The sequence below is a fragment of the Anser cygnoides genome, chromosome 19 (genome assembly GCF_040182565.1).
Source record: "Anser cygnoides isolate HZ-2024a breed goose chromosome 19, Taihu_goose_T2T_genome, whole genome shotgun sequence".
Classification (NCBI taxonomy): Eukaryota; Metazoa; Chordata; class Aves; order Anseriformes; family Anatidae; genus Anser; species Anser cygnoides.
In genome coordinates, this window is record NC_089891.1 from 4,361,503 (window position 1) to 4,922,671 (window position 561,169).

At 49.6% G+C, this 561,169-nt stretch overlaps 8 protein-coding genes, 4 long non-coding RNA genes and 1 other non-coding gene across 37 annotated transcripts; 4 read left to right on the forward strand and 9 right to left on the reverse strand.

The window, feature by feature from the left end:
• The first annotated feature begins 4,484 nt into the window (after window positions 1-4,484).
• On the forward strand, window positions 4,485-300,430 carry TNRC6C (trinucleotide repeat containing adaptor 6C). Of its 16 annotated transcripts, none has more exons than XM_066980035.1 (28): window positions 4,485-4,669; window positions 20,767-20,849; window positions 44,038-44,103; window positions 117,167-117,228; window positions 218,441-218,540; window positions 219,464-219,485; window positions 220,007-220,117; window positions 244,916-245,242; window positions 261,744-264,335; window positions 271,506-271,556; window positions 272,445-272,654; window positions 273,546-273,712; window positions 274,689-274,769; window positions 275,421-275,478; window positions 275,686-275,831; window positions 282,622-282,795; window positions 284,083-284,229; window positions 284,710-284,829; window positions 286,129-286,212; window positions 286,538-286,769; window positions 288,493-288,660; window positions 289,745-289,936; window positions 290,088-290,231; window positions 293,114-293,230; window positions 295,712-295,906; window positions 297,257-297,327; window positions 298,044-298,183; window positions 299,381-300,430. In XM_066980035.1, exons 3-28 carry the CDS (start codon window positions 44,041-44,043, stop codon window positions 299,739-299,741), a joined length of 6,135 nt encoding a protein of 2,044 aa, XP_066836136.1. In that variant the 5' UTR covers window positions 4,485-4,669; window positions 20,767-20,849; window positions 44,038-44,040; the 3' UTR covers window positions 299,742-300,430. The 16 variants fall into 16 exon arrangements, with proteins under 16 accessions (XP_066836136.1, XP_066836144.1, XP_066836138.1 ...); XM_066980037.1 differs by lacking the exon at window positions 4,485-4,669 and adding an exon at window positions 4,838-4,933; XM_066980036.1 differs by lacking the exon at window positions 4,485-4,669 and adding an exon at window positions 20,328-20,346.
• LOC125184263 (uncharacterized) lies at window positions 175,216-177,717 on the forward strand. Its single transcript, XR_007167999.2, has 2 exons — window positions 175,216-175,356; window positions 177,414-177,717. It is a non-coding gene; the product is annotated as an uncharacterized lncRNA (long non-coding RNA).
• Window positions 182,558-194,701, reverse strand: LOC136786638 (uncharacterized). The gene is made up of 3 exons (XR_010825840.1): window positions 193,531-194,701; window positions 184,442-187,581; window positions 182,558-183,290 (listed from the first exon to the last, which is right to left on the reverse strand). It is a non-coding gene; the product is annotated as an uncharacterized lncRNA (long non-coding RNA).
• Window positions 300,431-312,405: 11,975 nt separating the features above from the next.
• On the reverse strand, window positions 312,406-314,171 carry LOC106034596 (GTP-binding protein Rhes-like). Its single transcript, XM_013178824.3, has one exon. It carries the CDS (start codon window positions 313,732-313,734, stop codon window positions 313,108-313,110), a length of 627 nt encoding a protein of 208 aa, XP_013034278.1. The 5' UTR covers window positions 313,735-314,171; the 3' UTR covers window positions 312,406-313,107.
• Window positions 314,172-331,065: 16,894 nt separating this feature from the next.
• SEC14L1 (SEC14 like lipid binding 1) lies at window positions 331,066-375,158 on the reverse strand. The gene is made up of 16 exons (XM_048075965.2): window positions 375,006-375,158; window positions 373,285-373,375; window positions 350,283-350,432; window positions 350,061-350,192; window positions 347,942-348,070; window positions 347,453-347,687; window positions 346,621-346,730; window positions 345,648-345,837; window positions 342,671-342,759; window positions 341,539-341,609; window positions 339,723-339,894; window positions 339,270-339,404; window positions 336,418-336,552; window positions 335,687-335,938; window positions 334,512-334,690; window positions 331,066-333,901 (listed from the first exon to the last, which is right to left on the reverse strand). The coding sequence occupies exons 1-16, from the start codon at window positions 375,155-375,157 to the stop codon at window positions 333,796-333,798; spliced, it is 2,328 nt and encodes a 775-aa protein (XP_047931922.2). The 5' UTR covers window position 375,158; the 3' UTR covers window positions 331,066-333,795.
• Window positions 375,159-388,163: 13,005 nt separating this feature from the next.
• Window positions 388,164-391,451, reverse strand: LOC106034835 (uncharacterized). The gene is made up of 3 exons (XR_007168010.2): window positions 391,078-391,451; window positions 388,890-389,073; window positions 388,164-388,309 (listed from the first exon to the last, which is right to left on the reverse strand). It is a non-coding gene; the product is annotated as an uncharacterized lncRNA (long non-coding RNA).
• On the reverse strand, window positions 390,842-391,010 carry LOC125184270 (small Cajal body-specific RNA 16). Its single transcript, XR_007168012.2, has one exon. It is a non-coding gene; the product is annotated as a small Cajal body-specific RNA 16 (non-coding RNA).
• A 36,700-nt stretch (window positions 391,452-428,151) lies between the features above and the next one.
• LOC106034840 (uncharacterized) lies at window positions 428,152-432,175 on the reverse strand. The gene is made up of 3 exons (XR_001206349.3): window positions 431,771-432,175; window positions 429,965-430,063; window positions 428,152-428,597 (listed from the first exon to the last, which is right to left on the reverse strand). It is a non-coding gene; the product is annotated as an uncharacterized lncRNA (long non-coding RNA).
• A 3,215-nt stretch (window positions 432,176-435,390) lies between these two features.
• MGAT5B (alpha-1,6-mannosylglycoprotein 6-beta-N-acetylglucosaminyltransferase B) lies at window positions 435,391-495,714 on the reverse strand. Its single transcript, XM_048064530.2, has 17 exons — window positions 495,565-495,714; window positions 489,397-489,509; window positions 475,121-475,265; window positions 465,021-465,133; window positions 464,525-464,598; window positions 463,262-463,432; window positions 462,573-462,737; window positions 461,721-461,890; window positions 451,863-451,994; window positions 450,775-450,908; window positions 450,037-450,167; window positions 448,571-448,726; window positions 447,769-447,915; window positions 446,335-446,451; window positions 440,624-440,698; window positions 439,981-440,255; window positions 435,391-438,929 (listed from the first exon to the last, which is right to left on the reverse strand). Exons 1-17 carry the CDS (start codon window positions 495,630-495,632, stop codon window positions 438,731-438,733), a joined length of 2,385 nt encoding a protein of 794 aa, XP_047920487.1. The 5' UTR covers window positions 495,633-495,714; the 3' UTR covers window positions 435,391-438,730.
• Window positions 495,715-515,714: 20,000 nt separating this feature from the next.
• MFSD11 (major facilitator superfamily domain containing 11) lies at window positions 515,715-536,711 on the reverse strand. Of its 2 annotated transcripts, XM_048064427.2 has the most exons (15): window positions 536,536-536,711; window positions 534,140-534,295; window positions 533,766-533,956; window positions 532,263-532,318; window positions 531,156-531,263; window positions 530,640-530,719; window positions 530,445-530,541; window positions 528,190-528,248; window positions 526,109-526,250; window positions 525,480-525,520; window positions 524,451-524,516; window positions 522,370-522,495; window positions 521,253-521,427; window positions 520,125-520,260; window positions 515,715-518,830 (listed from the first exon to the last, which is right to left on the reverse strand). In XM_048064427.2, the coding sequence occupies exons 3-15, from the start codon at window positions 533,859-533,861 to the stop codon at window positions 518,666-518,668; spliced, it is 1,347 nt and encodes a 448-aa protein (XP_047920384.1). In that variant the 5' UTR covers window positions 533,862-533,956; window positions 534,140-534,295; window positions 536,536-536,711; the 3' UTR covers window positions 515,715-518,665. The 2 variants fall into 2 exon arrangements, with proteins under 2 accessions (XP_047920384.1, XP_013034625.1); XM_013179171.3 differs by lacking the exon at window positions 536,536-536,711 and having other exon boundaries at window positions 534,140-534,385.
• Window positions 536,712-536,792: 81 nt separating this feature from the next.
• Window positions 536,793-540,377, forward strand: SRSF2 (serine and arginine rich splicing factor 2). 7 transcript variants are annotated; one of them, XR_007163481.2, is made up of 5 exons: window positions 536,793-536,948; window positions 537,164-537,560; window positions 537,933-538,671; window positions 539,329-539,441; window positions 539,944-540,377. XR_007163481.2 is itself a non-coding variant. In XM_048064430.2 (4 exons), exons 2-3 carry the CDS (start codon window positions 537,199-537,201, stop codon window positions 538,234-538,236), a joined length of 666 nt encoding a protein of 221 aa, XP_047920387.1. In that variant the 5' UTR covers window positions 536,793-536,948; window positions 537,164-537,198; the 3' UTR covers window positions 538,237-538,243; window positions 538,568-540,377. The 7 variants fall into 7 exon arrangements, 2 of the variants coding, with proteins under 2 accessions (XP_047920387.1, XP_047920389.1); XR_007163480.2 differs by having other exon boundaries at window positions 537,933-538,243; window positions 538,568-538,671; window positions 539,329-540,377; XR_007163482.2 differs by having other exon boundaries at window positions 537,933-538,243.
• An 818-nt stretch (window positions 540,378-541,195) lies between these two features.
• Window positions 541,196-543,489, reverse strand: METTL23 (methyltransferase 23, arginine). 3 transcript variants are annotated; one of them, XM_066980350.1, is made up of 5 exons: window positions 543,077-543,489; window positions 542,897-543,001; window positions 542,289-542,526; window positions 541,865-541,949; window positions 541,196-541,534 (listed from the first exon to the last, which is right to left on the reverse strand). In XM_066980350.1, the coding sequence occupies exons 1-5, from the start codon at window positions 543,152-543,154 to the stop codon at window positions 541,366-541,368; spliced, it is 675 nt and encodes a 224-aa protein (XP_066836451.1). In that variant the 5' UTR covers window positions 543,155-543,489; the 3' UTR covers window positions 541,196-541,365. The 3 variants fall into 3 exon arrangements, with proteins under 3 accessions (XP_066836451.1, XP_066836452.1, XP_013034653.3); XM_066980351.1 differs by having other exon boundaries at window positions 542,289-542,543; window positions 543,077-543,270; XM_013179199.3 differs by lacking the exon at window positions 543,077-543,489 and having other exon boundaries at window positions 542,289-542,543; window positions 542,897-542,995.
• Window positions 543,490-543,621: 132 nt separating this feature from the next.
• Window positions 543,622-556,902, forward strand: JMJD6 (jumonji domain containing 6, arginine demethylase and lysine hydroxylase). Its single transcript, XM_066980348.1, has 7 exons — window positions 543,622-543,855; window positions 545,298-545,686; window positions 548,606-548,892; window positions 550,203-550,338; window positions 550,453-550,591; window positions 551,278-551,405; window positions 553,039-556,902. Exons 1-7 carry the CDS (start codon window positions 543,727-543,729, stop codon window positions 553,073-553,075), a joined length of 1,245 nt encoding a protein of 414 aa, XP_066836449.1. The 5' UTR covers window positions 543,622-543,726; the 3' UTR covers window positions 553,076-556,902.
• The last annotated feature ends 4,267 nt before the right edge of the window (window positions 556,903-561,169 follow it).

Sequence of the window (561,169 nt, forward strand, 5' to 3'; positions counted from 1 at the left end):
CTGTTTTTTGGGCTGGCACCTGGGATTCAGAGCAGAGGAAATCAGACCGTCGCGTACGGCATCCAGGCAGGTGTGCGGTACCTTGTCGGTGGGCCCCCTGTTGCCCGAGTGCTAAACTTAGCCCACGTGCTGCCCTCTTTTTATTGCCAAGTGAAGCCCTGCAGCTCGTGGTGGCTTTGGCTCAGGCTCCTCGCGGCCCCGGCTCCTCCGGGATGGGGCTGGGGAGTTCTCGCTGCCGTAACCAGAGCAAGACCCTGAGCAAAGCTCTTAGGGGGGAAAAAAATCGCCATGGGATTGTAGTGATTGCAAGCATGGGCCGGGGGCTTGGCTTCTGGACAAGTCTGCAGCAGCTGTTCCCCCCACAGCACGGCTTCCAGCAGCGGTGTCAGCTCTTTGCAGCCTTCCTCAATGCCAGTGGCTGCCCATGGCCATGGAGGGGATGAGGCAGAGGCTGCACCGGGGCGGGCGCTTCTTGGGACCGAGAAATGGTTTCTCACCGTGGCGAGGGGCAGCCGGGCAAAGGTCCCTGCTCGGCACTAGGGGCAGCTTTGTTTAGCCCAAGGGAAGGGCTCTCGGGGTCGGAGGTGGGCTTGTGGGGATGGCTCCCAGGTGCTCTGAGGCTCTGGAGCAGGGGGGAGCCCCGATGGCCCGATGGGCTGCAGGAGCAGGGGGCTGCGGGGTGCCACAGCAAAACCCCAGCCCGGGGAAGGGTTCGCCGTGGTGAAATCGCCCCCTCTCCCCAGGGGCGTCCCAGGAGGGGTGGCCGGGGAGGTTTGGGGCAGAGCAGTCAGTAAGGGGCTGTTGGCACATCCCCGGCTGTCTCGGAGGGACGTTCGCCTAACGCCGCCGCGGCTGACAGAGGGCCTTGCACTAACAGCCCATTGAGTGGCCTCGCCTCAGCAAACGAGGGGAAGGAAGATGAGTGAGGGTTTAATTACCGAGCGGAGCAGGGCTTTCTGCAGTGACGGGCACTCGCTCCCGTTCACTTTGCAGAGCGGGGGGGGACCCGAGCACGGCCGGGTGGCACCGGGGGGGACGGGGATGCGAGTATGGCCGGGTGGCACAGGGGGGGACGGGTGCCCGGCCGGGGTGCTCCTGGTCCAGCCGACCCCACGAGCATCTCATGCAGAGGCTGCCTACAGATCATACGAGTGAAAGGGGGTATAAATAATTAAAGCAGCTCGTAGCGAGTAGTCCCCAAAACGGCTGCCTGATTTAAAAACTAATTACTCGGAGGGTAATCACCTCCAGAAGCACGCGATTTACCACAGTACTGCTCTTCCCTCCTCTGCCTTGCTCTCACCTGCTCCTGACTGATCCCAGGCATCGGCACCCAGATTTATCGCTCACCTGCAGCACGCAATAACCGGTGTTGTACTCATCCATCTCCCTCATTAGTAACGTCATTGAAGACCTGTTCAGGGATGGATAAACCCTCTCTGGGTGGTAGTCCAAGGGCCAGCAGCAGCGCTCAAGATCCTTTCGGATGAGCCTTTGCTACCCAAGAGGCTGGGCACCTTCGCCCACGGCATCCCATCATCGGGATGCGTCACCCGCGCCGCCTGAGCTGCTGCCAAGGGGCTCTCCTGGACTGTAACGTCCACGCCGAGCCGTGGTGCTCATCAAAACCCCATCGCAGCGACGTGGGACCTGTCCTCATGGGAAACTCCGCCGTTTGATGTGCGAGCCAGTCTGCAGCAGGCATATGCAGAGCTGCCTTTCTCCAGCTTTAATTACCGTGAGGCTGCTGCACTGCAGCTGGGAGCCTGGGGTTTTTTATCATCTCTGCTCTGGCTGCAGTGGGAAGGATTTGTCTGTCCACCCATCCCTGCTGCCCCCTCGCACCACCCCACTGCCGCTCCTTCTCAAAGCCAGAACAGAAGGCTTTCCTCCTCGCCCCCAGCAGATCCGAGCCTGCAGCTCTCTGCTGTGCTTCGCTTTGTGTTTACCTGGCTGAGCGCTGGCTGCTCCTGCACGAATTGGTAATTCTCACCGGCAGCCTGATGGAGGAGCAGCATCGCGCCGCGCTGCTTCATTTAGGAAAACAGAGTAATTTATTTCTAACTTATGGGATTCAGGAGACTTCCACCTGCAGCCCACAATATTTTCTCATTAACACTACCCAGCTAAGCTAAGAACTGCAATTTCAGAAGTCGTGCTTCCATCAAAGGCACGTTACTTCCCAGGGACTCCAAAAGTTTACCGAAGCTTAAAGACATACCCCGCAGCACATGGTAATGTACCAAATTTCCCCTTCGTGTAACTACTGGAACCATTTTTCCTGCAGGCTTTGGTCCCCTGCAGCACCCCCATAGCCCCCAGCAGCTCCCCCCCGCACAGAAGCAGGATACGTGCCTGCAGCAAGCAGGAATCTGGTGGCTTCATTTTGTCCATCAGAGCTGGAAGCCCTCGCTAACAAAGTTGGCGGACCTTATTTTAGATGTAAAACCTGTAGCCTGGATGAACTACGTCTTGAAATAGCCTTGCTGAGGGCAAGGACAGGGGGCTCAAGGAGCCTTCATCCTCTTGTGTGCGCCTGCCCCACCGGGCACCACCTCAGCCCTTGGCCCCTCCCTGCCCTTCTCCTCTCCGCAGCAGCAGAAAGCCCGGATTCAAACCATGTTCCTAAAGCCAAATTACACACCGGAGGCTCCACGGCCCTCCTGGGAGGGTCAGGGCACTCCTCTATAAATAACTGTCTCAATATGTTTAATTTGCAGATGAAATTAAGCCTGGGAAGAAAGGGAAGCCTGCCTTTTCATGTGTGGGCTGTCCGGCTTCGCCTTGAATATCAAAGTGAGAGGAGTTACAAAGCACCGGCTCTCCCGGATTATCTGAGGAACCTTGTAGGTCCCAAGTGGCGGCGGTTACAGGATCAAAAGGTGTGGGACTTATGCGGGAAGCCAGGCAAAGCCCAGGTGGCTCCCAGGTCAGCCCCAGAGAGCCCAACCTCGGGGCAGCTCGCAGCGCTGAGAGCTCCAGCGAGACGAGGAGGTAGACGAGGAGCCAGGTTGGGGTTTCACGTGGGCTTTGGATTAAATATTAACTTGCTACGGTGGGTCACGGGGATAAACATTTTCATTAATCATGTATGTGCTCATTATGATGCTGAGAACAGGCTGCGAGAGCCCCGGCTGCGCACCCACCTCCCGGTCTCTGCGCAGCGCTCTCCGAAACCACCAGCCTCTAGGCTGCCTCCAGCTGGAAAACTTTTCCCACAAGCAATCGGCCAAGATTTTACCGGTTAGGTTTGGAAAGCACCAGCAGAAAAGCTTTCGGATGAGGCTGAAAGGACAGGAGATGTCCCCCCAAGCAGCCCAAGGCAGTGTCCCCCCTGCGCTGCGGGGGCTTTGCGTGCACCGTGCTCAGCGGTGCTGATGTGTCTGCACGGAGCAGAAACCGAGCGGGACCCTGCACCGGGCCTGCACTGCAATTCCAGCCTGTTGACATTTTTCATGGTAAAAATACTTAGCTGAAAAAAGGCCCTTTTCATCATCCATTCTGTTAGAAAACAGGATTTTTCCGTCTTTCCTCTGATTTTATTGAACCTTTCGATCACGTTAACTTTCTTCGGCTTCCCTTCCCTTCTGTTTTTAGCCGCTCCTTTCAATTATCTTGTGCTTTTCTTTTTATTCCAGTAATTTATTTTTTTAAAGACTCGAACAGAAGGAAGAGGGAAGATTGATGAAAATTTACACTAGAACAGAAAGTGGATGTACGGCAGAGAGTCTAAAAATCTTCCATTAGCAATATTTAATAAGGAAAAGAATTACTGAGAAAGCTGAGATGTCTGCAAATGACTTCTGAAGCTCTCCAAAAGGGAAGAGCAGAGGAGAAAGGCATCTGATGGATGAAGGTGCGGAGCACTGGGAAGGAGGTGGAACTGGCATCGCCGATGTTGTTCTCCCCTGCTCATGGGTGAGGGGTGCTGGGGAGCTTTCCCAGCAAGGGGGCTGCAGCTGGAGGGCAGGGATGGGTTGTGCCACAGCTGCTGGCACCTTCAGGCAGGGTCTTTATGGGCAGAAACGTGGATGTGCACCCAAACAGGGCCCCATCCTGCCACCTCCTCGCTGCTCCTTCCCCCAAACCCACAGTGAGGGCGCCTTTCCCCACCACACGTGGGATGGGTGATGGATGGTCTTTGCCTTTTCTGAGCACCTCTGCAGCGCGGGAGCAGAGGGCAGGTGCTGCCCCACGTCCCACTGCTCTGGGGGCTCTGGGCCTGCCACCAACCTGCCTCAGCGCGGCTTCTCTTTTATTTTTAGCAGGGTGCAGCACATGCTTTGTGTTCCTTGCTGCAGGAGAGAGCTGATTAAAACTGTTTGTTTGTTTGTTTTTCCCTACCACCAGCTAAGCTAGGGTGCCAGAGCACAAATGTCAGCTTTGGAGTATTTGCGATGTGACCTTTGGTAGGATGAGCGCCGCTGCGATGTCATAAAGCGCTTCGGGTCATGCAAGCGTTGCCAGAGAGACAGCACAAAGACAAGGTTTGTGCAACAGCGAGGGGTGTGGGGACAAATCCTCCGAGCCTCCTGCACCTGCAGGGCCACCACGATGCTCCCCTGCTCCTGCTGCTTGCTGGGCGCCGAGGCACTGGGTGCTGCAGCAAGTGCCAGCTGCCCACATCCTGCTGTCACCACGCGAGACCAGGGGAACTGGAGGTGACCTGGTGAGTGGCTGCACAGTTGTGCCCCCTCCTGCTGCAAAATTAGCTTCAGTTAGGAGCAGTAAGTGCTATCAGCTGCTGGTGCAGGTGCTCCACTCCTAAACTCCCCAGAGGGCTTAAAAGCAGCAGCTGTTTGTTTTTTAGAAGTGGTGGGGCCAAATGCTGGGTGGGAAGTGACGTGGTGCTGATCCAGGCTGCACGTCTGGGTCCTGCTGGCAACACCTGAGGGATCCAGAGCTGTGTTTGGGAGCTGCTGTACATGGCAAGGTGTGCTCGGTTGGTCTGTTTGGTTTAAATGCAAGTGTAACTTTCCTGGTGGTGGGCCAGCTTTGTGCCAGGGCTGGGGCTGTGCTGGTGTCTTGTTGCGTGTGCTTTACCTTGAGGAGGAGTTAAATGATTTGGGGTGTTTGGTTCTGATCATGTAAAGTGGGATATTTGGGGAGAAGAAGAAATAGGTGCTTGTTTTAAATGTAGTTGATTGCCTCTTACTTGCAGCCTGAGCTCAGACTAAGGACGAGCTCCAGAGCAGGAGCAGGGACCAGAGGGACACGGGGAGGAGGGGGCAGTGAGTGCTGATGGGTAAGGCAGATGGGATGTTTTAGCAGCCAGACCCCCCCCCCCAGCTTCAGGCCTCCATTTCTATTTAAGCACACCTTATAGACATGTATTTCCCACTGACTTCTGTGGGGGGCTGTAGACCCCGTGTCCTCCACCAAGTGGGCCAAAGCAGCAGTGTCCAGGCCCTTCCTGCTGGACAAAGAGAAGGTGGGGGCTGCAGCACTGTGTCTGGGGGCCTGCAAACCTGCGGGGTGCCTGGATAGCCTCGGCACGGATCTAGAAAATCCTACATTATAGCTGTAGGTACTGTATTGAAATTATGTGCTCAGAGGGCTCTTGTACCTCTGTTTGTTGTCACTCTTGCCTGGGGCATGTCACTGCTGGGGACAAATTGGTCACTTAATGCTCCCTGTGTCTTCAGGTAGCGTGGCCATCACCCCTGCTGCAGGGTTCCTGTGCTTCCCATCAGTTGTTTGGGGTTGGAGCTGTGGTAGTCTGTCCATATAGTCCCTGCTAGTTATTCTGGGGGTCCAGCTGCCTGCAGTGTGAATGGTTGCGCTTAAATTAAGCCTGCTGAGCAGATCCAAGCTGGGCCAGGTGAGCGGTGGGGCTGGTGGAGGGGAGCAGCACCAGATCCTCTGCAGGAACATGGCTGAGCGTCCACCAGCTGGTGGCACTGAGCACCCCTGTGTCTCTACAATGTGCTTTGGGTGGGATGGAGAGGGCGAGGGACTGTCACTTAACACGTGCCCGTCTCCTGTGGTCCTCTGCTTGTGATGAGCGATCAAACTGCAGCCGTTCGGCTTTGTAACCCCAGCCAGTGCTCAAAGAAGCATCGCTCCCTAAATATTGCAGGAAAGGTGTTCTGAGCCTTGGCTGCTTTGCCTGGGAAACAGTCTCTTCTGATTCAGCGTGTTCAAATCATCTTAACAGTTCTTAGTGAGAAAAACCCGCTGTATCCTCAAGGCAAGTATATTTGGGCAAAGCAATAAGACTTTAAGAGGTTTGGAGGTTACAGTGGGAAATAGCAGTTATTCCCAATAAGCAGTGTTAAATGAAGTGCTGCTGACAGTAGCCTGAGGCAGGTTCAAGAGTCTCAAGATTTGCAACTAAGAGATTAACCAAAATAGATGTCTTATTACAGGCAAGTTTGTATCTAAATCATTTAAAGTGCCTTTAGATGCTGTAATGTTTTTCCTCCTAAGTGCTCACAGTATATCTGCGGCTTCCTCCTGGCTCTCGTGAGTGAGTAAGGAAAGGGACCTTGATCTCAGTGAGTTGAAGTCCCTCTGATAAGAGGGTGAGGAGTGCAGTGTTGCCAGGTTCCTCTCTGACGGGAGGCTGCACTAGTGGTGCTTGCATCTTGCACAGAGAGACCCTGACCACGTCCTCCCTCCCGTTCCCTGCTGGATGCTCAGCTGCATGGCTGGATAAGGGGTACAGCCAGGGAAGATGCACTGAGCAGGGGAGTTTGCCAGAAGTCAGTTGTAAAATGCCTGTGGAAGATCAGCAGCCATGTGCCCTGAGTTTTCTCTTCTGTGCTGAGCTGGCACTGGAAGGAAGCTTGGTGTAGGGCTGGTGTTACAGGGTTACTTAGCACAAATGATCTGCTGTCAATACAGGCAGTCACTGGCATTCAGTCACGGCTCCAACTTGGGTACGGTGAAGTTTTAATTCTGACTGGGGTGAGGAATCAACAGATCACAGGGGAATTGCCTGCAGAAGATGGCCAAGCTCCACATTCCTCTAGGGAATTAAATCTGACCTGGTGATGGCGTTGTTTGCCCTGTCCTGCATGCGTGTGAGAACTCACTTCAAAGGCAGCATAATGGAAACCCAAGTTACCTTCTTCTTTTTGCCTCTCACCTTGAGGAGCTGGTGGCAGTAACTCACTGCGAGGGGGCAGGACAAGGGGGCAGAGTGGCCTCATCCTCTCCAGCACTATGGCTTGGCTGGGGGTTCTCTGTGAATTAAAACACTTGTGTGAGCTGAGGAAGGGTTGACTTTCTTGCTTTTTAACAGATGGGAGAACTGCATCTCAGAGGCACGGGGCTACCACCAGCACTCCATTTTCCCCTTCAGTAACATAGAGCAACATCGGATGTTGTGTTTGTCTCAGGGCTCCTCCGTGGTACGTGAATGACAGCTGCCTCCCTCCTCCTTTAAAAATAACCGGCAGCACCCTGCCCACACGCTTACCTTACTGTGGTAGCTGGGGTTCAGGCACACAAATAGCCGGAAAATTCCTGTCCCTGGGGCCTTTGAGCAGTGTCAGGGAGGCCGCCTCCGTCGTTGGGAGGGTGGAGCCTACCCCTCCAAAGTATTTGTTTTCTGCAAGTAACCAGTATCCCAAGCTTATAATAGCAAAATACCATAAAATTAGCTGTAAAAAGAAGTATTTGGAAACCCTATTTGTTTTCAGAGTGCTTGGAGCAGCAGGGCAGAGCCTGGCGCTGCCCTGCTGGGCCCCTCAGGGCTGCTGGCAGTGCCCCAGGCCTGGGTGCAGGGGAAATACTGGGGCTGTGGCCTGGGGGCAGGCAGGACACGAGGGATCAGCCTTGGTGAGTCCATTACAACAGACTCCGCCATCTCCTCCGGCACCGTGGAGGTATTTCAGATGCACGTGGATTGTTGTGGGTGCCAGAGGTCTGGTTTTGTGCTGGGTGTCATAGCAATCCCAAGGGAGGGTGGGCCCTGAGGTGTTGGGGTGCTGAGCAGTGAGAGCAGAACTGTGTTTTTGGGACCACCAGAGGCTGTCGTTGGCTTTCTCCAAAGGGAGCCTCAGGCATTTGGGTCATGATCCCCCTGAGAGAGATCTAGGGAGAGGCAGCTCTCGTCTCTGAAATGTTTCACAAAGTCTGTCTCTTGCTGGATTTTTTTGGCAAGAGAGACCCTGATTTAGCATGAGGTTTTAAAAGTGGGGAATGTGAAACAGCTGCTCTGGTTGTAAGCAAGCCAGGAGCTGAGAGGAGGGCAAGGCCCACGGGTGTTTCACTTGCAGACGTTGGCTAACAGGAGACTTTTCTTTTTAATTGGCATCAGGAAGATCTTTTGGGGCTTGGGATCCCAAATGCCAGCCCCGAGAGCTTGGGTCCAAAGGGTGCCTGCACTGTGAGGCCTTGAGGGTGGTGTTGAAGGAAGGGGCAGAGGAAACTGCAGGGCTTTGGGAGAGGTGTAAGAGGATGAGACTTCTATGTGTCTCTGCATGGACTTGTAGAAGGATTTAAAATACCCCAAACCCTACAGCCCACTGATTTCAAGGGGCATGTCAGCTGTATGGCTCGGTGTGCCCCAGCCTGGAGTACCCCAAGGTGTGTCCCATCCTCATGTACTACCTGGAGCAGCAGTGGGGTCAGGACACCTTGGGACTGGCACCTTACAAAGGCAATCTACCTGGGGTGAGATGAATTGCTGCCTGGAAGGGCTGGTTCTCAGCTCATCACAAAGGCAGTGAGGATGATTTGTCTCCCACTTGGATGTTGGTGCCAAGGTATAAAAGTCACTCCTATAGTCTCTCCTAGAGACCTGACCTGGACAGAGTCTTGGAGAGGGGCTCATCCAGCCCATGTTCACCTTTCTGGCCATCAGATGCTGTGGCGGAAGATACAAGAAACCTATGATCCTCCCGGAGAGGAGGCTTTTCCTGGTTAGGATGCAGAAGGTTTTATCCTTTTCATTAGATGAGTATTCAAATAATTTAACAGTGGATGTTCTCATTCTTCATATAACAGTGGAGTTGTTTTTGTGGCTCTAATGCTCTCATGACCTCAATAATATCTTCTGTGAGTGCGTTTGTCAGGTTAATTATGCATTAAGTTTGCATAAGGCTTTTCCTTTTTTAATCAGTTTTAAACCTGCTGCCTTCAGATGTGCTGGTGCTGTCAGGAGGGTTGGTAGTAGGACCGCTCCCACCTTCGTATCCTGCTGTTTCTTTTGTACCCCCTTAGTCGCCTTTATTTGTGACCTTGCTAAATAAGCAGTCCTGAGACTTCTGGCTGTTTCTCTTTTTTTCTGGAGATCTGTCTTCTTTCTCTTTGCTTACCTCCTGGTTTTATCTTTGATTTCTTAATTTCCTTTTGAGGAGGACAAGCTGTAGCTTTCCTTCTCTGCAGACTAACACACCTTGCAAGTAAGGGTTATTGTAAGGTCAAAGAAGCGAGTTGGGTAATGCTGGGTTCTTTCTTCAAGGCAAGCATTTGTTTGCAAAGTAACTTGGCAGTCTTGTGTATTTTGGATTTAGGCATCCTGGTGTATAAGCCAAAGCTAACAGGCATTAATTAGCTGGAGGACTGGGACCGTAATGAGGGCAGTCACTCATAAGTTGGCATTTTTACTTTAAATGCAAGTGGTTAAAGAAAAAGTGTGCTGAAAACGTCAGTGTTAAAAGATATTATATAAATAACATGCTCTGGGTGAGAGTTAGGGAGGCAGTCAGGAGAAGGAGTAACAGCCAGGTTGCTGGTGCAGCGGTGCCCTGTACCTCCTTTCTATAGCAGGAAAAAGTGGTTTTAAAACCACGGCATAGGGAAGGATGGTGTGAATTGGAAGACTTTTTCTGGCATATTGGGAAATGCACAGGGAAATTCTGTCCCTGGAGGATCCCAAAAAGATCGTCTGTGAAGGTAATGACTCTGGGTTGGAGAAATATCTCAAGGTCCTGAGTGTGCAGCCCAGTAGTATTTAATGGGGATCCCATAAAGCACCCCTGAGACCCTGCTGGGCTCAGGACTGAGCTCCTTCAGGTGGGGCCTGCATGGAGGAGAAGCTCTGAGCAAAGCCCCATGGGAGGTGAGGTTGAACACCAGCATGGCATAGCTGGGGCCAGGGACACTTGGACACCATGCCCCAAAACCAGAGACGAATCCATGGAGTGGATTTGGGCATTGTTGTACCTTTAGGTCACAGTCCTGGGGTGGATGTGTAAAATGGGAGGAGGAAGAAAGCAGTCAGCTCCCAGATTCGGGATACCTGGCAGGACACCCTGGTGATGCCCGGAGCATCTCTGGAGCAGGAGATTTGGGACCGGCCTGCATTTGGGAAAGCCGTGGTGCTGAGCGCTCACTGTCACACGTGGGCTCCGCTACCAGCTGAGCAAGGCCTGGCGAATCTGGGTCCCCACCGAGATCGTGTTCCAGGTCAGGGTCTGGCCGGCTGGGACTGCTGAGCATGAAGCCAAAGCTCACCTCTGAGCTGCACGGGGGTGCTGTAGCCTGTGTGTGACCTGGCAGCTTTGTGTGGAGGCTGTGCGTGGCAATTAGCACTGGCCACCACTGTCACTTGCAGGTTTTAACCATTTTTCCCCTTCTCAGAGACCAAACTGTCTGTAATGATGGCCAGGACCTTTTTCTCTGGGTGATGTGTGGTGGATGGGAGTGCAGAATGCAAACCAAACCTAAGCATCGTGCTTTGCTGCCTTCAGTTAAGAAGCTTAACATTTTAGCTAACTATGTGCAGACAACCTCCGCACACAAACCAGTCCCCCGGCGTCACTCGCTCCGAGCTCCACCACTAACCTCTCCCGAGCGAGCCCCTTCTGAGCGGCCATTTTGGGGTGTGCGGAGTCGATTTGGTATTCGGCCTCCGTGGTGAGAGAAGATGGCGACGCGGAGCTGCGGGCGCTGCTCCTGCTCCGTGTGTCCCGGCGGCCGGCCGGGTGCCGCGGTGCCTTCTGGCGAGCAAAGGCACCGAGGAACAAACGTGCGGCGGCCCCTCCTCGGGTGATGTCTGCAGCACCAGGACCCCCGCCTCCCGCCCCCTTCGTGCGTGTCTTCTCTTAATTAATTAACGCCGCATTCATCACCGCTTAATTCCTGTTTCCGTAGCACCCGGGGAGGGGGGCTGTCGGTGCAGGCGGGCGCTGAGGTGGTCCAGAGCTGCCGGCCTCGTCAAGGAGCTTAATTAGCCCCTGGGATGGTGTGGGGTTGTTTTCTGCAGCCCCGTAATGCCCAGTTTCAAACTGGTTTCCTGCCCACTAGTGCAGAGTCTGTGCTGAGAAAATGTGCCCCCGTCCCTCTGAGGCTGGTCTGTGAATGTTTGGGGAAAGGTGATCTGCGGCTGCCCGGGATAAAACATCCCGAATCGGCCATTTTTTTGTGGTGAGGGAAGGGAAGCAGAGCACAAGGTGCTGCTTCTGTGGGGTTGGTCCTGGGGTCTCGGCGCATGGGATGGTAAGGCTGCGTGCCGGGATGTAAAGGATCCAGTGCAACCTTCTCTGCTCAGAGCTGCCACTGCCGGGCTGCCCTTTCCTTTATTTTTTTCCCCTTAACCATGACCTGTAGGCGCTCCTGGTGCCTCTTTCTGACCTTGCCCCATGGCCTTGATGGGGCCTGTGGCTGCAAAGCCACCTGGGGCAGCTGCACAGCACGGCTGGGCAAAACAGGCAACAAAAGGGCAGTGAGAGCTGCCATGGTGCTTTCAGGAGGCACACGCAGAGCACCAGGCAAACAGGGCTGAATGCGATCCATGGAGTACAGAACAAATACGACTTCTGGAGCGGTCTGGAAAGGCAGCTGAAATGCTCGTCAGTATCGCTTTCTGGTGTGAATTAGATGTTAGAAGGACACCTTCCTATTTTTTGGGGGTTTCTCCCCATCTCTGAACAGATGCGTGTGCTGATGCCCGTGCAAATCCCATCCACCGGGCACCGTAAGGCGGAACTGCCCAACCCGTGCCCGGGGAGAGAAGGTGGAGGGGGAACAAAAGCTGCAAACCCACCGCGACGCCGAGCCGGGCTCGGTGCCAGGGGTTTGGGGTGCCGTGCGTCCCCCCCAGGGGCACGGGGTGGCGGGTGTCCCCCCCCCGAGGGCGCGTGCTGCCGCGGGGTGCCACGGCGCCCTGCCCACCGCCAGGCAGGACCGCGGCATCGCCGCTCCGGCAGCCCGACGCGCGCCCGTCCCGCGTGACTCGCATACGCAATGCAGCCATGCTTAACGAGCGTGAGTAATTATGCCAGGCGGAGGGTTGGGGCGTGGGGGGTGGTCGGGGTTGGGTGTGTTGTTCTGTTATTTTGCGTTTTCTCCTATTTTTTCCCCCCCCCTTTCCGTTCCTCTTCTCTCCCCCCCGCCCTTTTTTCCCACCCCCAGCCCGCGGCGTTGAACCTTGGCCACCTCCTTGGCGGTGGCTTCGGGCGGGCCGGGGCCGCGGGGGTCAGTTGGCACAGCAACTGCTGCTCGGGGACAAAAGGAGGCTTTTGCAGCGACAGTAGCAGCTGCCAGCCAGAATAGCAAATCCGCGCGACTTGGCACCACTCCAGCTTCCTTGAGGGTTGCAGAGGGATGGTATGTTGGAGGGTAAGACTAGCTAATTAATCTTCCGGCAGGGAACAATGTAATATCAGACAATTACAAAGACAGAATGAAATTACTATAGTGGGAAGGCTGGCATACGAATTTCTCAAAGGGTCCATCCCTCACCCGCTGCCGTGGTACTTTATATGCGGGAAAGGCGCCGACTGTACATGCGCTTTTCTGTTGTGTGGGGTTTTTTTGTATGAATTGAATTATATGCTTGAGGAGGGGCAAGGGGATCCGGGCTCGATTGCAGGAGCTTTTGAGGAGCAAAAGGCAGAAAGAGTCATTCCAAGCAGAAAGGTTCCCCGTCAACCTGTCGGTGCGTCGCTGGTGCTGTGGGCTTACGGGGTTGAGTTTTTTTCCTGTTCTTTTTTTAATGATCGCGCTGTGATGCCTGATGACAAGAGGTTTTGGGAGGGGGGTCTGGCTGCCAAGCAGAGGGGAGAGTCATTTCCTTCATCCTTCCAGCATGGAGAAGCCCTCGAAGAGGTTTGGGAGCTGCTGAAAGTTATTGGGGAAACACACCTACCAGCTCAGCGGTGGTAATTGCCGATAATTAGCTGTAATCACTGCTACCTACAGTTGGGATGCTGTGATGAATAGGGCAGTACAAGCCGCATGGTGCAGGCTCCCCGTCTGTTTATTTGCAGTGGGGAAAGAATTAGGAAAGTCTCATTTATTCTGGAGCACAGGAAAGCATCGGTGGGAGCTCAGCCTGCGCAGCATTAGCATAGGAAACCCCTCCTCCTCCTCCTCCTCTTCCTTGCAGGGCGTCAGGGATAAGCTAATGACTCTCCTCCCTCCGCATCCCTCTCCCAGGATGAGGCTTAATGCGGTGGGATCTGTGACTGTCATTAAAACCCAACGTGAGAACAGGATTGTTCCAATTCTCTGCAGTGCTGGGGCCAGGAGGGGGCCGGGATGGGACACGGGGACGTGGCCGTGAGCCTCTCTGAGCCAGGAGAGGGCTTGGAGCAGCTCCAGCTCGGTGGCTCTGCCTCCTAAGGAATCTGAGCGGGTTTTTGTTTGGTGCCTCCACCGATCAGATGGTGCAGAGATGGTGCTTAAGCACTGCTGCAAGCCCCCTCCTGCCCTTCTTGGCGGCTGCGCTGTCGCTGGAGCTCTCGCAAAGCTTAGGCTGAATGAGATTTTATATTTCAGGCATTGCCAGCGCCAAGTGTTGGGCTGGCAGGCTGGGACCTCTTTCCCGAGTTATAGGTTATCGGGAGCTGGATGCTGCCCGGTCCTTGTTCTGCACCCTGAACGGCATCCTGGTGGGTGCCCGTCGTGGGGGTGTGAAGGTAATACATGAACAATGATTCAGCTGGATTTAGGATTGGGTGTTGGTCCTAACGGGAAGCAGTGGTGCTTAGCCCCCATTGGGATGGCACTGGGAACCCGTGGCAGGCTGGGCTTGCCCTGTCCAGGCCCCTCGTTCAGGCCCAGCTCTGTCTCAGGCTCTGCGCACATCCGTCCCGCTCCAGCAGCGCTCTCCCGAGCAGAAGATGGCCTGAACCACTTCCTCGTCACTGACTGACACCAGAGATGTTGCTGTAAATTAATGACTGCATCTTCTTGGCTATGCTTCAAAGTTTTCGCTTTATGAATTTTTTATGGAGCTCTCTTTACGCAGGAAGTCTGTAGTACTGAATTTTTACCTTTTAAAGCCATACAACAGTAAGAACAAAGCTTTCACGTTCCGTTGACTGAATGAAGGCCACCCATTGTGGTCCTGCTCGTGTTGATGCTGTGGCACCAAGATGGCCAGCACAGGCGGGCACATGGAAACGTTTGTGCTAACGGGCACTGAGACCTGAAGCTGCGAGCCCTGGAGCTGCTGAGGCTCCCCCGTACATCAGGGTGTCTCTCGCCTCGAGTCCTGCTGAGCCTCTCCAAGTCAACCTCCGGAGTTGGGAAATTTAATTTGTAATAAATCTGCATTACAGTACAAGTAAATCTGCTCCAGTGGCTATAAAAATTAATTCCTGATCCTAAACATTATTATATAGCTTTCAAAATGAATTGACTGTGGTTGGTACCATAGTATGTGCCATTATTGGTAATTAGTGTAACAAAATAACATTGCTGTAATATTTCCTGTCTGCCCCTCCCCCAGTTGGGAGCCATTTCCTATTAGGGAATCAGAATTGCAAATGCAAGGCTTGTATGCAAACCGCTCGCTTTGATTTCTTTTTGTGTGTGTAGGGAGACGAGTAGTCTGCTAGTAGTCTGTAGTCTGCTCCTCTCTGCGTCTTGGGGCCTGGTTTTCCTGGGAGCTTTTTCTTCGGAAAAAGCTGTAGGCTGGGACAGGGCACCGCTGAAACGCGGAGCTGGAGGGTGCTGGTCCCTGCCCTGCTGCCTCTGGGGCTCCTCAGAGCTTTAGCTTGTGCTCAGTTGGTTCTGAGGCTGCTTACTGTCTCCTAGGGTCTGGCTTTTGTGTTGGCTTGCTGATGATGTGGATCTTGATGGCGAGATCCACTGTACCCCTGTTAGCTCCATCTCAAAGCTCGGATTGCCCTAGGAGATCGGTTGGGTTGGACTGTGGAGGCACCTGAGCAGCTCCGCGCCCACTGGGAGATGGGGGCCTGGCGATTTGGGTCCCTCAGCCTGGACAGAGACCTCACCCCGCAGCCTTCGGTGCTGTCATCGCCCCCCTCAGACACGGGGACGGAGCAGGGGCAGCACCAACAAGGCACAGGTCCCTGCTCAGGCCCTGCCTCGGTCCCACTGGGGCTCCTTGTTGTGCATGTGGAGGTGCTCGCTTTCCAGAACCATCCTGGCCGTGGTTGGGCCTCCTGTCAAAGCAGAAGGCAGGTTTTGGTCAGTTGTGGCCAAGGAGCAGTGGGAACAACTCGATAGGAGGTGGGATCCATCCTTCACTGTGAGCCGAGGCCTGCTCTGGGCTTCTGGGGGTGAGAGCTGAACGCAGGGCTGGGTACCGAACACCTAGCAGTGTCCTTTCGAAGAGAAATGCTCCATAAATAAGCGGCCTGAGGGGAGGTAGGTATGTTCGTTGAGGGCCTGGCTCTTCCTCCCCTTCAAAGAAGACCAAGAGCGGAAGAAGGAATGAAGAAGCTGCAAACAGAAGGGGCGGAGGCAATCAGGTTTCCTTCCCCAAGGCAAGTAATGAGCAAAGGATTTGGCTGGGCCCCTCCTTGGGGCTGCTCGAGGGCTCCTTCCTCCCTGCCCAGGAGACACCAAACCCCGGGGCTCGTCCCTGGTGTCCTGGCGGGGCCTTTTGGGGACATCGGTACTGAGCAGTGTGGTGGTGCTGACCAAAATCACTGCAGGTGCTATATTTGTAGACATTCCTAATGGATCTTTTTAACCATCCTACATTTTTCCTCCTGAATTTGAAGCTTTCAGTGTTGCCTTTCTCTGCAGCCTTGAAGGTTAGAAACTTGATTCTTACTGGGTGAAAGCTTACGTTCTCCTCTAATCTTCTGAGTCTGGATCTAGGACTTCCATATGAAATCTTCAATTCAGAAGTTAACATCTCTGCAATGAAAGCCCAGGACCAGAGAAATGGGAAGCCAAGAGGAAGGCCTGGTTCTCATGCTATCCCCAGCATGTGTGTGGTGGTATTTCTTGAGTTTTGATTACATGACAGCTTCAGAAATCTGAATATATGCCCTGGGCTTGGTCACCCCATTTATTAGAGCTGAAAAATGCAGAAACTAAGCAGTAAAACTGAGTGGTAGATATCTTTGCCAGCCTGGAAAACATTCAAGGCTTTAGCTACAGTAATAATAATAATATCAGTACTGTTCTTGGCCCAGATGAGGGTGGTAAATCATAACTCCAAATTCCAGTGAGTCACAAAGGGAACAGGCTGTGCCAGCTGAAACCTTTGATTTGGTCCAGGCTGGGTTTGGTAGCTGAGCCTGGGGTTTTGTGTTTCGATTACTGTTGTACAACTGCAGTTCGCTGAAGCCTGAGGATACAAATTCCCTCCAAGCTGAGGGGATTGTGTGTTGGAAGATGATATCCTGATGACTTCAGAGCTTTCTCCAGCAGTTTTTTTCTTATGTCAAAAGATACCGAACTGATTCAAAACAGGATTTTGCTAGGAGCGAACGGATGTGTGTGTTTTAATGTAGAAACCCCGCAGCAGCATCAGGTAGGGCCGCTGCAGTGCTTTGAAGCCTCGGTCCCCATCGCTCCTGCAGGACCAGAGCAGTGCTTTGTAGCTTCCCTGTGGCTTCCCAGTGACGGCTGCTAGGCAGGGAGCAGCCTGTCAGTACTGGCCAGGAAAAACAGGATATTTTCTTCTCTTTAGTTTCCTTATTGAAGGGTCTGTATCTCAAGCGTTTGTCTGGAATGAAACATTTTGAAGCACTTTGACCAGTTTTTCCCATCCTCTTGCTTTTGAGAAAAATGCGACTTTCCTGTGATGCCAAACATCTTTCTAGCTGGAAGTTTATTTTTTCCTTTGCTGCCCCTTCTCATGTCACTGGCAGCGAATTTTGCTGAAATCTTTGTGCATGGCTTCGGAATGCTCAGATTTTTTCATCAAAGTGGAAAGTCTCTGTTTTTCTTCGCATGCATATTTCTGCATTTCTTCTTGGTTCTTTTCCTCCAAAACCTCTGCCTTGCCACTGCTGTGCTGATTGCTCAGCTGTTTCAAAGGACCGATCAAAGTTATTCCAGCTTCCTTCTTGGTGTGAGCCTGATTCTTCTGTGTCTTTTAATGAATGGTGTAACTTTGCAGGAGAAAATTTAAGAAAACAAAAGCAGTCGCAAGTCAGTACAGTGAATGAGTTCTTAGTAAAGCTAGGCAGAAATCAGATCTGTTTGCCTGGAGAACTCTGCAATCTTTGATTTCTCAAATGAATCTAGTCTCAAAGATCAAAAAAAAATCTGAAAGTGTTTTGGGTCAAATTAAATATTTTATTTCAATAAAATCAAAGTATTTCCAACACATTTCTTTGTTCATTTAATATTTTATGAGATAAGCCTAAAATTATCCACAAAGTTGTTTCTCAGTGGAAAAAAGAGGTTGTTTTGTGTTTTTAATAAAATCTGAAAGTATTTTTCTTTTCCATTAAAAAAAAATACAGAATTTCTGTCTAAAGCTGTGTCACAGCAGCCTTTTCAAAAAGGTGTTGCCTCTGTGGGTGTCAGTCCCCTGGTGCTCCGGGGTCAAAGGTGAGCTCTTGCTGCTGCAGCATGGTCTAGAGAACTAGGTCTTCTATGTTATTTTTTCTTTTAACTCTGCTCCTGCTGCAGTAGAGCTGCATAAATAAGTAAGCCCAAGGCACAATAAGTCACTGGAGTATCTCCTGGCATTTGTGTGCAGGCCCAGTAGTTGCCCTTGGCTCTTTGAGACTTTTACTTCTTGGGGCTTGGCTGCAATTTGCTTCAGGAACATTGGCACGTGTGGCAAGGAACCTACAAATTGGTCTCGTCTTCAGTTGTGTAAATGTGGTTTTTATTCTTTGTGCTTACATGAAAAGACTTCTTATGAAATCCAGAAGGCAGCAAGGTAAGGCTGAGGGATAATGTGAGAACTTGTGGATGCTTCCAAGGGAAAAACCTCTGATCTTGGCCTGGCTTTATGTATGTGTAGATTTGTTTGCTTGAATTTTTAAAATGAGGAGATCACACTTTGTTAATATCGTTATTATGTAGAGTGCTTCCTAAAACCGTGTTTGTTTGAGGCATGGTTCCTGATCTCTTGTCCAGACTTTTGATGTGGTAACTAAAAGGCTTGGCTTTTTACAGCAATAACGGGCAATGTAGTGCAGGGCAGAGACAGCGCAGATCTGTTCTCTTTAATGTGGGTTGCTTACGCATGTGCCGGTCTGGTTGTATTTCTCCCCTGATGTTTGGCAAATGTGCTATTTATCTGTTTTCTTTGACTCTAAATCACTTTCTCTGCACTTGTCATCCACTTCTGCTGGTAGGTTTGCAGAAGGAAACCAGCCTTGTTTAACATCTCCACATCAACTTTCTGACAATATAGATAGATTGTTGCACTGGCAAAAATCACTCTGATTATATTGATTTTGTGCCCTCAAGCTTTTTCTTGTCTTGCTAGTTTTGCCCTCTGTTGATAGCTGCTAAAACGGATGCAGACCTCCCAGGGAGCCGGCTGGAGTCTGTGCAACTGCACCCATTGCAAATCCAAGCCCAGGTGCAATGGGCACACGTGGCAGAGCAGGAACATAATGCTACTGCAGACCCGTGCCTCCCTGGCACTCCAGCTGCTGCTGCAGCTGTGCTGGTGCCAACAGCACCCTAAATCTTAGGCAGAAGAAGTCATCAGGTTGAGCTTCTGTCCCCATTCAAGCCAACGGGTGACTTTGGCCAAGAGGCTTTGTGGGAGGCTGCCCGTGCTCTCAAGGCATGTGCTCAGCTTGCTGCTCGTGTGCTGTTACTGGGGCACGACCTGGCATCTCAGCCTCACCTCTGCTCGGTGGAAAGGCAGAAGCTACCAAGAGGAAGCAATTTCCCCATGCTTCAGCTGATGCAGAGCGAGGTGCTGTCTGAACGAGGGCAGGAGCAATGCAAACAATTTACTCTCCTGCTGCAAGGATGCTACAACGAGGCCCGTAAATGGCCACATAAAGGGAGTCCGGGTGGGAGCTGGGAATACACTGACAAACACAATTCTCCCTTAATTTAATAGAACGGTCCATTCAGCAGAGAATATATTGTAAAGCGCTCTCAGGTTGGATGGCCTCCTATTGTGTCTGGCCTTTGAAGTGCTGATTAGCTGGGCTGGGAACACGCTGATAAAAAGTTAATTTCTATTTGCTGTTGCTTTGTAATTGGATGAACACGAAAGCAATTAAATATTAAAACATACAAACAAATAACGAAGTCACTGTAATTAGCCAAAGTTTGATCACTGTCATATTTATTTAGAAGGAGATGATACGTCTCAGCAGGTGACATTTTAAATACCCTTGGCTGCTTTGGTGTTGTCTTCAGAGAATACTGAATAATGTACGGAGGATTTAATTAAACCCCATTGTAAATCAGCTGTGATGACAGGGAAGTGACAGCCACATGTTGAAAAGAGAATTAGGCCGCGGCAAGAGAGATTAATTAACTATTTTCCACGGAGTTCAACCTAGGTGGCGTGCCCCGAGCTTGTCCAAGGAAGGGAACTTCATTTCTGAGTTGCTCCGCTCGAGGCTGGAGCCGGTGTCACACCCAAGATGTCTCAGCTCCTCGAAAAGGTGGCTGCAGCTCTTCCTGTGTCTTGTGAGAGGGAAAGTGAGGCACGCAGTGCTGCTGGCTGGGTCCCAGCACCTTTACAGCCCCTTGGTGGGACAAGGCCAGCAGCACCGAGCCAAAACCAGCTGGGGACCTGCAGAATCCAGTCTGGCGAAGCTTTGTGTGACTGGTTTTTGATGGGCCGTGCTGTTTCAGCAGCTGCTCCCAGTGCTGCTGCTCGGTAAATGTTTTCGCAGGCCGTGGGGTGGTGAAAGCTTCCTGGGCCCAGGAGGATGTGAGAGAGAGGGTGCGGGAGCACCTGAGCTGTGCCTGGCTAACGAACAGCGTTCTCAGCTGAAGGCTGTCCAGCCTGGGGTGCTCTTAATTAATTTGGTCACTTCTCCAAACACTGCTGGCTTCTGCATGTGTGGGCTGTGGGCACAGGAGGGCGGCCCGGTGCTTGTGCAGGCTGCGGCCTGCTTCGGGGCAGGGCCTGGGAGAGCCTTTCCCCCAGGGCACCCTGAGGGGCCTGCTAGGGGAACGCCAGCTCTAGTGCCACCTCCAAGAAGGTTCTGGAGCACACCAGGCTCTTCCTGCTCTCCTCTCAGGCAGTATTTCGATAGCACGTGAGAAAGAAAATGCATTCCCAGCTATGCCTCCGTGTGTTCGGTAAATGAAAACACTTCCGCGCAGGCGGCTGCTGCTGTGCAGCTGCTGGGGGACGGGGTTTGTCCGGCACCGAGCAGTCAGAGAAGATTAAACAGACCTAAATGTTGTAGCAACACAGGAGGAAGTTGGGCTGAGGAACCTCAGTTCAGCAAAACGTGCTCTCCAAACCTGTCGGCAGCCCTGCGCTGGGTTTTACCCCGCTGCGCTGTGTGCTGGGGATGTGGTTAGGCGCCCTGCGGGCTCCAGCTGTGAGATGGAAGCTTCACAACTAGAAACGGGCTGGGCAGCGGGGCTGCTGTGAGGCAGGCTGCAGAAAGCCTTGCCGGGGAAGGTGAGCGGTGCTCACAGGATGTGGTGGCGCTGTGGGAAGGCGGGGGGTGATTTGATCTTTTATTGAGCGCTCCGTACATCTCCTGGCAGGGCCATCGCTGACCGCCGGGGACCTGGTGCGAGGATGAGCCGGGCGGGTCGGTGCAGAAGAGGCCGAGGCCCATCCTGCCCAGGTAAGACGCTGCCCGCCTGGGTTAGCAGCATGCGGGCGTAGCTTTCGCTGCTGGAGATGATGATTTGCACATATGACTTTGCATTTCAAAGCCCCTCTCTCCTCCTCTCTTACCAATGAAAACTGGGAATAATTGTACACATTGCAGGAAAAAATTCATTGTATTCCCAGAGGTGTGAATTAATTGATTCAGCCCAGGAAAAAGACCTGGGCACTGTTACAGCCAGCTCCCTGAAGGCATCTCCTCAGCGTGCGGGTCTGATCAAAAATGCAAATAAGCTCTTAAGAGGAGTAAGGGATGGGAAAGGATGGAAAGTAATGAGGAAATGTAATATTGTCACGATGCAAACGAGTAGCGCTGCCTTCTCTGAATACAACAAAAAATGAGTTCTGTAGCCTGAAAGGGTCTTGCAATTCTGCTGGGTGTGAAGAGCGGAATGAAAACAGTGATGGGGATGGAAAATTCCCCTGTCAGGGCAGAATGAATGTCTGATTTGGCAGAGCCCTGGACTGGCATGATGCACCGGTCTGGGAGAGGGATTAAAGTGCTACCCCCACCAAAAAGGCCGTGGTGATGTGAGGCAGCTGCTGGCTGTGAGCCTTTCCTGGGTGGATGCCAGGACTACAGCCCGGCGTCAGGACTGTGTGGGTAGCTGTAGGTGTCAAGAAGGGATTTATCCTTTCCCTGTCCTTGTCCCTGACTTGCTGGCTGTGCTCTGGGTTGCTTTACCTTTCTCTGAAGCTTCAGAGAGTTGCTGGGCGCCTTTGAATCAGCAAGGACTACTTATTATTTAGCAATGGCCAAACCTCAACATTCTTGTGATGCTCTTGGTCTCTCTGCCTTTGGCACGCTTTTACCACAGCTTCTGGTCATCTACTGCAAGCCTGCAGCCTGCCAGAGGTGTGTTCAGAAGTGTTTTGTGGCAGATTGTTGTGACAAAGATGATCCATAGGGAGCATGTAACTAACTGCCCCGGTTTGTCCCATCGAGGCAATTATTTAGGCTGTATGTGCAGTCTGTGGTGAGAGAATACCATCCCAGAAGGAAGCATCGCTCCTGGGGACTGTCTCTGCAGGCATTAAGGCTGCCTGCATGCTTGCAGCAGACTTGCTAGACACAATGTCAAACGCAGGAAAACTTCTTTTCAGATAAACCCCAGCACTGCAGGGTTCCCAGCCACTGTGGGAGGTGGCACTGGGCACAACTGGGAAAGCTGCAGGCTCGTAGCCGGCTGTGGAGGCTGTCAGAGCAGTGCTCTGAAGGCACCGAAAGCTTTGGTTCCCAAAGCTCTGAGAAATGGGTCCTTCGTGCATCCCAAATGGAGCACCCCACCATGCTGTGCCCGTCTGCTTTTATTGTGGCCATGCCCAAGTCCCCCGTCTGTACAAGAATAATTCCACCATTCCTCGCAGGGCTGTTGTAAGGCAAATTAATGTTTGCGAAGCACTCAGATACTATGATAATAAATGCTGTGAAAGCCCAGGAGAAAATTAATAGCTCATTATTTAGAGCAGGACTTCAATAGCATGCCATGCACAGGACATGGAGCTACATATTGAGTGATGAGGATAAAGAAAAATATTGAATAGCTGCTCATTAAGAGAGCACTATCCATCTGGTGTATGAAAGGGGGCTTTTTCGTGCAGAAAGTGGTCCCTGACCACGTCATTACAAAGCGTGTTCTGATGCATTTATGCAAGGGACTGGGCTTGTGTTGTGTGCAGTCCAGGCTCTGGCATTTTTCTACTTCCAAGTGCTTGACTGCAACCTGACTGCTCTTTTAACACTGGGGTTGGGTTTAATATATAGCAAAGAGAGAAAAATGCCAGTAGATGGCACTCAAGAATATGGAGCATCATTCTTGGGTGTGTGGGACCAATAAAATGGGTTGTGCCACAAATGGCTTCCTCTGCGCAGCTCTCTGTATCAGCTCCTTTTTACCCTTTCTGGTCTGGAAGTTTGATGATGCCCAGAGCAGAGGAAGAACAAGAATGTGAAGCAGGAGTTGTTAGGTGGTCCGTGCTCTTCCCTGATCTCAATTTTCTTTTTCCCCTTTGGTTTTAAATTACTTAGCAGTCTAAAAATCCTGGGCCATGCTCTCCTCAGCTGACCCTTTTTCTGCTTTGCTTACAGCTTGTCTGTAAAATGAGATGAGAACTTAATTTGAAAGCTGAAGTTAATTGACCTAAATAAACTAAGAGCCTTCTGTTGGCTTTATGGGGGGGAAAATGCATAGCCCCCGCTCTCCTCAAACAGCAGAAAGGCTTTCACGGTGCAGCCTCAAGCTGCTGCTGTTTACTGACGGTTACTTGTGGTGTAGTACTGACTAGAGAGCCCTGAGATGAGGAAGGTGTGCTTGGCACTGAGGCGAGGAGGCAGCACCAGCCTGGAGCAGTGGGGTTTGAGTAGGGAAGATGGGTTGGGGTTGCGAATCAAAATGATGGAAGGCTCTGGCTGCAGACCCCTGCGGCAACACAAAGTGAGCCCTGTAGCTGCAGGAAGGTCTCCCTCTGTCTGAGCTGATGCTCGAGCATCTGATCTGATGCCCTGTCAGGAGTAGACCCGCTTCCAGCTGGGGAGTGTGTTGGGAAAGCATCTAGTCCTGGTACTGCTGCCTGAGCCTGACCTTTGAGATCAGGGCTGATGGTTCTGTGACAGCACTCTGCTCTGGGAGGGCAGCCTCGGGCCAGGACTGGTGCCCAGCTCTCACCCATGTGCCGAGCTCTGCTGTGAGAAGCCCAGTTCTGCTGTGCTGACACGACTCCAGTTTCCCTGGGCGAGCCGAAGAGCAGGTGCTCTTGTACCAGCATAGCTGGATTCAGTGCTAGTCAAACCAGCTGAAAGCAGGATGAGTAGGGCCGTGTCCATACCTATGTCAGCACAGTGATTTAAAATGCTCTTTGGCTGCATTCATGGTATTTTCTAATCTAGACAAGTCCCGTGTCTAGGCTGAGGGATGCTCTTCTGGTAAGCGTGGAGGAGAGGGTGAGCAGAAGGGCCCAGTCATCCTGCGGCCCCTGGGAAAGGCTGCAGGGCTGGGCGCTGGGCAGGAGCAGCAGAACTTTCTGGTTTTACCTCAAGTCTGCTGGTAACCTGTCACGGGAGCTTGGTCAGATGGGCTAGCCACTTCCCTTCTCTGCTGCAGTCTTCTCTTCTAAAGTAGCTTTGCTGGCAGCCTGGTTCCTTTGCAAAAGCCCTTGGAGCTCTGCAAATGAGATTTCCCCGCTTTACACGTTGTTAGGCGATTGATTCCCAGTGGGAAAAAACTCAAAGCGGGACAATAACGAGCTCACAGATTTAGCTCCAAAACAGATGTTTGGGTATGACACTTCACGAACACTTCGGGTTTCAGCCAAACCTCTCCCCTTTTGGCAACTTGCAGGAGCTGGGTGGGAGGCGGCAGCGGCAGGAGCCCTCTTGCGGCAAATGCTGAGCGTGCCTGAGGTCTTGTACCGGTGGCTTGGGCGTGTGGTTAGAGAAGAGAAATTGAGTTAAATACATGTCTGTGTGTCCAGGAATAACCAACTGAACAGTGATTTTCTGTTTCTAAAGCCCCACTGCTCTAGTGTGACGCAGTAGCAGCAAATGATGTTGCTTTGCTTGTGGAAAAGCAAACACTGCTGAAGAATTGCCGGCGCACTTCAAGACTAGGTAGGAAAAGGGGTTTGAGGTGACCTTGCTGGCAGGTTAGCTCAGTGCTAACCCTCACATCTCCAAAATCCTGCTGGGGAAGGTGCTGGCACCGCAGTGCAGCAGGAGGAGAGGTCTGTTTGTCCTGGCAGCCCGGGTGTGGAGATGCCTGGCAGAGGAATTGCGTTGTGTTGGAGCAAGGGGATATTGGGAACCATCCAAATGGCCTCTGCTTCAGCTTTGGTTTGGGTGGTATACACTCTGCAAATATTTCTTTGCACAAGCAGAGTGGGAAGGGAGCAGCTAGGCTGCAGGATGCTTACCCAGGACCCTGAGGATGGCTTTCTTGCCTGGTCAGTGCTGTTCTGGTTTTACTACTCCAACATGCTGGGAAAGAGGGTGATCACAGCAGAGTTGGCCTGGGATGTACAAGTCGGCTCGTGACTTTGTTCAGATAGAGCTCTGGGCTGTTTTTCAGGTGTGGTCTGATGGCAGGAGCTCAGTTTGAGCTAGAATTTGCTTAATAACCTGTTACCTGAGTACCGGGGTGAATGCTCAGGGCTAAGGCAAATGCCCTGCGGGGGTGCAGAAAAGATCAGTTGTGCAGTGTGACCCTGAGACCTCCCGGCAGCTTCCTCCCCTTCAGGTTTACGTACTTGGAAGCCCCTTGGCTGGGGGACACGAGATCCCAGATGTGGATGCTGGCCAAGCAGCATGTTTCATTGTGCATCACCTGAATCATAACAGAAAGGCAGCCAGACACAACCCCAGGCTGTTTTGGGGGCCAACAGCCTGATGCATGCACAGGTACCACCCTGTGTCTGTGGCAGGGATGTATTGGAGCTACCTGTGAGTTTGGAGACCTCAGGGCTGCTGCCTTTTCACCAGGAGCCATCATTTCTCCCTTTCCATCATCTGCTGGGACAAGCTCTTGCTTGTGGCCCCCATTCCCTGGCTGGATTTCTTCTCCTGCTGGCTGACGATGGCTTCTCTACAAAATGGAGGCAACATCTGCATCCAGACTGTCATTTCTCCCGTTTTGTTACAAGAGTGGAATGAAAACGACCAGTGTTAGGTAACGCTGTCTGCTTGAAAAGCTGGGCCAGGACTGGTACCTGTTGCTGCAGGGACGTCTCCCTCTGACGGTAATTGGAACAATTAAAGCCCACTGTAACGAAGGCGAAATCGCTGGCCGGGGAATGTCGCATCAGATAGCAGCAGCAAACAGATGTTCCCCACTACATTTACTCTCTAAGTGGAAGTACAACAGATGCAAAACAGCATTAAAATGGTATCATGGCTGTAAATACTGCTTCTAATTACTGCACCAGGTAATGTCGATCACAACAATCCAGATTTCTCCCAAGGATGCTCTGCAAACAGGCAGGATGTACAAAGACTTTTTTTAAAAAAAAAAACTTGTTTTTTCTTCCCCCTTTAATTCAACATACATAAGCTTGCTCGCTCAGGGCAGCAGAGGAGAGTGTCACAGCCTCTCTGCCTGGCGTATCTTTGGCCCATGGTGCTGAGAATAAACAAGGAGACGGGACCAGAGCATTAAATGTGGAGATCTGGGGATGGGGAGAGGTGGGTGGAGGAGGAATGAGAGTAGTGTGAGCATGGAGGGAAAGAGGGGAGCAGAAGCGAAGAGATTATGAGAGACAGCGTGAGTGATGGGGAGAGAAAATAGCACTGCAGTATCCTCAGCTGACCCCTTAGTTATGGGACTTGTGGCGTCAGTGGTGGGATTTTGTAGCTTTGGATTTGAATTCACTGAGGCTGGGTGTTGGCTGTCAGGTGCTTGGTGTTGGCATCATCCTGCTCGGACTTGGGCTTGTGCAGGGACCTGAGCTGTGGAGCCAAGCTAAGAGACAGCTTGGTCTGGGATATCGGGAAGGACATGACACCCCTTGGAGAGGAGATGTAAGTTAGCACAGGCACACCGAGGTCTGCACCAGCAGCCTGCCTGGACTGAGCGATCGCTTTCCTAACAGAGCACCGATTGGAGACTCCTGTGTTGCTGCATCAGGCTGGGCATGTTTCGTGGGGAAAATGTGGATTAGAAAGAGCTGTTTGGAGCCTGAACATACTATACAAGAGAAATTGCATTTCCTGTTCTTTCTTCGTGCAAGTACTTTTCTACCTTTTTTGCTCTATGTGCTGTTGATGGCTGCTGTGACTAACATGTAGGTGCTGAGCTGAGGACCTTCGGGACAGCCAAATATTACATGCAGGCATGGAGATCAGTGGGTTTTACCTGTCCAGGGCTTCTCTTGGGTGACGATGTGTTAGGGATAATTTTGGAGGTGATGGTCAGCTTCTGTTCATGCTCTGGAGCCTGCTTGTCCGCTCACCTGCCCGCAGCCCTTCACACCAAGCTGAAGCAGCAGAAAGTACTGTGACCCCTTGGGGGGTGTGGGGAAGGGGGCGGCCTTTTGGTGGCAGGGGACAGGAGGAGGTAACAGGCTGGGCTTGGCTGGGGCATGCAATGGGGTGTGCAATGCTGCTGCAGCCTGGTGGGGACCAGTGAAGAGCAGGAATGGGCTTGCCACCTGCAGGTACTGGGAGAGCTGCAATACAGACACAGAAACCCTCCTCGACCCTCCCCTCCCGATCACATTAGGAGGAGAGACCAACAGAAAGCGCATTAACTAATCAAACCCTGATTTCAGATTGATTATTGCAAATTGCTAACCGTTATTCTGCTAATGGCAGTCATTTAAAAATAAAATAATAGGAAAAAAAAAAAAAACAGAGCCGCCTTCAGGCACCGTGCCACCCTGTCCTTGCAGAGAGCTGCCTGAACTTCGTGGCCTTGGTTCAGGATCTGGGCGCAGCCCCTGAGCCGGGTGCTGCAGGAGCAGCTCCGTGGCTTGCTGGTGGCACAGCGGGGCTGGTGGCAGTGGGCAGCCTTCTTGCAGGGACGGGGACGGCTCCTCGCTGGCAGGCATTTCCCCGCCCGGCTGCGGGCAGCAGCCCTGTGCACCTTCCCAGCAGTTTCCCTGGCAACCAAGTCCTCCTGCCAGCAGGCTGCAATGTCAAAAAATAAAACAAGATGACACCGCAGCGCCTCAAAAAAAAAAAAAAAGGCACCCAACAACCTGCCTCCCTGCACCCCCAGCGGTTGGTCCCTTTTTCCCTGCTCCCGTGGTGTTTCTGCAGGGTGTCTGGGCATGCTCTTGTGCAAGGAGGAGTGGGAAGTGCCGTGCTTTGAAGGCTGCTGCCACAGTCTGCTTGGCCGGGAGCTGGGGGATGGCTCCTGCGCCTGCTGGATGGTCAGGGATGTTTCCCACGCGTTTCACCCTTGGCTGCAGGGCAGTCTGGCTGTGCATTGGAAGTGCTGTGGGGCAAGGAGTCCGATGGACCCGCGGCCACCTGATTTTGGCAGAGCAGTGTTCCCCCACTGTCACAAACATGAGTGGCCATCGCTTCTTGGGCTCCCCACGCTCCTGTTGTCACAGCAATCCCCGTGGGGCTTCTCTACTGCCTGCGGTAGGGTGCACGGGCCTGAGCCCTTCTCACCAAAAGGCTTCGGATGAGGTCTGGTCCTCCGACGGAGAGCATGCTCCCCGTGTGTTTTGGGGAGTTACACGGTCTTATTTTGTGGGGGCATAATTAGGAGCACCTCTCTAGAAGATGCGTGAGCTGCATACTTGTGGGTTTTGGTGTGAAATTAACCCTGCTTATTGCCCATAACAATAGGTCTCTTTTTTTTGGAGGCCAACAGCTGATCTCATCGGCTGGATCACACACTCATCGCCCTACTTTCTCTCTCTGCTTCTGCCTTGGTGGAGTGTTTTCCTCCAAGCTTTCTGGTACAAAATCCAGAGCAGGCATTTCCCACCACATGTTTCTCTCCTGCTTTTTGATAATCCTTCCAAGGACACGAGCTCCTGCAGGTTGTGGAAAGTAACTCTGGAAGTAGCTGATAACAAAGAACTAAATCAGTTAAAGGCTCCCCTTCTGAACAGTATGCAGCTGTTTTCTTTGACTAATGCTCAGAGCCTTCCTACTTCAAGCAATGCAGAGGCAAGGCAGAAATATTTTTGGATTCATTTCATGGGCAATTAGGACTTCTCACTGATTTATTTTTTTAAAGGTTATTTTTTTAAAGGATCTAAACACATAGGGACTAAAAAGTTTAGGTAGCACTGTAGAAAGCTATAAAGTGAAATCTCTTGCTCTTTCAGGGCTGGACTCATGTGGACACTTGCAGTGATGCTTTTTAGAGGTTAATCCAAGTAGTGTTGGGCAGTCTTGTGTTTGTCAGGCCATGATATCTTTTTAAATGTATTAATATGAAGGTCTCTTAGTCTGATGACGTGGACCAGCTCTAAACTCCTTAACTGAACTAACTGCTTTGGGCAATTCCTGCAGATTTTACAAGCTATCTTGCTCATGTACCTTGTTCCCCAGTGAAGCAAATCAAGACTGTCCGCGTGTTATAAATAGTCCATGTAACTACAACTGCACTGTGTGCAAAACCTCACTTCTCACTGCTGTGAGGGTTTCCTCTGAGGCAGCTGGCCTCCCACGCTTAGCATTACACTTGCAAGAGTAGAAGCCGTAGCTTTCCCTTCTCCATGCCTGGGGTGAAAGTAGAGACCTTCAGCTGCACGTGTGGAGTAAACCTCGTGTTTGTCAACCGCTTGCCAAGCACGTTTCTCGGTTTAAAGCAGTTCTGCTATATGCCGCAACCTGCTCCTTCCAGCTTTGAGATGAAATTTGCTCAACTGGTGGAGTTGTGTTTGGGAACAGAGCTCCTGGTTTCATTTGCCACTGATGCCTCTGTTTATATCTAATCTGTTTTATTAAGCCAGGAGCTCATGACCACGAGTACTTGTGCCCATGTTGCTTGATATTCATGCTAACCCGTTGGGGTTGACTGTAATCACCTGCTCTTTTGATTACCATAAACATTTGATAACCTAGCTGTTTCCGGCTGCTGGAGAGGTCTTATCGCCGCTCTTGGGGGAATTTGTTCCTCTGGCTCAGGAATACCTGCCTAACGTGGAGGAGATAATTTCTATGGAGAGGCTTATCCTGTTTGTACAGGACAAGTCTTGGGACTATAGAGTTACCAGGTAGGTACTGTTTGTCTCTGTGCAAGCAAAGTATTTCTTAAATGGCTAATCCGCTGCTGCTGCCTTCATCTGTTTATTTGGAGGGCTCTGTCCTGTCCTTGCTTGGGGTCCGTTAGCGCTCACAGAGGCTTAAAGATCCCTCCCTTGTTGCCCTCCTCAGGCAGGAAGGAAAAAAAGCATCCCTCCAGGGAAGGCGAACGAACTGGTTTGCTGATCCACCTCTAGTTATGCACATCCAGATTCTAACCCTCACTTTGCAAAGACGAGGCGACTCTCCCAGTCGTGTCCCATCAGCGCTGTCACCGCTTGTCGCACGGCTCGTGAGCCCTGTCCTGCTCGGGCGTGCTGCCTCCTCGAGCTCGTTGGCCTCGTCAGCGAAAGAGCAAGAGGGCAGACTTGTGGTGAGCAGCTGCTCCTGGGGGAACGGCTAATGGGGTCACTGTCACTTGGTTTTCCTTTCTTGTATTTTTTTTCCTCTTCCTCTCTTATGGCTGTAGACAGAAGGGAAGAAATGAAGGAAAAGAGAAAAGATGTGGTAGGCAATCTGAACTTACAAACTTCTCTGAATGAGAGGCGAAGCATAAATAATAGAGGAAAATTTCAAAGTAGTGGTTTATTCTGCTCACAGAAAACCAAACCCGGCTTCTCCACGTCATGTGTTACTTTTTCTGTTTTTCCTACCAGCTCCATTAAAACCTCAATAATATACAGGAGTCTATTAAAGGTTTTCAAGATGAAGCCAAGTTTGGTCATTATCACTAAACGGCTCTTTGGTGGGCTGTATAAAAAGAGCGAATGGTCTCACTGCGGTTCTTAGTGGAAACATGCCCAAATTGCAAGCCCAAGATTTCTGCTAGTCTTACATCAGGACTAACAGATGCTGCTCGGGGTGGGGTTTTGACTCCATCGCTGGCTGCGCTAACACCCCATTTCCAGGACTAGCTGTGCCCCAGGTACTGAGGAGGCAGCAGCTCTGGCTCCAGAGCCCTTTCTGGAGGCAATTCTTCCAGTTTCAGCTCTGGAGCCCCTCGGGGAGCTGGCACTGTGGCTGCACTTGCTGCTCCTGTGGGGCTCTCCTGGGAGCCAGAGCCCAAAGCTTTCATCTGCACTGAAGTCAGTCTCTTACTTTGTATTTTTTTAAACCTGCACATCTCCCATGAACACAGGCTGATGAACGCAGCATTTCTGGCAGTCTTTTGTCTCTAATGCTTTTCTTAGGACTCTGTAAAATACTTCAAGAGCTAAACCTTCCTTCACGCTGGGTGCTGCCAGCAGGGCTCCTGGGTGGTGGTGGGAGGACTTACAGCGAAACCCCACCGATCCTTGGCTGCATTCACATCCACAGCAGCATGACGCAGAGCCCATTTGTCTTTCTGCTGCTTGAGGAGACCCCAAAGGAATGTAGAGGGCTGACTGACTCTCATAGAGGGGTTTTATAATGTTGCACAAGTCCAACTCCTATATCACTCTGCCCTTTAAGAAGATGGGGGAGGCAAATTTAGACCCGAGAACGAGGCTTGTCCTATGGGACAGCAGCAAAGCCAGCTCTGTCTCTTGGCAGTGAACAGCAGAGGCAGTCAAAGAAGAGATTTGCTGGGATCTGGCAGTTTATACTGTCATTTTCCTTGGTCTGTTGCCAAACAGATACAGTCTGTGCTTGGGGAAAACAAGGCGATGAGTCAGTCTTCTCTGCTCAGGTTGTTACAGGCACCTCTTGCAGGCTCTAATTTGGGCTCTGCTTAGTAAATTTGAACTCTCGGTTCCAAAATGTCCTGCTGTTGTGGGTACGGCAGGTCTTTAGCCTTAGGGTCTGGCCATCTTTATGCAGCCAAAGCAAGTCCAGTCCATTAGAGGTTTAGTGGAAGCGAGAAATTAAAATCTCCCTCAGCCAGCCTCTGGGACAACTGCCCAGCTGAGGCAAAGGCAGACAAATTCCTCACGGTGGAGGCTTTTGGTCTCGAAATGGATTTGACAGTGTATCAGCGGCAGAGGAATGTCGTGCCTGCGAGGCTCGTGCCACGCGTGGCTCCTCGTACAAGGAGCATGGGGCTGAGCCATGCGGGGTCTCCTCTGCGGGGCCGTTTGCTGGCCCGGCTGCAGCACCACAGCTCGGCTACCCAACACGCGGACGGATTCGGCCTTGTAAGCAGCTGGGGTCTCTGCAGAGCACTGAGCTGGAATCAGGCTAACGCGGTAGCTGGCCCCGCTCGGGGCCTCTCTGCATTGTTGCTGCACATTGCTTTCCCTTCTTTAGGAAAAATGCTGAGAGGGGTAAAATCCAGGAGGGATTTCTTAGGGATTTTTGTGCAAGGTTGTCATCTGCATCTAAGGCTGCCCAAGGCACAGCATCCCAGCAGAGGCACCTCGCCATGCTCAGGCCATGCTGGATGCAGCCGTTGCTCTTCTGGATCGTCACCTGGATGGGCTCTAGAGGGGCCGGGCTCGTGGTGTTTCGGAGGGGGGCAATGCCCTGGCATGCACCAAAAGCTGGCACGGTGTCTTTGATACAGCTAAGAAGGAAGTGCAGTATTTTTTTAATGCTGTGTTATGTTTTAATGGCAAGCAGCTGGTCAGATGTATAACCTGGACCTGTAAGGACGCTGGCTGCCTGCACAACCTTAGCCTGTCTGCCCATCCCTATGAGAAGCTCAGTGCGCAAATACCCTTGTAAACGTGAGGAGCACGGGTAGGTCCGTGCTTGCTGCCCACTGGGTGCTGCAGCGGCGTGTGCCTGGATCGCTTGGCTTCGTGTGTTTGCAGAAGTGCTGCTCCATGGTAAACAAGGGAGGCAAGCGTGAGGCTTGGTCTGTGTGGAAATTTCCCCGTCTTTTTAATCTATCGTTCATAAAGTTTTGATGAGCACGTTGTGAGCCAGGGAATTGCTCTTCTCTATCACGCAGCCAGGCAGCGTAATGAGAACCAAGTTCCTGAGTGGCCAACCTGCCTAAAAACTGTACCCATTTCTTTTAAGAGGCTAGTGTGCTTTCTTTGAGATCTTATTTTTTGTATATACTGTTGTGGTTGCTTATGGATGGAGATGAGAAATTCACTCATATAGTGAATAATTAATAATAAAAAAAAGCTGCATTTCTCTGTTCCCAGCAGAGAACTGGAAACTTTGTCTTGCGTATTGAGTTGCAAATAGCAAATCCAGCGGAGTTACAAAAATTATTCCGAGCTTAGTTTCTCCTAAAATGCAGGTCTGAATGCAAATTGTTCTAATTACCTAGGTGGCTTGTAATCAGTTCTGCCCTGGCAGGGCTGAAAGTGGCTAGCTCAATGTCATACTCGTGAAAATACTAGCTGGAACGTGTCTTTATAACCAGACAAAAGAATTCTCCTCAAATGAACGCTCATTTCCAAAGGTAATTTCAATGCTAAAGCTGAAAGATATTAAGATATTTTTAGATGTTTTACTCTTGTTTGGAAGCTTGTGCTGTTTAACTCTGTAACTACCTGTTTATTTGGCTGAATTAAACACTGCTGCATTCGTTAGCATTTACAAGAGCTTAGTAATACAATCAGGCACTAATGCATTCATTTTCTACTTGACTGCTCATTCATTGAGATGTTAGTACATAGGAAGAATATGATCGCGGTGACTGTGGGATGAACTAATCAATTCATAATGAATAATCTGAAAATACAGATGTCTGAGGGAGACGTCTTCAGCACGAACCGAACCCAGCAGGACTGGAGGAGGCCCCAGCAAGGTGGGGTGTTCAGCTCGGTGCTGAGATGCCACCACCTCACTTCCACTTGGGCAGAGCTTACCAGGAGCCGGTTCAAAAGCTGTAAATTGAGTACTTTTGGAGCTGTCTTCCCCCACGTACAAACCCCAGTGACCTTTGCTAAAGCTGCAGAGATCTTTATATGTGAGAGCTGAGCACTGGTGGGTGGTGGGGGAAGAGCTGCTGGGGGTTCCTCGTGACAGTCCCTCCTTGCTGTTTGCCTTCCCCCATCCCAGCCCCAGCCAGGGTTTGTTATCTTTTCTGGTTCTCAGCAGCCTCTTAGTGGTTTTATTTTAACTTCTCTCTTGGGAGTTAATTATTGCAGGTAGTCCTGCATAATCTTTCTGACGGCAAATAGGAAAGCTGAGCCGAGGTGCAGACCAAGGGCTGCAATCGCTTTCAGGTCAGAGCAGGCTTCAGAGGTGCATAAAACACTGGTGCAGTGACCCGAGCAGGTGTGCTCACAGCTGTCTCGAATGAGAACAGTGGTTTCGAAAACCACTTGTTTACTGCAGGCACAGCTCCATCCAGCTACCGGGTAGTGCTGTGGCAAGAGGGGCAATGCTCGGTTCCTTCATCACTGTGCTTCAGTAGAAAGTGTGCCATCCCGTAAGGGCTGGGTTATTTCCTGAAGGTTATCGCACGTGTGCTACATCTGGCGAAGCAGTCCCTGCTGCTGTTCCCCATGGTGCTCCCGGAGCCCAGCTGCTCCGTGTCAGACCCTGCTGTCCTCCCGGGAAGGGGGCAAGCAAGCACTGCCGTAAGGTTGCACAAATTATGTCCGCACAGACTGGCAAAGCTCAGACATCCCCTCCTCACCCAGCCTCACTGATACTGCTGCTGTGTGCTTGCTTACACTTGGACAAGGAAATGCTTTTTCTTTTCCTTTTGACACCTCTTTGGTTCCTACAGACAAGAATGTCGTCTTGATTGCTTTGATCAGTAGATGTGCGTGGAACCATTTCCGTTCGTGAGCCCTGGCACGTCCTGAATTTCTTGGGTGAAAGCGAGATCAGGGAGATCATGCTGCCTTACAGACACCTCCCATTCCCTAAAACCAGGAGCAGTGCACCCCAATCTGTTGGTTCAGGCCCAGAGAAGAGATGTGGCAGTGTGTGACCTCCTGCCTTGGTTTCAACACAAAATAAGATTCAGTCTGGGAAGGGGTCTTACGATGTCCAGGAGCCCTTCAGTGATCCCGTCATGTGCAGTGATTCCTGCTGGTGCAGATTGCTGAGTGATAGCAGGGTGATTAATGTCGTTCAGATTAACCTCAAAGCGATGTGTGTGTGCACGCAAGCACCTGAGATCTACCCTGTCCCTCTCTGTGTTGTACACACGGTGCTGTGTACATTTCAACCCCGTCAGCCCCACTTTGCTTTTCCAGAGGGCTGTGGCAGGGACTGCAAGGAAGAAGGGGCTGCGTCTGCCTTCCTATCTCAAGCTTCCTTCTCGTAAAAACTACAGTCTTGCAAATAAATTCCTAGCAGTCTTCAGTCAGAGCAGATGACTGACAGGAGAGCACCCGTCCTGCAGAGGACACATGTCCTGCTCAACGGGGAGACTTCAGGGAGATTTAGGAGGACAGGGGAAGCTCAGCCTGAGCAGCGCGTGCCTGTACGCAGCTCCCTGTGTGGGATTTTTCTTCCCCCTTCTTTCACCGCCCGGCGTTCTTTATTGTCTCTTGCAGGTAGATCACTCATTGCTATAAATTTTCTTATCTCCAGTGCTTTTCCAATTATGGATAACAACAGGAAAGCAGTCATTGGTTTCTAAAAGGTCATCAAGATATAGGGCCCGGTTGGGAAGGGGATGACTTATGGAGTTAGCTTGTGTAAATCTGGGGAAGTTTTATGCACAAGTCAGGCACGAAATGTAAGTGAGATTCATAAAAGACAGAGATTTACACTGGCTTCAGTTAGTAGAAATCAAAATGGTTATGAAAATTTCCCCTTCTCTCTACGCCTGTGTATGCAAAGAAAAAGGCTTAATTGTATTTTCCAAGTGCCTGTGGTGCTGGGGAAGGGCTGCCCGGGGCCACGGGCTGCCCTCTCTGTCCAGAGGACGTTTAGGGGGTGAGGCAGGGATAAACACGAGCTTCTCCCGCAGCCTGCTTTGCTGGCCGTGTAGGGGTGACCTCCTCCATGGACAAGAGGGCAGCTCGGTCTCAGCCGGGTGCTGGCTGGTGTGGTGAGGGCGGTGGCCGGGGCGGAGCTGCTTGTCAGGAGCCACCAGGATTCGTGCCACCGGCTCTCATCGCACCCCCAAAGTCACCACAGGTCCGTGGTGTTTCAGTCGCTGAAACGGGGAGGAGACGCGTGGCTCCCCAGCAGTGGTACAGGCCGCAGCTCCATCCCGGGGGGCTCTCGGCCTCACCTGGGTGCTGGAAACGTCCCTCGGCCTCTGCAGCGTCGCCGTCGCTGTTGTCCGTGCAGCAGGGAGGCGAGGGGACCGCTTCCCGGTGCGGGGCCTTTGTGAGCGCGCGCTGCCCTCACAGAGCAGGGCCTGGCACCGCCCTGAGCGGCACAGCCCCTCGGTCGGGGAGGGAAGGCTTCTCTCCAGGCTCGTGTCCTGGCCTGTCACAGCATCCCCGGCCACCCGGCTCCCCCACTGCTTCCCTGTGCTGCTCAAGGCAAGCGAAGAGGTACGTCTGGTTGCCCAAATTACTGACGCTGTCCTGGGGAACCATGTGCGTGTAATGGGTTTCCATCCAGCAGTCCCTTTTAGGCGTGTGGCTGAGGCACCGTAGTGATGATTGTCACCAGGTCAGCAACAGGAGGGTCAGAGGGGAGGGAGAAAGAGGAACATCTGCCCCAAAATGAGCTATTCCGCCTGGAGAGCTGGAGGTGTTCTTACCATTAGCCAGGGAGGGAGACCTGGGTGGCTGCTGTCCCACCAGTGCCAAGCCATGGGGGGGAGCTTGGGCAGCGGGGATGAGGTGGCAGGACAAGGGCCTTGGCCCCGCTGAGCATCAGCAGCTGGAGGGAAGCCCTGGGAGCGAAGCCCTGGCTCCAGGGGACAGGGCACAGCCACACGCAGCATCCCCCCACGGCTGAGACCTGCAGGCCAGGCTGCGTCCAGCCATGGCAGCTGGGATGGAGACAAGGCAGAAACTTCGGCTTGCAAGGCAGGGCTGTTCTCCAGATGCTCAGTTGCCCTCTCAAAAAAAAAAAAATCCTGTGTAGATCCAATTTCCAATATCCTTGACACGGCAAATGGCTGGGAGCACAACAAGTGGGCAGGGACGTGGGCATTTCTGACCAAGCTGCCCCTGTGTACCTGGACACGATGTACAGCATGGGGCATCGCCCCACTGAACCTGCCTCGAAGCCCGATTCAGTTGGTACAGAGGTGTCTGGCAGCAGAAAAAGTGCTGGGAGCTGCCATGAGCTACTTAACCTTCTGACTAATGCACGAAGTCACTTCTGTCACAGCTGTCTGAACAATACATTTGCCAATTAAGTTAATTCGATCAAATCCCTTGTATCCAGCAGAAAGGGCAGAGCAAATCCAGGTGAGGGAGGGAGGACAGAGCCAAACTTCTCCTCTATGTCACACACAGGCAGAACAAAGGGCGTGCGTGTGTGTATAAATATTTATGAATAATTGCACTGCGCAGCCACGCCATAATTGACGACTTGAAGTCCAGTTCCTGGGAGGTGTCCTCCCTACCTGCAGGACGACAGGGTGACTTGGGGAGCCCGCAGCTGCTGCACTCAGGGCTTCAGTGTTTTCACTGAGAACTAGTTAAAACGCTTAATTTCTAATCTGGTAAACTGATTTTCGTTCTCTGCCCCTCTGTGCACAGTGCTGGGTGTCACTGATGCAGGGTTTGTTCAAGCCCTCCAGAAGGCGTGCCTTGGCGTGAAGATGCTGTTCGGTTTCTTGACAAAAATGCAACTCCAGGTTTTCCCCACTTACATAAAGCTGTTGTGAGAGCAGGTTGCTGCCACAAAAGCGTGTGGTGTAATAAGATGACAAATGTAGTAATAAGATGACAAATGTAGCTTTCCTGATGAATGACAGGATCTCCTCCAGCCTCGTCTAGGAAGCCACGTGCTTTGAACAAGGCCTGTGACGCTTTGTGTTATCATCCAAATAACTGCAGCACAACCAAAATGCCGGAAAATGGACAAGTTTAGTGATTCTTGGTTGAAACGCAGAATGTGATGAACCAGACTCCTCTCCCTTGAGCGGTTCTACCCCACCGGGGTAGCCCAAGGGCTGCCTAGATGAGGGCATGATCCAGCCTGACAGCAGGGAAGGTCAGTCAGGGGCTGCCCAGTGGCTGATGCAGCAATGATTAAATTGTGCTTTGCTAGGTTTTGTTGTGTTGTGTTGCAATTTGGCTTGCTGCCCATCTGTCTTGCCATTTTAAATATACCCGTAGTCTTGTGGAGGTCATGGTCAAATCCAAGAGAAGCCAGATCATGTAAATTATCCTCCTCACCCCCCAGTCTCTCGAGATTGTAAGAGTGCTTGTAGCTGTAGCATCCCCTCTCTGACACGGGCACTTATATAGAGCCTGGACCTGGTAATAGCTCTCCCATCTGGGAAGGAGGTAAGAGAAAAATTCCCTTTGTCAGTTCTTTTTTTTTTTTCCTTGAGCTTTTTTTCCTCCCTCTTTAATTCGCCCTGTTGGCAGGACAAAGAATGGCAACGGCGTCGACATGCCGGTTTCCAGATTGACACCGAGTGAATGCGGCCACTCGTAATCACTGCCTGCAAGCATTTATCACTTCCCCAGATTACAACGTGGGGAGCAGGTGTCTGACCTGCGATGACAAAACCATGGAGTGGTGCTAGGGAGGAAGGAAATAGATAAGATGTCATTTTTCAGCACAATTTTTCTCTCTTTAATGTTCCCCTAGATTATGGGAAACAATCATGGGATGTGGAGCACTGATGTTTTATGGTGTCAGTAGGGTTTAAGGTTTTAGGTGCAAAAAAAAGTGATGTTGGATCTTGTATATTATGGAGTATTTATAGGACACACTAACTTTTTAAAATTTATTTACTTGAGGCAAGGAAGATAAATGGGATTCTGTATCCAAGTACTTGTATCCAGAGGAAATTAAAAGGAGCGTGTCTTGAACTTGGCCTCCACTTAGGGCAGAAAAATGACACAGAAATGACCCTTCGTGGATTAAAGAGCTGCTCACGCCTCAAAGGAGGTGGTAGAAATCAGTTGTAAAAAAAATAAAAATTTTCCTTTCACATATTACACATTTTCTGCTTCTCTGCAACTCTACATTTTTCCTACTAAAAGTACCACCAAAAAAAAAATCCCCCAACTTTTCTGTGGTATCTTCTACCCTACCCTTAAACGCTCCTCTGTGACCTATGACTGCTGCTTCAAAGCTGACTTCAGTTTTTCATCACTGAACATATTTCAGGACGGATGCTGAAAGTGGTTTTAACTTTCCTGAGCTGCAGCTTGGGGTTTAAAACCTCATCTCTCATCTTAATAATAGTAATTTTACTCTGAGCTGCTTTCATGCTTTCCGTCTGAGTAGCTGGCAAATGTCCTGCGCGTTTAAGCATCACAGCGTCCTAGGATCAATGAGTGCAAACCCCCAAAACTCAGCTCCAGTTCTTAAACATTGCACAAATCAGAGCTACTTGCGTTTGAAAGCTCTTCAGAGATCAGTTGTTGCCGTGTACAGGTGGGGAAGGAGGAGCTGAGGGGGAGCGGGATCTTACTGAGGATCCCATGATGTGACCAGGTCAAGGAGCAACTCATCCCCGCGCCTTTGGGTTCTCTGCTCTGCCTTCTAGTTAGTGCTTCACCAATTAAAGCGGCAGCCAACCACCTAGGTTCCTCTTTTAAATGTTCTGAGTGTTGAAAAAACCACGATTGCAGCTTGGAAGGGTTCTCTCCACAGCCTAGCACCCGAGCAGGGACATTTCTATGAAGGCTTTGAGAGCTGGCAGCATCTCCTGGACTGATAGGCAAGAAACGTGCGGGTATCGCAGACTCCTGGGCAGGAAGAGCTGGTTATCGAGCAGCCTGGCTGTTGGGATGCCTTGCAACAAGACGGGCTCGCTGGAGATGCTTTTGAGCATTAAGAGGCTTCTGCAGGGAGTGATTTCCTCCCGCTCCTCGTGATTTGGTTGATTGTTGCTCACTAATGATGCTAGATAAGATTTGGAACCGGGGGCTGCACGCTGTTCTCTCTCTTCTCCTTGTTAAATGGAAACAAACCAGATTTTCCTCCTCTGCAAATTTCCAAGCAGCGTACCCGTTGCACGTCCTGTCCCTTGCTCTGACAGCTGCAGGGTGCTAGGCCAGTGCCAGGATCCCCGGTGCAGCATGAGCCCTGTTCTTGCCAGCCCTGCCCCAGGCATCCTTTCTGTGCCACTGCCCATGGGGAAGGCAGTTTGTAGCTGGGAGATGGAGGAGCAGTGTCTCGGAGCTGCCGGCACTGCGAGCTTTCCCTGAGCAACACGCAAGGGTGCAGAGAAGAACCCAGTGCACCTCTGTGAGCGAGGAGAGGAAGGGGAAAGAAACCCTGCTGTGCAGGGGCTGTCTGTGCACGCACCCAGGGGCTTTCTCTCTCGTGCAAGCAGAAGCACCACGAGAGCATCAGCACAGCCCGCCTGGTGGCAGCTGCTCCTTGTGCTGTGTTGCACTTTGGTGCCACGAGGTGATCTCTGTACGTTCAGATCAGCCTCCAGAGCAGACCTCCGTGTCCCTGAAGGTCAACCCATCAGAAGTGACAAGGGGAAAAGAAGAATTTAGGAGCACGCCTCCTTTCGTCCTTGTCGGGGTGTTCTCTGATAGAAATGCTACGGGAGGGTTTTCGTGTTGTTCTACCAAAACTAAATAAAAATAAAGATAAAATTTTGGGGATGGTGGTAATAACATTAAGGACTTTGCTTGTCTCTATCTATAACGGCCTTCTGGCTAGTAATCTGAACAGAAATAATAATTTGAAAGGGAAGATAATTAAATTAAACAGGCAACCAAACTGGAGGAATAAGACTTCTGATGAAGGAGGGTGGCTGGGGAAAAAGTAGAGGAGGTGGCGGAGAAAAGCAGCACATCTCTTTAAATTGTCAATCTCTCAGGGCAAGGTTGCTGCAGACATAATGAGTGTCCTAGTGAATTATCTCCCACTTTTATTGTCTGTTGCTACCACGGAAAGATGGGGAGGTGGGGAAACTAACTTTTTTTTTTTTTTGAATTTGGACAGACTTAAAGAAGTGGCATCAAATTTGAAGGGCACCCAATCAATCTGTTGTCCTAGCTGCATGAAATTGTATTTCCCTGCCACTTCATATCTTATTTGCAGCAGCTGGGCTGTAAGTCATTGGTGATAACATTCTTTATTATGCAGCCGTGTTTATGAACTGTGCCTGGAAAGAGATGATAGAAATATGCAGCAATATGCAAAGGGGGGGATGCTGGGGGGAGGGGGAATAAATGCTAGTTGCTAGGGCAACCGTGGGGCTATTTTGGGCATCAAATTTTACAGATGATGAAAAGCATTTTCATGTGATGGTTGGTCTCTCCGGGAAGAGAAGGGGAGAGAGGGCACACAATAAACCAAGAAGATAATATTCAAGAAGGCAGTCATTTAATTTTTTCATATATGAATACGTATATAGTTTTAGCTGTACGGAAAATGTATTAAGCGCAAAGTAGTTGATACCTCCTGGAGAAGGGGAAGGAGGGGTGTTTAACTAAATGGGAAATGGCCTGTTAGTAATTTGGGAGGTTTTCCTACACCGCTTGGCACAGTCTAAATGTGACCAGTGCTCTCCGAAAGCGTTGCATGAGCCATGCCGGTGTCTGCAGCTACCCCTGTTTGCCTCCGCTCTGTCTCACCACAGGCATCCGACTGCTTTTTCCCCAAAAGGCTTCTCCATCTACATCACAGCAGCAACTGAGCCAATTAATTCACAGCCCCTTCTGCCACAGGTTGAAAAAAAAAACAAAAAACCTCAAGTTGTTGAAGACTGCTCGTGACTCCTTCAAGGATTAGGTGATACCCTACTTGACACCCATTAAAATGTTAAGACTGATTAAAAAAAAAAAAGGAATTGCTCTCAGGTCACTGCCCTCAGGCAGAGATCACCAGCATGGAGCATTTGGGGTGCTCCTGCCGTGCCACCACGCGGTGACGGAGGAAGGGGCTGGGACTCCCACACACGCAGGCTGGGGCAGGAGCTGGGGAGCCTGCACCTTGCTGCCTGCAGCTTTGCGATGTTTTGAGCTGAAGCGGGTACGGAAGAGTCGTCAGGGCCGAGGGCGCTTGTACAAACGGAGCACAGGTTTCCCCTTTTTTGCCCCGTCAGAGCAGGTCAGGAGGTGCAATCACCTGGATTAGCACTAGCTGGGACCCAGTAGGTCTGCCCCTGCTGATAGGTCCTCGGTGGAATGCAAAGGGCAGCCCCGATTTGGGGTGCCCAGCTGCACCTGCAGGCATTTTGCACCTGCAGGAGGGGCAGGAGGTGGGGGATGCTCCGGTGCTCGGTGTGAAGCAGGAGGGTGAGCACGGTAAGAGCTTGTCCGGGCCTCTCAGCCTCTGACTTCCCCGAGGGTAAAGCTTGCTTATTTTCTAGACTAGTTCTGTTGTGGCGATGCTCTTCTTAATTTGATTTTGCTGGAGCTGCCTAGGCTCTGAAGGAGAACAAGCTTATGAGTGTCGTTTGCAGCCCCTGGATGATCGCTGCTGCTCGAGCCTTTCTTAAAATCCTCGGGACTCTGAATATATCGGCACATCGAGCTGGTTAAAGTAACCAGCGCCTGGTTTTGGCATGAAATCTATTTCAAATACAATATAATGTGACTCTCTTATTGCTCTGAAGTTGTGTTTTTAATTAAGTAGTTATCGGTGGCGGTGAGATTCTTCTCGAATAATTAAATCAAGGTAGTTTAGTGAGTAATTGTAAAGCGAATTGCTAAGACCATAAGGTTGCTGTTGAGACAGCCTGTTTTCTTTCACAAAATTAATCTAAGTGATGTGTGTTGCTAAGAAAGTAGTAGAACACTTTGCTGGATAATGGCCATTTGTCTTGGTGCGCTTTGATTTTCCAGCTGCATCTTTCCAACTCCACCTTCCCGTCCTTCAGTCGTCTTTTCCAGAGACAAGCCTTTGTGCTCAGCACGTTCTCCATCCCTTAACCTGTTGTCCTTGGTAGCTCAGCACAGAAGGCTGAAAATGGAGCCTGCAGTAGCTTAGTTATTAACTAACATCAGCAGGGCCCCGTGTGAGGGGTTTTTGTGTGTGTGGGACCGGGATTTTGAGTCTGGATTTCCCAGCTTCTGGCCAAGCCGGGGCTGAGCCAGCCCTGTCTGTGTCTTACACCGCAGCATCTAATCCAGAGTTGTTGTTGTTTGCGTGCCAAGCTGGTAGTTAAGTAGCTCAGTTGGCATGTAGTAATTCTCTTGCTGCTACGGATTCCAAATAAAAGCAGGCAGCAGATTATCTGCTGTCCTATTACATTTCCTTTGCCAGGAGAGCAAAGGGAAATCCTCCCCACAAACCCCGGGTGCGCGTGGGTGCCTCCTGCTGTGGTGTGTGCAGCCTGCCTGCAGCGTCCGTGTCCATCCACGTGCGCAACAGAGGAGAAGAGCAGGTTTTTACGTAGTTAGTGCCAGGCTCGTTATTTTTGAGAGCCTGCCTCGTGTTCTCTTAGGAGCCTTCCTTGCTGTGCCTGAGGAACGCGTCCAACAAACATGACAAGTTTTAAGGAAGTTAGGCTGGCTCCAGACCACGCTTGGGGATGTTTTCAAAGGCAAAATGAAGAATTAAGTGAGGAAAGCCTGACCACCCTCCTGGAAATGCCCTCAGGCGTCAGCAACCACACAATAACTTACAGCTGATGTTTTGCTAGGGCGTTTATTCCCTAACCGCAAAGTCCACCAGGGCTGATGGGGACGCTGATATCTTGCGGATTTACTTCAGTGAAGTGGGATTTTTCTAAAGTGCCTCAATAATTTAGGAGCGCAGCTTTAGTGAAACGCGTTCGGGTACCTTTGGAAATCCCATTCATGACTCTCCGTTATGCTTTATGAGCCTGCAGCCCTCAGCGGGGACGTTATTTCATGCTCTAGGTAACAGTGTAAAACTCTGTGGTTTTTAGCACTGGCCTGGCTCTCTACCAGGAGAACAATTGACAGGGATGATGCTGTTAGGGCGGCCTCAATTCCCTGCACCTTTTCTGGAGCCTTGCTGCTGTCACCTTTGGCTTTTCCTCCAAGCTTTGAGGGTTTTCTAGCAGAGGCGCCTGGCAGGGCTCTCAGACGGGGCGGCTTTCTGCTGCGCTCGCATCTGGCTAAGGCGGGGAGGTGGGGGTGAGGCCGGGGGAGCCCTGGAGGAGTCGAGGCTGCAGAACTGCGGAGCGTTCTCAGTCATCGTCAGCCTGCCAAGTTTTGATGAAGTGTTAGAATTTGACAGTTTTTCTTAAATTAAAAAAAAAAGCAAACAACAAAATGTTCCTCTTTTTGCCACAGAAGGTGGTAGATATCTCAGTGTTTTAGGTGTTTGTGGGTTTGTTTTAAGATTTTTTTTTCATGTACTAGGCTTGATGTTTGGGTTTCCAGTAGCTTTGGAAGACTTTTGGGGACTTTAATTTCATTTCTGGTCCCTCCTGCACTTGAGCCAGCAGAAGCACTGAGCACAAAGCTGAAGCCATCTTTCTGTGTGCTGTGCAGTGCAACCCCTGTTGGTACAAACATGGGTGTAAAACATGAGAATAACACAAATTCAGTTTTTTTATGTTTTTATTTTTCAGGACATGGAAGCTTCTGACGGTGAATTTAAATCCAAAGACAGTCGAGATCTCTGTGACAGACAGAAGGTCAGTGTCTCAGTGGTTTTTTTCTTAGTCAAAAAAGTATATCGTGCTTCTTCATGCTGACTGTGTTGATGTCTTGCAAGTTGCAGAAGAAGGATATGTGCTCTGCTTTGCAAAAATTAGTCTTTGCCATTGCTGGACTGGGGCGATATTTCTGACACGAGTCCTAAACACAGAACCCAGGCCCAGATTTACTCGGAACTCAGGTTCAGGATTGCCACAAGCTCTCTGTGTAACTGTTTGGTGCGAGATAAAAAGATAGATATGTGCACATTGGTTTGTGTGAGGCTCAGGGTGTAAATCTTGCCTATGGACCTGAAGTTCTGCGCTCGTCCAGATCTCTCCTGGTCGTGTAGATGTCCCTGCTCCCTTTTTATAAGGGAACAAAGAAGAGGTGTTTCATGAAACTCTGTGTGGTCTGTGGATTCCTTCTGGAGTAGGCCAAGTATTTAAAAACAAACAAAACCCTCTTGCAAATATTTGTTTAAATGTTCCGCTTTTACTGTTTATATTCCATTTGCATGTGGGATGTGGAAAGATGCATTTTAATCCAAACAGTGTAAATGAGAATAAGAAAGAAATTGCATTTTCATGTGCCGGTTTCTATCAGACCACTTCCACATTTGGTTCTGTTTACGTACGTATGTATTGTTGATACATTTATATATGTGTGTGTATATATATACAAAATGTACGCATATGCCATTTAGAAACATGTTTTGCAGTAACCTAAAAGGTGGTCCCAAATCTGCCAGCTCTCTGGCCTGGCTCTTGGTTCCTGCCCTGGGCAGGAACTGTGTGGTTACCCCTTAGCAGATGCTTTTAGTGGTCGGTGCCAGAACCTTCAGGAGTCCCTTGAAGTTTAGGAATACTTTTTAGACTTGATGATAGATGAAGTAGAAAAATCAAACAAAGGCTATCCCTAGGCAACAGCATAGCCAGAGCAGCTGGTATTCCCTACAGCAACAAGGTGTTTAAAAAGAAAAGGCAGCAAACGTCAGAAATCATTCCTGAAATAAGGACTGCCCCAGAGGTGGCTTTTATTTATTTATTTGTTTTAAAAAGTGCTTAGATAATGTTCACTGCCCTCTGGTTGTATGAGCTCTGTACAGCTGGCAGCTCAAGCCAGGTACAGAACCATGAAGTCATGAAGGTTGGGAAGGCCTTCCAGGATCATCTGGTCCAACCACCCCCCTACCATCACCCGCTAAACCATGTCCCCAGGCACCACGTCCAACCTTTCCTTGAACACCCGCAGGGATGGTGACTCCACCACCTCCCTGGGCAACCCATTCCAATGCCTGGCTGCTCTTTTTGAGAAGAAATGTCTCCTCATTTCCAACCTGACCCTCCCCTGGTGCAACTTGAGGCCATTCCCTCTTGTCCTACAACAGTAGGTGACCCCTCTGCCATTCCTTGCTCTTGCTATCTGGGATCGAGTCAAAACCCTCTGGTCTGTTAGTGCTGCAAGCCACAAATGATGAGTTCAAGACTGCTGGTGAAGGTTTTGTCTGTGGGAAGAGCTGAGGTGTGTTGGTGCTGATAAAGAACTTTTATTAATGGGCTTGGATAGCGAAATTGTTCAGCTGTGTCCTGTGCTGATAAGGTCCTATAGGAAATTTGGGGAGTTGATGGGAAAAGCACCACAATGCTACCATTTGCAGCGAATACCCAGATCTGCAGCTTTTTTGGGGGATGTGACCCTCTGCTCTCTGTGAATCCACGTTCCCTGGAGCTGCAGCCCCCCAGTGACCCCGGGAAGACGGGAGCGATGCTGCGGCGATGCTCACAGCGCAGCCTCGCCTGCCGCCGGGCTCCATCCCGCCTGCCTGAGCAGCCTTTCCCCTCCAGACAATTCAGAATTCCCTCTCCGAGTCTGACTCCCCTCTTCAGATGTGCTGTACAATGTCTCTCCACTGGATACCCACTGAATGCCTAATTTTTAACCACTCTGTCTGTCAGATCCACAAAAGCTGTTAGTGGAGGTGTTTGCATAAAAGAGCTCCACTATAGGTATCTGAGAGCAGCTGGCGATGCTCTAGACAGTATCCAGCAGTGCTGATCGAGGCAGGATGCTTTAGTCTCCCTGGCTTAATGGTTGTGTGCATTTTCTTAATGTACCCTCCCCCTCAATTGCCTCCTAAATTAGCATTCAGGATGTGTCCAGCCTTGAAAAGAAAAAGAAGTTTGGAGCCTCTTCATTTCAGATGAGGCGAGGTTAGGTATTATTGGAAATAAAGCACGGATCTGACATAGATTGGGGCAGAGGGTGCTGGGCTGGGCTCAGCACCGCGGGGCCAGCCTGGGCTCAGCCTCGCCTCTGGGCAGAAGTGATGCCGTGATGTTTTTTTGTGGTCTGAGCCCCTGATGGGGGTCCCCAGGGTGGTGTAAGCAGCTGGGTGCTGCTGGCGGGGAGGCAGCAAGGGGCCTGGATCAAAGCACCAGGAGGTGCAAAGCCCCAGGTAACCCACGTCCCTCTGCGAGGGGCAGGGTGCGTGCTGCTTGGGCTCCGCTGGGCATCTTCGGCAGTTTCCTGGCTGTGTGAGTGTTTAAGATGCTGAATGATTTCTTCATCAAGCCTCTCTGCATAATTAATGACCGTGCTATGAAAGTGCAGCACTTGTAGCATTTGATTGGTTTTGTAGTTCTATTTTCTTAACGTCCTTTTTCTTCCTTTTGTCCTCCACCTCTCCTGCCCTTCGTCGATGCTGTGCTTTTAAATATGAAATCGGTTTGGCTTTAGGTTAAGGAAAATGTGTAATAAACGAGTAAAAGTCACTTAGGGGAGCGTGCAGTGGGCAATGGAGCCCTGATGTGCAGCTGGCACCCTTGCCTCCTCTCACCCCTTGCTCTGCTGTGCTTCCTTGGGCTGCTGGCCAGTAGCACTTGTGGCTTGTCTTTAACACAGAAGTTCTTGAAGAGCTTGTGCTTGAAGTTGCAGGTATTTAGGGCTGTTTGTGCCCTCAGGAGCAGCGTTTCCCTGGGAACGTGAGCGTGTGCGCTCAGTGCCCCGCGTTGCCTTGCTGTGGTGGCAACCTCTGGGGTAACTGGGGAATTCAAGACGAGACGTGGTAATGGCGATAGTGAAAAATGCTAAAGGATGCTTTGCCTTACTGAGAACGGATGCACGAGGAAGCAGGTACTGTTCTGCTGCTGCGGCTTACAGAAAACCAACCACATCACTAGACGTTAGTGTGTGCAGGGCTCGTGGTGCGCTCGGAGGTGCAAATAACTGATTCCAAAGTTGATATAATCAAAGAATGAGAGAAGATTGAATGTTAGAGGTTAAGTTGTTGTAAATTAAAGCAGCTCTGCTGAACTCATTGCAGTTGTCCTGGGTGTTTGCAAATGTAACTGAGAGGACTCGGCTCTGTCTTTCCAGCTGATGCTTGGCTGGAAAATGTCTGTTTTCCAGTAGGTAAGTAAAAGTGAGTAGGGCAACTTTGTCTTTGAATCACAGAATAGTTCGTGCTCAAGTCTTTCTGCGTGTACTGTAAGCCAGACGGACCTGTTGTCCTCTTACAAGCTGCAAATTACACAGGCAAATGTAATTACCCATTCCCTTTGTTATTAGTGTGCAGCTAGGAAGCTTCAAGCTATCGGCCCTTTCTTGGTATTTCAAAGCTTACTTGCAAGATGCATCCTTGATATTGAACACAATGAGATGTCCTTTTTTTTTTAAATTCAATTAAACATTTGCCTACTGTGACTCTTTATTCACTGCAAATTGTCTCTGTAAATAATCTTCATCAAAAGTCAGAACCAATCCCCATTAGTTGTTTAGATTAATTAATGAGTCCCCCTGGAGCCACCCAAATGAATTCAATTTAAACGTCAACAACTTGGCTATGGAGTTTCCCAGGTTGGCATTAAGACAATATTAAACCTGCAATAAGTCACATTTAAAATGTTAATTCAAAGAAGCTCTCCATTTAGAGCATTTAATTAAATCCTTAAATAAACTGCATGGGCTCAATACCAGATGGTTCTGCATTTTCATTGCAGCAGAGAGCCTTGAAGTCATTGAGGGAAGTAATATTGGAGGCATGGTGAAGATAACCAGGATATATAGTGTAATAAAATCTAATCTTGTTTCCAGCAGGGAGATTCAGTGTATGTACACAACCTAGGCTAAAATTGTAAGTTAATTACATTAACCCCAGTGTACTCTGGTATCTGAGCAGCCAGAGATGAAATTAGTCTTTTTCCTATCATAAGATTCTTTTCAACTTCACTATATTAATTTTTAGCCAAATACTTACTCATAAGGAAAATTGAAGTTAATGTAACCAAAGACAAAGTAATGCAGTCTTAATATTCTGAAGGGATTACGGAGGGCCGTGAAAATACACTTTGCAAATGTCACTCACTTTGAATGGATTTGTGGTGGGAAGGTGGGGGAAAAGACTTACGGCTGTGATCCACACCATGCTGGGGCTTAATGAAAGTCGTGATTTAAGAAATTGGGGCCTGAGGAAAATAAGTAAATAAAAGATCAAGACCTCTGTCTGGGGCCCCGGTTCCTTGATGAGGCTTGGTGAGTTGTCCGCTCTATCAGGTGGCAGGGGCATAGGATCTGTGAAATTGGGCTGTTCTGGAGTGAAGTATCCCAACCATGCTGTTGTTGCAGGAAATGTCCCTTCTACATTACGAGCTTAATGCTGTCTGTTTGCCTGGTAAAAGTTCTTGCAGTAAGTTAAGACTACGATCCTTTACCTTTTCAGCTAAAAACTTGGAATGCCATTGGGAAGATGGGGCTTTTTCCCTCGGTTGTGTTTGTTTAAAACTTAAAATTATGATCAGAGTCCTTGGGTACAAGATGCTGCTGGTTCAAAAGATGTTTTTCAGTTCCTGTATCGCCTCCGTCTGTCCCCTAAATACCTGTTGCTTTCCATGTGCCTTGGGTGCCTCCTCTCTGGCACCTGTAAGCTCCTCCAGCAGCCTCCTCTCACTGCGAGACCAACACCTGGAGTCTTAACTCGAGAGCTGAAAATCACAAGAAAATACAGGTTGTGTTTTACAGCTCGTGGGGAGGGAACAGACATTAATAATGTGGCTCGGTGAGAGGAACAACTTTTTTCTCTTAATATTCCAGAAACATTAATTCAGTTCCCCAAAATACGGGTTTCTTTCTGTTGGGTGATGAAGTACAGCAGGGACAGGAGTTACGGGTGGAGGTGCAGGTTTGCGCTGCTCGGATTTTGCTGCAGTGTCCGCAGGAGGACTTGAGCCCCGTCAGTGGGCACGAGCTTTGCACGTCTGACTGCATGAGGCCATCGAGCTGGTGGCAGCTGCCCCGCCTCTGCTCGTGCTGCTCGCCCAGCGCTGGGGTCAGTAGGACCCCGAAGGGCTACGTATCCTTGGAGGGGCTTTGGGATTCTTCTTGTGGCTGCCCTTACTCTCCTCGCCCCATCCCGCAGCGCTCGGGGGGGCTCTGCCCCATGCCCCCGGTCCCTTCCTGTTGTTGCAGCACCTGCACAGCACCGCCAGGATGCGGTCGCTTCTGCACAGCGGCTGCTTCCCGGGGGCCTCGTGCCGAGCGATTTGTGGTGTGCTGGGGGAGGGAAGACCCAGGTCTTGTTACTTCGGTAACTGCAAGCTCCTGAGCTGCCCCGAAACTGGAGGAGAGGCTGAAATAATCCTTCTGGCATGGATCCTGCTCTCCGCCTGCAGAGCACCGCTGTGCACATGGCGTGTCTGCCCCCCGTGCCTCTGGGAGGGACGGGAGGAGCTTGCACAGCTTCCCCCCTCCTGCTTAGAGAAGCCCCAGTTGAAACACTCTGGAAATCCCCTGAATCTGGACCCACATGAAAAATAACTCTGGTTTAAACAACCTAGTGAATTCACGGTCATTAAAACTGAGAGATTCTCCACCAAGGGAGGCATCAGAAAGCGTTGGTGAATTTACCTGTTCATTGCCTTCCCAGGTGGCTTTTGTCTAAGGGTCACCTGCATGCCCGAGAAGGCTGGAAGCACTCAGACCACCCGGGGGTCAGCTGCTTTGTGTCCTGCAGGGTATCTTGGTGATCAGCACAGAGCCTCTCTGTGAGGAGCTCCTTACAGCCTGGTGGATAGGGAGCTTTACAGGGATCAGACGGGGAGGTGGGGGAGAAATGCAAAAATCCTATTTTATTAGGCACTGCCAGCAGAGTACGTTGACAATGGCCCCACTTGCTAAGATGCAGATGCTGCTTGCTTTCTGTGCTCGTGCAGCACTGCAGTTCCCAGCCCGGGTAACTCCCTCCCCACGGAGGACTCGCACTGGGCTGTCCCCCGAGGCTTAGGTTTTGTGCCATCTTCCATAACTGAAAATAACTGCTGTGCTTTTTGCTCCTACGTCGCCCCAGGTTGCATCCACAGGAGCTCGCGCTGCATTGCTGAGATGTGTGCAGGCTCCTCTCCGTGCTGCGCCCCGGGCATCTGATTAAGTCCCATCCAAGACAGTGGGTGCCAGACTCACCCTGCTGCTTGTGCTCCCACTTCTGATGTGGTCCTTGCATCTGTAACAGCTCGTAGCATCATGATTAAACGTGAGAAGGGCGTTCAGAGCAGTGTGAACGTGCTGGTGCCTTGATAGCATGAGGCATGGGGATGGGGAGGTGCTGGGAAGGGTTCTGAAGCCCTCTCCCTTCCTTTGGGGATGGTGGAGTGGCAGGAGGACAGGGCATGGGGTGTGTTTGGTTGTAGGGAGCTGGACTTGGGAGCTGGTGATTCGGTCACTGGGGAGACTGCCTGATTTCATTTTATTGATTAATGAGGATTCATTTCATAATGTTAGGCAGCTCTCCACGTTTTAAAGATGAAAGCTTGCTGTCTCTGGGTGCCTCTAGCACCGGTGTGCATCCTGCTCTTCTTGCTCACTGTGCTGCTTGCTGCGTGTTGCCTTATCCTGTGGCTGGTGCTCTGCTGTCTGCGGCTTGATTGAGTTAGCTGATGCTATGGGGATGCAAAACCAATGAGGAGAAAAACAACAACCCCAGAATGATGCTTCCACTACCGAGTGAGCTGTTTCCCTGGCAACACCAAGTTCTCGTGATGTGACTGCTCTGGCATTGCCTTTCCCAGCCCGGAGGTACCCGCTCCGAGCTGCAGGGACACCTCGTGCTGCTCGGGGAGGATGGGGGCCACCAGTGCCAGCACAGCCCTGGGCTGGGAAGCAAAAGGATGAGGAACACCGGTGTAGCTGTTCATGGCTTCTTATTTTTTCCCCTTCTTCTGAGTCCATCTCTGCCCGGTTTCCTCTTTCCTCCTCACCAGATCTGGCATTTTGAGCCTCCTCTCCTCCACGTTTCTGTCTCTGCCACAGGATGATTGCATGAATGCATGGCAAAATGTTGTGCCAGCATGCTGGAAGAGGTACTACAAATGCCACTCTTTGTGCTGGCTTAAGTCCTAAAGAGCTGGCAAGCTCTTCATTTCCTAACACCATTTTAAAGTGTCGAAGCTGTATAAAAGCTCGTCCAGCCATGGAGTCTCAATGGCAGGGCTCCGACTAACAAGTTACTGTGCCTTTAGCTGTGCCTTTTACAGCTCTGCGTGACCTCTGCATCGGCAGCCCCTTCCCTTGGCACCTGCACGGCCGCAGCCATCGTGAGCCAGGTGCTAACCGCAGAGCCATCGCGGGCGTGCGGGGAGGTTTTTGGAGCTGCCCCTGGCTGGTATTTACCTGCAGTTTTCTCTGTTTGACTCCAGCAATTATGTTTGTCCTTTCCTCTGCTGGTCTCCGCTTGCTCTCGGTTCTGCTGCCCCCCTTTCTTTATGAAGTGGTAGGGCAGCTTATATTTAAAGCCTCTTTTATTTCTCTAGGGCTTGCTGGGCAGGGATTTATGAGTGTCTTAATTCCACAGAGCGTGGGGCAGGGGCGAGCTCGCTCACCTCTTGGTGGTCAAAATAGCTCCCGTTATTTAGACGTGCTCTTAAAATCTTCCCAGCTGCTGATATTCAGGACATTGTTTGTAGGTTTTAAGCCTTAACCGTGCAATAGGAACAATGACTTGCATGCAGCGTAGTACCCGAGCTCCCAAGTACGGAGTGCCCAGATAAACGAACACCTAAATCCGTGGATTTGCTCTGTCCCGCTCCCTGACCTGCAAACAGCGTGTTAGTATGAAGATGTTTTTAAATGAAGCCGTGACTCTGGCATCAGAACTGCCCTGGCTGAAGGGCAGGGACACTCTTGCAAAGTAAGTTCAGTCACAAAGTTCAGCCGCTGCTTCTGCTGGGTGCCCAGCTTACCGTCCGCTGTGCCTCAGTGCAGCTCCCTGGGTTTGCTCCTGCTTTTCCTTACTACTTAAAGCTCCCTGATGGAGTTGATTAAGGATTGCTAAGGGTCTGTACTAGCTGTATATGAATCTTTTTCTCATATAGGTGAGCCCCAAAGCCGTTTCAAATGCATTAAAATACATAGTAGATCTTGCCTGCTAAATACTCCCTTGCCCCCTGGTGTCTGCACTCGTATTAGAAGGGATGGCTTTTGCAAGGGCTGCCTCAGTTCTTTGCTCGGTGAAGTCGACGACAAACCTCTGCTTGCCTTCAGGGTGGCAATGCGCTGCTCTTGTGTCCAGCCGAAAATCCCACCCGCTGTGGGGAACGTCGGGATGTCTCGCTGGTGTGTTGTGCCAGTCTCCCAAACAAAGCCCATCCTGAACTATTGGTAGGAAATAAATATCTTAGCGAAGACATTTTGGTTACTTTGACTTTTTTTTTCCTCAGCTTGGCTGCATTCTACAAGGATGTAGCAGTGAAGTGGTAGAGCTTTATGCTTGTCTCGCTTTTCCTGAGCACCTCGCAAGGTGCTGTTCTGCTCAGCCCACTCGAAAAGGGGTCCCGCAACAAGTGGGGGGAGCACCGCAGGGTTGTCCGAAGGCTCACAGAAAAGTGGAAAGAATAATAAGAATAACTTGGGGGAGCGTGTTTTTTTGTTGTTTTTCTTTTTTTTCTTTTGATCACTTTATATTCTGCATGCCTAGCTTCAAATGGGAAGTAAAAACAAGATTTTCCTCACCTGCGGTCATTACACGTCTTGCGGCATTTTTCATAAGACGTGGGGATCTTCGTGGAATCCCACCTTGATTAATTATGTGCTGCTTCCCTGAAGAAGTTCCTGCAGTTGCGAATAGCTGCTGCCTTTCCCCTGCTTTCCCTGTCGTCAATTAGCGCGCCGCCTTGTTAGCTCTTTTATTATGGCTCCCTTTAAAGAGGCTCGGAGGTGGTTCTGTCAGTGCTGAAGGAAACACGCGGTAAATAGTTTGTGTACTGGCATATTGGGCTTAAGAAAGATTTTAGGAGATCTGTGGGTGAAGATTTGTGTGCTTTTTCCCCCCCTTAATGAGGGCGAGCATAGCAAATGCATCAAAGGTATCAACCGCCAGGCACCTGAGTCCACCTGTGGCTGGAAAAGCAGCCGAGGAGCTCATCTGCAAGACGTGTCGGGCTCGGTAACCTCTCAGCTCTCTTTTTGTCCTCCCGTGCTTGCATCTTCCCTTATCTGCGCGTGGCGGCAGGTAACGCCTGGCAGCAAATCTCAAAGGGGCTGGCTCGGCGGGGTGGAGGTGGCGCAGCGATGGCAGGGACTCCTGCTGGAGCCTAAAGGTTCCCATACCACTCTGCTGGGGCTCTCGGAAAAGTTGAGCGAGTAGTTCCATTAGAAGTTATTACTTTTTTTTTTTTTTTTCCATTCTTGAATGTGAAGATTAAAACTTGCATTTACTTCTGTGGTGGTCGTGAGGATGACGCGCACTTTCCCTGGCTGAGGCACCGCACAAAGGCAGCTCTGGAAGCTCCGAGACCTTCACCCCGGGGTCGGGGCCAGCTGCCCCTGCGGGGTCTGGCTCATAAAATGCTCCTGGCCGCAGCGAACAGCGAGCACAGTGCAGCAAACACCCCGTGCAGTGGCCGTTCCTCCAAACCACTACTTAAATAGAAGTTCGTGAAACACCGCAGGTCTGTGACTGCTTTCTCCCGTTCCCCTCAAATGCTTGTGGTTGCGCGCGTTGCCCCAGAACAGGCAGTCTGGGGAGAGGGGGGAGCCTTCTGCTGCATCTGTCACCACCTCTCCGACGCTGGGCTTGCTGCTCCTGCATTACGAGCTGCAGTAAAAGTGGGGCTGTTGGCTTTTCCAGAGGGAGAAAACATCTCGGAGGGCTTTGTTACGGGAACAATAAGTGCTCCTGCCCACAGGCATTAGTGCAAGTGGTGAACAAGCTAGTTAATTATATTGAAATCAATGCTATTTGCCTGGATTTAAAGCATCCTTCTCGCATTGACTCCGTCCTTCCCGTTTCAGCCTGTGCCCTGGCAGCTGCCGTGCAGGAGGCAGGCGCTGCCGGGCTGCCCTGCGGCCCTCCGCAGCCACGATGCCGCGGTGATGGGCGCGTTTGCCTGTTTCAAGCCCTGCCGGCCTGGGAAGGGGCTCAGCTCCAGGCGTGCAGCCGGAATTTTAGCCTTTAGCCTTCCTCCCAAAGGCTGCGGCGCGGGGGTGTGGGTCGAATTTGGGCACTGCGACGTTGCACGGTGGATTGGGCAGCCCTGCTCCCAGCAGCTGGGTGGTGGCAGCACCGCTCCGCGCCCCTCGGGCTCCTGGCACTGACCTGCTCGTCCCAGTGACACCGGGCAGGGGAGACTTCTTGACACAGTTGTGGCATGTCAAGCACCGCTCAGTTCTGGTAGCTTCTCCCACCTTTGACTAATTGCTGACCTGACATCTTTCTGATAGTGACCTTGTTTCAGCTAGTAATTCAAATATCTTTCAGTGTCAGAAATAATAAGTGCCACAGTGAGATGAACAAGCAGAGCTTAAGTTGAGCACAGATTAATGGGGTTTTAATATTCCTAATTTAATCACTCCTTTCTGTCTGAATGTGTGCAACATGATGTAGCAGCTAATTATTTTTTTAACCATGATGAGGATCTTTCCTAATCATTTTTATATTTAACATGAATGAAGGGAGGGCAGTGATTAATGAGGGAATAAATCTTATGAAACAGAAGCAAGCACATGATCAGTTAAAAATACAGCTGTCTGATTTTTTTTTTCCCCTGCTTTCCCTGTACTGCAAAAATACTTCAGCAGCTGCACCTTTTCAGCTCAGTAACGAGCTGTCCTCAGCCCTAAGAAAGACCTGAAACTTTGCTTATCCCTTTGGTGGTTCTGCTGGCATTTCTGTGCAAGAACATCTCTGTGATGAATGCAGCATTTATTTTTTCTTAAAAAAAAAAAAAAAAAAAAAAAGCCCCACTAGATACATTAATGGTTGGATAGATGTCTTTTCAAATATTTGTTCCTGACAGGGTGTTTGGAATTGCAGATGAGAAGCAAACCAGCTCTCAGCATCTGTCTGTTGCTACTGTACGTTTCCATTGTGTGAAGCAGAGACAAAGCCAGGCAATTCAAAGCTTAAGTGGATACTCTTGAGAGGTTTTTATTTTCCCCTCTTCCCTCCTCACATTCGGCTGCTTCTCTTCTCTCTCTAACCTCGATCTTTTCCTCCCCTCCCCAGCCCTCAGGCTTTGGTTCTGGGAGCGTGTCTTCTGCCTGCAGTTCCCTGCTCCCTCCGAGGTCCCTTTGTGCACCCTGATGGGTGATTTTAGGGTTTCTCCCGTGCTCTCAGGCTGTAGGCAACCAGGTATGGTCGGAGGTGTGGCAGTGGGCCCTTTTCCCACCCTTTGAGCGCAGCGCAGCGGTTTGTCGGTAGTATCAGCCGATTGTGTAAGTTGGATGTGTGTGGTCCGCACTTGCGGACCCGTTGTTACAGGGTGGTTGTGTGTGCCGATTATTTTGGGATGGTTCCTTCAGCAGGAGGCTGCACGCGCTGCACTGAAGTCCTTGCTAAGACGGACAGGGATGGCTCGCTGCAATCCCAGCCTCCTGCTGGGGGCCTGGGGTTTGTTCGCAGAAAGCTCCGTCGCGGAACCAAAGGTGCGCCTCTGCTAACTGCGGCCATGGATGATCTGTAATATAATCCAGGGAGGATTTGTTTTGTTGTTCTTTTATTTTTTCGGTGGGGAGATTCTGTGCAGAAGCTCCATGCCGTCACGGAGGCTACTCGATTGGTTCTCAGCAGCGTGAGGTCGTTCTGGATGTGTCTCTTCTCGCCAGCTAACAAGGAGAATTTTAATAGCTGATCAAGATGAGCGGTGCCCCAGCAGTGCTGGCAGCTCCCCTCTAACCTCGGTGTCTCCCGCAGATTGCAAAATCGATCTAATTGGCTAAAAAAAGAAAGATAGGCTTAAATACAGCTCCTGTTGCTTAACACCTTGTCATTCCTTGCTTGTTGAGCAAACAGCACCAAGCTCAGGGAGTCAGCACTTGGGGTGCTGGTGACACACGCTGATGGCTTGATGGACATTTGGGACGTCTGGGACCCCGTGGCGAGGCTCTCTGCGAGCAGGCAGGGTCCCAAGGAGCTGGGGGCTAACAGGGGGGATGGGGATACAAGGAAATAACAGCACACTGGACCGGTTCCTGAAATGAGGGCTTCTCTTCTGGCGAGGCGCTTAACTAAAGTTTTGCTCTTGTAGATCAGACCTAGTTTCTGCAGCATAAACATCATGCAATCAAAAGCGAACCCAGGGACGGTGGGTGTTTTCTGATCCGCGATAGGTGACGCCTGTTGGGAGCAGATGGAAGACGTTAGCTCGCAAGATCCTGTTTACATGAGCCCATAACTAGCAGCAAAGATCCCTTGCAAGGGGAAGGGAGAGACTCAAATCAGGAGCATGGTAGTTTCCAAATAGTTTTTTCTGTTTTTTTTACAGGAGGTTTCCTCGTCCGCTTTCTGTAGCGTTGCAAATAAATGGTAAATTGCATTTGTCTTCCAAACTGCCTTTCCTTGAGGACAAGCTCCACTTTGGCCTTGAGTCGCTTGTGTACTTTTAATCTTAAAGGCAAGTGAATGCCTAAGTATTCATTACAAAATTGTATTTTATATGGTCAACATCTCCTGTTATAATTACAGATTCCAGCTGACTGTTGTCTGTCTTCCATAATTCCAGCCCTCTTGCAGCACAGGAGTCTTACTCTCATGAAGCTTTTCCACATTCGTGTAATAAATAAATAATCACACTTATTCTGCTGTCAAAGCCGAAAGCATGCACAGCTGTTTGCCACAAGATACACTGGGACTGCAAGGTACGACGTTTCTTAATTAGACTGACCTGAGGTTGTAGAAGGTTTTTTCTTTTTTCTTTTTTTTTTTTTAGCAGCTTCATTAGCCCAGGAACTTAATTGCAAATGACTAGACAAGCTCTGCTCTTGGTTACTGGGAGAGGTTAGAGCGTTTCTCACTGGAGTTTTGATCCAGGGAGACGTTTTGCAGCTTGAGTTTTGTGACAAAGGCTTTAGGTGTGCTCAGAGCATCCGAATGCCAGGCTCAGAATTAGCGAAGTAATTAGAGGTTCAAAGCAGAGGTGGGGGCTGAGCCAAATCCCAGCCGACTTTTTTTCATCTTAGAAGCCACGTTGCAGAATCTACGTAACATCGGGAGGGCTGGGATGTGGGTGGGGAGCTCTGGAAGCGGCTCTGGGGCTGTGACGGCTTTCCGCGCTGCTGCGGGGCAGGGTGGGCTGAGCTGCCTGGTGGCCAGAAGTCACGGTGGCCTTCTGTCGCTTGGTCTGTGCCACAGAACTAGTCTGTGAGCAGTACCCCACCGGGGATGGTACCGTTATTAGCAGAATTAATAACATCAGTAACGCTTTCTGCAGGCACTGAGCTTTTCTGACCTGAGTCAGAAAGGCTGAGCCAGTGTTTCTGGCTGTTGTGTTGTGTACACGCAGAGTGCTGAGTTGCACCATTAGAGCGATCTTCTAGCTCTTCAGTTTCTGAGTCTTAAAATTATCATATACCTGTTGCTTGCAGTTCTGAAGGCGCCTGTAGGGGTTGTGAGCCTGCTCAGCGTGGGCAGTGGCTGGCCCTAGGGGTTCTGCTTTGCCCAGAGGTGCGGATGGGACTTCTCTGCCCCTGGTGCAACCCTCCCCAGGCACCTTGGGAAGATGTGATCTTGAAACGGGTCTGTTCAGGGAAATGGGGGACTCGTGGAAACGCTGTGGAAGGTTTTTGTGTAAGCAGGCAAGACAGTTACCCGTTTTTGAGAAGTCCCGAGGGGCTGTGAATTTCCCAAGAGGGTTCCTTCGTGTTGACCCAGGTGGTCTCTCTGTGCTCCGTACCTGACATTGATATAGAAATGACTCAGAGCTGGATGTTCTACGTGAAGATGTTGGCTTTTTGCAGATACAGCGTGGTAGCACAGTGCTGATGCCTGCTGACCTTCACCACCTCTACCTGCTGCCCTCGGTATCTGTATGTGAGAGCAAGGACGGTGTCAGCCTGGTGGAGCTTTGTGCTGCTCCGTGCTTGGTGGGGTGAGGCATTTGGCGTGGCCAGAGACTTTGGAGCTCGTCGCTTGGAGAAGTGCACTGGGAACAATGTAGGGAATGCAGCAAAGTGCAGCTCTGTGCCGAGCTGCTTGGCTCGGAGCAGCAGCCGCCTGTCCTGGGGCCGCCCGTGGGACAGACAGCTCGGGGCTGTTCCTGCTGCTCGCTGCCCTTTGTAGGACCTGCCAGCGAGATGCCTGCTGAGGAGCAGGATTTGGTGGCTGCGTGCAGGCAGTTGCAATGAGACCTACTCCTTCATTTCCCACCACAAAACTGTAAGCAAGCTCTAATTTCAACTGGCGAGGTATCCACGTGATTTGCCTAGAGGCAAGAGAACCTGTGACCCCGTTCCTTAGGTCCCTTAGTCTTTCAGCCCTCTGGACTGCAAGAAGTCCAAGTAATTCACGTCCCTTATTAGTCTGCCTCTAGGAAAGAGGGGTTTGAGACGCCTGTGTGCCACCCGGGTTCTGCTGCGCGGCAAATATACTCGAAAGCCTTTGTCGTATATAACCCACTTGAAGTGAGAGCATTCAGGTAAGGAAATGAAGGGCTGCAGGGCTCAGCTGTGCAAGATGGAAATAATTAGGGCATGTTTATCTCGTGCTCAGACCTACAGAGGTGAAAAGCGAGGGATGGGGAGACTGGTTCAGAGGGAGCAGGGGGCGGAGAGGGAAGGACCTGACACGGGAGTGAATTAAACCTCTCCAAAAGGTTCTGTTACTTGGATGAATCCTCCTCCCTCCCTGTTCCTGCTCTAATGGAGGATGATCTGTGCCTCGCTGCCTTTTCCTTTCAAGGTCTCAGGACCTGTTGTTTTCAAAGGTTAAAGCCCAGGAGCTATGAGGGATGGGGACACCATTTAAACGGTGCAGGGCGAGGAACACTTTTAGATTTCGAGGGGGATCAGGTGTCCTAACATAAAAGAGAAGGGGAAAAAAAAATCTTCAAAAAGTGAAATAAGCCTCTGCTCTTGTAGTTCTTTTAGCACAGCTGAGCTCTGGCTCAGAGGCTCCTATTTCTCCTCGGGTTTGATATTTTTTCACAGACCTTCCCTCCACACCACAGAGCTGAGCATGCAGGTGATTGTAGCCAGGGCGAAGCCGCGCTGTGGAGCTGTGGCTTCTGCCTCTGTCCTGCCCTGGGTTAGGTGATACAGCGCCCGTGGGGCAAAGGCGGCTGGGCAAAGCTGTGCCAGCTCTTCCTTCCCTTCTCCTGAAGGAGGGCTGTGGAGTTCGCAGCAGTTTTTGCAGATCTTCTCGAATCAAAGTGCTTGGCTCATCCCCTGCCTGCTCCGTGCTCTTTGTTCTTGAGCCTCCTGTTCTTCCCAGGTTTCAGACCTGGCTTTCACGATGTGCACAGGCACGATCAGAGCGAATGCAGCCCTTGGAGTCTGTGGGTCTGGTCCAGTGGCAGAACCCAAAAGAGAAGACCTTTATCCCAGGCTTAGCTGCAAATCTCCCAAAGCCCTGAGGAGTTTGTGGTTTCTTTTTCTCATAGGACTTGACATTCTCCTGCTGTCCCAACGTGCGTTGGTGCAGGCTGTTCCTCTGGCACGTCTCTGTGCTCCTTCTTTGGTCCCCAGAAAGGATTTTTGTAGGCTCACAGGAGGGGCAGTGAGGGGGCTGCTTGCCCGGGCAGGTGCCGGGTGGCACAGTGCTGCCCGCCCCACCAGGCTGTGCGGGGACAGCTTGGGCAAAAAGCTCGACACTGCTGAGTTTGGAAGTGTGGTTCCTGCTGTCCGTGGGTAACGGTGGCAAGGGGAAGGGGAAGATGGGATGGGATTTTCACTTAGACAGACTGTGCCCTGGCCCCAGGGACTTCTCCTTTATCTCCGCGCAGCGAGGTGCGGATTGCCGTGCAGGGCTCTGAGGCTCTGCCGCCTCCCCTGCAATAAAAACAAAACTGGGCGTCTCTTCGTTTGCACAGCTCACCTTTATTTTGGGCCAAAAAGATAATCTGCTTAATCCTACCGCATCCTCCATGAGACGCTGCTTCCTACATCAGCTCTGTGCCCCTGAGGGTAAAGAATTATTCAAGGCAGCGAGCCTGACCTGGATTTTGTGTGATGTGATCGCATCCAGAGCATGGAAATCCGTGCGATCAAATGGCAAATCTCTGAGCCTTGGCAGATATGCCTCCTGCTCTGCAGAAGCACGTTGCCATGGCTACGTCTCGGTGCGAGCATCTCTCTCCTTATCCCAACCATTTCTCCTGCCAGGGTCGCTGCCTGCGCTCGCAGCGCGCTCTGGCACAGGGCAGCCTCGGGCCGCGGCTCCGCACGAGCGCGCCGGCAGCGGGCAGCAAGCGAGCCCCTTGTTTGGAGCTGGGGGGGAGCTGTTGCCTGAGATGCCTTAGACAGAAAAACAGAGGGGGAAAAAATAAAGAAAACCCAGCAGGAGCTTGAAATACCTGTGAAAAATGCTGCCTCTGTTTATGGCTCGGGAATGGCGGAGGGGAAAGGCGAGCGGAGCACCTTGTGCTGGGAGCTGAGCTCTGTCCCGGCCCTTCCCGACGGTGACAGCGACCTGCCTCCCAGGGGCAGCTCGTGATTTATGGATGGAAGTCGCTGAAACTGCGCTTCAGGCTGGGTTGTGCTTGTTGTGAGAGCAGGCCTTCTGCCACACAGCGATAGCTGGGGGTTTGTGTCCCAAAAAATGCCTGTTTGCGGGATACGATCGAGTATTGGTCTATTGGGAGCAGAGCTCCCAAAGCAGTGGGGTGTGTTTGGGAGGATCTTACTACCAGGGTGCCTAGACTCCCTGTCAGCCCTTCACAGAAATCCTATACAAGGCCATAAGACCCATATAGTGGCATGAAAAGCCTGGGGTGGTTCCAGCTGGGAGTGACAAATGCCCCAGCTCAGGGCTGGGAGGAGGGAACGGGGCAGGCACTGCTCTGCTGGAAGCAAAACTCAGCTCCAAGACATCCTCCTGGGATGTTTGTAGCATCAGATTTATCCTTATTTAGTTGCAGGGCTCAGATTTTTCCGAGCCATCTCCATTGAACATGGGTTGTTTTGCCTGGGGATGCTGACTGGGAGTGAGCTGATGGGTTTGCTGGCCGAGGGAACTGTGCAGAGAGGAAAAACCAGGTTGTTCCAGGCCAGCCCATGCCGGCTGCATGTTGGGCTGTCCCGTGGATGTAAGGCGTGTGCCGTCACCTGCGCGTGTCCAGCTCAGCACCTGGATCCTTCTGGCTGATCTTCAGCACGTGGGCTGACTGCGTCCGGAGTGCATTGTGCTGTTCTCGTGCTCGCCCATCAACAGAGAAGGGAAGGTATTACCAGAAGGTGAAACGTTGAACAGGTTCAGCTCCCTGGTGCTGTGCCATGCGGTCCTCATCCATGCCGGATGCCACCGACTGCCTGTGTGTTGTGTTGCAGGACGTGGGGTGGAAGCCGTGTCCGCGCCGCAGGGAGCTGCCGAGCCTCTGCTGCGTTCCCTGCTTGCGCCGGTGCTGCAGGGGGGATGCGCTGGATGAAGTCTGCGTGCTCCAAGCAGCTCGGTGCGTTTATCCCTGGGAAGGTGTTTGTGGTACCGGTCTTCAGTGTCTGGAGAGCCTCATCCCGTGCAAGCAGGGACGGAGGCTGGCAGTGGAGGTGCAGAGCAGCAGCGTGGGCGCCCAGCGCTGCCACACTGCAGAGCTCCCCGTGCCTCTGGCAGCCTGTCCCAGCCCGTCCCAGCCCTCGGCACGTGGCAACAGAGAGGGTTCGGGGCAGGGGATCAGAGCTTCCAAACAGCAAGGGCATGGGAAACACAGGGGAGAGAGCTTAAGGTGGTTGGGAGGAATCTGCTTTGCTCCCCCCACCAGGTTTCTGGAATTTTTCCTAAAGGGAGATCAAGAGCATGTATTTTTTTTCTCTTCTGTTTTTAATTGTGTATTTTAATGTGAGACTGTAATGTAGGTGCTTATTAAAGTGGCCTTCTGCTGCCAGAGTCACTGTGTTTGATAGAAACGCCAGAAAATCCCCTGAGCCACAACTTGGGAATCCAATTCTTTTCAGTTGATGAGACTGTAAACACATTTCCTTGGATTTGCAAGAACCATAGCGAGACTTTCAATCATTTGAATAAAGCAAAAGAATATCTGATGGGGGAATATTCCTGCTTTGCATATTCAAAACTTGCAGCCTTATTCTTAGGCAGCATCTATTCAAAGGAACGGGCCGTAAAGAGGCAAAGAAATATTGCCCGGGGGATTTAAGCGAAGATCCTCCAAAATTAGCACAGTGGGGGGTGTTCTCTCCATCAGATTCAAATCATTTAGGTTCGATGCCGAAATTTGGAGCACAGGCGCCTGCTGTGTGCCTCTACAGACGACTTGTGCTCCCCGCTCGTTGCCCAGTGATGCTGGAAAACTTTACTTTAAAAAAAAAATTAGCCCAAAGGACCTCAGGGTGAGGGTGAGCATCCTGCCGAGGAGGTCGCTGCGTGCTCCCCGTTCCCCTGGGGCTGGCCGTGCCTGCTGCTTGTGCCGCTGGTGTGGTGGCCTCAGCAGGGAGAGGGACCTATAAATGCCTGACCCATGGTGTTTGCTCTACTGAAGAAGTCCCGGAATACCAGATACCTGGCACTGTTTCCTTTTTGTACCCTAAAAACAATTAGCAGCAGTTTGTTCTAAAAGTGAATCCCAATTTGGTGAAAAGCTCTCACTTTTCCAATCTAATTTTCCAGTCTTTTGTGTGTAAGTTTCTTTACCAGCTGGCCTACAAATCCCCTGTGAGACTAGCTGAAAAATACGGATTGTAATACTTCCCCATGCCAGTTAGGGTTGCCTTTAAAAAAGAAAAATCCACATTTTTAATAAACTCTTTGCTTAAAAATGAAGTATCTCCCAGTTTGTATCTCAATTTTTTGAACTCTTACAGAGGAAAAAAAAAAATCAGGTGTTAATTTATATGCATATTGAAATCACCATTTGCTGAAAAGGCAGAATGTTTCCCTGTTCGGGGCTGTGGGTAAGTTCTGGTGAGGGTTGCTTTTCTTCTGTGAAGGCAACGTGCTGCAGGAGCGCAGAGCAGCACGGGGAAGCCTCGCCGCGGCTGTGATAACTCCCTTCCAGCTGCAGCCCGTCTTGTATCTTGGGCTGGCACTGAAACGATGACTTCAAGGGCTGTTGGTATCTCGTCCCCTGTCCTTTGGTGTACAAACTTGTTGATGTGCACGAAATCGCCCAAATGCAAACAGGGGGCGATAGGCAGCCGGGCCGGCCCCACGTTGGTCCCCTGGCATTTTGGCTGCTTCCCGCTTCCACCGGCTCTGCCCGTGCCACTTTTCTGGAATCCGCTTGATCGGAACATCTTACAAAGCCTTAAATGGAAGATAGTAGCATTTCTGATCTCATTTTCCAGTATTTCAGCTGTGCCATAATCTATTTACCACACAATTTGTGTCACTTTGATAAGCGGCTGCTTCAAGACTGCATTTATTAAAATCAAGAGCAGGGAGAGCTTTCAAGTCTCTCAAGTGTTGTAATAAATGTTTGAAATTAGTCATTACAGTGTTTGCCATGGTTCATATCATGGAGTCTATCTAAATGACAAATGATCACAGCCTGGACATGCACTTTTTTCTTTTAGTGGTGCGTTCGCAGCGGGATGGAGGTGACATTGCGCCGGCCCGTGGCGGAGCAGGGGTGGGAAGGGAGGAGTGGGGAAGAGGGAAAGCTTCGGTGGGAACCCTTACCGGAGTCTCAGGGCAACGGCTCTGAGCAGAGAAATGCTGGCTCAGCTCTTACGTCACTGGCTAAAAGTGAAATAAATCTGAAAAACAGCCCAAAGCAGCCGCCGCGCGCTGCTTGTAACGGGGAGCAGGTGGTGGCGAGCACATCTGGGCTCTGCGGGGTTTGGCTCTCCCGCATCGAAAAGCTCCAGTTTGGGAAATTCACCTTGTTGCTCGGTTGTAGATGGCTTCTGAATGCCTGGCCACAAGTTCATGCTGACGTGGTCGTTTGAGAACAGAAGGAAAAAAACCCTGCTTACTAAACGTAGTTATGTGTATGTCTATGTATTCACACGTATACGCACATAGATGTATTAAACATATACAGCATAGAGAAGAGACAATTATTAAGACAAATATTCTGTCTCGATTCATTTGTTCTTCGTTTTCCCATCAGGAAAGTAATAGCTAAATTTATAGTGTTGAGTCTGGGCTATAAATTCCATTATTTTCAGTGACTGTATCAATTACATCCCTTGAAAGGGACCCCAAGGCAAGGGGAGAAAATTGGAGACAAAATCTTCGGAAGGGAGGACGTGGGAGGTGGAGGAGGAGAGTATTGCCGCCTCGATTTTTCCTTCCTCGTTACCACGAAGCAGCACTTTATCCCTACGTAGAGCTCAGGGGGGCTTCTTGGTGATGCAGCCGGCGTGCCGCCCGCGCACGGCGCGTCGGAGATCCCACGGAAATAATCGCGGTGCTGCAAGCAGGGGTGCAGACTGCAAAGGGGAGCAGGAAACGGTCTCGTCTGAATGTGAATTATACCTGCTTTTTTTTCTTTAAATTGAATTGTTGGGGAGGAAAACAATGAATCTGTTTGAAAAGAAGGCGAAATGAGCGAAGTACTCGTCTCTTGGCCTTGAGCTGAGAATGATTTTTATTTTTTTTTCCTTTAGAAGGCCTTTAGCACTGGGACAAGCTTGAGGAGGGGAAGCATGATAACCAAGAGCAGTGTGCTGAAATGAGAAGTTTCTCTGGAAATCCTATGATGTTTTTGTGGGATTTGCTATTTCTCCTCTCAGTGCGAGTGACTGAATAGTGCCGAGCACTCTTGGTATGGACGTGGCTGTTGAGGACACGTTGTTCCCTCCAGGGCTGGGTTTCTTCCCTGCTTCTCTCTCTGTGTTGCAGAGCTGGGCGGTGAAAGGCAGGTCAGAGAGGGAAAGCAAAGCAGGAGCCTCTCCTTGGTAATGGGAAGGGAAAGGATCCCTTGCCAGGCTTCTGAGGAGCAGGGCTGTGCTGAGCATCCAAAAAGGCTTCAAATCGTTGTCCCGGAGGCATGCCGATGTCCAGGTTCTTAATGTTTCAGAAGAAAAATCTCGTTAATGTTTCAAAATGGCACAGGCTGCTGGGCTTCTTGCCGAGTGCCCAGGGGAGCTGCTGACAGCGTCTGTGTGCAACTACTTCAGGGCCCTTCGGCGCTGGGGCTGTGCTTCACGGAAAGGTTTAGGTGGGATGGGACCTGTGCAGGTCATCTGCTCCAGGAAGGTCTGCTTAGACCTTGGTGCCTGCACGCTGGTGCGCAGCCTTTTATGTTGATGGTAACCCTTCCTCTCCCAAACATTTACTTCCTCAGGGTGTTCATAAACAGAAGTTGTTTCTTCTGTTCTCATCCCCTGCTTTAATAGGCTGCATATTTAAATCTGTTTTAATCTCCCCTTGTAAGATGGTCTTTTTGCTCCCTTTGTAGCCCTGAAGGTTGCTGTGACTTGCTTGGATGCAGGCGGGGAGACTCACTGGGATATTCCCCAAGTGCAGTGGTGCCATGCCTGATGCCTCCAGGCATCGTAGGGGTCTTCTCTGTCTTCTCTGCTGCTTCCACACGGTGAAATTAGCAGCAGAAATTGTTTTATCATTCAGGGCATCGCACCCGTGTCTGGTCTCAGCACTGGGAGAAGGGAGCGGGGTCCCTCGGGGCTGGGGAAGGGCAGCAGAGCCTCCAGCTGGGAAGGGCAGGGAGGGGAAGGCGCCTTCGGCAGGCAGCGAGCTGAGGGCAGGCAGGGCACTGCTCATGACCACAGCACATCAGATCCTGCCAGGCAGCAGGGCTGGAGCTCGTCTCTTCTGCTGCAGAGCCTTGAGCCAGCTCCGACCTCGGTCCTGAGCTCTCCCGCTTCATTCTCTGCCATTTCCAGGTCTCTGCTGCCCTGGCGAGGCTTCTGGTGTTCTTGTGCTGCGGTCAGTTCCCCCAGAACATCAGATCAGATGAGTTCTTGGGGATCTCAATCAAGCATTTCCTTCTTCCCAGTGCTGTGCCCTTCAAGCTCCTCTTGAGACTTTCACCCATGTCACAGCTTCCTAAATCCTGTCTTCTCGAGCTTAGCTAATGACAAATGCTCTGTGGAAATCTGGACGAAACCTGCTGCATCTCATTTGCCTAGAAAATCTTCTGGAAAGACAGTAGGTTGTGCTGCTTAGAAAAGAGACGGGGCGTGGATGGGGAGGTTGTCCTTGTGATAAAGATTAAACTTAATGAAGACTGCTGGTGGACACCGCTGTGTCCTGGAGTCCTTTGTTTCCCGGTGTAGGGTGGGTGGTGGTTTCCAGTAGCTCCTCCAGGCTTCACGTGCCTCCTGCTAGCAGATCATCCGCCCTGACATTCAGCCCTGCAGAAGCTGCCAATTTGTGCCAATTGCCACTTTATTCCTCCCCTGTTCCTACTTGGAGCGACCTGGTCTTGTAATTTTTTTTTCCTTTTAATGTATTAGCTTATAATTAAAGGATTTTGTATCGAGAGCATTAAGATATGACCTGCTTTACCTCCATAAATACCTTTTTTTTTTTCTTACTCTCTGGGAAGGCTTTAAAAACATCCTCTTGGAAATTCATGCAGATGATATTTAGACATGCAGATATGCACTCCTGTTTTGCATGAATGTTTGACCTTGGGCAGAGCCGTTCAATGCAGGATGGATGTGTTGTGGCTGCATTTAATCATCTGAAGCAGAGATGAAGCCTTGAAAAACCACATAGACCCAATTCCCAATTCCCAGCCTCTGGATGGTAATGAACTTCTGAGAAATAGCTAATCAATAAATTGAACAAAAGACTCAGGCAGCTAAACCACTTTGTCAGGGCCTTAATTACAATTGCAGAAATAAATCGGGCGGGGGGTGGTGGTTGGGAGCCTTTGCCAGACAAAACTAACCCTTTGTAAACTGAGCAGAGCGCGCCTGCGGGAGCGCCGTGGCTTTGTGCGTGCCCTCGGGGTGCTCTGGGCGGGCAAATGGCCCAAGCCAGGTGGCTACCGGGTGCCCAGCAAGCCCTCACGGGGTGGCACCTGGGCTGGTGGCCCTGAGCTCTGCAGCTGCTGGAGGAAATGGAGTGAGGGCGTATTTAATACGTTGGGGTCTTCCCACAGGGAAGGCGGGAGGATGATCCAAGGCAGCAGGCCATGCCAGGGCAAGGTGGGCTATTCATGACCAGAGGCAGCCAGCGGGATAAGGACATCTGGGGACAAGACTGTAGCTGGTCTTCCCCTCGCATCGCTTGGGAAAGTTTCCCAGTCGTCCCAGTAGCAGGGGTGGTGGAGGTGGGGAAGCCGTGGAGGCTGCCGGCTAAACCCTCGGAGGCTTGCTTGTTCTCGATGCAATTATAGCAGCAGGCATTTCACGTGCACGTCTCCTGGCAGCGCGTGCCGGAAAACAAAGGGATTTTTCCTTGGGGATTGTCTGGGAGCTGTGTTCTTGCCTTCAGAAGCGCTGCAGAACAACAGCGCGGCCAGGTTGATGCAAGCGTGCCGAGTCGAGATCGCGGGCACGAGGGCGCGTGGGTGCACCACGGGCTGGAACGGCACACGGGGGCCAGGATAAACAACGGTGCTGAGGGGTTTGGGGCTTTCTCAGGGGTCCCTGTGGCCTGGGCACCACACTGTCCAAGCACTAGCTCTTCAATGACCCAGAGAAGTGGTGATGCCTTGCAGGAGCATGTCCCTGAGTGTGTAAAGTATTTAAAATAGGAGAGAACAGTGCTATTTCACAGGGCAGATTTCAACCCAGAGCCAGGCGTGAGAGCTGGGTTGTTCCCTGCCTTGCTTTCAGTAGGCCTTGGGCTTTGCAGAAGAGAGGTTACTTCTGGAAAACCTCATGGTTTATATCATTGGGAATTTCCATTTTCTTAATGGTATCCCCAGTAAGACGAGATGCTCTCTAAATGGCCGTAAGCTCTGTTGCGGGTGGGTGGCTGTAGCTGCTGGGGTCCTTAGGGTTTAAAACCCAGCTCCCTCGTGCTGGAGGGCAACCACCAGCAGCAGGAGCTCAGAGGGTGCACTGGGGCTAGGGTCTCCGTGGCCAGCCCTGGGGAGGGGAGCCCCATCCACCCGGCCTGGAGACCCAGAGCCCAAGGGACATGGCATGGGGACACTGGCTGTGCCGCATGGCGGCTCCATGAGCCCTCCAGCACACCGCTTGGGGGAAAAATTGCCCCAGGGATGGGCGCAGAGGTTGTGCCTACAGGGTATGGTTAGCCCCCAAAGCGGGGTACGGGGTCGGGCTGTTGGTATTGGGTCAGCTTCTGCTCGTCTGCAGCAGCGAGACAACTGCTGGGGGGTGGGTGCTCTGAACCTTGCAGACCCGTCTGTGTGGCTGGGGGAAGTGGGAAATAACTGTCATCTCAGAGCCCTCAAAACCTGAGTATTAGGGTCTTCAAAAAAATAAAACAAAACTCCTGGCACCATAAAGCAGCCGGGGGCCACCTCGTGCCACCAAACCCCAGCCGTTTCAGCGCTGTGCTGGGTCAGGGCCCCGCTGAAGGAGCAGTGAGCACCAGCCTGGCTCTGCGCTCCTCACAGATCCGGGGACAGGCTCTGTGAGGAGGCTGGTGGCATGAAGCTGCTGGCCTAGGACAGCTCTCGGTGAGCCGCTCCGCCTCGGTGCCCAGGTCCCTGCAGAAGCGGCAGATAAATCTCCAGCCCAGCCCAGCGGCGGTGCTCGTGGAGCAGTCCCCGGGCCGTGAGTGAGTTGCTGCTGTCGGCACTGTGTTTACTGCACAGATAAAATATTTACAGCTCCAGCTTTGGTGGGAGCTGCGACTCTTCCAGTCCTCGTGAAGGTCACTGGAAAGTCAGTAAAATTTATTGATGGTTTATAGCACTTCTGTGCCGGGAAGCAAGGTTACGGTGCTGTATACCGACACATGGAGGAAGAGAGGGAAGGAGGAGAGGCTCTGTGTGCACCCTTGGCTTGGTCCCCCCCACCCGTGTAAGTTGTAATTAAATGATAAGCTTCGGCTAGCAGAGCGTGTGCAGGGCTCCGGGCAGGCTGCGGCCCCGTGTCTCGCTGGCTGAGTGAAGCGTTCGCTGTGCCAGTGTGTGCTCCTTCCAGGGAGCCGGGGCGCCTTTTGTTTTATAAACCGCGTGCCGAAGTTTGTGTAGGGAAGTCGTATCCTGCCGTGGAAAGAGCAGTCGCTCCGTGCCTGCCTCTCGCTTCTTACTAATTGTGGTTTCTGTCCATGGGTTGGTATTAAGGTTGCGCCGTACCAGGCATGGTAGGAATACTCAGCACGAGGGTGGCTCCTGCCTTGGGGAGCCAGGAGCCCTCTGGACTCACCCAGACCTTTAACTGCACGGTTAGGACCGGGTTGTGGCTTTCGTGTGAGTGATGTGGGGTGCACGGGTGTCCCGTACCTCGCTCCCAGCAGGCGTTTTGCAGAGCCCCACGGAAACGCTTTAGCAGCAGACACGGGACCCAACACCAGTTTCAGATGTCTCGCACCAGCCCACGGAAGATGGGTGTAGTGTGTCTGTCTGCAGCAGGGGAGGCAGGAGTAGCCTTGCACTCGTTGCGTCTCCGCTTGGTGTCTTCTGTCCGCCCATGGCTGGGCAGGGTACGGTGCTCCACGTGCTTTCCCTCCCAAAAAAATGGGAGAGGGATCCAACACGCCCGCCGTTGTCAAAAGCTGTCTGTGGGAGAGGGCAGGCAGCTCCAGAGCTCTCCCGCAACGGGAACAGTTCCCTGCTTTGCTCGTTGCAAAACGATTTGCATTTCAATGAGCCCCGGTAAAAACTTGATCTGTGGGGCTCTCCTCTCATCAGATTGTTCGAGATGTCAGCAGCGAGCAGAGGAGAATTCCTTGAGCTGCGGGAGCAAACTCAAAGGCTGCTCTGAATAACCGAGCAGGCGCCGGCCGGGCAAGCTCCTCGGTGAGGGCAGAGCAGCTGATGGGAGCAACAGCCACGGAAACTTGCCTTTTCCTGAGCAAAACGTGCGGTGCTCTAATGCCAAGCCTCCAAATGCCCGAGTAATTCGGTTGCATGGCGGTGGCTCTGGCCCATGCCACGGTCCTTCTCCTTTGAGGACTACGAAGTGTTTATTTCTGAACTGCAGCTTTTCATTTGACGAGGAAGGCTGGAAGTCAGATAAATGAGAAGTACAGGAAGGAGCTGGGAATTAAGTGCTGCCTGTTTCTGTCAGCTCCTGGTCCTGCTTAAAGCCTGATAATAGAAAGGCTTCTCTGTGATCTTATTGCTAAGAAGGTTTGAGTCTGAGCATGTCACAAAACGAAGCCATCCCGGCAGTTGATAACACCCATCTGCGCCGTAACGCGCTGTAGGGAAGTTGAGACTGGCCCCGAGTTCCCACTGGGACGTGAGCGTCGTGATGCAAATTCCCTCCGTCTTGTTCTGACCTCACCCTAAAAAATGATCTGCTGGAAACCGAAGGCGTCTGTCTGATCCGCTACCAGGGAAAGGAAATCTTAAGAACATTTGACAAAGAACGCCGAGTTGAAATTAAATATCGTAATGATATAAAACAGTAAGCAGATCTGCTTGACAGCCTTGACAGCTATTTGTTATAGAAAACAGCGTTTATGATGTCAGTCCTATAAGGGAATGTGTTTGAATTAAAATAATTACAGCAGATAGTACAACAAAGACTCCCTGTAGTCAATCATCCTGCACAAATACACGCCACAAAATCTTCCCAACGAGTGAGGGAAGCGCCGGGGCTGGAGCCTGGCAAATAAACACGGAGAGGAAGCTGCGTAGCAAAGTCAGGGGGCTGCTTTCAGAGTCACGAGATTTCCTACTTTTTTGAATTCTAGGTGATGCAAATCATGATTTTTATTTATTTATTTTTCATGTTTCCCCTTTCAGCTTTGACTTATTTCCAGACAGGGAATGGAGAACCCATCTGGAAAGGGTGCAAAGGGACGGGTCCGGGTTTTATTCCTTGTGTTGCTCCTTTCCTCGTGTCCATTGCCTAGTTCTGTATTCCCAAAGAGATGACGTGGATTAACTTCCTGCTAAAACTCACCTGTGAAATGCCTTGTCCTTGGTGTCTGTGCCCTGCAGGCACCGGTGTGCAGTGGGCAGATGTGGTAAGAACGAGCAGCCCTAAGGGTGTCCAGCGGCTCCGTGTCTCGTAAAGCCCTGCAGCTCTGCTTCACCTCTTATCAGATGGATGGGTTTGCTTTAGTCGTGGGAAAACGGCTCAGCTACCTCTTGGGAGACTTGGGGGGGAAAAAAAATCTCTACCCGGTGAAACAAACCAACCCACCCCAAATACTGCGGTGACCGATTTCTGTGAACGAGCCCCGTCTGCACGGCGCGGCAGAGCCCGAGCCTCACCGAGGGAGGGGACCCTCTGCGGGGATGCGCCCCGGCCTCCCCTCAGGAACCTGCTGCTGAGTGCCACTGAGAGCTTACAAAAACACAGCGAGCAAACCGAGCGGAGAAGTGCTAGCCCCGAACAGCTGAAATCGGTGGAGATTTTGCCCTTGCCAAGCGCGCTTAAGCCGTGTGTCACATTTTAATGTTGTTTTGGTGTGCGCTGAGTGCTGGTGAGGATGTGCTTGCTCCTGAGAGCGATGCGTTGGTGGCTCTTTTGCTGATAAGTCGAGTCTAGCTTTATTTGAAAGACAATACTTCTACCCTTCCAACTTTAGATTGCATGTAAATCGCTTAGCGAGTTGTATAAAAAGAGGCAGGAGAGGATTTTTATTTTTTTTTTCCTGGGAATTTCAAACGTTTTACAGGTTTGCAAGGCTGGAACGTTTGTCAGCACTTCAGAGCTCTTGCATAAAAGCAATTACCAGCGTTTCTCTCTCTCCTCCTTTCTTTTGTTCGCTCTTGGTCAGCCCTTTCCAGCAGCGTATTCATTGCAAAGACGTGCTCTTGGCTGCCCAGCTGGTGTTTTCACAGGTGTGTGATGCGGGAGCGCAGAGCTGCAGACAAAAAACCAGCAGAGTCCAAATGAAAGGAGCAGAGATAACATGTCATTGTTTGCCTCCTGCATTCTGTGCCGTTCCTGTTCTCCCCAAGAAACGCTGCCCCTGTCTCGTGGCAAATACTCCCGTTATAGCTTAATCCTGGTACGGAGATTTGACAAATGGAGACCAAAAAAAAAAAAAAAAAAGCCTTGTTTTTTTTCTGATTGTTTTAAAGTGAAAGTGGTTCAAGCAGTGGCCCAGTGATCTTCTGTGGCTCCTAAATCCCATCACAGGCCCAGTGAAAACGTGCCCTACCCTGCCTTTCACACCCCAGCAGCAATGCCGGGACCAGAAGCACCCCCGGTACTCGTGACCTAAGGCTACCCACCCGCCAGCAGAGCCTGCTCGCAGGGGCTCGCTGTCCCCACGTGTCCCCAGCCCGGCCTGCTGGAGCGTTACTGCGGTTCTTTGCTTTGCCGAGAGGTGAAAGAGCCCCGCGAGCATCCCGAGCTCCTCCTGGCCCCCTGCAGTTTGGCATCGCCTTGTCTCGGTGATGTCCTGTGCTGCGAGGTGAAGTCCTTCGGTGGGTTGGGTTGGCAGCTGGGGGAAGGTCTGTCCGTAGGGAGGCAGTGAGGGTTGTTCTTGGCCTCGGCTCCAAGACAGCTTGGAAAAGTGATTCTGGAGGTCGCTGCCTGTGCCTGGAGGTGCCGCTCCCAGCAGAGCGGAGCGGTGCTCTCCCTGCTTGCTCCACCAGCAGCTTCAGACATCCCTACAGCAGGGCTTGGGTCAGGATGTCCAAAGCCACCAACAAATTCCTACAAAATGAGCGCCCGTTTCTGTCATTCTGCTGGCTTCTGTAGCCTCCTGTGGCAGCGTTGTCCAGAAATCATGTGCCAAGGGCAAAAGTGATCCTTTAACCAAAATGAGGGAGAATGTGGGAGCTTCCAGCCTACGTGTGTGACACCTGCAATGAGTGAGTTTTATTTAATCCCCTGGAAGCCGTGAAGACAGGAAATCTGCAGAGCATCTCGGCTCTGCACCAACCAGCTCCACAACTGAGCAAGCTGTTCTGCCTGCCTTTCCATTTCTTGGCTCCAAATAGTTCCAGTGAAACCCTTGATGCTATTTGAGCACTGGGTGGGTTGAGATTTTTTTTTTCTTGGTGTGTAGTTTAATTACAGTGAGGCTGTGCGCCGACTCTCCATTAATAATACAGTGAATTTCAGCAGCAGATTAAATTTCTCTAAAGTAGTAAATTGCAGGGGAAAGTGGAGGAAAGTCATGGTCGAGGAAAATAAGTACATTATAGGTCCTTTATTAGATAGAAGCCCATGGCATCAGGCAGACGGGTTCTTACAAACACACACATATGAGAAAAACAGGGACTGCATCAATCAGCTTATCAAAATCACTTAAAAGAAATGGGCTTCTGCTGAATGTGTGCAGTGCAATAAAACATCAGTGTAACGCTGGACGTATATTAACTGGCACAGAAAGATTATGGCATGTCCATTACCGAGCTCCCTCTTACTGCTGGCTGCGGAGAGGTCCAGATTCCTGCATAATGTGTTCCTCACCCCCCCCCCCCACCCCCAAACTTTATTTTATTACCCTTGTTATAAGCAGGCACGCCATAAAATGACATTAGAGGCAGAACAGCCACATGAGAGCTGCTGAGTCTGCCCTGAACATCAAATGCACTTCATAAGGGGTATGTAAATAGGCTGCTAATCTGGGGCAATCTGAGAACACAAAAGAAATGAAAAGTGGGTGAAAGCCCCACGCGTGTGCCTCTGGTTCTGGTCCCGCAGCGCTGCCCCTCCGGTGTCACTGTGCCGCCAAGCGCCCGGTCCTGCTGGGCCTGGGCTTGGGCTAGCCTGGCTTTGGCCAACAGGTAGTGTCTAAGCGAGTGGTAACGGCCACGATGGGCGGGTGAAGGCTTTCCTCGGGAGCTGGGGGGTCTCAGTGCTTTAACGATGAAGCCAAGGTCGCAGCTCAGTGCGATATGGGCACACGCACAGAGCCAGGAGGCGATGGAGGCGCTGGGGTGCTCAAGGGACTGGAGAGCAGCTCAGGCTTTGAGCCCTGTCCCAGCACCCAGGTCTTACGTAGAGGCGGCAGTGCTTCGGGTATGAGCTATGTAGGCTTTCAAGAGTCACCCAGCAGCTTCAGGCGCTCGGGATGGTACCGAAATGGGGAGCTGCCCTGCTTGCCCTGCTGTAGCTGGATGGGCTGTGCCAGCAGGGAGATGGATGGGTGCGAGCAGCTGCAGGAGGGCTTTGAACAAGCCACACATGAACACACACGCGAGGTACCAGGGGTGTACACGGGACGTACCAGAAGACCATTTTTACAGCCACTTTTTGGGCCTAGCAACTGTGCATAAAATCAAATGAGATGAAGGAATTTTTCAGCCCAAACCGTAAGAGACCCCGGGGGGGAAGGGGGGGGACACACAGGATTATGGACACTTATAACTAATGCAAAATAAACAAGGCAAAATTATATGTAATTACTCCTAAAGTCATTTGCTTGTTTCAGTAATTGACCTGTGCATTCTTTAATCTTTAATGCTCCTTTAAAATTCAGCCTCAGGGACTCATAACATTTATTGACGTTTGTCATGGTTAGGGCTCTAGAGGAACTGGGCTTTATTAGAAGTCTTCAAAGAAATATCAATTTAGGGGTAAGCAGCATTAATATTTTGTACACAACATCATCTGCTTAGAAAGCTTTACTAGACTTTTTTTTTTTTTAGTCTTATGAAAAGCAAGTGAAGGTAAAAAAAAAAAACGGCAGTTCTGGGAGTGGCTCTGCATGAACTGCTGCTGCTTGGGGGAAATTTAGTAATCAAAATGTGAGGCTACGTTGAAAAGGGAAAAAAAAAAAGCTGATGGAGGAGACTTGATGTGTCTGTCTGTGATAGGCTGCGTGGAGCAGGAGCTGATCTCTGCACGCCCCTGCCAGCTCGTGCTCTCCCATCTGCAGGAACGCCGTCCTCTGCTCCGTAACCGGGGGCGTGAGGCTCACAGCCCAGCCCCGAGCATCTGGGATCCTCCAGGCCAGAGGCACTGCACGTGTCCAAGTGCCGACCGGAATTAATGGGAACTTTGCAAAGCTTCCATTGCTTTCATTGTTTTGTCATTGCGGAACTTTGCAAAACCAAGCAAACAAAACCCAGCCAACCAGGGAGCACAAGCTGCGTGCAACCTGGCTGTTCGGAAGGCCGTTGCCCTCTTAGAAACCTGTTTGCTTTGCCCTCTATAAAATAATAGCAAGGTACATATGTCAGGAGAGTGCAGCTCCTTGGATGTGGGAAGCTGGGAGGATGTTGCAAATGGCTCTGACACTCTGCCACTGCTCGCTGGCACAGGTGCTGCCTCCCCTGGGCACCAGAGAGCTGCTGGATGGGATGTCACTGCCTGTCCGCTGCATCACTGCCTCTGCTTGGAGAGGAATTTGCACCGCTTGGCTTCTGGCAGCCTTTTCTTCCTCTTCTCTTTTCCTGCAGCACGCGGGGTGTAGTTTGGAGGAGCGTGTGCCCACGGCGGCTTGCTGGGCTCCTAGCAGCAGCGGGCATCGGCACCTCCTGGCCTCCTCAGCGGCTGTGCTGTTGCGGTGCCCTGGGTTTCAGGCAGCCCTGGGGGAACACCAACGTCCCACCTTTCTGAAGCTTCCCCACCCGAGAGAGGCTCTTGCTACAAGGAGGGCTGTTCCTGGCCCCCACCCTGACTTTTCCCAGCCCAGCTTTCCTCCAGCCTCTGCACAGGGTGTTTCTTCTTTCCTCTTCCTTCCTACAGTGAGTCAGTCCCCCTCAGTACTTGAAGCTTCTCCCTGATTTGCTTTCTCATCTTCCTCACTCCCTGGTTCATTCAGTACCAAAGCAGTGAAATCGCCGCGGCTCCGATTACACCGGGAACTCTTACACCAAAACAGGGCTCGACAAAGGGCGTTTCTGAGGAATTTGTCCAGGTTTTCTTCCCATGTAAAAGAAACCAAGTATTTTTGGTAAAGAAATGAGGGAAACGAGTTCTTTAATGACCGGTGTAGCTCTGGAGCTATTGGAGTAATGGACTTGTGATTAAATACTAGGGCCAGGCTGGAAACCCTTGCGGCTGAGTAGTCTTTATCAGAAATATTTGGGGAGCTGCCAGCGAGTCTCCTCGTGGATGCAAGGTTTGGAGATGCAAGCAGCCTTCTTAGGAAGCTTCCGTGTGCCCTGGCTATTGCTGTCCATGCCTCTCCACCTGACGTGACAGCAGATAAGCTGCTCTCAGCTGATGATTTTGAACTGAGGCATCCTTTTTGTCCTTACTGGCTTTCCCTGCCTGCGCCTCAGCCGTGCCATGGCTGTGCCAGAGCAGGGCTTCCAGCAGAGTGGCGGAGTCGAGCTGCCTCTCGTATTAAGCACCGGAGATTTCATTAAATGGCAGAGGAGGGAGCTTGCGTGGAGGGGAGGTTCACCCCAGAGACATTACAGATTGTCTCATGCTATTTAAGTGGGCTAAAATTAGAGGGAAAGAATCTGCAGCTAATTGGACTTGTGCATTAATCATAGTCTGCTGCTGGAGTACTTCACCCATTAGAATGTGTTAATTTGGTAATTACAAGGTGGGGGGGGAGGTCTCTCTTTGTAATCCAGAGCCCTTCTTCATGCTTACTGCACATATCAGAAGCAGGTACAGCAAGAGGTTGGAGGCAGGACTACAGGGGGAGCGAGCTGCCTGCTACCACCTCCTGCCGCACACGTGAGCGCGCAGCCTCCCCGGCTCCAGACACCTATAATTAAACTGGGTTAGACATTGGGAGCAGAAGGTCCTTCGTTTTCAGTTAACAGGTAATTAATTGTGTCTCCGTTTCCATTGTAACTTTCCCCCCTCTCTTGTTAGGAGAAATAATGCAAATGTTCGGTGGCCTCCTGCGCTGGGGAGAGGAGGAATTTCTCCCTGTTCCTCTTTTTCTAAGGCACCTCTGAAGCTCGTGGCAGAAGTGCTCCTGCCGCTTGCCCAGGGCTGGTGTTCTCAGCCTGCAGGCGGCGATCCTTCGGCTGGGATGCAGTACTCCATCTCCTCCCTGTGCCATGCCTCGGGTTGCAGCTGTGCTAGCTGCTGTCGTGCTCCTGCCAGCCCTGCTCCTGGCGGGGTTTGCTGGGTTCGGAGGTGCTTCGTAACCCAGGGCGGATGGAAAAATAGGGAAGAGAGTTAACAAGATAGGCAACAGGCAGAAAACTCAGGCTGGAAAATGTAAGAGACAAAACACTGAGACAGCCAGCACAAAATATGGGTTTTCGGAGGGGTGTGAAACGCTAATGAGTAAAAACACTGTGATGGATGTGCTCTAATGAGAAGCAAATCAGAGCAGAGCTTGCGAAGCAGCACAGCCCCCGGTGCCTGCGTTCTAGCAGGCGGCTCCGTTTCCAGCTCTCCCCTTGGAGGCTGTCATTGAGAACAGGGCCTTTCATGTGAAATCTCCTTTTTTTTGCCTCTCCCTGTGATTTTGCTGGTTCACCCATGGGGTGATAACTGCTAGGGGTGGGTGATATCCGCTGCACCGGCATCTGGGCAGGTTAATGCTTCCTGGCCGGATTCTACCACCTCACCAGAGCGCTGTGCAACCCTCACCGCCGTTCCCCAGCATATTTCCTCGTACTTCCAGCTGCTCTGCGATCTTTGCCAAGGTCGCACCCCCGTGCGAGGAGGTGATGTATTTGCAGGAAGTCTCGGCCGTCGCAGGCAGCCCTCACGAACACCGCCCTGAAGTGCTGACCTCCACAAACCACATCATTTTCCACTTGGGCACCTCCAGATTGGCTCTCCGGATCTGCAGAACCAGGAGGCTAGTTTTGACTCGATTGCAATAATTTGCTGGCTCATTAGCACTAACTCTTTAAAGGGGCACCTTTAATGTTGGTAAGCCTAAAATGCAGCCGCTGTGGCCCCCCTCTGTTACATCTCCTTGCAAATTCCGGGTCGTCAGTCTGTGAGTGCTCTCATCCCATCCACACCCACCGAAGATCAGTAGTCGCGTGAGCAAAATAAGGAAGGTGCCCTGAAAGGGGGTCCAAAGCTGCATTACAGCCAGATAAAAACCTTCCCGAATGCTTGATTTACTGATGATGGAATTGGTGGTAGAGGAAGGTGAAGGTGAGCTCAGCCTTCGTCTCAGGTCTGCCTGCTCTTTAGTGTTGTGGTTTGGGGCTGTTGAAGAGCGTCTTCATCGTCTTGTGAAATAACAATAAATGGACAGCGGGTACAAGGGTGGGAAGTGTGTTTGTACAACAGAGATTTAATTTCAATTTGAACAGAATTGCAACGTTGCGGTAAGAAAGCAAAGGTGGTTAAAATAGCTCAGTCTTTCTAAAAAGTTATTTGCCGCTCCTGGAGCTCGTTAAACCAAACTGGAATTCAGAACCGAGCTTCTAGTGAGAATGATCCTTCTAGTGCCATAAAGTATGTGGGCTACAGGCTGCACCCGTCGGAATAACGCGGATACCGCCCTCGTTAAGCGGATAAGGGCCATTCCCTGAAACCTCATTCAACAAAATGGACGATTAAGGGATAATTTTGTTGGAACAAATTCACGATGCGCAGTGACTGGGTGTGAAAGGCGCTGCCTCTGCGCGAGCCACTTTGCACACCCACAGCGTGGGCTTCTGGACCTCGTCAGCAAACCCGCGCCGTGCTGGTAGGAGCCGCTCCTCGCCGGGCTTTCCATTCGCTTGCTGGCAGGTGATAATCAAGTGCTTTGAACGACGCGATGCTAGCCTTGGCCTTTGCCAGGAGCAATGACAGTGGGCTGTTTCAAAACAGCTGTGAAAAAAGTTCCTCTTCCATGGTGGCAAAAAAAAAAAACCTTAGGTACCTTCCAAGCCTTGTCACTGCTCCTGCTGAGGCTGCGGCTTTCCATCGCGCCGGAGTTGGAGCTGTTTCCAAACGTGACTCTTATCCGTGCCTTTATTTACCCGCTCACTGAAGAGAGATAATTTTTTCCCAAATACCTCAGGAAAAGTCAATTCTGAGAAATTTCTGTTTTAAACTTGAAAATGAAATTTTGGGATCGTGAATATCTGTTTGGATTGCCTGACACTTGTGTAACGTATCTCCCGTCACACCCTTCTCTTTTGTGCCGTGACAAACTGGCAGGCGTCTGTTACAGGAGGCACCACGCTTCCCGGCAGATACGATGTTTTGATCAGTGTTTAGTAGATTCCATTACTTTAAAAAAGAAAAAAAAAAGGCAAATAAAAGGTAACATTTCACCTACTATTTCTGTAGGTTAACACTAGTCACAATAGACAAAGTAATGCACAATTATCATAAATATGAGAATGCGATGCATGTTGCATTGGCATTTCAGACTGTTCTTAAACAGAAGGCTTTACAAAATGCCATCATTTCGTGGGAAATTTGTCGGGAACACTTTTCAGTGACTGTTTTCCTTATGAAAAGCCCCCGGTTTCGCTTCTCCTGCAAGCCGGGAGGCAGTGTGCCATGCAGGTGGGTTTGCGGGGCAGGGCAGAGCCGGTCACCCCTGCGTCCCAGGGGCTGGCGGATGCCGCAGGGCTGTTTGTTAGCCCTGGGTTCTGCCCTTCTGTCAGCGCACCAGCCCCGTTTATTTTTAGCAGAAGGGATGCTGAAGGCGCAGGCGAGGTTACGTGGTGGGTCGCGCTCTGCACCCCAGCGTGTCACAAACCCACCCCGCGGGCTCTGGCCCCGGCATTCCCCCAGGCCAGTCCCTGCCCTCAGCTCAGCGTCTGATTCTCTGCTTCTGTCATCTCCAGCGCCGGTGGACGTGCGGGCGGCTGCTGGCCGTGCTCACCACTTGTGCCTTCAGCACACCCGGCCGCGCCGCACCGTGGCCCTGGGGTGCCGCAGGCTCACCCCGCGTCCAGGCACCAGCTCGCCTGGAGGCGGTGTGGTTGCAGGGGTTGTTTGCCGAGCTTTTGCGGACAACCGGCGCTACGTGAGCCACGGGTTGGGGAACTCTTCTGTAACCTCTTGGGCCTGGGTGTGTCGTACCAGCGCTGCGTGGGAGGGTCTGTCGTTGGAACACGTGGAGAGCTCCTTTGGGAGGGTGTCTTTCACATGCTCTGGGGTTGAGATTTGAACAAATGCAAACAAAATTCCTTTTTTCAAGCTGGCATCAACAAGTTCTCAGTATGGAGGCTTAGTGCAAGTGTCTTGGGATAAGCTTATGGCAACACCAAGACTTGAGTTGCATTAAAAAAAAAAGGCAGCCTTGACACCAGGAGGTAATAAGAGCTCCCAGATAAATGCTTTTTTTTTTTTTTTTTTAACTACCTAACTTTGTTTAAATTCCCTATTGAAAATGCATTTCAGCACATTTTTAAATGCAGGCAGAGTGTGTGTGTTCAGGTTTGTGTGTGTGCGCTTTGGAGTGAGCTATCGCTGGTTTTAGAGCAGTGGCACAGGAAACCTGTTGTGTTTTCAGCACGTTACGCAAACGCATTGTCTCGCGCCGAATAGCATGTCATGTAGCATAAATCTGTAGGAAGCCAGCGTTTGTGTGGCTCCTCGCTTCTAATGCATCCTGATGCCAGGCAATTAGTCAGCGCTGCTTGCATCTGTTAAAGCCTTCCCGGGAAGGTTGTGGTGTTCAGGCGGTGCAGCCCTCTTTCTGTGCTTCCTGGCCCTGGCAAATTTGCCCAGAGAGCCGAGAGATGTGAAACTGGGCTGCATGTGAAGGCAGTGATGAAGGCTGAGGTCTTCGCACTCGCGTGGCAATTCTCCTGGGGGCAGGTCGGGTGATAGCAGGGGCCGTAGGAGGCAGGTGGGTGCGGGAGCATCCGGGAGGAGCACCTGTAAGGAGCACAGCTCTGGGCCAGTTCTTCCCCCTTGGTCTGTTACCTCTTTTTTTTTTTTTTTTTAAAAAAAAAAGGCGTGAAGCAGAAAAGTTATCTGCTGTGAGCGTCGCAGAAGGAGTGCTGGTGCTGGAAGCGCGCTGCCGAGCCCTGATGCCTCCTCCTTCCCTTTAATTGTGTCCGTCGAAAGCAGAGTCCTTGAGCGCTAAAAGATGATGGCAAACTGCCTTGTTAACCTATTTTAAGTAAATCTGTATTGAGTTTCCTGCTGTGCCTAAGAGCTGGAAGTCCCGGTCGAGTTTTATATTTTATCCCTGCACTAGCTTGCTCTGGACTTTAATTCCCCACTTCCTTTCTCTCCTACCCCAAAAGAAATGCAAATTTAATTTCACAGGAAGTAAGGATATACTTGAATAAGACAATTTTTTTTTGCCAATATCTCAGTGTCTCCCACTGGTTAGTAACTAATTTTGAGGGATCTAACATCTTGCCTTTCTTAAAACAAATTCTTTGCAGAAAGCAGCCTCCCACAGGCTCCTTTAGCACAGAAAGGCAAAATATTTTAGCAGGGAAAAGAATTTCATATAGAAGAAAAGACGGGCAGCGCAGGCCACCTGGAAGATATCGGTAGGCAATGAGAGAAGAGATATTGCTGATTTTTATTAATAAATTTAATTTAATCTGCTATAGCCTTCTTGTAAAAGTCCCTCACCGAATTGGCAGAGTGTATGATATATACGCTGGCTACGCTGAATTGTCGCCGTTTCTGGAGTACTTCATCTGTTCCACTGGAGACCCGGTGATGGTGTTTAATAGTTTAGGTCAGTAAGTCATTATGAAAGCCTCCACTGAAATAATACTCTTGAAATAACAGTATCGGCTGTGGACTATATTGTTAAAAATCAGCTTTTCTTCTCCTCTTTGTTAGTTTTTTTTTTCTGTTGTGATACGACACAGAGGTTGTAGCGATAGCCATCGGAGCTCCAGGGAAGAACTGAATGCACATCCAGCTTTCTCTGGGGGGGATTTAGCCTGAGAAAATGAAGAATGAGGTGGAGCGATGGTCTGCCACGAAGTGCTTAGGTTGTGTCCTTGCCAAATAAAACACCCAGAGAGATCCTTGGGGGGGGAATCTCTGTTCCTCCTCGCAGAATTTGGCGTAGACGTGTGGGCAGTGGCGGTGTTCTTCAAACAGCCGTGGGGCAAATTGTAATTTATGGCCCTGACCTGGATCGTGCGCTTGATCTGAAATAAAGCTTGTGCTGGAGCTTGCTGGGGCTTGGTTTGGAAAGCGGGTGTCAGCCCTCGGCTTTGGAGCACGGGCGAGCCCAGCCCTGCTCGGCCAAGCCCATCCTCACCGCTAGGCTTGTGCTGAATCGCTCTGCAGACTCCAGACTTGTTTTACCCCCGCATCCTGCGGCTCCCCCGTTATTTTTCGAAGGCTTTTCTCCCCGGACCTCCAACCTGGCTCATCCCAGGGCATCGGGCGAAGCCCTCCTCCCGTGGCGGGGCTGGCGGAGAGGCAGAGGCAACAGGGCACGGCTGGCAGCGGAGCCCGCAGCGCGAGAGCAGCGGCGCGGGGCGACGGGAGCGTGGCTAGGCAACGGCGAGGGGAGCGGAGGAATGATCTCTCTTTGTCAGACAGCCGAGCTGTTAGAGGTTATGAGATTCTTTTATTGCACTAATTTGCAGCGCGATGTGCTGACATTCTCTCCCTGTTGCACAGAGAATATATAAATTATGCCTGCAGGACGATTAACTGTTTGTCCAGGCTAATTGTCAGTATTAAATCTTGCTCAGTCACAGTTTTAAAGCTTAATTTAAACTCTCTATCTTTAAGGAATCTGCACTCCCACTCCCCCTCCCACCACGGGGAAAAAAATAATAAAGATTTAATGGTTTAAGTCAGTTTCCTTTGTAAGAGCTAAAGTTATAATTGGGTGTGTGGATAGTGGAAGCATCTGCACATGATGAGCCTGTGGAGTTCTCCTTTTGCTTTGGCCGATAATGTTCATTTCAAATCCCATTGTCTTTGCTACCCTGTATTAATTTCTGAATTATGTATTATTGTTCTGAGACCCTGGAGCCACAGCTATTCCCCACATCTATTACTGCATAAATCTTTGCTGTGTGCTTAAAACAGCGATGATTCATCCTGAAAGACGGAGAGGAACACAAGCGCTAATGAAACATCCCAGCCCCCGGAAAACGGGCAAAACCCAGCTCCGCAGAGCTCGTGGTGCGGCTGGGGAGCGGGGGGCAAGAGGGGTCCGGCTGGGGATGGGCCTGGCGGGGCGCCCCTGGCTGAGCCCCTGCCACGGGACACCCCTCGGATCGGGGACTGTACGGGCACACACTCTGGCTGTGCTGGCACAGATTTTCTACCTTTGATTGCTTGTGTTTAATTCTTCTTCTTGCTGTTGCTGATGTATCCCGCCGCGAAGAGAGACGGATGTATGCAGGTGGCCCATCTCCTGAAACAGGGAGGAGCAGCGCTGTGAAGTGGCTGTTTCCCAGCTCTGCTTGTCCCCAGGTTTGGTTTCCTGAAGCTCTTCACCAGGGTTAAGTTCACCGTTACCTTGTCCTTGCTGGGACAGTCAGAGGCCAGCCGTTAGCTGTCGGTACGCTGCTGCTGTGCCCAAGCACACCTCAGCACCCTAATTAGCTAATTGGGGCACAGTGCCGGCGAACAGAAGGGTGGCATCACCCCCGGACTTCAAAACTCAGTGCATTTTTCCTTGCCTGGCTCGGCTGGCAGTGACTGCCATCTGTTGGGGGCACGGCGGGGACCCCCGGGTTTGGGGACACCGTGTCCCCCCCCAGGGGCAGGTGGGGGTGGCTCGGGGGGACCGCTGAGGACACATCACCTTGGGGTGCTCCTGGCTTGGTGTGCAGCACTGGGGATGTGCTGGAGAAAACACTTGTAAGTCCTGCTCCTTCCGACACCTCGTGGAGAAACAAAAGGGCTCGCACCGTTCCCTCGCTCCGTTCGAGTTCCCTCACTTCTTTTCTGAAGTCTGCAAAATCAGGGTGAGCGGAAGGTGGGGGGAGGAGGAGAGAGCAAGTGAGTCTCGAAGAGAAATGCCTGAGAAGCGCAGACGCCTGAAGGTAGAGGAGGAAAAACAGCAGATGAGGAAGTACAAGGGGTGGTAATTAGCAGCCTTGGCTGCGTGATGGCCAAGTGCCGCCGATGTGACGAGAACGGGAGACCTCGGCCTGGCTGGCGGAGGAAAAAGGAGGCAAAGGAGGCTCTGCAGAGGCCGGGTGCGATGCAGCCGCTCGCTCCTTGCTGCTGCCGTGCCGTGGCCCAGAGAGCTGTGGGACCGCAGCACGTCTCTGCCCAGCCCCAGCACCTGGCAGGCGCCCCCAGACGGGTTCTCATTTCTTGCTTGTATCCCCCCGGCTCTCAGAGCGAACATTCCTGCTCTCCTTCAGGAATCTCCTTCCCTTTTTTTGTGGCTCAGGCCTTACGCCGGCCAGGTCTGACTGCCTGGATGCAAACACCAGAGCCGGGGCAGCAGTAGGGGCTGGCTTTCTGTCCAAGATCCGCTGCTGCCACCTCCCCGATGCCAGCCCAGGAGCGTGCGACGGGAGGGCGAGCAAGGGGAAGCCACCGCTGCTGGCTCAGCATTTCGGGTGCCTTCCCGCAGCCGCCGGCCTTTTCCTCCCCTCTGATGGGGGAGAGGAGAAGTCAGGGGACAGCCCCAGCCACCGCTGTTGGGAGCGGGCCGTAAGGTCAAGCCCTTAAAAGCACAAAAGCGGCGTGGGGAGAGGAAACAATCAAATACCTTTCCTCGGAGAAGAACAAAGGACAGGGGCTGAGCTACCTGGGGTGGGCAGCGCGAGCGAGCCGGGAGAGCGCGCAGGGGGAGGGCCGCTCGGGGAAGAGCTTCCCTTAGCATATGCTCTGCATATTTTACTGCCAGAGAAGATGTGGCGATGATTTAATATGCAAAGGTAGATATGGCATTGATATGCATCCACACTGCATAACATGTGCATACATATTTCAGAGGTGGTACGAGAGAGCGCATAGCTGAAGGCGAGCATTTATCAGGCTCGCGGTCAGACGTGTGAGACCTTCACAGCCGTAGGAGATCCTGCAGGAGGAGAAACAGCCGCCTCTTGATTATTATTAGTTGCATTTTTAGATCTAAAATTGTCAAGGTGCTGGGGAGCCAGGGGAGCAGAGGGGGCTGGAGAAATGCTGGGATGTGGCAGAGGAGCCCAGCGCGGGTAAACAAAGGCTGCAGAAAGTGGCACGGAGAGATGGAGCGAGGCACCGGGAGGAAATCCTTCACCTGCCTCCTGTGCTCTCCTCCCCGTAGCGAGCCTGTGCTCGAGCCACAGCAAACGAGACGAGCGCGTCTGAGAGCTCTGCTGTCGGGGCTGGCTTGCGTTGTTGCGGTTTTCTTGTTTTTGTTTTCTGTTGGTTTTGTCGTGTTTTATTCCGGGAGCCCAGCTCAGCTGCACAGGAAGAGGCAGGTTTGGCACGCAGCTGCGCGGAGCGAGCCAGGACGGTGCCCTGCAGCCCACGCGCCTCGCAGGGGCTGCCCGCCTGTACCATTTCCCTGCTTGGATCTTCTCTCTTTATGTAGAGAAGCCAGCGAAGGCGGCCGACACCTCTGCACGGGCCCGCAGAAGGCTGCAGCAAGCTAAAACCAGGCTGCCCCATTAGACAGCCCCGAGGAGCACCCGGATGCTCGGTGCCCCCTGAGGACCCCCAGGGGAGCGCGGTGTGGTGGGAGAGCCCGGCTGGCGCTGGGCGCAGGGCGCTGCGGGGGTGGAAGTCCTGACAGTTTGTGTTTGCTTCGCTCTGCGACAGCTCCAAAGTTCAATGGTTGATCACAGCAGGCAGGGAGGTCCTGCAGGGATTTCAAGCGATGCTCTGTGCCCGCGCATCGGCGCACAGTTTGCTTACGTTGAACGAATGCCTCTCACCTGCCTCACTGGGAAAATAAAAATGGTTTTGGCTTAATGCAAATACGGTTTGGTGCAAGCGTTAGGTCCTTACTGCTGCTGGTAGGGATCTGCCTGGTTCTGTGACATCTGTGCAGCAGGGCTCCCTGCGGGCCGCCCCACCGCTGCACCACGGCCCTGCCCTGCCGCCCGTCCCTCTGGGGGAGCTTGCATCACCCCGTGTTAGCACAATCCCGATTCCTCCTGTCCTGCCAGCGGGGTGTGGGCAGCTCAGGGTTGCACTCGTGGTTCCCGATGCCCTGAGGCCCTCCTGGAGCAGCAGTGGTTTGAGGGGAAGCCGCCGAGCTGTTTGCTGGGCACGTCTCAGGTTTGTGCCAGGTGAGATGGGTACGCGCAGTAGCTCGCATCATCACCCAAAAAGCGCTGTCTGTCTGCAGCAGGGCTGGGCTTGTGACCTTTCCCTCCTGGCTGGCATATGCAAGGTTTGAAGCGGTGACCCCTTGGTGCAGCGTGGCCCAGCCAGCTCCTCCCCGTCCTCAAATTCGGCATCGCAGCGGGGCCGGGCAGGGCTTGGGGGGGGGGCAGCGGGGCCGTGGCGCTGGGTGGCCTCTGGGGAGGACGGAGAGGGCTCCTCTGGGGAGGTGTGAGGACAGCGCCTCTGGGGAGGTGTGAGGACAGAGAGGGCTCCTCCAGCGCCTCTGGGGAGGTGTGAGGACGGAGAGGGCTCCTCCAGCACCTCTGACAGCGGGCAGCGCTCCCACCGCAGTGGAAGCTCCCGTAACTCGATGGCTCTTTAATTATCTGGAATTATAGCGCTGCTCTCACCCTTTTCATGTTCCGATGGAAGAAATCAGGACGTACATTAATTACCTAATCCGTATGTAAAGTGTCACATATAATTTTCCCAGAGCAAAAGGTTCTAGCTTTTAAGACCCGCATCATCTCTTAATAACCATCAGTGAGGGAAGAAAATAATATCCAGACATGTGATTATTACCGTGCCCAGTGCCCACGGTTGCTCCTTTTCCCACTTCTGGGGCAGTGTCTCTGTTGCGTGGGGACGTTTCCAGGGTGACCTTTAAATATCCCCAGAGCACAGCCTGCAACCTGCTGGGTCCCTTCAGAGTGCCAAGCCCGTGCCTCTTGTTGTGCAGAAGTCCAGCCCGAACCAGGAGCACCTCTGGGGCTCTTTGGTGGTGTTTTTTATTTTATTTTCCTTAATGTGTACAGGAAAGAGGGGAAGACCCCACAGCTTCCCTCTGACTAAGACGCATGGCAGCTGAAGAAGTCGATTAAGAAAATCAGTATTGCATTTATTAGCCTCCATCCATGATGCATGGTGTTATGCTAATATGCATGAATTAATTACTGTTATTAATTCAATTGAATTAATTTGATATCACTGATGTGCGCGGTGGAGGTTTGTTGAGAGGGAGCGAGAGCTGCTTTTAGGAGGTGGCGCAAACAAGGGCCGGGTGCGGGGGGGCGCAGCCCCTGCAGCAGCCCCAGCACATCTGCTGGCACCACCTGATGCAGCGGGAGCCGAGCCGTGTTTATCTCCCATCTCCTTCCCCGCCCTCCGTGCTCTGACGGTGACTTCATCCCGTTCCGCAGCTAGCGGCTGAGAGCAGGCAACAATTCCCTTGGCCTGTGCTCGTGCCCCCCCGGGGTTTGGCTGGCTGCCCCCCCAGCAGCTCCGCGTGGGGAGGTGCCCAAATGTTCCCCGCTCCTCCGGGAGGTCTGCGGGGAGCGAGGGACGGAGCCCGACCCTCGTCCCAGGCACACCGAGACACCGCGGCCCTGCAGGCGCTCAGAGAAGCGCAGGGCACGGGTGGAGAACCGGTGCCAGGCTGTGCAGCGTTTGCGTGAAGCGTTAGGGGGAAATCTGGCTAAGGCTGAGAAAGCTGCAGTGTGCAGGCTGCTCGTGAGCAGAAGTGAAACTCACTGGGCGAATTTTGCTAGAGATTTGCGCTCAGATCATAGTGCAGGAGCTGCCTGTGTTGTAAAATAGAAGGGCCCTCGATGCGTGCTCGGAAAACAGCCCTGGACGCTGTTCTCGTAATAAAACCCGGTGGTGCCAGCAGCGCTGAGAAGCCGTGGGGAATGTCCCCATAAGTTGGGGCCCTAGGGGCTGGGGCAGGGCTGTGCGAAACCCTCCCACAGTGCCTGCACCCTAAAGGGATGCTGGAGGCCCCAGGACTTCGGGAAGGAAGGTGCTTTAAGCTGCCTGGTGCCAGCCCTGCAGGCACCGCCGTGCCCGCCGCTGGCAGGGGCGGGCAGCCCGAGCATCCCTGAGCTGCGCCGCGTTCCTCGGATGGCTGTAATCGGTGTTCCCCAAGACAACGTGCCGGGCCCACAAAGGCCATCGCTCCCCCAGATCGTTCAGTCTCGTTGAGGACCTAACTTGCGATTGCTCCTGATGGAAATGCAGAGCCCGGGAGTCTCTCTGTCGGAAGGCAGAACCTGGAGTTTTCGGTGGCCCCTTCTGGGTGGCCGCGCAGCGGCTAATTGCAGCTCGGAGCTGACAGATGTCCCTGCTTCGTGCAGCACATCGGTCACATCTCTTGATAAATACGAGACCTTCTGCTGTTATATATGAGTCCCGTGCTTTAGCCATCCTCCTAATTCATTCCATTCCAGTTTTCCAATAGGTTGGCGATATTTTACAGAAATTTCCCCCCTCCCCTGAGCGCGGGTGTGTTTCTTCCATTATTTACTGTATCTTGCTCCCTATTTTAGTCACTTGCCAGCCCCTGACAGCCTTCATTTGGTCTCTGGCCCGGGAAGGAGAGCAGAGCAATCTCCCCAGAGGGACAGCTGCCGTGGCTCCATCCTGCTTGGGGCTGCAGGGCCCTCTTGGGCCACAGCAGCCTGTTCCTCTGTCCCCAGCCTGTTCCTGGCCCCCTCTTGTCCACCCAGCATCGTGCCCCGGGGCACCTGCCGGTGACCCCTTCCCATCCGTGTATCCACCCCCTCTGCCCCAGGCCGGGCTTGGTCCAGCCCTGGAGGGGTGCAGCGGTGCCTCGCCGCTTCCCCCTCACCTGGGCCAGCCCGGGGAAGGGAATCTCCCCATTGCTGCTCCGGAACAGTAGGTGGCAAGCTTCATCTCAGTGCCGTGGTCTCCGATTTAGCACAGCCTGCTACCCTTTGCTGAGTTGGGTTTGTGTTGCTGTTTGTTTTTTTTTTAATATATATTTTTTTAAAATCTGAAATAAATAAGAGGCAGCAGCAGGAGCCCAGGCTGGGATAGGGCAGAGCTCTGTGGTCAGCAGTAGCAGAAATCTGGTTCTCCAGGGATGCTCCCAGCCCCAGGAGGGGCACGTCTGTGTGACCTGCTCTAAAAACACCTACAGGGTGAGTCCCACCGCCCCCCGCACTGCTGGCTCTGGACCTGACCAGAGCCACCAGGTAGAAAGGGATTTCCTCTGTACGTACGTCTGTGTGCACATGAAGATGCATTAATTATACATTTATTAAATGTGTTGATTATCCATACTGACATTAAAGTATTTTATGTTTATTGATTACACAGATAACACCCAAGTGAAAGGACATTAGATATATCTATATATTTATTATGCAGGTGAAAATCTGGGCTATATATTTTTTTTTCCTTGATGTCATTCCCCCAAATTAAGCTGATAGCTTTGTGATACCCCTAAGGACGCTGGAAACAACCGTCTGCCGGCTTCATGGGAGCAGCCTGGATTATCCCATCCCCTCCGCATTTGCAGCCCAAACCCCGACTCTTTATCCACCTTTCATTGCAGGTGGTTGTGTCTGCCGCGACAAACATCCCTCGCTTGTTTGTGCTGCTCTTCCCTTCCCAGCCTGGTTTTCCTGCAGTTTGGTGGCTCAAGTGGAGTGTGTGAGCCCAGCCAGGGCTCCCGTAGCTGTGGGGTGATGGAAAGGTTGGAAAAGCCAAAAAAATAATAAATAAATAATAATAAAAAACCCTGGCATCCTATTCTGAGCACCCTGATGTAGAGAAGGGGATGTCCCTTGCCCGAGCCCTCCCTGCACACTGGGGCTGTGCAACTAATTTTATTTCTTTTTATTTCAAGGATGCTTGGTGTCAGGCAGTGAAGGAGCGCTTGTGGCTAACGCCTCAACCCCAGAATAGCCTGTAACAGAGGCAGGGTGCAAAAGAAGAACAAACACCTATATTTTTAGAGTAACTGACGTAGCTGGAAGAAGCAAGTGAGAGTTGAGGCATGTAAACTGCTTTTCCCAGTCTGAAATATTTCACTTGAGGGGGCCAGTTTTGCCCTAATTATTCCTTTTTTGGGGCTTCTGGAGCAGGCTTTGGTCCCAAAGGTCAAACAGCTTCGTATCCACAGCCCTCAGTGGCCAGCCCTTCAGCTCGGGAGCTGCAGCCGTGCCCTGTCCCAGATGCCCACAGAGCAGCAGCAGCACCCACATCAGGACAGCGTGCGCCCGATCCTGGCCATGCTCCTGCTGCCGCCCCCCTGGCAGAGCTGCAGACCCAGGCATAAATGAGCCCCCCGCTACCTGGCAGTAATTAACGGTGGATCTCGCCGCTTCTCTCTTTATTATTTTTTTTCTTTTCCTTTGTTCTTCTGCTGTATGACACACAGAAAACTTGTAAGACTCCGTTCCCTTTCACCTGGATTTGCTCTGCCCTTTCTGGGAGATGTGAGGGATTTGACTGTATTAACTTAATTGGCAAATGCATTGCTCAGACAGCTGTGACAGAGCTGACGGCGTGTGTTAGGCGTCAGGTTAAGTAGCTCCTGGAAGCTTTCGACACCTCTTGCGATGGCTACGAGCCTCCCCACCGGCTCGGGATCATCCAGCTTTGAAGTGGGCTTGAGAAAATGGGCCTGCTTTGGGCAAGGGTGGGAATAAACAGAAAAAGGAGGAGGCAAGGGAGCCTCCGGCTGCATGTGAGATGCATTGGTAATGGGATGTGCGGCACGGGCAATCGGGATGGAGCTGGCCACCAGGTTCCTGATTGTGTTAATGAGTATCAGCCACCAAATCCGATAAATAGATTCTTAAATCTCAGCTAATTGCCATTTTGTGCTTAGAAAAACGGACCTGAAGTGACCTTTCATAGCCCAGGTCCTCTCAGCTCGCTCGACGCTCCGTGCACACTGTGCAGAGCTCTGATCTTAGGGCTGGGTGGTCCCGAAGTTGGCAACAGAGGTGACGGATCCAGCGTTTGGGCATGGACCTGGCAACTCGGAACGCTTCCCTGCCTCTCCTGCCAGCTTTGTTTCCGCAGGTGATTGTCCTGATGCAGCCAGCCAAGTGCTCGGCTGCTCCGCCGTGGGCTCTGGCAGGAGCTGGGTCTGGGCACGGGGACGCTGCGGAAGCAGAGGTCAATGTGAGTTTCACAGCTATGAACGAGGCAGAAGTGCCTCCTTTGTGGTACCTTGGCGATGCAGGAGGCTGGAGCACGTGCAGAGGCATTGGCATCTCCTCAGAAGGAGGCAGCTTTCCAGCAGACAGCGAGCTGTGACAAGAAAAATAGCAAAATCTCTCCGACTGTATTGATGGCCTCCCAGAGAAACACTGTCAATCCGAAAACGAACCGTCCCCTTCAGTCAAACGTGTCGCTAATGAAAAATATAAACCCCCAGACTTGCTTTCAGCCTGTATTATTAATGTGACCTTTACTCAACTGCTTCCCTCTCCTTTTGATATCTGTGAATAAACGCAATTAGGAAGGTGTGTGCTTCACACGCTGCCGCCGCGTTCAGCAAGGGGCTCCGATGGCGGGGAGGCAGAGGAGACGAATCCCAATTAACGCCGGCAGTAATGCGCAGGCAGGGGCAAGCAGGGGCGTAGCCTGTGCTTAAAAAGGCCCTCGAGGAGGTGGAGAGGGTCTGGCGGTGGGGCGCGAGGAGGCATCCCCCGTTAGAGCACGTAGCGCCAACGCCGGGCTCCTTCAGGGTGGAGGAAAGCACAGCTAAAGCTTTTGGCCAGGAACACGGTGGTTGTGACGCTGTGAGGAGAAGGTAGCAGGCTCTTGTAGGGGAGAGGGATGTGATTTTGTGTTAGAAACGTGCACTTCTGGAGAGTTGCTCTGTTCAGGTGCTCTCAGACAAACTCACTGCTTGAAACTCAGCTGTGTGTTGTCTTAAAAGCTTCGGCAGCCTGAAGACGAGTGTCCCAAATGCGGGATGGAGAGAGAGTTTTAAATAGCCTGAATCCTGCTAGTAGTGAGTCTGGCTGGAAATAAAAACAGTATTAAAAGGAAAAAAAAAAAACATCAGCTTTGCCCTGTTTTACTCAACAGCTCCTGCAGCCCATCGGGGTGTGTGGGCAGCCAGGGCAGAGCTCTCCCTCGAATGCACTGAGAGGTGCCGGGACCACAGCCAGTGGGATGCAGCGGCTGCTGAGCCTCCATCTAGGGCCTCATTTGTCCTTAATCCTTCCCTGGCCTTTGCACCGTTTTCTTCCAGAAACAATTCTTTCAGCCGAGTGGGAGGAATCGGCCCTTCTTTTGCAAGTTGCTTCGCTGCAGCTTGGGCACCTCCAGCAGCCTCCGGGGTCCTTGTGCGTACTCGTAGCCAAAACATTTTGGAAAAGGCTCCTGGAATCTGGCAGGAGGCGGCTTTTGCAGAACAGCATTGGCTTTTGCTGGGCTGTTTGAAACCTTTAAAAAAAATCACAATTCCGGTGACTTGCATGAAGTCCCTTGGACAAACCTTTCCCCGGCGGTCCCCCGCTGCGTGCTGCCCTTTCCCTGGCCAGAGCTGGGCTTTGGTCTGTGGGTGAGGTGGGCAGGAGATGGCCCTCCAGCGTGTTCGCTGGCGTTCAGTGCTAACTCATACCTGGGAAAAGAAGCCCAGGTGGGTATCCCAACTCCAAAATGCTTTTCTCTCCTAAGTCTTTGCTTCCTCTTTTTTTTTTTTTAAAAAAAAAAAAAAGGCAGTATTAATATTGTCTGTTGCGGCGCATAATAAATTCATTCATGTTTCTGAGGCACTAGATGCTGCGGTTGTAGCACTGTGGGCAGGCCTGTGAAAAATGAGTAATTCTGGCTTCCAGGCAGGGCTGGTTTGTCTGAAGGCCCGAGAGCGCCCGTTAGCAGTGAGGGGAAACCAAACCACGGGTAGCTTCTCGCCCCACGAGCACCCCCCTCAGTGCAGCAGTGAGGCCGGGGTCCTGCGTGCTCCTCGGTGCCCCCTTGCCCGTATTGCAGGGCAGCCAGCCCGCAGCACCCCGAAACCTCATTCCCAAAGGCTTGCTTTGCAACCCCACGTTCGTTTGAATACTTGCAGCACCCAGGGCTAAAAGCTGCAAATAAGCACGCTGTCGGTGCTGCTGTTGGGGTACATTTGCTTGGGCCCCGTGCAGCACTTTTGGGCCGAGCTCGTGTGAGCAGAGCAGGCGGCGCTGTGCCGGGGCAGGGCGAGGAGCAGCAGCAGCAGCAGCAGCCGCCGGCCGCCCAGTGCTGGCCTTGCCATCGCCGCCTGCGTCACCGCTCCCCGGGGAGGCGAAGGGGGACGGGAGAGTTGGGAAGAGGCGGTTCCAGCACCGCCTGCTAACACACGCCGGGAGCCTGGTGGCTGTTTGCAGACGTTCTGCAAAAAGGGAAAAAAAAATCTCTCTCTATATATATGGGGGTGGAGGGAATCGTTGCATAAATTATTCACTCTAAATTATTTGCTCCGCTTTAGGACGTGTGTGTACGTGGGCATGTGTGCGCGTGGGGGGGGTTGTGCCGAAACCATCCTGCGGGCCACAACGGAGCTGTGTTTTCGAGTCCTTTACCCTGCTTGGTGTAATCCATTAGGGTATTTTTCTTGCCTTCGAGATCTAATCACAGCCAGCAATGCGGGTTGAAGCATTTCAAGTGTTTTTCCTCGTCTTATCTGGCTGCCCTTTTAACGTTGTTATTGAACGCCGGGGCTTGTGTTGATTTGCATGCCATTTTGCTTTTGATCTCCATGGCAACCGCTACCAAATGGCCTGAGAATAATAGAGGTGCTTTTTGGAGCTGTAAGCAGGCTCTGTGCAGAGCGCTGACGCCGGAGGTTTTCACAAAAATAAATAAATAAAGCGGAGATGAAGACAGCTATTGTGGCAAGCAGCCTCGTGAGCAGGGCAGCCCCGTCCCTTCTCCCCATCCCCGCGCCCCGGCTGGTTGTTACACATGACAGATGTTTTTGACAGCCACTTAAAAGAAATAAATACGCGGGGAGAGGGATGCAGGCAGGGATGAGGCGGCAGCTACCGGCGGCGGGCGGGTGAGGCTGTGCTCGTTGGTGCTTACTGCGCGGCGCGGGATGCTCGCCCCGCTGCCCCAGCGCACAGTTCGGGGTCACTTTGGTGCTGTCCTGCTCTCGGGTGCCTTTTCCCTTCTCTAGCTCACATCAGCCAGATGCGGTTTGGCAGATTGCCCTCTTTAGGGCTCGTCTTGCAGGTGAGACATTTGGGGCTGGCACATGGGACAGAGCAGCCTCGCGTGCCCGTGCTGAAGTGCCCCAGCCCACGCTGTTCCCAACCCCAAACACCGTCAGCGCTGTTGAGGCTGTTTGTCCTCCCTGGGCTGGAGCAGGCATGGGGCAGCGGGCCCAGCTGCTGGGTTTTGGGGTGCGATTCCCCTTCCTGGTCGTGGTTTCCCCCACGTTTTAAGGATGCTAATCTTGGCGCTCCCCTGTCGCGCCTCCTTCCCAGCCCTGTTAGAGGTCACTGCGCTGTGGCACACGGGGCCTTGCACCGCTCCTTCCGCTGCCTGGCCGCGAGCCCGGACAAACAAACCTCAGGGCAGCAGCTCCGCGGAGCAGGAAACCAGGGAGCTGCCTGGCTTAGTGGCTGCTTCAGATCCCTCCAGAGCATGGCTGAAATTCAGGTTTGCCATTTCCCCTTCCCACCTCCGCTGTTCGCCATCGCCTACTCCCCGCAGCCGTGGTAGGAGAACCCACGGGCACCGGGAGCAAGCGTGGACAGCCGCAAGAATGGACGTGACAAAAGTTGGAGATTTTTGCTCAAAACCTGCACCAGCCTCCTTTCCTTGCTGCTTTCAAACGGCTTGGACAGCAGAACGCGGGATGCAGGCAGCGGGGAAGCTGCTCTCTGAGGGCAGGGGCTGCTGGAGGGGAGCAGCCCCATGGGCTGGGCACTGCAGGAGGTGCCGGGGGCCCCTTCCCGTGCCAGCCGCGGTGCCCGGCGTCCCCGTGGCAGGGTGGCTGTGCCAGCAGAGCGGCACAAGAAGCCCCCCCCACGCCCTCCCTCCTCAATTAACACCACAACCACAACTTCGTTAGGCCGGGCATGAAATACGGCTAATGAATCACGTCGCTCAGGGAAGCCATGCTGGATGTGGGCCCGCCACGAGCTCGTACATCGATGTCACTCCGCCCCCTCGTTTTTTTCCTCCTTGTCACCCCCTCGGCTCCCCCCAGCCCGAGGCAGGCCGTCGCACTGTTTACCTGTCAGTCAGCGGAGGAATTTGCATGTTAGTTAAGCTGTTAGCATGAGTAATTACCGAGGGGGTCAGCGACTCCTCCCTGCAAGCCGGCCTGAAACGCTTCAGACCTCGCGCGCGACGTCTCTATCGCTGGAGGACTGGCAGCTTGCAGCCGGGGAAATGAATGCAAACGATGACTCAGGGCTAATTGCACGCTTTCACTATCGCTTGGGTGTACCCTGTGGGCTTAATTAGAAGACAGATTGGTCCCTCAAAGCGTGAATGAGAAGCGGCACGGTCGGGATGGTCAGGACAGAGTAGGCGAGGGCGAAGGGGAGCCGGCCCGTGGCGGCGGGGCCGGGGAGCTGATGGGCTGCCTCTGGCGCTGGGGTTTCCAGCGGTGAGCAGGAGCAATCCTTGCCTCCTGCCCAGGTAGGAAGCACCGTCCTTGGTGGGCCAGGAAACCCCAGCAGGTTTCAGGGTGTCCGTGTGGGGCTTTGGTCTTGCCTGCAACAGCGTATTTCCCAAATGCCACCAGTCTTACTTAAGATTTACTCTATCTCACGGCCTTCGGTGCTTTTCCTCTTCTCCACATCTCTGTGAGGAAGGGAGATGCTTGGCAGTGACTCTCAGCACCCCGGGAGGTGTGCGGGAGTGACCCTCCCAGCCACGATGCAGCTGCTGGGAGATGTTCTCCCTCGGTCAGCCCCAGACACAAGGTGTCATCGCGCGGGTGAAACTCCCACTTGTGTGGGAGCCTCCTGGACCTGCACTCGCACCTCTCGGTCTATGCCACGGCGCACCTGACTGCCAGCTGATTGAAATTGCAGATTTGCCAGGACCTCTCCTGGAGATCGGCAGCCCCCATCTCCCCAGAGTTCATATTAGCGGAGCAGGCAGGGAAACTTTGGTTCCCGACAGCCTCCTACCGCGGGTGTGCGCGGGAGGCTTCTCAGCTGCAGAATAAATTCGCAGGTCATCCCGGGATCAAAAGGAATGATAAAAACTAATTGGGAAGGAAGCTGCCCCGGGGACCGGTGGTGGAGGAGCGGCAGGCAGAAGGGGAAATGTTGTGGGGACGTTTCCTGTTGGGGGGGATTTTCCATAAGGTCACGCTATGGAGCTGGGGCAAAAGAGGCTGCGGTGGGGCTCCAGGTGGGGGCTCGGGTCCCTTTGTCCTGGGGGTGTCATGAACAGAGTCCAGTACTGGCACCAGGGCTGCGGGTAACCACGCCATGTCCTGGGGCAGCGTGCGCGCCCGAGCAGGCTGGAGGGGCTTCACACCACGGGGGCATTTTTGTTTCCTTTGTTCACAAGTTTGCATTCCTTTGGCCTACTCAGAAACCGGAGTTAAAACGTTTTTAGTTAGGAAATGGCGCTTTCAGCTTTTGGTAAACTTAATGTGCAAAAATAATATGAAACAAAACATTATTTTAGAAAATTGTGACATTTTGGGATTGTTACCTTCAAACAGAGCTGTTGAATTTATACATATATTTCTATTCATATATATGAATTTTTTATATTTGTATCATAACAGCGCACTGAACAATCTCCGAGTTATCAAGATACGGCATAGAACTAGGTGTTTTATTAATGTCATTGTTTAGTCGTTTATGGGATGCCGGTATTTAGCACTGCTTGGAATATCTGCTTCGCTAGATGAGTTTGTCAGCCGTGCTATGGGGAGTGTGGTGCATCCTTTCCTTCTCCTGAATTTTCCTGTTTTCTTTCACTCACAAGTTTTCATTGCACTATAAATGGGAATCCCTATGAATTAGATATTTTTTTCAATCAGGGCTAGGTAACAGTTGATCTGACTGACTGAGAAATAAAAATACCCCGGGGTCTCAAGTCCTACATTGGAATACGTCATTAAAACATACCGCTCGCTGCTGTTGCTTCAGTGCTACGCAATAATGTAAAATTATAACAGAAGAAGAGTAAAATATACCTTAGATAACATCATCTCAAAGTTTAAATGTCTTGAAATTTGTGTTAGACTAAGGGTTTTTCAAGGGGATGTTTTGTTGGAATTTCTCAAGTGTTGAGAACGTGTCACCAGCCCACAGATCTGATCCCAGGGTTTTTTAAACATCCGCACCTGGTGTCGAACAGCAGCCCTGTGTTTTGGCTGCCTGTGCTCGTTGACCGCGCTTACCAGAAGCCCGTGCAGCAGAGTCCATTCCTTTTACAATTCACGAAGGCTCCAGAATCAATCTCTTTAAGGTAGTGTTTGTTCTGAGAATAAATCACAGTTGTTTGGAATGCTTAAACTTTCAAAAGGACCTGCTCTAAAAGCCCAATTTTTAAACAATTGGATCGTGAGTGTAATATGAATGTAGTTAAGATGATAAATGCAGCTAATTTTCTCCCTCTATTAGCCCCTTTCACATGCTACTTACAAATGCCAGTCAAACTCGGCAATCCTTTCGTTTTATTATGCAGTGACGAGGCAGTCGGATTAAAAATACATGATGGCATTTTCTAACTCGGATTTATACGTCCCGCTACCGTATCTAATTTGGGGCTGACATTTGCTGCGTGCGGGGGACGCGGGGCTTGTTGGGGACGGCGGGGCACCGCTGCCTTCCCTGCCATGGCCTCTCCCAGCCCATGGCCCCTCTGATCGCTGCCCACGGGGCACCAAAAGCCTCTCCTGTGTGCTGTGCAGCGCAGTGTTGGCCTGAGCTGGTGGGAGTCCAGCTCAGGAGCTCGGGTATCACCCTAACCAAGCAAGAATCTGCGTTTCTTGGGCTCCTGCTCACTAATTATTTGCATCCTTAGGACAGTAGTTCCCATCCACTGCTTTAATCTCCATCTTTTTTGGCCAGTCCTGGTGATTCTTCCTGTTTGTTCTGAAGCAAGCGTTGTATGGGTTCGTGCATCCAGCTTCGCCAAGTGGTCGTGGCAGCTCCTGCCCTGCCCCAAAGCTCCAGCTGTATCACAGCCCGTCCCGACTCCACCGCCCTAACGCTGTGCTTTTCCACCTCTGTCTTGGTGCAACGTCGTTGCGTGAATGCTAACAGAGATCCCAAAAGGAGGATCTCTGGTGCATTGGTCTGCTTTTGCTTGTTATTATTATTATTTCCATGCGAGTGAGGCACTTGCTATTCTGGGTTCATCCAATTATAGTTAGGTCTGTGACTGGGGTCCCAGAGGTGAAAAGCCCTGCGTCCAGGCGATCAGCTCTCCAGATCAGCTATTGTTTCTTTAAACGAAAGGGACACTAAAGTCCAATTATTGCAATAGAATGGGCTGCTTCTTTAAACTGAAGAATTTGACTCAGCTCAAGGGATATTTGTGATTGCCTCTGGCTTCCCTGGAGCTAAAAAATTATATGCTTTCCCTCTTCACTAAATTAAAACATAGTCGGATTGGTAGTGGGACCGAAGGAAGTCCCTGCCTGAAACCCCAAGTGTCAGCCTGCTTTGCAAACTGTGCGCTAGTAATTGGTTTGGAAATACTGAGCGAATAGGTAAAAGGGCTGCTAGCCATTTGTGCTGGGTAATACAGACTGCCTGCAACGGCGGGGTTTGGCTTTCTTGCAGGGTTTTACAGCATAAGTTGTTAATTTGGGGTTCTGATATGTAAACACAATTACCATTTGTGCTCTGTAAACACTAGATATAACTCTGTTTCAACTGCACCGCGTCCTCATTTAAGTTCTCATTAAGCCGTTGCTTTGTTTCCCAAACACCAGCCCCGTGCTGCTGGTCTCCCAGCTCCCTGCCACCAACGGGCATCTGGGCTGGAACGGGGCAATTCCTGGAGAGAGGGAATAGCCAGGAGGAGCTGAAATGCTCTCAGATAACCGATCCCTGTCCGACACGAGGACGCCGAGCTGTGCCTGAGGAGGATTTCTGGCTTACTGGCAGCAGCCAGAGATGGTTCGAAAAGAGGAAAACTATCTGCGTGCCCTGCTTTGGTTGGACTCATATGAAGCCGTGGCTAAAAGGAAAGCCCTTTCCTACAAGCGGTGTTGGTACCACCTCGTCTTCCTGGGAGTGTCCGATGTGTGGCCAGTGAGGTGTTTACAGAAAAACCATAACCTGTGGGATGAACCGGAGTCGTGGGGTCTGTTTTGGGAACAGGGGAGGGACTGAAGGCAATGCCTTATCAGAAATGATGCTAAGCAGTGCTTCAGGAGTCACTTTTGGGAACGACGCAACTGCTCCTGGTGACTTAGTGAGCTTGTGAAAGTGTTTATCACTCCTGAAGAGCTTTGCTTTCTGCAAGCCCTAGCGTATGCGTGCAGAAGTGCGTGACATGGGCTGAGAGACCTGCCCTGGGTGCACTTGCTGGTTTGTGTCTGTCCGGGGGGGAACCTTCTTCTGAATTTCTGGAAGAGCGTTGCCCGTAGGCACAGGCAGGTGGGTGCTGTTGAGCTGGGGGTGGCTGGGAGGTGGCTGAGCCATCGCAGTGGATCTGAGCAAAAACCTCCCTGTCCTCCAGAAAGCTCCGCGTGCCTTCCCTCTGCTCGGGTCGAGCTCTGGCCTAGGTCGTGGGTACACCTGGCCCATGTCAGAGCGAGGAACGGGGTTGGCTCCCAGAGCCATATGATGATGTTGACGTCTCAGAAGCAGTTTTAGATACCTTCAGAATCACAAAGGAAAGCTTGAAGGCCTGCTCTGCGAGGACCCAGCACGTGAATGTTTCTCCATATCCACGTGGGGTCTGAAACTTTTAATCAGAGGCCTAAACTGCAGCACTCAGCTGAAAAAACTGCTTTTCTGGGGAGCTCCTTCCCTGCTTCTGCCTGGCTTCGACCGCGGGGCAGGGCAGCTCGTAGCAGGCTGCTCGGCGAACCTGCCGCAGGGCGGCACTGGCTGCGGGGCCGTGTCCTGCGCCGAGCCCATACGGGGGTGCTGACATAATGGCTATGCAAAATAGTGTCTCTTTTCCTTTTTTCCTTTTTTTTTTTTTTCCCTCTAGTAAGTGAAAGTAAGTCTTCTAAGCTAAGGTTAACAATATATATTTATGAGTTGTAGCCAGCTGCTTCTGTGTTTGCACATGTGTTTGTTAATGAAGAGTAACCTAAGGGTCAGGTTATTATGTAAATAACCATTGTCAAGGGTAAAGGTGAAGAACCCAGTAATGAGTTGTGTGTCTCTGTCTCTCTCACAAGCCACTAATGAATATTGGATATTGCCATTTGCAGGGCTTTTTACCCTCATTTTATCAGGGGGTGAGGGGCAGGGGTGGAAAGACAGGAAAGAGAAAGAAGTAAATTTGTAATTAAGTCGCGTTCTTTTTTCACCTCTCTCCAAACCAGCTAAAGTAAGTTATTTCCTCTGTAGGAATCATATATGTGTGCGTATGTGTTTATATACACACATATGTATATGAGGTTGTTATACTTTTATATTTTATATAAAATAAAAACTGTCATGGACTGCGTCTGGGCAAAAACTGCCTTCCGTCACTGGCTCCGGGCTGCATCGAGCCGTTTCTTTTGAGCCTCCGCAGCTCTCACTTTAGAGGATGCCCACAAATCAACAGCCTGCATCTTTGCAGATAATACTTAACTGAGGCAAAGCCAGCAAGCCATCGAACAGACTTTCCATTAGGAAGGTTAACAGCAAACCTGCCTGCGCGGGATTACTGACAGAGTGCGAACAGAAGGTGCAGTCTCATTGCATATGCTTTTAATATCGTGGCGCAGACAGGGAAGCCTTTAGCTCGCAGACACCTGACACCCCACGCTGTTGTTAGGGTAATAGTGCAAATAGGAGCCGGGAGTCTTTCTCGCTCCTGTGTGAAAGCACAGATGCCAAGGTAGCATAACGCTGATTTTATTACCTCCCGCGCAGGATATGGCCAGACAGGCTTGCGCCGGGAAGCGAAGAGCAGCCTTGCCCCAAAGCAACGTATCTCTGCAAGCCTCCGTGTCATTTTTTTTTCTTTTTTAAATTATAGATGGTCACTGCTCGCCTCTAACACGTGGAGGATTTGACCCACGTAGTTTGGGGCAGGGACCAGCGGTGCGCTGCCCGTGGGGCACCCACGGCCAGAATCTCCCAGCAGATGTGCGCGTTAGGTGCCCAGCTCCCCCCGACTGCCTTGGGATGTGGGAACCAGAGCGCTTTGCTGGCAAATCCCAGTGGCTTCCTCCCTCCTCCGTGCTCCCTTAGACTCCTGCCTACCTGTGTAAGCCTGGCCCTTGGGATCCCTTGGGCACGGGGAGGACGAGTGACGCGTCCGCGATTCAGCACAGGCACATCCCGCCGTGCCTTGTGGTGCTGCTTGCGACGAATGTCAGCAAGGCAGGACCCCGGGGGGCATCCGTCAGAAAATAAACAGTAAAAATAATAATAATAAGATGCAACGGTCAATAATTACCCGCCAGACACTGACAGCATTGCTTTTTAAACGGGGCTTTGTTCACCCTCCCTGAATGTCAAAGCCGGGAGCTGGCGGTCGTGGGGGGCACTGGGGGGCACGGTGAGATCCGTAACGCCGTGGTGCCTGCGTGAGCCTCGCTGGGTGGTTTGAGTAATGTCGTGTTGCCACTAGGGTGTCTCTGCAAACAAGATATTGCGTCTCCGAAGAGTTCCTAGCACAAATAAAAAGCTAAAGAGAAATGATGGGCTGGCTGGCTGAGCCTGGGCTTTTTACTTTAATGATTGAGAAATAGTTGTTGAAATTGTCAATAAAAATAAATAAAATTAAGCTTCTCTAGTTAGGTGAGGAAAGGCGAGCCTACCTTTCTTTGCTGACAGGCCTTTTTGTTCTGTGTTGGCTTTTATATACGTGAAAAAAACACCACTGAGAGCTTCCAGGGAGCTGCACTGGGGCGGTTATAGCCATTTTTACATCCTTTATATGAGCTTAAATCCATTTACAGATGTGCTGTAGACAGAGAGACATTTTTTACAAGTAATTGTCATGTATACAAGGGTCCTTATGTGTCACAAAAAGATCTCACTTAAGAGAAATAAATGTGCTTTTCATCTTTTGTTGGCAGGAGCCTGGTGGTTGGGAAGAGGGTAATTGGTGATCTTTTCCAGGCCGATAACCAGGACAAACAGGGGGGAGCTCGGGGCTGTGGCGTCAGGATGCCGAGCTCTGCCTCCTTGTTGCCTTTACCTGAAGGTCAGAATTTCCCTTTTGTAATAAGCCCCGAGTGGGTGTTTTTGACAGCCATTGCTCTTCTCAGGGGCTGAGATTTCGAAGACTCCATGGGGGCAGTGGGCTTTGCTTCGTGCATCGCCTGTCCCCAGCGTCCTGCAGGGCCTGGAGGGCTGCAGATGCCTCGCGCAGGGGCAGGACTGAGGGGAGCACTCGTGTTGTACGGGTGCTGGTGCTCCAGAGCAGAGGTGGGACGATCCCTGGCTTTGCACGAGGCATTCCACAATATCTGGGTGTTTTCCCCTGGAGCGCTATCCTGTGATGGTGCTCTGGAGGAAGGTAGTCGATAATGCAATCGGGCTGTGTGCAGGAAACCCTGGTGAGCACCCAGAAACCAGTTAGGGTAAGGAAGTAGTAGGTTTCAGAATGTCTTTGCTGATGGGGGGTTAAAGCAAGCCCCCCATTCAGTCCAGATAGCAAAAGGCAGATCCTTCATTTCATAGATTTACTTATAAATAGTTGCTTGGCCAATAGAAGGCAGAGGAGGAGTGGGACCCGGGGGCTGAAGTTGAGAAATGCAGGATATTTCAAATGCTATGAAATCTCCGTATGCAACATAGCAAGTTTCATTTTTCCAGTCCATAATTCCTGTTTAATGAGTGCCTTATGCAGTAGGTGCTTCACACCGTGAGCGTGGGGTTGGAGAAGTAGGACGGAGCACGGCCTTGAAATCAGGGACAGGTGAGCAGTGAGCCCTCCCTGATAAATAATGGATGCGTTGCGCTTGGTTTTGCTGATGATGTAGTGACCTTTTGGGAAGCAAGAAACAAAGCAACAGCAAATGACCAGCAATACTGATGAACAGGCTAAGTGAACCGGACACATCATTAACACCGGCGTACCAAAATAATTACATGCAACGGGGAGTCACGCGGTCAGCAAAAACAGGGAAGAGGAAAACAGTTGAGTGTAGGTTTGTGCTTTCCATCATTCAATGGCAAAGAGTTTGGGGGATACGGTTTTGTGGTGGTTGGTGAGGTCGGACTTTGGCGTTTGCCCCAGAGCAGAGATGGGCAGGGCACGGGGGGCTGCAGAAGTCCCGTAGTCCAAAGCAATCCAACAGGATGAGAGAAGCACCCACGAGAGCAGGAGCGATCCTGTACTGCAGGGAGGAATTGCCAATGCCCAGGAGAGACCAAAAAACCCAAAGCAATATGTGGCTGGTCAGTGTGTATTGTAGAAACAAGGGCGTTCGTTTTATTTTATTTATTGTATTATTGTCTCGTTTTTGTAAAGACAGCAGCTCAGCCCCAAAGTGGCCGTCTCCGTATTTCAAGCAGGCTCATAGGTGGTTTTGGTAAGAGATGAAAACTGGAGCTCGTGAACGGGCAGATGTTTGACTGGATCGGGCATCTGCTTGCTTTTTCCTATTAGAGAACATTACTGTGAAAGGGGATCTGCTGGCAAGAAAATGGAGAGAGCTGCTGCTTTCTCCACATGCTCATCTGTTTTCACACGAAAACAAGAGTACTCGTTATTGGTTATTCATTATTCTCCCATCTAATAAACTTGCTGCCAGGCAGGCAGCGAGCGGGAACTGCAGCATGCTGCCTCATGCAGCCCGTCACACATCCGGAGTAACAGATAATGAATGGGCAAATCAAACGTGTTTCCCAAAAACTCCATCTGAAAATTATTCAGCCCAGCAAATGTTCTTGAATAGCAGATATATCTGCAGAAATTAGGCTTGGTTACGGTGGACTTAAAAACAGAAGACCTGAATTTGCAGTGACTGATTGAAGTAGCTTTGCTTGGCGGTTTCACTTACGAAAAGTAATGATAATTTTCCCTTTGTTTAGCACCTTCCATCTGAAGGTCTCCTCATACAGACTCAATAGGTTGTGGTAGGACTCCTCCCCTGCTAATTTTGACAGTACGTGCACCAGTTTAATGCTGAAGCTTAGAGTAGTTTCTTACATTTGCATGCAGCAAAGCAGTGGCAGAAGTGCAGGCACAGCCCAGCTCTCCTCCTAGACGCTATTTCTTCTCTGTTGTTTGAACTGGACTGAAACTTCCTGGTAAGGTTAGCATGACAGCAAACGTGCACCTGCTAGCGCCACATGAAATCTACCAAAAAAGCATGCAAAATGATCTTCGTTATTTGTGCTAACCGGGCAAAACCGGAGGGGAAGATGTAACAACTTTAAAAAAGCAATCTCCTTTGCATGAAAGCAGCAACAATTTCAGGGTTTTTTCTCTTTGAGGTTTCCAAATTAAAAAGAAGTCAAGCAATTTCTACTGTCGGTTGAAAAAGAGCAGAAATATTTTGTGGAAAATCCACTTTGTTCTGGGTTTTCTGCTTATTTAACAGCTGTGTTCAAAACAAAACACCAGAATTAGCATATATTGCTCAGCTCTGCTCTCTGACCTGAACCAAATCTCTGGATTTGCCGGGGCTGTGTTGAGGCTGTGCCTGTTCTTGAGCTGGGATGAGTGCAGTTGGGCAACCGGCACTGGCTGCATTGCAAGAAGAGTTAATCCACTGCCATCTGTCTTTATTACGCTTCCTTTGTTGGACACCACAGCCTGGAAATCCAGCAATGAAACCCAGTTGTTCATTGCCATTCATCATAGTTATTGCTGGAGTTGTGTAATGAAGAGGGGAAGTGCTGTTTATTGCTCTACCCTCTTTAGAAACTATCCTGAGGGGTAGTTATGGATGGTTATTGAATTCAAGCGCGGGGCTCTGGGAGGTCCTCCCTTCATTCTGTTTATGCGTTGAACCACGAGGTCTAATGTGGTTTTATGTCTCCTTTTGCTTTGAGGCTGGTCTGCTGCCTGCTTTTGTTCTCAGCGGTGCAGAGTTTGGCTACCTGGCTCCTGTCATTTACAGTGCTCCTCACTGTAAAGTGAGGCTGGTTGGAGCTTTGAATGTGGCAAAAAAAGGCAGGAGGTGCGTGGCCTCCAGGGGAGGCTCCGTTCTGCCCCGCAGAAAGGCACCGACCATGGACCACAGTCAGAGTTTAAGGCATTGGCGTGGTCAGGAGCGGAGCTCACCCCTAATGGGCTGGGAGGAGGACATCATCTTCTTGGGCCAGGCACCAGCTGCGTGGGAGAGATGGCGGGGGACCAGGAGGCAGCAGGGAGGTGGGAGACCCAAACGTAGCTTTTCAGGGAGAATTGCAGCGTGTCTCACTGGGGGCTGTACGGATAAAACTTGGGAGTCATTGGAAAATAACTCTGATGAAGTCGTTCAATAAGTTGATTAGACGTCGTGCTTGCTACATAGCAGACTGAGATTTCAGAGGATTTGGGGTGAAATACGGTCCCTCTAGGTTTTGTGAAGAAGTTCCTGGAAGAGCGGATGGCTGATCCACCGGTGTAGGCTGATTCCCTGAAGCTGTAGACTTAAGGGAAGTTTCCCAAGCCTCAAAGCTGATGGGCTAGAACTGAATGAAAACGTGATTCTGTGCAACAAGAAACACATTTGGGACGTGTCTGCCCTGCAGATAGGCAATGTGGCTGAATTACCAACAATTTATTTGTGCAAGCAAGAAGGGAAGGGAGGAGGGGTCTTGGATGATAAGTTACGAAGGGAAAGAGCTGCCTGTAGAGGTGTCTGAGCCCATATTCCAGCGGTAGTTCTAGGGATGGTGTGTAATGGGTATGAGACCAGCTTCAAGGAAGGGTCTAAAGGCGTGGAAATAGTCGGAATCTCAGTTGTGCTCCCAGATAACAGATAGCCTACACCTGCCGAAGTTGCTGCTGATAAGGGGCTTCTGCAGAAAGTAATTAAAACTCAACCCCCTGCTACTTACCGAAAGGGGAAAGTGTTGGGACTTGATAGGATTTTGTTGAAAATGACCAGGAAGCTGATTCTTAACGTGCTATGGGAAAGCTCAGAGAATTCGATCTAAAGAGAGAGGCCAGGCAAGTTTCAGACTGCCTTCGCACAGCAGGAGCGCTGCAGAAGCTGTTAGGGTCTCTGCCAAAAAGTCAGGATAAGTCCAGCAAACAAAACAAAAACGCTGGTGACACAGGAAGAATTCCTTCACGGAGAAAAGTGTACGTTGACTTGGAAAGAAACCTGTGCAGTGATTTTGGACTACAGTTCTCTTTTCCCTGAGGTAGCTTTACTGGAAGACAGATAGATCTAAACAGACAGCTTTGCATATTAAGTACATTTTTGCTAGACACCGGTTGTCTGAGAAACTAATTTGTGACAATAGAGTATAGTTTAGTAGACATTATCTTAAACAGTTTGCAGTGAAGTGTGGGTTCAGCAATATAACCCTGCTGCCTGCGAAGTCTCATCTGAGGGGTGGTGGAAAATTATGCCCCAGTAATAGAGTACTTATTGATGGGGTTTGCAGACTCCAAGCCTGATATATTGCCGGCTCTTTCAATTATGGAACGGCACCAATGAAGCATGGATTGTTATCTGCTGACATCTTGTACAGCAGAAAAATGAAAAGCAGGAATTCCTATGTCAGAGCCACTCGGGACACAGAGAAGTATAAAGAAACAGATGAGGCAAAACAAAAAACTCAGCGTGGCTCGAGTCCCAGGAGCTGCCATCACTTTATCGTTTTCCAGAAAGTGGAGGCTCAGCACTGGGGAATGGCAGTTGTAAAGAGAAGGGGTGTCACGAGAAGTTTCCCACAGCCGTGTGGTCCTGTCCCCCAGGCAGGCGTAGCGAAGAGCGTGAGGTGCTGCTGCCGCCAGGAGCATCAGGGTGGGAAGAGGGAAGGCGATGGCACAAGCAGCAAGAGCAAGCGGGGCAGTCACAACGCTCGTGTCAGGAGACAGAGCCCAAAGCCCAGCAACAGCCCTGCACGCACCGAAGGCTCATCGACAGGCGTTACGGGAGTGACTTCTTTTCAAGCGCCTCTGCTGTTGAATTTCGGAACAGAAGATGTTGTTGGATCCTGTGTCTCCAAGGGCTGAACTTCCTAAGTAATGGGTGGCCGCGATGCTGTGGATCTAGCAGCGTAATCTCATTTCGGTACAGGCACTAAAGGAAGGAGCCCTCTGCCAAGAGCTCTTTAAGCACCGAGAAGCTGCTGAACTGCCTGGGAAAGGCTCCTTTGAAGGAGAGTGCCTGTGTGAAGGTGAGGCATTACAGATCCAGCTGAACTCCAAGCCAGAGAATTTTCTATTTTGTTCCTGTTTCACCCTAATAGTTTACAATTTCATTGTAAACATTGGCTTCCAGAAAAACATCCCAAGTGAATGGTCTTCCTAGTGGAAAGATTTAGGTGCACATTCATCTTCAAGTCCAAGTTAATCCTTTTAAGTTCTAAGACAAGTCATGCTTCAGGTCTTAGCAAGGCTCAGACCCTGGGCTGCTTTTCCTTTGAATCATTCTTCCACTTTACGTTGGAATTTAAAAGTCCCATGAGAGATGATTGTTTTTTAGGAAATACCCAGACAATCTGAGAACGATTTGACTATATACAGTTACTATAATTTCAGAAAGTTTATTTGAAAGAAGCCACTGGACTACAGCATCCCCTCACCGTAATTACTCGTCCAACAGATCGCTGCACATACCTGCACAACTGTTCTCAGCACTTAAAAGAAACACGCCTGGGTGGTACTGCTGGAGATGGCAGCCTGATGCCTTGATGTCTACTTGCCAAAAGAAGTTGTTTTCTGGTTAAGATGAGGATCCAGATCAGCCTTTGCAGAAGGAAGTCAGATGTAATGAACTATAGAGGATTGGGGGAAAGGCAGAGACTTTTGTGACACAGCAGAGATGGGGTCTCTGGGCCCCGCGACCTCCTTTGCCGCTGGTTAGCTTCGCCTCCATCATCCTGCTGTTTGATCTCACCTCTCCTCCGCTTATTCATCTGGAAGATTCACTTAATTATATTAGTCAACTTCACGGAGGTGTCTTGAAGCTTAATTAAGGCCTGGCAAGCCTGTCAAGAGCCGCTGGCAGAACGCCGCGAAGTGCATTTCAGACACGGACACGGGGAAGGAGAAGGCGTCGCGGTGCGGTTGGCCATATGGAGCTGTCGATCCCCTGCCACTGCGCTGGACCACGGTTTCAGGGAAATACCGAGCGTGCTGAGGAGTTACCAGTGTAAATACTCGTTTTCTTGTTCTATGGTAGGTGAGCGTGTGCTACCCTCGTGTTTCCGTACAGCTAATTTTGAGAGGGGAGTGCGTGTACCAGTGCCGCGCACGGAAATGCAACGAACACAGCTCCGCTCCTCCTGACTCCTTGCAAAACCGGCCGGTGCTGGAAAGTTCAGCCGGGCACCTGTGGCTGGCTGCTGTCAGCTCTCGTTTCACCCTCGGGAGGGTTTTCACATGACGCACCCCAAGGGGTGAATTGACATTCATCGCTCCTCCAGGGGAAGAAGCATATGGAGGCTCCGCCGGGACGGGCTCCCTGATCTGAATTGCCAATCAGTGCCTGCCTGAGCCTCAGCTGGGAACACCGTGCCGCTAACAAGCCTCCCCGCTCCCCCAGTTCCCGCTGCAATCTGTCAGCTGCTAAATACGGCTTCAGCAGCGCTCGAGCCGATGAGCAACCTCCAGCACCAGCTTATTACGGAGAGGTGGTAGCCTCTGCATATTTTAGGGGCCGCCGGTTTCTATTATAAAAACCTGCTCGGTCTTCCCCGTAACTTGGTAAAACTGTATTTGCCTTAAAAATGAATATTTAGTTGGAAAGTAAAAGAGAATGTTTCTGCTTAGCTTGAAGAATATCTCTCAGATTGTTTGTATTTAGGGCATTTAAAAATGCCACTCCCTGTAGAAGCTCGGAGTTTTGCCTACTTGTTTATGTTTCTTTCACTCCGGAAGCGGCGTGCTATTGTTTCCTTATAGTTTCCACAGAGCTTGAAATTGCTGGCTACGCAGGAGGAAATTAGTTTGTAATTAAAGCCAAGTTAATAACGATTCCCGCGGAGTCTGCTGGTCGCATTGCTCGGAGCGAGGCGCTGTGCCTTTGTCCTCGCGGCGAGCGCGGTCGGGCACCGCTGCCCAGCTCCAGGCGCGCGGGCAGGGGCCATTTCCACGCGGCGCTAACCGCACCGGCGCACACACGGGCAGGACTCGGTGTCTTTCAAGCCCTTGTGCCCCACCAATTAGGGCTGACGGCATTATATCAAAACGAGATGACGAGTAATAGCGTAGTTTTCGACCTGCAGCCAGTGGATTGTTTTGGGGAAGGTTCAGGACTGGAAGCTTTAGGCTGTGAGTCTGTGTCTCCACTGGAGATCTTTTATTTTTAAGGGGAGGTAAAAACTGAAAACTGCTTGGAAAGTCGCTCATTGCAGTGTGCTGCCCTGTTGGCGTGGACGGAGGTGGTGTGCTGCTGATGTGTGCCACCGCCACGAGGACCAAGGGGCTGCGCTCCCCTGCCGTGGGTGTCACACACCCCTGTAAGTGCACAGTGCGTTGCTTCTCCTGTTGCTCCATCCTCACGTGCCGTACATCCATGAGCACGGTGGTGCCGCAGCACCTCTGGCACCTCGAGGTGCCTTTATGCGGGGCACACCATGCCCTCCATCCCTACAGCAGCTCCATCACGAGTCCCACCGCATCAGAAAGATTTGTATAGTTGGAGAAGGTTTCGTGTAGTCGGAGACCCCCTGAGGACTTGCTTAATGGAATCCCCTGAATTCACAGCGTGGCTTGATTGCATTTTTAGGCTGATTTTGATTCCCCCTTTCCAGTTAAAGATTTTTCTGCTTTCAGATGTTGTGGATGAAGTCATGAGGGCAGCTGGAAAATGTTCTGACTTGTTTTGATTGAGCAGAGGTTCGCTGTGTTCGCAAGGAAACGAGCCTTACCCAGGCATGTCTCACGAGCGTGCCTGCCTGTTTCTCTTACGAACTTCCAAATCGGCTGGCTGTTTTCTAGACAACTTGGTAATGAGGTGGTGGACATCAAATAAATGAATTCCTTGCGTAAGGATGACCAGCAAACTGTCTTCCCAGTGCGCAGAAAACACGGACGCGGTTTCAGTACCCGAGTTTAGTGGGAGGAGGGAAGGGGTGCGTGTGTCTGAGTTCTGGACTGCAAGGAAAAAGTAAAAAATCTCAGCAGAAATCCTTATTTTCTGAGTGACCTCAGCATTTGGCCAGAATCACATGGGGCTTGGTTCCAGCTCTGATGCAAGCATTTAATCTCGTCCTGGAATTGGGGAATATTGGGCACATGAAGTAACAAAACATACTTGCGTACTTGTGCATATCTGCGCCTCAGAGCCTGTGTCTGAGCGGTGTTTGGGTTCCTGAGCATCGAGGTCAGGCTTTGAGGGTGGGATGTAGGCTGGTTTCAAGTGGGCTTAGAAATCAAATGCAAATGATTAAACTGAAGGCTTTACTCCCAGCTCCTGTCATACCCTACAAGCACCCAAAGTTGTCACCCTTGAAATTTTTCCTTTTCCGCAGAATCACAGGCTGGGTGAGGTTGGAAAGGACCCCTGGAGGTCATCTCGCTGTTTCTGGAGGTTATCTGATCTTGGCCTTTTGACCTGGCATATCTTGTGTTCTTTATTTGGAGGAAGGGAGCGTTTGAACACCCCTAAGATGAGTTTGCAGCCAGCCTGTGGGGATGGGTTTGACCCACCCTTGAGCTGGATCTCTGCCTGGATGAGCCTTTAGAGCATCAGAAGAGGCTCTGGGCTGGGCTGCAAAAGAAAACCACAAACCCTGCTCTGAAAGATTGTCTGCCAAAATGGGGAGAAAGACCAAAAGGTAGTGGACAGAAAAAACTTGGGAATTTCCCCAGGTGGTTAAAATAAACTCCATGGCCCAATAAAAAAAAAAAAAAAGTGACTCTCCTCTTGAAAGGTGGCAATTAGGTGGCTAGGATCCGTCCCAGCTGACCTGAGAGACAGCCCGCAGGTCTCGGTATCCGCACTGATCACTCAGACCTCATTTACTGTCGATGGAGAGAAATGGGCACCTCCAGCAGGCAATTGTACTCATCTGGAGGCGGCTGCCTAAAATAGGTCAGACAAATCACTCCTATTTCTCTCCACTTACGCACTTAAGAGACTAACTCAAGTACAGCCACTTGCCTTGGGGACCTCTGGCACCGGGTGAGTCCTCCTGACGTGGCAGCAGCGTAACGCCCCCTCCCAGCCCCTCCAAAACCCGTCCTCCCAAAGCAAGGAGGGGACGAGTGGGGACTTCCCAAATCCCGTGCTAATTGCATAGTGGGTCAGTCCATACAAAGCGGTGAATATTTCCCCAGAACGGCCCAGCCTGAGCTCTGACTGCTTGGAGGATTTGGGAACTTTGGAAAGGGCGATCAGGATCGATCCATTTCCCTGGGTAAATCTCTTGGAGGGCCTTAGATGTAAAACCATATTGGTTATCAGCATCCTCGTGCAACGATACGGGGTTCAGTGAGTTCTGGAAAGATTTTCCTGTGAAACAGCCTCTTTACACTTTCCCTGAGTGAGGTATTTTGCTACTCAGATTTGTGATTTAATAATCATAAATAATGGAGCCCTTAGTGCTATATTTTTAAATGACTGAATGGTGAGAATCTACTTTAAGAAATTGTATGAATGCCTATCACTTGTGTGCATATAAATGTATTCAATTAGCACTCAAATCTTGAGTTATCTCCTGATGGAAGGCAAAACCTTTTGAATTCAGTCCCATGCAAGAAATACTGTGTCATTTAACTCACAAAAGGATGCGATGCACTTAACAGATAATGACTGAAGAGGATTTTGCTGTATTGCCTGCTCAGCTGCTTGTGAGGACAAAGAAAATAATTCCCCTTTTAGGATCCGATGGGGTAATGAGGAAACCCTCTCTGCACTGATCCGGCATAACACCGAGAAGGGGAAAGGAAATAGCCCGAATGGCTGTGATTTCATTGTCGGGCTCTTCCACGTACTTTCCGTGTTTTGTCTGTGGGGCTAAGCCAGTGGCTAACCTGCTTCTGAACTTGCCACCAGCACTCGGAGATTACTCACCCTGGATACTGCACTTCAGCAAACGCAGAATTAGCCCTGGCTAAGTAATCTTGTTAGCGTGATTCAGTGTTAAATGGATCTCGATTAAATGGGCCTTTATATTGTCCCAGCTGGAGATGATAAGCCTCCACAAGGAAATGGCAGGAGACCGAAGGAAATTGCTTTACTCCAGGCTGGGACGCTTAACCCCATAAAACGCTTCCTGCTCCCCTCTGCTTCTGCTCCCTTGCCTGGGACCATTTGCTTTAGTCCTTGGTGGCCGTGGGGGGACAGCAGGGACACAGGACAAGGTCTGAGGGATCTCCTCATGCCAGCCTTTGTTGGGACAAGAATAGGGTGGCCCTGAAGGGCAAGGTAGGGATGGTCTCCTCAGTGCTTCTTTTATCATCCTAATAACTCCTTCATTAGCACATTTTTTTTTCCAAGCTCTCACTCCAGATGCTGGTGCCAGGGTGCCCGAGCATCCCGCAGTCAGTGCAACTGGTGCCACCAGTAGTTTGTTAAGCACCAAACTCCAGGAGAGGGGAATCTTGAGTCTCATCTTAAGAGAAATAGATTGCTTAAATGTGCCGCTGGGACTTCTCGGGAATGACTTGGGGTTTATCTGTGTGAGACAGAAATCAGCACGGTGCGTTGTGTATCAGAACCTGACACTTCATTTCTCCTCGCTATTAGATTTGGCAGCACGTGCGTGGTCTGGGTAAGAGGGAAATGGCATTGAAATCCCCAAAGGGATTCAAATGTGGGGGAGAATTGTGGGGCAGTGCTGTGACAGGGACAGGAGAGCTGGGACGACAGTACCAGGGGTCCGTTCCTCCTGGTGGGACGGGACTTTGCCCTCTGAGGGGGTCCTGGTCATCTGAAACAAGGACGGGCGAGATGCTGTGTTGCAGGTGAAAGCAGGCAAGATTAGGGAGGAAAAAAAAAAATCAAATAAAGAGCCTCATCTAAGGCTCCTGCTAATGGGCATTGTTAGTAAAGGTTTCCTGGGCCAGATGACAAGGCAGACACCGGACTGTCCTGCATCTCTGCTCTCGTCCTGCCCAGTGTTACCTGACGAGTGTTCTCAGCCCGTGCCTGTTGTGACTCCACAATGCAGATTCACTCCGTGGGGTGGGAGACCCTAAGAGGACACATGGGAAATCTCTGCTCTATAGCAAGTTAGATGGTCTGATATCTTTTTTCCAGACCTTTGACAGAAATAAGGTAAACATTCAATTACTTGATTTTTTCCACAAATTTTGCATTTGACGTGGCTTTACATGCTTGTGATATTTTCAAGAAGCGAATCCCAGCACTGCGAAGGCAGCCAGTTGGAGAGTGGCTGCAGAAGGGCAAGAAATTACATAATCTATTAAAGATTTCCTTCATTATCCCTCTAATCAAGGCTTCTATCAGTCTCCTTTGATGCGCTGCTGGAAAAAAAAGATCTTCAAGTAAACTGATGCTGGAGATAATTAATTAACTTGCCATCCTCCTGCCTTACAGACAGAGACAGTGAAAGAAAGAAGAAGTGTCCTTTGCAATTACTGATCTGCGGTTTTCCATCCTAGTGCTGACAGCTCGTAGGACATAGAGTGGAAAAGCATTTTACCAAACTTTCAGGCTTTGACCATCAATTCCTGCACTTGAGAATATTTTCTCCTGCTTGTATTTCTCACGCTGTTAGATAATGCTCTTGATGGTGAAAAATGGGTTTAATACTTGAACAGTTAAAGTTGCGCATAGTCTCACCTGGTAATGTTATTTTCCTTCTGCTTTCCTTACAGCAAATACCCTCACCTCTGCTATCTTCAGATTATTGTACATGAAATCCACCTTTATTAGGATAGAATAGAAAATCGAGAATAAGAACTGGGTCGGTGGAGTAACACTGATGTTGCACACAGCTATAGGCATTCGCCTAAATTCTTCCTGGGGTTTGGCAGGGGGTGAGGGGGTGACTTCCATCCCTCCCATCCCAGGAACCCAGCTTTTTCATGCAAACAGGTAGATGGTTTTCCAAATGTCTTTACTGGACTTGAGATCGCACAGATATGGTTTCTCTCTGTAATGATGTGAAAGCAGGATTTAAACTTCTCTGTCAACTCGGACCAAGGCTGGGATAGCAGGGGGAGCTTTGCCGTCCACTTTACCCAGCTGAGACTTCTCCTTTTACAATGTCCTTTTTGCTTAGGATCTTCCGTGTTTCCAGCTCTGTGAGCCCTTGAAATAACATTTCTCGTTCCAAACTAGTCTGTCTGATGTGAAACTTGCCATTTTTGGTACTGCTTGAGCAGCTAGAGCGGAGCGTGGACGGCTGGGCAGGCAGGCTGTCAGGGCTTGGAGCACGGTGCTGCTCAACCCCACAACACCCTCAGCAAAACACCGGCAGCAGCTCCTTTCCCAGAGGAAATTGCCCCAGGAATATCAAGGGTGGTAAAGGCAAGGAAAAAGTGCTTAATATAGGCAGTGCTTTTGGAAAGTTTTCTAGCAAAATGAGAGAGGTTTCACTTGTTGGTAGCCAGCAGCTTGTACACGCGGGGTGGATTTATGGCAAAGCAAAACTTCATTCATTTGGTTCGGATCTAGCAATTTGTATGTAAATCAGTATGTACTTGTATGTAAATCAGTCGGTTCTTGCAGGACATATTAAAGACCAAAGAAGCCAGGGATGGGATTGCTGCAGTAGGAGAAACTTTTACGCTTCTCTTTCTGGCAAAAGCGCCGCTATTGCTGTGATGAGGCAGCCCGGCAGTTCTCGTCTTCCCATGCACACCCGTTTGGGAAAGGGGCATCAGGAGGTACCGACACACACCACACCATTTACTCATTTGTCTTTTCCTCTTCCACGTGCCGGTGCCTGTCCTCTCCTTGTACGCTGCCGGGGTCGTGCCAACATCGGCTCGCTCTGAAAACAGCCCTGCAAGGTCAAGAAATGAATCAGCATGGGAGCAAAGGCTCGAAGAATATTTTTGAGTTGTTTGCTTAACTAGACAGATGCCTTGCCTTCTAGTCATGTTTTCGGAGCAGCAGTGGTGGGTGCTGTTGCAGAACGAGCTCGGTGGTTGTGGCCAGCACCCAGGAGTCAGCTCTCAGCAGCTGAAGGCTGCGGTGGCTGCTCGCGGGGACGTCCTCGTCACCTCCCCGCTGCTGCTGGGCCGTGGCTCTCTGGAAACAGAGACCCAAGGAGACAGAGGCTTTTTTGGTAGAAGTGGTCGCCTTTAGGAAATCGGGGACTGGCCCCTTCTTCCTGGCTTGCTGGGAATGTTTTCAGATCTGAAGCATCTGCTTGTAACCTTTAACAGTTTCAACTGGCCCCTTATAAAAGCGGCTCTCTTGCAAACCATAATTCCTTGCCTGGCCTGTAAGTACCAAAAAGCTCCTAATGAACGTCCTTTCTCACACGCTCCTTGTACACAGAACTCTCAAAAATAAATAAATAAACAACTAAATCTGCTAATTAATTTTAAGCCTCTTTGTGGCAAAGCCTAAGAACCGGATTTACCAAGATACCAGGGGGTCCATCTGGTGCAAAAAGCTCGCTCTCTTGCCAAGGTATTTGTTTTACTGAGGCCTTTGGGCCCAGAAATTTCCCACTGGCAGCAGCAGTGCCAGTCGTACTGACCTGGGAAGTTGCATAATGTGTTGATGGGATGGTGAAAAGTGTCCTTGACCACAAGCCAGAGCGGTTTCTCTCGGGCTGCTCCCACGTGTGAAACACGTGCACAATGGCTTCATGGCACCCATCGCATCGCTCCAAGTGATGGGAACAAACCTGGTGGCAATGCTCGGTTTAGAAGTGGGGGATGAGAAGCATAGTGGGAGCCTAATGAGGCTTTGGGAGTTTTATTGTCCATACTCCTTAGGATATCCTTTAAAAAAAAAAAAAGAAGATGCATTAGATCACTATAAACTCTGCGTGGCATGGCTTCATTGCACAGGCATTAACGAAAACCTCTGGCTGAGGGCACATGAAGGCAGGTTGCGATGTCTTTGCCCTTCCCTTACCAAAGCAGCTTTGGCTGGGAAGTGCAGAGGCTTGGTAACAAAACTCATGGTTTTACACTGCAGCAGGTTCAGAGGCCTTCGTGGTGGCAGAGGGCACAGGTGCCGGTCACTCTGCTCCCACAGCAAGGGCACTTATTTTTCAAACTCAGAACAGTTCGGCCACGCAGAATAACGCCTGCAACACACACCCACAGGGCCTGCCTGTGGCAGAGCGCAGTGGCACACACGTGCTCTTTGCAGCTCCCCTGTGCTGTTCTGCGCCTTTCATCATCCTGGCCACCCTTCCTCGCCATTTCTAATCCTGACACACCTTGTTCAAGGAGCATATTACAGCTTTGTTAGTGCTAACTTGTTTCGGTTCCCCAGCAGATCTGGATTGACTCTGGGTTTGGAGAGAGACGGGGAGCAACAGCTCCAACGAGGAGAGTTATTTATTTTAACTCAATCTATTCTTCTGTGCTAATTAGCAGTACATTTGCTCATGGTGAGAGAACAGTTTTGCCAAATAGAAAAATGAAATAAGCTGGGCAGGGAACATTGTGCAAGTTTTGAAGTGTGTTGAATGCAACGGAGAGTAACCAAAGTAAACACAAAATGCATCTTTTCTCCCCGTGTAGGAACACCCCATCCTTCCCAAGTGAGCTGCTGTTTGACAGTCTTTTTTCTTGTCTTTTTTTGTCTTTCAGCAAAGAATAAACCACCAGACAGGCCCTTACCAGAAAACAGCTTTTGAAGGAGTCAAGAGCAGGTAGGGATTCTTCTTTGGACGATATCCATGAGAAATGTTTGCTCGCGTGTTTGGTGCTGTGCAGCCGTGCGGGACCCGACGGGGAGGAGAGGGGCTGTCCTGGCGCCCCCGCTCAGCCAGACCCAAGCTCACGGCAGACCCCAGCCCACCGCTGGCAGGAGGGCTCGTGCTGCGTGCACGTGTCTGTGGGGTTGTGCGAGGAGCCCGGTGGGTCGTGCCCAGGGTGGGATCTGTGCCTGGCCCAGCACCGTGCCCTCCTGGCGCAGCAGGGGATGGTGAGGCCGGGGCTGCGCGTGACCTCAGGTGCTGCTCACAGCACCGGTGGGCCTGGAGAGCTGGAGATATCAGCAGTCTTGTTCAGCTGCTGGGTTTTTTCCTCTTCCCCTTTTTCTATGCTTGTAGTGAGAATATTGGGCAGGGTTATATATTCCATCCCACGTTGGTGTGCGTAAAAAGTCCTGCTGCTGTGAGCAATGTCGAGAAAATCTCTTTCTAAGTGGTAACCTTGAAGGGTTAAGCTCGAGCACCTGGATTAGGAGGACTCGAATGTTGTGCCATGTGTCGTGCAAATGGTTACTCCAAATGTTTGCAATCTTGGCAAGGCTTTCTTGCAGACAAGCTGAAGTAATTTTCCTTGCATGCACAAAACAGTCTGCAGAAGCACTGAAATTGTTAAAAAAGACCTGAGCATGCTGCTAAAATTCAAGTGATTGTGCTATATTTTCTTTGAATTTTTAATTCATCTCCTGCTAGCTTCCCTTGGTTAGTGGTCAAGTCTGACTTCACCTCCAAGTTCAGTCCTGCAAGACACAGCTTGTGGCTGATTGCATCTGATGGGAGGGAAAGGGACTTGCTCTGGCATCTTGCTTTAATCTTCAGGGATAATTTAGGATAAATTAGGGCTGTGTGGGCCAGGCAGCTGGTGATGGCTTGCCCACAATGTGATGCCGGATGATCCCCCCACCAGATAGTGCTGAGAGGGGGGAAAGGGCCTGATGGCTCCGCTGGCAAACCCTACCCGTGAGAGGGCAGCTCGTGGGAGAAGCTAGGGCATGGACATGCAAATAGGCTCAAAAAACTGAAGTCATTGGTGGCCTGGACTTCAGAGCTGGCTAAATGTTCGCTCTCTGAGCTTTTTTTCTTAGATAAAGTTATGAGAACAAAAATCAGTCATATACTGGGCTTGCTTTAGGCAGATGCTAACTTGCTCTTCTATCCTCAAAGTCATCCAGAAATGATGCAAACGTGCTTTGGGCGATGCTGAGCTAATCAGCCAGCATTTCAGCTTCAGCTCGCTGCCAGGTGATCACGTCCTGGCTGACACGGGGACAGCAGGCGTGTGTCTGCCCATGAAGCTCGGTGCAGGCAGCGCCGGACACGGGGCTGGGGGCTCCGTGGAGCAAGCACCGGCTGTGGATCCACCGCAGGGAGCATGGCTGGAGAGCAGCAGCTTGCCCCTGTGCCCCAGCATCGCATGCTGGGCTCCCCGGGGGCTTGAGTCGGGAATCTTCCTGGGCTGGGTTTTCCCATCTGCGTGTCACCGAGGGCACAGTCCGGTATTTAGCTCGCTGGAGCTTTCAGCACGGGCTGAAGTTTCGCTGCTGTCAGCGAGATGTGCATATGGGTCTTCTCCCCGGAGAAGAGCGGTTCCGTACGTGGTTGTGTTCACGCACGCCTCCCTGCCGTGCACATGTAGCAGCGGGAGCAGTGCTCGCCGCTTGTTGTAACTGAAAGGCAACGCGGGCTCCTTCTTCTTATTTTAACTCCGTGGGCTCTGCCCTCCTGGTGTCCGGTGGGTTACAGGGGCTGGTACCAGGGCTGCCAAAAAAAGCCAGAGCTGCCACCCGGCAGAGCCGTGCAGGTATTTCTTAGGGGCTGGTGGCACAGGGGCAATTGCAGAGAGAGCATCGCTGTGGAGCAAGTTTTCGAGCATGCATCTAGGGGTTGTTATCGGGGCAGACCTGGCACCGGGTCACCTGAGGGCAGCCAGATTGCCTCGGCTGTCTTTAAAGGGTTTATCCCAGGAGGCAGCTGTCCTGCTCTTGAAATCCAGCGGGCAGCCGGGTGGGATCCATCCCTCCCCTGCCATACCCCGGTGCTCCCAGCCCTGCAGCCTGCCGCAATGTTTGCGTCGGCTCTTTGGGACGTGGCTGGGATGGGATGGGCCCTGCACAGTGCCCCTGGCCGGGGTTCTCCAGCTGTACCCCAAAGGGCAGCGCTGAGCTCTCGAGAGCTCTCCCGCGAAGGATTGGAATATGCTGAACTATAAAGACGTGTCTTAATTAATGCTTTAAATAAGGTTACAGCTAGAGCTGGGGAAATAATCAATAGTGAATCATCTAGTTGGCAAATTCAGCTCTTTTCAGTTGGTGAGTTATCTGTAAACAGCCTGCAGTTTTCTGCGTTCATCCATTATTTAGAATTATTTCCCGAATAATTCCCTCGAATCGCTTTTGGCTTGCAAGCAGCATGTTGGGGGTGGCTGACGCTCACTACTCAAACTCCGATTGTCACTTTTTGGTGGGACGAGCGGGTCCCATGGCCTCGCGCCGGGTCCCTGAGAGGAGCAGCCTGGCTCTCGCTGCCCTCCTTAATGAAAGCAAATAGCTTTGGCAAACGCTCCCTGCTCGCTGCCAGCAGCCTCGTTAGCAGGGTCCTTCACCCGGAGACTCATCAGGGCAGCGGCTGCAGTGAGGATTCGGAGCCCAGCTCTTCTGGGGGTTTCCTGAACTGGTCCCCTTGTGCTCTCTTGGTGGTAGCAGTAACAGGAGCTTCAAAGTGAGCGCGTGGCAGTGGCCATCTGCTGCTCCATTTCCCCCGGTTTGGCTCTCACAGCCCCAAACAAAGCTTGCTGGTGCCCAGCTCTGCAGCAGACGGGGCTCTGCGGCCAAATGCCACCCGTCCGGAGTGGCTGTGACCCTGGAAGGGAACCCCCAGCAATCCCAGGGCTCGCGCCGTGTCCCAGGCTTGCAGCACGCCTCTCCCCGTTACAATCACCGCGCCATCGCAGCTCCGACGAGGTGCTGGCAGTTCGGATGATTAAAAGGATTTCTGCCTGATAAGAACTGGAGCGAAACTCATTTCAGGTAGCAGCCCACCAGCTGCCGGATGGTACACAGTTTCATTTACTGCTGACACGAACGGGATTGTTTTAAGCAGAGGACATAAATAGGCTCTGACATAAATCAAAGAGAACACCAGCTGCAGGTCAGCCGCGCTCCGGGGACTCGCCGCTAAGGACGTGGGCAGGAGGAGCCTGCCGCTGCTCCAGGCTGGGCACGTCGTCAGCACCAAGGGCTGGCAGGGCCCGGGCATCGCCCCTGCTGCAGGTGGTGATGTGGGGAACCTGGGGAGGTAACGGGGGGGTTTGGTGCCTACAGTGGTGTAGTCCGGAGGCAGGCGGGGATTGCTCCTGCTGTCTTCTCTCTGGAAGAAAGGCGGAGGAAGGAGGAAAGGAGTGCTGCCGAAAAATGAGCAAATCCTGCCCTCGGTGGAAGGATGAGCCCAGCACAAAAAGCCACCAGGCACCAAGCAGTGCTGTGGGCTCTCCAGCAGAGCACCCCTGCAGCCCGCAGCGGGGTCCCAGGGCTGCAAACCCGCGCTGCTGGGGGCGGCTGCCTGCATCCCTCCCCAGCCCAGACAGAATCCAAGCCTTCCCGGTGGCCAGCCCCTGCCTGCCCAGCCTCCCCTTGGCAGCTGAGCCTCGCTGCCCCAGCGCTGCACGAGCAGGGAGAGAGGGCCCTTTCTTTTTTTTTTTTTCCTTAAGTCAAAATCAATGATGATGACAGAGTTATAAGGTGAGCGATGGGAAAGGAGAAGAAAGCACCCGGTGTCAAATTTGATGCAGGAGGCAGTTAGAGGAACCTATTACTAGTTCTGTTGCCTTAGGGTATGTTGGTGGGTACATAGGAGAGTGTAATGTCAGCGAAACGGGAGAGCAGCCTCTTTCCCCTTGAACCCTTATCATTAATGTGGAAGGCATACATTGTCAGCTATTAGTCTGGAGGGGAGGGAGAATAGCACACGAGATGTCTTAGTTTGGAAATGGAGTCTGACTCGCCGTCGTCTGGCGTGTGAAAAATTAGGGTGGCTGTGACTGGTGGTGGTGGCGTGAGGGGGGAGTACAGCCTCTGGGCGGAGATGGGGCAGCGAGGGTCCTGCCGCCAGCCCCCCGCAGCTCCTGGTGGGTGAAGGCTGCGGAGAGCAGCGTGGCTGCGGTGCTGGCCCTTGCCTTGATCCTGCCACCGCTGCGCCCGACGGCAGGCACCGCCTGCCCTCCGGGGGAAGCCAGCCTTGGGGAGCTCCGTGGGGCCAGCCAGGGGTTGCCCCCTGATCCTGGGGCACAGCCTCGTGGTGCAGAGTTTGGCAACGCGCCCCAGGACAGCCTCACTCCATCCACACCTCACCTCGGCAGCAGCTTTTGTCCAAAGGCACCAAACACCTTGTGCACCCTCAAACCAAAAACCTCCAACGAGAGTTTTTCGAGGGAAATCGCGGCGGTTTCTGAGGATGCCGGCAGTGCGTCGCCCTCCCGCACCTCGGCTGCCTGTCTCTGACTTACCCACTTGATACAGTTTCCCTCATTTAGGAAATGTAAATAATTCCTAGGGCTCTGCTAATCCCCAGATTACACGAGTAATTCCTGTTTGCATTAATGGGAGGATCTCTCAAATTCTCTGCATGTGAATGAGCAGCACTCGAGCACTGAGCCCGAGCGAGTCCCCTCCTCCAGCAGCAATGGTGCTCGGATGACCTGAAATAAACACAAAATCAGCTTTTTTGCGTTAGGACTTTATTTTTTTTGGAGTCCCATTGCGAATGATGCCTGTAGTTAACTGTGACCATCGGCCCCTTCCTTCTCTGCCCGGTTTGCCCCTGCGGGTTCAGCACCGAGGTGCGCAGTTGCCCCACGGGTGCTGCTGCTGCAGCGCAGGGAGATGGAAAATGTGGTCCTGCTCCTTGAGACCGAGAAAAATGGGGTACGGGCAAGTGAGGTAAGGCCATCCCTGTTGGCTCATGCATGCTCACCAAAATCCCAGATTTTGGGTTCTTGTGGTGTCCATTTTGGGATGCTGCGTTACCCCAGCTCTTACTGCCGGCATCTCTGGATGGGAGAAAACAAGCGTAAGGGAGGCTGGGGCTGCCCTGAGCCCGTCTGCAGCTCTCCTGGTGCCCAGACCCAAAAACCAGAGGAAATGCCCTCGCTGCTGCAGCGCCGGGGTCTCGTAGCAGCCTCAGCTCGCTGCCTCACGCCTCCTCGCTGCTGCTCTTGACCACAGCTCCCGCCGCTGTTCACAGGGGGAAATAACGCATTAATCCAATTAATGAAGATAAATTGGAGTAGCGGCTCTGGAAAAATACCATCAGTCAACAGCGAGCTGCTCCCTGGGGCCAGGGGACAGCGCTGTCCTCCCACACTGCTCCCCTGTCCTCGCTGTGGCCCCGCAGGGATGCTGGCAGGGGAAAGTCACCCAGAGATCGGCACCGACCCATCCTGCGGCTGGGACGCTGGTGTGTTGGGAGGTGTGCGTGCTTAAGATTAAAAAAAAACAAGTAAAAATCCCCAAATATCCCCCCCAGATTCCCACGCATCAGTCAGTACTCCTCTATGGTCCCTTCGGCTCAGCACCGGGTCAGGTTGGTACAAATGTGGCGAGGATGCTGCCAGAGCTCCAGCCTCGGGGGCTGTCACTCAGCTCCTTCATTAGGAGGAAAAAAGAGCTCAGGAGCCGCCGCTTCCCGCAGTGATTTCATTTCAAAGCTCTCGCAAATCAGGGTGGAGGGGGGACGAGGTTCGCCTTCGCGTTGGGGTTGCCAACTGAAAATGTTCTTAATTCTGGGAATGATTTGGTAGTTTCAGGCAGTGGAAATCCAGGTGGGCGCGTGGAGATTTAGGGATGGTTTGGGAGAGAGTGAGATGGAGAAGACACAAAACCCTGTGTGCTGCAAAGCTGTGAAATCTGTGTGCCACCATCATCCTCTGCAAAGGAAAAAAAAAAAAAAAAAGAGGCTGTTAGCTGGGCTGCAAGATTGGTTTTCTTTTCTTATTCCAAAAACACTGGGCTGGTATTTATTTCATTAGTGTAAAGCTTTCTGTAGCTGGTAAATGAATTCCAAGAAGTGAGAGGAACCCCAGGATCAGGGAGTTTGCTTCATTTGGGTTTGTGTGCAGCTAATATTCTGGTTAAATAAATACATTTTACTAATTGGATTACTCAGACAGAGTAATATACTGCTGGATTTCCAACACGATGCTAATAAATTGTGTGAAGAACATAATCATGTTAGCTTCCAAAAAGCTTGTAAGAGATGAAATTAAAAAATAAGTAGAAGTTGACATCTCTTGCATTTCACAGTGTCTTCATTTCCCTCATCCTTCTTAGAGTTCTCCTTGCCGTAGCGTGGCTGATGTGGATTTTTGTTAATCTGCTGGCGATTAGGGAGGACAGAGCGTGAGAGCAGCCCCGTGGGGTGGCGGCACCCAGCTCCTCTTCGTCTCCTCTTACGCTGATTCGTATCAGGGCAGAGGGCTGAGATCTTAACTTGGTTTTTCGGAGGCAAAGGTGCTCCCGAAATTGAGGAAGGCGGATGCTGGGGCTGCGCAGTCCGTGGCCCTCAGCACGGGGGTGTCCCACAGCAGCACGGGGCAGGGCAGGTACCAAAATGGTGCAGCAGGCAGCACTGCAACCATCATTCATCGTTACCGACCCACCGCTTCCTTCGCACTGCTCCTAAATCCACCTGTGTGTCTCCACCAGGAAGAGGAAACTGAACAAATCCTTCTCTTTCCCTTTTTTTTCTTCTTTATTCTTTGATAGAAATATATGGTGAGAGAGGGAATGGCTCTCCCTCTCCAGGAATCGGTGACAAATGGCCTGTTAAAAACAGATAACTTGGAGCCCCATCAATAGAGTAGCACCACGGGTTATAGAGAGAGCTCGAGATGTATTATTTAAGCCCCAGCCAGCTGTCAATAGGGTCTGCTCTTTAGTGAGAAATAAATGCCAGGCAAAGGGAGTTTTGTGGCTTGATCTGGGGAAGCTGCTGCTGATGGATGAAGTCCGCCGCGAGCGTCGGGCGAGGACGGCAGCGCGCGGGCAGCGCTGCAGCGCCCACCGCGTTCGCCCAGGGTAGGGATGCTTGGTGCCAGCTCGAATCATTCCCCAGCACTCCCTAACGTGTTTCCTCTGTTGCATTCAGACCTGGCACCATGCTGTAAGATGTGCACTGCCCCCGGTTCACGCGTTTCCAACACCTCCATACGGTGGGAATAGTTTTGTGCGCCTGCCTTCCCAAATACCCAAACGGTTCTGCGGCACTGGGAGCTAAGGGGTTAAAGTGCCCTTCGCTTGCTGCCTGCTTGGACCCCCCTAAATTTCGTGGATGTATTTGCTGCACCGAATGGTGATAATTGTTGTATCAAAGGGGCGCGTGGGGGATTAATTTGCCTCTCTGAAGTGCTGTGAGATCTTCAGATGAAACATTCGGCTGCCGTGATCGGCACTGAAAGGAAGGGGTTGCCGGTGCTGGTGGTGGGGCTGCTTCCCCACAGGGCCGAGACGTGTCCTGGTGGGCACATCGTCACCAGAGGTCCTGCCCCGTGCAAGCACAGGCCGCCTGAGCACAGCTCCTGAATCTCAGAGCACAGCAGCAGCTCTGCTCCCGGCTCTATTTGGGAGCTCCAACCCAAAACCCCCCGAGCACACGACGTGCCTGGGAGGAACTCAGAAATCCTAAAAGCAAAGTCCAGCACCCGCAGTGGGTCTGCAGAGCGGCGCCGAGCTCGCAGCACCTCTGCGCTGCTGTGCTCCCCCTTCCCCTCCCCGTTAGATCTGTTCCTGATCAAAGTTCCCCTCGGTTTTTCATTCCCCCTTTAAAAGAAGCATTGTCTGCATGAGGCCTCGCCCTGCATTTATTTATATTTTCGCTCACAGCAGGACTTAAAAACAACAAACCAGCCCCTGAAATGGCAGCAGCTTCCCCATAACCCGAGCCTCATTGAAATACTAATAACCAGGTTTTGATGCAGCTTTGTGGGTATTAATGCAAATGTTTTTCTGACTCTCCAGGTTTAATAGCAACAGCTTATACAACTCTAATTAGCATAACAAAATTCAGTGATGAGGAGTAAAACGCTTGTCTTGTTTGATGTTTCCTGGTAATTAGCAAGAATAATGATGTGTGCAGCGTTCCCGGGTCCCAGCTCACAGGAGACGGCAGAGAGCAGCCTCAGCAGCCAGCCCGGGGCCCGGGGGCCGTGGCTGGTGGGAACACGCGTGTCCCCATGCTCCCCCAGGCCCAGGTGAGCTCACGGCGTGGTGTGTGTGAGCAGACACCCGCACACGGCTGCAGCCCAACGTCTCCAGGACGTTCCCGTGTTGGTCCGTGTGGTTAGATGCGTGCCCGGCACGTGTGCGTGCTCTCTGCGAGCCCCAAATGCCTGCGCTGCCCTTTGGGGACGGCTGGCCAGCGGGCGTGCAGAGCCAGGGCAGGGCTCTGGGTGTAGAGATTGGATCCGTGGGGCTAAATTGTCCTTTGTGCGTGCAGCTGGGGAGGTTTCCTTCTCCCGCAGCAAATCCCGGAGGCGGGGAGCCCCACAGCAGGTCTGCTGGGCAGGGAGGGGGGGTCCTGCCCCACGGCGCCCCGGCAGTGCCAGCGCTCGCACGGCGAGGAGGCGAAGCTGCTGCTGCACAGCCCGTGCCTGCTCAGCCCGGCAGCAGCGTGCGGCACGCAGCCCAAAATAAACCTTTTCTCTCTGCGTTTGGGGAGAAGTTTGACCCGAGGCTTTGTAAAACACAGCAACGTGACTCGTGCGCTCTGCTTGCGTCCAGAAGTAAAAGGTCAGGAGAGACGAGGCTGTGGCAGTGCCATTTCCCGGGCTGTGCGACCCTGCCTGCTCCCCCCCCCGTGTGCAGGCACAGGGCTTTGTGTTGCCTTTAATGCTTCTTCGTGGCTACCAACCCTTCTCCTCGGGTCCGTGGGGTGAAGCAGGCTTTGCCCAGCCAAGCAGCCTCCTTCATTCCCTGTCTCAATTTGCACAAAAGGGGAAGGATGGCGAGGCTCCGAGGTGCAGCCCCGGCGGGACCCGCAGCGCTCCATCACCCACCACGGGGCGCTGGAGGTGCTGGCCGTCCCGTGCTCCTCTCTGGGGGAAGCTGTGGTGCTCCTGCTGCTCGCCCCTGCCACGAAACGTGTCCTGAGTTATGGCCTTCCCGTCGGCCCCGCATCAGCCACAGCCCGGGATCTTTGTCTCCTGCCAGCTCCTGTGCTGCCGATCCCCCAGCGCCATCCTCGCCTTACAAAAGCTTGCATTGTGTTAGCGGCCGTAAAGCAAACCGTGCGGGGCAGTAAATTCCGAGCTGGTAAAAAGAAACCCTCCTTTCATGTGGCGTGCAGTCGGCTTTACGAAGGGCAGCACTGAAGGCGCTTATTGAGATAAATGCTCTGGCTGAGCTTTTAAAAGGACTAAATAATGTTGGCCGTTTGTGGGTATGCAAGATGACAAAATTAGGAGAGAAGTTAAACTACCTGCCGCTGAGCAGCAGATGAATTTCTGGGGCAATCTGGAAGCAATCTCTGGCCGTGCATGCAGCTTCCCGGGCAGGGACTTGGCCGGCACAGCAGAGGAGAGCCGCGGGTGTCTGAAGTGCTGGAGCTTGGCTGCAGCAGCAGACATGTCGGTAGCCTGATCCAATCCAGCAAATCCTTTGTTTCCTTGCTAAGAAAGCTAATTTTGCAAAGCAAAAGACTGAATGATGTATAATCTGTGAGCGCCTCTAGTCTGTGGCACTCCTGGGAGGGAGAAATTGTCCTCTGCGGAACAGGACAGATGCAGCCAGGGCTGCTCAGCTGTATTGCCTCCTTCCCTCCACCCTCGCAGCATTTCTGAAATGGCTCCTGCCACGAGACACCCCGAGACAAGATGCATTCATTCATGTTTATAGCATTTGAGTATTTGCATGGGTAAGGTGGCTCAGAGAGAGGCGTTCACGATGAGAAGAATAACTCGGTCCAGCCAGTCTTTGCAAACCAGCGTGGGGAAAGGCTTTATGCCCTGCCTGCAGCGGGAAGCTGCCGCCGTGCCACTCGCATCGGAGAGCACGAGCCGACCTGACACGCTGCGAGTGCCAGCCTGGAAATCTCCCTTCTCTGCAGCCCTGTGGCTTCCCGGGGCTCTTCACACCAGAGGCACCAAAAGCTGGGTCGCGTGGGGGCTCGCGGGGAGACCCGAGGTCACAGTGCTTCCTCCAGTGATGCAAAAATCCCGGGGGGGCAACCCGGGGTGCTCGGGGAGCGAGGCTCCCTGCTCAGGGAGGTGGTCGCAAGGCACTGAGCTCCCGGAGAGGAAATTCCCCCCGAGTGAGATCACGCCGCCCCAGGGAGGGCTGCGGGGAGCAGTGGGGGCAGAGACCCTGCCCGCAGAGCTGCTGCAGAGCCCGCTCCTGCAAGGCGCAACAGCATCCCTGCGCAATTCAGAGCCAGGACTCAGCAGCAGGCGGAGGAGGTGAGCGGCATCACTGCATCGCCTGCCTGCTGCTGGTTGCAGCAGGCACGGTGATTTGGTGGTTTTCATGTTTGTGCCCCACTCTAGGATAACAACACCCTTGGTGCTGCCCCCATCCTTGGACCTCTGCTCGAGGAGAGGCCTGGCAGCGGTGCTCCAAGTACAGCCTGCCCCGACAGCGCGGGCCTTGCACCGGATCTCGCTGCACAAGCGTTTGTTACGTGCAGGTTTGTTTGTTTGCTGTAGAAATAATGACATTTTAGTACGAGGCCTTGAAGATCTTGTGCTTGGCTTGGTTGTGGGGAGTGTAACTGAATTGTTGCTGGGCCTTAAATTAATCCAGAGAGCTCAGTACCGACAGGAGAAGGACCCGAGAGGCAGATGGACAGAGCAAGGTTTGGCCGAGCACTGGATACTTGTGCAAACATGGGTAGATGGGTGGCTGCATATTAAAAAAATTGCCCTTGTCACTGTGTATCAGCCAGCTTACTGAGTGCCGCTTTCTTTGGGGTTTCCAGGGGGCCATGTAACCTGCTGAGAAATGTAGTGTGGAGCTTGTTGCTCCTCCGGATTTCAGCCAAGACAGCCAAGCTTCCAGCAGCTGAGCAGGGCTGCAGTCTGGCTCCCAGCAGCAGTGTTGAAGGGTTTCAACAAGTCTGGAGGATCCTTGTGGGTCCCCTCCAACTCCGGATGTTCTATAATTCTGTGACTGTGCAACTTGTGGGTGGGTTTTTACTTGAAACAACTCACTCGGTCCCCAGAGCATCCTCTTCCATGGCCAGGGCAGGCCCTTTGGAAGGGATTTGTGTGTTTTAAATTCAGCTGTCAGAAAAGCGAATGTCTACCCTGCAGGCTCATCCAGGCTTTTCTCTGTAGACCATCTCCAAGATGTCATCCTTGAACTGGATGATGTCTGCAGGTCAACCAGCTGCCGGCTTCCCACCGCTACGGACCAGGTAGCAGAGACGAGCCCCTGGGTGTGCTGCCCCACTGGTGGGACCTACCTGTGGCCGGGGGGGCAAAATGAGCCTTTAGGGGGATTTGCAGGTACCTGGGTGTGCAGCGAGGAGCTGGCCATGGGCTAGCATGAGGTGCCAGCCTGTGTCAAGGCGGGGGGAGGAGAGCTGCTGGGGGACGTTTCCATTCCTCTCTGGTTGGGAAGGTGTGCGGGTCTCCCAGAGCCGGCGTGTGCGGGGATGCGAGCGATATAAATGTAAAACCGGCCTTCGCGGGGTCTGAAGAGCGCAGTTTGCAGCTGGAGATGGATCACCAATCTTCCAGGGAATTGTGCTCTACAAGGTTAAGCATGTTTGCAGAAGAAATATGGGTAATGCTCTTATCATGTATGACCTTTCCTATATGTGTAACATTGTCAGTGACAAAAATGCCATTTTTAAAATGGTTTTCACACTATGGTATCCAGCCATTAATCATGATGTATGTGAGTGACTCTATATTGTCTCTCTGAAATTGCAGCATTAGATTACTTTCCATCCCGGCTGCTCACATGAATTGTACCCCCTGTTACCACGAGCAAGGTTCCTGTTTTCCATGCCTAATGTCGTTCTGGCCCCACGTTTACCCAGAGGACTGGAGGGAAACTTCCACGGCACAGAGACTGCCGCTCTCCTCTCCTTCCCCAGCAGACAATTTGTGCGTACGTGCGTGTAAATGGTGCACTTACTTTGAGATGTCTCTCTAATCCAGGGGTTGATAAATGACTCCTTCAGACGCCTCTGCTGATGTTGCATTTTTAATGTAGACAAACTGTAGCTTTGGCTCCAGTCTCCGCATCCCCACTCCTGCCATCTCCACTCCTCGTGGCTTCATTTCATCTCGCCTGCTGTAACTTGGGAGGTTTTACCTCCAAAGTGTATTTTGATTTACAAAAGGTAAAAAGCACTTGGCAGGGTGCTGTTTTTTTCTTTTAGCGCACAGAGCTTTCAGGTGTGAGTGCCGTTTCCCACTGTACATTACTTACCTTTATCCTCCGTGCCCGAGTAAAGATGCCACCCAAAGGGGACGCCAGGCAGCTGCCCTTTCGTCCTGCCTGCGCCGTGGCTGTGGGGCCAGCAGTGGATCGAAGCCCAGCCGCAGCAGCACAGACCTGCTGCCGGCACGGGGCGGGGGCAGAGGCCAAAGAGAAAACGGAGCTTGCATGTGGCAGCTAAGCATGTCGCCATGATTTGTAGCCCTAACGAGCAGCCTCTGACTATTTCTGCCTTTCAGTTCATTATTGTTGGCGTTAAGGCACCCACCCGAGAGCTGGGCTGGCGTTGGCAGAGCCGCAGGTGCGGGCAGCCCCTGCCCAGCCTCGGTGCGCGCGTGCGGTGCGTTTGGAGGTGCTGTGCACACTGTGCGTGCCCACACCGTGCTGCACGGTGCACGGCAGCACGAGGGCAGTACTTCTGCTGGCAGCTGGAAGATGGCACCGTGGGCCACGTAAACGTAGCTTTGGAGGTGTATCCCTGTTGGGAAGGAGATAGCCTTGTCCAGGATGTCACTGGGGGCTCCTTGGGAGCTGAGTGCCCTTTGCTGCTGGAGCGGGAGTGAATGCAGCGAGTCAAAGGGAAGGGAAGGGAAGGCTTCCTGATGGAAACAGTGTGGACGTGCTCCGTCCGTGTGGAGCCGTGTGTATCCATGGGGGAAGAGGGATTCTCAGCATTTCACACCTGGAAATTTAACTGATCTTGCTCATTGTCATCAAACAGGAGTGAGGCCAGCGAGATCACTGGGTTCTGCACCACAAGTAGCGAATTAGGCTGTTGGGAGGAAAAATGGTTTTATGGTAACCAAAAAGGTCTGTGGTTTTGTACTCCACTGATTTTTAGGCATTTGGCTTCCTGCATGACTTCGGGTGAACCAGAGGCTCCTGTCTCAGGGGTGGACTTCTCCCATCCTCCTACCTTTTTGCAGCGCCTTTTGCTTCAGCCGCTTTGTCTCGTACCACTTGCAGATGTAATGCCTGGCACAGGTGGGGCTGATTTCCCTACTGATTTTTATTTTACACCTTCCACAAGGCTCAGTAATGCCTTTATTCTGGTTTTGTACGCAACCCTTTGATTCTGTAGGACAACGTAAGCCCAAGACACCAGGCCCCCTGGTGCAGGGTGCTGGCCCTTCCCCTGCGGGCAGCCTGTCCCCACCAGGCAGATCCCCTCCCGGCCTCCCCGGGGGAATCTGGGGAGGTGACCCCGGGGTTTGGTCGGCAGTGCCCTGGGACCACTGCCGCAGCCCCGCAGCGCTGCGCTTCCCAGCCTGAGCCTTCCCTAGCCGGCTCCCCTGCGATGGCACGGGAGCATCTTGAGATGAATAAATTATGCGTGTGTGGGAGCAAATGCAAAACAAATTGCAGATGCACACGAGATCAGGCGTGTCTCTTGTCTCTTTGTCTCCGTATCGCCGTGTGCTTTTGTTTCAAACTCTTGCTTTTCTAATGAGCTTCTGCAGGCCACGCGCGCTGAACTTTTAGGCTGGTAGCGCTGCAGGAGCTTCCCGTGGTGCCATCTAAAGACAAAACATGCCTCTGTCTGCCTGCCTCAAACATGTCTCAGACCGATCCCAAACCTTCTTTCCTCTACTTGCCGGTTCTTTTCCCTCATTGTTCTACCTGAACAATGAGCCCTGGAGGAAGGTTTGGGATCTTGACCGAGGATGGGTGCAAAGGGCATCTGGGGGCACGGAGCTCCTCCCTGCCTCCCCTCTGCAGGCTTGGCGTCGGAGGCGTTCCTCTGGCTTGTTCCACGCCACGCCGCAAGTCAAACTCTGCTAAGTAACTAAATAAAGATGTAATTTTAATGATGATTAAATTGAAGCACCTCATTAATTTCATGTGAGAGGTGGGGAAGTACACGGCGGCGCTTTCCCTAAATTCATTGTTTGTCTGGCCGCGAGACGTCCCCTCTCAACGTCTGGTTGAGTCTAATTTAAGTATGTAAATTTAATGGTTCAGTAAGTAAAATTGCCTTTATTGTTTGGAATGGTTTGCACAGTAATTTACGAGCTAGCAAGGCTCATTTGATAGGAGTGTATGATGGAGTAGGTGACTACAGTGAAGGACGTGTTTATCTTAAGGATACAGGGGAAGAGCGCGGACACGGAGCCTCCCTAACCAGGGGCCCGGGGTAACGGCACCAACAGGAGCCTCGGGCGTGCGCCAGCTCCCTGGGACGGAGGAGCCCTGAGACGAGGATGCTGAGGCAGGGCACGGTGGCATCCCTCGCCCCTCGTGGCTGCACCATGCGAGAGGTCCCAGCGCCCCGGCACCCCTAGGGCAGCCGCTCTGCGGGGGAATGCCACCCCGGTGCCCCGCAGACAGATTTTTGCTGTCAAAGCAAAGAACAGGAGGCTTTGCGGGCTGCAGGAGGGGCACGGAAATGTTTACTGCTGCATTCAAGTCGTTTTTCCCCCATGGTGTTGCTTCTTGCTGGGATGCACGGTGGCCTCAGGCAGTCTGTGTTAGGAATTGAAGCTTGCTCTGCGTTTGGGGATGGTTTTCTCTGGCAGCACCAGGAGCTCAGCCCTCACCCGAGGGTAATCCCCATGCCCCCTCTTTGCCGCCCCGCTGCTCCTAGCTGCGCATTGCTCGCTCTTCGAGGCTCCTTCATGTTATAGCCAGCTTGTTATTACGGCATTTCTTATTTAAAACAGCTTGTGCTGAGGAGCTGCAAATGCTTTTCAACTTTAATTTAGCCTCGTTGCACGCTCGTGTTCGGGGAAGCTGTCCCCTTACCCTGTGGGCTGACCGGGGAGGCGGCGCGGCTCTGCCACCGCAGGGCTGGGCAGAGCCCCAGGACGAGGGGCTGCCCCCAGCCCCCTGGGCAGCATCCTTGCCACTGAAAGCTGCTTCCCGAAGCTGTCGTTGAAGCAGACGAACGAAGGCAGCAGATGCTGGTTTGCCTGGCTGCAGTCTGCCTTCCCGAAGATCTATGTAGGGCATGCTGCAGTCATGGGAAAATGAAAGGAGGAAGTGTTGCCGCCAGCAGCTGCTCGTTGTAAGGAGCTGCGGTGACATGGGGTGGGCAGGAAAGCCTCATCCTTGGGAAGGACTCAGCGTCTGGTGGAGGAGGGGGCTGTGAGACCCCTTCTTGTCGTTACAGATAGACCCCAGAAAAGCTCAGATCTGGAGAGATGTGTGCGCACCGGGCTCTGCTGGGGGCTTCCCCCTCCTGCCAGCGGGGCGGGAGCAGAGCTTGCCTGGCACCAAAACTCTCAGGTGGGGGGCTCTGCTCTGCACCCCCTCGTGCACAACTGTGCTTCTTTGACAGCGCTGCGTTTGGGGGAACACTCACTGTGTTTTTCTCTGGCTTTCTGCAAACTTTTATCAAACCGGGTGGCAGCAGCATCTTCTCCCCACCGCGGGTGGCTGGGGAGATGCAGCCCAAGGGCAGCGTTTGCTGCAGCTGGTGGGAGCAGGGCTGGGCTTCCCACGGCTGTTGGACTCAGTGTTTGGATCAACGGTAAAAAAATTCAAGCTGTGTAAGGAATATTTTGGGTCCTGCTTTCATTCCAAGGGTGAGAAGCAAGAGGACAAACACCTCGGCATGCGTTAGCCCTTCGAGTACCCCGTAGATGGGCTCAGAGTGGAAGCAGATCGCTGCCCCCAAAGCTTTCCAGGCTGGAGACATCCTCGCTGTGCTGCCGTGCCCTGGGCACAGTCCCGCAGCCGCGAGATGCGTTTAACCCCCTGGCTGCTGCGGTGCAGCGGGGAGCATTAGCGAGCTCCAGGCATTAACGTCCCCCTGTGCTGGGAGCGCAGCCATTTATTTTGCTAAGTAGACAGTGTGTAGTGAAGAGTGTGATGAGAAAGGAGGGAGGGCTGGGCGATGTGGAGAGAGGGATAATTAAAGGAATGAAAGGAAATCTACCTAATTGCATGGGCTGTTTTAAGGGGGTTGTATTCCTGGGCTACGCAGGAGATCTCAGGGTCTTCCCTGTGGCATGTCCTGCTGCTGTGGGGGGGAGAGAGGGACGGGGCAGCTTCAGCCAGAGAAGTGGTAGCCAAGGAAGGTGGGAACTCCTGTCCTCCCGTGCTCTTTTCCTGTGCCTCGCCAGTGAGCAGGACCTGCTAACCATGGTGGTGGTGGAAAAGGAAAGAATTGTGCTTCCCCCGTGGTCTTCCATTGAAGTCAGCTGATGCTTTGCTCTCAGAGGCTTTAGAAACTGAGTTTTGGAGGTTGGTGCTTCCCATCCTCCCTCGCCTGCTGACCCACTCACCCAGAAGCCCTGCAGCCGGTCAGACTGAGCTGTGGAAGGCTTCTCCTCTGCTGAAAGGAAGGTCGGGCTCAGCTGTAGTGCTTGTTGTTGTGGTTTCCCCTTGTCTTGTTTGCTTCTGGGGTTCCTGCAGGAAGAGCACACGCCTGGCTGTTAAATGGATGATCTTTCTGTGCAGTTATTCCTCGGGTTGCTTTCTGAGGTCTCGTAGACCTCAGCGGGGAGGCGCTGCCCCAGGCGGGGAGCTGCCTGCTTGTGCCGTGTGGCAGGGGGCTGTTAGCGAGGCAGAAATGCAGGGAACAGGGATGGTGTGGTGAAGGTAACGCGTACACATTGCACTGCCAGGGCCAGAAATGCGGAACTCACACAGAAATCAGACATGTTTATTCCTAACTGACTGTTAAAAACTCTCCCTGCGCGCAGGAATGAGCAGACGGAGACGGGATCTCCTGCAGCAGGGGCAGGCGGTGGGGAAAGCAGCCACCGCTGCCGGGGTGTCCCAAAGGCCATGGAGGGACCTGATGCTGTGGCTCAGACGGAGCTCTTCGTGCCAGCAGTGCCCTTCTGCTGGCCGCAGGGTTCCCCGCTTGAGAGTTGCGCAGATTTGCAGCTAAAACCTTGTTGTCCCTGGTGTGGCTGCAGGGATGTGGAGCTGCAGCTTCCTCCTGCAGCCAAGCCCTGCTGCCCGAGCGGGTCCTCAGAAGGACGGAGGAAAAGTGCAGGCGCTGAGCACTGCACACATCGAGGGCACCGAGACCAATTAGAATATGTTAATTACCTTGCGAGCTGGCTTGCAGCTTTTTGAAATTCCAGCTTCATCCCCACCACGAACACCTTTCAGACCCTTCAAAGGGGCAGCGGTGCCGGGCAGGCTGGGGTCTCTGGCCGGGCTCGGGCTCAGTTACGGCTCTCGCACAGCTCATCGCCTCTCATCCCGAGGGCCAGGTGCCGGGCTCTGCCCTTACCCGGTCCTGGAAAGGTTGCGCAGACGAGGATGACAACCCAGAAGGAAAAAAGAAGGAAAAGGGGAACAGGAAACCGTGACATGGAAATTGTTTCTTGTGTCCGTGAAATGTTCTGCTCTGCCTGCACTTACTTAATTTATCAATTTCGAGATCAGTAAAAGTTGTACTGGCAGCGAGGAGAGGCAGTGGGTGCACCACAAAGCTTTCCCTGAGACCTGCCCGGGCCGTGGTGGGGCAGGGGATGAGCTGCCACCTCGGCACAAAGCATCTCAGTGCTGGAAATGGTAACGGCGCTTTCGGCTTTGCCTGAAGCGTGTATTTTACTCAATGAAATGGAGATTTCTGCCCAAGTTTTGAGACAGCGGCAGATATTTTCAGGTTCTTTGTTTTAAATTTAGGGAAAGGGGGAGTTGTGGATGTGGGGGGAGTTGATTTTTTTGTGGGGGGAGGCTGTTATTTATGTTACAGTAATAGGGTGCTGAGCAGCGGCTGGTAGTTTGGTTCGTTTTGTATGGAGGAGATATAAAAGTTTAATGATGGGAAGCAGATATGGAAAACAACAACAAATTATCTGCTGGAGTTGTGCTGCCTTTTCCCAAGCAAAACATGAATAAAGAAGAACAAAAATGATAATGAACTAAAATGTCAATAATTGGAGATCTGAGTCACATGGGCAGGGAAACTTTTCATTATCCAGGTCTCAGTCTTGACGTGTCTCCTCCGCAAACAGGGAGGATTTAGCTTTTTGAATCATTCCTTGATCATGCAAACAGCCATTGAAAGAAATTCATTTTTCTCCCGTGCTTTTCAGCTCTTTTCCATAGCCCTGGGATGTGGCTGTCTTTATATTAATAGGAGCTGCTGCCTGACAGCCATTAAATGTGCATTTAAGCCTTTTGCATACCCTGAACATGCTATAGCTGCTCCGTGTCGTGCCTGCTGACGAGCGGGGTCAGGCCCTTTCCTCGGTAGATATCGCTGAGCCTATTAGGCTCTAACGGGGTTAGAACAATTGATATTTACAGCCCTGCTGCAGCCAGCACAGGGGCTGCTGCGGGGACGGGGCTCGGCTCTGGTCCCACGCGGCGCACGGCGGTGGCACACGTACCGTGCACGGGGGACAGCAGGTGACGTGGCCAGGGAAACGCGTGGCGACGATCGCCACGTGCTGAAACATCCCCTGCGCTGCCTGGTCCAAGGTTTTATCCCAAACCTTGGCGGCGGTGTGGTCACAATGCAACCGATGAGCTTTGGTCGATGGATGTTTTTGGATGAGGGACAGCCAAAACATCAGACACTCGGTGTTGTGCAGGATGAGTGCTGCCCCGTGCGGTGGCCCTCTATCCGGTGGGTCGGGTGGTGGCCAGAGGCGCACGGAGGCAGTGCTGGCTGCTGCTGCCCGCGGTGCTCGCACCGTGCAGGTGGCTCCCAGCCGTGCCAGCGGCCGGAGCTTTGCGCGTCCAGGTGCCGCGGGGAAGAGCCAGGGGGACAGGCAGGGGTCGGCTCACCGGCAGGTTGTTACTTGAATTCATGGCGGGTTTTGTTTCTTCACATCCAGACAGAAGTGGAAACCAGGGCACAGCCTGACCTGGTTATGTAAGAGAAAGCGTAAAAATAACCCGGGAGTGGGAGCGGGGGACGCGCAGAGAAGTGGGCTCGTGTGACCGCTCCAGCTCCAGCAGGGACCCCAGGCGCGTCCCCAGCCTCTGCTGGAGCGCTTGTAGGGGATGAATATTGCGGCCTATGGAAGTCTGTCGTTGCAATTGAACAGGCTCACAAGGAGTGAAAACCAGAAGGGAATAGAGCAAATAGAGAAGTTAGAGCCTCTCCGTGCTGAGTGTTCGGTAAGAAATAACTCTGCTCTGAAGTGTTTGGGCCCAGAAGACGAGGCACAGGAGGGAGGTGATGGGCTTAGCCAGGAGCTGGGGCTTGGGGGGACCTGAAGAGCTGTGCAAAGTGGGGACCAGACAGGATTTTGGGGTTAGGATGAGACCCGCAGCAGCGGCAGGGGCTCAAGTCTGTCCCTGTTCCCATTTGCAGAGGTGACTTAGGGGAAGGGATGGGGCAAGTGAAGCGTTCACTGTCTGGTAAAGGGAGAGCTCCAGCGTGGAGCAGGTCGGGCCAGCAGCAAGGCGTTTCATTGGAAATCAGAAAGCAGAGCTCCAGAGTCTCGCGCTTCCCATTCATGCCGTTAAACAACACAAAATACAGAAGGAACCTGAGTAAAACTCATTCTGCCAGATAAGGGCACACGACCACTTTCCCAAGGCGGTTATTCCCCTTTATCCCCTCACTTTCACGTTCTTGGTGCTCAAGCCACGGGCTTGCTTCCTCTCATCAGGATGCAGATGTCTTTCAGGACAACGAAAATCTGAATCCCTCGGGTCACAGCACGGCAGGGTGGCCGGAGCAGTGTTCAAGGAGAGAGGGCAAAGGCTCATTTCGTGCTCCTGGTGTTAAAAAGCTGTTGAGCAGGCCCGCGGGTGTCAGTGCCAGGTGACTGCGCAGCCACCCGGGTGTGCTGCAAATCACCGGCTGCTTTTCCTTTTCCCTTTTATTCTTAAAATCGTATTTTAGGGGGAGTTGTGGGCAAGGTGGAAACGAGAAGTTGCGTTAAGAAAAAGCACCCGACCTGCGCAAGCAGTCGCCCGAGGCGAGGCGATGTGCCGTGGCTGGTGGCCCGGCCACCACTGGCGATGCCACGGGGATGAGGATGGGGCTCCCCGGCAGAGGGGGGCTCCCAGCTCAGCCCCCCGTTTCCAGCCCGGCCACGGCTCCCTGCCCGCCCCAGCCACCGGCGCCGCCTGCTTTTGTCTCCGTGCCGCGCGGGCAAGGCGCTTTGCTGAATATTAACGCCGCGGCTCCTGCCCCACCGCTCGGCCCACGGCTCCTCCAGCACCGATCCACTCCACGTCCACCAAGGGGGCGCAGATCAGCGGGCAAAATACGGGCACAGCTCGCCCGCCGCCTTTCATTTATCCCTCCCCTTTATTTATTTATTCATTCATCCCTCCCCTTTATTTATTTATTACTTTTATTTCTATTTTTCCTGCTGCTTCCATCCACCCTGGGGCAGCCTGTTCCGGCTGGGGAGGGTTTGTAAGCTGGTTGGCCGTGAGGATGGGCTCCGTTTCGCCAAATATCCCACAAAACGGTGCAGTCACCGGCCTGGCAGTCCGTGTCTGCTGCCAAGCGTTGTCACCGTGCTGCTGTGTGTCGGGGCCGCGCTGCCGGGTGCCCCCCGCCGCCGCGCAGCCCTCCACCGCCGCGCTCCCCCCGCCGCCGCGCGCCTCCTCTGCTGGCAGCATCGCTCCCCTCCGCATCCGCCGTAATTGACATTTTCCATCTGACAGGTTCTGCTTTCCCTTCCCGCAGTTGCTAAGGAAACGGGAGAGAGGGCCCGGGAGCCATTAGCTGCCGTCATCGCCTGCCCGTCCGCAGAAATGTCACTTCTGCTAACGAACGCCAGGGAAAGAAGAGAAAAAAAAAAAAAAAGTTAAAACCCGAACAAAACGCAGCGCCCAGCTGCCGTCGTGGTAAAGGAAGGGGAAGGGTGCGATGAGATCCACGTCCCGGCCACTGTGTCCCCAAGCACCGCGCTGGCAGGGCTCAGCATCCTTCGCCCAGCCCATGCCTGCGCGGTGCCTGGGGCTGTTCCCTCTTACAGAGTCTCTGGAAGCGATTTGTTTGTTGAAAAAGTCAATGGGTGCCCTTCATCGCGGTGGGGAGACGGGCTGTGACAGCCCTCCCAGCTCCCTCTCGGATAAAGTTTGCAGAAAGCAACCATCCTTTCACCCAAACGCCGTGGTTCTGCGTCGTGCTATGCAGGTTTGTACCTCGTGTGGAAAGGAAGGCTTTGCTGCCCTCCTCGTAGCGCTTCCTCCCCTTTTCTCTTGAAACTTTTATTCCCTGTGATCGTTTCTTGGTCTGCTTCCCCTCTTATTTAGAGAAATGCCAATATTCTAGTAATTAGAAAAGCAGATACAACGAGATCGAGCGGCTCGTTGGACATCACACGTGCATTTTGCGGTGGAGCTGGGGAGAAAGCTTCAAATTTCCCGCAGCCCGTCTTGGAGCATCTCCCACAGCCCCCTCGTTCTTTGTCCCTTCATCCAAACACCGAGCCGAAGCAGAGCCGGGCTCCTCGGGGAGGCTGCAGCTCCACGCACACCCCGGGTTGTCCCCTCCAACCCGCTCCAAATGAAGACAGAAATCCCTCTCTCTTGTATCAAGTCTGCGTGACCAATGCGATTACTGCAGATTCAATGAAAATTTATTTCTTTTGCTCCTGCAAGTGCTCGCATGCACCAAAACCTTCAGGGACGTTGGCTTTATTATCTGACATAACTCAGTGCACGTTTGCAGAATACGTTTCCAAGCGTTTGTCCCAACTCCGGTGTTGGTGAGGCCGTGCTATGCGACGTGCGGGACTGAGAGCTGTGTCTTTGCCAAATCTCGAGTTTTAAGAAAAAATTGCTCTCTCTGGAGGCTCCAATGACCTCTGAGAAGTTTGGGTTCCAGGAGCTGGGTGAGGATTAGTGGGCAGGCTGCGATTTTTTTGTCTCCTCCGCCTCGGCCAGGCTTCAGCTCCCCCAGGCGTTTGGGTGCTGCTGTTTGCAGATGAACGAGGAGCGAAAGCATCGCGCAGCTCCCCGGGATGGGCACGGGGCAAACTCCTTCGGGATGGGTGCAGGAGGCCAGCGAGGCCGCGTGTTGTCAGAGGGGACGGGAAGGTGCATTGGGGGATTTCTCCCTGGTTTGCCACCGCGAGCTCGCTCCTCACCAAGCCCCAGCCGTGTCATTGGGGACCCAGCCCCGTGCTGCCGCCGGCACCGTGGGGCCATCGCCTCCTGCACGTTGCCACCGCGGTCACCCCCGTGCTGCATTTCCCTGCCTTTGGGGCCAGAAACGGCCCCGGGAGGTAAAGCAAAACTCCGTGCCGAGCGGGTGAGGCCGGTGCCATCCGGCTGCGGGGCGAGGAGCAGGAGGAAGAGGAGGGACGAGCCTGGGCTGCCTGCCCCGGGGGCTCGTTGGCCACGGTTTGGGTGCTCGGTTTCTGATTTTATTTGTTTTGCTTTGCGGAGAGCGAGCGAGCCCCAAGGAGACACCTGATGTATAGAGCTTTATTCCCATCCCCTGCCTGCGTTATGGTGTTCTTCCTTACCTCTGTGGGTAAATGTTGGCTCTTTAGTGGCAATGACTGCATCTATTATGCAAGGCTGAGGAAGTGGTGAAATAACAGCATGAGAAATGTGCTCGAATGAGTATTCAAATGCGCACATAACGAGTGCAGTCAGTGTAGCGTGGAGTCCTGGGGGACGTGGGAGCTTTGGTTCGACTTTTATTTCTTTAAAAAGAAAGCCTTAACCCTCCCACCCCCTGGGTATTATTTTCAAATTAATTACTCTCATTACATTAATTGTGTGAGTGCCTGTTCCATTTTCCCCCCTTTCAGTGGGTTCGACTAGAACAGGGCTGCTAAAAATATAAAACCTAGGAATCGCACGGCAACAATTAATCCAGAAAAAGGAATGCTATTGCTGCGCATGCTGTCCTTGTTTAACAGATAATAAATAACAATTAATAAATGATCCCGTGTTGGAGCACTCCCTCCCCCCAGATGTAATGCTGATAAATTTCTCCCTCGCTTGGGGGTTAGGGAGCGCTGGCTGTTTAAAGGCAAACTACAAATCTAAAATGAAAATTGAGTTCTGCCTTGTCATATGGCTCAACTGCCCTCCCGTCTAGGCTGGGGTGGGCATTCATCGCAGCCGTGATGTATGTTTTAATTTACCTAGTATATGTTATTAGATTATAAGCCCCTTAGGGCAGGGATCTCATGTTTTATACCTCTAAAGCACTGCACACACCTATTGAACTATATAAATACCTTTTACAGAATGAATTTGTCCTCCTGCTGTGAAATCCTGCCATGCCTCCTGGTTTGCATAAATATCCGAGGTCCTATCAGTCTGCAGCTGGTTTGACATGGGGGCTCGCACAGAAATTGTGGCGGCGCCGACGTCGCAAATGCCGTGACAAATGCCGTGCCAGAGAGAGGAGAAGGGCCCGGCTGATTATTTTATTTTATTTTACTTCTCCAAAAGTCTTTGCTAGTGAATTTAATGGGGACAGTCCTGGAAGCCTGGTGAATTGGGGTGTCGAGGGAGCGTCTCATGTCTCGGCTCTGTTTCCATCTTTGTGCTGTTTCCCAGGGCTGCCCAGTTCCCCCTGTAGGTGATCCTCCCCACTTTGCCCAGCGATGGACAAATTTCACTTCTGCGTTTTCTGTTTTTTTTTTTTTTTTTTTAATTTCATCTTATCCCACTTCTTTCATTTTCTGCTCTAGTCCTGAAGCATCCCTCTCCCCCTGGGGTGCTGTAGCGCAGCAGCTCCTCGGTGCGGGTCCCAAGGGCACCTAGGGGGGGCAATGTGCCCGGGTTCAGCGGGTCGCACTGGGAGAGGAGCTCAGCCCCCCGGTATTTCTGTCTGAGCCCCAGCATCGGTCTCTGAGCTGCTGCCCGGCCACGATCCCACCTGCCCAGCCCGATCCTGAACCGGAGCACTCCATCACCGATCTCCGCGCCAAACTCGCAGCTCCTGCTGCAGTTACGAAACATCTTAATGGCAAACGCGCAGGCTGCAAACACTTCAGAATCTGCCGTATCTTGTAAGTCAATTTTAATTAAGCTTTTGGTTTTTCACGTTGATATGCATCGCTCTTCTGGTCCAAGCAATTGGGCTGCCTTTTTTTCTTCTTTTATTTATATTGAATTATTAAGAGGAACAGGCAGATTCCTGTCTCGAGACTTTCTTCTCTGGTCATTGCCGTATGCAGGCTTTCTGTCCCTGATGTAGAAATGCCAGCTCGGAAAAGATCATCAGTTCGTTCTCATCAAGACAAAATATTTATTTTTAGAGCAGAGAAAACTGGAATTAATCCCTGACTTGAGCTGAGGTGCTTGCTCTTTACACCATTTTAAATGTCGTAATCCTTACCAAGTGCTCGTGTCCCTGTGCTCTGAGCACAGCAGCGTTGTGAGAAATGATCGATCCCCCGAGCTGTTCAAAGAATACGCAGAATTTCTTACTGTGTGACAAAGCCAGAACAAAAGTTGAGCCAACAGTCAAGTGGGATTAGATGCTAAAATATTTTTGCTTGCCCTGCTTCTGCAAATATAGCTCACGTGGCTACCATGTTCTGGGAGGGCTGAGCTGCTCAGAGCAAAATCCGAGCCTGTTTTCAGCAGGCGGATCTGCGAGGAGATGACTTCATGGTTCTGGGTAACTCTGGGTTGAATACAGCCCTGCTCGTCCCCAGCGCTCAGCAGGACGCTTCCCTGCTGTCTCAGAAATGCTTCTCCAGGTGCATCCTCAAATCTCGGGGAGCCGCCGCGTGAGAACCTCTGGTCAGTAAGCTCCCGCCGTGCAATTGCATAATTAAATAATCCTTGGGATATTTTAAGAGGATTTTCACAGTAGCATTTATTATCTAAGCTCTAGGCTTCTCTTAATGGCCGCTGTCTGAAGGGGAGCAAGGGGAAGCAAGATCTTCGAATCAGCCCAGACTTTAATCGCTAGATGAGCTGTTGGGGGCTTGCAATGAAGTGGGTGAGATGAAAATCAGGCAGGTGACAGCGCTGTCCTGCAGGAAATTGGCCACAGGATTCATTCTTCACTTTCCTACCACCTCTGCACGTGGATGGCATGGGCTGTGCAAGGCCAGGGCGTATGTCACGGGAGAGAACCGTGACCCTTCCTTCCTCCTTCCCTCCCTCCCAGAACCCCAGCATCACGTTGGGAGCCAGCGGAGAGCTCAAGGCACGGGGCAGCTGTGCCAAACCCTGCGCCCTCAGCTGTGCCATACCTCTGCCCCAGCTGCTTCAGTCCTGCAGCGCTGGCAGGCAGGAAGGCCATCGGGAGAGGCCACAAGCTGAGGAGGAGGCTGAGCTCGTTCCCAGTGGTGCAGCACAGCATCCCGCCGTGCAGCGTGCAGGTTTGCCTACGAGCAAGCAGGGTGAGGTCGGCTGCTCTCATCCGCGGGACAGCCAGTTTGTCCAGCGCGCTGTGCAGCTTTGCCCAGCACCCCTCAGGAGCCTTCCTCTTCCCCAGGAACTTAACCGGGAGGCGAGCTTTGGCCAGAATTAGTCAGTAGGTTTTAATTTGGCAGTCTCCTTATTTGTGCTGCTAAGGGTGACAGAGCTGCAGATTGCTTGCAGTAGCATTGTGCAGAAGCTTCTTCCAACAGGAGTCGACCCAGGACTCTTGTGCCGTCTCCTCTGTCATAACAGTTCTGTCAGTAGTGCTCCACGGAGTATTTACAAGGTATAGCAAATGCCATAAAGTACCTGTAATCTTACACAAATACAATATCCAGGGCATTACTTCAGATGCAAGAAGCTCTATCAGAAATGTAAATTAAACCTTGGCTGAGCCTCGGGACTTAAAAGATAATGTTTAGGCTTCAGGATCGAGCAGGCATGCCAAAATCCTAGGGGGAAGCGGAAATAACAAGATTCACAGCCTGTTGTCACAGGGTGATGAAACCTGGTTAGGTCGGACAGCCACGGCCTTCGCTTGCAAGCTCAGGACTGCGTCTGCCCTCCTGGGAGCACAGGGAGATTACATGCTGCTCATAGCAGGGTGCCGTCAGAGCGCAAGCTTTCTGCAAGCCCCGTAGACTGCTTCTTCTGTTAGAAAAGTCAGGAACGGGCCCCCACAGCACTGCTTGCTCTGCGCTGGGTGCCTTGCCTGGAAACCTGCGCAGCACCAGCAGGATGCTCCGGCAGGCTGGGCGGGTGCGGAGCTCTGGGCTCTGCCTGGTGCCGTGTCACTTCCATGAACCCCGTGGAAGTGAAATCAGCACCCCAGGAACACCTGGCAAGGCCAGCCGAAGCCAGCAGAGGTCCGGCACAGGGTCCCACCTCGACGAAGGTGCCCAGGAAAGGATCTGTCCGTGGGTCTCTTGGTTTTCTGTCCCAGGTGTTTCTAAGCCTTAAATCTAAGCTAAGATTTTGTGGTCTCAGAAGAGGAAGATGAGTTGGGGGCTCTGCAGCTTTTGGCAATTTCAGAGCAAGAGCCAGGGAAGGAATTGGGAGAGGAGAACAATAGGTGCTTAAAAATCGTCATTTCTTTTGTATTGCGTGCAGACTTTCACCATTTCTCTTGTATTGCTTGCAGACTTTCGCAGGGTGACTCTCGCCCTTTTAAACTACCCAAGTTTCTTATCGGGCAATTCCCATTCCCCAAACCACAGAGGCTGCAAGTTGTGTCTGGACAGGGCTGCTGGTAGAGAGACGTATTGTACCAACGGGTTGGTTAGGTTGTTTTTTAAAGGGAGGATGTTTTCTATTAATTATCTTTTATATACTCAAACACTGTCTCCCATTACTCTTCCAAGTCAGGGACAGTGAGAGATGTGTCAGGGCTGGGGAACAACACGCAAGCAGTAAGATTAATTGACACTTAGAAATCAGATGGTGATGAATAGATCCCAGCCTCCCGAGGAGATCCATCTTCTTTAGGGTGCATTTAGGGCTCAGGCTGCCTTTAATATATGCAATGAAGCATCTTTACCTTGCATATGACACTGCTGCTAACCCCGTGGCATGACATCCCCGCCGCGTACGGCTGGCTGGTGATGGGATATTTTACAGCCTGCTGGGTAGCGGTTTCTTGCTTTTTTAGGCAATTCCATGTGAAAGGGATAAAGCACGGTGTACACGAACCCGGTGGCCAACAGCCTAAGGGCTCGAGAACCTCCGGAGGGGCCGAAGTTTTTTTTTCTCTTTTCCTTCCTGCTCTTCAAGGCAGACACATTTCATTTCGAGTGTAAGAGACGTTGTCGCCCTCGGGCGAGCTGCCCCCTCCCCAAACTGTTTTAATCAGGCTGCTTTCTGATGGGCTCGCTCTCAGCTCCCTGCTCAGAGCACCGCAGATGCTCCTGTGGCAGCGATTACGATTTCATTAGCCACACGAGCCAGGCGGGAGGAGAAGAGCTGCAGGAGGGCTTGATCCAGCCCCAGGGAGGAGGACACAGCGCAGAGCTATCGGGGGAAGACAGAAAAATCTTGCCCTGACCGTGCAAAGCCACGACGAGAAGATGCCGGTGCCAATAGGTGGCCCTGTGGGAATAAATCCCCCGCGGGAGCCAGCAGCTGGCACGCAGCCGAGGGACGTGCTGCTTGCAGGGGCTGTGGGTTTGTCTTTGGGGCTGTCCCTTCCTGAACGTAAAGCTGGGGACCAGGGGGCCGCGTCTTGCTGGTGGCACCTGCACAAGGCCCCTGCAGCCGCGCGCCTTCGCCCACCCTCTGCCTGCCTTCCGCTGCGCTCCTCGCCCCGCGTTGCTTACTCAGCTGCCTGCTTTCCTGCAGCTCCCCCTCAGAAAAATAAAGAAGAGGTTGAAAACAAACACGTTTAGCTAGCCATTTACATGGCACTTGACAAACAGATTACAGCCTGTTCCTGCCCCCAAAGGCTTTTCTGTCTGGGGAAGGCGCTGGCCGTGCAGGGGCAGGGGTGTGCTGCGCAGGCAGCGCTCGCTGCAGGACGGGGCTGCGGTGTCCCTGCGTGCATTTCCTTTTTAATAACGCCACGCTTTAAAACCCAGCGGCGACAAGAAGGGAGGAGAAGAGGATAGAGCATTTGGGCATTAACGCTGCTCTCCCGTTGGTAATAACATGCTGGTACTTTTAGGAGTATCTCGGAGCTTAAGGGGTGAGAGGTGAAGTTATCTTCCACGAGCAGCGCTAACATGACAGAGCTACTTAATGCGAGCCGGGAATAATGCAGGGCTGCCAGCTGAACCGGGCAACGTCGTACTGGGCTGGTTTCATCCCCTCTGCGATGGTTTCCCATTGAGTCGGGGGTTTAGTCCTTTCCCCCCTCCCTCCCTCAGTCGGGCAGCAGACCCAGTCGGAGCATCGCTTGCAGTGCAGCCGCGGGTCCTGCTGCTGCTCCTGCAGCCGTGGCTCGGCTCGCCCTGCGCTTCTGGCAGCCCTGCGGTGCCAGCGTGAGCTCACCGAGCACAGGGCTTGCTTTTTGTGTGTGCGCACGCTGGCACGCTAAATGGCTTCCTTTCCCAGCAAGGTGTGTGGGGTACAGGAATGCAGAGGCGATGGCTCCCACAGGGGACTCTGCACAAGAAGGAAACCCTGCAAATCCTTCTGCACTTAGCGTTTGTCCCTCATTTAATATGGCAGGATGCAAATGCTCGCGTTAGCCCTTATGCTGTGCAGGTCTCCTCGAGGCTGGGGGCTGCGAGCAGGCTCTGCCTGAGGGGCCCTGGAGAGCTGCCCTGGGCAAGGAGCTGGGGCTTCGCTCCTCTCCCTTGCTCTGGAGAATTCACCTGCATCATTCATTGGTGCCTAGCAGGCTGAGCAGATGCTTGTGTACCCAGGCTGACATTTCTGAGGGCTGGGGTTAGCCAAAACCTTGGGAATGTTTCTGTCTGCCTGCCTAGGATGTGGGCAATAGCAAAGAAGCCTGGCAATGCTGCCTCCCTCGTGCAGTACTCCTTGTTTTGGCTCTGGGCTGGGTGAGTAGGAAGTGGACGAAGTGGATGTCTGAGACAGATGAGACTTGGATGAAAAACAGGGACTTTTCAAACGTAGGACGGTGTTTAAGCCTGCAGGCTGTGGGCAGTGGAAAGCAAGCTGCTCCTTCGGGCAGGGGCTGCCGCTGGCATCGCCACGTACCCGGCTGGTGCCAGGCTGGCACGGCTGCCCCTGGGAGGTGGGGATGTCGGCACCCCTGAGAGCTCCAGCAGGGCCTCACGTCAGGCCTTTACACTTGCTTCGCTCGAGGGATCTTATTTCTGTAGTTGATTTTGTTTATTTTTAGTCTGGCTCCTAAAAATTGTGGCTTAAGTGATTGCACTCCTTGTGCTCGGCACGACTGGCTGCTAGGCCCGAACTACTGACTTCTTGCTGTGGTGGCATGCGGCCGGAGGAGTAAAATCTCAGTGATTTTAACTACACGATTCATAGAAGGTGGTGGGCAGGTGGAGGAAAGAGACTTTAAGTAAAAGACCCCCCTGAGAAGGGCTGCTGTCTGGGTTCTGGCTGTGAGACATCAGAAAGCCTGCCTGGGAGAAGAGAGCTTAAATGCAGACTAGAAATCCCATTACTTGGTGGGGTATCAGAGTATCAGGCACCAGAGAATCTGTTCCAGAATAGGGTTTCTCTAAGTGCAGTGCCTGATGTCCATATCGGGACGATCTCTGGAGCCTTTCCTGTGCTCAGGACGTTCGTGTCATCTGCCTCTGTGTCTATGAAGGGGTTGAACCCACAATCTCACTTGGTTTAAATCAGATAAAATGTCGTAGGAGTCACGAGTAGGAACTAGGAAGTGCATAGGAATAATGCACTTGAAATGGGGTATTTTTGGTCCTATTCAGAGCTACTTTCCTGTGCCAGTGGAATAATACACATTCAGTAAGTGCCCATCTCCCTGGTCCCCAGCACAGCGAGCGTTCTTCAAGCCCCCTGCCCTGCTACCCCAAAACTCCCCACACATCAGGAGGTGCCAGCCTGCAGCGCCTCCAGAGCGACTTGGCAGCGTCGGAGGGTTGAGTTTTACTGGAAAGTCGGATTTTTTACTTCTTCAAACTCTTTGTGCTAGAAAGCAGGGTGGCCAGACAAATATTTGCTCGCTGACTCCCTTCCTGCTGTGCAGCAGCAGCGCGCGGTGCCGGTTGCAGTGTGTTTTGGCCACGCGCCTTTCCCAGCCCGCGGCAAGCTGCCGGGGCCGAGAGGTGGCGAGTCGCCTTCAGCCAGCGCCGGGTGCCCGTGGGGAGAGTCCCCGGGGAGCTGCAGGGCCAGGATGCTGCTCCTGGGAGGAAGAAGCAGGGAATGGCACCTTGGAGGTGCAAAGGTTTGAGCCTCCAACTCGCCTGCTCGCTGTAGGACCGTTCCTGTCGCATGCAGCCTGGATCCTGTCCTGGGCCACGCGGTTTGTAGCGTGGCTGCTGTAACCCTGCGCACGCAGAGGCGTGCAGTGGGGCTGCTCGTCATCATCATCTTCTCTTGCCCAGGTTATACGTGTTCTCTTTTTGCCCTGTGCTAGGAGCCAGTTTTTGCTGTGATGGATAAGGAATTGGGTGCGTGGCGTTTGCTGGAATGCAGCTGGGATGAAAGTACCCTGAAGGGAGCACAAAACCCTCGTGGCGTCGACACCCCCTGGGCAGGGAGGCTCGGCCTGTCCTCCTGCAGCTCCAGTGGCCCCCTGCAAGGCCTCCTTGTGCCCTGGGGCCATCAGGGAAGCAGTAGTACCCATTCCTCACCAAACATCTTGGCCAGCGTCAGGATGCTTAGCCAGAGGCTTTTGCTCAAACTGATCCATGGCGAGAGGCAGAGCATCTGGGAGAAGGGGAATTTCAAATTCTCCAGAGCTAAACCTTTCTTTGGACTATGGGGTCTCACTGGGGCAGTAAGTGCCACCCAAAGGGAAGAGAAGTGTGCCTGGCAGAAGGCTCTGGCTGCTCTCGGGGCGATGCTGCAGGCGCAGCAGGCTGCTCGCGTCCTCATGGCGCTCCGCAGGACGGGCGGCTTTCGCGACGAGGAGGAAGAGACTTTGGCTCTGGTGCCTGATGATGCTGCGAGATAGCAGCTCCTTGCACAGCTGCGGTTTGTATAATCCCTCTGATGCTTCCTCCTACCTGCAGCTTCTCCCCACTGGCTTTTAATGAGTGAAGGAGACGGTAAACTTACGTAATGAAGGGCAAAGTCTAATTGCAGCTTGATCTTTCCTTTGCAAGGCACTTTTGTGGCCCTGCACCCCATGCCAGCGACGCCTCGCTCTGCCTCAGCTGCTCGTCCTTGCCGATGAGATGCTGCCTCAGGAGGGCCCAGCCCGGCACTTAGCAGCTTAAGGCAGATTAAGATCTTAATTCTTCAGAGAATGATCTTCTGATCTCCTTCCCTCCCTGCCAGTCAGCAGCGGCTTTGCAGCCCCGCATCTCAGCTTTCCGCCTCTAAGAGGTGATGACAGCAGAAGTGCTGGCAGGGGAGCCGAGGTATCCACGATTTGAGATGTACGTGAGGAGCGAGAGGTCGTCCTCCCCAAATCTGGAGGTCCTCCAGCGCTACGTGGTGCTGGTGACCCAGAGCTGTGGGTTGGAGGTGGAGGACGGGGCGACCTCACGGCCCTGCAGGATGCCAGCCTGGCTGAGTTACTTGCAGTAACTGCACACCCCGATTAATGTGTCCCTCACCTCCTTTTCGTGGAGGTGCCCTGCGCGTTAAGGATAAGCAGAAGGAAGCAGAAGGAAGTGAGGGGCTGGGAGGTGCCCCCCCTCCTGCGTGCTCCTCCTGCCTGGTGGCGTCTGAACCCGCAGAGCTCCACGGGGTGAAACTGCCGCGGGTGGAAAGGGAAAAGCCCTGGCATCAGGGAGACGGGAACACAGATAAATGACACGGGGACGGATGGAAAAAGGTATCACAGTGAGCAAATGCAGCATGAAATGCTATGCAGGGAGACTGTCATGCATGGCTGGGGCACTGCCGGTCCCTTCCCTGGCAGTGCGAAGCTGCGTTTGGCCAGTGGCGCTTCCCAGCGCTTCCCAGGTCTTTCCAGCTCCTGTTTTGCAGTTAGGTGCTGGTTGTAAAGGGCCTTAGCCTTATTTCAGCATCTGAGCAAGAATGAGGAGAAACAATGCAGGCAGACATACTAAGCAGGTAACACATTTCAAACGGTGCTTTCATGCTGAATTCATCACAAGAGCAGATGAAGCTTGCATGCAAACCCTGCTCTCCCCGTCCTACAAACAGCGGTTTGGGTATGGAGATCAGGAGCTTATCCCCGGGCGGTTTTTCTTCTTGTTGCTGAGCTGCAGCCCGGCATCCCGCTGTGTACATAACCCCACTGTGGGCTCCGAGGGGTTTGGGGTTGAGGGGGCAGAGGGCTGCGGTGCTATTTCAAGGTGCCCCCAGCCGCTCGGAGGACTCGGCCATCATTCTCGTGTCCTGGCAGCTTGCTCGGTCCTCGCTGTGAACCCAAAGCAAAATAAATAGGCTGCTCGCCCCATCCTTTTCCTCCTTGGATCACAACTTTTGATTTTGTCATAAAGCTGCTTGACTTGATTGAGAGTGCCATAATAATGATACTTACCGAGGGGTTTCATCCAGCGGTCGGAAATTGAGGTCCAACGATCCCCAGTAATGAGCCTTTTATTGCAGCCACCCAGCTGCTGCGCGAGCAGCGCTGCCCCCTGCTCTGCCCAGCTGCACAGGCAGCCCCCTGGACGTTCGGGTTTTCTTTTTGGCAGGGTTTTCTCTGTTTGAAGGCACCAGGCTTGTTGTGCCTCCCTTTGCAGAGCTCCTTGCAGGAGGCAGAGTCACCAGGTGGAAATTAGTCCCAGGAGTTACCAACAAGAACGCTGTGGGTGCTGCTGTGTTTGCACTCGCTGGATGCGTAAGTGCATTTGGAAAGGAAAAGGGAGAAAAAAATGTGTGGTGGCTCCTGGCAGCTTGCAGAAGTCCTCGCCCTCATTACGAGCCGGCAGAGCCTTCAGCAGCCGCAAGGCTGAGGTTTAATTCGGCTGCTGCTTTGCTGGATTTGGAGCCCCTTATAAATCTCCTGTTCTGTCAACTATCCAGGGCTTCCAAGTCTTACTGCCGCTAGTCCCCCAAGCTCCCCAAGGACTGTGCACAAGGAAAGGATGTCCTGTACAGCAAACGCGTGTTTATTCCTTTAACCCTCCCCTGCCAAGGCATTTTGGTGTGTGTCACCTCGATGGGGACAAGGGTGCCCCGGTGGCCGTGCACCCACCTGGAGCGGTTGGGGATCGCACAGGCAGGGACCAAACACAAGTGAGAGGGGCAGCGAGGCGGGTGGTGAGGGAGGTGGTGGGGCTGGCAGGGGGCACTGCTGTCGGCAGCGGAGCTAACAGACCTGGGAGGGCTGCTGAGATGAAAGGGTAAACAAAGAAAGGGGGAAAAGCAAAGGGAGGCAGGAGTAGCTTCGCTCTGCTGGCCGCGGTGTTTGGCTGCAGGCTGGGTAGGTCACGGTGATGGCTTGTGCTCCCCAGGCGCAGCAGGATGGGGCTGTGCGTTTCCCTGTTGGGCCACGGCAAATCTGGCAAGTGCTGGGCTGAATTTTGTGCTCCCTGGCAGCTGCTGGCCCCAGCTGATGTCTGCCTGTCCTATGTTCTGGGGTCATCCTTCGTCTCCCATGGGGGAAAGTTCCCATGGTGTCTGGGCAAGAGAACAGCTTTAACACTTTCACTATTTTGGGGATTTTGTTGGTTATAAGTCATTTGGGGAAAAAAAAAAAAAAAAGCTAACACAAAGGAAAACAAAACCATGCTTGTGCTCCGAGTGGTTTGCTGAGAGCAGAGAGCTCCCAGGCACTGCCGCCGCTGCCCTCCCAGCTCCCTCCCCTGCTTCTCCTGCAGCTGCTGTGCCCAAACCAAAGCTCAGTGAGGTGCTTGGGGGGGCTCCTTGCCGCTGGGCTTCCATCAGCCCTGTTACAGAGGAGGCCCGGGACCATACTGAGGTGTCACGGTGTGTCCCCACTGGCAGCCGTTGGGGTCTTGCACAGGGTCAGGCATCCAGAGCAAGCACTCTGATAAATGCATGTTTTCTCTCATGTGGTCGTGTTCATGTTCCTTCCCCTGGGCTTTCCTTGGGGGTTTGCAGGGCAAGCCCAGACTCCCACCCCCAGGAGCGGGGAGGATGCCCCGGCTGTGACGCACACGGAGCCTCCGGTTCCCCAGGGGACACAGGGCTGGAACACGCAGCATCCCTCGGATGACCGTGCTTCTGGCTGGCATCTTTGCTCAGACGTGCGGCATACCTGCCACCACGACAGCCTGACGGCCATGTGGCATTATAATAGGATTTGCTCCGTGTCTATAAACTGTTATCCTAAATATCATCCCAAATCCTTTGATGCCCAGTGACAACCTGTCTCTTTAAATCTTTTCCCCCACCCTGAATAGAGTGGCGTGCTCTCAAATCATTGGGAATTCCACGTATCCACCATATAATTGGATTATATTTTAGATGTCTCCTAAAATAATGATATACTTACATCTTATTCTAACAATGAAGCGACTCGGAGCAGAGCTGAGACTCCCCGTGCCTGTATTATAAATAATGCTGCCAAGCTGGTCGGGATTATCAGCAAAAGAACTTGTTAGCCTCTTGGAGAGCAGATGCTTAATTAGAGCTGGGTGACACAGATGGGTGCCTAATAAGGGGAAAACACCTGTTTTGGTCTTCAGAAGGAGCTGGGCCCACTTGGTATAGCTTTTCCCACCTTATAGCTGACTGTTTGCCAAACTGCTTCTCCCCTACCCTCCAGGAGGGAGCCCTAGGTCCAATTCCATCGTCTCTGGTGGCAGGAATCACGAGCAGGTAGATATTGTCGGAGACACGGGGACTCCAAGTGGGTAATAAGGCGGGTACAATTAAGGACAGGTTGGACAGGAGCGTTATTAGCTGAGTGCAGCGAGAGAACCTCCGGGCAGCATCTCCCCTTTGCTCCCCTCTTCTGTGTCCAGACCCCACCTCGACTGCTTCAGAGGAGAAAGAGGTGAGGAAACAAAAACAATTCTGCTTTTAACAAGGCCAGGTACCATCCCTGGGAGGGATGGACACCCGGCAGTCATTTACATGTTAACGAGGCCAAAAACCCATCCCTGGGAGGGATGGACTCCTTGAGGATTGTTGTCTTAGCTGGGAGAGGGGGCTTGGAAACATCACAGGCTGGCAGCTTTTAGGTGAAAAAAACATAAATGTTAATCATCGTACCGGCAAGACTTGAAGGGAGGTGGATGTCAAGCTGGGGCCAGGTTCAGGTGCTGATTTTGGGGTTCCGGAGGCTCAGTGATGTTTCAGGAGCCCCAGTGGCCAGGTTGTGTTTGGGGCAGGCTGGAAGCTGAGGGGTTTGGTGTGGCTGCAGGGGGCACCAGAGGAGGGTGCTGGTCCAGCTGCTTCGGGACCGGGTTTGGATTCGCAGGACCCGCTCTGGGACCCCTTTACACCGCCCCGCTCTGCTTGGAGGCAGAGTAAAGCTGGCTTCTCTCCTCCCCTGCAGGTGCACGGTGGATAGAAAAATTGCTGTCAGCAGTGAGGGGAGGAAAAGTTCAGAAGTGCTGAAATCCCCCAGAAGGGCTGGTGTGAGCTAGAGCCTACAGAGTCAGCATCTGGGGGAATTTTAGCCTAGGTCGTGCCTTCTGTGCCATAATTCGCCAGGCCTGCTTATCCGTGCAGGTGTCTAACTTGTCCTCGGACCTTGGCGGAGAGGTCCAGACTCCTGGCGCTCTGGTGAGCAATCTGGAAATAAAAAATAAAACCCTCAAGGCCCTTTTATCTGCGTGCGCTTCAGAACCAGGGCTTTAGGAACCACACACACACACACAAATCAAAACATGTTTTCAGGAGTTTGTAGTACAAATTACCCTATTAAAAAGTACCCTGCGTATAAAAAGGATAAAAAAAAATGGTTTTCTGAGGGAGTAAGTGTGGAAAGTATTCAGCGGTGAGTGATCTTCACAGAATACATTTTCTCTGGGCCATTGTAACTGCTGGAACTTATCAAAAGAGAGGGTTATTTTGATCATAAATGCAGTGGGTGGTATGATTTCCTTGGCATTTATTTGGCTTTAAGTTGAACAAATCTTTCCTGTAAGGAAAAAAAAAAATAAAAGAAAAAAAAAACAAGAATCAGAAAGGTAGATAATTAGTGTGCAGTAGTTAATGGGTAATTTCAAAGTAAATGAGCAGAGCCTGTAACTGCATTCTGAGTGGCGTTTGTGCTCTCTGAATATGCTTTCCCGTTTGGAAGATGAGTTTTCCTGCCTCGGCCTCCCTTTGGCGATGCAGTCTTCCCAGAGAATCCCTGGGTGGTACCTCGCCGGTCACTTGGGCTTTGCGGGGCTGTGTCAGGTCACCTTGCAGGACAGTTCCTGTATCGTTACAGAGTGGCCAGGCTGAGGTGGAAGCTCACTTTCCTCCGTGCTGATGCTCTTCCACATTCACTTGCCTTTTTCTCTTCTAACCTACCGAATAAGTTGCTTTTCCTTACGTAAATGTTAATACGAAGTTATTGCTTAGTAAAGCAGGGGCATTTTGCAAAGCTGTATTTGGCAGGTGAGTTGTGTTCCTGTGGCTAAGGCATGATAATGAGCAATTCCAGATCTTATCTCCATTGTCTTATCAGCTTCGGGCCTGGCAAGACTGTGGTTTCTTTGATGGCCTTGGGATGAGGCTTGCCTCACCTCTGTATTCAGCCCCCTCTGTTTCTCTTTCTTCGGCAAGCACCAGAGGACGGGCGATGTGTATTCACCCCCCGGCCGAAGACCTGTGCTCTGGAGCCCGTAGCTGGGGCTCCTCTCAGATTCACCCCCCAGCCTGGCTCCACACTTTGTCATGGACCTGCCTGCCGTTGGCAACACAAAGGCCGAAAAGTGCCCCTGAGCCGCCCCCTGTGCTTTGGAGAAGCCTTTTCCCCTTCCAACAGCCTCATTTCCTCCGCCCCATCGCCGCTCCCCCGCAGCATCCCCAAGGCCCAGCAGGCGCAAAATGGGGCCTGGAGGCCGGCAGGGCCCGAGGGCTGGCAGCCTGCCTGCTGTTGGCTTTCCAGGGTATAAATAGCAGAACAATCGAGCCCAAGCTATTTGTATCTATCGCCCTTAACATCACAAGGGAGTCCCTGAGAACAATAGGGCTTGGCTCCCGGGAGAAGTGGAGGATTTCGGGATTTCAGCAGCTCGCCCCGGCTGCGCTCCTTGTGTCAGGGCTGGGATGGGAAAAGGGGCACTTGGGGGCATCCGGACCTGGGGGTGTCGCCGGACGAAAGCCGTGGTTGGCACCGAAATGTCTCCTGAGGTGGCACTGCTGGGCACTAAGGAAAATATTGTCTTTTGAATGGGGATGATTAAATCTTTGCTATTTCTGTTCCCCTTCCTGTGTACCTGACGTGGAGGAAGAGAGGAATCTGTCCAGGCAACGCTGAATGCACTGCCAAATAAGACCTCCCTAGTTCCGATATTTGCTGGCACTCATGAGTGTTTAAAATGATATATTTTCCTACTGTCCAAAACCAAAATCCTGCAAATATTATCACCAAGACGCAGGAGACTGACCTGAGCCGCGTGCACCAGAACCGAGTCTGGGCCGCCCGGTTCGGGGAGCTGTGCGTGCAGCAGGACCCCTGGGCGTCCGCTGGGGAAGCTGGTTTCTGAGTCACCGAAGTGACTCTGCCACAGGACAACGCCTGCACCGGCCCCGGACCCTCCAGCCAAAACCCTCTCCTGGGAAGGAGCCCGGATAAACTGCCTCCGAAAGGAGGCAGCCGGGGCCGTCCTCCCTCTGTAATCGTTCTGTGGGCAGCTTCCTTGCCTGGGATGAGAGCCTGAGGTTTGGCTTCCACCCTGCTGGAGAGGCTGACGCCCACCTCGTGGCAGTGCCCTGCATTTTGGTGTGTTGCCGTCCTGGTGGAAAGCACGTGGACCGCCTTGAGGACAGAGAGCAGTGACCCGGGGTTGTTGTGTGTGCCCGGCAGCTCTGCGGGTACCGTCCTCTCCTGCTCGGTGAAGCCGTTTGGGATGGTCAGACAGGTTGCAGGAGGGGGTTTGTACCTTGCCTGTAGGGTGAGGAGGGAATTGAACCTCAGTCTCTGCTTTGGGGCTGGATGCTCTGTGTTAGACGCTCCCCGGGCACCGCTGGGTTGCTCTGCCCGCGATGCAGCCAGGAGGTTGCTCAGTGCCTTTGGAGGAGGGCATCGAGGAAGCAAGATCCTGGACAGGAAAGTTATGCTGGAGGGCAGGAAGCCAAGAAAACAAACCAAAATAAAAACCAAGGGAAAAGGTTTCTGCAGCCCTAGCAGGAGTGTGCCAGCAGGCGTGCCAGTTGTGATCGGAGCGATGTCCCCCGAGCAGGGCGGCTCCCGTCCCGCTCTGCCCCGGGACCCAGCTCTGGGCAGGCTCCGAAGCCGGGGCTCCGTGGGGAGCTGAGTGAGGGAAAAGCTTCCAGCAGGAAAGGTGGCTTCAGTTTGCCTGAAGTTTTTTATGTAGAATTGCACTGAGCTCAGAGCAATCTCGTCTAAAAACGGTTGGCAAAGCTTTTCTCTGCAGGGAGGAGGAACACCTGTTCTGGCGTCCTTTGCCCACTCCAAATTTGTTGTTGTTGTTTAAGATTTAAATTTTAAATATATCAAGTCTTATTTTAAAAGCTTACAACTAAAAAGGCTTTCACTGAACATATTAATTGTTCTTTGCTCTTAGTTTTAAAATTTGTTTTACACTAAAAACTGTAACGTTGGCTTTTGTATCCGTGTGGGCCTGTTGGGTGGCACAGAAAGCAGCTTCCTGAGCGACTCCAGTCTGTTTGGGCTGACAGCGGCCGAGCCTCTTTTCTTGCATGGAGCAGCCCTCGGGACGTTCAGCCAGCACTGCTGGGTTACCCGGGCTTTGCTCAGAATAAAATCTGTGCCAGCCAGATTTCCACGTATGCTTTCAAGGGCATTTTAATTTTTATCATCCCTGGGATCCACCGGCAGAACTTCTGCTGATGTTTTTGATTGCCAGGTGAGCATCGCCCTGTGCTTTCATTGCTCCCCAAGAATAACACCCTAAACCACATCATGCTGAAGCTGCTCTTCCACGGCTTCCCACATGCCACTGAGCTGGTCTTCTCTGAAGCCACTCGGTGCTGACGTGCAGCCTGGGCGCCGTCGTGCCCACGGGCCGTCCTGCCGGGCTGGGTCCCAGCTGCTGACGGGGCCGAGATCTGCCCCGATAGAGGAATCTTCCTGACGAAGCTTTTGGCCCCACGGGGTGCTCGGCTCCCTAACTCCAGGGCGAGAGGCTTGGGTGTAGGCAGACCCTGTACCCAACATGTGGCCACGGGTGGTGTCCTACAAGGGTTGAACTTGGCTCTTGGTAGCCCCCGTGTTGTCGTTCTTACCCAGCTGCTGGTTTCGGACATCCCAAATGGAGTAACTGAGGGGATATGGCTTCCCACGCTGACATTATCATGGCAGGTTTTGCAGCCACGAAGGCTGAGTGCCCCCAGACCCGAGTAGATGCTGGGGGAGCTGCGCTTTGGGGCTGGTGCGGGCAGGGTGCCCCGAGAGGGTCCTGGGTGCTGCAGTCAGCAGCTTCCCTTCCAGAGGGCTTTCTTGTGCAGAAATGCGATGACATGATTGCAAGTGTCTGCCTGGTCCTTAGGTTAAGTCGCGAGGAGTGTCCTGGCAGGGCAGAGGTCTGCAGAGATGCAAATTTAATGTGTAATCAAGCCGATGAGATCAAGCGAGCGGCGGACGCTTCCCCTTGCATCCTTCTGTGCAGTGGTTCTGAGATTTAATTACTGGCTCGAAAGCACTTCAGGACTTTCAGGTGGAAACTACTACATAGAGGAAGGGGAGAGTACAAAAGCAGCCCACGTAATTAAGTGCTGCTTGTTTAATTTGATTTTCTCCTTCATTTGATCCTCTCCTAGAATCTTGAAAGTAACAGTCTCTAACGCCAGCTGGGTCCTTCGGCAAGCGTGGTACCTCCACATGCCGATTGGAGCACCAGCAGAAAAAGGATGGTTTATTAGGGAGAGCAGCCTGACGAGCCCTTGGGAGGCTGGGTCTGTGACGTGCCATGACCATGCCACCGAGGAGATGCCCCCTCTGGTTGTGCAAGGATATCCACTTCTCAAACTGAGGCTTGCAAGGGATGCAGCTTTTTGGTTCCAAACCGGGTTTGGGGAAGGTAAGGGGAGCTTGGCTTTCATGTACCAGTGCACTAAAAGGGCTCGCCGATAGCATCCGATAAATAGTTTGCATTTGGTAATCCTGATGAGAGCTGTAAAGGGAAAAAAACAAATGGGTTAAGCTGTAAATTACTGCTGTTCCTCGCTTCCCGTTCTCCTCGCTCCCTTGGAAATCAGCCAGTTGCTCTCCAGAATTACTAATTCTTGCAAGCTGCCGGTGCCAGCCTAGCACCACAAAACCAAGGAGCAGGTTTATTTAATATTCCTTTCTTCGCTTAACGGTCCCTTCTTTCCAAACATTTTAAAATGAAAGATGCTTAGAAAAATTTCAGGAGAAAAGGATTTCTTGCGTGGCACCTCTGCAACACCCCCAAGCCCACCTGTACGGACAGACAAGAGCGTCACAGCCCCGGCTGTCACCCTGCTTGCCGCAGCCGTCCCGGTGCGAGGGGAGGGCGCTGGGGCAGCGTGCAGGTCCTTGCACACGGGCTCTGAGCGGGGTTCCCACAGCCGTGCGTTCGGGCACCAGGTAACGCACCTGGGAGCCCTCCGTGGGGCACGGAGCAGTCTGGCAGCGCGGGGGGGCCATGCTGGTTTGGGGGAGGTTTGTGTGACTTGGGTTTTGCTTTTTTAATTGTATTCAGCAGAGGTGTAGTTTTGAAAGAAGCGTGTGCTGCTGCATTGAGCAGGCATGGCTGCAAGCTGGGCTTGGCAATACTGGCCTCGAGTCTGCAGGATGGCCAAGCGCGTGAGAAACACCAGAAATTTTGAAATGTCCTGAATATGTTGTTAAACCCATTTTTGCCCGTCTCCAGGCACGGTGGGTTTTATTGGCAAAAAAAAACGAACATAACCAAGTACTGGGAGAACATCTCTTCTCTCCCTGCTGGAAGTAAAAAGATCAGAAGCCGGAGCAGGGAAGCGGTTCCAGGGGGATCTCCCTGGGCGCGAATCCTCCGGGGCTTCCTATCTCATCCCTCTGAGGGCTGGAGAGATTTGAATACATTAAAGTTATCAGGCGTTGCTTCTCAGGGGTATGAGACCATTGAAGCTGAATGCAGAGAATTAGTATTAATTAAGAGTAAAAAGAGAGAAGAATGGGCTGAAGGAAGGCAGGGAACGGGCTGGCCTTTGTGCTGCCCCGTTTGTAGCTCCCCGGTTTCCGCGGTGTCCCGTCAGCACCACGGCTCTGGGGCAGTGGGAGCACCCGGCTCCCCCTCGCCGTACAATGCCAGGCCTCTGTAGGAACGGTTGCGTTGGTGTTCTGTAAGATAAGCAAGGTTTTCTTCCACACACCGTGTTTATTTCAGGCCTTGAAGTGGGTGCAGACTCAAGGATATTGGAAGGCACTGGAACGCTTTGGATTCGGGTTTTGGGTGGCCAGAGAGAAGCCCGTGTACGTGGCAACAGGCCTCAAAATGCCCCTCGGCGTCCCAGCCCCTTCCAACCTGCCCCAAAAGCGGGTTTGGGGCTGGGGCTCCCTACCAGAGGGCTGTAGGAGGGGGAGATGGGCTCGGGGCTTCCCTGAAATGGCTCCTTGCTGGTGGCTGACAGCCCGAGGTGTAACACCACAGCCTCCCTCCTGTGCCTCCACGGGCATTCCCCCTCGGGTGGCTCCACGGCTTGTGGGGCCAAACTAGTACAGTGTGTCATGTCCCCGTGGTCGCTGCAGGGACATAAAGCGGTTTAGAGGGCGGCATTTTCCTCCTTTCTCCTCTCTTCCCTCTCTCCCCCCACCCCAGCCCCTTTAGCAGCCAAGTGCAGGTGCCCATGCGGGGCTGCCCGCCACTGCTGGCCCCATGGCCGTTTCCTCTTGCTGTCCCCTCCCATTCCCTTTTATTTCCCTGTGCTTTCTGCAAACCAAGACCCAGCGGTGAGACAATGGCTCTGCTCGCCTCCTTCCCGGTGCCGAGCCCGCTGTGGCGGTGCCACGCCGGGAGCCGGCTGCAGGCAGAGCCCAGCTCGCCGCCCTGTGATCTGCATGTCAAGGTGAACCTGCGGCAGGGTGATCACGTCGGCATCCCCAGAAGGCAGGCGGTAAAAGATACTAATTGCATTTCACTGAAGGCTTCAGAAACGCTCAGCAGCTGGAAAGCTGAGGAGAATTTTGATGCTATTCTTATAAGGGAAGATTTTTTTTTTTTTTTCTCCCTTGCACTGTTTGTAAATCTATTACAGAACATGGGGAGTAGAAGCGGGGGAAGGGAACGGATAAAACCAGTTAAAGGCTTAATGTTTCCCATTATATTTTGTGAGCTGTAGGTGGTCTGGAGCTTATAAAAATGTAGCGCATTCCCTTGTAATCAACCATAATAATTTATTATTATTATTTATTATGATTTGCTGTTATTTTGCACATAGAAAGGCCCCTGCCAAGGCACTGAGAGCTTGCACAAATAGTTAACATTTATTATGGTGGTAGTAATGTTTAAAAATATTAACTAAATAAAATAAAAACACCAGCTCTAAAGAGCCGGGGACAGCTTTGTTATTGGAAAATGTATGCAGGAAGGCAAATATCTTGCAGAATGGCTGATAGTGATTTGAATAGAAACGTGCCTGCCGAGGGGGGGCCGCGGCTTCTGTTGTTTGAAAAATGCCGAGGGTTTGGCTCTGAGACATCTCCAGTTCTGCACCCGTGGCTTCGCTCGGCAGAATCGGGGTCCCCCTTGCTGGCCAGAACAGCAGAGAGCTGTGAGAGGCGAGTCCTCTGGTCAGAAGGAGGGCTCTCCCTGAACACAGCGGGTTTAGTTAGCCCCAGATGGCTGCAATCCTATTTCCCGTCTATTTGCACCATCGTGCCTTTTTGCTGTGGTCTTTTTGTCCAGGGAAGCTGGAGCTCCAGCGTGGGGTCCCCGCTTGGTGGTTCCCAACATCTTTGCCACCCCGTGCGTTTGTCTCGACTCAAATCTTTTGTCCCAGAGCGGGTGGGGAAGGCTTCAGCCTCCGCTTCGTGGGCTGTGCGTTGGGTGGTCCCTCACCGTGACATCGGGGCGGTCGGCAGCGGGGAAATATTCCTGCCCTTTGTGCAGCCTGGGCTGAGGGGAGGATGCTGCCCTGGGCGAGGAACCATCCGAGAGGCCACGGGAGGAAAGATTTTGCTGGAGATTTGGCAGCAGGATGCTACAGGGGCGTGTATGGGACCTGGTTCTGTGCACTGCGTTTGTTAATGATTTGGGTAAAAACAGGGTGAATGGACGAATAGCAAAACTTGTAAGTGACAGAGGTTTCTTTGGTTTGGACAAGAAAAGAGGTGGAAAACCTTGTCAGGGCCAGAGGAAGCTGGAGGGCTGGGCAGTGGGTGGGAGGGCAGAGAGGTAAAAGCAGTGTGCTGGAAGGAGCAGTGGGCGCATGCTGTCGAGGTCTAAATTACCTGCAGCCACCTGGGAAGGGAAGAGCAGCATCGACGGAGCCGTCTGCATGTGAATCTCTCCTCTCCGTGCTCAGCCGCTGCCAGATAGGCAAAGAAAATTTGGGGAAGAACGGGATTAAAAATATTGCTGAGGGTATTATCATGCCAGCACGTAAATCAGGGCTGTAGTCCTGCCTGGAACAGTGTGTTCGTTTCTAGTCGATCCGTCTGAAAAAGATATAGCAGGAATAGAGGGGTCAAGAGATAGGCAACAAAAATTATTGGAGACATAGAGAGACTTCTGTGTGAGGAGAGGCTGAAGGATGAGGGGGAACATTTATTTTAAAGATGAGATAAATGTGAAGGGATATGATCCATGCACATAAAAAGTCAGCAGTAAATGGCACAGGGGAGGTAAATCAGGCTCTGGCGGTCGCCCTCCCTTGTGAGACAGGAACCAGGGAGCACCCGATGGGACCCAACGTTGAATATTGACCAAAGGGCGGGTTTGTCCGAGGTATTCACTGCTGGGACTGGCCCTGGTGATGGGGTTAATGGGATTCAGAGAGGCCTGAAAGGCGACGTGGGTACCCAGAGGGTACCCAGAGCATCCCAGCGAGGACAGCTTGGGGGTACCACCGCCTCCAGCCTGGGGCTGCTCCCGCTGCCTGCAAGATGAGGAGGGCTGCAGGGGAAGCGCAGGGCTGCACCTGATGATGGGTGGGAAGCAGGAGGCAGGGTGCAGCACCTTGCTGCAGCTCTATCTGATCTCCCCAGCTCTCTGATCTCCGTGTCACCGTGCAGCCCTTGCCCCAGGTCGCTCACGGGGTGCCCCGGGGCTGTGCCAGTGACGCAGCCGCACGCCCACGCTCCCCACCCCACCCGCTGCTCCCGAGCTTCAAAGGCCGGGCGTAAACTGGCGTGAATCAAACCGCTTGGCTGTGCCCTTCTTTCTGCGTTTGGGATTACGGCGTTTGGCCTAATTCTGCACCGTCAGGCAAGGGTCGGCTCCTGCCCAGGCGTGCAGGCGGAGCCCCGACCGATCGGCAGGGTGCTGAGCGAGCATCGCGCTCCCGGGCACCCTGAACCTCCAGCCTGTGGAGCTGGTATGACTGGGCTATGGTAACGTTTGGGGCTGCAAATAGGCTGCATTATGGCAGTGCACGTGTGTGTGCGTGCACACGTATGTACGCATACATCCCCAAATCCCACTGCGCCCACCCAGAGTCTGAGCATCCGAGCCCTGCCCGCACCGCACCGGGGCTAGCAGCACGCACTCAGGGTTTCCTCCTCTCCCCAGGGGCAGAAGCATGTGCAGTGAAGCATCTTGTTTTGGTAGGGGTAAGGTTTGTTTTGTTTTGTTTTTTTTTTTAAAAAAAAGTTTTAAATACACCAGTTGCTACGTGTGTGTGTCGGAGCGAGCCGTGTCAGGGGTGCGTGCCGAGCGCTTGAAGCAGAAGTGGTGGGTTTTGCAGGCACTCTCGGTTTCTGGTTTGCTGTAGGTTTGGCCTCCCCCAGGTCATTTCTCACACAGATGAGCTCTATTTTTAAGGTAAAGGGAAAAAAAAAAAAAAGAATCAAACCCTGGGGAGCCGCTGTCAATAAGGGCTCACCCCGTTGCTGTGCCTGGTGGCAGTGTGGGAAGAGGAGGCATAGGGAGGGCAGGGACTTCATCCCCATGTACTTCTGTACTTCATGATTACGCTGGAGGGATTCCTACCAGTGTGACTCTAAAGGGAGCCTTTCAAACCTGGGTTGAAATTAAGCACCGGACTTTTGAAGCTGATGGGATGCATCTCACCCCGCAGGTAACACCTTGTAGGTGCTTGGCCAGCGTGCAGATCACTGCAAAACCCCTACAGGAACAAGCTCGCTGGAGAACCAGGCATTGCATTCATTTTGGTAGGGTGAAATTGAGACCGTGAACTTCCAGCAAGGCTGCAAAACTTGTTTCTCCCTGAAATGCCCAGGGGCTCCTTGGCCCTCTCTCATCTGACCAAGAGTGGCCGGAGAGCTGGTGCTCCGCACCCATCCACCCTCGACTGAGCGGCCCCGTGCCAGGCTGTGTGTCCCACCAGTGTCTGGCCCCAAAATGTGCCCAGGAAAAGCCCTGCCTTGGGTTTCTGTTCCTATGCCTTGTGTGGTCAGGTTGTCAAAGGTGTTTCTTTGCCTAAAGTTGCAAAAAGCCATTTATTGAGTAAGCTTTGGTGGGATTTACTGAAGTTCCTCATCTGTCTGGTTTTGGAGGTGGCGTAATCCTGTGTAGGAACCCACTTAGAGCTTCAGGTTCCTTTGGGAATTCTCTCCTGAGCATCGAGTTGTTGTCCTAGTAAAAGCATTAAACTCTGGTTTAACAGTGGATGGTCCTCTGCGGCCTGAGTTACAGCAAATTTACTTACAGTCTTCATTACTGGGAAGTTCAGGAGAAGGCATTATCCCACCAGGGAGTGCTGTTTAATTTCTGAGGAACCATTTCCTTGTTCTGATATAAATTTGATTGTAATGACGGGTAATTGTGGCAGTGGTATAACAGTGATAAACCATTGTGGCAATAGCAGTATTTGCAGTGCAACTTTGTGAAAATCCTTCAGAATGTCAGGTAAATGAAACTAGAGACCCAGCACACGTGGACCCAGCGTTTTATGCCATGTTCGGTTCACTTTTCACTCAATAAAGAGGAGAGGCACCGATCCTGGATTGGGGCTGATCTCAGTATTTGGCCTCACGCTTCTGTTTCATTGAGGTCGTTATAATCCATGTTGAGGTTGCGTTGAGATCTAAAAGTGTCAGGAATTTCCTCTTCCCATGCACAGGAGTCCCAGAATAGGGCAGGAGAAGGTCAATGAGGGCTTGGTGCAGCAAGGCTCTGTTAGTGTGAGCCTTGCCTGTGGCTGGACCTCCGCAGAAGTGCCAGTATTGCCCCGACAGACCCCCAAAACACATTGCCACCAGGAGTATTTAAATCTCGTGTCAGTCTGTAAGGCAGAGGCTATGACCTAGCATGCAGAATTGCACAGGTACTCGTAGTTTAGAGCAGACAGCTCCCTCCTTCTCCAGGGAGACGTGGAGCTGCTCGGCACGGCCTCCACCAGGACCTCTGCAGTGCTCCTGGCCGCAGTCATGCCGCCTGCCCGTGCCATCCCATCCCGTCTCCTTTGCTGGGTTTGCCGCGGGTGGGAAAACGCGGCGTTTGCAGAACACATTGCACAGCACGGCTGCTGTCCTCTGCAAGCCTCCTCCGGTGCTGATGCAGGCACGCACGCACAAAGCCCAGCAGCTGCCTGGCTGCTCGGGCAGGGATTTCCCCGAGCACTGCTTACCGTGGCTTTTTGGGGTGGCAGCTCGCCAAGCAGGGAGAGCAGCTCAGCAGAAGTGGCAGATCAACAGCACGGACGTTGTCGGCCCGCGCAAGCCCTTGGCCAAGCCCCTCCTGCATACACCGCGCTGCGTCGCGGCAGCATCAGCGCTCCTTGGTTCAGCTCCATGCCAGCAGCCTCGGCCTCCCCGGTGTGCCTGGTCCTTCACTGCACGTCCTGTGCCAGCCTCGGGAAACGAGAGGGGAAGGCAGGGGAAACGCAGGGCACGCAAGTGGGAAATGCCGGCTTTGCGCTTAGAAAGGGAAGCTGGGAAAATGTGCGTTTCGGGAGGAGGAACGGGGTAGCCAAGGCGGGAGAAATCGGTAGGGAATTATCCGATGAACCTACTTGACGGGATTAAATAAAAAAGTGAAATATAAATGCTTTTTTTCCGTGTTTCTTTGTCACTATTGCTAAAATATTGAAGTTTAAACAAGAAGGCTTTTAATGGAGGGTTGTCTCACAGGGTGTATTGTATTCACTGGAGTTTGCTCTCTCCTTGGCTAATTATATATATTTATCCATCTTATTGAAAGCTTCTCCAGGGCAAAGAGATGCCGGTTTATTTCTTTATTTAATAAAGAGAAAGAATAGTGGAGAGAGATCTGTTAAACACAAAGGCAGCTCAGTCGCTGACACTCCAGCTCTGGGGGGGTGCAGGAGCAGAGGCTGGGACCTTCCCGTGGATGTGGGGAGTCCCCCGGACAAGGTCTGCCCCTGCAGGCTCCTCGTCCTCCCGGACCAGTTCCTGTCCGGCAGGGACTGGGAGGTGGGTCCCCGGCAGGTCCCATCACCCCGCAAACGTCCATACCTGGTGGTAGGATCCAGCCGCATCCCTGGAAACGGCAAAACGTGGGGGCTTATTTCATTTCCTTTTTTTAATCTTTTTGGTTTTTTGGAACTTGGGGAAAAATGTGTGCTCCTCCCTAGAAGCTGCTGCTAGACAGCTATGTGCTGGCTCCTTCGACTTATTTATATCCTAATGGTGCTGCTGTATTTATTTCTTTTTTTGCTTAGCTATTCGTTTGAGCACCGTATGTTTTCTTCTGCAGGAAGATGAGCTCTCAGGAGTATCCTCTGCTTTATGGCTTTGTGCCGGTTCTGCAGCTTGGCTTTGTCACCGACTGTCACTTACTCATTTGCTTTTTGATTCAAAGGGGCGCGGGTCTTGGTACCTGGAGCACGTATTTGGGGATAGCCTCTGCGGGTCAGCTGTAGGGTTGCGTTGCTCTTTGGGTTCCCGTTCTGGCAGTGCAATGTCTGTGATGTCACAGCTGGCCTTGGGACACAAGGGATGGCATCAAGATTGCCATCGCTTGTTCCCCTCTCGGCTCTCCACCTTTCCTTTTGGCCAGCCACCCTTAGGGCTAAAGCCCTTTGGCTTTACCTTCATCGAACGAGGTGTTAAAAGGTGGGTGTGTGGGCAAGAGAGCTGGGCTTCAGTGGGTGTGCGTAAGGAGAGGATGTAAAATTCTGGCTGTTGCTTCAGTGTAGAAGCAGACGCCGGCTCCAGGGCTGCAGCACCCGGAGCTGGGCTCCTCTCTCCGAACTCAGGGACTGAGCCGTGCATCCCGCTTCCCCGCAGCCGGCCGGCAGTGCCGGCACACCACCCGCCTCGTCCCGAGGTGCGTGTCAGAAAATAGGTCAGCGGGGCGGCGCTGCTCGCTTTCCGAGTGGTGCTGGCGCACACAGATGTCGATGGCGCTGCGGGGCTGCAGGAAGGGGAGGCAGCAGCTGCCCTGGAAACCCGCAGGGTCGCGGCGTGGACCTGGATGCTGATGGCCTCCTGCGGTCTCCCACCACCCTAAAGCTCCGTCCTGCCGGGTCTGGGTGGCAGCAACGAGCCCCATCCGGGGGGCCAGGCTGCTCTGCATGCTTGGTGGAGAAAATCAGCAGCAGGGCATCCACAGCGTGCTGAGCTGATGGCGTTTAGTAACAGCCACGATAACCTGTGGCCCCAGCACTCCTCGATGGCAAACTGCAGTTCGGCAAGCTGCGGAGAGCTGCTCAGGGCTAAATCCCAGGCAGGGGAGGGGAGCAGGGGAACAGCCCGGTTCTGGTGCTGAGCACCGAGCCTGAGTGTGCTTATGGCTCCTGCTGCCTCTCCCGTCCACCTCCAGCCTGGGCAAGCAAATTATTGTTTCAGTGTCTTTCAGAGTAACGTACAATGGAGCTGGAAACCTCTCCCTGCGCTCTGCTGTTCCTCTTATGAAACTCGTGCTTGTGGCAGCAGCAGAATTGCCTCCTGCAAGGGCAGGAGGAGGCAGTGCAGCCCCCCAGCCTCCTGCCTCCCCTCCCTGGGCTGTATCATGCAGGCAAGCACAGGAGAAGGGCCGGGGGATCTCTGCGAGGGGCATCGAGCATTAGATCGCAGCCAGGCTCGGTCCTGGTCCATCAGCCAGACGTGAGCTGGAAGGGGAGCGTGGGCAGCGCGCGGGGATTTGCGTGGTTTTAGGGATATTTAGAAAAGAGACTGCCGTCACGTTAGGGCAGGATCTTTTGGGACAGCAGTCATTACATCATAGTAAATAACGCTGGGAGGTGATGGTGGTGCTGGGGACTGGGTGCGGGAGGTACCGGGAGGTACCCAGGAGTCCTTCCTGCCGCCGGCAGCGTTGCGGCGGTGTCTGCCCATGCAGGCAGTCATCCAGCAGCTGCTGCGGGACGTACCAGCACCAAGTGCTGGTCATCCGTGCATCCAGCCGGACACAGTGGCCGCTGCCACAGCCCCAAGCTACCGGTGCTCTGCAGGGCAAGTTCACGGGGGAACAGAGGAGAAGGTGCAAAAAATATTTGTCCCCTCTGCTGTCCAAGGAGCCGAGCGCTTTTGCGGCGATGCGGAGGGACGTGCACGCGGTAACGCCACCCCTAACGCACACCGCTCACAACCAGAGCGTTGGAGTTTGGGGCGGGGGGGGTGAGGGGCTGACAAGTTGGGAAAGGGGGAGAAAGGAGGAGCGGGAGGGCACCAGAGCCACGTGGGAACCCGGCGGCGCCCTGACCCTGCCACCGCGGGCTGGCCTCCCCGGTCGGTGCCCTTCAGAGACGGGCAGCGCGAGCAGAGCGATGCTCCGAGCAGCGCAGGGTTACGCACGGGGCAGGCAGCTGGAGACGACAGGCTATTGTCTGCGAGAGGGAATTTATTACAGGGCACCGTGCAAAGCCCAAATTAGGCTATCCAGGAGAAGGGAAAAAACCCTTGGTGTGTGTTATATGTATGCAGAGCTTGTCATATCGAGTAATGCAGTGCAATAAGGCTGAACCAGGCAGTAATGGGGCGCGTGGCTGCTTTTTTCTGCTTCCCTCCCTGTTGTTTTGTTGTGGTGGTGGTGGTGGGACCTTAATGAGCTTCCTTAAACAGATGCTCGAAGAGTCGCACTCCAATGCCCAGCGATTAAAAAAAAAAAATAAAGAAAAAGAGAGAGGGAAAAAAAAAATGAGAGAGAGGGGAAAAAAATGTTAAAAGCACAAGATTGGCAGAAATCATTTTTCAAAAGAAAAGAGCTTGGGGGTGGGGACGAGCTGGGAGAAGACTGTCAGGCTGTGGAAAAGTTTAATAAATTCCATGTCACTCTAAAGACCGTCGTGTGCAGAGTTGCCCAAGGCCAATAAAACCCGATAAACCTCTGATAGGCTGGCTCCGCTGCACTGGCACACGTTATTGCTTTGATACTTTACACAAAAATAGGGTGCTTTTTTTTGTTGTTTTTGATATGGTAAGAGGCCTTGCAGTGTGCTGTTCTTTATAATATATATATATAAAATCCATGATAAAAACACCAAAGGATTTAAGCGTGTAGCTGTCATCAGTTACTATTTAACTGAGCGAAACATGTTAAAAGCAGCAACAATACAATCTAGCAGGGAACGCATGAGAGCTCAGGCAATCTTCCTCCCACATTTAAGCGAGAGTGCTTTTTAAAACTGTAATCGTGGTGGGATCTGCGGGGAGGGGAGCGGGAAGCCGGAGCTGCTCTGCAAAGCAGGGAGAAGCATCTCAGAGTTTTGTTTAACCTGAGCCACGTTTGCCTGGTGTCGCACACCCGGGGGCATTTCCTTGGTTTCTCTCCCAGGAACAGCCCGGCTCTGCTGGTGGGGGACCGTAGCCGCGACCTGCCCGGCTCACGCTGCACGACCTGGGGCTCACGTGCCAGTTTGTAAAGGAAATATTCATTTTCTGTGCACGTGCCAGCTTTGGGAGCACGAGCAGGCTCCTGCGCTCGTACCCCCGGCGGTTCAGCGGAGCTCCCCAAGCCGTCAGGTCCCTCCGTCGTCCTGTTCACGGCGCTGGGTCTGGGGGCATCTTGCACAGCGCACCCTTCCCAGCGCAAACATGGGGGTCTCGCATTTCAGAGGACTTGGGCTGTTGCAGTGATGGCAAATCTGTTGGTTTCTCCCTGCTAGGACTCCTGCCGGGCTTTCCTCCAGCTTTGGTGTGGGTTTAGGTCCCTGACGTGAGCCCTGAGCTTGAAGTGGGCAGGGAACTGCTGCTAAAACCTAACGCAGAGCTGCTGCTGCTCCTGATGGGGAAACCCAGCCCGTGGGGTCAGGCTGGACGCTGACCCTGGGTGGCTCAAAGCAGAGCCATCTGAGGATGGCCCCGGGGGGGGCAGCCGGGACCTCCATGCCCGTGTCGGGGTGCTGGAAGGCAGCGTCTGGCTGAGGTCTGGGTCTCCGTACGGCACTGAGTGGTTGGAACATTTGGGCAAGATCACAGCCTGGCCTTACTAAAGGCAGGAAAATAAGTCTTTCATTTATTTATTCATTTATTTGTTATTATTATTGCACAGGAATTATTTGCAGTGTTATTTTCAAAAGAAATTTGGCCTGGGAAGAGCCCTCATTGAGAAGAGCTTCCCAGTGCTCAGGAAGAAATTAGTTTTGGTTTGGCTGAGCTACGAACCTTTGGTAATGACGTGCTTAGTGTGCTCAGGACATTTCTTCATCTGAACTGCCAGCTGCTTTCTTCCCCCCTCCCCGTCCAGACACCCACTTCACAGGGGAAGGGAGAACTTCAAGAAAATCCTCCTCTTCCCCCAGAGCCGCTTGCAGGCAGGAGGATGCTTCTTTCCAGGGGTTGCAAAAATACCTCCTCATTAAATCAGTGTTTTGCCTATTTTCCACCTCTGAAAAAAATACACATTTTCTTTGATTTGGAGCAAAAGTTGCACTGTGTGAGATGTAATCCCAACAACCTGGGAGATTCAGGTTGAATCCCCTTTTATCTGGCTAAGCGTGCAAGTCACCTCAACCCTTCGTTTCTCCCCAAGGCTTTTGTCCCAGCCCTTGGTGCTTTTCCTTATTGAAACCCCAAACCCTGTGGACCAGGAGGTTGCAGACTGTCCGGTTCCTCTCTCTTTTGCGTGTTTGCAGTGCCTGTCTTGGGACAAGCCATGAGCATCCCAGCAGCATTTCAGAGAGGGGATAAAAATGTGGCTTCATCCAACATGTTGCTCCTGGTCAGAAAAACAGCGATTCCCTGGCAAAATTCCCACTTCTGTGCAGTGCCAAAAAGCTTTGCATCATCTCCCCTCTGGCTTCCTTCTGGCCACAGCTCAGCAGGCTTGGTGCGAGGAGGAGGCAGTGGGATCGTACAGGTACCTGGGGAAGGGAAAGGTAAAGAAAAGAGGCTGCGAATGTTTAATGCTGTCCACATATCAGCAGCGCTCGCTCTGTTCATCATAATCCCATTTTCTGCCTCAGACGTGTCATTACTGCCCACCGGATTTGGGGAGATAGCAGCAGGAAATGAGCTGGAAAAACATCAGACAGTTTGGGTCTTTTTTAAAAAGTCATTAGCACCTTTAAGATATTTAATGAACTGCGGGCAGCTCTCGGAGAGAAGGATAAATTTGCTGCGGGTATGGCCGTGAAGCCAGCCTCTGCAGAAAGGCAAGAGGAAAGGTGCTGGAGGGCAAGGCGAGCCGAGGGCGAATGTCCAAGTACCAAATAGAAGGGGAATTAAAAGGTGGAAACCTGGGGGGACCTCTCCCTAGGACTGCTGTGGGTGAGCAGAGATGTGCAGGGGAGCTCTCACATGTGCTCCCCAATCTCAGCAGCACTTGCAGAGCCGTGGGTCGATGGAGGGGCTGGGCAGAGCCGTGGGTCGATGGAGGGGCACCATCCCTGCTGGGCAGGCTCACCCGTCTGTCGATGCTGGTTGCCCTTCCTCTGAGCAGCCTGGAACAAGGAGGTGAAGCCGAGCTGTGATCCCAGGGGACGCTGAGCCACGTTCCTGGCTGCCTGCACCGCTCCACAGGGACATCTGTAAAACCCAACGTGCCCTAGGCGCTGAGAGGCAGGGGCAGCACACCCCAGGAGATGCGCGGGGCCCTGTGCTGGCTGCAGCCCTATCTGATTTTGACAAAGCGTTTGGGCTGTTGTTCTTCTGCTGTTGTGCACTCGCCGTACCGCCCGCGCACCTACGAGCGTATCTCATTTGCAGCGTAGCTCTCAGGTGGGAAGAGGCATTTATCCTCCTGACAGGCGCAGAGGGGCCGAGCCACTTGTCCATAGCAGGGACGAGGCAGAGCGGCTCCGCGAATTAGCAGGGGCCTGAACCCAGACCTGAGCTGGCGCCCGGACTGCTGGCGCGCACATCCTGCCTGCTGGGAACACGAGGTGGAGAGCAGACGATTTGTTTGGCAGGCTGCTGCAATTTATAAGGAGAGGCACTCTTTTTTTTGGCAATATTTTATAATTTACGATTGCCATGGATATCACGTCTCCGTGTGTGAGAAGCAGGGATGAGCCCAGGGGGGTGCACAAGATGCTGAGGGCTTTGGGGCGGTACAGAGCCGTGCGCTTGCCACCGAAACTTCCAACCCCAATTAAATCCCCAAAGGAATTTCCCAAAGCACCTAAGCAGGCTACGTGCCCAGTTCTCAGAGCCTGCTGGGACTCGGACATCTAATCTGCTTAGCTGCTTTTGCAAGTCTCGCTAGGTGCCTGCTCGAAAACTTTTGCAAGTCTGGGCTGTGACAAGCGGCCGAACTGCAGCAGGTCCCCTCTGGAGGTGGCTGCTGGGCTTCGGGCAGAGCTGGGGGAGCAGCGCCTCCACCCAGCCCTGCCGTGGGACACCGTATGCTGTCCGTCCCTAGATCATCTCACATTGTTCCACTTTTTGCAGAATTACCGTGGGAAGGCAGGAAGGCAGGGTGTTCCCGTCCCCTCCCTGCCTGCAAGAACAGTGGTTCTGTTGGATGCCGCGAGCAGCGGTTTGACTTTGAAAAGCGCCTCTTGTGCTGCGCTTTTTTGGAAATCTGGCCCATAATGACCACCGCTTTATGGGACCAGAGCTCCACATCGGAAAGAGCAAAGGAAAAACCTCTCAGCAAAGCACGGCGTTGCTGAAACGTGAAAAGAGCAGCTCTCATACAGGAGCAGCGCTTCTGTCCTCGCAGAGGTGTTCAGAATCAGAAAGCTCATTTGTAGTCGTGCAAAGCGCTGAGCACCTGGCCAGAGCCGCTGACGGAAGGAGCACGGACCTTTGGATGCTTTGGGAAATCAGGCCACGGGTTTTGATTGTGAGCCGGAGCCGTGTGTGAAAGCCGTGGCTGCAGGACACCAAGCACTGCCCCAGGCAGCTGCAGCCCCCACCAGTCCCGAGGGCATCCCCTGCTGGGATCCCAGGGCCGTTCCTTGTCCAACCCCATCCCCAGAAGCCGACCCCGTTTGCTGAGATACGATTACCAGCGCGGTAATTGCAGGCTGGAAATGAGACCCCAGCCTTCAAAGCGCGGGCTCCGAAGCGCGGCTCAGCGCTGGCAGGATGAGCTGCCCAGCCAGCCCTGCTCGGCTCCTGCCTGAAATGATGTTTGACTACAGGCCATGAAATGTCATTCATCCTTCCCCATCTCCCTCCCATCTGCTTCTATTCAGATTCAGCACCGAGCAGCAGCAGCAGCAGCAGGTATATGAAACAGATTTTCAGGTGTTCGCGTGTCTTTCTCTTCTCTTTCTTTTTCCCCCAGCTCCCCTTTTATCCGTGAGGAAGCAGCATGAAAGGCAACGCAAATGAGAATCGGAGAGAAAGTGCTGGGTTTCAGGCAATCAGTTCACACAGCGGTGTCTGAGCCGCTAACACGGGGCCGTGGGGTCCCAAAAACTGCCTCTGCCGGGGGGTGACGGCCACGGCCGGCGTGGGAAGGGTGCGCGGAGGCGGCCGGTGGGCACCGGCTCCCTTCTCCTCCCGCTCCCTGGCAGGAGCAATTTCACGGCTCTCGTCATCTGTGGACAGTCAGAGAAGGGGGAGATCAGAAATGACAAATATCTGCATTACCTTCAGAGATTAAAATGCCGCCAAATGTTCTTTTAATAGGAAACCCCCAGTGGTTCTGTGTAAGAGACAGCTTTCTTTTTTATTTATTTGAAAGGACAAAACGCACAGGAAAAAAACAGGCAAAAATGCAGAGGTAGGGGGAATTGGGAGGCTACCGTGAAAAGCAGGCTGGATGTCGGAGCTGGACATGTCCCATTTGCATGGATAATTGATAATCATCTATTTTTCCCCACCAGTCAAAAAAACAGAGTGCATTTTGAATAGACAGGACCGGCTCTTGCCATTTCCTTGTCAGCGTTATCTCATTAGGATCAATACTTCTCTTTGCCTTTCTAAAAGCCTGGGAAAATCAGGGGGATGGATTTCCTCGAACAGGATAAAACCCTTGCAGAGTACTTTGGAGAGGTGAGATAAGAAATTAACATTAGGAAACGCGATTGCTATCGCGAGCAGAGGGTTTGCATCTGAATCGCGTCGGAAACCTGCTTCCAGCACATTTACATCCTGAACCAGCAGCCGCTCGCCCCGATTTGCAGCCCCAGGGTGCAGAAGCGCCCCGGGGCGTTGCTTTGCTCAGATGTGCCCCCCCTGAGAGAGCACCCCGCTCGGAAATCCGCTGTCTGCCGTGTTTGCAGGTCGAATGTGGGCAGGGGAAAAGGGACAGGGTGGTGCGGAGGGCGTGCAGCTGGGGGTGCTTGTGCTGAGCCTGGGGTACGACCACAGGAGAGGGATTGCTGGCGGCTGGGAGGGTGAGGGGAGTGCCCGTGGAGCTGCCGTGGCCTGGGGAAATGGAAAGTGTTGGAGGAGGAGAGGGGATCGCTCCCCGGTGCGTGCGGGGAGCCCGGCTCGTGGGCCTGCTTTGGCTGCGGATGGCAAATGGAGCAAGAGGATGCTGGAGCTGGCTGATGAGGGCTGGGAGCTGACAGCTCGGGAGCAAATGAGACATGACAGGAAGGGGGGAGATAATTTAACAGGCTTGGCCTGATGTTGTCCTTCAAAGCCGTGTCTTGATTTTCTCTTGCTTTAGATTTGTCAGATCTGATTTTCCCCAGAAGACGGAGGGGGAACGCTCTGCTCTGCGCGCGCTGCACAGAGGTGCCCGCGCAGCCTCCTGTTGCTCTGCCAAGCCACGGGCGTTCACGAGTATTTGATTTTAAGGGACTGGAAGCACTTTAGTGTTGTTCTAATGACTCCTCCCTCATCAATTGCCTCCTCGAGAGCCGCTGCGCTATTTTTGCTCAGAGTTTCAAAACAATTCCCCCTGCCCAAAGCAGAAACCGAGCGCAGGAAAAGTCAGGAGCTGCCAGCTTCGCTGAGGTCACCAAAAACCGAGATTTGGAGCAAAAGCGTTTGGCAGCCTTGACTTTCTGTGTCACTGAGGGCTGGCTGGGGACAGAATTCCTCTGCCCTTGGGATCACACAGCCCCTTTTTCGGCTGGGTTCCCCCGTGGCAGGATCACTGCATACGGGTGGTGGGAAGCCTGGCAGGGTTTGGGGACGGGCTGTGCCCCCTGCTCCGAGGGGCTGGACCCCTCGAGGGCTTTTGCCGCTCACCCCAAAGGCCAGCAGCAGCCCCCTGGCCGCAGGAGGTGCATGCGGTGGAGCAGGGGTGAGGTTTATGTCTTGCACGAGTCTCAGACAGGTTCGTGAGCGCCTGCATCTCCACGCCGTGGCTCGCAGGCTCTGCTCATGCGGCAGGTGTTGGTGGCAGGGGGTTGAGGTGGAAGTGTAAAACCGAGCCCTGCTGGGCATGGGTTCGTGCTGTGCTGACACTACCCTGCCCTTATTTTGTAACAGAAGCGCCGGCATTAAATCATTTCCTAAACTTGCCTGTAGCAAATGGCTCGGAAGGACATAAAAAGCAAGCTCTTGTTTCTCCTCTCTACCCACCCCAGCTTTTTTGCGCGGCTGGTGCCTGGTGCAGCTCCTGTGCCGTGGGGTCCTAAGGATTTGAGGCTGCAGCCTCCCAAAACCCAAACCTGCCCGCAGCCAGGAGCTCCCTGGTGCAGGGGGAGGTGAGGTTAGCATCTCCATTTCCCCGTGGATGTTTGTTTAGTCTCTTTGGGCTGGGCTCTCCGGAGCCCCAGGTGAGAAATGCAGCCGGTGCCCAGGGCACTGCACAGCCGGTGAGGCACAGGCCTGCGGGAGCTCTGATGTGGGGCTCGCGCATCTGCGTGGTGATTTAAAATCCTTCCCCAAATCCCAACCTCCTGGCCAGAGCCAGGCAGGGATTAGAAGAGGTTTGCCACAAAAAAAAAAAAAAAAAACAACAAACCAAATGAATAAAACCAACCAAAGCACGTCCTGGTGGTGAATTCAGCGACGGCAGAAGCTGCTGCTTGCAGGGAGGTGGTGGCGCCCGTCCCTCGCTGCTGCCCTGGGGACACCTGCCTCCTCTGCGGGGGCTGCCCCCGTCCCAGATCCTTTGGTTTTGGGGTCAGACGATGCAACAGGAAGGCTGGGGAGCCTGGCCTGCAAAGCGGTGGCTCCTGAGACCTCTGAGCTGACCGAGAGCCAGGGCCAGCACCGTGTGTGAGGTCACAGAACCCCGGAATCGCAAAGGGAGCACGGTGACAGCGCCAACCAGAGCCAGGGCGCTCAAGGCATGGCCCAGCACTCTGCAGCCCCAGGGAGCGGCGAGCAAACCCTGCAGAGGAAGGAGGAGCAGCGCTGGGTTCTCCTAGGGCTGTGGAAATGGCAGCGGATGGAAGCTGATGTGGATGGAAGCAGCTCCCCGGCAGGGCAGCCCAGGTACGGCTCTCTTCGTTAACAGCCCGACCCAAGCTCAGTGATAATTGTGCACTCTGTGATGCCCCCTTCAGTAGGCGAGGGAGGCCGCCCGAGGGCCTGGCGCACAAGGGAGGTGAGGCCTTTGCTTGACAGGACGCTGCCCGGTGATTTTTCACAACCCTTTGAGCAGTTTTGCTGATTCTTTTATTTTTAATTGGTTCCCCTTGGAAAACCCGTGCTGCAGCCTGTCCCCTCCCGGCGTTTTGTGCCAACGCTGGTGCCAGCAGTGAGCTGGGCACTGCACAGGGCATGCGAGGAGCTGGGGTCACCTCAACCAGCCTGTCCCTAACCTAGGAGGGCATTTTGCACAGAGATTTTAGCCTGCGGCGGGTTTGGTGCTAGCAGAGGTGCCACACGTTGCGTGCTGCTGCAGGAGCCACATTGAGGAGGTTTGCTTTGTCCCCTGGAAGAGCAGGGGAAGCTTTTCCTCAGCCCTGCACCGGAGCAGCACGGTGCTGCAATGCAAAAAGCAGTCCTTTAGAAAGGGGGATTTGCAGCAAAGCCTGAACAGCATCCCTCAGCCCCGGCAGCGTGCTCCCGCCGGTCCCCGAGCAGGGACCCCCAGCCTGGGGGTGGTGTCTGGGGGGTTGCCTTGCTGGGCATCCCGCTGTGCCAAATCCCCTGGGAGGTGTCAGGGCTCTGTGCCGGATCCGGCCCTTGTTCTGGGGGGTTGGAAAAGCCCCTGCACACTCTGACCTTGTGGGGATGGAGGGAGGCCCAAAGGCTGCCCACTGCTCCTGACGCCCGTTACAATGCCCCAAGCTGGGACCCACCGCTGGCCCCACCAAATTTGTCCTTGACCACAGCTTATAGCCCCGTGGCTGTAAGGGGTTATTCGGGCCAGCAGCAGCTCTTCCAGAGGCAAACGCTGGCCTCCTGGTGCCATTTGTACACCGCCTTCGCAGGGGTGCTCTGCCCTCCGCCGCCTGTATGATTTGTTGGGTCTGATTCCTCTCTGAGCCATAGGCTCTTACCAGGGAAATCGCTCTCCCAAGTTATGCCGGACTGACTGCTGCTCTCCTTTCCCGGCAGGGTCAGAAGTAAGCGCGAGCAGCTCCTTCCGAGCGCTTGCAGGAGTGGTTTAGAGAAGGGCACTGCTAGCTGCAGTGACACCTCCAAAGGAAACCTCGGGCTCGCTCGGATGGGCTGGGTCAAACAGCTTCCCTTTGGCTTTTCAGCACCGTGAGCCTGACCTTGCCATCGCTAAAGAAGGCGAATGGTGGGACACTCTTCAGAAATTGGGAGAAAAGTGGGGTATTCGGAGAAAATTGAGGTATTGGGAGGAAATTGGGGTACTGGGAGGAAATCAGGGTCTGCTGCCTGTCCCTCGCCACACAGAAGGGACGCCTGTAATAACAGTGGGATTCATTTTAGGAAGAATGATGTGCAAAATGCCCAACTTCTTTCACTTGTGGTCGGGTGAGCTTGGATATGTGCAGCGTGGCTCTGTTGGGATTAGCACTGATTTTTCCACTGCGTGTGTAGGTGCGGCGAGGCAACACCCACCCACCCTCACTGCCACCGTCGTCCTTTTACGAAACACCCCCCTAGGAGCTGTGGTTCCCATCTCAGCATCGCCTCCGGCTGCTGCGTTCCCCTCGCGAGCAGCCCCTTGCAGCGGGGTTTGCAGCAGGGCTCGGCCCGCGGCTGCCTGGAGCCGGCACAAAGAGCAGCCGAGCAAAGGCAGCAAACAAAAAGAAATCCTTTGCACGCTTCGCTGCCTCCCCTTCCTCCCTCGCTCTCTTCTCTCCCCAGCCCCCATTTCAGTTCAGTGCTGCTGGGACCTGTTGCTGCTGTGGCTGGCTCAGGACAGAGCCCACAGCCACAAATGTCTCCGTCCCCTCTGTCCCCTCCGTCCCCCAGGCAGGCTGCCTGCCTGCTGCTGTAGACATGCTTTTAACCAGCCTTTAAAGATAATAAAAGGACCTACAAAGCCTAATATGAGTCAAAGTGTTTTCAAGAAATGTCAGCTGCCACACGTCTCTATTTAAATAGGATTTTTTCTTCTTTTTTTCCAGCCTGCGTTTGTAAAGTGAAAAAAAAAAAAAAAAAGGACAAAACTACCACACTGCTGTGCTAATTCATGAGAATGCCATGGAAAGCGGTGGTGAGAAGTAAAAAGGGAAAAGGAAAAATGACCAGGTCAGCTGCACTGCCAAGGATGAGCGAGGCACTGAAAGGCTGAACAGAAAACGTGGCGTTTGAAGAGATTTGGGGCCTGATTTAACGCCTTTCTTTGCTCTGTGGTTCCCGTGCTATTGTATTGCACGCGATGCACATGTGAGCAGACATGGCCCCTGCCTCTGTGCTCCAGCAGTGCACTTCTGTGCCTTGCAAGGAAAAAGATAGATGCAAAAAAATGTGTTTTTTTTTTTTTTAAGTGACATCTTGCTTTAAAAGCCTTTGTCTCCTGTCCCGGTGCAAGGCCTGGGTTATAATCTGGGTTTGATCTAGTTCCTGTGCAACAAATCTCCTCGTGGCCTGCTCTGCCCTGCCCTCACTCAGCGTGTTTCCTGCTGGAGAGCCCGGATGCGCAGACCTCCCTCCAGCACGAGCCCTGGATTGAGATTTCCCTTTACAGGTTAAAAAAAAAATAAAAATAATAATAATACTAAAAACGTCCTTGCCCGGGCCAGAGCTCTGCTCTGCACTTCCTTTCGCTGCCTGGGTGTAACCGCTTGGGTGAGCATCCTGGGGAGGAGGAGAGCTCTGAAAGAGCCAGCGGTTGGTGCAGTGCACGCAGGCGTTGCACCCAGCTGGCACGGAGGTGGCCTTGGGCTGGGCAAGTCCCTTGTGGCTGTAGGCACAGTACAACGCTGTCCCCAGGGGGATGTCCCCCCAGGGGTTGGCTGCAGCATCCCTGCTTCGGAGGGATTTTCATCCCCAGGGCGGCAGGGGATGACCCAGCGCTGCGTGGTGCCCCCTTTCCCTCTAATCCCGGAGCTCGGGTGCTCCTTGGAGTAACAAAACCTCCTCTTTGCATGGGAGAGGACCCGTGGTCCCAACCGGCCGAGCGCTCCTGCGTGACCAACACGCCAGCAGCCCCGGCGGCTGTCGGCACGGAGCGAGCCCATTAGCTGAGTTACCGCCGTAATTTCATAATGGGATGGGGAGCGCTCGGGAGATGATAGAAGTGTGTAATTAAACCAAGTCTATCTGAGGATCTTCCATTACAGCATGGTAATTTCTGGATCTCGACATCCTCCTTTCCTTTTTTTAGAAGTCGGAGAAAAGGTAGATGTGAGCGTGGTGCGTTGCGCTTGAAGCCTTAGGTAGTGCACCTTCATGGTCATAAATCCCTGCATATTTATGATCCAGGGCAGTTAACCTTGCAAATCAGATTACACAGATGATGATATGCCTCGCCTTTACCTGGCTGGCAGGAAGGAGAGCTGCCAGGGAGGAGAGGCACGCGTTCCAGCGGCGGAATGTGTCGTGTATAGGAATTCAGCAACATCCTTCTGAATAAATGGAGAGCTCTCCTCTGGGACTCACTGTTTTTTATTGCAGAAGCTATTAAAACTCCATCAGAGCAGCAGGGTTCAGGGCAGCAGGTTTTGTGTGTTTGCAGATGGTAGTTAACCTGGTTATTTAGAGTCCAGCTGTAGATGTTTCTCTGTACTCTTGAGCTGCAAAGAGTCAAGGCACAGCAGTTTGCAAATTCTCCTTCCATGCTCCACTTCCAAAATTTGCCATTCTCTGACCATTGCTCGGGGACCCTTTCGTGAGTCTTGCTGCAGGTTTGTGAATACCCGGTGTGACAAAATGCTGTAGGAACCAGCAAAACCTAGGAGCAGATCTTCAACGTTCCCCCTGTCTGCCTTAAGTGGGCGGGAGCCAGCGGTTTAAAGACAAAGCCAAAAGCCCAGGTTTTTCCTGAGAAAAGGCTGTGCTGGAAGACACCAGGAGACTGACAAGAGCTGACCTGCACAAAGCGGGGATGCCTGGCCCGTGGCAGTGCTTGCTGGCTGAAATGCAGCATTTTGCTCGGTGCCTGCACTGCCCCTGGCTGTCCAGGCAGCTCAGCATACAGCAGGGGCCACGAAATGCATCTGCACCCACAAAAGCGCGTGTGCAGAGCTCCAAATGCCCTCGTGCAGACCCAGCCCCGTACTCGCAGGGAATGGCAGCGTCCGCTTGGCCCTGTTCTGACTCACGCTGTTGTTGTTGGGAGGAAAGAAAGCCTACTTCATGCAGACGGGTGTTTTGTGACGGGGAGGGATCTGAGCTTGCAAAGTTTGGATTCTCATGAAAGAATGTCTCCAGGCTTGCACTGAATTTGGCCCAAGGCTCTCAGGATTACAGGGAGACAAGAAGAATGGTAGATTTGCATGACCCTTCTTTTCTTTCAGCTGAAGCTCTCGGCATTTTGATGCAAACAAGTGACCCGTGACCGTGCGGCCGATGGAGTGCCACTTGCTGAGATCCGTGCGAGTGCTCTGCATGTCCTGCTCTCTGTCGGCAGGGCCTTTTGTTATCCCATAACTCTTCCACCAACTTCCCAGGTCCTTTTCTTCTGTTGCTTTGAAAACTTCGGCTCCCCTTGCTAATTAAATACCCTTATTCCAGCACCATCATCGCCTGCTGCTCCCAGACTCGCAGCACTTGCAGGAAAGCTGCAGCACCCCGGTAGCGGAGGGGTGGGCGCCGGGGGGGGCGATCAGACAACACGGGGTGATGAGAACTGGGCAACTAGGGACTGGAATTAGAGAGGCAGCACAAAAGGCCAAGTCTGATGAAAAAAATCGAGTCTGGTGTCAGAAAGCATGACTCTGGCTTGTTAAGCAATCCATACAGGGTTTCCTTTTCTTCTCCTGTGGCTTTTCAGGTTTGTTTTTTTTGGAGATGCCTGGGTCATATTTCCCCCCTTGTTGTGGCAGCAAAGACAGGGCTGTGCCCCTCCTTCCTGCCTGCGTTTATGAATCTTTCCTTACCCGGTGAACACAACCCCTCTGGCAGGGCTGTGTCGCTGCAGGAATTGGGCTTTTTGAGCAGGTTTTGGGCACATTGGCAATTTGGGGTGAATTTCCCATGTTAAGACAAAGGTGGAGCAGGCTGAAGCGCGGTGGAGATGCAGCTGCTGGGCTCTGCCATAAGAAACAGAGCACGACTACCCAGATTTTACGGTGGGAGTCCAGGCCCCAGGAGTTGGTTTTCTATGTCCAATGAGCTCCTATTGCGACTCGCAAGCCGCTGGGATGTGGATCTGAGTAAAATCCTCTCCTCCCCATATATCTTACAATTTTGCTAATGGGAAAGAAGTAATGAGTGCAATCATCGCTGCAGCCTGCCCTCTCCATCAGGAGTATCTATTGCGTGGACTTTATTACGCTGCCCCACAGAAACGAGGTTAGGGAGAGTGGTCAAGAGGTGATGCGATCCTTTATTTCTAAATGCCCGTAGAAGTGTGTCCTGGGAAGTGGGGATCTGATTTGCAATTGCTCAAAGGACGCAGGAGAGAGAGAAATGAACAAATCAGCTATGGAAATTATACCCTTGCCTTCCCACTTAGGAAAACATTATCTGTTCACCCTGGTAGAGGTCTGGATAATGATAAATGGGTACTAATGGAACAGAGTAAGTAGACCTGCCAGTCATCGTTACGTACTTCCCATTCCTTACCCAGCCCGTGTCAGGAGCGCGGGGCTGGGGGCTGAACCTTCGTGTTCTTGCTCTCTTGTAGAAAGAACGAGAGGGGCTGCTCAGAGTTGCCTTCATTTTGCAGCAGCCCCGTGTTTGAGTTTTGCTCCCCTTCCTTAGCATGACTGCAGCGATTAGATTTGCCCCAGTATGACAATGAGAGGGCCTTTTTTTTCTTGTAATCCTTTTTGCAAATTACTCTACTTTATATACTTCACTGAAGAGTGAATTCTCTCAGCACTGATCGTCACTGTGAGCAGGGTAGGGCTGGGGCAGAAAGTTTCTGAATTTGGGTACAGTTTTGATCCAAATCTGAGCCTCACTATGGATGGCATCAGCTGAACCCATCCCTCAAACCTTCAGGGCAGGTCGTAACTCATTGAAAATCCAGAGCAGTCTCCTTTCTCCTTGCTCCTTTCTCCTTCACTAAACACGCAAACCCCATTCTTTTGACAATTAGTCTCAATCATGTTCACTCTCTTCCTATCTATTATTGCTTACCTTAGTAATCTCGTTCCATTGTATGGCACTTCTTATATCAGGCATTAATATATTTCTCTAAGGTAATCTTTAAATATCCAGGCTGGATTCGGAAAGGGGAAGATATTGTTGGTCTTTTCTAATTCATTTGTTTTAAGGGAGTCTTAGAGAAAGGGTTACATGTATTTATTATGAAAACGCAGTAGCATTTTAATAAGAAAATGCTGCGTTAAATGTATATCTCATGTATTTATTTCTGAGAAAATTCATATTGTTCAATCTTTGGGTGAAAGCCAAGCACTTGTAATAGTTACCTGACATGATGTGGCCCTGTGACAGAAAGTCTAATGAAGACTTTCTTGATAGGAATGTAATTGTAAAGAAAAAAAATGATTAAAAAATTGGTTCCAGTGCTCTGCGATCCAAGAGTTCATTTGTTTCCTCATTCATGCACTAAACAAGTCCCTAATTAATCTTGAACCTTGGAGAAAGGAGACTAGATTGGCGTCTTCTGAATATGAACGCACTTCTCATTTTGGAAAGTTTGAAGAGGCTCTTAAGCATTCTCTTTTAATGGTATTTTTGCAAGGGTTTAAAGTGGCTTCATTAGCCTGCCAAAGCCGCTAATTGCATTACCATATTTTTAAACTTCGGAGGTTCATTTTTTTCCAAAAAAAAAAAAAAAAAAAAGAAAAAAAAAAGAGATTAATTTGCTGGCTTCAAGCACCCGAAGCGCTCGGTGAATTCCGCAGTCCCCAGGCGGTGGCTGCGGTGCCTGATCCGTGCGGTGCAGGCTGTGCCCAGGGCACGGCCACGGCGACCCGAGGGTGCCTCGGGCTCACCCCTGGCAGCCTCAGCTTGAGACCACGCTGCTTTGGCTTTGCGTTAGGCACTGAGGCGCGGATCATGTGTCAGTGCTCTTCTGCATCCAGGGGAGCTTGCACAGGTCCAGAGCCCGCAGGAGCGCAGCCCCTCTGAAGGGTCAGGCTGTGCGGAGGAAAAGCGGCAGTGCTGGCTGACTCGGGTCCCTCCGTGCTTCGAGGCGGGAAGGATCAGGTAAAAGCCACAGCCAAAAAGTGGCGGACAAGTTCGGAGAGCGGTGGCGTTGGCCCAGCTGCTCTCGCTGCAGCAAATAGCCGTCTGAACTTGAACGGGGTCACTTCCTCGAGCCGTGCTTGTGTGCGGCCCCGGGCGGCTTATCTAAGGTAATATGAAGAATACGAACAAGATAAGATAAGGTTGTTAGCCCCAAACAATGCTATCAGGCTGTGATTTTAGCTGCCAACCCGCTCCGTACTGACAGCGAGGGATAAAAGAAAAACTAAAACTCCAGCCTTGGAGACTTCTAACAGCCGTGCTAAAACCCGCACGAGAGCTGCGAGAAGAAATATTATCCTGGCGGGGGGAAGGGGGTGGAGGAGAACCAAGGGCACCAAGAAGAAAATACAGCTCACGGTTGAGGGAGTCTTTTTTTTTTTTTTTTTTTCCTTTGCAAATGTGTTCTTGCTCATTTCATTGTGAGCACTGCGATATATTATCAGCTCTCACGGAAGGGAAGAGTTGTCGGGGTTTCATTAGTTATGTTTATGCCAATAGAAATAAATCTTCGCCGTCACCAGAACAGGTTTGTTCGCACTCCCAGCCCCGTCTGGGGAATTTGCCTGGCCACGTCCCTGTTGTGCTGGTGGAGCAGATACAGTTTGAGATATACTTTGGCCTTATTGATTTGAAGGCTTCTTCATTACTTCTACAGCGCTGCAGATCAATAGCTGAGCCTAGAGCAGCATAATAGATTTTTTTAGAAAATCAATTAAACAGAATATTTTTAACAGAGCCGAGTGCGAAATGGTGTTGCATTTTGATATGTGTGCCTTAAGCTCTGCTGCATTCACCTGCCAGCCCGAACGCCACGCTAAGGGACGGCAGTCTTTGTTCGGTGTCCGCGTGCTGTGGTATTCGTGCCTAACCTCCACAAGAGGAGGAAAGATTGGAGATTAGAAACGAGAACCACCCAGCTTTTCTCCTGCAAAACCCATATTCATCACCGCAGCCTTGCTGGAAAGTGAAATAATGTTTGTGGTCTTAGCTCAGTCCCCGGTGGACAATAACTCAGTAAAAATATACCCAAATCTGTCATGCTTTTTCCTTGCTCCGTGTCTCTGAACACAAGAGACACGAGCTCCTTTTAAATTAGCTTTCATGCTTGAAGGGTTTCCCGGGGCTTGCAGAGCCCCATCGTGCCCCCCTGGGGACGAGGACAGATTCCCCATTGATTTTGCTGGGGACTGGGGGCAGGCAGCAGCGTGGTCGGACAAAAAGCCAGCCGGGAGGTGGGACGGGGTCACCGCAGGGGTGCTTGACTGCAGGGTGAGGAGATGCTTGCCCAGCTGCTGGCTGCCCTCAGCTTTTGTGAGAAAATAAGCAGTGTTTGAAGGAAATGAGGTCCTTGGCCCAGAGGACGGGTCCTGAGCACCACACCGGTGGTGGCCCTGGCCCAGGGGAGGTGGCTCTGGTGGCTGGGAGGCTCCCGTGTCCCTGCCGCGAGGCACGTGGTGACAGCCCTGGGGACTTTCGCAGCAGCGTGAGGGGTTAACATGCTGTAGCAGAGGAAGGTAAATCCTCAAGGCAAGAAAAGCACCTGTTTTCCAAAAGCTTTTCCCCAGTGGAAGGACAGACCGAAGGGCCCTGGTGACCTTCTGAATGGTGATCGTGAGACCTTTCTTCAGTCACCAGGGCCCCCAGACAGGGCAGCTCTGGATCATCTTACAGGAAGCTAAACCCAAACTTTCCCTCCCTTATTCTTCTTTCTCCCCCCTTCCAACCTTCTCCGGCTCGGTGCCAGCTGCTCTGGGCTGCCTCCCAGCCACTCTCCCACCATTTCGTCACGAGAGAGAGGTTGATTTATTTCTCTGACATATTCGCATACCAAATGGCACAGGTGGGTATTTCCAGCACCTGCACGTTGAGGTCCCAGCACAGCAGCTGTAGCTGCATGGGGTTTGTTTGGTCGGGGCTTTTTTGCTTTGCAAAGCGCAAATATTTGTAGACGCGATTACAAACGCGCTTAGGCCTGCTGCCGGGCTGCAAGGATTTCTCATCGATCTGAGCTAGCTCCGCACGCGGGGTAGCTGCTGAGGGGCTCCGGCTGCGGCGCTGCTCCCGCTGTCCCACAAGCAGCAGCAGGAGAGCCCAGCTGTGGCCTTCATGGAGCAGGGGCTGAGCTGCAGGGAGGGAAGGAAACAGCCCAGGGACTGGGGAGGAGGCCTACAGACCGCTGCGGTGGCCTCACTGAAGTTGCGGGTCGCACTGGGTCACAACGGCATCACCGAGTTACAGGTCACAATGGGTTGTCCCCCGGTAGTCAGCCCATGGCCTTTGAGCCATTTGTTTGCGACGGCTCAAGGCTTGGTGGGTTTTGCCTTTTTGTGGTGTAGGGCCGAGGTGAGTCTCTGGCCTTCCCAAGGGCCATTACACACCGTGAGCCCGCAGCAACCTTCCCTGCTGCGTACCCCAAAGGTACAAACGCTCGTCGCTAGAAGGTCCCATCCAGAGCACCCCAAATCACCTTCAAGAAAGGAGCCAAGGGGTTGTTTCCTGTCCAAGCCCCCATCTAGCCTGGTGAAGGGTGATGAGAGGTGGCTGATCCCATTCCCAGGAGTGGCACTATTTCCAGCACAGGTCCTGGTGCTGGTCCTGCCCCACACATCTTCACCCAGGCAGTGCCGAGCTCCCAAGGGTGCCAGCACCGTGGGTGATCCATCAGGCTGCTGAGAAGAGGCTTCGTTATTAGGAAGCCTTTTTTCCCAGTTATTTTTCAGCTCTTTTTTTTTTCCCTGTTCTTAATTTGAGCTGTGTTCCTCAGAGCAGCTTCAGATCTGTCAGCCGCGCTGGAGAAACGCTTGTTTGTGTTTGAGTAACACGTGCTGGGGGAGGCGGCCGCGCCGTGCCTTGGAAGAGCGGGTCTGTTTGCTTTGGTGATAGCAGTGATATTTGGGAGAGACAGATGGAAGGCACTTTTTATTTTCTGCAGACACTTCATGATCCAAGCTGCTCATATTGTATAAGAGAGGCCAGATGCCTTGTTAATTCATAGACATGTTTACAGCATGGAGCTTCTAATAGGTGAATATGAATACTAAATAGTGATTAGTGCTTGTCTGACAGACGTCTCCCTCCTGACTGAAATTGGATCTAAGTTTGACCTTTGGTGAGGGAAGAAGGTATTCCGGTATATAATAAGCTTTTTTATTTATTTATTTATTTATTATCTTCTCTGCATGTAGAAAGCCAAATCCTTCTCCCTCCAGCTGAAGGATAGATCTGCCCTTCAGACGTGCGTTCCTGTCCCCGTGCCACCGTGGCTGCCTTGGGGTCCTGAAACCAAACCAGGATTAAAGGATTAAGGATGGGAGAGGCCATGGACAGGGAAAAAAAACTTAGCAGAGAGACTTAATTTAAGTGTAATCTGCAGCGCTGCTGGTGGAAGGGGCCAGCATCCCTAAGGGGATGGACCACAGAGCAGCACGGAGATGCTGGGGACTGTTTGTCCCATCCATGAGGCTCTGCATCTCCTCCCTGCAGGACCCCAGCCGTCCATGCAGGAAAAAGTCATCGAGGAGAAGCACTGAATTGATCGTTAGTTGCCCTCGATGTGATGTAGGCCCTGAAAGCAAGAAGTGACCCAGCACCGCGGGAGGAGAGCGCTGTTCAGGGCAGGGGTGAGAGGGTGGTTTGTGGAAGAGAAAGCAAGGAAACAGAAGCACGGCTCAAAAGTAGTTTTTTTGGGTGTAAACTGCTCTTTGGAGATAAGCAAGCACACACCTCTCATCAGTTCTGAAGGAGGCCCTCACACTTTGGGAATTGCAGCTTGCCTTTGGGAGGTTTGAGGGGTTTAGGGTGTGCTACAGAGCGAGGGCTGGCCCGTGCGAGGACCTCCCTGGGGAACATGACAGGTACTCTGCCGCCCTTGGCTCCATGGGAGCAGCCAAGGTTGCTCATCGTGTCTGATGAGCATCAGAGCTCATCACGGAGCTTTCCCCACAGCGGCAGGCACCCAGGACCCAGTGGCCAAACGTGAAGTGGACGGATCCTGCCTCCGCCACGCTGGCTTCGAGCCTGCAAACTGATCGTGGCAGGGTGCAGTGCTTGGCTTGACTCGCTTTCATCCTGTCCTTTGCACTTCGTCCTGAAAGTGAGTTGTTACGTTTATTCCCCAGTTAAGCCAGGACAGGATAAAATGTTTGCTCAGGGGAGGATTCTGTTTTGTTTTGTTTTTAAAAGGCTTGCTCTTGCTGTGAAGTTGTTGGGTACGGCTGGCTGCAGAGGAAATTGTGCGGTTTTCTTCCCCTGCTTGTCGTTCAGATGTGAAGGTGCCGGGGATGTCTGCGCCCGGGGCGAGCCTGGCTCGTGTGTGAGGTGGCCGCGGCCCCTGGCCTGCTCCCAGCCTACCCCCTGCAGGGACACAGCTTTGGCAAACGCACTTAAGGAGTAAACCTCTTGCTCCATGGACCAAAAGCCACATTTGCCTTCTCACTGCAGCCTCTCGGCATGGAAAAAAGCTGATAAGTGAACAAGAAGGGAGACCTGGGCTAGGCCGCAGCAGGGTGGCTCACGGGGCCTCACTCCCTCAGGTGAGAGCTGACAGGGCAGGGACCCGGCCTGGGCCCTGGGGAGGAGGAGGAAAGGGGATTGCTGCATGAAACACCACCGAGGGCCTTGCTGGGTGCAGTGCTTTGGCAGTCAGAATCAGAGCTATGTGCATCTATTGTCTATGTGTATAAATTATAGACGCTTGTTGCAGGTTCTTCAGGGGTGCCAAAACGGCTCCTCGGTTCCGCGCCCGTAATGTTTGCACAGAGGCCCCGGCTCGGCTCCGGCTCTGAAGTTTGCCAAAAAAAATGACGGTGTTTGGAGCTGAGACGTTGGCTCAGACCCATCCTGAGTAATACTGTTTCTCTTGCTGTTGAAACCATCATGCCCTGCAGTTGGTGGTGATGTCAGGTACTTGGGGACTGTAATTACTGTGTAACCCAGCAGCCTGCAGAGAGATGTCTCAGGAGGGGCAGCCTTAGGGGAAAGAAAGAAAGAAAGTTTTTTATGAAATGCAGATGTTTTTAAATAGCTGTAATTAACTGAAAGGGATGCAGAGCGTTGCAGATGTAAAAGCTAAATAGGCTTTTGTTTTTAGCCTTTTGCTGCGTGCTTCGAGGGGTCACTCGGTTGTGGTGCACGATTGCAGTCCTGCCCCCAGCATCACCCTTGAGGTTCGGGTTCAGATTTTGTCGGGTTGCTTTTCCTTCCCCATCCGAAAGCTGAAAACCACCCAAATGTTGTGTGCAGGTCTCCATCCCCCCGCACCGCGCTGCCTGGACACTGGGTTCGGGGGAAGTGGGGAACAAGGTGGGATGGAGACCATGGAAAAGAAAAACAAAACCCCCAGCGCTCGTAGCTGAATAGGAGCGAGCTCTCCAACCCCGAGTTATGAATTTTGTCAATGAAATTAGCCAACAATGTTTGGGAAAGAATAAAAATAAAGCAGCATGGGCTCAAAGGAAAGCCAGCAGAGCCGGGCAGTGAATGGGGGCTTTGTTCGGCCCCGACCCCTTCAATAGGCAGCCTGGAGCCCTGTGAGTCACTGCGAGGCGCTGGGGCTCCGCTAATGGGCCAGCGGAAAAATCTGCCTTGCTCTCGTTTGACAGGCTGGCCAGCAAAAGAATAAAGTTAATTTACTGGTAAAGTCAATTTGTTGGGTACGAGGAGGAAACCAGAGGCATGCTACTATAAATGCACTGGCAGAGGCTGCGGGCAGGAGGGGCTTTGTGAGGTGGGGGATGTCCCTTTCCCCTCTCCCGTCTTTCCTTTCTCCCCTCCCCTCTTGGAGCTCGGTGTCCCGCTACCACCCGCAGCAGGGGATGCAGGCACCCCAGGCACCACCGCAGCACCTTGCCTGGGCCAGCCCCCAGCCCCCAGCAGTGCTGTACATCTATTTTTGCAGGAGCACATCTATTTCAGCAGGAGCTGGCTCCTGCTTCAGCAGCCGAAGCGCGGTGGGGTTTGCACCACATCCCATGCCCGGCTCCCCAGCACCTCGCCAGCCTGTATTTGTGTGCGCACGTTGGGGTGCCACCGGCGTGAGGGGCTACAGCTTCGTGCACAATCACCTTTGTGCATAACGTGGGCTTTTGCACAAGCAAACAGCACTGGCGTGTTTTCGTGGGAGTATCTGCTGTTTCCAAACAAAGGACTCCTTTCTCCCAAGCAAACAGGGGTAGCTGGTGCGTGCTGAATGCAACATGCCTTCAGCCTTTGTTCTGCGGTACCTCAAGAGCCCCAGTTCCTTGGTGCTCGACATCCTGCAGATGTAGGATGGGAGGAGATGGTGCATCCCCAGGGGCTTGGCTTGCTCTGGTCAGCATCCACCCACCACGCATGAACCTGCACTAAGTCCAGCTTTGCTGCTGCCCAGAGGACATTTGGTCCCATCACCATCACGAGCCTTGTCCCATAACCCGGTCTCAGATGAAGCAGAGAGGCACCAGAACAGTTTGGGGATCACAAGTCGTTCGGGAGGAAATTTTAATAATTTGTTACAGTGGTTTAAAATCTGGGTTAAGCCCAGAAACAACAGCACGGAGGAAGCCGCGGAGGGTATGGAACAAAACTGTGACATCTCCCCTCTCTCACGTTGAGAGGCCATGTTGTGACCAAAGTAATCCTCCTTTCTGCTCACATCACCTTTCTGGATTTATCATTTTAATGTTCTCTGGGCCACCAAGCCCCACAGCTGTAAATTAATTTTTAAAGTAATACAGGTTTTAAAACTTCCATCTGCTTTAATGAGCTTGGGGGAATCCTGTTGTATTAAAAAACATGCATGCAATTATTTTTCCATCTTGGGCTTCGCCAGTTCCCAGTACCGCTCCGAGATGACATCTTCTTCCCCTCTCCAAAGTGTTTTCTTGTGATAATGTGGCATTGTATCCTGATGGTGTGTGTTTTGCCGCACATGGGCAAGGCTAGAGAGGACTCCTCTAAGGACGAGGCAGGATCATTAGCAGGTACCTCGGTGGCTTCCCCGTCACCTTTCCATTAATCCAGTTCTGCATCACAGAATTACGAAGCGGCTAATGAACAGCTCCAGCGCCGGGAGCCTGGAGGTACCATATTAACCGGACGTCTCTTTGAACTGCGTGATTTCTGGTGGGAAAACTTCATGGAAAAACGAGATGGTGTTTGTTTTCACAGCCTTCTGTGTCTGTTTTTAAATATTTTCTCACAGTAGTTCTGTTTCCTTTTTTTTTTTTATTAGCAATTAGCCTAATAAGCCACCTTTTCATTGCTCCGCATGTAGATTAACCACTTCAGAGAGTACAAAATAAACATTTTGTAATGCATGTATGTATCTTCTGGAAAAGATGAGTAACCTGCTTCCACAGAGACTACGTCCTCCTAACATTGGGGTTTTGCTCTAATCATTAGTGCCCGGGTTGATTTTTTTTTCTTTTATTTCCCCTAAGACAGCTTCTTACAGCATTCGTTAACCTGAATTTTGAAAACAATTAGTTCTTATTTAGCCAGTGCATTCAAATTGACTTTCTTCATAAGTAACAAATAAATAGCCTGGGAATGTGCAACTGCCTCACAGTACATCAACATTTTGAAGATTCATCTCTGCTGAGATCAGCCAGCGTTGAGCAACCCGAGCAGATTCCAGCAGTTGCATTAAAGGTGAGCCTACAGCAGACAGTCCTTCCCTGCCGGCACGGATGGGCATTTGGGATGGATGGAAGATCCAAAAAGAGCACGTGTGCCAGGAATCAGTATGCCGGATGGAAATCAAGCCCTGTTTAACAGCAAAGTGACAGCAGCTGAAATGCCAAAGGGCATCCCGATGGGTGACAATGGCTTGTTAAAAGAACAATATGGCTTGTTTTTTTGAGCTTTCAGGTAGTTTCAGAGTAAATTGTTCCGTAACCAGTGGGGTAAATTAAGTATTTTCTCCAAATCTGAGATAAGCCCCTATCTCTTTCCTGCTGGAAGAGCTCCAGCACCCACAGCTCCTCTGCCATCCCCAGGCAAACAGCAGTGGTGACAAGGGCAGGGCCAGCACGATGCAGAGCAGCCTGGTGCTGCCTGTCAGTCAAACGAGCAGTGGGGTCGCTCATCTGGTCTTTTTTCCTCCTACATGCAACGTCTGTAGGAACTTTGCAACTTCTGGACTTCTCTGTCAAGCGTTGTACATGCTGTTTCCCAAAACGAGTGGGGGTCAGCAGGAAGAAACGAGCAGTATGACTGCATGAGCCTGACTTCTTTGGCACATCAGGTTAAAACCAAGCGGGTTGTTTTTGCTGCTTCCATGCTGTCACAGCACGGCCACTCCTGCAGTAAAGCTGAGGTCCTGGGTGCAGCAGTCCACGTTCTCAGGTCAGCTTTTGCTGTGCAGCCTGAGCTACCTGGCACTTGCTTGGGATGTGCTGAGCACCAGCAATGCGCTGAGGCTGCAGGCGAGCTGTGCTTCCGAAAAGCAGAACCTGGGCAGCCGATGGTGAGCATCCCAAACGCCTGGAGCGGTGAAAATGCCCTGCACCGAGCCCCCGGGGATGCACACAGCAGCCCCCCCGCTGCCCGAGCACGGCCCGAGCTCTAATAAGATCAGTCCTGCAGCGTTGTTTCCTGAGCAGCCCGAACAATGGGCCTCTGTCCCATGGCCGCTGCAGGGAGAACAAGGACCAGACTGAAAAAAAAAAAGGGGGGGGGAGGAAACAAAAACGGAATAAAGGGGAGAGGAGAACGAACTTCATCTTGCAGCAGTGCTGCATTCATGTTCACCTCTTGCAACACTTGGTGCAGATGGGCAGCAAGTTACCGGTGCTGGTGAGGGACGAGGATTTTCTCCAGTGCCGGCCCCAGCTGCCCCCGGGAGCCACAGCTCTGGTGCCCACGCAGCCATTCCCAGAGCTGGTGACAAAACCACGTCACCACGGAGGAATTTCCCTTCGCCAGGGCGAGGAGAGAGGGCTCGGGCATCGCTCCCCTCCCTGCGGGGTGGCACAAAGTCCCCCTGCCACTGTGGCCGTACTGCACCCACCGCCCAGCATTGCCTCCCCTGCTCAGCAAGGGGGGCCCAGCAGACCGAATTTGGCAGATAACAGATCAGAGAAACAGAGATCAGTACGTGTTTGGACACCAGACTGCCTCAACCCCCCGATCCGCTGCTGTGTAAGCCCCTAAATGCCAGCTGCAGATTCCTGGGGAGTTTGAGCTCCATTTTCTTTGGAGAGGTTTTCAGGAGAGAAGCGCTCAGAGGAAAGTCCTCAAAGCGTGGCACAAGTCGTGCCTTCCTCTGCGTATTTTTTTTTTTTTGCCCAAAGCTTCCCCATGGGCCACGTTACCAGTTGGTGTGGCTCAGGAGCTTTGGTGGAACAGCGCGGATTTACACCCGGCGATGAGCCGCTCTGATTTCCTGGTAGAAAATCACCGCCAGGCTGTTACACTTAACCTGCACTAAACTGCGCATGAATGATTTATTGTGTACTTCTCATGCAAATGACATTAATAGACTGTCATACATAGGAAAAGATGCTAGAAGATTACTAAAAGCTGCTGCACTTAGGATGTTTCAGAAGAAAATAGCGTCTTATCTGGTATTATCTGAGGACTGTGTCTGCCTCTCTCCTTGAAGGCAGGTACATGAAAGAACAGTGTGAAGGTTGCATTGCGTCGCATTGTGCACGGAGAACCTCGAGGCTCTAACAGAAAGCTACAAGAAATGTTTAAAAGGAATACGTGTGGATAACCGGAGCTGCATTACAGGGAGGGAGAGAGCTGTACCCTCGCCGATCTCCGTCAGCGCACACCGCCATCCGGCAGCGCTCAGTGTCGGGATCAGGCTGCAGAGAAGAATCAGACCCAAACTCGCCCCGTCTAATTACCCGAACGTATTTACATGTGTAAAACTCTCCTGTAGTCCTCCTAATGACTAATGCATAATTATGCACAGACAAATCCCCACAGTAAACACAAATATTTTTGTTGGTGATTGTTTATCTGGGGAGAGCTCAGCAATTTGTCAGGGCTTTGCCGAGCTCCCCAGCTGCACCACCGCCGCTTCCAGCCTCGTGGTGCTGGAGGAGGGCAGCCTCTGGGGTTTTGCACTGAGAAACGTACATTTGGGTCAAAACAAAGTATTTTGGAAGTTTACTCCAATTTCACAGAAATATTGTGGTTTCCCCCAAGTTTGAAAAACATTCCCAATCTTCGGGAATATTATGTCCCTCTTTCTTTCGTGCTGCCTCCCATGAGCTGATGGGATGGGGCCGGGCTCCCATTGTGTCCGGGTGCTCTGAACTGCCAGGGGACCTTTCTCCACCAAGAAAAGCCATTTTCCATGGGCTCCTTCCTCGCCTGCCCGCCCTCACTTTGTATCCACACCTCCGTGGGGCAAGGAGCCTTCCCAAACCCACCAGGAGCCCCCTGGCGCCTGGGCTGCTCTCCAAGCCCTCCGTGTCATCTTAGGCCGTGGAGCCGTGCCACCCCGAGTGATAAATTCATCACTTAGTCGATGGCTTTCCTCCTAAAATCCTCTTCAGGGAACAATTCTCCGATGTCGGATGCAGTGACTAATTGATAACTTTCTTTAAGGGGACTGCACGATAACTTTCCTTAAAGCAGTATATTATCATCAGTGGGTTTTCAAAGGAGCGTACTGCTCTCTTAATTCTCACCTTCATTATTTTAATACCTCTGTAAAATGGATTTCTAATGGATCTATATTGCCATAAAACTTTAGGGATGGTGGGTGGGTGTCAATAAATTCTTTGTGATCCGAGCGACTCAGGTAAGGAGCAGTGACAGGCTCCGAGGAGGAGCCAGGTGCTGACTTTGGGCTGCGCCTTCCAGCGCCACGAACTTCCCAGGTTTGACCCCGTCCCGCTGCCTAAGAGCACCCTGCAGACCTTCGTTAAGCAGCATGACCCATGTCTGTCCCAAGCTATTCTTTCTCTCCCAGCTTCTCACCTTAGGGATAAATCACATCAGCTCTGTCAGGAACGCAGGAGCTGCCCCGGGTACAATCCTACCCAAAACCATGGTGTCTGTGCAGCGCAGTCATCAAAATAGGAGAGCATTTTCACCCAAAGATCCCCGGGTGTGCAGTGAATGTACATCGTATTGCTATCGCTGCCTTCAAATGTTCTCTGCCACCAGCAGGATGGAGGGCAGCAAATGCTGTCCGCGGTTTAATCAAAGAATGGCAGAAGTGGGTGTTCAAGTCTGCTGAAAACGTCAGGGGGTTTTGGAGACATCAGATTATGACGATTAGCCAGAACACTGGGACAAACACTTTTTCCATTGGATCCATCACTTGGTCTCATGAAAACCACTCAGGGATCTTAGTTTTGTTTCAGCCGGGTTCTTAGGCTGTAACAGCTCGTTTTTGCTCTGGACGTTGATGTAGGGGGGCCAGCAATTGCTCCAAAATGAGCTACAGGAGTAAGCGTTTGCCATTTTGCCATCCTTTTCCCTGAAGATCTGCCAGGAACGGGTGGCACTGGAGGCGATGCCTGCACCTCCAGCGTGCGTGGTGTAAGAGGCCCCCTAAAAGAAGAGCAGGATCCTGAGGGCAGGTGCGTGGGCTTGTTTCATCGCTGCCATCCGAGGTCAGAGTCATTTATGGAGTCCTGCTGCAGGCTGGTGTTCGTCCCAGCGAGGCTGTTTGGTGCCCAGGGGGGCTGTGGAGGCAGCGAGAGGGAAGGGAGCGCTCGGGTTTCTTCTTTCTGCGACCGCTGCGTTGAGAGCTGCCGGGGTGCTGGGAGATATTCCCTTCCCCACCGCTCATTTCAGGAGTATTTTTGTCCTTTGGGTTCTTTGTGCTGGTGCAGCTGTTGGAGCTATCCGTGTCAGAAAAGGTCAGGCTGGTCTACGCAGCGAGTTAACCTCGTCGTGGGCTGCCTCCAGCCCTGCTCTGCTTCGCTCAGGCTGAGACTTGCAACACCGAAGCCAGCGGGCTATCGAGCACGTCGTGAAAATAGCTCCAGTGCTTCCCGTGCCTGCATGGGGCTCCGTGTGGGGTGAAGACAGAACCTGGCAGCCTTCAGGAGACTCTGAGAAACCTTCTGGGCTTCTAGGAAAAAGTACCGCATTCCTCTGGCTTATTTTTTTCGTCCCTTTGCCTACAAATGATGGCCACGAATGCAGAAACCTGAGCAAGAGGAACCTATTCTTGGAAACACTTCTACCATCGGGAGCGCGATGGGAAACGCACGTCTCTGCCCGGTTTTCAAGCCCATAGACCCAACACAGGGAGCTGTGTTCACGTGTTACAACCACTAAAATGTTGTTTCCTCTCCTCCAGAGCGAGCTATAGGGTCAAGTCCTGGGCTCTGCCTCCTCTGTTCGGGGCACATTATGCATTTAATGTTAAACAGCTATTGATAATAAGCAGAACGTGTTATCACAGCTGCTGTGTGCCGTGGCAAGAAGGGTAGAGAGTCATGCGCTTCTTATTTGCTTTTTGGCCTCGGGACATTCGTGTTCTTGTTTATACAATAGCTCTGCTTGGAAAGCAAGAATAAAAAATACCTTGTTTTTCCCCCTTACCAGACTGCTGTTTAGCATCGTGCTACATCTCTCCCACGGGAAATACAGGTTGGAGCCTCGCAGGTTGGGGAGCGAATTGAATCCAGATGTTACATTTGCTGGGCAAGTGTTGGAAGTAATCGGTTATTGTACAGGAAGGGGGAACCAGCGCGGCCGGCCCAGGGGCGAGAGGTGGGCTTCCAGCTCCTGCCCCGCCGCTCGCTGCGCTGGGTGTGCTCGGGCCGAGTGCCTGGGCCAGAGGTGGGCCACGGAGCTGTCTGTGGGGTGCGGAGCTTTTTGTGGGGTGCGGAGCTTTTTTATGGGGTGCAGAGGTTTCTATGGGGTGCAGAGCTTTGTGTGGGGTGCGGAGCTTTCCGAGTCCCCTTGGCAGAGCCCCACGGGCGCCGTGCCATGGAGAGGACCCTTGCAGCTGGGCCCAGCTGCCCTGGGGCTGGTTGTCTCCCATCAGGGCATGGTCCCACCATGGTCCCGCTATACTTTCTGGGTGAAAATGAGGGGAGAGAAGTCTGAGTTATTAAAATCATTTTTTTTTCCACGAGCGGAAGGATCTGTAAGCTCATTTAAGCATTCGCCCTGACGATGCAGTGTGCTGGGAGGGATGAGCTGCATCCTTCCGGGGGGAAATGGACTCACTGTGTCTTGCACATCCAAAGCTCCCTTGGAAACCCGTGAAGTGTGTGCCGTGTCCCGGATCCTGCCCTCCACGTAAAGCCCAGCCTCTGAGCACCAGCTCAGTGACTGTGGGTGCTGAGGGCTCTAGGAAGTCCTGCTCGGCGCCAGAGCCCGGACTCTGCGTGGTGCAGGAGGCTGTGTTTGCGTTACAGCGTGGGGAGTGCCGGCGTTAGGCTTTGAACTGTGTTTTGTGTGCGCTCGGTAAGAAGTGCTTGGTGACTCCGTTGGCCGGCTTTGGTTGGATCGTAGGAAACCACGCGAGCAGTGCAGGGCTGACGGCGGAGGAATACTTCTCCATGCCGTGGGTCAGCACTCCCAGCACAGCCCTGAATGCGTAAAGACCTCTGAAAGTGCCGTGCCCACATGAGCACTTGGTTCCTCACCCTCACATCCTTCGGCTCAACGTGCCCAGCACCCTACGAGCATTTTAGTCCCAGCCCTTTCCCCGAGACCCGAGGAAATTGGAGGTCTGCAAGCGGCGGTGCAGGCGCAGGAATTCCTCCTCCTCTGCTAGCAGCGAGCCACTTGCATCGCACGTCCCCTTGCTTCCCTTCACACCAGACCACATCTGTTCCTACTCACGCGTGCCAACAAAAGGTTACCTGCGGGATGGGGGAAGGCGACAGCGGGCACTTGGAGCGCTGTGCAGCCCCGGGGAGCAAAGCCCGAGGAGGAGCCCGTGCCCCAGAGGGTCTGGCAGCCGTGGGGCTGGTGGGGCAGCCCCTATTTGGGGGGCCGGACGTGTCTGCGGGGTGCCAGCCACCAGCAGCTGCTGCAAAGCTCAGCCTGGGTGCGGGTCTCCAATGGGCACCACGGCCCTGGAGAGCAAAACTGGGGCAAAACGCTGCAGGGAGAGCAAAGCAGGAAAAGAATCGAGGTGATATAGCACGAAGCCCTGCATTTAATGGTAAAGAGCTCAGGTAACAAGAAGTGGTTGTTTTACTAGAGGGAATTTTTACCCGCTGCAGATAGCGTTTTAGAACCTGGTGTATCAGGAACAATGGGCGCACTGTGTCTGCGGCTGAGGTTACGTCATGCTTTTATGGTAATTTTGCCAGAGCCAAGAACACATATTAGTACACAAATCACTTTCAGGTTTATTCTGTTTTGACATTTCAGGGTCTCCAGCAACTTGGCATCACCCCGCGGAGCTGACCATTCTTGGAAGTAGCTGCGCGTAGGAAGGGTGTTTCGAATTATAAATATTTTCACATTCACAGTTTAGGGCCAAATTTGACCAGGAACGTTCCCTTGCGCAATAACTCTCAGGGCTCTGGGGCTGGGGCAGCCTCCTCGGGGCACGCTGTGACCGTGGCAAGGCGTTTCCACCGCGCTTGGCGTGCGCGCAGCAGGGAGGGCGCGTGGCTTGGCCGCGCCGCTCGCTCGGGGCCGCTGGCTCCTCAGCGAGCAGCAGCGCTGTTGAAAGCAGCGGTGTGGCAACCTCCACGCTGCGCTGGGTGGCCGCTGCGGGAAGGAGCCCGTGGGTGCTGAGCCGCATTGCACAACGCCGGCACTGGGAGCTGCGCCGAGCCCTCCCGCTGCTGGGGCTGCGCAAGCCAAGGGGCACGAGGGCGTCCGTGCTTCGTTGCGGGCTGCCACCATCGCTCCTGTGAACGGTGCCGGATTCAAAACAAGGAAAAAATCCTGGTTCTTCTTCATTTTTTTCCCCTTTCTTTGCGTTGACGAAGCAGAACGGGATTTTAGGTCTGATTCCTACAACGCTGTGCATGGCTGGAGGTCGTGGCGCGGCCTCCCCAGGACACTTTGTTCCGATGCCAACACTGCGCCGCTTCATGCGCTGCGGGTTTTGTGCTCGCGGTTGCGTTTCGGTGGCGCTGGCACAAGATGGGCTCCCTCCAGTGGTCAAGGGACAGCTGCGAGGGGGCTTCGGTGCCCGGCATGGGCGCGAGCCGAGACGCCCTGGGCTGCGCTGCTCCCCTCGGCCCCGTCCTGCAGCAGTAAGCGCCCTGCTGTCACCCCCAGCCCAGTCATACCGGCGTGGAACGGGCCGCGCAAATTAAGGATCTGGCTCCAGATTTCCTCGTGCTTCCCAAAACATTCGCTGCAGAATGGGGAAAAGGAAGCAGCAGAGGAGAGGGAACCAGGGAGGATCTGGTGCTGGACCCAGACACAACAATTCGCAGCAAAAATGACTCATTTTTGCATTCCTTTCCTCCCTGTGGTATTTTGGCAGTAGACCCCGACTCTCTTCTCGATCCCGTTGGCGTGGGGGAAACCAATCCCTCTGAAATGCCGTGTGCCCTTCCCCGGGTACAAACCCCCCGGGGGCTCAGCGGGGCCGCGGCCCCCGGCTGATGCACGGGACGGGGCCGTGGGGCCGGGCTGACCGAAGCAGCCCTGTGCACCCGGGGAGCGCTGTAGGGTGGCTGGGCCATACAGACCCATACGTACGGGCTGGGCCAGCCCTGTACACGCGTATGGGCACATACGGCACGTATGCATGGGTGCGTTTGGCATACTGGTGCACGCGTGCACCCGCGTCTGCACGCGTACAAGCAGGTGCAGCTGCTCAGAGCCAGCCACGGGGGGGGTGCATGTGTTGGGGCTGTCCCTGTTGGCACAGCGGGGGCACCCACAGCACCCCGGGGTGCAGCAGGGCCGTGCTTCACCCCCCCCTCCGTTGGCCTCCCCTGGCTGCTCTGTGCGTCCCCTCCCCCCCCCCAAGGAGCAGTTCCTCCCATGCTTTTTTTGCAGCATGGTGCTAGTTTGCAAGGGGGGGTGGGGAAATGCACTGGTGCCTGATTGCATGGGGGTGTGCGTGAGTGCACCGACGCCTGTTTGCACGGGGGGGGGGGGTGTTTAGGAATGCATCGACGCCGTTTGCACGGGGGGGTGCATGCACGGGTGCCCGTTTGCACGAGGAGAGGGGTGGTGCACGCATGAATGCGCATTTGCACGGGGAGGGGGTAAATGCACGGACACCCCTTTGCACGGGGTGGGGGTGCATACATGGACGCTTGTTTGCACGGGGTGGGGGTGCTAAGAACGTAGGAATGCCCCTTTGCACTGGGGGGGGGGGTAAATGCACGGACAGCGTTTGCGCGGGGGGGGGGGGGGTGCATGCACGGACACCCCTTTGCACGGAGGAGGGGGTTAATGCACCAACTCCCCTTTGCACGGGGGGAGGGTGCATGCACGGACTGCTGTTTGCACGGGGGCGGGCGCTGAATGCATGCACGCCCTTTTGCACGGGGGGGGGGGGGGGGCAAGGGTTAAGAATGCACGGACACCCTTCGCACGGGGGTGCGTGTGCATGCACGGGGGGGTGTGCACGCACGGACACCCTTTGCACGGGGGTTGCCCATGCACGGCCCCCCCCGCCCCGGCTGTTCCCGCCCCGCCGCCCTTAGCACGGGGGGGGGGGGGGGCCGAGCAGGGAGGGGGGTGCAGCTCCCTCCCCCTCCCACCCCGGAGTGGGCGTGGCCAGGCGCGCGCCCCGGGCGCCGTTTGGCTGCGGCCGCCGCGCTCATTTGCATGTGGCGGGGGGGGGGGGGGGGGGGGGGGGGGGGGGGGGCTCCCCTGTCACGTGGGTGCGGGGGGGGGGGCAGCGGGAGGAGCGGGGGGCGGGGCCGCCTCGTGCCCGAGGGGCGGGGCGGGGCGGGCGGCGCGCGGCGGGGCCTCCCCGCGGTCTCGCGCTGCCTGGCGGGGCTCGGGGCAGTGCGCGACAAAATGGCCGCGGCGGCAGCACCGGCGGCTACGCTGCGCCCGGGGGCGGCGGCGGCGCCCGTGTCCCTGTCCCTGCCCGTGTCCGTGTCCCTGGAGGCGGCTGCGGCGGCATCATCGCGGAGGAGCGGGGCAGCGGCCCGGCGGCGCTGAGCCCGGCCCCGCCTGCCTGCGAGAGGGGAGGACGGCGGCACCCCCACGCCGAGCGGCGGACAGAGCGAGCGACCGACAGACAGACGCCCTGCTGCTGCTGCTGCCGCTGCTGCCGCCTCGGCCTCCCCCCGGAGCCGAGGCTCTGCTGGAGGAGGCAGCGTAGAGGCTTCGCCCCGCGGCCCCTGCCGGGCCCCCCGCTGCTCCCCCTGCCGGGCCCTTCCTCCTCCTCCTCCTCCTCCTCCTCCTCCTCCTGCTGCTGCTGCCGGGGCTCCGCTGGATCCTCCTCCCCGGATCCCCCTCCCCGCGCCCGCCGCTTCCTGCGGGAGAGGCTGCGGGATCCTCCCTCCTCCTGCGAGAGGCACCGGGATCCTCCTCCGAGACAGACGGACAGACCGGCGGGCGGACGGACGGACAGAGCGCTGCGCCGGGGCTCGGAGGGACCCCGCAGCCCCATGTGAGGCTCCCGGCCTCCCTCTGGCTCTTTTATAATTTTTTTTTTTTTAATTTTTTTTCCGGAGCGGGGATCCATTTTTTTCTCCCAGAACGCCACAAAACTGTTTCCCCGAATTCTCCTATTCTTTTAATTTGCACTTTCTGCTCCCCCCCCCCCCCCCCCCCCCCCCCCCGCCCCCGATGCCCCCCCATGCGGACTGAGCCCCCCCCGCGGCTCCCGCCCCGCTCCCCGGCCTGGCGCCCCGGGGCCGTGCTGCAGCGCGCCGAGCCGGGCGCGACCCCGAGGCGCGCTCCCGCGGCCGCTTAGCCGGGGATTTCGGTGTCGCTTTCTCCGTCTCGTCGGTTCTTGGCCTCGCTGGAAATCAAAAGCTCCTTCTGGGATCGGACCTGCCTTGGCTGCGCTTCTCCGGGCTGGATAACACCGAGGCTCCTGGCGATTCCCCTTGGATAGCGTTTTCCTGTTGAGCTGTTGGGTTTTCTTCTCCTGTGTGGCAGACTTTTATTTTTATTTCATTTTTTTTGGACGGGGGGTATAAACGAACGAACGACAACAAAAAAAACTTAATTTTTTGGCCGTGTGAGATTTTTTTTCGTATTCAGATTCGTGAAATTACGGGTACACTTACAAAAACAAAAAAAAAAAAAAAAGAAAAAGCATTAAAATAAGAGAGGAACACGTCAGAAAGACCCCTACACGGTAGACAAAATACTCACTTGTTTCCTTACAGCAAGACTGAACCGAAAGCTGCCAAAGAGCCCCATAAAGAAAAGACTAAAAGGTAAGCAGGGGTAGCAGTAGCAGCCTGCGTAAGTTGGAGGCGGCAGGGGGCTGCCAAGGCAGCACCCGCTGGGGGTGCCTTTCTTACACCCCCTACTAAGTCAGCGAAGCAGCAACACCACGAAACGTTTGGACCCCCCCCCCTTATATCATCCACTTTTCTTTTTTTTTTTTTCCTAAAAACTTCTGAAAATACTTTCTGCCGTGCCAGAGTTAATTCACTGTTTTTCCATCTGCCATTTTTCTGTGCACAAAACCTCCCCCAGGGGGGCTGCCCGGGGGCACGCCGCGTCCCTTCGAGGCGAGCCCCAGAACTCCTGGGGCTGCGCTCCCCACCTTTGTCCTCGGCGGTGGCTCAACCTTGCGAGTCCCCAGCTCCAGATCCACTTCTTTTTATTTTTTCCCTCCTTTCCCCCCGCCTACTGGCACAGTGGGAGCTGCTGTCATTTCTCCTCCAGGCGTGCTGGCGTGTGCCACCCTGAGCCAAGGGGCTGGAGGGGAGGAAGAGGAGGGAGGGGAGGAAGGGGGTTGGGTGCATTTGGTTTCCCGGGGTCCCCTTTGTGCAGAGAGGTGGCGGTCCTGCTGGGGGTTATTGGGATGTACTGGGCGTGCACGTTTCATGTTTTTTTTCCCCCGTGCTTTCCATCAGCCGTAGGCGCCGCGGTCACCTCCTGCTCTGCTAAAACGGGAGTGAGGAGGTCGCTCCTGTTCACAGGGGAGCCACCTGGAAGCGAGAAATAACCGTTATTACGTCAGCCCGCTTCTGGGGTGCTTTCCCCCATTTTGGGGCCAGGGCCGGGAGTTTCCCCAGGGGCTCCTTGGGGCTCCCTGGAGCCCCTCCGCTTCCCCAGGTGCACCCCGAGGATGCAGCAGGCGCAGCCCCAAGCAGCTGCGGGTCCCTGGGCTCAGGGGGTGCTGGTGATGCACCCCTACCTTTGGCAGCGTTTCTGCTCTGTTTTGGCCCAGAATTGCTCGCAGAATGGTAAAATGGGCATGCCAGGCTTGCACCCACCAGCTGGCAGAGCTGCTGTAGCCTCTGGGGGTCTCTGCTAATGCACCACCAGTGTTTTTGGGGGATGAGCCCTGCGCTGGTCTGGGCTAACCTGGGTTCTTCTGATCCTCACCCCGAGCCCACGAAGGCAGCCGCAGTGGATGGGGTCAGTGGGAGCTTGCCCAGCGGAGCTGGCCGTGCAGGGACCAGCAGTGACCCCGCAGCACTGCGGCACATCCCCTGTCCCCAAGCGTTCCCCATCGCGGCGCCCAGCTGCAGGGTGCTGGGGGGCGAGGGGGGTCCCTGGAGCCAGCCCCACTTCTGACCCCACATTTTCTTCCTAACAATGAAAAAGCGCGGGCAGGTCGGCTTCGTAGAGCTCTCCCAGCTGGCAGTACCAAATAATTAGGCTTTATTAATGTTTCTGTTCTCTGTACACGCGGATTTGTGCATTGACAACCGTAAGTGTGTGTCTGGGACTAAAAGCTGGTCTAAGTAAGCAGTGTGCTGTCCTTTTGGGGCTGGTTTGTCCTATAGGGCTGGTTTGTCCTATAGGGCTGGTTTGCGGCTGCTGCTAGGGCTGTTGCAGCCTGGGGGTGATTTGGAGGCTGGTCTGTGTGATGCTGAGCGTTGGTTCCCCAGTGCTGTGGGGGGAAGCCCTGCTCTGTGCCACTTCTGTGCTGGCGCAGGGCTGTGGGATTTTCTCTGGGATGCTGCCCTCGAGCCTCGTTGCAGCGGTCAGAAGCGTTTGGTGACTTCGGGGTTTGCCCTCGCAGCCCAGCAGGGATGTCTTTGCAGGGACGGATGTCTTCGCGTCTTTCACAACCTGCCTCTGATCCCCCGTGAGTGGGATGAGGTTTTTACCGTGTCTGCTACTCCAGAGCCTGCTGGAGCTTGCTGGGATGAATGCAAAATCCACCTGTCTGGCTTTTTTTTTTTTTTTTCTAGTAGTTTTTCCTATTTAAGTAACAATCTATGCTTTTGGTGACTTTCGTGATCTTTTGCTTGTGTTTAAAGGAAGAAAGATAATTCTATCCTTTTTTTACTTGAAGGTGCATTTTAAGACTTTGAAAAACAATAGGGTGAAATTTCCTTAACGTGAGGAATAGAATAACTGGGCTTATGAGTACTTTCAACCTGAAAATCCTTTGTTGAAGTTCTGAAAGCTTTCAAGTTCTGCACCTTGGCAAACTGCAGTAACAATAGCACAGGGGAGGGTTAGAGGTTTTGTCAGGCAGAGGCCGTAATCTTTTTGTGTCATAAAGTAAGCTGTTGCTGAACGTTAACCGTATGGAAAGTACGCCTGTGACTTGGAAAGTACGCCTGGAAGTAAAACCTCCTATTTTTGTTTTTCATTCACTTCATTCAGAAAGGCCGGGAAATTATATTCATCATGGCAGGGATTTACTGCCTGCTGTTAACTCAGAATGACCTCAATTTTGCAGTCAATTCAGATGCAACGTAGAGACCTTTTCTCTTTAGTGGCAGGCTCCTTATTAAAAGCCGAAGAGAGGAGTTTACTTTCAGTTTTAGCTGCTACGACTTAACCAAGAGCGGTGTATGTGGGACCGGATAATATGTTAACTTACATTTATTTCCTCTAAGCAGCTGGCCTTGCCGAGATAAACATGCGCTTTTCCAAATGCTGTCATCTGGCCCCTTTCCAAAACAAGCTGAAGGAGGAGGTCAGGGGTGGAGCCATCCTTTGCTTTAGTAAAAAGAGGCTTTCATTTGGAAAGAATTGCTAGATAGTGCTGGCTACGAGAGCTGCGGGTTTAAAAATAAAATGGCCAATCCTTCCCTAAGTAAACAAAATGCTCCGTGTTTGTTACTTGTGTCCTTGCTGTGCTGCTTCTGTTTGAAGGTGTAGCAGCCTAAATGCAGAATGCACATTGCTTATGTAAAAAAAATAAATCAGTGCTTTATGTAAGACTTCGAACACGAGAGGCGATTAAAAATTTATCATCTTTGGTTACAGTAGAGATGTGCAACACAAAAGTGCTATTGTTTTAATTGTTTAAAATTCAGATTACAAGATAACGGTAATGCCATTAGAAGGTTTCCCTTTGGCCTAGAAGCTGCAGGTAGGAGCCTGTCGATCCCTTACTATTAAAGATGAATGATAAGGAAACCTCTTAAATGCCTGTGACGCTGCAGTCTAGCCAATTTAGGATCAGCTGATGCCTTCTAGTGATAATGGCTTGAGGTTTTCAGCTGTATTATGAAGATATCAGCCAGGGCAAATAGTATTTAGAGGAGAAGTATACTTTATTGAATGGGGAGATGATCCAGAAGTGACAGTAAATTGCATTACTTAATGATCTATGTGCTTTGCACAGTCTCTTCGCTGGTAAATGCTGGTGGTGGAATGAAAGATGGTTCTTCTTAATGTGTGAAAGCAGAGGAATCAAAGTAGTGTTTGATCTTGCCTTAGGAATCTGAGCTGTTTATGAAAATTGTCTACCGAAGGCATAGCTTAGTTTTACATCTTAATTACTGGATGGAGATATGCTCATTTTATCGCTGCTTAATCACGGTCAACTTCCTTGGATCCCAGCACCCAGTTCTAACTGTATTTTCCGAAACTTCCCTCGTGCAGTTTCCTGCTCTGGCACTAATATATTTTAAAATCTGCACAAGGTAAAAGCGTCTAAATCTGATCATAACAAACTGCCAGCTCTTGCCCAGAGTGGTAGCAGAGCTTTTTAAGACGATATCAAAGAAACATCGTTTGTGGAAAATGCAGCAGCAGCACTTTAAAGTACGCTGCTGATTCTTTTGTCTTTTACTGAGACGTTGACATCCCTCCATCCGAATCAAAACTGCTTCACAGAGGGGCACTGGGTCTCCCTGAAGCTCTGAAATAACTAGCAGGTCTGAGCTCTCAGCGCACCGAGCATCACAGTCTGAGTTAGTTTTGCTCTCAGCCCTGGATATGAGTCCGCGCTGTAATTTTTCAGCGCTGAAGCCCTGACTGTAGCTGCAGTTGGAGCTCATAAAACACGAGAAGCCTTGGCGGTAGTGAGGTCTGCGCTCTGGAGCTCTTCCCTGTGGGTTTGCAGCCAAGGATGGCTCGAGAGCGAGAACAGTTATCTGTGCTGCGGCAGGGATGTTTTATGGCTGGCTGCCCAGATTGCCGAGCTCTGCGCACAGCTTTATAGTTTGCCTTTGAGGGCTGTGGAGGTGGAAGTCATTTGTAATAAACAGCTATCTGCAGCTTGCTTTCCTGTGTTTTGAAATATACATCCACTTGAAAAAACCGAAAATTAGATTCGCATTTACTTAGATTTCAATCAGGAAATTTTATGTTTCGGAAGCTTGAGTATGAGAAATGTTAACAATTGCTTATTGCTTTGTCTTAAAAATAGCTGATACTTATCCCGTGGCTGTTTGTGTGTGTGATTCTGTTTCCCATTTAGCAATAAGCACTGAATTGCTAGAGAACATTTTTTTTTTTTCATTTGGGAGAAAAATTGACTTGTCAAGTCGATTGGCATCCCTTTGTGGTAATTAAGCCCCAGAGAAAAATATGTTTATAGATCTCAAAGTAGTTATCGTGCAGCTACCAGCCATAGGCTCGTTTAAGGAAGGAGAGCCCCCACCCCAAGGAAAAAAACACCCTGGGCTGTGAAGTGTTCGGTGCCTGCCCGTGGGCACCTTCCTGGTGGGCAGACCCATACTTATTTTTCCTTAGCTTCTTGTTAGTGGGGTCTGTGTGTGCCTTCCCATAATGGCTTTCTGGGGGCATAGGAGCAGTGCCTTTTGTTGTGCTCTTGGTCCAGAAAACTCCCCTGGCATGGCACGTCTGCTGCTCCTGGCCGCTGCTCTCCCTGCGTTGCCTTTCCCCTCCTGCATGCTGCTGATGAAGAAGCTCACACTTCTCTCGCCGGTGCTGCTTTTGCAAGAGGGAAGGCGAAGTAGGAGAGCTTTTTGTTTTGTCTGGGGGCTATATATAGTGCTCGCGGTGGCCTGGATGCCGTTCTGGGTGGTCAGCGTGTGCGCCCATCGATAATGAGCTCAGACTGGCTGCTGCCTGCTCTATTTCAGGCTCAGCCTGACAGCACGTCGTGCCCGGCTGTGCCCCGTCCCAGGCCTCTTCCTTCTTCGGCATTCCCAAACATTCCCGTTTGTGGCTGGTGCTAATTCCACGGCCGCTGACAATAGGGATGTTTTTAAACAGTAGCTGGCTATTGGTAAACAAAGGAGTAGGGTGCAGTGCTTTAACACGGACCCAGCCAGCGACAGGAAGCACTTCAACCTTCAGCGGCACGCCAAGAAAATCAGCCGCGGGGTGCGGGAGGTGCTGCCTGCCATTTTGCTGCGATTCCTTCCATGCTGTTAGCAGAAAACCCGAGGAGGTCTCGGGCGTTGCTTGCAGTGGTTTTGGTTGAGCTCAGTGTGTGCTCAGAAGGATAACCTTGTAGGTGGTGTTTATGTGAAAGGTGAAGTTAGTTTCCAAGCGCTGCAAGCGTAGACTACAGGAGTGCGTGTAAGTCAGGGAGGACTCTTCAGGTAGCTTGCTACTAAAAACAGTCTCTGCTTGCAGGTCTCACTTCCCTCTTAATATTTTGGTCAGTTACACAAGCGCACTTAACCTAGGAGAATTGCTTCCAACACCTGTAGTCTGAATTTTGCCCCATGTTCAGCTTTGAAATGGATGGTTCACTCGACAGCCGCTCTTCCTCCCTGGCTGCAAATGAAAGCCCTCACCTCGCTGCAGAAAGCCCTTACCTCGCTGCAGAAAGCCCTTACCTCGCTGCAGGTCTGCTTCTGCCTCGTCTCTGATGTCATGCAGACGATGTTCTACCTCGTTCTGGTTTTGTGACGCTGCAAAAACTCGCTGGTAGCTGAAAATAACCTGTTGGCATCAGAGCGCTAATCACATCTCTTTTTAATGTCCCTCTGCGTTTTCCTGCTTGTGAAGGTAGTTGGTTTCTCTTTGTAATATTAGCTGATAATGCACTATAAAGAGGTTTATCTTTTAAAGTCGTTTAAAAATAAATGAATGTGGAAAATATAGCATGTTCTTCTGGTACGATAGCCTAGTAGTGGCAGTCTAAATGGTATTTAATATTTTCTAATATGATCCTAAAATGTGGGTGTCTGGTGCAGGTGTGGAACTAAATTTGGGCTGTCACAGTAGCGGAATTGCTGCGATCGAGGAGGAGACTGCATAAATATAGCACTGTTTGCGTGAAAGATGTTCTGTGGGGCTCACGAGAGCTTTATGAATGTGTGATATTTATTACTTCTGTGATAGTTCTGCTAATCAAGCTTTTTGAAACCCGTCACTTTTAGAACAATCCAGTTAAGTCTCGTTGGGTACCAGGAACTCCTTAGTCTTGATGCTGTGCTGCTACCCTTAAGCATGATGATTGAATAAAGCAATGGCTGTGTTATCGACTGGATGCTTACATAACTATTTGCTTTAAAAAGGACCCTCGGTTGTTTTTATTGCATTGGTGAAGATAAAATGCTCTTCCCAAACTTGTAGATGAAATCGTACAGTGACAACAAGACCCTCTCCTTTTGCAGAAAATAGAATAGGTGGTGTCTGTCAGCCCGGGCTGTCTGGATGGTGCTGCGATGCTCTGATAGTCCAACTGCATCGCAGCCGTGATGTCCCTGTCCCCTCTGTCAGCATCCAGGCAAGCAAGAACTGATTTTTCTGGAATTCTGTCAGCTTCTACTGATCAGATAACACATGTAGAGACGTTTTGACTATCTTTCTGAGAATATTTGCTCCCCTGGGCATTTCATGGACTAACTGAAGGCATGAAATAGTCATTACTAGGATTGTGACTCACTATAAATTGATTTCCAAAATGGTGTTTACTGCAGCTGGTTTTCTTGTCCTGGAAGATCGTTTACGGCTGCTTCCTTTCCCCAACTCTCTCTTCACCCCCTCTCTCCTTCCCTCATGGGGAGAAGCTGTTCGTTTGCTAAGCTGAAACATGGAATCCGACAGGCCGTTCTGATCATGGGTCTGATACTGCAATATAAAATGAAAACGCTCAGTTTGGCTGTTATTTGCTAGATTTATTATTGGCAGGAATTGGTGCCCAGACACTTTAATTTCGGAAAGCGAGGTGGAGAAACAGAGAACTTTGAAACTTGATGAACTTAATGGAAATAAGGATTACCTTTTCAGCAACACAGAAATAATCTTTTAAATTCTTTGGTAGAGCTGTGGAGGAGAAGGTGCTAGCCTAGACCTTTCTGCTTTCTTAATTTTTGGCCAATAGAGTAAGCCTTGTTCTGAAATCTGTGGGTTCAGTTTCCAGCCTAAGGCTAGCTAGACAGTAATGCAAGGGTTTTTTGTCTAACTTGTGTTGTATTGCTGTAGGAGTTCTGAAAACAGCATTGCAGCTGAAGATGCACTGGAACAAAAACTAAACTGATGCAAGATGTGTTATCCTTAAGTTGAAAGAAATGTTCATGGAGGGCAATGTTTTGATTTTTGTAGTTAAACAGGAGGGATATATTAAAAAGAGCACAAACCCAGTATTTTTTTCATTTGTTTAAACTTCCATATATTTGCAGTGCACAATTTTTGAGTACAGTTTATTAGTCTGTAGTATGTTTTGTCTTCCTTTACGCAGATCACATTTGGTGTTAACCTCCTGTGGAGAATTCCAGGACCCCTGACATTTTATTGTGACTCTTGATTAGCTCACCAGGGTTCCTACTAAGAATTCTTCTTTCATTCATTTGATAAATTGAATTCCCTATTCACAGTGCCTTTAAATAGAATGGTATTTGGAAAACTTGAAGACAACAACTTGAATGCTCAATGAGCTCACCCAACACATTTAAAAATACAGGAGGAGGATGTTGAGGGTTTGTGTATTCTAAAATCTTTCAAAGGAATAAACTTTTTACAACAGCTTGCAGCTCTGTCTTCACGTTCCCATTAAACTTTCTGTCCTCCTGGCTCCTGCAAGGAATCTGCTTTCCCTTTTCCATCCCACCTCTTGCTGGTGATGCTTGTACCGTGGAGAACCATTTGGAGCTCTTACATCGTGAGAGATAGCGTTGTTATTTATTTTTTCCCAATTCTAGACCTGGAGGCACATCTTCCCTCGTGGGCCGTGGCCGTGCCCTGGGCCTCCCTGGTGTTTTTGTGCTCAGAGGTGCTCGGGGCGGTGGAGCAGGATGCCACCTGCCTACAGACCCTTCTGCAGTCTCCCACTGCTCAGCGGTGGAACGTTTTTGGAAACATTTAGGAAAATGTGGACTGGAGGAGTCCTCTGGAGGTCACAGATAGGTCTGTGCTGAAGTCGGGCACATGCACGGCTGGTAAATAGCTGCGTGCTGGCACACAGCTGATGCAAAGAGGGAAATAAGGACTGGGGCACTGGAAGCCCTACAGGCAAAACTACATCATTTTAGCAATGCAAACGTACCTTTCATGTCTGTTAACAGAAAAATACAAGCATTCAGCTGTGTTGCTTGCCGGAATCCTACACAGAAGCTGTTCTGTGCCTGGTCGTGTCCCTCCGGCCCTGTCTCTAGGAGCGGTCAGCTCGTGTGGAGAGCCCGGGGGCAAAACATCCTGCGGAGCTGCTGCTCCTGTTCCTATTTCCTGGCCTCCTCCTCTGCAGCCTCCCCGCAGGAAGCAGCGCTGCTCTGGCTGTTCTGCAGGTCCAGGCAAAGAACTCGAGCCGGAGCCTTGTCCACAGGTTGTGTCTGCGCCTCGGTCAGCCGATGGGTGATAGTTAGCCGAGCAGTTGGCCGGCGTGGGGGCTTTGCCTCGCTTGGCACAGAGCTCTCATCTCCTCGTGTAGTTGCAGAAGCCAAAATAGCAAAGGTAGCGTTTGGAAAAGACAAATAGGCTGCGCTCTTGCTGAGTTGCTGGATTGCAAAGCTGCTTCCCTTTGTGTTTATGTCCCAGGAAGACTGGGGAAGAGCTCCGGACCACATGCTCCATCAGCTGCTGGTAAATATCGTCCGGCCTGGGAGGGAGGCAGCACTGAAACTAAATCTCGTGCTCACTGTTCATAGTCTGGAGCTTAATTTTCCAAGAGAGGAGTTGGTTCTGTTTGCTGGGGGAGGGGAACGTTGTTCGTAGCATGTTTCTAGCTGTTTGTAGCCTGCGATGGGTGGTGAATGTAATGGAAACCTTTCTGGTTTTTGGTTGGTTGGGTGGTTTTTTCTTTTTTTTTTTTTTTAATTTCTTTGCTCGATCCTTGCATAGGCTGAGCAGTGCACAGGGTGGGGTGCTTGAGGTCTGGTCTGCTGGGGTGTTCTCAGCAGGCTGGGGGAGCGAGTGCTGGTACGGCTCGTGCCTGAAATGTGCGTAAGGGAGAGGCTTGGCGTGCCGTGCTCCAGCCTGCGCCTGGGTTTCCCTGCCAAGGACTTGGTTGCCCCGGAGTGGAGCTTTGTAGGTGCATCAGTGGGATGGACGCCCTGTGGAGAGCAACGCCTCCACAGAAGGGGCAGCGTGCCTGTGTGACAGCAGCGTTGGGCCCTATAGGATCATCTGTGCTGGAGTGTTAATTTGGATCAGTGTTATGTTTAAGCAAACGTGATTATCCTCAGTTATACTGTGCTTCAATTCACTTTACAGAGGATTTTTGAGCATGACAATCGCTCTTAAATAAGAGTGGATTCCTTTAAATGAAACTGAACTGGGTGACGTGCTCCAAGCGTGCATTTAATGCTTTCCTGCCACAAGTGAGCTGTCGGTACCTGGGAGCAGACTAGCTGTAGTCTCAAGCGATAAACTCACCTGGGGTGGGGGACAGTGGCTGTCAAGGCCTCTGCACCCAGTTTTGGTGTACAAATCCACTCGGTATCGGTCTGCACTCCCTGCTTCATAATGAAGGCGTAACTCGGCTGTTGAAGCATTCTCATTAGTACTCTCATTAGTACTCTGTCTGGTAAGAATCCAGGAGAGTGAACAAAAGGAAGTCTGTAACCGAAAAACAAAACCCCCAAACCCCACAGACATGCACTGGGACTGGGGCAGTGCTCAAACGGGCTCTCGTCAAGCCTCGTACATCTGACCTACCGGTTATAGTTAACCTGTGTTCTCTGTTTGTAAAGGATTTTTCTTCTCTGAGATTTTCCTCTCTGCTTCTGGTGACTGGTAGGCAGCTAGCAGAGGCTAGAACAAGGCCAGGCAGCTGCGTGGGTTTCTTTGGTTGTTTTGTTTTTAATCTTTAATTGAATGATAGTTGCTATTGAGCCTGCTTTATTTTTATTCTAATCTAATTTGCTTCAGTGGTTGCTTATCTTATGTGTATATGGAGTAGGGTCACAAGTTAACGCTGGGTGAGCTGGAAACCTCCAGCGAGAGCCTTGGTCCTGCAGGGAACAGCAGGCGGTGCTCTCCTCGCCGTGCTGTCAGGCCGTAATTGCTGTTCAACCAGTAATCCAAAATGGCCCAGTTTAGGACACTGCTGCCGCTGGAGATGCAGCCTTTGGTCGAGGTGTGTAAGGCAAGCGCTCTTTTTCTCTCCTGATCGTGGAATTTCTATTTTACAGGTTGTAAGAGCAAGATTATTAACTCAGTCTCTTGGGCAGCCTATAATCTCCCCATAGTTTCAGTATGATATTTTAATTGAATATGGCGCTTTTCACATCCTGTTCTCAGCTAAAGCTGTAGTGTTTCTGGTGTGTCTCTAAATGGCAGCTTCGTTATGCCCCTGCGCGGATTTCAGCAGTGAGCTAAGTTGTCTGTGCATGTCTTGCACCGTAGTAAAAGGGGCTGAGATTTCAAAAGAGCCTGGAAGGGAGTTTGTGGGGATCACGTCTGGTCCCTTGCAATTACAGGTGGCTGTGGGCAAGGGTCCAGAGGGTGTCATAGGTCTGAAGATACCTACGGTAATCTGTAAACAAATCAAATGAAAACAAAAATGCACACAAAGAAGACTTGGAGCCAAAACGGCATTGTAGAGTAAAAGGAAAGATCAAGGACAGTCTTAGGGAGGTCAGCTTCTGTGCAGGAATTTTGGTGGAATTTCTGGGTGACTTCAGAAGTCAGACAATCAACTGTTCCTGCTAGGTGAGCAGCTTTGTCTTCCACGCTTTGAGAGAAGTTGACCAGATACTGGGAAGATTAAGGTACCAGACCCACAGTTAGCCGTGGATGATAATTTGATGTTTCAGATGAAGGGAGAAATCCCATCAAGTCAAATTATGTATTAAGGAGTGACAAGTGCAGGACAGGAATGTAATTTGGCAGTTGGAAACCCCAGAGCCTGGGATTAATAAATCATAAATTGAGGTCAAACAGAAATGCTCCTCAAGCTTCACTTATGACTCCTCATAGGGACAAGTTTTTTCCACCCAGACTTTCAAGTTAGAGGGCTTAGTTTCAAGCTGCGTGATCACACCTACACATATAACACATCCACAGTGGCGTCGCTGAGGGCTTTTCCCCTATTACTTTGTGTGAAAGGCTATCGTAGGATTTTACTTCACAAATGGGTAGAGGCCTCTTATTTCCAGTCTAATTGTCTTTGTGTCCTTTTGGCCTTATATTGGTGTTAATTTTTTTTTTTTAAATAAAAATGTATTCCTTTCTTCAGATACTCTGTTTTCTCCCCCCAGATGTGTTTATAAAGATTTGGTATGTCTCCTAACGTTTGTTTTTATATAATGCTACAATGTGGAAAGTTGCACATCTCCTTTGTTGCAGTTTAAACTGTTGAAGCACATAGTTCAAAACTGGACTTATTACACCAGTAATGACTTTCTGACTGTTTGTGACATTGTTGCCTTGCCTTTGGTTTAAGATCTGGTGTAAAAACCTTTTTTTTCTCTCCCCAAAGCTGGTGTTCAGGCCGTTGTTCCCCCTGCTGTATTGAGGCACATGATTATTCCTGCTGCATGCGGTGCCCTGCATCTCCTACTACATTGCACTCTGCTTTTTTCACACTACATCTCAAGTTTATCCAGTTCTGGATTCTGCCCTTAAATGTTTTGCAGCCCCATGCCTTAACATCTTCTGTAAACTTAACACACACGTTTTTCCAGCAGCAAAGTGATTAATAAAACTACTGAAAGCTGCTGGACACGCGTGTATTGCAACAAAACCCAGCGGCACTCTGCCTTGTTGGAGAGGGAAGTGCTGAGTCTGCTTGCTTTGCAGGCATCTTACTGTATTTTCCTTTAGCTTACGTTCCCTACCTAGTTCTTTGAAAATGAATAAAGCATCCGTGTTTTTATTAACAAAGCTTTAAATTTTGCTTAAACGGTCAATAAATTACTTGTATTGCATCCCCTTTCTTCCTTGTTAAAAATGTCTGTAGCTATGCCATGGGCTGGGCGGGGGGGGCGGGGGGGGGGGGGGGGGAGGAAATCAGGCTGATTTGATGTAGCTTTTCTTCACAAATCCTTGTTAGCTGGTACTGATGTTTTTACGCCTTCCCTTTTAAAGTTATAGGCACAATCTTTGCCATTTTCTAGTCTTGTAGGGTGCCATCCATCTTCTGCAGATTCTTTAAGGTAATCGGCGAGGACTTAGACACAGTTGTTCTGACAGTAAATTGCATCAGGCCCAGCCAGTGGAAAAACATCCAATTTCTCTGAGGACTTTTAAAGCTGTTCTTACTTTTGCTGGCCTGATCTCCTATTTGGAGTGGTAATAAAGTATTTAGTTCCATTTTCTGTTTTGTTTATTCTTCTTCTGCCAGTCCCCACGTGGAGCTGTCACCTCTTGCAGGCACAGCACCGGTTCGGGCGGGTGGCAGCCTTCAGTGAAGACTGAGGCAGGAAGAGCAATGCCATCACTTCAGCCTTCGATGGTCATCTGTCACTAGAGGCCCCTTTTTCCACAAAGTAACACAAATTGTTCCCCTGCTTATTCCAGAAGCACTTAGAGATTGCTTTACTATTACTTTTTATATGCGCAGCACCAGTTGATTGTTGACCTTCCTCATTTTTGTACCCATGTTTGTACAGTTTTTTTTATATTCATTCTTATTTATTTGACCTAGTCTTGCGTGTCGTTTTCTGGTTTTGAGGTGATTGGAAAGCTCATAGTGAGGGACCAGTTTGACTCTTCTTGATTAACGGCAGCCCAGACTCCAAGGGGGAAAACCTGGTGCTTTTTGGAGCCATGCCAGCTCTTTGCCTTGCCCTGGTGTTTGCTCTAGAAGGGTCATGGAGGGCTGGGCGGAATTAGGGTGCCAGAGGAAACCCAGCTAGCAGCAGGCGGACATGGAGTCTTGCTTTAGCCTTCTGGTAGCCCTGGTGGTGCGGTGATCCCCTGCCCCTCCTCCAGATTAGGGTGTCCACGTTTGCCTTTGGATTCATGTGATTTCCAAGACATATCACCTCTTTTCCTGTGTGACAGTGCTCTTCAGTTGTTCTGAAGTAATCAAAGCCCGCTTTTCCAGTATTCACTACTCTTTATTTTGTGTATATTTTCCCTTTTTCGTTGCCGCCCTTTAAGCCGCATTCTACCTTCATGATCTCAGCCACTTCTTTCTGACCTTTTGGAGTCAGATCTTAAAGAACCTTTTAAATAGTAATTTTCTTTGTTTTCAATTGAACCTGTACCATGCTAGGTGGCTATTTAGTCTTTCATGTGTATGCTGTGCAGACCCCCGTTACCACTGGTACCAGCACGTGCTCCTGTAGTGGCTTCCGGAAGGCCTTTGGGCCGCGATTGCCTCTCAGATCCGTGTAAGTTTAGCTTAAGAACCCCCCCCATCACTGTGAGGACAAATGCTCGTGTTCAGAAGCACATGGTGCCCTGTTGTAAGGTGGGGGAAGTCAAAACCAGAGTAATACTTTGGAAGTGTGTTTAATGTGTAGGATTTCTGTCGGTAACAGCAGCTTTTGCTGCTGACAAGGGAAGCAGAAGAGCTGTGCTGGCATTTCGGGTACTAGAGCTCATTGCGTTGAACCAGGCAAAGGTGCCATGATCACGGATGCTGTGCTGAAGCAGTATTCCAGCCAGTTTTCATGTGTAAATAAACCCTCAGCAGCTTAAACACATGCAAACAAAACCCATCGGGCCGCTGGGTTTGGAGCCGTGGGGCGCTGAGGGGCAGGCGAGGGCCTTGCCTCTGCCTGGTCCTTGGCTGTTGCCAAACTTCTGAACTGAGGCACTGGATGGGCAATAACCTTGTCTGTAATAATGTGGATAGACTCTGCTTTAAGTTTGTGAAAGAATATGATATTCCCAAAAGGCTTGTTGCAAAATCCTGTTAGAATGTCACTTTGGTGCTGGTACAAAATGCCAGCTGCACTTGCAGATGTGAAAGCGATCCCATATCTGATGCAAGTAGAAAACTCAAGTTTTCATTTAGGTTAAAAAATAAAACCAACCTAGATTTGTTACTTATTTTAGAGGAAAAAATAAGCCCTTGTGTAATAGACACTGACAGAAAGTAACCGTAGTTCTCTTGAGTTGTACTGTGACCTCTCATCTCGCTTTACTATTCTGGGTGAGTTCCCTAAGCTTGAGTACTTTAAAGATAGCCTTGGTTTTAGGCTCAGATTTAATAAGCTAATTTCAATTTTTAAACCAACACCTGATGTTAAAGTAAAGCTGATTTGTGCTTATAAAAATCCCCCATGATTTTGATACTTCAGATCTATATATATGAGAAAGGCAAACTCATACAAATACGTTATAAGACACTTCTGGTTTAAATCACAAGCTTTGTATTCATTTTTTTAGCATGTTTCCTGTAATAAAGATTAAATTGTCACTCAGGAAGTAAAACTACAACACATGCCTTTGACAATGTAATCAAACTTTATATAGCAATGTTTTTATTGTTTTCCTTTTGTTTTGCTCTTAGATGACTAATTTCTGCCTAGAAGTGACAGCAAGAGTTGCCATCTGAGAGGCCACTTGGAGCTTTATTTCTATTTTAAGCATATTTAAAGCATATGTATTCAGAAGTGTCATTATGTAAATCAGTTTTGAAAATTGAACTCCATTAAAAATTATAGTATCATTTTCTGAGTTAATTTGAGGCTATTTTAAACTCAGAAATGAAATAAAAAAACAGGTTTCCACTAGGAGTGGCACTTCTACCTCTTATGTTGTAATTGATATGATAATACAGTAATAAAATACATTGTATTTTTAATGGAGCAAAATGTTTGCTGTTCTTTGATTTAGAAAATCCTCTGATACGGTGTATTACCTGCAGTAGGGAGGGAATGACACCTAGCAGTGCTTGGGAAATGACAAAACAGAACCAGCTTTAGAGGACAGAAAGGCAGATTTTGACAGACAGGACAAATAGAGATGTGTGCACTGGAGTCCGATTTAAGTAACGAGACTTTGGCAGCGATTAAAGGAACTTGGTATTTTTTTTAAAAAAAAAAAAGGCCTAACAAGAAAGTTGGAAAGTATGTACTTTCATAGTTTAAAGAAAACTGCAAATTAAGCAGCTGTGGTTTCTAGGTATTTTGTTTCTATGTTTTTTGTGTTTTTTTTTTTTTTTTTTTAATACCCCACTGATTATTAAAAGGGATCTGTATGTAATTGTGGTGTTCTGGAATTGCTATAACATCATCGGTTTACTTAAGTCGTACAAAGAGGAAACCAAAAAGTTTCCTACTTTGCACTGACTTGCTTCAGTCACCTGCTGTTTTAATAAAACAAAAAAAGGCTAGAACTTCCCTTGGTAGTAGTCTGGCAGCCTGGGACAGATCGCTTGAAGACACGGGCTTTGTAGAGTCTGGTAGGACTTAGGCAGGGGGCACTGAAAACGTAGGGAGTGGATGTTGTTCTTTGTAGTTACTGAAATCCAGGGGACTTCTGTTCTACTGAGCTAACAGGAAAAAAGTCAAATTATTACGGTTTCAACTCGGTTCCTTTTGGCAGAGTAAGTCATTGCTTTTTGCAAAGCCCTAGAACAGTCCATTTAAAGCTGCAGTTTTAAACCCGTTTCAAATTCAGTGTTTGTGCGATGCTGGTACCTATCTGCAACTCTTCAGAGCACGTGCTCCTCAAGCACTGATTTACAGCGCCATGTCTGCAACGTGGCCCTTGGAAACTGGCGTGAGTTTGGGCAGTTGTGCAGGTGATGAATTTTGGGTCGTGACGGGAATGGATGGAGGTATTTAAAGTATAGCTGCCTGATGCCACCTCAGGTGTCCTGACCTGCAGCGGTACAGCAGGCACCCCAGATGTGCCTGGCCTCCAGCTGCTCTTCCAGACTGGGTCTCCTGGAGGTCTCGCCGTACCTGTCATTTCTATAAATACTTTGGATACCCTAATGTGTCTAAAAAGGGCATCAACACCCATCTTTAGACCTCTGAATTGCTTACTGTAATGTTTACTGTTTGGGAAACACAAGGAAAGGGAAGCTGCTTTGGTTTAGTCTGGAGCACTGTGCGGGATCTCTGTAAGCACTAAACTGTCTACAGTGGCCAAAATCTGTATTTGCAGGCAACTGAAAAAGCCAAAAAACAAATCACCCTTCAACAGCTGAAGCCCTAAACCGCACAATATTCCTTGTTTAAAAAGGGGAAGCTATGTAAGAATGTACAAACTCGAAATGAGCAAAAGGAAAATAAAAGAAACAGCTAAAAGGTGAAATGGGCACTGCTTGAAAACACCACGTGCAGGATCTGCAGAGTATCTGCTTCTGTACCTAAAGTGCAAAAGCAAGTGAGCAAAGTATGATAAGTAAAAAGACCTTTTTTCCAAAAAAAAAAAAAAAAAAAGAAATCCAATCTAAACAACAACAAAGGACATAAGCTTTGGCAAGTTCAATGCAAAGCAATAATAAGTTAGGCTAAGAGTAATCTTGATGAATAATTTGAAGGCATCTAATCCAATAATAATAGTAATGGTTTCAGCCCCTCAGAAACAGAGTATTCTCAGAAGATCTGTAAGGCTGATAAATGATCGGGCCCTAAAGAGCTGTCAAGGAAGATAAAATAGTTATTGAAAAGTAAATGAATTATTTGCATTGGTATTTGCTTGGAAAGATGCTGGGGGAGGTTCAGTGTTATAACTGCTTAGTACAGTGAGGAACAAAGAAAACACAAGTGGGGAGGTTTCAAATACAGTTTCATCTTGGTCTGGGACGACTTCCTAGTTATAAGTTTTAACCGTGATGACACTGGAACAGTCTTTTTATAGTCATGCAAATTCTTCAGCTAGAGTTTATAACAGAAAATAAACAAAATACAGTAATTTGAATTCATCTGGGCCTCGTTTTACAGTTGTTTTTTCCCTTGAGAACAAAATTGATGTATATGAGAAATGAAGTATTTAGTGAAAAAAGAAAAATAATTCAAAAATAATGTACTCATGCATAATCTTTAAGGTACGTTGTGAATCATAGCTAAAGAAAGCCAGCATTAGCTATTTTTGTTCCTTTTTTTCAAGTTTTCTTTCCATAGAACATACTAATATTAAGTAGTAGTTTTGAGTGATTGAGGAAAGGAGTTTCAAATAAAACCTATTATTTTTGAATTTGCATTCCCTACTGTTTTGTTCGTTACTTGTTTCAGTTTTGGAACAGCTTTTTCATAATGGTTCTATTACAGCATTAAAAGCAGCCCATTTTAGACATGAGAGTTAGCAAACTAGCAACATTAGTATGGGTTATTTAGCTTCGTAGATAAACTTGATCGTACTGAAAAGCTCTTCCCAACCTTTATTCCATCAGGGAGAAAGAACAAGAAACACAAGAAGAGGAACATTTGATGGAAGAAAAGAAAAAGAAAAAGCAGGAAGAAAAGAAAAAGAAGGAAGGTGCTCAGAAAAAGGTTTGCTTATATTACTGTTTTTAATTATATATTCACACTTGCTTGTAACTTACAGATACTGACTTTGCAATCTTTATTTCTGTGAATAATTCTGACACAATTCAGCAGTCCCGTGGATTTTGAGTGAGGTTGTGGTCAAAAGATCTCAGCAAAAGTAGTTGTGACGGTTCATTAGCAAGCCCCAAGCTGCTTACCATCCACTGATGGTAGATTACTGCTTCCACAGCTGTGTCATGTGAGTGCTCCTTGGCAACCTCAGTGCAAAGTTAACTGGATTAGGCTAAACTGATACTGAAGTGGCTGGGGATTCCAAGGCCATTGCACATTTTCTGTGGTTTGCATTCTCTTGCCTTCTTTTTTTCATGTATATGAAGTTAGTTTTAATCCTATGTGGCCTTTAGGATGTGGATGGAAATTGCTCTCTCTTGTTCAGTATAAAAATACCACATTGAGTAAAAAGAAAAGCAGGTAGATTTGAAACAGATTTTAAAAGATTCACAGAACGTGTGGTTATTCTTTCTAAGCTAGTAATATATATGGATTCAAAGGGATACTGGACAAATTCATGGAATTGAATTCTCTTGAGTTTTAAAAGGGTCACAGACATCCTGTTTACTTCAGAACAACTCAGAACCTCAAGTGATGGAAGGCTGGGTGGGTATGTGGGAGGTCCTGTCATACTGCTTGCCGTGATTTTTACTGTCTTGTAGGCATGTGCTTTTGGCTCTTGTCAGACAGCGATAGCCATTCTTACCTTCCTGGTTTACAGAATTAAATCAACGTTCTCTGATCATTAATTAGAACTAATGCCTGATTTATATAAGCATTTTCTGCAAAAAAGTCAGGACTACAGCCATACATTTACTAGATATCCCTTTGAATATTGACAAGCAGTTGATTTTTTTTTTCTTTTCTTCTTTCAGGCTGCTGAACAAAAAACCAAAGGTAAATTCATGTTTGTTCTTCTGTGAACCATCCGATATTCTTAAGGCATGCTTAAAAATGTGCTTGTACTTTTAATTATGTTCTCTTTTAACGAGGAGAGAATATCTTATTAGGATAGTTCTATTCCTAAAGCGTGGTTGGAGGAGCCAACTTTTCATGTTGGGATTCTCAGCGTAAGCTTTTACTTTGCTGATCTTGCTGGATAACATACTTTTTGACAGGAATATATGGATTAAATATCTCTGCAACTTAGCACAATGTATGTTATACTTTTCCTCTAATGCTCAGGACAGATGTAGTTTTCCATTTAGTTGCTAGTAGTCATTTAGATATTTCAAAGACAGCTAATTGCCACCAGGGGTAAACCTCTCCTCCTCTATGCACGATTCAACTCAATTCAGTGAGTAAATTCAATAGATTGAACTCATGAGAAAGCTATTACCCCATGGCCACCATCACCACCTTTTTTTTTTCTTTCTCTGTGGGTTTTCTTCTGATAAGTGAATTGAATTGGTTTGCAGAATGGTCCAGGAAGCAGCAGAAAGAAGCAAAACACTCTCCACTTTGGGGCAGTGAGCCACTAGATCTGTGCCCCAGGAGAAATGTTGGTGAAGCTACAGCCTTAAAAAAAGGTGAGGAAGAGAGCCAAGGTAATGCCTCTCTTCTGCAGCTGTTGGCTTCTTTTTTTTTCCTCCTAGCCTGTCCTTTGCCACCACACAGAACTCGGGGCTGTAGAACAGTTCCGGACTCGTTAATATACACTCTTATTTATTGCTGCATAATTAGGTGACAGACAGGCAAGTACAGCTTCCCAGATTCCCGAGACTGGGAATTAGAGAAGAGCCAAGCCTAACATATGGGATTGGCAAAACAACTTATGTTTCAAAAGCTTTTTATGTATTTATATAGCAGAGATTAATTCTCACTCCAGTGATATTGAATTCAGAAAAATAGTCTTTGAACTACCCGATGAAGAAACTGAGAAGCAATTTACTGAAACTCCATCTTTTTCTTTTCAAACTTTTTCTCATGAAGAAAATGTGAAATCAGAAAATTTGAATCTGAATTCTGTTGCATCTGCCTTGTAAGATGTTTTGTAGTTTGTAACAGTGGATTTTGCTTTCAGTAGAGAAGATGGCAGAAGTAGTTAAGCCTCTTGAAATCTTAAGCACGTGAAAAATTTGAAATTCAGATACATGATGGGTTTCTATCTAAATGGAGTATTTCTGTTTCCAAGTAATACATACTTTGTTCTATGAATCAACTCATTTCTGTGCAAAGAGGTTTCAGTTTTATAATGTATTGTAATGACTTTTGATATCATAATTCTATGGCAGATGTTTTTGTTGTCAAAGTAACTAATTAAGCTCATTTTCACATGATAATATAATGGGTCTTGATTTCTGTTATATTGAAACACAGTGCCATCTCCTTTCCTGGGTGAGATACTATTTCTGTCTTTGTTGTGATAGCTTTGGTTTTAATTGTTTGAAAATATAAAGTTTAATGTAAGTTTTTAAAAGTAACATGATAGGAATTCATTTTTTTTCAGGTGTAGTTGTGAGTTCATTTGTTTTAAATTGAGGGACTGCATTTCTCCGTGAGATTTTTGTCCGTTGTCTTTAAGTGTCCTATGCTACTGCTATAAGTGCAGTACTGCACTGAGTATTTTGTTTTATGTTCAAGGCTGAATGACAAATGCTACTAGAACTAAAGGCAACACAGGGATTGTCACTGAATTTAGTTAATTTATTATATGAGGGACAAAGCAATTAAATGCATTGTAAAGATGAGATGACACTATAAAACTGGGTGAAGTGACTGCAGCAGCTATTGCATATACATGGTGTTTGAAACCAAGGATTAAAACCGAGCTGGGACTGAGCCTTTCGCAAAAGATTACCATATTCAGGTTTTGGTAGGTAAGATGTAACTTCATGTAGCTGCTTACAGTATGGATGTGACTTTTTTACTCTGACCTTTCCAATAACTGAGACCAGCCTGGATGTGCAGGGGAAGCTGTATCCTGCCTCAAAATGTGGTAACTTAGGGTTAAAAAAAAAAAAAAAAAAGGCAAGTTTCATTGTATCATTCAGTTCTGCAACTGAGTAGTTGTGGCAACGAGAGGTACTCACACCATTTGGGTCTGTTCGAGAAGAATTAAGAAAATTGTACAACCAGAGGTGAGATATGGAACAGTTTTTCAGTTTCTGTTTTTCAGCTGATTAGGACAACGTGCTTACGCTGTTTCTTACTTGCTCTCAGCTGCCTTTTTGAAGAAGGCACTTTTTTGAGGTAACTAGAATGAAGGAAGCTGCAGGACTTGCCAAGAAGGAGAAAAGGTTATTAGCCTTTTTGGTTGGCTTACTGTGTACTAGAAAGCTGTGGTGTGATCGAGGTGCTTTTAAAATCTTGTATTAGTATTACATTTTCCTTTTTTTTTCCTTGTACAACAGAAAATATAAAGTTACCGTCCCATCTCGTGTGCTTCGTGTGCGTAGTTACGTTTTGCTGTAAACTGATGCTAGCTGTTGCATGTTCAGTCTCTGGTGAGGCCTCAGGAAAGAGAAACTGGTGAGGAGGAAGGAGGTTTCCTGTGGGTGTGTGTACATGGTGTGTTGTCAGTTAACTATTGCTCCGAGGCCTCAAACCCAGCAGAATGTTTTCATTTGTGATGCGGAGCACAAAAGCCTTCCAAAATAAACACAGGTTTCCACCAACAGAGGGAAGGTATGTGGCTGCTTCTGAAGGTGCAGGGATAGGAAGCGCTCCCTTACATTGCTCTCGTGTCTATTTAAACAACTTAAATTATTTTTTCTGTTTAAACAAAGAACCGTCTCTTTAAGTCTTCTCCACATAACAGCTTCTTAAGTTTCCATTTTTTTTTCTGCAGCTTTGTTTGCTGGAGTATTTTTTTTTAGGCTGAATCTTTTATGGATATACTGTTGGCAACAATTGTAGGCAATGTGTGAAAGGAAAAAAGATTAGAAGAACTGATAAGGAGCTGAGATGTTTCTCAATTACTTGAAAACAAATTAAAGTCGTCTTCCTGTTCAGCTGGAGAACAGTGCTGCTGAATTAGATGAGGTGGGAAATGAGCGTGTTTGTATTGCACGCTGTGCACTGTACTTCCATGTTACTGTTCTTTTATGGTAATTTTTTTTTTTTTGAGAACGGGACCATTGAACAAAGCCTATTAGTGTTTATTTTGAATGCATAAACTCTTGACATTTTATATGCACTTGATGAAGAAACTTTGTACATAAAGGCTTTTGTAATGAAAACATTCAGCTCTAACTACCAGCAAGAGTTTTGCACGGAGCAGTAAGTAGTCCCCAGTATGGTAAATGGCTGTTACTTAATAACTACTGAAGACTTTTTATAGAGAGTTATTGTGATGAATACTATGAGGTCAAGGCATTCTGCTGCCTGCTTTTCTTCCAGCCAGCTGCTACAGATTTAGCCAGCACACAAGTGACCGTGTCCCTGACTGCTTTGCCCCCATCCCAGCTGAAATCTGTGCACTTAGTCTAAATTGAACCTGAAGTGCTGGTATAGAATAGCTTAAGTGGCAATAATACTGTGTTACCCAAACATCTACCATGGTTATTGACAGGCAAAGCGTCTACCCAATTCTCTAGCGTTACCTGCATTGAAGGTATGTGTAAAATCTACAAATGTAGAAGGAAAACGAGTTAACTATTTATCATTTTCAGTTGAACGTAGAAAATATTTTGGTAAACCTTTGATTAGGAAATCTGGAGGATATTTTTCCTTCAGTCTAAAGGATCTTCATGATGCCTGTAGGTCTGTCTTTAGTGTGTTCATGGCATCTGACCAGGAAGACTGGTGTGGGCTTTCCAAGCAGAAAATGGGAAAGTGGGTAAGACTTAAAAGAAGAGAAAGCATTTAACAATACGTGTTTGCTTGATTAAAAAAATGACTTGTGGTGTTGCAAATATTGATATAATTTCTTCAGATACTTCTTAAATTTGCACATTTTCTATACTACAAGCAACAGAGTATATTTTTACTGGGGGGACACAATCAGCTTTATTATAAATGGAAGTTAAAAGGGAAAAAGAGTGGATGGAAAGATAGTAGAACGTGTCCCCTGCTCTGGCATTTCTGTTTTGATGGCAGAAGTAGTGGCATACCTTTTTTCATTTGAAAATCAGGCATGTAGATTGTTGCATTGTTTAGAATTGATTCTTCACTTACCCTACCCAAATGTGCTGTTTTAATATTCTTTGCTCACATTGGTTTGGATGTGAATTACCTTCCTTCAACCTACACTCAGATCTGTTTCTGCAGAAATGCAGTTTTATGTATGTTAACAGCCACTTTCTGGCTGTTACCCACATTTAAGGGTAGTTCCATAGGAAAGAAGAAAGCGTAGGCTTTTTGGAGAACCTCACCAGTACTTTTAAGTAGAATTATGACTGTGTGTAACACAATTAGTCTTTTGTTTTTAAGCTTTAAACTTTTCTAGTTTGTGTCATATTATTATAGGGGCCAGCAGAGGTTTTTATACAAGATTAGGAAATGTTTCAACCTACGAATCAGGTATGATTTACAACAGACTTAAAACCTCTGATTCATTTGAGTATTTATAGGTTATACTTGAATATCTGCCTCTGCCATCTTGTTAGTTAAGTGCTGTGTTTGTACTGAATGCTTTAACATTGTAGTGACAAAATGTGCCATAAATCATCATTGCAGAAGGAAGGGGAGCACTGTAATAAGTTCTTCAATTAGATCGTAATACGCAGTCATTTGATAACCTAATGATAACCCCGTGCCGCACGCTAAGGCTTTATAACATAAATATGTTTTCTTTTTGATAAATGTTATCGTTTTGTTGTTTTGCTATTATAAGAATCTTTAAACAAACATGAATTTGTTCTCACAGCTGACTGAGATAGCAGCTCTCTGATAGAGAAGTAATTACAATTTTACAATCTACAAAGAACAGAATGTGAAGATAATTTGTAGAGTCCCTGCCGTAACACTGGTTCAAAAGAGTAGAAAATGCTATAAAGGTGGGAGTGCATTAGGAGGAGAAATTTGCATATAGAAGAAGACAAAGCATGCAGAATTACTGTGGAGGCTTGAAGTTAACTCGTAGAGAAAAAAAAAAAGTTGTTTTTTTGTTTCATGTGGGATGGCAGTGATGAGCCATCTTGAGTTTCTGGAGATGATAGTTCAGTGAGGCATCACCGTGAGTATCTTGGTTCAACCCTGCCATTATGAAGTGAAGGAGAAAAAATTAGGGTAGCAAGTAAGTGTATGGATAATTTTTATTACAAGCTCTGTTTTGCTTTGTGAGCATTTTTTGTATTGGCCTTGCTGGTTTTGTAATCTAGAGACTAATTGTGGCATGAGCATTGGTGTCTTTTTGCAGGAGAGTATGTCAAGGCTTAATAGCCTGAACCCTGCAGTCAAGGACAGTTCTGAAGCATTAGGTCTTCTATAGCTCTTGTGAAGTTATAGACTCTTACGCATTCAAATAAACACCATTTTCAGACAATGAGGCACCAAAACAAGTGGTACAGGATTTTGGCAAAAAGTAATTCTCTTCTTAAAAAAGAGAACAAACACAAAACTCCAGGGTAATTTGAAAATAAAGCAGAAACGATGTTCTTCTGAATGCGCTCCTGTCCTGAGCAGGATTTACAGGACAACTGACCTCTGAAGAAGTGAAGTGCTTCAGCTTCTTTGCAGAGTTTCTTCTTTTCCTTATAGCTCAAGTAAGCACTCCAGTCTCATTCGGTGGTTGCCTTGGAAGGCTTTTCAGGTTCCTCAGCTGGGCGTAGGAAAGTGGGTAAGAGCTCAAGTCAGAGGTCCTTGATATTGTTGGTACTCCACAGAGACAGTGCTTATACCCCCTGCCTTATACAGTCTGCTGTAGTTTCCTATCATGAAAATTTAGGCGTGTGCTTATTTTATAAATCCAGGCAGAGTATTTCTCTACTTTTCTATGTGGTTTCCCTTTTCTCAGTTTCCTCAATTAGAAAATGACGTGGGCTTATCAGATTTGAGATGGTAACAGCCCTACCTGTGCATATTTATTTTTTAAAAAGGGTGAAAACGGGAGCTTTCAGACACTAGACACAAATGAAAGTATTTTTCAAATGCTGTAAACGTACTGTTTGAAGGCAGCAGGGCTACATGCTTTCATCAGATTTCTCTTTACGATGTCCATTGCCTGATAAATTTCAAGTCTGGACATTATCTCTAAGAGTAGCCATGAAGAGACTAAGAGCAAATTAGGTAACACCAGTTTGGCTTTTCTCATCTGGAGCTAATTCTCTTGGTGCCCCTTGGTGCTAATGCCTCTCAGATAAATCCCTGACTTGCTTTCTGAAAAACACAACAACTGCCAATGCAGTTGTTGATAACTGTACATTCTAGAATATCAATTTTAGCACAGCTACACAATGATAATAGTGGCTGTTATGATCAAGCTGCATGCTGTTTTATGATTATTTATCTGCCCACTGTGTGTACTTCCATACTCAGCAATAGACCTCTCTTTCAGTAATGGGCATTGCCTAATGTAGTACATTTAAACACGTAGACTGTGAGACAGTCAAACTGTTGCGCTCTCAGGCGTCACAACAGTTTAGACAATAGGATGCATTCTGTTCTTTATCAGTCTGCTTATCAAATATGTATTTATCAATTTTAAATAGAAAGTTGTCTGAGATTTCTTGTCCACCAGAGCATATATGCCCTAGTACTAGAGAGCAGATGCATTTTTCATTTTTGACATGCCATCACTCTGTTCTGTGTTTGCTGAGAAGCATGAACCAGGAACACCCTGCATCTCTTAGTTTTCTTACCCACCCAGCAGTCTGAGATGTGTTTTCTTGCAAGTGGCATTGTGGCTCTGCTTACACATTTTATTCAGTTTGGTTCTCTTTCACCTTCTGAACTAAAGTCTGTCATTAGCTTTTAGCCTTATTCAAAGATGTGTGTATATAAAGGCAGTTTCTTGTCTGCCTCGAGGACTATCTCATTTAGGTCACTCTTTCATGGGAAACACTAAGCTGCTGTGATTGTCTTCTCCATGAAAATCTATCAGCTTTCTTTTAACTGCAATGTGATGACTACTTTCTATTGATAGATTATCATGCTACTGCCTGGAGGAGGCTTGTATCCCATGTACTGTCTGTGAGATCTGCAAGCCATAAGCTTGAAGAGAGGTTCATCAGGCGAGAGCAAATGTCTTGGCTCAGTTCGGTACATGGGATGCCAGACTGTTTTGAGGCATATGCCAGCTTTCCAAGGTTTCTTGGTCCGTTCCTTGGGAAGGACGAAGCCAGCTTTACGTTGTAACAGTAGTGCACATTCTTAAGGTAGTCACTCTGCAGATGCTGGAGAGGGTTATTTTGGGAAAATGAAGGAAATGAAGAAGTGTTTTGATTCTTTTACAAAGCGTGGAGCCTCTGGCTTGAGGGACCTTGTGTTCTCCTGCTGGCTATCTGGTGTTGACATTCCTCTGCTCTGAGAATCCGGTCTGCCTCCTGACTTCCTTGTGTTTTGCTAGATTATTTTAATGCTTTTCCTGAGTTGTTAGAGATGGTAGCCCATACTTTACAAATTCTGCACAACTACTTAAAATGTCTGTTTAACCAGCTCACGCTTCGGTAAATGCTCTGAAGCATGCTGGCCGTGTTTGCGCTGTGCATCCGATCATTCCGGTTCTTCTTGAACAGGTTTAGGCAGCGCGGTGTGCATTAGCTTCCTGAAGGTGCTTACTCACGCGGCTCATTGCAGGTCCGAGATCACCCGGAGAGGAGGGAATGTCCTTGCTAAGCATCCTGCCCTAGCTTTTGAGGCACGGCAGCAGTGGCTAACACTCAGCAGCCTTGTGGGACCTGTGTTTAACAGCAATACCAAATGCTTTTGGCACTCCTCAGCTGCCCAGAGCATGTCGGCAACTATTGCTGCTTGCCCAAGGGGCCCAGCTGAACCTGAGGAATGGTTCCAGCTCTTGATTGCCTCTTCCTTGTTGGCAGTAGTAATTCTCCTGTCACATCACAGAGCTTCCTGACGATCCATCCTCCCGTTTTCAGGATGCCCTTAACACTTCTGACATAGCAAAAACAGCCAAATCCAAAGTTGTCTTTTTTTTTTTTTTCCAGCAGTCTTTACAGAGCCAGACCTTTGGCCTCTCCAAGGCTGTGCAGGCTCTCCCAGGACAGTTTTGAAGCGTACAGGTTACAAAGCTCCAGAATCGACAAGTCCTCAACTTCGTTAAAAACTCCAAATTTCACACTGCAGTGTTGGGCTCGCAGGACTAGCTACAACCCTTTAGACAAACAAGAAGGGATTGTCTTAGCCATGTCCGCGCTGTCAGACAGGCCCGACAGATGTTCTTGAAAGACATTCTGTTTATTGTTGGAAAGTAGTCTCAGGCTCAGCCTGAACAGTCTTTCCTGTAATTTAAGCCCATTCTTGTCTGATTTGCTGGTAAGTGCAGAGCAGGCCTTCCCCTCCCCGCAGCAGCCTTTTGTGTATCCTCTTTTTGACTCAGCCGTTCATGCAGCCTTTCTTCGTGCTGGTGTTTTCAAGCCATTTTTCAAACCATAGTCATTTATGTTTCTCTCCTCTGGAAATCCTTCCACTTAGTCTAGAATTATTTTTAAATACAATATCTGTAATTGGAGGATTATTAAATAACGTCTGAGTTAAGCTATATAGCTATAATTTTACTACTGCTGTTTACAAGGAAAATCTGAGGCTTTTTTATGCCTTTCAAGCTGAGTCCGGCGTTCAGCTCTGTAATCTGAACTGCCTCATAGCAGTGCTGCTGCTGGTTCTTGTAGCTCAGTTATTTCTCTCTGAACTCAGCTTGCATTAAGGAGCTCCTAGATTTCAGGTGGCCTCTTCTCTAATTCCGTAAGCATCTTGAATTGATAACGCAGTTTCTTCTTCCAACTCTCCTTTTCCCCTATTTCCTCTTTGTTCTCTAACTGTTCGCTCCCTGCAGGTAGAGCTCTGAAGTAGACATTTGAATATATCGTTTGCTTTAATTCCCAGCAGCTCGCACTGCAGTTGTTTAGGCCCGATTGGCAGAAGATGAGAGGGCTTCCTGACGGTGCTGGAGGTGGTGGGCCGACCCACTCCTCTTCCAGTTCTTCTCATGCACGTTTGAGGGAGGCCCTTCTCTTCCCTTCTGTCTGTCTGGCATCTCTCCTCAGCAAGAGAAAGTCTTCTGAATGAAGCAAGAAGAAAATAATATATCCAATGCTATGTTTCTGACATAGGCTCCATCATAATTCATACTTTACTGTCTGCCATCTTCCAAGAGTCATGATTTATTTTTTTTCTTTGTTCTATAGTTATTTCTAATTTGTGCAATAGTCACTGTGGGAAATCAAATCTTGGAGATCATCTTCAATTGCCTCAGTTGTTTGGCTCCGATGTACTTTTTTCCTTCCCAGAGAAGATGAACCAGACCGGGGTGCCCATTCTTCACCTTTTTTCTCCTTTGCCAAACAGCAAGCCCCACGTCTCTGTCTCACCTTTCTTTCAGTATACATTTCAGAAATTTGTGTTGCCTTGGCAGTACCATTTTTGTACAGTGAAGGTCCTTAGTTACTTTCTTAGACGTAAGATAAAGCATTCTAACTCCCTCTTGAGAGTGTTAATTAAAAGCCATTTACATCAGGAAAAATGCTTAAACACTTGATCCGTAGTGTTCTGTCCATTCACATTATTTTATGAAGAGTTAGGATAACTGAGCTGATGCCGTGAGTGTGTATAGTATTTCTCCAGTTTGGACCTTGAATGCTAAAATACATTTTTGAATATGAAGACCTTGTGATTTGGTGCCTTATGGCTACAAAGACTTTAAAAAATCTAATTCTAACTTAAAGTTTCTGGATAATAAATCAGACACATAATAACAATGGAAACTTAAATCCGTAATCTCATTTTACTGATACCTGGGATCTAGGCAGTATTTTATTCGAGGTTACAACTTTCCAATCCATTAAATGGTCACTGCATTACTGCGCCCGTGCTTTGCACGTTTGTTTTTATGGCTGTTTTTTAATTGCAATCCAGAACATGCCTTAAAACACTTGCTGTATTTTACACAGTGTTCTTTTCATGGCAGCGCTGACTTCCCTCTGGGTGCTGAGCAGAGCCCGAACCGAGCCTGCTCTGGGGGCCGCAGGGGGCTGGTGTCATCGTCCCCCCTCATTGTCCCCCAGGGGTGGCAGATCTGGAGCCTTGTGCTCCCCCTGCTGTCGCAGCTGCCCGCTCACGCATCGGAGGAGGACTGCTTAAATGGCCCTTGGTAATTCTGACCTGGAGTATTTTGGTGACTCTTTAATACGAGCCGAGGGTAACGTCAGGGTCAGCCAGCATGAACGCCATCAGCTGGCAGTTACAGCCTGCCCCGTACTGACACGGGGCGATGCAGGCGTCTTGGATTTGTCTCCTTGCTGACTGCCCTACTCGAACGTGCAGGAAGCAGCATATTAAAAAACAAAGTTAATACATTAATAGGTAGCTCTCTAAAGCCATTAAAGACCTGTTGTTTCTGTGGCCTGCCTAGACAGCTATAGTATTTTCCTCTTTTTCTGCACATGGACTTGTTGCAAAGTGTTTTCAGCAGAAATAAAACTTTATAGAAGCTGGACACAATCCTTGAAGGCTTGGAAAATTATCAACAGTTATCAACAATGATCAAGGTTTGTGGGGGGAAAGAAAAGCTTAGGATTTCACATGTTAAACCAAGCAATATTTCGCAGGTGAACAGTCCTTACAATGCTGGTGTGATTTCTTTTGGATAAGTCTAAGTACATGGATATGAAATAAATGTGTACATATAATATAAATAAAATACGTGCATATATGCACATAAATGCATGTGGTATAATTAGGTTTTCCTTCCTAGTAAGGGGAAGACATGTGTCTAAAATAAACTCAGCAGAATTTTTGAATTAAAATGAAGTAATAATATTAAGTTATTATTAGTAATCTTTATTAAAACATCTTTAATTTCTTTTAACATTCATGTAATAGAATCTGATTTACTGGGAGTGGCATTTAATTAATTTAATTCAATTTAGAGAGTTAACTCCATTACATATTAGTACAGAAAATTACCTCTGAACAGTCATTTCTCACTGGTGACATGCAATAAGTTAATTTAGCTCGGAGTTCGTTTGGGTGCATTGTGAGTTCTTACCGAAAGTTGCTATGGTGACAGGCTGCTGGAGCGGGAGCTGTCATCCCAAACAACAAACGCAGCGGCCCCGCTTTGCATAGCGGCACCGCTGCTGCCGCCCTACGAGCGCTGGCAGATGGATCGGCGCCGCTCGGCGCTTTTTTCTCCGTTCGCTGTCTTTTTAGTGAACTTGGTTGCTTCAGTTTTTCAGAGATGCCAGAGTTGCATCGCAAGGAGCGGTGAAAAGCTTCCTCGGGAATGCCCGGCCGTTAATGGACCTGCTGGGGCTGCAGCCCTCTCACAAAAGAGGTTTTCCGCCAGGCTGTGTTCAACAAATTGAGCCGAGCTTTTTTTTGGCTTCATCTTAGCTGCTGCGAAATGATCGCAGAAACGCACTCAGAATTTAGTTTGCTTTTATTTAAGGCATTTTCTTGAAGATTTGAGAGGAAGACGGCCTGAAAACTGCTGGAGCTACTTCCTTTGTGTTTCTGAATAATTTAAATCTAGTTTTTTCACATATGGCATTAATGCACGATGGCAGTGGAGACATAAAAAATCTGTTCAGTTTAAGCTGCATTAATGAAGAGTTTGCTTCAGATTCTGTGTCAGCCTGGGCTTCGCTATCAGGTAGACGAACTCTTTGTTCTAAACAAAAAACTTCCAATGAAGGGGCTGTCTTTGGGAAAGTCACTCGGAAAAACCTGGCTGCATATTCGAAATCTTGTTTAGATTTAAAAGGGAGGTATCGAAAGAACTGAAACACAAATTCTATGTTCGGTATATTTTTTTCATTTAGATCAGTATGCTGTGAGTCAGACTTTATCTTCCTTTTTTTTCTCTTTAGAGCATGACTTTAATTGGGTGTATCTGAGCAAGACGTCATTTTGGGGGTCCAGATTTTATTCAGCTGATCATTTGAAAGCCACAGGAACGACACTTACACAGCTTGTGTTTTCAGTATTAGGAACTGCATCCAGAACAAGATGTGGAACCTCAAACATTTTTCTAGAAACAAAAATCTGTGAAATTTTGTGAAGCGCGGTTTTCTGAAGTGCTGACAATGTTCCCATCTTCTTTCTTATTAAGAACCTCGTTTCTCAACGCACTCATTTGTGAAATAATTTTGCTAATGACAAGCGAACACTTTTTCATCTCACCCTTTCAGTTAGCCCCAAGAGGATTCATTCAGACCAGGAAACCTAAGGCCCAGATACTTCAGTTTGAGCTTTCCTGAAGTTGCTGTGCACAGTTTCCCTGGGTGAAGGTACCTGAGGCTCGCAGTAGAGCCTCCTGCTGAGGAGGGGAGGCCGGTCCCTGCGGAGCCGTGCGGGTGCCGCTGCCGTCCGTGAGCTGACTGATGTCGGTGATAACTCAGCCATCCGTCTGCCATCCCTCTGCTATCTGTAGGGCTGTACTGTAAACATACTCTTAAGCCTTCTCTTGCGATCGAATGTGAACTTAAAGGCTTGTGCCAAACTTGCAGGGTCTTTTTACTGGTTTATTTAAAACATTGCTCTTGCCCGCAAAATTGTTACTATTTTAGTATTGCACTTAAAATATTTATTTGGTACCATAAATGTACATGACAGTGGAGCCAAGGCTTTGTGTTTATACAGGGCTCTAGTCGATTTGACATGTATGCGTAGTGCTGTGATTTCAGCAACACAGCCAATGTCAATAAAAATTAAACTTCATCTCATGATCATGTCGAGCACGTTACCTTCACCAGCAGGCCTGCGATCAGCAAGCAGTTGATCTCCGTGCTTACACAGGAACGTCTGAAGGGAGCTAAATGCCAATGCAATTGTTCCTCCTTCCGCCACCCCTGAAACATGAAGTCATTTGAGAAGCTGTATTTATATTTTCCAGAACAAAAATGTGTGCACGTGTATAGTGAATCTGATGGGTCTAGGCTATGTTAGACCCAGAATGGATTTGCTACAAATTTTAGCCTATGCATGCATTATAGGCCTAGGGCCTCTCTCCTGTATTGATCTGCAGCGTGCGTGCACACTCTCTTCATAGCCAGTAGGTCTGATGTGTCCCGGTGCACGAGTTAAGGAATTGATCCATAAATACATGCTGGCAATTTCCAGACACTCAGAAAACTAGCCAGAGCCCTTACCTGCTTTCCAGCTCAGATTTCGAATTGGAAAAGCAGGTCGACATAACATGAATATTTAGTATTTCCCGTTCTCCTACAACCTGGCTGGGATACTAGCACTGACTGTGCCCTGGGACACCCTAAAATTTGTACACCAGGTACATGCCTTGCATGCACAGACGTTGGTGCAGCACACGTTCTAGGTGCGATGTGATCTCTGTACATCCATACAGCATCTATGCCAGATACTGATGCTGAATATGTTTCTGTAGAGGCAATCCAAGATGGAAATGGTGGGTATGTGAGGTATCTCTTTACAGTATTCAGCCACTTATTTGTTTGGAAGTGGCAGAATTTGTGCTGCGATTCACTGGCTTCCCTTCAACCCCAACGTGAAGAGTCATTATTCAGGGTGAGCTCCGACCTCCGGAGCCTGAATGTATTCTGCTACAAAAGGGCTGATGCTAAGTCTTTTTGACATGATAAAGGCATTAACCACATCAAAGACACCGATCTGTTTATAAGATTTTTGCTTCTGTTATAAAAACTACATATTAATGTGTAATCTGGTGATCCACCAGCTTGCCCTGCTTACTGTGTGGTTTTAAACAAGTCTCAAGACTTGTTCGCGTGAGCTGTAACCTGTAGATGTATCACTCTTCAAGGTGCAAATGAAATTGTAGGCTCTTGCTGTATACGATAAACGGGTCAATACTGTGATAATTCTAGTTGTTAATTATGTATGAACTGAATTGCTGTGGATTTTCATATTCATCTATTCATACAAGTGATTTAACAATGAGCAGATCTCTGCTGTAAGGAATACTTGCTATTCAGTCTGGAGATGGCTTTTATTGAATGAAGGAAAAAGACTGTTGCCAGTTTGCCTTAGCACCATTTGTAAATTTGCTTTTAAAAAATCCTTTAAATATGAAAACTGTGTGTAAAATGTTGTCTAATAAGATTAAATGCACACAGTCAGCTTAAATTAAAGGATTCAGTTGCTGGTTCTGCCCAGAATTCTTATGTGGCTCTGTATGAAGTTATTTAATCTGTTATTATTGTGCCTGGATTTTCCCACCAGCACTTGCAGTGATGATAGTGTTAGCATTGTATAATTTAGCTGTAAGCTGTTTCCTGTCTCTGACTCTCTTATTGTGCAGTTACTGACAGGTTGCATTGCCTGGAGCAACACTGGGGAAGGGTTTGGAGGGCAAGAGCAGAGGTGAGAGGGGCCCTATAACAAGTTGTCCTGTTGGTGAACTACAACTTCACATGTGTGTCCCTGGTGGGTCTTTTTAAAATCAGCGGATGGGATCTAGATGTTTTAAAATACTTTGAGGATGTATCCAAGACGTGAATTCTCCTAGCTATTAGGGGCTGAACTTGTTTTATATGAAAACCTCATTCAGAAACCTGAGAAAACTCTGCAAATGCTTCTGAGCTCTAGCAGAGCAATCTTCCTCACTCAGAGCTGCCCTCTCACTTTGTTGTTGAGTAGTAGTTCCTTGCACAAGCTAATTCATCTCAGCAATCTCTTATCTCTCCTCCATCCTTTTCAGACAATTCTTAATGCTAATGTTTCTTAATGTTATTAACACAAGTGATTAAAAACTTCCAATATTCCAATTATTTTCCTTTTTTTTAATAGGTAAGTTGGCTTTCTAATGTCAGTGTATTGTTTAGAGAGACGAGTCTACCTGATACTGTCCTGCTTTTGAGGTGGGAATTGAGTTTACAAGAGTTTGAATTCAAAGTTAATGTACAATGACATGTTGGACGAAATATGTCTGTGCTGAAATGTCTGAGGCTTACTCTTCAGGACAAACGGTAGCCTGGGGACCAGCTTCTAGCAAGATGTATTTATTTATTTGTTTGTCTTTGCTTTACAATGGGTGCATATTTGAACAAATCTGAGAGTAGAGAGATGTATATGATTAACACTGGAATTTGAGTTACATGAATTCATAAATACTGCTTAACATCATCTCTAAATCGAAGAACTATCGCTTGAAAGAAACCAGACAAATTGTTAAGCCTTGAAAGTTACCATCTGTTATCAGTTCACATCCTGAAGGAACGTAGCTGTGATAATTTAACTGTTCCATTACCCAGAATTTTGATTCATGACTTGGACTTCTCAATTCGAGGCCTGATGTATACGATCCAATTTCCATTCATCAACCTGGCCATGGTAAACCATGTGTGTGCACTCACAACCTACAATAAACATTACAGGGTAAAAGAATACAATGCTAAACAGCATCATATTTGCTTTGGATTATCAATCTATTGTTGATGACAACCTATCAACCTAATTAGCTGTACCATTTTTAATGGCACAGCTAATTAATTGTGAATTTAAAATTAAAATTATAATCAGTGCTAACATGGAAGAAAGCAGCGAGGAAAATGTTGGAAGCTGTTTAAAGTATAAGTATTCTTCAGGAGCCTGCTGCGTGTGAAACCAGACCAGAATAACATAGCACGGGGTTGAAGAAAACTTTTAAAAATGCAGATTTCATCAGAAAGTAAACAGGTTGTGTATCTTTCTGTCAAGAGAAGTATTTGGCACTTTCTCTGCTGAGTGATAGGAAAGAAAAATGTGTAGATGTTGTTTAAGAAAGTGGAACAAAATCTAGTATCTGAGTGCAGAAGTATGCAAGGATGTATGGTTTTTATTAGGAGCTTCTCCAGCTCCTAAGAGAAGTTAAATCTGTGAATATAGGGTCATATACGGTAGGGTTAGGACTCAGTGTTGCTGGGTGGTTCTGCAGCTGGGTGGGCTGCGATGGGCTTACAAAGAGAAGGCAAACTTAATTGCAGTGGAGTGGAGGGATAAAAGGTAATTTGGGAATGAGACAGTTTGAAGTTAATCAAGAACAAAGCAAATTGGGTCTGGACAAGTGGTGCTGAAGAGTAAGGAACACATTTTATTTAAAACCTAGCAGGTGAAGACAATACTGGGGTTACCAACCTGAGAGAAAATGATTTCTTTGTCATGACTGAGGAAAGTGGGAGGACTGGATTTGGAGCTCCATGTTACTGTGGGATTGTAGGAGATATGGCTAGGACGGTTCTTGAGAGGTCATCTGTTCCAGCCTCTCGCCCTGAGGCAGTATCACAGAACCTGTAGCACGTCTTCAGTTAATCCTTAATCATCGTTACTGTAAAAAATGTAAATCCTAATTTTCGTGGCTGCTATTTAAACCCGGCATGTCTTGTCCTATTCACCATGGGATGGAACAATTATTTCCTCCTCTTCCTTTGTATTTTATTCTCTGCTGTGTGTACCCAGGGTCTTCTAGACTGAGCTCCTACTTTGCCTTCTGTGTGCTGTGGTCGTTCCTGGTTCCACATCCCTCTTTCCTTTGTATTCCGTACAGGTGGTCAGGCTCTTTCTTGAAGAGAGATGGCCAACCATGGGTACTGGCAGTGCTGTAGCGAAGGCTTTAAGATGCCATATGGATGTAGGAGGGTTCCTTTAAGCCTCATAGCTAGTTATCTGTTCCATTACAATGCTTGTTTTCTTACAAGCCTGAACTTTTAACGTCGGTTTGGTTTGCGATGTGCTAAAACATGGCACCTTTTTCTGCAAAACCGCTATGGGATCAGTTGTTGGATGTTCTGCATTTCATTCTTCCTGCCTAATAAGGTGGCTTTCCTTACTGAATTGCAGCCAACTTTCTTTCACAGCACTTCATCGTTAGCTTCCCATCGGTTTATCAGAATTTGGGTCGTGTGCTGCGGCAATCTCATCACCCCCATGTTGTTTCTTCCTAGCATGGGGTTGTTGGGGGATTTAATAATGATATTCTCTAGTCCATCATGCAGTTGTTAATGAAAATATTGAACAGCATAGGCGTAGATCAAGTCCCTGTGGATTATATTCTGAAATACACTTTCATTATGACAACAAACCATTGATTCTCCCAGAGAATATTTCAACCAATTTTACATTTAGCTCGCGTTTCCCCAGTTTGCTTATGACAATCTCATGTAAAAATTCCATGTCAGAAACGGTCATTGGTACAAAATTATCAATATTAGCTTCTACAAAAGCAGTGCAGACTTATAGTTTTAGAGACACTTTTTGAATGACTCTGGGAAAACGCTCCAATAAACCGATTGTTATGGGTAGAGTTTTGGTTTCCTAAGGAAGTGAGGCTTATGAGATTGGGTTGTGTTCCTGTCTGTCTCCCCCCTTAGCTTTAGACACTTCTGGCGAATTCTGACTAAATTTTGTAGGATATCCATGGAGGTCCAGAGGTACAAAGTCACTGAGATGTGCAGCTGGGTGCAGGTCAGAGGCGTAATAAGTGCTGTTATTTCCCTTTCCTACCTATCTGCTGAGGTCCAGAGGAATGTCCTTAATGTGAATATAATGGCTGTGTGTGCTGGTTAGTCTGCCAGCTGGCCAGCCAGCCAGCAGGGAGCTTTTGAACAAGCCACAGTGCTGTTAATACCAATGTATGTTTAAGAAAAGAATGTTTAGTTCTTCAAAAATTGTGAAATACAACCAAACGGAATACACTTTCCAGCTTACTTTAATATTTATATGGTTCTAGCAGATCCAGCTATGAAGATTAAAATAAAACCTTTAATTTATAAGAAGTAATGTGGAAGTCTTACTCTTGGGAAGATGATTTGCGACTGACTTGTCACTGTGGGCCCTATAAGTTATTATGATTTCCTCATAAAATATTGATTTCCCACAGATGGTTGTAAAATCTTTCTGGATGACATATTTTCAAAGGAGGTTTTCCAGCATCAAAATTAGGAATTAATTTTTGACTGAATTGAAACCCACTGAATAGATAACAAATACATTTCAACATTGAATATATATCAATTTATGGTGGGTAGTTATCTGCTAACTTCATGCAATGATCCTATGTCTGAATATAGTTTTAGAATAAATTACGTCCGTATCTTGATGAAGCCTGTGAAATGTCTTCAGATGAATGGATCAGACTGCAAAAAAATAGGAGCTGCAGAGTGGCTTTTGAATTGATCCTAGCATAGATCCATCTCACGGAAAACCCAGGAGCATTTATTTAAGATTGGAGAGCTCCATCAGCCAACAAACATAATGGTTGGTAAGCATGATGTAAAAACTGCTACAAAACAACCAAGAAAGCACTCACCTGTAGCTGTTCCCTGCATAAAATGTCGGTCTTTTGCAGTATCAATTAACAAAACTGTTATTTCTCCTGTTATTGCAAAAATACTTATCCGAAGTGATTTGGGGGTGGGTGGATGGATGGATGGATGTGTATTCAGAGGTTTGATTTCTTTGTCTGTTGCAGAATTCTAAGCTCTGGCTGTTCAAATAAAGTGTGCAGTGTGTAACAATGGCATCAGTAACTTCACGGTACTTTTATTCAGTTGCGTTTAGCTAATATACGAATCCTGGCAGACATTACAGAACTAAAGCTGCTTTCTAAAGGCACGGGCTGAGATGGGCGGAATGACCACATCGTACACGTCCCTCTTCCTAAAGCAGGAAGGTGATCCGGGATGAGGGATTAGATGGTACTTCTCTCCATGGAGCCTCCTCGGTAACATCCCACCGCTAAATTACAGACGAGTTAGTGGGACGGCAGAAACCCTAACAGTTAACACAGAGGTTTTCTATGAATGCTGCAGCTTCCTGTTAAATCCGATTCTGACTCCAAATTTCCTGGCAAAAAAAATGGAATTCTGTAGAGTAGGCCTAAGTTGGTAGATGTGAGAAAAGTCTGTAGAGCTTTTTAGGAAAGATAGGTTGTGGTGAGAGGCTTTAGCAGTGGGATGTTGAAAGGGTAAGGAAGGAGGCAGGAAACATTGCAAAACTCAAGAGAAGGAAGGGGAGAGGGAAGCAGAAGATGCACTGTGGTCAGCTGGGAGGTAAAATGGGGGGGATAAAAATTAAATGAGGAAAAGACTTTATTTGTTCTTACTGTTTCTTAAATGCTATGTGCAGGAATTAGTACAAGAATGAAGTGTTTCTTTAAATAATGTTAAAGTTGTAAGGCTTTATTTTTAACAAGGCATGTATTTTTACTTTTACCCTGGTTGTAGGCTTTGTTGTCAAATGGCAGCTTCTGGTTGTGGTTTTAAAGCTGTTCTGTGAATTTTTCAAGTTCTTTTGGCATTAGACTGTAACTCTTCTGCAGTTTTTTTTCCCCCAATAAATTTATTTGCTGGGAGAAGAAAAGAGCAAGACAGAAAACTGCCCACTTTTGTACTTTTGTATAGAAACATTGAGAAGTATTAGGTTTTTATGCAATAGTTTTCTGAAATACCTTTGCTTTTGCCAGTAGATGTCACTGTGGATAAAAAATACCAGTGCTTAGTAGACAAAGGAGGTAATTTGCTAAATGAAAATTCATCCTTTGAAAGTAGATTGGGGGGCAACATTTTTTTCTTTAAAAAAATAATACATTTTTCAGCATACAAAAAGGGATTTCTCACCAATCAGGCATCTGTTTTTTGCCCACTACAACCCTGTGTTTTGTGTTTGCCTTCACCCGAGTTGGGTAAGTTCGTGCCTTTCTGTCTGACTTGGGGGGTGCCCGTGTCTGAGCGTGCCGGTGGTCACCTTTATGTCACAGCAGCTCCAGTTCCGAGGTTGCTTCAGTAAGCACCGGCTCTCGGTGCGCTGTACGTGTGCGGGGAATTGGACATGGAGGAAGTGGCTTCATTAAGGTTGATTTGGAGGGGGGAGCGAGATGAGAAAAAAAAAAAATTGCCCATATGATTGGCTGGGAGAATAGCTCTGAATTATGGGATCCATCTGTTTCCTGTAATGAATTCATAAACCCATCAAACAATGACCTGAACGAATTGCTGAAGGAAAAAAATAATACACTGGCATGATATGTTTAACGCAGTGAGGCATTGGCATTGTATAATCAAAAATTCTTCTCACATACAGCACTTTGTAATGGAGCTGCTGTGTTTAATAGAAGCTGTAAATAAATCCTGTCACAGTAGCAGCCAAGAATGCGTTTCTGGCTTTAACTGTTTCTCTTCTGGAATGTCTGCCCCTTAAAGGCTTTAGAAATGCAAGTTTTATAGAGCCGGAGTGTGGGATTCTGAAATACAGAGAAATGTTAATGAGGTGAATGAAAGGAAAAAGCTGCCATAAATCAGTATTATGTGGCTTAACCAGTTTCTTTCATTTATGCATGTTCTTCCCTTATGTCACAGAAATGTACTTAAAAGCTATTGTTGTAATTGAAATCTGTTAGACTGATCCTATTCATTATATTAATAAAATCCACCTACAATTGCACATAACACTTTTTTATGCAGTTGGGATTCCCGAGATTGTAATCATCAAAAAGCATATGGAGTAATTATTGGATTTGTTTGGGTGAAATTGGATTACGAAGTTTAGATACCATTAAGTACTGATAATTATTACAAGCAAGCTCATTGTTTAGTATGTGCGCAGCTCTCAGAACGCAGAAGCAGCAGATACCCATCACAAACATCGTAAGAGCAAGCAATATCAAGGCTCTTATTTGATGCCTTTAATTGTATTTTTGCAAGATTCTCTCCACTTAAATGTCTTTGCTTTAGCTCTTTAATCATGTGTTTCTAATGGCGATGAAAACCACTTTGTATTAAATTATCTCCCCCATATATTTTAAACCGTATTTTTAGCCTTCAAACAAATTTAGCCATAAAGGCAACCTTTTAATCCCCGGGCTTCCAGCAGCTGCCCACATAACATTAGCCGTGACAGCGTATTACTTTCAGGTGAAAGGGTAGACAGGCTGCTCCTTCGGGGACCGGCGAGGTCTCTCCCTAGATTGGCAGCCCGGCCCCTGGGGCTGATTATAGACGTATAACGCACAGAGCATCGCTGTGCTCGGCAGCCCCTGCTGACCACCGGCGCTGCTGCGCCGTGTGCAGGAGGTTGTGCCTGCGCTGCTCCGAGCCTGCAGCATGCTCCGTGTTCCGGCTCTGTACCTCCCGTGCTCCGCAAAGGGCAGCCGTCAGCTCAAAACGCACCCGGTGTAGGAAGGAGGGTGTCTGGCTGGCGTAGAAGGGAGCTCTTAGAGCGAGCGCCATATGACAATTAATAATTAGTAAATCCGACGGAGACGCTTTGAACAGGAGGTGCTTCTCAGTGCACATCAAATGAAAACTGCTGCTTAAACGTTGCCGAGGATGACTTTAACAAATAGGTGCTGAGTTTTTTTCAGAGCATACAGTCGTACTATATTGTCTTTGTGACGTATATTCTCCAAATATTATTGCTGTATTTGAAGGCTGAATTCTAGCCTGATATGAAGCCGGGATTTGGGAACCAAGCCTGTTCTAGGTTGTTGACACTTTCTGCTTTATTTCCTGCCAGTGGTGTAATTAAATGGTTATTTTCCAGCTACTGTGCTTGTATACACGGTGCTCTCCCAAGAGCTTCCTCCTCGTTGCTAGCCTTGAAGAGATTTCAGTGTGCAAAACAAAAAGCACTTTGGCATGCTGATTAGAGAAAAATCAGTATTATTAATATGCAGGGATATTTTTTAAACTATAGCGTGTTTGATATTTTGATTTTCTTTGTTCTTTTCTCTCATCTATGATTCAGATATTTAGAGGGAAACGTTCCTGATGCTGAAACGGGCTCTCTGGCCACACCTCTGTGATGAAACTGCTTTGTTAATTGGCATTAAAGCAAAAACTTGTATCCGCTCCGACTTAGATAAGCAGTGTATTCCATCTGCATGCCTACTTGGAGGTATCTGATGTGATTTCTATGCATCACAGAGAGAAAGTGATGCTTGATAAAAAGTAGCCTGCCTTGCTCTTTCAAATATGTTTCCAATTAATTAATATTCCTTAAGAAAATCTTAGGGCCAGACAAATATTGGCTCTGTTGACATTGTGCTGGTTAATGGTTTTCAATTCTCTTGCAATTTTTCTTAAATTCCGTTGAAGAATTGTCGATAAATTCCATTGAAGAATCGTTGTAGGTTTTTTTTTTTTTTTGTCCTTGAAAGGGCAGATCAGGGCAGGCACTGGGGCACCAGTCTCTCACCCGCTTTGCCATGGGGTTGTCCCTTCCAGTCTCATCTCCAGACGATACAAACCTCCAGACCTTCAGCACGACGAGGGACCGGGTGCGAGGCGCGGTGGCGCTGGATGGGGCCGTGGCTCCTCTCCCTCCCCTTCCCGCTGGGCCCTTGATGGCGCTGGCACAGGTGCTCGTGTGGCTGGTCCGTCATCCGAGTTGGAGAAATTTCCTGGCTGAAGCAGCTTGTTATTTTTGGTAGATCAGACTGTGTCCTGAGTGCTCGTGTTGGCCACGGGCAAATCACGTACAGCTTCGTCTTTTCCAGAAGTACTGAGCGCTTGAAATTTCACCGTCAGTAAATGCTTACATCTCTGCCTTTAAATAAATAAATAAGCCCAGCTCTCTAATTTTTTTCTATTTTTGCTCTCCATCTCCCAAATGAAATGGGAATATTTACTGTGTTCAAATGCACGAAAAGTTGTCTCTATTTTAATTATCCCTTTGATTTGTCAAAGCAAGCAAAATGAGGCGGGAGTTGGCTTTTGATGCGGTTTGGAAACCAGGCAGTTAGGTCTGAGTACACACGTGTGCCAAGGGTGATGGAGCCCTCTTGGAACAGAGCACGGGGTGGCAGGAGCCCGAGCCTGGACAGACTGCACAGGACGCATGGACACGGGGCATTTCCCATTTCAGGCTGCCCAGAACCCCCGAGATTCCTTGCCTGAGGATTGCTGTCCAGCAACAGGATGGGTTTGATCCATAGCACACTCTGCAATTCTTGAAGGCCAGGAGGAATGGTGAAGTCAGCAGTGCTTACTAAAAACCAAGAGCCATTAAAACCAAGTAATACTACCAGAGGGGAGACAGATTTATGTATATCGTGAAAACAAAATAGATTTCACATACATGTTGAAGATGCAGACTTCATAGTTGAATGAATTGTTCTGCATTATGTGATGGCTTTCATCCACTTTTTCAATCCTCAGAGTGCGGACAAGCTGTTTGTTTCCAAAGCTGCTGGTATATTTTGAAAAGGCAAAGCAGGTTTTGTTCTCTGCCCTTGAGATGTTAATGGCATTTTTAGCATTTTTTAGATACAAGTTCCTGTTTTGTTATAGAATGATGGGATTTAATGTTAATATTAGCAACCTCACAGCCCAAAATCAAAAATTGCTGAGCGCAAAAGGCAGCAGGTGCTGTAGACGCACGCATGCAGTAGCTTACCATTCAGTTTAAATGCATTGCCTGTTCAGTACTAACTTGTTGCTTCTCCTCTCTTCCTCCCTCCTGTTCTAAACCACATGGATCTGTTACAATAAGGAATAAAAAGTTCAAGTACTTTATCAGGCAGTGCGTTTTGTGTAAGTGGAGAATAACGAGAATTTATCCTTATTTTTAAATAAGGCTCTTGAGGCTGTTTTAATTGCAGTGGTTTTTATAGGACATTTTTATTTTGTCCTGGTCATAAAGAAGAGGCTAGAGCTATGGAAAAGGAACAGTTAAGACAGTATGTAATGTGTTTAAAGGTTTAAGGCTTAAAAGATTCAAGAAAAGCTGTGTTAATCTTGTGCTGAAATACTGACCTACAAATAACTGCATGAATTTATTTCTCTGCAATGTAAACTCCAGCCACAGATTGCTCTGGGCAGCCTGTCCCAGTGCAGGTCCTGAACAAAAAGGTGCTGTCCCGGGAGGAGCCGGCTGCTCGGGCACCTGCAAGTGCGTGCCCTGCACACAGTGAGGGATTACTGCCGCTCATTGATGATAAAAAAATGAATTTGTCTTTCAAAAGTAGTGCTGACTGATTTACACATTTTAATCTATTTTGCAGCTTGGGTTGAGTGATGCTTACAACAGACAAGGCAGTTTTCCTTTGGTCATTGTGATAAGGGGAGGACCAGTGATGTGGGCTTGATCGTCCTCATGCCATTCGCCTGCGTGCCTGCAGAGGTGTAGCTTGAATAAGGCACTGAAATGCTGTTGGCTTTTTTCAGTTACTGCATTTCAATGTCAGTTCAGAAACGAGCAGTGCTTTACAGAGAAGCAGGTGTTAAGTAAGGTTGCAAAGCACAGGGATGATGCTCATGCTCTTCGGGGGTACGAAAACCTGGCTCCTTTCTCAGGCACCAGGTTAAAAAATGTCCCCAGAATAGCCTTGTTATAGCACAAGAGTTGTGCACATCGGCCATTCTTTCCAGTTAAAGGTGGTAATTGTGATCAGGATTTTAATTCTAACTTTTAAAAACATAAGCTCCATGTTTTTAAAGTGTTTAAATATTACGTACTGGATAAATTGCTAACAATTATAATCCCAATACATAGAACATATTTGTGTATTAGTATAGGTACGAAGTATTTGCACGTGTCTACATCTACAGATTGAGTAAAGCAGGAGTAAAGAAAATTAATCTTGACTTGAAAGCTTCGCATTGTCTGGAATTCCCCCCACCTCACCCCAGTATCCACTCCTTTTAAATTTGATTCATTTTCTAAAATTCAAATTTCACAGCATACTACTTCCTCAGTGTCATAATAAGTCTTACCGTTAAAAAAACAAACTCTGCGATACTACTTCTTGTTTAATAATTAATTTTCCTGTATATTATGTGAGAATTACAACAGCCACTTCTAGCCATCCTCTTACTGGGCTTTTATTTACCATTTTAGGGTAAGTATTGTTAGACGTCTTGTTTCGACAATAATCCAAAAAGCCTTAGAAACGCTTAGAAAACCTGCGAGAAGTTTTTTCACCTGCTCAGTTGCCGGGCGCTGGGAAGTCGGTGTTTTTTCTTAGTGTTGTACCTTCCTGGGTCATATTTAGTATCAGCTCTGAGGCCCGTACGTAGCTGTGTGTTTGTACATGTGGGAGCCGAGTGGGGATAGATGCGAGTGTGGTGCGTGCTGCCCGCGGCCAGCAGGCTCTCCCCGCCTGTGCCGGGCTGTTGCTGTGCTGCTGACTTCCCAAAAGTGCACGAGATAAGACTATGAAAATAAAACTTTCCTCCTTTGAGTACGCTGTACATAATTTACGTTCTCTGTTTGCTTGGGAGAGGAAAAAATATCATCCCTTTGCTCAGTTATACATTTTTTCCCCTTGATATTAAAACATTCTTTTATTTTTTTTAATGCAGTGCCAGAACCTATTAAGACCAGTTTAAGCCAGCCCCAACCTGCCGGTACCGGTACCAGTACTTCCACCAGCACTATTACCAACAGCAGCAATGGCAAGCGTGCATCTGCTAATGGGCAGCAGCCAGCTGCGTCCCGTTACCTGCCTCGCGAGGTGCCTCCACGCTTCCGCCAGCAAGAACAGAAGCAGCTCTTAAAGAGAGGGCAGCCACTGCCTCCTGGGACTCTGACTGGCACCAGCCCAGCGCAAGGTACCGGACAAGCAGGGGCGAGTCCTCCTCCGCAGCAAGGAGCGGGAGGACAGCATCATCCCAGTAAGACCCAAGCAGGTAAGAGCTGAAAGCCAGCGGGATGCCGGCGCAGTCCTTCTGTAATGCCAGCCCTCGCTGCCAGCACAGGTGTTGCAGGAACTTCAGGAATGTTAAGAATTGTCTTAAAATGTCAGGTTTTAAAGTGAAGTGTGTGCTGTTGCTTTTTTTTCTTTCACAGTTAAAAAAATGAATGTGTTGTTATTTCGAGGATCTGGTTCTCAGAGTTTTCTTTTACATGCTCAGACCTTGTTTTTTTCCCATCTTTTCTCCTTTTTGCTTGTTTTTATTTGGGGGTAGTTGTAATGGATATGATCTTCAGGAAATCTAAATATTTCTTTAGTGATCATTCTTTCCAAAGCATTGTTAATTTGGATTTTTCCACGATTTTAAGTATCGCTTTGGTAATTTTAACTTTCTTTAAAGAGTTTTGCATATACTTATGTAAATTAAAATTAGGAACTTTGCTTATGATGTTCTCTGACACTTTAATGCTTTTACTTGCTTGTGTTCCCAATTGTTACTCTCACATTAGGACAACAATATTTGGGAAAACTAGTTGAGTATCTTAGGCCTTCCTGCCACTTTGTTTTGTCCTCTGCAGACAGGTGCACCAACCTTTGAAAGCAGCGTACTGAGTCTCTTAGCTGCCTGTCTTTTCTCTGAAGCTGCTAATAAGAACGTAAGAATAACAGAAGCGTTCAGGTTGGAAAAGACCTCTAGGCAGCTTGTTTCTCATTTGCCCTTCTGTGCCAGAGAGCAGGTAACGTCAGAGTGGAGATGAGCTCGGTCAGGAGGTGCTGCAGATCCCCATGGTCATCGCTCTGCTTTATACATGTTTATCATGTTAGACAAAGCAGGGAGCAATCTAAGGCACAGTTTTCTGTGGCTCAGAAAAACGTAACTGGACAAAGTCATAAGGGTGTTGGGGTTTTTATTGTTTATAATTTGAGTAATAGTAATTCCTGTACGATCTCAAGAGCTGCTCATTACCACTCATTAATGGTGTCAGACATCACAAAATTGTGAGCTGAACTGTCTGCAGTTTTTCCCTCTGGACATTAGTGAATCTTTCACAATTTTTATTGTACTTGCTGCCTGTGATGCAGAACTCCAGCAGGGAAAATCATTCAGCATTGTCCTTAGAAGTTCTGGTTAGATCAGAAAACAATCTCTTTCAGAAATTGTAGATTTTACAGTTATCTAAATCTGTTTGAGAACATTATTCAACTACTCCCCAAAGCCACAAACCAAAATAAAACAATTTTATATTTACATAAAGTGTTAAGATGTTTTTTTTAGGGAGGGGAAAAGGTTTTCCTTCTGTATGCCAGAGTATTTGGCCTTAGTGACGTGGGAAATAATCAGTTCTCACCAGTAAGAGTGCCATTCTCATCCTCTTTGCAAATCACAGTTCATCAGGGAAGGCAGCTGATATCTGTGGCTTCTTTTTGGTATGGAGATGTTTCTTAACTGTCACGCAAATCTTTGTTAGGTATTGATATTTAGTTGTTCATTACCAGATTTCTGAAAACACAGTGATTATTTTTCTGGTAGGGACGGGATGACCGACTCAAGTGGCTCAGGCCGGCTGAGGGTCAGTGTTATTGTTCCAAGCATCAGTGCAGATGTATCCTGAATATCTTTCTTTGATCTTGAAGAAACATACTGTAAATCATAGAACAAAGTCCACTGTAAATTATAACATAATCCATAAAAGAACTTGGCTTGTAAGAGTACAGTACTAGCTGTCTGACTTTGATCTTGCCAGATGCATTTGTACCTCAAGGTTTTAGACCTCTTTGCCCAACTCCTGTTTTAACTTGCTGTATAAAATAAGCACTTATTTCTGGAGTTCCTCAGCCTGGCAACTATCAGCCAGTGTTCTGTAGTGTTGAATTAGTTTGCTTTCTTGTTCTTTCGCTATTTCTATGTCACCTTTGGAAAAATTCAGAATAATAAAATTTAAAATTCCATAACAGGTAGAAGTACAAACAGGAGGAAGACTGCAGTAGCTTTTCTGCATGTAATTATACTCCATATTGCACAAAACAAGTTAATGGACATCCAAATTCTTTGTAAAAGTATTACTGTAAAACAGCAGTTTATTTTTAACAGCTCACAATTAGTGCACAGGAGCAAAGGTTGTTTATTATATCAAAACAACAGCTTTAAAGGGCACCTGAAAATGTGTGCAACAGTTCTTGGAGCAGGGAAGACATTCTCAAACATGCTAAATGCTTGACTCCTCTTTTTCTTGCCTGGTGACAGCAAGAGGTTGTGTTTTGAGACTTAAATGCTCGCATCTTCCTCATCGAAAGCACTTACTGAATACAGACCTCGCTTATTTCTCTTTCCAGCAGGTGGAGCATCAGTTCATTTACTAAGAACAGTTAGAGGAGAAGAAAAATCTAGCTCAGATTATAACATCAACAGCCATGCACCTGCGTGCTTAGTGAGGCTGGGAGAGGAGTACAGCACATCTCACTCCTCAGGGACCTTTGTAGCCATGAAATACGCATGCTGACAGTCTTTCTCTTCAAAACTGGTCTTTCATACTGGCTTTGTCTTCATCTTGACAAGCACAAAGACGAAAGAAGTAAAGAGTACTCTGGGAAGGCCAAAGCCCCTTTTCATCTCAGCTATCAGGATTTGAGTAACTGAAAACATTTTAGGATTTAATATCCTGAAAAATTCTTACAGTTAACTGTGAATTTTCCATGAAATTTAATTCAAGCTGGTTCATATTTTTGTGAATATGAAAATAAAAATTTCTTAAAATGAGCATTCTGAATGAGCAATACTCTGTCAGAAGGAGACTGCTCTGCTTTATTTTATCCTCAGGAAGGACCGTGTTCTATCACTGGCTCCCAGGGTATTTCATTTACTCAAGTCTTTGGGAGTAAAAGTTCTCTGGGGAAGTGAAGGGAAGGAGCAACCTAATCAAAGTTGTCCAGACAAATGAGCGTAGGTGCCTGATCCACTAGAAGTGGGAATTTTGTCTGTCCGACAGCACCTGCATTGCAGCAGAGCGATCGCTTCGTGAACATTATGAGACCTTTTCAAAGCTTGGAGGCTGTCAATAGAACATCAGTCGCTTAGGGCTTTCTCCCCCCGGTCGCCTGATTGCCTAAGCAGAGCTTGTTAGACACCCGCTGGATTCTGTCCAAGCAAGGCTCCGTATGTGGCTCCTTTATACTTAGGCTGAGCAAGAGTAGCTGTCTTCTGACGGATGGCCTGGTATTAATCAAAGAGCCCGGATCGTTGTAAGCTAGCATCCTGTATCCTGAAGATGCTTAATGTAAATTCATGTCTGTAGCTTTTCTTTTTATAGGGTCATATTCCTTCAGAGTTAACTTGAAATTATGCAACCACGTTCTTTCCAGGACCTATTTATAGCTATCTGGATACAGGGAAAGCTGTTAGAGAGGCACTGCCAGCCTCTTCACTGTGAAAATTGCCCTATTTTATCTCTTTATTCTCTTATCATCAGTCTCTGTTATCTACTGCCTTGGCCTATCCAAAACACTTAGAACTCTTAACTGCAACGTTGTGAATTAAAAAGGATGTTCTGCCAATGTAAGGGAAGTGGGAATTAATGACCACTAATATATTCTTTGTCAGGTTTATCATTTAGAAATATCAGTGAAGTGGATGAGAGTAGTGATTTTTTTTGTTTCCCTTTTAAGGTAATCTGTAAAATATTAACTAAGCAAACTGTTAAGAGAAGATATTGAAACATTTCAAATTGCACGAAGTATTTTAGATATCTTACCCTTTGAAACAGTCCTTTATTCATTGTTAACTACTCTGAAACTATATTCTGTAGGAGCGTTTTCTGTAGAATAGTAATTCTTCCAGAAACTTATCTTGAGCAACAAAGCTGGTTCTCCACATGCCACTTCCGTAATCCTTTTCCAGATTACAGAGAAGTTAAACTATTTCTGTAATTTAACGGCAGTATTCTATTGTCTAGTCTAGTTTGCTATTTTTGCTTAAAGATGGTGCTCTTTATCTCTTCCTCCCCGCTTGGTCAACTAACTCCAATGTATGTGACGTGTAGTTAACTTCCTTCATCGAGGTGTAGGGCATTACTGGAATGGCTCTTGTGCCGTGTTATCTAAAAGAATTAAGGCAATTTCTGGAAACTACCATGGGAGAGTAAAAATAACGAGTAATACGTCCTCCTTTGTTTCTGTACAAATGACGAAGTTTGTAGAGGAGTCTCCAGGCAACCGCTGTGTGTTTGATGATTGTAAGAACAAAGATCAAAAGAAGTAATCAGGTTTTCTTGAAGATACCTTTCACTTTCCTGCAATTCAGCAATGTAAAACCAATATCCCTCAACTCAAAAGAAATGTACCATGTCCTGCAGGAGTTAGGAGTTATGATGAAACTTCCGCACTTCTTTTGTATTGGCAAGGAGAGTATTTTGTGGAACTGATCTGTAACACATGTTTCCAAAGCCTAAAAAGAAATGAAAGCAAGTAATTCATACAGTAGACAAAATGATATACACCACATAAGCATTGTGGAAACTGAAGAGTTACACTTTTAATTTGTTGTATCTGTTGTTCTGGAGGAAATGAGAATTTGACAGCCGTTCCAGATTTATTTTCCTATTGTGGGCTGGTGCTGGATTTTGTGCTGATTTTTTTTTTTCCTTCTGAAACTGGAAGTTTTATTTCATATTTAGTTTTTTTTTTAAGTTGCAATTCTCATATTGATGGTTGTGGCATGGTGTGTGCATGTTGAAATAAAGTGTTCTGGGCAGTTGGAAGCTGCTGGGTGCCATCATGTGGCAGGTTAAATCTTCTTATAAATATGTGTGTATTAACTTCATTTCAGATATTTTTTGAGGAAACAGGATAAAAGAACCTTTACTGTTAAAATCATGTTTGACAATACTTGTTTCCATCCTGTCTTTTAGCTGTGGTTTACTTTAGAGTTCCTTCTTATAGAGTGATCTTGTAAGGTGGTAAAGTCAAATCTGGAAAAACATTTTAGGGAGAGGCAATATCTCTTCTAAAAGCAGTCGATATAGCTGGAAAAGACAGATAAGCTTTGACATGCAGTTGTTTCATCAGATCTAGCAAAGCAATAGTGACCTTCAAACTAAACAGTTAAACATGCTTCAACAGTTGCACAGTTTAGCTTAAAGAACTTTTCTGATCACTGCAGGTAAGGCATGTTATATGCATAATTAGTTTTGAAGCATATAAATAAAGCCTCATTTCAAGAGTCTGAAATAAGGTTCAGCTTGATTTCCTGGAGGCATGGCAAACAGGTTGATTTTTTTTTAATGGAAAAAGCACATGTGAAAACTGCCTCTATGGAAATGATGAGCTGAACATTATCTCCATGGGACAGTATTCTGTAATTTTGTTAGCAGAATATCTCTGTTGGCAAAACATTACTGTGACTGTGCTTTTTACTTGGCAAGTTACGGAATTAAAACCAGAAACTTTCAAAATTTATTATTTTTTTCTGGATCCTTTGTAAAGGATACATATAAAGGGCCTACAGGAAAGCTGGGGAGGGACACTTGGCCAGGGAGTGTAGTGATAGGAAAAGGAGTAATGGCTTTAAACTAAAAGAGGGGAGATTTAGATTAGATATAAGGAAGAAATTCTTTACTCAGAGGGTGGTGAGGCACTGGCACAGGCTGCCCAGAGGAGCTGTGGCTGCTCCATCCCTTGTGGTGCCCAAGGCAAGGCTGGATGGGGCTGGGGGCAGCCTGGGCTGTGGGAGGGGGCCCTGCCCATGGCAGGGGGTTGGAACAAGGTAGTCTTGAAGGTCCCTTCCAACCCAAACTACTTTCTATAGCAAACATCAGTTGTAGAATTAAGATGTTAATATAGCAGTCATCCTTTCCTCCATTTTTATTTTAATAATACCCTGAAGATGTTCATTTTTGTTTATTGGCTGTTGATCTTAAATGAAGGAACTAGCATGGTGGTGTTTCTTTGTAAACACAAGGATTGGCCATTTCTTCTTCACTTCTGCGAAAGGTAACTGTATAGCAAATACATGATGCTTTTCTACAATAAAACTAAAAGTTTTCAATGTTTGCATGACTTGACAGGGTGTTGGCTGCAACTTGCAGAGCAGTTTCCCCGTGCAACTCATCATTATTCACAAGTTTTCTGCAGTGTGGTTATGTAAAAGTTTTCCTATTAGGGGGATCCACTTTGATGTTATGCATCAAAAAATGCAGAATTTACCTTTTTTTTTTTTACTTATTCAACCTTTTGCTAGTAGTCTCATCAAATTAGCATTCTAAAAGGATGTCCTGATACCACAGGAGGTTGCACGAACAGTGACCACCTTTGTTACTTTTGCTTTTTTCCTCAGGGCTTTGTTTAGCATTCAGTAGTGCTTGCAGTCTGGTGCATATCCCTGGAAATCACACAGTGTTGCCAAAGGTCACTCGTGTCAGGTATATGTTTAGACAAAAGGAGGCTTAAAAACGTCATGCAAGGAAGAAAATACGCAGTTAACATGGAAATGGGATCCAGCCAGTAGGTACTGTCTGGAATTTGCTCCCAAATGATTAATATTTTCTGAAATACAGTAATGGGAAAGTCTGTGGAAAGTGAGTCACAGCTAGTAAAGGTTTTTGTCTCACATATAAACTTTTCAAAAAAAACACATAATGCTTTGAATGTAGATAGAGAAGTAGAAACCTCAGTGTAGCATAAATATGGGCATTATGAATGAAAAATGATGGTAAAAACTCATCAGCAAACTAATCTTTGGAATGAATTTTTCTGTATTGTGTATGTTATCTGACATCAGGCAGCAGAGCATGAAAAATAAATCTGCTGCTTCAAATCTATTTGACAGTGATTAGAATTTTTCACTGGGAGAAGGAAAAATAGAAATCTGTAAAAGGATAAATAACTGAGGTGCCTTTATATTTTTGCTGCCCTCATTTTCAAAGAGTATGGCTGTACAAAAACATCATGAATCAAAGGCCACTGCATTTGCTTTGGAATCACTAGATCTGTATCCTATCTCTAGTTTTCCTGTAGAAGGCTGTGATTTAGTGGTAGCCAGATAAATAAACTGCCCAGGTGTCTGTTGGGAAAAAAAGATCAGGAAACAAAGAGTCTGGCAAGTTTCTAGAATGTGCAGATGGCAGTTTTCTGACAAAGCTTGTGCAGATACCCAGTAGCAGGAGAAATAAAAGGTAGAAAGCAACTAAGGTCAAAATGAGCAGGAAATAGGCGTCTGGTCCTTGTAGGAAGAGCAGAAAGAGAGTAACGCAATGTGAAAAGTGATGGAAAGGTGAATTCATACAGCTTAGGAAATAGATATGATACTACAAGAAGCAGCTATAAAGGAAGTTTGTAGGTACTAGAGAAAAAAAAAAAAAAAGGACATTTTCTTAAGCCCATTAGTAATAAAAGGCTGGCCAAGGGAACTGGTGTGATGTTCAACAGGGAGAACCATTGATAGATGGCCTCAAGAATACTTTAAGTGCCTTCTCCCTCATCTGTAAAGTGATGACTGACTTAAAACTTAAGGCTACAGTAAGTTAGACTACTTAAGGAAATGGTTCAAATTGTCTGGAACCGATGAAATTCGTAGTGGAATACACTGAGGATGCTTGGAGCAATTGGCCCCACGGCACTCTTTAAGCGTTCGAAGACTACAAAACAGAAAATAAAAAAACTGATTTTAAAAAGCGGGAAAGGAGAAACTGGGGAATTACAGATCCATCAGTGCAACCCTCTAGAATGATACTAGGAAAAAATAATCAAAACATCTATTTGTGTATATATATATAATTTAGCAATGAAATATGGGCAGAGCCAACATGGATTTACTGAGAGGAGATCGTGTCAAAGGAGAGCAGTTCCTGTCCGAGCAGTGTGACAGGCATTGCGAAATAGGGGGGAAATATGTCATAGAAGTCAACTGTGCAAATTTGTATTCTTCGCTATTTGCATCAGTCATTTGGCTATAAACAGCAGCCTTCTTTAAGTTGTTGAATGATGCCAAACTAGAGAAGACTGCAAGGCAACTGTAAGACATTTATCGTATGGAATAGTGGTGACAAAATTATGCAATTGCTTGAAGAAGAAACAAAGAAAAGGGAAAGGTTCTTTATTTTGACCGGAACAAGTAGGTACAGAAACAGAATTATATGAGAAATATGCTGCAGAAGTAGATCTGGAGGTGGTCACACGGTAAGCCTACCAAACAGCATCACGCTATTGGGAGGAAGATGGGCACACTGAGGCATGCAGGCGGTGCTGCTTTCCGCAAGGCACGTGTGCTGCTTATCTCTGATGAGGCCTCTGAGTAGAAAACGGAGTGCAGGTTGGGGTGCTGTGCTGTGCTGTCCTGTCAGAAGGAGGTGAACAAACTGGAGAAGAGACCAAAGGAACACAACAGGAACGAGGAGAGATCTTGAGAACAAGATCTGCAAAGAGTTGAGAGAACTGGGGCTGCTAAGTCTAGAGAAAACTATGGAGTTACACACAGAGAAATGCCTAAATGCTGCAAGGAAGAAAATGGCATGTGCTGTATGCCTGTGATGAATCAGATGAGAAATATTATTTCCTAATTTTCAGCAAGGAAGATGAAGGGTAGATATTAGGAAAAACTTAGCAGTACAAAAACTATAGAACACTTCTGGAATCTGCAGTCTGTTGTTGCAGGGCATCATTGGTAGGTTGGGGAAATATCACCTGGTGCGTATCAGGTCAGGGGAGAGGTCATAACCTCTCAAGTCCCCCTTTTTAGTCTTCGGGAATCTATAAGGATTTCAGGTTTATTGGACACGTGCCCTGCAGAGGTGGTTGGAGATGGAGCAGGCAGGGAAGGGCAGCCGCAATGCTTTGCCCCCAGACTTGGGTGTGGGCTCTGGGGGTCCTGCCTGGGGTCATGCATTGCCTCCTTGGGTGTCCCAGCCCAGCAAACACGGCCACATTCATTAGATGTTGTCTATGAGCACCTCCTCCATAAGTTGAAGGAGATTTCAGAAATTTTTTACTGTATTTTTAAGAAAATTACAAGGGCCGTGGGAACGTGCCTTCTGTTCTCTTCCATTTTTGACATATTTTAACTAATGAAAATTTCCATCACCTATAGTTGGTATTAAAGGAATATAACGATCCACAACGTGTTGGCCTTTGAAGTTATTGACTCTCAAGCTTAGTTCCCAATTACATGTGGAAGAGTTTTCTGAATGGTAGCAAAAACAAGCAGAAGATTTCATTTTTGTGTGTCTCTTGTTTTTAAAAAGAGATTTGAGTCCATCCAGCATTCAGACACTATTGCAAAGAAGCGGGGAGTAAATGTCTTCAGAGGGAAACCGACTATTTTCAGGAGTACTTCAGTGGAACAGTTCTGGAGCCAAGAATAGCAGCAGTGATTGTGCCGTGGTGGTGAAGTGGCAGCGATTCGGAGAGCGCAGCCAAACCTTTAAAGAGACATCGGCTGCGTACAGTCCCGCGCGAAAGGAGAAAGCTGTTGGGATGAACACCTGACAAGAATTGAAACAGCAAATTTAAAACGTGCTGCGTTTGCTGTGTAATTAGTATGTATTTGGGACAGACCGGAGGAAGAGAAGGGAAATGAGGAGGGGAAGTAGTTGTGAAGAGCGTACTAGACATACTGGAAGGTTGTGTATAAATTATCCTTGGAGATCTTTGTGTGCGCCCTGATAAAAGTTCTCCGCGTGTGCTCATGCATAATCTGCGGTGTTGCGTAGGGCCCGGCAGTGCGAGGCTGTTCCCTTTCTGCTCACGGTGTGTTTGCACGGGTGAGGATCTCCGGGTGGCTTTGGAGATCTCCCCCTACCGCAGGAGGCAGAGCGACGTGTTGTCTGGGGCAGTTGTTGCCTACGTTTATAAACAGCCAGGGCCCTGATTAATATGCTCTCCTGTTGGCTGCCTAGATCTCTTCGAGATAGAGGCAGGGAAGTAATTAAGCATCTGGCAGCGGGCCAATACACATATGGGACTTGTTCTGAGCGCTGCCGCTCTGCGCGCTCCCCAGCGCCTGAGAGGAGAAGGAGAAGGAGGAGGAGGAGGAAGATGGCGAGGAGGAGGAGGAGGAGGGTGGCGAGGAGGAGGAGGATGGCGAGGAGGAGGATGGCGGCGGGAGGCAGCGGCGCAGCGCCTCAGCACCACGCGCCCGCGCTTTTGGCTGACTTTCAAAACCCGAAGAAAAGCGGCCGGGGCGCTAATTGTAGCTGGGTCCCGAAGTGAAAATGTTTTGTGACAGTGGCGAGAATTTAAAGAGGAAGGAAGATCGGTTTAGTGTCAGCTGCAATTAGATAATCAAAGCTTAGAACTGCGGCTCGGCTGGTAGCTGGCCCCGCAGCCGAGCGAGGGGCCGGGAGGCTGAGCCTGCCGAGGGCACGGCCCGAGCCAGCGGCGCTGAGGCCCGGCCCGGCGCGCAGGTTGTCTGGGCGCTCACTGCACGGAGAGATTTTCTTGGCAGCTCTACAGGATGAGGCTCACACTGTGCACAGCCGACATATTGAAGCACAGAGCCCCGGAGAACGTAGATGCAGGAGCGGGAACAGCTCTGCACACAATGTAGCGTCTCCTAGGATGGTTGGGCGGCTCCTTTCTTCAGGTATTTTATTACCCATCAGCCCTTTTTAGAGCCAAAGGGGGAGGAAAAAAAAAAAAAAGTAACCCTAACCCTGAGAAAATAGCATCTGCTTCTGTTAAATCAATTTATTACATAACATTTCAGAGAGAGAGCAGCAGCGCAGCGTCCTAAGCTTTTGGCTGCATTTCAGGTTTGATAAAATGGCGTCTTCGCAGCGAGCTGCCTGCTAAAGATCCATTGCAGCGAGCAGAAAAACGAAACGACTTGGTGTTTGCTGCTGCGGCTTTGTCTCGAAGAGCTAGCGTTTAGTGCAGTCTCTGCTAGTAATGCGAATGTTGCGTATTTTGTGCTTGTTTTCTTAATGCATTTAAAGGGTTTCAGCATCAGAGGAAATGAGCTGCATTTTAATGTCGTAGTGCAGAAAATTAAAACGGGATAACAGGCTTTCCCACTCGTGTACTTAACCGTGGCTTAGTTTTAAAATAAAGCTGTTTTATTCCATGCTTCCATCTTTTGTCTATTTTTCCAGATTATGTATGCTTTTCAAGATTTCAGCTTCATAACACATAGGAGACTTGTAAGTTAGCTTTGTAAGTTACTTCAAATAGATGACAGTTTCCAGATTTGTCCTCAACCTCAGACAGTGAATGCATAGAGCTGAATGTGGCAGGTAACCTTAAATGTTAGCACTACAATTGACAGGTTTTCTACTTCGTTATATTTCATTCTTCAGAATAGATGCCTGTGTCATTTTTTCTTTCTTTTATAAATTTAGCCTACATTTGATCTAACGCTTAACATATTTCTGGCAATTCCTGTTAAACTCGGAATTAGAAAAATTCATTTGTAGTCTGTTTTAAAGGTCATCTCCCATTAACTTGAATTGGAAGTTAAACTATTTATTTCAGATGAAGAAAGCAATTTGTCCTTTTTTCTTGACTTCCTACTCAGAATCACTAAACTTTGTGTGATGATTACAATCCCCAGTCGGACTGTCACAAGCCTCGGGGATTTTTTTTCTCTCCCGCATGTCAAAGCAAAGAACAACACCGTCTGTAAGCTGTCATTTGTGCAGAGCAGAACGAGCCAATGAATCTGGTGGTTGTTACGCTGACTAAAATGAATTGAAAAATAAAACTGGTAATAAGAAGGGGGTAGTCTGTTTTGTTCATCTGATTTTAAATCAAATCTAATACTTATCATGTGGCTGTCATTAAAAATTTATCCCAGGCTTTGCCATTTCGCACCCTCTCCATACTTTGGTTTGTAAATCAGCTGAATGTTATAGTTGAGGATGCATAATTTTACTGCATACTGTTCAAACTAATTAGAGTAATGGAAGTTATGAAGATACAATTACTTTTAACTTAGCTGAAAAAAATGAAAAGGAATATTATCATAAACAGCGTTTTTAGAGGAGGATCAAAGTGTTTGCCTTTGTGCAGGCCAAGTGTTTTGCTTTTCAAAGAAATGCACGCATGCAACAGTTCCTCACATTTCAGTCTACTCATACTTTACATTTGTAATCTGTGTAAACATTAACCTGATTTTGCAATTAATTATTTATATTATCAAACACAGCTAAAAACATTTTCTATTTTTAATAACAACTGAAAATTTGTAAAGCATGCTGGCTGCAGTGCTTAGCACCAGCAATCTCCTCCCACCTTGTTGTATTATTTAGGGGAAAAAAAAAACACGCTCATGCTTATTGGTAACACTGATCTACCTGAAAAAGCTTTACATTTCTCAGGTAACCCATATGCTTGCAATTTGACAGAAGTTGTGTGTTTAAAACAAATTTGAGTTGTTAATCTCAGTATTAGATTAATTTTTCCTTCTTGATTGCTGGAGATTTTTTTTTTTATCAAGGGAACTGTATTTTGTAAAAGATGCATTATTAAGTTTTTCAAACACGAAGTATTAATTTAAAAATCAATTTGACTTTGTGGTGTACCAGCACTACAATTTGCTGACATAAAATACCTGTGGTTCCTGTTCCTAATGCTTTGTTTAAAATCTTTGCTCATAAGAAGGATAGAAATGCTTCTGGTAGACTGCAGTGCTCTGTTTCAGATCTGTGCATGAATAAAGAGGAACTGATTCTTAAGAACTGACACTTTAATGGTTTTCCCGTTTCAGTCTTAACAGCTTATAAAATAAAATATTGGCAATTTTTATGAAGACTCAGTTTCCTAGAGAGTTGGAAGGAATTCCTGTGTTCAAAAGAAACCCCAAACAAACAAAAAATTTCCCCTAGATTTAATCATATAAAAATATTTTCCTTTCATCATTTTTTCTATTTGTGTAAAATCCTTATGGATTAGGTAGGACTTTGCTACTCTATGGTTATTTATTTTATAGAAATGAACTACTTTTAGTCTGGAGAAAATGGAAAAATATCTTTTGGGTATTTATTTCTAGAGACAAAAATACAAAAAATTACTTTCTTCAGGATCAGTCTGTGGTCGAAGTCTGTTATCTGCCTAGCAGTAGAGTCACAGTTCTTGCAGCTGCATGTTTGTTTTGTGATTTTTATTTTTAATCTGCCCTGTTTCTTACTAGTTTTATAGCAGCAGCTTTTTGGTGTTAGAAGCAGTTGTTCCAGTACCTATTCGGAGACTGTGAAGCGATTGTCTCTGAAAAACTCTTCCTGTCTGAGGCTTGAAGAAAGATATTTCCAAGGAGCTCTTGCAGGTCATTTGTTTAGACAGGTTGTTAGCTAGGTGGTAGCCACTGTCACGTTTTAACACACAAGAAAATCAAGGTGGAGATTCAGACCCCAGAAGCTAAAGTGAAATACCTAATGCTGGTAACTGAAGGAGCTTTGGGGGGCAACTTCTGTCTTGAGTCTGCAAGAAACTACCTTTGAGTACGTTTTTCAGTGTTGTTGTTGTTGTTTTTAACTTGATGGTCATATTGCTGTAGAGGTTATACTGGAAGGGATTGGATTTAGGTTTTGTTTGGCTTTTTGAGCACATTACTTGTGAAAGCTGCCAGCACGATACTGCTGACTCCAGATCAGGGACCGAGCAACACAGGTACACTGCTGTTAACGGGAGTGCCTGCTTATTTTATGTCATCTGACAGAATTATTTTAATCCTTATCAGAGTAACCACTTTCAGATTAGTCAGTTGTTACTGTTGAGGGCATAATCTGAATCTCAGTAAAAGGAACAACACTGTTAGAAGGGAGCAACTATTGCAAACCCTTGAAAAGCAAAGGGCGTTTGAGCTGCGTGGATGCTGCTTCCTGAGCCAAACGTGTTTGTGTGATGCTGGCTGGAGTGATGGGCTTAGCCAAGCTCAGGTACCTGGCCATTTGCTAAATTTTAATAGGGCCATCTGTTGGTCTGTATAGTTCTTCCACATCGTAATTTTGTTTGTTTGTTTGTTCTCTGGCAGCTCTGCAAAATCCCACTATCTCATATAAAGAATGGTTTTGCTCCTTTGAATCTTCCAGAGTTTTGTCATCTTCCTCTTCTGTTCCCACCCCTTCCCTTTACGTTCTATCACTTAAATGCTTTCATACTTTAGCATTGCTTTAACTACCATCATTGTTTAAAAAATAAAAGGTTAATCAAGCAGCTGCCTTTGATCTCATCTTGTTGGTCTTTGTGCCACCTCGGTGAGTATCGAGCCATCCTGCACTGTGCTGTTGACCTTTCTGCATAAACCTGCCCTGCACAGAGACTCTCGCTTGCCTTGGGCAGCGCGGTTGTTCTCCCAGGCACTCACATGTGTACCTGAGGTTTCGGCTTTGACAAGACCCTTTTATTGAAACTGTATATTTCAAAGCACTTTTAAATCTTTTTGACATGTCTGAAACGTACTGCTGAATCTCACCACCCACTGTGTTGAAAAAATCTCACACAACTCCTCTTATCTGATTCCTTGGTTACCTCAACTTCTTATCTTCTGGCCTTGGCTGCTGCAGCTCTTTTCCTTTGTTCATTTGTGCTCTGCTAAGAATACCGCTTGGCTCATATTTCTGACCCTGTTGACCCATTTTAAGTCATTTCACAGGCTTCCTTTCACCTTCCGTGTCTTATCTGGGATTCTGGTCTCTGTTTAACACCTGTGTAGCAAACCTAGATTATCAGGTAAATTTTCAACCTTCTTCCTCAGCTCTGTAACCAGTCAGTTTTGTCCAGGAGTAACGTGATGCTTTCTTCCTTTCTAGCCATCGCATGTAGGGGCAGGAATCCAGGTCAGTCCAAGTGGCTGGTTCATATTCTCTGTAGGATTTGTCGTACAAATGCCAGTTATTTAGCTCTTTCTGTGAAACACTAGGCTTTTCCTGGCAGCATGAGAAGACAGGTAATGAGCTAAGACTGTTTTCCCTTCCTTTCTTTATCATGCATACTTTTGTTTCAATTGATTAAAAAAAAAAGAAGATGCAATCTGTCCTGGTTTAGTGTGTTCTTCCTTCATATTGATAATCTGCATGAGGCAACTGAGTAATCACTGCTCTTGCTTGCACAGCCACAGGTGAAATGTGTGAATAATGAGACTTTGTCAAAGAGAGAGCGCTTTTTCTATTCTTGGAACCATTTTTTCAGTGTTGGAATACCTTTAATTGGAAGCAGTTAGAGGAGCTAATCACACCAAAATATTTGTGATTCAAATCAGCGTATATTAGTCATCCACTGTTAGCGGCTTATTTGGGAGGTTTGTTGTATACATCTTACCCTCAAAACAGTCATGCACTTCTTATTCAAATCTAATCTAGACTAATTGATCATAAAAATAAGTCATGTTTCTGCAGATTTACAGCAAGTAAAAATAATTGACATCTGAAATTTGTAACGTATATGTATACGCAGTTTTCTCCCTTCTTTAGATAGCCAGTTAGAAGAATTGTTCTGCAGATGGCCTCCAGTATGTACGCCTGGGATCAGACTGAATCCCTTGCAATAAAATTCCCATCAAAAGAAACTAAAAGGAGTAATCTGTACTAAAAATCCTTTGTAGAGAGCAATTGGGATAGAAAGTAAAAGCAAAAACTTGACTAAGCTTGAGTTCTTAGCATGAGAATGGTTGTGTCTTTCTGTTTAACTTTGTGCCCTAGCAAGCAATTAGAGGTTCGAGAGCTTTTTAAAAATTGTTTGGATTAGCACCTACATTTGATGATGTGGGAGGTGCTCTGAATAGACCGTCTTCTGAATATGTGTAGTATAACATTAGTTTTCACTGGTTTGGGGGTTGGAATTAGGGCTGTATGTGCAAGTTAAAAAGCATGTTTAAACCCCTTGTAAATCCTTTAAGAGCGAAGTTTGTTAACAAAGCTGTTATTAAATGCCTGTGTTCTCTGCTAAAATGTAAGTTATAGTAATGGTGTTTAAATGTATAATTGATGCTGTATAACGAAGATGGCTGTTAGTATTTGTTCCTTTATTTACAGGAAGGGTTGAAAACCTAAATTAATTGTGTTGGGGGGGGGGGGGGAGGCATGTGCATATAATGTCTAATGGTAGGCAGACATTTATTTTTATTGGATGTTCTTTGTTTCTCTGAAGAATGAAAACTGAGTAAAATGATGAGACTCACAGATCTTCTATGTTTTTTCCAAATTTGCTTTTTAGATTTTTCATGTAGGTTTAGTGTATTTGCTATCCATATTTATTGTGTTTATTATTTTAACTAGTATACCAAGAGATGCAAAATATTTTTACTGCTCTGTTCTAGAACAGAATTATTCCATTATTTTAATTGAGAGTTTTGTCAGAAAAAAAAAAAACCAACAAAACTAAATATGAGCGTGGTAGTTTGTTGTAGTAGAAAAAATTACTGTATTATATTAGAAAATGTGCTCCAAATTTTAGCATGGTCTAGACTTCAATGCAGAGCTCAGTGTTACAGCTAGCGATGTAAAACAGTACTTAAGAGCGTGTTTTTGTGGTACTTGAACAGTGGACTCATTTTCAACCTTATCGGATCCTTTCAGATCTCAGTCACAGTGGATTGGGAGACCATTATGAAAATTCCCACTGGGGACAGCAGCCCACTTTCAGGAGTGAAGGCAACTGCAGCTGGGATAAAGTGATAATAGACAGGACTGACAAGGAAGCGTGGCCTTCCATCACAGGAGCTGAGACTGAATCTGCCTCAGAATGTACTACAGACACTGACTCTGCCTCCAACTGTGGCTCAGAGAACAGTAGCATGGCTACAGGGAGTGCCCAAGGCAACTTCACTGGACATACAAAGAAAACTAATGGCAATAATGGCGCCAACGGAGCACTCGTCCAAAGCACTTCTAACCAGAGTGCCCTTGGAGCTGGTGGAGCAAACGGTAACGGAAACTCGGCCAGGGTGTGGGGGGTGGCTGCAGGCTCCAGCTCTGGCCTAGCTCACTGCTCTGCCAGCGGTGGGGATGGAAAGATGGACAACATGATTGGAGATGGTAGAAGTCAAAACTGCTGGGGTGCTTCCAACTCAAATGCTGGCATTAATCTTAACCTTAACCCTAATGCCAATCCAGCTGCCTGGCCTGTACTCGGACATGAAGGAACTGTGGGAGCAGGCAACCCTTCCAGTATTTGCAGTCCAGTCAGTGCCATAGGTCAGAACATGGGCAACCAGAATGGGAACCCAACAGGCACCTTAGGTGCTTGGGGAAACTTGCTGCCGCAAGAGAGCACAGAACCACAAACGTCCACTTCTCAGAATGTGTCTTTCAGCGTACAACCTCAGAACCTTAACACTGATGGACCAAATAACACTAACCCCATGAACTCTTCACCAAACCCTATCAATGCAATGCAGACAAATGGACTGCCGAACTGGGGGATGGCTGTTGGTATGGGGGCCATCATCCCGCCCCACCTGCAAGGCCTTCCTGGTGCTAATGGAACATCAGTTTCTCAAGTCAGTGGGGGCAGTGGTGAAGGAATGGGCAGTTCAGTATGGGGGATGTCCCCCGGTAATCCTGCCACAGGAAACAGCAATTCTGGGTTCAGTCAGGGGAATGGAGACACTGTGAACTCAGCATTAAGTGCTAAACAAAATGGATCCAGCAGTGCTGTGCAAAAGGAAGGAAATGGAGCGAGTGCGTGGGATTCAGGGCCTCCTTCTGGCCCTGGGGTACTAGCGTGGGGCAGGGGCGGTGGCAACAGCGGTGTTGGTAGCATGCATTCTGGAGCTTGGGGCCACCCCAACCGTAACGCCAGTAATGGTGTAAACGGAGAATGGGGCAAGCCCCCAAACCAGCATTCCAATAGTGACATCAACGGGAAAGGATCAACGGGGTGGGATGGCTCTAGTGTTACCAGTCCGAATCCTGCCATGCAGCAGGGCAATGAACAAATGAACTCTTGGGCCAAAGCTGCAGCATCTGGCACCACAGCTAGCGAAGGAAGTAACGACAGCGGTGGAAGTCAAAACGAAGGCAGTACTGGGAGGGAGGGGGCTGGAGAAGGCAGGAGGAGAGATAAAGGGATGATAGACCAAGGGCAAGTTCAGTTGCCAAGAAATGACCTTGACCCCAGGGTCCTGTCCAATACAGGGTGGGGACAGACCCCTGTAAAGCAAAACACTGCCTGGGAATTTGAAGAGTCCCCAAGGTCTGAACGAAAGAATGACAATGGAACGGAGGCCTGGGGTTGTGCAGCTACTCAATCTTCAAACTCAGGGGGGAAGAACGATGGGTCCATCATGAACAGTACAAATACCTCTTCAGTATCTGGGTGGGTCAACTCTCCACCTGCAGCTGTTCCAACAAATACAGGCTGGGGAGACAATAACAACAAAGCACCAAATGGCCCAGGGGGATGGGGAGAGTCAGCAAGCTCTACTACTGTTAATAATGCTGCTGCTGCCAAAAGCGGCCACGCTTGGAGTGGGACCGCAAATCAGGAGGACAAATCACCTACCTGGGGTGAACCTCAGAAACCCAAAACTCAAAACTGGGGAGATGGACAGAAATCAAATCCAAGCTGGACTTCAGGAGGTGGAGATTGGACAGATTCGTCATCTGTTCCTGGACACTTGGGTGATGGGAAGAAGAATGGATCTGGATGGGACTCTGACAATAGGTCAGGGTCTGGTTGGAATGATTCCACGAGGTCTGGGACCAGTGGGTGGGGAAATGGCACAAACAGCAAGGCTAATACAGGTACAAGTTGGGGGGAATCGTTAAAGGCAGGCCCCCAACAAAATTGGGCTAATAAACCCCAGGACAACAATGTGAGTAACTGGGGAGGAGCTGCTTCTGTAAAACAGACGGGGTCAGGGTGGGTTGGTGGGCCAGTGCCAGCCAAACAAAAAGAGAACTGTGAGGCAACTGGCTGGGAAGAGCCATCTCCACCGTCCATTCGCCGCAAGATGGAAATCGATGATGGTACCTCAGCTTGGGGCGATCCAAATTACAACAACAACAAGACTGTAAACATGTGGGATAGAAATAATCCTATAATTCAGAGCAGTACCACAACCAATACCACCACCACTAGCACCATTATCAACACAAACATGGTTGAACCTCAGCCATCGCACCAGTCAAGTGCCCAGCCGAACCGGTCCCCGCTGCTTGGTCCAGGTATGAAAATAGTTTTATAAGCTACGTTATACCAGTTCCATTATTGCTGAATGCTGTCTAGCCTGATTGCTGTGTAATTGTGCATTAGAGAGAGAAATCCTGTATTTGTGTCACAGTATAAATGCATTCATTTACTCTAAGGCAGTGTTCTTAACAGTTAACAACGCTGTTACCTTAAGTTCAAATACCTTATTTTTAATTCTTTATAGACATGATACAGGCAAGGGATTTTCTGTTTCTGTAAATTTCTGTTGCCTTTTATGGTCTTTTTGCCAGTGCTGCACCAGTGTATGTGAGAATAACTGAAATGTGCTTGCAGCAGGTCCCAATGAGCAAATCTGGAAAACTGCGTATCTAAGTGAAACCAGTTGACTATACCTTTTTGCAATAGAAAATGTTTTAAAAGTAGGACCAGAGAGGAATTTGGCTGGCTGCACGATGAGTGTAAGAAAAGCTTTAAACAATATCTGGTCAATAAAGCTCTGGAACCTGAGCTTGTTGATCCATATTTATTTTGTCAGGTGTTCCACGGTTAGTTAGCACCTTCATTTAATTCAGCCATTTGAGAGCTCCGTGTCTTTTTGCTAACCTTTCTTCTCCTATTTGTCTTCTGTTACTGTTAGTCAGTCTTTGTTCTTGTTTAGACACTAAGCATCTGTTTCTTTTCTATGAACCATATCTCTTGGCAGCAGATGTTTTTTAACAGTTGTATGAATCCAGGCTGATGCTGTTTCTCTGTCTTCTGTTTGTTGTCTTTTATGAAGAAACGGTTCTCTTCCGTACTTCAGGTCTCAAGCACGGAGAGTATCCTGGATTTTTATGATGTTCTCGTAAAGCTGGATTGGTTAAAGATGTTAACATTCAGGGTGGCTGGGAAGAATTAGTCTACCTCTAGCTGTGTTCCAAAGACAAGGTTTTTGAGCATCCGAAAAGAGTATAGGAATTTTTCTAATCAAAACCAAGGTACCATTGTAGACAAGCAGCAAGGAATGAAAATGGGAAGAAAAAAAAAGAAAGAAAAGCGTTTAGGGGGGAGGTATTTAAATAAATGTCACTAGAAGCCCTGCTCTATGTCACGACCACAGACTTCTCAAAAGAAATCTAATCTTGCAATGCTCTTTAAAATTCTTCATCTGATTTTGTGCCCAAGTTTTTGTTTCGTCTTGGTTGTGGCTAAATATTGACTTTTTAACTGTACTTTTCTCCAAGTGGGATTTGTTCCACTCCTCTTATTTCCATCGTTTTTGTCTTTGATGTTTTGAAATAATTCAAACTTACTGTAATGTCTGTATAAAAATAGTCTTGCGTTCCTTTCTCTGGTCAAATATTTTAATAGTTGAGGGTATCTATTTTTATAAAATAATGTGTGCTCCAGATAGAGAAATCTTTAAAGAGATTTGTACACAGCCAGTCTAACGTAGCTGTTTTATAATTTTCTTGCTTTCAACTTACTTCATCCATATTTAAACCTTCACCCATGAAACCGACAATGCAAATTTCTGAATTTTAGTGGAGGTGTCTTTTTTTTAGCGTTTTTGTTTGTTTTCCTTTTTCCCCCAGTAAGTTGACTTTTGGATAATTACATATGTTTTTAAAACTGTTCATGTACAGTGATGTGTCATTAATGCTATTCAAATAATTAACACCTTGCAGAGGAAAATTCTCTGTTCTGAGTCCTTCAGATTGTGAAAATGGAATTTCAAAACCGGTGTTAGTCTTCAGGGGTTACCTCTGGAGACAAGATGGTAGCAAAGGAAGGGTTTCTTTGAAGTAATATGTTTATGCAGTCAGAGAACTGCATATTTATTTGAAGTGATCCACTCGAGATAGCACACGGCTAGGTTAAAATGACAGTATTGTGCATCTTGCAAAAATTTTCATTAGAAATATCCTAAGATATTAAACCAAAACAACTCTCAGAATGTACTGAAGATCGTATGCAAGAAAGAGGATAAATTTAAGTGAGGACAATTCAAAATACAGTTCAGATATTCTTAAAAGTTATCAAAGGCATAAATTGTCCTTTGTATATTTTTGCTTACATACAGTTGTGTGTGTATGCATGGATATAAGAGCCCACGTGGAAATATTTTGAATCTGCAATCATCGAATCATCGAATCTGCAAATAAGCAGAAGCTAGGTACTGCCCTCGGTGCCTTTTTGTGCTATGACCAGCTTTACCTTTGTCTGTACCTGAGAGGGGCTACTCTTGTGTTCATTTCCCACACAGAAAGCAAAAAAGAGTGCAATTTAAAATGACCCTATTTGCTTCCCAAAGTGAGAAGACCTATTTTTAACACTGCATATAGCTCACAGCAGCTTTTGAGCACTATTCGATTGATCTGTGTTGAAATTACACAGACCTACAACACCTGCAAATCATAGAATTATCTATAACATTAAAAAAAAAAAAAGGCAAGTAATGAATGGCTTTCCTACATCATGGGCAGACACGGGCTTACAGTCTGTTGTCATACCATTTAACCTAATTTTTTCATACCTCAATTTCCTGTCCCATGGGACAGGGAATATGCATTTCCAGCCTCTGCTGTAGGGGAAACTAGAGTCTTGAGGCCAGGAGACTTCTGTAAAACAAAGCCAAATTTTATCCAACAGCAGTTCTTTTCCATGCACTGTATTTCTGTGCAAAACCTGATTGTATAATTAAAGGCCATGCCATAGGGCACAGATAAGTGCTCATATAAAATTTTCCAGCACTTGAACTTAGTAGTTAACATTGGCATTTCATCATCTCCATGGATCCTGGCATGCTTTTCCAATCATTTTTATCATTTGCTGTTATTCAGGGAATTAGGAATGCTGAATTCTGTTCCTGCATTACTGCAGAAGCCTGTTGTATGTATAGCTGTAAGCTGTGGCACAGTCACGCATACCGAAAGCAAAGAAGTGGATTTTAATTTCACTGTACTGCACTCGTTAATGGTTCTCAGAGGAGCAGCAGTGCCTTTTACAATTGTGAGTTTATACTATGTTAGTTTAGAAATGGGGGCCAAGTCGCAGTCTTGTTATTCACGTTGTCACCCATCCTCAGAAGTTCTCAAAATTCTTTGAATGCAGAACTTAAAAGCTATTGATGGGAAGCAGATGTCGGTACACACTTGATGAAATGCGTAATGGTCTGAGGAGTTTCTTTTTCTATTGTAAATAAAAACACACACACAAAAGGGGTGGATAATGTGATGAATATACTCCGTTCTGGTTTTAGGAGCTTCCTCCCAAGCTACTGATGAGTTACTTAGAAAGACAAGCAGAAGTGACAAAAAGTTTTGCAAACAGGGATGAGTGAACAGAGAGAGATTTTTGGATCCCAAACACCAACAGCTCTTTCCCCCAACTGCTAAGAAGTGGGCTTGATGCGTTCCTGTTAGATAGAGGAGAGGTACCAGATAGGTGGAGACTGGCAGGGTTCCAACAGATGGTCTTCCATCCGAGAAACGAAGCCAGCAGAAGGAAATGTGGGCTTCCCTTTGGAGATTTTATGTCAAAAATTAAGGTCTTTGTGGTTCCTGGAGAGTTAGCAGCTCCACTTTTAAAATCCGAACAAAGTATAAATTCTTTTGTCCGTTTCTTTCATAATCTTGTGGCATTGTGTCAGTAGCAACTTCGGTGCCACTCTTAGCATGTGATTTACACGAAACAGAAAATGGAAGGGATGCATTTTTTTACTTTGCACTTTTCATCACAGTGGACAGGAAACCAGATCAGCTGTGAGCACCTTTAGGCTGCTCATGTGAAAACCTAAAATCCTGTTGTGTGCGCTCAGCCTTTTAACAATTAAGTGCTGGGGGACAGCTAGGTGATCCTGAGAAACCTGTCCTCTGCTCTCACGCAGGGATGATCGCGTTGCTGACAGCCAAATAGGAGCTTCCCTAACGCTGAGTAATGCAAGAAAGCATTGAGCTCCACTGCCCGAACTGGAATACCTGTTGGGAAAGTAGGACATGAAAGGTTGAGGGGTACAGGTGACTCTTAAAACATATGTAACCTTTCCTTACACACATACATGCATGAATACACTGCTATAGCTAATTCATTTTCTATTATAAGCAGATTAACAAGTGACTATTTAGTAAACAGTTTCATTTTTCTGTCTGTTATCTTCCTTTTTCATCTGCATAAGGTTCTGATATTTTGGTTTGCCTTTATTGTAGTCGTACACTCTGGTATTTATCACGGACCAAACAACCTCAAGAAAAACAATTTCTGTCATCCAAATGGCTATAGGGTTATTTTGAGGGAAAACAACTGCATCCTGCCATAACTTAGTTAACATTTCACTTTCCCTTGAGGATTTCCTGTTGGCGGAGGCCCAATGTTAATTATGTTTTTATTTCTATAAAACAAAACTCTGCCAATGTGGCCATATTTATTACTCACTGCGATCTCTTTGTTTCTTGCAGTTCTAACAGTTTAAAAAGTTCCGTATTAAAGCCTCACTTTCTTGCCAAGGTAGCTGTTAGCAGAGCTTATCCTGCTGCAAAACAACATTCGTGGGGATCTGTTTGTTGCTTTTTTTCTTGTGGTTTTGGTTTTTGTTGGTGGTGGATTTTTGTTTTTTTTTTAAGCATGAGGCTTTTTCTTAAAAAAGCCTTACATGCATCTTATTTTCATAAAGAAAATAATAAGAATTTTTGAAAATTGAAGACTGGCTCAGATTTGAGACCATCCCGAAGGTGTTTTCCTTCCAAACAGCTGTGTAAAGGAGCTTAAAAGTAGCTTTCTGTGTTTGTTCAGCCCACTATGATGCCATTTGCAATCTGCTTGTGTAGCGCTGGAAAGCATCGTGCTCCTGCAGGCAAGCTGCTTGGACTGCAGATTCTTTGAACTAATATTCCACCTGTGTCTGTTTTGAATATGAGGCACACTAGGTTGTTGTAAAAATCAAGGAAAAACCTCGTTTAAAAAAAGGAACTCTTCTGGACAATAACAAATATGAATTATTATATTATATAAATATATTCTTTCCTCTTACCTGTAGAATTTTGCATCATCCATTTGAAAACATATCAGCCTTTTAAAGTTTTTAAAATAGAGCCATGTAGAGACATAAAAAGGTAGCACAAAGATAATAACAGAGCGAGTACCTACCTCGGAGGGAAAAACGGCTTCATAAATGATATGTACTTGGGAATTTATGTAGAGGCTAATTTTTGTTGTGCACAGCCTATTTCTCCAGCAGCCTTCAGGTTTTATTTACTGATTTCCTGCACTTAATATGATGTATTAAGACAATTTTGAAAACTTTTGTTTAATACATTTAGTTTGTTTGTGTGTACCTGCAGGTATTATCTTTTAGTAAAGGCTAGTTCCCTCATTATTTGTAATCCCGTCTTATTTACTGCTCAGCGCACTTAAAGCACTTAACTCAAAATAACTTGGACGTTGCACATCTGTGATCTCTTTAATCAATGTTGTTGAATTTCTAGTAAAGAGCATCAGAAGGACCAGTTCTTTTGAATTTTTTAGTTTAAAACCTAGTACACTTTGCCTTTTCTATTTATGAATTTTGTTTTAAGGTTGACTTCTTGAATTGAATTGCTTAAAGTATTACCAGTATGTTTTGTAGGGACTCAGGGGAATATTAGTGTTCTGCAGCCTCTGCATGTTATACTCCAGTTGGTGCTCCAGAAATGTTTTGGGTTTTGGTTCATGTGCCTGCAGTTACTCATTTTCAGATGTCAACATGATTGAAGCCATGCAGTTACGAGGTTGCCTCCTGAGTATTAAGGCAAAAAGTTAGATAAAAAATTAATTTGGCGTAAAGATACAAGCAATAAGCTTGAACAAGTGTGTTAGGTGACACACCAAGGGGAGTCATCAGGTTAAGCAGTGGTTCACTGACACGCACGCACATGTTTGTGTGCTTATCTTTTGTATGCATTTTAAAATGAACCAGAAGTTTCAGCTGGGCTAATACAGCTTAGAACAGGACGCAGCATTTCTGTTTTAAATGAAAATCAGCTTAATAAAACAGTGAATTTTGGGGTTTGGTCAGGAATATGTTTTAAAACACAATGAACCTTGCTGGTAGCGAAGGAGCTTTATTAAGCTACGTGTTCCTGAGCATGTAGGCTTCGTTTGGGTATGGTTTATGTCACGTACGCTTTTATCATTGCATGAGAGAATCAGTTGCTTTAAGAAATGGAGCCTGAAATAAATAATGTAATACAGTAACACTGGAGTGGTGAACAGGTATGAGTCCACGATTTGAAAGGATTTTTTTTCACTGCTAGTCAGTATTCAAGTTGCTTTTGGAGGTATATTTTGCCTGCAGTTTCTAGTAACAAATTCTGTTGAAGTCCGTAAATTCTGCAAAGACTTGTAGCAAGAAGCCTGCTAGACTTGTTGCTTAATGAAATGCTGTTGCTTAGACAGTTTAATCTATTTCAGGATACTCTTAAGTTCTGTGGTGACTTTTTTGCCATTGTATACCTTCTTTAGTTATTAGCTGGTGTAGAAAATCTTACGTTTCTTCTCTTTGAAGCTTTTTGGAGTATTTTTACAGATAGCACTGGGGAGCAAAGAGGGAATAATGCTGCAGCAAAGTAGGCATCTAGCCCTTAACTTATGAAATCTGGTTTAAAAAAAAAAAAAAGTAATGATACTCTTTTTTGAGTAGTAGTAAAACCAATTTTCCTTCTTAAGCAGATCTGTTTCCATTTTGTGAGCCAGAAGTTACAGATTTGGCAGGGCCATCGTTTATTGGAACAAAATACTTAATAATACTTAATAATACTCATCTCCAATGAAGAGAAGGCAGCTTTCTTGAATTGGCAGCCTAGTGATAGTGGACATTTTAAACAGACAGCATAATACTGAATTCTGCAATACTTTGAGATGTGTTGTCATGTAATGCAATGTTTATTTGTAGTAATTGTAGAAAAATAGGTTAACGTTGGATAGATGTAAAAGCTTTGTTTTCTTGCCTGCTATGTATCTGGCACTCTCGCATGTTTTCAAAAAGTACCTTGAAATCCATCTGTGATCCAAATCTGACCTTCTGGAAAATTCGATGAAGCAAATAGTCCTCTGTGAGAGTCAGAAGCTGCTCTTCTGTACGTTAGATATTGTTTTGGGGAGAAAGAACTGAAAACGCTTTTCTCAAGTGCTGATATTCAACAAAACTTCTGAATTCTTATGTACAACAGGAAAAAAGAAAAAGAAAAAAACTTCAGGAAAAAAAAGACTTTTTGTAAGAGGTAATGGGCATTTAAAATTAAAGTTACGCTTTTGTTGTGTTGGTCTGTGTTGCTCTTTGGGACTCTGAAGCTATGTGGCAGCTCCTGGCACATTTAACTGTAGTGCTAAAATGGGTGTGATGCGGATTTAAGTGCATTACGTTCAAGCCAGACTAAGGCTGTTCCTGTAGAGTAGCTTACATCTTTTGATGAGCTGAAGTAATACTCTGCAGGAAAACAGTGACTTCTGCGTGCCATTCCTCATGATTTGACTGTGGGTTCTAATTGCATTTTTGTTAGTTCTCCCATAAAAACCATATTGGTTATAACCTAAAGCTTCAGTGACGAAGGGGCAGGGAGTGAACACAATCAAACACAAGCTGTAATAAAAGCTTTAAGGAATGTTAACAACACAAAATCCGCACTGAAAGTGGTGTATCATCTTGTGCACAAGGCATGAGAAAAGAGATTTGATAATTTGACAGTAGTTAAAAGGGATTAAAACAACTTAAAATACTACACTGAGCAAGGCCCAGCTCAAATTTGGGTCTTGGTCTTGTGAGTGCTTCCATTGCTGTGTTCCCCGAGCCCTGCTTGGTCTTCTCCGAGAAGTGCCACGGGAAGCAGCTGCTTGGTTTGGGCCGCATCTGGGCCTCACCTGGCTGCCCCGGCTATGTTCAGAAATATTCTTTCCATCTTGAAATCTTGACTTTACTATTAAATTAAGAAAAAGACTTTTGAGACTAAATCAAAGGCTTTTTAAAATATGCTTAATTAGAGGCACTGTGTCTGCTTACTGGTTCATGCTCTTTCCAGATAAAGACTTTAATAAAATGTCTGTCTTTGAAACTATTGACAAAGGAAACCTTTCTTCTCATCGCTCTTCTTCCCTCCTTCCCCTCGCTTCAGCAGGCTGGGGAGAAATGCCTAACGTCCACACAAAGACCGAAGCTTCTTGGGGAGAGCCGTCATCCCCTTCTGCTGCAGTTGATAATGGCACTTCAGCGTGGGGGAAGCCCCCCAGCAGTGGTACAGGGTGGGGAGATAATCCTGCCGAGTCGGCAGGGACATACGGAAGAACAAATGCTCCAGCTGCTGCCCCAGCACTGTGCAAACCAGGTACGTGCAGAGACGTCACTGTCTTAAGGGGCTGGGGAAAAAGGGCAAAGCGTGTTTGCTTCTGCCAGTGCCTTTAAACAGAGCCACTTCTGATTTTTCTGTGCATTTAAATCAGAGACTTTCTTAATTTAATTTTCAAAACTCCCATTAGCTCTCTTAAAATTTATGAGATTCCAAATTCATTTAAAGTTATGAATTTGATGCATTGGTCCTGTAAATATAAAGGTGTTATGAAAGCCAAAACTTCTGCCTTGGCTGTGATAATCTTTAAATTTCATTCCTACTAAATAGCAGATGTAGTCAGAGGTTCCAGAAAACCTAAAAAGAGGACTGAGAGGTCTTGGAATGAGTAATCTCTGCTTTAAACAGAGTAAACAGAATAAAACAGATTGAGCTGACGCAACCTCATCATTTAGTGTAAAGTGTTTCTTGCAGCCTGCTTGCTCCTTTCAGATCCCATTCTTCTGAGATGTGAATGAATTTCTGACCGTTAGTAACCTTGTAATTTGGTTTTGTTCACTGGAAGAATGTGGTAGCCAAAATGGTGAGATTCATTGAAAGCAAAATTGCACATTACGAGTGTGTGGTCATACTTTTGGTTCCCCGTTCCCAGGAGACTGGAATGATCACAGATCTTACTTGTTCAGGAAAAAGTAAGACTTGCCATTGCTAGAGTTTTTCTATTATAGCAGTATTTAGAGCACTTTTCTTTTTTGCTAGCTTCAAAGGAAGAGTTCTTATCATTTAATGCCAATTAAGCTATTTGATGAACCTCTCTATATATCTCTTGAAAATACTTAAATGCTGGCATACAGGATATGGTATAAAAGGATATTTCTGTAAAATTTGCATAAAATTAAATCTGATTTTCTTCTCCCTCTTTCCCTCCAGCTTCAAAATCTATGCAAGAAGGCTGGGGCAGTGGTGGGGATGAAGTGAATCTCAGTACTAGTCAGTGGGAAGATGAAGAAGGAGATATGTGGAATAATACTGCTTCACAAGAAAGCAGCTCCTCCTGTAATTCCTGGGGGAATGCCCCAAAGAAAGGACTTCAAAAGGTAAGACAAAAATAAAGAAAATCTCTAGGAATGAGTAGAATTACAGTGCAACATTCCTAGAATCAGTTGCCACAAATTCTCTCTTGCATTACACCTGGCATTAGACCTCTGACACCAGAACACAAAAAGAGCTTGCCACTTCAGTGGTTTGAATATAGCTTACCTTGTCTGCAGGGGCAAGTGGAAAATATTTGACTTCCAGCGTGTTTGGTGCTTCAGGAGGTCTTGTTGCTTTTGTTTTTTGTAAGTTTTATAAGCGTTTGTGGATTCTGAAGAAATGATAACACATTAACAGAAAGAAGTGTTAAGTGGGCCTTCAGACACTTTCTGTGGTGGTAGAAAAGCAAATGGTAGTTTCTGATGAAGTGGTCCAGCAAAGATACCTATTTCCTACTTGGAGAAACAAACAGATAATTTTTAAGGTATGTACTGGTGTGAGAAAGAAGCAAATTTGTACTGACTTCAGGCTTAACCAAGAACATATACAATTATGTTAGGAAGTTTTGCATTGCACAGTCATTATTTCAGGACAAGGCCAGTCTACAACTTAAAAGGAATTTGGAACACATACAGTCAATCAGTTTGTTATTCCATTAGCCAACATAGGCCAGTGATTCAATCAAGTATATAGTGTCGTAGTATTTCAGATTTTTGTATTTCATTATGGTTTTCTGCCAAAGATTAAAAATCAAATACTTAAGATGAAAGGTGGCTTTATTTCAGTGGTCAGCAAATCACATCGTAAACAGTACACTGAACACCTATTCAGCTGAGATAAAGTTTTAATGATTTGTAGGGGAAGAGACTCATAGTTTCGTTGTTTGTAGTTTCTTGAATACCTTATAAATAAATATATTAATATATCATTTAATAACATTTTATTAATATGGAAAACTGATCATGTATTTGATGTACATCTCACCAGTATGGATACGGGAAGCAGACCATTAATGGAATCTCTTGCTTGTTTACCAAGGGCATGAAGACATCTAGCAAGCAAGATGAGGCCTGGATCATGAACCGCCTGATAAAACAGCTCACAGATATGGGCTTCCCTGTGAGTAGTGTTTATAGTTCAGCACACCTGTGGCTTAGTCTTTGTAGCTTTTACTTGTTCTGTCTTTCACTGTCTCAGACTGTAACTACAAAAAGATATTCAGTGTTCTTCAGACTGGGAAGTAGAAGAATTAGAAATGTAGAAATACCTAGAGTTAGAAATGTACTCCAGTTTCAGAAATCTATCATAAGCTGGTAGAGTGCTCTCCGAGATTGCTTGGTGGCATTTATAGAACTTTTGAAGTTCAGAGTTTTATTTATAACAGGTGTTACTTTGAACTTCAGCAGTAATTCCACCTCTGTTCCTCACTCCTTATTAAATTGATGACATTAGAGTATTGCTTTTTTTTTTTTTTAAGAGAGACACATAATAATAATATTGAAGTTGCCCCTAGAAAACAGGAAGAAATTTAAATAGCAGAAGAGTGTGGCTTGACCTTGTAGAAATGGTACTTACTTGACAAACTGAAACAAACTAAATTGCCATGGGAATTGGTAAAAGCCAAAGAAAAAAAAATGTGTGCAGGCTTTATTTGTGCCACTGAGTAAATACTGAATCCAGTACTTTGAGATGTATCTGTTTTCTCAGTTTTCATTGAAATTATACAAGCATGATTACTTTTTCTCTTAACATAATCCCTGTTTTTGACAGAGAGAGCCAGCGGAAGAGGCCTTGAAGAGCAACAATATGAATCTCGATCAGGCCATGAGTAAGTGTCTGTGTAAATAATTTTTTTCCTCGAAAGCAACAAAACAAAAGCTCATGATTCTGAGAGTTTGCTCTTATCCAGTTCAATTGGATAACATTACTTTTCTAAGATGTTTTTGCTTTTGTAAGCAAGACACACTTTTGTGAACTGCTGTTGGCAAATTCACCTTGTGTCACCTTATTCAATCCATTTCCCCTTTCTATGAAGGTGCTCTGCTGGAAAAGAAGGTGGAAATGGACAAGCGTGGAATGGGAGTGACCGACTATAATGGAATGGTCACCAAACCCCTTGGCTGCCGCCCACCACCAATCTCCAAAGAGTCTTCCATGGACCGCCCCACCTTCCTTGACAAGGTAGGTTCAGAAATGTGAAGGTGGTTTACAGGTTAAAACCATACACTGTAGTAATACTGATGATTACCACAGACTGTTTATAAAGCTGTAGAGAGAGATGTGATATGTAATTACATATTTCTGTATTCTTTTTCTTCTCTCTTTCAATTTTGCATGAATTGAGTCCTCGTGGAAAGAACCAATGATCTGATTTCCACAGAGAAACAAATAATTGTTATCCCAAGTGTTACACTTAAAAATGAAGCCTACTAAGATATTACTAATGCAACAGAATTAGAAAAGGGAAAAGCAAAGAAATGGAGCAGGGAAGGCCTTTCGCTCCATAAGTCCTGAGAGTCAGTGAGTGACCCTTGCTCAAATTAATGATCAAGTACAATCAAGCCCAAAATCTTCAAGCATTAAGCTTCTAATTTTTGTTTTGGTTTTGAGCTCCGTAAAGATTTCAGTGAAAGTTCAGTATGTACACAGGAATGAGGAGCTGAGGTATTTTTAAGTCAAAGAGCAGACGTGCGCAGTCATAAATAGCTTCTCAGATGAGCTTCCTCTTCTGTGGTCACGTATTACAAATTTTCCAGCACCACGCAGTGACCGAGGAGAAGGCTGCAGGAGTTAGTGGTGTCCAGGATTCAACAAAGTGCCTGAAGAACAGGATGTAGGGAAAAGTGCAGCCAGATCTTCAGTAGGAAATGGGATTTACAACCTGACACAAAGTCCTACAAATAGACCCACCAAAACACCTCAGAATTCACATATTCTATTCCCATCCAAAATTGTTAATAAGGAAAGAGCATTCTGTGGTGCCATTCTTTCTTTCATGAGTTTTCTGAAATGTTCCTAAAGGTGGTGGTGGTGTTTTCTGAATGCAGAAATCAGTACCTTTCACAAGCTGTGCTGAAACCAATTCATTTTACATAAGCTGTTTACAGGATGTGACACGGTAGTGATATCTAGTCTTGATAACACATATTGAAATCTTTATTTTCCAGTTGCCCATCCTGTGTTTTTTTAATAGTCTTATGTTTAGCACTATGAAAGTTACAGTTTGAGCTGTGACAGGTTCCTAAGTGTTGTGGTGAGAAAATTAGCATGGCACTGTGCTAGGACATCTGATAAATGCTGACCTCTTAATGACAACTAGTGCTGTTTCTGCTGTCATCATAGCCTAAACAGTTTGAGTTCCTGTTCTGGTACAGTGCAAACTGTAAATTAATTTGACTAAACACAAATGTATCTTACATAATAAGGAAAAACGAGCATCTGTATAAAATTTGCTTTAGAAGGTCTTTACATACCAACGTTCTTTGTGGTAGTTCAAATACTGCCACAGTGTCATGGCAGTTTCCTCCAAAGATATATGTTAGAAAATTGCCCTTCAGCTTTTGAGGGAATAACATTTGTTGTTTGTGGGCTCCCTACTCCTTGGAATGATACGGTGTCCATTATGGCGTTGCTCCCTAACCCAGACGTGTCAGGCTTAACCTGACTCTTCTTTCTTCTTTTTCTCTTCCTGCCGCATAAAATTCATTCTTAACTGTAGCCAAACTGTTTGTTCATGGCAAACCTTAATGAGTATGTTAATTGAAAGATCCCTCTTCTGATGAAGGTCACAAAATTAGTGTATGCATGCCAGTTAGCCTTTTCTTTTCTAGGATAACAATATCTTGAGCAGATTGTGAAAGAGAGAGGTGCATTATGTGAGGCATAACACATAATTATGGAAACATATGTTAAACACAACTTGAGAAGGGAGTACTAAAATCATTAGTATTCATACAGCAAGTAAAATCTGTCAGTCTAGGCATAATCTGTCACAGTGAGTTTAGTATAACAAAGGAAATAATCCCAAACTATATTTGTTAGCTATCAGAGTGTTGAGCAACTTGCTAAGTGAATTAAACAAATAGAGTTTCTATGCTAAGAATAGATATTTTTTTTCCCCAGAGACAAGTCTTTTCATATTTGCATCTTATGCTACTGGAGCAACTCCTTTTCTCCAGAACCCTTTTGCCCTTTGAGGTAACACTTCAGAGCATGAACGTGGAGCTGCCTCAGCTTCTGATCAGGTCATCCATCCTTTTCCATGGTTGGTGAATGAGCTCTCTGCCATGGCCACACAAAGCAATCCAGCCAACGTTCCTGATTTTACCTATTCTCTTACCAGGCCATTATCCTTTTGCTTGGCTTTGCTGAGTCTTCAATAAGTTATGCAAGGTTCTTCTTCACAAAATCGTAAGCTGAGTTAATGTGCTCATTACTACCCCTTTACCAGCTGATTCTCTCAGCACTTTCCACACATATTCTTTATTTTGTGTTGCACTGAGTCAATCTTTGGCATTCAGTGCTTTGTTAATTGTATTATTTTTCGGGATGTTATCTTGCCCTGTAGCACCATAAAAGGAGAAAGGAGAAAATCCAATGTCTTCGAGAAAATAAATATCCAGCCTAACAGTACCATGATACATGATCTCAACCACGCTATCTCATACTTGGTGGTGAGCGTGCAGTACTTAGGTTTGCATGAAGATGTTACCTGATGTCTTCTGGAGCCATCAAATTTGTAAGAAAAACGTGTAAGATTTTACTGGAAGCATCCTGAAAGAGTAAATAAGCCCAGTGTATTTCAAAGAATCTTTTCTAAAAGTGTAGGGACTGGGCTTGGGTACCACTCCTGAGTACTAGGACTCACATTTGTTGTATATTCTCCTACACCTATTGAGCATTCTTCTTAGCTCAGAAGAAAAATGTGGTGTTCTGCTGATCTGTGCTGACCATGCCTTAGTTGAAAACCTCGAACCATACAGAGATGCCTTGTAATATTTTATCACAATTCAGATGCAAGCATTGAACTCGGGACCATTGAGAAAAGGCAAGGTATTTATCAAAGATACAAAAACAGAGCAGAGAAAGAACATCAGTTTTTTGAAACCAACGCCAAAGTGTATATTCTGCACACAGCACCAGGGTACCACTTTCCAGTAAATGTGCAGTGTTTTATGGTCTTTATGCTGCTACATGGCACAAGTGTTGTTGGTTTGCTTGCCTTCATGCAGCTTCATCGCCAAGGCTGCTGAAGCATCAGTAGAACCTTCAAAGCTTGGAAGATCTGTTGAGTGATTGATATGGGTGCCAAAACTGTAACAGAGTACAGCTAATGGCTAACTGCGCTGTGCTCCTTATTTCTAATCTAACATATCCTTTCTTTATGAATTGGTGTGGACTCATAACGCTACTTGTTCCAGCTGGTGAAGGAAAAGATAAAAAAGGAAAAAGGGGGGAAAAAAAAAAAGCTTTCTTCAGGGCTCACAGTCTATTCCCTGTTGTCATTTCCCAGATTTGTTTTGGTGCTATGTTTTTTGCCAAAGAAAAGATTTAGCAAGTTGATATCAGTGCATCCCATAATCTGAATTACAACACTGTTTTATTTTGTCATATACTTTGTTCCTTGTAATTTGTAGATTATGAGATGAATATCAGGTGAACTCACTGAAGAGAAGTATCATCAGCCAGCCGTAGCATTAGTTCAAGCTAGCCTTCTACAGGGCTTCTGTTCCTTCTCTGTGGCAGACTCATTATCCCTTCTTCTTTCCTCTACCTTCACTTTTTTATGCTTTCTCCCTTATCACCAGCATAGAGTGCTGTCATCTTTGCCCTGATGCTGCTTGCAAACTTTCTCCCAAATTCTTGAGAATGTAGGAAATTCTCCCCTAACAAATTAAGCCCTTTCACTTCTGTCTTGGTTGCTGATCAGCTCTTTTTCTCTACTGTTGACAAATCCAGGTCTACAAGGCCTGATGCTTGTTGGGTGCACTCATGTTTTTCCACAAATATTCTATTTGGCTATGCTATTTCCTTGTTTCTAATTCAAATACAGTGTTTGTTGGAATTTTTTCCAACCTCTTCTTTCACATTCTGGTTCCACTTGTCTCTCATGAATGTCATAGTTTTTTCTCTTGCGGATAATGAGTGAGATATTTTATCATCATGCAGAAACACCTCTTGAGGCTTGCAATTAGATGTTGATCACTGGATTTTCAAGTTAGATTTTTTTCTTCATTTCTCCGTTTCTGCTTCCTTTGATCCAGTGACAGTTTCTATTTTGTGCTTTCAAACTTTGAAACCTCTTTCAAATTTCCCATTTTCAAAATAAAAAAACCCAGCACTTCTTCAAGTATTACTTTCACTGCAAGTTTCTTCTGCCTGTACCTACCTATCTCACAGTAGGTTTGAAAAGAGCTTATTTGAAGGTGGGATTCTATTTCTTTTGCTTCCTTCTTTTGAAAAGGTGGTTTGTTTGTGGATTGTTTTTTCTTCTTCTTCCTGTTTTAAGAAGATATTGACGTGTATTTTTTACTAAGTACTTTTGTAACTGACTTTGTATAAAGACCCCTGGCAAATTCCGCAGTCTGGCATCTGTCTGTTGGGCTGTCTTGATTCATGAAGTGGCAGTTGTTGCGGGCAGGTGACTGCCTAAGTGCCCAGGAATCCTCTGCTAAGTTGTCTGTATCTCATAGGGCTAAAAGATCTTTCTGTCTTATTTAGCACAAGAGACTCCTGTGAGAGACTTTCCGAAGTCCTAAAAGTAATATTTTATTGAGCGTCAGTATGGTACTTTGTGTTCAATAAATATAGAAGGAAATAGTGCCGCTGCTAGGATTTCCCACTTGTGTGAAGTCCCTTCAAAGAACTGAAATACAGGGCTGGGTTGAGCATGATTTTGGCGAGTCAGATGTGGGGAGGGGGGTTAGTTGATGAGCCTCAGTGAGAAATGTAACAAATTTGTGAGGAAATCACTGAAGAGAGATGGACAGGAAAAGTCAGGTTAGAAAAGATTATTTTTCGAGTAACAATTACTGCAGAAAGAGCCTGAAAAACATCAGATTACAAACTGTTGTCAGCAGTAAAGGTGTCACCTAGTCTGGATTGAGAATGACTGATGACTGCTTTCTGTTGACCGGCTGAAATACTTTATGTGAAATGAATTGCTTTCAGTTCCCCTTGCAGGGTACATTTGTGCAGCACAGTTGGCCTCTTCTGATAAGTTCAAATTCAGAAAATTAGAACCAAGTCAATGCGAACAATGTGTGATAAACTTGCTACAAAAGACCCGCGCTGTAGTTCAGCCAAAGAACGCGCTTGTGATGAAGGTGGCCTTGCAGAGCACGTCTGGTCTGGAAATCAGATGCCCAGATCTCCAGCGTGGCTTCTCCTCCACCATCCTCAGCCCTGCTATAATCCTTCAATGAGAAAAAATAATACCAGTGGGACAATATTTGAGTAAAGTTTGGGGACAGGAAGGGATTGCACTGGTCTCTCTCGGTCAATAGTTGTTCACAAAGGAAACAATGGCACCTGAAAGAGAGCACGCACGGAGCTTGAAATTATTTTCACTTTAAAGGGGGAAGGGTAGAATTGTAAACATATGTCTGTGATCTAAGGAGAAATCCTTGAACCTGTTACTGTCATGCAAGCTGCAGTTGTTTGTAGAGTGTGACTGATGTCCAGTAGAATGTAAAATATCTTGAGCTGAAAGGCCTTGGGGATATCATTAGAAAATGTCAGTGTCCCCCTCAGGATAGTCAGATAGCATGTCAAGTGTCACTTCGCCTGATGGTAAAGAAACTTTTTCTTTGCATCAAAGGAGAGCTGTTGAAAATGCATTTTTCAGGATTAACTTAGAACGTAAAATTTACGGAGCGTGCCTGCCGCATTAGGTCATTTGTTTGGGGATCTGGTTAGAGGACTGGGCTGCTTTTTTAACAAAGGAGGTTTATCAGTATCCCACAATCTTCGGGGGGATTGAATTTAATGGTTGAAATAACCTAGCTCCTCACCTATATGAAAGCCTTTCTTTGCAGTGAAAATATTGCCTGAAAAATACCAGTCCAGTACATTGCAAATTAAAGGTTTTTTTTTCCCCTCTGCCTGTTTTTGGAGTTGTACTTTGTACACAGTGTTATTTGATCATGCCTGCCGCAGGCTTCCCAGACATCAAAGCACAGTTTGAGATAGAATTGAGTACCCCACTGTAACACTAGCTAGATATCTACCTGTTTGATTGGGGATTATATGATTTATTTTCTTTTCTGACTCGCTGTTTGCCCCCCACAGGGGCTGCCTTCTGTTCATCATATCCATGTTCAACCACGGTTCCTTACAGCCCCGTGGTGAGAGCGGGGCTCCTTACGTCTTGCTAAAATCTGCCTCCTCCTGGGGGACATTCAGGCAGTGTCTTAATCACTTTCCTAGGAAGGCTACAGAGGCAACATTATCATTATTGTTTTCAAGTATTTTTGTGTTCTGCGGGCGCGTTAGAGAGTAATGTTTCAGAGTGGATATTAATAAGTCACTGCTATGTGAATATTAAAAGAGGCTCGTGTGTCTCAGTTAGGAAAGGGGATTAATGCAAACCTGTTTGTTTTAAAGCAGAGCTATGATGTAGAACCAAATACAGACTGGTGTCAAATTAGCTTTTCTAGCCTTTCTGGGTTAGCAAAAGTGGTGGCTAGGTTGGGTAGGTGGCTAGAGCCCCCCCGTCCTGCTGGGAGGTAGGTGAGGGTGGTTGTGCATTTGTGGATGAAGTGCAACACAGTAAAGGAAAACAGTACCTTAATCCTGTTTCTCTTTCTCTTCTTCCTTCACTCCATACTTTCCATTCCCCATCATTCATACCTCTTTTTTTTTAATTATTTTTTTTTTTAACATTTTGATTTTTTTTTTTCCCATCCATGCCCTTTTATATTTCCATGGGAAACTGTTTTGTGCGCTGCCCACTCCCGGGCACTGCACACAGCTCACCCTTTCTTTCTCCAATCAGGATGGCGGCCTAGTGGAAGAGCCCACTACTTCACCATTTTTGCCTTCACCAAGCCTGAAGCTCCCCCTTTCAAACAGTGCACTCCCTAATCAGACCCTGGGCGGGATTGCCTCAGGGCTGGGCATGCAAAACTTGAATTCTTCTCGACAGGTAAGGCTGTTCGGGGAGGTCGCAGGTTGAATTTGAGTGCGCACAGAGTCACAGCTAGCTCGTCACTTCCCCCTGGGAAACGGGGGTTTAAACTGGAAATGCACACAAAATCTTTGTTCACGTGAAATATCAGTGAAGAAACTACCTGCTGTGTAAACATCTCGCATTATAGGACATAAAACAACTGCTTAGTTGTAATCAGCCTGCTAATTATACGCGTCCGTTGAGAAGAGACTGTAGTATTATGGATTTATACCTCTAAACCCTGGAATAGCTCTGCCTTGATTGATGTGAGGTTTCTTTTTTTGAGGCATTTTTAATTGTCACAGACTTAAAGACAGAGGCATTGCTCTAATTCATCTTCCCTGGCTGGTGTAATTATTCAGTGATGAGATGGGTGAGAAGTGATGGCTTTTTTTTATTCTTGTCATAAGTGTCAAGACAGCTCATAGCTTTGACAGGTGGTAAGAAAGGAACTGTGCTTCTAGCACCTCTGGTCAAATAAAGCGCTGTGGCTGGAGGGTTGTTTTGGCCCCTGGATAGAACGTGCTGAAAGGGAAAGAAAGGGAGAAGAGGTGGAGGAGGAAGGCTCATAAACAGGACGAGGCTGAGAGGTCATAAACTACTGCTGATTATGAAAAGGTTATTTTTGCTATATAAATTGAAGTGCTAGTAAAGATCAGGAAAAAAAAAACACACAACACTGTAAAATTCTATATATCGTTCTGTGGTGTCTTTTATTACATATATTCTTTTAAGTTAGTTTTCTAAAGGCAATACTTGTCCAGCACTTACAGCCTGTCACACAGTCAGAAGCACAGGCTGCTCTAATAGCACATCCGTTATCAGTGGCTTTGTAAAATGAATATGTATAAAAACTGCCTAGATAATTTAATAAATAGGATGCAGTGAGTTTAAGGACTTAATTCTCCTATTCTTTCCTGCATATACACTAACATTTTTTGGTGAGTACTTCTCGTTGTTCATCTTGTGACCCTCTAGGGTTACACATCCTTATAAAGGAGATCTTCAGCTTCGGCTACCTTTTGTTCAGATGTCTGTACAAAGTTTGGGCAGGTGCAGGATGTTATTGGGTATGTGGTGATCTCTGCCGTGCCTGATTCTGAACCTGTTTGTCAATAAGGCGTCCAACAGAACAGTCTGCACGTACTGGTTTCTTTACCCACACCTGTCATAATCATTGAGGATAAAGGCTGCACAGATAAGGAACTTTCAGGTTATTGAGTGATGTGTTTCAAGGCCAATGTCCTCCTTGTCCTGTTGTAGATACCGAGTGGCAATCTGGGTATGTTTGGCAATAGCGGAGCAGCACAAGCCAGGACCATGCAACAGCCGCAGCAACCGCCAGTGCAACCTCTTAATTCATCCCAGCCTAGTCTTCGTGCTCAAGTGCCTCAGTTTCTATCCCCTCAGGTGAGATGAAACTTCCAGTCTTGTGTTTTCCCTTCCCCTGGAACTCTCCCATGTGCTTTTTCCTCTGCATACTCATTTTGTGATGGTCCTGAGGCTTTGGAGCTGCTGTTGCTTTACTGCGTCTTTTGATTTACTAGGCAGTAAGCTGGTTACATGGGTGAGATGTTCTCACATGTGTGCTGTTTGTTATCTGCGTGTACAGATTCACTCGCTCCTTTTTGCAAAAAACAGTGTTTCTAGAGAGCTAAGGAGTTTGTTCTTAGGATTTGTGGGTTTTTTCTTTTTTTTTCTGTAAATGGAAGTGTAAGTATTGTTACTAAAATTGTATTAGAGCCTATCGTTAATTTTTTGATCATTTATAGTGCAGTTCAGGTAATAGTAATGTTATTCAGCTACTGTCTAATGGCTCTTATTTATGGCTTATGCAGTTGCCAGTGCTAAAAGTGAATGTACAAGGTTTAATACACTGCTATTCTTTAGGTTCAAGCACAGCTTTTGCAGTTTGCAGCAAAAAACATTGGTCTCAACCCTGCACTATTAACCTCGCCAATTAATCCTCAGCATATGACGATGTTGAACCAGCTCTATCAGCTGCAGCTGGTAAGTTGAAGAACATGGCAAGTAAGCTGTAAATCTGAATTGACGATAAAATAAGAGAACAACTAGATCTTTAAATGGACACGACAGATCTTTAAAGCAATCAAATGGTGATTTCTTTAGTAGAGTTTCTTTCCAAAGAAACAAAATCCTTTTTTTGCCTCAGTTTTTATAAATAGTAATTTGTGGGAATAATTATTCTTTACAGCGTATCAGTGGAACTAAAAAGTCAGTTGACTTCATGCTATTGTATATTATCAAACAGCGCTATTCTGCATATTATATGCAACTCATTACCAACTAGGAGATTTGTGTCAAAACATAGCACGAGAGAAATCTTGGCAGTGCTGGTCACCTGAGTTAGCTGAATAACTTTATTTGATTGCCTCCTAAATAACCAAGTGTATGGTGAATTTCCTGTAATTAATGGGATGAACATTAATCACACCATGGGATAAGAACTACTTGCTTTTGAAAAGTTGTATATTTTTGAGATGTTTGCACGCACACATATATATATTATTTAATCACATTTTATGAACAGTGTTAAAAGTGATATTCTGTGCTAACATTATTTTAGTATTTGCTACTGGTAAATATTAAATTGTGCACGATAAACTGTCTTAATTGCGGATGTCAACGTGCTAGTCTAACTCTTCACATAGTGATAATTTTTGATACCATTGTTTCTAATTGTATTTCTCAGTTTTGAGAAGCACAGTATTGATCTCATGCCATGGTAATAATTGGACAGTACAAAGCTACTTGAAAAATACTTGTACAGAACTCCTTTGGATAGTTCAGGAGATTACAAGAAATAATACCTTGCCCTTTTAGTGATGTTAAAATTGTGGAATTTTTCCAGAGTGAAGCAGCACAATTGATTAAATGCAATGTGTTGTCAGAATTTAAAATGAGCAAAACAAAATAACTATTGGTACTTTACCTATTTGTAGAATAGTATAAACTTACATTTCAATTTTTGCTTCATCTTACAAACTTCTCAGAAGTAAAGCAGGTTCCTATCTTTAATGAATACTCATTGCTGACAAACTTACTCATCGATGTTTTTATTGACCTATTTAGTTTAAACAAAAAAAACCACCAACAAAACACATAACTCTGGACTTAAATGTATTTTATAATACATTCTTAACGAGAATGTTATATTTGCTTCATTGTCTGTTTTCAGAAAACTCCAGTGTTTCTCCAGTATTTTGTATTGTGCCAGATCAGTTCAGGCAAGCTTGTTAGACTTCTTGTATATGTTAGGACCTCTGACCTCTCATTTCCATCTTGTAGGCGTACCAACGTTTACAAATCCAGCAGCAGATGTTACAGGCTCAGCGTAATGTTTCCGGACCCATGAGACAACAGGAGCAGCAAGTAGGTTTGACTGCCAATTCAATTTCACCATTAGAATTTGGTTTCAATAGCTTAAAGAGATTGTACTACATTATACCAAACCAGCTAAAGCGTCCTTAGAACAATAATAGTGTGTGGTTTGAATATTGAAATGTAAAGAGTACTGGAGGAATAAAGCTACTTCACGGCATTCAGTTATTGGAGGAAAGCTCTTCAACCCTTAATTCAGTCAATTTTTATTTGTGAAGAGATCTTACGCTTTTTTCTACCCTGAAATAACACAAAAGAAATCTTGTTTTCTTGTGTTGAATTGATCATTTATTGATTCATTCTCTTTTGTTGCCAGGTTGCACGTACAATCAATAACATGCAGCAGCAGATCCAGCAGCACCAGCGCCAGCTGGCCCAGGCCCTGCTTATGAAGCAGCAGCCTCCCCCTCCACATCTATCTTTGCACCCCTCTGCAGGCAAATCAGCCATGGATAGCTTTTCACCCCATCCCCAGGCTCCCGGCCTTCCTGACCTGCAGACCAAAGAGCAACAGTCTTCACCGAACACCTTTGCTCCTTACCCTCTTGGTATGTGTCCTTCAGCAGTTCCGTATGCGAAAGGCAGAGGGAGTATATTTCATTACTTAAGTGTCTAAGTACTTTGCTCTACAGTATAGTAAAGACAGAAATACAAAAGATATGTTTATTAAGTAATGTTGAAATGCCTAAACAAAATCATGGTACTACATGCCTATCTGGTAGTAATAAAAGTGAGCTGTATCTGCTCACCTGTGCTTTGCAGAACAGAAGATCTGCTTAATTAACTATCTAGGCATGTTGCTGTTCGTGAACTACATTCAAAATAACAGCATCATGTTGTAAAATACACAAATGTCACCTTATAAGCAGGAATATTGTCTTGAAATCACTGAATTTTTTTTCCACTCTAATCAACAATGGTAAGGCATGAACTTTGGTCAATGTATTTTGAGACAGATACAGATGATTTTGAAGGAATGCAAAAAGAGCGTTGTGTAGATGATTACATGTTTCGAAAATTTGACTGATGAGGAAAAAATGAAATTCTTTGGTCACTTGAAGCAGAAGACTTAAGAGGCATGCAGCAATCTTCAAAAATAAAAAAGATAGCTTCAAAGAAGTCTTGCATGTGGCTAATGGAAGAGGTAAAAAAATGTTGCACAAGAGAGGTCCTTAAACATTAAGAATCGTTTATTTGCTCTAAGGAAAGTAGGGTACTGGAATAAAGGGTCATGGAAGTTTGTGAAAACTTCTTCACCAGGCATTTCATGATCTGTCAAGTGTGATCGATGTGAAAATAAATCAATTCAGCCTTGAGACAGGGTGAACAGAACAACTTTCAGAACTGTTTTCTGTGATTGTTCAATGTAAGCCAAAGACTTTATGACATAGGGGAATTAATTTAATCTCTCTGCCTCTCTTTAATGCTGTGTACAATAGAATTGAAAAGCTTCCTCTACCATTCAGCAGTTAAGAAGGTGATTCGGACTGCTGTGGGGAGCTGTTACAGCAGGGAGTATCAGAAGGCGAAAGAATTTGTGAATTAAGGGCCTAAGTCTAAGAGGTTCTTATCATAACTTAGCTTCCTGTGATCTGCTAACATTCAGAATTATATATCAAAAAGGATCCAGATCCATGTCACGGAAGCATGATAAAATTATTCCCTAAATACTATATGTTTTATACAAAAACAGGAGGGTTTTGTTTGATCTATTCCAAAATATATGTCAATGCCTGCCCTGACGATTAGCAGCTCTTTGTATGACCTTTTAATTGCTTCATCTGGGATTTTTAAAATGTTGTTAACAAAATAAAATGGCAGACATTACAGGGGTATGCTGGTGAGACATTAGGAATACTTTGGCTTAACAGTGGAATGTTGCAAATTCTTCACTGGTTTAAACTTAGCATTCCAGTGCATTCTTCTAGAAGGCCTTTTCTGGGGCAAGTAAAGAGACTGCAAGAAGAAATACTGACAGCTTTAAAATATATCCCTACAAGGTTTTTTTTTTGTTTTTGTTTTGTTTTGTTTTCCCTTTTAGCAACGTTCAAATATTTTCTGAATTCATAGGGGTATTATTCTGAATCAGTGTTCCCGTAACAGCTAGTTTTTGAAAGCAGATGGAAAACGTGCATAGTGAATTACTACATGTATGTATAAATGTCTAAAAAAATCAATGTTTAATAATTCCTTTAGTTGGATTTTTAAACACAGACTTATTTTTTAATCCTCCAGTTTATTAAGGATATGTAATGACCTGTTTCCCCTTAGCTGGACTGAACCCGAACATGAATGTAAATAACATGGACATTACTGGTGGTTTGTCAGTGAAGGACACTTCTCAGTCCCAGTCTCGCCTTCCTCAGTGGACACACCCCAACTCAATGGATAATCTGTCTAGTGCTGCTTCTTCTCTTGACCAGAACTCCAGCAAGCACGGTATGTCGCATTTAATCTCTATCTCAGTTTGGCTTTTTGAAACTTGAGTCACATTGCAATTATATTTTTTTTTCTCATGTTACTCTTTTCTGTAAGTGCTGATAAATGGTTGGTACAGAGCATCACCCTTTGAGACTGACTTCTTTTTTGAAGATTTCTGTAGTCGCATTCAGCAATGTATTGAAGTTCTTGCAGCTAGAACGTCATACATGCAGACCTTTCTGCTGCTTTCGTTTAGTGACTTTTACTGCTCAGAACATGGAGTTCAAGTAAAATAAGCCATTAGTGTTGGCAACATGTGCAAACAAGTCCCACAGGCCTTCCCATACTCCAGATCTGCATACTTTTAATTCTAAAAAACTTTACATTGACTTTATCCCACAGTTTTTCCAATATCACCAACTTTTCACAGCCAGTCATGTACAAGGGCACGATGGATTATATAATTGCCCACAGTGGGAGTTAGGAGCACAAAATTCAGTCTTCCAGAAGCGATTGCTAATCTGTTAGAACACCTTTATCCCTGTTTCCTCCAGTATCCTGAGTCATTTATTCCTTTATTTCCTTTATGCAAACTTACTCTGTTAGAATATGACACTGTTAACAGTCTTGTATGCTGCTTTTTATTATTAGCAGCACGAATTATTTCTCTATTATGATAGTTTCTTATTCTGCAAATAGCTTTACTGCTTATGCCAAATTGTTGTCTGATAATTTGTAGGAACATGGGTTTGGCTACTTCAAATCATCCATACTGTCAGTAATAAAAACCTAGAGAAGGATGAGAAGGGGGCATACCTACAAAGATTCTCCATAGTATGCTGTCAGCAAATTCCTATTTACCATCCCTATGATGATTTGAATTACTTACTCTCTTTTTGGCAGTAATGTAACCTAAATTTCCTTAGTTAACTTGAGTCTGGATTTTACCAGCAGTGTATCTCACAGTTGTATTTCCTAGTAAGGCTTCAGAGGCTGTTAAGCTTTGTTCATAGTGTTTATATTTTATTTTTTTATTTTAATACAGAAATACCCCAAATTAGTCCCACTCCTAAACAAAGCCTTTCTATTCTCTTCTTTACAGGTGCTATACCTGGAGGTTTAAGTATTGGTCCTCCGGGAAAGTCCTCCATTGATGACTCTTATGGCCGGTATGATCTGATTCAAAACAGTGAATCGCCCGCCAGTCCACCCGTAGCTGTTCCTCACAGCTGGTCACGTGCCAAAACTGATAGTGATAAAATTTCCAATGGCTCCAGCATAAACTGGCCACCAGGTAACAAAATGCAAACCACTTACGTTAAACTGATGTCATTAAATCACACTGTTGGTTTTATTTATTGCATCCTTCTGATGTGAAGAATTAATCTTTGGGGAACTATGACTTTATATGCTCTTGTTTGTTTGTTTTCTTATATTTGGAACAGAGTTTCATCCAGGAGTGCCATGGAAAGGACTGCAGAATATTGATCCTGAAAATGACCCCGATGTTACTCCTGGAAGTGTTCCAACTGGGCCTACCATAAACACCACAATACAGGATGTTAATCGCTATCTTCTCAAGAGTGGAGGTAAACACACAAATTACTTTCACATTTATATTTACTTTCTTCTTTCCAACAAAGTTGACTTAATTTAATATGGGTATAGTATATTTTTGCACATAGTCCTGATCTAATAAAGCTTCAGCTCTGAGCTTTCACTGATAATCCAGAAATACATTAGCTAAATATGGGACTATGAAGGTTCTGGTTTTCCTTGGGAACGTGAATATTTTTAAGCTTGGAAGGGTTGGGATATGTAATATAACTTCCAGTGACCACAAAATCTTTTTGTTAACATGTATAATTCCTACCACTTTGCTTTGAACAAGATTTTATTCTTCATACTGACCAACTTCTTGCACTTCAGGAAATATTTAAGAAGTCACAATACAAAAGTTCCATGGTTGTAGCTGAGGCAGCAGTCTTCTGTCATGCATAACTGTGGCTTTGTTTTACATCCAAAACCATCAAAGAAAAGAAAAAAAGAAAAGGGGGTATTAACTTGTAGACTAGAATTTCTCAGTGCCATTTCCATTCCTTTTGTCCTGACATTGTTTACCCCAGAATTAAAAGGGTATTCTCTAAAACAATAAACCAGTGGGACTATGCTATTTACTAACTAGATACAGTGAAAGTGGATCAGTGGAGCGACAGCTTGATTTAATTGTGATCGGTGTGCCCTAATAGGCCAGTTATCTGTACTCTATGAAAGCACTCCAACATGCATCAGGGGTATTATAATCAGGTTATCAATAAGGACCTGTCAGGGTTAAAAATGTGGATTTTGTTATAGTAGCTACATCTGTGATGTCTGCATAGATTATAAGACAAAATTAAATCAGAAACTGGTTTCCAGCTCTGAGCATGTTAGCTCAGGTGAAAGGATGTGAGATGTGAGGGAAAGGAGGAGCGTTTTTCATTGCCTTGAATGATTTTGAGTTGTCTCTTACCAGAAAGCAGTCCTTATTTAAACTGGACTATGAAGTATTTGTGTGCATGAGTAATGTTGAATTAACTTTCTAATGACCCAGATATACTTCAAGGGGCAAACAACCTCAGTCGTTTGAAGTTACCTTTACAGTGCTAAATAAAAAAGTAAGAAGACATAATTCAGCCACAGTTCAGATACGGTGTACCCAAGAAATACTCCCTAGGGGCCAAAAATATAGCCGTACAGAACTGTACCTGTAAGTGAAATGATATCTACTACAGGTCTTACTTCTTCATGGAATGGAAGCATACATTAGCTCTGCTGGTATACAATCTGTCTGTGGAATGAAGAAGTAGTTACAACACTTGTAGAGGGTCAGTATAGATTATCTTTGCAGAGGTAAACAGGCTGCTAGGAGACAAAACCCTGTGAAAAGCAGTGACTACTGGGTTTCATAATACGTTTATTTTCCTTATTGTGTTTTTTTTTTTCCCTTTATCTTGTTAATATAAATAATATAATTTTAATAAAAAACGTAGTTGCTTTGTTTTTTTCTTTATGTATATCCTGGTGTTTGCTTCTGGGTAAAATTATCTGTTATTGTCAGTACTCCTTCGAATGAAATTGGATTTTCATGACATGCTGACACAAAAAGACTGTCTTTGAATACTACGGCTTGAAGTTCACAGGTTTTATTAATGGAGCTGAGATCCATTCACAGGGATAGACTGTGGCTTATACACTGTACACGTAGGAACAGATAAAACTTAAGCTTTTGGTTTGATTGTTGTTTTGCCCTATTTGCTAAAGATGCTTTGCAGGATCATCTGCTACAAACTGAAAGCCTTTAGCCATGTGGAACCAGGGCTGCTTTCAGCTCTGTGAGCATATGGGCCTTTGAATCTGATATAATTCCCTGCCCCAGCCTTCCTCAGAGGTGTCTGCATGGGGAATAGATTATTTCCAGAGAAGGCCTTGATGTAGTTATTTTTCTTGAGACTGATGTCTGTATTGGTGTGTCCTGAGAGCAGCACAGTGAGTCTGGGTAAGGTAAAGTTTGCTTGCTCTCTGTTCCAGGTGAACGTACATAGCCTGTGATTTTTATTGAGCTGTGAGAGATGATAATGTGCTTTTGCTTCCTCCCTTCTGCCTCAGTACACCACTCTGTCTTCTTCCAAAGAACTCACCTATAGTTTTATTAGTCAGGTAAAGATGTTTTGGTATCACAGTATATCTGTGTATGTCCGGAATGATAAGTCACCTGGGATATACGATTTTGTTGGTGGCTAGAAAGAATACTTCGACTTCTTCTGGCCCTTATAATGAAGATATTTTTTTTTATGTTCTGTCTCTTTCATTTGCTGCCAGTAAGGAAATTGTATGTGTGCTTAGATAGCTCCTCAGATTGTAAATGATTTACCAAGATGGTTTCAGGCTATTTCGTTTAATGTTATTAGTTTGAGAAGAGATTGGTAAAATATATCCTTGCTTTACTGAAAGCCTGCAAAAATCTAAAGATGCTTGTGGGCATTAGAATGTAGGAGAAGTGCTCACCTCAAGTAATTTAGGACAAATCACCCATGGTAAGAGGTTACTTTATCATACACATTTATGCTCATCTACAGTTGCCATCGCTTAAGTCAGCCAGCAAAGCACCTTTATAAATGAGGCCTGCTCCTTGAGACTAAACAGTTTAATGCTGATTTTTTAGTCGCATATCTTAAACGAAATGCAGAATTTATCTTCTGCACAGGCGCTAGTACATTTACTACTGTGCCAGCTTTCTTTTCTTTTCTACTAAAGACTTCTGCTTCACTTTATCATGCTTTCTGTAACATTTCATTCCTAGACTTCTGAGACCAGGCTGACTAAGGAAAATGCCTTGCATGGTTTGTATTTGCACATAATAGATTTGCTTATGTCACACCAAACATCATTATGCCCATCTTTCTTAGTTGCTTCTCTGCTGGTTCTGCAGGGTCATCCCCAACATCATCTCAGAATGCCACGCTGCCTTCATCGAGTGCCTGGCCGCTTAGTGCCTCCGGCTACAGTAGCTCTTTCAGCAGCATTGCATCCGCACCTAGCATTGCAGGTACGAAAAATGGCCTTTCTACTTTCACGTTCCCCTGCATTCTGAGAAAAGGCCCTAGGAGAAGTGCTTTCCCAGTTATTGCAGCAGTGCTGCTATAGACAGAAGCACATTTTTCAGTCCTGTGCCAGGTAGGCAGCTCTCCTGGCAGCTCTTCAGTGGTGAGCTCTGTATGCTATGCCTGGAATTGTGCTAAGGAAAAATGTATTTACGCCACTTGATGCCACATGCCGTCACTCTATATTGGCATCGAGGTGTCTTAACGACTATTTCCATTGCAACTTTGCAGAGGAATGTTCTGTTTTCTAAGACCTCGGTAGTAACTCCCCTACTAGACCCTTCCAGTGAGAGGAATTTTTTGTTAACAAACTCACTGTTAGCAGTAAAATGTCTTCAGCTCAGGAGAAAGTTTAATTGTATCTCAAGGAGGTACTCTGCCTCAGAATGGGGTTTGGTTTGGGGGGCTCTTTATTTAACTATTGAAGAAAGTTTCATAAAAAGCAGGCTTGTTTTCTTCATGTGTCCCCTTAATTAAGCAGATCAAAACACCTGTTTAAATGTCTTTTAATTGTCATTCCAAAGTGTGATGCTTACCTATATACCTGAGCTTGCATATGGTGTAAACAATATGCAAATTGCCCCATTCTTTCCAATGAGCTGTAAATTCTGAGGTATCTCTCTTTGTAAATCATAGAAAATTAGCTTGCAAACCGACTACATAAATATCCAGTTTGTCCCATTATAAAAATGTGTAGGGGCTGTTGCATGGTTTATATTATCACTTTCATATCTAATCAATGAACACTCTCCACTTCTTTGAATAAAAGTAGCCACAGCCTCTAGGTCATACTGCAGGTAGCAAAGCAAAAAGGTTTTGTTTGAAATGTTTTACTCCATTAAAAGGAAAAGAAAGGAATGGCTTGCTTTTCTTTTATCTGTCACGCATTTCTGCTTTACTTGCTTTTATTTTTTGCAGTCTCATCTAATCTTTGTGTTAACCCCATGGGAATTAGTGAGATAGAAACATCTAATCTGTGGTAATGTGCGTACATCATGTGCTACATTGCAGGTTGAGCTGCTCTGAATTCTGAAAGTCAGACTTTCCTCCTTACTCCCACCCTTTTTCCCTTTGTTAATGTCTTGATCATCATCGTTAAATTATTTTTGTCACCACAGTTTGCAAGAAGATGGGAGAGCGGTTGCCCTTTCACTTGAATTACTATGATTCATTATGAAATCATTGAGTTAGATGATACAGATAAATAGGGACAATTTTGAGTGTGTGTGTGAGTATATATAACTTGAGGCTGTGATTTGGTGACTGGTACATTTGGCTTCAGGGTTCCTCATACAAAGACTGCTATGACTACCTGCTGCAAAGCACTGATTGAATATAAGATTAATATGGCAGTTCAAATCTGGTTTTAAAAAAGTTCACGGGATTTATGTATCTTCAGCATTGTCAGATCAAGTATTTTCTTACTGTCTGCCGCCAAAATAAAAACATTAAGCCAGCATAAGCACAGTATCACTTGGTCCAGCAGAGTATGCAGCAACGTGACCATTTCAGCCTGTTCCAGTCAAAATGTGTGCTGCTAATGGCAGTAATGGGGGGACTGTGTCATGGCAAGGAAATTGTACCCTTGACTTCCATAACTTATGTTGTTACAAGGAAGAAAGGCAGAGATGTGCAAGTCTAAAGGTGAATAAAGGATTTTGGTTTAGTATCAGTAATTTCAATCGATTTTGTGTGCCTCTCACAGCTAAACAGTACTCGTTATTCTTGGGTTTTGTACTATTTTATAAAACTCTGATTTGATGGGAACAATAGTAAAATAGCTGAACTACTGATTGCGGAAATAAACCAAACAGTAAAAAGTTTCAAAGAGTTGACAGATTGCAAAATGGTCTACTCTTCTGAAGACTTCAGTTTCTCAGAGACACTTGAAAAAAGAGTATCTGTTACTTTGAATATTCTGAAATAGAATTTTTGCTGGTCTTTGATCTTTGGAATTTTAATAATATATCAGAAGAACATATGGTTATGCTGCTTACTTTATATTAGATAAAATGAGTTATGTGAAAAAAAGTGGTTAGGTTCTAAAGTCTTTAAGAGAGATAATCTTGAAGTTATAATTTTGATGAAATTAGATTTCAAATACTTATTTTCTGCTCTTTTTTCATGTATTGTCTTTTACAAGAAAGCAAAATAGTAGGAGATCTTTTTTAAAAACAGGATCTGTATATGTAGCAGGTGGTTTGAGAATCGTTACTTACAAATTTCTTTGAAAATGTTAATAGGAGTGTAAGCAGGTTACGTGTATATAGGATTTGTATCGCAGACTTGCTGCAGAATTCTGTTCTTTTCTCTCCTGAAAAGCTGGAAGAATTTAGTCAGTTCAGAAGCTTGATGACTACCCATCCTATTTGATGTAACCATTGTTGCTAACAGAAAATACACTAATTTATTTTGTTCTGTTGCAGGTAAATTGTCAGACATAAAGTCTACGTGGTCCTCTGGCCCAATCTCTCACACACAAGCCTCTTTATCCCATGAACTATGGAAGGTACCCAGAAACACTACTGCTCCTACAAGACCTCCTCCAGGCTTAACAAACACCAAGCCATCATCTACATGGGGTGCCAGTCCCCTGGGTTGGACCAGCTCTTACTCCTCTGGTACTCCTGACTTCTATATCATATAGCACCACAGCGCCTTCCTTTTGGAATTGTTTGTTGTTGTTCTGTCTTACAATAGTGAGACACCCCGCAGCTTTGTATTAGACTCCAGATGGTTGAGGTTTAATACAAGCAGAGTGTATCCATTTTGAGGATGAAGCTCATGTTTGTTTATTTTAGTTAGAATAGGTTGTAAATGAAGCTGTCATCTTTCAGGTCGTCATATTAGTAATTTTACCTGTGAATTGCCAAATACTTTCACTCCTACTCACGGTTAGGATTTTTTTCCTGTTTTCTTATTTTTAAAAATAGATTTTAAGTGTGTTTCTTGTTTCGTGGTATGATCTGTGACTTCCTACAAGACTTTGATAAGTGAATCATCCTATGAAATTTAACATGGAACACATTTTTGGATGTGAAGCATTTAGGACCTGATGGCGTTTGAGGACCTGCAGGGAATGTCTTAATTATTTCATGCAGACTCCTTTTTAGATGTCATTATTTTGCTTAAATACAAATGTGAGAAACCACAATTATGGCTATATAAATGTATGCATCATATTTGTCTGTGAAGTATTGTCAGCTTCAAAGGCAAGTATTACACATATTTTATCTAACTAAATATTTTATTAATATGCTTTCACTAAGATGGAAATTAAACCTTCTTCATACCATTTATTTTGAATGTTTTCTGCACCAAAGCCCCACCTGCTGGCCAGATACTGTTAGTACCAGAATTCTGTCTGAAGCCAGTGTGGTCACACATGTGACTACAGAAGTACTGCAGTTTTTCAAATGCCACTAATAAATACCAAGCTTGTACAGTTTCTCATTGTAAAACATCAGGCTGAGGTTGGAAAAGCAGGTTTTGCTGGTGATACCCTCGTATCTTTAATCAGAACGTTGTCAGTGCAGAAATATCTGTTTTGAATAAGTCGTATACATTAATCTTATCATTGGCAACATAGCAGAGTGCTGCAGAGCTATAAAAATCTTTAATAGCAACCAGCAATCTGAGCTTGGACATCCGAATTGCTTTTAAAATGTTTCTTCCAAAGTAATTTTAATGTAACCTGAAGATGCAGTTTATTGCAGTGACGTACCTGCATCCCAAAGTTATTGTGGGAATGTGAAAAATGCCACAGATCTTCTAAATGTAACAAAAGCAGGTTTTCTTTTGGCAACCTTTCATTCCAAAGAAAATAAATCAAGATGTGAGTAAACTGCTGTAAGATTTGTTTATGATGGCAATTTCTCTTGCTAGTATGTTGTGATTCCAGATAAGTTTTCTTCTTGCAATATGTTCTCCACATTGTGATTAAATGTTTTGTTGCGGAATTTGTATTTCAGGTTCAGCATGGAGTACTGACAGCTCAGGGAGAACAAGCAGCTGGCTGGTTCTTCGAAACCTCACACCCCAGGTAACTAGAATTGTACATAACTAGTTATGGAAAGAGACTTGTCATATTTGAGAGATGATAAGAACATTTATCAACCTTGATAATCTGGTTCGTTTGAAGGGAAAATAATTATTCTGCATTTATTCCAATTGTCTGTCTTCTGCAGGCAATCTGTTAAGTTTTTAAAGTGCTGTCAAATCAAATACGAGCTTTAAGACCATGTAATTAGTCATTCAGTGTGCACCACTTCTGTATGTGTAAGCTTAGAGGTGAATAATGTCTTACAGCAGGTTCAGAGGTATACAAGCTGCATTTTCTGTGGGGTTTTGTTTTTCTTCTAAGTCTGTCAGATCCTCTAGTCCTCTCTGTAGTATCGTTCAAAAGGAAGAACATAAGCTCCAAACCATCCAAAGTAACCCTGGGGAAAAATTAGTTAAATTTAGGAGCAATGCTTTTTCTTCAACTTATTTGTAGACTTCTGATTGTAAATATAGCTTGTATCACATAATTGGGGAAGTTTTGTGCACTGGACTGCAGGGAAGTCTTAAAAAGACAGGATGTCTCACTCAATGAAGACAGTGATAAGTCTATAAATAAATTCCTCTTATGGAAGTCAAGCATATTTTTTTCTTTCACACCTGCTTAGTCTTTAGCTTTAAAACTTGTTCAACAGGCAATAATTTTGAAGTGAAACCACAAAAGCACAGATAAATCTTTTCCCCCTTCTCTCTTACCAGATTGATGGTTCCACACTGCGGACACTGTGTTTGCAGCATGGCCCTCTAATAACATTCCACCTGAACCTGACACAAGGGAATGCTGTGGTCCGATACAGTTCCAAGGAAGAAGCAGCCAAGGCCCAAAAGTCTTTGCATATGTACGTTTCTGCTTTGTTTTTCCTTTGTTACAAAGCTACTTTTATCTTGGAACCTCTTCTCTTAAGCAACAAAATGAGCAGTTTTAGCTGTTTTAAAATCCATGTGACTAACTGGTATAGAACACAAGAGCTGGAGAATTTGAGTGATAAAATCAGTGAGGTTAGGAAGGATTAAAAATATAACAAATATAAAGACTGATGTTTAAAAAGAATACTTATCTGCTTAGAAAGGAAATTTCTTTATCAACATTTGTAGCATGAGTGTGATTAAAACACCGATTGTAGAGGAAATAGTTTGCTCTATGCCCAAACGATAAGGGTGGACCTTTCCTTAATAAAATGTTACAAAGCAGCATTCAGAGCTGACTGGAGATGAAAAATTGACCCATCTTAGTTGCATCAATTTAAATGTGGCATCAGGTAAAAGAAATGCTGCCAAATGCGAAATTGATATCTGACTTTAAAGATGAGTACTTATATTAAATATGTACATATTAAAGTCCTTATGTTATCAGTGATTTGGAAGGCCTCCATTTAGTTGTTTTTTTAATAGGTTGTGGCATACCTATAGTTGCAGTGCTGGCAAAGAACAGGACAGACCTTGCTGAACGACAGAAAGGCACAGCAATACATGCCTTTGGGTTGCTGGCAAAATACAGTGGGATTTGTGGAAGCCAACAGGACAGTATTAAAGATATCAGCCACTGTCTGTTTCACAGATGAATGCTTGCGTGGAGTTGATTGCTGGAAAATACATCGCAGAGTGAACAGGCTCAGATCCCATCCCTCCCATCTGATTTGATAAGGGAATGGCTCACTCACTCTCTCTCAAGTTGTGTGGGGGTTTTGTTATGTAAATTAGAAACAGCAGTGATTAAATACTTCTTGAAAATTAATTTAAAATTCTATGAAAATTCAAGCCTAGAGTGCAGACTGTCTCCTGCGATGTATGTTGGCTAAATGAGGTAGTCTCCACACGTGTGTCTTTGTGTGCCTGTCGATATAGACAGGTAAATATGAAATAGTAGAGAGGGGTCTTTTTAAAGAGAATGGGGTTCCTAAAAGTGAGCAGATTTGGCCTAATCCGTCATCTCAAATTTAACACGGGGTGGGTAACGGATGCACAGAAATCTTGGATATCTCCAAAAGCACCGCCTGCGCCCCTCGTTTCACGTCGCCTTTTGCTCTTGTCCCTAGGTGTGTCCTGGGAAACACTACCATCTTGGCCGAGTTTGCTGGTGAAGAGGAAGTAAACCGTTTCTTAGCACAAGGCCAGCCCCTGCCGCCCACCTCCAGCTGGCAGTCCAACACTGGAAGCAACCAGACGCGCCTGGGCTCAGCGGGCGGCTCGCACGGCTTGGTGCGTGGCGACGCCGGCCACTGGAACAGCCCCTGCCTGGGCGGCAAGGGCAGCAGCGACCTGCTGTGGGGTGGGGTGCCCCAGTACTCCAGCAGCCTCTGGGGACCCCCCAGCACCGACGATGGCAGAGTTATCGGGAGCCCCACACCTCTGAATACTCTTCTTCCAGGTGATCTTCTCAGTGGGGAGTCCATCTAGGAAACGAGAGAAACAAAATGGAAATAACAATCATCAGCACTAAAGGAAAAATAAAATTTGTAACCCTTTCCAGTCCCGGGCTTGATGAAGAATCCAGCTTTAACAGATCAGACTGGCAGCCCTTTTTTAGTACCTCTGTCCAATATCGAATATGAAACTGCAGAAGTCCTTGTGAACTGTTAATGAAACAGTATGGGCTACTTTTGGTCAGTGTCACATGCTAATGACAGGTTTTATTTTTTTCATGGCTTTTTGTTTTATGTTGTCTTTTTATGTTTGTATGGTGATTTTAAAAACAAACTATAAAAGCTGCTTAGAATAGGTCTATCATGAAGGGCACTTTTCAGAATTTGGGCTGGAAAGGGTTATTTTATCAACTTGGGGGGGGGAAGGGGAAATGAAAGCCTATTTAAAATGAGCCTGTGACTATTATGCACATTACCAGAGGCGGACCCAATAATCAGAAAGGGTGAAGTGTGATATTTACCATTGGTACAGAAAAGTAATGAATCTGAATGGTAACTCTTGACTGTACAGGTTGAATGGGGGGAGGGCGGGCGGGGGCTGGGGTATCTCTGTGTCCACTACTCCCATGGATCTGCCTATGCACATTACCCTTGTTTCATTACTTTTTCATGTCATTTTTTTAATCCCAAAAATATAAAAAGTTAAAAAAAAAAAAAAAAGAACATATCAAACATGCAAATACTTGAATCCAGCAGGCCAATAACAAAATGTGAACACTTTCTAAGTCTAATTATTACACTTCCAGGTTGGCATCAGTACACAAAAAACAGGCTCTAAGAATTTTTTTTTTTTAAAGTTCAGACTATATGTTTTTGTTTGAACAGATGTATGTATGTGAGTGTGCTTGTGTGTATGTGTGTGTACGTGTGCGCCCACGTGTGATTTAACTAAAAGTGTGAATTTTTTCCTTTTATTCAGTATATGCTTTTTATTTGCTCATTGGTCAAATGTTTAATTGTTATTAGCTTCTAACTTTGCACTGAGTGTCCGCAGCCCTTCTTGTAGCTAATCCTATAACGGTAAAAAGGAGAAAAAAAAAAGAAAGAAAAAAAAAAGAAAAAAAAGAAAGAAACTGATAGAAGGGGCCGGCGACAATTCACGTGTAAATGTTTACTCAAGGACTCTTATCGCATTTTAAAAATTACAGTGTGTATCTCTGGAGAATAATATGTATATCTACCTTTAGCGGCTTTTTATTGTGGACTAATGCAAGAAAATTATTACCGGAGTATTGCACCATTTTTCCATTCGGAATATAAAGTTTAAAAAAATACTGTTGTTGAACTGTGGCCATAGATAATTGTAAAGAGTGGATAGTTCCCTTGCAAGCAGGAACAGAAACAAGCACTTGGACATAGGTTTTGACTGCTTTTGGAGGAGCCAGGAGTTTTGGCTCTCACCTGTTTACAGACCTTTTTTCTCCTTCAAACTTTAAAATAAAAAAGGAATTAAAAAAAAAAAAGAAAAAAAAAGAAAAAAAAAAAAAGACTTCCATCGTAAAGAAAACTATTTTCAGAATGAAGATATGCTACTTCAGAGCTCTGGGATTGAACAGTGTTGTTGTATTATTCTTTTCTTTGGCCATTGCTGTGTACTATTTTTGTTGTTGTTTTCCTCCTCTTCGTCAAAGTGGCGAAAACTTTGTGATCACTATCTTGCACATGGTGGAAGATGTCTCAGGAAAGCCGGGTTTCCCGAGGAGCAACTCCACACCATTTCATGTATTTTTAAAACCCAACTCCTAGCACTGAAGATATTATTAAAAAACAAAATAAAAAAGACAGTAAGAAAGAAGAAAATACCTAATCTAATGTGTAGCAGTTACATATTTACCAAATAATGGACTCAAAAGAAATAGATGTTTGAAGAGTGCTTTATATATTAAAAAATTGCTTTATGTTTAAAAAAAGATCAATGTTTTTGATTGTTTTGAAAGGAAGAAAGACAATGGAATAACATACACTTCAAGTATGTTTTAAAAATTATATGAACATTGTGCTCCCTGCCTGCTTGGATCAGGAAACTTGTGCATTACATTTTTTTTTTTTTTGGAAGATTAGCTTTTTAATGGTTTTATCAGATTTAAAGGGTCCTGCAAGATTGCAAATTAACAAAAGCTGGTTTTATAGAGGATCATGAACTATGCACAAACTGGGTTCAAGACTTGTTTTTTTCTCAAGTTTTAGTAGTGTATTTAGCTGAATAACCTTTCCTCAGAGTAATTGCATCTCATTGCCATTACACGCCTCCTACATATATATATTTTATATATATATACACACACACTCTCTTATATAAAATATGTATGTGTGTATGTGCGTGTTTACATACAATTTTTCATGCTGAAGTTTAGCATTGAGTTGTAGAAAAACTCCTGATATTTTGAAATTGGGAATGAAAATTTCTGTTTAGGGTTGGTGGGGTGGGTTTTTGTTTGGGGGCGCTTTTTTTTTTTTTTGCCTTTCCTTTTGGATTAAAGATGTCTGTAACTCTGAGATTAAAAACAAACAAACAAACAATTGTGGCTTTTAATGTTCTTTCTCCTCATAGAATGTGATTGTTAAAGAACATGCACCGAAAGTTGCTTTCAAGAGTACGAAGATTCTTTGAAACTTAATAAATTGCAGTTTTTTCTTGGCTGTTCAAATAATGTGTATTTTTCTTTTATGCAGGGGATACTAAAAAAAAAAAAAAAGTAAAATCTCATAAGGTGTTTCATGGAGGAAGTTTAACACTTTCAATATTAATGAGATTTAAGTGTAAAGCCAGGCAAATCACTCCTGTAAGTGTAGTCACACACTTGGAATATGTGTTTGTTGATGATGGCTTGTACCACGAATGCTTTGCATATCACATCCGGAAGAGTGATGCATAAAAAGCAGTAATCATTTTTCGTTATGTTTTTCTCATTTATTCATGTCTGTAATAATACAGTAGATTAATGGCTAACACTTTTGAGTATTGAGAGACTGGAGGCTAAAGGCTCCTCTCCAGCTCCGCTGTTCAATCACGCTGTAGCTTCCCATTTTCTGGACCTAAATGTCTCTAGATCAAAATTGCCAGTTCCACTAAATTTTATGAAGCGGGCAAATAGCCCATAAATAAGATGGGAAAGAAACAAAAATATTTTCATGTTTGGCCTTTCAGGTTTGAACTCAAGGGAGATAAGTTGAATAGCTAACCAGGTGTAGCAGGCAAATCGCAGAAGGTTCCTGGAGGGACCCAAACTTGCTCCATCTCCCTTGCCTAAAGATGAGCTTACGTTCTCCTCCCACCTCCCTAAAACCAGTTCTTTACTTCTTGGTGGCATTACGGTGATTTATACTGAAAGCGTGATTTATCCCAAGTCTCCAGTGGTTGAGTCTGGACAGTATAACTCATGGCACTTCTTTTGAGAAGGAAAGTAACTCGTGAAGAACTGGATTACTGAGGAAGCAGCTCACAGCACCGAACAGCTCTGCCAGCACCAGGGCTTCAGCCCAGCTTTCTGCTGGGGGGGTCTTTTCTCTCGCTGGGCTACTCTGCCATGAGCTGTGCGTGCAAGGAGAAAGACCCCTGAGCAGCGAGAAACCCAACCAACTCTTGAGTTTGCAGTTTGCTGACAGGTATGATACAGTTACAAATTATCAAAACTAGATTTTGGGGTCAGTTCTGTTACCTAAATAGCTAAAATTTCCAATCTGCAGCCTGTTCTGCGAATCTCATCCAGTATCTATACTGCCCCAGTATTGCACAGCTGTTGTCATAGTTGCTTTTTACTGTGAACTGCTTCCCCTTCCCATCCCCTACTATTTTTTTTAGTATTTTTTTTCTCTTCCAGGTGTTGGTATTGAAATTCTTGGAAGAGTTTCTATTTTTTTTTCTTTTTTTGAGCAAGGAGGGCTTTCAGTTTCAACTTTCCTGAGTTTTGTTTGCTTAGACATCAAAGTCCATCACAGAGTCAGATGTTTCAGGTAATGAGAGCATTTGTCATCCGTAAGGTTGGCAGATGGCTTTTTGTAAATCTGATACACTCTCAAAATTTAGTATCCACCCTGGTGTGTTAAAAGAAATATAGCTTTTGGCCAAAATCGATCTTATAGTGTTCGGGTAGAAGTTTTTATTTTCAGTGTCATACTCTCTTCTGCTTTAATATTATCAAATATTTCTGAAATTGTAAAGATAGCTCTTGATGCTAAGGACGATCCTTATGTCTCAAGAATCTTTACAAGAGAACATCTAAAGAATTTGTGTTTTTAATGTATATTGCATTTACTGTATCTTCCATAGCACTTTCACTGCATGGCTCCCCTGTCTTCTAAGCCAAGAGAATTTCTCTTTCCTAAGTGGTCTGAAACTGTCAAACTTCTTAGTTACTTGTCTAGTTTGTGGGTGGCACTGGCAGAGCAGATTGTTTCGCTACTTCTGCTCCAAAAATATATTATTGTTCTTGATAATTCAATATATGATTGTGTATGTGAAGGAGCATTTTAATTAAAAATGTATATGGCTATCTGTATATGTTAAGACTTATTGGAGTTGGAAGAGTCTGGAAATGGAATCGAAATGCCCTTTCAGACGGGGGTTTTGGGCAGCTATAGCGTGGAGCATACCTGTGGTACCAGATCAAAGATCGCCACGGCGCCCCGCAAAGATCGTCTCACGCCGCCGTATACGAACTGCTGCTAGATGTCTGTTAGCGTCCTCGCGTTGTCAAAATGACAGGTGTACGAATTGTATCACTGTATTGATGCTGAATGTACAATCTCTGCAAAAGTCCTGCATAGCCAGCTTCAGGGAAGGGGAGTTCTGGAAATTCAGAAACGGAGATCGGACGAACTCTGTACGTGAACTGTCCGGGTGCCTGACTTACCCGCGTTCCCCACGAAAACCCAAGGTAAACGACAGCTCCATAAATGTGTGGAAATGTCTGTGATTCGTGATGTTACCTTTAGTGGGAATTCAGAGGAGACTATGGGCCCATCCACGGACCACACAGGACAATTTTAGCTCCCTGCAGGTCTCTTGGACTGTTTTACCCAGGTCCTTGGGTGGCTTCGAAGGCGGTAACATACCCGGGAAACCTTAAAGTCTACGGGAGCAGCCAAACTTCTGTCCTCTCACATCCCCCCCCTTGTTCCCAGGGGGTCTCTTCCAGTAATATTGTGCTCTTGGAATTTGGGAGAGGCGCCTCCAGCACTCATCCACATTGTAGCTTTCCTGAGGGAGGACGGACTGCTAACGTGCCCATGTTCTAGTGGGCTCTAGGTGTCTTCCTCCAGCGGATACACCCATTCTCAGGTTAACTATTGCTTGCTGCAAGTTGCCAGACTACATGCTCTAACGGCCCCTCCAGCCTGTGCAAAGACAGTAGAGTTGACCATTTTAAATTACTCGCGCTCCCACCGTTTTCTCCTCTCTAATGACGACGTTTCATTAGAAGCGAATATGACACTTTGTCCTGTGTGTGCCCCCGGTGTTTGTTTTTTACTGTCAGATGCATTGGAAACAAGTTGCTTGTAAATTTTCTCTGATGAAAACGTGGTCCCAGTGCAGTCATGATTTCAGGGTTATTAAAATGTTATAAAACACAATAAGCTGGAAGATTGCTTTGCTTTCAATAAATAGTAGTAGTAGTAAAGGTGGCTTGCCTTGAACTAGCCATGAAGCTGGGACTGCTGGTGAGGAATCCCCCCAGCTGCTGCCTGCCTGTAGGCAGATTGCATCAAATAGTGACCTGTCCTAAATCGTTTTGGTCAGGGGATCGACTCAGTGATAGTCCAAACTGTGGCAGATTCCTCTCTCACTGCTCTGTAGTTCTTTCTCCTTTGCTCACTCCTTCATTTATGTTGGAAAAATATTTTCAAGCAGACTGAAGACCTGTGTGCTGACAGTGCTGGAAAGGAGCAGGTGCTGTTTCTGTTTTTGCAGTGGTCTCCTTGGTGTGACTACAGTACTTCTGTTTTTTCTGTCTCTACCCTATAGGAGTAGGAGAAAACAGATTTGGCATTATTTTATCCGATTTGAAGTGGTACCCACTTGTTCTGCTTTTTCTGTCTCCTTCCCAACTCTTCTCTCCCTACAGATTACAGGAGACTTCTGACAGAGGCAGAGGAAATCAGTATTTTTCAGGTAAAGAACTGCAGCTTCTACCTGTGTGAAGTACACAGAAATGTATTTCTACTCCAGAAATGCAATCACGGTGCTTGGTGGGAGATTCCGCACAAGCATAAAGTACCTGAACTAAGAGGCACAGACACCAGTCCCCGTAGCTGAGCGGGCCTTGCCTCTCTCTTTGGGACGATCCCACGTTCAGCTGTATGATTGTAGGACGAATGGTAGTTGGCAAATAGTTCTGATTACCTTGTAATGCTTTTATTGCTAAATAGTTTTAAAAAAATAAATCTTCCAGGATGGGGAGAGTTGCACTTTCCCAGCCTGTGTAAGTGGGCAACAGCAAAGGTAAAATGCAACAGGTGGATGAGGCAAGCTAGTGAGGCCGGGAGCACAGGGATGGAAAAAAAAACGTATAAGGAACTGCTTGATTCCGTTCGGTTATCTGTAGGGGGAGTTCATTTCTGAGTACCACCCCCAGAGAAGTGTTCCCTACTAGCTCTATCTCAGTGAAGGTTTTCTTTATACATCAGTGTGTAAGCATGAGCACCCAGTAAAGTGGTTCTAAAGCTATGTTCAACACATTGCATTATTCTAACATCCTTTATTTCTCGCTCTTCTGCTTGCCTGCTACATGTTTTGGTGCTGTCTCCCCCACCTGCATTTTAAACTTTTGCTGTACCCGGAAGAAATTTCAAAATTATTCTCTCATAGTGCTTCAGCAGCCTTGAAAAATAGTTTCCTGGGGCTTTCCTGAAAAACCTGTGCAAGAACTGAAGCTCAGGGACACAGGGACCAGTGACTCCCAGCCCAGCACCTGGCCTGTGACAGCCCCTGGTGCTGCTTTCAAGCCCGACCATTAGAGACAAAAATGGGTGTTGACACAAAATAAAGCTTAATATTTAGTCTGCAGTGCACTGGTTGCTCATGATTTAGTGGAGATTCAGGAGCAAAGCCCTAAACCCTGGGAATATGAGGAAGAGAAAGTATCCAAATATAATGGTATCCCAGTACATAGGTAAGAGGTTGCATTGTCCTCTAGTGTAGATAACACCAAGTAAAGGTGTTGATCTTTATCACCTTACAGTTCCAGCACCCATCTGTGCTTTGGAATCCAGGTTCCAAGACACTCGTGATTTACCCCCGTAGGCTCCAGCTGTAGCTGAGAAGAAAGGGAAGCTTTTCTGAAATAAGCCTAGTGAGAAGTGGTTGGAGAATTCTCCTTTTCCACTTGGACCTTCAACAAGGCTGGGAGGCCAAATAGCATATTTTCCAGATGGGATTGTTCTTAGGATTCTTGTCAACACAGTGCATTTAAAGTGCACTATTCCACCTGGCAGGAGAAGTGACTGAAGTATTTTTAAAAATGCTTCTCCTGCTGCTGGCTGTGCCCCAGCCCCCGCCTGTCCCATCCCGTCCCGAGGGCGCTGGGCGCAGGAGTGCCGGGGCTTGGGGTGCGCCGTGGTCGGCTCGTGGTGCAGGTCCTGCACCAGGGAGATGGAGCAGGGCTGGCTTCAAGGAGCTTCCCACAGCCCGGCCTTGCCTTGTTGCCTGTCTGGGCAGCCTGGTTTTGTTAGGCTGGGAACATTTTAAAAAAAAAGTACGAGGGCAGTTTAGGTGTTTACATGCTCACTGAGGCTCCTAAATGGAGGCTTCTGGGTTTGAAAAAACTTCAAGCAAATTTCTGCCTGTCTCCTGTCGGCTGAGAGGTCATCATTAAAAGGCAAAGTGCTGTGAAGCTGCCTTGCAGATGCTTCAAGTCCTGCGGCATGCAGCTGCTGAGGGTTGTGTGGTTATCGGGGTGCCAGGCCCCCGAGAGGTGGCAGGATGGGTGATGCTGGTGCTGAGCGGCCGTGCACCTTCACAACTGTGCAGCCCACGTCTTCCCTCACACCTATGGCTTCATACACTGAAATGTCCCCTCGGAAAAAAGCTGGGCACTGCCCAAAACCCACGCTAGCCCTCATTTTGGACCCATCTACGTGCCCACATCTTCATCCCTCGGCTAGCAACAAACCCAGTGGGGTTGTCACGGTGTCGGGGCAGAACAAAGCAGAACAAAGGGCTGACTGTGGGCAGCAGCAGAGGGCTCCTCTCCCATCCCCCAGCACGGCCGGGGGGGACACACGGGAGCCCCCCCAGCAGCAAGGAGCCGCCCGGCTGCCGCCGCCGAGCAGCACCGGGGGGGCGGGAGGGATCCGCCAGCACCAGGCCGGGACCCCCGGGGTGGTGGCAATGTTGCGGGGCTGGGAGCCTAGAGGGGGGTCTGGGGCAGCCCCCGGCTTTGTGCCCCCCCTATAATTCAGTGCAATTCAGCACAATTCAGTACAGGGAACGGGAGCAGCGCGGTGTGTGTTGTGGAGGTGTGTGAGGCATGGCTGTCCTCCCCAAAAATCCTTCCCCAAAGCCTTCCCCCAAAGTCCTCTCACAAGTCCTCCCCAAAGTCCTCCCCAAGCCCTCCCCACAGGCTCACATTGAGCCACGCATTTGACCAAGCTCCTTGCTTGGAAGCCATCTCAGGCCGATTTTGTGTCATTGCCGGGAGGGTGCGACATGACAGAGCACGACCCGGAGCACAAGTGCTGTGAGGAGCGGCTGAGGGCACTGGGGGTGTTTGGTCTGGGGAAGAGGAGGCTCAGGGGAGGCCGCATTGCTCTCTGCAACTGCCTGAAAGGAAGGTGTGGGGAGCTGGGGGTCGGCCTCTTCTCACAGGTAACTGTGACAGGACTAGAGGAAATGGCCTCAAGTTGTGCCAGGGGAGGTTCAGGCTGGAAACGAGGAGCCATTTCTCCTCAGAAAGAGCGGTCAGGCCTTGGGGACGGGTTGCCCAGGGAGGTGGTGGAGTCACCGTCCCTGGGGGTGTTCAAGGAAAGGCTGGACGTGGTGCCTGGGGACATGGTTCGGTGGGTGATGGTGGTGGTAGGGGGATGGTAGGACTAGATGATCTTGGAGGTCTGTTCCAACCCTAATGATTCCGGGATTCTAGGATCCTATGACTCTTCGGAGCTCCCAAGGCAGCAGGACGTATTTCCCCCCCGGGAAGCAGGGAAGGGCGCTGCCCCTGGGGCCTGCTGCTGCTGCCCCCATGCCACCTCTCGCGTGGCCACCCGGCCGTGCAGAGCAGGGCCCCGAGGACCCCCTGGGAGCGCCCTGGTTTGGCTCATGGGATGCGAGGACAGTGGGGTCAGGCTCTGCAGAGCACTCAGCCTGCCGGCTTGTTTTCCCCAGAGCTGCACCTCGCTCAGCGCAAGGCCCTGAAGACAAACACGGCTAATTATACCCCCAACAAGTGCGTGCCGCTCTCCCTTTTAAAATGTTTTGCTTTCTCGTTCAGTGTCCTTGGCTGAAGTGTTTGTGCCACTGCTCCCCATCAATCACACCCCGAGCAAGCTGCAGCAGCCAGCACCAATTAGGCACAGCACCCGGGCGCAGCTGAGGCCTCCCCCCGCGGGCAGCGCCGCTGTCACTGGCGTGCAGCTCTCGCGGGCGGCATCTTGATTCCCCCTGATTGTTTGTGCACACAAATTAAGCGGGAGCATCTCGCCGCGGTTTGATGGGCTGTGCCACATGATGTGGAACAGAACCAGGGCGAGCACACGGCGCTCTGCTCCTGGGGGACGTGGGCGAGAGCAAGGACGGGGCTGGAGGCTGCTATGGCCGCGAGTCCAAGCGGGGAAAGGAGAGGGGGAGGAAGGGAGAGCTGCCATGGGAAGATGCTCGGGATCTTTCCAGCATCTCAGGGATGGGAAGAGCAGCCCTTGGTTCTGCACGGGATGGGGTCAAGTTGCTGCAAAGGGTTTTTTTTGTAGAAAAGCAGCACCAGGGATCTCGGCAGCAGCCAGGGCTGGGCTGTGAGTGCTGCATGCCCGGCACGCAGGGGCTGTGGTGCTCGGAGCTGCTCGTGGAAGGACAGCAACTGGGGCACTGCCACCCCACAGGGGCAAGGATGTGTCCCTGTCCTGCTGTCCTCAGGCACTGCCACCCCGCAGGGGCAGGGACATGTCCTCGTCCCGCTGTCCTCTGCTACAAACATGGTGTCAAAGCAGAACGGCTCCTCAGGGCCACCTACACATGGATGTAACAGACCACCTGTGGAAAAAAAAAAAAAAGAAAAAGAAACTTAAACTACAGCTAATTAATTACAAGGAATGGTGTGACAAGACCTCTGCAGTCCCAGAGGTGGGATGGGGAGCACAAGCACTGCCACTGCCTGGGATGGGGTGGCTCGCTGGGCACAGAGGCTTTTCCCCAGATCCCCCAACCCTTGTTACAGCAGCCTCCAGCACACAGTCAAGGGAACCAAGGACCCTTCAGCCCCAGCAAGTCCCAATTCCCCCAGGCCACATTGATGGGCATCATCCCTTCCCCATGCTGCATCTTCACACACAGGAGGGCTTTGAGCAGCTGCTCTGGAGGCAAGAGCCCCTTTGCTGCTTCCCTCAGCCCCCAAAGAGAAGCCCCCAGGCTGCAGATGCCCAGGGTTAATCCTGTCCCCGCAGGTGTGCTGGGGACAGCTGAGTGCTTCAGCACCGAGCTGGGCTTCCCCAAAACCCCAGCAGGAAGCATCCGACCTGGCTACTCGCTCCCTGCAGGCCAGGGAAGCGACCGGGTGGGCAAATCTTGCTCCTCTTTCCACTCAGGTGCCCATGGGGTGGTGGCAGCCCTCGCCACCCCCTGTGTGCACCGCTTGGGCTCTGCTCCATCGATGATCACCTGCCCTCAGCTTCCCACTGCCAGTTGTTGGATTTTGTAGCTGTGATCTGGGGAGCAAAAGCCAGCTCACTTCTTGCCTCTACACCGCCCTGCGTGACCCAACTGCCCTGCGAGGGCCCTCAACTGCATCCTTCTGCTAAAGCAAAGGATGAACCCGATTGTATGCCCGCGTAGGCCACCAGGCACAGGACCTTCGGATTTAAACTCCCTTGGTGCATTTGCAGTCAGGCCACCTCCTGGCACATGGCTGTGCGCAGGCAGAAGGCAGGGGCGGGCTCGCAGGACAGGCACCAGGAGCTCTTAGGGTGCTTCCTGACTCGTGTGGTTCTCCCAGGTCCCACAAACACCTTAAGGAGCAAAGCCAGAGCCCCCTGCGGAGCCCCAGGAGGCTGGCATCCCTCCTGACCACCCCCGCAGCCAGGCCGGAGGCTGTGCAGCACCCCCAGGCACTGCAGCCCCCAGCCAAAGCTGCCCTGCCGCAGCCCCCTCCCAGCCATCTCCCCTTCCCCAGCGTGCTGGGGGGGGTCACCCCAGGCCTTGGGGGGGTGTGTGGGGGTGTATAACACAGCCAGGCATTGGGTGTGCTGCTCCAATGGCTCTGCTCATTGCTGAGCATCCCGCCCCCGCTGCTTTGGGCTGGGGGGGGGAGAGGGTGGGGGGACAGGGGGCTCTGCCCGCTGCCTGCGGGATGCCAAAGGCACCGGGGCTTCGTGCATCGCCCTGGTGGCACAGGGCCGGAGCACCCCGCGGGCCGCGTGCCGCCAGGTGGGCCTGGCTGCCAGGAGCGAGCTCTCGTTGCGCTCTGTTTCCTACCGGGAGGAGACCCCTTTTCCCCAGGGATCGCCACTGCCCAAGCCGTGCCGTGTGCCCTGGTAGTTCTGGGCTAGGAACGACTGCTGCCTCGCTGCCATCCGGCCTCCCCGCCCCGCACAGCACCACGGCACCACGAGGTAGGTGCACGGGGGGGGCACCCGACCCCCACGGCCCCAGCTGGCACCAGGGGGTCCCGCTGCGGCTGCCCACCCTCCCAGTGCCTCTCCTGGCCTCAGCCCGTGCCAGGCTCGGGCAGGGGGATTTTCGCCCTCCCAGAGCTGCCGGCAGCCCCTGCCACTGAGGCGGTGCCCGTGGGGACAGTGCCTGTGGGGACACACGAGGTTTGGCCTTGGGGAGGGTCAGCTCCTGCGTCAGGGTCAGCCCTGCTCGGGGAGGACCCACAGGATCCCGGTGTGCGATCCCCAGCGATCCAGGCTGGTGTGAGCAGGGACACACCGCCTTCGGGATGGGTTTCTGACCCCAGCTCCCGTGGGCACGGGACAGGTTGGGCGGCTCTTCAATCTGCCAGGCTTTGACATCTTTATGGTGTTTGTGTGGCTGCCAAGCAGGTTAAACGCGCCTTACAGCGAGGGTGGGCTGTACAAGGGGAGAGGAAATGGGTGCACGCCGCAGTATTGTAAATACTGCCCTTCTGTGCTCTTCTCCCGCTCCTTTTGTTATCGCTTTTAATGTGTTTATGGTTTTTATTACGGTGGATCAGGTGTCTTTTAAGGGCTGCTGTTTTTTTCTGTACTTGAACGCGAGACAAGCTGTTTTATTTTTAGTTACTCACAGCTTGGTAAAAAAAAATGCAGTGGTTGAGTTATCAGGAAAATCACCCCACCGAGTGCACCGACAGTGCCAGGGGAGCTGGGGCTGTGCCAGGACACGCCAGATAAGGGCAGGGCACGGAGGAGGGAAAACAAATACAGTGATAAGGGGTCTGGGCACAAAGCACTTGTATCAGGCACTACGGCAGAAAGGCACCGCAGAAAGAAACCCACACGTTTTCCAGCTCTACTTTGCAACATGTTTATTGGGTACACTTAAAAAAAAAAACAGACATAGAAAAGAGAAAACTGAAGAGATGCATAGACCATGATATTGCCTGCTCTACGCGCCTACTCAAGTACAAAACCAAAACTACTTTGGACACTGGACGTGCCGGTGTTAACATAGCTGCCCCAGAACATGGCACGTGCCAGTGCTGGGGCCAGGTGGACGCAGGACCCGGCGGAGACCCGGGAGGGTGGCACTGGCAGGGTGCAGCACGGCACATGGATGCCCACGTCTGCTTTTTGATGTGAGCAGCCAGAGCCCCGTCGCTTGTCCCCCTTCCTAGCGGGCGAGGAGCCTCCCGCCTGCCCGCAAGCTCGCCGTCGCACCGCTGCAGCCCCAGCACTTCGAGCCCCCCCCTGCCTCGGCTCACCTCCGCCTGCTGGCTCGCGCAGCGGTTTCTCAGGTGGGCGTCCTGCTTTTTTGGGAACTTGCCCTCTCCCTGCACCTTCCCGGCGCTGGCCAAACCAAAGCGACCGGCATCCCATCCGAGGGTCTCCTCCTTTCGCCCCACAAACCCTCTCTGGTCCCAGCGGGCTGGGCAGGGACGAGGAGGGAAGGGGTGGGAGGGAGCGGGGTCGCTTTTGGCCGAGGCAGCGCCTCTCCCCACCCAGCCCACCTGAGTTCCCAGCCGCCGCCGTCCTGCCAGCCCCGGGCGGCCGGCTCAGCACACCGAGCAGCTGTTGGTCTTGTTCATGGGCGGCCGCAGCGTGTGCTCCTTGGGGAACGTCTCCCTCCTCTTGCAGAGCGCGGGGCTGAGCCGGCTGGGCAGGTTGGCTTGCTGCAGCAGCTCCCTGAAGACCTCCAGCACGTTCTCGTTGTCCTTGGCCGAGGTCTCCACGAAGCGGCTGTTCCAGTCCAGCTCCACCAGCGACAGCGCATCCTCCGCCGGCACCTGCCGCTCGCCGCCGCTCTCCGCCTTGTTGCCGACCACCACGATGGGGGGAAACTTGTCCTCCTTCACCTCCAGGATCTCCTCCCGCAGGCTCTTGACGCTCTCGAAGGACTCGGCGTCGTCGACGGCGTAGACCAGGGCGAAGGCGTCGCTGTTCTGGATGGAGAGCTTCCTCATGGCCGGGAAGGAGTAGCTGCCGCTGGTGTCCAGGATTTCCACCGTGACCGTGGCGCCGCTCACCTCGTACTCCTTGCTGTGCAGCTCCTCCACCGTGCGCCGGTGCTTGGGCTCGAAGGTGTCCAGCAGGAAGCGGCGGATCAGCGCCGTCTTGCCCACGCCGGCAGCGCCCAAGAAGACCAGGCGCACGTGGTTCTTCTCCTTCACCACCAGGGACATGGCTGGGCGCGGAGGCTTTCCAGGGGACGGGATGCTCCGCAGCTGGCGCTCAAGCTGTGGGTGTCCCTGGGTGGCTGCAGCCCCAGTGTCTGTCTGTCTGTCTGTCCCTGCAGCCCCGTGCAGCCGGCGAAGTTTGGTGCCACCTCCCTGCAAACTTTTCCCGGCCGTTCTGCTGCAGACGCTACCGTTCCCCAGACCTGCTCATCTTTTATCCTGGTTCCTCTCTGCCATGTGGCACCCGGCTGTCCAATCTCCGTGGGTTGAGGGTGCTGAAGGAGGAGGGCAGGGAGGGAGGAGAGCGGGGTGCTCCGGGCCAATCCGCGGCGCTCAGCCCTGGAAAGCCACTCCAGCCCTGGAGAGCACCGCGCTGCGTTGCACATTGCGCTTGCATCTCTCGCCGCTGCCGGCAGCGCCGGGGAGCTGGCAGCATTGCAGCTGGCCAGCCCTGCCCAGAGAGCAGCCTGTGCTTCTTGGCATGGGCTTGTACTCAGCAGGGGAGCTGAGCCGCGCTCGCCCTCCCGTTGGGTGGCTCATGGGCGGACATGGCAGGGGGACATCTGCAGCCTTGCCCACGCCTGTCTGGGTCCGGCGCTCGTTTTTGGAGCGGCGTGATGCAAACGTGCCCAACCGCTCCGTTATCCTATGAAATGTTTGACCTGAGGGGGGGAAGTAAGATCTCCCTGAAAGCCGTGCGTCATAGTCTCCATGTTCAGCTGTCAGTTATTCTGTGATTTTATGAAATATTTAGCCTGGGGGGAAAATAAAATCTCCCTGCAAACGGTGCGGTGTCATCTCCGAGAGCAAATCACAGACAGTCGCGGGTGGGACCGCTGACCCTGCCCGGGCTGCAGCAAGGCTTTGACCCAGAGCTGCCAAGGTCTCCGCAGGACCCAGGGCGGTTCGGGCTCTGGCACAGAAGCTGCAAACCCAGTGAACAGAGGGCAGCTGCGGTCGGAGGTGCTCCGTGTCCCTGACACCGGCTGCTGAGAGGTTTTGGAAGTGGGACGCGTTCCCAGGGCAGCAGCGTGGCAAAAATGGGGTCAGAGCCAGGCTGTGCGAGCTCAGCAATGCCTAGCCCCTCCGAGGGCAGGGCGAGACGCTGGCCTGCGATGCTGGTGGAACTCTCAGCACCGGGAAATGATTTTCAAACCACACAACCCTCCTGACCAAATACCAGTGTTCAGCTTGTGGGTTCAGGCTGAGCACACAGCATCAGGAGGGAAGGGATGGTTGATTTACCAGGCAGAGGAGCAGGGCGCATGATGTTTCCCTTCTCTGGGCGGCCAGACATCACATTGGGAAGCGGGTTTGCTGGTGAGCATGCAGGTTGCCATATCTGGACACTTTTCCTCAGCAGCCACCTCTTATCCTTCATGCTAGAGTCATCACTTTTCATCACTCGTGCAGCTGATTTATGAAAAGTGCAAATAAAGAGGGAGCTTGTTGACAAGACAAAGTAAGTCTTTATCAAAATTCTGTGTGTGTGTGTATTTTTTTCCTAGCTGTGGACTAGTTTCTGTAATTTTCATGCAGTTGGTTTCCTTTCGCTAGCAAACTACCAGTTGGTTTTTATTTTGATAGCAAACTACCAGTTTCATCATTTAGTTCTGACTGTGTTTGTTCTGCTGATTTCAAAAGCCCTTTTCACAAGAGTTACTCCTGCCTCTTAATTCCCCAACTGCAACTGTATTTTAGCAGTATTAAGCACTTTCCTTATCTGATCCTATTACGAGGAGAGCCAGGAGGTTTCACTGGGGTTAGCAGGGTCCCTACTCAGTCTGCACAGGGAGAAGAGGAAAGCCTGATGGGATGGGTGGTGGGTGTCCAAAACTACCCGTGGCATCCGTGGGGTTTGGCACCACCCAGTAGTGCACCATCCACCACGGTATTAGAAGGAGCTGAGGATACAGAAGGCATCCTGGTGTGGCCACAGGGCTGCTGTTGGCCAAAAACTGGGAGGAGAGATGGATTCGCAGTGAGTGCCTGGGGACCGCCAGCATTGAGCACAGGACCGAAGGGAGGGCTTGTAGCTGCAGCAGTGACTGATTTCGGTGCCTGGCGTGCCACCGACTCCAGTGGCAATGAAGGCCCAAAGGCAGCGTGGAGCAGGGCACAGCAAACTATGTTACCCCAGCTTTGGAAGCTGTTTAAAGCCAAAAACGATGTAAATCAGGAAGGAATTCTGCTCACGCTTCTTTGTGCTCAGACAGCTGCAGGGCTTTTCAGGAGGAGAGGCAACGCGCGTCCCGCAGCAGCTCCCAGCTGGTTCTGGGGCCAAAGTCATCCCCCAGGCAGGGGATCCCAGGGGGACACCGGTCTCCAAATGCCCCGTCCTGTCTCCGAACCATCGCCACTACTGCCGGCAGCCTCCAAGATGAAGCTACAGCTGATGGACATGATGGGAAACACCGAGCTGCTCCTCTGGCCATGGGAGGGTTCCCAAATTGTCATAGGGAAGGTGACCCTGGTGCCACCATGCAGGTCATGGTGCTCCGACCCCACAGGTCTGCGTGGCTGGGGACAGCCATCGGGGAGCTGCACCGGCAGAGCAAGCAGTCCTTCCTTGTGTGCATGCAGAAAGACAACAATATTCCAGGGCTGTCAGCAGCCGGAGGCATTCCTGCCAAGAAATGTGTTCTGGATGCTCGTGATAGGAGTGAATAGGCTGCCCCTGGTTGTGGTGAGTTTCTGTAAAGGTTACGCAGAGTTAAACAGAGAAATTTGTTGCAGATAAGGCAGTCCCCAGCCTTTGTGCTGCGCCGCACACAGTGTGTGCACGGCCCACATGATTTTTCACATCAGTTGTCCCCTGTTAGTTTTCACATCCGTGCTGCTATGGTTACCGAGAGCCTGAAAGGTTTTAAATCTCCCTCAGAGCAATGGAGGATTTCAGAGGTAATCTTGTTAAGAGATGAGCAATGAATATTTCCAAAGGCCTTTTGCATGAATATCTTGTTCCACATTAACTGATGTCCACTGGCAGAAGGAAAGCAAAGCGCGGGGGGACCCTGTGAAGACAAGGGAGAAACCAGGAGGGAGGAGGGCAGCGACTCATTTTCCATCACAGCCTTTTGTGTCCACAGCTATGATGTGTTTAAATACAATATTTTTTCAAGGCAGGCTCGGCAGGCCACCTTGGGGCAGGTATTACAAAAACAGGCATCGTTTCAGCCTGTGATTGCCCCAGGGAAAGACCCATGGGACATTTACGGGTCCTTCAGCAAAGCCCCTGCTGAACAGGGCTGAGCTGGCTCCTGCCTTCAGCAGGGCTGCAGGGAGCGGGCAGGATCTGGCCCTCGTGGTGCTGGGCTTGATAATGGAGACGGAGAGGGACTGTTCGATCTCACACTGCAGTCAGAGGCAGGGCACGCACTGTGACCTCGGCTCCTGCTGCCGTCCCAGGAGGGACAAGGGGACCGTGATGCCCCGAGGGGACCGTGGTGCCCCAAGGGACATCACGGTGACCTCGCGGTAACCAGAGCGTGGTGGGAAAACAGCGCTGAGCTGCGGGCCAGCGGGGAGGAGCGAGGGCAGCAGGAGGAGAGGACAAAGCAGCAAGGACAGAGCGTGCTGGTGGGTTGGGGGCAGGAGGAGCCCCGCTCCTTTGGGAGGCTGGAGCAGGGGAGCCTGGTTGGGCATCCTCAGCCGCAGCCCTCATCAGACCTGGAGCAATTTGGGGAAGGATGCTGGAAAATGATAGGTGTGCTGCTTCTTGCCAAATGCCCGTCAGGGTTTCTACAGCAGCCGGGCACTGCTCGAGGTGGGCTGGAAGGAGGACGGGTGCAGGGGGAAGAGACCGTGGTCCACAGGGACAAGGACAGTGCCCGGCAAGTGCTGAGCAGGACCTAGAGGAGGAGCAGGGTTGAAGGCAGAGTGAAAATGAAATGAAAAATGAAATGAAAATGAAATGAAAAAAGCCAACACCACTTGGTACAGGGGGGCACGGGGTGCTGCACACACAAGCACACTCCACTCCCAGTGCTTGTAGCAGGACGGGACGCGTGATGCAGCAGTGCCTCGGCCCTACAGTTCCTGAAGCAGCCTGTACAGGAGGGAGGGAGTTCCTTTTGTTTGGCATTTGAGCTGAGCTCTTCCAAAAAAAGTCTTAAAGTCCTGACAGGTTTTGCAGCATCTTTAATGAATGTTCATTTATTGCAAGAGCAAGCCTGACATTCGGTCAGCCTCAAACACCGCGCAGGATCCCCCCGAGCACACGAACCTTCCCCACCAGCCCTGTGCTCCCCAGCCCTACTGCTAGGACACGACTCCTGCAGAAGGACAACTCGCAGATTTCAGCAGGGATCAGCCCCTGCTGCACTGAGGTGGGTTTTCGGGGAGCTCGTGCTCTGGGGCTCAGCCATGGAGCTCCTGTACACCGGCACCATGCTGGGCACTGCCAGCACCCCACTGCTGGGTGTGATGCCCCAGCAGCCTGCACGTGCCCAGCCCAGCACCCCGTGGCTCTGCACCCCACGACGGGGCAGGGATGCAGCCCGTGCCCGCAGGATGCTCCCACCCCATGCGACCCGCCGGCCTCCTGCCTCCTGGTTGTGCACATGGTTAAATGCATGGTGTACGTGAGAGTGGCTGCATGTGCAGGAGGTCTTGCTGGTGTTCCCGCCGAGACGATGAGAAGGAAGCAGCAGTAATGAGAAACCAACAGAGACCGTCCCTGCGAGCAGCACGGCCCCAGCTGCTTCCCTTCACCGCAGGCACAAGCCCAGGGGGGTCCAGGGTGGGGGGGGCGAAGCGTTATTTCTGCCTCCAGGACAGATCCCTGGGTGGGAAACCTGAAAACACCAGGGTAGGAGCGTGCTGGCACCCCCAGCCAGCACGACAGTAGGGGGTTAAAGCTGCCTGTCCCCCGGCAGGAGATTAAATCCCACTGGCCTTTGATTTCCCGACAGGTGAGAGGAGAAATCTGAACCTTCGTATAGCTTCCGCCCCCCCGCGCAGGGGATGCATAGATGTACCAGCCATACGTGGGGCGCCGTGGCACCGCCGGCTGGAACAGCGTGTCTCCCGACGGATCCTGTTCCCGGGGCCGCCACGGGGACGTGCAGGCTCGGCCGCCTGCTGACCCCAGTGCCGGATGGAGCTGGTGGCTTAATTAAAGCTTCTAATTGCACGGGGGCACGAGGGCTGAGGTTTGCTCCCGGCCAGGCGTCAGCGGCGCGATGAGGGATGGAGAACGGGGCTGGGGTCCCCTGGTGCTGCTGGAACAGGGGCTGAGGAGATTGGTGCTGGTGTCACCAACCAATTTGAGGGGACTGAGGGCATCCTTGTGGCACGTCCTGTCCTGCTGAGGGGACTCCGCTGTCCCTGGGGACAGGGCTGACCCAACCCACCACTGAAGCCGGTGGCATGCACGTAGCCATTGGAGCTGGCACTCTCCAGCTCGCCTCCTGCCAAAACCCTCCCGTTGCTCATCCCTGCCCTGGGTGACCAAACTCTTCCCAGCAGGGAGAGCCCCTTGGTTATGAAGTCCTCCGTGACCAGGCCTTTGGGGTCGTGCTGCTGCCCTCCCTGCTGCCCCCGTGAGACCCGCGCCGAGGGGCTGGGGAGGCTGCGAACGGTGTGTACCGGCTGGCGGCGGGCAGTAAAAGCCAGGCTGCCTGTAAACAAACGTCCTGCCCAGGACTAAAGGGATTTAGCGAAGCTGTTCTCAGGTTCGGAGGAGCTTCTATAGCGTCTCTTATCTTGCTCTGGTCAGGATTATTAATGGGAGTGAGAAGCTGGCCTCGCTCCGGGCCACCGAGATGGCTTTTCCGAAGGTGATGCGGGGTGAGAGGCAATGCGGCAGCGCGCTCGGGTCACCAGCGGGTGAGGGCTGTGACACCGGGCGTGCAGGTCTCTGTGTCCCCGGCCTGGCCCCTTCCCATGCCCTGTATGAGCAGGAGATGGGCTGCAGCCTGCAGGCTTGGTGGTACCCACGTTCCCAGTGCTCCCAGTGCTCCCAGCAGCCGGCTCTGCCCAGCTTTGTGGTGGCTTCAAGGAGGGATGTGAAGTCTTGGCATAAACCTTGGCAGCAGCTCTGCCTCCCCGCAGGTGCTGGGCACCCCGCAGGGCCTCATCCTGGCATGGTGGCCACAGAGGGCGAGCCCAGGCTCAGGACACCGGAGCAGGGCCGGGCAGCACGGGTGCCTCCAGCTTGCCGTGGGGCCAGAGCAATGCCTCCTGCCTGGCTTCAGACCCTCAGGGTGCCCCCACGGCCCAGCTCTGGGTATGGTCCCTGTCTCCAGACTGGAGTCACCACGGTGTCACCGTGGTGTCACGTCTCACCTCCCGTCCCCGAGCAGTGTTGGTGGCGGTGCCTCCCCTGACCCGTGCCTTAATGCAAGCAGCGCTGTGCATCGTGCCCCTTGCCGAGGCGGGGAGACGTGACACCCTCGCGCTGAAAACCAAGCGCTTTCTTTTTTTCAGAGTGCATGGAAATGTCACGCTGTAAACATCCTCCCCGGGTGACGCTGCCTGCCCGCAGACACTGTCATTTGCCATGAAGACAGCATCCTCTGACCGCACAGCCTTGATGCTTCAGGCTTTCATCACACAGCCTTCTGCCCTTTCCCCACTGGCTCCTTGTCCTTCAGTAGCAAAAGAAACTTTTGCATCATGCAGCAAAAGCAAGCTCAGCGCTGTCCCGAATCCCATGCAGGGTGAGCCGGTCGCTGGTTCTGTAGCCGTATTTGTGGTCAAGCTTCTCCTTCCCCCGTAGAGCATGTGCAAAGGAAGGCTTTGTCAGAGAGCAAGGCGAAAAGCTGAGGTTTTCATTCACTTCATGGGGGAGTTTGGTGTCTGAACATGCCAGGTCCCTGGCCCTGATGGGGAGCTTGGTGTCCCCAGTCCCTGGTGGGGAGCAGCGAGGTGGGGGGGGCAGCGCGCAGCTGCGGGCACTGCCGGCCTGTCAGGACACCTCGCTTCCAAACCTCGCTGCCTGCGGCGAGCAGCAGCAGCAGGCGTGAGCCCCGTGCTGCTCAGCCCTGGGACACGGCCTGGGAGCTCGGCCATGCCCGGCTCGGTGTCGCTCCCTGCTCTTCTGGCTACCCCCCCAAGTCTGGATCTGTCTGGGTTTGCCCGAGCTGCTCTCGCTCCGAAGGAAGTGGGTGATGCGGGCTGGAGTTTGGCTGGAGTTTTGCTGTCATGGGGCTCTGCCGTGTCCCCAAGGACAAACCTTGCTTTTTGCTGCTTCTCCAGGTTCTGGAGCACTCCGGCCATCAGCAGGCCTGCTGCAAAGCAGAGGAGGGGGCTGATGGCACTGCTGAGGACCCCTGTGTCACTGCCCGGCAAGACAGAGACCCCCCCCAGCTGGAACGGCCACGGGGACACTCTTGGGATAGACAAAAAACCCAAAAGCACATGTGCAAGGGGAGCGGGAGGACACGGAGCCCATGCACTTTTGTCCCTTGTCCCCGTGTGCATGTCAGCACCCCACGGGGCAAACCAGCAGGAGGGGCACGAGGCCAGGAGCAGCCACGTCCCCTGGATCAGTGTTGCTTTAAGCACCTGAGCTGAGCTCCCTGGCTCCGAGGATGGGGCCAACGTGCGCTTCTCTTCCATCAGCCTCCTTCAGCATCAGCGGGAAGCAGAGAGGAGCTGGCAGAGCAAGATACCCCGTGCAGCTGCTTTCTGCTCAAAATCAGGTCTCGTTTCCATCACGGGCAGCGTGGCTCCAGCGGCGCCGGGAGGGATGGGGAGGCTGAGCCAACACCAGGAGGTGAAGAGCCCGTCCCAAAGCCCAGCGCTAGCCCAGCAAGGGTCACCCTCGCCCTGTGTGCCAGGTGGAATTGCCTTTGTTTTCCTTGTGCAATGACCCGTGTGCATGTGTGCCAATGTGCTCCTTCCCAATAGTGTTTGAAAACAATGTTTGAAACAATTGTCTGCGGATCAGGCCCGGCTGATGGATGTGGCTCGGTGCTCTGATGCCAGCCAAGTTCCTGCTCGTTTCACAACAGAGACGTGGGAAGGAGAAAAGTGCCAGCCTGTGAAGCATGGCCCCGTTCCCCAGATCCTGCTTCTCCCTCCCTCTGCCTCTGTGCTGCCAAAGCCTCCAGAGGAGCAGCAGCAAGGGGAAAAGAAGTGCATTTCAGCAGGTAAACTGAGTCAGGAGGGCAATGTGCCAGAAACCAAAGCGCCGCTGTGCTCCCTGCTCACACAGCAGCTTCTGTAAAGGCAGAAGACGTGCAGCCCACATTGCACCCTGCTCTGCCTTCTGCACTGCAGGTGGTTTCCAGGAGGCTCCGGCAGCCGCACACAGTTTCACGGGAGCAGCAGCTTTTTTCTCATCTTCAGCTACTGAGTGATGGCAAAGGAGACGTGGTGCTAGACCCAGGGCTGAGGCGGAAAGCTGAAGTTTCTGCAAAACACACCCCCGGGCAACTGTGTAGCTGCTAATGTCTGCCAGGGCTTCAAAGGGCTGGGGGGAGCAGGTGAGAAGCAGCATCTCCAGCTTCCCTGGCCTGCAGCCGCCTTCCTGCTGGGAGCTGGGGTGCAGAGCTGTGTGCTGGAGCACCCCGGTGGGCGCTGAGCCTGGCACAGACCTGGGGAATGCGGCTGCACAGGCACCTGCCCTTACGTGTGCAAAATGCACATGCTGGTACCTGGCAGACGTGCCCTGCTGGGTCACTGTGTGGCTTGCCATTGCCAAACAGCACACAGCAGCCCTCCTGCTCACTGGGCACCCCCAGTCCCTGCACAGTTTGGCATGGTCAGCGGGGGAAAAACATAACTAAGGCCCTTATAAGGGCATATCTAAAAATATAAGAATGTCTGGAAGAGAGCAATACAAGTCAGAAACACTCTGACATGCAACTTCATTGCCGAAAGCCCCGCAGTCTCTGTCATTCGCATCTCCCCATAACCGTAGCAGAGCCCCAGTGCCTGCTCCAGGCACTCATTTCCCTGGGCGATGTGCCACGGATCGCTGTAAATCAGGACGTGGGCAGGATGTGTCCCCCCGAAGCCACCGCCTGTGACGCAGAGCTGCAGCACCCTGAGCTTTGCCTTCGGTGAAGGGCATCACGCTCCAGATCCTCCACGAGGTCCCCGGGGTGCTCAGGCTGCTCCCCCACGGGGATTCATTGCTGTGCTGGGGCCAAGGAGCTGCCACCCCCTGCCTTGAGCCGTGCTCTGCAGCAGGACCCCCGCAGCCCTGCCCGTGGTCGAGCATCTCCTCTCCTCTCCCCCAGCTTTCTCCTCCTGGACCTGTTTGATGTTTGAGCATCGTCTGCTCTGCGGGCTGGTGGTGGTCCTACCAGTGTCCCCCCTCCATGGCCACCTCCGATGTCCGTGCCCCATTCAGAGTCACCCCGACTCAGCCCAGCCCAGCTCACGCTTGTTTATTAACGAAACCATCCAGACCGCAGCGTTCCTCCAGGGGTGCAGTGCCTTGTCTCTTTGTCGTGTCCACAAAACGCCAAGGCAGTCCCGTGAAGCAGAACTGACACGTTCTGGCAGCTGACATCTCCACGAAGACTCCAGCATGAAGACAAAATAAGCCTACGGTGAGTTACTGTTCCCAAGCTGCCGTCCTACAAACCCAGACCTCTTGTGATGCCCAGAGAGGAGAAAACAAAGGAGGCTGCTTGTCCTAGATCTGTGTAACGAGGGCCAGCGGCGTGGGGTGACCTGGCACGGCCGGCTGCGCCGTGCTGGCCTCGCAAAGCTCACGTTTGAAGGCATCGCTTCTGCTCACGTTTGAAGGCCTCTCTTCTGTCCTCTCCCACCAAGGAGGCTCAGCATGAAGAGCTGCAGAGGGCTTTACCTCTGCCTGGCCAGGGATGTAGCTTCGGGGCTGACGGCTGCTTTGCTGCAGGAGCCCATGGGATTTTGCAGTTTATGGGGCATTATGAAGCCTTCTCCTCCATGGCCACGCTGGCTCCTTGCACAGAGGGTCTGCAGGAGGTCAGAGAACTCTCAACATGGGGGCTGAAACTTGCCAGCAGGCACCTCTGCCCCATGCTGGCTGCAGATTTGTGTCCTCCCTGCCCCCAGCCAGGGCTTTCAGCACATTTCTGGCAGCGTTTTCTGTGCAACTGCAAAGCACAAACAGGCAAAATTTATGAGTTTGCCCTCCCTGAACCAGGAGACTGAAGCTTGTGCCGTTAAGGCAGCAGCTCGGCTCCTTGCCCCGTGTTCACCTGCTGGGTTGTGAGTTTTTGGGGTCACCGTTTCCAAGCTCTGCCCCTCTCTGCTGCACCCCCTCCAGCTCCCACTGGCCTCAGCAGCCCCCAGTGGCCACCAAGGGGCTCTTGGGGCCAGCCGGGGCACGGGGCTGTCCCCGAACGGAGCCCTGCAAGAGCTGGGGATCCCAGCAGGTGGCTGGGGGAGGGACCTGGACCAGTAACAGACCAGTACACACACAGTGCCCACCAGTAGCAGTGTGCCCGATGGGGTTTTGGCCCTCATTTCAAAGGGTTTCTCAGTGTCTGCTTGCAGAGGCTGGGGGCTGTTCTCCAAGCACACCAGGTCCCCAAGGGGAAGCCCTTGGAGATGTGCTTGCTCCGTGCCTGGTGTCCTGCTGGTCGGAGGTCCTACAGGCCAGCCTCCACAGCACCAGGAGGGGTAACTGGGCCAGCCGCCTTCACACCAGTGCCTTACTGGTCCCAGAGCAGACCGGTCTGCATTGGGTGTGCTGTTTTTGCTGGGTACTGGACACGGGGACACCACTTTGGCTGTGCCAGGGGGATGTGAGGTGCCACATGCACTCTGAGGGTGCCTGCTGAAGTCCCGGTGAGGCCCTGCAGGGTCAGTTTATAACAAGATGCTCGGACCTGGGGACGCCCTGCACAAGTCTGCCTCATGCCTGCCCCGGGCATCCCGGGAGGAAGGCTCCTGCTCACCCCTGCTTGTCCCAGTACACGGTGTTTGCCCGTCTTCCCTCCTCCCTGTGCCTTGCAGTTCCTCGGGAGCCTGAACAGCATGTAGGTCTCGGGAGAGAGGCAGAAAGGCAGGCAGAAAACGGGTTTATTTCTCTTTGTGGCACAGCAGAGCATTAAACATCTTCAAAGAGACTTGCTTAGTGCAGCCGCTGCCAGCCTGCCGGCATGGGGAGCTCTGCACAGCCCAAGCCCGTGCTTGGGAAGGAGGAGGAGGAGGATGGCGCAGCGTGGAGCCCATTTTCCCAGCGCTGCTGCCTTGCTTCCCACAGCCGGGGGATGGATCCGGCCCCCAGAGAGCACGCAGCCATCTTCTGCTGCTGCTTTTAATTCTCGTGAAGGACAAACAAACACAGGCAGCCGTGGCTGCCCGGAGCTGGCTCAAGGCATCAGTGCTATCATGCAAGTGTGTCCTATTTGATCTTCAGAAACAAAGGCGAGGCACGCAGCCAGCTCCTTAGCGAGATTACTGCGGAGGGGCTGATGAAACAGTCTGGCAGATAGATTGGCCTTTCCCTTGCTCAGGAAAATATGTTTTTTCAAGGGAAAACCATGCAGAGGAGGCTGCAGCTGGCCCCTCTCTAGGGCAGGGGCTGCCCCAGAAGCTCTCAGAGGTCCACATCCATCCTTTGAGACACCTGCTTTGGTTGGGTCCGGCATGGCAATGGGGGCTGTTGTCCTGCAGGGCCACCCCACCCCATATCTGCTCCATTTTGGGTGAGCAGTGCCTGGGTCGAGCAGGTATCAGTGGCCAAACAGCACCCAGCAGGCAGCAGGCTCTGCATCCTGGCCCAGAAACCCATCCTCGTGGGTCTCCACCAGCAGCCCCCGTCCCTGCAGGGGCGGCACCGGTGTGCCCAGCACAGCTGAGGAATAAGAGGGCGAGGAAATGAGCCCTGAGAAGCTCCCCATGTACAAGCTGTAACAGGGAAAGGTTTCTGGGAGCTGTTATGAAACAGATCAATCACGCAGCAGTGAGGGATTTCAGGGAAATCCGCTGGAGCAAGAGCAATCAATTAAACAGCCGCATTTACAGCTGCGTTCGCCAGGCAGCGCACGGCCTCTGCACAAGAGGCAGATGGGCTTTGCAGTTCGACCGGGGCCACGGTCAGATAAAACAGCGGTGTTTGGCCTCTCCAGCCTGCCGGAGATAACAGGGGCTTCACCGGGGACGTGGTCACACTCTGCCCATCGCCTCGGGGCCGTGAGGCACCTGCCCAGGACCAGCAAGTCGTGCCCTGCTTGCTCTGCCCAGCATGGTTTGGCTCCAGGAGCCCTTCAGCCCCCTTGCTGCTCTTTAACACCTCCAGGAAGAGGCAGCGCATTATAGTAAGAAAAAGAAGCATGCAAAAGGAAAAACACATAGAGAAGCATCTTCTTTTTTGTCCCTTCCAGGCTCTATATTTTGTTTTGGGGCGGGGGGGAGGACAGGCGTGCAGGGGCTGCAGCAGCGCTGCTGCACGGGGTGCTCACAGCCAGCGGCTGGACTTGGGCCTCACCATGGGAACCGCTCGCCGGGCGCTGTTTGCCTTTCTGCACGGGGTGTGTTCCCCTATGCAAAAATGAAAAATTAGCGGCGCTAATGAGGTGAATCTCGAAGTGCTGACTGGTGCCTGCTTGCTCCTGCCCACAAGCACATTCTTGCTGATGGGGGCCCCCCAAAGTACACGTGTGGGGGTGCCCCCCGATCCCAGATGGGTTGCAGAGTGTGCAGACATTTCCTAGCGGCTCCCTCCACGCTGGGTGTCCTGTGCTGGATGCAGAAGGGCTGAGGAGGGGTTGTGATGCTGGAGAGATGGTGCTGTGCAGTGGGGTGATGCTGAGATGAGCTCAGGACCACGGGATGGGGCCCCCGGTGTGCAGGGAGCAGGAGGTCGGCACACACCACCCTGGGGACACCCCCCATAGCCGGGGCCACCAGGACAAAGTGTGTGGGGCTGAGAAGGTGGCAACCAAGCAGCAGCCCCTGATGTCCCGCTGTGCCCACGCAGTTGGAGAAGGGAAACCTTCACGTGCTGGCTGGAGCCAGCGTCTTTGGTTTGCCCCGGCTTCAGGTGCGGGGCTTTGCTCCGTTGGCTGTCCAAGCGCCCGGCGTTGAGCAGCCCTGCAGCACCGCCGGGACAGAATTGCTCTCTCGCTGTCTGTCTGCTCCTGACAACGGGGCTGAGAAGAAGCAGACACCCAGCCCCGATCGGGGCTGGTTTATTGCTGATAATGATGTGTCGCTGTGCATGAATTATAGCGTCAGTCAAAGGGCACGCGGTTAGGTGTGTTCGCTCACCAGTATTAATTGGCAGAGGCTGGTCTTCCCGTGCTAAACAGCTGTGCTTGATATAAAGCATAGAAATTCATTTATTGGAAAGAGCGCTAATTAACCTCTTCAGAGCTGAACTCGGCTAGCCCTGTGACCAGGGTGTGTGTACAGTTATTTATTTTAATGCTAAGCGCAGGTGCTGAAGGACAGCCTCTCCTGGCTCTGGAGAAGTGAGTGCTGGGGTTGTGGCTCAGTGCTAAGTGTGCCAGGCAGCAGGCGGGGACAGAAGCAGGGGCAGGGCAGACTCGAGCTGCCCAAAATGCTGCTTTCTGGATCATCCCCGGCACCAGGGAGTCTGCAAGCAGCCCAACGAGGTCTGGTGTGGAGGGACGAGGACTACACGGCCATGTTGTTGTAGCTCTCCAAGCTGAATGAATTCACAGCAAGATAAAGTCCAATTTCTTTTATTTTAAAGAAGTATTTCCTTAAAATGAGAGTTTATGCACTAAACTGGGAAACCAGAGGGTGACTTTGGAGCAACCCGACATCAGAGCTATGTCGTGCTGTACCACAGTCAGTCTCTGGCCCTGGTGGAATCGCTTGGGCTTGACCCCACAAGCGTCACTGCGGGGTCCCCGGGGGTTTACATGCAGCGAGGGCCAGAAGCAGCGGCTGAGGAGGGAGCTGAGGGGACGGGAGGGCAGTGAGCCCAGAACCACCCAAAGACACCCCAAATCCCTGTGTGTGTGTGCTGGGTGCAGCTGGCAGCAGCACCCCGTGCTCCAGAGGGGCCAAAACCTCCCTGATTTTTCCACTGCCCTGTTCCTCCGCCCTGCCCGGAGCCCTGCGGCTAACTCGAGGTGAGGGGGCCGGGCCCGGACCCCCTCAGCCCCCCTCAGCCCCCCTCAGCCCCCGGGCACCGCGGGGTGCCCGCATCGAGGCCCCAGCCCCGCACCGGGGCCTCGCGGGCCGGGCGCAGGCCGCGGGCACCCCCTGGCGGGGCCTCGCCGCCTGCCGCCGCCGGGCCCAGCGGGACGAGACCGGGGCCGGGGCCAGAGACGGGCCCGGGGCCGGGCAGGACCGGGCAGGGCCGGGGAAGGGGAAGAGCCCGGGGCCGAGGCTCCGGCTGCCGGCGCTCTGTGCGCTGCTGGGCAGCGGCAGGGCAAGGGGTGCAGAACGTGTGAGCTCCTCTTTCTGCCTGCTTCCTTCTTCTTTCCTTTTTCCATTTTTTTTCCTTTGTCTTACTCTTTTTCTTCTTTTTTTTTTTTTTTTAACCATTTTTTCCCCTTTTTCTTTTCCTTCATTTTTTCTTTTCCCTTTCTCTCCCCTCTTCTTACCCTTTTTTCCCCCTCTACTTTCCCCTTTTCCTCTCCTCTCCCCTTTTCCCTTCCTTTCCCCTTTTCCCTTTCCCCTCCTCTTTCCCACTTAAAGCCACGCTCCTCAGGCATGGGCCCCCAGCCGCGGCACCCCAAGCCCCACACTGGGCACTTTGGGATCCCGGAGCCCCCAGGGCCGCACCGGCACCTTTCAGGGTTCAGCCCATCGCAGCGGGGATCACAGGGATGTGCGTACCCCATTCAGGCCACCCCATGACCTCGGTCCCACTGCTCTTCGGGAGCCTGAGAACACACCAGAGCTGAGCGGGATTTCTCCCTTTGCTCGTTTCTGAAGCCAGGAGGGGCTGGGGGAGGCTCAGCTCTGCGCCCTCACTGGCACCAGCGCAGGCTCCTCGGGGACTTTGCTGCTCTGCCAAAGTGGGTCAGCAGCAGCCCCGTCTCCGAAGGCCCAGCGAGCACGGATGAGAGGGATAAATCGGATTCAGCAACAGCCGCAAGCCAGGGGCCCTGCCCTGCTCCCCTTGGGCCCAGGGGTGCCAGTTGCCACCTGAGGGACCAAAGCTTAAAGCACAGCGTGGGATGGATTCAGCGTCACTCGTAGGGGAGATGAAAGAAAAACAAAAGAACCTAGAAAATACCGACCGTTGATTTCTCACTGTCTGACCTTCCTAGAACAGAATTAGTTAACAAAGAAAAAAAAAAATCTTCTCACATCCTCACATAGCAATTTTCTTTTTTTCTTTTCTTTTTTTCTTTTTTTTTATAAGAAATGCCTGAATTGTGCTGGATCTTAATGACTTTTGGAAGACAGCCAAACCCCTAACACTGCAGGCATATGATTTTTCTCTCCTGGAAGCACTAAACCACCCCCGGGAAGCAGCTTTCCTGGCTGCTGCACGCTGCACCAGCCTCACACCTTCCCCCCAAACACTTTCAATACAGGGCGGAAAATTGGCGTTGGCTGCCTTAAATAACTTGTGCAGGAGATGATGGCATGTTGCTAAACGTGGTGGGGAGGAGGCAGCCCTGGTGCTGTCCCTTGGGCATGAGGTGAGGCTGTACTGCAGGGGTGGAAGCATTGAGCACCCCCTTGGCCCCAAAACACACCGTGGTGCCTGTTCCCACAGCAAGCACCACCACAGCGAGGGCTCCACATGCCTTGTGCGTGCTAGCAGGGATTTTTCCTTTTTCCCTTCGCTTTAACCTACCTTCACCAAGCACCAGAATCAGGCTGCCCTGCAAAAGCGATGGGAAAGGTGAGTGGTCCAGCAAGCCCACTCTGTTATAACCTGCTCAGCTCAAACAACGTCTGAGGCTCTCTGTCTTAATTGCTGTTTCAAGAGAGGAAATTTGGCAGCTTTTCCATTGCCTCCCTGGGCATAGCACTGCTGAGCAGGTGAAGCCGCCCTCTTCTATGATGTCTTTTCAAGGGCTTTTGTATTTAGGAATGTCCAGAGCAGCAGTAAGCCAGTCCATTATCATTATGCGCTGGCATAAAAACATTGGCCACGTTAAAACTTTAAGTAGGTCAGGCAGCCATCTGGTCTTGCTGACAGACCTCCACAACCAGTTAAAAGATTCTCATTTTAGAAACTTTATAGCTTGGACAAAAGCTGAAAGACCAACCATAAATGGATGTTTCAGCCACCGCTCCAACTGCAGCAGTTATAAAAACCACAGCCTGACATTTATTGGCTCCTGTTTTAAAAATAGCTAAAGCTTTGTCTACCAATGAAAAAAAAAGTAACTCCTCACATGTGATTGTCTCGGCCTCCCACCCAAAAGGCATCAGTGGCGGAGGCAGCCGATGAGGATGTGAGCCACCACGGAGCCCACCTTCCTTGTGCTACACGCCTCGATCCTGGAACGGTGCAGCATCAAACCCCATATGGGGAGCTCTGTGGATCAGCTTGCTTATTCTTAAACGAGAAAAAATTATTGTACCTTTATATTGTTAATTTCAGTTAGAAGAAACTCCCAACCTTCACACCCTACTAGCAGCTGCATCAGCCAACCTAAACCACAGAGCGGTGCAGCTGAATGCTCACCTTTAAAGGTTCCTCTCCCCAAGCGCCACACCAAGGCAAATGCTGGAGAGCTCGGTGCGATCGGAAAGAGCAGGATTTATGGGCAGTTTTACTGCTCAGGCAGCTGTGCCTGCACTAAGACCGCTCAACTTTTCCCAGGACAGTACACGCTCCACCTAGGGCAAGATTCAGCCATCTATTCTGCCAAGAAGTCTACGGCACAGACAGTGGTTAAAAAGAAATCAGCATGTGGAAGAAGAAAGAATTATTGCACTTGCTGGTTCAGGTGACCAGCCCCATTTCAGCCTGCACAAAGGGCAAATGAAATGCACGTATTTGTACCCCTGCTGCGCTAAGCTTGCCGGTGAAAGCCTTTTACATAATACACATAACACTCCACAACGGACGCTGCTGCGAGCAGCTCAGCTGAGGCTGGAGCTCCCTTTCAAACGGGGATGAAGGACTATAAAGTCATCATATAATCTGTAAAAGCATGAAAACCCTTTCTCTTTTAGGGCTACCTGAAGACTTTTCCAGCAGTGTTTTGTTCCTTTTGGCTATTCACAGACTAGTAAAAAACAAAGCATGTGCACCTGCGTACATGTGCACTGTTGGGATGATAAGGTTTTGTTGTAACGTGACAAGGAAGTGCCCAACAGGGGCAGTTTTCCCCCTAAAACCGCATTTCCTTTTACTTCTCAGGTTTCTATTCCCAACAAAGACAGGCTGCTTTGCTGAAGCTGCACCACAGACACAGAGAGCCTCCTGTCTCCCGTAACAGCACATTGAACGACCAGGAAGCTTTGCATCCAGCTGAATGGAATAAAGAGCCTGACCCCTTTTTCCAAACAGTTCACATTTATTATTGATAACAATAAAAAAATCTTTTAAAGACTATCTGTGTTTTATTACCAAGAATGAGGTATTATGTATACAAAACATTTACAGAATTTGATATGCAGTTCATGAGTACAGACAGGTAAGTGCAGAAGGACACTGGTAACAGGAAAAAAGCCAACAGAAGTCGTTGGCTGAGAGAAGCAAGAAGAACAATAATATCACACAAGAAAAGACGAGGATATGGGAAATTAATTAGTCAGACTGTAATGATCAAGTCATATTGCCAGAGCACTTTGCTTAGAGGAGGATAAACTACTGGTTTTCTGGGATTTTATCCCCCCCCAGCTATTTGTGCTGTCATGTGCTTTGAGCTCTAAAAGGAGTGTTAAGATTTACAGCTGGAAAAACCCGAAGTGCCACTTTTGAGCCAGCTCAAGTGAAAAACAAAACAGATCTTCAGACTTGGAAAGTGACTGCAACAAAAAGGTCTACAAAGCCAGACACCTCTGGAGAGATATGGAGTGTTGAGTGAAGCAGTTTCCTTACAGTTGTCAGCAAAATCGCCATCTGAGAGAGAGAGAGAGAGAGAGAGAGAGAGGAGAGAGAGGAAAGAAAGAAAGAAAGGGGACCATCTTCAACCCTCACAGCCTGGTAAATGGAAAGTGCCACTTGCAGAGAGCTGTGAGTGTCTTTGTTAGCCTCACAGTGCCACCTGCTGCACTCGCTTCCCTCAGCCTGGGAATTCTGGCTCCTGCACATCAAGCATCAAACCACCTCTTCAGCAAGCTGTGTTCCTCCTAGACAGACAGCTCCTACGAACAGAACCACAGCATGCTGTTCTGTCTGCTGCGCAGACACTGGGTGGGAGCTGTTTGACACCGAAGTGGTGGCCTGTCTCACACAACAGCACACTTTGGCAGACTCGGTGACAGTCTAACCTCCATCTTCAACTTCTAAGTCTAAAAGGGACAAAATTGACCATCTCGGTTCAGTATAAGGAGACTGGCCTCTCAACACCTCTGAATCTGTTGCTAAAATACTTCTTTGTCAGCTCTATCTGCCAGGTTCCGCAGCCAGAACTGGTCTGCAGGCGAGGTGCTTCTAGTTAGAAATTAGTAACCTGCCTCTCGGAAGCTTTGCAGTTATAAAAAAATAGAAATAAAAATTATACTGAACCAGCTTTCCTCAGGCAGGATATCCAGTATCTTAAGCGGGTTCTGTTTTGAAAGAGCAAGACCTTAGCAAGCTCCTCTACCACTTAACCACGACAGTGCTAACTCCTCAAGAGTTAATAGAGGCCGTCCAGCTTTCTAGCAAGGACTTCACAGCAGAGAAGCTCCTTTTTGCCCAGATGGATAGTTTAGCTCTAAAACGGACAAACCAGGCAGGGTCTAAACAACGCAAATCCTGCTGCATTCCACACTGAAATCTTGGCTCCACTACCAGGTATGGTTTGTAGCTGTCTGCTGACAGCCCCTTGCTCAGCACTTCAGTCTTCTGTGCCTTTTGCTGTGCTTGGGAGAGAGGGCCCAAAGTGGAAGAATACCTGAACCAACTTCAACAAAAAGAGTTCAAGTAGGATTGCTTGGGCCTGGGTAGAATAGGGACAAAATCCAACATGGCAATTCATCACTCGCAGTAGCAATGGTGAAAATCGCTGAGCAGGCACCACTTTGAGTGTCTTCTACTGTATCACTTAGAGTGAAGATCCCCATGCACCCTGCCTGCTTTAAAGCTTCCGCTGCTTAGAACTAAAGTGCTCTATTTCTGACATACACAGAGAAGGATAGGAGGCAAGAGGGACTGAAAAGTGCACCGGAAGGATGTAAGCCATACCTCCTCTTGACTGATTTAAGAAGCAAGCTTAAACTCTGCAGAAATTCCTGGTAACAGCAAAGTCGCAGCAAGATCAATTCATGGGGAGTGTACTAAGAAAGTGGAGTGAAGCTTCAGCACAGAACTGGGAACAAATCCTCAGGCCAGTTCGGGATCAGTGAGGGAGAGCCTGCTCTCTGCCTCTCTCTCCACGGTGCTTCAAGCGCAAATCCAAGGAAAGAATGAATTGCTTTAACCCATCAATACCCAGAGCTCAAATTCCCCAAAAATGTGCTCATACAAAAGGTATTAGTGTTTACAGCCTGTCCACAACTCTGTGGGCATGCCTTGAAAAAAATGGACTCACAAAGTCAAGTATCTGGCAACTGCTTTTCTTTGTCTCGGACATCGCTTAGTGGCAATGGGAGAACAGTTTGCAGCACTGGAAGATCACAGGGGATTTCATAAGATGGCAAGGAATGTCCTGACAGGAGACTTGCAGTCGATTTCTAATGCACTATTGAGAATTTTTGGTAGGGTTTTTCTCTTTTTTGCTTTTTTTTTTTTTAACATTTACACAATTAAAAAAATTATCTTAACTGATGTACAGATCATTTTTCCTTCCAAGAGAGCCCTTGTGTTCAGAGTTAGGATTTGTGCAAGCACACTTGCAAAAATATTTATGGCTGAGTTAGGAAAAAGGGTTAGAGTTAAGAGACAAGCTGTTGGATCTAACAAGGACCAAAAACACTAAGTTTAAAATTTGAACAGCTACTTTACTATCTATAAAAGGCTTTCTGTGGGGTAGGATTTTTTTTTTTTCTTTTTTTGCACAATTGCCACTTGTATTGCAGTCAGCTGCCACAGACGAGGGTCCAGCCATCTCATCCATTTGCTTTTCATCTGTTGTGGCACTACCTGGAAATCATGGAGCTGGAATGGGACTGGCTGGAAGAGGTGGTGGCAGCACTGAGCTGGGAGAATCCACTGTGGCTTGATTCAAGGCTGGTCATAGATCCTCTGCAATAAAAAACAAAGTAGTTTTACACTTCAGAATACACAATGACTTTGATTTCTGCATTGTATATACATAGTATTTCTTTGCATACTGAAAAACAAGCAAATAACAACTTTGGTTTACATGCTTTCCTGCATTACCACATAAGATAATGGGGACACCAGAAAACCTTCTTGCAAAAACCACGTGCTATTCAAATAGACTGAGTTTCAGCAGGTATATCGATTGGCAGACAACTGAACTGACTCAATTCCATTTTGAGTTGCATCCATTTCTGCATGATGACCTGCCAAGCCCTACAACCCGCACAGTACTTTCAAAGAAGAGCAAAGTAACCAATGATGATTAGAATGAGAACTAATTAACCCCTTTTTGACATTAGTCGCCCCCATTGCCAATATTGGTTGGACTTTTTTTTTGAGGCCTACAAATAGTTATCTAGCTTTATTTATAAACTAATGACACTCCATTAAAAAGTACAAGTCTTTACAATTTACTTGTATTTAAGTGAACTTGATGCTAGCTTGATATTCTAAGTGTAGCAAGGGAGAGCCTGTATCAGAAAGGTTCTTCTACACTGGCTGACCTTTATGATCCCTTGGCTAGACATACCTGAAATCTTCAGATCCTATCACTTCTGTATAGTACATCACTTTACATTTGTGAGAGGAGACCTGTAGAGATGCTAGTACATCATCCACACGAGGCAGGTTGGTTGTAGCACAGGCAGGCATGCTATGAAATTTCCACTGGAGAATATAGAAGCCAGGCCACCTGGTCACATGCGATCCCTAGATGCAGCCACAGCCAAAATTGAAAATAAACTTTGTTAACACAAAGATTTGTAGAGTCGAAATTTCTTTTCCATGCTTAGAAACACTGCCTATATGCTCACAGTTTTTTTCCTCAATACCAGTATTGCAGCTCATCAGCCAACTGGCAGTGCTGTTCAGCTGGGCTTTCCCCACACAATATACTTATAGAAGTTGTAACAGAACACCAGAGGTTCCTCCTCCTTTTTTCCAGTGTCAAGGGCTAGTATTTATGGACACAAAGTACAAAGTTCTTGTTTAAAACAATAACCTTTTCTCCCATTTATTTTCTTCAATGGCTGTCCTTTGAGACTGTGAATAGAGCCGTCAAGAGTCCTGCTTCAGAGAAAGAGCAGTTCAAAAAGTCACTGCCCATATTTCTGAAGTTTAACACTTCCAACTAGATCATTTAGAGGAGTACCTTTATCAAAGGCTGTTCAACTCTTATTTCAAGTCAAAGAGAATAGCAGTGGCAGATTGTGATTGTAAACATGCTGCACGTAATAGCATATTTCATAATTAACCATGAAGTTGCAAATGCCATAAAAAAACACAACTTTTTAGGACCCTTGGCCATAGGGACCTCCCTAACGTGCCTGTTACAGACACACACAGAGCTCAATCTTAAATTCCAGACTTCTCTCCTTACTGAGGTAAGACACTATGATATTCTTCAAACACAGACTGTTTCAGAAAATAGCATGTCTTGCTACTTTCTGCACGCGCACTGTGTTCCAGGTAGCTTCCCTATCACCACCAGACTGATGCAACCTCCCCTCGCATCAGATCCCATGTAAATACTGTCCCCTTTCCATGAAGCGTGCAGCCAGGAACAGAAGCTGAAATGTCGGCCAAAAGCAAGCAGACAATCCGGAGCTGAATCACCACTCAGTCATCAATAACATTTGTGAATTAGAACGTCTAGTTTTGGAGCTGGCTTCCATCTGCTCCCACACAAGGATTTGGCGGGCTTACCTGCACGCTTTCCCCTTCTTTGCAGATAAGAGGAGACTCCACCATACTGTAATCACGCCCCAATTGCCAGACTTTGTCTATCAGCTGGACATTGTTCCCACCAGGAGATGTAATACTGTGAGCTCCCAGAGAGTCCTTTTTAGGAGGCTGTGGGGCTCTCTTGGAATGAAAGATGTTAAAAACAATGTCGCCTTTGCACACATCAAAATCCCATGTGATCACCGATGAAGCATCCACAATCTGAATGAGAACCTGAGACAGGAGAGAAGTTGTATTAGACAACAGAAGTTTGCTCACTAAAGACAGAAACTCTTACCAGAAAAGAACAGAACTTTGTATTACTGGTCTTAATTTAGACTATTAAAAGGCATTCTAAATATCTTTTCTAAATCATTCTAAATCACTTTTCTCCTGATGGAGTGTCCTTATTTTAACACATGACCTTCAGAAGGTCTCAAGTTGCTTCGGAGAATATCATTTGTCTTTGTTATTCATTCCACTGAAGTCTATGTCCTTCTAAGCAATGATATTCTCTAAAGGGCGACGAGATGATACCAGAAATGGTCAGAAACTTCAGCTGTTAAAGCATCGTTACGTATCAGAACTATAAAAGAACAAGCTGAAAGCAGAGCAACTGAACAATCAACTTCTAAACCATTTTCAGACCAAGAGACAGACTCCAAAGCAGAGGGTTGAGATGAAAGAAAAGAAGGGTAAGGCTGCAATCATACCTCATGTGGAGCTCCTTTGAAGACACTTGCAGACTGGTAGATTGTTTCAGTCCAGAGCTTTATGTCTTCATTTTCCAACTCTTCTGCTGTCCGGTAGAGGGACTTGGGAACCAGCCCACCCTCTGGTACTTCGCACTGAAAGCATAAATAGTCATTAAAAAGTATCCCCTCTGTACATCCACTCACCGTCATACTGCCTGCTAGTTGCAGAAACAAAAACTCACAGTCAGCAAGTATTTTGAAGAATGAGATACGAACAGAATTTGAAAGCAATTTTACAGCTTGTGCATCACATATATGTATTTTACACAAGCTACTAAAATAAGTGATCTAGTTTGCATGAGTTTGCAGACCCAGACACCAGAGGAACAGATCTTCTTCATACACAAGAGCCACTATTGCAGAAAATGACTGTGCGAATGCTATGCCCTATACTGAAGACAGACACGAGCCACTTAAGGATCATGAGAAAAGTGGCAATAGTGACTCAAAGTCTAAAAAATATCGCCTGCAGAGACCTAAAGGAAATGGCGTAGCTAAATTCAAGGACTTAAGATGGAGGGGAGATACGGTAAGTTCCCGAACAGGTGAAAGGATAATGCAGTGAGGAAGTTAACAGTTTTCAAGCTACAGCTGTCTTCAGCTGAGTACTGGAACTGGTTACACAACTTCCCTAAGCAAACTTTTTTTTTTTTTTTTAAGAAGTCTCCAGCAATGAAGTTCAACAACTGTCTACAGGAATAGGTTCCACAGAAGTGTTTGGGGCAGCAGAAGTTTGGGGCAGAAGAACTGAACTACATAAGAGAACTGAAAGGACCTTTGAGAAATCAGTTTTGTTCAAACATCCAGAAGTAAAGAAAAGAAGAAAAAAGACCCTGTTATTGTCTGTGACCAGCAGGAAGTATTGTAGCAATTTGCTTTCTGGTAACGTTCACTTTTGCTTACTTAAGCAGTGGATTTTGCCAGCTTCTCAAGCTCTGAATTAGATGGTACAAACTCTCTCAGTTGAAAGTTACTGCTGCTGTATAAAGCAGCCCACTGAAGATAAACACATGGTCTATTCTAAAACATCTAGCAGTACTCCATTATAATGAGGCTGGATTTGAACAGAACTAGATACGTGTTCAAGAATAGTACAGAAATTAATGTAGAAAATGTAACAGGGGCTTAAAAAGCAAGCCTGAAATGACCGTGTTTTAATACAGCTGAGTTAAAAAATAAAATAAAATCTAAGCGTCACTGTAATGGAAGCTCCAGAAAATGACTAAGTTGCATTTCTACACCTCAGTCGCACCAGCAAGTCTGCATTGTCAGAAACATTACAAAGGGAAAAAAACTTTTTTACCATTGAGATGTTAAATTGATGGATTTGATAGATGCCTATAGTCTAGGCAGGATGCAGCTATTAAGGTACGTGACAAGGGATTGGGAAATTACAGTACAACACAGTAAAACTAACGTTTCAGTTTGTTGTGGGCAACACAGATCCCCATGTATCACACGTGTGAGTCCCAGCTGTCTGTTAAACCCTACTAGCAGATGTGCCACTTGTTTCCTCAGGCTCCTCATGGTATCAGTACGTTCTTTTAGGTCACACACTCTTCTGATTAGTTGGTGATGACGCTGGCCAATGAAGCCTGGTAGTCAGAATGAGATACTTTCAAGTGGGATCATGTACATGGGAATCTTTTTTGACCATCAACTTTTCTTGGACAGTTAAGACCACTACAGATGCATAGTTAAGTGAGAATAAGAACAAACAGCTCTTACAGGGACAAGCAGTATCATTCTGACATGCTGAATCACTGGTATCACATGGTCACTGATGGTGACAACAGAGATCTTGCTGGTCTATCAGACTGGTGAAGATAATGTAACACTGATGCTACTGAATGTCCAGAGCATTTGAGATCAGGGGGTGGGGCAGACCATCAAATGGTACAGTCCAGCATATTGGATATTGCTAACCTTTCATCTTGCTGCCATGAAAAAGAGGCAATAAAAGATGGATCTATTACTGCATCTTATGCCTTCAGAAAGATGCAAAGAACAGAACCACGCACAGCTCCAGGCACCTATGTATCACACAACAAATGCTAAGCTTGAGAACTGTGATAACACAATGGTTTAGTCACCCGCTGTGACTCTAAGCTCATAATTCAGTTCTCCTCTTCAAAGACTTCCCTTTGAATTCTGACCAGAACCAACAGCAACAGAACAAGAATACAAGCATCAAAACTGAAGAGTTTAAAAGTTACATTTATGGATTTATGGTTTATGGATTATTGGAGATACTTTAAAAATGAAGGCAAAGATTTAAAATATTTTGGAAACTTGTAGCATATTTAATAGTAAGGGGTTTTTAGACAGCAGTTTATATTCTTCAATCTGCCTAAAACCTCCTGCCACCCTGAGATTGCTGAAAACAGTGAAACACCGTACACCAAGCTTTTCAACCTGGGTCATCCATAAGGTCCGCTCTACGATCATCCTTAATGCATCGAGGAACACAATCCTCTTCTTGCTCGCTGCTGTGCTACCATATGTACTTTAACTTGACAGGTAGCGGACACTGTGCATTTTAACTGTGCCTAGCTATTTTGCTAGTTATTTGAGAATTGCTGTAAAAGTAGTACTGTATTTCTCCTTTGAAAGTGCATCCAGAAGAAAACGCCAACCCTGGAATCCTGCGTCATAGCTCCCCCAAAAATTAAACATAGCAGAGAAAAGACTGCACCCCAGACTTTGCTAGGTATCATTCTGTGCTTCTAGGCTTCTTTGTTCAGAGGAGTGAGGGGAAAAAAAATAAAATCCACAAATAAGTTGCTATATGCACTAATTTAAATTCATACCATGCACTCTCCACCAAGGAAATCAGGGATAATTTCTTTATCAATGTAATCCAGCAGTCCCCCAGGACCCTGGTAGTCATTTCCAGCATAAATAAGGAATTTCTTTCTAGTGTTGTCATCAATGAATGGACTAACCTATAAACAAAGAAAAAAAAAACAGAATAGATCAGGTTCCCAAATTTTTCTTGAGTAAATTTAGAAGGATCAGTTTGTATTAAGTGTTACCATCCTTGTTATGCAAAATTCACGTTATAAAGAAGCTAAATTAATCGACTATATAAGCAAGTTCTTAGGTACGGTTTTTTAATCCATTCCAGGAATCCCACAAAAGATACATACCCAAACGTTAACATTTCCTGCTTATAAAGTCTGATTTCTGAAGTGCTTTTACAAACTACGAGTGTGTAGCAGTGTACTGAGAGAGCTGTGAAAGACCTTGAATTACAAACATACCAGTGTCCAAAGAACTGGAAATACTCGAGGCGCTCTCAGGATAAGAAGACGACCCAAAGTCTCAGGGTAATTAGCTTCAACCACCTCAATGATTCTCAGCAATGCTTTGACACCAGGTCGCCATAAATGCCGCATGTTCAAGCCTTCTAGATCTACTAGACAGGTCCAAGAGCTAAATTTCAGAGAGATGAAAAGGAAAAAAAAAATCTCAGTGGCATCAAAATTCTCCTGTCGTATGCACATATCCAGTGATTTGAAATGTGTGGACTCCACCGTATACTTTGATTTCCTCTAGTTTACCTCTGTGTTTTGTACTAACTGTTCACACTGGAGTTTTAAATTCTTAGGATGGAAATGTACAGCATGCCAATCATACTTATAGAGTATGTGCAATGATCACTTTGCACATCATGCACATCTCCCCAGACATTTCAAATTCCAGGTGAAGGCTAACATGAAGCCAATACACAGTGCTGTCAACAGTCAGCCCAAATGTTAAACCATTGCTTTTATTGGGAAATCAACTAAGTGGCCATGCTGCTATGACACAATCTAACATTCTGGGTGCTGATTTCCTACTAAGACAGTACAGTAGGAGTGCCATTACAGCTCAAAGCTAATTCTGTTATCAGATCTCAGGATGGGCAGCTTTTTCCATAGGAACAGATGTGTTCTTAATACTAAATACCAAGATTCAGCATATGCTTTAGTTATTTTCCAAGCTCCATCTCACCCTGGGCACGGACTCAAGATTTACAGCTGTGCTGCACCAGACAGCATCCATGAAATGATGCACAAGGTTTCTATGAAACAGCAAGCACTTCTTTGTTTCACTTTAAACATCTAATATGTAGTCCTTCAGGACTGCTTCTACAAATGAAAATTCAGTAGACAGCACAAGTCCACAGTCATACACATGAAACCTACCTCTTGGATTTTATTTCTCACTGAGAGCTAGCACAGCAAGTTCTTAAGCAAGAAAAGATAAGCAGACATACCATGCATCCCTGAACCTTTACAGATTAAGGGAGAGAGTCAGAAATTGAAAAGAGTTCAAGAAATACAGTTTCATTTCAGGGCCAAGTCCTGCATTCATTCCACACCCTTAAATCCACTTTGCAGTTACTGCTCTCCTAAGTGACCCCTAAAATGACTTAAAGATGGGATAGCAAGCCATTTTTGGCTCAACTTTACATGAAGTCATGCAAGCATGTGGAAAACTAAACTGTAGGTTTCACTGGAGCCTCACAACCTTACCTTGATCAATAGTTGAATAACTGCATATAATGAATCGTGGCTGACAGAAGAATGCAAACAAGAATTGAGAGTAATGATCCTTGGTATGGACCATGGATCAAAAAGTGACATGAAAACAATACCTGAAACTACTGGAAAGGTTACACCGTGATATTATCATAGCCTGACCTTACTGGCAGCCTGTACCAACATCTGGCTATAAAATTCCCCAGAATCAGAGATGGGGAGTGGGCTGCATTGCTTTGCAGACTTCCAACAGTGTGCAGAAACAGAATACTTCGTGTAGAACCATTATGGGCATGACTGCTGGAGCAAGTGTTGTGTTTCCCTCAGGCTTGACCATGCCAATTCACTCAAGTGGTAATTGGGGGAGGTCTCAGTTAACTGTAACTGTGATTATATCTGCACGTGAGACACACACCCTACCCTTTGCTTGGTCTATTTAATAAATTGGCCTCAGCCGGGTGATATTGCACGATGTTTTGTCCTGTACACCCCCTACTCTCCCACCACAGTGACACCTGGTAATCCTTGAAGAGATCTAATTGATGTATTTTACCTTATTGGTCTGCCAAATACTTTTGTGTTCTCTTCACATCGCCTCAGTCCTTCTTCATTTATAGAAAGAACCTGTCCAAGAAAACGTGCTGTTTAGAGAAGAATCTAAAACTCAATAGGTAGGATAAAGAAAAAAACATTCTTAACTGAAGCCTAATTAAAACTACAAGCTCAAAGCGAAAAAAGTATTACGAGAGACTTACAATGACTGATTTTCAGAAAGATTACACAGAATAAAAACAGAAAAAAATCTAAGATCCCTCATCTTGAATAGAGAGCTCTATCCGATAACTTGGCATCAGCTTTTTCCAAAGAATGAACTAGAAATCACTATATTTACCCCATCAGTTGATCTTGCTGAAAAATAAATATGCCTTTCCTTAAAACTTGGAACATGTAAACAAGATCCTCTTGAAAACTGAGACCCAGGAATGATACAGACAAGAAACCTCACTACACTTCTATCCCTTTAAGCTTTGATTTCCTATTTACTCAGAAATTAAAGTCCCTTTCAGTCATAGAAAGTAACCTTGAAACAAAACTAGGGCAAACAAGTAAAACTTAATATGTGCCTCGAAAAGCTACTGGAAGAGAAAAAGTAGAATTCAACCCCTAGTAGTTACTACGGCCACGACCATCATTACTTGGAGGAAAAAAAATTATTGAAAACCTGGAATTCTGCCAGCTTTCTGCTTGGAAACTGAGCAGATCCACAATAACAGTCTGAGTGCTGCCTTTAGAGAGGGCAACACTGCAAAAAAGTACTTTTTCTTTAAAAATAAGTTATCTTTATCCTTGGTACACAGGCTTGAAAAATCTGAACATGGCACTTTCTCTTCTGCACAAATGCAGAGACTGAAGTTCAAAGCAGTGCACAAACTGCAGAAGAATCTGTGAAAATGCTAACCAACAACGACAGGAGCTGCCAAGAACTACGCCTTTCCGCCATCAGTTTGCAGTTGGAAAGAATGCAGAAGACCAGCTACCAGGAGCTTTCAGATGTATTCAAACCGAAAACAGACGGCCACAGAGTACATCAAAATATCCAGTGTGATGAATGTTCTGGCAGAGAAGGAAATTTCTAAATGAAAATATCACATTGTTAGCAACTTGCTGGCTCCAAAAATACTTACGTATCGAAGCAAGGCCTCTTCCCCAAGAGCTCGCACTAAGCCTTTGGTATCCATCTGTCCCAATCTCAGCACATACAGCGGGCGACCATCTGAATAACAAAAAATAAAAAATAAATCAACATAACCCTTATTTTTACAATAATAAATAAAATTGAGTGAACTTGCTTTATGCTAAAAATCCAAATGGAAACAAATCATAGTCAGTTCAAACTCCGCTGTACAGGTGAAAGAGGGAGTAACTGGAACAGATGGCAATATAATCTTTACCTTGTCCAGCTACACCACAAGATTACCTGTATGTGAACTGCAAAAGTTTAATGGAGATGTCTTGATGCAAAAATAGCTACCCTATCTACAAGGAAAGTCCAAAGGACTTCAGCAAGTACAGTTATAGATCTTGGTACACACAATTAAAGACACAGGACTATGCTTACCTTCCAGCACAGCTAAGATAAAGGAACAACTTTAGTCTATTAGCGTAACTAAAGAGTTGCAACAAAGGATGAAAGTTCAGGATAGCTTACAGGACCGTTTTTGGGCAAGTAGCTACACTAAGTGCTGAGAGTTAATGAAACAAAGCGTTAACTCCCACACTTCCTGCAGTATTTGCTGAAGTCGCACCTTTCAGCTATGTCATTACATATTATGTGGAACTGGCACACAGCCTGCAGCTTCACTTATGCAGTTTAAGTCTGGTGAGAACAGACTCTGCTCCAGATACCAGCTTCAGATGACACTCTGCATTCAAAGACTTGCCTTTCTGCAGTACTCTTGCCACACACCAGGGTATCCTGACACTGACCCAGGATACAAAGGCATTAAGCTTAACAACTGCATTAGGTGAATCTGGGAACAAAAGCTTGCATTTCTGGTTCTGCATAATAGAAGCTAGTTGTCTGAAATAGTTTCCATCCTCCTCCCAAAGCTGTGATGTATTTGTTAAGCTTTGCTCCACCTGTTCTAGCACACAAGCTAAATAATCATCATCTTATAAAACTTAATGTGCTAAAACACAAAAATAAAATAAAATAAAATGTCTTCTGCCATTCTGATGTCTGCTTAGCTTCACTTCCCTCCAAGAACTGCAAAGAGAGATAGCAAATTATCCTCAAGTCCTTTGGGAGACAAGGAAAGACCCTGTCAGGATGCACTATTTAAAAATAAAAAAAAGATTTGCAGAGTCAAACAAGGTTATTTATTTCGCAAGGACACTACCCTCATATGCAAGTTCATGGAGTCTTTTGTATTTTATCAGATGGTCTAAAAGACAATATTATTTTAACATCAGCACACTCTTATCTTGGAATGTATTGTTTAGCGTCTGAAACACTGAACAAAAAGTGCTATTAAAGTTCATTGCGGGTCTCACTCCCCCACAGATGCACACGCATGCAAAACCAAATAGTTCATTAACCCTCCTCCAGTCAAATGACACATGAAGGAAAGTCTCAATTGACAGTGCTGCATTTTCACTGTATATTTTATTTTCATTTGAGCTTTGTGATTTAAAATAACCATTTGACTGAAGCACTCTTGACAAACTAAAAGCCACTCGGATATAAAGAAAACCATGCTAACTGCAAGCCAAAATAACTTTTATTCTTTCGCATTAACAGCTCATTTGAGACAGCACGCTATATACCACTGCTGCCTTTGCTTTAGTGCTAAAATCTATACAAAATTCAGCCAGCTTCAGTTTGGCACATTTTGCTTATGTGGGAGGAAAGGAGCTTATGAAAGGAGCAATACTGGAATAGAGGGTTTAAAAAAAGAACCTACCCACTGCAAAAATTTAAATTATAGAGAATTGTTCGGTTTTGAAATTCTCTGTTTCCACTAGTGACAACTGCTATACTTGAGGGCATGGCACAGAAGAGACCAAAGGAACTGTGGGGGAAGAGAGGGGCTCATGAAGCTCACAATAAGACTGAAGAACTTCCCAGAAAAACGTTAAATGACTCTGTTGCATTCTGCACCCTTCTACTCACTGGCAGGAACCTGCTATGTGCTACTGACAGAAGTCGTCTTTGGAAAGTAAGGACAAGGAACGGACAGAAAGGGAGAAAGCATTCACAATCCTTTTCCCTACAGTCTTTATAATCATATTGTTATTTTCCACTTTCTCAGTCAAACCCAGCAACAGGAAGAGCCATTCAAGCTTGTCAGCATTACAGCAGTTAAACTGCTGTGCCCTCCCTGTCTCCTGGCCACTAGCGCAGCCAGCTTCCTGTCCTCTTCCTTGTAACAGGAAGAGCTCGCAGAAACAATAGTGCCTAGTGGGGAACGGACTAAATCAGAACACAGATAGCTCACAGTAAGAGACCATTTCCGTATCTAAAGAGCCCAGCTTGCCTCAAGCAGTGAATTCCAAAATGTTTCATTTCTGTGCATGTATTAGCAACAAGACGACTGCACGATAAAGCAAGCTGAGGGACAGGGGAGCATATTAGGCACACTCATCCATGTTTTAAAGATCTGGCTGTGCCTCACCATACGAAGTGAATTTAACTAAGCTTCTTCCCTTCGTAAATAAACCTGCTCTATTTGGTCTTTCGGCACTTCTCATCATTAAGCTGATTGTAATGACAAATAAGTATTCACTTATGACATCAGAAGACTTATCCAACTTATTTACACTTATTTACAAACATCTTTTAATCACTGGAAGGGAAGTCAGTATTTGCATAACACCCTTCTAAGCATCTTAGAGCGGTATAGAAGTGCAACTTTTTAAAGCTACTGGCATAGCAGAGCTCTTCACAGAGTTAAATATGCTGGTATTTGTCAGACAGATTAGGACCTAAAAGTATGCTGCCACCAACTAAGGAGCTGGCAACATCAATTTTAATGTGTTTAGTACACAATAACTGAGAACTTCTACCCAGCTTTCTAGCCAGCTCTAGCTAACAGAGGAACAACCAGCACCTTTAATTTGGAACATGAAAAGGCTGTTCAGTATCCACAGGATAGAGCATACCTTTGTCATGGTGATGCCAGCCTCCTGCATAGTAATCCTGGAGTACTTGAGGAGGATTCCAAGTGTCTAAAATATAGTCTACCTGGTGCTGCTTGCGCCATGTCAAAGATTGGCAAAGGATCTCTCTTGCTTTATCAATGTTGAAGTCCCGGGCACGCAGGAATCTTAAAATGTGCTCATCCTTTGGGATCTATTAAAAACAAAAATGAAACAAAAAACAAACAACACAACTTTGTATTCAAGGTCTGAAACAAGGCGAAAAGAATGAACAATAGAAGCTGAAAAAGGTGTAGCCTAGTGCCAACACAAGAGGATGGTATGTAACACTGGAAGTTACTCAGGAAAATCAGTCTTTCTTGCAATAAAAACATAAACCCTGTCACATATTGCAACTACCTTCATTTGAGGGATATAAAGATTCCAGGAACTCTAACAATGATTTACACTTGTGTGACCATACTAATTCAGGCCAATTTAAATGAATCTAGGGATGAAACACAGACTGTATTTCATTGCTACGTAACAGGAAGGCCTGGAAACTGTGACACATGCTCAAATCACAAGCCACTGGAAAACCCTCAGACTTGCTCTCAGTGTTTTAACAGGCCATGTTGCTTCCCTTGCACATATATATATATGAATATGTTTGGCCAAAACAAACAGATGTAAAAATAAGGTTGTTCTAGAATGAGGAAGACCTGTAAAACTGATGGTATTCCCCTGTGCTGGATTCTTGACATTATAGGAGGCAGTCACAATAATCATTTAAGCACCTCAGCACGCAAAGTCAGATGGACAATAGCAATAAAATTCAATTACCACTGTAAAGACTTAATTTAGGTACTTTGTTCTGAGTATGGAAGGCCACTTACCACAACTAGTTAGCCATGTGAGGTTTGGCGTGATGTTTTATGAGGTCCACCTTGCATCTCACATACTGAGATAGAGCCACAAGAGACCAACAGTAGCTTACCTTGCCCTTGTGTGTCTCCTGAAGCCACTGTCTCAGTCGAATGAGGCAGCTTTCCTGCATTGGGGTCAAGTCACCCAGATACCGCTTGATGTAGTCTGCATCTAGCTTGTCTAAAAGGAGATGAACATGTGATTAGAGTGGTCCTGAAGCAACCGAGTCAAAGCAGCAAATGATTTTATATGCTGATATCTGAGGCAGAGAAGTTCTGTGCAGAGTTGAATAAGGTTTCTTTGAATCAATGAAAAGATGAGCAAAGCAACATACACAGCTATCTTAATGTGAAACTGGGAAGATTAATTTTCGTTCTGCAACTAAGAAAGGAGTAAAACCAGACATTTGCAAAAGCATTTTCAAAGTATATTCAGATTTGTCTATTCACAGCAAGTATAGGGCATGCTTCTTCCGGAAATACTTAAAGAAGCTTTGACCTAAATCTTCCAGTACAAGAATTTTTCCAAATTCCCTTACTGACAGGGGAAAGATGATAACATCAGAAGACTGTGACCAGGGAAGCTTCAGCCATTCCCTCCCCATTATTTCTATAGTTACACCCACCCCTGAGTTTCTGGGCAAGAAATAGGCTACTGATTTGCAACCTAATGAACAGCAAAGAGAAAAGTTTCTCCACTCCTCTGAACTTCACTCACTAAAAAGACCAGCTGATAACAGCTATTCAAGCTCTCTCACAGGTCACTGCTTCGCAAGCAGTAACTTTATATGTTACCAAACAAGTAGCTGACGTGTAAGTTTTCAGCTGCCCAGGAGAAGCAGCACTGCACTAAGAGCCTCTACATTACAAAGAATCCCACTAAAACAAGGCAAACAACCATACCATCGGGTGTTCCTGCTGTAGGCTCGGAGGGGCTGCTTGAGGTGTTGAGGTTCTCCTTATTGTTCAAGCCCTCCTTTGTGGCAGAGTCTGGTATATTAATAGCAGGTGAAACTGGCCGTCTTGTGTGAGACGTGCTGCTCTCCAATTTACATGCAACGGGGGGAGTCCAACGAGGAACAAAGGTTATTCCTTCTTCCTCCAGCTGCTTCAGGTAGTACTCTATTATTTCCTTTCCCTTCAAAAAGAAGACTTTATTTCAGCTACTAAAAATACTCATTTAGACACTGAAAAGATCGGGCTGTAAACACATTTAGCGGCCAGGCATCTCTAAAGATTCCACTTCCAAATACAGACTCGCACACACGTACTGCCCTAGGCTAAAGAGTAAACAGCCCAGCTTTTTGACCACAGCAGCCTGTTACTTAGCAGCAGCTACATTATCTTTTGGTAACTTAGAGCCAGGCACCTCCTTCACAACTGCAAGCTCACCTTTTTAATATTGCTGGTGTACTGCTTCATGGCAATCTTTTCCACTGTGCTTTCAAAACCAAAAAAAGATTTTATATCCAGACTTGCTGACTGTTCAAAACAGGTCCAGTCTTCGTTGTCTGGATGAACCTATTAGTTAAAAGGAGATCATACAACTTAGTATTTGGTATTCTTTTTCCTCAAAATATTTGAAATGACTCTCTCTTCTCTTTCAGGTTCATATAACCAAACACACGCAAGAAGAATTTGCAGCCTGTTGCTTCATTTGCAAAACACAGATCAGAAAAGCCAACACTAAAGAACAAAAAGCTGAGAAGCCCTCCTGCAGTCCCATAGCTAGCACAGCACATTGTCTTAACAAGCAATGGGAGCGTTGGAAAATACTAGTGCACAAAGGACTTGCACATTTACACAATTAACAGTATCTCATTGTAGATATGGGCTGCAACTGTAGTGTATCAGTGGAACAGAGTTCACTGTCCAGTGAACTTGCTGCTGCTGCAGGTTGGAGTGATAGACCACGGCCAGCTAGCTTCAAGAGTGCAGTGAGTACAGTGTACATATTTCTCCAGCACTGCAGTCTAGACATGTTTGCAACTGACATACCACAACAAGTTGTTCCCTCTTTAACCTACTAAGTACCTCGGTATTTTGTAGACAGAAAATCATTTAACTTTGTTCTGCTGTGACAATGCTACAGAAGAACTGTAAACTTCTCATTTGTTTCACAGCTGAATAAACTATCAGGGAGGCCTTTGCTACTTTCTTGCCTTTTTAAATTTAGAGCACTCCCAACTGTCTTCATAACTTACATAGCAATCCCGTCTGGGCTCAGAACTCACTGTTATAAAGAAACATCATGGCACCCTGGATTTCTGAGTATGCAGCTGTCCTGGCACCCTAAGGTTCCCCCTCCACCTCAGAACATGCTAGAACTGCCTAGAACAGTTTTAATACTTTATAGCAAGACAACTACAAAAAAACAAAGCAAACAATTCCCCTCCTTTGTTTCTTCTGCACTGGTGAATCGGAGGTACACAAATAGCTTGTACCAATTAAATAAACACAAACCATAACAATAACGTTTAAGAATCTTTCTGTCCTTCCATTATTTCGATCAAAGTAATTTATTTTAATTAAAAAAAAAATATTTTTAAAAATAATTTATTCTTAAAAAAGTTTCTGGTTTTGTATTTACCTACCACTACTAGTTTCTTGATCAAGTAGAGTTAGGCCAAGGAGAAGCATCATGTTTTGTACATATTTACCATATGCACTTTTTTGTGCCACATTTCCCCTGTTTAAATGCATCTTCCACAGAAAAATTACAGGTGGAAGAGTATTTTTAAATGTGCCTTTGAAATAATTGCAGAAAGAATAATAATAAAAAAATAGGCTATTAGCGTCAAGTGGGTTTGAATTGTAGTGACCTTTCAACCACGGTTCTGTAGACAATAGGAAACATTTAAGTTATTAGCTGTGCTAAAAAAGAATGCTACAGTGCTAATTAGTGGGTTACATTTGCTAACTTGCATCTGACCTTTAAAATCCATTCAAAGTTTTACTTCTATGAATGTGTGCTGCATCAGCCTATGGGTACGGGCTAAGACACTATGAAAAGCCACAACCAGAACATTGCAGTAAGCACACCACCGAACTCCTTTGTATCAGAAAACATCTGCACTGAAGACCAAAAACAGCCACGATGGAAAGAGCTAGGTTAAAACACTGCTGACAACAAACATTTGAGCTGAGCAGAAGGCAAATAAGCTATGCTGAACTTTCCTTTAACAGTTCTGTCAGGGTATCATCAGGCTCGACAAGCCCCACACTGCTATTACAGACCACAGATTTGCTTAAACAGAGCTGTCAAGCACTGCGAATTATGTTGTGTTCTGCTATCTGAGAAGATGCTCAAGCAAGAGGGTGCCAAACTTGTTTCAGTTCTTCAAGCAAGCGTGTTACATTTAACACTAACAACAATTATCACTCATGGCGCTGTGTTGGTTATTTTTTCTTGCAAGGCAAAAGCCAAGAACAACCCAACTTCTGTTTGAGTTTTGAAATCTAAACACTGACTTAATTCCATCTGTGGCACCATCAAGAGCCTGTTACTCACTGTGTAACAGCAGTGTTCGTTAATAATGACTCTATTAGAGAAGGTTTCATTGTAGGCTTCTATATGCAAAGTCCTTTCTCGTCTGTTCAGAGAGTTCTTCTGGACAAAGTAGACGTAATCCACTCCTGCAATCTGAGGAAGATACCATAGATTCTGTTAAGATACAACATTCCTGTGAAACAACATCCAAAAATGTAAAACTGGCACTTCAAATCTGATCACCTTTTTCAACAGTCGTGGTGCATCTATATCTAGCTTGCAGCGCCGTTCAATCACATGGATGGCTTCATCCTCGCTCTTGTATTCGTTTACTGTATCACTGGCTACAAACATAGGAATCAGAGGGCATGTAGGAAACCTTCTTTCATAAGCCTACAAAGATGGAAAGAGAAGAAAACAAGCTATTATCACAATTAAGCCTTGAGGGTGTGTGTAGTGTTCCTTCGCTGACATCACCAGCATTGGAAGGCAGCTTCAAATTTTTACACCTTTATTAGAAGGGATCCTTCCTGGAGTCCGCATTACAGCTGAAAAATCACAGCACATTCCAAACAAACCATTTCTTAAGAGGTTCCTAACACAGCCCCACTCCAGTAAAGCAATTTCTAAAACAACGGACGAAACACCTCATTCCCCCCCACCCCTTTCCCCCAAAAGGAAATTGTTCATTATGCACAATGACAATCCTCCTGTCAGGAGTAACAGGAAAATAAGACCCTCTAGTTCTAAAATACCACAGGACAAAACAATTATATGTTGGATTAAAAAAACCCCACAAGCTAATTATCGGTGTTTCACCAAGCTGTCTAGAGGGTTTTCCATACAGCTCCCAGAGGCCTAATAAAAACATTTCAAAGCCTATTTCTTAAGCTGATGGAGCTCTCAAGCTCCCTACGCAGTGTTCATAACGCTTTCACTGCACTGTTTATCAGCTTACAATTTTGTTCAACAACATACAGTAAGTCTTTCCAATAAAACGAGGCCATTTCGTACTTTGGAAAGTTTAAACTTTTTGCCACAATGCGATAGCTGTGACTCTAGTTAAAGAACACACTCATATAAATGAGTTGATCTCTTTAATACTTGATGCACACTGGGGAGATGGGGTTAAATAAAACTCAGACAGGGATAGCTAAAAATTGGGAATTGGTAACACGAGTAAAAGGAAAAGGGGGGTTACCCCCACTAGGAATCCCGATGAATTTTAGTTTTAGAACCAACCATGGCTGGAGAATACACTTTTTTTCCTTTTCTTTCATAGTCAGTGGTATACCTCCGCTTTCCTCTGGATTATCCCCCCCCCCCCCCCCCCCCAACTAGTGGACTAGTGATGTAACTATTTTTTTTAGCTTTCCTTCCAAACTGTGAATTCTTTCCTTTTTGCTATTAGTATCAAAACCTCGTACGACAGGTAGGATTTGCAAGGTGTCCCAGTGCAGAAAAAAACTGCAATAACAAAGTAAATCTGAGAGCAGAACATGGGACAAAATCCTTTTAAAAGGGCTAAAATATCCACTCTGTCCTTTTAAATAGTTTTAACTGCTCTTAATATCGTTGGGTTGCAGCACAGGAACAGCATCAACAGGGATAGGGTGTGGAAGAAAATAAGCAGCAGCTGCAAGAAGTATGCAATGATAGCACTGGAAGAGAAAAGGTCTCTTAGTTTTCCCTTTATAAGAATAAAAATACTTCGTTTGCTACCAGGGTTCAAATGTAGCAGTGTTACTATGGTGACAGTGGTGCGATGCACTAAAACAATGCCAGCTTTTTTCCCCTTCATGAATATTTTTGAACATTTTTGCAGCATGATTGCCCTGAGTTCATAAAGCTCCTCTGTAATATGCTAGAAGTACAAGCAGTGAGTACACACGAGCCTTTTTGCAAACTTCTCATTTGTGCACAGCTGGTATTGTTTAAATTAAGAATAGAAATAATTTCTGGGTTCAGAGACGAGCACAATAGAAGTGACAGAGTATTAATGTTATAACACAATAGCAAGCAGTAGGGAAAAAACTTTTACAGCTCCAGGAGAAAGGGAGGATGGGTCCTATTAATATGGTATGAATTTTCTTATTTATTTTATGAAGGTCTTCTTGTTCTGGACAAAGGCTATACATTTTACAGTTGTACAGGAATACCTCAGCCCTCTCGATGAATTATTTGGAACACAGGCTTGCTAACCACTATTGCAACTACATTAACTGCTGCCCTAAAGCCAAGGGGGAAAAAAAAAGATTTCCAGCAGAAGCAGAATTGAGAAGTACTTCTGGTTTTCAGACTTCTTTAAAATAAAATTCTGCTTTTATTTGGGGAACTTATGTTACAACAATTATCTACTTCCTCTTCAGTTTGCAAAATATCTGTAATATTACTCATTATTTTTGAAGGGTTTTTTTGTTGTTCATTTGTGGTTTTTTGTTGTTGGTTTTTTTTTTTTTTTTTTTACACTTTTGTATCAGAACAATGTCTCTCCATCTGAGGAACCTCTATACCAAGTCTTTGCTCTTTGCGAGCACCATCCATTGCACATGTTGATGCATTTCTCATCTTAAGTGCTCAAAAAGCTTCGCAGTTGCCCTGTGAACACTTTCAACAGTACCTGCTAGAAGCGTTTACTGAACTGCAAGCAAAAAAAAAAAAGCCTAATAAGAATTTGTTCTGAATGGGATGACTGAATTGAATGGGTTCAATCTGGAAGAGAACAAAATAATTATCTGCCAAAAGTTGGCACACACTACGCTTACAGCAAAGTACTCAAAGGTTTCAAAGAGATTAACAGCAACACAGGATTCTTTCTTCCCTAAAGAATGTGCACACATACTATTGAAAACTCTTCACAGTAAATTTTATTGGGCTCTTAAATTAGGCTGGTTTTATTCAAGTTATGTACCACTGCCATATGTTCTTGTAATGCATCATTTCTCAGCACAGCACTGTTTGAAGAAAAAGCGATTATAGTAAACTGTAGCCACATCAAAATTGTCAATCTGGTTTAAGCATAGCTGTCTCCTCCACATGTGGCAAAGAGTTCTCTTTCACACTGCAGAGCAGGCAGGAAAAAGCTGCTAAAGACTACAGGATACTGAGAGAGAGGTCTTGCTTCACCACGGACCAACAGAGTACAGGAGGAAAACCTGCAATTTAAGAATGGTACAGCAATCAATAGACAACACACGGGTCAAAGCGGAGTACGTATGGCCAAAACTGGAGCTATTAAAAGAGCCTGAGAACATTCAAAAAATAAAATCCTGCTTTTTTTTTTCTAGAAATTGATTGTTGAATTGATTGTTCAGCATCAAGGTGTTTTGAACAAATTTTCCTGTCAGCAAAGCTGGACTGGAAACAACTAAACTGCATTATCCAATATTCCTTCAGCAGTCTGATAAAGCGGAGTATAAGATGACATGCATTTTTCTACATAATAGGTCTCTTTACAAATAAAAATGTTAGATACTATGCATCTCCTTTCAGGATTGCAATTGTACTGTAATAGATACAATCACAAAAGCCAATTAGTTCCTCAAAAGCAGAGCAGCTGCAGTAATACTGCTGGACGAGGTTGGAATGCAAGAAGACAATGCTCTTGACCTGGGACTAAATGCATCTAGGAAGGATGTTGCAGGGACAGTACTTAAAATGTTATCATTTTATTCTGCCACATTAAAAAAAAAAAGTAGGCTAAGTGGAGATTCTGATACGTAACAAAATAAGAAGAGCTGGTGTGCACATTCTCAAGATGGTGCTGGACCTCAGAAGTCAGTGCCTCTTTCAGAAGGATAGATGTGGATGTACAGACCTTTAAAAAGATTTTCGCCTACAATTCTGTTGTTCCCTAATAATGTACTATTAAGATTTCCTACCAGCCTCGACCATTTATGTACTCTGATTTATTAAAAGCTGGCATTGTGTATCAAGAAAAACACAGTATGGTGAAGCAGCTTGAACTTCAAATTTCATGCGCTCATTATATAAACCCTTAACTTCCTTAATGCATGTGAACAGCGAGGACATTGACAAGCATAATTTCAACCAAAATAGCACTGTATTAAAGCCTCTTCTCCAACTGCTTCCCTTAGCAACTCATGTTCGGGGTAGAGTCAAAATAACAGGATTTATTTTACTTTTATCTTTGCTAGTATTTCAGCTGTGTTTAAAGACATGAAAGCAATTCAGAAGTAAGACTATTTTAATCCCATTGCAGTCATTTCTCGTGTCCAAGGGAATTATGCTTGCTACTGCCGTCCTTAGATTGCAATCTTAGCAATACTGGGATCCTTTCAAAATACCACCTTTAGGACTGCATTTAGGTATGACCCCAACCCCGATTTTCAGGAAGACCAAAGATGTTCTGGCTTTTTGCCTCTCAAACCATACCTACAACTAACAAAATTATCTTGACAATTTGAGAATGGCATGTGCCCAAATCTCTGGAAGGTCAGTCATTTACCTAAATAAGTTACTCATATAATAAGTTCTGGCCAGATGAATATATTCAGTAGGAAATACATATTTCCTATACAAGGGCCCCAGTCTCTTGCCTTAAAGGATAGGGATCGTTCAGTTTTTCCATTAGAAGTAACTTCTACATACAGACGAAAATAGTCCGACAAAACTTGCAAGCGATCTTGTCCTGTCCTGTTATTCTTCTAGTAGCTGAATCCTCTAAATAAAGATGCAAATCTGCTAAAATGCAAGTAGGAATCTTAGTCATCATTCAGAAAATTAAGCACGTTGAGTATTTTAATAGCTAAATTACATGAAACAAGCTGCTAAGATGCTGCATTTTCTAGTTTTCTGTTCAAAACTGCTATAAAAAGTAACCTTTTAAGAACAGCACAACATTCTTCAAGGGCATCCCAAGAGAGACTCATTGTGACAACCAAATCTAGTCCTTTGCTTTTTGTGTGTGCCACACACAAACTAATTTATGCCTGCAATACCGGACCGTGCTTGGGTGCTAATTTGCAGATGCATGCCAATGTTCACCAGGCTTTTCGACCCGCTGCAAGTGTTGAATTCCTGAATTATTCATAAAAACACAAGAAGCAAAAAGGGTCGCTCAACCACTAGCTCAACAGACTGCATTCCAGCAGCCTGAGCGTTGCTGTATATCGCTATATCCCCTTCCTTCCCCCCTGCATTAGGGCACAGCAGATCAATAGGAAAAACATTGACTCATGGGAGGCCAACCGAAAGGCTTCAAATTCTTGGCAGCTGCATTTGGAAAGAAACAACTCTGGATTAACTCTCGCAAATCAGCAAATACCTTCTCAGCTCTCATATATTGCTGTTCACCTCTTCAAAATAAAGATCAAAGTTTAAAAATCATTACACCTCTATGAAGAAGCACGTATCTCACTGCTAGTGCATCTCATGCACGCTAGCTAGTTCCTGTGTTAGTGATCAGCTGGGGGTGGGTGGAAGAAAGCAGATGGCTAGAGAGGATATACCTCAAAAAGCTCCAGAAATAGTCTCTGGGGAAGGTAGTATTCCCAGTCACGGGAAGAGAAAGTGAATTGGGCTGCAATTTGGGAAGCAAAATCTTTAATATAGGGGTAGTCAGCTCTTTAGAAAGGAACACTTTGGTGAAACAAATTCTGGAAGGACAAGCAGACCTCAAACTTCCCTGTTATGAACCAAAGCCCTGCTATCAGGCAAGGAGCACAGCTAAACTTCTCTTTTCTGCAGTCAGCTCTCCCCATCAGCATGGCTTTCCACAGCAGTTGCCTATTCAGAAATAGGCTTAAGTGTTTTTTTCCCCCTTCACTCCATTTTCAGTTCATTAATTGCTCTCATTTCCAAAGAAGTTATTTTCTTATTTCTGAGGAACAAAGGCTGCTTGGCAGTGACTCAGTTCTAAGAACTCTCTTTATCAGGAAAAGACCAAGGCAGCTTTAGTTACACGAGATTACAAATGAGGCTTACATAGCACTACAGACAATGAGCATGAAAGAAGCAGATTCAGACCAATGCATGAATTACTGGGCATCATCTGACAAAAAAGTGATCTATATGCAGGTTTCTAGTCCTTGACAAGGATGAGGTGGTTTGACCAACCTTATTTTTCACTTATTTGCAAATCTTGGCCCAGTCTTTGCCATCAATAGACGAATCAGGACTTCCAACTCCGGTTGGAAATGAAGAGACATTTCTTCTCAGAAAGAGCAGCCAGGCATTGGGACGGGTTGCCCAGGGAGGTGGTGGAGTCACCGTCCCTGGGGGTGTTCAAGGAAAGGTTGGACGTGGTGCTTGGGGACACGGTTTGGTGGGTGACATTGGTAGTAGGGGGATGGTTGGACCACATGATCTTGTAGGGCTTTTCCAACCTTAATGATTCTATGACTAATCAGATTTTTAAATACCGAGAATATGACCCACAGCACAACTGGTATGTGTAAAAGCAGGTACTAGATGCAACAGACCTTTCCCTTCTACATTTCTTAACAGTATAGAGAAGAAACACTGACTTACTTTACAAGTAGGGAAAAAAAGTTTAGGCCTTCTATTGTGATTTCTGCTAAGGAAAGTTTTTAAAGGGTTCAAATTAAGATTGTAATGCAATATGCTCTTCCAGAGCTTCTCCAGGAAGATTCTCCAGGAAGATTCACCTGTGGTTAAGCTGTCAGCTGTCACAACAGGACCAGCAAACAAAATGCTTGCATAACTACTAATCACGGAACTAGATTTAAGCAATGAAAAAGTACATCAGTAAATACTTCATATAGAAACCCTTTGTTTGAATTCAGATAATCCTTCACCCGAATGACAGATACTTCAAAGATTTTTAAAATCCAGAAAATTGAAGTAAGTAGCAAGTGTCCTTTAAAAAAATGTTTTGTGTTCCATTTTGTTTTGTTAAAAAGAAACCTAAGACTCAACATTTGAATATACCTTCCTTTTAGTGTATGAATTTTGGAAGGAAAACAATCTTCCATTTTCTGGAGAGAAGAATTTCACTGAAGAGACAAAACTCCAGCCTTTACAAACTGAGCTATACTTGAGGAGGGTGTGAATAGCAGAGAAGAACTGGCAGAACATTCAATCCGACAGCCTCGCAGATGGCTGAGGGGACAGCTGTATTACACTGCAGGACGTATGCTGGTGAAGCTCTGCAAGTGAGAACTGGCTGATATTCACCTGGCTACTTACCAAAAGCCAGTAGCTGAGTAACCCCTTACCCCGAACTCCAGGAAACAGTAACTGCACCACAACTCCTCCTACCCAGCACGCTTTAAGCTTGCAACTGCACCTGGTCCTCACTTTGGTCATCTTCTATGCTCCCTCTGTTGCAGTCCAAAAGCATTTCACCCTGGTGTTGCACAATTACCTTGGGGGCAGGAATGCTGTATTCACCCTCTGGTCCCTGGCACGAGATGAAACTTGGCCTTTAAGTATTAATGAGAGCTATTAAGCATATCCAAGATAAAATAAATAACCCGTCCATAAATTACATAGAAAAATCAATAAGACAAGTCAACATCAATAAGACAAGAATTCTGCTTCATTTTAGAGGCTAAAAAGTTCTTGTTCATTACACAAATGTACGAAGTGTTATTGACCTAGGACTTCCTGATTAAATGCTCATTAGTGCATTTAGACTGGAAGCTTACAGCACTCGAGCACGCAGTACCTGTACTGTTCACATACCCTGTACCGTTCACATACCCTGTACCAAAGCAAAGCATTCCCTACGTAATTCAAATACTTATGAACTATACAATGGCTTTTCAGGATTCGAAGTTTTGTTTTTTTTTTTAAAGTTTAGACTACACAAATACACGATTGTACCATTTATTAGACAAGTACTAACAAGAGCCTACTCCACACAGACTGTTCACTAATTAGCCTTTAGTGTAAAATTCATTTCTCAAATGGTGAGAGAAGATTGAAATATGATCCCAGATGCTCTCAGTGCCACGGACAGAGCTCTCAGGCAGAGTATCTGGGAAGAAAAGTTATCACTGGTTTGAGAACTCACTGCAGCACGATATTCAGATTCCTATGAAATTAAATACAAAACTCACTTTCTATACTGTTCAACAAATGCCCTTAAAGCCTTTGAACATTTCTATACCACACGCTATTTATGATATTGCACTGAAGTGGGGCTCAGAATTACAGCCCGGACCCATTTCTCATCTTAAAAATCCCGGTGGTCTCAGAGACTCACATCCTGAATCGGTCACTGCCGCAGACTTTACTGGATCCTGCGCAGATCTTGAAGTATTCACAGATCTTGAAGTATTCGCCATGCTTCAGACACCCACAGGCGTTAAGCAACCTGTGCTCTACGCAGTCCAGCTGACCCTACAAACACGAAGATCGCTACAGAAAGCATTTCATTAGCACCACCAGGGCTCCACTTGATCTTGTAGGAAGTGCTAGGATGACTTGCTGTTTGCAGTATCCTTGTCTCTAGAGCAGCATTTGGAAACAGTCAAGCCAACACGCTGAGCTGCCTCAGCTCTCCTCTCCTTTAGTGGAATGGAAATTCCTGAGAAATTCTCCAGGAAACCAAGAGCTGAGGGAACTGAAACCAACTATAAGCCGAGGTGAACAAGAAACCATTTCTTTCCCTGGCATTCACCAAAGCCATTAAATTTTCACCGCTGACAGCTACTCTTGTCACTCAAGAGTTGGGTATAGAAACAAAGTTTTTATTAGGTGTACAAAAGAGTATAATCCCTAATCCTCCTTGTCTTCTTTTGATGCTCTTATACTTGTTTAAAGGGGTCCTTTTGATTTATTCAAGTTTCAGTGGAAAGGATTTAAGACCCTACATTGCTATGAATGACCCACTCATACCTGTGCAAACATGCATGTAGAAACAGGAAGGGAGGAGAAGGGAGATCTATTCCAGTACATTTAAATTCACACCTTAGCTTAACTATATAAAGCCTTAGCTTTCAATACTTTGTATGAAGAGAGCAGGACTCTTCTGTCCATTTTCACATTTAGCTGTTTTAGAGGCCTGTAGTACTTTAAAGTTAAATTAAGTACCAGTGATGCTTCTTGCAGGTTTCAAATATATCCTACCCCTAGACAACATGAACGGATCCAATAAAAAGCTTCTAAAATAATCCTGCGGACGTCAGAGAATAAACAATACCTACTTGTTCTACTAAGAAGGTTTAAGAGGCCTGCCACATGCAAAGCAGGCAAAGAAATTTGCTGCTTAAAATCCAAAACAGCAAGAAAGCTTCTGACCTTCACATCCATTCCACAAATTCCTGAAACCAAGTTGAAAGTTTCTGAAAGCAATGAAGACATTGTGAACAAACTTGACAAAACAAACCAGCACAGAGTAAACTCAATTTCAGTAGCTACTCTGTAATATTAAATGAAGGGATTTGATTTAACTGGAAGCAACAATAAATTTAAAATCTCTCTGGAGTCAGGAACAGCACAGAAGCTATTCCTGTGCTTTCGCTCAAATAAGATACTCTACTTGAGACTATAAAAATCTAGAGGTAATTCTTTGTTTGCTTTCGGATCACCATCCTTCCCAACACTTACCATCCGTCACACAAAACATACAGGGGATGTACACATTGGAATCAAAACAACCTTTCAAAAGAGCCCTTGTAGCTTTTCCACAAGGAACAAAGCCATTACTTCCTGTTACGTGTATCAGCGCTTATCTCAGCACAGCCCTGTAGACACAGTCCAGGCCACTTCACATCTATTTTATGTCTCTGAAGGTTTCTGCAGGGTGAAAGGAACAGCTCCACATTAAATTTCAGGCGTAACAATAGCTTACACACACCAGAAACCATAAAAATTAGGAAACAGCACTGAAATATTATAAATAAAATAGTGTTCCGAAGAGCTTGGAGTGCTGCTTACACGGCACATATCGCACACTGCTCCCGATTTCTGCCAAGAGGACCTTTCATGGGGTAACACTGCTACAAAGCACTCAAGCGAGTGGAATAAACTAACACAAACAGGCATTTCTGTTCACCTCCTCAGCTCAAGCAGCATTGCCATGGTTACCACGTTGATCACCATTGCCTTTAAGTACATTCTAAATACAGACCAAACGCATAGCTTGGCAGTTTAAACAGCCTTAATAACTACCCAGCAGGCTAGTTCTTGGGAACTGGCTTTCTCTCTAAGGTCCAAGGCACTCAAATATCATGTTATAGAGATGCCTGAAAACTTACCAAGTGTACTGTTTTATTGTACCATCCAAATCATTTGGAAAAGCAATCATGAAAACAGGACAGATCAATAAATCATCTCATCGTATCACCTGCATCAGACTCCAAAACGTATGTACCCATCTTAAAAAGGTTTGTCTTGCATGTGGTTAAAGTTGTTTCCTTTGAGGCCACCATGCAGGGATAGCAAGAGTCTAACTGAAATCACAGCATACCTACTGCAAAAACCGTTAGTCACTCACAGTACACTGTTTGCAGTAAATATGCCCCTAGGTACACGTTGCAGAGATTTATTTCTGAGAAGTTCGTACTGAACTAGATAGGATTATGCACATTGGTATCACTTTCATTAACAGGATTTAGAACTACCTACCTTCTACTACTATTAAAAGTTAGAGAAAACATCAAACCAAACCTCGAGAAGATAGTAATACACTTCAGAAAAACTCCCCTTTCCTTGTAGGAATTTTAAAAGTTTACATACAGTTTTAGTTTGCATCCTACAAGAAGAACAAATGAAGAATTCATTTTTCTAACAGCATACAAACCAGAAAAGAAATGGGTTTCATGGGCAGCTTGTTAAAAGGATGCTCCATTTAGATAGCCCCTACAACTGCAAACATCAATAAAATTCTGAGCTTATAACTCGACAATACATATTCATAAAGCCTTCTTGACAAATTTGAATTATACTAAAAAAAAAATCACATATTTGCTTAGGACTGCCTCAAACCAGAAGCAGCATAGGGCATAAAATGCAAAAAGCAGAAGCAAAGTTAAGGGGCTCAGGAAGGCCTGGAGTAAGCTTCCTCTGTAGTGGATGCGTAGGCTACAGAGTAAGTGAATCAGCTTTGGCATCCAGTGTTTTCAAGCTTGAATAAAGTTAGTTTAATATTTTAATATTTCATTAAAATAATTTAGACCTTATAAATAAAGCAGGAGATTCAAAACAGGCTATGAAGCAATCTTCTGGGTCAGTGGAATTTTACTGGTAATTCACCGTTGAGTTATGCAACTGTGGTAACCCACGTACGGCAGGCAGTGAGCGAGCCTCTGCCTTCCTGCACCAGGAGCAATAGCCAGACACAGAAAGCCTCTGTTCTCAAGGGTGATGTGACCAGTCAAGCCACCCACACAGGCTCTTTCTGTGTGGTTTAGCATTTAACCCTCTCAATACGTGCATGGATACTACTTGATTCCCTTTCCTGCATGGATACTATTCATTAGCCGGTCATTTTCATTTCAGAGAAGTGGTCCCACAGAGAAGCTTTACCAGCAAAATTAGAGCAGCGTGATTGTTCCGTACAGCTGCGTGGAATAAGACTGGGAGGGAACTGGCTCTTAACAGCCTAAGAACCATTCTGCTACATGCAGAGACACAGCCTTCTCCCAGATACAAAATAAACATGTCAATGATTTAATGCAGCTTTATTCAAGCTTTTGGCAGTAAAGGTACACTGATTCAGCAGGCAAAAAAACAGTTTGGGGATAATGAATCTGACCCTGACACAAGAGCTAGCATTCTGTCTCTTATCTGCTAAAAAATGACCTTTAACAACCACAGGCATGCCTCAACAGTACTTTAATTGAAGAGTGGTTTCTTTAAAACAGATACAAGTCATTTGTGGTTTGCGTGAATACGCTTGCACCCCTGAAACTGTGCAAGACTTGCTTCTCTGTACAGGAGCCTGAACGCCCATCTTCAGAGAATGACTGGGGTAGGATCTGAGGAGAAACTGGATAGCAACTATGAGAAGTTAGGAGTTACACCTGCTTGCTCCAGAGATGCTCACAGGAGGATCATTCATTCTTTTCCTCCCTTCAAGAAGTCCAGAGAGACTGAAAGAGCCCAGAGCACAGTGCCACTCCGCTGAACAGTGAGGCTAACAGCTTACAACTCCAATTATAGCCTCTGCACAATCTTGAGACGCGAATCTCTAAAACAAGAGACTAGAAAAAGAGAAGTTGGGCAAGTACCACTTCTTCCTCTAGAAAAAAAACATAAGAACAGAAAACTCCAACAGGCTGCATGTAAATAAAGTAATTTTCATCTTCCTTTCCTCTGGAGTAAGCTAGGAAAGCCTGACCACTCAGGTTAGGCTGGCTTGTGATGGGGAAACCAGTATTAAAATGCTGGTTGGAAAGAAAAAAAAAAGAAAAACTGACACTGCTGTGGTCTAGGTTGAAGGTGGAACATCAAGGACAAACCTTAAAGCCATACTGGTGTACGTTGCTCTTTAGTATATCCCGACCTTAGTTGTCATAGTGGGAGTAAGAGCAACAGACTGACTTGCAATTTCCCTTTATTTGTATTAAATGTACATGTAAAACTATTTTACAAAGAAAAGGAGTCTTTGCTCAGCCCGTGTTCCAAGCAAGACAGATGGAAATCAGTTCTGGCTCAGAAGCCACGGAGCTGTGAGCACAACACTTGGTTTGACAGAATGTGCCTTGCAATTAGAATCAGCTCCACTGGTTTCTAGGAGAGGAAACTTGGCTTCTGACCCCAGTCGCACAGGACACGACCGTTTTGGTTCAAGGTTAAAGCACTACAGAGGGGAGGCTGACCTCCAAAAAAGCATCACAGAAGAGCTGGCAAGAGGCCAGCGAAAGCTTAAATGCTTGGCGACCAACATGTGATTACTGGGGAATGTGAGCTATTCTCAAGCACTTCCCCTTTCTCTGCAACAATGGCAATATATAAACCCTTAAACAACACAGAAACACATCTTTGAGATTAAGAGACGCATATTGAAGGACTGTAAACCATTAAAAGCTTGTCTTACTATTGCTTGCAAATAATCATTACACGTCTTACAACAGCTGAACAACGACAACTATGTTCAGCCTTGCCAACAGGCATCTCACAAGTGCACGGGATACTGCCACGCTGATACACTGAGAGCAGATTTTGGTATTTAGTTTCTCCATTCCTTCCCAGTCAACATCATCCTGCAGGCCTGGATCCTCTGCAGTCAGTTCTGCTTTAAAATTCTGCTGCAATTCTACTGTGTCCATTGAGGATCTATTTTTGGATCTGTCAAATATTCCTCACTGATTGTTCCATGCTTAAGTCTTGCCTTTATAAAAGCTAAAAATGGTATTCGACGCTTTTTTGGTCTTCAAATCACAAACACTTTCAACAAGCAGTCCTATTAAAACACGCTGAACATCTGGAACGTGTTTTTCTTAAATAAAATTATTGCTGCATAGACAAAATATAATTTAATAGTGGGGGAGGAAAGGATGACTACAACGTCGTTACAGGATAAGCTCAGAATTCCTCATTAAAGCATTAGCTGAAAGGTTAAAGACTTGTACTGCACAAAGAACAAAGTCTCCTGATCTCCATGCAGATCAACACCCCCTTCCCTGCCGCCCCACGAAGGCTCAGCCGAACAGGTTTGACTTCATTGTCTCTGACTGCACCCACCAGGTTTTAATTTGGCCCAGAGGCAAGCGGTCTCTAACTACTGCACCAGTGATTTCACTCTACCAGGAGCACAACCAGCACAGGAAGGAAATCTTTGCCAAGAAGGTAGAATTCAAGATAAGTAGTGTGGCTCAAATGTCTGGGTCTGGCTTGTGGGCCAGCAAAATATCCGCTGCCAGGTAAAAAGCAGCTGTACTCTATTAAGTGCATCAATTACTTCTTGAGCATTCACTGATGTCAAAGTAATGTCATCCAAGTGCAGCAGGAGAGGGTCTGGGGCCTGGAAAAAAAAAGCTCAAGCTAGGAAGTTAAATGTAACATTGAATAAAATATAGATCTTAACCTTACATACGTGTCTGATGTAGCAGAAGGCTCAAAAAGGTTTGAAGGTGACGGCAGAAGATCAACAGTACAGAACAAGAGCAGTTCCTCATACAGAATCAAACTATTAAAGAGCCGAGGACCCATCAGCATGACAAAGAAGAATTTCAGGTCTGAGGGAGGCAACACACGGATCTATAACTGAGCAAGCAGCATGAAGGATGTGAGAGGGTTGCACCGTCTCTTCCAATACAGGGAGCAGGTGGTGTGAAACCGAGCCAGGCTCTGGATAAAGGATATCTCTCTTGACAGGATGTGTCATGAAGCACAGGCTCCTGCTGGAGGGTGTCATGTCAGGGAGCTCGCTTACTTCCAGAAAGGAATTGGGCAGGCCCGGGAAACCAACCACATACGGTGCTATTACACACCACAGGTGCACTCCGGACCAGAAGGGCTGTCAGGACACACCACCATGGACTGAAAGAGCATCAGAGAGGATTACCACGATCAGCTCATTCGTATCCTCTCCCCTAAAGGGGGACAGATGCTGGCCACTGGCGGACACACAGCGCACTAGCTAGCTGGGCCTCCTGGTACAATTCAGAATGGTGGTGCTCATTAAGAGACAGCACGCAATTCTTTCCCCCACATCCAAACCGATCACCAGGGTACCAATAACCAGGTAACAGCAATGCACTGGCAGGTAAAGGTGGTGCAGCTTCTAGGCCCCAAGTCTGCTTACCACTAAAATAAAGAGAAGAATATCACTAGCTTCAAAAGACAAGTCAATTAAAATAAAAAACAGTTGAGATTCCTTTGTTTCTTTTCTAAAAGATTCTTAAAACCCTAGATTACAATCGCTTCTTTGTTCTTTACCCTCCTTTACAGCAAGGCAAGGCAGACAAATAAAAGCAGGAATCAATTCAGTCAACACAACAACCAACTTCAAGTGAAATTGCATTAAACCCTGTTCATTACGGCATCAGTAGCTGCACCACACAGACCATGAAACACTTCAATAGAAATAAGTAATTTCATAGAGCCGTGAATTCAGTAATGAAGAATTTATCCACAGGCCAATGAATTGCACAGCAAAGAGAGAGTTTTGCAAATTAAGAAGTACAATTTACACGCTGAATGAAATAGCCAGCAAAATGTCCTCTGGAACGGATTCCGCTGACTGATGTTCCTGAACCGGGCTAGTGGTTATGGCACTCGCATTTTGCACTAACTGAAAACACACAATACACTCAAGGAAGGAAGTGCTCTCATCAGGAAACTAATTGTTCCCCTTCTGTTGTGGCATAAACAAATATAAATGACACGTTACCATCCTCATCATCGCCACAGAAATATTCATTTTCACAAAATGATATCTATTAGGCTCAAAGCAATCTAATATTCCAGCGGCGGCAGGCAAGACAGAAAGGTACCGGTTAGAGAGGCCAAGATGTTATAAGAATTTTGCAATATAGATTTCAAACTGTTACACAGAACGATCTGCATATATTCCAAGAAAACACCTATGCTCAAATACTGAGACTACAAACAATGTCAGAATGAAAACACTGTTGTAATTATCCAACAAGAAATTTTAAAAATAGATCTGGGGGGCTAACCTTGTAAGTCTGATCATGACAAAGTCTTGAAATGCTAATCTTAGAGAAGCCAAATGTATATAATTAAGAAATAATTAAGCCAGCTGAAACAAAAACATTTTCAATACTAAAAGGTAGCTTCTCTTTGCCCCCTCCCACAATTCCTGTGCTATCCTCAGAATCAAAGCTGTTAGGTGCCAACAGACTGACATGTTTATTTTCATGTTTACTGATACACACACTCTACACCTAGATATCATAAAGCCACACCCAAGAGGAATCCAAGACACAATGTTCAAATTACGAATACAAAACGCGGAAGACAACCCAGTGAGAATGCAAGCTTCCACGTTAGATCATACAAAATAACACCTTCATTTTATTTTTCTAAGATAAGGGCAGATTCCCATTTACACCAACTCCCAAAAATCTCTATTTGCAAGCTGTTAAGCACAATGTGCAAATACCCTGCACTGCTCAACAGCACCAGGCCTCAGGAGTGCTGAATCAAGTTCCTAATGCCCTCCCACTTACTGTTACAGCAGTCAGTTTCTGCGTTTCTCGAACCACAGAGCCCTAATTATTCCCCGTGGAACCAGGGGCTCCTGCAGTGCAACATGCACTGACAAACGCCGCGCTGACTTGCTCCTGCTCTTGCTCTCTTGCGGCCAGCTGCCATCATCTCACCAACAGTGCAGGAGGGGATGAGCACCTGCTCCCACAGGGGTGCTCATCAGCCCTAAGTGAGGCAGCTGAGGCAATCGGGCAGACAACATTTATTTGTTTTTTCCCCCCAGGATGGCTTTTGACCAACCTATCTCCCTGAACTGGCTTGCCAACAAACTGCAGCATCTTTGTAAGACAGCAACAAGAACACAGGGTACGCTAACTTAGCTGTAATGGGAAGCCACACATTTTGTGAACCACAGGCTGAAAGCCTCTACAAACTGGGCTGAAATCAGTATATCTTGAGCAAGAGTGACACAGGGAGAAGCCAAGAGCTCAGGACCTGATCTCAGCTTGTGATGGTTTGTGCTTGCTTGTCTTCTTTTGGTAACATTGCTCCACACTGCAGCAGAGCCCAGGTGATGCCAGCCAGTCCTTCCAAGAGAGGCTTTGCACCGATGCTGCCACCATCTCTTCTACCAGTGTGAGTTATTGACGTGACTCACCTCAAACATCACTGACATTACAACAGAAACAACTGACATGCAAATACACTATGAGAAAGCAGAATGATTAAATTACCTGTAGTAGGCCTTGCTTAACATTCTACCTGAGCTGCTAACCTTACCTCTCTCAACTACATACAAAAATGAGATAAAAAGAGCTAGTAATTCAGCTTAACAGTCTAATTCCTCATTTAAAATATATACACAGTAATTTTAAGCTACATGAAAAACTTGAAGATGAGTTCACTGGGGAGAATACAGACCACTTAAGACTAACCTGTAATTAATTTTAACTTGAGCTAATTAACAGATTTCCTTGCAAATTCTCAGAAGGTTCATTCTATATTCAGAACACAAGAGTTTAAAGATCACATCTCCTTCCTCCTTCCAGAAACTTAATGAATTCAAAGCAAAAATGTCTTGTTTACAAAGAATCACAATGAATATCCCTAAATTGTGTGTTCCAAAATGTGGACTCAGATCAAATACGAGTTGTGGAAAGTCATCAGGGGTTGTCTCCAATCCTTCAGGCTCTCCTATGCCCTCTTTCATCCTGAACTTGTTTCTTAGAAGCATCTGAGCTCCAATCTTCCGCTGTCTGCAGCTCCCTCAGTTCGCAGCAGTAAGAGCTCCCCAGGAAGAGGAAGCACAGATTATTCAAGCTGGAGGCGCACGTAACTGGCCACACCATACGGAAACATCTCATGCTACGTCTGAAGCCGAAGTCTTTGATCTCTAAATAACCCCTGGCTCCTCATTGGACATGTTTTTAGAATCAACGAGAAAAAGCAATATACAATATCTCTCTCCCACGGGGTTTCAAAAGCTTTTACGTGTGCTTCTTAATGGCTAACCACACATTAAGTGACAAGCACAAAGCTCAACGTTTTCCAGATCATAACTGTAATACCATGGGTGTCTAGGACTCTGCAGAACGTGTTAACCACTTCCTTTCTGCCAGGTTCCCAACGGGTATTTTTGACTCAAAACGTCACTTGGTTGCTTAACAGATCCTAGAGCAGCACTTCACTCCCATCTCGGCGATAAAAAAACCTGCAAAGGGTGAAATACTTGGAGTGCTTTTAGAACAAAGCAACAGGACCAGTTTTCATACATAATTTTTCTTCCGTTGACACCTTTCAGAGTTTAACAGAAGTGGTGTTTTAGCTTTTAAAGTGCCGAAGACTTGTCAAAAAAACTGACCAAAAGCATTTGGTGAAGAACTGCAGCCATCAACTACAGGCAGGTCATGTGTTTGCCCACAAAAACAGGAAACAGCTAGCCATGGAAATATCTAAGCATGCCATGAAATAATATGCAAAGTGCACAGTAAGCAGGCTGCTAAAGTCAATATTTCTCCCCAGTGCTTTGCTTAACTCCTATGTTTGTTAACTACAGCTCATTCCAAACAAGTGGCCAAAAATTCATTTGTTCTTACAGTGCGTGCTAACACAAGAGACCATCAACAATGACATAAAACAGCAGTTAAGCTGCAGACACTTATTCCAAAACAAGAAAATCCATACAAGGTACTGTTCCACAGCTCTTTTGGTAATGCGTTTCCAACAGTAAATAAGCCTGAATTTTCAACAAAGACAGGAAGCAAAGTAGATGAGAGCCTGGGAATCAAACAATGGGAGGGAAAACAGCTGAGCCTTTTCAGTAGTGGGCACTGAGTTTGTTCCCTTCCCCAGGCATCAAGCATTTAAGAAGAATCATCAAGAACACAACGGGGAAATAAAACACTTCTCTATACTTTTAAAGCTTACTTTGTGCTTTCAAAAGTACTTGAGAATGGCCTTCCTCCTAGCTTCCTTTTTCTCATCAGCCTGTCAGCCCCTCCCCTCTTCACGTAAGCAGAACGCATTTTTCCAAGAAAAAGACTAAAACGAAGAAAAAACTTAGGGATTTGTGAGCAGGTGTGGCACTTTGCTTGATATATAGTGATTTTTTAATGCCATTTTAAAATAATATGCTTTAAAATGATGTGGTGCCTGATCAGGAATCTCATTACAATCCAGATCAAGGGATTGTACTTTGCTTTGTCAATCTGAAAACAGGCAATTTTTTTCTGACGCACTCTATCATTGAAGGGTATTTATGCCGTCTAGAACCTTATTACTTCCCTGTAATTTAGAGATACTTTAACTCATGAAGATTTATCTTAAATGTAGTGCTTTTTTCAGTCCTACATAACCAAAGAAATCCAGTCAGCCTGTTGTCTAAAAGCAGCAAATTTAAACCATTAATATTACCCGATAAGCAAAAGGGCACCACGTGTTACACTCAAGACAGATTCATGCTTTAGCTACTTTAGATATTCTAGCAGAACAAAGGAAAAAAATTATCAATTTTTTAAAGGATTTTAATGAAAACACGCAGCTTGGAGGGGGAAAAGGTTTCAGCCTCAAAAATACCAATAACACCTGCATTGCTTATTTTAAAACAAAATTTAAAGATATTTCCACAACAAGCTCCTGACATCGATGACCAGTTTACCTACAGGCTTCTCCTCATTGTTTGGCTCCAGCGGAGGCTGACAGATACCAGGCACTTTAACGGAGTGGAAGTGTTATTTCAGATATTCAGAAGACAGCAAACCACCTTTGAAAGTCCATCTCCTGTCACAGGCAGATCTGAAAAGTCTGTTTTCACAAAGCTACAAGCTCTTAAAATGCACTTCAAATTGACTAACGTAACAGGACAAGTTTAAAGCACATTTGCTGTGTTTAGTCATGATACTATTCACACTTATTTCCAAAACCAAGTAATTTGTGGCTGCAAACAAGACAGTTTCTAGATGAGCCATAATAGATTTTCCACAGAGCTTCCAGAGGCTCCCAAAAAACCCCTCTGGTCTCAGGACACTCGATGCATTGTTTTCAAAGTCTTACTTTTTTTTTTTTACCACTTGCATATGCTCCACCTTTGGAATGTCATAGTAGCTGATTATTCATTATCTAAATTTATTTTGGAAATTAAACTCAAAGGGAATTATCTAATGCACATCAGCCTGAAAACGAGCTGTGAATCTTCAAAGTTAATTTTGACTTCACATGCAGTTAAAAAGGCTTCAAGATTCCAATTCTTAATTGCCTTCTAACATGAAGAACTACTTATTCAGTTAAGTCACTATATTACTTTAAATGCAAACTTCTTAAAGCTAGCGTTAAAAATTGCGTCTCATCTTTAGAAGTTTCATAAAAGCAGTTTCTTAGTTTTTCCCCCCAATATTTTTAACCCTGGTAACTTGACAAGAGCCTAAGTAAACAGTAATTTCTCCACATTTCAGCTACTTTCAGCATTAGTACATTTCAATATGTGCAGGAGGAAAAATAAGCTGAGATTCTATTCAGTCTGATAAACATCTGGACAAGTTTCTCTTTCTATAAATATATATATACATGCAATTTTCAATAAGTTATGACAGATATACCACAGAGCTGCCCAAAATCCATCATGTCACAATGTGTAGCCACATCACCTGCGTTAGGCACGCCAGACTACGGCATGATAAATCCTAGACTATAATTCCAACCTCTTTCCAAGTTCAGGAGATAACAATTAAAATATTTGCATCCAGTTCTTACTGTTTTCAAAGCAACTTAGATACTATGTGAAACCACACAACTCATCGGTAAAAATTAATTGCCTTCAAGCTTATATTAGATTTTATATAGCTTGCTTTAATATTAAAGGAAGGCACGAAGCATGCAGCAACAAATCTCCCAACTCACTTCCTACAACAGCGCTTCATAAGTTCTGTTTCAGACTTGAGAGACTAGGGTTTGTGTCTTGAAGTACACTGTCAGAGATGTATTACAGTTCAATAAGCTCATTTTTGGATTTCAGTGGAAGAACATAAAGAGAAACTGTTTTCAACATCAACTTAGAAAGAAAAATTTTCTACTGCATCTATTTAAAGTCTTTATATCATAACTGTCTGCGAAACACTTGTCAGTCTTGGTTCAGGTCAAAGTGGAATCAAATCCAGTTTTTGTCTTAATACAGCGGCACTCACCCTTCACAGAGCTTCACAAAGCTCTCTCAAAACACACTACAGCCGCGTGAAAGGAATGCTGATTGTACTTCACTCTCCTTCAAGTACTTCTTCGAAGCCCAGGATGGGAAAAGTGGGCAAATAGGAAGCTTGTAGCGTAAATGACCCATTCTGAAAGTGGCTTTCCCTTGGTTGCCCTCGAAAAGCAACAATTTCATGCTTGCTTCTCTAGCTGAAAACCGGGTATTAGTTTGACTTCATAGGTTCCAATCCATAGAACTGGAAGATGTATCATCCAGGAGGTCTTCAAGGTCCATGGGGGCATTGCTAGCACTGGTGATATTCATCTCCAGCTACTGTATCAACTGAACTACCTCTCCAGCTGTAGCAACTCTCAGGTAAGGAGGAAGGATTCTGCAGATAAGTTGCTGAGTACTTTTAAAAATTTTAAGACCAAGATAACATCCCACACAACACAAGTCACGCTAGAAACAGTGACCTTTGTTAGACAACTCAGCATAATGAACACTGATGCCACGCTGAGCAAAGGTTTCCTCTGTAGGAGGAAGAAAAGAAAAAGCCTAACAGCTGAGCATCTCGGGGAGAGTTTAAACCTCTATTTGAAGAGACATTCTCTCAAAGGCTTGGGGGCAAATAAACGAGAGCAACAGAAAAATCAAACATACTGTTAAAGTCATTTGCTGGGTGCCTTAAATTCAAGCTTGGTACACGCCAGCATTTGTTCCTCATTTAAGTAGAGCTGCTGGTACAGTTAAAATAACACCACAGCACTTTGCCGCTGAGACTATGCAATATAATACTTCCACTTTAGCAATCACAGAAGTTGACATGAACATTCCTTCCAGAAATATTTGATCGAATTCTGCAATCACGATTCAACCAAAGGAAAATAGTAACAAAAAATGTCAAGCTATCAGATACTGATTATATTCTTGAAAAAAAATTGGCTTATGGAGACACTCCTCTACATACTTCGGAAGAAACATTAACAGTTTGGACAGATTACCAACAGGAATAGATTACTGCATGTTTTTAAAAACAGTAACATAACAGAAGCAACACGGCAGAAGATGTATGTTCATTTAGCGATCACACTCTTAACAAGTTCAAGTGATAACTCACTGCCCTGGCGTAAGAAATAAATTATATGCACTATCGCTAATATGAATTGTCTCGGAAAGTATCCTGTTCAGCTGACTTTCTTTTTATAAACATTCTTCTCCTCTTAGTTCACTGCTGTAATTTTTCAACTACCATTTTCTTCTAGTTCCATATGTAGTACAGCCTCTTTCTTTTTACAGAAGGGGAAAAGAGCTTTAATGTAAGAACAGGCTAAATATTTGTTAAAAATTACTCTGGAAATTTTATTATGCCCAAGATACAGAACAGTTTGAGAACTCAAACTTAATACCAATAGTCTGAAGTGTTTCCAATTACACCCAATAAAGCATTGTGAAAAATCTTAATGTCAGCACTTGAATTCAAAGTATCCTTGAAGAAATAGCTTAAAAGAAATTCTGTCTTCAACAGCAAGCTAAGGACTCCTCAGCTCAGCAAACAACTAGAGAATTTTCTTCAAGAAAATCATTTTATTTAATTTTTTTTTTGCCCTGCGACTGCAGAAGATCACTTCCGTAAGGAACTCTGCACTCCAAACCATGTGATCTCTCTCAATATTTACACTAAGAACACTATTAAAACTCTCCTCTGAAGCCATTAAGCACAGCATTTTCAGTGAAACAAAATAGCTATTTAGATTATTTAGGTTTTAACTGCTCTTATCAAGTAGAAGCTGGCCTGATGGCTCCCCCCCAGCTGCTCTTCCTAACTCATGACAGCCACACAGCTGTGGTTTTGGCTGAATACACTTTAAAAGACTTCCTCTGTTTTCTAAAAGAGGAAAAAACAGGGGGGGAAAGAGAGAAAAAGAAGAGAGAACCAGGAACCCTAAGTAGGATTTTATTTTTTTTCAGTTACAATTTTAATGCTAGTATACAAATGAGCAGCCACACATCCAAGAGGCTTTTTGTTCATCTTTCTGGCCTCCCTTGGTTTTTTGTTCTCCCCACAAAGCATTGCCACTGCTCCTGATGCTTTTTCCTCTTCTGTTCACTTATCTTGCTTTCATGGCGTTCTCTGTGTTCTCTATTCTTTTCCACTCTATACTGATGGAGGTGCAACCACAACCGTCTTTTAATCAACATACTTCATGCTTTCTCCCAGGCCAGATTTGATTGCTCCCAATTACCAACAGGGAAGTACGCTTCAAACCCACTTTGGCTTTAAGTTTAAAACAAATCTGTCTATGAACTGTATGTAAAAATTCAGGGAAAAGAGAACACATTATGTAAAAAATACGCTGGGGAAAGAGGAAAACCATCAAAACATATCTCCCGTACTTGGTACACCATCTCATGTTTGCGTGTTTCACAGCACCTAGCAAACAGTGCCCAGCTAGTACTTAGCAACACAAAGAACTGTCGAGTAAGAAAACGATAGCAAAACTTAATACTCACAGCCATAATCAACTCAAAAGGGTGTTTATACACCCGCACGGGAGACTGGTACTTCTGCACCATTGCTGCGGTTACTATGGTCAACTCAAACCTGAAAAAGAAATGTTTAAAATCATTCGTCAAATGTAGGAAGCCAGTTTTAATCTTCTCTTCAGACAACTATTTTGAGTGTGATATCATGCTTGCAATTCTATCCACAACTCCATGAAGACTTTTTTTAATGAAACGGGTCCCTGAAAAGCTATGTGTATTTTTGTCAGAAATGACTGGTTATAATTTCTTCCAAAAAAAGACTTGAAATTAGCACATTTTCAGTCCAGTTTTAGTAACAAGCCTTCAACGGACTTTATGACTATTCATCTGGGTGGTGAGACTTCCTGCACCGCTGCTAAGAACCAAACATTAGCACATACAAGCCAAAGGCAGAGAAGCTTTGCCTGGTTCCCCAGCACAGTAATTGGGCTGCTTATGGGTCATTCTGAATGGGGATTGGTTAAAGAAAGTTTTAAAATATTCCAAACGTTAAAAGCCCTCATTTTCAGAAATAATAATAATAAAAATATTATTACAGCAAACTAAGATGATGCGTTCCTACATCATTTCCAATTCAAAAGAATCAAGACTTTTTAAGAGAGAGGCTTAAGAAGTAGCTGGGGGGGGGGGAACAAACCTTAGAGCAACTACAGATATTCCAACACCACCAGGAAGAAATTCACCAGCAAACAGAACAGGAGCTATTCCAGCAGCATTATACGTGCTTACCCCAGCAAAGCGTTTGACCCAAACTTTCTTGAATGCAATTACGTTTATTGAAAAATATTGGCAGCCGCACTTGCGGATGAAAACACTGGCTGCTAGCCAGACTAATTTTAGGGAGAAATGGCTTTATTACAATAAGTTAATTTTGCTTTCTTCTCTTTTTTTCGCTCTTTTTATTTTTCAAGCGCGTTCTCACATTATCTACAGCACTTCTGGAAGGAGTTACCAACTCCGAGCACGGAGCACCGGCACCGCAGCTCCTCGGAAACCCAACAAACCCCGGACTCCCAGGAAAGTAAAGGAATTTCCCCGCGACTGCCCCCGTCTTTCAACCCCCCCCCCGAAGCAGCAACAAAGCCCAGCACCCTCCCAAACCCTCGGCCAAACAAAGAACCGAGCACCTGCAGCGGGCTGGAGCCGCTGCCTTGCCGGGGGTGCCCGGGAGGGGGGCTCGGGGCTGCCGCCGGTAACGGCCGGGGGGTGCTGGGGGCGGACTGAGGGGACTAAAGGGGGACAGAGGGGGGATGAAGGAGCGAGGGAAGGGAACGGGGCGGGGGACTGAGGGGGGACACAGGGGGACCGGGGGGTTGAGGGGGGGACCCCGGGGGGCTGAGGAAGGTAACTGGCCGCGGGACTGAGGGGGTCGGTGGGGACTGAGGAGGACAGGAGGTGGTTGAGGGGGACCCGGGCTGAAAGGGGACCAGGGGGCTGAGGGGACAGAGGGAGTCGGGAGGTGGCTGAGGGGGACCGGAGGGATGAGGGGGGCTGAGGGGGATCAGGGCTGGGGTGCGTGGAGGTGAATGGACAGAAGGGGACTGAGGGGACCGGGGGAAGGAGGTGGACGGAAGGTGGCTGCGGGGGACCGCATAGCAGCCGAGGGGACCGCGGGGCACCTGAGGGGGGACTAAAAGTGGCTGAGGGGACCGGGGGTGGCCGCCGGACCGCGCTGAGGGCCGCCTTACCGCCTCGCCGCCCGCCGCGCTCTGCCCTCCTCATGCCGGCGCGGGGCAGCGCCGCCGCCGGTTCCGGCGGGGGAGGGGCGGGGGCGCCGCCGCCTGTTGTTACTGGTGACGGGGCGGGGGGAGCGGCTTGGCCGCCGGCCAGCACTGCGCATGCGCGCCCGGTCCACGGTGGGAGGGGGGGCAGGAGGAGGGAGAGGGCAGCGGGCGCCTTCTCCCCGCGCGGCCGTTTGCGCGTGCGCGTTGCGCTCGGGGGGGGGAGGGGTGTGCACATGCGCAGTGTGTGAGGGGCGCGCGGTCAGTGAGGGGCTGTGGTAGCCCCGCAGCGTCACCCTCAAAGAGCCCACCTCAGCCCAAGCTTGGTGTTAAACCCTTCATTTCTGCCCTTAGTGCGGGGCTTTAGCTGATAATGTGTAATAATGTCCCTCCCAGAGGCATGGCTGTGGCTGTGCCGAGCTCCTTATCGTTATCTGCAGCTCCTCGGGGCTTCAAAGAGGGGCAGCGTGCCTGGGGAAGGGGGGAGAGGTTCGGGGGGTGCCCGGGGTGAGGCAGGGCGGTGGCACACCGAGCCCCGTACGGGGTGTGAGGGGACAGGGTAACTGGGTACAGGGCGTGGGGTAGCACAAGTGGGGTCAGTAGGCACCGCAGGGTGACCTGACGGGGAACAAGTGGGGAAAAAACTGACCCGAAAGCGTGCCTGAGGCTTGAAGTGGTGAAGGGCTCAAAGAGGGGTGAGAAACGGTCCCAACAGACTGCCCGGGGCTTGAAATGGCAAAGGACTGAAAGAGGGGTGAGAAATGGTCCGGAAAGCCTGTCCAGGGCTTGAAATGATGAAGGACTAACAGCAGGGTGAGAAACTGTCCCAAAACCCTGCCTGGGACTTGAAATGGCAAAGGACTGAAGCCTAGCGTCTTCTAGGTATCTTCTCAGGGCAAGTACTGTACCATTTTAGTAGAGATAACAGCGGCCGTGTTTGGGTTCATCGCCTGCGGAGGAGCAGAACCTGTCCCAGGACCGGGAGGCACACAGGGCACAGCCCTGCCAGCGCTGCGGGGGCACAGAAGCAAGCCTCCAACACGCCTGAGCTGCCACCTGCCTCGCTCTGCTGTCCCCAGGCAGCCGTCACCCAGCCCGGGATGCCTCGCAGCTCCGCATGTCCAAACGACAAGCTCCGCTGTCTTAGTCCATGTCTAACATGGTCATAACATGATGTCCTGAAAGCAGGAAGTACAGCCGTGTTTTGTACTGTACCAGTGTGTTACAAGCTGTGTTAAAATAAGGACTTGAAAATTAGGGGCAAACAGTTCTGTTCCCTTCAATGACTCCACTAAGGCGATGCTTTCGCCCTGAATATGTTTTATTATTACCTGCTTGCTCCCTCGAAAAATAAATCTGTCCACTAAAATTTAGAGTCATTATCCTGTCCTTTTGGTGCAGTTATTTCTCTAGGAAGGCTGAATTTGTGGTAGCTATTAAGTAGTGAATCAGCTACAGGTCTTTCTTACACAAAGCATGTGTCTTAAAGTTAGTCAAGAAAGGTCTGTTGTCTGATCCAGAACTAGTCCTTACAAGTAGTTCTTTAACATGTTGAGAAATTGTTTCGCTAAATCTGGTTTCTATCGTGGCACTTGGCCAGTCCTGTTCATGTAACCGAAGTTAGCTAGTTAATCTAGTAACTTTATAATTAGATTTAGGTATCTGATTGATATTCCCTGCCATTACGCCTGCAACATCCTTTTCCTGCTCCGAAGGCCTGAGATATAATCCTACCAGTATAGCAGGGTGAGGAATTTACACCCACTCAGATTCCTCTTTGTTCATAGTGCTTCTCCCCTTAGAGTCTGGGAAATCTTATTACCTGCCTCTATTTCATTTAACCAAATAGCTGTATAACCTGAAAAGCTTCGTTAAGACTCCTAAAGGCATTTGGAGTTTATTGATAAAGTGAAGGCATTATCAGTGCATCATTTAATGTCTAAGTCAGTCGTAGTAGGTGTCTCGCCTCTCTTTTGTAGCAATAATCTTAACGAGATAGACACAGCAGAGGAGAGTAGTATGTTTTAAAATGTTTCTATTATTGTTCATATTCCTGATACGTCTTCTCTTATGGAAGCTCCAGCAGCGCATCATTAGAAGGAGTATAAATAAATGAGTAAGTGGGTGAAATGTTTAAGGAATGCTGTGAGGGGTGATAAAAATTTAATCCCAAAGGACACAGGCTGAAAGTGCAAACCAGTATTTTCAGAAAATAAGGAATGCAGCTTGCTAGAAATGGAGGGAATATGGGCCTTGTGGAGGTTATGCAAGGTCAGTCACTCCCCACCACGTGAACACTTTTCCTGGGTTTCATTCCTTCACGTTTCGAAGTCTGGTTACACAACTCAAAGCCCAGTCATTTATCCTGTTTCAGGCAATATTTCCATGGAGATTAGTTTGAACCATCGGCAGCCAATCCTTTATTACTAATAACAGCTAAGTTAAAGTGCAATTGCCTGGGAGCAGCGCGGGGCTGATGTATACACAAAAAGATTCAAAATGCCTCCAGGCCTTTCTGTAGCTGGGTGCAAGCCCGTGGAATTCAGCAGGCAGGGACTCGCTCTGTTCCCTTTTGTTTGCATCCCACAGAGTCCTAATAAAAGTGGTCATTGCTTCTTACTGTCCAGCAGGTCTCATCTTCACAGCTTTTGTACGAAAGAGAAGGGATTGTTAGGAGTTCTCAACAAGACAGGGCACGCATTCATTCGAGTTGTGGCTGCTAAGCAGTAAGCATATTAAGGAATGTGAAAGAAGGGATGAGATTTCGAGTTCAGATATAACGAAGATCTTCCAGAGTCATTCCCTAATAAATCAGCTCTGTCTGACTCAGTGGAATTTTTTATGTACCACTGGCTAAATTGAAATAAATGTCTTCTTCCTAAACATCTAAAGTCATGAAAAAGCTCCCAAATGATAATGTTTCCAGATAAAATAAGCAGGATAACTGACAGGCAGTTAGTAGGACAGAGTTGCGCCCTGCAGGCATGCGATTCTGGTTTACACGCACTTCTTATTAGGCACGGTTATATGTACTTAACTAGGTGTCACAATTCTCTCTTTCCTTTGTCAGTCTAGGGAGAAATACCTGGTGGTGGTGCTGGCTCTCAGCTGGTCTGAATTCCTTCGTTCAAAGAACCAAAGCAGCTGTGACATCCCAGTTGGGTCCTCCAGGCATACAGGAACGTGCTCCTCTGGATATATTTTTGAAAGCTCAAACCAGGGAAATGGTGCACGTATATCTCTGAAAAGCACGTACTGGGGAAATGGTGCGCGTGCTTCTCTGGAGATCCTCAAGCCCTTTGTAAAGTCGGGGAGTACACTAATGATCCCAACGTACAGACAGAAATATTCAGGCTCAGAAAGCGCTACACAAAAACTCACACAGCGAGTCAGTGTTAGGAGGCAGACCAGAGCTCTGTGCTTCCAGGGGGATGCCCTTATTCCCCCATGCTGCTGCCTTTGCCCTTTGTGGTAGTTTTCCACCATTGACAAGATTGGGAACAGGGTAAAAGGTGTCTGGACTGATCTGTGTTCAGAGAGACGATGTTAATGTAAGAAACCTAAGACATTAAACTCTTGCACAGAGATGCTCATCCAGGATTAAGCTGGCCTTAGCTTACAGTAGTTTAGTGCAGTATAAATGAGGGTGTAACTTCTACACCATTATTCGATTTTTCTGAGCTTTCCCATGCGTCACAGTGTAGAAGAGCCTTAAATGAACTTGTAGCCTGGAGCCCTTTGTGATTTGATGTCACAAACAGGCAGAAATGTGTTTTTTTCCTGTCTTCCGAAGTGACTGATAGGGAAATTGAATTGCAGGCTGGGAGCTGGCCAGGGACACCAGCTGCCAGCGCCTGGGCTCCAGCAGCTGACATCAGAGCCCGGATACCAATGACATTAACAGCTACGTAGGCAAGCGTTACCAAATAGGACTAAGTTCTGATTCATAAAATATATGAATCAGGATGAGCACATGGAAAGCATCCACAGCCTCTCCTGCGAAGCCCATAACTGTACTGCGCTTCCTGCGTGCTTCCACCACCTGTAAGTAGGGCAGTGTTAAAGCCAAGGTGAGCAGCTGGGGGGCTGCTAGCACAATTAAATCATGAGGAGAGCTGACAGCATCAACTCCAACACTCATTTCAGCGCAGGAAATGGGTTACCAACACGCAGGATGCTTGTAACACCCAGGTTGACAGCACAGCCTTTTTGGGGGAACATGGGGAGAGGGGGGATGCCCTTTGGGGCCCTCCCAAAATGATTTTATCCCTGAGACATCAGGAGGTGGCACAGGAAAGCCAAACTGCCTAAGGGAACATGCCCCCCTCCCCTTCTCTTTTTTCAGCATAAAGGGAAAAACACTTGGATGATAACGTATTTGCTGGGGTATTTTACTATTGGTGAGGATGCTGCCATGCACGTGATACAGGAAGCTGGATCTGCAATCAAAGAAGGCTTTACTGGGCTTTGGGGAATGCTTAGCTTTCCTAAAGTGCCTTTGGAAGTGCTACTCGTGCCCATCTGCCACTGCCTAGCAGCCTTCTGGTACTTGCCTCGCAGGGAGGCTCCTGGTACCAGTCGGCTCTCTAAGTGCCTTAAAGGACTGCCTGGAACTCATCTAATCATTAATGACACTTTTCAGTCCTTAGAAAAACACCAGTGTTGACTAAGAGGCATTGCAAACGCAGAGATGAGTACATTTCCTATAAAAATAAAAACAAAGGCCGTTTACTATCCCTCCTTCAAATCAGTCTGAGAGCATAAACACTCTCAACTGCTTTAACAAGCACTGAATGAGCTATTGAGCTGTTCTCTAGCTAGACACTTTGTCTTTATTTGCCTGTAAAATACTGTGATTTTTTTTATATATATAATACCAGGGGATTAATAAGAAACAATTGCTCATTATTAAAAGTATTCCACAAACCTAGCTCCTTTCACAGCAGGCGCTGACTGCACCAGTACTTGGCCCTTTTCATGGGGGCTCCCTCAGGACAAGCCTTCTTTGTGGGTGCTGCTCTGCTGGTATAAAAGTGCTCATATCTGTATTGCCTATTCCCATGCCTCAAAGAAAATGAGACGTACCATTACAAGACACTTCCCCACCAAAATAACTACCAGCAGAGCTATTTCAGGGTTTATTTCTTAAATCATGCTCCTAAGTGTAATAGCTAAAGCAGCTCAATCTGTCCCTGGATCAGGCCTCTGCTGGCAGCCTTCATCCAAGCATCTCCGAGAAAACACTTGAGAAACACGAGCCTCATGACGCTGCTCGCAGGCCACGGAACTGCTGCTTATCTTCTCTGATCAGCAGAATTCTTTGCTTGAATTCCGCTGCTGTATCCAAGGCGATCTCATTATTTGCTATACACGCTCGATCTGCTCGCTAATTTCTTTTTCCTTGTCATGGGGGAGGAACCTTCCTGTGCTCCACAGGCGTGCCTGTGCTTGGAGATGAAAGAAAGCCAGCAAGACGCATAAAAATGTCCCCCACTTGCAGCAGCCGCAGCCTGAATGGGAGCACGGTGCAGAGACAGATGTTCCTTCCAGCCGAACCGCCCGTGTCAGCGGCCCCAGCATCTTCCAGGTCCTGCAGAGCCTGGGCACTGCTGAGCAGAAGGCTGGCTGCATCTGGGGAGCTGCTCTGCCCGTCCTCACGTGGCTGCAGCACGGATCTGTCTCGGCCTTGAGAACCCACCGGCTGCCTCGCCGTCCCGGAATTGATTTGACTAATGCGCCGCGTGATGGGAAGCCGCGTTTGCAGCCTCTCTGCTAGACGGGAGCGAACAGAGATCGATAGCATCCTCCGCCCCTGGCTAAGCGGACTGGGAGCAGAGCTGTGCTGACGGGATACCCACCCAGAGGCCGCCCTCGGCTCTGTAGGGATGAGGGATGAAATATTTAACGCCTCGCAGCCCCTGTAGCTGTCAGCGTGGGGAAGGGGGAGCGGGAGCAGGGAGGGAAGGGGCGGAATTGCCTTCTGAGCACAGCACCGGCGCTGCAACCCCTGTGCAAGCGGGACGTGGAGTTTTTTCTGAGGGCAGCTTCCAAATGGCATCCTCAAAATAACTTGCTTTAATGAAGGGAATGGTCTGCAGCACAGGAAGCCTGTTTGCAGTCGTGGTTTCAAGCTGGTAGCTACAGACTGACGTGTGGCCACTAAGTATTTCAAATTAGCTAATGAACAGCTGCTCCGTTTTATTTGCTTTTGAGCAAATAAAATTTAGTTGAGCCTGAGCCTCAGCTAAACAAAAGGAGCCCGTATGCCCCAGGCCATCCCCCAGGGCAGAGCCTGGAAACGAAGCCCTGCTCTCCTAGTGCCCTACCTGACATCCCCTATGTGCACTGCAAGCCAGGAGCTCTGCAGGAGCCTGTCCCAAATGTAGCCTGACTGGCAAATCCCTATTTTGTATCCCAGTCCATAGGAGAGGACACTTTTGGGCAGCCGGTAGCAGCCGTGTGCCTTCCCTCCTCGCTGTGACCGCACCCAGCACGGGCAGCGACACGCAGAGAACTGCAGGAGACTGCAAAACCCCCTCAGCACGTGGATGGAAGCTGCACCGCCACGGCACGGCTCAAACCAGCCCAGAAGGAGGTTTTAAACACAGGCAAACTAACTGCTGAAAAAAAATACCCATCCCACCACGGCTGCTGCGCCGTGCCATGGGAACGATGCTGTGCATACGATCACATTTAGGACGCAAGCAGCCTGAGGGTCTTTTTACATTTGGCTTGAAAAGGCTAAAAATAGCACCCCAAATCACACTTTTTTTTTTTTCTTTGCTTTGTCACCTCCTCCCCCTGTCCCTATTCTCTGGCGCTTACATGCAAAGCAGGATTTGGGATCCGAGGCCCGGTAATTAGACTCCAGCCCAGCAGCTGCGAGAGGAACAGCTGGAAGCGTTATTTTTGCAGGTTATTAATTGACTCCGTAGAAAAAAAAAGAAAAAAAAAAGCCCAGCAAACAGAGCCAGCAAGCCACAGCCCATAGCCACATGACAAGGTCTTAACGACATAAAAAAGATAAAATAAAAGAGCAAGCCCAGTATCCTAAAGCCGATTAGTTATAGCAATTTCTCCGAAGCTAAATACAGAAAAAAAATCCTCCCCCATCTTCAGCTCTGTTGGCAGAGATCAGAAAGCACGAGGAAGGAGATAGAGATAAATTTCATTTTTCGCTTAACCTCCTTATCGGCTGCAGAGGAAAACTGCTGCTTTGCTGACGCTCCCAGCCCCAAAAAGCAGATTTCTGTGCCAGTTACAGCCCTTCCCCAGGGCACAGGCAGCCGCGGAGTTGCTCTGAGCCCTGCCATTGTGGGCAGGGGCATGAAGCAGGGACCCCCCCGTGCCAGCATTAACGTAGCCCCTGTCTGGACACTGACAGCCAGCAAGGTCCTGTCCCCAGTGCCGCTGTAGCCTCTTTAGCCAAGCCCCAGGTTTAACTTCTGAAAATCAACCACTGCCGTAGAGCCGAGGCGAGGCAGCACCTCTTGCAGGTCACGCACGAGCTGTCCCCAGGCTGCATGGAGAGGATGGCGAGGAACATCGCGCCTGAGCGTCTCCTGTGCTGGCAGAGAGGTGGCAACAGGCCCTGCTGCCCCAACACCACCCAGAACCCAGAGACGTGGGCAGTGAGCACGCTGCTACGAGCTACATGCCCCCGCTCGGGGGCTCGCACGTTGCTCGTGCACCCCGTGCTCTGGCAGGACCAGGTCTCCCCAGGCGTTTTTCCCCAGTGAGACTCGGTACGTGCCACCTGGGCTGCCATCACACCTCTCCACAAGGTCTGAAGTGGTGGTTGCACAGGGACAGACGGCGCTTTGGGGGCAGCAGAAGGAAAGGAGACTTCTCCAAGGGGTGTTGGAGCCGCAGGTGACCTCCCTGCAAGCAGCCTGGGCTGGACCCTGCCCCCCTGCAGAAGCTCCTGCCTGCCCCGGGACGGGGACTGGAGAGCAAAGCTCATCTTGGAAAGAAGATGATGTCCTTTGGCTGAAGGACAGGGACATTTTCCTTCCCAGCTGCTCCAGCCTTGCCCACACAGCCAGTGGGATGAATCCACACAGCTAATGATGCGACGTGATTAGTAAACAAATGACGCGCTTGCACCGGGAAGAAAGAAAAGAGAGGAAGGGAGGAGGAAGGCAAGGGAACAAGGCACATAGAGAATAGGAGCATGCAGCAGGGAGCTCTTTAAAAATCTGCTGAGGAAGGCACTTGCACGGCACATGGTTTGGTCAGATCAATGAAGCTGCAGAGTGGCTTGCTGCTGGCAGGCACACAAATCCACTTTCTAATGAAATTTACAGCAAGTGGAATTTAGGTCACTACTCGGAAGCATTCAGTTTATTCCAGGCAGCTTTTTAAATATTTAAGGAATAGCTGTCAAATTAAGCCTGAGCACCTCTGGCTGGAAGGTCCAGCTTGGAGCCACTGCAGATTTCATAGCTAGAGCTTAAAAAAAACATTTTGTAAAGCTTCCTTCAACTGCCCTCTGCCCGTTATCACGGCACAGTGACCGAGGCCAGGCTGGCTCCTGCCACGATGCTCGCGCTGCACCCAGCTCTGCTGCCCAGAGTTCAGCCTGGCCTCGACCCCCAGGATGAGACCCGGGTCTCATGAGCTCCCTGCAGCTCGTTCTCTCCCTCCAAACGTGCTGCTGAGGGAAGAGCAGTACTGCAGCCAGACCCAGAGACTGAAAACAGCTCTCTGGGGAGCAGCTGGAAGCAAGCTCTTAGCAGAGGGGAACCTTAGCTAAAGGCTGAGCGATGCTGAATGGGAAGGATCCGGCCTGGAGCTGTGCTTGCTAACACTCTGCCCAAATGTCTCCTAAGAGAGCAGCCGAGGCTCCTCGATGGGCGATGGAGGGAGGAGAGGTGGGAACCAGGTGGTGCTGCGGCTGCTTGAGCAGCAGAAATGGCCCCAGCCCCAGCTCTCCTCGCACTCAGTTCCTGTAAAATCAGAGCAAAAGTACAAACGTTTCCTTTTCTGAGATGCAAAGTTCAGCAGTTTGCATAACATACCGACGGGATTAACCAGTTCCTGTCCCAGCTCAAGGTCCAGCTCACCAGGCACAGACCTCTTGCGTTTTCCTACATGCACACAGGCAGGAGACGAGGTGGGAGCTGCTCCCCTTCCCTGGGGCCCAGCTTTCCTCCTCCAGCCCAGCCTGCCTGGAGCAGAGGTAGAGCACAAGTGCCTGTACAAACACCTCTGCCTCCTTCCTCCCTTCCTTTTTTTTTTTTTTTTTTCTTTTTTTGACTGATTTGGTGCTTGTGCACATAAATACCCATTTCACGCTCACCTGCCAGATGCTTTGCTTGGCTGGGTGACGGCGCTGGCCCAGCCGCTGGCTTTGCACCAGGACCTGGCCCCGAGGATGCAGCCGGTCCCTGTCCCACCTTGCAGCGTCCCTGCCGGGCTCCAGGCTGGGTTGGGCACACAGGGACGCGGCTGCTGGCACCGCTGCCACATGGTCCCACATCACAGGGAAGCAGCGGTCACATCCCTCTGTCCTGTGTTGGCAAAGGCTGTGCACGGGAAGCGCTGTGGCTGCATTTGCCCCCCGGTCAATCCCCAGCAGTGCCGTTCACCCGGGCTGTGGTGTTGGCTCCAAGGGGGGGAAAACGTCATCCTCATTTTACTTCTCCCCAAAGCAGTTGGCTACCTAAACGGGCTGAAAAGCCAATTCCCCGTGGATGCTGCCGTGTGTCTGACTTTACCTCGGTGCACACACGCCCATTCTGCAGCGAAGATCTGGCTGCTGTCATCGCAGAGCTGCTGGCCCGGGCAGGTTTGGCAGACCCAGCCTGGAAGACCTGCTGGGATGCTCCAGCAGAGCACCCGCATATGCAAAGGGTTAGAGCTGCTCCAGTCCTTGGAGACGTTTTCGAGCAGGAGCACGGAGCCAGGGATGGACAAAAAGCTGCAGAGCCACGTGGGGCTTGGCTGCATGGGGAGCACCCGAGGGCAGGGTGGAGGCAGCACTCAGGGGCCACCAGGACCGTGACCTGCCAACGAGCAGCGCTCCCTCCAGCCCCAAAGCCCTGCTCCAACAAGGCATGCTTCCTCCCCGGCATGCCGTCAGCACGGGGAGCTCGTCCAACATAACTCATTGCTCTGAGACCCGCGGGCTCTGAGATGAGCTATCCTCACCCACTCGGGAAGGAATGTCTCGCAAACCGCACAAACAAGTGCATGGCTCGACCTTAACGGGGCTCCTCCAAGCGATTCGTCATGCTTGGACGGGGGGGGGGGGGATGTTTACAACCACCAAAGCACTCTGCTCACAGCTTCCTTCGCAGCCGGGGAAGGAAAATAAATGGGGTGCGCTTGGGGAGCCGGGGTAAGGCACTGCTTCGGGGGCTGGTGGTGAGAGGACTGAGCTTGGGTTGCTGGCAGAGGTGTCCCCAGAGGGGTGCTCAGCCCAGCTCACTTGGGAACAAGGCTGGGCCTGAATCCTACAGAGCCGATGGCAGCTCCTCTAGAAGAAAAGGATGGTTAGATCTAGCAGTGAATGTCTCAGAAAAATACTCTGGACTGCAGAGCCCCCAGGCTGACAGATCACGAGGTGACTGCCACGGTTCAGCAGACCTGGCAGTGACAACACTGCACTCCCCTCTGACCCCGCTGCAGGAGCTCAGCCTGCCCCAATCACCGCACCTCACCTGCACAATGTGAGCTCCCTCTGGTTCTCCAAGTGCTTTCCAAGCATGAGGAGGTCCCGGAGGTATGAAATCCCCGTGGCTGAGCGTACCAGGATGCTGTCCCTGCAGAGCTACACCTGGAAGGCATTGCCCCCTTTCCTGTCCGCACACAACACCGTCCATGTTGTTGCTGTCACCCCAGGAGAGCCAGCTGCAGCAGGGACGTGGTTATACCCTGCCTTCTTTCACTCACACCGATATTTCAGCTGTGTTGCTGTTGGGAGGAGCAGCTGCCACTGCAGGATTTGGCCCAGCACCTCCCCACAGCCGTTTGGCGTTCCCTGCTTTCACAGGGTGAGCCAGAGCAGCCAGGGGAGGGACAGCACCTTGCTGAGCACCGGGTCAGAAACAATTTCCCTTCTGGACAAGCCCGGTGCTAATCCCATTAGGGATTTACACACTTACCCAACTAGTGGGCAAAACTTCTGGGAAAATAGGACAGGGTTAAAACATACCCATGTGATACCAATGCTTCATGACCAGGATGTTTGTGCGCTCTTTGTCCTGACATCAAATTCTCAGTTGCTATTTAAAAGGCTCCCAGCAGCTTCAGGTTGTAGGAGAACCCCACGGGTGTCCAACAAGCAAAGCCGGGCACATCCGTGTTCCCTGGGCACAAGAGGCTCCGGACAGGGAACGCAGGGATGCAACACTCACTGCTCCCGACAGACGTAAGCCACCTTCACAACTCAGTTGGAGTCACTTCAGCCGATGAATAAGGACGATACTTCAGCATGATGAACACTTTCCAGAGCCCCAAACGCACAACTGACTCACTCCCCCCAAGCCAGTTGTGCTTTCCTCAAACGAAGGCTGCTTGCAATCTCTAATCCACTTTCCTTGTCAGCAGCAGAGACCTCAGCAAACCGAGCCCATGAAAGCTGTGCCCTGCCTGTTAGTCAGCCCCAGGAGGATTTCACCAGAGCAGCACTGCCAGTGTAACCAACGAGCTTCAGCTCTGCTTTCACAAAAACCTGGGCGAGCTGGGAGCCACACGTGGCAGTCATGTGCACATGACTGTGACACGGCGTCTCCAAGCAGAAGCTGGGAAAAAGCACTTAAAAAGGAACACAGTGACCAACTTCTCGCTGACCTACTCTGAGTTCAAATCTCCAGAGAGCGCATTAACATTATTTTTGCAGAAGCCACAAGGTCAAATAGATGTAAAAAGTTTCCTTTAAAACAAAGCAAAAGCAGAAAAGGCACTGCAGGACTGCCCTTCCTCCAGGCACTGCCTCACTTCCTCGCCATCCGCAGGCGCATTCCTTTCAGCCCCGTGAGCACCTACGCGTTCCCACCACGTCCCCATTGCTCCCCAGCAAGCCTCCACCCCAACACAGAGCTGGCAGTGGTAGGCAAAGGAACCGCTCCCCTCTCAGATGCAAAAAGTGGGCTTTAAATGTCCACTGACCCCATCCAGTACCAGCAGAGAGGAGCACACATTCAAGCTGCAGCAATCAAGTATTCCGAGACGGCCATCGCTCCTCCCGATACCTCCTTTCAAGTTCTCACTGCTCTAGCAAAGGCAGCATTGCTCAGGAACAGGGCCAGGTTTGGTTCTGCTCAGGAATTTGTCCTGAACATGACACTCAGAGGCAAAATTTAGCAAGGAAGAAATTCTGTACTTGGCCAAGGAGCAGCATGGCTGCTGCAGCCCAGGGAAGAGGCACCACCTGTCGGCTCAGCAGCCAGCATGGTTTCACAACACACCAGCCTCAGGCTTGGTTCGGACTGGGAATATTGCAGATTCAGTGGAAATTCCCCCTATGAAAAGAAACCTAGAAGCCAGGCTCTTTGCAGTGCAAATGAAAACTTACTGTTTGCTTAGCAAGGGTAGATTTTACGACTCAGATGAAAGGGAAGGGAACGTGGTAGCTGTACCCAACGCAGAGCAGAGCTGCCTCCCCCGGGGCGCACGCGTGCATTGCCTAAGAGCACAAGAGGATGCACGACGGCCAGGGCTGAGCATCACATGGGCTTCACGGCGAGCGCAGCTGATGGGTTATATAAAGCAGATGTAACCTGGGCTGCTGCCAACACAAAGAGCAGAGTTCTTCAACTGGAACATAATCCTGCCACAGCCTTGCTGCTCGCGCATCCGATTAAAGGAAGTCTCCCAGTTTCAGGGAAATGCCACCATTCTGCAGACCCTCGCACCCTCTAGTGGAGACCAGCGCTTGGCACACCAAGAAGATGTTCAGATTCTTTCAGGATTGCTTTAGCGACTGTCAAAGACTGAATTTCTCCTACAGATCCCCGAAGCACCACACCCAGAGAACACCATGCGCCCCCAGCATGACTGCCCTGGGCACAGGTGTCAGCACAGGAGAAGGTTTTATGCGCCTACCTGTCTACGTGCACACTTCCAGGGAGTTAAAATCTTTTTGCTTTGTTCATGCATACTAGCAGGCATTAAACACAGTCAGCTTGAAGAACTGGATTTTATTAATGTTTACCATCTACTTAGACAAAATTACCTTCTATAACCTAGAGACCACGCAGATATAACCACAGGGAACCGCAAGGGCAGCACTCCCACCGTCACGCAGAGACCTTCAGTTCAGCCACCTGTAAAGAAACGACCAGGACACTGAAGCAGAACAAGCACACAGCAGGGAAAGCTGCACGCAGATGTCAGAGCTGTTCAGTGCATGTGCCAGGGCACCAGGCCCAACAAGTGCCACCAACAGCTAGCGATCCCTCTCACAAATGGTTACACTGCACGTTAATTGAAATGAGAAAATGCTTTATCCTTTAGAAGGTAGTTGAGGAAAACCCTCAGTCAGACAACTTTTAAAAAGGAATATTCTTCAAGCTTAGAAGATTTATTTCTTACTCGTATTTCTTCCCTCCTTTATTAGAAACCTGTCAAGTTTTAAATATAGCTATATATTTACCATAGAACCATTTATCATTTTTTTGACTTAAAGGATAAGTACAGCTCAATTTCCCGGTGCAACAAAGATCAGGATATTTTCAACCGCCCTATACAGGGCTCCATACACTTTGACAGCCCATGTGGCAGAAAATACCAGTCGGTAACCCAGGAAGAGGGTGACATTAGTGAAAGGAAAGGGAAATGCTTTTTTCAGTAATAATGAACACAGGGTGTCAGTCTGCAGGAGCGCAGAAGTGAAATGCTTTCTACCTGCAGTCTGACCCCATCAGGCAGCTCTGTCCGGGTGAGTTCAAGATGAAGCAGAAAGGGAGGATTGGCTGCAGGTTCAAAGCACGCAGCTGTGCCTCCAGTGGGCAGAGAGCCCAGCTGAGCTCCGTTACCTCGGCCTGGGGCAGGGCGCAGACTCAGCAGCCTCCGTGGCGAGCAGGAACACCTACACAAAGAGCAGCGAGCGTTCAGGGGCACTTCGGGGCACGTGCACACCGGAAAGCTGCCGTTGCTAGGTTTCAGACGAGAGCCTGACACGAGAGCCCAGGAGCCGACCAACCTCCCTCCCCCAGGTGCTGCTGGAAACCCCATCATCTTTCAGCCACTGCACAGCCGAACCCGAACAACTGTCACGGCTGACTGAAATTCACCTTACACAGTCGGAAGGATCAAAAGGGGGATGTTAAACTGCATCACTGCTGCAGTTTTACCTCAGGTACAACACTTGCTCTGTTAGATGATGTCTGTAGGAAGAAGCACTACCTTTCGCTTCTTGGTAAGAGTTGATACAGGTGAGAAAAAAATCATTAAGCTCTCATGCCCATCTGCTGAAGGCTGCACTAGGGAACGCTCTGTCACACCTGTGTGTGCCTTGCAAGCTTAAAGAAAGCTGCAGGGAGCCTGGCAGGCTGGTCAAGAGATGCAGTGAACCCAGGTTACTCCAAACACGTGTTCCTACTTACACGGATGAAACAAACGCTTTGCCACTGATGCCTTCAGTGAAAATGGCAGTGCTTTTGTCAGCTCAGAAACGTACAGACTTTGGTTTCGATCCTGCTGCGGGGGAGGGCCACACCGCCTGATGCCTGCTGCACCTCCCAGCAGGACCTTCCCCAGGCCCGGCCGGCCATGGGAGCTGCTCCCACGCGGGGCTGCTGGCAGCTGGGCAGGATTTCACGGGAAACCCTCTGAGTCTGGATCTCCGTTCAGAAGAGTTGAGAACTGGACTTTTATTATCTCTGAACTGTGCTGTACTTGGCCTTCCCTGCTCCTGTCCAGTTTTAGATACGAAAGCTGTACTTCACGTCTCCTTGCCATTACCAGGCAAGCTTCAAATGAAAGCCCAAAGGCTTTCCCCTTGGTCTGACACAAACAACTCCCAGCTCTAGCTAGGTGCACAGCAGACTCAAAGGAACCCCTCGAGACTGCTCCTTGCCAGAGTAAAACAAAACAACGCCAAACTGAGTAGCACAAAACATCATGCAATGTTTTTTGAACAGAGAGCATTACGCAGGCAGGGTGTTAGCCAGAAGTTCAGCTGAAGCTAGGGACCGCTGCCACACTCAGATCCATCTTCTCTGTATGAGCTCCACTGAAACACCTGAGAAAAGCAGCCACCACCCCCCAGCTGTCTTTAAAATCCTTCCCTATAGCATTTTGACCTTGAAAAACGCCAAATGCATACTAGCGCTGAGCGCCTGATGAACACCAAGAAAACAACAAGAAAAATGCCTTGCTTTCTCTTGGAAAAGTATTATTTTCAGAAGCCCAGACCACTTTGGTGCCAGGTTCACAACCCAGGCCTGCGAGGACGCACAGCTGCCTTAGCTGGGACCTCAGCTGAACTCCTCGGCTGGAGGAGAAAAGTCAACACTGAAGAAAAGCACGGATGTAACGGGAGAGCAAAGCACACAGCTTCCAACAAAACCTCACACGTTGTTCAAGTAAAGAATCCCGCCTGTCAGCGTTCCCTGCTACCTGGGAACTAAAGCTTTGGAATTCAGATAAATCGATAAATTATTCCTGCGATAATCAAGGAAAAAAAATGTCAGCAGTGTATCCAAATTCTACCTTCAACGTCTGTAAAACCTGCCTGTAAAGGAAGGGCAACGTCATTTATTTCTACAATTCGATTTTTAAACCAATACAGCACAGGTTAAAGAAACGAATCCAGAGGCCATCCGGGGACTCTCCCCCTGGCAAAGGCAAGCTCGCACTGTGTGCAGTATCATACATGACCACCAAACGCTGCATGGATGCTCACACCTGTTACTGCACGGGAGGAACCCCGGCGGGGAGCCCGCGGGGGGTTGATCTGGGGCGCGGGGGAGGCCGGCAGGCACGGGCTGAGAGGCAGCCGCCAGCGGCCGTCCCCAGGCCCCCCACCCACCCGGCCCACTGCAGTAACTGCGGACAGGCAGGGTTCCTGCCTTGCCCAATTCCCCCTCACCTGAGGGACACGGACGTCCCACGCAGACTCGGCGACCTTTGCTCACAACTCAGGCCTGCAGGGCTGTGGCTCCTCCGGAGGCGACCCCCAGCGCAGATCCTGCGACACACGAGGCTCAGGGAGAAGCTGCTTCGTGCCACCCCCGCGGCCTGGCCCCTGCCCGCCTCCCAGGCCCTGCATTCTCCCCTGTGCCTCAGCACCTGCACCCCCGTGGCACCTCGCTGCCCCTCAGTGCCCACCTCAGCCCTCCATACCCTGACCCCCAGCCCAATGTGACCCCCCAATCCCCACCTCCCCCTAGCCTCCTCTACCTTAACCCCCGGCCCCCTGTACCCTGACCCCCAACCCCCAGTACAAGCCCCCAGCCCTTCCCCAGTTCTCCATAACCAACCCCCAGCCCCAGCATGACCCCCCCAACCCTCCACACCCTTACCCCCCGCCCCCGATACAACCCCCAAGCCCTGCCACAGCTCCCCGCTACCCCCAGTTCTCCATAACCAACCCCCAGCCCCCTGCAGCCAAGCCCCCAGCCCCATTACGACCCCCCCCACCCTGCCCAAGCCCCCAACATAACCCCCCGCCCCTCCCCCAGCTCCCACTTTCCCCCAGCCCCCCATAAACCCCCCCAAGCCCCCACCTTCCCCCTCAGCCCCCCCCACAAACTGACCCCCAGCCCCAGTACGCCTCCCTCAGGCCCTATAAACCAGCCCCAGCCCCCCATAACCATCCTCAGCCCCCCCATAAACCACCCCCAGCCCCTCACAACCACCCCCCAGCCCCAGTACAGCCCCAGTACGGCCCCAGTACGGCCCCAGTACGACCCCCTCAGGCCCCCCCAGCCCCCCATACACCGCCCTCAGGCCCTATACCCCCCCCCCGGCCCTGCCCGGGCCCCCCCCGCCACCACGCGGCCCCGCGCCCCGCCCGCCGCCGGAAGCACAAGGGCAGGAAGAGCACCGAGACGAAGGGAAAACCAGAGCGCCTCGGGGGAGCACTTCCGGCCTCCCGCGGGCCTCCAGAGCCTTCCTTAAAGGGGCAGGCTTCCTCAAAAGGGCCCGGCGTTGCTATGGCAACGCGCAGCGCAGCCGGGCCCGAGCCAGGAAAAACGCAAGGAAAACAGGAAATGCGATGTGATCCAGAAAATAAAGCAAAAATAAAATCTGTATTCTAAGAATGCGCCCGCTTTCAGTCTTGTGTTTCCGGAAAAAAAGGCACATAAGCATTAAACCTCTGTGTACGGAGGGTTCGGAGGCTGGATTTGCTAGGAGCTGGGGTTGGAGTTAATGTGGAGTACATCAATATTTAGCTCTAATTTGCTGTTTATGGTTTCCGAGGCCCCCTTGTTTACGGTGAATTGTGCTTCACTTTCAGCGGCTTTGACAGCTCCGCTCATGGCTAAGTGAGAGAGGCTTTTCAGCATGAATGGAGGTATCTCAATCATGTAATTTAATCACAAATTTCCCTCCAAGACATCTCGGTACAAATAGCCCAACAGAAGGAGAACACCACAACAAGCATGTAAGAGCTTTCTCCCCGATGGCTGATTAAAAATGAATAAGCGCTTAGTTTTATTTGCGCAATAACACATTTTAGCAGACCTTTTATAAAATATAGACACCGATCTAAATGATGCATGTTGGACCTGGGTGGAAGGAGCAGCTTGCAAAGCCGAGCTCCGCACTGCTCACAAACCCTCACCTTGAGGTTGCTGCAGAGCCCTGGCAGCCTGACCCGACCCGCTGACAGAGCAGGGAAAATCAACCTTCAGGCTCTCGTTAGTGGTCCTACACCCCGTGCCACGCTGCCTGCATGCTCACAGAGCTGCTCTGTGTAATAAACGGTCCATCCGCTCATGTCTTTCTTCTGGAGTTTGTAAATACATGGTCAGACTGCTTCACAAGTACCAAGAGAAGTCTTTCCTGTCCTCGTGAAATCAGAGCCCCCGTTTTGCGCACACACAATTGTCATGCAAAAGGACAAATGGAAATATAAATACCCACAGATCTGGGGAGCTCAGTTTGCATAGCCTGCATCCACCTTTTCAGGGTACCAAGCCCTTTCCTTCTGCCCTTTGACCAGTGGACACAAGCCAAGGGATGTTCACCTCTCTCCCCACATGGCCCAGCTTTCAATCTGTTGCTTGTTTAGTATGGGATGTGGCAATGCTCAGTGGCTTTTTTTTTTTTTCCCCTTCCACTCAGAGTACAACCCTGTAAGGGTACCAGAAGGTGCCCAGAGCATGGTGGGACAGCCCTGCAGGGAGGCTACCGGAGGCTGGACCCCAAATCCTCCCTGTCCCTCTGTGCAGTGGCTGTGCTGAGCAGGCTGGCAGCCCAGCACCCTCACAGAAGAAATGGGCTTTTCCAACCAAGTCAAAGGGGCTCCGAGCTCCCCACAACCTGCTTAACACTGTGGGACTGAGTACACCCTGATACACCTGCAGTGGTGTGGAGGGAGGTGAAGGCAGAAAAAATGGGGGTCTGGCAGATTTCATTTTAATTATTCAAAAATACAAGTTGGCCTTTCAGAAGAGGCAAGCACCTTAGCACTGGCAGGATGCAGCTGGACACGCTGTTCCAGACAGGCACCTCCTTCCCTCTCCATCCTGCATCGGGACAGCACAGGGGCACATGTGTGCAGAGCCTGAGAGCAGAAGCACACCAACTCCTTTTCTTTCCTCTTACTCTTAACACTGCTGAATGAGGCATGGTGCCACCCAGCTCTGACCGACAGCTCCCACGCCCCCGTGCTTTCATTTTTCCTTGATATAATACTGCCGGGGCTGCATCCAGCTTTAAATGTTATGCATCTCATTTGTACAGCTGAACCCGTGCTGTCTGGGTCTGAAAACAAACTCTTTTATTTTTTTTTTCCCTTTGGTAAAAGAAAGCATTACCTTTCTGAGATTTACACACTAGATCAAGCATAAACCTGAATTATCTCCTTCTCCTTTTTTTTTTTTTCCAGGGAGTAGATAATAAGTAGATCTATCTATCCATCTGCTCTGTTACATGTCGCCCAGCTTGGCAGCATTTCTGTTGCTATTAAACCCTGTTCATCCCCCTTGACATTTAAAGGGCCGTTATATGATTACTGTCACAGTCTCATACGTGGATCCTTAAACCAATTCTCTCCTCCTCTTCCCTCAGATGATGGATTTGCTCGTTTATGCCATAGTAATTTGTTTTTCTCATGCTGCGCTCCAGCAAAACGCTTTCACTGTCAAACATGGTTTTCAGTATAGACCTTCCCTGCAGTGCCACGTTGTAACTGAGCAGCTCTGGGCAAATTGGAGCTGCCCTGCCTTTCAACAGCATCAGCAAAACAAAGTAGCAGGAGCCTGGGTTGGATCCTCCTCGTTTGGAGTCACTGCTGCAGCACAGTGAACGGGGACAGAGAACAGCAGTGCAACTCCTGGGAACAGGGACCATTGTCCACCGTGACTGCTCCAGTGCCCCGATGCAGGACGTGCCATGGGACGCACGGTCGTTGGCTCCACAGCGAGGAGCAGAGACTCGCTGCTTTCTGGCCTCTTTGGGAGCAGATTTCCAGCATTTGGAAACCACCATTCACTTGGGGGTTTGCAAATCACCTGTGGTGTCAGCACACACCAAGAAAACGCTGCTACAGGGTTTGCTGCCGCTGGAGCTTTTCCGGAAGATCTGTGAAGCGGAAGAACGTTTCAGTGCACAACGTCCTGAGCATGCTTTGAAGTTCTTTTTGGCCTCTTCTATGTTCTCTTATTGGCAAGATGAAAAACAGTGACACAGGCAGTACCCAGCTCCCCCAGGCTCTGTTGTGCCACTTGGCCAGAAAGCTGGCCAATTCCTTGCATCAGAAATCAGCTTGCACTCTAGGTATCTGATAAGAAAGCCTAGCTCTGTACATCTTCCCACCACAGGTCACACGCAGACACCTGCCTCTCTCAGGGGTGTTCACACAAGGTGCTCACCCCATCTTCCCTGGCCAGCACAACCCAGGCAGCAGGACCGTGTCTGTGCTCTGTCTCCTCTTGCCTGGCTTAAGACCCTCACCCATCTCACGCTCAGAAAATGAGTCCAGTGGAGATCACGATGCCATCACACCTTTACAGGGATAGGGTCACAGGGGGTGGTGTGGCCAGTCACGTCACTGGGATGCCTGATCCCAAGGCTCTTGCTGCATGCATGTCCATCCTATCATGGGGCCAGGGTGCTTCTGAACTGGAAGGCTGGGGCTGAAACATGAAATGTAAATTCCCTGCTATGCAAAACTCGTCTGTTTCTAGAATTCCCCCCAGCAGCAGATTCTGTGCTCCCAATCCCCTGCCTCAGAGAAGGACACAAAGGTTTCTGAACCTAATGTATTGCTATTGAACACCCTTGCTCACAGAGAAACATCCTTGTCCAAATCCAGCTGTGCTGGAGAGAGATGTTTCCTCTCTCAGCCACTTGTCACTGTCCCCAGCTGGAGCCTTTCCCTGCCATCAACCTGCCAGCAGCACTGTTTGCATGCTCGCTCCAACAAAACCAGCTGGGCTGCTGCCCACGTGCCCTGAGATGATAAACACCAGGGCAGGCGCTGCGGTGGCCAGGCAAAGTGGTGCTTTGTGTGAATTAACGTGCAGAACTGCAGCTTTTCAAGGAGCTGAAACAAACCCTGAAGTGGGACGGAGAGTCCTCCCCACGTTGCTCAACCAGCACATCTGTGGGGTACAGGCCCAGGCCACGAAGGGCTGTGGGGCGCTAATGCCTTCTAGAAGCACAGCTGGATCACAAAGATGACATTTCTTGGCTGTAGGTGCATCTGCAGGGCAGGAGCCCAACACCAGCAGTTACTCACCCAGTGTCCCCACCAAACCAGGGGACACAATCAGCTCTGCGAGCTGACAGACGTCAGGGATAACAACCGTCCTTAACCGCGCCCGGCCCCTGGTTTGACAGGATAGCGGGAAGAAGGCCGGGCACCTCATAAACGTGTGGTAGCTGGGGCCAGCCCAGGAAAGGTCATGCTAATCCCTCTTAATTTGTTGCTGGGGTAGTCCCACTCTGAAATGCCTTAGAAATACTCCAGAACACGTGTCCCAGGTCACAGCACGTGGGGACACCCTGGCTGGCTCCCCCAGCCCTGAGCCTGGATGGGCAGCTGCCCTTTGAGATCTCTTTCTGTTGCGTTCACACAGAATTTGGCCAGTTTACTGCTGATTGCTGGAGCCTGGCAGGCTGGGGACGTCGCCTACCCAGCTCCTGGGGCTGCGCACGAGTCCAGCACCCATCTCATGGCCGCCTGGGAGCTCCTGCCTCTCCCGTGGGATCATTTAGCAGTAGCTCTGCTAGCGTGCTCTGCTACACAGCACGAGTGGATCCAGGGAAGAGAGAAAACCACATCCGGAGCCAGAAGATGGAGTACAGGGCCGAGCACTGGAAGGGCAAGAGTTGGCCAAAGTGACTCTGAAAAGCACACGGCATTCCTCGCTGGTGAGGTGCAGGCAAACCCCACCAAACCTGCCAGCCATGCTCCGTGCCAGCATCATCCACTGCCTCCAGTGGGGCAGGTTTGGTGCTAAAAGTCTTTTAGAATCCCTGAAGCACCACTTCCCATTTAATTCTGCAAATGGTGATTTGCAGGAAACTATTTGATTCACAGGTTCATCCTTTATTTTGGCAGATAACATCAGTTAAATGCCTGCTTATTTCTGCTTTGTGAGAACAATATAAACCACTTAAGTACACATACAAGATAGACTGATCCGTAAGTGCTTATGAGCTCTTTGATTTACTGGGGCATCTTTATCTTTGCTGAGTATCTTACAATGTCATTTATTATTTAGCAGTAAATTAAAGCAGAGGGTCTGTGATTTTCAACAACAGAAATTAATATCCCAGCACTCCTTTGTACCATATATATCTATAATTTACAGCCCTGAAATCAGCCAGATAGAGCTGGAAGATAATCCGTTTCCCCTTCTCCCTTGTTACCTTCTGATTACTGCTGCACAGGGGGAAATAAAAAATAGGCTTGCAGGAGAAACGCGCAAGTCAGTGAAGGATAGTTTTAAATTAAAAGTCCGGTTTTTGTAGCTCTCGTGAGATCCCCTCCTCTCCCCATTCCACCCTTGTGTGCACATCACTTATGGATAATATATCGAACAGGCTGCGATCTCGTCCGGAGACCTCTGAATTTTAACCACACCGATTCTATGCTCGGAGATAATCATTAATAAAAAATAATGATAATAACAATTCTTCCAGCTGCAAGCGTCAAGCACATGCTGCAGGGTGTTTTGGCACCGGAGGGGTGGGCCCGGCCCCTGCAGAGCTGGAGCAGGGTGGAGACTGTTTGGGAAGGGGTCAGCAGCCAGGACAGGTCTCTTCCTTCTGAGGCTGCACCGTGCTGGAAAGACGTGCTCACAGACCCTGTGGCTGATTTTGGGGACAAGGATGGAGGAATGCTGGAGAATAACACATCCTTCGAGCTGGCAACTTCTCCCCCTAGGCCTTGGGCAGCTTGCTGCCAGCAGCCCGGTGCCACGCTCCAGCGCAATAACATGGCCAGAAAGTTTTATGGGCTGCGTCGGGCCCTGGCTGACACAAAGAAGCTAATAATTTACAGCGATCTCCTGTAGCACAAAGGCGAAACATGCCTCGCTTGGATGTAGCTGTGCAAGCTGCAGGGATAAATCAGCTCCAGCAGGGAGCAAAGACGAGAAGCAGAAAAATGATCCCAAACTTGCTGCTTTTCCCTACAGGCACCGTGGCTGTGCCAGGCACTGGGTTGGGGCTGTGGCAGGCGCTGCAGCTTCACCCGGCTGGGCCAGCACCTGCAGAGACATCCTGGTGACATCCCTGGCATCACACCGACGTGATGCTGTCACCATGCTTCCACTTACACATGCACCCTTTGATTCCCCCACTAAATTAAGCAAGCCGTTCCTCTTACCTCAAAACAGATAACAAAAAGGGAAGACAACAAGGAAAGAAATTCAGCAATTAACAAATCATGTTTTCACGCTCTCTTCTTCTTGGAAACGTGCAGAAGTTTCCAAGGAGAAACCATTGTGGTATTGTTTGTTTTTCAGAAGAAACGCGAGCTGATTAAAAGCAAACACAAAGCAATAGCTGTGGGGTCTCCGAGGCTCCCTTGCAGGAGTTCAAAGGAAAAGGGAATGACAATGGGAGCATCGCATCAAGACGTATTTAAGCTTTGAAGATTATATTTGTTATGGATGAATTAAAACACACAATAATTAGCACTGAAAGCTACAACACCTGAGGACATGGGGAGAACTGTTATCTTCATGCTAAGCCCTTCCAGCGATGCCAGTGTCAGGCTGGGTTATGGCTGCACAATCTCCAGCAGCGTCTGTGTCGTGCTGGGCTGGATAAGGTTTATCGTGGGGAAACACCGCATTGCTCGGGATGGCAGCACGCCCCCGGACACTGTGCATGGGACAGCAGTGCTCTGTGCCCCCCAGATCCCATAACGAGCCCTGAGATGGACCTAGAGGTGGCACGGGAGAATGAAATTCCCCCCTTGAGATCCCTGGAGGCACCCAAAGCATCTCATCTGCTCCTGTCTGTTGAAGATTACAGTTCTTTATTTTCTTCACCCCAGTTGCTTTGGGGAAAAAAAAAAAAAGTGTGTGTGGGGGGAAACAGCCTCTGTGTAAGGTATGAGCCTCAAATAAATACCGTGGCTATGTTATCCCATTAAAATAAGCGTTTGCCTTCAAGCTCTGAGCACCTTGGGCCTTGGAATGCCCGAGGGGATCTGACTGCGGTGAGCAGTGGGAATGTGCCTGCCCGCTGCAGCTGGCTCCTACTTTCTTGGCAAACTCTTCCCCCTTCTGTTAGCACAGATGTTTTTAGCACTTGGCTTCAGACCTGCCCCAGAGTTAATTTGCTTGAAAATTAGTCCCGTAGCTCAGGGTTCGTTCAAGTGAACCAGATTTGGCTTTTTTTTCGGTGGAGGAGGTAAAGGTGGAGGAGGTTTTTTCGGTGGAGGAGGTTCCAGGCACCAAGGCTCAGCCCCAGCCTGAGAACCCCTTTCCGTGAGGGCAGTGCTAAGGGATGGACGGGGCTGGGTGGCTGCACCAGCTCAGGTTTTGCTGGTGGCATTTGCAGATCAGCAATGCCCCTCGTCCTTGTTGTGCATCAAGGCCAGGCAGTGTATCATTCACTCCAGGAGGAGAAAACCCAACTGTGTGCATCCAGCAGCATCAACACCTGCTGCCGCCTCCTCTTCCCTTTCCCTTTTGCTCCCTTCACTCAAGGAGCAGGGCAGATCGAAGCTGACCACGGCTAGCCCGTCCTCCCAAAACTTTTCCTCCCTTTAGGTGCAAAAGAGCAAAGAAACCTTCGTGATTGAAGTCACAAGTGGGGCACTCCGAAACCCACCTGCGCCCACCCGTACAGATGCCCTCCCATCTGTCGGAGGAGGGATGCGGAGCAATAACCCACAAAGCTGTGCTCATAAATTTAAAACCCCGGGGGGATAATAAAAAAAGCCTCGTCACCCTGAGCCAGTGCTGGGGCTGTCCCCGCTGCCGCTAGGTGTCACTGAAGGCTGGAGCTGGGCTCGGCGCCTTCCCCCGCATCCCCTGGGGCCAACAGCCCTTGGCCAAGGCCTTGGGCATCGCTGGGGGGTCTGGGGAGGCTGCAGGAGGTGGGGGGGTCCCAGCCCCCGAGCATCGCTGCATCCGAGCTGCATCCCCGAGCATCCTCTGGGCAGGGAGGCAGCGGCTGCCCGGGCTGCTGGAAGCCGTGTGGGGGAACAGCAGAGAGAAATGGGCCCGTGCCCTGGGAGGAATCGCTGCTGGCAGCTCAGTGGCGTGCAAAAAGGCTAATTTTGGGGCAGCGAGGGGTCTGCAGGTTGGCACAGGGCACAGTGCTCCAAGCAGCAAGGCCACGAGCTTGGCTGAGCTCGCCCCAAAGCCACAAACCCACCTGCTTGTTTAACGTCCCTCTAATAAATAGCATCCTTCCCTTCCCGCGTCTGGCCACATCCTGGGCTGCACCACTGCAGGAGGCTTCACCCCGAGCACAAGGAACGACTGCAGCGCTCTCCAAGGGACGGGGTGCTCGTGGGGGCAGCAGGCGGCCTCCAGGCAGCTCCTCCACCCCAGCCTCCTGTCCTGCCTCTACAGCCCCCCAGCACGGCAGCTGCCCCGGGGAGCCGTGCCCTGAGCCCAGGGAGTGATTTGGTTTTTCACTTAGACAGCACGTCGGCTTCAGCTCCAAATTAAAAGCAATTTTGCACCAGCAACAAACAATGATGTAGGCAGAGTTGGAAATACTCCCCAGCTTCCCTCACTAAAAAACATCAAGACCCACCCTTCTCCCTGCAAATATCTCCTGTAACTATCATTTTCTAGTTAAAAAAAAAAAAAGGCAAATTCCAAATTAGACACCTGTAGTTGTAGGTTAAACTTCACATGACAGATATTAAATATTACAGGAGAGTAAAAGCCCCATTCTCCTGCTAACCTTCCTCAATGAATTTGGGGGCTCCCTGTTTCCACCACCCCAATACCCAGTCATGTGTGCTCTGACATTCCTCTAATACAAAAAAATAGAAAAAAAACAATTTCCAAGACCATTTCTGTTCTTACAAATGTCATTCAACATGCAGCAGAGCAGACCCTGCTCTGCAATAGACACCCATAAATCAATCCAAAAGTCCATGCTGATTAAAAAATGTAATTTTCACAACTATTTTTTTTTTTAATCTATTTGCTCAAGGTGCTCTTGTAGGCAAAGACTTCCTCGTGCCCACCAGGGCAGGATGGTGGATGGGTGGGCTGGAGTAACCAGTAATGGCAGCGGGATGCTCCGCCAGGCCTCCTGAGGATAAAGTTTTTTCCCCTCGAGGGTCTCAGGGCAGGGCTCGTTAGCTTCAGGGAAGAGCCATCACTGAGCAACTTTGCCATCCCTGTGACAAACCTCATGGTCAGTAATAACAAACACCCAGAGGTGGCTTTTAGAGAAGTGGGCGTTGGGGAAGGCCCCAAAGGGACACGCTGGGCTGAGCCCTGGCTGCCCAGTGCCAGGGTGGCGCCGTGGCAGGGTGACAGCTCCTCGCCATCACACGGGGGGGACAGAGCAAGGCAACCCCCAGGCTGTCCCTGCTGCCCAGGACGAGGGGGACAGCTCACCAGCAGCAGCCACTGCTTCATTATTCCCACCCCTGGACTCAAATTGTGACCCTTATTGGGAAGGGGTAATAAAAAACAACCCGACCACCAAGGCCACAGAGCCCTGGAGAGCTGGGGGCCGAATCCGAGCTAATTTCATGCAAGAAAACAGCTATTAAGCTTTCTGAGGCCTTCTGAAGAGAATTAAAAGGGAATTAAGTTGCTCACTTCAGCTTAGTCAGTACAAATAAACCCTCAGCTGTTGGATTAGCGATGCCGGAGCAAGAGTGGTGGCTGCTGGATTTTTTTTCCTTTTGATTCTTGTCATTCGGGGGAACATAGTGTCAAACCAGCCTGGCTCTTCTCCAAGAAACAGCTGCCTTTGTGGCTGCGGTGCTGCTGCTTTCATTCCTGACAGAAATAAAGGAAGCAGCAGAAAACCAAACAAAACCCTCCCTGGTCCCAGTTCACACCGGTACCTTCTGTCCCCACAAGGGCCCATGCGGATCTCATTTGGAGGAGAAATCCTTTTTCAAACAACATTGGACAAGGAAATATACCTGGCACATAAAGAAACCCTCTCTCCCTGCATGCGAGCAGCTCGCTCTGCACAATTGAACTCACGCTGCCCCTGACAAAAGAGATGAGCCGAAGCAGAGAAGAAACTGCTAAAGAGCAGCTGCTTGCAAACGGTCTCCGAAATAAAGATTAGATGGGCTTAATGAACACATCCTCTGTCAACGGCACCAAGGCACAATCAGAGAGCAACCAGAGCCTGGCGTGGTTTTGTGCACCGAGATCCGAGAGCATCTCAGAGCCTGGCTGGAGCGGCCGAGCAGGCAGGGCTGGCACTGAGGCGGCCACAGGGGCTCGTTCCTGTGCTGGGGCAAGTTGAATAAAAACTTGGAAGCTTTGTTTCTGCACCCAGGGACTCCAGGTGCAAGCCAGCCTCCCCGTGCCTCAGTTTCCCTACCTGCAATAATCCACTGCTCTTTTCTACAGCGCATTGATGGATACCAACTTGTAAATTTATCTATGCACACACAAATATATATACACACACACAAAATTATAGGGGAATAAATAAGAATCCCTGGCAAAGGTGCAGGATATATACCCCACCCTACACATATGCTTGGCAGGGTCACAGACTCGCAGTGTTTAGGTACATTTGCAGAGTTAATCCAAGGCAGAAAACAGGACAGGTAGCCAGGAAAACTGCCGTGCTGGGACAGAGGTCGGCTGCTGGTATGTGCTGGGTCCTGCCATCCCCTGGGTGCCCTCAGCGCTGGAGCTGCAGATTCACAACCACGGGCAGACACGTGTGCTCCTCGCCACCCCTGGCTGCCTGTGTGGGGTACCCGGGGACATGGGCACAGCTGAACAAGCATGACCACTACCTGCCATCGTTAACGGGGCAAATTTCTTATTTTGGTGCTTGTTGAGCTCTTTCAGGGAGGCGTGAATGGCTGAGAGGTTGCTCCTCTGTGCCTCCACCACGCTGGGTGGCTCGGCTGTTGTGGGTGCTGTGAGCCACCCGGGCTCCTTGCCATGCCCAGGCATTTTGGGAATAAAGTCCTGCTGTGCAAGTGTCCGTGCGTGAGAATACAATGGCTTGGGGCAGAGGGGAGGCGTGGTGGGGACAGAATGGGGACTTATCCACCTGCAGCCTGCAGCATCCATCGCACCCCAGCTCCCCAAATCCCCTCCCCAAGGGGCTGTTAGGCCCTTTGAAGGGGCTAAACACAAGTTCAAAGGCTGCAAACACGTTTTAAAAAGGCACAAGTAAATACTCACAGCCCCTAGCGTTTGCTCTGGATCAGGCAGCCCTCGCAGTGCTGCCCTTCCCCTGCCTCGGGGCCCTTCCGCTCTTCCTCCTCCTCCTCACCTCCCGTCCCTCCCATTCCCAGGAGCTCTGGAAAGCAACGAGCTCAAAGGGGAGCAGAAAGGGAGGGAGCTGCGGAGCCTTGCTGGCCGGGGGGGTGGCACACGTGGCATCTTTATGCACCGATAATGATCCGCATGGTCAGCACTCCCTGCCCGACCCCAAGCCTGATGGCGAATAAAATTGCTTCCTCTATTAGCACGGTGCCACTCGAGCCAGCAGCCAATTTTCCTCTTACGGATCCAGCAGACAGGGGAGGGATGAGCAATTTCGACCCCAGAAGGGAGAAGGTTTGCAGAGCGAAGGGGCAAGGCAGATCCCCCTGGCACCAAAGGGCAGGGCAAGGGCTGTGGCTAACAGCCAGGAGCAGTGGCACAGGCACCCTGGGGACAGGGAGCAGCCAGGAGCATCACCAGCCACCCCCAGGGCCTTAGCAGGGATCCCTCCTTCCCTGCACCTGCAGGGTACACCCCACGGCTGCGCTCTCACCAAAGCTTTCTGCATCTTATTTCAGAAGCTCTCCTGAGTGCAAATATTTCTTGCATGCAAATAACTCTCCCCCCGCCATGGCACCACCAGGCTGCAGACACGTCACACACCCAGGGACAAGTCCCAAAGGTGTCACCTTCAGTGGCACGAGAAGGAAGTTGACCCAGCCGGGCTCCATGGCTTGCCTCACTCCATGCACCCCTGGATGACGCACTTAGGCACCGACCCCAAAAATCAGTGGGAACCGACCTGCCAAAACGTGAGCCAGGACAACACCACCGAGAAAGCCTTCATGTGGCCAGGCTGCAAGGAGCAAGCAGAGCCCAGGACCTGCCTGTCACCACGAGCCCTCGAAGTGGGAGCATTTCGGGTCCTGAGCACGGAGCCTGGCACCTTCTCTGTGGCTGCTGCCGCCACCGCGACGCCGTGCCTGGGTGCTTCTCCTGCTGATGCTATTCGGGCTGACAGTGTCTTTTTGATTAAATCCTGCAGCTTCCAGGGCGCCGTGCTGCCTGGCATGTAACACTTACACCGTTAGTGGGGTGTGTTCATCGCCGCCTTCTCCTCCTCTGTGCTGCTCGCCTCTGGGCAGTATTAAGGACTACGTGTGCTCCCTTCCCTGCTTTGATCACACACTCCATAGGGGCTTTTCCTTTTCACGGCTGCAAAACGGGGGTAGCAGGGCCTCAGAGTATGCTTAGCATTATCTCAGGCTTATTTAAGGGTGGCAATAAACCCGATTTGCTTTGTACGAGCCCTCCAGGCTGCTTGCTGCAGGAGAAACGGATGAACTAGGCCTGGTGGGGGGTCCTGTGCGGTGCCCCAACCACTCAGCCCACATGGGTTCCCTCTTCCCCTTGGCTTAGTGTGCAAAGAAAGCAGACCACAAGCTCTCCAGACCTGTTTCCAGACCTGTTTCCGTCATTGCTGGGGCTGCAGAGAGCACGCAGGTCCTCGGAGCATCTTAACACGTGCCTTGCTCCTGCATTGCCCGGCAGCATTTCCCAAGGGACAGAGCAAAACCCCCGCAGGATGGAGAAATAGGCGTTTGGAAACCCCCACAGGCTGCTGCAGGAGCTGGTTTGGGGGAGGCAATCTGGGAGAGCTGCACTGCAGCACAAACAGGGCAGAAGGGAGGGGGCTGGAGGGACTGGGGACCCCAGTGGGCTGCACAGGACAGGGGTGCTCCCAAAGCCTCTTGCTTGTTATGGGGCAGAGCCTGATCCTCCGCAGCAAACACAAGGAGGCAGCCGTGGAGCTGCCTGATAAGTCAAATCCTTAGCCCTGGCCTAAAAACATTGGTCAGCGCCCTCCTGTCCTGCAACAGGGGGTTGTTGCTAACATTACCAGGGGGCAGGAACTCGGCAAAAACTCCAAACGCAGCCAAAGCGACTTTCCCAGATGTGCAAACCTCACCCAGCCCCCATTTGTATGTTTTGATATGCCATTTATATTGTATTTAAGATAGATAAAATAGCAATCCCCTCATTTTAAGCAGCTGCCAGGCAGCCCAGCCCGTCCACGGGGCAGAGGCAGCTCCGGACCTGGGAGCAGGCACGGCACCGAGCTGCAGTCCCGGCAATGAGCTGCATCTTGCTAATAAAATAATTGAACATGATCGCCCGCCCTACTGGGATCGTGGCCAATATCCGTCACAGGAACCTCACCTGAAGCAGATTGTTCGTGAAGGGGGGAGAGGGGAAATAAAAGCCAGTGCAAGGCCCAGTTCTGCTGTGAGCCAGGCTGGGTGCAGCTGCAGAGCCCATCCCTGGGGGGGCTCGCACCACGTCGGTGGGGATCAGAGGGGCACGAGAGCCTGTCCAGAGACCCCAGGCCCCTGCTGAGCTGGGAGCACTGGTTTTTCTGGGATGGCAGAGATGCTGATGATCTGAAGGAGGCCTCTTAAATGATGCCTCAGTGCAGTTCGCACCCTGCAGGGAGCAGCCTGGCCATGCCACGTGCCTGGGCACAGCCTGAGGACGGAGGGGACCAAACGTGCCCACCACCCCTTTTCAGCTCCCCTTGCTGCACCCTCACATCCCCAAAAGCAGTAGCTTTTGGCCCAGCCCCACCACATGAGATAGCGAAGGGAAAGGTGGCGGCTGTTGCAGGAAAACAATGAGAAAGCAGAAAGAAAAATGCCAGTGATATAACTTTGCTAATAAAAGACATGACAAGGATAATAAATGCAATCCTTCCTCGGCTGCCCTCGCTGTTCCAGAAGCCATCCGTTACTCTAAAGCGCCGGATGAATTTTTTCTCCTTTTCAATAGCGAGCAGGCTTGGCTGCCCGGCACGTCGTTTGTTTCCAGCGTGGTGCAAGTGTCTGGCTCTGCTGGCAGCAGCTCCCCGCTGCCAGGATCCTTACAAAGGGTTTTTTTTTTTTTCTTTTTTTCTCCCTCTTGGAAACCTGCGTGTGAGTGCACAGTGCAGACACACCGCTGCTCGTCGCTGAGCTAAATGACAAACCGCTCCGATGGCTGCTCGGAGGGGATTTGGGAAAGTTCGGCATGTTCTCAAGTGGCATCCTCTGGACTTGGCTCCGGATGCTTTAGGTTTTGGTGTTATGTATTAACTGCTCCTGGATACGATCGAGTTAACCAGTGAGCCAGGACCCAGAGGCACAATCCAGCATCCCTAAACTGCACCGGAAAGAATTGTAAGGATTTTGCCCTGGGAGAAAAAAAATATAGATCCCCTTGCTCCCTGCAGCAAGCTCTGCCCTGAATAGCTCTGACAACCCAGCAGGGCCTTGTTCCCCTCGCCAGGAGCGTGTCCCTGCTCAGCAGGACGGCTGCTCCAACCATTCCCTTCCAGCCCAGACCAGAGGCTGGAGGCACAAAGGGAGACCTCCCCTTTTTGGGACCACTTTGCTTTCTTATTTTCTACCTTTTATATTCCCCGCACAGCCCATGTGCCTGGCAGTATGCTAACACCGCCACCAAACTGACGTTGGAAGATGAGAGCAATCAAATCCATTTCCACAGGATACATTTAACTGGACAGGTTTTGCTTTAAACCTAAGTACCCTACCGGGGATTCATTACCCAAATCCATCCACTTCCCATTTGTTTTTAACAGGAGGGAAGATGAGCTCTGAATAATTAAAGGCAGCTCCTCTCTGCGTGCTGCCCCTGCCTGCTCGCCCCGCTGCGGGGCCCAAGCCCAGCACCATTTATGACCCCACAGAGCCCAAAATGTTTGGGAATTCCACAAAAAAACCAACCACCTGGATCCTCTTTGTATGACCCATGCAAGATCCCAGCTTGGACGTGAGTTGCCCCATCCACACATTAAACCAGGTACCCAGCAAAATCGGTGCTAAAAAATAAAAATATAATAATCACCCTAAAAAAGGGAGCTGAGGGGGAAGGCACTGAAGTTTTCCAGCTTAGAGCTCATCCAAATTCTGGTTTGCAGTCACATCGTCTGCCCAGGGACATCTGATGGCAATCGCTTCCACTCGCAGGGGCAGTGGGGGAAGTGGTGACAAATCCCTCCAGTTAATTAAAAAGCCCCACTCCCAACAACACAGCCGAGCTTTTGAAGTAATTTATGATCGCTTATTCATTTTGTCCCAGCACAATCTCGGTGGAAATGTAAAATTCAGCTACTGTATGATTTTCTCTTCGCATTGACTGGAAGAAGAGAGAACGAATAGATTCTGTTAAATTAATTATCAGCATTGATTTCTTGTCTTTTTTATATTTTTATCCCAAGACAGAGCCTTCAGTAACTTTGAAGAATCTCAAGCACTCAGGCTTGGAAAATTGATCTAGTGGTTTCTGTGAAGCAGCGTTTCCAAGCTCCCCTTCCTCAAAATACACTCTAAATGTTAATTTGCATGCTCGAGAGGACCTGGGTGATTCGTCATCATACCTCCCTCCTCTCCCCTCTCCCAGATGTAGCTACTAGTTCCCTTCTTAATTGATTTTCATATTTAGACTCAGTTCCAGGGAAAGTAATTTGGAGACTGAATCGGGGACTGAATTAATAGCTGACAACAAACGGGAACTTTGATGGGACTTCATTAGGCCATCGGAGCACCCGAACTCGCGCTCTCTTCCTCCAGCAGTTTAATTTTCTTGATCCATTATAAATCATTATATTGAAAAATAGCTGCTAAATAGACTCCTCACTTCTTTTGCAACGGAGCCTAAAGCTGCTAGATAAGGGGAAGGAATTGCTTGCAAACATTGATTTGAACACCAGCTCTGGAGGGCCTCTTGGCATCAGCAGGGGCTGGCGGCCAGGTGGCAGCTCAGGTGTGCGGGATCAGGGCAGCACAGAGCCCCAAAACAGGGGCTGTGAAGGCTTGTCCTGTGCTTTTTCTGCTCGGATTCCCCATCCTGATGTGCTCACAGCACCAGGATGTGCCTGGGGACCCCAGGGCACGAGGGATGCTCGTGGTGGCCAAATCGCTGCAAGCCCCAGCTGGAGAAACCCTCCTATGTCCCTGGGCTGCTCGGCACCTGCTGGCACAGCATGGGAAAGAGTTGGCTGGCCTCTGTCATCCCAGAGCCCTCATTAACATTGCTTAATTAACACTCACAGGCACTCCGGGCAGTGTGGCAGTGCTCCAGCTGATGGCATTTACCTATCACCAGCATTTTCCTGCACTGGCCTGCCCAGGGAGCTTCAATCCCACCACAGCTCTGGGTCCACTTATTGCACTTTTAGCACCCGAACATGCACAAAACCCTCTTGTAGAGAAGAAAAGTTTCTCTGCCAGTACATTTCAAAGGAAGAAATGTTTCTCTGCCAGTCCATTTCATTTTAGGGCCGCTCCAACGCTGGCTGGAGAAGGCAGCTTCTTCCTCTAACTGCTCTAAACACAGTTAATTCTTTTATAAATTAACTCGCACAATGTCACACTACATTACCTCACCTTGGAATATTTTTATTCTGAACTTTGCATGGCTGATAAATGGAACGATGCTTGGATTTTCTCTGGGGATATTTTACCCGCACCGCAACTTATTAAAATACAGCTGACTGCGGAAGAAACGGCGCTTTTCCAACAGGGCCCAGGTTATCCAGCGAAACACAGATAATGAATAATGGTTTATGGCAAAACTGATAATTCAGCAGCTAGTATGTAGCCCGACGGCTTCCTTTAATCACACGAAAGTACCGGGCAAGGTGCCATGCCCCAGAGGCCACTTGGGAAGCAGAGGTCCTAAGGATGGGTGGCACCGGGTCACCTCGAGGGGTGGCATTGGGCACCTGAGTGAGCTTTGCTGGCCACAAAGTCCCTGCCCAGCTGCTGTGACTGATTGCAGCACTTTATCCCTGGCTGTGCAATGCCTTTATTTTATTTTATTTACAGCAGGGGCCAGGAGCTAGAGCCAGGCAGCTCTGTTTGGGGCTGTGTTTGCTGCCTCCCATGCACAGGGCAGGAGAGGGCACCCAGGACTTTGAAGAGGGCAGCAGCAGAGCTGCTAAATCTGGCTGCAGCCCCCACCTAAAGCACCCCGAGCACGCAGCCACAGAGCTTTGCCCACGATAGTCATGCTCAGCCCCATGCCTTGGGGCTGAACAAGGGCAGGTCCCACCCCATCTCCCCATAGCCCCAAAACCAAGCCCCAGACCCCAGCAGCTGTGTACCGCAGGGCCACCCCACAGCAGAGAAGAGCATCTCCTTGGGTGGGGGCAGCACTATGGGCACCTGCTGGCCCCATCCCAGCCTGGCCCCCAAACCAGCAAACAAACTGCTTTTAGTCACCACATCCTCACTGGGTCCCAAAATCCATTAAAGGACAATTTCAGCAGCTGAGAAGAGACAAGCAGCTTTCAGCCAGAGCCAAGAAGCAGGCACAACCCCTGGTGCTCCCAGCCACGTAGCCATGGACAGCAGGGAATGCGTGCCACCACGTACCTCTGGGTACCAGGGGACACCGGTGGCTGCAGACCACGGCCCCCAGCAGCTCAGCATTGCAGAACGGGGCCAGGAGGAAGCCCCCGAGCAGCTCCTGGCTCTACCTCCCCAGTACCATCACAGGAGATGCAAACCCTGCTGCTCCCCAGCCCTCCCCTTTATAGCACCTGAGCAATGGCCCCATTAACCCCCAGATGCCCCCCAGCTGCCCACCTGTGCGGGGAGAGCTGTCACCTCGGTGCTGTTCCCATCCCTTTTTTCCCTTTCCAGCCCTCGCTGCTACCTGGGGCATTGGGGTTGCAACTGGGGTTGCAATGGGCAAGGGGTGCAGAATGCTGATGGGTGGAAGAGCAGCTCTGGATCGCTCCACGCGGCAGCTGTGGCATCAGCCGGCAGGAAAAGTGCTCTGCCAGGGGGGTTTGGCAGAGACCCAAATTGGGTGGCACCCTGGGACGGTGCGGGGACAGCCGCGGGCCCTGCTCGGTGCTGCCAAACAGCCACGTCGGTGCCGTGCCTCAGTTTCCCTGAGGTACCCGGAGCCCAACCTCAGTTCCCAGCAGGGCTGGCAGTTATGGGTCAGACATCCCTGGTGCAGCGAGAATCTTGCAGAGGGATCTGCATCCAAGTCAAGCAAGGGATGTGCATCCAAGTCAAACCCTTTTTCCTCACCTCTCCTGGGCAGAGCAGACACTAACAAGACCTGACAGTGCCCTTACCAAGCGGGCGGGCAGGAGCAGAGCCCTGCAGGGACGGAGCTGGCTCCCCCAGCCTTGCCCCCGCTCCCGGAGGATGTTTCCCCCCCTCCAACAATTGCTCCTTCGCCCCCAGCTCCAAACCCACCGCTGGGGCAGAGGAAGGCAGCGCAGCAGCCCCGGGCCCCGCTGCTGTCGAAAACTCGGCCTTAATTATGAACGATGAACACTTGAAAATCTGACCCGAGGTAGCTGTTGTTGAGTCAGTCTCTGTTTAATTGCTTGCAAATATTACACTGGCTCACAGTGTGGGCTGTAAATTACCAGCAAATAAAGCGCGGAAGCTGCTTTACAGCTGATATATTGCTTCTTGGGCGAGTTTGGGATGGGAGGCATCGTTTCGCTGAGATACCCGTGCCTTCCCTGGGATCCGGCTGTGGTGAGGGGTGCAGGGGGATGCCGACATCCCTCCAGTCCATGCCTGCAACTCCCGGGCAGCAAGATCCACAGGAAGTGAAACGTGGAGACATCCAGGCTGAGTGCTGCAGCAGTGTTTGTGCCACTTGCTGAGAGCCTCAGAAGTGCCAAGTGCTATTTATCAATATTTTCCAATACCCCCTAAGGTGAGTCTTTCTGAAGATTTCAGCATGAGGGTTCGTTAAGTGACTTCAAGTGAAAAAGAAGAAAAAAAAAAAAAAACCAAGAAGAAGAATCCTCTATTCAGCAGCGCAAATTTCCCCGGAGGCTCCCGTTATTACTGTCTTCCAGTTATGAGTGATTTATCCGTGATGCTCCTGGCTTGGCACACACTTTGCAAATGATTGTTCCCAGCGTGTGCATGGCACGAGCGCCAGGCTGGGCACCCCACAGGGTCCTCAGCTGGGGGTGACAGCTGGGGGGGCTCTGCTGTGGGATGCTGAAGCCTCGGGGGGGGCTCCTCGCCTGCCCCAAATGTCACCTCGTGGAGAGGTTCCCATCTCTGCGACCCGGTGGGGATGTCCCGGGGACTGGGTCTGGTCCTGGTGGTGGTGGCTCAGGACCGTAGCCGTATCTCGAGTCCCATTGAAGTGACAAATATTTGCAACCGGTGGCCAGCACGGAGCGACGACTGGTGCAGTCTATAGATGACTAAGAGGAAATAATCGCGCATCGTTTCTAGATCGTTCTTAGTAATGCTCAGAGGAAACCCTGCTCTTTGAAGCAGCCCCCCCCAAGAAAAGCAAGGTTATTTCAGGGCTTCATAACTTCCCCTTGGCCCTCAGAAAACAGGAGGCAAAATCAACAGCAGCCTCAACCACACTCACCAAGGCCACCGCGTGCCCCTGTTTCCCTGGAAAAGGTACATTAAGCATTAAAACCACTACCGCTTTCTCCCCATCTTCCTCCGAAACTCCAAGACGAAGGATTATTAATTGATGAAGGAGCCTCTCCCCATGAAAGCACTCGCTCTCCTGCGCACAGAAAAGCAAACTATAATTAGCGAGGCTTTTTTCCTGTCGGTGCGCATGGCCCGAGAGCGCTGCGAAGCCCTCGGGAGGCTGCCGCGCTGGGGGCTACGTGAGCAGGGGGAGCAGGGGCTGGTGGCACGAGCGGGGATTGTTCCCAACCAGCCGGCGAGCTCAGCTCTGCTCGAGCTCTGAGCATCACCCCGAGGCAAAAGGGGACGTGTCCGCTGTCTGTCCGTCCCCACGTTCCCACCACGGGCGGTTTTAGGAAGTCCTGGAGGTGCCCCCTCCTCCCCATCTGCTTCAGATGCTTCTGCATGACTCAGGACTGCAGGGGAAAAAGCACAGATCCTACAAAACACAGGAAGGAGATGGGGTTTAGGTTTATGTCAAGGATGTCAGACAGGGGTCACGTCCCCGTGGCTAGGGGTGTTCAGCCCGGCATTGCTGCAAACCTGACCCAGGCAGGCACCCGGCTCCCTGCGGGCTGGAAAGTGCTGCCCATCTCCTAGACACAGCTCGGGACAGCCAGAAAGGCATTTCCTCTGCCAGAAATACCTGGAAGGGAGCAAAAGAAGCGGGGTGGAAGGAAGCTATAAAGCAGAGGAAGCGCTAAGGCGTTCAAAGCCTCGGTACGGTGACTTGCAGGGGCTGGAAAGGGATAAAAGCCTATCTAGTCTTTGTTCGCTCCCAGAGCTGCACTTCTGGCAGAGGTGAGCAAAAACAATAAATATTCCACCAGTCCTAGCTTTTCCCTGAATAATGCTAGGGATTTTCTCAGGAAGAGCTCTGAATAGTGCGAAAATTATACCAGAGTGCGTTTCTGTTGCCTGCGGGCAGGAAGATGCTCGCCAAGAGGCTTCCCCAGCTGCTGGCAGCTCCCTGGGCGCTCGCAGCTGCAGCCCTGACCTCAGCCCCTGGGGTCTCGGGGCAGAGAGGAGCTGGGCAGGGGGCATCCCACCAGCACCTCCCAGCCCTCGAGGTTCCCAGCTTCATCCCTCGTCCTGCTCCTCGCTGTCCCCAGCAGCGCTCTCGGGCTCGGGGAGCGCTTTGCCATCGCCCTTGGCACAGGTTCCGGGAGATGCCCTTGGAGAAGCGCCGTAAGGAAACGCATCCTTCCCTCCTTCCCGCTCTCCTCCAGCTCAGCTAATTCCGTATTTCTCTTTCTGGCTGTGCTGCAGAGAGTAATGAACGTGGCTGATTTGCCGTCAGATAAATGGCATGCCATTAGCTGCCTGTTTAGAGACCATATTTCCTCTTTGTGATGAGAGCTCAATATCTTTCCGATGAGTTATTACTTGGAGATCTTCTAGACCTGGACTTTAAGTACCAAGCAATTACTGCGCCATAATTCCAGGGCTGCTTGCCTCCCTGTTAGACACAGTCTCCTGAGCCTCGCCAGGTTGGCTGGAGGAGGCGTTTTTAGGTTTAAAAGGACGGCTGAATGGCAGCGGGCTGCTGCACCTCCCTTTCCCCAGGCTGTCCCATGTGCATCGTCCCCCTGGTCCCCGCTGCTCTGGGGTCACGGGCAAACCCCTCCCTGCTCCAGGGCATTGCCCCTGTTGGCACAGCAGGAAAAAAGGTCTTATTTTCTTTGGGAAAAGCCCTTTGCCTTGGGACAGAGGTCCAGAACCATGCCTGCAACATTAATACAAATAAATTTTGCCCTCCAACACCCCATCAGGGCTCGAGGTCAGCATGACAACAAGAACAGGATTGTGGTTGTTTTTTTTTATTTTTATTTTTATTTTTCTACTTTAAACCTCATTATTGTAGTATTTAGTGCATCTCGACATTTTCTAGATCTCAGCAGAGTGGTGGGCAAAGTTGGGGACCACATTTGGAGTTGCTTGAACAAGAGGTTCCCAAGTTATGTTAATTTCCCCCTCTTACAAATGGTTTTACAAAAGCAATAGGCACTTGTTCAACACAGGCACAGCCCCTGATGTCTTTTCAGAAAACCATCCTGCCGCCAAGCCCTGGAGGAGCTGCACACTCTTGAACCCTGCCCAAACCCCAGCACAAATCACCCAAAGCAAGTGCCCGCACCGCAGGGCTCAACGGCTTCCAAGCCCTGGCCTCAAGAAAGGTTTTTGGGGAAATGCTGTGGCCGTGGGACATTAATGCTGTAAAATCTAGGGCAAAGCACCCAAAGCACCGAGGCTGCTCCTCTGCTTGCAGACCTGCATGATCGCTGCTGGAGATGTACTCTCCAAAAGCACATTTCTCCTCTGCTAAAGAAAACAGCAACAACAAGTGGGAAACTCAGGGCTAAAACTGTTGATGCAGGGTTCAGGTTGCCTGGGGCATCTCCTGCATTTTTCAACATCTCTGCCTGTAGAAGTGGAAAACAAGACAGCCCGGTGCCCTGGGGAGGTGCTGCTGCCTGCCCAGCTCCAGCCCTGGGCACCTCTGCTCCCCCTGAGCCCCAGAGCACCCAGGCAGCCTGCACAGGGGGATGGGATGGGATGGGATGGGATGGGATGGGATGGGATGGGATGGGATGGGATGGGATGGGATAAATGGGATGGGATGGGATGGGATACAGTGGGATGGGATGGGATGGGATGGGATGGGATGGGATGGGATGGGATGGGATGGGATGGGATACAGTGGGATGGGATGGGATGGGATCAGCAGGATGGGATGGGATGGGATGGGATACAGTGGGATGGGATACAGTGGGATGGGAGGAATGGGATGGGAAGCAGCAGGGTGGGATTAACGGGACAGGAACAGTGGGGTAGGATAAAGCGGGATGGACTAAAGCAGGAAGGGCTGCGGTGGGATGGGATCAGCAGGATGGGACGCAGCAGATGCCACACAGCAGGAAGAGGGATGGGACAAGGCAGGACAGGACACAGCAGGACAGGATGAGGCAGAGGCCGGGTACCTGTGGGTGTTTCCCAGCCTGGCTCTTGCAGCAACCGCAGCTGCTGTCAGCAAACACATTTATTCACTAATGATGAACTTAAGAAGAGCTGATGAGCAATAAACCACCTAACTATGCCTCAGGTGCACATTTTTGTCCTAATACGTGATAGAAACGGAGTACTATTGTCCCTCTTAGTGGTCGTGCTGCTCGGCTCTGCCAGGAGGGACCTGATTTTGCTTGGCGGCATCGGAGCATCGCAGGGCTGGTGCAGAGAGCCCCTCAGCCCTGTGGCTGCTCCTCTTCCCCACATGTTGTGTATTCAGAGCAGCCCCAGCAGCATCAGCTGCACGCAGCCAGCTGCCGGGTAAGCCCGCACCACCGGGGAGCTGCTCTGGGTCAGTCGGGGCTTAAGGAAGGTAAAGAAATGAAAAGCAAACAGGAGAAATGGCTCGGGGCTCGCTCACAGCGGGGCTTCCCCCATGAGCTGCTCAGCTGCAGCCCGTGGGCATCCCCTGGCCAGCCCGTCCCCAGCCACCAAATGCAAAGGAGAGGAGACGTTTCCACCCCTGGGTAGGTGGGTGGGTGGATGGATGGACGGATGGACAGATGGGTGGCCATGGGATGAGCACCACCACCCCCGGATTCACCAGAGCAAACACTCTCCTACACTAGAAACAGGGAAATTGAACTATCCAGGAAAGCTCTTTTCCTTTTCCTTTTCCTTTTCCTTTTCCTTTTCCTTTTCCTTTTCCTTTTCCTTTTCCTTTTCCTTTTCCTTTTCCTTTTCCTTTTCCTTTTCCTTTTCCTTTTCCTTTTCCTTTTCCTTTTCCTTTTCCTTTTCCTTTTCCCTTTCCCTTTCCCTTTCCCTTTCCCTTTCCCTTTCCCTTTCCCTTTCCCTTTCCCTTTCCCTTTCCCTTTCCCTTTCCCTTTCCCTTTCCCTTTCCTTAAACACCTCCTCTTACTTCAAACATCAAATTCAGTGTCTGGAAAGTGCCTGAGAGGCTCGGTGGTGCTCCCTGCCTGCTCGTCTGAGGAAGCGGCATGAATAAAAACCTTTTTCTATTCTTCCTATTGCTTTATTCCCAAAATTGGTCACAAGAAGGTGTCGGAAAGGGGCCACGTGGTACTCACAGTGGTGGTATTCACCACGCAGAGGCTCCAGTTTCTGGGAATTAGAGAACGGCAGAAGATTTTTTTTTTTTTTAATGACCTAGAGGAGCTATTTCAACCTCCCAAACTGCTGACGTTGTAATGTATCCAGGAGACCAGGCTAATACTGGAAGTATTTTAAATAGATCAAATAATCGGTGCTTTGCAAAGCCAGATTTTTCTGTCTGAGGCCTCGGGCAGGTAAGTTCAAGTGCGTTTCCACAGCGTATTAAATGCGTGTTAATGAAGCTCACAGACTCTGCTCGTGATCTTCAAAGGCTCTCTTGTTTTTGAACTGTAATTGTCCACTGAGAAATGACAAAACAAACAGCAATTACCCTGGAAAAGGGATTTTAAAAAAATGATGCCACTGGGACCGGAGCTCATAAAACTGCGTTAGTGATATATACACGTTAAACTGTTGCCAATTGCTGGAGACATGAAAGCGCTGGAGTGAAGGATTTTGGTGCCTTTTTTTTTCACGGTTCCTTTCTTTTTTTTTTCCTCTCTTTTAAAAAATTTTTGTCTGAGTGATGCTCAGGGATGAAGGCAGGTGGAGCATCTCTGCCCAAACCCATAGGATGCTCCCCAGACAGCCCCAGGATGATGTGGGGACCGGTGCCGGTCCTTGGTCCCTGTGCTCAGAGGAGCTGCAGACCCTGGAAATGCCAAATAATTCCTCAGCTCTGCTGCCTTTCAGGTGGGAATCTACAGACCTGCCTGGCTCTCCAAAAGGCTGAGAGCTTCCCCACCGACAGCGCATTTTCATTAGCGCGGTGCTAACAATTCCCTGTTTTTATTAGGGCAGCGCTGTCCGGCTTTTTGTGCCATCTGCAGAATTCCTTTCCACGAGATAAAATAACCCACGCCGGACCCGGCGTGCAGAAAGCTGCTGATAGCAACACGGGGCCATTTATTCGGTGCGGTACTGTTAAAGCGAAAACAGCAGCCAGGCAGCGGCGGCCAATTACTGTCAGACAGGACCTGCAAATAGGAAAAAATTACCCTTGCTAGGAAGGAGAGAGACAAGTTATGGACCGGACTCGATGCCGTGGCAAGGCAAATAATAATAATTTCGGTGTTGGGAGAGATTATGGGCTGGAGAGCTGCCTGCCTGCCCGCCAGCTGTAGCTCTTGCTCTGTAATATTGGGTTTGTGCTCAAGGGGAAAAGCCAGCGGGGCTGCAGTGGAGCATCAGCTGCAGCTCCGGGCAAAGCAAAGGGCACTGTTGCTCAAAGTGCAGCTTTCCAGGGGTCCCTCCATCAGGACCGTCCTTGGAAATGGGATTTTTTGCTGCAAAACAGCTCAACCAGGTGCCACAGCCTCTCCTTGCACTTCTGCTGGGGCTGCCTGGGGAAAGGATTCTGCGTTTGCCCCCTGGTTTTGCAGTGCGATGCACTGGGAGGGGATTTTGTGCCTGGGGAGGCAGACAGCCCTGCACACATGTACGGTCACATCCAGGCAGCTTAGTGACACCCACTACTGCTGCTGCCCAGTGACGTCCCCATCAGAGCTGGTCCCTGTCCCCATGCAGCGCATCCTTCCCAGTCCCAGCCCATTTTCTGGTTACCCACTTCCCCATTAAAACCACAAAGAAATGTGATGCTGCGACTTAAACTACAGGCATTTAAGGGACTTGTATAAAGACACCGAGCAGCACGTGCTGGCTGTTGGCACGGCGAAGAAGCCAAAAGCTGGGAGGTGCTGGAAGGCTCCGGCTCAGCACTGGGAGCATTGCGGTGCCGTTAACCAGCCCCTGCCAGCACCACCGCTCCCAAAAGCGCCAGCAAAACAAATACCTCTCTGCGTCCACATTCCCCACTGATTTAGTCCCACCAACCAAGCCATTGGAACTGGGGATGAGGAAAAAAAAATGGAAAACCTCGTTTTCCCGTTTCCGCCTGCAAGTAAAACCGAAGTAATACATTAATTTTGAAACCATCCAGAATATGAAAATTCAGAACAAAGAGCTTGGCTCCCTCATTGCAGATAGCACTTATCTTGTTTAGGGAATCAGCTTTAAATGCATGCTCAGATAAGCTTATATTTTTGTCGATAGCTAGCACATTTTAAATGGTTTTATTTAACTAATAAAAAACATTTTTGATGCCGGTTTTTAGGTGTTTTAAATTGAAAACCAATTTCCATCCAAATAGGCCATGACGCAAGTTGCGAGTCCAAAATTAATAATCAGCTCATAAAAATGCGATGCATCATTCCCTATATTATAACACAATAAAAAGTAAAAATGAAGACTCCCCGTAAATATACATTAAGCCAGATAATTGCTTAAGTAAACTTGCACACATAGAGTTTTCTCTGTTTAGCTAAAAAAAGAGATAGTGTTGCCAAACGTTGTGTAAAAGAAGGAAAACTGCAGATTAATGGTTGCCAACCGAGAGGAATCGCGTTCAGGAAATAATTAAATTGTACAAATGAGAGACAAGATTAGAAGTGATCATTTAAATCAAGCTTTCTGGTTTGCTGACTTAAGCCATGATTAAAACCCCTTCCCCCCCGGGTGGGTTCGGGCTGGGGGACACGCGGCCGCGCTGGGTGGCAGCACCTGCCCTGGGAAGCCGCCAAATGCGTCCCCTCTCCACGGCTCCCATCGTATACATGGGGCAGGTCATGCCTTGTCTGTAGGGAAGCACCCACAGGATGCTCCTAGGCAGGCATCCTACGAGATGGACATGAGAAAGGGGGCACCTGCTTCCCATCCATCAGCCCATCATGGGAATAGGGGCAGGGGGTGGGAGCCCCCTTGCTGCTGCCTTCACTTCCAGGGGGCTGGGCAGAGCCCCGGGGTGCTCAGGGCTTGCCCAGCCCCGCAGCAGCACCCACACCAGTCCCTGACAGCCGGGGGACAAGGAGGGTTTCCCCACCTGTGCCACGTGCTCGTGGTCCCTCACATTGCCCTCCAGGACACTCAGACTTTTGGGATTCAGTCGGAAACATCCGCGGAGCCCAGTTGGGATTTTGGCAGGACCTGGGGCAGCTCAGAGGAAGGGCAGGGGCACAGCCCTGCAGCTATCCCCGGGCTAAGGGCAGCACCCTGGGAAGATGTCAGGGTAGGAAAAAATGCGATTCCTCCCCGGCATCTCCTGACCTGACTCTTCCAAAACACGCAGCCCCGCTCCTGAGCAAAATCGACCCTCTTTCTTTTATGTGGAAGAGAGAGGCTCGGCAAGACGCAGCAATAATCTGTCGTTTTCTATTCTGCTGCTCAGCTAGAAGCCTCTGGGGATGACGGGGAAGGAGAGGGACCTCGAAATAGCGGCAGGCTTTCTGTGCAGCTGGAGAGGCTTTCAAGAACAAAGCAAAACCTGGAGCAGAGCAAACAGATCCCTTCCCCATCCTTATCCCAAGGAAACTGCTCGGGTGCCAGCAGCACAAAACATCCCCTGGCTGGGAGCGGCCTGGTCTGTCTGTCGGCAGGGTCAGAAGAGACTTCAGCAGCCCTGGGTCTCTGTCTGAGCCCTTGTTAGAGAGAAATCCTAAAAATACCTTCATTTAAAATCACCTTGGGCAACCTGCTCCGGTGGGTGGCATCCCTGCCCATGGCTGGGGGTTGGAACCAGGTGGCTTTCAAGGTCCTTTCCAACCCAAACCGTTCTGTGATGTCCTCTGGGAGCAACATCTGCCTTTCTCCGGCCAGGCTGGCTGCAGGAGGCGAACACCAGCCTGTGGCCCACAGGTCTGGTTCCCCCTGCTTTCGTTTGACACCCGAGGAAGGGACACATCCTGCCCTGGTTCCCCACGGCCAGCAGAGCTGCCCGCTGCCTCGCCTTGAATTTTCCACCCCTGGATTCCTGCACGCCCCCAGAACGGCCAGCAAATATCAGAGCATCTCCTTCCAGTTCAGACCACGGCAGGAAAAAAAAAAGGATCAGCTCAGGCTGTGGATGCTGTGCCAGGAGCCAGCCCTCAGCACCAGCAGCCTCAGGCTCTTCCTCCAGCTCTTGAGCCGCCTCCAGCAAATGTCAGTTTGGATGGAGCAGGATGACGCTCGAGGGTCTGCAGCTCCCACAGAGGGAAGCCCCAGGGGAGGGATTAACTCAAGATTTATCACCCCGACAAGTCTCGGCTGTTTGTGACCTCCCCAGGGCTGCAGCGGGGCTGGGGAGGGAAGCAGCCCACCCGGGGGCTTGCCTCGTTTGCCCTCCCCAGTTTGTCGGTGGAGCAAAATACCCAACGCTGAGCCGGCTGGGAGGAAGCAGGAAGGCAATGGAAAAGGAGCAGGCTCAAACTTCAGCAGGCTCAAAAACCTCAGCAGGCTGCAAAAAGGTGCCTAAGGGGGGGAAATGGGCAAAACCAAGGATGCTGGGGTGAAATCCTGCTTTTCTGTGAGCCCAGAGCTTTAGAAGCTGGCACAGCCTAAGGGGCATGGCACAAACCAGCAGCAAGGAGACAACCCCAGCCTCCTGCAGGCCAGCTCCTTCTTACTCCTCATTGAATGCTGCTGGCCTTCATCCCCTCTCCCCATCATCTTCATGCCCTCAGGGAGAGGAGCTGCTCCGAGCCCCCAGGGTAGCTGCCTGCTGCCTTGTTTCTGTGCCTGTCTCCAGCTCTGGCCATGTCCCAGCTCAGTAATTTCCGAGATCCTACCGCTGCCTCATTAAACCAAACAAGGAGCGATTGGAAAAAAAAAAAAAAAAAGCCGTGGCAAGAAGAGGGGTTGCAAAGCACCAGCAACAGATGCCCCGGGTCCCGGGTGAGCTCCGTCTACCCTAGAAAGCAGCCAGCTCCAGGCTTTCTTTGTCTCGCCAATAAACAAGTGGTAGGGCTGAGCACAGCCCCGCGCTGCCAAGGGGTATAAATTGGCACCTATTAGCCAGCCTCAAAATAACCCTAACTTGTTTGACATAATGAGGTGATTAAATCAGCATGACAAATTCTGCTTCTCGAAGCCAACTGGACACGGTGATTTAAGTCGCGTTTCAAACCCCGGCGCAATTAGGGGAAGGACAGAGCAGGGGTTCAGGAGGGAGACGTCCGCGCAGGCTTCGTTAAGCTCGCTGCGCCGTGCCAGCAGCTAGCCCGTACGCATCCACAGCCTGGCCGCCTTCGTTAGCACTCCCAGGGCTGGGAGTACACACAGATTGCCCAATATGTCTGGTTTCACCCACTTTTCACCCTCCAGAAAAACATTAGGGCACACGAGGACACTGCAGCGAGGGATGCCAGCTCGGGACCCGCCACCAGCTCCCACGCGTTTTCCTGGTGGCAAACTCTTGGAGGAACTCCACGCGTGGCACCGGTGGGCAGACGCCGTGGGGACGGGCTCTGGGCTCTTGGCAAAGAGTGTTTTGGCCACGAGTTCGTTTTTCTTTTACCAGACATAGGAAAAGGGGCAGGAAAGATGTTGCATGGTGCATAGGTCGTGGAGTAAATTAAATAAATTCACCCACGTTGGGGAGGGGATCCTGAGCAGGCTTGGTGTCCTCAGCAGCTGGAGCAGCAGATCTTCACGCCACGCTGCAGGAGAACACAAGCACAGGGACGAGTGCTCCTGAAATCAGCCTTCTGCCGACACCAGCCCACCCAGAAGCTCCCCAAAATCCAGGGGAAATGCCCAGCCCCCCAGCCCTGTGCTGCTGTAGGGGATCTTCGGGGTCTCCATGCCGGCGTGGATCCGCAGAGCTCCCCGTGGCTGCTCCACCCCAGTAGCTCCTCTGTGTCCACACATTGCCAGCAGATTTTCAGTGACCTTCAAAGGGCCAGCTCTGCTCGGCCAGCTCTCCTCTCCGAGGATTTGGTGCCTCTCCCGCTCCTGTCATGCAAACGGAGGGATGGTAAATCCTTGGCCAGCAGCAATGCGCATTCAGGCATCGTGGGGACTGGAGATAATGAAGGTTTTTGAAATCCAATAGTCCCTAAACACTTTAAGGTGCTGCCTTTGCCTTTCTATCCTCATGCTGCGAGGACAGATCATTCCTTACAATCTGTGTTCCCGTACCCTCTTGCCTGAACTCCGGAGAAGGATTTCATTTAGGTCTGGTGCAGAGTATGGCCATTTGTCATAAAATTATTTTTGTTCATTTATCTCCATTCTGCCTTTTCAAGTCCTTTTTTTGCGTGCTACTTCGGCCAAATTCCCAATTCCCTGAATTTATTATCACTATAAAATGGTTGCCTGCTCCACAGCATGACCTAGACGTGCACCCCACCGCGATGCTTTAGAGGCCTCCGTCTGTTCCTATGGCAACTGGAAAAAAGAGGCGAGCACCGCAGCCAGCTCGGGGACGGATCCTGCACGGATGCTGACACCCCTCGCCGGCTGGGAGGAGCCCAGAAGGAGCCGGGGGCCATGCAATGATGGGATGGATGGGGCAGAGACCCACCTGCCTGCTGTTTGCTGATGCCCGGACACACAGCACCTGGTTTTCCTGGTGCTGCTCTCCACTTTGGGCTTGGACCGAGCCAACAGAGGCCCACGGGTGGTAGGACATGGCCAAAACCACAGGTACACAAATACCCGTTCCCTCCAAACCATCCAGCTTTGTAACAAAGAGCTGCTTTTGCAAAATCGACTGCCTATACGCCTGTTGATAGACATTAGCGCCGTTACTTTCATTTACTGATGTTATTCTCTTTTAATTCTTTATTAATCAATTCCCACGTCAGCCACTCGATCAGTCTGCGCGGGATCGAAGCAGAGCTGACAGGCCCGTAATTATCCAGGTCATCTCGTTTATCCTTCTTAAATGTTGGCAGAGATCTCACCTGGGAAATCAGCACAGTGGATTCAGCTTTTGCTTGTGACACCAGCACGGTTTTGTTTTCCCACCCATGACGGGTCCCCCCCAGGCCCCCTCTGACCTCTCCGTCTGCATCGAGCAATGGGAAACAAACCTCAGGGGATCGGCGGTGCTGAAACCCAGCTCTGCCTCTCTGTGCTGGGCCCCGACGGGGGCTGCAAGGAGGAAGCGTTGGTGCAGCTCCTGGAATTGCAAAACCAATACAGAGCAGACCCTAGGACGTGGCTTTGACCCCCTTTTGGGTTGTCCCAGCCAGCACCATGTGTAAAGCCACAAGTATCTCCCATAGCATCCCTGGCTTTCCTTAAAGCTGGGAAGTCAGCACGGATGTGTCCTTCTTCCCCTCCACGGCGCAGGAACCAGCCCCTCTGCTGCTTGCAGAGCACAAGCCGGGCTCTGGCTGTTGAAAAGAAAAGCCAGCTGAAAAACCAGTGCTCAGAACTGCCAGGCTGCTCTCAACACCGGCCAAAGGACATGAAAAAGTGAAGGGGAAGGTAAAAAGAGCCCTGCTGCAGAGCGGCACCCTGGCTGCATGGCACGGGGGCAGCACATTTACACGCCCCTGTTGCCTTTGATTTGGCAATTTTTTTTATTTTTTTTTTAAATTTTCTGATGACAAAGGACACAGCCTGCTCAGGCAGCATCTCGAGCCGTGGGCTCCTGCTGCAGACGGTACAAAGCACTCAAGACGGATGGAAGTAGCATCTCCTCCGTACGCAGCCAAGTGGTCGTGATGCGCTGGCAGGAGAGACGGGCACAGAAGCCTTCACTCGCTGCCATCTGGCAGCCGCAGCGCAGGGAGCCAGGGCTGGAGGTGAAGGAGAAAATAGCTTTTCTGTTTACTCGCTCGTAGGAAGGAGGAGGAGGAGGTTAAACGGCGACCAAGAGCCAGTTTGAAGGCTGGCAGGGAGCGCGGAGCCGCTTTCGCCACCTCTGCCTACTACTGCAAGAGCTTCTCCCAGACGGCAGATGAGAATGTGGGATTTTGGGTGCTGGGACGCACGGGGATCCGGAGCAGACATCACCAGCCTGGGTGTGACATTGATCAAACTCCCTCTGGGAAGTGGCTTTATTCTGAAGAATCTGTGCAGGATTATTTGTTTTTGTTTTTTGGTACGAGCAGAGGCACAGCAGGGAGGCTACCAGGGGATGAAGGCAGCTGGGAAGGAGCTCGTCCGCTGGTCCAGCTGGGCTCCGGGGCAGGAGGCCGAGGGCTGGCTGAGCACCGTGCCCAGGGCAGCACAGCACCCATGGGGACAGCTCCATGCTCTGCAGCCCTGCAGAGCTTGAAAACGAGTGAAGGCATCGTCCTTGGAGGAACTGTACACGTGCCAGCTGCAGAGCGAGTGCTGCTCTGAGGACCTTCTGGAGAAAGCTCAGTGCTGCTTCAAAGTGGCTGAAATTCGGGTCAAGGAAGGGATAGAGAGAGCTGCCTCCCCTTCACCTGTGTGTGGGATCCCTAGAGACAATAAAGGACCCTTGCTGCAGGACAGCCTGCCGGGGACATCGTGGTGCCCTGTGCCGAGCGGCACCGCTCCAGCACCTACATCAAGGCAGCACAAATGTTTTCCACCCCAACTTCCAAACACAAAGACCACAGCCGCCTGTGCCCAGGCTCCCTGGTTTCTCATCTCACTCCTCTCATGCTGCTCCCCTCCTTTCTGCACTGAAGGTGGGCTCCTCTTCCCACCTGCCACCAGCCTGCTGAGCCCATTGCCGGGCAGGTGGGACGCATCTCTCCGGTAGCAATGCAGGGGGTGCCTGGAGGCAGCGCAGACACAGAGATTTAGGGAACCCTGCACAGTTGGGCAGCAGGGATGGGTGTGCAGGACCTTCCCTGGGCTGTGAGTGGCACCAGCAACAGCTTCGCCTGTTCAAGGAGTCGAACCCTCGCGCTGCAATTCGGAGAAACGCCGCGAGGATGAACGCCGAGCGCTCTCTGAGCCCAGCCGTTGGCAATTCCACACATCCTCGTCTTGTGATAAAGCCCAGCACATTACAAGAGGGAACCCACTGCTTTCTGCAAGTCTTTTAAAGAGCTTTGTTCAACACACATGCATAGCTGTTAAAAAAAGCCCTGCATCGATTCTCCTGGCACTTCTCCACCAGCCCATCCCTCCCCTCACCTCCCAAACCCGCCGCTTCTGCATTGCCCTTTGTACGGCAGCATTTCACGTAACACGCTCTCTGTGATGAAGATATGCCGCTGAACTCAAAGAAATGCCTTTTGAGCACACCTAAGCTGCTTTTTAACCAGGAGGGAGACACAAAGGGCACACGCTACTCACTGGGATATTATGGCTTGCGAGCGCTGCTTGCGCGCAGCCCCACCAGCCCCGCAAACTTCTCCAGGAGTCAATAGCGCCGAGGATTTAATAGCTGCGGGGATGGAGCTGTGAAAAATAAGTGGGCTTTGTTTGGTAGCTTCCTGCCACTTGTGGAAAAAAAAAGCCGTTTCAGACACTGCGGCTTTAAAGCTGGTTATTTTTAAAATACAGATTGAAGGAGGCTTCCAGCTGACACGGGGACCCACGGGGTGATGCTGTTTGCGAAGTGCTGGTGAGCAGCCGGAGGTTCCAGAAACGTTCGTCCCTGCTTCCCTCCCGTGAAAGCACCTGGGCAGGACAAACCAAAGGAGAATTTGGCCTGATGGATCCATGCAGCTCACCAGCACGGCAGCAGCGAGGAGCAGTCAGGAGGTGACATCCCCTGCTGGGATCAGGGGACCCCAGGCATCACCTCGTGCCCCAGGGGAGAGATGGAGCAGGGGCACAACCTCTGGCCCATGCCAAGCAGGCTGAAAAGCAAAAACTGCTCACTTTTGATACAAAAGCCCCACAGCTCACTCGCTGCATCGGGAGGAAGCCTTGCTCTTATTTACAGCAGCAGCCTGGGACCCGAGGTCTGAACTGAAAGCATTTGCTCTCTTTTCGAGAAGCTATTTAGTCCTCTGCAGGGGAACGCGCAGCATCTTCATAAATTTCAGCAATGTCCAGAGGGCAGCAAGATCAGAGAAAATGCCCTGACCAAGAATCCATCAATCTCTTCAAGAAAGAATCAATTTTTATGTGCTTGTAGCTGTGGGGATTATTGTTGACCTTGTGAAATCATAAATAGAAGGCAGCGCTGGCAAAGTCCCCACTTTCATCCGGCTTGTTTCTCTCCTCCTTCACCTCCCTGTTTTCGGGAGGTAACGGCTGCCTTCATGGGCAGCCTGGAGCAACCTCCCCTGGTCATATCCCCATGGGATTTTTTTTGGCAGAGGAGCACAAGCCCTCGCTGTTTGCAGGCTCCATCTCCTGCCTGGGGAGCACAACCAGAGCTCAGCTCCCCAGTGGGGCACGGCGGTGATGCAGCCTGCAAGATGCACCCAACATCTTCTCTGTGCTCATTTAACCCATTCCTACAGCTGTGCTTTTTTCCCCACCATTCCCCCACGGGCTTAATGCTCCCAGGTCAAGTTGTGTTGCTTAATTAAAGGGTCAAGTACAGCGTGCATTTCTGCAACGAGGGAGCTCGTCGTTTAAGCCACCACACTCTCAAAGACACCTGCAACACCCAGTTCTGCTCCAGGCATGCCCAACACCCCTCTTAGGGGCTCTCAGTGTGTGCAAACGTTTCTGCAGAAGCAGCACAAACCCCAGAGAAGCCACTTGGAAACAGGATCAGGAATCCATCTGATTCATTCTTGGCACCCATCGGGCTTTCGGGACCCTTCCCTGCGCTCCCACCTCCCAGGGCATCTCATAGGAAAAGCTCCGGGTCTTTCTACAGCAGCACAGGCTGGCATGACAGCACGTTACACCACAGTGCTGGAGTAAAACAGCACCAAGAAAATGCTCCTTCTCTTTGGATTTAGTGGCCGCTTGCCACCCACACCAAGGCAGCCGCGTGGGATGTGCTGAGAGCTGGCCCAGCCTTGGACAGGTGCCTGGCACCTCCTGGGCGACATTAGGCAGACAGACAGGTTGCAAAGCTTTGAGAAGGCTGTGGAAGGAGAACACAAAGGGAAAATGTTTCCTTCTGCTGGCTTTGTGGAGCATCCTTACCTGCTCGCTTCACGCAGGCTGCCCCTCAGAACAGAGCCCCGCTTGTCAGCACCGTGACAGGCGGCAAGGGACCACTGCCTCTTACAGACCCGTTTTGTTTTGCCATAAATCACCCACCTAAGGAAGCGGCAAGCATTTTCCCACGTCATGCTTCAGTGGCAAAAAATAAGTCAGCATCCACATGAAATTGTTGAGACGGGGACCGCGAGCGGCAGCAGCGCGGCCAGGAGCACGCTGGCTGCTGCGGAAAGCTGCAGGCGTGGAGCAGACTTCCTGAGCCAGGCTTCACACGGGGCAGGCCCCAGGCTGCCAGAAACCTGCACATGTACTCTGCACATCACAAAATACACCTCACATGCACTGCGGGGTCACCTGAGCCTCCTTTTCCTGGCATCTTCAAGGAAAATGCGAATATTCCCTACCTGCCTGCATGGGGCTGGAGGATGCTGCTCCGGGACTGCTCTGCCTGCTGCACAGGCTCTGGACAAACTGTGGGTTTGGGGAAACAGCCCCTGTGCCAAGAGCCTCTCCTGTCACTCTCTCACTCTCTCCTGGGCTCTGTGGGGCCAGAAGCTGAGTGCTACCAGGCTCCCCTTGAGCAGGCTCACGGCTGCGCTGACATTGCTGCATCGTGCCGGGTCTTACCCCGAGAGCCACAGAGGAGGAGGGTCAAGAGGTTCCCAGAAAAAAAAAGATTTCATGGCATTCACCCCTCAGCACAGAGCTGTTGGCGTCCCCCTGAGGCCCCCTTCATGGCTCCACGTGCCCAGCGGGTTGCAGAAGCAGGGCAAGCTCAAACCCCCCAGGGAAGCTGCTGCTGGGCAGCTTCGGCTGTGCTCAGCCCCCTCCGGCCCCACTCTCCCCTCGCTCCCCGCCTGCCGTGTAACACACGGATCACTAGGAACCAAAACAGGGCTCAGAGCAGGATCTAAAGAAAATGAGAGCGGGGCCTGAGCCCTGTGCAGGTAGGGGCTGGGTGCTGCCCCCCAGTAACATCCCACGGGGGCAGCTTGCTGTCCCTCCACGGAAAGCGAAGGCAACGCCATGCCCCAGCAGAACACAGGGAAATGAATAAACCACGTGCCAGGCAGGCAGCACGAGCAGCACTTTAATCAGGTCAAATGAAATTTAAGATAAGCTAGATATGAATCAAGCCTTTTTTTTTTTTTAATATCCTATTAACAGATCACGAATGGCTCAGCTCCAGAATATGAGTAAGAAAAGAAGTGGAGTGCTCTGCAAGCACGAGGAGACCCGTCTCACCCTGCTCCCCTCTGCTCGGCACAGCCTGGCTCCCGGTGCAGGTCCCATGGGGATGTACACGTCTGAGCGCTCACCTGCCCCATTACCAAGTGCCAGAGCTTTTAGACTTGCTCACAGAGCTCCCCCCACCTTGGGCAGCCGCAAGGACCCAGCAGCATTAATTCACCATCATTAACAACTCCTGGAAGGTCTCAGAAAGTGGGGACAAACGCAGCAAGCTGAGCTGGGGTGGCACAGGACCACCAGCAGACCATCAGGAGCACAGCACCAGGCAAACAGGACCGTACCACCGCTCTCGCTGGATACGCAGCCCCCAGCACCCCACCCACTAATTAAACAAAGAAGGGAACAGCAGCTTCCCCCGTCGAACTGTTCCCATGTCCTCCAGCTCAGGGATTTGTGCCACGGCAGCACAGATGTGTTGGGAGGCTTCAACAGACCCTGCAGGAATGGGGTAAGGCACGGGATTCGTAAACCTAAAAGATTTTGCAGGCCCATCTTCTACTCAGACAACCTGCCCTTTGAAAGCTGGAGCGCCTCGTAAAATCTGGGTCACTTCTGAGAGATTATTTTGGAACAGTGGAAAATTGTTTTGACAACTTCAAACCTGTGGCTTTTTTTTTTTTTTTTTTGGAATAAAGTGCTCTGGAATGACTTTTTGTCTTTATGATCTACTGAAGAGAAATCCAAGGTAAGACCCAAACAAGACGCCCCAAATGGTTCGTGACAGAGCTCCGTGCACTCGCCCCCACGCAGCCGGTAAGGTCTCACCCAGGCCAGCACTGTCAGAACTGATTAACTGTATCCCTTAAGTCATCCCCTGTCTCACAATGCTCCTAATTTAAGCCAAAAAAAGAGGGATTTCCAGCCCAGCAGACAGAACTCCGCGGAGAATCTTTCCCATCCAGGGAATTGCTGATGTCCTGCGTAATAAACGGGAATGAGAAAATATTTGTGTTACAATGGAGCATGAAGGGGGTGGACCAGAACTGCTGTCCCATAAGTGGGGACACATCTGGGGACGTGGGTCTGGGTGGCAGCAGTGACGTGTCAGAGTACTGGTGTCACCAGGATTCAGCACCATCTCCTCCCTCTCCCCACCATTCCTCTTTCAGGAGAGATTCACCAAGCTCCATTGCCGTGATTTCTCCAAAGCGCAGCCCAAACAGCACAAGGCAAGGCTGTGATGGGTGCCTGGGGGGTACAAGCCCACCCCACAGGCAGGGGATGGCCCAAAGCCCCTCTGGGGACCACAACAACCCCGCTTGCACCAGGAGCACCGCAGTCCCATGGGTGCTCCGTGGGCACCCACACCCTGTGAGACCCTCTCCACACAGCTCCTAGGGCTCTGCGGAGCAGGATGACGGCAGACGGAGCCGGTGATAATTTCATTTCCCTTGCAGATGAGGCCCTGCTCTCTCCCCAGGCACCTCATCAGCAGAGCACCAGTCCCTACAGGGCTCAGCACCACCCCCTCGCCCAGCGAGCCCCAGGAGCAAATATTCCCATCCTGCAGGGAGCCCTGACCAGTGCTATTTTCCTACCACCTCGTTGCAGGCAATCGAGCCGACAGGTTTGCTTATTAATGACGTTATTAACTATTAATAACAGCAACAACTTGCTTTTCCAGCAAACCTGGTTCCCCGAGACCCCACAGGTGCCATTCGCTGCAGGCTGGCTCCATGCGGACATCCACCTGCACCGCCAGGCGCTGCTCAGGAGGGGATGCTTTATAGGGCCGCTGTCCATGGGAGAAAGGGGCTTTGTGGGGCTGGGCAGAAAGAATAGGTGCGAGATGTCTCTGCCCTTACCCGGATGACCTAACGGAGTGGTTCCCCACCATCTCCCCAACCCCCTTGTCCCACCTTGACCCCATCAAGGCTTTCCCACCCCATAGACATCATGGTGCAGGGACCGGACCTTCCCAGCTCAGATCCTGTTCAGACAGGGAGACGATGCCAGGTTGAGCAGCAGCCAGCCCAAATCCACGCTTTTTGGCAATACACCGACTGTTTTGCTGCATTTAAATAGTCCTGAAAGCACTCCTGACCTTAACAGCCCCATTCCCCCGCACAGCTGCTTTTGAACCACACCATGCTGCACCAAAGCTAAACCAAGTTAAAAGCAATTAAAAGCGTAAGACCAATTAAAAACTAGACCAAAGCCTCCCCAGGGATTTCAGTTAAGGCTGGTGAAAGCCCCATAAAGCAAAGCCGTGGGGTTGGCAGGTTCCCCTGCAGACCAGGGCACAGCCGTCCCCCAGGTGCTGTGCCTCAGTTTCCCCACTCACCTCCTACAGCTTTGGCTTGGATCAGGGCGGTCACTGGCTCCCCGGAGGGTGCTCAGCCCCTGCAGCACCCAGGTGCCTGCACCTCCTCTGCTAGAAGTCCTGCAGCGAGCAGAGCAAGAGCCATTATGAAAGGTGCTGCTGGAAATATTTCCCCCACGCCCTTAATGGGGCTGTTTGCACTGAGAGGTGACCGACGGGCTGCAGGTCAGGGGACGGACACAGGGCCGGGGTTTTGCACTCACTTCTCTCCCTCTCTACCCGCTTTACAAGAAAGCAGAAGTAAAAGTGAGCCCACATGCTGCCCTGAGACCTGCACATAGACCAGCGCCCCTGCAGCATGAGGGCTTTAAGGACAGCACGTTACAGCCAGGAGAAATCCCCGTTCCAGCTGCCCCTACAAGCCCCAAAACACTGCCCAACTTCACCGTGCCTCGGTTTCCCCAAGTACACCCTAAGGAACACCAACACATCGCTGTCCCAGCCTGGATCCCCCCGTGTCCCTACCTGGTCCCCTCAAAGAGAGCGATGCTGGCCCTGCGAAGGAAAAGCAGGATCCAGCAGGATCCAGCCCCGCTTTCATTAATTTCTGTTGAATAATTAAACCCTGGGAAGTTAATACTTTCTACTTAAAAACTCAAACTGCAGTGTTTGTAATTACCATTTTATTGAATCATTAAAAATTAAAGGGCATCCCGAGGTTGCTGTTAGTGCGAGAGCTGCGCTCAGCCCCGCGGAGGAGGGAAGGGAGCTCCTTTTCTCGTGCCGGAGCCCGGCAGTGGATGGCATTGGTGCTCCATGGGGCAGGTTTTGGGGACCAGCAGACACAGGAGGAACAGCCCCCAAAAAGCTGGGGTCCCAGCTGCAAGCGCAGCTCAGCTTGGGGCTGGTCCTGAGCTGTGCCTGGGACCCAGAAGGGTCCAGACCCCAGGATGCGGGACCCCAAACCACCACCCATATCCCTGCAGGGCCAACTCACCGAGGCAGCCGTGGTGACCCCACACCATTCCTCCTCTCGCAGCCAGGCTTTGGGGCTCTCCCAGATCCCCCACCTGCAGCAGCACAGCCCCAGTCCCCCCAGCAGCCCTTTATAGGCTCCAGCTGCTCCCACCCACCTGCACCGTGCCTGGGCTCAGCCACCCCATGCTGGGAGCCCTGGGAACAGGCAGCGAGGGCAGAAAGGTGCTTTTAGGGCCGTAGCTATGAGAAATCCTCCTTCCTTCCCCCCTAGGAGCTGCGTGCTCCTATCCCTGCCCCATTAATTTATCCCATAACAGAGACGTTCAGGCTCAGGATTTGGAGCCAGAGCACCCCCAGCCCTGCAGAGGCGGCGGTGGGAGGACAGGCCGATGGGGATGTCCCATCCCCAGTGTTCCCTGTCCCCAGGGAAGCTCCCTGCAGACAACCCGCAGCTGGAGATGTTGGCATGGCAGCGGGCAGAGCCCTGTGCACCCACCTGGGAGCGCACCGAGGCATCCCGGGGTGTCCCCAGGGCGTCCCGCTGAGGACACCTCCCCTTGCAAAGGAGAGGATTTGACCTCCCTTGTTTTCCCCGAGCCCTTTTGTGACTATTTTGGGAAGCCAAACAACCACAGAACCCAAACAGGAGGTGCTTTATTGGCTCTGGGTGGGGAGGAAGAGCTGTTCAGTGCGATCCACGTCGCGGCACCGCTGCCAAGCCAAGGGCACCCCCGGCCCCTCCTGCCGGCCCCGCTGGCCCCTGCCTGGCCCTGCTCTTCCCTCCCTGTCTCCGTGTAATTTCTCCCCGGAGGCAGCTGCGTTTCCACCCTCGGCCACTTCAAGGCTCACCTTTCTGCACAATTTGCAGTCCTCAGCATCAGCAAGCCGCGTGGCCCTGGAGCATCCAGCAGACCTTTCCCCCTCCAGCCCACGCTGCTCCAGTTTGGGATGCTCAGCCCCCAGTTTGGGGTCTGCCTTACTCCACTTTGCGCCCCCCCCCAGCCCCAAGTATCCCATTTTGGCGGATGCAGCGGGGGCTCAGCCCCGCTCTGCAGCACCCCTCTGTCCCATCCGTCCCTATGGACCAGCACCATCCCCACCGTACAGGTCCAGCCCCAGCAGGATGGTCCCTGAGCCCCCAACTCGTTTCCATGGCAGCTCAACTGGCTCATCGGTTTCCATGGCAATGAGGTTTTTCCCTCCCCATCCTCGGTGCTGGGCAGTTCCCGGGGCTTCCCATGGCAGCTCCCCCCTAATTCGGGACCCCCAGGTCCCCCAGCAGTTCTGCCCAGCAAGCAAACCAGTACAACCAGTGCATTCCCTGCACGGGCAGCCTCTGGCTTCTGGATGCGGGACCCAAGCCTGCTGCGAGCACGGGGGACTCTCTCCTAACTCACTGGGTGACAACACCAATTTTTCTCCCTTCTGCCACCCCCTCACACCCATCCCTGGTGATTTCCTGCTGCCGGCGGCTGGAGCTGTGGCTGCGGATGCCTGCCAGGTACTTGGCTCTCCCTCGAACTGAAAGGAGCTGCCTCTTAAAGCATCCCTCCGGTTGCAGGAGGAGGCGAGCTTTGTAAAAATGATGCATGGCAGATGCAGATTAATTTTATTTCACAGTCCTGTGGAGGATTTTGAGCTAGTCACCGATAGGGGACTAAAAATACCGCTGGGGTCCTCAAGTTTCTATTTGCCTGTTCAGCGGTGCTTATTATGGTGTTTTCCTAAACACCAGCCGAAATCACATCCAGGAGAGCAGAGAGAGACCCGGTGGGATGGCAGGAGCTGGGGTGGAGCAGCACCGAGCACCGGCTGCATGTGGGGTGGCTGGAGGATGGCAAATAGCATCACAGCAAACACGCTTTCATTTCACATCACCCACGAGATCCACGGCACAAACCTCTGCAGCTTCGGATAAAGCTGAGCCGTGGAGTAAGGAGCATCAGCCTGGATTTGCCGGGCTCCTAAAAATTGGTCGTAACAATTCATGGGACTGCTGCGGCAAGTTTGGGGTCTTTGGGGTATTTAATAGAGCTTTGCCCAACCTGCTTTGATATGTCCTTGGCAGAGGCACCCTACACATCCTGTGGGGTCAGCCCTTGGGGGAAATATTCGCAGCCTCTCCTGAAGGCAAATCGCGTGCTCTTCCCCAGGGCACCAGCAGCATCTTTCACTTTTGGGGTGTTCCCTCCCCTGTTTCACCCATGGTGCTTTTGGATCTGGGTCTGGGCTTGGTCCTGAGCTGCCTCTGGGGTCCGGAGGGGTCCAGACCCCAACAACAGGGAACGGCAGAGAAGGAGGGGAGGTGTGCTCCTTAACCCCGCTGAGACAAAGCCGTCGCTGGAGGACGCTGCTTAATTAACGTGCTCAGAAAAAACATGTCAGAAAAAGGAGAGCAAGCAGACGTTTTCATTCAGGCTCCTTTCAGCATAAAACAGTAGTGGAGGAGGATTAAAAAAAAAAGTCAATGAAATCCCCCTACAGTTTAATCCTTGGGAAGGAAGCCGCACTACTCTGAGCACACCCCAGCCGTGCAAAAATTCAGCATCCTGGGAAAAGAGCCAACGGTGCAGCCGAGGGGTGCCATCCGCTGCCCACCACCACCCCGGGAGCAGCACCTCGGGGGGACCAGACCTCGGAGGGACCCTTTTGGGATCCCCGCTCCCCTGGGGCTGTGCCCGGCGCTGCCCGTGCTCGGTGGCTGCGTAGCTCCACGTCCCCGGCTTTCCTAATGAAGCTAACGGAGATAGCGAGGCTGTTGCTCGGGGTGGAAAGATGATTAACCACTGTAATCCCAATTACAGCTTTTAATTGGGATTAATCCGTGGAGTCAATTAAGCGTGGAAATGCGTTGCCTCCCACATTTCTTTTATGAACGGTTTGCTCCCCGGCCTGGTCCAGAGCCACAGCTGGGAGGGAAGAGGGCTCACTTCTCCTGCCTAAGGACACAAAAACTGCCAGGAGCAGGGCCACCAGCAGGGCCACCCAGCAGGGTTCCTCATTTATCCCCCAGCAGCTGCTCTTTTATTTATTTTTTTTTCCTCCTAGAAGTGGATGGGGCCAGGTTTGCAGAAATAAAACCAAGGTGGCAGATCAGGCAGCTGCTCCCACCGCCCCGCGCCCAGCACGACAGCCAACAGCGCTGCTGGCAGTTCCTATTATTTTTCTCTGCACTCTCATGAAAATTAATTAATTCAATTAATTGATTAAATAAACAAACCCCCCACGCTCGATGACACCGAGCCAGCTGCGCCCTGTGGCGAGCTGCAGGAACATCACCCGCTCCCGGGCTGACATGCTAAGAAATGCCTTGGAGAGGGCTCGAGGACATGAAATTGGGGGAATTTAGGAACAAATCAGGCCTGGCGAGTGAGGGGCTGCAATGCAACGCTCAGCAAAAAACCCAAATAGTTGTATTTTCATGCAAGTTGCGAAGCCTTCACTCATTTCTCAGAGATGCCGTCGGATGCTCCGAATCCTCGGATGAAAGGAACCAAATCAGGGCAGATTGTTATTTCCTGTCTTTGGGCTTGTATTTATAGAAAGGCTGATAGGTCTGGTGGCTCTCCTTAAACAAGCACAAGCTAAAAATAAGCCACTGTTTCATTCTGGCCTCCACCAGGAGCTGGACGTGAGACGTGAGAGGCGCTGGCGCGGTGGCTGTGGGGTCCCCAGGGGACGGAGAGGAAGAGGCTGGCGGCGGCTCTGCGGGGAGGTGGGGCTCGGATCCCGGCTGCTTTCCTCCACCGTCGTAGGGACAGGAGCAAAATGCTCCGAGCCCCTTTTCTCCTGGCTTTCCAAAGCCAGCACTCGGCAGCGGGGGCATCGTCAATGCATTTTGTCCACCTTTTCAGGCAGCAGCGGCACCTGCGCTGTGTGGCCATGACGTGGGATCACACCCCACAGAAACACCTAACCCCCCCCCCAAAATCCTCCTCCAGCTCTCCCCATCCTCCCAAACTTCATTTTTACCTCCTTTCCAGAAAATCTGGGTGCCGGGGCCGGACTGCAGCAGTGCCCAGGCTAGGGATGCTCCAGCCCCCCCGCAGGTGCTGGTGGCAGAAGCTGCAGCCTCAGCACTTCTGCTCCGCGCTCTCAACGGGTCGTGGTATTTCTTTGCCTGCCTGGGGAACGGTATTGAACAGTCCCTATCTCTCCTGAGAAAGTATTGAGCTGGAGTTTTAATGGCTTTCCATTAACAAGGCACAATAGGTGTCACTGGGAATTATTGCTTGATCTGATAAGAAAGGGAACACTCAGTCCCGTGGCTTCAAAAGGGGTTTTCACCCCCCCTCCCCAAATTCTTTCTTCCAGAGGAGGAAAAAAAAAAAAAGGAAAAAGAAAAAAGGCAAAAGATTTCACTGCTCTTTTAACTCGGTAAGGCTGAGGACAGATTTTCAATTTGTTAACTTTCTTTATGGCTCTGGGTTTGCCAAAAGGAGCAAGAGATGAGGGGAAGAGACAGGAGATTAAATACACGAGTTTATTTCGGGAAGGCCTTCTAAAGGAGGGGGAAAAAAAGAAATTGTAAAAAGCAAAAGCAAAAAAATAATTAAAAAAACAATAAAGGCATGACACCGGGGAGACAGGACTCAATTAAAGCAAGACCTTGAGATACACGAGCCAGCAGTCCGGACCGTGGGTCCATTAGACATCCCTGTCAGACACCGTGCTGTGGTTAACGGAGCCGTGTGGCAGCTAGATCCATCACCTGGGGAAATAAACAACGGTGCTTACATCTTCAGCAGCTTCTTGATCTAGCGATAAACCCATAAGGGGAAATAAATGGGCTTCTCTTTCCCCGGCCTGTCCACACCGGGATGCAATTTGCCATTTTACCCGGGCTGCTGATAAGCAGGGGATTGGGAGGGAAAAGCCGCTTAACGATTTCCTAATAAAGCCCGAGATAAGAGCGGAGCAGCCCTATTACCTCCGTCCCGGTGTGATTTACAGCCCAGACAGCTGCTCCGTGCGGCCTAGCATCGGCGGGACGCGGGGCTGCTGGGGAGAGGCGCCCGCTCTGCAGCCCTGCGGGATGCTGCTTGGGGACATCAGGACAGGCACGGCCAGCCTCATCCCCCAAAATTATCCCTGTGGCCATGGAGGTGAAACCCAAAGCTCTCACTGAACCCCAGCAGCCTGCTGTATAGGGGCAGGCACCTGCAGCTGGGTGGGAATCGGGTCCCCGTGCCAGGCTCAGCACCCCGGATCAGACCCCGCTGTGCCTGCTCCAGGTTTTAGGTGAACGGCCCTGTCCACCAGCAGCCGGGCGAGCAGCTCTCAGCTCCTCACGTGATTTTTAATTGTTTGATTTTATTCACGGTTTCGACAGTTTCTCTTCCCCCCACCCCACCTGCCCATCCCGCTGGGGATTTATTCTTTGTAATTAGCTGCGGTAATTAGAATCCCTTTCATACGGCAGCGCTTCAGCTTCCCTTTAGATCTCTTCCATGTTCCTGCTCGGTAAAATGTGAAGTTAATGCCTGGGTCAGGCTCAGGTCTCCCACCCAGATGGAAACGTGTCCTGGCCAGGAGAGTGGGGTGAGCTCTGTAGGGCCACGGGATGCTGCAGCGACATCTCAGGCACAGCCGGGACCAGAAACCCCAGCAGGCAGAGAAACGGCAGCACTTTGTGGTGATGCAGCCCCTTTTTCTAGCCATCTCCCCTGCAAAAAGAGGCTTTTCTCCATGCAGCATCCACCCCCAGGGTGACACCAGGAAGGGGTGACAGCTGGCGGGGCTGATGGATAACAGCGGAGCATCGCCGAGACCATCACCCAAATGCAGATGCTGGCCCCAGATCCCCGCAGGTCCCTGACAGGTCGTTATTTACCGTGACAGCGGCTGAGGTGAGCGAGCCACCTTTTATTTCAGCTCGGAGAAAACGGTCCTGACAGCGGGTAATTGGGGCTGTGCAGCACGAGGCAGGTGCCCAGCCGCCAAGAGGTGAAGGCTGCTTTAAAAGCAGCTGAGCAGAAAGCGCAGCGAGGGCTGCCCTGGGAGCTGACGTGCAAAGAGAGCTGTCCTGAGCCAGGTTTGGGATCCGGAGCTCTAAATCTCCCTCGAATCCTCATAAATCAGTCTTATTTGGTCCTTACAGCCGGGAGCTGGATCACCATCACCGCCTGCTTGCCAAGCAGCAGCCTGGGCGATAGCTTGGGAGCCTTTGCAAGGTGCTGCCTTGAGCCCTGGATGAAAGGTGCCACGGAAAGGCACAGAAGATTGCCGCTCAGCTCTGCGGGGAGAGGCTCTCTCGGCTTTTATTTATACACACGCTTGCCGCAAGACACAAAAATTACTTAATCAATCCTTTCCCTTGTCGGCGTCGCTGGCTGGCTGGAGGCTGCCTGTGCAATTTCGCGCTGAAGCTGACAAATTGCTCCAGGATAACGGCGATGACTCCAGCTCTCGCCTCGCCTGGGTCGACAAGCACCGCACGGTGCCCCCTGCCCGGGCTGGAACGGGGGTGGCGAGAGCAGCGTTGTGCCAAAACGGGGCTCGCACTCATCCTGCTTGCTCCAGCGGTCACCTCGAGCCAGGCGGGGACAATGCTCCCCGGTGCTACCGCCAGCAGGGGCTGTCACCGCAGCCCGGCTCTCCGCCTGGGACGGGAGTTATTCCACGCAGGGAAGGGCTGGGAGTGAGTTTTTCTGGGATGTCAGAGCCTCGATCTCCAGCGCTTCTGAGCGGAACGAGGGCTGAGCACCAACCCCGCAGCACCAGAGGCTCACCTCCCTCTGGTGAGCAACCCTTCAAAACCACACCGGACTCCGCAGCCAGCGCTAAGGCAGCAAGAGGGCAGCCAGGAGAGGAACAGAAGCAGCACTGGGCTCGTCTCTGAAGCGAGGCTGATGACAAGCACGAAGAGAAGGTAAAGAAGCGAAGATGCTGCTTGGAAGATCTTTGCCCAGAGCTCACCTCCTCCTGCAGCTGCCCCGGGGCTGCAGCGTTTGGGGCTGCAGACACAGCGCTGCTCTTACACCTTCTCCCCCAGCTTCAGCCCGTGCCAATATTTCATCCCGGCTGCTGCAGCACCTCTTCCTTCCTGCCCCGCTCAGACAAAGAGCAAACGGGGAGCTGTGCCCCCACGGGCTGGGGCTTGGGGGTCCCAGGAGGGTTGAGACGTGCACCCTGGCGAGGTGGAGAGCGGCACCAGGGAGGGACCCCCAAGAGCAGCATCCTCTGCAGAGCCCCCCCACAGGGCTGCACTCCCCAGCCTCAGCCTTGATTCCTGGGGGGCACCACGGGCTCAGTCCCCCTTGAATCCACCGAACGCAGCCCCCGTCCTCAGGCTTCATCCTCCCCGGCCAAGGCAGGCACCGGCAGCCCCCTGCAGCCCCCCCGAGCAGCCCAATAACTCCTCGCAGAAGGGCTGGGTGTTGTTTCCCCTTTAATTTACCACTTGTCAGGGAGGGAGTGGTTAAAAAATAAATAAATAAAACAACCTCGGATGCTTCAAGAGGATGAAAACCCTGAAACTGCAGTCTGCTGGTGGCTCATCCCCCTCGCCAGAAGAGGGGAAGGTGCCCCCCCTCCCCGAGCCCCCTTTTTCTGCCACCCTGCCCCAGCCCCAACACGGTCCGGGTGGGTTCGGATGCGGACGGGCGATGCGGACGGGCGATGCGCCTCGAGAAGAAAACGAAACCAAACGTCAGGACACGGTCATTCACAGCCGGCTGGTAGACGAAACAACCCACGAGAGCCTGGCACCACCGGCTCAGCGCGCGTCCTGCCGGGAGGGATCCATCCTGCTCCCCGGCTGTTGCCGAAGCTTTGAGACCAAGCCCCCGGCTGCAGCACGTGGCCGAGTCACACGCAGTCCCTGCACAGAGCCACTTGTCCTTCGCGGTAGTCGCGGCAGGGGCAGAGGCGCCGGTACTTGGAGTTGTGGCCGGCGCAGCTGAAGAGCAGCGGCTCCTTCTGGAGGTAGCACTCGTGGACGTTCTCGGCCACCGCCGGGTAGAGATGGTTCATCTCGTACTCCGTGCTGTCGCAGGTGATGCTGAGCCTGGGAAAGAAGATAAAAAACATGGGGCGGCTTCGGTGCCCCCTCTCCGGGTGGGGAGGCTGCCTGGTGCTTTGCTACAGGGTCTTTAATTCTCTGTCCGTCCTCCCTGGGGTGTTCCCTGGGTGAGCTTTGGGCTCTTTGCTGGTTGCAGGAACCATCAGCACTACGCTTGGCGCCTTGATGTGGTTGCCAGCCACCAGCCCAAAACAGCACACAACCGAACCGTGCAACCCGAGGACCGCCCCACACCTCATGCAGGCCGTAGATGGAGGACTCAGGGAATCACGGGCAAAATCCCACTAAAACCCCTTACATCCCCCCTGGACCAAGGGGGCCGCCTGCTCCCTGCAGGCACCGTCCCCTGGGGGTGCACCTGAGTCAATGCACACCCTGGTGTCCCCTGCTAGCCCGGAGCAGCAAAATGAAGACGGGAACCCACAAAGACCCCAAGGAGCAGCAGGACCCCAGCTTTGCCCTGCTCCAGGCTCGTGTCTGGGGGAGCTCCAGCACCGGAGCTGCCCCTGCTCCGTGCCCCTCCAGCCCCCCGAGCCCACCCGCGGCTCCCCCAGGGCTCCAGGCACCGGGGCACGGGGCGAAACGCGCGCCCCGGCTCTAATTCGTCACATAAAACTGTCACCAGGCCTCAAATTGCCTGCCTGGCCGGCGTGACGGAAATGGTAATACTTGCATCTTAATTGTCCACGCAGCAGCACGGAGCCCGGTGGCAGATTTATACTCTATTAAAACTTCACTGCTGTGTGTTCAAAAGGCAGTTTTATGGAGAAAGACGTAAAAAAAAAGACAGAAAGGGAGCGAGCACGCGGGAGGCAGAGAGAAGCGGGGTGGGAGAGGGATGGTGCCATGCCTGGATGTGCCAGCGCTGCTTTGGGAAGGACAAAACCGTTCAGCTTTTGGGGTTTTAGGGGGGAGGACAAGGGGACAACGGGCGCTGGGGGTGCAGGACAAAGCGTCCAGCCCTGGGGAACGGGGGAGCATCTCCGGCAGCCCCCCCAGGGTGTCACCACGCTGTGCCGAGGAGGACACGACTTACTGGAGGAACACCTCCTTCTTGTTGAGGAACCTGAAGAAGGTGGGCTCGCAGACCAGCCCGCGCCGCCGGCACGTCTCGGTGCAGGCGTGCCGCGTCTCCGACACCCACACCTGCAGCGAGTCCACCGGGGGCCAGGCGCGGGGGTCCCGGCGGGCGCTGGGGGACCACACCAGGTGGGTGGCGTTGGGGGACAGGGCCAGCACGCTCGGGGGACTTTGCATAGCAGGGCTCTTGGTCCTGGGAGGCGGAGGAGGAGACGTCGTGGTGCAGAAATCCTAGGAGGGAAGGCGACAGGTCAGTGCCCGAAGGGAAAGGGTGGGGTGGTGGGGATGGGGGCACGGCAGGACGCTCGGGCTGCTGGTGTGGTTCCACCGGTTGAGGACTCCTGCCCTGCCCGCATGGACGGTATTTCCTGCTGGGGAGATGAAGGTGGCAGCCAGCCCTTCCTCTCCCAGTGCTGCCTTAAGCTCTGCAGCAGAGAAGTCCTCCCCCTGCCTCGTCCCCGCACCCCCAGCCTCCCTCCGGCAGGCCCCGAGCATCTTCGGTGTGTGACAAATCTCCTGCGCCCAGCTCCTGGTGTCCCCCCCGGGAGCCTGCATGGGCTAGGGGTCCCTTCCCCAGCAGAACAGGGACGGTGCCCGACCTGGTGCTGAATGTAGGCGTGGATCCGCTCCAGCATCCCCTCGCAGGTGTACTCGTAAGGCAGGTAAGGGTCCACCTGTGCAGGGGAAGAGCAGAGCGCTGCAGCAAGAGGGAAAAGCTCGCCCGTCCCAGCCATCTCCGGGAGCATTTCCCCACAGGAGCAGCGGGGAAATCCAGTGTAAACATAATCCCCGTTGCTGGCCAAGAGAGTAATACTCCTGTCCCTCCATCTACCACCAGAGCAGAAGGGTATGGAAGAAAATCATCCAGTTCCTGAATGAATTCATCTCCTTTTCCTAAAAATAGCAAGTACCACGCAAGGGCACCGCAGGAATCAGACCCCTTCCAGGGCTGGGACCTCAACTCGGAAATCTTGAGTCCAATTTGGAAGAAAACTAGGACTGCAAACACCTAGGACTGCAAAAACTTGGCAAGCAACGAAGTGTTTGAGAGAAAGAGGGTGAAGGATTAACTGGGGTTTGACCCACACTTTGGTTAAAATGAAGTCACCCTGCTCTACTGTCTTTTTTTTTTTGGAACTGCAAAATAAAATCAGTTTAATGCAATAAGTCACTTCCAAATGAAAGCTTGAACACTTCCAGCCCAACAAAGTTTCCAGGAGCTCAGTAGATTTGCTCCACCCCAGTTTCCCACCCAAATAAATTTCAGGGGCATTTCCCTGGCCCCCTGGAGATGCCGGTGGCCGGCGTGTCGGACACAGGGACACAGGGGGACCGTGGGACGGGTCCTCACCCCGCGACGGAGCAAACGCCTCCCACAGCCCCGTCCTGCTGTTTGTGCAGAGCCAGCAGCACTCCGGTGTATTTTTAGCGTGGGTTATGAAACGCTGCTGCTCTTCGCTCGCTTTTCCACATCGCGCCTCCCTCCCCCAGAGCTGCCCTCGCATCCCGGTGTGGAAATCAGCTCCCCCCTCTGCATCCCGGCCCCGCAGCACCCCCAGCCCCTGTGGGGGTCACCTAACCCCCCCCCCCCCCCCCGTGGGGTTTGGTGTGGGAAGGGGCTGGTGCTGGAGCCCCCCCTTCCCCTGCGCATCTCTGCTGAGCTTCGTGCGAAGGATGGATTAGAAGCAAAAATACCCCAAAGATAGTTCAGCCGGAAAACGCTGCTTCTCCTATTTCTGCACATCCAAAATAGCTGTCTCCTTTGAAGTACCTGTCAAAGCCGAGCTCAAAAGGCTCAGCCTGCCAAGAAGATCCCTCTAAGCATCTCCCCACCATAAATATCCCACCTGAGATCTCGGCAAGGCTGGAAATCGCAGCCGCTCTGTCTCATTACAGGTGTGCAGCGTAATCGGGGCTGACACCTTGGCAGGCACAGATCCTGCCTCCGAATTAGCGTTGAGTTAACCGGGGCCGAGTCCTTCACAGAGCACGGCGCTGCTGCATGAAGCCCGAGCAGGGCTGGGGGCTGTCTGGAGTGGATTTGGGGCTGCCAGGTGCAGATGTAGGGCTGCTTGGAGTGGATTTGGGGCTGCCCAGCTACAAAGCATCACCAGCGCTGTGCTCACAGCAGTGACGCTGGGGAGCTTTGCTCAGGACGCTGCTGTGCAGACAAAACCTGTAAAACAGCCTCATCCCCCCCAACACACCACGCCTGCGGGGCACGGTGTGACCGATGGGATGCAACCCCCCCACAGCGTGCCCACCACCCCGGGGTTACCCCAAAAGCTCTCGCTGCCCCTGCCTCCCCTCACCCACGCTCGTTAAAATTCAGCTCCCGCCACTGGAACTGCAGGAAAATGCCAATTTTGGGAAGATAATTGTTTAATTAAAACCTGACAGGCTTGGCCTCCCCTTGACAGCCGCGGCGTTAATGCTGCTCCCCGCGCCGGGAGCTCGGGCTCTCCCCTGGGGGATGCTCCGAGATGAAGGCAGGCAGGGCTGGGGGGGTTCACCCCATCACCCCCACCTCACAGCACGAGGTTTGGGGGCCACAGGGGTCCCGCTGGGGATGGGTTCTGCAACCCTTTCCTGCACACATCGCTGGGGAACCCAGGGCCGGAGCAAGGCACGAAGGCACTCTGGGGTTTTTACAGTCCCGCTCTGGAATCCCAGAGCTGGAGGCAGGAATAAGCCTCCTTGGGTCCAAAGGGAACAAAAGAGAAAAAAATAAATCCAAACGTCACCAGAGAAATAAGTAGAAAAGTAATGCAATTGTCTGCCAGCACGTAGCAGCAGGCTGGGAACGCTTTAACCAGCTATTTTGGCGGTGATGTTTAATACGCCACTCTTTCAAGCATAGTCTGAAATGTATAATTTTCCATTATATTCCTGTATGTTTGACTTTAATATAATGAAGCCTTCTCCCTTCGCTACACCAGAATATTGGGTCTATTAAATTGCTTGCGCGGGAACTGTTTTTGACAAGGGAAAAAGCTGAAGGCCAAGGAAATGACCGCGCATGGAAACCTCTCCCCTCCTTGTCCCCAGCCCTTGGCTGAGAGCTACAGCTCGTCGCAGGGACACCTCTCCAAGGGGCAATTTGTCTCGTGTTTTTCTCTCTCCTGGGCCTCCTGGGCAGCAGTTTGCTGCCTGGTTTATATGGGTTTGGTGCTGCAATGCTCCGAGTCCTCCTTACAGCCAGGCCAGGGATGGGAGCAATGGGGGGAGCACAAAGCGGCTCCACCGTGGGACAAGCTCCGCGGGGGCCACCCGCAGCGGGTGCTGCCTCTTGCAAAGACACATTGCAAACCTGAGCCACATCCGAGCCCCGGTTCAAACCTCTGGCAAGAAGGAAAAAGTTTTTTTTTCTTCCAGCAAGCCTCGGCTGGCTCCCAGAGAAGGACGCCTGCTGCATCTCAACTCCGCTATTTGCAGGGCATGCAGACCCAGTGGGCCAGTGCAGCTTCGCTGTCTTGGGATTGCTGCCATCTCCCCGCTGCTGGCAGCAGCTCCCAAGCCCCTCGAAGGGTCCCAGCACCCCTGGGTGCCAGCACCCCCCATGAAGCCTCCTGTGGAGGCGCGTCACAGGAGACACCTCGCAGCTTCCCCAGCTTCACCTCTGGAAAATGTTTTACCGACACCTGCCTTGAAGCTGCAAAGCCAAAGGTGCGTGACGAGTGATTTTTCAGTGTCACGGTGGGAAAAAAAAAAAGGGGGAAAAAAATAAAATCAGTTTCAGGTCGGATTTCAATTTCCAGCGTTTCCACCCATCAAGGAGAAAAATGTGTTGTTTCAGGTCAGGCAATCTGTTTTGTTTGGTGAGGCAAAGGGAAATGCATCATTTTGGATCTAAGCCTCCCTTTCAATAAACGAGCGGGGCATTTTCAGACAAAGCCATGCAGATGGGAAACCAAAACACATCATCTCATTTCGGTAATGTTGAAATGAAATGTTTCCAGTGAAAAAGAAATATAAATTGATGGCCATTATTCTGAAAGACAAATTTGCCAAATATTCGGATGACACAACATCCCATTTTGCCTTGGGGAGAAAAGGAGCCAGGAAAACTGTTCCTCCTACCTGGCTGAGAGCAGCAGCACCGAACCGCCCGCTCCTGCCGCTAAGACATTTGTTTTCATTTCCTGCTGTAACAAACATTACTTTAAAGACAAGATACCAAGGGATTCCTGAAGCCAAAGCCCATAATGGGGCTTTTAAACCTGTGAGGTAGGTCAATTTTAGACTTAATTGCCTTGACAGCGTCTCTAGTATAGCAGACCTTTCTATTTAACAAACAAACAAAAAAAAAGCAGTTGCTCACGCTCGGTCCCTGCTCTGCTTCCAGAGGATTTATAGATCATAAAAAAAAACCCCAAACACAAACCAGCAGAGGTGTGTTGTGGGATTATCCCAGCACCCTTCTTGGCGGACAGGAGGGCCTCCTTGGTTTTGGGAGGCAGCCTGAGCTTCTGTCCCTGCTCCCCTTCAAGATTGAATTTAATAGGACCATGAAGCCATTATTTCCAGCGTGGGTGCCACGCTGTAACGGGGAAGGCACAAAAAACCCCACGCAGTGCCCAGCCCCATGGCCCCGGCACCCCGACGCTGCCCGTCAGGCCCAGCCTCGTGCCCACGTTTTCTGTGCTCCCCTGCCTCCCACCAGCTGCTCGGCAACGTAAGAAATGTTAATTAAGGGAGGGAGGAAGGGTGCGTTGTGACTGCACCGCAACTGCATTTGCATGAACAGCTGACGTGGGAACGGGGAGAGAACTGGTGATGGGAACTCATCAACTCATCAGCCTGCAGCAGAACTTCCCCAAATCCTTTTTTTTTTTAATTTTTAAATCCTGGACTTGCCATTAAACTTCTAAATTACCCGGTCCATTTTCAATCCATATTTCAACATGACACAGCTGCCCAGGGACCGGGTCACCCCAAAAAGCCAACATTTCCTCCACACTTCATTCTAATTCTCCCTTGTTTTATGCCCCTGATGGCAGGGCAGCCCCGGACACCTCTATTTTCTTTCTCCAACGCCTCTCCCCCTCTCCTGCACACCCTCGAGCATCTCCCCGAGCAGATGGCGCCGGGTCGCTCGCTGCCGCTGGCGCACGCCGACAGCTGGCCCGGCGGCACGGCAGCAGGGATGGAATTATTTTTAATTTCATTTTAATCGAGATCCCGTAATGCATGCGCAAAAGGACAAAATGTTTTCCTAAGTCGGTTTTGTTCCTTCTTTGCAGACTCTTAGGGAAAATGAGGGAGATGAAGAGCCGTGACGGTCACCGGTGGCTGCGGTGACACGGTGACAGAGCCGGGCAGTGACTGCGTTGGCTGGCCGAGGTCCCCAGGCTGGCACAGGCACTGGTGCCTCTCGTGCAGGGACAGGCAGCGATGACAGGGACCTTTCCTGTGTTTTCAGCCCTGGTAAGACCAAGAGGCTGGATTTCTTGGATTTTTACCAGCACGTCTGTCTGCTTTGTGTTAAGCCAGGAGGAGCAAAGACACACGTTTCTGCTGGTGACCTCGCCAACACGCAGGGGACCTGCAAAGCCTGCGGTCACCCCCTGGCCAGCATCACCCCCAGCACCCTCCAAAATCCCACCCCGGGGGCCCCAATGCCGAGCCTCATCTCAGCAGCACATCGTTATCACAAGGGGATGGTTCATTGTAATCAAAGCAAGTCGCGAGCGATCGGAGACCAGCACTTCTCCCCCTCCAGGAAAACCAACTTTATGAATTCGGAAAGGCTCCAGCCCCAGCTCAGGAGGCAAATAATTGCAGCAGTGTGGTTCAGTGCCGCTGCAGTGGGGGCTCTGCCTTCCTGCAGGACCCCTCGTGCTCCCCTCTCTCTTTCCTGCCCTTCGTCCTTTACAGAGGCTAATCCTGGGGCTGTTCCTATCGACCTGCTTGACCCCAACAAAGAGCTGAATGGGGGAACAGCAGGCGCAGAGGGCTGCAGCTCCCAGGGAGATGCTCTCTGGGTTTCCCTGCTTGATGCCAAGTAACACCACTGCTGTGCATCTCCAGCCACCCCCTGGTCCCAAACCTCATCTCCCTCACCCCAGCACCGCCTGGCTCCATCAGACCCGCACCACCACAAGCAGCACCGCGAGCTGCCCTGCAGCCGCAGAGGGAGCAGGCTGCAGGAGGTCAGGGCTGCTGCCTTGCACATGCAAATAATCCCAGAGGGGAAGCCAGGAGGGAAAAGCACCTCGTGCTCGAAAGGGAGAGCCAGCCACCAGCACCACCGCTGCTCTAAATCCTACAAACCACTGGTGATCACCCCAGCCCTTTCTCCGAGACTCACCTGGGTCCTCATGATTGCTTTGATGGCAGCTTCGAACTCCTCGGAGTTATTGTAGTCGACAGTCCACACGTGGGGCTTCCCAATGAAGTCCTCGGCGTATGGGTGCTGGGAGGACACCTACAACGCAACAACATGAGATGGTTTTTTTGCAGTCCCTGCCAGAAGCAGCGCTGCTGTCTAGCACCCGCAGCCGCACCAGCGGAGAGGAGCAGACTGCAGCCAGCTCAGCCGCGTTTGGTTTTAAACCACTGCACATGGAGATGTGCTGGGAAGAGAGCAGCTCCTCCGAGCCCAGCTGCTCCCCAGCGTTAGGCTGATGCCCTAAAATTCCCGCTGGGTTGGGATGCAACGTTCCCATCAGTGCCAAAAGTGCCGAGCAGCTCCAAATGTCCCCATCCCCATAACTCGGGTAAAACCTCACCTTGACCTGAACCATTCGTGGGAGCGGAGAGGCAAAACAGCCACATCTCTCAGGTTTGCCAGCTCCAGAAACAGGTCAGAGACAAAATCCATCCCCACCGAAGGCGGTGCTGGCAGCTGCTTTGCCCCAATGTTGCAGAAAACCACGTGTTGGTACCCCACCGCCACCCACCTCCCACCAGGCAATTTTTGGGGAACGTGCCTCTTTTATTTAAATCTCTGACACTGCCTTTCTAGCCCCACATTGCTGAAAGGCAGCCAGAGCCCAAAATCTCCCTGTGGGACAGGAAGAGAGAGGATGCTGAGCTTTTTTGGGGAGCACCGCAAAGCAGGAAAACCTGCCAGGGAGAGGAGGAGAGCCACGCTCACTCCTCAGTTTCCTCCCCAGTTTTCTCTCCCTTCCTTTTTTTTTCCCCAGCAGATTGCCAAAACTCCTTCCCCTCCCCTGTGTGACCACCCTGGGGCATTTCACAGCCCCAGCAGCCGGTGGGGACAGGCATGATTGGGGACAGAGTGGCACAGCCACCGGGCACACGACAACCACTCCCAGGCTGAGCGTGGGGAGCGAGCGCTGCGTTATCCACTTCATTAATAATGAAAGAGGCAATTTTCTCAACCCTTTAACTTTTAAAGAGTTCCTGCTTCGCTCAGATTGAATTCCCAGCGACAGGCAGGCCCGGGAGGGATTTCATCCCCCTGCAGCAATGCTGAGGTCCTGGCACCCTTCTCGTTTTGCAGAACGAGGGGGGAGTACTGGGCTGCAGGGGAGCACCAGACCCTGTCCAGGAGAGGTGTGCATGGATCTGCCCCGACCAGAAGGGAATCGGCACGGGGTTTTGGGGTCTGCAAGCATCTCCCACACCACGCTCTCCTTTGCGACCCCCAGCAGGGCCCTTTCCATCCAAACACTCTGGATATTTCTGCACCTGAGGGTTTGGAGGAAACCTCTCCAAAAAATCCCAGTTTAGCACCGTTTTTTCCCTGGGCTGGCTGAGTACGATGCTGTACACTTGCCTCTCTCGACGTTGGCTTCCCGCGGAAGAACTCGTGGTTGAGGGAGCTGTGCGGGGGGTTGAAGCGCGCCTGCAGGAACACGCAGCCGTTGGCGATTGCCTCCAGCGGGGCAGGGCCCTCGTAGGGGAACCCAAAGCCGATGAAGAGCTGCAAGGAGCAAACCCGGGCAATGTGAGCTAACGCTGCCCTGGTCTCTGGCACGCCAGCCCCATGGAAAGACTCCTGAATAGCCCACCAGCATCCTGTGCTGCTACGGAGCCGCTATGGCAGCTCCACGTGGTTCAACACCCAATAGCTAAAATGTGTTAAAAACCATCCCCACGGTCAGATGGATGCTCTGTGGCTCACAGCCCACTGGTACAAGACAACGGGGTGTTTGCATCAGTGGGAGCTGTAGAGATCACCCAGAGTGGCTGCAACCACTGCGGTCCTGCATGGAAAAATGCTGCTTTGCTTGGGGAACCAGGGACACTGTGCCAGCACCCTGCACCTTGCTCTGAGATTCCCATTTCTTTTTATCGAGGCGACGGGAAGAAGAAAAAGAAGAAAAAAAGCCCGAGCGAGAAATTAATTAATCAAGAAACTTTGCACTCCGTCTGCGAGGAGGAGAAACTCGTCAGACACGTCTCGAGTTGAAATTAGGTGCTCTGCCCTGCTCCTGGGTAATTAGCCCTGCTGACAGCGAGCCTGGGAGGCGAGCAGACACGGGGCTCTCCCCCTGCCGCCCTCTCCTTTAATTAGAGCTCGTTTCTCAAGGCCTGCTTAATGAGGGGCCGCGGCAGAGACCTCGAGGGTGGCCCACCTTCGCCTTCCGCAGCAGCTGCTGGAACTCGTGCTGCGGCAGCAGCCCGTGGTTCTTCACGAAGGCCGGCACCTCCGGCGGCCTCTGCGTCTCGTAGTACACCGTGCCGTGGATCTCCATGTACTTGTTGAGGATGGCCAGGAACCTCTCCTTGCCCTGCGGAGGAGTGACGCAAGAATTTGGGGGGCTGACCCCCCAAACCCCTGGGATGGGTGAGATTTCATTCTGAAACCACTCACCTGGAACACTCAAACCACCAAACCCACCCCCAACCCTTTCAGGAAGGGCAAAACTTGTACCCTCTCCTCCCCCCCGATCCCTCAAGACACATATATAGGGGAGGGGATCCCCAAAATCCATCACCCCGAAACATGCCACGAACGCCAGCACCCCAAGCCCGGCTTTCCCCGCAGCTTCTGCGGGCAGCTTTAGTGCCGGAGCTGCTGAATTACAGATGAGTGGAGGCAGGGGGAGGTTTGCAAAGCCGGGGCTTGTTAATGGCCTCTCATTCCACGTAACAAGTCCCCAGGATGTTCTCACTTGGGTTTAATCCCTCAGCCTGTTTTACTACCTGGAAAATCAAGAGGGTCATCATTTTTCTTCTTTTAGAGGCTTTCTAGCTTTTGCCCTCCGAAGCAGCCTTCCATTTTAACAATTTCTCTGCTGCAGATATTTTTTTTTTGTGCTTGGAGAAACACAAAGGGACCATACTTTGGATGCTGTACTTTCAGCTTATTCCAGGGCTGCGATAGGCCCCTAAGGAGCAGACTGGGAGGGAATCAGGAGGTATAAATGAGGAATTTGAGAAAACTCCACACGTTGCCTTAAAGCCTCTCTGAACATGGCATTTCTGCACTCAGCCACGTAGTCCTGGACTACTCTAAGGCTAAAAACCAGAGCTGCATACAGAGGAAGGAAGCCAAGCAGCAATTCCTGGTGAGACAAGGCTGCGGGGTGCAATCCTGGCCACAAAGGGCTCGGGGAGATGGGGGTAAAACACCGCTGAGCATCACTGGTGGGGAGAACCAGATCCAGCTCCGCTGAGCATAATCTAACCCCAATGTGTAGTTGGGGAATTGGATATTACTTGTGAATTCTGGATTAAAGGAGCAGATGCACACCCCCCCCATCCACCTGGGGGCAAACAAGAGGCAAACACAACGTTTTCCCCCCTCAAACCGATGCACAGAGCTAACGCGGGACAGCGGCGGGGTGCAGCACCGTACCTGCAGCTGGAACATCCCCAGTGGTGCGCAAAGTGGTGGTGGTGGGGAAGAAAACAAAAAAAAACACAAAATCAAGAGTTAGCTCCTTGTTTTCAAGCCCTGGAAGGAAAAACAACTCTGGAAGAGAGAGGGGGAGAGGCAGAGCCAGTACCAAGAGCTCGGTACCCCCTACGAACGGGAAAAGGATGTTTTTTTATGGATGCGTGGAAAGTGGTGGCCCCAGCACCCGAGGACACGCACCTTCCAGATGCTGGCCTCCTTCCCGTACACCACCGCCATGCTGCCCACTTTGTTGGACTTGATGAGCTGCCTCTCCGTCTTGTTGAGCTCCTCCGACACGAAGCCCATGAAGGAGTTGTCGGGGGTGTGAGCTGCGGACACCAAAAGAGGGACGTGGCTCGGACCTCTTGGGGCTGGATGAGCCCGGCTCCAGCACCTTGAGGGAGCTTGGAGGTAAAATAATGTGAAATCCCAGGAGACACCTCTAAAAATAAAGGCTTTGCACCTGCTTGAGGGGCTCTTTAAAATGTCAGGCATTTTTAAGGCTGTTAAATGGGTTTCATCCAGCCAGGAAAAGGCAATGTTTGAGTCACCAAGCACCCAAGGGGTCACTAGGCTCGGCTCAGACGAGCACAGCTCCCTTCCACAGCATGGCTTATCAGGTAAATCCGACCCCCGGGCTTCCTCCTGCCTCAAAAATCCCAGCCGAGGTAAAACCGTGCTCTGCAAACCCAACTGCCCTGCGTTTGCCTGCTGGAGCCACCTCTCCTCCATCTCACATTCCTACAGCAGGAGAGGCGCCGGGAGCTGCGGTGCCCCGCGATGGGCTCAGCGCCCGCCTGCACGCCTCGGGGAGCAGGATCTCAGATGGGGAGGACGGCACCATCCCTGCAGCACCTTCTAAAGGAGGCCAGAGCTGCTCCCGGGGCACCTACGAGCCCCCAAAATTGCCCCCGTGTGTCCCTGTCCCCAGCTTACGGAACATGGTCATGAACTGGGAGGGGTGCAGGTTCCAGTAGCCCCAGTTGGTGCGGAAGCCGCGCAGCGTGGCGTACTCCTCGTGGTTGTAGGCTGGCTCCGTCCCAAAGGTATCGATGACTCGGACGCGGCACCTGGGAGAGGAGACAGGACCATGGTCACATCCCCACACCTGCCTAAGGAGCGATTTCCCACCCCGGGGCTTTCCCTCCCCGTTGTTTTCCAGGATGATGCACATCCTGAAGACTTGTTAATGCTTTTCCCAATATCCCAGGAATGCTGAGGCAGGCATTACTAGCACAAGACTGAGGAGAGAAGGGAAACATCGAGCCGGGGAAGAGAAAAACAAGCTGAATGTGAGAGCAAATGCATTTATAATAAAAGCAATAACATTGCTTGTCATTTTTCTCTCTAATAAAATTGTGTGGGATAGTGGAAGAGATGGGAGAAAACATAATAAATAGCAGGACTATCAGCACTAAATTAAATCGCATATTTTCCTGCCTGGTGATATACCAGGGGATGATGACATTTGTCTTGAAGCTGAAGGAGCCAGGGCCAGGGCTCTGCTTCTCACAGACACAAAAGGCTCCCGCTCCCTTTGTGGCACAGCAACCCATGCCTGCAGGCTTGCAGCTTGGAGGCACACACATGCCGCAGACATCCATAAGGTTGTGGGTTTTTCTCCCAGTTCAGACTCTTCTAACGAGGTTTTGTTTCAAATACGTGAGGCTCTGGAGCGAGCAGACCCCCTCGTGTCACTGCAGCAGGGGCTGCAGCACGGTGGCAGCTGGTAAAGCCAGGCAAAAATCCGAGCTGCCATCAAAGGGGGAAACTGCCTGGATGAGGCCAGTGGCTCCTGGGGAGGGGAGGCTGCCCCGACAGGGCTTCGGCTGCCCCAGAGCGGGGCAGAGCTGGGCTGGGGGCAGAAGTGGTGATGGAGGCCCCACAGCTCAGCCCCTGTGGTGCAGCAGCTGGGTAACGATGAGTTTTGCAGCATCTCTTGTCGCCCGTTGTCCTTTGAGGTCATCAGCACCCGCCTTTGCTTGCTAATTTAGGAAGGCTGGAGAAAGAAGGGGTTTGCTTACCTGTATTTCTTAAAGGAGAGCCCCATGTGCTGCTTCATCTGTTGAAGACCGTGGTAGTCGGTGTAAATCAGGTCAAAAGGCAAAGGGTTCGTCAAGGGACAGTTTCCCCGTCCTGGAGGCACCCCTAAATTGCTGGAGAGAACCAGGAGGAGCCATCAGCTCCAAACAACACACGTGCACATCCCTCACAGGGCTTTAGGAAGGGTCATCAGCCAGCTCCGTGCTCTCCACGTTGTCCTTGTGCCCTGGGGACTCGGGGACAGCCTTGTCCCCCCATCTGTCCCCAAGCAGAGCTCCCTATGCAAGGTGAGGCTGGAGCTCCTCTCTCAGTGCTTGGAAAGGCAGGAAAATAGCACTTCTCTGCCCAGCTTTCATTCCTGGGCCAAAAAATCAGTAGTTTGGGGGAGTCCTGGTTCCTCCCCATCTTCACACATTCTCCAGCCAAGTCCCTACCAAGCACACACGGATGATGAAGCTTTTGCAGAGCAAGAAGCAAGAGCTCACCAGCATCTCGTCCGACACACGTGCTGCCCTGGCCCTACAGGACTGGCCTCATGCTGACACCAGGTTTTGTTTGCTTTGTTGGCGATCACATCAGCACCAACAGACTTGCACAACCGCATCCTTTCCACCCTCTGTGCCCCCAAGGCCTCCAGCTTGGTCACCAGTCCCAAATCCATCCCGTGCAGATCTCTCCAGCCCTTACAGGTACTGACCACATCCCACAGGACCCTCACATTCTCCTCTGCCTGCCCCTGAATTTTGGGTACACTTATTACTATTTCTGACATTTTGCCCCATTCGTGGAACAGCTCAATACAGCCAGGGCAGTCGGACCAGGGGTCTCATTCGGTGCCATTGCCAGGGACTTTCAGCCAGTTCCTTAAAATAACGCTTCTCAGCCCCTCTTCCCTCCTGCAGCGGATAAGGTGCGTTCTGAAAACCCAGATAAACTAGATCGACTGCAATCTCTTTATCGAGATCATCAGTTACCTTGCCGCCAACGTGCAATGTGATTAATCTGGCATGATACATGGCTGGTAAACCTGCGGCATGTCTCCTTCCATTTTCAATTACCTCTGTGAACTGATGAATCCCTCTCCCCAAAGCTGTTCCATTAAGTGTACCGCTGAAGTCAGCCTGACAGCCCATCTGCTTGTCTGGACCACGTTTCCTCCTCAGAAAAAAAAAATATGTGACACCTTCCAACTTCAGCAGGTTTCTCAAAAATCCTTGCAACATGTACGTGTGATTTCAGAGTGCCAGTTTGCTCAGAAATACAAGCGATCCGCCCCTCAGTGGCAATGTTCTTGTGCCTTTTTCCTCCTAAACACTGACTCCTCCATCACTGTGAAACAAAAACATCCACAAAAAAATAAAAATTAAAAAAAATGCTGGGGCCATTTGGCCCAGCCGGGTCCTGCCCCACTCCCACCACGCTGCAGCCCCCGTTCTGCCTCAGTTCTTCTATCGGGGGGGAAATACTTGTTGTATTTTGCAAAGCTGAGCCCAGCACCATTGGAAACCCTGCCCTTGGCTCCTGACTGCTGAGATGTCTGGCTTTGTTTTCTTCTGGGATCCTCGCTAACTCCTAATGGGAATTTACCCCACCCATCCCTATAGGTATTTTCCCTTTTCTTAGGAATAAAAGACCCAGGTGGTATTTATATGTCCAGGCTTTGAAGCCTTCACTCTACATGACCTCTCTTATGGGTTCTCTTAATTTCTCTAGGTTTCTCCTTCCAAAAATGAGCATCCCCCCTGCAGCCCTACCAGGGCTGTCCCAAACTTCTGAACACTCCTGCGACTCCAGAAAGTGAGTAACCACAGAATCACACCGCTCGCCCAAGCCAGGAAAAACACAGATTTTCAATTTAAGGCAAAGAGCTGCGTCTGCAGCTGCTTCACTGCTCCTGTCACAAGGAATATCAGCATCAGCTCCGGGCAGAGCGGCCGGGTCAGCCGCAGGGGAAACAAGAGGCACTTTTATCACTTTTATGGGCGATTTTACACGACGCAGCAGATTGGGAAGATGGCAGGACTAGAAAGGCTCTCACCTCCACGAGCCACCTCAATGAGATAAACAGGGCAGCAAGGTGACCCGGCCTCACAGAGGCAGGGATGCTTGCTCCCGGCAGGGGATGCTGGCCCAGTGCCCCCCAGTTTGGGCAGGATGCGGTCCCGGAGCTGAGCTCGGGCTGGGGACAGGCTGCAAGTGGAGCACCCGGCTGGAGCAACAGGGCACAGCCTGGCTGCTCTCTGCGCCAGGGAGAAAGGGAATTTTAAAGCCACTAAAAATCCCCAGGATTTTATAGAGATGCAATAGTAAATGCCACGTTTGCTTGCCTACACGCTGCTTCTGCCTCGGGCACCAAGCGATGTGTATTTAGGAGTTATGGAAACCGTGCCGTGCCTTTCCCCGAGCCCCCCCAGCCCTCTGCACCTCTGCTCTTCAACCCAGCCCTGAGTTTTGGCTGCAGGCACCCCTGCCCAGAGCCTGGCAGCAGTGCTGGCTTGCACCAATGTGCACAGCCACGGAGCCAAGCAAACCTTGCATTTAACCAAACCAGATCTTTTCAATTTTTCCACTTTTCTTCCAGCACGTACACACCATACATTCTGTAATGAGGCTGCTTGTGAGATGCATCCAAGCTAGATGCCACAGGCTCGGACGCCTCACACAAGCACCCTTGTTTCAGAATCATCCAGGATTTGAACAAAGCCCTGAACGGGCTTGACAAGGGGCTGCGGGAGGCTGCAGGCAGTGCAGCTCGTGCCGAAGCCTCTGCAAACTTCCCCCTGGGTACGTGCCACAGGGCCAGCCCAGCCCTGACACCTCTCTCCAAAGGTCTGTGACTTTACCACGTCCACTCGTGCTCCGAGTCAGGAAGGAATCTGAAGGCAGGGCTGGTGGCTTTGAAGCAGAGCGTCTCTCTCTCACTTACTTATCCTTCCTAAGCACTTCTGAACCGCTGATTTTAATATTCCAATCATGGAAATGCAGGCCGCACCTCCTAGGTGGTGGGACTTTTTTTCCCCCGTTCCTCCTTATTTAAACATTCTTTATTCAAGCTTTCATCATTTGCCAGTTAAGTCAACTAATTTTCTACTAAACCCAATTTCACTCATGGTTGGAGTGAAATTTCCGCGATTTTTCCTCGTGCCGTGTACCATTAATGGCGCTTGAAATTACGCAAATAAAATTGATGAGCACAAACGCCTTTTTTTCTCAGCAAGCTCAGCCAGGAGATTTGTTTTCAAGAAACCCTCGATCCCAGTCCTGCTCCTGGAGAAACCTCCCCTCCGAGATGCCCGGCGCATCCCCACGGCCGGCTTCCTCAGCTCTTGCTTCCCACGAGGGCTCACATCGCCTCCGATGCCGGCAGACACGAGCACCGAGCTTCCCCCTCCGCCAGCTGCCTCCACCAGCTGTGCCCACTCCAGAATAAATCTACAGCAGCTTCTTGTCCTGCTATTTTCCCCTTGTAGGTACTTCAATCAACCGGGGGACGCGTTCCCTTCCCGAGCGCGGGGCAGGCTGTCTGAATTCAGATGACTGCGGGCTTATCTTCACATCCCGTTGACCTATTTTCAAATTAACCCAACCTTTCCTTCCAAGTCATCGCTCCTGAGGCTGAGAAGTCCAGCAGTAAATAGCTCTCATGGGAACCTGCTGCCAGCCCAGGCCGATATCCCACGTTGTATCCGACTGCACCCTCTCTGCCCGCATCTGCTGGCATCAGCGAGCTGGGCTGCGGCAGGGGGACCGCAGAAGGGCTCGTGCCCTTTCTGCTCCCTGTTTGCAGAGGCACAGGGAACTACCCGAGGGACAAAGGGTGCTGGAGACAGCCCAAGCACAGTGCTGGCCCCTGGGACAGCTCCGTCACCAGCGATTTGAAGAGCAAAACAGAGGCTGTGAGATGCGCGCCCCGCTGCGTGGCCTCTGCTCCCTGCTCTTCCTCCTGCCAGAAGGGAGGAGATGACCTCAGAAGCCAGGGGTTTCCAGCAATTACAGGACTCTTTGTTAAGCCACCTGCAAATTTCGTACACCTGCCCTGTGCCGCCGGCATCCAGACTCTTTTCCTGGCCTGTGGTTGTGTGCTGCAGCCCAGCTGGGGGAGGGAGGCCAGCAATCGTATTTTCTTCTGAGGTTCAACAACACCCCGCTTTCCCATCGTGGCAGGAGGCAGCACTCCTCTCACCTTTCTAAATTATGCCGTGATTACCAAGGTTACGATAACCTCTACGTGATTAAAGCAGAAGTTTCTGCAAAGGCAAAGAAGCCAGCTTAGCGAGTCCTCATTTGGCGACAAAATAAACATATTTCACGAAGGAGTGCAATTTAACAGCTCGGTAATTCGAGCTAATTTATGCACCTTCCTCTCCTACGGGATGGAGCCCTCCGAGGTGGCAGAGATCCCTCCCCGTCGCTCCTCGCCGCTCCGAGGCGGCTCCATCCCCGCTCCCCACGTGGGAGCCGCCAGCAAAGCTCCGAGCAGGGAGATGCTGAGTTAACGGGAGCAGCACTTGTGGCATTTCCCAGCTGGAATTGGCCAGGAGAAGCCAGAAGAGCTGCCCGACCTGGGCAGAGCTGAACCCTGGAGAAGTGCAGAGGGTGCAAAGCCGCTGATTTCAGCCCAGCTTGCTCTGAACGGCTCCCACAGGGTTCAGTGCCAAGTTAAATGAACTGCAGAAAATTACCTGTGTTTGGAAACATGCTGGCAGAGAGAACGGCTCTTCCCGGTCAGAAATTCAGCAAATAACCAAGAAAGTTCCCAGGAAAGGTAAAGAAATGTTTGGGCTAACCCAGGGAGCAGCTGGGGTGCTCTCATTGTGGCAGTGCCCGGGCACACCTCGCCCAGCCGGGCTGCCTCCTGCTGCCCCAGCAACATCTGCAGCAGCTCAAAATAAAGGATATTTTCAGCCAAATTGTCACAGGTGCCACTAGTGCAAAGCTGGTTCCTACCCACTGATGTCCCAGGCCCCTGGGTGCTGTATCACCTAGGATGTGCCTGCTGGAAACATGCCCTGATTAAATTACAGGTGGAAAAAAATAATAATAAAAACACCCAGCTTTCCCACGGCGTGCAGCATCCAGCCCAGTGCCCCAGCACGGACACGAAAGCCCGCTTACAGAAACACAGTCTCAAGGAATGGGAAGAGCGGCTGCTACACAAAATGCATTTCATCCCCGATGGCATGGAGCTGCTAAGTCCCACGACCTTGCCATGCCATCATCAGCGTGCGTGTCCGGCCACTGCTGGACATCCGCACGAGCAGTCCCCGGCTCGCCCGCGCGATGCCAGGGCTGTGTTTGCCAGCTGGAGAGGGAAGGTGAAGCCTGGAGCCCGGGCACCGCGCTGGTTTTCATGCGAACAGATGCGAGGCAGAAAGATGGCTTTTATCTGCCAGAAAATAATTAGAAATGCCTTCATCTGGACATCGCGTTTCCATTCGAATGGCCCTTTTTGCAGCCTGAATACACCTCAGTGACCGTGGAAAGCACGGGAAAATTGCGGCTCTAATTAAGTAGATGCCAGGCAGCGAGGTGAGAGCGGTGGCAGCGCTGGCTGCAAGCACTGGGATGCAGCCCGGGGCCGAGCAGAGCCCCGTGCCCGTGCCCCACTTGTTGGGATGCTCCTCGCCTGCACCCCACGGCTCACAGCCGCTGCTGCTCGCCAGGGGGAGGGCTGCCAGCAGGGGAACAAGCACGTGCCTAAAATTAAGTGCCCTGCCAGGGCCTGTGTTTTGAGTCCAGGACTTGACACCGGAGCAATTAAGCTCCGAGAACACTTTGTAAAGCCCTGACCCCGCGAGGCATCAAATCCTGTTTTCTTCGACTTTCTGTCCTGCCTTATGAGCTGTTAATTTCAAGGGGGTGATTTCAAAAGCACCTTTCAACGCCGCCGAGATCGATACTCCCCATCGCTTCAGCAGCGTGCAGAACTGCCCTCAGCTCCTGAAACCTTCCCCAGCAGCCCCCAAAAGCAGCCAGAGGTGTTGATGTGACCATGCCCACCGGTACCCGAGGACGGGGCAGGAGCCCGGTGCCCATCCTGCCGTGTCCCGGAGGTGCGGGGGATGCTCAGCTGAGTGCACCCAGTGAGGATCGTGGGTTTGTGATGGCACGGCCATTGCTCTAAAGGCGTTCCTTGTAATTTTCCAGCATCTCCGACGAGCTGCCTCATTAGGAACCCAGCTCAGGTCCTGCAGACAACCCTCCCCTCCCCTGCCTCGCACAGCGAGCCTGGTTCGCATCTCCTTGCAAGCACAGCTGGGCTACCAAAGCAGCACGGGGGGGCTTCAAGCAAGAACCGAGTGCTTATATTCGGATTTGGGGGTGTCTCCTTCCTCTAATCAGGGCTCAAAACACTGCCATCTCCCTCTGTTGCCTCTGCATATACAGCACACAACTCGGACACCTCGTAACCTACCTGCTCCTCTCCTGATGCGTTGCAGCACGGCCAACACGTGCCCAGAGATGCTCTGCTCCCGTGTTTCACCTCCAGCCTGGCAAGGCGCATCAGAAGGCAGCTAACAAACTCAACGAGAAGCGCAGGAGAGGACAAACAGCTGCCTTTGGTTCAGCAGCAGGAGAAAAATTAACCTCTGGCAGGACACAGCAGCGTGATTAGCAGGTCTCGAAGCTCCAGGGTGGGCAAAAGCGAGGCTGGATTTGGTGTGTTGCGGTAATTCGGCAGCCCCTGCAGCTCACGGGGAAGTGCCAGCACCGAGCTACAAGATCTGCCCGATCCAGAAGTGTCTGCAGCCCAGGCAGGACAGACAGACAGACAGACGGCGGGTGTGATGGGGACAGAGAAGTTCAAGGACGTGGCGAAGGACACGCAGCAGCGAGGTGGGGATACGGCCTCCTGCCTCCCCTGCGAAGGTGAGCAACCTGATCGATTCCTGGAGCCCATTTTGGAACCAGGCCATGCAAAAACAGGGCTGGGCTCAGCAAATCCTCTGCTCCGGGTTCGCTTTCATCCCCAAAGCACCTGGGAAAGACCAGCTCAGCACCCAGGCGCTTCACCATTTGCAGTTTAGCCGCTGCTGCTCTCCGCCTCGGAGCACCGTGCAACGCACCAGGGCCTGGGCCGTGCTCCAGATCCCTTTGCACAGCCAGCCCACCAGGTGCCACCTTTCGGGGCCAGGGACTCTCTCTTCCTCCCGTTTACCCAATCCCCATACTTTAGACCCAATCCTGACCACCGCCTCCGGGCACTGCTGCATTGCAATCGATAAACACACCAGTAACGAGCAGCTGGCAGGTAACTGCTGGCTGAAGAGTGCACACACAAACCTTTTAGCCATCCCTTGCCAATGATCAATACAGGTATAAAAATCAGCTCAGAAACGTGAAGAGGCAAAAAAAAACGGGGAGAGAGGTTATTCCACGCTGAATAATGTATGGGCACCAGGCTTTGCTCCGCGAAGCCGTGCTGGGCAGGAGCAGGTACAGCTCCGAGCTGCGAAAGGAGCAGGGGGGTGCCAGAGAGAAACAAACAAAAATCGGAATCAACATTTCACTTTTCTGGAGCGAAATATCCCCAAACCCAGCCCAAAGCTGGATATCCTGGCTGCGGGCTGAGCTGGTGATCACAATGCTGCGGTGTGAGCCAGGGGAACCCCAAAAATCTGCAAGGCGGTGCTGCTGGAGGGGCTTCAGCCGAGGCACCTGAAGCCACGTGTGAGCTCCCTGAGCTGCTCCAGGGGGCTGCACGGGGTCAGGACAGGGAATTGGAGCACTTGGGCTGCCCCTTCCCCACCTGGGTGGCTTTAGCTTTGCTGCCCGTCCTCAGCAGAGCCAGCTGGGGGACTGAACAGGGACAGAAGCATCACAACGCATTCCTGATGTGGGCTGCAGCCAGTTTTCCCTTGCACACCGTGTAAGGAGGGGGCAGAAGGAGGGTCCTGGGTCTGTCCCAGCACTGCAGCCCCCTCCTCGCACATCCCTGGCTCTCTGCACAGCATCCCCTGCCCGCAGCCGCCGGCAAAGCCCCCTCGGGGCCTTGGCTAAGCATGCAAGATTAACGGCTAGCACAGCTCGTTATTAATCACGCATGTTCAGTTAAGCCTCCCGCTTGCTCCCGGCAGCATGGGGGCTTATCTCAGCCCTCCTCCATGGCACAGCAGCGGGGAGCTTTCTGAAAGGTCATCAGGCACCGAGCTGGGCCCCAGCCAGCACCAGGACGGGTCTCCAAAGCGGGACCCGGCTCCGGCCCCAGCTCCTGCCCCGCTCGCCCCAGCTGTGGAGGGGAAGAGGGATGGAGCCGTGCGTCCAGATGTCTGGGGGAATAGGTCCAAAGCCACACAGCCAGAGCAGATTTCATCGTGGCCAAGTGGTGCCAAAGCTCCTACGCTTCTTAAAAAGCTGAAACATTGCAGGGCCTCTCCCCAGGGCGGCTCGCAGGGGGAAGCAAACCCTGCACAACCCCCGGGAAGCCTCAGCCAGCTCCTTCCCTTCATTAAACAACCACCATGAGGCCCTCCATCAAAAAACACAAACAAGGACCACGCAGCAACAACAAAAGCCTCCCAGCCATTAACTTTCTCCGTCCTGGAGCTCACGGATCCAATTCAGCACGTCGATTCAGCTCAGCACGCAGCACAGCACAGGGATGGCCGTGATGTGCGCCCGTGCCTCCTTGAGAAGCTGCTGCATCTTGCAGCAGGACCAGGATTATTTTTTGGAGTTAATTACTCGGGAGCTAATTCTGTTCATTAATTCTGAATGCTGCAGGGACTGGGTTGGGTTTTTTCTTTTCTTTTCTTTTCTTTTTTTTTTTCCCCAGGATTGTTATTTATTTTTTGCACTCCCTTCCCAGCACAGCTCATTATGCGGCAGATGCTGGCTTAAGCATCGCCCCAAATCTTCCCAGTCCACGAGGCGACTTCAGGCTTTTCTCCATTTACATCCCGCCCTCGTTTGCATTTTCATTGGCACTTGCCCTCCAACTTGACATCTCTGGCAGGAGCCCAGGAAACCTTGCGAGAAGCCCGGTGATAACTCAACCTCAGCAGCAGAGAGGAGCGTGGCAGCAGAGCCCCACACCCACTTGGGCATCTCCTATATGATCACCTTCTTTTTTCTTTTTCCACTTAATATTGGTCTCTCTTGGAGACTGGGCACTGCCCAGACAGGCCCTTAGGGTGGCCAGACACAGTCGTTTGCACGCTCCCACCCTGTCTCTCCCCACAGCACACCGCAGAAAGCGCCCCAAAATTCCCCCGCAGGTCCCCAAAGCCACCCCCAGGACCTCCGAAGGAGGGCTCCTCGGTGGCAGCCACCCCCTCGCAAGGGACACGGGTTATTTTTGGCAGCCTTACTCAGCTGCCTCGCAGCCGAGCAGGAAGGGAGGGAGGGAAGGAAGGAAGGAAGGAAGGGAGCACAGCCGCCGCTCAGACACCGCCGGGGAAGCCACCGGGGCTGAGCGCAGCCGCGTACCCGCTATGGTGTGGAGGGAAGAGCCCCCGACCTGTGGGACATCCTGCAGCCACACGGCCCCCAGAGAGCATTGTTGGGGAACGGGGGCCAGAAGGGACGTGGGAGGTGCCGTGTGCTGAAAGCAAGGGACTAACGTTGCTCAGACCCAGCCCCAGGACCACGCGATCAGCCCCATGCAAAGCCCTGGTGCAAAGCCTTAAATTTGTACCAATCTCTCCCACCTCCCTGGGACGCCGAAGAGATGGGATCGACCCCAGCCATGACACTGTTGGGCTGCACCAACCCAGAGCTTGCACCGACCATGGGCAAGGGAAAAGCCAGCCCTGAGCTTTGCAGATCTCATAATTTCAGAGAAGACCCCGGCGCTGCCCGTGCAGAGCCCGAGGGCATCGCGCACCCACGGCACCCACCTCTGCAGCTCCTTCAGCGACACCGTCACCCTCAGGCTGTGTCCCAGGAGGAAGAGGGCAGCCAGGATGTCCGCCCACTGCACCATCTCGCCCAGCGGGCCCCCCTTCAGCACCCGCGGGCTGAAAACGTCCCCCGACTCCTCCGTCAGGAAGCCGATGTGAACCAGGATCTGGGGACAGGAGGAGAGGGGTCAGTGCCAAACGGGAAAGGTGTTATCACCATCGGGCAGTTTGGTTTTTACAGGCTTTGGCCAAAAATGACTGATGGTCGTCCCCCCCCCTCCACCTCCTCCTGCAGGCTGTAATTACTCAGGGAAATCACTCGGGTGTGAAGACAAACAATCTATGCCCAATTAGCAAAGACCCAATATTTAGAGGCTCCCGGCAGCTGGGCTCTCTCCGTCTTTAAACCAGGTCCTTTTTCCCCTTGCACAGCAGGGGCTGTCCATGGACGGGGCATGAATCTCCCTGCAGAAAGGGACACCAAGGGGAGGGCACAGGGAAAATGCCAACAGGAGGGCCAACAGCTTCTGGCACTCCTAAGAGCTGTGCCACCCCCTCCCCAAATTGCGGTATCCAGCTGCAAAATTCCGCCCAGATTTTGGTCAAGCTTGTCCTGTGATGTCCCGAGCGCACACAGAGCCATGGCCAAGGCCACCCAGCTGGGAATCACAGAATATTAGGGATTGGAAGGGGCCTCGAAAGATCAGCTAGTCCAATCCCCCTGCCGGAGCAGGACTGAAAACCCACAGGAACACAGCCCAGCCCCTGTAGCCCTGCCGCTGCTGGAGCTGAACACTCCGTGTCCCCGTTCCCACACCCACACCCCCCCCCTCCCCAAGCTGCTCCTACGTGTTTCTGGTCTCTTTGCCGACCCTTCAGCTTCTGCTCGAGGCGCCGGGCCGCCCGCAGCCACTGCTGGGCCAGGTGCCGGATCCTTTTCTTCATGAAGCTGAGCGACTCCTTGCCCGTGCCCACCAGCTCCAGCAGGCGAGCCAGGTCGCTCCGGAAAGCTGCCTGCGGGAGAAGGGAGCGATGCTTTGTGCCTGCTGGGCACTTGCAAGAAAAGTACCGATTTTTATTTTTTCCCCCCCAAGAACCAACTGGAGAGGGGTGGCTTCACTTGGGAAACCCGATGCAGAAGGCAGGTGGGAGAAGTGGAGGATTTTAGGGGTTGCTTCCTCTTCTCGCTGCCTCTCAGCTCGGCTCTTGATGTCAAGGACGTGAGAAAAAGCCCTTGGACTGCCCATGCCTGGGGATGGCAGTGGCACGGGGGTACCCAGGGCAGCCCCAACCAGCCCCCCTTGCACCATGGTTAACACCATGCATCCGAGGTGCCTTCCCAGCCAAACTATCCCCCTCGTGTCACCCGGCCACGAGGTGACACCAGCACTCCACCACGTGCCAAACCCTGAGCCTCAGGGCACCCCGGGTGGGAGAAAACCCACGGGTGGCATCAGGATGGGTGCTGGGGACTGCCCGGGGGACATTTATTGCAGCAGCCCCGTGCCCATCGCATCCCCCCGTGGCCCCGACCTTACCTGGGCGCGAGGTGGCGGTGGGGGGGACGGGGCGGCCGCCGTCTGGTTCCTCCAGGGCAGGGGAGGGCAGAACCACTCAACTTCGCTGAGGTAGATGAGGAATGAGCACTCGGTGCCGTCCACGCCAAAAAATGCATAGCAGGGGTCAGAGGTCCACCGGGCCCTCATCCACTGCAAAGGGGGCAAAGAAACACGGGGGGCTCGTCCCTGGCGCGAGGACCCTCGGTCCTCGTCCCCCTGAGCCACGTTGGGGCTGGGGGCGAGGGCAGGGGGACGAGTGGTGCAGAGCTGCAGAAAAAGGATGGGGTGGTTGTGCTATTTTTGGTGTCTGTCTTTTTTTGTGTTTTTTTTTTTTTCCACCTGTTCCCGTTCTTCCCCCAGACCGAGTCATTACCTCCTAGGTAATGCACTACGGGAATTTCTTCTCATCCCCTGTGCCAGGGCTGCCGATTTCACAGCCCCAGGCACACAACAGGGCGAGGAGGCAGATCCAGCAGCCATCCCCGAAAAGGATTTCACGTGCAGGAGAACAACCAGCGACCGCAGCCCCCATTCATCATTCCCCCCGCCCGGCTCCTGCCAGCCTCTTCCTAATTCAACTCCAAAACCAAATCTCCTCGGGAGACAGGTCGCAGCGCCCGCTATGTAAAATGCACCAATCACCCAGACAGGAGATCGAATTACAGCCTTCCACAATTAAATTACATCCCGAATTCGCTCCAATCGTGGACGGAAAGGGTGCCTCGTGCTAGGGGAGGTGGAAAACGCAACGCCCCGGCGTCATTTCAATATACCCTTCAGTGTCTTTGCAGGGAGACTCAGCCCTGCAGGATCCTGAGCTTGGAAGCAGGAGGCCGGGAAGGGGAGGGGAGAGGGAGATGCTTTTAATTAGTTCGTGTAAATATGCTCTCTGACAAAGCAATCGTGCTCCAGGCCAAATGCCAGGCTGCGCTGAGGTGTAAGGAGTGCGCCGTGGCGGGCAGGACGTGGTATTTGCGATCGAGGTCCCTGCCACCTTAACAAGATGCTCTTCTGCGACACGCTGAGGTTATTCCCCAGACACCGGCACTGCTCCAGATATTTAAAGAAGATGTGACAGTGCTTTCTCCTCGCCTTGCTTCTGTCATTAAACACAGAAAATACCGGCAGGGAGAGACAGCCTCAGGGAGCTGAGCCTGCTGCTGCCTGCCAGCCCCTGGGTCCCCAGCCCCGCTGCTTGAAGCCTTTCCCAGCAGTTTCCAGTTGGGGTCAGCCCCGACTCACCTCCACCTTCCCAGCGCAGTCAGGGTACTTGGGGTCCCTGGGCACCTCGCACTGGTCCCTCCTGCCGTCCCCCACTGCGGAGAGAGGAGTTGGGTGAGGCAGCGCCGGCTGGAGCCACGCGAGGGGATGGGATGGGGCTGGCAGCCCCCGGGCATCATGAGGTGAGATTTTTAGGAGAAAACTAGGGCTGTCGGAGACCAGGGAGTGGGGGTTCCCTCCTCTTCCTGGCTGCAACAGCAAGGCGAGAGCCCTGGAAACCACACTCAGGTCAAAGATGCAGCAACCGCGCGCTGCATCCACACTGAGCTGCCCCAAGTAGTGCCAGGAGCTCTGCCCAAGGGCTTCATGTGCTCCCCTTGGTTTTTGCAGACTGGAGTGGGTTAGGTGGCCTCAGATCAGCATCCACCCTACATTTTTACCAAGTTCTCCATGGCAGGATCTCCCTATTGCACCTGCAGAGCCTGTGTCAGAGCCCAGCTGTGCACAGGACACTTACTTTTTGCGCTCATGAGGCTGTTCCGGAGAATCTGATCTACTTTTATTGCGATGTCCGAGACGTTTTGAGCGATAGCTTGGATCCTCTCCATCAAACCGGCCGCTGGTTGGAACCTGGGATTAAAGCAGAGACACCCTGAAAACATCCCCAAAACCCAGGCAGAGCCGAGCTGTGGGGTGCCACGCGGGAGCGCCTCGTCCTGCACAGGCTTGGCACCGAGCTCAGTGGCTTCAAAGAGATTAGGCTTTAAAACTCCATAAATCCGTTTTCTGCTATTTTTTTTTCCAGCGTGCTCATAAACACAGATATAGCTATGCATTTTACATGGGGAAGTATTAAATATGCCGGAGAAATCTGTTTTCCTTATTTCAAACGTGCTATGTTTGAAAATCCTCTGCTGCAATTGTTGGTCTTGCAGTGCATGCAGGAAGATGGGGGGAGAAAAGAAACAAAAATCAAGCAAAAGGATTAAAAAAAACAGTGAATGGTGAAGGACAGAACCACACCACAAAGCACGCAGGACATGTGGATGGCCCGAACCACCACTGACGGGCGAGCAGATTTCCACTCAGCCTGGTGAGGAGAGGTGCATGAGGGCTTTGGGGCAGGGGGACAGCTATGGGGACAGCTTTGGGGACAGGGCCATCGGCAGCACAGCCTGAGCTAGCTTTGAGCATGGTGTCACACCCCCACAGAGCACACAGGGACCTTCCTGGTACGGCTGAAGATCAAATGCCACCAGCATGAGTTGCTGCACGTGGTGGCTGTCGAGCTAAGGCTCGCGATCAATGCCGTCCTGGGTAAGCAGCACCATTAAACTCCTCTACACAGCACACCGAGCGGCACAAGTGACAGCACTGCAAAAACGCCCGATGTCAATTAAAACCCGTCGTAATTTACACAAGGGCAGGAAAATGCAATCCGTTAGCAGCAGCGCCCTGCCTCTCTCGGTGAGGGGCAGGATCTCCACCTCCGATGCCTCGCTTGCCATTTCCACTGCAAACGATGCCCTGACGAGCTCGGTTATCACGGAAAATAATTTCCCCTTCTGCAGCGTCAGGGCCATGAGATCTTCCCACTGCTGCTGAGATTGTTGTAATACAAGGAAATGTCCTAAGCAGGGAGCAAAACCAAAAGGGCTACCTCAAATACTCCCGGCACAGAAATAGGTACTGGTATCAGGTCCTTCCCCCTGAAGTTTTATGCTTGTTCTCCAGCGGATCACTGAACTTGAAGGCTGGGATTTAAAGTACCTCTGTCCTCAAGGCTAAAAAAATCCTGGTTTTATGAACCGATACTGCTCCGGCTGTTGATTTAAAGTCCATTCTCCAGCAGCAAGCAGCCCACATTTTTCCTTCTGGCATGGTTTATGACCATCGATACTCAAACTGCATACCTCTACAGGGAGCAACATATCTTAGGCTTTTAAGAAATAATAATTAAATGCAGAGGACACCATTGCCCCCAAGTAACTTCCAACCTTTTGCAGAGAATAAAGCCCAGGTCTCCTGCCAGCTGCTGTAACTGCTGAAACAGGGAGATTCCTCATGAGACCCTGGCAAAATACAGACACAAAAATGACCTGCGACAAGCTTGGCTTGTGAGCGTGGCTCTGAGGAGACAAAACACTCCCAGTCTGAGGGCAGAAATACTCAGCCAGCCCTGAAAGCTCTCAAAGCCCTGGTTTTTGGAAGCTTTATTCCACCAGGAAGCCACGGTCAGTCCATGCACGTGATGAGCACGCACAGACTAAAAACTAAAAAGCTAGGACGGGCAGGTGAGGATCAAACAACTCCGGAACTACCAGAGTTACAGCCAACGAGCCCAACCTCCTGCTCTAACAACGGGAAGGGGACGATGGCTCGGCAGGGATGCTCCTCAGGTTTCTCCAGCACTCACAGCAAAGCAAAAGGATGGGCACAGCCACAGCAGCCCCGCTCCAGAGCGCCTAAATCAGGGCACGGTGCAACCTCTACCTGCAGCCAGAAGTTGTCCCAACAGCCGGCCAGGTCTAATCCAGCCCCCAGCAATCAGGAGGACCCCAAAGGCTGAATGCAACCTTGGTCTCCATCTCCTCCCTGACGACCTCCAGACGTCAGCGAGGACCAAGCACTGGCGCTGCCAAACACAAAATCAGGATCTTCACCCCAAATGAACAGCTCAGCCCTGCAGCCAGCACCAATCCTGCTCGCTGCCACCAGGTCTGGCCCAGCACCTCTCTGCTCGCCCAGCTCCTGCACGCTGCAGCGCTTCCCCGAACACAAAGGCTTCGAGGCTTTGATGTAAGATGTATGTTTGATCACGGCGTGTCAGCAGCGCTTGCAGTTCTCCGAAACAAGACAGCCGCGTCACGCCGGGCTTCCCGCAAGCTGCGGGAGGGTTACCTGAGAGGAGACGAAAACTGAACTGACCCGGATCAAGAAGCCAAGGGAATATTTCGCTCCCTTCAGCTATTCTGGAGCTGAAACGTCCAGCGTGGTCCTTGGCATGTTTTATATATTAAAAGGAAGGAATAACTGCAGAAAACATCCCAAACCATGCTCAGTCTAGCATCACCTGCACGTTTACTCTTCAAATCAGCCTCCTCCAAACCCCCCCCCGCTTTGAGCACCTGGTTCCAAGGGCTTTGGGTGCAGCACCCATCCCGCTGCCTCCTCTGCCGGGCACCAGGGCACAGCTCGAGCAGCAAATTTCATTTAACGCGTTAACGAGACGACAAAGAGGTTAAGCAGAAGCTACATCACCAATCATTAAAGCGATTTGTCACCTGGGCAGAGGACAAGAAAATAAAATACCTAAGGCAAAAACTCTAAGGCAAAGAGGTTTCCTGCAGCTCGTCAGAATTTGATACCTTATTCTTAGCACCCGGAGACACGGGGAAGGACAAGGTAAGTGGCTCATTCTGCTAAACGACAGCTCAGCAGAACAGAAACGTCGCTCGTTATCCAAAAAACAGCAGCAAGATCACAGACTGTTTACCCAGCACGAGAAGCAGGGTGTGCAGAGTCACAGCACGTAGCTGGAGCAGGACGGTGCCTGGAAGGGACCAGGCAGGACACGCTCAATGTGCCACAAAGCCTGCTCCCTGCGGGGTCTCAGGCTGTGGGTGCAGCCCTCACCAGCACAGCAGGATGAAGAACTCTTTACCAGCAACGCCGCTGCGTGGGGAGCAGCAACGGGCCCCTTCTTCCCTTCTTGCTTTTTTAATTTTTCTCTAGCGACGATATAAATGCCATCGAAATGCGCTGGGGCTATGCCAGCTATTGAAACTATAGTAAATTACTATAGGTTTTCTACAAGAAATTTTTCCCTGGGACCTTAAAACCACTTACTACGGCAAATACAGTACTTTTACTTCTAACCATCAATATTGACTTCATCTTTATTATTTTCAGATTTATACTTCCCCATGTTGATTACGATTCAGATCACACGGTGGCTTATAACGCACTGTATACAGTATTCATCTCATTTCAAAAACTGCTATTAAGATGTATCTTTCCCCACAGGCAGATCATTTGCCATATAATGTAGCCAGAGGTTGAATTTTCCTTTACTTTTTTATACATTAATTTGGTTCCCTTCACTTTGTCTCTTGCTCCCAACCCTGCAGCAGCAGCTCAGACTCAGCTTGTTTATCCCTTTACAAGGTACCGTATTTTTATTGCCTTTTATAAAAAGTGGCATTATGAAAAGATGAATCTCTTTCTATTTGTGTGTTGTCTTCATAATACAAACCCTAAGCATATTTGTTTGCTCATCCTATATTTCTTGCTATTAACTGGTGAAAGCAGTGACTTTGGAGGACCGCTACAGATGGAGAAAAGCAGATGTTTTGAAGATCATACATTAACAAACGCAACATTCGTACAGCGCCGTTTACCAAAGGACTTCAACTTGTTCATGACAATGTCTGTGCTGTCATTTGCCTTTTTAAAGATTTTTTTTGCCCAAAGAAGCGAGGAAGACGAGACATGCGAGCACAAAATGCACCTGCCCAGCCACACCGCAGGACAGGGAACCCAAATCCCGAGGGGCACCGATGGCAAACCTTCCATCCACATCCTTGTGCACAACCCCTACAAGGGGGTCGCACATACCCAAAAGCACAAAGAGGAAAAAAAAACCCTTAGGGCAGGGAGATCGCCTGCTGGCTGCTGCTCTCCCCAGATTTCGGGTCGCTGTCCCCTGCACCGTGGCTCACAACAGGGGCTGCAGCGGGGGCTGGCTGGGTGCCCCATTCACGAGGACCAGCCGCACGTTTTGTGTTTATTTGAGTTGTAAACCTGGATTTATCCCCAGAAATCTGGTGCTGAAGCTACTCCTTACGTGTGCGTACACGAACTTTGCTTGGCCTTAGCGCGCAGCCATGGGGGGCCATGAGAACCGCCGAGGCCTGTGGGGCACCACGATGGGAGCTTGGAAAGGCTCAGAGCCGCAGGGAGCAGAGGAAAAGCCCAAAGCCTTTCTATCGACCTGCCAGAAAAGTATAGCTAAAAAAAAAAAAAAAAAAGGAAAAAACAGGGAAAATTAGGGAGAAAAACAGGCAAAGGTGAACAAACAACACTGAGCAGGTGCAAACCCCACTGCACAACGCGTTACTGGGAATCCCACAGCTGACAGGGCACAAAGTGCAGCAAGATGTGGGGCTGGGGCACGCACCCCATGCTCCCCAGACCCTTTGCGGCCCCTGTCGGTGCCCTGGGTGCCCCAGGTCCCATCGCAGCACAGGGACGGTGCCGCTGCTCCCCAGGAGCCGTGCACTAAACCCCATGCAACTGAGAAGGGTTTTATGCTTCACAGGCAGCCCCGGCCAGTCAACTGGATAAAAATAAAAACAAATGCATTAAAAAAAATACATCACAGAATGGTGCACGCTTCAAATATAATTTCTGGTATCTCTGTATTCAGCAATCTTTTTCATTACATCTCAGGGCTGAGACAAACAGCTCAATCTCCTCTCTGTGAATACTTGAATAAAGACCCAAGATCGCTTGGGCTCTGTTTGCACTCTTCGTGAATTCATATCGGGCAAATAACCCAGAGAATGTATTATTTCAGGACAGGACCATGCCAGGGAAACTCATTTGAAGCAAACATCGGATGCTGCACGAGCAGAGCCGCTGCTGAGCTCCTCCAGTCAAGCTACTTCAGCAAATTGTGGGAGGGAAACCACGCGGGCGACCAGCCCCGGCTGTCCGAATGACGGATCACGTTGTAAATACCAGGGCATTTTCCTCACTGAAGTACTTCGATTTATTTTAATTTCCATTTACCGCGGGTGACGTTTTGCACAAAAATGCATTTAAAGGCTCAGGCCCTGAGTGAGCTGCGGTGCCCCTTGGGAAGCCTCTGCCTTTGCAGGGAGCAGGCAATACATTTCCCAAGAAATAAGGTCCCTGATGAAAACCTTGACCAACTTCCCAGTCAGGGTGGTATTGCAACCCTGCAACGAGCACCCAGCGCATACTTCAACACAAGCAGAGCTTGCCAGCAATGTGTAATTGAGGTTGATAATTAAAATACTTTACGAATGCTATAAACTGCTGAGGGATCCTTCCCGAGCAGGATACGAGGCTGCAGCCACAAGCCCTCCTCTCCCTAACTCCATGCGGAGCAGAACAGAGCCAAGCCCTAAGCACAGGCATCCGCGAGTTTTATTCCTGTGAACACGAAGGGTCGCAGACACGAGGGTTACGGGCTCAGTCACCTCGATGTACCTTAATCTTCGCTTGATTGGGGCATAAATCAGATGTGTTTGCTGCACGCTCGGGCAGTGTAATGCCTGCAGGCTGCCAGAAACGGCCTTCGGGGGGCCCTGGAGATGTCACCATCCTTGGCAGACTGCTGAGGACGACATCCAAAAGCAACTCGCCCAAAAGTTAGACAAAAATACCCATTTTGCCCACGTGAGGCCATGCTGCGGGCACTGTGGGAGGATGCTCCCTGTGTCCCACGGGTGCTGAGGGCTCTCCAGCCGCAAGCTGCCTGAAGTGACTCAAGCACAGCTCAAAAACACCAGGAGAACACGTTAACTCCACGCACTAACCCATCGAGAAGCCTCCTTGGCAAAGCCCTGCGTAAGGCAGCCCCCAGCACATCGACATTTTGGGCTGAAAATGAACAAAAAGCAAAGCCTGCTGAGGAACTGGCCACAGCAAACTGAGCTGGAGGTGCTGGGGAGATGCAAACCCAGAACAAGGGGGGAGAGGAGCTGGGTGATGCCAGGGGGGCCCCAATATCAGCAGCGATGTCCCCAAGGCACTCCTCAATGGCAGCGATTCGGGGACAAACGGAGCCGGGCAGGACGCAGGAACCCCGTCCGTTCGGTGTCACACTGTGCGACCTGTAATTACCGGGGGAATTCGGAGTCGTGTAACGATTACAAGAACAAATACTTTAAGCGCGTGGAAATTAACTGAGCCCTGGCAGTAATTAAGCTTGAAGATTAATCAGTCATTAGCAAATAACACCCTTCGTCTGCTAACCACTACGCAGGGCCGAGGAAAGAGAGGGGCGGCAGGGCAGGGCACTGGCACGCAGACCCCGGCCTGGGACCCCCGCTGCCACCTACCATGTGGGGACAGCCCCAGGACAGGGACCAGGGCTCCCCGAGCCCCCCAGCTCTGGCATTTTTGGGGTCCATTTGGGATCAGCCACCTCGCACCCGCTCCATCCCTCCCCAAGCTCTTTCCAGCAAGGCCCCGGTGCTTCTCCCGCAAGCTAACGTTTCCCCTGCCCAGCAAACAGCTCTCCAGGAAGCTTCCATAAGTACTTCTAATTTCCTTCCCTCTGATGATTTACGAGGGTTGCATTCAATTAACAGCGGCATTGATTTTCCTGCCGCTGACTGGCAGCCTGCTGGCGCTCGCTGTGAAAGCCACCGCTCACCTTCCCGCAGGGGCAGGGAGCACGGACGGCTGGAAAAGGGACTCAGGAAACCCAGGGGCAGGCAGGGTGCTGCAGCTGGTGCCCCTAACCCAGTGTGACAAGCCATGGACCTTCCCAAAAAAACCCTTGGCACCTCCTCTAGGTCGGATTTTGGACACTTGGGTGTGCCAAAAGCTGTCTCTAAAGCCCTGCAGGAGCGATGCACAGAGGCACCCACGCGTGCCCAGCCCCAGACAGCACCTACAGAGCTGAAGATGACTTTTGCCATCTTGGGGAGCCTTCCAGCTGCGTAAAGCTGCTTGTCCTGACTGCTGGGGGGCTTTCCAAGGCCGGTGGTTCATTACACCCCGCATATTTGGATTCCTCCTTGTCCTTTTCCCTGCAGAAATCCACCCCTCCGGGCTGGCGCGGGGGCACAGGCTGCGCTGCAGATTGCAGGGGGTTCTGTACAGCACACGGGGGGCTCGTCCCTATCCAGGAGGTGCTCTGCCAGCCCACATCCTTCCTATTTCGGTGGAGATCCTATCATAGGCATGAGAGCACTTTGGAAAGGTGAGAAACAATCCTCTGCTGCTCAGACGGAGTCGCGGGCACCAGTGTTTGCGCTGACCGGGAAGGGGATGGGCACAGCAGCTGTGCTAACCAGAGGGGCTTTAAAGAATCAGATCCCTTTGAAATTATCACCCTTTAATCGTATCAGCGTTCACCGACAGCTTCAAGTCTGTCACGGGAGATCAAAGAGGGAGGGAAGAGGGAAGAGGCCGGGATGGAGCCAACAACCTCACGCCCAGGCTGGGGCTGCCTTGGGCTCAGCTGCTGGAGCCCCTTCCCCTCGGGGCCCTACAACGAAGCCAAGCCCCAGAGGCTACAGGGGAGGAGGAAGCACAAAGGAAATGCTCGGAAGCGCTCAGAGACACTAAGGACCATCAACCCCACCAGCTTCATCTGCCATTTGGGATGCTCCCAGGGGACAATTTATACGGAACAAAAGGTGATGAGCTGGAAGATGTCACCCCTGCCAAGGAATATTCTGCCCCTGAAAACTGAGAAAGCTGTAGTTTCCAGCACTCGGTGCCATCTCAGAGCAGCCACAAAACCCAGAGGATGCTTTGAGCAGGTCTATCAGCTCCCATCCTCCGTGGTCTGTCTGCCCCAGACTCAGCAGATGAATCAGATCCTCCCCTCAGCCCTGCCATTAGAAACCCAGAGCTGTGACACCCCCGCATCAGGGTCACTGCTAGGTGTCACCAGCACGTGTCACCAAGGGCCACTCGTCCCTCTGAAGTGCCCGAGACCACCCTGGACCCACCTGGGACAAGCAGCTCCACAGGGCTGCCACCACCCAACGTGAGATTTCCCTCCAAAGCGATCGCCACCAGCCCACATAAACGCTTCTAGGTTAATCTTTTGGCTGCTGATGTACAGCAATTACCGGAACCTGGAATTGTTCGTTCTTTTAATGAGAAATTGGCCAAAAACATCATCAAATGGGAGCCAGCGCCTTCCAGTCTAGCAGCCACATCCCTTCCTGGGCAGGATTTCTGCTGTCCTGCTCGTTCCCCCAGCCATCAGCCAGCCCCGCGACGACAACACCCCCAGCAGCCACCATCACACAGACAAATGATATTTTTCAGTGGTTAAAATTACATTACTGAAAAGGCAAGAGCGCGCACTCGCAGGCTTCCTGTGCAGCTTTAATTCGTGCATGCACTCAGTTCAGCGCAGCCCAGCCTTTAATTGCAGGCTCTCTTACTCTATTTTCCATTAGAGGTGCAGAAGAGACTCAGAAGGAAAGCGAGGGAGAGGAGTGGAAATGATCGTGGAAACACCGAGGTGCAGAAACCCTCACCAGCCGCCGAGCAAAAGCAAAACGCAGCAGCACCCGCGGTGGCCTCGGTGACAAGGTGCAGGGCAGCGGGGACAATTGTGTGTCACATCCCTGCACCGTGTCACCGGGATCTCTGCCTGAGCAAAGCCTGCTCTGCATTTTCCCAACCTTGCAGAGCTTGCCACAAGCACTGCCCCTTGGTGGTGTTTTTTTTTGTTTTGGTTTGTTTTTTTCCACCTCTGCCCCTCCGTATTCGAGTTCCTTTACCTACTATATTTTTGCAGGCCATGGAGTGACAGCAAATTAGTACGAATAAATGTTTAAAACCTCCCTAGCAAAAGGTAAATCTCTTTGTCTCTTTGGTAAATCAGCTTATTGTGATTTGAAGGCTGATGGCACCTCTCACGCCATCGGCGCATGGCACGGACACAGCCCGTGTACCACGGGAGCACTGGTGCCGTGCCACAAGCGTTTCAGGGCTGGCCAGTTTGCTGGTATTTCATTTTTAGCCTCGCTCGGCTCCAAGGCTGGACATCTCAGCCCCGTGTCTCAAACCACGGTCATTTCGGTGGCTGTTTCAGCTTGGTGTTTCCGAAAGGGAGGATGGAGAGGGCGGGAGAGGAAGCTGTGGGGCTGGTGGCTCGGTGCCAGGCAGGACACCCAGGCTTTGTTCCCTTCGCAGCCCTATTAGTTTTATTTTTATTGCTTTGCATCCTGGACAGACCATACAATCGCCTGCCACCTGGGGCTGCTGCCTGCATGGGAGGTGTGACGCCTCCTTACCCTCCGCAGGACACAGCAGCACGGGGTGGACGATGAGAGGAGCAAGGCTGGGATTTCCCAGATCCTCCCCATGGCTCCAGGCATCACCTGGGCACCGATTTGGAGCCTCATCTGCAGGCAACCCATCCCCTGCGGTGCTCCTGCAGCGGCAGCAAGCACGATGGAGACGTGTTTGCAGGGAGAACGTGAGCACAGAGCAGCAGAGCTCGCTCCGGGGTTTGATAGCAGAGGGATGACAGCCCCCTTTGCACCATGTCCTGCTCTAACCCAGCTCCAGCTCTGCCACGGCACAGTGGTGAAGAGATGCTCTTCCACACTGCGACACCAGCAGCAGGGACAGGTGCTCCAGGTAACCCCCAGGTTCATGGTAACTTCAGAAATTCCCCAAAAAAAAACTTTCCAGGAAAGGCAAACACCACCGATGCAGATCTCCCCAAGTCCCATGCCCTGGGGAGCTTTGCCAGCAGCTCAGCCCAGGAGTTTTGACACCGCTGAACACATTGGGGGGATTTTTGCTTCTGCAGATCCCCCAAGCCCGTGATCCAGAGGCCAGCAGCGGTGCCCGGGGCCGCACGGGACATCAGTGCAGCCGACTGACCTGTCCAGAGGGAAGCGCGCTTCGTCCCCTTTGTGGAAGTCAGTGCTGTTCTCCAGCCTGGCCAGGATGTCCATCCTCTTCATCAGCAGCTCCAGCATGTCGCTCATTCGCCGCAGCACCCCTCGGGACTCCAGCGCGCCCATCACTGCAGGGGCACAAAGAGCAAGGGGACACGGTCACAGCCGGGCGCTGCCGTAGGTCACCGAGCCGGGCAATGAGACAGCGAGACCACCCCGCGATGCTTCAGCCCCGAGCTGCCCACAGTGCTGCCCCTGTGCCCCCCAGGTGGGCTCGGTGGGTTTGGGGCCATCTCAGTGCCCTGCACATCCCCTCCCTGGCTTTGCAGCCCCATACCCATCGTCATGCCCAAGGTGCGGAGCTCGGAGTAATCCCTGCCTGTGCCCGAATTTATCCGGGCTGCTGCAGATCCCATTAACCAGCCCCAGCCCTGTCCTCACCTGCCTCTCTGGGCACAAACTCCCGGCACACCCACCCGACCCTGCCTGTCCCAAGTGCTTACAGAAACCAAACTTCATTCTTGAGCACTAAACAAGCAGCCTTTTGTTACACGCTTCTATTTTTCACCCTGCGAGACCCACCTAGCCCAGCATCCTGCCTTTGGCAGCAGCCTAAAGGGGATGTTTAGGGAAAAGCACGAGAAACAGAGCAAATCCCCGCTCCTCCCTCAACACATCCTCCCAGCAGCACCACGTTTTCCTACTGCAGGGAAAAAAAAAATCTTTTCTACCCAAACCAACTACAGGATAGGTGCCCCAGGCGCTGGAAATAGCTCACTGTTTGTGCATTGCATCTTAGCAAATTCTTCCAGCAGGGAAAAACCCCCGATTCCCAGCCCCATTTTGCACTCTGCTTGCTTCGGGCTGGCACGACACCGACCAACGTTGTGCTGAAATTGCTGACAGCCGAGCTCCCCGAGCCCCCGGACCGGCAACACGCGGGGTCCTGGTTTGATCTTCTGCTTAGTGACAGGCAGCCCCGAGCCCCAAGCCAAGGAATGGAAAATAAAGCTCCCGTTTCATCTCAGCATGCTTCATTTCATGTCCGCAATAACTTAATCAGCGCATAATCCCCAAACTTCTCCCGTTTAGCTTATCTCCACACACATGTGCTTGTCAAGAGGCAGCACACATTTTGTTTACGGAGCCGCAGGAGATGCACAGACGGATGCTGCGGGGGGCTATCGGGATCTGGGCACCTCCCCTGCTGCTGCAGACGGGCACAAACCCAGCTGTAGGAAGGTCAGAGTGCAGCCCCCTGCCCACGTCAAGCAGAACAGGGACCTATACATTGGTGGCATCCAAATGACCGTGGTGTTTTATGGCCGTGCTGGGATCTGGCTGCCCCAGGAAATCTCCCAAGGTTTGACTCTGATGCTGCAGTGCTGGCGCCGTGCAGGCAGCAGGGGGGATTCGCAGCTCCGATACGGGAGGGCTGCATCGGGCACCACAGCTGATCCAGGGGCTTCGGCACCCACGTCCCCCCCTGCACCAGGCTCCTGAGCACCCCACAGAGCTGGGCAGCGCTCGGTGCTCGCCCCAGCAGCTCCGTGGGTGCTGTGAGAGCATCGCATTGCTGCCACATGCACCTGAGCAAGGTTACATCCGAGCCCTAAACCCTACGGGAAGCTGATGGCAGGCCAGCAGGACCTCGCCAAGGCCAGCAGGAATCTTGCCGCTTGGCTAAGATTATCAACAACACATTATTTTTTCCTGACACTATCCAATAAAATGGAAGAAAAACAGAGTGAAAGCAATTCCAAAAAAAAATAAATAAATTGTCCCATCCATTCCTGGGACTTTCAAACCCTCCCTGCACTCCCATGGCAAGGAGTTGGAGACTTCTGCTTGGATCAGTGGGTGCCCGTGGTCTTGAGCAGCCCCAGACCACCCTGGCCAGGTCCAGGAATGGACCAGGCCACCTTTGCCTACCCTATTTCCCAAGCCAGAGCCCAATCCTCTGGGTGGGGCAGGAGTCACAGCCTTTCTCACTAAAAGGCAGAACTGCTGAAAAATGCACAATTAAAAGATGCTGTGGGGGTCAAAAGTGGAAATTTGGACCCCGGAGCTCAATTTGCTCTGTCCAGGGACGTCCCCAGACGCAGCTGGGCAAACACGGCAAAGACATGGTCAACAAAAGCATTTTGAAAGGGGCTTAAGTCAAAAAATCCACCCCGAAAATGTGTCCTGGGTGGATCGGGAGCCCACAGCCGTGCTGCTCTGCTGGGAAATGGCGAGGGAGATCCCGGCAGGGGAGCGGGGATGATTTAGTGTCGCTGCCGCCTTCGCCGCTCAGAGCCGGCCTGCCGCCCCGCTTCGTAGCCAGGCTGCACTCGTTTAATTAAGAACGCTCATTTAGCCGTGCTGCTCGTTTGAAATTTAAATGGCTGCTCGCAAAGCCCAGGCAGCAACCAGCTCTGCCCCTTATTAACACCCAGCCACACGCAGGGAGCTGGTCCCCATGGAGAAGAGCCAGGAAAAGCCCTCCCAGGGGGCCACCACCTCCCCAGCAAGCCCCTTGGGGTCACCCGTGGGCATCTCCCACATCGCAACCCCCCCGGGACCCTGCTGCAGCCCCCCTGTGCCGGGGGGGGTCTCACCCTTCATGCGGGGCTGTCCTGGCACATGTGTCCCCCCCCACCGTGCCCTCCCCTGGCTCCTGAAGTGAAGTCCAAGCTCTGCCCATCGCCACCTCTCCTCTGCCGGGGTTGGCTTTTCCCCTTGTTGTTGTTGTTCCAGGAGCTTCAGGAGGATAACGAGGACAATTTGACATTTTTGGCAACCATTATTACGTCTCTTGGAAAGCCTGCCTCATTAAAAACCCCAAAGAAAGGAGGAAAAGTGCTGAAGCCACTCTTTTTAAAACGCGCAGGAGCCGGGGTTCATTTGTCACCCCGACGCGGGCACTCGCAGCAGCCAGGCAGGGGCCGCGCTGCCCCCGAGCCCCCACCTGCATTTTGCCAGCTCCCTCTCAAATAAAACTCCTTAAAACCATGCGCCAGCAAGCTCAGAAGATGTCACGTCCCCAAACACCCGCCCGGGGTAGGGGTTGCCTGCCTGGCTGCGGGGATTTGAGCCCCTAAACCCACGATGAAGATCCTCGAGAGCACGGCAGGAGGCAGGAAAAACCCAAACCTGAACCAACAGCACAAAAACCCAGCGAAACAGCCTCGCAAGCAACTTCCCTCTAAAAAACAAAGAGCGAGAGAGCTGCTAATTACAAAAGAGAAATATTCTAATTACCCTTGATAATCAGCAATGATGGGAGAGAAAACACAAGTAAAACTGCTCAACGGATTAATTGGAGTTTGCCAAAGTGTGACAGGTTTCTGACAGTTTTCTGAGTGGCAGACACTCTTTAAAGGCAATCACCGAACCTGACAGAGGTTTTCATAGTAGCACTATGAAATAATGATTGCAATCAATCATATCTTACTGGATTTCGTGAGACATGCTGGTAAACACAGCAGAGGGAGGAGAATTATTTATGGTGTTTCAGAAGAGCGTACAGCTAAGTAATTGGATGAAATCAGGGGAAAAAAAAAGAAAGCATCCCCTCCGGGTGATATCTATTGGAAGAAGAAATAGTTTCTCTGCAGAACTGCTGGAAGAGATAGCCAATATGCTCAGATTCGGATGGGTCAGATCCCCGGGGAAGGCAATAATGACACCGGTGTCTTTAAAGCACCTTCTCGGAGCAAACGCATCTCTGGGCGAGCATCCCACCCGCGTGCTCACCTGGCACCAAAAGCTGCAGGAGCAGGAACCAGGAAGCACACTGCTGGATCCTGCTCCGTGTGCAGGTGGCCCCGGTGGGGACAGCAAAATTCAGTGCTGGGTATCTTGGTGGGGGCTGCATAAGAGCCCAGTGTGGGGCTGGGGGCTCTGGAGAGGGAGTGGGGCAGAGCTGGCAAAGTCCAGGCTGTGCTGGGGGGGAGCAGCACATGGGAAGGAGGTTTTCTTGCTGGAGCATCACGTTTTGGGACCCTGAGCATCCTCGCCATGCCGCCCCAGGCTGCCACACCATTACTCTGAGTTGTCCCCACCCAGCGCTGATCCAGGTTTTCAAACGGAGCTGAAACCCCCTGGGAGAAGCACCCTCACTGAGCAACGTGGTCTGCTTAGCCACTTGGGCTGATTTCAGCCTCCCGGCCCTGCTCAGGGCCTGCACCCAGATGGCAGCTCCCATCCCTGGGTCACCTCGGCCCCATCCTGCCCTGGACGGGTCTCACGCTGCTCAGCACCAGCCCATCAGCCCCGGCTTCATGTCAAGGAGCTGGGGAAAAGAGAGGAATGTGCTGGGGAAACGGTGCTTGGGGTGGCACCCAGCCTTCTGCATCCCTTGTGCTTCCCTCCTCGTGGGTGCAGGACCCCAGCGCCACCCCAGGGGTGCAGTGGTGGCACCTCACCTCACCTTGGTCCTTCTCACACTGCCCTGCACAGGGCTTTTCTACCCAAAGACCAGCCCAGTTTCAAGGGGAGCAAAAGCCTCCCGTGCTGGGGAAACCGAGGCACAGCCTCAACCCACCTCTCCACAGCCCTGAACATCCTCCTGACATTTAAAATGCGATTCTGCAATATCTCTCTGCTGTTCATAACATGGCTGATTTGCTGTGGATTTTTTTCCTCCTTCTCAGACATAAGTCACATCCCTGCCTGGCTGTCTTGCAACAGCTGAACGCTCCACTACGAGAAGGGAATTTGCTCAGAGATGGTAAGATATTACTTACATCCACCGAAAATACCAGCTGAATTAATTTCAATCTAAAGCATCATTTGCTTTGCTTTGTTTTTCTCCTTTAAAGGACAACTCTAGGCTACTTAAACTCCTCGAAAGGACAGCACGCTCCTGAAGGAGCGGACTACAGGAAGGAGCAGATGTTCCCGGGGTTACTCGGCAGAACCACAGCCTACAGCCCCGTACCCTCTGCGAGGACCACAGCGGCTGGGAGATGCACCCGGGGCAGCCTGCGCTGTCCTGGACCAGCAGCTGGCCCCGTGGCTGGTCCTAAAGCAACGAACCACGGAGGCTTGGAGATGGAGAGCGGGTGGCCACCTTCGCTGCTTCCAAGGGAGCAAAGTAGAAGCCCCCCGCTGCTCTCCTGCACTCCTCTGTTTACCTTCACCATCGATTTTGATTCAAGCAGCTTAAAAGGCCATAGAGCCAACTAGGCCAGGGCTGGCCCCGATATAATCCGTTCAAATCGCAGCCCAGAGGCCCAGCACCACGGAAGCCCCAGGGCGGACCCAAGCTAGTGGTGCCCGGGTCCCTTTGGGGTCTCCGGCCTCACCTCCTCCTCAGAGGCAGCCTTCGCTCACCGACCTGTGTCCATGCCTGGCAGGGAGCAGAGGGGGCTCCGGGAGCTCCCCCCCACCCCATCGCCTCCCCTTTCCCCCACCATCCGCACCGAAACACGCACAGCACCAGGCTGCAGCTCCGTACCTCCCCGCTAACATGTGCCCGCTCCGTATTTCCATAGAAATAAGAAGAGGCAGGAGGCTGAGCAGTACAAACAGACACTTGCATTTATAGACAGGAGCGTTTCGTTACCGCTATGGAGAGCGTAGGGCTGTTCCCTCCCCATTTTTATTACTTCTTTACCCTCCCACCCACCAAGGGACAGAGATCTGCCCTGGGGGCAACGGGGACAGTCGTAGAAGTCCTGCCACAAGCTGTCACCCCGCAGGGAAAACAAGCCCGGTCGTCTCCTCCTGTCCCCAGCAGTCCCATGGGAGAGAGGACTAGAACACGCCCAACCCCAGCACAAGCTGCAGGTCAGCATTTTATTTATTTAACTTTTTTTTTTTTAAAAAAAACTCTTCCCCATCCCCCTCTTCACTGTTTTTTAATGAGTGCTTGCAGGGTATTTTTAGTTGCTCCTCTATTGCCAGCCAGCACTATTTTAAATTGCATCTTAAGCTATTCCGCAGCGCTCCAAACACCTCGCGCCGCAGGCGAGGCTGCTCCAAACAACAAGATTAACATCGATTTTAAATTGCTTCCTAAAACACAAGGACTGGATCAGTCGCGGTCACGGCGGTGCCCCAGCCCGAAGGACACGGGGCTCCGAGCCTGTGCTGGGTGCATTCAGCACCGGGGGGCAAAGCTGGACCCCGGATTTGGAGCTGGGACCCCCGCTCAGGGGGGCAGCCCCAACATCACTTTGTCCATCCTCTTTACAGGAGAGGCATCCCACGAGGGCACGGACACCTAAGCAGCTGGTTCTCCTGCAGCCCCCATTGCTGGCCCAGGGAAAATGGCATTTTTGGGAGCCAGTGTGCCATGGATGGCAGGAAACTGGCTCAAAGGACTCCAGGCTGGCATTCACACGCCCCATCCTCTCCCTCCTCCGCACCGCGCGCCCAGCTCCGCAGCTTTATTTACGACTTCACATTTGAGAGCTTCCCTAATTTAACATTCCCAAAATGACCACCGGTTTTGTTTCAGCCAAAACTACCGGCCAAACAACTCCGGGCAGCCTGCCACTGCGTTTCAGAGGGGCAAAGAAATCACCCCTCCCTCCAAACCACCCCGCTCAGTGGCCGCATCCTGCCAGCAGGGCATCAGCAGAGCCATGGGAAGGGGCTCAGCTAACACCCGCCTGGGCTGGATGAAGCCCTGGGCCCCCATTTCGGCCACAGCAACAAATAAATCAGTGGGGAAAAATCCAGCTTTTAGAGGCTGCTCTGGTTCCCGCTGTGCTAGCTTTCTTTTCTGAAGTACCTGCTGCCTCCCTGGCTCAGGATGAATTTTGATTTAGAAGTGAAAGGGGTAATAAAAGCACAGAGAGCCATTAGCATTCCTCCTGGCTGTGGTGGGGTGTTTGCTCATCGCAGGTTGATGGAAACGCCATTTGACTTCCTTAGGAGCTATAGAAAATCAATTAATTGATTTAATCATTCCCCGGGGATCCGCTGCTCACGGAGATAATGGAGCGCCGGGGGCCAGCGGGACGCTGCTGGTCTGACACGGGGGGGACGTGGGCAGGAGGGGGCCACAGCTCTGGGCTTTGCTTGGACAAAGTGCTCACCCCAAAGGGACAAGGACCAAGGGGACAGCGTGAGCTTCCTGAGCCCTGCAGCGGCCCCTGAGGACACGGCACACGCCAGGACCATCATTCACCTCCGCTCCCACCCCATCACAATTTGCTGCTCCATCAATTTATGGCTCGTGAATCAGCACTGCTGCCTTCCAGGAAGTTTGGTGGCATTTTAATTTATGTTTTCAAGCCTGCAGGCATCCAGTTCTGGGCAGTGGTTGTACCAAGTGGGCACTCCAGGAGGAGACGTGCGCCCAGGGCGGGTTAGGCCTTAACCACCTCTTCAGCCTCCGGCTCCATTTCACACCTCTTCGCCCTGCAAAGCAGCACCTGCATCTTACTCCTGTGTGCATCCCAGTGGACTGGGTGCTGAGCCCTCCTCAAGCACACGGAAACCAGGCTGGGTGCCCCATCCCTCCCCAAAAACTGCCACTGGGAGAAACCACCTCAAAGCTAACACACCCGAGCCATTCAGAGATAAATGGGGACCCCTCCACTGATGTCTTTATTTCCCCCCTATTTCAACAGCACTCATTTCCGTGCCTGGAATAGCAATTTAATAAGAGCTGTAAAGTTTTACGCTTCCACTTTAAGCTCCCTTTTCAGAAGGGGGCTGGAGACTCGAGCCCCGCACGTGTACCCCAAGTACACTGAGCTGGGAGCAAAGCGCCCAACAGGCAGCACGGGCTCGTGCACCAGCCCAGGAGCACAGGGAACGGCACCCCCAGCCCCTCTGCTACCACTGCTGCCTCCCCGCCTGGCATCCCGGGGGACGCCAGAAGACTCAGGCACAAGGAGAGGATGGGTATTTTAACCAAACCCCACTTTTTCCACCCGATCCTGGTGCCAGCAGCACTCGCAACCCCAGACGGAGTCGCTGCCACCCACAGCCGCTCCCCGCGGCCACTTCTCAGCACCCAGCACGGCATTAAGCAATAATTAACAAAGCCTCCCCGTACCCAACAGCCAGAGCAGCAGAAGTCATCACTGCAGCCGCATGCAGTGTTATCTACTTAAAAGAGCCCCCGGAGCACCCGAGCATCTGCCAGGAGCAGCAGGGTGCGGGGCTGGGGGGGAGGCAGAAAGCCCTCACTCCACGTTTGGGATCTGCCTTGCTTCGGCATCTCCGTTCCCTACAAAGGACCGGAGGGCAGCAGGGAGGAGGTGGTCCTGAGCTGCAGCAGCCGCCACAGTGCAGCTTCTCCAGGCAGGAAGGGCAAGCAGGAAGCTCTCCAGGCTTCCCGAGCCAAGGAGGTGCTCCAGCACCGGCCGGTTTGCCTTGGCACTGGCCAGGCAGCCTCTTCCAGCACCAGCCGGCTGCTCGGAGCTGCTTCGGATGGGGCAGCAGCAGCAGAGCCGGCCATGATGTGCTGCAGGGGCTGTAGGACATCACCCGCAGCTGCAGGCAGGCTCCGGGTACCGAAGAGCTGCCTGGCACACTTCTCCAGGCAGGTTTCACCTTGCTGGCATCCCTCCATCTGCCTACAAGCTCCAGCAGACTCAAATCCAGCTCTCGATGCAGCAGAAATAAGCTGTGGGGATATGCAGGACCCACGCCCTCCTAGCAGACATTGGTGCCACCAGCACCCGCTCCAGGGACCTGGGGAAGCTACCAGCCACCCCACTGGGGTAGATATCAGACAGGGGGGCCTCCCGCTGCCTTTTGCCAGAGTTTTGCATAAGCCAAATCTGAATTCAGGTCACGGTGCTGCGACAGCGCTCCCGTCCCTCCACCTGCACAAGCGCCCCGCTGCTGCCCGGGCGAAGCGCTCGCGCTCCAGCGGTGGATCCTGACAAGGTGCTTACAAGCCGCTGCAGATGGTTATCCGGCCCCGCTCAGCAAACAACGGCAAAACATAGCCAGAGCAGCCCTGGGGAGAATTGTAACTCACCCGGGAAGAAACTGGGAATAATTATTGCTGAGTCTGCCCAGCCGAACCTGCCCAGCTCCGTCCTTCACTCTGTTCATGTCCCCCCATCACTGCCACTTGGTGACACGAGACTTCGCAAGCAGTTCTCCTGGCATCATCAGCATGCAGTAAAGGCATTAAGACAAATTTATAACCCTGCAAGACTTTTTGAAAGCAAAGGGAAGGTGAGCATCGCTGGAAGGGTACACGTGTGCCTTACATCTCCAGCCCAGGCATTTGCTCCCAGGGGGTTTTCTCCAGCAAGATCCATATGGGTCAGATGAGAGGGGCTGGCAAAGCTGCTTGGAGGGATTTTGCTGGTCCCAAGCCACGTTTCCATTAAAATAACCTCATTCCCTGCCCGAAGGCAAGGGCAAAAGCAGCAATAACCCTTCCCAGGACAGAGGGAACTGGGATATATAAGGAAAGACATCTGTGTGCTGTTTTAACCCCCCTCAGGCTCCCCCTCACCCCGCAAGCAGAGCCGAGCCACCCCCGCACAATCAGCTCTACACAGGGGTCAGGACCATGCACGCACCTCCTCCTCCTCCCCGAGCTGCAGGAGGACGACAGTTTCTCGAGCTCCCTCTGATCATTAGCGATGCTGAGCTTGACCTTTCCGCATCTCCTGCGAGAACAAACGACGGCGGTATCTGGCCAGGCTAATCCAGCCGGGGAGCTGCCGGAGCGGGAGGGGAGCCGGCAGGAGCAGGAGCGAGAGCAAAGGACCCCTCTCAGGGGATCACGTCGGTTCTCACATTTCTGTTTGGCCTCTTTGCTCAGCTCCTCGGGGAGCCATTCAGGGGACTGAACGAACACGAGATCCCGTCGTTTCATGGTACTGTGACTCCGGAACGGCAGAGATGCCCTACAAAACCCTGAGCAACCTTCACCATTATCTTCTGCGGCACGATTCCCCCTCCGTGAGCATCCCTCCTCCTGAGGGAGGAACCACAAGCACCAAGGTATTGAGCTGTGCTGCACAGCCCTAAACAACCTCTCCACTTCTGTGTTCATTGAGGGAAGAAATTGCTTTAAGCAGGTGAGACTCCAGGATCCAGAGCAAGCCACGACCTCAGGAGAGGCGCAAAGCTTTGGTAGCTGTAAAACAGGACAAGGGCTGGTTTCGGGAGGGCAGGGGGGATTTCCACCAGGTGATGCTCAGTACCGGTTCCAGCACAAAGTGCCTTGGCTGCTGGCCCTCTACCGAGAGCCCTGAAGTCCTGTGCAACGAACCAAAGCCATCCTGGCAGCCCAGGAAAGCAGCACTGGGGATGGGGCTGCCTGGGAAGCCTGGTACTCATCCCACAAGCTGTCCAATATCCTCAGCCCCAAGGAGATCAGACCCCCAAAACACATTTCAGCAACCTAGGATGAGGTGCAGCAGCCTTGCAGAGGACGTGCTTCACCCCTGCTCGCCTGCCTGTTCCAGCTTGCTCTCTGAAAGCAGCTCAGCACCACCCTTCCCTTCCTTCGTTTCCCATGGGGCTGAGAAAACACAACGCGGGAGCTATGGTCACCAGCAGGAAGCCATCCAGATATGCTGCTGGGGGATTGTTTTTGGGGGGAAAAAGGCAAGTGCTGAGCTTCTCAAGCCGAACATCGGCCCGGACAGGAACCACTTGAGGCTGGGTCAGAGAGGCAGCTGCAGGAGCAGCACCAGTGAGCGCACAGCCAGCAACCACATCCCAAAGGTGTGTACGAGAGCCACTCAAAGCACTCACACCCAAGCACCACCAGAAGCAGCAGAACTTCGGTCCAGGCTCTCGGAGCCAGCAGCAGGCACAAGCCAGCAGCGAGGGCTGGTTTGGGAATTCAGACCCGTCCTACACACCCCCGGGGCTGCTGCGCGTCCCTGCAGCACCTTCCACCCCAGCATATGGGGGAAAAATAACAACCAGAAGTCCTGCCACTTTTAAACTAGCTGCAGCGGTTGCAGGCAATATTCCAGCCACTTGTAATCATGGTTTAACACTTAATAACCTATTTCCTTCTGCTAAGCCCCGCAGCAGCAGGCTGTGCATCATCGCCGAGACCAGCCCAGGGCCCCAGAGCTGCCGTCACCCTGCCAGCACTCGCTGCTCCTTTCTGCCCATTAAACATTTTGGTGAGGTTTTAGGATCAGACCCGTGCCCCAGGCCAGCTCTACTCCAGCAGTAAAACAAAGCAGAAAGAGATGCTCGGGAAGGAGAAAAAAAAAAAAAAACACAACATTTTAAATTCTAAGCAGGAGGAGAGACGAGGGCACAGAAACCTGAATCTCTCGAGTCTCGAGCTGCTCCCAAAGCGTCTCCCACATTCAAAATTTATAGACTTGTCTGTTCTCTTTTTCTAATCTAGATCTTTGTTTGTAGAACAAATTCTCTCGGTGGCCATTTCAAAACAAAGGAACCTTTGTCTGTGTTTACTTGACGGCAGCGGATTAGGATAAAATAACTTGCATTTCTGAAGGTTTTTATTTATCGTTAAGAGGCAAAGCCTCTGCTGCATCGAATCGCCAGGCAGAGAACCCATCCGAGGAATGATTTCCGGCACACACCGGGAAACTTGGAGAAAACCTCTTAGAAGCGGATTCACGTATAAAAATAAAATTAAAAATGGGATTAACTCCTAGATTGTGACATTATCCGTTTCTCCTTTTCACGCTCCGGCCTTACATCTGTCTTCATTTGGCTTTGATTGTTGCTCACAAAGCTCCGAAGCCAGGACAGCTCTGGGTGAGTCCGTGCCATTCCCCTAAGCTCCCTGCTCTATTCAGAGCACCCTCTGGGTGGGCACACGTCAGACCCAGGGGCAGATTTTGGGTTGCAGCACCCAAGGGGCAGGGCTGGGCTGGGCAGGACATGGGGGAGAAGCAGGAAGAGCCCCAGCCTGGGTTATAAACCAGCACCACTAGGGATGCTCCACAAGCCAGCAGGATTTCTTCAGCGCTAATTGTTTTGAAGCCCTGGGGTGCTGGGACCAACCCCTGGCTCTCCACAGCCACCCACAAATTTTGGCACCGGGGATGCTTTGCTCACACCTGGCAGGCCAGGATGCTGCGGTTCCATCCTGCAGACACAACCAGCACCGACACGAGGACCAGAGCAGGATCAGACCCTGGCTAGCCAAGCACCCCGGTAAACTCACCTGCTGTGTTGGTGAAGCAGCCCACGGCCAAGCAGATGGGGAAGGATGCTGCTGGCTTGCAACACGAAATTAATCTGTTAATGAACGATGCTCAGAAGGGGCTGCTAAACCCAGCGCCACAAGGAGCCCAAGCACCCCTTGCTCAGACAGACAGCACTCCAGAGGACCTCGGTTCACTGTAGATGGGGAGCCTGTCCCAGGACACCCAAAACCGTGCCAGAAGGCTCAGCAGACCTGAGCACACACCCAGGAATTTCTCCGGAGCCACTGGGCCTGGACCCGTGCAGGTTTGTGAGCGCTGTCCCACTTCCCACCGTTGCTAATCAGCCCAGCAAAATTAACCTGCTCCTCCGAGCTCGTCTCCAGCCCAGCATCTTAAGAGCAATGATAACAACCGGCAATATTTCTTGGGTTTCCCCAGGATCCAAAACATGTGTTAATTAAATGCCCGTGTATTATTCAAACAGACCCGTTGAGACCTCACGGCGCTAATAAAAGTGCATCCGTCTCTGTCCCACTGACCCTCACCCCCTTCCACAGGGCTCCTGCGCAGCTCAGCATCCCTCCATGGGGTCAGGCTCGCGGCCCTGCCCCAAGCAGAGCAGACCCAGAGCTCTAACCGAGGTTTCTGCGCCTCGCATCACCCAGAGGGGCTTTGGATGTCTCCTCCTTGGTGTTTTCCCACGTGCAGGGACCCCAGCACCAAACAGCACCCCTCCTTCAGTACAGGGGAGGAGAACTCCTCTTCCAGGTGGCCTGTTAGACAATGAATGGACCTAACCTTCCCCAACAAGAGACAAAACAGGAGACAGATCTGCAGCAACTTGTCTGGAAGCAGTAACTAGTTCAGCAGATCCATCCAGTGACTTAGAAAGGATTTAGTCTCAATTTCTGAGCTTCCTAACAAAGCAGCACTTGCCTTGGCTGGAGTTACAGACTAATCGAAGACGTGAAAAATTAGAAGACTGAAGTCACAGACGTTTTTCTCTTTTATAAATGAAACACACCCAGACCGTGCAGCCCCCGAGCAGAGCAGGGGACATCTCTCCCTGCCGGCGAGGAGCACCCCAGAGCTCAGATGCAGCAAGGGGAGGCAGCTCACACATTTCGGTTTAATCTCCTACAGCAGGGCGCATGGGTGAGTCAGAGGTGTGATAAAAGGTTCCTTCTGCTCCCTGATCCATCTCACCTGGCAAATGAGACACGCAAAGGTGGGAGTCAGGGGACTCAGGTTTGGGTTAAATTGGTGACCAGAGTGAGGATGGGAAAACTGACCCCACTACAGCATCCAGAAAGGGGATGAAGAGGCTGAATAACTGCCCTTTTGCTGTAGTTTTGAACCAACCTTATAAAGCTTTTTGGGGGTGGAACCAGGGACTTCTGCCCCTCCAGTGTCCCCCCCCCCCCTTCTCCTCCTTCTCTGCAAGCTCCTGAGGGTGCTGGGGCTCTCCTGGGACAGAGGGGAATGTCTCAGGCAGGTGAATTTTTTAAGCACACGTCTTCTAAAAGGATAACCACAACGAAGCAGTTATCCACAGGCTTCTGCCCACCTTCCTCATATGCAGCTTCTCATCCCCAGCAGACCGAAATCCCTCCTAACCAGACTTTTGAAAGCATAACCCAGACTGGTTGCACTCAGCAAGGGGACAGGGATGCTAACAGAGCACCCGTCAGGACGTTTTGCTAAAACCGGGATGCTTTGCTTCCAATGTTTCAGAACCTGCAGGAAATCAAAGGCCTTTTGTTTTCCTTTCTCTAAGGAATGATTTCCACTCCCTGCAGACCAAAACTGCCCCAAACCACAGAGCCCTCTGAGCACCCGAGCCAGCCCCTCACGTGGGACCAGGTGCAGCCCATGTAACCACCACCACCACCATCACCTGTGGGTCTCATCCTGCCAGCCCCAAGCCCTGGTGCTTCCCCATCACCCCGCAGGGTCCATCTTCCACACCCTGACACCTGTGCTCCTGCTTTGCCTGCACAGCTCTGGATGCAAACAGCCAGATTTTCACCACGTGGCTGCAAACCCATCCTGATGGCTCCGTGACCATGCAGAGGGACTGGAGGGAGCTCTGGGGTGTACCAAGCACCATCCTATCGTCATCCCCAGCACTCCTCGGCTGGGCCACAGGCAGTCATCGAGCATCGGGGGGACAGGATGGGCGCAGAGTTGTGCTTACCTTCGGTTCGGATGGTGAAGGGCGAGTCCCCCAGGCGCTTGGCTGAGAACTGGCCTCCCAGAGACGTCATCAAGAAGCACAGGGTGAAAAATCCAATGCCCAGCACAAATATCCTGCGGGAGGGAAAGCAGCGCCGTAAGGAGGTGTGCAGGGTACCCGGCTCGCTCCCCAGGACAGCCCCACCACCCGTCAGTCCACGGGGCAGCCCCTCAGCACCCCAGCACAAGCTGCTTTGCTTGGGGACTTGTGGCAGAGGTGGCCAGGGCGGCCCCTGCTTGCTCCTCCAGCCCAGGGAAGGAGCATCCCTGCTGCCCCTGCAGTGCAAAACCGGGGCAGCGCCTTGCCTCCAACCACAGCCAGAGCCACGCACATATAATGAGAGCCCCAAGATGCTCCTGCATGAAGCCCGGCAGCAAACCAGTGGGTTTCTCCCAAAACCACCCTCCAAAATCACTGCGACCTGCTCGGATGGACAGGCCTAGAGAGGGAGCCGAGGCCCTGTGCCTTGGGTGGGAAAGCTCAGCCAGAGCGGGCTGCAGGAACCGCTCAGACAATACCCATTCTCCTTCGGAGGGGGCCCAGAGAAAAGACAGACCTTGTGCCTTCCCTTCCTTCCACAGGAGCTAAAAAAAAAAACACGGCACTTTTTGTTCCCCCCGTAGCTAGACCACCGGTGTTTCCCCTTGTGTCTGCTTCGCACGCGAGGCACAGGCAGCCTTATTCTGGGGGGCAGGGAGGGACCTGTGCTGGCTGGGAAATCACCCCCCAGATCTCCCGGTCCCTCTGGGTGCAAGCAGGATGAGAGCTCTCCGGGATGCTCCTCTCCGAGCCAGTAGCAATTTAGGGGTGAAAAGCCTGAAGGCAGGGCTCTGCACAAGCAGGAGGGTTATCACACACGAGGGGAGCATCACACAAAGCCTTCCCATCTCCTCGGAGGACAAGCACGCAAGGACAGCACACTGCATTTGGGGATGGCGAGGAGAGGAGCGCAGAGCCCGCTCCACGTCATCCCGCAACTTGGGAGGTTTTGCCCAGAAAGGATTTTGGAAAAGTCTGCCCGTGAGAGACCCTCAGTATAGATTTGTGAGCGCTACAGCCTCCTCTCCAAGAGATAAAAGGACTCTTTACTAGCTCGTGTTGAAGAGTGCTTTCTAGAGGCCAGGAAGCCCTCTCAGGCTTTCAGACGCAGACTTGGCCACCGCTCGCGGCATCACGGCGCGCCCAAACAGCCAAGCCCAGCAAGCGCCTGGCCGCCTTCCACCACGAGTTTCAAGGAGAAGAGACAACAGCCAAACATCCTCATGAAGCACAGGGTTTCTCTTTAAATAGCTGCACCCTATAGGTGATGAACAGCCCCATACAGGTGCTCCTTGGCATTTCTGCCTCGCTGAGCCCCAGGGAAGTGAACCACGGAGACCGGGCGGCAGCAGCGTGCTCACAAGCTAACAGCATTACCTGCAGGGTGCAGGAGTCACGTGCGGAAACACAGCGCAGCCACCCCACGCCAAAACTACACTTTTCCAAAGAAAAGCTTGAAAAGGAACGCCACAGCCCTCCATCTAATCATTATTTTGTAGTTAAAAGGCAGGGATTAGGAGCCCCTTTGCACCGCCACTGGGAATGCTCACGGATCTCTTTGGAGACCCACGGACAGGCACATGGACAGCCGACTTCACCGAGGGAGGGGATGTTCAAACGCCTGAGTAAAACAGCCTAAATCCCCGTGCAGACACTCCAGGAATGAAGCAGACCAAGGCCCTTTTATTTGTGAATGAGCCAGCCCCAGGGGATGGAAAGCAGTTTAGCCAAGCTATAAAAAGCATCACATCCAGACCTGCATCCCTAAAGGCCCATCACAGATGCTTGTGAGCACATGGGGATGACCAGGGAGCTCAGCCCCCTCCCAAAGCAGACCTTGCAGAAGGGTTCCCAGGGAGCTTTCGGCTCAGCTCGGGCAGGGAGGTGACTGCAGAGGCAGCAGAGCATCCCTGATGCTACAAAGCAACAGGGCTTTGCACCATCTGCTTGGGGAGGTGGCGATTTGGAGACGCTGGGCACATCCCACTCCCTGTCCCCATCACCCTGCCCTGTGCCCAGCCACGCTGGGCCGGGGAGAGGCAACGGAGGGGTGGCAGCATTCACCCCTAGGGCAGGCGAGGGGGAAAGCTGCCTGCCGCAGGGCCTCCGTGGCAGAGGACGATGTCCTCGCGGAGGAGGCACAAGCAGGAGGAGGAGGTCAAAGCCCAGCCCCTGGGCGAGTCCCTCAGCCCGTGACCGAGGGCCCCCCGGGAGCACAAGGTGCTGCAGAGCCCACCCGCTGCCTGCTGCCCCTTCCCAAGGGGCACTCAGGGAAGCATCACCCGAGGGAGGGATGGTGAAGGAACCAGAGCAGGTCCCGCTCTTTATTCTCACCCTTCCTATTGACAGTATCTTCATCGTTATGCAAGAGCTTGTTTACGCATTTTTAATCTTCATAATTATAACCTGGCAAGGAGCGGTGGTTCAACTCTGTGAAGAAAGGGAGGAAAGAAAGAGAGGGAAGAGGGAAAGGCTGGGAGGTGATCTGTGCTCAGGCGTCTCATTAGCAGACAAAATCTTTTTGATTTGGACTGGATTACAGAGAGCGGTGGAGATGCAGGAAGCTTTTTTTTCTTTTTTAAATAAAAATGAGGATCAGAGCCGAACCCAAATTAAGGTGCTTAGGAGAAGCAGACCCAGCCCGACGGCAGCAGGGAGCTTCCAGGGGTGGCTCGCAGCAGAGGACCCTGTCTTGTTTGCCTCGTGCTGACCTGCTCCTGGGGAATTGAGACATTTGGCCCAGCCTTAATCAAGCAGAAATTCCTTGTCCAGAAAATGAACGGCATGAAGTAGGTAAAATCTACCAGGGCTCAGATCTCCCAGATTGTACAGCTAGGACCTCTGTCCCGCAGATGAAGTCATTTGCCAAGCACCACAGCGGCTCCAACGCCCAAATGACATCCCCCCCGGCTCGCTGGCTTTGCCTGTCACCGCACGCCACCTTTAATTCACCGCCACGGCGCTCCGACGGGCCACAGCTCTGGTGCCAAGTCCCTCCGCACATCCACCTCGCACTGAAATGTTCACAAATCGGGGCTGTGGCTCCGTGCCCAAAAGAGGAGGAAGCCAAATTCCCCGGCTCTTCGGTGCCGACCAGAAGCGATGCCCACACGTCTCACATTTTAGCCCCTGCAGGTAAGAGCTGGATGCACCCAGAAGGGACCGAGCACCGTGAGGGGGCCCAGCAGCACCCAGCGGGACGGGGCTGTGACACCGGGGCCAGCTGCACGCGGTGCTGCGGTGCCTTGCTGGGACCGAACGGGGGAATATCACCCGAGCGCACAGGGAAGCCGAGGGCTGGTATCTTGTACCAGACAGGTTTTCAACGCCCGAGGCTCTGGAGCCCGAAGGCTGAAGCACAATTTCCGACAGCAGCAGCCGGACTAACGCAAACTGCTCCCTCTGCCCCAAACCCTGTGCTGCTCACAGACACCAGCACGGCGCTGTCGGAAGGATGCTTAGCCACGGGGACCTTCCTCCATGAGGGGCCACGGAGCAAATTCTCTCACTGACCAGCACTGTAGATGCACTAAAAGCCTGCCCTTGGTATCCAGCAGGCAAACTGTCCCAAACACGCCACGCTCTGCAAAACCCAGCGCCAGGCGAGCTGCACCAGGGCGCTCCCAGCCCTGCGGTAAATCCTCACTTGAACCCAGCACTCGCAAACTGAACGCCTTCTGCTGCTGAGGCTGAAGCCAGAGCCATCCGCGGGCGCTTCCACAACCCGTTCACACGCTGACTTGCTCTCTCTGCCTTTTCCGCTTGCCACAGGCGCTTTCACGGCTCAGGGCTTCGCATTGCTTTGCTAAGCATGTCTGGAGCGTGATTAATGAAATGTTTTGGTGCAAAGGGTCAGGTTTCCTGCTCGCTGTTTGCTGATGGCACCGCTGCCAGGAGTCTACACCAGGCAGGGGATCTCACCACGGGTTTCTGCTGAGCAGCGCAGCTTTGCCCAGGCAGAAACAAGAATCCGATTTACAGGACCTGTCCCGAATGCCCCCACAGCAGCATCTTCTCTGGCTCCTGCAGATTGTCCCCGATTCACATCGGCTGGGGGTGCTGATTTTAGGGGAGCAGAGCTGATTTGCACCGGCTTAGAGCTGGACTGGGCTGTAACCCAGTGCAACACTCACCTGGGCTGGGAGCAAGGTGACAGCCCCGCAGGACCATGGCACAGAGGGGTCCGGATCAGCAGGGCACCAACGCAGACGAGGTGCTGAGCTGGGCACTGGGACAGCTGGGAGAGGGTCTCGGGACTTTCTCCTCTTATGGGAGAAAACCTGACTCGTTCACAGAGTAACCCCGCTGGTTCCAGTGGTGCCCTTACTGGTCTGCACTGGTTTGAGAGCAGAAGCCAGCCCAGGACGTGCAGGCAGGACTGTGCGGACACCAGGAACCCCCCTACCTGGAGCTCTCCTGCCCTCACAACCCCCCACCCACCCACATCCTCATCTCTAACAGGTCTTTGTGACCACCCCACGACTCACTCCCTGATCCCAGGCCACTGCTGAGGACGAGCTTCCCCTGCCCCAGGCGTGATGCCGAGGGCCCTGGGCACAGGGGAGAGGGATGCTCAGCCCAGTCCCTTCCCCCCGGGGACTTCCAACCCACTTGAGGGAGCAAACAGCCACTCTCAAAGCTGTGCTGAGCGCACCCCTGGGGTGCAAGCATCCTTCCCACCTCGCAGGGCCGTTGCCCTCCCACAGCTGCACGCTCACAGCCCCAGAGCTTTGCCCCTTTCCATCCCACTGAGCCACCCGTGTGCCCCAAGCTGTCCACGCACCCCACGCCGCGAGCAAGCCCAAGCCGCAGGGACCCTCACGCCTCTGCTCTGCCACCACTTTCCCTTGTGACCTTGGCCAAGTCCCTGAGCCCCAGGGCGCTGCCGCGGGATCCGGCAGCAGGAATCCCTCCAGGCAAGCAGCACGGAACTGGACACCTCCAAAACACGAGCGCAAGCGAGCAGCACAAGCACAGCCCCATCCTCCTGACCGTCTGCGAGCAGCAGCCTTGGCTCAGCAAAAAGGCAGCGGTCAGATCCCTCCGGTGGTCCCGGGTGGCGCCAGGCTCCCCCATACAGCGGGGAGCGCCCGCCGGGCTCAGCTCACCCCACTCCACACTTTGCTCCCCGCCACTTTCCCCTCGCGTGGGTGTTTTGCTCCCCTTAGAAAACAAAAAAAAACAAATCCGAGCAATTACCGGTGCCTCCCATGTGGCGCAGGTCTGGGAGAGACCAAAAAGCATCTCTGGTGAAATGAGGGTGCTGGGGAGCAAGGAGCGGAGGGGGAAAGCCAGTGCACGGAGGTAAGAATGAGGAGAGTTCAGCCAAGGGGGGAAAAAAAAGCCAGAAGTGGGCACGGACGTGCTGGGTTTCAGGCACGGATACGGTATCAGCCCCAGCCCGGCTGCCAGTTCAGGTGTGGGTTTCGAAATCCCCGTCAGCACCGGCGGATCCAAGCCAGAGGAACCAATTCCCCCGTGGGTACCGACACCTCCGACGGAGGTATTAAGAAAAAGGCGGCCACAAACAGCCCTGAAATAAATCCCCCAAAGGTACCAGGGCGACGAGTGAACGGGGAGCCGGCGGGCAGCGAGCGCTGCAGGACCAGCACGATGCTGACCTGTGGGCAAACTTGCCTGGACGCTGATATTTCCAGCCGGCACCAATCCCCCCGGTGAACCCCATGCAGAAATAAAAATTAAATTAAAGTAATGGGAAGAAGCGAGCGGCAAGCCCCATGCAGAAATAAAAATCAAATGAAAATAAGAAGCGAGCCGCAAAACCCTTGCACAAATAAAAATAGAATTAACATAATGAGAAAATAAAGAAAATAAAAAGAAAATGAAAATTAAAAATAAAAATTACAAATAAAATAAAAATTACAAATAAAATAAAAATAAAAAATAAAATAAAAATAAAAAATAAAATAAAAATAAAAAATAAAATAAAAATAAAAAATAAAATAAAAATAAAAAATAAAATAAAAATAAAAAATGAAAATAACAAATAAAATAAAACTAACAAATAAAATACAATTAACAAATAAAAATAAATGCTTTCCATCCCGGAGCCAAGACCACCAACTTTACCTAAAGGGTCTCAAGGTGACGAGACATCTTCTGACCATTATCTTGCCATCCGCGTTGACTGTGAGCATCCTTCAACGGCGGGGGGCGGCGGGGAGGGGGCGACCCTCGCCCCCCCCCCCCCCCCCCCAAAAGGGGAACCTCGGCAGCGAGCTGGGCTCGGGGGGGGGGGGGGGGGGGGGGCGGGGAGAGGTCCTCAGCGGGGCCGCACGGTGCGGAGCCGGGCGCGGAGCGGGGCGCGGAGCGGAGCCAGCGGTGCCCCCCCCCCGCCCCCAGCCGCCCGGCGGAGCCCCCGGCGGGGCCGCCCCGCTCCGCTCCGCGCAGCCCCGCGGGCAGCTCCGCACCGCTCCGCTCCGCCCCGCTCCGCGCAGCCCCGCGCCGGGGATGCCCGGCCGCCGCGTGCCATCTAGCGGCCCCGGCGCCGGAGTTACCGGGGGGAAATTGGCGGGGGTTTTAGCCCCGGGTTTTTGGGTTTTTTTTGTTTTTTTTCGGAGTCACGGGGTTTGGGGACGGACGAATAAAGTCGGGGTGTCGCGTTGGGGGGGGGGGGGTTTGCGGTAAGACGTGGTTTTGGTGTGACGACGTGGGTTTTAGGAGGTGGTTTGTGCAGGGGAATGTGGTTTTGCAGTGGAAAATTCCACTGATCTTGCATATTCAGAAGTGATTTTTCAGGTATAACGGTTGGGGGGGGGGTGTTAAGCAGGTAAGGGGACAGCAGAAGGTCCCACTGTCCCGAAAGGAGGAGGATAGCTGAGAAAAAAAGGAGACGAGCAGTGCAAAACCTGTAAAAACAAAAAATCGCCAGCCCTCTAGTCACAAGAGAAGGAAAGAAAAAGGAGAAGGAGAAATTAACAGCTGGTCAAATAAAATTGTACATATACAATACAGTAACAAGCATCGAGTGGGTCGTGAACCTGTAGTGCTCGGCCAGTGAGGAAATGGGAGGAATTAAGTGTAATAACAGGGAATATAGGGTTATGAGGTTAATAGGGAATAATAGGGAATATAAGGTTATATATAAGGTTATAATAAGGGAATATAAGGTTATGATACACTGTTGCTCCTGCTTCAGGATGCCTGCCATTGCAATCACAAATAAAAACGCCACTTCACTGGCTGCAGGTGGTTTCTCACAGTGCTTTACTCCATGTGGCTGGTTCGGGGGGAGCACGGTTATCCCAGGGGCAGGCTGAGCTCGGGGGCAGCGTGCCCATCCCTGTAGCCCAGGACCCTGGGGGGTGAGAGCCCACGAGGCTGGCAGCACCCCCAGGAGCTGGGTGCCCTGTGCTCGGCGTGGGGCTGCGAGCAGCCAGGCGAGCCTTGCCTCGGGGGAATGGGGGAGTCCTCCCGTCTGGAGATGGGATCTGGCTGCGGCTTTGCTTCCCCACCAACCTGTTTGCTTTGTGGGGGCTCGCTGCGACATCCCATGGCGCAGCTTCCCCAGGCACCCCTGGGTGCTGCCAAAAGGAGGGCCCTGGCACGGGGCTGGGCAGAGGCCAGGCAGGGAGGCAGAGAAGCGACCTTGGAGGCCGTAGGAGCTGAGGCAGGAGAAGCAGCTGCTGAGCTCAGCAGAGGTCCTCCCATCCTCCCCCAGCGACGAGCACAAAGAGCATCCCCACAATTAAAGGAGCTAAACGCTCGCAGAGCCAATGGGTGCCCCATGTCCAGCCCCCAGCAGCACACCCAGCGGGGATCCCTCTGCTTCCTTTTCCCTAAAAGTGGTGACCTAAGTCAGCGATGCTCCAGGTAGCGCGTGCTGCAACAGCACCAGACACAGGCGAGCCCCCAGCCAAAAGGCAGCTAGAAATTTCCCATGAAACAGCACTTTTTGCCAAGGAGATGTAAGGAAAAAAAAAATTCTCTTCCAGAGTTTCATGAATACAAAAGGGTTTTTGTGCTCATCCACGCTTTTTATAGGGAAAGGGGCGCTGCCGCACCCAGGCTGAGCAGGATGCTGCTGGGCTGAGGCAGGCGGACATACAGACGTGCTCTGGATTTGCAGGAAGAGCGGATCAGAAGCAGCAGCCAGCCCTGCCAAGCCGAATGCAAGCCCCTGGGACAGCTCTCCCTGCCCTCCAGCACAGGCTGCCCAACATCCCAGCAGGACACCCTTCCTCGAAGCTGGTCCCGGGGGCACCTCATGGAAACGGCCTTCCCGAGGGGCTGGAGGGGGAAAACTGGGCATCCTGCCCCAAAGGTGCAGAGCAGGGGGCTGCGAGAGTTATTGAACTGAATTTTGCTCCAGGACAGGACCCCCCTGCCTCACCTGAGGATGATTCTGGGCCATGCCAAGCAGCAGCAGCCCAGCAGGCAAAGGGCAGGCAGGGACCAGGGAGGAGATGGTGGCCCCAAATGCCTCCCTCCGGGGCTGCCCCAGGCTGGTCAAGTCCCCTTCTGCCTCACAAGGGGCAGTTTGTCCAGAAGGCAGAAGGTCAGCTCCACCACCTTGGCTTCCTCCAGGTGCCTCCTGCGGTGCCAGCCAGCCAAAAACATAAAGCAGAACGAAACTCAGAAATCTGGTTTTGGCAACCCCGGTTTAACAAGCTTTCGTCCTGGCTCCAGCCAGCACGTGAAGTGGCAACCGGCCATTACCCTGCATGGGATCACCGAGGCATTAGTGATGTGGTAACAGCCCTATTAACGATGTGCAAAACCCCATAAACACGGCGATTAGTGGGAAAACCTGACTCAAAAGGACACGTCCAGGTCTCCTTGGCACAGACCTCAAGCCTTTGCCTCTTCCCAGCTCCACGAGACAACGCTGGGGGAATCGTAGGCATCTCCCATATACACAGCCCAGGAGGGTGCAGGGGACAGCAGGGAACAATTGGGGCTCGAAGAGAGGGATGCGATGGGCCACGGCCCGGGCACAGCTCTCGGTGCTGCTGGGTGCAGGATTTGTCCCCTGTGATGGAGACGTGGCGTTCGCCAACCCCGCGCGGCTCCTGTCCCCGAGGAGCAGCGCTGCAGCAGCCGGTCCCTTCCCTGTGCTGCTGCTGGAAAGAAAAGCTTAATTAACTACCAGCCCGCTGTCTGTTTGAAGCAATAAATCTAAAACCCAAGGATGGTGAAAAAAGTAGTGAATTATCTTCTATGGAGGCTGGAAAGCAATGCCCCCCAAATCAGCGTGATGAAGTTACACGCACAGACGGTATGTGCGTGTTTGTTGTTGTTGTGCATTGGGCAGAGCAGGGAACGGAGGGAGCCTGCTCAGCAGACAGGTGGTACCAAATAAACCAGTTTTACACCAGCTCGAGCCCCTGCCCAGCCAGAGGCAGGCACGGAGCATCTCTGTTAAGGGGTGCAGGCAGGCACCTCTGTGGTGTGCAGGTAACCCCAGCCAGAGCCGCGGCTCCACCTTCCACTTGTGCCCAGCAAAAGACTTGGGAATTTTCAGCTCATCCCAAGCACCCAGTTACTGAGTCTAAATGCTCCCTGAGCCAGCCAGTGCTGGGTGAAACAGTGGCTTAGACCACCGCAGCCAGAGGAAAGGGGCTATAAGTGCAAGGGGGGCTGTAAACCACTATAAATGGTGCTTAAAGCACAACAGCCCAGCACAGGGGGACCACCACTGCCACTCTGCTGAGGGTGACGTGCCCTCGGGCAGCTCCAGCTAAGTGCCACTGGTCATATTGGGTTCGGGGTGCAATGCCCAAGGGTTGCAAAGGCACCCCAAACCCTCCAGAGACTGCTGTGCTCCAGCCCAGGGCCCCTCTTCCACGCCTGGGGCTCCGACCCTGCCCACGTTTCTCCTCGGAGCCTCCAGCTGCTCGGCCTTCGTGGAAAAATAATGATCAGAGCAGAGGAGAATCACAGCAAGCCGCCGAGCTGTAATGTGCTCCGACAAGCTACTTGTCTCAAGTTCTCCCTGCACACAATTTTACCCTTGAGATCGGAAATATAATTTGATTGCCGGAGCTGCAGTGCCCAAATGCTTTGGGCAATAAGATCACTTAGTCACAGTAACTTCTCCAACCCCCTCGAGCGACGCTGCTGCATACAAGGACCTCTTTATTGGTACGAAACAACTCCGCTCCGTCGCTGGCTCAGCCTCAATTACAGCATTCACGCCTCTGTCCATCTCTGTAGCAACAAGGCGGAAAGGCTCCCAGCCTGGTGCTGCTCTCCTGCACCAGCGAGCCCCCCGCGCTGCTCAGAGCTGCCTGCCAGCGCCGCGATGTGCTCCGGCTGCACCAGCCAACACAGAGCTGCGATGCACACCCAGGCATCCCTGCACCACCAAAAGCATCGAGGCTTTTGGCCCATTCTCAGCAAAAAGCGCCCCAGGGCACTGAGCTAAGAGCAGGGAGGGGATGCAGCATCCCAAAGCCACCTTGCGTCCCTGCCCACAGGAAGCTCAGGAGCCGTGGACCTGAGTCGGTGCCACTGGGATGCCCCAGGGACATCAGGTGGAAAAGGAACGAGCCAAGAGGTGGCACCAGCCCCGGTGTCCTGCTGGTGACAGGCTCGACCCAAGCCCTGGGCTTGAGGGTTTTGCCAGCACTCTGCTTGTGTTCACTGCAAATATTGCACAGGGATAAGTCAAAAAGAATATTTACCTGCCCTGCAGCCAGGCTATGGCTAGTAAGCTGCAGCGAGTGCTTAGGTTTGAGGCCAAGACCTCAGACATCCATCAAGCCCTTGTCTCCTGCCCCTACAACCCCACCCTGAGCTGGAACCCAGGCAGCAGACCCCAGCCCCACCACCTGCTGCTGCCCTCAGCCCGGGGCTTGCCTGCTCTGGCTGGAGCCACAGCTTAAAACAGGGGCACCTTGTACCCGTGACCACTCAGAACATCTTTGCCCCAAAGATCTGGTGAAGAATAAAGTCAGCGGTGGGGCCAGGAACAGGGGAACACGCTGGTTTTGGCCCGGGCAGGCGCAGCATTTTAAGAGCAGACCAAAATTTGGCCACAAGCTTACAACAGCCAGAGCACAGCCCTGGGAGAGCAGCAGCACCCAACGCCCCCAGGGTGCCGCACTAGGGGGGGGCCAGCCACAGACCCCAAGCAGGGACCTGCCCGAGTGCCCCCAGGGACGCAGAGGCTGTGGTTCCCTGCTGGCCTCGGGAGCTTTTGCCACCCTCCTCCCCCAGAGCTGCAAAGCAAGGGCAGAGCAGCAGCGAGGCTGTAGGAAATTTGGTTTCTGGCGAGCCTGGTGTCCCCACACCAGGTCCCCAAGGCTGCTGGTGGGGAACAAGAGTCAGGCAGGGACCGTGGCCGATGGGGACGTCCCCACAATGCCAGTCATGCAGCACAGGGGCTCCAGAACCTGCTGGAGATGTGCAGGCAGGTCAGCGGGAGCACAGCACCCTCTGCTCCCAGCACCATGGAGCAGCACCAGCACAGCCCTGCGGGAGAGTTCAGGGAGCTCCTGCCCTCACCAGCCCGTCAGCACCGCAAATCCTGTGCTGCCTTTAGCTGCTGACCCAATTCCAGCTTGGGAAAATGACAGAGAGGTAAGGATGGCTCCTTGGGTCCCAACGGGATTGTGTGTTTTGAGGGAAAATGAAGCTAAATTTCCCTTCTTCTTAGAGAAGGGAATTAGTGCGTTTGTCTTATGGTGTTAATTAAAAGCAGCAGTGACCCTTGCTTAACCAAGGAGAAAAAAAAAAAAAAGGAAAGAAAAAAAGCAAGAGGTAAAAGGAAAGCCTGAACCAGCTTTATCAATCTGAAACATTTCCTGAGTGCCCTGCTGCAGAGGGAAGTGCCCAGTGGAAACAAAAGCAGCAATTAAAAATTAAAGAGAGGGAAAGAGATGCAGCAGACGTGCCCTTGTGCCATCGCAGGGCGTTAGCAGGGCTGAAGCTCCCCTTCCTTCACCTGACACCAGCAGAGATGCTCCCGGTCCTCACAGCCGTGGGCAGCTCCCAACAGCTCAGAACAAGGCAGGGAAGAGGAAACAAAGAGGGGACTGAGCCAGAAATCCTCCTCTGGGTGAGGAGGTTTAAGGCTAAGCCCCCTGCGCCTGTTGGGTTGGGTCCAGATGCCTCCAAACCAGGTCCTGGATCCATCCCTTGGGCGGGCAGGTTCCTCAGGGCTGCCACATCAGCTTTGCCTCCTGCATCCTGCTGGCACACACAGCAGGGCAGCATTTTACAGCCCAGCACAGTCTCAGAGGACGCTCCATTGCTCAGCCATTGAATTAGCATCGACATTGCACAGGGGAGACCAGAAGAAAAATAGGCTGGAGGAGCCTCGCAGGCTGGTTAGCTCCTGCTGCAAGCTCTGCCTCCCCTGACAGAGGCTGCCCAGGGCCAACTGGTGCCCCCCGGGGCTCAGCCAAAGACGCTCACTGGTCTGGCAGCATCAAAACGCACAACTTGGAGAGGTGTCTGGGCCTGAGAAAGGGAGAAGATGCCAAGAGCTGGGAGGAAGGAAGAGCTTATAGCCTTCCCCAACCACTCCCTGCTCACCAACACTCAGCCCTGGGCTGCAAACACAGCACCCTGCAAATAGCCAAGGCACAGGGGAACCAAAATCCTTCCCGGCCCTCCAACACCCAGGCACATCTGCACCCCGCTCGCCTCCCCAGGGGCATGACGTGCAGCCACCGCCTCTGCCAGCAGCTGAGCCCCTCACATCTGTGACCCCAGCACCCAGAGGCAAGCTGCAGGCACGCATCCCCTCACCCCATCCCTTGCACACCACGGGATCAGGGAGCAAAGCCCTTGTCCCAGCCAAGGCAGCCCCCAAAGCTCCCCCAAGAAGCTGGTGCGCCCCAGGCAGGGCGCTTCCCCTGCCAGCACCCAGACACAGCTCCACAGCAGGACAGCGGGCGCACATCCACCCCTCAACAGGAACTACACATCTTCACGTCCCATCTCGTACACCCACCCTGCTCCCTTCGTTTTCCCTCTCCTAACGCTCCCCAGCAGGATCAGGCCCCACGCAGGGTCTCCGCTTGCCGGTCTCAGACGCAGAAGACAGAGACCCCAGGGCATCCTCCTCACAGCCAGCCCCTCATTCCTGCTGGGTTTTCCTTCCAGCCCCTCTCAGTACCCCCAAACCTCCACAGCTGTGACCCCACAATTAACACCAAGCAGTCCCGGAGCCCTCCCATGCTCCAGAGGCCACCCAGACCCATCGCACCCCAGCACCCCCAAACCCCCCAGCTGTGTGCAGCATCAGCACAGCACCTAGCAAGCTGAGGGCACCAGCAGAGGGAGGCACCAAGGGACACCAGGCACAGCTTGTTTTTTTATTATCAAGCCTTTTTCCTAATGCAAAGCACCTGGGAGACCCTGGGAGCACCTCCTGCAGCCTCCCAGCCCCATCCAGCCCCAGGAGGTGGTGATGCTCTGGACTATTTGAGCACAGAGCAGCTGGGGGCATCAGCCCAGAGGCTTCTCCAGCCAGCACGGGGTGATGCTCAAGGGGATTTCATCAGGTACCTGCTGTGCTTGAGGCTGCTGTGTTGGAAGGCACCTCCCTGCCATTCCCAGACAGGGAGAGAAGTCGCATTTTGCAGCCCTGCCCCTGCCAAAAGACTTCAAAAATCACCTAGGGAGTTTTATGTTGTCCTGACACATTCAAATTCATAGAGCAACAAATGTAAAGCCCCCAGCTACGGGCTGAGATCATGCAATTAAGCCACTGAAAAAATAAAGCCCTGAAACCCGCAGACATTTAAACCTGATAGGCTAGATGAAGAAAAATGGTCGCTTTTCACATGCAATGAGTGGAAATCATTTTAGGTTTTTATTATTATTATTTTAGAAGGGAAATAAGCATATTTCAATCCAGTCAAGAGTGAAATTGAGTTTAACAACAAAGCAATTTGTATTAGTAGAGACCCAGGGAAAAAACACAGATGAATAGAGGACTCGGAGATACAGAGAAACGTGTCAGACAACGGTGGGATTAGGAACTAAAAGAGACTTTGCTTTACTGCTGCTAATATAAGCACATAATGATCCACCTCATTGCTGATGCGCTCTCTTCCCAAATAAACACCATAAAAGCACAACAGCAGAAAAGACATCAGGCTGCAGCCTCCCCGTCAGCCCGCAGCCCTGGTTTTGCCCCGGTGGACAGGAAAACCTGTACTCTGGGCTTTGTTTGCTCTGCTTTGGTGTGCAGCTTGATTTTGGGACGGACTCCTGGCGTGACAGCTTCTCTGCGGGATGCCGAAGGTCCTCGTCGTGCCTTGCTCCTCCTTTTGAATCATCCCCGTTGCACAGGACCGAGGCCACTGGGTTAAAACTTGGACGTGTGAACAGTCTGAAGCATCAAATGTAGAAGCAGTCACAGTGTCCTACATCTCTTCTGGCTTTAAGGATTCGCCTCAATGGGCAGCTCCGCTTGCTTCCCCCCAGCACAATTCATGACTCGAATAGGGAGACCAACGAGTATTGATTACGTGCATTATTAAGTGGAATTTTTGGGGCTGTTTTCTTTCATTTTGCTTTCTCCCCATCGCTCTTTTCCTACAGACAAGGAGGCCACCAGCCAAGAAGGCTTTTCTTATTCTCCAGGGGAAGAGTGCGGCCGGCAGCGCTGCGCTCCCACGTCTGCCCACGCCAGCACCCTCTCCGGGCCCTGTCTTCTTTGATTTCCCAAAACCGAGAGGAGAAAATAGGAACCAGCAAACTGAGGAGAGACCAGAGCCGTGCGTGGCATTCACGAGGACTGATAAATCTCCTCCAACACGAGCAAACCACCAGCCCTCGCTGCTCGCTCGGGGGGGAGCGCCCCCCAAACCCCTGCAGTTACGCCTTTGTCTCCTGGAAGCTAGTAAATAATTCAAACAAACTCCTCTTTGTTTTTTTTTTTTTTTTGCTTTTGTTTTCATTTTAATTAATCCACATAGAATTTTGTCCTCCAAACACAATTGCGGCAGCGCAGGAACAGCAGGTAGAGAATCTCATTACCCAGCCTGGCAGCCAGCTCCTCGCGCCGTTATTAATAGAGACATCACCGCGCGAGGAATTAATAAAACCCGACTGCGAGGGGGAAGGGAAGGGCTTCTCCTGGAGCTCGTTGCCCTCTGCCTGGTCCCCAGGGTGCTGGAGACACCGGGGGGGTGCTGGGCTCCATCCTGTCCCCTCCCCGGTGTCTGCAGCCCCTTCGTGGCTCCTCGTCCCCTCCAAGCCCAGAGGTGCCACCTCGCCGGCTGCTGCGGGATCCCGAAGCAAGGCGAGGAGATGGGGAAGCCCATCCCCATATATTTGGATGCTGCCTCGGCATCAGGACCTGATATCACCCATGGGTGGCTTTGCAGGGGCACGAGCAGCTCCGAGGTGATGCCAGAAGGACACAGGGGGGTGGTTCCTGTGCCTGATCCCATACCCGTGCCCCGGGAGCTCCTCGTTTCCACCCAGCTCCAGCTCTCGCAGCTCCCCACAGGGCCGCGACCTGCTCGGGCTCATTGCCTTCATCAGCTGCACTCAGCAGCACATCGCTCAGCAGCTTTAATTAGAGGTGTTAATAGCGCCGGGAGCTCGGGGAAAGAGCAGCGAGGCAGGAGGGAGCGCGGTTTGCAGCCTGAGGATAACAACGGGAGGAGCTGGGAGACCTGAACCTTCCCAGGGCTTCCCCTCCTGCTGCAGGAGAGCCGCCGGTGCCCGGCACGGGGACCACCGAGCTCCAGGAGGCCACATGAGATTGCTGGGGAAACATCGCCCGCGCTGATTATCCTGAATAATTTACGCAGATGTTGTTATGCGTCCATATTTTAGGGAAGGCTTGCAAAGCCGAGATCCTAGTTATTCACAACCATTCGCTGCGTTCCCAAAAGACCTCATCCGTGGCAGGGCAGGGAGGTGGGATCAGGGCACGGGTTGCACCTCGGGGACCTCGGGTCCCCGCAGCACGGAGCAGCATCGGGGGCAGCCGCGTCCCCAGGGGCCTGCAGCTCCCTGCAGCGGGGCTGGGGTGGGTGGGCTCGGGGTGCTGCAGGCTGGGACCTTCCTCCCAGGGGCTCCCCGACAATGAAAAAAGGGAATAAGGGGAAATTGGAGGTGCACAGACCGTGCTGGAGGAGGACACAGCCCAGGGAAGCCGGCTGTCACCTAGCAGAGAGGGTGTTAAAGGGAAGGTGCTGGATATTTCGCTCCCTGTGGCCCCAGCATCCCTGTCCCCTGTGCCCAAGGAGGGCCACCAGCGCTGCCTCCCCCCCGTTTCTTGGTTTTATTTCTTTTCCTTTGGAGGCACGCCAGGGAAGTTTCGCTCAAGCCAGGCTGCCTCTGCCTTCCGTGAGCCTCACCTTTTAATTACAGACACATCCCAAACGAGGAGGCCAGCCACCTGAGCTCCTTCAAGGCAGGGCTATGGAGACAAACGGGCTCTGCCACGCTCGGAGCCTCATTTATCACTCACAACGATGCTGGCGTGCCGAGCCCCCCGCTGCGGGCAGGGAGCCAGCGGCAACCCCGGCAGGGGGAATTTCACCAAGCTTGGCCCCTGCAGCACGGGGCAATCGGGTACGGAGCTCGGGGAAGGAGCTGGCGCCTGCCCCAAGGCGAGCACGAGCCCGGGGACTTGCCCAGAGCCCAAATCCCTCTGGGAGCTTGCAGCACGAGCGGTTATAGCACAGCATGGGTGATTTATTGGGAGAACTGCTATCTGCGGCGGCTGTGAGCCATGAGGCTGTAGTACCAGCATCTGCTTCGGCACAGAGGGGTCGGCAACGACACAGCATGTTTTATGGGGTGGGAGCTGCTGTTTCGGCACGGGGTGACCCTCCCGCCTGGCTGAGAGCTGCCACCAAACCCCAAAGGCCCCAGGTCTTGGGGTGATGAGCTGGGGGTGGCAGCACGGGGGAGGGCATGATGCCCTCCTCCAGCCCCCCGACAGGCTGCCACCTCCTCACAGCTCCACTAAAAGGTTGGAAATTTGGAAATCCCACCCCTGCTAGAGGCCACCAAGCCCCAACAACGGGCGTGCGCTCTTTGGGGTTTCCCAGGACGCAGATTAAACCTAAGCACTGAACGAGGTTTATCAGGAATTGCTGCCAGTTAAAGCCCATAGGGATGCTGGCCACGCATTAAAGGATCCATGCAGCCCAAGCATCCTCCTGTCCCGGCCCTTAGAGCTTCCCATGGGGCTGATAAGTCAGCTCCACCACAGCAGGGCTCTCGTAGCCCCAGGGGAGCAGGGAAACGCAGAAGGGGTGGAAATCAGGACCCATCCCACCTTGTCCCTGGCCCCGATGCAGCAAACCAGGCTGCAGAGGACTAAAGGAACACAGAACACAGCAGCTGAGGGCAGGGAGAGCACACCTCAGCTCCAAACTTACAAAAGGAGCCTTTTTTAAAAATCTTTTCTAGGGAAACAGCTTCATTTTTTTTTTTGTCTGGAGCAGCCAATCAAGCCCAAAGAATTGCATCCAACAGCGAGAGGGGAAAAAAAATACAGGTCTATTAAAAATGATGAAAGACACCTTGATCGTGTCCTTTTAATGTAATTAAAAACCTATTTAAAGGCATGCCAAATGTTTACTAATTAAATGAGCGCTTCATTCTGTAGACATAATGGAAAAAAAAGTAATCACGATACTTTTAGCAAATCCCAGGTTTTTAAAGAAATAATTACTTGATAGAAAATGAGTTACTAAATTAAACCATTCTTTACCAACTGCGGTGTGGTTTTTTTTCTTTTCTCTTTTTGCTCATTTTGTGCAGCAAGTTGAATCCCCAAATTACCTGGGATGGGTTTTTATTCTGAATAGTGAACGGTTCACATGAAAAGAATATAGAAAGGAGAGAAGTAGGACTGACCAGCGGGTCCCCAGGCCCTTGCACGTGGCTACTAAAGGGAAAAGGGCGATGCGGTTGGAACAAACTGCGGGGTCTCAGCCTCCCCTGGGGACAGGGGACCTGGGAAAGGTGCCTGTGGGACTGATGCTTCGTGGTGCCCTGGCTCTGCTCCATCACAGCCACCAGGAGCCACCAGCGGAGGCAGAGCCCCGCTCAGCCCCCGAGCAGGATGGCCACGAGGTCAGCAGTGGGTTGTCAGCCCCACCTGGGGCTTGCTGGCAGAGGCTGGGGGGTCTCCATCCTTGGAGGTGTTCAGAAGCCCCCCAGACACGGTTCGGGTGGCCCCGCAGTGGGGTCGAACCGCTCGGCCTCCCAGGTCCCTTCCCAGCCCAGGCGCCCTGCGATGGCCCAGGAGGGCAGAAAGGGGCTGGTGGCAAAGGCAGCGCTGCAGCCCCCAGCCCTGCCCGCCAGTCCCAGCTCCCAGATCCAGCACAGACGGAGGGAAAAAGGAACCCAGGCACCTCGCAACCAACAGAAACCGCTGGACACCCAGCACAAAGGTCTGGGTCCGTCCCCTCCTCCTTCAGGCACTTGCAAAAGCAATTCTGGCCAAGAGGCAGCTCTTATTTCTGCGCATCGAGCACGCAGCACTTAATCGAACATGGCTCCATAAACCACCTGGCACTTATTTTTTCAGCCCAGCAGCTCTACCTGGCTTTTTCCAGGTGGAGGCACAGGCCGCAAACACGAGCCCGCTAATTTAAGGTGACACTAGCCCGAGAGGAGAGGTGGCAGAGGCGCGGCGGCGGCCGACATCTGCGCCGGCAGCCGGCTGATGGCTGGCTGCGAGCTGTTGGGTTGCAGGGCACTTTGATAGCAGATGGAGAGTCTGATTGCATTTGTTGATAGCGGATTAGGAGGCTTATCTTTGATCTTGACTTTCCCCCGGTTAGCCGATTTCTGGAGGGGCGCTGCGGGGAGGTGTTACGAGAGATTTATTAACAAGATAAACTGCAACGCCAGGAAAAGCTGCTTCGGCAAAATGCACTCTCCCTCTCATGCATGCACAGACATAAATCCACCCCCTGCTTGACTACACTCAGCATCTCTCCTCCTCAGGGGACTCGAGCAGACCGGCTCTTCCCCTCTCCGCGGGCTGCTGGAGCTTCACAGGTGCAGTGGGAAGCTGCCACAGCCCTCCCTGCCCGGCCATCCAACAAAACCCAAAAATGCATTTAATTGCCAACAAGGGCAAGCCTAAGCACCTCACCAGTCAGGCATCCAGGGCAGAAAAACCTGGGGTAACTCCATGGCACAGCCTCTCCCAACCTCGGCTTCTCCCAGTTGCTTTTGCAACCAGCCCCAGGCCCCTTTCCAGGAGCTGGGGGCACGCACATAACCCTTTATCGGGGTTACACTGCTGGCCCCTCGCAAGCAGACCAGGCTGGAGAGAGCTGCTGAAGCCAAGTAATTAAATTTCAGGTGTTCTTCCTCGAGCTCGGTGCACCAGGCATCCCCCACGCTCCCCAGAAGCAGACTCGTGGCCGCAATGCTCCCATGGTGCAGGGGCAAAGCCGGGATGTGCTTTAAGGCACTTGCCCAAGACCAGCCGAAGGGCAAAGATTGGAGACATGGAGCTCAAAGCTGCCTCTTCTGCACTGTGTATGGCTCGAGGTGACGCTGCTGGCTCGGCTCGTGCACTCTGCTCCAGGAGCAGGAGCCGCTGGCGCTGCGGGGGGACGATCCCAAACCCCCCTCGCAGACCCCACACCAGCAGCCACGGCCACCGGCATCCTCCAGAGGAAGGGGTCCTCTCAGCAGCTCAAAGCAAAGGAAGAAGCACCTCTAAAGCAACCGGCAGCAGCCGCATATTTAATCTTACGCTTCACTACGAGCTGCAGAAATTGGCTTTCCTCTGAAACAGCGGCTGTCACCGCGCCAGGCACGCCGGTGTGCCCACAGCCCGGCAGCATCCCCAAACCTGCAGCCAGGGCGATGTGCTCAGTGACAAAGCCCTCAGTTTGCTGCCTTCCAGCAGCCCGTTTGCTCTCTGAGGATTAACCTGATCTTGCAGCTCTGTTTCCCTGAGGGAGACTGGGGAGAGGCGTTGCCTGGTCCCCAGTGCCACCGCACGGCCAAAGCACGAGCGACCCTCTGGGACGCAGATCAACAGGCCCGCTGTGCTCTCACCATCAGTGCCTGGGGTATTTGCAACAACCGAGGCCCCGTGCAGAGGAAGGATGGCATCGGAGGCTGTTCCCGTGTCTGCCTTCAGCCCCGAGAATGATAAATGACTCCCGCAGCCCAGCCACAATTCATCTCGGCCGCCTTTAGAGCCGGGATCCGAGCACAGCCACCACTTAGCCTGGCCAATTTCCTCTGCTGATGCTTCACCCGTGACCCTGGCGGGAGAGACTCATTAATTACGGAGGCTGGAATTGTCTCCCCGGTAGATAAGGGGGGAGCCAAACGTGGGTCAGCCGCCGCACGTCACCGGCAGAGCAATGAACTCCCCAGCAGCTGCCGCTACCAGCAGCGAGGGCAGGGCAGCGGCACGCTCAGCCAGCCCCAGCACTGCTGGGCAGGTCCCGCTCGGTGGGGGCAACGAGGACGCCTTGGGGAGGAAAGATGCTGCCGCGTTCAGGACTTCTTTGGCAGCTGGAAGAGGCTCCCTGCCCACCTGGGGGCTCCCAGCACCTGCGTGTTTCGGGTAGGACTTCGATTCCTGCATCCGATGTCCTATCCCGACCTGCAGCTTCGTGGCTCAGGGTCTGGCAGCCCGTGCAGTCATGCCGGGAGGGCAAAGGTGCTGGAGAACACACACACACACACACACCCCAACCAGGCCTCTGATAAATCAAAGTGCCTGACATACCCCACAATACCCTCAGAGGGTAACGCTCAGAGGCTCTTACCACCCTCCTGAACCCACAGGATGAAGCTGCCGCCCCATAGAGGGCAGGGGAGATTTCCAGGACCAACCTCATCCCCAAATGCACATCCAAATCTGCAGCCAGCCGCTCCTAGGGCTTCCCCCAGCACCACGGCATCTCCTCACCCCTTCCTGTGCCCCTCTCACACTCCCGAAACTTCTCTCCCCCCACAGCCAGGAAGATTTGCTCCAAAACCCAGTCCTTCCCCGTGGCAGAGCAGCTCCTGCCGACCCAGGATTGGAGCAAGGAGTTACCTTCACACTGGGACGCTGATGAAATTCTCGTCACCACTGTGCTCATCCCAGGGAGCCCAGCTCTGCGCCGAGCATCTTCGGAGCATCGCCTTCTGGCTGCCTCGGGAGGATGCACGACACCCTCTGCAAACACAGGGGACAGCCTGCACTCCGTTGAGCCTCTTCCCATCTTCTAGTACTCAGAAACAGACTTAAATCCCCCAGCATAAAGTCCGAGAGCTCTCCTGCTGCTTCTGTGGCCATTAATTATGACAATCAGACCTAGGAGGGTTTTGTGTGCTTCAAGTGCTGCCCGTGCAACAGCCCACCAGCATCATGCACACCCCACCGCCTCCCGGTGCCCACCCAAGCCCTGCAGGAGAAATTGCTACAGGGAAGAAAAATGGGGAAGAAATTATGTTGGCTCCCAGCCTTTTTTTTTTATATACATATTTATTTTTTACCAGGTGCATTTCGAGAATCTTCCAACCTCAAGTTATGAGGGAGGCTGCTTGGCAAGAGCTGGGCTGGATTTATCTGGAGGCTGTTTGCTGGCAGTAGGAGAAGGGAACCTGAGAGGGCACCTTCCAGGGTGCTTGGGGAAGTATTTTACATCCCAAAGAGGGAAGAACTGTTAACAACGGGTACAAGCTCCCAGGACGGCAGCATTGGCTGGAGACCTACAAGCAGTGACTGCTAACACCAGCTCCCCTGCTGAGGATGCCCAGCGCCCTGGACACAATTTCGCTGTGCTTCAAAATTATCCTGCTCTGCAGTATTTATCCCCTGCATGAACTTTTTAGGACAGTTTATTGACAGAGGAAAAGCGAATCAAGTATTTCAGAGCAATGCTTTGCAGTAGGAAGTACTGAGCAGTCACATCTAAGTGCTATTGACACCAAGTCTTTAACTCCACCGGAGACAAAACAAATTCATGTGAGAGCTTGTCAGTGACCCCAGAACACTATCGTTCTCGCTAAATACAGCCTCTCATTAAAATATTGACTCTCAAACTGCACTTCCAGCTGCTTGGAGTATAGCACACAGTGTCCCAGCTCCTTGCACACTTCGGGTCCTCCCCCCTTCCCCATCCCTGGCAGCGGTGGTTTATTTGTTTACCACCGAACACAAGTATTTTTATCGCCTAACAAACTTTTAAAATCCGATTGCTTTCTGCGTGGAATGAAACTCAGCGTGCACAATGTCCCTTCCTCCCCCTACAGCCATTTCTGGTGTGTGCATCAAACCCCAGCAGCGCTAGCAGGGAGCCGCTCCACGCCGAGCACCCGCAGGGGCACCACGCACCGGCCTCCGCCGCAGGCTGGGAAAGGGCAGCGCTTCGTGTCTTCCTGACACGGCTGAGAAGTTGCAGAATTAGGCTCTAACGAAGTATGATTATTATAATTATTCATAACTGTCATTGAGCTCTGCCTGTGATTGCTGCTCTACTTTGCTCCGCATTGAGGTAGGGGCGGCATGCGAATGTGAGCACTGGAACATTCCTGTTTGGAGAAAATGGAGAAAAAAGTCTCACTCGTGCCATATTTTCCTCCAGAAATCCCAATTAGAGCACAAGTGGCCCTTTTACTGATGAGTTCAGCACTGCCTAGTGCCTACCCACTGCGCAGCCCAACACGCTAAGGGAGAGCATCAGTCTCACGCCCGTGCCTGCAGCCTCCAAAGGCAGAGGAAGAGTCCCAGCGCCGAGGGGAGGAAGAGCAGGGAGGAGGAGCAGTCACCTTCATCGTGCTGCGAGGCCGCATCACCGGTGTGCACGGAGAACACCCCTAACGGGAAGCACCAGCTGCTGCATGCGTTGTCTGAGCACAGCAATACATCAGAACAGCGGTCATTTATATTCTATACAAGTATTTCACAGGAATACACATATTGGGAAGAAAGTCAATTTAAAAATGTAGTCTGCAAATTTTAGATTATTCTTACAGATAAATTAGCAGTAAGGGGAAACGCTGAGCCTTCACAGCTGTCCTCCACCTGCACTCTTCCATCAGCCACGCTGCCTGAACAGGGCAGAAGTGCCCTGGCAGCTTGTGATTCCTCCCAGTTCCTCCCCTTTTCAGCACCATGCTGTCACAGAAGTGAGCATAACATGCAGCCCGGGGCATCCTCAGCTGTTGAGAGGCGTGACACAAGCAGCAACAGGCACCATCGGACGGCTCTCAGCTGGGCATCCCGCTCCCACCTCCGGACAGACACCCGCAGGGTGTCTGACAGCTGCCTCCAGGCTGGCGTTCCACCCATCGCTCCGACACCTTATCCCCAAATCACAGGGCCAACCAGCACGTCTGCTCATAAAATGCGTTTTTAATAAAAAAATCAGCAATTAGACATTTACTCTGGAAAACATAAGGTCACGCCAATTCACTGGTTCAACCAGAGGACTGCTCGAATGATGCGTTAGTGACCTGCCTGCATGGCTGCGGAGGAAGTGTTTTATTTCCTTAGCACAACCATTCAGCATGGGAGCAGGTAAATGTTCTGTGCCAGTTATACTTCCGCAAGCACGAAACAAATAGTGATGTATGGTGGCGAGGCTCTTTTAAACAAGCTATTATCTGTGTAATTGTTTTTTGTTTTCTTTAAATGAAGATTATTAATCATAACAAACTCCGCAGGTCAGGCATTACAAGATGAGTGGCTCTGACAATAAGCAGTCACCGTTGCCTTTAGTAAAGCTGCTTAATTGAAGTTAATTTCACTAAGTGACCTTAACGAATAGCTGTTTCCCTTCATTATGACAGAATGAATGATTCTTCATTTAAGGCACAAGCCCTTCTATTCTCTCCCCCCCCCCCTTATGATTTAACTTTGAAGCACAACGTCCTAAATGTCCTTTTATCCAAAGGCTCAAAAGGGCTGAGTGCAACGCAAGCTAACCTAGGAGGTTCTTCTTCTATTTGCACATATAAAGGATTTTACAGTCAGCAATTGAATACAGATACTTTATCTCGGAAATTAGAATACCAAGGCCACCTAGATGTCACACTCTGGAACCACAGAGGATTTCTGAGGAATTTGCAAATGACAGCATCTTCAGGGAAAAATGCAGCGGGGAAAAATCAGTCTGTACTGGCTTCATGGCATTGGGCACCTTCCCCTCTTTCCCCTCTGCAGTCATGTTTTCATATACAAGCCGGTGCAACCCAAACAACAGCCAAAGCCATCCCCAGCTGCTCCCTCCACCCCATCCAGTCACAACAAGAAGACAGGACGTGCACCAAACCATGGACTTTAACCACCCAGTCTCTGATGGGACAACCACCCTCCTCACCTCCACTTGATTTTAGATAAGCAGGATTTAAACAGCTAGCTGCTAGCCACAGTTCTGATAATTTCTTGGAGTATCAGACATGCAACACTTGAATTTGGAGCAAAGTATCAGCAGAAAAGTATCCAAAGCCATGGGAAAGGATAATGGAAGAGGAATCAATAAAAAAATAAAATTGGATCATTCTCTTCTTGCCAACAGGATCACTTTTTGAAAGATGGGTTCTTAAATCCACACACAGAGATGGAGTGGGCCAGGACTGAATCACCCACCCTCATTTCCTTATGACATTTCTCTAGCCTATGCCATAGCTAGGATTAAGTTGCTCGAAAGTGCTGCTTGGCACAAAACAAAATACCTTTGTTTTCCTAAGCAAGCCGTTACTGATGACAAAATACTTCAGAGATCCATCAGTTAAGACCATCTCTTTTTCTTTACAAAGTTGCCTCCCCAATGTTTAAAACAGTTGAAGAGTAATTCTGATGACTTCGCAAGCGTATTAACAAAATCACTGTCTTTTTTATTTGTGTGGCTGTGACCATGTAAAGAAACATCACAGAGGCTGTTTTCACGCAATACACTTGAAATCAGTGTTTTCATTAGGATAACTGTGAGCCTGTTCTCAATTAATGCATCATGAATTCTAACCTAAACCCACCTTCTATAAAAGTAAAAAAAGATCTCAACCATTAGATTTAAAATTAATTTGACAATGGCAAAGTGTAAAGAAATGACAGGATAGCTCAGAAGAGGACATTCAACAACTGAAGTAACTAAGACAGCAGAGAAAGCATGAAACAAACGGAAATTGAGTTAATTCCAGCAGCAGCAGCTACATGCCCAAACTCAACTGCACAAAGCATCCCCTCCACGTGCCTGCTGTGAAGTGTTTCCTCAGTTCAGATGCGTTCTGTTCCTCTTTAGGGCAGTTTCTTCCACTCTTGTTAGTGCTTCTCTTTTGGCACGAGCATAATTTCCAAAATTAAGCTTATCAAAGTGTCAGTCTGAATTTATCTGCAGAAACAACAACCGACGGAGACTCTCACCCCTGCTCCTGAACCAATGCAGGCACATCAGAATGACAAGCAGCTAACTTCTTGACTTCAGCTCCACCTTTAATTCTGCCTTTTTGGTTTTCTTCCTTTTGCTGACAGCAAACAATTAAACATTGCTCTAGAAAATGTGAAGTTCTCTTCATGCATGGCCTACTTTTCAAGCAGAGGCAAACTCCTAGGCAACCTCCGCAGCATTACTCACTGGCATTTAATGTAGGCTGTCAAGGGAGCCACGTTCCCCAGCTGAAGTAAACTAGTGGAGTTAACAGAAAGGCAAGCGGAGCTTTCTCAGTCTGGTCAACTCACACAAGACCCGAATTTATAGTTTTCTACGCTAAAATTATTCTCCAGAAAGCTTAACCAACATACCCCACCAGGAAGCTCTTTCCCATACAGTTTAAACCGGTCACAAAAATGTGAAGAACTATACCAGCAGACTTGTAGCTTTTAAATAGGCACACCACAGGAGGGCTTCTGCTAAGTCAGCGACCTCAGTAAAAGTCATGACTTCCCCCCAAATATCCCTCACTAGTTTAGCTAGTTTAGTTTAGCTAGAGTTAGTTTAACTAGTATCGGCAGAAGGGTATAAAGATCAGACTTATAAAGAACATTTTATAATTTTTTCCCTTATTTATACCAGCTTTCTAACATAGCTTGTACCAAATGAAATGATCACAACAAAAATAAGAAGGACATAACTTAATTATGAATGAGGTCTAGAGCAGTAGAAATTCTCTTTGCATACATTCATATTATATCAGAAGGAAAACCGACTGGCAAGACAAAAATATAGATATGCTTGTACGATATGCATGAAAGACTAATTTACAGCAGCTTCTTTGGCACTCAGAAGTCACGAATATCAGTTTTCATTTCCTCTTAGCATTTGTTTGAAAAACTTGGATGTGATATGTCAGGATATTAGACTAGTAACAATGTAAAAGGATACAAGCAGCAAAAAAGATATTTTTAATAAACCTAAGCAAATTAATGTGTACTTTCACTTAAAGATAAAATCTCTAACATAAAACAAAACCGTGATAGCACAAATACAGCAAAAGCCTTTTTTTCAAATCCCACTGAAATAAACAGTAAGCTTACATCTCAGATTAATGTGAAATTGTTCAAAGATCAAGGAAGCGAAATGAATGGGGTACAGTCTCAGGGATGGTAAATACTGATAAAAAGATTAAGAGATGGAATGATAATGGATGCCAGCATTCCTATTCTTCATACTGCTATACCAAAAATTCTGACCAAACTATTGTGTATTGCTGTGTGGATTTTTATTACCCAACAAATCAAGGAAATAAGTGAAAGGCAATCCAGTGTCATGGCCAGCTTGATTAACTGAGAACGGTTTCTTAAGATCAAAAGTTAAGTTACACTTAGATAGTTAATAGTAAAATAAAAAATGAAATCCATGAAATTCTCTAAACTGCATCACAGATAGCCTTGTAAAACTTGTCAGAGCAATAATACTTCACTTCAATGACCCAATAAATAGTTCTGAATGGCCTTCTAACATCATCCAGTATTGAGTCAGACCAAGCAGAACAGAAAGAGGAAAAAAGAGTAAAACATCTGATTCACATACATACTGAACATGCACAACTCCTAGTTCATTAGGATCCCTGAAAGTTGGCTTCAAAATGCTTGCTGAAGCTACACAAACTTAGAGATTTCCTTCAATTTCTAATAAAATAGTTGATATAATTCTTATGCTGCAGATGAACACCACAGAAGTTCATTAAAAGGGATCAATTTTAAAAGCAACCTCATGAGAGGCGTTACCTAGCTAAAATTAAACTGCATCGCTTTAAATGCATTTATAAGTTACTCATTACCACAAGACCTGAGAATCATTTTCCCTCCCTGCAAGACAAAGTTGTTCCTTGTGGACTTTCAGTACCTTCTCTTGTTGATATGTACGGCGAGAACAGGTCCCACAAATAACCAGAGAGAAAAGTAACTCCGTATCTTAAAAAAAAAGACTTGATCACTTATTTGGGAGAAAATACAAATACATAGCAACAAGAGAAGTGTAATCACTGACAGCGTCCTATCATCCACGATGTATAACACATCACCTCAAATGTATACCTTCGGGTGTTCAAGATATAACTAGTATGGTTCCAATTACAGGAGAACAGGAATGGATAAGAGCATTAGAGCGCTGCTACTCACTTTTTGTGACTGCATACTGAACATCCAGTTTGACAAATTGGAATGACTTCAATAACCCCTCAGTCAATGTGTGCTTTTTTTTTTTTTTTTTTAACATTATTCATTAAATCTCCTGGGAATACACGAAGGCTTTCCTGCCTGTCCTTGCATTTCTTTGCTTGCCAAATGTTCAGGTGCCCTCTAATCCTCCCTAACACCCTATGAACTAACTCACAGCAAAAACCTGGAGTGAATTTAAAATCTTTCTATGTGCCTCTAAAATAACTCTTTGCTATTTTATTGTGCATGAAGACAGCTGTGCTTCATAGGAGTAGTGTTACATGCTCTGTGAGAGTAAAAGTGACAGCAAATGTCATGGGAAATACTGCACTCCCTCACAAAGTTTAACCTCGGGTACACCTACGTAGTTATGACATGCAGCTACTGACATGGAGCTACTGACAAATAATCTGAGTCAACTTTTTTTTTTAAACTTCTTCAAAAATAAGACATTTGCATTCTGTCTGTACATAAAAAGGCTAGCAAACAGTACTTTTCTAAAAATATGAGTGTCGAAGGACACACCTTTCTCGGTCTTCCACATCTGCTCTCAGCTGCATCTTGTCTGCTGGATGGAAACAAAGCTGCAAGAATTAAAGTCATGTAGACGGATAAAATCAAGGTGGATTTGCATTTGCTGCCTACATTATACTACCATCTACAACAGTTCTGGATTAAAACTTAGTTGCTGTGCTATTCAGCTTGTTTTCACATTTTGCAGAATGAGATTACAGTACAGTATTCCCAAAATATATTGAACAAAACAGCTTACGTCAATTGTGTCAGGTATTTTTAGACTATGCTGTAGAATGAACACCACAAGATTATTCTTACAGTTCATACTCTGAGTCCGTTTGTACTTCTAAAAGGTATCTTTGACAATGCTTCCAACACAGATTATGATGAAGGTTTCAGTGAACTCAAAAGGGCTATTTGGAATTCTGCGAGGGAAGCCATGTCTTGTGGTCCTTCATATAGCACCACCCTGAGAAAGTTACAGCAGCTATCCCAACGCCGTTCAATGCTGATAGATGCTGAGCCTACAAGCTGTTTTCAAATACCAGTACTTCACATGACCATGTCTTTAAGATGACTAAGTAAAGCAAATTCCTGTAAACAAGAATTTGAAGACTTTCAGTTAAAGCAGTAAGGCAACATTTCCCACAGAAATACTTCTGCATATCTAATCGTTGAACAAGTCAATGACGAATTCATTTTTCAGTTGTACAGACACATTCTGTAATAACGCCTAATGAAAGTATTGCTCATTCAACAGAAGAACTTAAGTGTCTGCAGAACTAGAACACAGGTAAAAAATAATATATGAAAAAATAATTCTGAAGTGAATAATAGAGTGAAATTAGGCAATTACACCTTCAGGAAGGTATGGCTTAGAACAGAATTGTTCAATATATAAATCTCTATTTGCTCCCATCTCTAACACAGGATTTTTAAGAGCACGCATGCCACACTCGGCTGATTAAAGAAAAAAGGTTTTCAGACTTGGCATTTTCTCCTCCCATGTTTCATGTTCAGTTACGCTGATGGCAGTTTAGTAGTAGCTTCCTCCATCTTAATCTCTTCAACTTGATCTTTTCACCTTCCCACATCACTTGACAGTAAGTGTGCCTCTGTTTTTCCTTACGTTGGACTAAGTGTGGTGTATCTAGATCAAATGCTGCTGTACTCAGAGCCACGAGCACGAAGAGCTGCTGCTTTCCACTCCACTGTAAAGAAGGTGACTGTTCCGAAGAAGCCCACAACCACCATGATGAGGAGTTGCCACTGCAGAAGAAAGTAGTTGCTGTAGAAATATGCAACTGCAGCACAGATGGACTGAGAAAACAAAAGCAAAGTGAAAGACCGTATGTGTAGATATCCAGTCCAGCATTGCTATATAAGGATGATCAAAATGATATGCGAACTGATACACATAGTTAACATGCATCCCTTGATACACTTCTTTAGAAGATATGCGATCTTAAGCTTCATTATACCTCAACATATGCCTTGATTTGATATACAACAGATTTAGTTTTTACTTGTTATTTAAATAGCATAAGCTATAGAAAGTGAACACCACATCCAAAAACGTGTGTTGCATAGCAAGTACAGTTCTCTGGTATTTCAAAACATTTTGTCTAGAAGCGACACAGCCAAGGCTTTAGGACAAAATCCAGAAAACCTATTTTCAGCTTTACAGCATCACAAAATATTCTATAGCAAAATAGCTGGAAGTTTTGACAGGCGTTGCTGCTCGCTTGCAGTATATCCTGTTTAAGGGTAAAATTTTCATTAAAGCTTGCATAAAGAATCTTTACCTTTTCTGTCTATCTCAGATTTTAGATATCACTGAGAACATATATAAGATGGAGCAGTGCACCAGAAAAAACATCACAGAAGATAAAAGCCCTAAGGCAAGCAATGATAATCTTTTAAACTGGACACACCCTGGACTCTCCTCCCAGCACTAATTTACTATGGTATGGCCATCTGTGAATAGTTTCAATACCTTGTGCCTCAGTTTTCCTACTGATACCTCTGATTAACGCAGATTTTAACCTGTCATTATCAAACACGGTTAATTCCTGTGAGCAAAGCGATCTATCCAGAACATACATATGAAGACTTTTCGCTGAGTCTTCAGCTAGCATAAATACATCCGTTTTGGCATTATGACAACTTAAAAACAAGTAAAAAATAATTTTACTTTTGTCTGCACACCCACCTGGTAACGCCCAATGATGTAACACAACACCTGCAAACTCTTCAACCACTACTTAAAACTTTTTTTCCTTTTAACTCAATCCTGTAACTAAAAACTTAAGTAAATAAATTCCACAGACAAATATTTAAATAAAACTCAAGCCTGCTTAACTGTGCAAGTCTACTGACTTTAAACAAGAGTTTCCAGTATTTCTAATCTCCCGCAAAACTTGTAATAGCAGTTTGATTACATAATCACAGCAAGCTATACAATCAAGCTACTCCTACTTGAAAACTTTTCTGTGAAAAACAGGTTCACATCCTCTGTGGAAATAACATTTTCTTGAGCTCATTAAAGAAGCCAACCTGTTACTTCAATAATATTCCAACAACCATACATTCAAAAAGCTGTGTGATGTAGTACCTGAACAAACTTAAAGATGGCAAAGGCAGGAGCACTGTCTTCAGAATACAGGAATCCTAAAATGCTGAGGAGTTGGGTATTAAAGCAGCTGTCTCCCAGGCCCAACAGAAAGCTGCAGAATATGGCCACTTCTTTGCTGAAGGAAAAAGTGAACCAAATTTGAGAATCATTCATTCAAACAGCTTACACAGCTACTAGCTAATGTACGAGCCTACGAACTATTTTTTGGCAGACTTACTTGGAAATGGAGAATGGAAGAAAGTTATCAAACTTTAAATTTCACTGGAAAAGAACTGGGAACATTTGGCTGGCAAAAAGAATAGTTTCATCAGATTTTAATTTCTTGAATGCCAAGACTTCTGCTAGTATTACCAACAATTGATTCTAAACTGAATTAGAATTGCTAAAAACTTATTTTGGTGCCTGGAGCCACAAAGCCCACATGGTAGTGATCGAAAGCTAAGACACATATGGTGAAGTCACAGAAACTGTGGGAATACGAAAGAACGACCAATTCATATTGCAGAAAGATACTCCGGTTAAAAAAAAAAAAAGGTGCCTGTACAGGCACAAATGCTTGTAATTGCATCTTAGCAGCTGTGCCTGCACAAACTGACAACACTAGCTTCATGCAAACTGGCAAAGATACACCCCAAAAGGTTGCAATGATGAGATAAGAAAGCTCCCTATATTCTTCTCCTAACATCGAGCAGTGTAAGACAGGCAGAGCATGGCTCAAACTAGATCAAGTGGACTTCAACAAAGAGCATTCAAAGACTTTGGAAACTAGAGCTACAGTGCAAGGCTGGTGCTCCATGCTATTGTAAAACTGAGCCCAACAGTTAAACTGAATTCCTGACATCTAGCACAATAGTTGTTGGTCATACCTGTAAGAGTCATGTTCTCAAATGGCATAATTGCTGCCAAATATCCTCATGCTTTTTAAAATTCCTAAAATGAGTGCGCACTGGTAGAATAGCTAACATAAATATTACCAAGAACTTCCAAAAGCCTTCCTACAGGCTTAGTCTCTACACAGAAAAGCAGCTTCAAGGAGTTTTCTGTTAGAAGTACAGGCTGTTTATACACATCTTGAGATATACCAGCCAGAGTAAAGAGCTTACATACCTTGGAATCATATAAGCAATACCATCTGTTCCTTCCATGGGAGCAATAGGGGCATCATTTGGCATGTTTAAAAAAATTAAATAAAAGGCTATGAAATGAATAATGATGCCTAGCATCACAACAGGGTTCCTGCCAAAGCGATTATTCTTGCTTAGTAAACCAAAGATTCCTCCACCTGTAGAAATGGAAAAGATCAAATAATTAAATCAGAACTGGAGAGATAAAGAACAGAACCAAACCTAAAATACTGGAAACAGAAAAATGATGAAAACATGCTGTAACTTTCCCCATGTTAAATAAATAAATATATTTACAGATATGAAACCAGCCCCAAGGAGTTTGCCAGCTCTGCCAGGCCTGCTTGCCAGATAACAGAACCTCTGGGTTGCTAGAGATGTCTGAGAAAACGTAGGCAGGGGATTTATCAGACGAGTGCTGAAAACAACACTTAACCTTTTTGCAAGGTATTTTGCCAGACCACTGTTTCCTCCAGGATCACAACAGTATGAAGTAAAAAGGGACGACCTTGTGCTTAGCTTTGGTAACTGCAAAAGCACGCACCTCTCTATGTAGCCAAGCTACTTGCCAACACAAAGTGTGTTTAAATGCTGCAATACTTGAGTTTAAACAAGAAAATATTAATTAACACTATCTACATTCAGTTTTACTCAGAAATCAAATCTCACTTAACACAAGCTTTTAAGAAAAATCTTGTGTACTTAATGAAAAACAGTTAAGATATCACTTAAATAATAAATGTAAAGAGAATACAATATAAGAACAAAATATCAAAAATGCTGAAAATTATCAAATGCAGAGTTTCTCCCATCCTAAATTTTGTGTTCCTCTGCACTAACCCAAGAACACCACAGAATCTTAAGATTCATAGCCAACAGTATTTCACATCCTACTCTGCATTCACTTTACATGGTGTGCTATATAATTCACAGTGCAATAAAGAACCATGCTGACAATTTTATTTGAGATTTTATTTTTTGTTCACGTAATCGTTGCTAGAAGCTTGAAAGACACTATTCAGCTAAATACAAAAAACCTTTTGAATAACTACAACATCTTAAACCCTTTCTCCTCTAGAAAGCAATAAGTTTAGACTCACCTAAAATTTCTCCAACACCAATAAAAATACCAGAGAGACCAATAAGGCTTTTCTCTTCACCACCAAACCTATTCACAGCACCAATACATGTTCCATATACTCCAGAAAAGAATGTTAATTCCAAACCTTTGAAGAAAACCAAACAAAACTGACAGATGAGCTATTACAAAGCTTATGAAAAAACACTGTCTAAATGTTTTTCCCTAAAGTAACTTTCAAATACATATTTTAATGAGGTAAACGTAACAGAAGGAAACAAGAGGATTTTTAAGCTATGTAATTACAATAATTTCCTATGCCAGTTTATGGAAACAACATTAGAAAAAACTGCCACTGTAATTAGCACCAGATGCACTTAGAGTCAGTACGGCTGCTGTTGACAGTCCCTATATACCCTAAATATATAGTTTGCATTTCTACTTTTCAAGAACTTCGGAGTTTCATTCAAACGGAAAGTGCCATGTGAAACAACACTTAAAATAACTGAGGAAATGAAGCAATTTCAGTTTAAGATGTTTTTTCCCTAGATTATAGTATTTGTAAGACCCCTGCATCTCCAAATCCCAATGAAGAGGTAGTATTTTTAGACTGAATTGCTTACTTTTTCCAAACACACATAATGAACTAAAACTGAGCAAGAACAACTACTATTTTTAAAAATTCTTCTTTCTTTCTATTGTTATTATTGCAAGGAAAAGTAACGTAGCTGAGTCCAACAAAAGGAACCAATATGAAAATACTAGCTTCTTAATAGAAATATAATTAAAAGAATACAAAGTGTAATGCTTAATGAAAAAGTTATAAACTAAATCTGTTTCTCATTCACCTCCGTCTTTTGTTATTGCAAAAATACAGCACACCATTTACTGGTCCACCAGTAGCAGGATATCTAACATGGTATGTGAACCACGTAGACTCAGAGCTTTGATCACTCTTATTAATCAGACCATATTTTGGGGGGATGTAAAAACTTTTGTTGACCTTAATCAAACTGAGTTTTCCTATAAACTGGCAATATTGACCAAGAGCCACCAGATGGCAGCAGATAGTTCTTCCAAGCTGAACTGACTTTTTCCATTTACCTTCAAGACGTATTTCAAATTAATCAGGCAAGACCAAACTCCCTTGCCTTGTTATCTTGCTTCACATTCCTATTCTATGAGGAATTCGAGTTAATTTGGGTTAACACAACACTGGAAATGCTGTGAAGTAACTTGCAACTCAGATTAGCAGCTATTAAGTCAGCTTGCACCACTAGCACTACTTCCACTGGAAAGTGACTGCAAAATTTAGCAGACCTTATGGCACCATTTATAATTTATTCACATTTTAAAGTTTCTTTTCACCTACAAGAGTTATTTTTTCAAAATGGTGACTCAGAGTTGAGGTTCTAAAGATGCATCTATCCTTCCTAAAACTTAATTTGAATATTTTGAACATTTTATAGTTTTTTGTTTGTTTGTTTGTTTTTTGTGGAAGAAGTGCTTTAATATACAGCAAAAATAAATGCATTTTTATTCTACAGCTCATACTTTGGTCAAATGATGGCAGGTCAAGTTTAACTGAAGTTGATAAAAAGAGAGCTATTACTGTAAATACTAAAGACAACAACAGTTGAATGGCTTAACTTTTACTTAGTCTTTGTTTTAGCCTAGGTTCTACTGGGAAATCTCCCACATCTCATTACAAGCCTAATGGAGATGATACTGAAAGTGTCCTCTGCAAAAATTTTAATTAAAATGCAATGCAGTTGGACTGAATATAAACTATAACCTACTGATAGTTCAGCACCAAATAACGTTAAAACTAGCTATGTAAATTTTGCCTAAGTCTCAATTTGGGCGTACCAAACAAAGTATCATTATATGCCAGCATTAGCAGACTTAGGTACATCTCTCTTCCCATACAGAAACACTTTGCAGAACTTAGAAACATCATAAGTGAGTAACTCAAAGATAACTGAAATATTCAAGTAACATTTGTGGAGATACAGAAACACAATTCCCTTTATATGGTTATTGGTTAAAATCCCAAACAAGGCCCCAACACTGCTACATCATTACACGCTGCTTGCTTCATACCTGTGTAGGCTGTTGTAACACTGAGAAGCAGAATCTCCTTGGTGAAGCTTAGCTTTACAGATCTCTCTATAAAGACATAATAATGGAAATTAATACAACTTCCACTAACATTATTAAGAGTATCTGCACTTTCTTTTGCTCTTTGCTTAAAGCAAAAATAAGTTAAAATTATTCAAACTGTGACTTTACTGAAATAAATAAAAAAAACAGAGTGCTAAACAGACAGACCCTGACTCGTGCTTTAAAAAATGGTTTGACCCAGAATCTTTTTTTCTAAGAAATGCAAGAGAGGGAAATATTAAAGCAGGAGAGGCAGTTTTCAAATGATTTCAGAATTAGTAGACAGTTGTTTTTTCCCTTACACCCACTGTATTTTTGTACTCTCAGTTCATGGTGATTATCTCCAAAAAGAATAAATACTTTCTCCATGAAGATCTCCATGTTCTCAAAACAAACTAAAAGTCGCCAACAGACCATATCAAACTTAGTAAAACTGTGGACAGTCCAGTTCAAAAACGTTGATTTAAATGGTATCCCTTGGTGACAAAATAAAACTATATACAACTTCTCTACTAACATGACAGCATAAAGGAGAAGAAAATTTTACTTTCATGCACTAGCTTTCCCAAGCAGTGACCTGTTGTTGTTGAGCTTATCTGTGTAAGTCACTGTAAATCTTTGCTTGCAGTCAAACTTTGTTTCTATGATACAGCCATCTGGAAGAAGCATAAAAAGCCAGCTCAATACCTCTAAAGAAAACTGAATTCCTGCGAGGCTCAAAATTCAGTCCCATATCCCTATGTGAACTGTCATCGCTGGTCTGAAAACCACTGCCATTTGGCACTCCTTTTCTCCTGTAGGCCAGACCAGTTCTATATTTGAAGTGGAATAACTGAATTCTTAACCTCATCTGCCTGCAAATTTTTCTTTCTCAGTGATTTGTACATTATCACACCTCAGCAGAATCATGAAGAGCTGTAAAGGATGCGTTAGTATTTTTTGAAGCAACTTACGTTAAAGAGTACTTACTAAAGGCATCCACTGCTCTTGTCAGTTTGTTTTGTGCAGACCTGGGGAAGTAAATGACTTGGTCAAAATGGAAAAAGAATAGCCACATTTCATTGCCATGCTGGAAAGCAACTGAACTCATTTTTGAAAGCGTCTGTATATTTTTTAGGCCAGCATTATATACTGGAATATACTAATATATTGTTAGAAGTTTGAGACTTTAAACTACTGACCACAAGTTGAATTTGTTTTATGGGCAAGTGAATGCCATTCAAAAATTAACCTGCTCAACAAACTTTCTTCTGAGCATTTTTAACAATGAGCATTTTTTCACTAGTATACTTGTTCATGATGTTCTAACACATTCATTGTGCTTTTAATTAAACAAAGATATCTAAAATGATGCCTCAGACAAAACTGGACTGAATCTGTCTGCCTACCTAAGCATTTCTAATGTATTTAGCTGTGGCATCTATACATTTAGAGAAGATGCAACAAATATGTCAGTATGCAAGAGAACTTATAGAAAGGAAGGGAATAATTTCTGCTCGTTCCATCCCTTAACCTGGGCTGATGAGGGCAAGAAAGATGATGAAAGGCAGATACATCTTTTACAATCAGTGGAGAAAACACTTGCCATAAACACTTACGAGCTGTCCCCTGGGATTTCATTAGTAGAATCTTCCTCCCCTGGAGCTTTTGTGTCCTCTTGTTTCCTAATCAGAAAGAAGAGAACTGTGCCCACAAGGCTGATAACAGTCAGTGCAATGAAGACAGTTCTGCGATCGCTCTCTGGAAAAGCAAGTAAGAGTCATAACTAGATGTGCAAAAGTAATTCAAACTAAGACAACCACCTTCACAAAACTAATACAGGGATACTTCATAACAGTGTTTAAAATGCATACCAATTTTCAAACTTACGTTGCATATGGAGCAAAAAGAACCCAGTTGCTGGCAAATTCCTATCTCAGTTTTATGATGCTGATAAAATGTTGTCATATTAAAGAGTGTCCCTTACTTTTCCTCACATGCTATGGCCAAGGAGGAACCAATTAGCAATGAAAGTGCATAAATTATTAGAAGAATAAAGTATGTCTTTCAAGACTTGTATAATTTAGAGTAGAGATAAGCTATGCCAAAACCTTTCAGATTTCTAAAAAACTGTTACCAGCATCACAAATGTTAACACTGTAACATCAAACTACTGGGCTTGTAAACTACAAACGCCTTAAAACCACTGAAACCTCAACAACTGACACAGCACCTAATGTGTAGATGGAAGAAGGTAATTACTGCCCTCTGCACCTGCACTGGCGCACTACTCAATCTGTTTGGCACAGGAAAACCTGCAATACCAAAGTCATTCCTATTTGCAAACATTAGTGGGGGGAAAAAATGCCAAGAAACAGCAAATAACTGTGAGAGAACTAACGTAAAAACCTGAGGACATTGCCTATGCTTATATTTACTGCACTTTAGCTTAAAGGTAAGCAGGAAGCTGTTCTATGTCAATTAAAAATAACCTGTGTATGATTATAGATCAAGAAGAAAACGTGCTTCCTCTTGAAATGTCTATAATGTTCTCATATAGGTAGTAAAAGGAAGGAGGAATTGATTTTTAAACACTGTCAAACCTTCCAAAACCTACATCTATCTTTAAATAAAGAGAAGTCTCAAGACATCAAGAGCATCTTCCATTTAAAGATGAAGGTAAATGTAACAGCAGAACTCTCTGATATTAAATCGCTGTATTTTGTGGTTAGCAGGGGCAATGAAATTTAGAAGGCACAGAACTTCAAGGCCTCCAGATTCAAAGTGTCTCCTGCACTTTCAATAGCATTCACGTCTCTGGGGTAAAGATGATGGAACATGGGAGCTGACCTTTCAAAACTAACCTGTGCTGTGCTACCAAGCCCAAGTCTGTGGAGAACCTGAGAAGATTCATCTAACAGAGACATGAGGCAGACTGTTCGTCTCAACAGGGCAGTATTTTTGAAGTGTGATAATTATCATTTAGAAGTCAACATCTTATTCCTGACTGACAAATTATTCCAACGTTTAAAAGATGAAGATATTCTGCTATAGTCATTCTGGTAGATATTTTACTTCATAAGACTGACTACAATAAAGAAAACTCTCACAATCATTACAGAACAGGACAATTAACCCTATTTATTAATACATTTCCAGCAATACTTTTTGTAATTAAAATCTTACAGATTGCTCTATTTTCACTATTGCAGCTTTCTTAGCAGATAGCCCTACCCATCTTGTCTTATTGACTTCAGCAGTTGCCAGAAAACTTTTTTCCTTTATTTCATAGGTTAATCAGTCCCCAGTCTGATTTAGAAGGGTGGTCTACACTTAGAACTTACTCTGGAATGGGATAGCATTCATATTAGACAGGAGTGTTAAATGGGAGTGTTTTGGCATGCATGTGCACAGAGGAAAATCCCAAGGTAGCTGCCACAGAAAACCTCATTCTGAACTAGCATTCTGAATAACTTTGTAGGAAATATCCTAAAAGAAGTTATTCAAAGTGCGCTGCGTGCAGGAAACCAACATATAAAATGCAAGGTCTGTGAGTACTGTGGAACACTGAATCAAAACATCCTCTAAAAATAGTCTGTTTGGTATTGTACAAGTTTCTTGCTGCTTTCCAGTTATTTAATATGTTTATTCATGATACCGTACACTGAAGGACAGCTTCCCACAAACACGTAATACCCACCTGTTATGTAAGTTTTTCCTTGCCAAGCAAAGTATATGTAGAGGTTTCCAAAAAACAAGCTGCGAACAAAAAGGACAGAACAGGTGAACAGCATTTTCTGTGGTAAGATTAAGTTTATAGCATCATGGTAATATTATTCTATGCAAAAGTAGTGAAAGAATTGTGAAAGAAAAAGAAGCTAATCATTCTCCACATAAACTGCTTACTCCATACAATATTTCAAACAGTAGAGGATTTTTGTGCCATAATAGTAGGCACTCATTTCTAGGAATCAATACACAACAAGATGGCAAAACTGAGGAAATTACCATCTAAGTTGCCTCTCTCCCTGATTTTGGATGAGTATAGCTTAGAAAGCTGACCTATCTATAGAGAGAATTTTGTAGTGCTTCCCTAGGAATCGTGTGCCTTGCCTGAAATATTGGCCCAGCAATGCTAAATTGTCAACAGCTCAAGGGAAATTCTGTTTCTACCTATAGTTTCCTGAAATACATTAGCTCAGAATGAATGGTGACTCAAAATAGCCCTAGAGCGAAGCTTCCTCATGTAAAACCATGCATTTTATTTCCTGTAAAGCACGATTAGTTGGGATTGTAGAAATTGCTACTCTGGTAAAGTACCAAGATGTTAATTCCTGAACATGAAACTTAAGGGACACAACAAGCATACCACTGCTTCATACTGCTGTTCCATTAATGCAGCATTCTATCTCCCCAACAGCTTTAGCAATGCAATTTAGCACAAGCTCAGCAGCCCAAACACTGTGATTCATTCCCCTCATTATCTCCCAATATCCAGAATTACTGTACAAGCAGTGGTAAAAGGCATCTGCCTTCAGGATACATTTGTGGACCTGCCATCAATGAATTTCTTTGATCCCTTTTTGGTTTTGCTGACGCTACCCAACTTCAAACCCTTCTGTGACAGCAAGTTTCAGAAGTTTATAATCCATTGTGGGAATAGGCACTTCAACTGCTCCAAACCTATCCTCCTCCAGTCTCACCAAGCAACTAGAGCTCCAGCATTGGGTGAGTAACAGCTTTACGTTCAGCTCATCTGCCACCTTCATGTTTTGGTAACCCATGAGTAACCCTCCTCAGCCACCTCCTCTCCAAACTGACTGGCCCCAGCCTTTTTAGTCTCTTTTCAAATCTACAGCTCTATTTTCAAGCTTGCTTGTGTTATTTTTCCCTATACTTAAACTGCATTACTTTCTCCTGGGATGCATAAAACCTATCTGCACAAAATATTCAATGGCAAGGTTTCTTAAGGCAGGAACACAGCATCCACTGCCCTTCTTGAGGCTGAGCATTTTGTTGGCTTTTATTAGTTGCTGCAACACATTAAGCATAACTTCAGAGAACTATCAACAAAAAATACAAGCTCTCTTTTCTGACTTCCAACTGCCAGTTCTACCTTTAGCATCTTCCCTTTGGAAGCTCATCAGGGAGCAGCATGGTTCTACTGCTCCCTCGGGGCAGGAAGGCTACAAGCCAAGGGGGATAACAACCAGCAGGGAAGGCACTTTGCCAGCTAGAGCCCAACCCCACATCCCCAAACAGCGCAAGCCTAAAGACTTGACTGTAGATCAGGTCAACCAAGAGACCAGAGCATCAGACAAGCTTGTGGCGATAAGGCGAGCCAGAGATCAAGTCAAAAAAACAATCCACAGGCCAGAGTCATAACCAATAATTGCCACACGGGTCCACAGTAACAATGCAGAACTAAGATGGGAAATCAGTTTGTGGATTGTGGTCCAGATCAAAAGGGTTTAAGCCAGGCACAGGCATGCCTGTAGCTGAGCTGCAGACTAGTCCTCCTCCAACACAGCTCCAGAAGAAGTAAAGGCTCAGCACTGAGCTTAAATGGGGCACATGGGGGTGTGGTGGTGGTCCCAGGTTAAGCAGTACAGGGTCATTAGGGCTCATTGGTACGCTCAGGATCCTCAAACAAATTAACACAGCCCTCCGAAATCAACAAGATTTCTATTACATACACCAAATGCTCCCAGAACTGAAACATATATTTTTAGCATGTCAAAAGCAGAGACTTGCAATAGGTAGCTTTCATTCGCTCTTCTGTAATGCACAATAGCAACAGTATTTTTGCTTCTAACTTTCCCTTCTGCTTCATTGACTGCAACATGCCAGTGGCGGTTTTGTGATTATTTTTTTTTTAATGCAGTCTACCAATTATCAAAAAATATAAAAAGTAGAATGTGTACACAACCAAAAATATTAACAAATAAAGCTTACCTGGACTGTAAGAGCGCCCAAAATACTCCACTGTTCCTTCCAATGTTGTTTTCATCAGAATTTACAGTCAAGCAATTTCCCTGTGCCGTCCATAGTACTGTCACACGCAAAAGATATTGGTCAGGAAATAGAAGCGTTTTAGAGGTATATTCAAATATAGCAAAGAATAGTGAGCAGGGTAAGAGCAATGCTTACCAGCAGCTGCAATGCCAATAAAAACAGAAGCAGTGTAGAAACTCCATGTAGAAGGCTGGATAAAAACTGCAATGTACAAGCTGGAAGAGAACAGATCTGTTTATTGAATGTAGACTTAAAGTGGACAGTGTTCTTTGACAAACAGGTATCTTACTTGGCTTCTTCTAAATCCTCTACTGTCACCCAAATGACCTTGGAAAATAGTTCAGGTCATGTGTGAAAAGGGTAAGCTTTTAACTCCACCAAGCATGCAGATTTTTTTTTAATGTAGCCATTAACCTGGGACCACAACCTGAACTCTAAAGTCAGCAAAGTCTGAAAATGCTGAGGAAAAAATACACTCTGTTTCCAGTAGCCTGAAGGACCTTGAAGTTACTCACCTACTGACACATACACTAGCTCTGCGAGACGCTTGGCTTAGCCAGTGCAATTTCATGTATGGCATAGCACTTACATGTGAAAAAATGACAGCAAGATACTTCAAAGAAAGCAGACAAAATCGAAAATAATACTTGCCTATAAAATAGGCCACTAACAACCATGGAGAGTTGAGGTCCCACTATTGCAACCACTGAAGGTGAGAAAAGGTTTGATGCCGAGAATACTCCATAAATAATGGACATGCTGCATAAATAAAAAACAGAGATGGTTAAGTACTTAAAACACAGGTTATAAATGCAGCTGGTTTAAGAACACTGCTCAGCTGACTCCAAAGTATCAGTATACATAACTTAAGTAACTGCCTAACTTTCATATTCAAATATTCCCTTCCTTTCTCTGACTAATTACCTGCAATCATTGCACTCTGTCTAGGAATATAGGAGTGTACAGTGTTTCTAGGACTGATGAATCATGTCCCAAACTACTGCAAGCCAGCACGTCTTGTCATTTACAACATAGATTTGTCAAATTGTGCCTTACCAACAATTACTGTATTTTGTGCCCAGTACTTCTACAAGAGAATGTACCAAAACTTCTTTCATTTATTAGTGAGGTTTTCAGCTTCTGTCAAATACACCACGGAAATTGTATAGATGTATTTTGTGCTAGCTGTACTTTTAATTTAGATTAAGACTGTAAATCTCTCAAAGCAGCAACCGGGCTTTCCTATATGACAGATCAATTGGTTTACAAAAGCTCCCTGATTGTGCCTGGTGAGTCTGGCTGTGCCAGTGCAATAAACAATCGGAATGGTATTTTGCAGCTTTGAACCTTGCTTCTCTTCTTGTCTTTCTGATTGCTCCTTTCATGTTTACATTGCAGTATTTCCTGCAAGTTGATCCAAACAACCCATCCTACACAAAGGCACAGAGGTGTACAAGGACAAACAACCAAGGCCTTAGCAAGTTTTAAACTTCATTCTTCATCTTCTAAGATAAAAAGCTGAGAATGCGATGACTGCATGTTGTTTTTTCCCTAAAAAGAAAATACGCAAAACAGGCATGTACCTCAATTAGAAATTAATAATTCAGAGTAAAACTAGACTGAGTGTGTGAAGGCCACATTTTGAACTGCTTTAAGTCAGCAGAACACCAGAATCTCTTGAGATTATATCTCTACCAGATGTAATTATGACTAGCTTCATCCTGCAAGGAGCAAAGTAGTAAGATCTGTGTAAATTACCTTGTGTAGCCACTGCCATGAAAATCTGTGCTGTTTAAATTTGTTATAACAGTTTGCTGTGAGGAGAAATCACATGAAATAATGTTAGAATGTTTCTTGTAATTTGAAAACATTTGCATCGGTTTGAAGCCAGTATTAAATGTTAGAAATTATCATTAACAGACCCTGCAAAGTACTTAATTTAAAGTGTTAATTACAACTCACAACACCTCCACACTGAAGATGAAGGAGATATTTGGCAGGGAAACATCTATGTTTGAAGCAGTAATAAGTATTTTAGGATTGTACTATGATTTCACCAGAGATCTTCAAGTATTTTACAAAACTTTTGTTTCACAAAACACCTCTCTTAGGTAACTACGCATGACTATCTTCATGCAAAAAGTGGGGGAAAAAAAGGCTGAAGCTATACTCTTAATTTAGCCTGACTCTTGGACTTCAGCTGAGAGTTTCCATTTTTTCTGCTTTCCTGTCAACACCCTGTTCCGTTTTTTTTTCCCCTGAATCAGCTTTAGTGATCATGAGACCATGTAATGAGCTGGATTCTGTGGCAGATCTGATTGAAAGTCATTTTTAATGACTTTAATGACAATACAGTACATGATTGCATGATTACTAGGTCCAATTCAGTGAGATGCTGTAAATTCATTGCATAATAGAACTTCCATGATCACTGTGCTGTACTTATGTACTGATATATGGTATCATGCTGTGCAATTATTTTAACATGAACTGTTGTAAGTAATTATTTCTATAATGCAAGGACGGGCATTTATACGTCTGAACCCAGAACGGATTCTTACACGCAAGAAAAGAGAAACTCTAAGGCCTGTAAGCTCAAGAGGTATGTTGAAATCTAACAGCCTGTCAAGCATAAAACCATATTGAAAGCAATGTCAATAACTAAGCCAGAGGATCTGGTCTATCAGATTCTAAACATTTAATCACTAAGAGTGAAATGTGCTTGTATTAGTAAATGTGGATTATGTTATTCCCAATTTTGCTTCAGCATGCAAAGATACACACGATATACTAGCAGTAAATTTCTTATTCAGATGGAACGTGACTTGGCAGATCTAGCAATTGTGGAAGTCTATTTGTCAGATGTTATCCTCATACCCCTCAATGTCTAAAGACACTCTAGGAGAAACTACGGACATATTAAAAAGGGGTTAATAATAACATCTTAGTCAAATATTTTGAAAGGGACTGTTTAGGAAAATCAGAAATATGAAAGATACAACTGTTAAATATTCCAAGTGTCAAAGCAGACATTGAAGTTCTAACATTTGACACGATTAATTAATTTTCTAAACAATCAGGCACAGTTGCAAGAAATAAACCGCTTAAACATCCAGTTGACCAATTTAATCTAGTTAATGCTAAACCAAAAAAAAAAGGAGAGAAAATGTCAAGATGTATTGCATATTAAAAAATCCCCGGTAAAGCAAAAGACAATAAAACTGTGATACAAATGTGGCATGTTTTGAAATTCACACCTACCGCAATATTTCCACATGTTTGAAAAGCCGTAAATATAAACATAAATGAGACTCCCAAAATAAGTATGTTGAAAAGTTTTTTTGATTCAGGAGACATTTTGTGTTTTCTTGCCAGGTCCTCAGCTTCAGCCTGGAAAAACTCTATTTCCCTTTAAATAACGCCTGTTTTCCCTTTAGTTTCCACTAAAAGTCCTGTTTAAAAAAAAAAAAAGAATTAAAAAGAACGCTTCAAACGTAATGATTACTTACTGCTTCTTGATAGCTGTAACAAGAAACCTGTCGAGTACCTTAAATGATGTACTGCGAAGTCAGTAACTTAGAAAATAAACAAACAAAAAATAAGGTTCAAAAGGTAAAGCTCAAGATTCTCCCTACCTTTTCCCACGAAGTTAACAGAGCAGACTGCAGTTACTTCTCCGTGACATCTCTTTCCACCAAACGAAGCTGTTTTCCAAATATCAAGCTAGTTAATCCACGCAGTTTCTTGCCATCGTTCTGGATCAGAATTCCAGTCAAAAGCTGTTAAATCACCTGACAAAGGAAAGATGAGACATTTGTACATACAAGTCATTTCCATGGATGTTGGACAGGAAATCGGGAACATTTCACAATACGGATCAGCTGACCCTGCCCAGAAAGCCCTTGTGCACTATGGGAAATGCAGTTTTATGAAAGTACACTTTTTTTCTCTTTTTTTGTTTCCTCTACTTGAAAGGGTGGAAATCTCCTAAGTGACTCCAAAGGGCAAAAGATTCCCATTTCAGAGAAACCAAATGTTAAGTGCTTCAGTGCTACCAATACACGTGCTCTGCTCATTGCTTCTGCCTTTCATTATCTTAGTGATTCAGGAGAGGAAAGTCTTTATAACATTTCACTGCTTTGTCTCAAGCAACTACATTCATTTTTAGTGACGATATACGCTTAATATTCTGCTTTTTTATGGTATTTTTCACTAATAAATTCAAGATCAATTGATCTTTTAGTTTTGAAGATCTCTGTTAAAATATCAGCAAAATTAAAACAGGGAATCACACACCTTGTACGGACCAAATTGTTGCTTTTTACTGTTAGTATCTTGTGTACGTTCTGTTGGAACCCCAAGTCAGGATCAGAGCGTTCAGCTAAATGAGCCCCACTTAACTGCCAGCCAGAGAACGGGATACAAATCCAGAACTGAAGTAAACGGCAAATCACAAAATTTTATACCTGCTATCTACGGTAAAGTACTAAAACAAAATCCATACCTCAGCCATCATGTTTAATATTATTTTTTTTAAATTCGTGAGTTGTATTTTCTAAAAATGTAAATTTTACCTTTTAAACAGCTTTTACTTGAAGAAAGTCAATGGGACTATGCAGACGCCGCTTTACTAAGATGAAATGAGAATATCCAGGTTCTGTTTTTAATTCAAGTGAAACTACCTTATTTTCCTATATTAAATATTTACAGTTCGGTTGGATTTTTAAGATCCAATTTTTATGGTTAATTTAGGCTGTCATTAAAAAAATAAATCCCACGTTTCCAGTGCCTCTAGCCACTGTGTCCCCCTCACGCTGCCTTCTTCCCCTTGTGCTAGCATAAGCATTCACCCAGCGGTACGGAAAACTGTGCCGGTGTGCCGGACCAATTATTTTGGCAACAGCAGGTTATACCGATTTGAAGTTATTGTGAAACTCACTTCAAATCAATATAAGGGGAAAAGGAACAGAGGAAGCTCCCTCTGTCATTTTAAGGAAATCATTGGAAAGATAAGATTTTGAAGGATTCCAGCAGATGAATCAGAAAATTTTTGAATCAAAAGTATCTGAGCAGGAAAAGAACAATATAGCCTGAAGCAATAAAGTATGTTTAAAAAGCTGGGTTATTTTATTTAAGTCCTTTGTAGCAAGAAACAAATCATTGCTTCTGGGTTTGTATCCATGTAATTGTATTTTGTACTTCAGTGTAAAGAAAAAAAAAGTTTATTAAACACAAATACAGTAAGAATAAGGATTTTAATACTAAATCTGAAATTGCTTTCTCATTTTTTTCTTTATTCATACCGTGTCTTTATTTCTATTAATAAGGGATTTCAGAACAGATGAGTAGAAAGATTCAGTGTCGTTTTAAGAACTAGATATTGTAGTTTATGTTTGGGGCTTTTATTGAGTGCCTAAAGTGACATAGGGAGTGAAAACCTGGGGGCTTTCAGTGACTTCCCTAGCAAAACCCAGGGAACCTGCTTGCCCTCCTTCTACAAGGACAGATCTCTCTCGTTCCACTTTCATCACACACGTTGCCCAGGCACGAACTTTCGAAGAGTGCCCGATGGCAGCAGCAGCTTAAACCTTCAGTATTTCTCAGCTTTGATTCCTCCAAGGCTCAACGCGCCGGGTGGAAACCGCCGTAGCGCCAGGAGTGTCCGAGAGGTGCCTGAGGCGTGCCCGAGGGGCGCCCGCTCCCCTCCGCCAGCACCCCTCTTCGTGCCCCCACCACATCGCGGCCAGGAGCCCGGGCGAACTGGGACGGCTTTAGGGGAGCGCCCTGAAAGGAAGGGGGGCTGGAGGGCAGGACGAGACGGCACAGAGCAGCGGGCAGCCCGCCGGACCCAGCCGCAACCCCACACACTACCTCCCCCCTCGCCTCCCCCTCAGCGGCCGCCATTTTAAACCGTCACCTCCCCCCCGCCCGCGCGGGGGGCGCTTCCCTTCGTTAAGTTATTATTTATTTTTTTTTTTTTTCCCACACGGTAGGGATTGCCCACCTTTCCCTCCCCCCTGGAATAACCAACCCTCGGCTTATTTCCGATTTTGGGCCGTTTTCAGCACAAATCGTTCAAATTTTCCCCGCCTCCTCCCATTCTTTCCGGGTCACGCCACAGCAGCCTTCAACGGTCGCTTTAAAACGGTGGCGAGCCGGTCACTTAAGCACCCATTCTCCACGCTCCGCCTCAGGGAAACGCGGCCGGTAAAAAAAAAAAAAAAAAGAGAGAGAAAAAAAAAAATAGATTAAAAAAAGCGTCTAGGAGAGGCGAACCACCACCACCCCCCTCTTTCTCTTCCGGGGCGGCGGCGGCCATTTTGTGGCGTTAAGTAGGCGCGCGCGGGCAGCGCCCCGCTCATTTCCTCGCGGCGGCGGGCGCGGGCGGTGGCTGCCGGCGCCTCGTCCCCGCTCCGGCCTTCGGCCGCCTCCCGGAGCCCCGAGGTGGGTGCCTGCCCCTTCACCTCCCCGCTGCGGAGCTCTCCTCCTCCCCCTCTCCGCGGTTTTTTTTCTCCCTCCCTCCCCCCTCCCCTATGTTCTGTAGCTCTTCTCCGCCCGGCCGCTGTGAGGCCTCTCCCCCCCTCACGCGCCGGGCCGCGCCGCCTCCTCCCGGCTCCCCACACGCACACGCCGCTTTCCTTCGGGTTTCTTCTCCTCAGCCGCCGCCGCTGCCCCTCGGGGGTTGTTGCCCGCCATGAGTTACGGGCGCCCCCCGCCGGACGTGGAGGGCATGACGTCCCTCAAGGTGGACAACCTGACCTACCGCACGTCCCCGGACACCCTCCGGAGGGTCTTCGAGAAATACGGCCGGGTCGGCGACGTCTACATCCCCCGGGACCGCTACACCAAGGAGAGCCGAGGGTTCGCCTTCGTCCGTTTCCACGACAAACGCGACGCCGAGGACGCCATGGACGCCATGGACGGGGCCGTGCTGGACGGCCGGGAGCTCCGGGTGCAGATGGCCCGCTACGGCCGGCCCCCCGACTCGCACCACAGCCGCCGTGGCCCGCCGCCACGCCGCTACGGGAGCAGCGGCTACGGCCGCCGCAGCCGCAGGTGAGCGCCTGGAAAGGGTGGAAGGGAGCCGGCGGTGTTTCAGGAGCGAGGCAAGGAGCCCAGGCTGACGCGTGTGTGCGGTGGGGCTGCTTCGTTTCGTTTCTCTTCCCGAGGGAGTTTCTCGGTGGGGAGGGAGCGAGGGGGGTTAGCACTGAAAGCACGTGGAGTTGTCTCGGAGCGGGAGGGTTTCTCTGTCGAGTAGTTTTAGCCCCCGGCCACTCACTCTGAACAATGGCGCCCTCTTAACTCGTTTTCTCGCCCACGTGGGGCCCGTTCCGCCTTCCCTGTCCCGAAGTAGTCGCGGAAGACTGTTGCGCCGCCTGCGTTCAACTTCTAACGTTCTTTTTTTCCCCCTCCCCTGTTATGTTTTAGTCCTAGAAGACGCCGTCGCAGCCGATCTAGAAGCAGGAGCCGCTCTAGGTCCCGCAGTCGGTCTCGTTACAGTCGGTCCAAATCCCGCTCTCGCACACGCTCTCGGTCTCGCTCCACATCGAAGTCCAGATCTGCCAGGAGATCCAAGTCAAAGTCCTCGTCTGTGTCTAGATCCCGGTCCAGGTCAAGATCTCGGTCTAGATCTAGAAGCCCTCCACCTACATCAAAGAGGGAATCCAACTCCAGATCCAGGTCTAAGAGCCCTCCCAAGTCTCCGGAAGAAGAAGGAGCTGTATCCTCCTAGGAGAATGGTAATGTACCTCGGGATCAGCACACCTTGCATGTTACTTTATTGTAGCACTTCAGTGGGGTGTTGGGTAGTTCTTAGCATTAATAGCCTGAACCAAGTGGATCCTAACGGGGCACGTTGTTAGCTTTTTTTTTTCTTGAGCAGTGCTTTTTGGTTATTGGTTTAGGGAAATTAATACCAAAGGGCTTTCTACACAGAAAATTTTCATGTTTTGTTGAGAGATTAATGGCTTGATTTTAATAAAATATTGTATGAGACGCAACCTATGATGAAAATGACTATTTCTTACTGTATTTATCCAACATCTGCATTTTCCCCTTTAAAGCTGCGGTCTCCTGTTTGCTAAAAGAATATTGGCCAGTATTGCAGATTTTAACTGATTTGGCTGATCCTCCAGGGACCAGTTTCTGTGGGCGTGTGTTGGAGCAGGTTTGTCTTTAAATGTTAAAGATACACTATCCTTTTATAATGGAAGATCGGTTCAGTGGCCATTATACTGACTGGAGGTAACTGTTCTAGAAAAGTGGCAAATTCATTGCAACGAGAAAACAACGGAAACTTAATTTTTCCTCAAGTCGACAACTTGAAGAGGCTTCTAAGGATACACACCGGGTGGGGAAAGGATAGTGTGTCTTTAACCCTTCAAACTGTTTGGTCCTATTTTTTTAAAAGGAAAGGGCCTAAGCTAGCTCTGAAGTTAAATAATTGTAGCCAAAGTAGTGATACTTTGTTTTGAATGCTAATTAGAGTTTAGTTAAGTTTTTATCGAGCAGTATTAGTTTTATAACTCTTACTTAACTTTTAATAATTTATTGTTAAACAGGCTGGTTTCAAGTTAATGGTGGTTCGATCTACAGCCTGATGCTTATTCTTCTTTGTAACTAAATACTTCGGCAGAACCTTACGTTTGGCCTCTGAATTAAAGCAACACATGGGGGGAGGTGGAACACTGTGGTCATTTCTAAAACTTTAAGAAATTAGGCAAAGCCAGTTGAAACACAACTAGAAGTATACCTGAAGTCATCCACACAAGTGAAAAAAAGACAAGGTAGAAACCTAGCTGAACTCTTCTTTCTTCAAACCTAGATGCATCAGATAAATGAGAGCCTACAATAAAGGACGCCTTTGGGGGGAAAAGATCGCTTGAGTCTTCAGTCCATGGGAGAGACCCCTGGCCCAAGCAACCAGCTGTTGAAAAGGTTATTTTGTAACATTTTGTCTAACTTTTTACTTGTTTAAGTTGCGCCTCAAGTGGCAGATTTTACATTTTTATGTGCCATTTTGTTGCTGTTATTCAAATTTCTTGTAATTTAGTGAAGTGAACGACTACCGATTTCATTATTGGCTTGGATATTTGAGGTAAAACTTCATTTTTGTTTATATAGTGCTGACTTTTATTTGAAATTAAACTGATGGCAACTTGCCGCCTCAAGTTTCATACTGAGGAAATATGCAGCTGTTATATGCTGAGTAGCTAACTGTCAGAAAAAAAAAAGTATGCTCAATTTTGTCTTCATTCCTTAAATAAAATTCTGCAAAACTTAATTTGAAATTTACTGTAAATGCTTTTTTACTTTGAATTCAAATAGTATCTTCAAATCCAAATTGGTAGAAATCTTTTCAGGTGACAGTTGATGTTTGAAAGGATTGTTTTATCAGACTCAATTCTAATCTCTTCTCTTATGTATTTTTGTGCACTAGGCGCAGTTGTGTAGCAGTTGAGTAATGCTGGTTAGCTGTTAAGGTGGCGTGTTGCAGTGCAGAGTGCTTGGCTGTTTCCTGTTTTCTCCTGATTGCTCCTGTGTAACGATGCCTTGTCGTGCAGAAACAAATGGCTGTCCAGTTAATTAAAATGCCTGACAACTGCACTTCCAGTCACCCGGGCCTTGCATAAAAATAACGGAGCATACAGTGAGCACATCTAGCTGATGATATACACACCTTATTTTTTCCAGAATGGTAAATCTTGCCAACATGCATATATGAACTTACATTTGAGAAATGTAATGTTAAGAAAGAAATGGTTCATTCCTCTGTAAGTACTGATTGGTGTATCTTTTGCTTAAGACATCCTGTACTATACCCACTGTCTCTGTAGTTAATATTAAACATTTTTCTGTGTTAACTTTTCTCAACGTAATGTCCGAGTCAGCTTATTTTTAGCTTGAAAAGATTTCTGCAATTATACTGTCAATGTTTAACTTCTATATAGTAACTGAATGCATTCTTCTGCTTCTAAATTTTATCCACTGGGGTTGCTTTTAAGTTACTACGGGCAAACTTACTAGTATTGTGACTAACCCGAATGCTGTATGACTAGTGTTGCACACCAGACTATAAACGTGACGTTAGACAGGTCTGTTGGACATTGTTATGGAAGATACACACTGAGCAGTACTAATTGCATTTGCTGTGTGCTTGCCCTGACTCAACAGGCTGCTGCTTGATGGTAGCTAATCTTACAGTGATTTTTTTTTTCTTGATTTGGATACCAACTGAATTGTAATGTCAACCATCACATGTCAAGGGTTATTGTAATGCCTTGTTAACTTTATGCATGTATGTTTAATGGGAATGGAAAGATCTGAATACTTGCAATCTGGCTTGACTGAGGATTAAAAGTACTTTTCTACAAACTGAGGAGCTTGTGTGTTCCAGGATTGCATGTCTGACAGCAGTCTATGTAGTCATTTAAAAACAAAGGGACTGGCTTTTTGTGTACAAACCTTCAGGAAAGAGCTTCAGTCCTGGGCAACCAATCTTAAGGGGATAATTTTTTATCTTGAAAGAGTGCGGTTAACCTTTCTTCATAGCTGAAGTTGTGAATTTAAGTTGGATCTTGTGGATTGTCAGGTTGTTAAGCTATGTTGTGTAGTGGCTTACATAATGGAATTGAGTCTCTGAACTATTACATGGTCTTTGGGAAGGAGGACAAATTTCTCAAAAGCCATAGTTAAACAAATGAACAGCTTTATTTTTACAATGCATGTTTTAAGTACTGCTAAGGGGGTCTGCTTCCCAAAAAATACGCATGAGGTTTGCTGTAAATCAGACTGTTCTCTGCAGATCCATGCTAAAGTAAAAGTTAAATATCTTGTATTGGAACCAACAAGTGGAATAAACTTAAGTACCATCTGATCTTGCTAGTGAGATGATCATCATTTCAATTGTATGTCTGCCTGGTAGAGAAGAGCCGGCCAGGTGCTCTTTGTCTGCACTGAAGGAGTGTAATGGAACGGGGGTGTTCTTCAGCTTCCATTTGTAGAGCAAAGCCTCGATAGACCAGTCAGCACTGAGGGGAGGAAACGTCCATGCATGAACGTACAACCCAAGTGGGTAACTTTGGCAGGGATTAGAGGAGACTGTCACCAAACTTAAATGTGTCACCTCACAAAACTGAGTTTGTAATAGTTCTCTCTTCAACAGTAAACTTGGGGTCAGCTGCTTTTATCTGATGCTCCCAGGATTTATTTGGCTAATACCAACCTGATTCACAGTCTGAGAGCAGCTTAGCCTTTGGAGTCAGTGCAGCTGTGCCTCTGAGAAGTTGACATTCTTTGGTAACGTGAACAATCTGAGGCAGGATTTAAGTTTTCAGTCCTAAGTGTACAAAAGAGCTTACCTTCGGACTTGATAAGTAGTCCAGAACTGGGCTTGTGGATTCTTTTCCAGTAAGAAGTAAACTGTGGTTAAAATATCTTCAAAATCTGCGTAGTTGGGAGGAGATAAAGCAGTCTTGGTTAGTCTCCAGATCCTAAGAATAGTTAAATATGCCTGCTTATAGGAAATAGTAGTTGAAAATAAATGCAAAGTGCACCTGTAGCAGAAACATGAGAAAGTGGCCTTAAGTAGTTAGCTAATTATTCCATTTTTTGGATCACTTATCTTCTAGTAGTATTTATGATAGCTTCATATTACTTACCCCAAGAATAACAAGTTCATTTACAGTATCCCTGTAAAAACTGTCATTTGATTTTTTTTTGACAGCATTTAGAAAGTCCTTGCAGTTTGTCCCAAACCAAAGACACCTGAGAGTGTTACCATACCTTTGGGGTCAAAAAAGACATCAGACCCTAAAATAATATCTACAGGAGGAAGAGAGAGCAGCTCCGGAGACATCCTCCCCCAGGTGATGCCTATAACGGGTACACGGGGTAGGTCGTTCATCAGGCAGCTCCGCCGGCAGTTCTCCAGGCACTGAGGCAGCTCTTCGCTGTCCGACAGCAGCACCTCAGCCCCGCACTTGGCGGCCACCATTCCGGGCAGGCTCACGCCTGCTCCGAGCTGGAAGGAGAGGGATTCTGTGAACGCAGGAGGGATAAATGTGGTGGCGGTGTGTCATGCTGCCCCAACACTCCTCACACCCTGCGGGTCAGGGAGGATGCTCCTCGCTGAGAGGGAGCAGTTACTTCTGGGGTAACCGGTAACTACCTGGGGGCTCGTCCAAGCAGTTAATTAACTTGAGCAGTTGATTAACTTAAGCAATGAATTTCAGAAGCGGGGTTAGCGCCAGGAGCTGTAGGAGGGCTGCCCTGCCCACGAAGCAAAATCAGCACGCGAGGAACATTTTACAGCGATTCGCGTACCTTTAACAGCCCGCGCCTCCCCCGCCGCCCGCACCCGATGCGCACCGGGCGGACCCGGCTCCCGTTACCTCGAGCACCCTGCGGCCGGGCAGCGCTCCCCGCCGGGACCAGACGAACTGCGCCAGCACGACGGCGCAGGGCCAGACGTAGAGGCCGTAGCGGCGGTCGGGCACCTGCAACACAGCCGGGCTGCAGCCGCCGCCGCGGGGCCGCGCCGCTCCATCCCCCCACCCCCCCGGTGCCGGTACCTCGGGGACGCGCAGCGTCAGCGCCTCCCGCCGCCCGTCCCCCGCCTCCGCGAACCGGAACCGCCGCGGCTCCGCCATGGCCTCGCCCAATCGCACGCTGCCACGTCGCAGCAGCGGGCCCCGGTAGCCAATGACAGCTTTGCCCGGCTGTTGCGTCACGCGGAGCGCCGCCGGGCTGGCTTCGCCTCACGGAGGCCCGGCGCTAGGCCCCAGTCGGGCCTCAGCCGGCAGGACCGTGAGGAGCGGCCGGCTGGCTGCGGGAGGCCGAGGGGGAGGCGGGGGGAAGCGGCGAGGCGGGCGGCGTTCCCCGCTCCCACCGCACCGGTGGGCGGGCGCGCCCTGCAGGCGGCCTCCTCTCTCCTCCCGTCCTCGCCAGCACCGCCCTTCCCAAGATGGCCGCCGCGCCGCGCCGCTTTCCCCTCTCGGCCCAATCAGCGCCGAGGAGGCGGGCGAGGCGTGGCGGAAGACGGCGGTGCTGCGGGCCAATGGGAGCGCGGCGGGGGCGGGCTCTCGGCGGCGGCGGCCGGGGGGTGAAATTTCTGGAAGGTGCGGGCGGGGCCGGGCCGCGCGCGCCGAGCGGAGCCGGGGGGGGGGTGTCCCGGAGCGGGGGGGTCCGGGGGGGCAGCGCCTCCCCCCCCCCAGCCGCCGCCATGAACCACAAGAGCAAGAAGCGGATCCGCGAGGCCAAGCGCAGCGCCCGGCCCGAGCTGAAGGACTCGCTCGACTGGACCCGGCACAACTACTGCGAGACCTTCCCGCTCAGCCCCGCCGCGTGCAAGGTGGGGGGCGGGGGGCGCTGAGGGAACGGGGGGGTCCTGAGGAGATTGGGGGTGTCCTGAGGAGGTTGGGGGGGGTCCTGAAGGGAATAGGGGGGTGAGGGGGTCCTGAAGGGAGCGGGGGGGGTCCTGAGGGGATTGGGGGGAGGGAGGCTGAGGGGAAGAAGGGGGGGGGGGCCTGAGGGGAAGGGGGGGATAAGGGGGACATGAAAGGAGCGTGGAGGGATCCTGAAGGGAATGGGGGGAGGGTGAGGGGGGTCCCCAAGGGAGTGGGGGGGTCCTGAGGGGATTGGAAGGGGTGGGGGGGTCCTGAGGGGAATAGGGGAGCTCTGAGGGGTATGGGGGAGGGTGAGGGAGTCCCAAGGGGAGTGGGGGGGTCTGAGGGCCCTGAGGGGAAGGGGGGGGGGGGTCCTGAAGGGAGTGGGGGGAGGCTGAGGGGATTGGGGGGAGGGGGGTAAGGGGGGCATGAAAGGAGTGTGGAGGAGTCCTGAGGGGAATGGGGGGAGGGGGAGGGGGTCCCCAAGGTAGTGGGGGGGTCCTGAGGGGATGGGGGGGAGAGGGGGTCCCGAAGGGAGCAGGGAGGGGGTCCTGAGGGGGGGGGGGGGGCTGCAGTGGGGGGAGTCTGAGGGGAAGAGAGGGTGAGGGGGGACCCGAAGAGTGTGGGGGGGGTCCTGAGGGGAATGGGGGGAAGTGGGGGGTCTCGAAGGGAAGAGGGGGGTTCTGAGGGTATTGTGTGAGGAAGCCCTGAAGGGAGTGGGGGGGTTCTGAGGGGAAGGGGGGGGGGGAGTGAGGGAATTCTGAGAGGAATTGGGGGGGCTGAAGGGGGTGGGTGGAGGCTGAGGGGAAGAGGGTGCTGAGGGGAACCCGAAGGAAGTGGGGGGGAGCCCTGAAAGGAATCTGGGGGGGAGGGGGGAAGGCTGAGGGGAAGCTGGGGGCTGGGGAACCACTGGGAACCCAGGAGCTCCCTGTACCGGAGGTTGGAGCTGCCTCAGAGCTGCCCTTGGGGCGTACTGGCAGTGGAAGCTCGAGGGGGAGCACATGTGCCCTCTCCTTCCCCGATTCCTCCCTCCTTCCTTCCCTTGGTGAGCAGCGAGGCCTCCCCTGAGCTCCCCGGAGAGGGGGCGAGAAGGGAGCAGCGAGTGCTGAAATAGGATGAGGGTCTGTCAGCCCAGAGGGCAGGGGTGTCCCCGCTGCCCCGGGAGTTACTGCGCTGGGGACTGGTGCCAAACGCTGCTTCAGCCTGCTGGTGTTACCGATGGGCACAGAGAGCAGGGCGTGAGAAGTAGGGCTGCAGCCTTGAGGAGCTTAAAATAACGCACAGGCAGCTCGGTGTCCTCGTGGTGTGTGGTACGAAGTGTGAGCGTGAAGCGCCTCCGCGCCGATTTAGAGAGCACAGTTAAAGTCTGTCCTAACATTCGCTCCGTATTCCCCTCTTGGTTCCCCAGGATAACGTGGAGAGGGCAGACGCGCTCCAGTTAACGGTGGAAGAATTTGTTGAGCGTTACGAAAAACCTTACAAGCCCGTGGTCTTGCTGAATGCTCAGGTGGGCTGGTCTGCCCAAGAGAAGTGGACTCTGGAACGGCTGAAACGCAAGTACAGGAACCAGAAGTTCAAATGCGGGGAGGACAATGATGGGTATTCTGTGAAGATGAAGATGAAATACTACATAGAGTATATGGAGACCACGCGCGACGACAGCCCTCTGTACATATTTGACAGCAGTTACGGAGAGCATCCCAAGCGCAGGAAACTCCTGGAGGACTACAAAGTACCCAAGTTCTTCACTGATGACCTGTTTCAGTATGCGGGGGAGAAACGAAGGCCTCCGTACAGGTATGTATGGTACAGTGACGCCAACATAAAAGTAGGTATTTTCCCCGTCATTAGTTATTCCTACGTAGATACGATTGCTTTATATAAAAGAAAACGTTAGTTTTATGTCAGCTGTTCTACAACGAGCACGTCTGTAACCCAGAAGAAGGGAAGAGCTGATTTGTATGTCGAGACTTCTGGCCCCGTCACCGGTGTAATTACCTTTTTTTTTTGTTGTTTAAGTTAGTTTACCTCACTTCTATGATTTAAATAAGTAACAGCATAGCTCCTGAAAGCTATGAAGATTCATTTCTTGCTGCGTGTGACGTGCCTTCTGGCCTTTACATTTTCAAGTAGCTCAGGACTAGCTCCTGGGCTTTGCTGCAGTGGCTTATGTGCAGTGTGGGATTTTGTTTAATTGTGAGTCAGGCCTTTCAAGGTAAAGATCTTAAGGTAGATTAGTAAGAAGTGTGGAGGCTAGCTCTTAGCTCCCCTTCAGATGATACAGGACAGTACTTTCACATCTCTGTAGGCTTTTCCCATCTTTTTTTTTTGCATCTGGTTTGAATACAACGGAGTTGGCGCTTGATTCCTGAACCCAGGTGCAACAACCTAGTATTTTGGCTAGTAGATGCACAAGGAATCTCCATTTGCATTAATGTAGTGCTTCATAGCAGTATAAGAATAAGCTGAACATTCCCAAGTAATTAAAGTCTTTATAGCCATGTTATAATTGTCAGAGAATGCCTTGCCCTTTGAATGACATAAGGCTCTGATGTGGATGTTTTTTTTTGTTGTTTTAAATGTAATAGAACAAGTAATAAATAATAGTAGAAATAGCAGTTCAGTTGTGCTTTTTCAGGAGTGAAGTGTGAAACCAGTTCTGTTTAAGAAGTAGGTATTTTTACAAAGTCATAACCGAACCTTTTATCGTTAGCTTAGAGCATCTGGTGCTGTGACCAAATCCAGAAGCACGGCGGGTGTAGCCTCCAGCAGTAACTGAGTACACTGACAGGACTAGGAGTCGTTTATCAGTTACAGATAACCTAGGTAACCCAGCTGTGACTCGCTCACACTGATATTTCTTACCCTATGCCCTCCCCACCTACAGGCACATGCTGAGCTCATCCCTTGTGATCTTAGTGTTCATAATTCTTGCACTTTGCTCTGGAAGATGTGAGTTTGGTCTCACTTTTTTGAGACGAGTGATGCAGTAGAGCACATGCGATGCCTCCTGGGGGTAGAAGTTTAGTCTAGGTACAGAAATGGATGAAGATAATTCAGTAGTTCAGTGCCGTAACTGAAAAATCAACCAGAAGTGATGCTTTCTAACCATGTGATCAAGACAGGCGCTCTGCAGATGGACTTCTGGGTTGAGAGGTGTGGTAGTGTACAGGTCTTAAATAAGAACTCATGCCTTTTAGACCATCTTCACTGGAGTTGTTCCTCCTTAAAATAAGGGCAGTAATTCTTGGAAGCCATTTGCTGAAGTAGCTGTTGTGTTTGGGGGATTTTTTGTTGTTGTTGCTGTCGTTTGTTTTAATTTGAAGTTACAGGCCTTGACGTTTTTAATGGTAAATTTGATATGGCCAGATGGGTTATGCTCATCGTAAACTAAATTCCTGCAGAAATATGCTGGTGAGTGAGAGTGTTGCTAAGTAAAAATTGTAAGGCCTTCCTTGTGTAAATTCAGGTTGTAGGCAGAGAAATTGTACTGAACAGTGTTTGTTCAGTGTTCGAACAGGTCTTTGTACTTAAAAAACTAAGTAAAAACTTCTACAGTTCTACCTGTGGTTTAATTAGCTTTCCAAGGCTAATAGGAATCTAAAGAGTGAGCTGACAATAGAAGTGACAAGCGGCCTAGTTTTTGTGGTGCCTTCATGAAGCAGGAAGTACCCGGCGTGATAACAAAACTTAGTCCTGTAACCGGTGCTAGCAAACAATGCTTAGGAAGCAGCTATACTTATACCTGAACTGGGAAGGGAGATGGAGAGTTTTGTGCCTAGTGGTATTTTCTACACCTTTGGACTCCTCTTGCTCAGTATCAGTGCCTGTCAGCCACCCAGTGGAGGGGTCATAGTGGAAAAAGACTCAAACCCATGGTGCTTTAGTCTCTTCCCTCTAAACAGCCATTGCCATTTCTTCCTCTTGTATGGTAATAAATCACCTGGCTTACCCTGTTTTATCTGGTACAGTAGGTCTTACTGTTCCGTTACGCAGCGATTGGAGGTGCTGTTGCTGTTAGCTATCTGTAGCAGCTAAACTCCTCCATAGGGAGAAATAAGCTTTGCAAATTGGGAATGAGAATATACACACCAAATTCTGAATGGTCACCAAAGAATAAGCCCTAGTGAGTTAAATATAGGAATAAAAAGCCTTTTGTCAATGAACAGAAGGCACAGAGGCAGGCCATGGTTGCGTAACTTCACTCTCCTCTTTATTTGTATCGCCTTTTGTTTGTTCCTCATTGTACTGTAGTTCTGGTTCTATTTATGAGTAGCAAATTTTAGAAAAGCAGAGGCTTAGGAGCATCCTCCTGCATAGCAAGAACCCTAATGCAGGCCATTGTGACTTAATCACGTTCATAAACACTGCTGCAAAAACATGAAGGCTTAAACCTTGAGGCCAGTGTATATTTTCTTGAAGAACTGCTTATGTTTCATAGCTGTATTTTGTGTTATAAAGCTATCTTCACTGTCTTGGCCTAGAGACTTTCCTGTCCTGATTCATTTTGGTTCTTAGATTAAACCCATGTCATATCATTTGCTGTAGCCTGAGCCTAACAATCTCAAGAAGGCAAATGAAGAAAGCAGTTGAGGTAGCTACCTTCATTTCTGACCATATGAGAAATTAACAGTTGCAAAACTGTCTAAATGTGAAGAAAAGATAAGGCAGCTACTTGATTTGTGACTGAAGGTTTTTTTATTCCTCTCTGTGCAGGTGGTTTGTGATGGGCCCGCCTCGGTCTGGCACAGGAATTCACATCGACCCCTTGGGAACTAGTGCGTGGAATGCCTTAGTCCAAGGACACAAGCGTTGGTGCCTGTTCCCCACCAGCACCCCCAGAGAGCTGATCAAAGTGACACGAGAGGAGGGAGGGAACCAGCAGGATGAAGCTATCACGTGGTTCAACGTCATATATCCCAGGACACAGCTCCCCACCTGGCCCCCTGAGTTCAAACCCTTGGAAATCTTACAGAAACCAGGCGAGACGGTCTTTGTACCAGGTACGTACAGTATCTCTGGTAAGTGAATCTGGCAGAGAAAAGCATATTTTTAACATGTATAATAGAGATAAACAGAATATTTCAGATTTTTTTGTGGCTCATCTCTTAGGAAAGAAACTACTCTGAGCTGTCTCAAAGGGCTGTGTACTGTGTGAGGCTCTCTTTGCGACTGTTCAGTGGTTTTCTGAATGTCTTGACATATAAATGGCCTGTAGCATAGGGTGGTACAGATGGCAAACCAAATGGGAATCGAGCTGCAGAATCATAGAAATGTGATCCTGAACTAAATTACATAAATAAGAAAAGATCAAAGCATAAAAGAATAAAGCTGTTTGAGTATTAGTAACGCTCAGACAAAAAATATTTGAGTTTATACACACTGTTCCAAATTCATTAGTGAATTTTGTAGCCTGGGTAGTCTGATTGCACATGTGTTTTTCTTGGCTGTGGGAAAAGAACTCGAAGTCACTGACGCATTCCACCCACTTCTCCATGGTTATGCTTAATCTTGTGTTTGAAATCAAAAGCTAAAGAAAGATCTGATAAGGAGGCCATTCTCAGAGGGTGGCTGTGCGGAGTGTCCCCACTGTAACTGGGAGGTAAGGTGGCTAGTGGATAGAGTGGGTGAGTTCAGTGCCTAGCTTCCAACCTCTAAATCTTGCATCGTTTCTGTGCAGCATGCCACATAGCTTCTATCCACCCTGCTCGTCTCTAATACACGGCTGACTTCATGTTTGAAGGGTGCCTTGTGATTGTCTTGGCACTTATTCGTGACTCCTCGGTGTACCTTCTGTTAGGATTTTGTAGCTGTCGGTTTCCATTAAACCGTAGTCTTTTTATGCGGTTACAAGTGGGTTGTAAGAACATCGCTGCCTATTTTTATTCTGTGTGGGGAAACAATTTTGCATCTATTTTTAAAAGAAAGGTTGGTCTGTGATCATAAGAACCTTACTAATTCAGCGTGGAAAGTGTTCCCTAGCTTAACAGAGAGGGTCTCTGTGCTGTCTGGGTTACAATGGCTCTTGCTATTAAATACGCTGTCAGCAGCCAGTGTGTTGCTGTCAAGTCAGATCTTAAGTACTGTTCATGAGTTGGATAACTTGCTTAGAGCATTGTGCAGCCTTCTGTAATAAGAACCTGCAGAGGATTGGAATGAATTCTGAAATAAGACTGAGGACAGAAGATCCTGTGGCAAACTCACCTGGGTTCAGGAGATGAGGTCCAGTTTCCTATGGGAAAAGATGCGTGGCTGTTCTCGAGCGTGCTTTCTGCTGCGTAGCCAGAAGTGGTCACTGGCGTTGTGTTTACAGGTGGCTGGTGGCACGTAGTTCTCAATCTCGACACGACGATTGCCATCACGCAGAACTTTGCCAGCTGTACCAACTTCCCTGTGGTGTGGCACAAAACAGTGAGAGGGAGACCCAAGTTGTCACGGAAGTGGTACAGGTAAGAGATTTAGTACCTCTAGCTTCATCTTCTCTAAAACAGAGAAGCAAAACTGCTCATTTATGTGCAGTGTTACTGTTCAAAGGCTAATGCTGACGTTTGAACTGTGTTTAGGATCTTAAAGCAGGAGCATCCTGACTTGGCAGCCTTGGCTGATTCGGTCGATCTACAGGAATCTACTGGTATTGCTTCTGACAGTTCTAGTGATTCGTCCAGTTCCTCAAGTTCTAGCTCCTCCGACTCTGATTCAGAGGTAATGTTGATTTTTTTTTTTACTATAGTAGGTAATCCGTATTCTGCAGTCAGTTTTTTACGTACCTGATCATGTGTCATCTTGAATCATAATCCACATCCTAAGATTCATATCTTGTGGAAGAAATTTTTAGAAAGCAACTAAAAAACCCACATACTGTGGAAGAATCTGTGCTCCAAGCAGGTTCTGTCTGCTGAAGCCCATCCTTGTGTTGGGAAATGAATTTGACTTCTTTGATTTGTGTTCCTCTAATATATAAATCTGTCACATATTTTTGCAAAGCCGTGCTTGTATAAAATGGCAGCAAACTGGATGCCTTTCAAGTGGGAAGGGGGAATGAGGTCCAGAACAGAGACTATCGGTTATGACACGGGACTTCACTGTAGTGGCATAAACGTGTCAGAAAGTGCTGAATCTGCTCTTAGATGATTAGATCCTTATAGGAGCCAAACTGAATGTGTCAGTTGTCTTACCACAAACCTGCGTTAGCCAATGACCGAATCTAAGAACGTGCCAGTTTCTGGGTTTTGGTCACTTAATTTAAAATTGATTTCATGTGTTTAATCTAGCCTGGTCTTTGAATTTTGATTATTCAAGGTTGCTGAGGCAGCTCTTGTGCTGAATTCCATAGCACAAACATTTTACCAGGTTTCTCTGAATTCCGGTCTTGTCTCTTCATATTTCAGTGTGACTCTGGCTCTGAGACAGAGGGCATGATGCACCGGAGGAAAAAGAGGCGAACGTGCAGCATGATGGGTAACGGCGATACGACTTCCCAGGACGACTGTGTGAGCAAAGAGCGCAGCTCCTCCAGGTGACCCGATGGCAACTGTTTTTCTTTTAAACAAGCAAAAGACAGTGCAAGGCAGAGCGGTCAGAGTAAGATAGGACAAGTCCTGAGCATAGAGGGATGGAGAGCAAGGGGATCCTTAGGGGATGTGAAACGGTTGGCTAGTGGTGATACCCTCCTTCCATGAAGTTGCTCCAAACTGAAAACCAAGATTCTTGGTATTTTTAAAAAAAATGATTTTTTTACTTTATTTAATAAACAGTTTTATTACTTTTCCTAGTTGTCTTTTTAATAGAGAAAGCATATTTTTAATGGGAGAGGTGGGGTATTTTAATTGCCTTCTTTAGAGAGCACACGTTAGGTGTGAATAATTAAAGATGAGGAATGATCAGGCCAGACTCTGCTTCAGATGTCTTGCTGTCCAAACAGAAAACCTTCAAGTAGTTGTATGGTGTCTCTTGTTTTATTGTGGCCTGGATTACTTCAGTTTGGCGCACTGTTTTATCTGTTAAAGGCAGAATTCATCCAAAATCCCAGATGTCTGTGTTTACCTGTTTTTTAAAAAATAAAAAAAAAGAAGCTTCTCATCAGTCAAGATGGATGGAGGGAGTACTAACACTGCAGAACCAAGAATAGATAATTGCTTGGGGTAAAATTAATGAGGAAGTTCTCGAGTTGCCAGGCTAAAAACAGAGAAACAGCAGGAAACTGAGTATACTGCAGGGGAGAACAAACAGAGAAGATACTTGCTAAGTGAAGCATTTTTCCTCATATAAAAGAAGCTTCCCGAAATTCTGAAGCAAACTCCTCGTGGTTTGGGTAACCAGTGCTCCTGCAGTAGCTGCCTGCCTGCACTAGGGTGCTGTCTAGTTCCTGAGCTGCTGGTGCTCCACGTTTGGCACGGATACAAGTGCTGCGGTGACTTAGTGCGTGGCCTGTTAGAGAAGGTGTGCAAAAGTAATTGATCTGAGGAAGTCCAGATTCCCAGCGCTACACCCTACCTGTTAGGCCGGGTACTGCCTAAAGGCCCGGTTGCTCCTGTCCATATTGCCACTTTCTGGCTGGGACATGTTGCTCTCTTGTTTTCAGGAGTTGCTCGTAGCTGGATACAATTGAGTTAGAAGTGCAGAGCATCCTTAAACAGTTGGAGTGAACTGTGCTGACTGCTTATTTTCCCCTAGAGGTTTTAATAATTCGTTACAGTACTGTCAAATCCCATTTCAGCAGACAGTTGTGATTTCAGGCAGGGAACAAGCAGCAGGTGATAACATCATAATGCAGACCCTGCTTTAAATAAAGCTGCAAAAGCAGACCACGTGTGCAGATCTGCTCTGCTGAAAGTCCTGTGTGTTTTTCAATTCTTTGCCCTTCACATTCTGAAATTATTATCGTAAGTATTAAAAATTAGCACCTTGCCTAGAACCTCCTCTTTCTGGGTTTCACTGTTCTTCCTGTATGTTGATTGTACCTCTCTGTGAGGATGGGGTGGGATTTCTGCTCCAGCTGTGATGGATTAGTTAATAGAAACAATTTCAATCACAGAATCTTACATCATAAGATCTTAATCATACAATTAACCTGCATGCTGTGATCTTGTGCCCTGGTACGAGGGGAAATGCTATAGTTGATGACAGGCAGTTGTACCTTTTTTTGACAGGATTAGGGAATCTTGTGGAGGCCGCAGTTACCCCTGAGAGATAACAGCACCCGCCTAGAGGCAGCTGCCGATTGAAGCTCCGTTAGCAGCCAGCCAGCTCTGTTCTACCCCCCTCTGCTCCTGTTTCTCACAGTCCTTAAGTTTGTTTGTCACTCTTCAGTCCAAACATCCATCTTCATTACGTGCTGTCGAAGGTTGGCTCCTTACTAACTGAAAGGGGAACTCCCCACCTCCATTATTGTGCAATGCTTTGTCCCCTCTGCGCCCCAAGTGAGTGCACTAAGAGCCCGTCTTTGGGTAAGGACACGCCGAGTATTTAATGGTTCACGTAACTGGCAAGGAAGACAACGGTCAGTTCTTAAAGAACTCTTTTTAAAACCAGCAGGTAAACCTAGAAACCTGCCTTGCTTTGACACTGTCATATGTTTACATGTTGTCCTGTACACTTGAGGAAAGGAACACCAGCCCTTCTGGCCCGTCTGAACATCTGGCAGATCTCGCACCGGAATTTCAGGAAAGGAAGGCGGTACGTATGCTCCAAATGCTGAAGCAACTTCAGTGGAGGTGGCCACCTACCCGAAGCATCTTTTGTGGTCCTTATCTCCACACATGCGTCGAAGGTGTAACACACTAACCAGCAGCGGTCCGTTTACTTTTGCTCTGTGTGGTAACAAAGATGCACTAGCACCTTGCGATAGGAAGCTCGATGGAGCAGGAGAATCCTGGAGTTTCTTGCACAGCAAAAAATGGAGAAAAGTCGGTGTTTGCAGGTAATTACACTCCTCTAGGTGCAGGTGCGATGATTAGCACTGGGTAACGACTGACAAAGGCTGACTCTTACATGGCAACAACAGTTGTTGGGCTTTAAATACCAAACAGTTTCAAGGCCGTGGGCTTGTTCAGGCCAGTGCAGTTCACAAACATAAATGGCTTTTCTTTGAGGCTATGGGTTCAGAAATTTCCGGAACTTGCAGTGCCAATTTTAAAGGACTGGGAGGGGGATGTTGTTTTATGCTTTTTAAAAATACAATGTGATGCTTAAGTCTGTGTTAGGTGCATTTCTATGATGCCAGGTGAAGCTCTCATCCCCAAGGGATCTCTTGGAGCTGCTTTCTTTTGCAGGAGCTTGTGCTGGTAGTGTCAGTGAAGAGGTCGGTCTGGCCAGAGGTGTGCTGCAAGGAGGCGATCCTTTTCTAGCTGAACAGCACAGCCAGAAGGCAGCTGTAGTTTGGGATGCTTCCTTGGGTGCTCTCCTGAGACCTGGGAGGTGGGTATTAGATCTCACATCAGCCGTCCTTCTCTGGGAGAGGAAACCTGAAAGCAGAAGCGGTTGCATTTACTAATCAAGAAGTAATGCCTGGGCACTGGAAGCTGAATTAAAAAGAATATTGGCAGTCTTAATTATGACTTTCTTATACATGTTGGGTTTGGTGGAAGCCAGAACATTGCTTGTCTGTTCTGTTGGGGTTTTCGTTTTGTTTTTAAGCCTGTCTCTTCCTATTTAAATGCTCTCTCCTTTCTTGGAGACTGGGCTATATCCTGTTGTGCGAGGGAATTCTAACTCCATTCGTCAGGATCTCTGTTTCTGAAACTTCTGTACCAGTCAGTTATGTCGGAGCAGTGTGTTGATGGAAAAACGGAGAGAGTGAAGGTTTATTGGTGCATTCCTCAGCTATCCTGACTCCTGAATTTCCTGTGACAGCCAGACATAAGTGAGCGTGCTTGCTCCATACAGTGCTGCAGATTCTTCCAGAAGACTACTTCCCAAACTTCTAGCATTTCTGGCCAAGGTTGCCTTTTTTTTTCCTGCCCAGTTGAACAGCCTGGGAGCTTGCACAACCCATTTAGTCCTTCCTAGAAAGAACAGGCTTCAGCTGCTGCCTTTTGGAAGAACAGTGGCCTTGGGAGGCGAAGGCTCAGCACTCTCGGCTCTGTCCTGGTGAGCTGAGCCCTTATTAAACATCTGCCTGCTGTTTGAGCAAGGCTGCCTGCCCTCCTTGGTGGCTTGATGGTTACTATGTATGGAAGATGGCTTATGCAGTAGCTTGCTGTTGTTTGGCGTGCATGGTTCAGCTTTGGGTTCAGCTTTGCCATCCTAAAACCTTACGCGTGCTTGAAAGGCTGATCACTGCGCCAGGAAACCCACCCACGCCTCTTCCACCAGAAGCACAGTGGGAAGCTGGGGAGCGCAGAGTATTCCTCCGTGCCTATGAACTCTTCGTGGTGTGAAATAAAACCGTTCCAGTTCGCAGCCTGTGTTCACTCTGTGTCCCTCACAAGGCCGTGTGTTTGAAACGGGCCGCAGGCATCAGGATACCAGCAACACCGTTCTGACTTCTCCACGAGGCACTTTGTGATACGACACGAGGGCGTGTGTGCCTAGGCAGCCTGGGAACTGGGACTCCTGGGGCCTCTGGGTCTTCCGCGTACAGGTTCTTGCCTCGACCAGACTGATGAGCTGATCTCTTCATCTCTGTAGACGGGGAAAACACCTACCTCACAGGGGTGTTGTGAGGCTAACGTAATAACTGTGTAACGTGCTGTGACATCCTCCTCCCACAAAAAGTGTTCCAGAAATACTGAGCCAGCCGAGGCTTCCTGACCTGGTGTTAGCTTTTCCTAGCAGAAAACATTGGGGATGTTGTACAGCAGTTTTGGTCCTGTGATGTTCTCTGGTGGCCCTTCCAGAATTGCTCTGTGGTACGTCAGCTGAGGCAGGATGAGGCTTTTTGTCTCACCGGGGTTTAACTGTTGGCATTTCATGGCCTGCTCTAAACAGGAGGTCCTGCTAGATCAGGATTTATTCTTTTAAATCGGACTGGGTACGTTATTCTTAGCAGGGAGTTGGCCTTGCAGGAAGGTGGGGGTGCTTCCCCCGCCCTCTTTCCAAGCCACGTGTGTTGGGCACGGGGTTAAAAACAGCTCCCTGTGTGCCTGGACCCCTGCTTGCGGGAGGCTGACTGCGGAGGGTGGGGTTTGTGCGCTCACCTCCCCGTGCCACACTTCTCATGGCATTGATGCCTCAACCCCAGTGTTTTTGTGTACCCTGGATGGAGCAGGCTGCTGTGGTCTGTGCCCAGTGAGCCCCTCGTTTCTGTGAGCCCCAGAGCAGCGTTGCTCTGCCTCAGCCCCTGCTGATGCTGTGCCAGCCTGCACCCCCTGGGGTGCTGTGGGGCTGCCTCGCTCCCCGGCCTGAGCGCGCCACGTGCTGGTGTGCTCCGTGGGCTTCCTCATCCAGCCTTGTGTGGTGGTGGTCTGCCTGCCCTGGCAAAAGGTGAGGGGGTTGTGAGCTCCGGTCACCAACGCGGGCTCGTCTGCTCCGACGGTTCAGGAGGAAATTAATTCGTAGCCCCATCGGAGCCGTAGATGTGAGCAAGCACAGCGAATCCAGCACCTGCTCTCCGCACAAGCGCTCTGGGGGCAGGCGATGCCGAGGAGGCACTGCCCTACCTTCCTCCCCTTCCCAGCGAGCGCAGGCCGGCCCCAGTTCGTCTTCTCAGTTACACTAAGCCTCTCCGCACGCGTAGAAGGAAGACAGCACCCTCGTTCATAACTAACCGAGACCCTTTTCCTCCCTGAATCCCCAGCCATCGTGGGGCAGGAAGCAAGACTGTTGATTGAATCAGAGCTGAAATGCCTGCGTGGGCTGATTGTAACAGGAAGGTTTTGGCGTTCCCCTCGCACAGGGGGGAAGGAAAAAGCTTACCCGATGCGTTCGGCAGTCGCACTGTCGCCCCGAGCCCTCCCCCTGCCATTAGCTGCTTTTATCACCCCATCCAGCAGAGCTGGGATACTCTTAATTGTCTCGTTTGGATGATTGTGTTTTTGCTTTTTATTTTAAATAAAATCAATTATTTTGCATTATCCTGTTTGCTAGTCGCTTTTCTTTTGTATCGTGGTCCGAAAGAAGTACAGGTACCCCTGTGTCCTGCAGTAGGGTGGTGTACCTTGTCCCTGAGCTCTGTTGAAAGCAGGAGCTGCGGGTAAACAAGCTGAAGCAGAGTGTGGGACGCAGCCTGGAGGCTTTTGAAATATTTATATATATATATTGTGGAATGAAACACTGGAGAATTGTGTTGGCAGCAAACAAGGTCGCTGATTTCTGCGTAAGCCTCTGTCCTTCCCTCTCCAAACACTGATGTAAAAACTCCTCTTGTTTATTGTTGGCTAAAAAATAATAATTTTTCTCCTTTCCAGTCGCTCCTCAAGCTCTCCCCCAGTGCCCTGTTCGTACCCTCTGCTGGCTGCTGCCTCGCTCGGTGCAGCCAGACAGCCGTGCTCGGTAACGAGCCTCTGTTCTCCTGTGTGGGCTCTCTGGGGCACCAGTGCTCAGCGTTTAAAAGACCCAGTTCCAGAAAACGGCACGAGCTGTGGTGGCTGAGAGCAATGCAGAGCCGCCGTATAAATGTTCTTCTAACATCTCTCCTGCTTCTCTTTCCCAAGAGAGGTGACTTTGTGTGTTTAGTTTTAAAATAATCCCATTGTTCTTCCTAATCTGCAGGTACTGAGCGCACCTCCTTCAGCGCCACTGTGGCCTTGATTTAGCTTTACTCCCCTGATTTACCTACCTGACTTCCTTTCTGTGACAATTGCAACCTAACATCTTGTTTAAACAAGAGCAACAGCGTGTGCTGAGCTTTTCCTTGCTCCTGGGGAGCCGACGACACAACAAGGCTACGAGGGGGGATGCGGAGAGCTGATTGTGCCGCACCTCGCTGATGTCCTTGTGCCTTCAGTTTGATGTAAAAGCAAATAACTGCTGGAGTTTCTGTTGTGGCAGTTAGCAAACAAGTCACAAAGAGTACAGGACGGCACTTCTAGCTGAGTGTCAGCCACAGCACCAAGTGACTGCATGATTTGGGACTGGCTCGGGATTAAACTAACGTGTTTGCAGAGCTTCATCTGCTTTTCAAGCCATGCAAAGGCTCCTCTGTGGGGCTGCCCCTCCTCTGCTGCTGGAGCAGTGCAAACTGTGGCAGGTGGAGCTGGTTGGAAATGTGTCCAAAAGGGGGGAAAAAAACCCAACAACTCATTGCCTGTCCCTTCTGATTTGAGAGCTGTCAGCTGCGCGATGCCTGTCCTCAGCAGTTGTGCCCTCTCCTTAAACACAGGGACCTGGGGCTGGGGGCTGCCACGCAGGGAGGGCAGGAGGGGCATCGGGGCGCTTGGGAGAGGAGTGGCTCCAGCAGGGCTGGGTGAGAATCCCAGATCGCTTCGCTGATGCAGCGCTGCCTTGGTTAGCCCCCAGGCTGCGTCTTCTGCCAGCCCTGCTGCAGCTGGGAGGGGACCCAAGCTGTTGGTTTGCTTCTAGAAGGCCTTGGAGCCCCTACCAGCCTGCTTCCGAAAGCAAAGCCGGCCCTACAGCTGGCTCAGAACTTGGTGAGCCGTCAACAGCTCGGAGATCGCTGTAGTTTAGGGATTACGCTGGAAAATGGGGGCCTGAACGTGATGAAAGAACAGCTGTACCGGGTCAGGGGGCTGGCAACGGGTGCTTAGGGGGAAGGTCTGAAAACAAGTGCTCACAAGAGAGCCCTTTAGTAGGATCCATCCTTTCAGCGAGAGCCGGGTCTGTCCATCACCACCCTTGTGCTGCTCGCACCTCTGGGTGAGCCGAGCTGCTCGTGGCACCCAGGCTTCTGCCGGCAGAGAGCCGGAGCAGTCCTTGAGCACATCAGAGCTTGGGCACGGCCGGGTGTGAGGAGGTGACCGCGGGGCACTCAGCTGGGTTGGTGGCCTCTGAGTCGGGGCCAGCTGAAGACCAGGGTAAAGGCAGCGACCTTGGCCGAGATGACTTCTGGTTTCTGGTGCCACAGCAGAGAGGACGTGGCCGTTCTGGGATGCTGGGGAGCGTGAGTGGGGCTTGCAGAAACAGCCTGAGCTCAGACAATAGGACCAGTGTGTGCTCGTGCTTTGTTGGAAGGGAAATGGGATCTGGGACGAATTGGGGACACAGAGTTGGCTCCCTGGACAAGGCACTGCACCACTCGTGCTGAGGGGCAGAGCTGGCCGTGGCACAGCAGCCCTTGTGCCTGGCCCTGCTCTGCCAGTGAGCACCCATGGGACCCCCCCTGGCTGCAGCCGGCTCCCTGCTGCAGAGCTGGGCTTCTCCCAAGAGAGGGCAGCCTGCCCGTTCGGCCTGGGGCTACCCACGTGGGGAGCAGCCCCCACGCAGAGCATCACGAGTGGGAGCCCCCCTGGTGCTCCCCCTGCTCCAAGCTGGCCCCGCAGCGCGTGGTGTAACAGCAGGAGCCGATCCCGTTCATCCTGCTGTTGGGATGCTGCACGGCAGGAGCTGATCCCATTAGTTCCAGTGTTGGGATACAGCACAGCAGGAGCTGATCCCCTTCATCCCACTGTTGGGATGCAGCATGGCAGGAGTTGATCCCATTAATCCTGCTGTTGGGATGCAGCACAGCAGGAGCCGATCCCGTTCACCCCCCTGTCAGTTTGCAGCCCCCTCTCTGTGGTTTTGCAGAACCTCTCGGTGACACCAAGCCTGGCTCCTGGGAACACAAAGGAGCTGCCACCAGCTTCTGTGGGCGTCCCACCCTGCTGGACGTGCGGATTTCCCGTCACTGTGGCAGTTCGCAGAGACAGCAGCATATTTTATGAGTAAGTTGATGGGGGAACCATACAAATAACCCTCCGTCCCTGCCAGTGGGATCCTGGCTGCATCGGGGCAAGTTTACTCTATCCCATTGGCTCTGGAAAGCCACAGAGGGGACGAGGGGGCATCACACGGGGCATGCCGGGCCTGGGCTCTGCTTGGGGCACCATCCCCGTCAGATCCTATTCTGCAGGACAGCCCAGCCCTTAGCCCGGAGGCAGGGAGCTGAGCCCTGTTGCTGATTTTGCCGTCTTGTCACTGGGTAAAGCCAGCTCGGCTGCAGCAGATGTTCTTGCAGCTGTGTCCTTGGCACCCCCAGGTGTCACCTCAAGGCCGTAAGTGTTTTTTAAGGATGTCTGAGCCCTCCGACAGACTTCAACCAAGAGCTGTGGAAAGTGCAGCGCTAGAGAACAAGAGCAGGAGATGGTTGTTAGCAGCAACCAAGGGCGTTACGATGGCTGCAGACGTAGCTCAGTGGGTAAGGATGCCCCAAGTCACCCTACAGCCGGCCACCCCCAGCCTTGCCTGGAGGAAATTCCTCCTTGTCCCCAGATCCGACCGCCCACCCGACCACGGGAGCAGAGAGCCAGTCCGAGAGCCTCGGTGCCGTGGGTTTTGTAGGGCTCCTTGCTCCTACTGCTCCCTGGCAGAGTCCCCCAGAAACTTCTTGAGGAAGAATTTAAATCTGACTGTCCTTGGAGCGATTCGTGCTGCTTCGCATCTCTCTGCTGGGCATGGCTGGCGGGCGTGTGCCTCATGCTTTTCCACCCGGTGAGTCAAACGTCTGGAAGCTGGTAGCTTTGCTGAGATGAAGAGTGGATTTGGAGAGGAAGGGACCAAATATGCATCCAAAAACGATGCTGAACCCACCCTCTGCTGAATGGCGCTGAGGTGCCACCAGGCTCTGGAGGTTTTGGCCGAGCCCTCGAGCAGCTCTGATGATCAGTGCCCACAAAACGCAAAGCAGGAGAGGGGAGGATAAGTGCCGTGGTCGATTGTTACTAAGAATACAATTATCCATACGCGAAGGGTTGCCTGCCTGATAGGATTACCAGTAAAGACAAACGGCAGTGAGGATCACGGCTTCACTTCCTTCCTCCCACCCCGGGGATTTAATCCCCTCTTTGTCCATGGTTTGTTTTTAGCCCGTCCATAACGAAATTCTGCTCTCATAGACAGCTCCCAAAGCTTTTCCCTGGAGGAAGCTCTGGGGGCACATTCCCATGTCTGCTCCGCGTGCGTGCAGCTGGGAGAAAGCTCAGGGCTGGCTTCACCCTGGCAGGAATAGCTCAGGCCTTCTAATTTCAGCCCGCCCCGCGGACCGGTGCCTAATCCTCCCAGCAGTCCCCAGAGGCAGGAAATCCTCGGCGGCAGGGCCTGGGAGGACCTGGCAAGCCCTTGGCCAGACTCCCTGCCAGCTTCCGATGGCTTTCCAGCACCCAGGCTTTGAATGTTCCCATTTTCCAGCCCCCCAGCAGCAAGGTGCCGGGGGGATGCTCCTGCAGCCCTCCTGCTCCCGGCACC

Bases quoted from the DNA above. Each gene is read 5' to 3' on its own strand.
- TNRC6C (XM_066980035.1), top strand. From the start codon at position 44,041: ATGGAAGCTTCTGACGGTGAATTTAAATCCAAAGACAGTCGAGATCTC. The intron at 264,336-271,505 runs GTATGAAAATAG...TATGTACAACAG, and splicing joins GTCCCCGCTGCTTGGTCCAG to GAAAAAAGAAAAAGAAAAAA. The intron at 271,557-272,444 runs GTAATGGGCATT...CCCTCGCTTCAG, and splicing joins AAAAAGACTTTTTGTAAGAG to CAGGCTGGGGAGAAATGCCT.
- LOC106034596 (XM_013178824.3), bottom strand. From the start codon at position 313,734: ATGTCCCTGGTGGTGAAGGAGAAGAACCACGTGCGCCTGGTCTTCTTG.
- SEC14L1 (XM_048075965.2), bottom strand. From the start codon at position 375,157: ATGCGCAGTGCTGGCCGGCGGCCAAGCCGCTCCCCCCGCCCCGTCACC. The intron at 350,193-350,282 runs GTGATCAGATTT...TATCTTCCTCAG, and splicing joins CACCACGACTGTTGAAAAAG to ATTGCAGGAGTGGATTACGT. The intron at 336,553-339,269 runs GTATGAATTTAA...TTATGCTTTCAG, and splicing joins TCCTTGGTGGAGAGTGCATG to TGCGAAGTACCAGAGGGTGG.
- MGAT5B (XM_048064530.2), bottom strand. From the start codon at position 495,632: ATGCTCACAGTCAACGCGGATGGCAAGATAATGGTCAGAAGATGTCTC. The intron at 465,134-475,120 runs GTCAGTCGGCTG...CTTTAATCCCAG, and splicing joins GCGCGCTTCCCTCTGGACAG to GTTCCAACCAGCGGCCGGTT. The intron at 440,256-440,623 runs GTCGGGCACCGT...CTTCCCTCCTAG, and splicing joins ACGCCTACATTCAGCACCAG to GATTTCTGCACCACGACGTC.
- MFSD11 (XM_048064427.2), bottom strand. From the start codon at position 533,861: ATGTCTCCTGAATCAAAAAAACTTTTCAACATACTTATTTTGGGAGTC. The intron at 532,319-533,765 runs GTAGGTGTGAAT...TTCTCCTCACAG, and splicing joins AAACATGTGGAAATATTGCG to CAAACTGTTATAACAAATTT. The intron at 522,496-524,450 runs GTATGAAGCAAG...TTTTCTTCAAAG, and splicing joins TGTTACAACAGCCTACACAG to GTTTGGAATTAACATTCTTT.
- SRSF2 (XM_048064430.2), top strand. From the start codon at position 537,199: ATGAGTTACGGGCGCCCCCCGCCGGACGTGGAGGGCATGACGTCCCTC. The intron at 537,561-537,932 runs GTGAGCGCCTGG...GTTATGTTTTAG, and splicing joins TACGGCCGCCGCAGCCGCAG to TCCTAGAAGACGCCGTCGCA.
- METTL23 (XM_066980350.1), bottom strand. From the start codon at position 543,154: ATGGCGGAGCCGCGGCGGTTCCGGTTCGCGGAGGCGGGGGACGGGCGG. The intron at 543,002-543,076 runs GTACCGGCACCG...GCTGTGTTGCAG, and splicing joins TGACGCTGCGCGTCCCCGAG to GTGCCCGACCGCCGCTACGG. The intron at 541,950-542,288 runs GTATGGTAACAC...CCAACTACGCAG, and splicing joins TGTCTTTTTTGACCCCAAAG to ATTTTGAAGATATTTTAACC.
- JMJD6 (XM_066980348.1), top strand. From the start codon at position 543,727: ATGAACCACAAGAGCAAGAAGCGGATCCGCGAGGCCAAGCGCAGCGCC. The intron at 543,856-545,297 runs GTGGGGGGCGGG...TTGGTTCCCCAG, and splicing joins TCAGCCCCGCCGCGTGCAAG to GATAACGTGGAGAGGGCAGA. The intron at 551,406-553,038 runs GTGACCCGATGG...TTTTTTTGACAG, and splicing joins AAAGAGCGCAGCTCCTCCAG to GATTAGGGAATCTTGTGGAG.